This window comes from Ambystoma mexicanum, chromosome 3q (assembly GCF_040938575.1).
Source record: "Ambystoma mexicanum isolate Mex_15411 chromosome 3q, UKY_AmexF1_1, whole genome shotgun sequence".
Classification (NCBI taxonomy): domain Eukaryota; kingdom Metazoa; phylum Chordata; class Amphibia; order Caudata; family Ambystomatidae; genus Ambystoma; species Ambystoma mexicanum.
The window spans coordinates 1,293,454,106-1,294,030,821 of record NC_090926.1 but is presented as its reverse complement, the minus strand read 5'-3'; the positions used below and the strand labels follow the sequence as shown (position 1 = coordinate 1,294,030,821).

The 576,716-nt window shown below is 50.2% G+C and overlaps 1 protein-coding gene across 2 annotated transcripts; it reads left to right on the top strand.

The window, feature by feature from the left end:
- The first annotated feature begins 96,852 nt into the window (after positions 1–96,852).
- On the top strand, positions 96,853–576,103 carry PALM3 (paralemmin 3). 2 transcript variants are annotated; one of them, XM_069604395.1, is made up of 7 exons: positions 96,853–97,263; positions 235,046–235,095; positions 381,938–382,018; positions 504,591–504,715; positions 544,374–544,467; positions 563,493–563,517; positions 572,818–576,103. In XM_069604395.1, exons 1-7 carry the CDS (start codon positions 97,257–97,259, stop codon positions 575,820–575,822), a joined length of 3,387 nt encoding a protein of 1,128 aa, XP_069460496.1. In that variant the 5' UTR covers positions 96,853–97,256; the 3' UTR covers positions 575,823–576,103. The 2 variants fall into 2 exon arrangements, with proteins under 2 accessions (XP_069460496.1, XP_069460494.1); XM_069604393.1 differs by lacking the exon at positions 96,853–97,263 and adding an exon at positions 234,261–234,354.
- Positions 576,104–576,716: the final 613 nt, after the last annotated feature.

Genomic DNA, 576,716 nt, shown 5'->3' with positions numbered 1-576,716 from the left:
GGGGGGGGCAGCGGAGGGGCAAACTGACGCGAGACTCGCGCTTGCAGGGAGCCTCGCAGCACCCTCTCCTGAGTAGAAGGCAGCATTGCCGTCACTGGGGGGGACAGCGGAGGGGCAAACTGACGCGAGACTCGCGCTTGCAGGGAGCCTCACAGCACCCTCTCCTGAGTAGAAGGCAGCAGTGGCGTCACTAGTGGGCAGCAGAGGGGCAAACTGACGCGAGACTCGCACTAGCAGGGAGCCTCGCAGCACCCTCTCCTGAGTAAAAGGAAGCAGTGCCGTCACTGGGGGGGGTTGCGGAGGGGCAAACTGACGCGAGACTCGCGCTTGCAGGGAGCCTCGCAGCACCCTCTCCTGAGTAGAAGGCAGCATTGCCGTCACTGGGGGGGACAGCGGAGGGGCAAACTGATGCGAGACTCACGCTTGCAGGGAGCCTCGCAGCACCCTCTCCTGAGTAGAAGGCAGCAGTGGTGTCACTAGGGGGCAGCAGAGGGGCAAACTGACGCGAGACTCGTGCTTGCAGGGAGCCTCGCAGCACCCTCTCCTGAGTAGAAGGGAGCAGTGGCGTCACTAGGTGGCAGCGGAGTGGGCAAACTGACGCGAGACTCGCGCTTGCAGGGAGCCTCGCAGCACCCTCTCCTGAGTAGAAGGCAGCAGTGCCGTCACTGGGGGGGGCAGCGGAGGGGCAAACTGACAAGAGACTCGCGCTTGCAAGGAGCCTCGCAGCACCCTCTCCTGAGTAGAAGGCTGCAGTGCCGTCACTAGGGGGGCAGCGGAGGGGCAAACTGACGCGAGACTCATGCTTGCAGGGAGCCTCGCAGCACCCTCTCCTGAGTAGAAGGCTGCAGTGCCGTCACGAGGGGGGCAGCGGAGTGGGCAAACTGACGCGAGACTCGCGCTTGCAGGGAGCCTCGCAGCACCCTCTCCTGAGTAGAAGGCAGCATTGCCGTCACTGGGGGGGCAGCGGAGGGGCAAAGTGACGCGAGACTCGCGCTTGCAGGGAGCCTCGCAGCACCCTCTCCTGAGTAGAAGGCAGCAGTGGCGTCACTAGTGGGCAGCAGAGGGGCAAACTGACGCGAGACTCGTGCTTGCAGGGAGCCTCGCAGCACCCTCTCCTGAATAGAAGGCAGTAGTGGCGTCACTATGTGGCAGCGGAGTGGGCAAACTGAGGTGAGACTCGCGCTAGCAGGGAGCCTCGCAGCACCCTCTCCTGAGTAGAAGGAAGCAGTGCCGTCACTGGGGGGGGTTGCGGAGGGGCAAACTGACGCGAGACTTGCGCTTGCAGGGAGCCTCGCAGCACCCTCTCCTGAGTAGAATGCAGCAGTGGCGTCACAAGGGGGGCAGTGGAGGGACAAACTGACGCGAGACTCGCGCTTGCAGGGAGCCTCGCAGCACCCTCTCCTGAGTAGAAGGCAGCATTGCCGTCACTGGGGGGGCAGCGGAGGGGCAAACTGACGCGAGACTCGCGCTTGCAGGGAGCCTCGCAGCACTCTCTCCTGAGTAGAATGCAGCAGTGGCGTCACGAGGGGGGCAGCGGAGTGGGCAAACTGACGCGAGACTCGCGCTTGCAGGGAGCCTCGCAGCACCCTCTCCTGAGTAGAAGGCAGCATTGCCGTCACTGGGGGGGGCAGCGGAGGGGCAAACTGACGCGAGACTCGCGCTTGCAGGGAGCCTCGCAGCACCCTCTCCTGAGTAGAATGCAGCAGTGGCGTCACTAGGGGGGCAGCGGAGGGGCAAACTGACGCGAGACTCGCGCTTGCAGGGAGCCTCGCAGCACCCTCTCCTGAGTAGGAGGCAGCATTGCCGTCACTGGGGGGGGCAGCTGAGGGGCAAACTGATGCGAGACTCGCGCTTGCAGGGAGCCTCGCAGCACTCTCTCCTGAGTAGAAGGCAGCATTGCCGTCACTGGGGGGGGGCAGCGGAGGGGCAAACTGACGCGAGACTCACGCTTGCAGGGAGCATCGCAGCATCCTCTCCTGAGTAGAAGGCAGCATTGCCGTCACTGGGGGGGGGCGGAGGGGCAAACTGACGCGAGACTCGTGCTTGCAGGGAGCCTCGCAGCATCCTCTCCTGAGTAGAAGGCAGCATTGCCGTCACTGGGGGGGGGGGCGGAGGGGCAAACTGACGCGAGACTCGCGCTTGCAGGGAGCCTCGCAGCACCCTCTCCTGAGTAGAATGCAGCAGTGGTGTCACTGGGGGGGTGCAGCAGAGGGGCAAACTGACACGAGACCCGCGCTTGCAGGGAGCCTTGCAGCACCCTCTCCTGAGTAGAAGGCAGCAGTGGCGTCACTAGGGGGGCAGTGGAGGGGCAAACTGACGCGAGACTCGCTCTTGCAGGTAGCCTCGCAGCACCCTCTCCTGAGTAGAATGCAGCAGTGGCGTCACTAGGGGGGTAGCGGAGGGGCAAACTGACGCGAGACTCACGCTTGCAGGGAGCCTCGCAGCACCCTCTCCTGAGTAGAAGGCAGCAGTGGCGTCACTAGGTGGCAGCGGAGCGGGCAAACTGACGCGACACTCGCGCTTGCAGGGAGCCTCGTAGCACCCTCTCCTGAGTAGAATGCAGCAGTGGCGTCACTGGGGGGGCAGCGGAGGGGCAAACTGACGCGAGACTCGCGCTTGCAGGGAGCCTCGCAGCACCCTCTCCTGAGTAGAAGGCAGCAGTGCCGTCACTGGGGGGGCAGCGGAGGGGCAAACTGACGCGAGACTCGCGCTTGCAAGGAGCCTCGCAGCACCCTCTCCTGAGTAGAAGGCTGCAGTGCCGTCACTGGGGGGGCAGCGGAGGGGCAAACTGACGCGAGACTCGCGCTTGCAGGGAGCCTCGCAGCACCCTCTCCTGAGTAGAAGGCAGCAGTGCCGTCACTGGGGGGGCAGCGGAGGGGCAAACTGACGCGAGACTCGTGCTTGCAAGGAGCCTCGCAGCACCCTCTCCTGAGTAGAATGCAGCAGTGGCGTCACTGGGGGGGCAGCGGAGGGGCAAACTGACGCGAGACTCGCGCTTGCAGGGAGCCTCGCAGCACCCTCTCCTGAGTAGAAGGCAGCAGTGCCGTCACTGGGGGGGGGGCAGCGGAGGGACAAACTGACGCGAGACTGGCGCTTGCAGGGAGCCTCGCAGCACCCTCTCCTGAGTAGAATGCAGCAGTGGCGTCACTGGGGGGGCAGCGGAGGGGCAAACTGACGCGAGACTCGCGCTTGCAGGGAGCCTCGCAGCACCCTCTCCTGAGTAGAAGGCAGCAGTGCCGTCACTGGGGGGGCAGCGGAGGGGCAAACTGACGCGAGACTCGCGCTTGCAAGGAGCCTCGCAGCACCCTCTCCTGAGTAGAAGGCTGCAGTGCCGTCACTAGGGGGGCAGCGGAGGGCAAACTGACGCGAGACTCATGCTTGCAGGGAGCCTCGCAACACCCTCTCCTGAGTAGAAGGCTGCAGTGCCATCACAAGGGGGGCAGCGGAGGGGCAAACTGACGCGAGACTCACGCTTGCAGGGAGCCTCGCAGCACCCTCTCCTTAGTAGAATGCAGCAGTGGCGTCACGAGGGGGGCAGTGGAGGGGCAAACTGACGCGAGACTCGCGCTTGCAGGGAGCCTTGCAGCACCCTCTCCTGAGTAGAAGGAAGCAGTGCCGTCACTGGGGGGGGGTTGCGGAGGGGCAAACTGACGCGAGACTTGCGCTTGCAGGGAGCCTCGCAGCACCTTCTCCTGAGTAGAAGGCAGCATTGCCGTCACTGGAGGGGACAGCGGAGGGGCAAACTGATGCGAGACTCGCGCTTGCAGGGAGCCTCGCAGCACCCTCTCCTGAGTAGAAGGCAGCAGTGGCGTCACTAGGGGGCAGCAGAGGGGCAAACTGACGCGAGACTCGTGCTTGCAGGGAGCCTCGCAGCACCCTCTCCTGAGTAGAAGGCAGCAGTGGTGTCACTAGGTGGCAGCGGAGTGGGCAAACTGAGGCGAGACTCGCGCTTGCAGGGAGCCTCGCAGCACCCTCTCCTGAGTAGAAGGCAGCATTGCCGTCACTGGGGGGGCAGCGGAGGGGCAAACTGACGCGAGACTCGCGCTTGCAGGGAGCCTCGCAGCACCCTCTCCTGAGTAGAAGGCAGCAGTGCCGTCACTAGGGGGGCAGCGGAGTGGGCAAACTGACGCGAGACTCGCGCTTGCAGGGAGCCTCGCAGCACCCTCTCCTGAGTAGAAGGCAGCATTGCCGTCACTGGGGGGGGCAGCGGAGGGGCAAACTGACGCGAGACTCGCGCTTGCAGGGAGCCTTGCAGCACCCTCTCCTGAGTAGAATGCAGCAGTGGCGTCACAAGGGGGGCAGTGGAGGGGCAAACTGATGCGAGACTCGCGCTTGCAGGGAGCCTCGCAGCACCCTCTCCTGAGTAGAAGGCAGCATTGCCGTCACTGGGGGGGGGGGGGCAGCGGAGGCGCAAACTGACGCGAGACTCGCGCTTGCAGGGAGCCTCGCAGCACCCTCTCCTGAGTAGAATGCAGCAGTGGCGTCACGAGGGGGGCAGCGGAGTGGGCAAAGTGACGCGAGACTCGCGCTTGCAGGGAGCCTCGCAGCACCCTCTCCTGAGTAGAAGGCAGCATTGCCGTCACTGGGGGGGGGCAGCGGAGGGGCAAACTGACGCGAGACTCGCGCTTGCAGGGAGCCTCGCAGCACCCTCTCCTGAGTAGAATGCAGCAGTGGCGTCACTAGGGGGGCAGCGGAGGGGCATACTGATGCGAGACTCGCGCTTGCAGGGAGCCTCGCAGCACCCTCTCCTGAGTAGAAGGCAGCATTGCCGTCACTGGGGGGGCAGCGGAGGGGCAAACTGACGCGAGACTCGCGCTTGCAGGGAGCCTCGCAGCATCCTCTCCTGAGTAGAAGGCAGCATTGCCGTCACTGGGGGGGGCAGCAGAGGGGCAAACTGACGCGAGACTCGCGCTTGCAGGGAGCCTCGCAGCACCCTCTCCTGAGTAGAAGGCAGCATTGCCGTCACTGGTGGGGGGGGGAGCGGAGGGGCAAACTGACGCGAGACTCGCGCTTGCAGGGAGCCTCGCAGCACCCTCTCCTGAGTAGAAGGCAGCAGTGCCGTCACTGGGGGGGCAGCGGAGGGGCAAACTGACACGAGACTTGCGCTTGCAGGGAGCCTCGCAGCATCCTCTCCTGAGTAGAAGGCAGCATTGCCGTCACTGGGGGGGGCAGCGGAGGGGCAAACTGACGCGAGACTCGCGCTTGCAGGGAGCCTCGCAGCACCCTCTCCTGAGTAGAAGGCAGCATTGCCGTCACTGGTGGGGGGGGGAGCGGAGGGGCAAACTGACGCGAGACTCGCGCTTGCAGGGAGCATCGCAGCACCCTCTGCTGAGTAGAATGCAGCAGTGGTGTCACTGGGGGGGTGCAGCAGAGGGGAAAACTGACACGAGACTCGCGCTTGCAGGGAGCCTCGCAGCACCCTCTCCTGAGTAGAAGGCAGCAGTGGCGTCACTAGGGGGGCAGTGGAGGGGCAAACTGACGCGAGACTCGCGCTTGCAGGGAGCCTCGCAGCACCCTCTCCTGAGTAGAAGGCAGCAGTGGCATCACTATGTGGCAGGGGAGTGGGCAAACTGACGCGAGACTCGCGCTTGCAGGGAGCCTCGCAGCACCCTCTCCTGAGTAGAAGGCAGCATTGCCGTCACTGGGGGGGGCGGAGGGGCAAACGGACGCGAGACTCGCGCTTGCAGGGAGCCTCGCAGCACCCTCTCCTGAGTAGAAGGCAGCATTGCCGTCACTGGGGGGGGGGCGGAGGGGAAAACTGACGCGAGACTCGCGCTTGCAGGGAGCCTCGCAGCACCCTCTCCTGAGTAGAAGGCAGCATTGCCGTCACTGGGGGGGGGGCGGTGGGGCAAACTGACGCGAGACTCGCGCTTGCAGGGAGCCTCACAGCACCCTCTCCTGAGTAGAATGCAGCAGTGGTGTCACTGGGGGGGGGCAGCGCAGGGGCAAACTGACGCGAGACTCGCGCTTGCAGGGAGCCTCGCAGCACCCTCTCCTGAGTAGAAGGCAGCATTGCTGTCACTGGGGGGGGCAGCGGAGGGTCAAACTGACGCGAGACTCGCGCTTGCAGGGAGCCTCGCAGCACCCTCTCCTGAGTAGAATGCAGCAGTGGCGTCACTAGGGGGGCAGCGGAGGGGCAAACTGACGAGAGACTCGCGCTTGCAGGGAGCCTCGCAGCACCCTCTCCTGAGTAGAATGCAGCAGGCGCGTCACTAGGGGGGCAGCGGAGGGGCAAACTGACGCGAGACTCGCGCTTGAAGGGAGCCTTGCAGCACCCTCTCCTGAGTAGAAGGCAGCAGTGACGTCACTAGCGGGGCAGCGGAGTGGGCCCCTCCGGGTGACACCATTTCAGGGGGCGGCACCATGATGTGCAGACTAGATTTAGTCCACGGCACTGGCGGCAGCCCAGCACCGAGACTGCCTGCTCGTCCTAAGGTGGGCGAGCAACTCAGAGCGAGGGCTGTAAATAGTGTAAACTAATCCGTATTATTAGCCGGCCAGGCGGCAGCCAGACTGTGTCACAATTTAGTAGCCGTCGGCAAGCGGCCCCTGCGGTTGCCTTGCAGATGCTGTGGCGTGCACAGAGCTCAAGCCCGTGGCCCAGAGTGCTGCTATATTCTGACCCGCTGCTGCTGAAAGAATAAAGCGCATTTCAAAGGCCCAACGCCGCGGGCAGAATCAGTGGACCTCCTGTGACGGCATATTCGGGGCGCCAGCCTTACTTGCGGGCAACACATGTGCTCTGTGGCATTTACAGTGACTCACTAGGTCGGGCTGTTGGTAATCTGATGAGTTGAAAAATCCAGGAGCAAACAATATTACGTGCAAATAGGTGTGATACAGCGATTCAGTGATAAACTGGCCACACCAGTCGTGAAGATTCAGCTTAATGGATATAGACGCACAAAATATTTTCCTATCAATTGTCACACTTTTTTGGGAAATCCACAACAAAAATCTCCACAAAGCGAACTTAATTTATTTTTAGTTTTTAGGAGCCATCTTGTTATGTTGTCTTTTTTGGGGGTGAACAGGTTTAAGATTCTTTCACAAACCCACTCCCCAAAATGTTATAGCCACAGCACGCGGGTGCCAACTGTGATAACACACAGAACAGAAGAGTGGGTGCTCTGACTGTAACAGCGCCATGGTCCCCTCGAATATGGCCTCAATGTCACACTGGGAAGCACAGAATTCAGGGAAATTATCTGTACAAGAACACCCCTCCCTTTCTTTCAAAAGCATGACTCACGAAGACTCCAGTGCCTAGCCACTTGCCTCACACCGTGTCTGGCATGGCCACCTGGCCCCCAGGGAGTATTGCAACGGCGGAACACAAAACGGATCTAGGTTGGAAACAAAATAAGCATTGGCAATGCCAATAGCATGGGCGTATATGCCATTTCTCCCTTTGTGTACTCTAATGCAATAGTTGCGCTCATTGGTGATAGTATTAACTACCCATTGGTGGAAAATGGTGCGTGTACCTGAGCATCTAATATCAGTGTCTGACAAATGCCTAATACCTGTACACAAGCCAAAACGGTTGGCTTTGCCAATGCTTGTTTTTAACAGGAGTTCAGTAAAGGCCAGACAGAGTGCTTATAAATCGAGTGACTGAAGGCAGACCTGATCCTTATTGGCTAATGGGTCCATGTGAGGAATCTACCTGTCACATGTGGTCACACGTTTGAATCCGCGTGGGCCATCTCCCCCTCTGATTTATTTTGAAGTTGTTAAAATGAGTCACATTCACATGGGTAATAATAACACGTGTCATAAGTGTGCTCTGTAAGAGTGGGCATCAGCATGATATATGTTGATGCTGTCATATGCTGTGTGCAAAGGTGGCATGACATGTGTTGGAAAATGTTCCTGTGCACGGTTGGTGACTTGCAACTGAACCGAGAGGTCCTTTAAGACGAGGCACCACTCTACAGTGTGGTGGGGTGCAGAAGTTACTCAAACATCAATGATCAGACCGACTCAGGAACTTGGCAAAGATGTAGCAGTTTCAACAACAATTATCTAAAACAGCGAGTTCCACAGACATCTACGTATGTCAAACAGTAGCACACTCGGTAACATTTAATAAAAAAGAACCTTGCATGCTAAAAACCTGTCATCTCTGACGTCATAGTACATGGCAAAATAAGAAAACTTATGTGGGACTGTTGTTGGTTAACAGGAAACATCCAATTATACTTTCTATGGGTACGGGGCTGTGATTGGATCTCTACTGTCAGATGGACAACTCTTCCCAACCCTAGTGCAAGTCATTGTTAGTGTCATCAATTATACTACGTTTCATTGGGTCTCTAAACAGTATCAGGTAATGTTTTCGCCACCAAAAATATCGCCGTACATATGGTCGTCGGGAACGGCCATATGCGATATTTTTGGTGGCGAAAATGTTAGGTGCGGAGGTTGCGGGGGCGTCCCCCTTAGGGTCCATGTGTTATTTTCGCCGCAAAAATATGGCGATATTTTTGCAGCGAAAATATCACATGGAACCCTCTAAACTGTAGGGCTCATTGATACATGGCCCTCTATAATTGGTTGGCATGCTTGTACCCTTCTGGAATATTCGAGACTCTAGCAGCATGTAAGCTGGTACCCCAGGTGATGGTGGGTTTGGCCTGGCCCTGCCTCCCCACACAACCCCAACCAGCCCATAATCCATCATTCTTGCTGTCTGCCAGACAGTTAGTCTTTGAACTCAGCCTTGCAATAGCCTCTCGTCTCTGGGAATAAAAGGGAGTGTGAACATGTCCTTATCTTCTGGTCTCAGTGTAGCTCACCCCAAAGTCTATTTTCAACCAACCATGTGACTGGCGACCACGTTTTGAGTTCCTTTGTTGCATTTAATACCATTTAATGAATAAATCCCGGTGCTTCCAGCGTTTTTCCATTACACCTCAAATAAGAGCATGACTTGCTTTTCGCATCCATTTCTATCTTCTTGAGTAGATAACCAGGCTCTTGGCAACCCCAACTCTTGACACTGGGCCAGGCAAGCCTTCTCGAATCTTCTTTCGCTATCAGCTGTTCTATTCTGCTGCGCCACACTTCCAACCCTTTCTTTCCAAGTTTACTAAAATTCATCGTCGAATATCCAGATTCTATACACACATATATACATATATATGCGGCACCGGCTGCAGTCTATTCACTACGTGCAGCCAGGCCTTGTGATTACTTTTTCTACTTGCGTTACTGCATCTGTGCAGCAATAAAACGGTGTTTCATTTTCTCCTGTGCTCTTTACACGTGCAGTCTTCATTCCGCACGTAAAGGGTCACCCGATTCTTTAATTCGTCATCACATTCTATTCACCTTCTCTCTTGTCATCTTCTTCTAGGCGTGTCACTTTGCTTCATGTGACGTCACCAGTCTCCTCTACCCTCCGTCTTCGCATGCTCATCGGGGATCTTTCCCAAGAGACTATCAGCTTTTGGTGGATGCATAAATAATGGTTTTCTTAATGGATACTTTGCTTCAAAGGCTGCTCGTGTTATAGGCATCATCACAGGTGTTGCGTTTGTCACCATTTCCAGTTCCCAACCTATAGGCATGTTTGGGGCGGGACTTCCGGTAGAGGCTTTTGGCTCCTCCTCTACACTCCCCCCTCTGGTTGATTCATCGAGCACTCTTTCATCAGTCTTTAGATCTAGACATCCTATCTTGAAGAAGTGCTTCTTTGGAGTTCATATCTGAATCACACCTTTCAAAGATCCTGCTGATATCACATGGTCATCAACACTCCGTGTCATGTGGCTGCATTGTCCACTCGGGCTGCAGTAGATCCATCTTCCCGAATACTGCTTGTTGTCTTTCAGATAGAGGAACTTCGTTCCCTCAGGTGCATGTATGCTTGCTTTTATGCAGTCTCTGATTTCTTCATTAATCAGCTCTTTGACACCCATTACTGTGGAAAACGCTTACGTATCATGTGCCTTGCCTTTTATTGGTCAAATCATCACCGAACACATACTTGGCAATGAAAATTGTGACAGCGTTTCTCCGAGTGAGCCCATTTTGTCTGCACAGGAGCCGTACACGATATTCTGTAAAAAAACCTTGTGCTGTTAGACAAAAAGTGAATGCCACAGGTGAGATAAAGCCTAAAAACATTAAAACAAGTAAGATGAGCTCTACAGCTGGTTCAAAGCAATTTATAAAAATGCTCACCCTCCCTTCTAAGAACAGCCAGATGGCCTCCTCAGCTGTAACAAAAAATATGTTCAATTGAACCAACAGCGTCAATTAAAATTAACAACCCAAAATAATATCCCTTTATCTCTATACCTTATGCACCGCTAGACAACTTGGTACAAGCGGTTCGGAATCACGAAAATTTGAAATACAGCGCAGAAGCCCTAAACTCTAAAACTTTGACCATTGTTGAGGTTGAGCAGGTGGCGTCAAAAATCCCGGCTGAACCTGTTGAAAAGCAAAAAAAACTGAGCCCAGGACTTTCTTCTAATGCAAATAAAACTATTGCCACTTTTGAGAATGAACAATCAGCTTTGGTAGCTAGGAGACGAGAGATTAGAAAAGAGGTTGATGCTTGCATGAGCAGATTTTCTTCTTTCCCGTTACTACAAGCGCCACCTCTATGTCCAGTGGTTGCCACTGATGTAATAAATTTGCTTCCTGCTTCTAAACCCATGGTTACTTACTCCTGCACCAAAAACCCTGCAGTTGAGTTCACACCATCACTCCTGTCTTCACATGAAACAGAAATAGCTAAATTGCTACAAACCCTGCGCCCTCCTCAAAACAAGATTATACTTCCCCCTGTTGTACGGAAAAAAAAAAACATCTGCAAAACAACTTACTACAATAAAAGTTCGAAAGGAACACGCTATAGCATTAATTCTTGGATGTCATCGGCCCCCTTTCCCGCAATATCTTCTGAACCGACATAGTATTTTAGAATTGTTCTCAGATATTCCACCGTTGGAAGATATTGGCTCGGCAGACATAGAACAAGTTGAATTTCTTAATGAAGCCTCTTTGAGCACGGTTTGCTTATGGCGGAGCTCTCGAGTTGTTAGAAATCTCATCTGGGAGGCAAAAGATCAGCTACTAGCCATGGGGTTCCTAATCCTGTTGGGTCCGCCAAGCTCCAACAATGAGCAAGCTCAGATAGGCCAGCCGATTGAAACCGTTGCAAAAGAACCTGGTAAAATAACAGAAGTGATGACCTCTAAATGCTGCTGTAATTGTGATCCCAGAAGTTAACTAGCATGCAAAATTGATAAAGAAAGCCTTATATCCCTTGTATCTTGGAACACTCGGGGTTTTCAGCATTTACTCAACAATAAGACAGATATACTGAATAACTTTGATTTGTTTCTATTACTAGTAACTTGGTTGACTAGTGAACCGTCTTGGGACAATCATGCATTGCACTTTTCCCCAGCTTTGAAGGGAGATAAAAGTCGACCCATGTCTGGTCTTTTGACTGGATCTAAATTGAGTTCCAAAGTAAATATAATTTTTACTCAGGCTCCAAATTCTTATGTCCAACTTTCTGTCATTTCAATTCATACAATTTTGTACGCAGTGTTTAATTTATATTGGAATCCCAAAAGCATTGATGAGCGGAGGTTTCTAGTCGACGTGTCTACTTCGTTGGATTATATTGTACTTGTTCCCAAAATTCATCATACGATTGTGGCTGGTGATTTAAATATTCATTGCCTGTTGCAAAATAATAATCTGGACATTTCAAGATGCACAATGTGGGAACAACGTGTCCTCTAGGGGATTTTGTATGTTGAATGGGAGTAATCCTGATAATAGTGATATAAAACATACTTGGCAACAGGGGTCCCTAAGAGCCACCATTGATTACATATATGTCGATGACAAACTGTTTTCTAAAATTAAATCTTTTAACATCAAGTCCCATCCAGGCAGTGACCATCAAATGCTTATTCTTGAATGGTTAGCTCCGGTGGCTCCTTTGAAACCGTGCCAGCGAGGTTTTAAAAGGTACTATGTTTGTTAACAACTGCCTAAATCGCATAAATTGGACTGAAACAAAACAGAATGAATTTGACAAATATTTGCAAGTTGCTTTTCTCCATTCTCGAGTGAATAATCTGGCGATAGGTATACCTTATTATGACCTTATGCAATGTTTTGTTGATAGAAGTACAAGTAAATGCTGATTTGTGCGAACGAATCATACATTTAATGAGGAGGCTAAAATCAGAAAAACTGTCTTTTGTTTACAAAAACGAGAAGCTATGAAGCTACCTTTGACCAGGAGAGTGATAGCTTTAACTAAAGCTAAAACAGCATATAGAAATTGGCGGCGCTGGCATCGCACCAAACTGCTTCAACAGGATGGCGAGTCAATGTTAAATGCTACTCGTGATCATAACACGGCTCACATTTGGAAAGTCCTGAATAATGCTTTAACTCTCCCTCAGACCATGGGCCTCATTACGACCCTTGCGGAAATGGAAAAATGATGGCGGAAATGCAATACCGCCATCGAACACCGCTCGTTGCGATCATGACCCGTCACCGTAAAGTACGATGCCATTAGCGACACCGCAGTGAACGGCAACGCTAACTGCACCAAGTACGCGCACGCGCGCCTTGCAAAACCGGAATCACCGCCATGGCGCAACGGTACGCGAATTCTGACCCTAGCGGACATGTACTGAACGCCATCAAGCACGTCGTAAAGTACCATTCCGCCATGGCGAGAAATACGGCAACGCGAACCAACCGTAAATGGCCCACTGAGTGCCTGTACTCCACTCCCTGGCCTCATTGCACAACTCCTGGCAGGCGCAATGTACTCACACTATGCAACCAGTGAAATCCACAATTCACCCATGCATGCCAACGTAGAAAAGCATGCAGGGGCTCAAAGCGCCCCGTGAGTGGGCATCCATGTACGGCATGTCACCATAGCCGTACTGACGCAGCACAGGCATGTGAAGCTACAAAACATCAAAATGAAAATCAAGAACACATGACACAAAACAACAGTAGTCCCCCATCGCTTGCCACCAGCGCAAGGCAACATCCAAAACAGCATCCTGAGGGGGATTGCACCAGCCCTGTACTCATGCCAGTAAACAAACCAACCATCAGCAGAAGCATGTACCACACAAGTCGGCAGAGTGACTGAGCAGCCAGGCTCATCCCAAGAGGGGCCGATGGGAGCTGCAGGGCACAGATGGCATCAATACAGAAGCTATTCCAATGGACATGACCCCAGTCCCCCTCCAACAAACGCACGCAAACACAGTCACCTGTGACCAGCCACATTCTGAACAACCCATCATTCCACCAATCGACCTGGCTGACAGGCACCAGTCGGCCAAAAGCCAATCCCCCGCCCCTGAACAGCACATCATGTAAACAGTCACAATGGCAGCCCCTATCCGTGACCATACTGTGCTACGTAGGCAAACGCGGCCAGTACTGTACCACACAACTCAACTCAGAAGCCGGAACACAATGCAGATCATCACGCAATACATACCGCCACAAAGCGAAAATCGCCACATCACCTGCAAAGAACAACGCAACACGACAAATATCGGAATACAATTTAAATGCACATCCAAATGACAAAGGCCCCACAGCAAATTGCAAAATACCACCAAAACAACCATCATCACCGAGGGCTGCATCTGCAATAATTGACCGGCTTCCACTTGTGTGACGCCCTGTACCATCATGGCACACAGGGCCTACATCAACGTTCCAAAAGGCCACATGGAAGCGGCAAGAACCGCAGGTCCGACCCATGAGGCAGGCGCTAGTCGAGCTGAAAGGCCGAAATGTTGCACCTAGCCACCAGTACAGCGTAAGGGCATGTGGCCCATTGGCGATCGTCCCATATGATCGAAATGGTGCTCCACTGATTCACCCGAAGCTGCAGGAGTCGAGAGTAAAAACCATCTGGAGGAGTGGCGTAGAGATGGCATCTGCAATAGGGCAGGAGATACCTGTCACCCAAAAGAAACACAAATCAACCGATTGCATTACGGGACTCATGATGCATTACAATCTTCATTCAACACACCAAATCCACACCCATATGCATGCTAGCCCACTCCAAAGGAATATACACACCCCTAAATCAGTATCGAATCATAACGAAACCAATCGAGCTAAATACACCATTGTCAACGTCGGTTACTGTGCATGCGTCCGTCAAGATAGAACCCATGACATGGGATTAGTAACGTGCCTAGACACAAGTGTATGAAGGCGCGTCGAGACAGGGAGGATCCGACAAGGGCAGATAGACGTATGTCCCACTATGGCAGCCTTGCATCACATAACGCAGGGGAAGGGGAGAGAATCAAAAAACCCATGTACATGGCAGACCCTAAACGGAATCATCAGTCCATGCATCCACACATCATTCCCTCATACCGCAATGAAAACGCATGAATATTCACTCACATAATATGTGAAACTTCCATCGCGTCTGTGCGTAATGCAGTCCGCAAAAACCACTGTGCCCCTGGCCGGATCTGTAGTGTTGTGAAGCAAGATGGATTTGGGAACGTCCTGCCTTATCGTCCACTACGCTGTTGCGCATCCCATTCAATTCATATCATTCATTGCCTGCTCGTTATGGGCCATGTCCCAAGGACATTCTACAATAGAACGTTACATTTCCAGCCAGACCTGTGGGCGTATCCTCGCCGCTACTTCAAAACCCAAAATGCTGGCCTTCGAATTCCTCACTTGCAACATTACGTCGAAAAGGCTTCTGTGAACGCTTGCATTCACAATTACATCAATGTAGTGCGGCTGTGTGTCATGATGCTAACTGGCTGCAATCACAAATGGCACGCCACGCCCGTCGGTGAAGTACGTTACTGTGCTGCATGAGGGTCGGCCATCGATCGAGCCCTACATACCACTGACTCTTCACAGGTATGTAAGCGGCTGCAATCATAGCATGTGTGACAATGGGAGCATAGCATGAAGATCAGTCAAAGTACATCACACTGCCATCGGGATTTGATACATGAATCAAATCCCAAGATGCCATGCGGCCAAATGCAGCCTTACGTGCGGGACGTGCTCGGCCAGAAGGGATTGCATCTGCCACAGATTCATTCAATCAGCACAGGTGGAGGCCATACAGGCCGACAGCACATATATTGCAGACCCAAACCCCTCCCACAACCACTCCCACTCCAAAATGCTACCGGCAGGACTAGCGATGTTGGGCCTGGGGTACCAGATAGCACTGCAAGTGCTACAACTACAAGAAGACGACGAACAACAACAGGTGCAACAACCGGGCGCACAGGGGAGACGGAGGAGAAGGAGGAGGAGGAGGGCAAGGCAGGGTCAGCAAGGCCCACAAGCACTGCCACTACCACCACGCAGGCGGCCCGCAATCCCACGCCTCCGAGCCGATCCGTTCAACCTCACTGCTGAGCAGATCCACACCCTCTACCGTTTGGACCGGGACACCATAATCGCCATTGTGGACATGACACATGCTGACCTCGTGAGCATGATAGATAGCCCAACCGCCATCCCACCCCTACTGAAGGTGGTGTCTGCACTCCACTTCCTGGCCACAGGCACCTACCAGCACACAGTGGGACAGTTGCATGGCATTTCACAGCCACTGTTCTCACGGACACTCTTCCAAGTGCACGATGCCCTCCTGAAGCACGCCGACGACCACATCACACTACCACGCACGTACCAGGAGATTACCAACGCTAAAGTGGGATTCCATGCACTTGGCGGCATCCCGGGTTGCATTGGTGCCATCGACTGCACCCATGTTGAATTGGTTGTCCCACATGCCATGGAGGTCCAGTACCGCAACCGGAAACAATTTCATTCAATCAATGTGCAAATGGTGTGTGACTCCAACAAGATATTTACGCATTGTTGTGCCAGATTTCCAGGATCTACCCATGATTCTATGGTCCTGAGGAACACAAGAATACCACGCTACATGGAGAGACACGCAGGGCACAGATCCTGGCTACTCGGTGAGTCTCATTCCATGCATGACATCGTGGCCCATTTGATGCGTCAATGACCTTGCAGGGGGGGGGGGCTACTTAGCACTATCATTCCACTGACACCCTTTATTCGTCTCATACAGGTGATGCCGGGTATCCACTGAAGAGATGGCTCCTCACACCAGTCCGGAACCCACAGAACGAGCATGAGGAGGACTACAACCATGCCCACTCACGTACCCGTGTGGTCATTGAACAGGCATTCGGCCTACTGAAGGCTCGTTTCCGCAGCCTCAGCAGGTCTGGCGGGGCACTCATGTACAGCCATGAGAAGGTTTCTAAGATGGTCATGGCATGTGTCATGCTGCACAACATGTGCATACGTAGGAATGTGCCCATGCCCCCTGACGCTGTACTGCATGCACCTGAAGATGATGATGATGATGATGAGGGTGGGGATGTGGAGGCACCTCAAGGAGTCCATGAGGCACAGGATGCACGTGCAATCCGACAGAGCATCATAGATGCATGCTTCTAGCAACCACGCATGGTGCCTATTACACGGAAAGGGGACCTGTGGCACTGTGTGTGTGTAGTACAGGCACATTGTGGACTGTACGCCTATGAAGGCCTCGTACGCAAATATCAATGTCCACACATGTCATTGGATGATAATGAGGTGCTGTATTGTTAATGTGATTTGATTTATACACCCTATGGACCCGCCACCCAGTGAAGCCCAACACACCCCCTCCACCCTACTACCTCCCCCCCCAACACCAGTGTCCAAATATGCATGCTGTCCGTGGGTAGACGCTATTGCAAGCCCCCTCTACGGGTATCAGGGGCACCCCTGCCCGTGGAGCGCAGGTTCCTGCCAGATCTGCGTTGGGGGCTGCCCTGGACGGAACTTGCCACGGATGATGTCTCTGCCTGCTCGCGTCCATGCATGTCTCTGAGGGTTTGTGAGAGCTCCGAGAGCACACGGCGCACAGCAGCAAGTTCAGCACAAACGTCTTTGGACGTCGCATGCAGTTCCCCCCTCAGGCTCTCGGTGCTTTTCTCCATTTGTGCTCTCAGGCTCTCGGTGCTTCTCTCCATTTCTCCCCTGAGGCTCTCACTACTTTTCTCTATTTGTGCCCTGAGTGTCTCGGTGGATGTTTCCATGGCTGCCCTGGAACCCCCGCATTCATTTGCATGGTCCTTGAGTAGCGTGGACGCTTCCTGCTGTTGCTCGATCAGCAGGTCGAGGGACTGTTGCCTCTGCTGGGCCATGGACATTTGCGGTGGTGTGACAGGGGGGCTGCTCAACACATGTTGCCTTGGCACAGGACTTGTGGGGGTTGGCCAGTCGTCGTCTTCAGGGTGCCCCTGCGTGGTTTCGTCATGGTGTAGGGGATGGAACATGCAGGGGGATTGGGAAAGGTCATGGATGGTACCTACGTCGCCAGCACTGTTTTCCGTGTCGGAGCATGCTGGCATGACAGCTGTGTCACCTATGGTGCTGCTACCACCAGAGGCAGTGCCATCAGATACGTTCTTTGGGGGGACCTGTGGTGCTGGGGTTGTGGACTTGCTGGCTGCTGGGGTGCCTGTTGCAGTCCCCTCCAGTGTGCTGCCACTTGATTCCTGCTGCTGCCGTGTCTTGATCCTTGCACCTGAGGTGGAGGCTCTTGGGACGTTGGTCCTGGCCCTCTTTGCAGGCGTGCTGGTAGGGGTGTCCTGCAGCTCGTCGTTGGTATCGGACCCTGTGGTGGAGTAAAGAGGGGCGAGCGTTAGTTATGGGTCTGTCGGATTAGGAATGGCAACGTATCAAATGCATTGGGGTGGTACATGAGGCTGTTTTGGGACTGGGCCTTGGAGGTGGTCTCATTTTCGTGTGGATTGAGGATGCATTCATTTGGCTGCCTGCAGTTAGGGGGTGCATGCTGCACATGTAGGGGTTGTTTATGGCTTCTTGATTGATTTGTTTGTTCATTCTGACTTTTAGAGGGCGCTGTCAGGGCAAAGTATGTATTGCACTATGGGGTCACATGGTACTGCACATGTTCGTGGTTTGTGGATTTCGCATTGTTTCTCTTGGCCAACCTACCTGATTCTCCGGATGTCGGCACTCCTTTCTCCATCCCTCCGACTCCCTCTATGCTCTCCATTCCTATGGTGGAGGCGCAGATTTCCTCCCAGGGGGTCAACTTGATGGGCGACTCTGAACCCCCCCCGGTAGCTGTGGCGATGTTCCTGTTCGCAGAAAGTATGCTGCGTACGCGGATCCGCAGGTCGTCCCACCGCTTGCGACATTGCTGTGGCGTGCGGGGTGTTGTCCCCACCGCACTTACGCGCTGTGCCACCAGGGCCCATATGGCCTTCTTGTTGGCAAGGGCCGTCCTGGTCATTTGACTGGAGAAGACGACGGCGGAATTTTCCTGGAGGGTCTCGGTGAGCACGGTCAGTTCCTCTCGGGAGAAGTGTACCTGCCGCTTGCGGTCACACGCTTTCTTGGCTACCTTTCCCATATTTATTTTTTTAACTGGGGTTGCTAACGGGTTGGGATGTGTGTCAGGGTCGGATTTTTTATGGTTGTGTTGGGATTCGGATTTTATAGTTGTGCGGCGTGCTGTTTCCCGTTCCGGCCACATGCTTTTACTTCCGTTTCCGTATATTTACGGTGGCCGTAATTTGCGGTGCACGCTCGTTACGGTGACCGCTCATTACGGTGACCGCTAAGATGGGTGGCGGTATTGCACCTGGTGCAGCGTACAGCGGCGGTAAGGGCCGTTTTGGGGTCATTTCCGCCATCGCAGCCTTTCGGATTCCGCCATGGCGTAATGCTCGTGCCCGATGGGTCGTGATTGGCCGCACTTTGCTCCTTCGTGCAATGGCGGAAACGCTATTTACGCTGTTGCGGTCCGGTCAGTCACTTTCCGCCAGGGTCGTAATGAGGCCCCATGACTCAAATACAAAGTGTTTCTGAAGCTGACTGGATTAGCCACTACACTAAAATGTATGCTCTCCCTTTAGGTGGAGGGTCAGATTCTGAAGTTGTCACGGATAGCCCCTTTTATATCAATATCTCGAAGACTGACATACTGTATTTCATCAATAAAATAAGTCACTCAAGGGCACCTGGCCCGGATGGCCTTTCCAATAAACTCTTTAAACAATATCCTGAAATTTGGTCATCAATTCTTTGTCAAATTTTTGAACAAATTAACATTACTCAAAATATACCCACATCGTGGAAACTTTCTGTAATAGTCCCTATCCATAAGAATGGCAATCGGTGTCTTCCGCAAAATTATAGACCCATTGGCTTATTGGATGACCCCGGAAAACTTTATAATCGTATTATACTACAAGAATTAAACTTGTAGACCATCCAATAATGTAAAAGAGACCCCTTTCAATCTGGTTTTGTTGCGGGGCTGGAGACCTCTGTAAATGTAATCACCCTAAATATGCTAAAGTCCAAATACCTTGACCTCAGTCAACCGCTCTACATGGCCTATGTAGACTTCTGCATAGCGTTTGATTCAGTTGATCGGGCTTTATTATTTCATAAATTACAAAAATACGGTTGTCCTTCGTCGCTTCTAAGTGTGATAAAAAAGCTTCATACAAATACTAGTATTCAAGTCAGACTGTCACTTGACGGCCTATTATCAGCTGATATTAAGACCTTAAGAGGATTAAAACAAGGGTGTATATTAGCATCGACCTTATTTAATATTTTTTTGTTAGATATAGGTGTATCCTTTGAAGATGCTGTGTCAGATGCTCCGAAATTAGGCTCACAAAAGATCATATGGCTATTGTATGCCAATGATCTTGTGTTACTGTCTCAGACACCGAAAGGCCTGCAAGAATTGCTGAACAAATTAGTTGATTATGTCACCAAGAATAATCTGACCGTCAACGTGGACAAAACTCAAATAGTGATGTGTCAAAGAAAGCAGAACTCTAAAATGGCAAACTATCAGTGGTTGCTGCAGACCACTCCATTAAAGGTGGTGTCCCACTATAAATATTTGGGTCTGACGTTTACGGGGTCGGTGAAAAATCAGATCTTTGACGATACTTTAAAAGCTAAAACAATGACATTGATAGCTCAAGCCAAGATCATATTGCATAAGTATGGTAAATTTACTTCAGCACATATTGTGACCTTCTTTTCGCAGAAAGTTGTCCCTATTCTCTCTTACAGTGCAGATACTTTACTGCCAAGACCGAGACAATTTTGGGACTGCATGGAAGGAAGGTTCTGGAGGGCAGTGTTTTGTCTGCCTATTTGTACTCCTATGTGGTTTTTTAAGATATGAACTGGGTTTGATCTCCAGGTTTGGGTACGTGCTTTGGAAGATGTGCAATCTATATCGCAAGTTTCTACTAGGAGGGCAGTCAACAAATATTTTAGGTGCAGTCGCGGCTTATATTTGTTCGCTGAAAGATGAGTTTCCAAAGAAATGGGTTACAACCGTTCAGAATGCTCTTGTTGATGCTGGTATATCGATTAATTTACTCCTTACTAACCCTGAAAAAGCCAAAACACAACTCCACCATTATGATTGGATTGTAACACAACAGATTTGTGCAGGTTATGTAGATTTTGATTTGAATTTGTTTCCTCACAAGAAATTCAGACAAATGGGATACTATCTTTTAAAATATCCTTCCGCTCCTGTCCGTTCTGAAATGCGGAGATTACGTCTGAATTTGTGCCCGACAATCAAATTCTTGCCAGACGAGGTATACTCTCTAACAATCAAGCTTTCTGTCGATTTTGTAAAAATCCAAGGCAGTTAGAGACTTTATTGCATTTAATAGTTGAATACCCGGCACTGACCGGCTTAAGAGAACAGTACTTTTGAAATCTAATGCAATTTTCATGTATGCACTCGTCTTATGAAATTGGAGCTCCCTAATCACGAGCAATAGAACTGTTATATATATTGCTCTAACTCAATTCATAAAAACAATTTTACCTTGTGTTCGGTGCGCTGAGGGAAATTGAGAACCTTCAATCCTGTTAGTGCCTTGTAATAGATTTTGTTTAATGTAATAATAATTTCCAAATTGTTTTTATGAAACAAATTGTTTCTTTTACTAAAATTGTGTGTTTGTGTAAATGAAGTCTTAACTTATGTTCTATGTTGTTATAGTGTTTTTGTCTTGATTGACGTTTTAGAACGATGTAGAGCAATGTTTATTAATTATTTGTTTTTATTATGTTGTAACTGAAAATGTAATTTTGAAAGGTTGAATTCTTCAGCCAAATCAAATAAAAAATAAGTAAATAAATAAATCAGCTCTTTGGGTTCAAATCCAGATTCAACATCAATCACGATCTTCATTCCCACTGCTTTCTTTGTTGTCTTCTTGCTTTTTGTGATTATTAACCTGATCACACAGAATCCAAACATTATCATCACCAGTAATGCTCCAAGGAACTTGAAGATATTTGCCATCCCATGAGAAGATTGATGCAAACCAGCTGTCATCTGCATTATCTCCTACTTCATCTTCCATCTTGGTATGGCCTCTGTCAAGGTCCCATTCTCTATATCATGATATGCATATGAATGTGCAACATGATTCTCCGATTTTGTCACAAACACCTCCATCCATGGCTGTAATCATGTCCAGGACGTATCTGTTCTGGAGTGTCATTAGTCTTATAGCTCTCAGCTCTTCTATGATTCCGTGGAATCCCTTTATGGTAGTGTTGATTGTCTGCCAGAGCTCCCATCTGGTTATCTGTAACCATCTGGCATTTGCCATCGTCTGGATCCCCGGCATGAAAATAGTCTTTTTTTATTTTTTTTATTTGTTATAGCTGGTAAACCAACTTTTCAAATATTTACACACATTGTCATTTTTTATACTTAAACATCCACACTTACAAAACAATAAAAAAATTATTTGCACCCCATTGAAAATGATTATGAGGCAAAATAAAGCAGAGTAAAATTAATAGTTACGTTACAACCATCAATCTACCATTCACTTCGAATTGATGCAAACAGTTTTCGTATCAGGGAATATTAAATTAAGAAATTGCACAATTGCGAGCTGTATAGTCAATCTTGGATTGGAGAACAAAAGATTCCATATTTGCCCAGAACTAGTACCGCTCTGAACCAACAATTTACTTTCAAAGCATTTCACTCTGATGTCATGTAGAGCGGGGCATTCAATTATAAGATGTTGTAATGTTTCACATTGTCCTTTGTCATTACAGTGCCGACAAAAATTCTGATCCTTTGCTATTACTTTCCTTCTATGCAAGATCTCATTAGTTTCGTATTGATTTAATCTGAATTTTAGATATTTCTGACGGCATGCATGTGACGGGTATTTCAGCAGATACTCTGCTATTATCCCATACCTTTTGACGCCAAATGCCTCGGGGTTAAAATCCTTGAGTTTTGAGCAAATTTTCATGTTGGAGATCCAGTCTGCTTGGTAAATTTTATTTTTGGCACCGTCAGGGTTTGTCAAAAGAAGCTCAATCGTTACTGAGGCATCAGAAACCGCATTTAGCGTATGATTTCTCCACTTCAATGACATACCAATTTTTGAGGTTAATAGGTTTTGGGCCAATACATTTAAAAGGCTGCGTTTCCCTATACCATCCAGCATTTTCCGTAGAAGAGCACATTGCTTCCATAATACATGGGCATATAGGGAGACCAGACCCAGTTCATATCGCAGTATGGCCAATGGTGTTCCTGGAGAAAGTGTTAAAACTTTTTTCCAAAATCTAGCTTCTATGCTATCCCAAAATTTACGATTTTGTGGTGCCAAGGCCTCGACACCATATAGCAGAATTGGAATTACTTTGGCCTTATAAAAGTGCACAATATGTTTCACTGTGAATTTCCCATATCTTCTAAGAATGATTTTAGATTGTGAAATCAAGGAGCTTAGTTTAACCCTAGCTTCAGTTGTCGTAGTACTTAGGGTTTTTTTGTGTTCAATGTAAACTCCGAGATATTTATATTTGACAACTTTGGTTAATACACAGTTTTGAAGGGACCACTCAAAATGATATTTTTTTGAAAAATTGTTATTACAAACTAGAATTTGGGATTTAGCTGTATTGATCACAAGGTTATTCGATGTTGCATATGAGCCTAATTGATTTAACATATTTTGTAAGCCTATAGGTGTACAGGATAGTAATACCAAATCATCTGCGTATAGTAAATAGGCAACCCTTTGAGATCCTATGCGAGGCGCATCTGTTACGCAGTTCCTTACTACAGGGCCTATATCAAGAATGAAAAAGTTAAATAGAAAAGAGGCAAGAGCACAACCCTGCTTCACTCCTCTATATGTATGGATGGCTGGTGATAATCTTCCGCCCATATTTAATTTAACTCGCATGGATGTAGAGGTGTGTAATAATGTCACTAGGTTTATAAGAGATATTGGACACCGATGTTGTCTAAACTTAGTTATTAACATGTCTCTATCAATGTAGTCGAAGGCGGATTTGAAATCGATGAACCCCAGATACAAGGGGAGTCCACCATCAGCTTGCTCCGATTGAATCATCGAAAGGGCTAGAATGTTCGGTATTGCGCCCATGCCTTTAACAAAGCCTGACTGAAATAAATCTCTTAGGCTGTTTTGATCTACCCACTCATTAAGCTCTTTTAGTATTATTCTACAAAATATTTTCGCCGGAGCATCCAATAAAGAAATTGGACGATAGCTCGTTGGTAATTGGCGGTCACCTTTTTTGTAAATCGGAATTGTAACGGCTTCCGTCCATGTTTTAGGTCATTTTTGATGTTTATTTATTGCAGCAAATATCTTGTAGAGAATTGAGCTCCAAACTTCAGGATGTTTTTTCATCAGGGCATTTGAAATCCCATCGGGGCCTACTGCGCACGAGTTGCTAGAGGTCATAATTAGGTGTTTTATTTCCTTCTGATCAGTATGCAACCAAAACCTCATCACTTCTTGTGCATTTAGTGTCGAGACCGTGTTTAAGGGTAAGGCATATAGAGATTGAAAGTGATCTACCCACTGATGTACCTCAACTACTGAGGTTTGAAGATCTAACTGGCGGGCATTATTAGTTTGATTTAGTATTGCCCACATTTTTGTGATGTTTTTATCAGCCAGAGTCGACAACATGATGGCTCCATCTTTTTGATAAAGATTTGCTCGATGTCCTTTGACCCAGTTATTGTAACTCAGGCGGGCTTTTTTACTGAGAGACAATCTAATGGAGAGAGGAAGCCTTGTTAAACTTCTCACCTCAGCACGGTAAGCTCTCTTCCTAATGAATATGGAGCTATCAAAAGCATGGATATGACTTTCTCTTTTGGAATTCACCGCTTTCTGTTGACTGTACAATTGCTTTGCATTGCTATATGTTAATCCTATGTCTGAAGTTTGCCAGTTAATGGAGTTAGTTGAGTCGTATAAAATTTGATTGAAGTGCCACAAGGCGTTCTCTGACCATCAGAGTCGATTCTTACCACCATTTACCACAAAGCAACCACCTCCTATTGACTTAGGTTTGATATCATTAGTTTTGGCCATTACTTGCCAACTAGCACACAACATATTATGGTCACTTAACACAGATGAGGACACACAAAAGGAGCACATTGCTGACCATAAGGCACAATTTACATATATGTAATCAATTGTAGATGTAGAGTTTCCTCTCTTCCAAGTTGGTGCAGGAGGCATGTCTGTGTTAAATGCTCCATTCAGCATTTGCAAGTTTCTATGAGTAACCATTGTGTTCCATTGTAACAGTTTTTCACTCTTGTGTGTCCCTTTTGTTGCTAAGCAATTCATATTCAAGTCCCCTGCTAAGATGAAGTACAGGATCTTATCATCCGCAGATACAATGTCAAATATCTTATTCAGATCCCTAAAGAAACACTCAGTAGTAATGGCTACTGGATTCCAGTATATATTCAAAATTGCGTAGATATCACCATTAATCACTGCCCTTACAAGTAGCATATGAGCATTCGGCATGGCCCACAACTGTGACGATGATCCCGGTTCATCTTTCAACGCCACTAGCAGACCCGCAGTGGGTCTGCCTATAATGGGCTTCCTGGCTGGATTCAAATGTATTTGATATCCTGACCAAAGTATGGGGCTTAGTAACCAGGTCTCTTGCAGCAAAATTATGTCGAATTTGCCTAGGCCATTTTCATTATTATTCAGCAAATGTTTGAAACCCCGCGAATTCCAGCTGACCAAAGTAAGAGGGGTTAACTTTGTCAAGTTAGATAGCTAATTTGAATTACTGTTGCAATTACATGCACACAAATTCCTATCATTTGACAATTGATTTAAATCTTGACCATTTGCTGCGACAGTTTTTGCCCTTGGCAAGGGTTCTGCATTGCTTGACATGTTAGGTTCTAATACGGTATCCATTTCTGTGTCAAGCAAAAATCCCAAATCAAATAATGAGTTTTTCGCCTGCCATACCAGATTACGGATTGCTCTGGATTGGAACCACACTCGAACTGCATTTAAGTTCTGATTTGATATAAATTCCACCAAGGTCAAATCAGCTGAAATTATGTCTTCCAGCAGCGGTATGTCTGAAAAAAATTGCTACTATCGCTCTTCTGTTCAGATCGTATTGAGTACATGGAGCTGGTCTGCATTTCACAATCATGGAACACAGTGCCACTCGAGGAGTGACTTTCCCCATTCCCAACATATCTTGTGTTTTAACACCCTTAGTAGGGATCACATTGTTCTTTTTCTCTTTCAAATTCGGAGCCAAGTCCCCTAGGGCATTTTTAATCAGCGTTAATACATCCTTTGAAAAGTCCATAGGTAGGCCCAATTGTAGAGGAGAAGATAAATCAGAACCGGCTACAGGGGTGGGTATCCTTAAGATGTTTGCATTCGAATTCACGGCGGTAGTCACTGATGCTGCTGCTCCTTGAATCATTGGGACAGACCCTCCAATCTCAATTCCCTTCTGTGCTTGGTTCTCGAGTCCCACGATTTTTTCAACACCATGTGATTTGCCGTGGTTGGTTAACGATGTTGGATCTATAAGTGGAGGAATAGAAAGGCCTTGCATGTAAGCATCTACTGCTTTCCTGATTTCAGATCTATGGGCCTTTGCATCCTCCCCACTATTCCAGCTTACATCCATGGTATCACTTGTGTTTCTCGTTTCCACTGCCGGATCTGCCTCCAGACGCTGTGATCCCTGTGACTCACTATGCGAAATTACTTTTACCAAAGCATCTAATGGTGAGTATGGTTGGGCTCTGGCTCTCATGCTCGCATCTACACTGTTATTTGACTCACAGTCACTCGGTACAGCAAGATTCTGACGGGCACTATTTTTTTTTTTCTTCAAGAAGATTGGCGCAATCTTCACGCTAGGATTCCTCACCACCACAGATTCACCAGCATTCAGTGACACATTTGCCCTCATCTTTTGTTTACCTTTCAAAAAGATGGGGGCCAAAGGGATTGACTTCTTTGGTTTAGATAGTACATGGGCTACATCCGGTTTATCCGGGAGCTTTTCTGTTTGGGATCCCTTCGTGAGCATGTTGCAATCGGCCCTGTCTTCAATAGTGCCCGATATTTCTTTATTATCATGAGCAAATTGAGGGGATTTTACGTGATTACATTTTCTCTGTGGATCCCACCCTTAAGTGGGCTGTTGGGGGATGTTGGTTCAACGGTCTCCTTCTCATCCTCTGTGGATGTTTCCAATTCTATTTACAAATAAGTTAGTGGCCGATTTGTTTTGCTTTGCTTTACTTTGGTTCTTTGACTTTTATTGTAAGTTGTCCTTTTTCCGTTGTGCTGTTTTTTCTTTAATTCTTTTGGCCCTTCTTGCTGCCCTCTTCCTCATTTTCTTTCTTCCTTGATATGGACTTATAGGTCCAACTTCTTCTAATACAGCCTCTTGAGAGTCCAGCTGACTGCTGATATTGGTTGCCAAAGATTTTTCCATTGAGACTACATGGAAAAGATCCTCATTCATATTTGCCAGTCTCATAAATTCTTCCAATGTGGACGCTGAAAGAGATGATTCACAATCATTTGTGGGATCTGCCTCAGTAGACTCTGTTCCCACATGTTCCTGTGAGTTTCGATTATACAATTGGAGTTGGTTCAACCGATCCTGTTTTAAAGATCTATCGGCCTCTTCGGATTTATGAATGTCTGCAATGGACCTCTGTATTGCAGAGATATCCAAACCTTGTTTGGTAAACTCCAGTTGCATCAGTTGGAGTTTCGGCAAAACACATGAATTAACGGCATTGCAGCAACCTGCTATGGAACAGTCCAATGCGGCTACCTCTTTTGTTAATTCCATCATAGACCCAGATTGAATTTGAACTTCAGATTTCAGGAGTTCAAAAACAGAGACCAAAGAATTCAACACATAGCTGAGTGCAGTTAATGTGTTGACATTCGACTCCGGCCTCTCAGCCAAAGTTTCTTCCTGTGTTGCATTTGGGCTAATAACAACAGGTGTTTCAACCAGTTGGAGGACCTGCGCCGGACCTTCAAGTACTTGGATGTCTTCTGTGCTTGAAAAATTCAGATTACTCAATATTGGAGCATTCATGTCCAGAGCAGAGTGGCAATTGTCACGATCATCCGGCTGGCAGACATCATCTAAGGGGCTTGATAGTATATCATTTGGTCCATGGGTTGATTTATCAGGCACCACTTTATTTGCCCCAAAATGGTCTTTTATTTTTTTCTGAATTTTAATCGTTGTTGTGGTATATTCTAGCCCTTTTTTCCACTTGTCAACTAGGGTGGGTTCAGAATCCAAGGCCTCCACACATCTGACAGGCGTGGAGACAAGGGGGAAGCAAGGATTTACATGCACAAGCACTTGGAGTTGCGACTGCGGTTCCCCCACCTCCGTCGCTTGCCCCCTACTATGCTCATCTATAGAGCATTTAGCACCACTTTCCAACTGAGACTTTCTCAGTTCCGGTTCCTCCCATTCTAGGGCTCCCGGCTCATCTTGAGATGGGGTACTCCTTAATTTCATAAGACGGCCTCACAAACAATGAACAGGAATACAGTGAAATTTCAAAGATCTGCAAGCGGGAGGAATTGCAAAGAACAGAGCAGCTGCGTCTTCTTACACGTGTCAGAACAACTCCCACGCGTGAACGCGGAATGTATTAAAAGAGCACAGTTCAGAGGCTGCAATGCTCAGAAACGCCGCTCAACTCCTCCCCCGCTTTAACAACCAAGAAGCAAGTCTCGATGGAGCCGACCGGCTCAGTTATTGAGAGACCCAAAAAACGCCGAGTGGCGCCCCCCCCACTGCGTGCACGGAGATGAACAGCAACACTACAGCTAGGCGGCTCAAAGGCTTCAAAGCCCGCAGTCGCCGCTCAGCCCCTCTCCTGCGTCCCACGCTGAGATGAGATAAGGGTTAAGTTCGAACGGCTACGAAACGCATAGTCGTCACGCAAGGCACCTCTTACTCCTCACACACGCCGGCTCCTTCAACTATATTGAGCGTGCAGAGGAGACACCAACACGTTCCAATTAATCCAACAGTTGCAATGAACACTCGCTGAGTTGCCAAAACAGAAAATGATGGAACCCACCAGCTCCACTGCACTTATTCAGGAGTCAAACGTGAATGTCAATAGAATGTCAATAGGGCGGCCATAGTTCAAGTCAATACGGGTTTTACCTGGTGAAATAGATGGATGGATGGTAGAACAGGGTTTCCCGCCTTGCCTCAGCCGACTGCACAGGCTGCAATGACTGCTTCCACTTGCACACCACTTCGCTCCGCTTCGCGGTCCTGGGAGTTTTTAACTCCTGCACAGCCAATAGTGGTAAACAGTGAAGTAGGACTCCAACCAAGTTGTTGCACAGAGTTTCAGTCGAAAAGGCTGGAGACTGCAATGACTGCTTCCACTTGCACACCACTTCGCTCCGCTTCGCGGTCCTGGGAGTTTTCAACTCCTGCACAGCCAATAGTGGTAAACAGTGAAGTAGGACTCCAACCAAGTTGTTGCACAGAGTTTCAGTCGAAAAGGCTGGAGACTGCAATGACTGCTTCCACTTGCACACCACTTCGCTCCGCTTCGCGGTCCTGGGAGTTTTTAACTCCTGCACAGCCAATAGTGGTAAACAGTGAAGTAGGACTCCAACCAAGTTGTTGCGCAGAGTTTCAGTCGAAAAGGCTGGAGACTGCAATGACTGCTTCCACTTGCACTTGCAAAATAGTCATGAATATTGCTGAGGTCTGGCTGAACAACCTGTGTTCATATGGAATAGAATTAAAGGCTTATATCGATTTAGCTGAAAAGTAATTCTCCCTTTTTATTTGATTGAGAAATCCAAGTGATCGCCTCTTCCTTAGATGAGCATAAGCCTTTGGAAACTCTCCAATGTTCAAGTCACTTTTCGGAATAATTAACGCTGGAACATGAATGATCACTATGGAACAAAGTCCTCCACAGTCCTTGGGTAGCTTTATATAAGCTCTGGATCCACAAGCCCAGTAGTGGTCCGTTCTTACTACTGTCTCATCCTTCATGCCTGGTACATTGAAGATTCGACCGCACTGCTCATTTTCTCCAACTATTCTTGTGCCATTGTTTCTGATGCATAGCTCTGCACTAGCCAGAGGCACTATCTGCAATGGGCCTCCTTTATCTTCAACCCATGTCAGGAGCTTGTCAAGCTTCAGCCAGAGGGGTTTGCATCCCTTTTCCACACAATCTATAACTGGTTTGTGATGTCATGTTACTGCCACTGCTCTGCGTATGACTAAGCCTTCTTCCCATCCATCTGAAGAAAGTACTGTTCCCCAGATATGCATCTGACCTCTTTCCTTGCATCTTCGTATTTCTATATGATTCTTTCCTTGGCAATTGAGCTTTTTGTTTATCTGCCATCTGATTCCTTCATCCCAGGCTGTTCATTCCTTATCACATGCTCTCTGGTGTGTGGTCTTGCTTTTGTCTTCAAATCTTGAACATAATCATCTTCTTCTGGAGCTGACCATTCTGTCACCCATACCAAGGATGCTGTTCGGCCCTGAAACTGACCACTTGTATGACAGAGTGCAAGGTGAATCAGGCAATGAGCTGTTTGGACTTCTATTTCTATAGCTATGAATATCTTGGAATTCCCCATTGCATAGGTTAGGAGAACAAAAACATAGCAACTCTCCTCAGAGGTTCTTCTTCCCACTTCTTTCATGTGCTGATACCACATGTTATTCTCCAAATGTGCTGTACTGTCTAGATAATTATTTAACTCATAAACATCTTCCCGTGTGCTTCTCTTGTGTCTCCCATATGGAAAGGTTGTGTAATATTCATGAAGCAAGTCAAAAACAGTTCTCTTAGTGGGGGAATCATAGGGACTTCTATCAGAGAAATAGGTGACTTTGCACGTGTCACTGGTGTAGGGATAATCACATATGGGGCCTCATTACGAGTCTGGCGGTAACTGTGCTGGAAATTCTGGCAGGTTACCGCTGCACTTGTATTACCATTCCGCCTCCATGATTGCCGGAATCACCAGGGCATTACAACCCCGGTGACTCAGTAATTCCGGAGGCAGAAATCGGTAATTCCCCATTCCAGGACTCCATGGGGAGGGGGACCATGGAAAAACCGGCTCCGTCTATGACAGAGCTGGTGTTTCCATGTCTGCCTGCAAGCGGGTGGTGTTAAACCCGCCAGGTCAGACCTGGCGGGAGTGAAACCTCCCGCCTGCAGGACTCTTAATCAGCCAGTCCGGAAAGAACGGTGGTGGCGGATTTACCACCACCATTCTTTCCGGACTGGCAGGGTCATAATGAGGCCCATGGTCTTGTCCTTCGTGTAACAGACATTTCTGCAAGGGTCACTGGTGTTGGGAGGATAAAAGGGACTACTGTTTTCTTTGGACCAATAAAGTAAACAGTGTGTACCAAAAGAATCAGGAAAACAACTATGAGTGCTGTGCATGCATATATTATACACCAATACATCAATCCCCACCACCGTTGATTCCCTATACGTTGCTGAGATCGTTAATTTGCCACCACTGTGTCATTCTCGGGATTCCACATTATGCCTGTGTACTACTTTTTATGGAAGAAAAAATCTTTTTAATCAGGCAGATTCGTTAGATGCTCAGGTAGCTGTAAGATCTCAATTATCGCCGAGAGTAATCTCGTTATTGCTGGACCATTTTTAGGATCTTGCAAGAAAACACAAATGTCAGTATTTCACCCCACAAGAACAGGATTTGTCCGAAGAATAAAAATAACAGTAAGTAAGTACCGATGTATGTCGACATCAGATAAAACCATTAGGATGACCAAATAGAAACTCAGGGAGGAAGGAATCTGGGAACTGCTCCCTCTTCCAGTCGTAGAACAGGAAATCTAAATTTGTCATATTCTGCAATATTTCAACACTTTCTATAGTTCAGTTTAAAGATTCCTGCGGCTCAAGGAAATTTGCTTTTGCACTCCTGCTAAAATACCTATAAAAAGTGTCCCATGTGAGCCACAGTTCAAATGCACATTTGCATTTATTCAATCACCAATTTCAGTGTCCTTCTTCCTCATCATTGATCGAGTCTGCACATGCTCAACTCCTTCTTTGTGTCTTGCTTCCTAATCAACGGGTGGGGGTGCACTGGTCTCACCAGCATACAGTTTGACGTCATACAGGTGAATCCATGCGTGTCATTCTGGGACTTTTATTGCTGAGGGAGTGCCACTTTCTACAATATATGGTCTACTAAAACAGGGCTTGTGCCACCGCCTTGTGAAGTTCTGCACTAATGCGTCTCCCTCAAAAAGTTTAGGTACAGGAAGTAATTTCTGAAGTCCAGTTGCTGAATGGTCTTCATCTCTGTCTTAAAACCGCACACCTTGCGCTTGAGTTGATCTGAAATGACAGCGATACTAGTGGTCATACATGTCAAATACACAAGTAACTAATTTCCTAACATTTCTGCTGTCTTCTGGACATCACTTCTAATCCTCGATGGAGGAGTCAGAGGTGTTCTCATTCGCCTCCCTGTTACTAGCTCATGGGGTGTGAGGTGGTGGTCAACTCAGGTTCATTTCTTAGTGCATACAATGCTAGGGGCAGGCAGTAGAGCCATCCCTTCTTCAGTGACAATTTAAGTTTAGCAATTCTCTCTTTGGAAGACTGTTGAGTCTCTCACATATTCCATTTGCTTGAGGGTGATAAGCAGAAGATAATCTGTGTTTTATGCTAAGCAATAGACTAATCTGTTAGAATAATTAATTCACAAAATGGGGGCCGTTGTCAGATCTCAGCACCTCACATACTCCCCATCTTGGAAAGACTTCTGCATACTAAAACCTTCACTGCACAAGTGCCATCAGGGTGTGTACATGGACCTGCTTCAATCCATCTCGAAAAGGGGCACACTACCACTATCATATACCTATAACCACCACATCCTTGCAGCATATCAACATAGTCAATATGTAAATGCTGAAAAGGACCATTCGGTCGAGGAATCACTCCTCTGATTGTTCACAGTGTGTGCCCAGCAGTAAAATGTTGACATGCAATGCAATTTACTACATAAATGCAACGTGTTCTAACAAATTCAGTACAAACCAGTCCTCCGCAATAGTTGCTGTTTCCTAGTTACATGTGCAGGGTAGTGCAGCTGTTCAAGCACTACCTTTAATAATGCTACTAGCATTACTGGCTCCCCAGTGCTATTTGCCGCCATAATGCTTTGGAGGGGGATAAGGAGCACCCCCTTCGTTTCCATAATTCTTGCTCTTCCTGTGGTGCACTGCCTTGAATTTCCATTAACTGTGTTTTCGGTAAATGATTAAAACCTTCTTGCACCCCCTTTCTTATAATAGGAGTATCAAAACTCGAGATGTCTGAAGAAGTTGCAACTCTTTTGGCTTCTTCATCCGCGGCTTCGTTTCCACATGAAATAAAGTCAGTTCTCTTAATATGTGCTGCGCATTTAACTAGTGCAATGGCTGCTAGGAGCTGTAGTGCCTTAATAAGCCTATACAATAATGCTGCATGCTGCACTGGAGAGCCGTCTGCTTGGAGGTAGCCCCTCCTTTTCAAGCGTGCTAGCCCTGTGTGCACGGTTGACGTCACATAGGTGGAGTCACTGTACACCTTCACTTCCTCCCCTTTGCATTTTTTGTTGTGAAGTGCTTGCAGTGTGTGCATGTGAATGATGAGCTGAGAGAATGTTGCTTTGCCCTGTGGAATGTTTGGGTGGGAATGTGGTGTAAAAGTTCTAGGACTAGTCAATTGGGAGAAGCCATCCTGGGTGATGGGACCCAGTGGTTTACAGTAACAAGCTTGTGAAGTAACTTATAATAAAGCATAACAGAAGAACCATACCTGCGTGTCCAAGGAGGGATGCTATGTAACAATGGCGACAAGGATTTCTTCTAATCAGTGAAAGAGCCACACTTGCAAAGAAAAAGAGAAGATGGAAATGAACAGTCTGCTGAGGGGGAAGCATCAGAGAAGGAGAGGAACCACTGCCCCCCAAGAGAAGTAAGTCCCATCACCCAGGGAAAAAGGAAGGGGAAGATAAGCCCCAGACATCATCCAGGGGTGAATTTAAGCATAAACCCCAGTGCGGTACCCAGGCGGAAGAGATTGGGAAGCCAAACCCATTACAGAAGAAGAAAATCAGGGTGAATGCTAAGAAGGAGAAGTACCAGTGCAGAGCCTAGGGAAAAGGAAGGGAAGTTAAATCCCAACAAAATGGCATCCCCAGATGGAAGGCAGCAAATGTAGAGAGGGGGGGCGCCCTCTGTGCACGGATGTGAAGTATGTTGTGGGGAGGAATCTGCTTCTAGTGAAGCAGTATGCACTTCAATTAGGGTGGGGGGGATATGCTTCCAGTGAAGTGGTATGCACTTCCATTGGGGGGTGAATATGCTTCCAGTGAAGCGGTATGCACTTCCATTGGGGAGGAATCTGCTTCCAGTGAAGTGGTATGCGCTTCCATTGGGGAGGAATATGTTCCCAGTGAAGTGGTATGCGCTTCCATTCGGGTGGTGAATATGCTTCCAGTGAAGCGGTATTCACTTCCAATGGTGAGGAATCTGCTTCCAGTGAAGCGGTATGCACTTCCTTTGGGGGGAATATGCTCCCAGTGAAGTGGTATGCACTTCCATTGGGGATGAATCTGCTTCCAGTGAAGCGGTATGCACTTCCAGTGGGAGGAATCTGTTTCCAGTGAAGTGGTATGCACTTCCATTGGGGGGGTGAATATGTTTCCAGTGAAGTGGTATGCACTTCCATTGGGGAGGAATCTGCTTCCAGTGAAGAGTTATGCACTTCCATTGGGGAGGAATCTGCTTCCAGTGAAGAGGTAGGCACTTCCATTGGGGAGGAATCTGCTTCCAGTGAAGTGGTATGCACTTCCATTGGGGGGTGAATATGCTTCCAGTAAAGCGGTATGCACTTCCTTTGGGGGAATATGCTTCCAGTGAAGTGGTATGCGCTTATGCTTCCAGTGAAGCGGTATGTGCTTCCATGGGGGGGGGGGTATGTTTCCAGTGAAGCGGTATGCACTTCTATTGGGGAGGAATCTGCTTCCAGTGAAGAGGAATGCACTTCCATTGGGGAGGAATCTGCTTCCAGTGAAGTGGTATGTGCTTCCATTGGGGAGGAATCTGTTTCCAGTGAAATGGTATGCGCTTCCTTTGGGGTGGGGGGTATGCTTCCAGTGAAGTGGTATGCGCTTCCATTGGGGAGGAATCTGCTTCCAGTGAAGAGGTATGCACTTCCACTGGGGAGGAATCTGCTTCCAGTGAAGCAGTATGCACTTCCTTAGGAGGGAATCTGCTTCCAGTGAAGAGGTATGTGCTTCCATTGGAGAGGAATCTGCTTCCAGTGAAGTGGTATGCGCTTCCATTGGGGAGGAATCTGCTTCCAGTGAAGTGGTATGTGCTTCCATTGGAGAGGAATCTGCTTCCAGTGAAGTGGTATGCGCTTCCATTGGGGAGGAATCTGCTTCCAGTGAAGTGGTATGTGCTTCCATTGGAGAGGAATATGCTTCCAGTGAAGTGGTATGCGCTTCCATTGGATAGGAATCTGCTTCCAGTGAAGTTGTATGCACTTCCATTGGGGAGGAATCTGCTTCCAGTGAAGCGGTATGCACTTCCATTGGTGGGGGGGGGGGCGGGATATGCTTCCAGTGAAGAGGTATGCACTTCCATTGGGGAGGAATCTGCTTCCAGTGAAGTGGTATGCGCTTCCATTGTGGAGGAATCTGCTTCCAGTGAAGCGGTATGCACTTCCATTGGGGAGGAATCTGCTTCTAGTGAAGCGGTATGCACTTCCATGGGGGATGAATCTGCTTCCAGTGAAGAGGTATGCACTTCCATTGGGGATGAATCTGCTTCCAGTGAAGTGGTATGCGCTTCCATTGTGGAGGAATATGCTTCCAGTGAAGTGGTATGCGCTTCCATGGGGGGGGGGGGGCGTGAATATGCTTCATGTGAAGCAGTATGCACTTCCTTTGGGGGGAATATGCTTCCAGTGAAGTAGTATGCAATTCCATTGGAAGTGAATATGCTTCCAATGAAGCGGTATGCACTTCCATTGGGGAGGAATCTGCTTCCAGTGAAGCGGTATGCACTTCCATTGGGGAGGAATCTGCTTCCAGGGAAGCCATATGCACTTCCATCGGGGGGGGGGGATATGCTTCCAGTGAAGAGGTATGCACTTCCATTGGGAGGAATCTGCTTCTAGTGAAGAGGTATGCACTTCCACTGGGGAGGAATCTGCTTCTAGTGAAGCGGTATGCACTTCCACTGGGGAGGAATCTGCTTCTAGTGAAGTGGTATGCACTTCCACTGGGGAGGAATCTGCTTCTAGTGAAGCGGTATGCACTTCCATTGGGGAGGAATCTGCTTCTAGTGAAGCGGTATGCACTTCCACTGGGGAGGAATCTGCTTCTAGTGAAGCGGTATGCACTTCCATTGGGGCGGGGGGGGGGGGATATGCTTCCAGTGAAGAGTTATGCACTTCCATTGGGGAGGAATCTGCTTCCAGTGAAGCGGTATGCACTTCCACTGGGGAGGAATCTGCTTCTAGTGAAGCGGTATGCACTTCCATTGGGTTGGGGAGGGGGAATATGCTTCCAGTGAAGAGTTATGCACTTCCATTGGGGAGGAATCTGCTTCCAGTGAAGCGGTATGCACTTCCACTGGGGAGGAATCTGCTTCTAGTGAAGCGGTATGCACTTCCATTGGGGTGGGGGGGAGGGAATATGCTTCCAGTGAAGAGTTATGCACTTCCATTGGGGAGGAATCTGCTTCCAGTGAAGAGTTATGCACTTCCACTGGGGAGGAATCTGCTTCTAGTGAAGCGGTATGCACTTCCATTGGGGAGGAATCTGCTTCTAGTGAAGCGGTATGCACTTCCACTGGGGAGGAATCTGCTTCTAGTGAAGCGGTATGCACTTCCATTGGGGCGGGGGGGGGAATATGCTTCCAGTGAAGAGTTATGCACTTCCATTGGGGAGGAATCTGCTTCCAGTGAAGCGGTATGCACTTCCACTGGGGAGGAATCTGCTTCTAGTGAAGCGGTATGCACTTCCATTGGGGTGGGGAGGGGGAATATGCTTCCAGTGAAGAGTTATGCACTTCCATTGGGGAGGAATCTGCTTCCAGTGAAGCGGTATGCACTTCCACTGGGGAGGAATCTGCTTCTAGTGAAGCGGTATGCACTTCCATTGGGGTGGGGGGGAGGGAATATGCTTCCAGTGAAGAGTTATGCACTTCCATTGGGGAGGAATCTGCTTCCAGTGAAGTGGTATGCACTTCCATTGGGGAGGAATCTGCTTCCAGTGAAGCGGTATGCACTTCCATTGGGGTCGGGGGTGGAATATGCTTCCAGTGAAGAGTTATGCACTTCCATTGGGGAGGAATCTGCTTCCAGTGAAGTGGTATGCGCTTCCATTGGGGGAGGAATCTGCTTCCAGTGAAGCGGTATGCACTTCCATTGGGGGGGGGGGCGGAATCTGCTTCCAGTGAAGCAGTATGCATTTCCATTGGGGTGGGGGGGGATATGCTGCCATTGAAGAGGTATGCACTTCCATTGGGGGGGGGATCTGCTTCTAGTGAAGCAGTATGCACTTCCATTGGGGTGGGGGGGGATATGCTGCCATTGAAGAGGTATGCACTTCCATTGGGGATGAATCTGCTTCCAGTGAAGTGGTATGCGCTTCCATTGGGGGGTGAATATGCTTCCAGTGAAGCGGTATGCACTTCCATTGGGGAGGAATCTGCTTCCAGGGAAGCGGTATGCGCTTCCATTGAGAGGGGGTGATATGCTTCCAGTGAAGCGGTATGCACTTCCATTGGGGAGGAATCTGCTTCTAGTGAAGAGGTATGCACTTCCACTGGGGAGGAATCTGCTTCTAGTGAAGCGGTATGCACTTCCATTGGGGTGGGGGGGGGATATGCTTCCAGTGAAGAGTTATGCACTTCCATTGGGGAGGAATCTGCTTCTAGTGAAGAGGTATGCACTTCCACTGGGGAGGAATCTGCTTCTAGTGAAGCGGTATGCACTTCCATTGGGGTGGGGGGGAGGGATATGCTTCCAGTGAAGAGTTATGCACTTCCATTGGGGAGGAATCTGCTTCTAGTGAAGAGGTATGCACTTCCACTGGGGAGGAATCTGCTTCTGGTGAAGCGGTATGCACTTCCACTGGGGAGGAATCTGCTTCTAGTGAAGCGGTATGCACTTCCATTGGGGTGGGGGGGGGGGGAATATGCTTCCAGTGAAAAGTTATGCACTTCCATTGGGGAGGAATCTGCTTCCAGTGAAGCGGTATGCACTTCCACTGGGGAGGAATCTGCTTCTAGTGAAGCGGTATGCACTTCCATTGGGGTGGGGAGGGGGAATATGCTTCCAGTGAAGAGTTATGCACTTCCATTGGGGAGGAATCTGCTTCCAGTGAAGCGGTATGCACTTCCACTGGGGAGGAATCTGCTTCTAGTGAAGCGGTATGCACTTCCATTGGGGTGGGGGGGGGGGATATGCTTCCAGTGAAGAGTTATGCACTTCCATTGGGGAGGAATTTGCTTCCAGTGAAGTGGTATGCACTTCCATTGGGGAGGAATCTGCTTCCAGTGAAGTGGTATGCGCTTCCATTGGGGAAGTGAATATGCTTCCAGTGAAGAGTTATGCACTTCCATTGGGGAGGATTCTGCTTCCAGTGAAGTGGTATGCGTTTCCATTGGGGAAGTGAATATGCTTCCAGTGAAGAGTTATGCACTTCCATTGGGGAGTATTCTGCTTCCAGTGAAGTGGTATGCGCTTCCATTGGGGAAGTGAATATGCTTCCAGTGAAGAGTTATGCACTTCCATTGGGGAGGATTCTGCTTCCAGTGAAGTGGTATGCACTTCCATTGGGGAGGAATCTGCTTCCAGTGAAGCGGTATGCACTTCCATTGGGGGGGGGGGGGGCGGAATCTGCTTCCAGTGAAGCAGTATGCATTTCCATTGGGGTGGGGGGGGATATGCTGCCATTGAAGAGGTATGCACTTCCATTGGGGGGGGATCTGCTTCTAGTGAAGCAGTATGCACTTCCATTGGGGTGGGGGGGGATATGCTGCCATTGAAGAGGTATGCACTTCCATTGGGGATGAATCTGCTTCCAGTGAAGTGGTATGCGCTTCCATTGGGGGGTGAATATGCTTCCAGTGAAGCGGTATGCACTTCCATTGGGGAGGAATCTGCTTCCAGGGAAGCGGTATGCGCTTCCATTGAGAGGGGGTGATATGCTTCCAGTGAAGCGGTATGCACTTCCATTGGGGAGGAATCTGCTTCTAGTGAAGAGGTATGCACTTCCACTGGGGAGGAATCTGCTTCTAGTGAAGCGGTATGCACTTCCATTGGGGTGGGGGGGGGGATATGCTTCCAGTGAAGAGTTATGCACTTCCATTGGGGAGGAATCTGCTTCTAGTGAAGAGGTATGCACTTCCACTGGGGAGGAATCTGCTTCTAGTGAAGCGGTATGCACTTCCATTGGGGTGGGGGGGAGGGATATGCTTCCAGTGAAGAGTTATGCACTTCCATTGGGGAGGAATCTGCTTCTAGTGAAGAGGTATGCACTTCCACTGGGGAGGAATCTGCTTCTGGTGAAGCGGTATGCACTTCCACTGGGGAGGAATCTGCTTCTAGTGAAGCGGTATGCACTTCCATTGGGGTGGGGGGGGGAATATGCTTCCAGTGAAAAGTTATGCACTTCCATTGGGGAGGAATCTGCTTCCAGTGAAGCGGTATGCACTTCCACTGGGGAGGAATCTGCTTCTAGTGAAGCGGTATGCACTTCCATTGGGGTGGGGAGGGGGAATATGCTTCCAGTGAAGAGTTATGCACTTCCATTGGGGAGGAATCTGCTTCCAGTGAAGCGGTATGCACTTCCACTGGGGAGGAATCTGCTTCTAGTGAAGCGGTATGCACTTCCATTGGGGTGGGGGGGGGGGGATATGCTTCCAGTGAAGAGTTATGCACTTCCATTGGGGAGGAATTTGCTTCCAGTGAAGTGGTATGCACTTCCATTGGGGAGGAATCTGCTTCCAGTGAAGTGGTATGCGCTTCCATTGGGGAAGTGAATATGCTTCCAGTGAAGAGTTATGCACTTCCATTGGGGAGGATTCTGCTTCCAGTGAAGTGGTATGCGTTTCCATTGGGGAAGTGAATATGCTTCCAGTGAAGAGTTATGCACTTCCATTGGGGAGTATTCTGCTTCCAGTGAAGTGGTATGCGCTTCCATTGGGGAAGTGAATATGCTTCCAGTGAAGAGTTATGCACTTCCATTGGGGAGGATTCTGCTTCCAGTGAAGTGGTATGCACTTCCATTGGGGAGGAATCTGCTTCCAGTGAAGCGGTATGCGCTTCCATTGGGGAGGTTAATATGCTTCCAGTGAAGCGGTATGCACTTCCATTGGGGAGGTGAATATGCTTCCAGTGAAGTGGTATGCACTTCCATTGGGGATAAATCTGCTTCCAGTGAAGCGGTATGCATTTCCATTGGGGTCGGGGGTGGAATATGCTTCCAGTGAAGAGTTATGCACTTCCATTGGGGAGGAATCTGCTTCCAGTGAAGTGATATGCGCTTCCATTGGGGAGGAATCTGCTTCCAGTGAAGCGGTATGCACTTCAATTGGGGTGGGGGGGATATGCTGCCATTGAAGAGGTATGCACTTCCATTGGGGGGGGGATCTGCTTCTAGTGAAGCGGTATGCACTTCCATTGGGGAGGAATCTGCTTCCAGTGAAGTGGTATGCGCTTCCATTGGGGGGTGAATATGCTTCCAGTGAAGTGGTATGCACTTCCATTGGGGAGGAATCTATGCACTTCCATTGGGGATCTGCTTCCAGTGAAGCGGTATGCACTTCCATTGGGGGGGGATATGCTTCCAGTGAAGCGGTATGCACTTCCATTGGGGGGGAATATGCTTCCAGTGAAGCGGTATGCGTTTCCATGGGGGGAATGTTTCAAGTGAAGCGGTATGCACTTCCATTGGGGATGAATCTGTTTCCAGTGAAGCGGTATGCACTTCCCTTGGGGGGGAATATGCTTCCAGTGAAGAGGTATGCGCTTCCATTGGGAGGAGGTGATATGCTGCCAGTCAAGCGGTATGCGCTTCCATTGGGAGGGAGTGATATGCTTTCAGTGAAGCGGGATGCACTTCCATTGGGGAGGATTCTGCTTCCGTAAAGCAGTATGCACTTCCATTGGGTGGGAATCTGCTTCCAGTGAAGTGGTTGCACTTCCATTGGGGGGGAATATGCTTCCAGTGAAGTGGTATGTACTTCCATAGGGTAGGAATCTGCTTCCAGTGAAGCGGTATGCACTTCCATTGGGGGAAATATGCTTCCAGTGAAGCAGTATGCACTTTCATTGTGGACGAAACTGCTTCCTGTCAAGCGGTATATTGGGGAGGAATCTGCTTCCAGTGACACGGCATGCAATTCCATTGGTGAGGAATCTGCTTCAAGGGAAGCAGTATGCACTTCCATTGGGGAGGAATATGCTTCGAGTGCGGCGGTATATTGGGGAGGAATCTTCTTCCTGTGAAACGGTATGCACTTCCATTGGGGGGGAATCTGCTTCCAGTGAAGCAGTATGCACTTCCATTAGGTAGGAATCGTCTTCCAGTGAAATGGTATCCACTTCGATTGGGGAGGAATCTGCTTCCAGTAAAGCAGTATATTAGGGAGGAATCTTCTTCCGGTGAAACGGTATGCACTTCCATTGGGGGGAAATCTGATTCCAGTGAAGCGGTATGCGCTTCCATTGGGGAGGAATCTGCTTCCAGTGAAGCGGTATGCACTTCAATTGGGGTGGGGGGGATATGCTGCCATTGAAGAGGTATGCACTTCCATTGGGGGGGGGGATCTGCTTCTAGTGAAGCGGTATGCACTTCCATTGGGGAGGAATCTGCTTCCAGTGAAGTGGTATGCGCTTCCATTGGGGGGTGAATATGCTTCCAGTGAAGTGGTATGCACTTCCATTGGGGAGGAATCTATGCACTTCCATTGGGGATCTGCTTCCAGTGAAGCGGTATGCACTTCCATTGGGGGGGGATATGCTTCCAGTGAAGCGGTATGCACTTCCATTGGGGGGGAATATGCTTCCAGTGAAGCGGTATGCGTTTCCATGGGGGGAATGTTTCAAGTGAAGCGGTATGCACTTCCATTGGGGATGAATCTGTTTCCAGTGAAGCGGTATGCACTTCCCTTGGGGGGGAATATGCTTCCAGTGAAGAGGTATGCGCTTCCATTGGGAGGAGGTGATATGCTGCCAGTGAAGCGGTATGCGCTTCCATTGGGAGGGAGTGATATGCTTTCAGTGAAGCGGGAGGCACTTCCATTGGGGAGGATTCTGCTTCCGTAAAGCAGTATGCACTTCCATTGGGTGGGAATCTGCTTCCAGTGAAGTGGTTGCACTTCCATTGGGGGGGAATATGCTTCCAGTGAAGTGGTATGTACTTCCATAGGGTAGGAATCTGCTTCCAGTGAAGCGGTATGCACTTCCATTGGGGGAAATATGCTTCCAGTGAAGCAGTATGCACTTTCATTGTGGACGAAACTGCTTCCTGTCAAGCGGTATATTGGGGAGGAATCTGCTTCCAGTGACACGGCATGCAATTCCATTGGTGAGGAATCTGCTTCAAGGGAAGCAGTATGCACTTCCATTGGGGAGGAATATGCTTCGAGTGCGGCGGTATATTGGGGAGGAATCTTCTTCCTGTGAAACGGTATGCACTTCCATTGGGGGGGAATCTGCTTCCAGTGAAGCAGTATGCACTTCCATTAGGTAGGAATCGTCTTCCAGTGAAATGGTATCCACTTCCATTGGGGAGGAATCTGCTTCCAGTAAAGCAGTATATTAGGGAGGAATCTTCTTCCGGTGAAACGGTATGCACTTCCATTGGGGGGAAATCTGATTCCAGTGAAGCGGTATGCACTTCCATTGGGGAGGAATCGTCTTCCAGTGAAGCGGTATGCCCTTCTATTGGGGAGGAATCTGCTTCCAGTGAAGCGGTATATTAGGGAGGAATCTTCTTCCGGTGAAACGGTATGCACTTCCATTTGGGGGGAATCTAATTCCCGTGAAGCGGTATGCAATTCCATTGGGGAGGAATCTGATTTCAATGAAGCGGTATGCACTTCCAATGGTGAGGAATCTGCTTCCAGTGAAGCGGTATGCACTTCCATTGGGGTGGGGGGTGTAATATGCTTCCAGTGAAGAGTTATGCACTTCCAATGGTGAGGAATCTGCTTCCAGTGAAGTGGTATGCACTTCCATTGGGGAGGAATCTGCTTCCAGTGAAGTGGTATGCGCTTCCATTGGGGAGGAATCTGCTTCCAGTGAAGCGGTATGCGCTTCCATTGGGGAGGAATCTGCTTCCAGTGAAGCGGTATGCACTTCCATTGGGGGGGAATCTGCTTCTAGTGAAGCGGTATGCACTTCCATTGGGGTGGGGGGATATGCTGCCATTGAAGAGGTATGCACTTCCATTGGGGATGAATCTGCTTCCAGTGAAGCGGTATGCACTTCCATTGGGGGGGGGGGGAATGCTTCCAGTGAAGAGGTATGCACTTCCATTGGGGAGGAATCTGCTTCCAGTGAAGTGGTATGCGCTTCCATTGGGGGGTGAATATGCTTCCAGTGAAGCAGTATGAACTTCCTTTGGGGGGAATATGCTTCCAGTGAAGAGGTATGCACTTCCATTGGGGAGGAATCTGCTTCCAGTGAAGTGGTATGTGCTTCCATTGGGGAGGAATCTGCTTCCAGTGAAGTGGTATGCACTTCCATTGGGGAGGAATCTGCTTCCAGTGAAGCGGTATGCACTTCCATTGGAGATCTGCTTCCAGTGAAGCGGTATGCACTTCCATTGGGGGGGGATATGCTTCCAGTGAAGAGGTATGCACTTCCATTGGGGAGGAATCTGCTTCCAGTGAATCGGTATGCGTTTCCATGGGGGGAATATGTTTCAAGTGAAGCGGTGTGGACTTCCATTGGGGATGAACCTGTTTCCAGTGAAGCGGTATGCACTTCCATTGGGGGGGAATATGCTTCCAGTGAAGTGGTATGCGCTTCCATTGGGAGGGGGTGATATGCTTCCAGTGAAGCGGTAGGCACTTCCATTGGGGAGGATTCTGCTTCCAGTAAAGCAGTATGCACTTCCATTGGGGGGAATATGCTTCCAGTGAAGAGGTATGCGCTTCCATTGGGAGGGAGTGATATGCTTTCAGTGAAGCGGTATGCCCTTCCATTGGGGAGGATTCTGCTTCCAGTAAAGCAGTATGCACTTCCATTGGGTAGGAATCTGCTTCCAGTGAAGTGGTTGCACTTCCATTGGGGGGAATATGCTTCCAGTGAAGAGGTATGCACTTCCATTGGGGAGGATTCTGCTTCCAGTAAAGCAGTATGCACTTCCATTGGGTAGGAATCTGCATCCAGTGAAGTGGTTGCACTTCCATTGGGGGGGAATATGCTTCCAGTGAAGTGGTATGTACTTCCATTGGTTAGGAATCTGCTTCCAGTGAAGCGGTATGCACTTCCATTGGGGGAAATATGCTTCCAGTGAAGCAGTATGCACTTCCATTGGGGGGGGACTATGCTTCCTGTGAAGCGGTATGCACTTCCATTGGGGAGGAATCTGCCTCCAGTGAAGCGGTATGTACTTCCATTGGGGAGGAATCTGCCTCCAGTGAAGTGGTATGCGCTTCCATTGGGGAGGTGAATATGCTTCCAGTGAAGCGGTATGCACTTCCATTGGGGAGGTGAATATGCTTCCAATGAAGCGGTATGCACTTCCATTGGTGAGGAATCTTCTTCAAAGGAAGCAGTATGCACTTCCATTGGGGAGGAATCTGCTTCGAGTGAGGCGGTATATTGGGGAGGAATCTGCTTCCAGTGACACGGTATGCACTTCCATTGGGGAGGAATCGTCTTCCAGTGAAGCGGTATGCCCTTCTATTGGGGAGGAATCTGCTTACAGTGAAGCGGTTTATTAGGGAGGAACCTTCTTCCAGTGAAACGGTATGCACTTCCATTTGGGGGGAATCTAATTCCAGTGAAGCGGTATGCAATTCCATTGGGGAGGAATCTGATTCCAATGAAGCGGTATGCACTTCCAATGGTGAGGAATCTGCTTCCAGTGAAGCAGTATGCACTTCCATTGGGGTGGGTGGTGGAATATGCTTCCAGTGAAGAGTTATGCACTTCCAATGGTGAGAAATCTGCTTCCAGTGAAGCAGTATGCACTTGCATTGGGGAGGAATCTGCTTCCAGTGAGGCGGTATATTGGGGAGGACATTTTCTTCCTGTGAAACGGTATGCACTTCAATTGGGGGGGAATCTGATTCCAATGAAGCAGTATGCACTTCCAATGGTGAGGAATCTGCTTCCAGTGAAGTGGTATGCGGTTCCATTGGGGGGATGAATCTGCTTCCAGTGAAGCGGTATGCACTTCCATTGGGGGGGAATCTGCTTCCAGTGAAGCGGTATACACTTCCATTGGGGATGAATCTGCTTCCAGTGAAGCGGTATGCACTTCCATTGGGAAGGAATCTGCTTCCAGTGAAGTGGTATGTGCTTCCATTGGGGAGGAATCTGCTTCCAGTGAAGTCGTATGCGCTTCCATTGGGGGGAGGGGAGGGGAATATGCTTCCAGTGAAGCGGCATGCACTTCCATTGTGGAGGAATCTGCTTCCAGTGAAGCAGTATGCACTTCCATAGGGGGGAGGTGGGATATGCTTCCAGTGAAGCGGTATGCACTTCCATTGGGGAGGAATCTGCTTCCAGTGAAGCAGTATGCACTTCCATTGGAGAGGAATCTGCTTCCAGTGAAGCGGTATGCACTTCCATTGGGGAGGAATCTGCTTCCAGTGAAGCAGTATGCACTTCCATTGGGGAGGAGTCTGCCTCCAGTGAAGCAGTGTGCACTTCCATTGGGGGCGAATCTGCTTCCAGTGATGAGGTATGCACTTCCATTGGGGAGGAATCTGCTTCCAGTGAAGCGATATGCACTTCCATTGGGGAGGAATCTGCTTCCAGTGAAGCGGTATATTGGGGAGGAATCTTCTTCCTGTGAAACGGTATGCACTTCCATTGGGGAGGAATCTGATTCCAGTGAAGCAGTATGCACTTCCATTGGGGAGGACTCAGCTTCCAGTGAAGCAGTATGCACTTCCATTGGGGGGGATATGCTTCCAGTGAAGCGGTATGCACTTCCATTGGGGGGTAATATGCTTCCAGTGAAGAGGTATGCACTTCCATTGGGGGGGAATCTGCTTCCAGTGATGAGGTATGCACTTCCATTGGGGAGGAATCTGCCTCCAGTGAAGCAGTGTGCACTTCCATTGGGGTGGGGGGTGGAATATTCTTCCAGTGAAGAGTTATGCACTTCCAATGGTGAGAAATCTGCTTCCAGTGAAGCAGTATGCACTTCTATTGGGGAAGAATCTTCATCCAGTAAAGCAGTATGCACTTGCATTGGGGAGGAATCTGCTTCCAGTGAGGCGGTATATTGGGGAGGAATCTTCTTCCTGTGAAACGGTATGCACTTCAATTGGGGGGGAATCTGATTCCAATGAAGCAGTATGCACTTCCATTGGGGAGGAATCTTCTTCCAGTGAGCGGTATATTGGGGATGAATCTCCTTCCAGTGAAACAGTGTGTACTTCCATTGGGGAGGAATCTGATTCCAATGACGCAGTATGCACTTCCAATGGTGAGGAATCTGCTTCCAGTGAAGTGGTATGCGGTTCCATTGGGGGGATGAATCTGCTTCCAGTGAAGCGGTATGCACTTCCATTGGGGGGGGGGAATCTGCTTCCAGTGAAGCGGTATACACTTCCATTGGGGATGAATCTGCTTCCAGTGAAGCGGTATGCACTTCCATTGGGAAGGAATCTGCTTCCAGTGAAGTGGTATGTGCTTCCATTGGGGAGGAATCTGCTTCCAGTGAAGTGGTATGCGCTTCCATTGGGGGGAGGGGAGGGGAATATGCTTCCAGTGAAGCGGTATGCACTTCCATTGTGGAGGAATCTGCTTCCAGTGAAGCAGTATGCACTTCCATTGGTGAGGAATCTGCTTCCAGTGAAGTGGTATGCACTTCCATTGGGGGGGAATATGCTTCCAGTGAAGCGGTATGCACTTCCATTGGGGAGGAATCTGCTTCCAGTGAAGCAGTATGCACTTCCATTGGAGAGGAATCTGCTTCCAGTGAAGTGGTATGCACTTCCATTGGGGGGGGAATATGCTTCCAGTGAAGCGATATGCACTTCCATTGGGGAGGAATCTGCTTCCAGTGAAGCAGTATGCACTTCCATTGGAGAGGAATCTGCTTCCAGTGAAGTGGTATGCACTTCCATTGGGGGGGAATATGCTTCCAGTGATGAGGTATGCACTTCCATTGGGGAGGAGTCTGCCTCCAGTGAAGCAGTATGCACTTCCATTGGGGAGGAGTCTGCCTCCAGTGAAGCAGTGTGCACTTCCATTGGCGGCGAATCTGCTTCCAGTGACGAGGTATGCACTTCCATTGGGGAGGAATCTGCTTCCAGTGAAGCGGTATATTGGGGAGGAATCTTCTTCCTGTGAAACGGTATGCACTTCCATTGGGGAGGAATCTGATTCCAGTGAAGCAGTGTGCACTTCCATTGGGGAGGAATCTGCTTCCAGTGAAGCGGTATATTGGGGAGGAATCTTCTTCCTGTGAAACGGTATGCACTTCCATTGGGGAGGAATCTGCTTCCAGTGAAGCAGTATGCACTTCCATTGGAGAGGAATCTGCTTCCAGTGAAGTGGTATGCACTTCCATTGGGGGGGAATATGCTTCCAGTGAAGCGGTATGCACTTCCATTGGAGAGGATTCTGCTTCCAGTAAAGCAGTATGCACTTCCATTGGGAGGGAATATGCTTTCAATGAAGCAGTATGCACTTTCATTAGGGAGGAATCTGCTTCCAGTTAAGTGGTATGCACTTCCATTGGGGGGAGGGGGATATGCTTCCAGTGAAGCAGTATGCACTTCCATTGGGGAGGAATCTGCTTCCATTGAAGTGGTATGCACTTCCATTGGGGGGGGGGACTATGCTTCCAGAGAAGTGGTATGCACTTCCATTGGGGAGGAATCTGCCTCCAGTGAAGCAGGATGCACTTCCATTGGGGGGTAATCTGCCTCCAGTGAAGCGGTATGCACTTCCATTGGGGATGAATCTGCTTCCAGTGAAGCGGTATGCACTTCCATTGGGGGGAATATGCTTCCAGTGAAGTGGTATGCACTTCCATTGGGGATGAATCTGCTTCCAGTGAAGCGGTATGCACTTCCATTGGGGAGGAATTTGCTTCCAGTGAAGCGGTATGCACTTCCATTTGGGGGGAATATGCTTCCAGTGAAGCAGTATGCACTTCCATTGGGGTGGAATATGCTTCCAGTGAAGTGGTATGCGCTTCCATCGGGGGAGGGACTATGCTTCCAGTGAAGCGGTATGCACTTCCATTGGGGAGGAATCTGCCTCCAGTGAAGCGGTATGCGCTTCCATTGGGGAGGTGAATATGCTTCCAGTGAAGTGGTATGCACTTCCATTGGGGAGGACTCTGCTTCCAGTGAAGTGGTATGTGCTTCCATTGGAGAGGAATCTGCTTCCAGTGAAGTGGTATGCGCTTCCATTGGATAGGAATCTGCTTCAGGTGAAGTTGTATGCACTTCCATTGGGGAGGAATCTGCTCCCAGTGAAGTGGTATGCACTTCCATTGGGGAGGAATCTACTTCCAGTGAAGTAGTATGTGCTTCCATTGGAGAGGAATCTGCTTCCAGTGAAGTGGTATGCGCTTCCATTGGATAGGAATCTGCTTCCAGTGAAGTTGTATGCACTTCCATTGGGGAGGAATCTGCTCCCAGTGAAGTGGTATGCACTTCCATTGGGGAGGAATCTGCTTCCAGTGAAGCGGTATGCACTTCCATTGGTGGGGGGCGGGATATGCTTCCAGTGAAGAGGTATGCACTTCCATTGGGGATGAATCTGCTTCCAGTGAAGCGGTATGCACTTCCATTGGGGAGGAATCTGCTTCCAGTGAAGCGTTATGCACTTCCATTGGGGGGGAATATGCTTCCAGTGAAGCAGTATGCACTTCCATTGGGGGGGGACTATGCTTCCTGTGAAGCGGTATGCACTTCCATTGGGGAGGAATCTGCCTCCAGTGAAGCGGTATGTACTTCCATTGGGGAGGAATCTGCCTCCAGTGAAGTGGTATGCGCTTCCATTGGGGAGGTGAATATGCTTCCAGTGAAGCGGTATGCACTTCCATTGGGGAGGTGAATATGCTTCCAATGAAGCGGTATGCACTTCCATTGGGGAGGTGAATATGCTTCCAGTGAAGTGGTATGCACTTCCATTGGGGGGAATATGCTTCCAGTGAAGCGGTATGCGCTTCCATTGGGGAGGTCAATATGCTTCCAGTGAAGTGGTATACACTTCCATTGGGGATGAATCTGCTTCCAGTGAAGCGGTATGCACTTCCATTGGGGGGAATCTGCTTCCAATGAAACAGTATGCACTTTCATTGGGGGGGGGGTAATGCTTCCAGTGAAGAGGTATGCGCTTCCATTGGGGGGTGAATATGCTTCCAGTGAAGCAGTATGCACTTCCTTTGGGGGGAATATGCTTCCAGTGAAGTGGTATGCACTTCCATAGGAAGGGAATATGCTTCCAGTGAAGTGGTATGCACTTCCATTGGGGAGGAATCTGCTTCCAGTGAAGCGGTATGCACTTCCATTGGGGAGGAATCTGCTTCCAGTGAAGCGGTATGCACTTCCATTGTTGCGGAATCTGCTTCCAGTGAAGAGGTATGCACTTCCATTGGGGAGGAATCTGCTTCCAGTGAAGCGGTATGCACTTCCATTGGGGAGGAATCTGCTTCCAGTGAAGCGGTATGCACTTCCATTGGGGAGGAATCTGCTTCCAGTGAAGCGGTATGCACTTCCATTGGGGGGGAATATGCTTCCAGTGAAGCAGTATGCACTTCCATTGGGGGGGGACTATGCTTCCTGTGAAGCGGTATGCACTTCCATTGGGGAGGAATCTGCCTCCAGTGAAGCGGTATGTACTTCCATTGGGGAGGAATCTGCCTCCAGTGAAGTGGTATGTGCTTCCATTGGGGAGGTGAATATGCTTCCAGTGAAGCGGTATGCACTTCCATTGGGGAGGTGAATATGCTTCCAATGAAGCGGTATGCGCTTCCATTGGGGAGGTGAATATGCTTCCAGTGAAGTGGTATGCACTTCCAATGGGGGGAATATGCTTCCAGTGAAGCGGTATGCGCTTCCATTGGGGAGGTCAATATGCTTCCAGTGAAGTGGTATACACTTCCATTGGGGATGAATCTGCTTCCAGTGAAGTGGTATGCACTTCCATTGGGGGGAATCTGCTTCCAATGAAACAGTATGCACTTTCATTGGGGGGGGGTAATGCTTCCAGTGAAGAGGTATGCGCTTCCATTGGGGGGTGAATATGCTTCCAGTGAAGCAGTATGCACTTCCTTTGGGGGGAATATGCTTCCAGTGAAGTGGTATGCACTTCCATAGGAAGGGAATATGCTTCCAGTGAAGTGGTATGCACTTCCATTGGGGAGGAATCTGCTTCCAGTGAAGCGGTATGCACTTCCATTGGGGATGAATCTGCTTCCAGTGAAGCGGTATGCACTTCCATTGGGGGGGAATCTGCTTCCAGTGAAGCGGTATGCACTTCCATTGGGGAGGAATCTGCTTCCAGTAAAGCGGTATGCACTTCCATTGGGGAGGAATCAAGCGGTATGCACTTCCATTGGGGAGGAATCTGCTTCCAGAAAAGCGGTATGCACTTCCATTGGGGATGAATCTGCTTCCAGTGAAGCGGTATGCACTTCCATTGGGGGGGAATCTGCTTCCAGTGAAGCGGTATGCACTTCCATTGGGGAGGAATCTGCTTCCAGTGAAGCGGTATGCACTTCCATTGGGGAGGAATCTGCTTCCAGTGAAGCGGTATGCACTTCCATTGTGGATGAATCTGCTTCCAGTGAAGCGGTATGCTCTTCCATTGGGGCGGAATCTGCTTCCAGTGAAGAGGTATGCACTTCCATTGGGGAGGAATCTGCTTCCAGTGAAGCGGTATGCACTTCCATTGGGGAGGAATCTGCTTCCAGTGAAGCGGTATGCACTTCCATTGGGGGGAATATGCTTCCAGTGAAGTGGTATGCACTTCCATTGGGGATAAATCTGCTTCCAGTGAAGCGGTATGCACTTCCATTGGGGGGGAATCTGCTTCTAGTGAAGCGGTATGCACTTCCATTGGGGAGGAATCTGCTTCCAGTGAAGCGGTATGCACTTCCATTGGTGAGGACTCTGCTTCCAGTGAAGTGGTATGCGCTTCCATTGGAGAGGAATCTGCTTCCAGTGAAGTGGTATGCGCTTCCATTGGATAGGAATCTGCTTCCAGTGAAGTTGTATGCACTTCCATTGGGGAGGAATCTGCTCCCAGTGAAGTGGTATGCACTTCCATTGGGGAGGAGTCTGCCTCCAGTGAAGCAGTGTGCACTTCCATTGGAGGCGAATCTGCTTCCAGTGACGAGGTATGCACTTCCATTGGGGAGGAATCTGCTTCCAGTGAAGCGGTATATTGGGGAGGAATCTTCTTCCTGTGAAACGGTATGCACTTCCATTGGGGAGGAATCTGATTCCAGTGAAGCAGTGTGCACTTCCATTGGGGAGGAATCTGCTTCCAGTGAAGCAGTATATTGGGGAGGAATCTTCTTCCTGTGAAATGGTATGCACTTCCATTGGGGAGGAATCTGCTTCCAGTGAAGCAGTATGCACTTCCATTGGAGAGGAATCTGCTTCCAGTGAAGTGGTATGCACTTCCATTGGGGGGGAATATTCTTCCAGTGATCGGTATGCACTTCCATTGGGGAGGATTCTGCTTCCAGTAAAGCACTATGCACTTCCATTGGGAGGGAATATGCTTTCAATGAAGCAGTATGCACTTTCATTAGGGAGGAATCTGCTTCCAGTTAAGTGGTATGCACTTCCATTGGGGGGAGGGGGATATGCTTCCAGTGAAGCAGTATGCACTTCCATTGGGGAGGAATCTGCTTCCATTGAAGTGGTATGCACTTCCATTGGGGGCGGGGGGACTATGCTTCCAGAGAAGTGGTATGCACTTCCATTGGGGAGGAATCTGCCTCCAGTGAAGCAGGATGCACTTCCATTGGCGGGTAATCTGCCTCCAGTGAAGCGGTATGCACTTCCATTGGGGATGAATCTGCTTCCAGTGAAGCGGTATGCACTTCCATTGGGGGGAATATGCTTCCAGTGAAGTGGTATGCACTTCCATTGGGGATGAATCTGCTTCCAGTGAAGCGGTATGCACTTCCATTGGGGAGGAATCTGCTTCCAGTGAAGCGGTATGCACTTCTATTTGGGGGGAATATGCTTCCAGTGAAGCAGTATGCACTTCCATTGGGGGGGATATGCTTCCAGTGAAGTGGTATGCGCTTCCATTGGGGGGGGGGACAATGCTTCCAGTGAAGCGGTATGCACTTCCATTGGGGAGGAATCTGCCTCCAGTGAAGCGGTATGCGCTTCCATTGGGGAGGTGAATATGCTTCCAGTGAAGTGGTATGCACTTCCATTGGGGAGGACTCTGCTTCCAGTGAAGTGGTATGTGCTTCCATTGGAGAGGAATCTGCTTCCAGTGAAGTGGTATGCGCTTCCATTGGATAGGAATCTGCTTCCAGTGAAGTTGTATGCACTTCCATTGGGGAGGAATCTGCTCCCAGTGAAGTGGTATGCACTTCCATTGGGGAGGAATCTGCTTCCAGTGAAGCGGTATGCACTTCCATTGGTGGGGGGGGCGGGATATGCTTCCAATGAAGAGGTATGCACTTCCATTGGGGATGAATCTGCTTCCAGTGAAGAGGTATGCACTTCCATTGGGGAGGAATCTGCTTCCAGTGAAGCGGTATGCCCTTCCATTGGGAAGGTGAATATGCTTCCAGTGAAGCGGTATGCACTTCCATTGGGGAGGAATCTGCTTCCAGTGAAGCGGTATGCACTTCCATTGGGGGGTATATGCTTCGAGTGAAGCAGTATGCACTTCCATTGGGGGGGGGACTATGCTTCCAGTGAAGCGGTATGCACTTCCATTGGGGAGGAATCTGCCTCCAGTGAAGCGGTATGCACTTCCATTGGGGAGGAATCTGCCTCCAGTGAAGTGGTATGCGCTTCGATTGGGGAGGTGAATATGCTTCCAGTGAAGCGGTATGCGCTTCCATTGGGGAGGTGAATATGCTTCCAGTGAAGTGGTATGCACTTCCATTGGGGGGAATATGCTTCCAGTGAAGCGGTATGCACTTCCATTGGGGGGAATATGCTTCCAGTGAAGCGGTATGCGCTTCCATTGGGGAGGTGAATATGCTTCCAGTGAAGTGGTATGCACTTCCATTGGGGAGGAATCTGCTTCCAGTGAAGCGGTATGCGCTTCCATTGGGGAGGTGAATATGCTTCCAGTGAAGTGGTATGCACTTCCATTGGGGATGAATCTGCTTCCAGTGAAGCGGTATGCACTTCCATTGGGGGGAATATGCTTCCAGTGAAGTGGTATGCACTTCCATTGGGGAGGAATCTGCTTCCAGTGAAGCGGTATGCGCTTCCATTGGGGAGGTGAATATGCTTCCAGTGAAGCGGTATGCGCTTCCATTGGGGAGGTGAATATGCTTCCAGTGAAGTGGTATGCACTTCCATTGGGGGGAATATGCTTCCAGTGAAGCGGTATGCACTTCCATTGGGGGGAATATGCTTCCAGTGAAGCGGTATGCGCTTCCATTGGGGAGGTGAATATGCTTCCAGTGAAGTGGTATGCACTTCCATTGGGGAGGAATCTGCTTCCAGTGAAGCGGTATGCGCTTCCATTGGGGAGGTGAATATGCTTCCAGTGAAGTGGTATGCACTTCCATTGGGGATGAATCTGCTTCCAGTGAAGCGGTATGCACTTCCATTGGGGGGAATATGCTTCCAGTGAAGTGGTATGCACTTCCATTGGGGAGGAATCTGCTTCCAATGAAGCAGTATGCACTTTCATTGGGGATGAATCTGCTTCCAGTGAAGCAGTATGCACTTCCATTGGGGGGGGGGGGGTAATGCTTCCAGTGAAGAGGTATGCGCTTCCATTGGGGGGTGAATATGCTTCCAGTGAAGCAGTATGCACTTCCGTTGGGGGGAATATGCTTCCAGTGAAGTGGTATGCACTTCCATAGGAAGGGAATATGCTTCCAGTGAAGTGGTATGCACTTCCATTGGGGAGGAATCTGCTTCCAGTGAAATGGTATGCACTTCCATTGGGGATGAATCTGCTTCCAGTGAAGCGGTATGCACTTCCATTGGGGGGGAATCTGCTTCCAGTGAAGCGGTATGCACTTCCATTGGGGAGCAATCTGCTTCCAGTGAAGCGGTATGCACTTCCATTGGGGAGGAATCTGCTTCCAGTGAAGCTGTATGCACTTCCATTGGGGGGGATATGCTTCCAGTGAAGCGGTATGCACTTCCATTGGGGAGGAATCTGCTTCCAGATAAGCGGTATGCACTTCCATTGGGGATGAATCTGCTTCCAGTGAAGCGGTATGCACTTCCATTGGGGGGGAATCTGCTTCCAGTGAAGCGGTATGCACTTCCATTGGGGGGAATATGCTTCCAATGAAGCGGTATGCACTTCCGTTGGGGATGAATCTGCTTCCAGTGAAGCGGTATGCACTTCCATTGGGGGGGAATCTGCTTCTAGTGAAGCGGTATGCGCTTCCATTGGGGAGGAATCTGCTTCCAGTGAAGCGGTATGCGCTTCCATTGGGGAGGACTCTGCTTCCAGTGAAGCAGTATGCGCTTCCATTGGAGAGGAATCTGCTTCCAGTGAAGCTGTGTGCACTTCCATTGGGGAGGAATCTGCTCCCAGTGAAGTTGTGTGCACTTCCATTGGGGAGGAATCTGCTCCCAGTGAAGTGGTATGCACTTCCATTGGGGAGGAATCTGCTTCCAGTGAAGTGGTATGCGCTTCCATTGGAGAGGAATCTGCTTCCAGTGAAGTGGTATGCGCTTCCATTGGATAGGAATCTGCTTCCAGTGAAGTTGTATGCACTTCCATTGGGGAGGAATCTGCTCCCAGTGAAGTGGTATGCACTTCCATTGGGGAGGAATCTGCTTCCAGTGAAGCGGTATGCACTTCCATTGGGGGGAATATGCTTCCAGTGAAGTGGTATGCACTTCCAGTGGGGGGGAATATGCTTCCAGTGAAGTGGTATGCACTTCCATTGGGGGGGAATATGCTTCCAGTGAAGAGGTATGTGCTTCCATTGGGAGGGGGTGATATGCTTCCAGTGAAGCGGTATGCACTTCCACTGGGGAGGATTCTGCTTCCAGTAAAGCAGTATGCACTTCCATTGGGGGGAATATGCTTCCAGTGAAGTGGTATGCACTTCCATTGGATAGGAATCTGCTTCCAGTGAAGTTGTATGCACTTCCATTGGGGAGGAATCTGCTCCCAGTGAAGTGGTATGCACTTCCATTGGGGAGGAATCTGCTTCCAGTGAAGTGGTATGCACTTCCATTGGGGGGAATATGCTTCCAGTGAAGTGGTATGCACTTCCATAGGGGGGAATATGCTTCCAGTGAAGTGGTATGCACTTCCATTGGGGAGGAATCTGCTTCCAGTGAAGTGGTATGCACTTCCATTGGGGGGGAATATGCTTCCAGTGAAGAGGTATGTGCTTCCATTGGGAGGGGGTGATATGCTTCCAGTGAAGCGGTATGCACTTCCACTGGGGAGGATTCTGCTTCCAGTAAAGCAGTATGCACTTCCATTGGGGGGAATATGCTTCCAGTGAAGTGGTATGCACTTCCATTGGGGAGGAATCTGATTCCAGTGAAGAGGTATACGCTTCCATTGGGAAGGGGTGATATGCTTCCAGTGAAGCGGTATGCACTTCCATTGGGTAGGAATCTGCTTCCAGTGAAGTGGTTGCACTTCCATTGGGGGGGAATATGCTTCCAGAGAAGCGGTAAACCTCTGAAATTCAGTCCCTGAAAAACAAACTTGCACTGTGACCTATGACACTAGTGGAAATTACAGAACCTACCCTACTCCTAGCCTACAAAATGCCCTTTCCATCCTAACCTCTGCACTAGACTCTGCCACATCCTCCTACTTCACAAACCTAATCTCTTTCCTTCATAGTCACCCCCACAAATGTCGACCTCCCTTCCAACTTTTGCACACACCTCTCAAGCCAACACCCATATCATTACTGACCACGTTTACTTGAAAATCTCTAAAATGTATGACACTCTTACAACCCTCCTCTCTCTCCCTCCCCAGCCCTACGTCTGTCCACCACCACCACCACCCCCTACGACTTCTTCTCTCGACTACTCTCCCCCTACTTCACCCTATTTCTCCCCTACTGCTCCTTTTGAAATAGCACCCATCCTCAGCAGGGCCAGCCCATGTTGCACTCCTATCAACATGTCTGCTCCCCAAATCCCCTGCCCATGTCTCTCTGATGTCTTTCACCATTCCTCTGGAATCTTCCCTTCCTCCTTCAAATCTGTGACTGTCTAACACCTTTTGAAGAAACCCTCTGCTGACTGTGAGAAACCATAGGGTGTCTCACCTGCTAGTCCCCAGGGATCTCTCTCTCAGGTGGCCAGGGCATGGCCATCGCCTTTGGATCCAGTCCCTGGCGGTGGACCAGTGCGGGAGGATCACCTGGGTAAGTGATCTTCGGGGAGTGGGGGTGAGACAGCCAATGGTGAGACGCAGTATTCCCCCTTATTTCGTTTATCCAACCCGTCCTTTGTTTTAGTTTGCTCTGAGGTCCCAACTCTTCCCCCCTCCCCTTTTTACACAAACACTGGGACGAGGAAGAGGGTGACTGAGAGTAACGACAATAACTTTCACACACCGCTAATGAAGTCAGGCAGTGTCAGGCACTTTTTAAGTGCATATACCAGATGCAGATTAGCTCTTCTCACATGAATGAAAGGCAGACACTAAAGACACACTCTGAGCAAGGTGGAACATGAGAACGAGCAGGGTTTACGGTATGAAGGCAAACCTACTGTAGCAGAGCGACAGACCAAGGGATGAGAGCAGCGGGTCAAAAACTCCAAGAGTTCCCTACTGGAGGTCGTTGCCTCAGGCAGGGCATGAAAGACACGTGGAGAAAGCCAGATCCCACAAGTAAAGAGTGCATTGTGTTTCAAGGATGCCCGCGACCCTCCCGGGTGAACAGCAGATTTGTGGAGGTGAGGCCAAGCCTGTGGTACTAATCTTGACTCATGAATTGGGGATTGCAAAACCAACAAGAGACGCACATAGCTGATGTGTTGGCAAGCGACCTGAAAGACTGATGTGTATTAAAGTTTGAAGAAGCAACATTTTATCGCAATTGGCTGGCAAGGCTGCACGCATGTGAATGAGACGTGAGGAAAGGCAAACCTCTGAATGAACTTTGAAGTAAAAGGCAGCAATACTAAGTAATGGAGTGGTCCAGCGAAAGGAAGTAGCCCACTCAAATGTTTCCATGGACAGTAAATTGTTTGAAGCGACAAAGCGAATGAACAGGAAACGTGAAAGAAAGAAGGTTCGCTCATAGAGATGGGGAGAGTGAAGGTTGAACTGTAAACTTTGAGTCGAAGTGGCCCTGCAGTGGTCTGTAAAGAAAGCCACGCACATTCGAAAGACTTCGACATCTGAAAGTCGGCCGATCCCGACAGAGGGAAACCCGAAGTGAAAGAATCTTGGGGAAGGCAGCCCCCTTGCACGTTTGTGTTGAACTTTATCGAATGTGGTCCGAGCCCAACAGAGGGAAACCCGAAGTGAAAGAATCTTGGGGAAGGGAGCCCCCTTGCACATTTGTGTTGAACTGTGTGGTGAGAGGTTTGAGTCCGGAAGAGGGGGACCTTTCTGAAATTTTTGTTGTAACCTTATTTTGGAAGGTAAGAAAAGAGACTATAAGGTGGAAGGCCAGACGGCATCAATTCACGTTTTGAATTGTCTATCGTGTTGGAAGCTGAGCCAGAGTTTGTCATCCTGCCTACAGGGACAGCCTTACTCTTTGAGGTCTGACGTACGTAGGCAGGAGAGCTGGTTAAACCACATTTCTTCATTTGAACACTGATTTTTCCTTTTGCATACATTTCTCCTTTTTACACTTTTTTGTACGAGAGATAGGGCAGTCATTAGGTTTTGTTAGCATAGGCTATTTTGATTTGACAGGCTACACCAGGACTGCGTTGTTTATTATTTGATGGTCGAGACTACTCCTATCTAAGTTATAGGGCAAACTAGGAGTTTCTCCAACTGCAACAAATTCAATAAAGGCTTTACAAACTGTACCCATTGTGTCCGTCTCATACTTGTGACACCATGCCTCCCTTAAATGACCCAAACAGCCCAGCAAAATATCACCTAGTTTCTCTCCTCGTCCATTAATCAAAATACCTTGAGTGTGCCGCCTTTGACCGGATCACTAAGTACCTTGAAGATAATGGCCTTGGAGATCCACTTCAATCTGGCTTCTGTAGTAAACACTCCACTGAAGCTACACTCTGCATGTCTCCAACCTTTTCTCCAATGCTCACTACTCCAAACTCTCTTCTATACTCAACCTTTTGGACTTTTCTGCCACATTCGATATTGTTGACCACTTCTTTCTCCTCACTCCCCATGACCTTTGGGTTTGCAAATCTGTTCATGCCTGGAACAACTCCTACCTGGAAGGTCGATACTTTAAAAATGTTTGGTACTCGCAAACCTCTACCGCCACCTCTCACCATGTCAGCATCCCCAAGGATAAGTCCCTTTGAACTCTGCTCTTCACCCGCTACACCTACACCTCTGAGGACCTATCTCATCTTCTGACTTTCACTAACACCCTTTTGTGATGACACTCAAATAGTGTTCTCCATTCCCTCTTTCACCCCAGCCATCTTAGAATGGATTACAAACAATCTCACTGCAATTTGTCACTGAAAGGCTCTCTGCTTCCTTATGCTGAATCTTCACAAACAGAATTGATCTTTCTCCTGGATTCCAATGCCATCCCTTCCTGGCCTCTCCTATCTCCTTCCCGCCTGATCTTCTTGCTGACACAACCAACGCTTGCAATCTTTGTGTCTTCTTTGATAGTAACCTGTGAATGCAGCAATTCAACACGGCTTCTGCTGCTCATATTAATATCCTCAACATTTGGTAAATGTGTCCCTTTCTTCCCCCCCACTCTCGTGCTCTGTACACATGGCTACTGCTCAAGCGTACTCCTTGGTCTCCCTCTCTACTGCTTCCCCCTCTAAATAAAGTCTACCCACAACATCACTTACTTGGTAATGAAGGAGGTCCCCCTGTCCTCTCCCACACTCTCACTGCGTTATCCTACCATTGCCTCTAGTGACGCTTAATCAGGTCATTTCTTATATTTATATAGTACTTCTCTTTAGTTGGAAGCAATTGCCCCTTAGTTAATGTAACCTTTGTAAGTCAACTTTTTTCTTATATATAAATGTTTCTGTTTTGTTTTGTTTTGTCTGTTATATGTCCCATTTTTGTATACCCTCCTCTTTGTGCCATTGTACATACACCCTTCTGGGAATGCCTCTGCCACCTGTACATGTGTTATTGTATGTCATTTCTGATCGAAATGCAGATATGAAAAAAGAGAGGTTTGGGACTGATGAGTGGGAGGAGGGAGAAAAGCAAGGTTTCTCTGCTGTTGTGTTGACACATGCGGTTAGGGAGTCCCTGCGTGTGGGTCCGTTCTAAATGGTTTGTGCTGAGAGAATTGATATGTCTGTGTCCGGAGGGGGATCACATGTGATGGATGTGCGAGGATGCATTATTTGGGATGCTGATACATAACTTGTTGGGCGATGTGTAGCATTCTGATGTGTGATTTCTGTTCAGAGGAGTGTTCAAACACTATGGGCCTCATTACGACCCTGCTGGTCCGGAAAGAACGGTGGTGGTAAAACTGCACCACCATTCTTTCCGGACCGTCGGATTAAGAGTCCTGCAGGCGGGAGGTGTCACTCTTGCCAGGTCTGACCTGGCGGGTTTCACACCACCCCTGCAGGCGGACATGGAAACACCGGGTCTGTCATAGACGGAACCAGTGTTTCCATGGTCCCCATCCCCTTGGAGTCCTATGGGGCTCCATGGGAATGGGGACTTACACAATTCCGCCTCCGGAATTCCCAGGTCACCGGGGTCGTAATGCCCCAGTAATTCCGGGAATCACGGAGGCGGAATGGTAAAACAAGTCCGGTGGTAACCTTCCGGTTTTTCCAGCTCGGTTACCGCCGGACTCGTAATGAGGCCCCATGTGTTGATGGCTGAGTTGGCATGTGTCGTGTGGGGAGCGGTCAATGGTCTCTACGAGGACCATTTAGAGCAGATATCTAGAGGTGGCCATAGTAGAGGTGAACACTGGCTGGGCACTCTAGGCTGGGCTGCTATCACTAGCAATGGACAGTGGGCAGCAACTGGTCCTGGATCAGAGTGAGGAAAGCTGGGAAGACACACAGGAGAATACATCCGTGAATATTCAGTAAGGAAAGCCAGACAGACACACGGGAGCAGACAGCACTGAGGACCAAGTAAAAAAAGATGGTAAGACACACAGGAGCAAGCAGCAGTGAGTATCACCTAAGGAAAGCTGGGAAGACACATGGGAGCAGGTAGCAGTGAGTACTGAGAAAGACAAGGTGGGAGAAATGCTGGGAAGGCACACAGGAGCAGGCAGCAATGAGTACCGACTAAGGAAAGCCGGGAAGACACATGGGAGCAGGCAGCAGGGAGTATCACCTAAGGAAAGCTGGGAAGACACATGGGAGCAGGTAGCAGTGAGTACTGAGAAAGACAAGGTGGGAGAAATGCTGGGAAGACACACAGGAGCAGGCAGCCGTGAGTATCACCTAAGGAAAGCTGGGAAGACACATGGGAGCAGGTAGCAGTGAGTACTGAGAAAGACAAGGTGGGAGAAATGCTGGGAAGGCACACAGGAGCAGGCAGCAATGAGTACCGACTAAGGAAAGCCGGGAAGACACATGGGAGCAGGCAGCAGTGAGTATCACCTAAGGAAAGCTGGGAAGACACATGGGAGCAGGTAGCAGTGAGTACTGAGAAAGACAAGGTGGGAGAAATGCTGGGAAGGCACACAGGAGCAGGCAGCAATGAGTACCGACTAAGGAAAGCCGGGAAGACACATGGGAGCAGGCAGCCGTGAGTATCACCTAAGGAAAGCTGGGAAGACACATGGGAGCAGGTAGCAGTGAGTACTGAGAAAGACAAGGTGGGAGAAATGCTGGGAAGGCACACAGGAGCAGGCAGCAATGAGTACCGACTAAGGAAAGCCGGGAAGACACATGGGAGCAGGCAGCAGTGAGTATCACCTAAGGAAAGCTGGGAAGACACATGGGAGCAGGTAGCAGTGAGTACTGAGAAAGACAAGGTGGGAGAAATGCTGGGAAGGCACACAGGAGCAGGCAGCAATGAGTACCGACTAAGGAAAGCCGGGAAGACACATGGGAGCAGGCAGCAGTGAGTACTGAGTAAGAAAAGGTGGGAAGACAAACAGGAGCAAGCAGCAGTGAGTATCACCTAAGGAAAGCTGGGAAGACACATGGGAGCAGGTAGCAGTGAGTACTGAGAAAGACAAGGTGGGAGAAATGCTGGGAAGGCACACAGGAGCAGGCAGCAATGAGTACCGACTAAGGAAAGCCGGGAAGACACATGGGAGCAGGCAGCAGTGAGTACTGAGTAAGAAAAGGTGGGAAGACAAACAGGAGCAAGCAGCAGTGAGTATCACCTAAGGAAAGCTGGGAAGACACATGGGAGCAGGTAGCAGTGAGTACTGAGAAAGACAAGGTGGGAGAAATGCTGGGAAGACACACAGGAGCAAGCAGCAGTGAGTATCACCTAAGGAAAGCTGGGAAGACACATGGGAGCAGGTAGCAGTGAGTACTGAGAATGACAAGGTGGGAGAAATGCTGGGAAGGCACACAGGAGCAGGCAGCAATGAGTACCGACTAAGGAAAGCCGGGAAGACACATGGGAGCAGGCAGCAGTGAGTACTGAGAAAGACAAGGTGGGAGAAATGCTGGGAAGACACACAGGAGCAGGCAGCAGTGAGTGCTGCCTAAGGAAAGCTGGGAAGACACATGGGAGCAGGCAGCAGGGAGTACTGAGTAAGAAAAGGTGGGAAGACAAACAGGAGCAGGTAGCAGTGAGTACCAAGTATGGAAAGCCAGTAAGACACATGGGAGTAGGCAGCAGTGAGTACTGAGTAAGAAAAGGTGGGAAGACAAACAGGAGCAGGTAGCAGTGAGTACCAAGTATGGAAAGCCAGTAAGACACATGGGAGTAGGCAGCAGTGAGTACTGAGTCAGAATAGCCGGGAAGCCACACGGGAGCAAGCAGCAGTGAGCACTGAGTAAAGAAAGCTGGGAAGACACATAGGAGCAGACAGCACTGTGTACCGAGTAAGGAAAGCTGGGAAATCACACAGGAGCAGACAGCAGTGAGCACAGATTAAGGAAAGTTGGATAGAGACACAGGAGCAGACAGCACTGTGTACCAAGTAAGGAAAGCCGGGAAGAAACATGGGAGCAGGCAGTAGTGAGTACTGAGTAAGGAAAGCCAGGCAGACACACTGGAGCAGGCAACAGTGAGTACCGAGAAAGGAAAGCCAGGAAATCGCACAGTAGCAGACTGCAGTAAGTAAAGAGTAAGAAAAGTCGGATAGAGACACAGGAGCAGACAGCACTGTGTATGGAGTAAGGAAAGCTGGGAAGACACCAGGGAACAGGCAGCAGTGAGTCGTGCATAAGGAAAGCCAACAAGACACATGGCAGCAAGCAGCAGTCAGTACCCAGTAAGGAAAGCCAGAAAGACACACAGGAGCAGGCAGCAGTGAGTACCAACTAAGGACAGCAGGGAAGACCCACAGGAGCAAGCAGCAGTGAGTAGTGAATAAGGAATGCTGGAAAGACAATCGGGAGCAGGAAGCAGTGAGTACCAAGTAAGGAAAGGCAGGAAGACACACAGGTTCAGGCAACAGTAAGTACCAACTAAGGAAACCCAGGAAGACACACAGGAGCAGGCAGAAGTGAACACTGAGTATAGAAAGCAGGAAGACACATGGGAGCAGGCAGCATTGAGTACTGAGTATGGAAAGCCAGGAAGACAAATCGGAGCAGGCAGCAGTGATTACATAGTAAGGAAAGCCAGGCAGGCACAGGGGAGCAGGCAACAGTGAATACTGAGTAAGGAAAACTGGGAAATCACACAGGAACAGACAACAGTAAGTACCGAGTAAGGATAGCCGGGTAGAGATACATGGGAGAAATCTGCAGTGAGCATCAAGTAAGGAAAGCCAGAATCACACACAGGATCAGGCAGCAGTGTTTAGCACGTAAGGAAAGCCAGCGAGAGAAACAAAGCAGACAGCACTGTTTACCAACTACGGAAAGCTGGGAAATCACACAGGAGCAGACAGCAGTGAGTACAGAGTACAGAGTACAGAGTAAGGAAAGTTCGATAGACACACAGGAGCATACAGCACTGTGTACCGAGTAAGGAAAGCCAGGAATAAACACGGAAGCAGGCTAGACAGTCGGTACCGAGTAAGGAAAGCCAGAAAGACACACGGGAGTAGGCAACAGTGAGTACTGAGTAAGAAAAGCCAGAAAGACACACATGAGCAGGCAGCTGTGAGTACCAAGTAAGGGAAGCCAGGAAGACACACAGGCGCAGACAGCAGTGAGTAGCATGTAAGGAAAGCCAGCAATACACACAGGAACAGACAGTAGTAAGGAAATCCGGGAAGATGCACAGGAACAGGCAGCAGCGAGTAAGCAAAGCCAGAAAGACACATGGGAGCAGGCAACAATGGGTACTAAGTAAGGAAAGCCAGGAAGATGCGCAGGAGCAGGCTGCAGTGAGTATCGAGTAAGGAAATCCGGGGAGACACATGGGAGCAGGCATCAGTGAATACTGAGTAAGGAAAGCCGAGAAGACACACTTGAGCAGGCAGCAGTTGGTGCTGAGTAAGGAAAGCCGCAAAGACACACAGGAACAGGCAGCAGTGAGTACTGAGTAAGGGAAGCCGGCAAGACACATGGGAGTAGGCAGCAGTGTGTACTGAGTAAGGGAAGCCAGGAAGACACACAGGAGCAGACACCAGTGAGGAAGTAAGGAATTCTGGAAATACAATCGGGAGAAGGCAGCAGTGAGTATGGAGTAAGTAAAGGCAGAAAGAGACACGGAAGCAGACAGCAGTGAATACCTAGTAAGGAAAGCCAGGAAGACACGTGGGAACAGGCAGCAGTGAGTACTGAGTAAGGAAAGCCGGGAAAACACACCTGAGCAGGCAGCAGTGAAGACAATAGAAGCCCTACAGGAGCAGGCAGCAGTGAGTACTGAGTAAGGAAAGCTGGGAAGACACACAGGAGCAGGCAGCAGTGAGTAGCATGGAAAGAAATCCAGCAAGAAACACAGGCGCAAGCAGCCGTGAGTACTGAATAAAGAAAGCTGCGAAGACACACAGGAACAGGTAGCAGTCAGTACCGAGAAAGGAAAGCCAGAAAGACACACGGGAGAAGGCAACAGTGAGTACTGAGTGTTGCGGTGTATTACGCAGTCACACTCAACTCAGGGGGTTACTTTCCCCCCATTCAAAGTGCCACACAACAAAGCACTATTCGTGTGTTAACAGTTCACTTTGGTAATGCCTCCAACCCGTCTCGCACCGAACCCCAACAAATAATTGGTGTCACAATGGACTAGGAACCAGGCTGGCGTGTGTTAAGAATATAGACTTATGAATTCATTTAAACAAACCCAGAGCTAATAATAAAATATGCAGTCACAGTTTCCCACAGCTTTCTTTTATAATCCCTCATCAATACAGAAAAAGAACAATTCAAAACACACAGTGATTGCTGAGTTGGTTATAATACTTTTCTTCCAGCAACCCCCACCCTCCAAACATCAATTAGACACAGCCCTCTGAATTGAAGGCCAGTGGCAGACATTGGGAACACAATAAGAATTTCGTTTTAGGTTCTGATAAAAATGCACTCTTTGGAAAAGGGATTCAAAGGGAAAAATAATGTTTTCACTGATTCCCACAGATGCAACATGAGGGAAAGAAAAGCAAATGGGAAAATGTGGTTTGTCACACCTAAAAAGAACAGGCAGAGCTTTGTGGTTTGGGTCTGAGCACAATGGGAACAAAGGGGCAATTTAGTTTTTCACACCACACATGCAAAGGAAATACAAGGCTTCACACTACTGATCTAAATTGAAGGGGATCAATGGGGAATTGTGTTTTGCACTGTGCACCCTCACTTGGAAACAGGGAAACAGGGTTTTGGGATTCATTCTTTTGGGAAATCTTTATGTCTATACCGGCTCAAAACACACTGGGGGGAAAAACTTGTTATTTTCGAATGCTAACAAAACACATCCTGATTTCTATAGGGGAATTAATTGATTTACTTTAATTACATATGCTTAACATCTACACAAACAAACAGGATATTTTGCCATGGGGAAATACTAGAACAATACTTGAGAACAATGCAGGGCCTACACAATCTATGGCTTTGGAGTAGTTTTACTTATAGGAGAGGCATTGTAATGGCCATCAGGGAACAGCAGGGCACCTCTGGGACAGCAAGGGTGTCAGTCATGGATCTCCTGTGAATCCTCCAAGGGGTCCCAGTCAGCTTCTATTTCTCCTGGTCCCTGTCACCAATGCAAGATGTGGGGCCTCTCTGCTCAGGTGTTTCTCGCAAGAGTTCTGTAGCAGTTTACCTACCGGAATAAGTGAAAAAGCCCAGTTCTGATGCAAACTGGTTTACTTATAGGACAAATGACATCACAAACTTGTCATGATTCTTGCAAATGAGATTGGCTGGTTTTCTCTACCCACCTCCCACCTATGTGCTAATAGGACAAGGAGATGAGGGGTGTGAGTTAGGAAAGATGTGGGAGGAGAAAGCTCTGTCATCCCAAACTGACATGAGTGATGGCATGTTTAAACTCTGAAAATCTATCAACATAGCAAGTACCCTCATTTTTCAAATCTTTACAAGTATGGATATAGTTTTAACAATTACATTTTAAGGCCAATCAGATGATGCTAATCTGAAGTCAGCACCTCCTTCCTATGCAGAGATACAGGTTTTTCTTTGTTTACTCAGGAGTTTCATAGTTCCCATATTAATTGTGTCATTTACCCTCACACCAACTTTGAAATCTCTCGGAATCAAGGGAAGGCCCAAATCAAATTTTAATTAATAACTTCTGTTATGTTTATCACACAAAAATCGTTTTGGCATGGTGATTCAAAGGGGGTTACTGTCACCTTTAATAAAAGTCTGGAATGATCGTTGTGGCGCATACGCTGCCCTTTTTCTGCAATAATATGTATTTTTCCATTAACTAAACTCCAGCCTTTCCTTTGTTCCCTTAAGTTTCATTTCCCCTTAAGCATGTGACCAGCCAGATGCTGGCTCATGTTTATCTTCACCCATCTCTTCTTGGCCTTGTAAGAGCCCTGGCTGCAATTCTAATGTACATTGAATGGGATTTGTGACCTCAAGGTCACTTCTGCTGAAATAACAGGCATGGCTTTATCTATTTCCACCATGGTCTAAATCTAGGCAGTGTATTTCTTTATATTTCTTCAAGCAATGGACCTGATCGATTGTTGACAACCAGACCTCCCTCTCCAGGTCCAGCAGAGGAAAGGTCTTGGAGGTTAAGTTTAATTTTCAGAAGAAATGACCGGCTGCATGTAAACTTCTGAAAGAAATGGTTTTTAAGCTCATACACAATTCATTTTACATGACATTTTATAAGGCACCTGGGCCTTATATCCATGTGTAATGTACTTCTTTAATCTCACAGTTGCAAAACATTTGTGTATCACTTCGGATTGCCCATATGTATTGTATAGGGCAGTTGTATGAGTAAACCATGCTCACACTCTGAAAGTCTGGTCAGCACTTCTCTCTGCATACTGTCATTTGGATGAGGAAAAAGGAAGATCTTTTATTTCCTATAATTGCAATAAGCTTGGTTTCACTTGAGATGACTGGAGCACAATCTGGCATTAGAGTGAAGATAATGTACACACTGCTATATGTCTCTTTCAATAGAAAGTGTAGCTTTCCATGGATTTAGTAAAACAGCATTGTCAGCTACATGTCTTTCTTTACCTTGCTGAAATGCATTGAGCATATCTTCGCACTTTTGAACTTCCCAGCATATTTGTCATTCACATGAGATTCAGCCCTGTCTTAAGTTCAATAGGCCTCATGTCCAACATCACCATTTCTCTGCTGGCCTTATACTTCAATGGGACTTCACAAATCACTCTGGCCTCTTTATTTCTGGCATTCAGGGGCTATATTTCACCCCACATGAGTAAAGAAAGCCAGGAAGATACACAATAGCAGGCAGCAGTGAGCACTGAGCATGGAAAGCCGGAAAGGCACATGGGAGCAGGCAGCAGTGTGTCCCGAGTAAGGAAAGCCAGGCAGACACACAGGAGCAGGCAACAGTGAGCACTGAATAACGAAAGCCAGGAAATCGTAGAGGCAGAAAACAGTAAGTACAGAGTAAGGATAAGTTGGGAAGAGACACAGGAGCAGACAGCACTGTGTACCGAATAAGGAAAGCTGGGAAGACACCCGGGAACAGGCAGCAGTGAGTACTGAGTAAGCAAAGCTGGCAAGACACACAGGAGCGGGCAGCAGGCAGCACTGAGTAAGGAAAGTCAGAAAGACACATGGGAGCAGGCAACAGTGAGTAGCACTTAAGGATAGCCAGCAAGGCACATAGCCGCAGGCAGCAGTGAGCACTGAGTAAGGAAAGCTGGGAAGACACACAGAAAAGACAGCAGTGAGTACTGAGTAAGCAAAGCCGGAAAGACACACAGGAGCAGGCAGCAGTCAGTACTGAGCAAGGAAAGCCAGAAAGACACACAGGAACAGGCAACAGTGAGTACTGAGTAAGGAAGGCCAGGAAGATGCATGGGTGCATGCAGCAGTTGGTGCTGAGTAAGGAAAGCTGGGAAAACACACAGGAGCAGGCAGCAGTTAGTACTGAGTAAGAGAAGCCGGGAAGACACACGTGAGCAGGCAGCAGTTAGTACTGAGTAAGAGAAGCCGGGAAGACACACGTGAGTAGGCAGCAGTTAGTACTGGGTAAGAGAAGCTGGCAAGACACACGGGTACAGGAAGCAGTCAGTACTGAGTAAGGAAAGTCAGAAAGGCACACAGGAGCAGGCAACAGTGAGTACCGAGTAAGGAAGGCCAGGAAGATACATTTGAGTGGGCAGCAGTTGGTGCTGAGTTAGAAAAGCCGGGAAGACACACAGGATCAGAAAGCACTCAGTACTGACCAGGTAAAGTTGGGAAGACACACAGGAGCAGGCAGCAGTTGGTGCTGAGCAAGGAAAGCCAGGAAGACACACGGGAACAGGCAGCAGTCAGTACCAAGTAAGTAAAGCCAGAAAGATACACGGGAACAGGCAACAGTGAGTACTGAGTAAGGAAGGCCAGGAAGATGCATGGGAGCAGGCAGCAGTTGGTGCTGAGTAAGGAAAGCTGGGAAGATACACAGGAGCAGGCAGCAGTTAGTACTGAGTAAGAGAAGCCGGGAAGACACACGTGAGCAGGCAGCAGTTAGTACTGAGTAAGAGAAGCCAGGAAGACATATGTGAGTAGGCAGCAGTTAGTACTGGGTAAGAGAAGCTGGCAAGACACACGGGTGCAGGAAGCAGTCAGTACCGAGTAAGGAAAGCCGGGAAGACCACAGGAGCAGGCAGCAGTTGGTGCTGAGTAAGGAAAGCCGGGTAGACACACGGGAACAGGCAGCAGTCAGTACCAGGTAAGTAAAGCCAGAAAGATACACGGGAACAGGCAACAGTGAGTACTGAGTAAGGAAGGCCAGGAAGATGCATGGGAGCAGGCAGCAGTTGGTGCTGAGTAAGGAAAGCTGGGAAGACACACAGGAGCAGGCAGCAGTTAGTACTGAGTAAGAAAAGCCGGGAAGACACACGTGAGCAGGCAGCAGTTAGTACTGAGTAAGAGAAGCCAGGAAGACATATGTGAGTAGGCAGCAGTTAGTACTCGGTAAGAGAATCTGGCAAGACACACGGGTGCAGGAAGCAGTCAGTACCGAGTAAGGACAGCCAGAAAGGCACACAGGAGCAGGCAACAGTGAGTACGGCGTAAGGAAGGCCAGGAAGATACGTGGGCTGTAGTTGGTGGTGAGATAGAAAAGCCAGGAAGACATACAGGATCAGACAGCACTCAGTACTGACCAAGACAAGTTGGGAAGACACACAGGAGCAGGCAGCAGTTGGTGCTGAGTAAGGAAAGCCGGGAAGACCACAGGAGCAGGCAGCAGTTGGTGCTAAGGAAAGCCGGTAAGACACACGTGAGCAGGCAGCAGTTAGTACTGAGTCACAGAAGCTAGAAAGACACACGGGAGCAGGCATCAGTGAGTACCATGTAAGGAAGGCCAGGAAGATACATGAGAGCAGATAGCAATCAGTACTGACCAAGTAAAGCTGGGAAGACACACGGGAGCAGGCAGCAGTCACTACTGACCAAGTAAAGCTGGGAAGATGCACAGGAGCAGGCAGCAGTTAGTACTGAGTAAGGAAAGCCAACAAAGGACATGGCAGCAGGCAGCAGTGAGCACTGAGTAAGGAAAGCGGGAAGACAACGGGATCAAGCAGCAGTTAGTACTGAGTATACAGTTGAGTGAACTCACTCCATGGAGAAATCACAGTTGGAACACCCAGGAGCAATACTCAGAAAGCAGAGCCCCAATGGGACACCTAGGAGCAAACCATTGTGTGCACACTAATAGTTAGACATTGAGCAGCAATCACAGTCGGACACCGGGAAAGAGACTACATTAATACACATGGCAGCAAACCCCAGCCGGCAGAGTCACGGTGGAAGACTTCGGAGCAGATCACAATCGGGACATAGGAGTCAAATCACTGCGGGCAAAGTTACAGTTGGTTACAGTGAGGGTGAATGTACTGACGGTCAAGTGTGTGTGTGTGTGTGTGTGTGTGTGTGTGTGTGTGTGTGTGTGTGTGTGTGTGTGTGTGTGTGTGTGTGTGTGTGTGTGTGTGTGTGTGTGTGTGTGTGTGTGTGTGTGTGTGTGTGTGTGTGTGTGTGTGTGTGTGTGTGTGTGTGTGTGTGTGTGTGTGTGTGTGTGTGTGTGTGTGTGTGTGTGTGTGTGTGTGTGTGTGTGTGTGTGTGTGTGTGTGTGTGTGTGTGTGTGTGTGTGTGTGTGTGTGTGTGTGTGTGTGTGTGTGTGTGTGTGTGTGTGTGTGTGTGTGTGTGTTAAAAATGTGGGTAAATGTAGTTACAATGAGGGTGGTGGGTGTCATTGAAATAAATGGGCAGGTGGATACAACAGAACCGGGGGTCCCATCAAGCATCTGGCATCTATCAACACTCATTGATCAGACAGAAGTACAGAAAATCAGACGCCTGGGAGTTTCTCAGCAGTCTTTATTGGCTGTAGTTGTAAGACATGCTCTGGACACACTCAAAGACATTTAGCCTTTCCCCTGCTTTTATAGTTGGTGTACACCAAGCCCACATAAGCATAGATTACATCCACAATTTTCTCTGATGCACATAACTGATAAGCTTATTTTTGATTTGGCTGGACACAACTATGACAGTTCTCAACTTCTGTCAAGAACACCTACATCACATCAGTGTCTACTCTTTCTCTGACTTTCGAGGTCCTGCCAAGTTAGTTAGGGCCCTATACTGTTGGAGAAATAGATAAACTCTATTATATGGTGCCAAAATAATACAGTTAGTCTCTCAAAATAGTCTGCATGACACATAGTGTGCCCTCTTCATTAAGAACATAGATAAATAAGTCTAAGTTTTCCTTGCTTTATCTGGCTTCATCATTTAACTTAAAACAGAACTAGTTCCCAGTTAAGGAATTCCCGTGCCATACACACTTTCAATAGCTCAATATCTGAGCCAAACAGTCTAGTCTATGTCTTGGTATTATGTAGTACATAATATAAACAAATCTTTCATCATCAAAATGTATGTTCTATTCAAAAAGTATCACCATTCATTATATGTTTGACGTAAAATATTTTTTTAAATATTCATGTGGCCCAACACGTTTTGAGATTGTTCTCTTCTTCAGGGGCAAGTTATACATTAAAATTATATCTAGAGAAAAAAAAGTTAAAAACATACAATTAATGATTTTTAAATCATTATGACTTATATCAAATTATCTGTACATCTCATTTTACTTGTATTAAATATTAGCAACATAACCTTTCAATTCATCTATTTATCTGTTTTTTCTGTATTTTTCTGGTTATTCATAATATCTCAATAACTTCTCTAATCTCATGTTCCCTGAAACAATTTCAAATTCCTAATATGAATTGACCATGCTCTAAGTTAAGCAATTCTTTATCAAATTGGCTTGTCAGAGATTAGTTCAAAGCTGGGTGGTTTGTACCTTTAACTAACCAAGTACGGATTCTCCTCGGGGACATTCCGCTAAGAGTACTGACCTTAGTTTCCTTCTACATTCATCATACTGTAGATTTGAGATGGAAGAGTGAGAGTTTCAATTGCTGTTCCATTTCACTGTTCTGGGGGTCCTGGGACCCCTCTTTTGCTCCTCTGCACCTCTGCTGGGCTCTGCTGGGCTCTGCTAGCTCTGCAAGGCTCTGCTGGGCTCTCGACACTCAGAAAAATACTCAGACAGCATACCATGAAACGGAGAGAGGCTTTGTTCAGGGACATCAGGTGTATTCATGCCAGACTGACACACACTATGCATCGTTGTCAAGTACAGGAACTCAGCCCCCGTGCTGCAGACAGAGCTGTTTAAATACGTATTCTGAGAATGCGAGTCAGCCCCAACCTTTTTTTAAATACGCGTCAAAGCAAAAGCTCTCCATTGACATTAATCTCACATCTGGCAATTAGTCATTCTATGCTTAACCTTCAATTTGAGATACATTTTGGCACTCGCCACTGGATTTCCCGGTTGAGCGACCCTTATTTGGTCATGCAGCTGTGTCCTTTTGCTAAGAAACCCAGACACGGCATTGTTAGCTGTCTGGTCCCAGACTATTATGTGATTCCGCAGGGAACATTGGCAAGATTAGGGCTCTGTGGCCTTGAAACTTTTCGTACAGGAGGCTGACTCATTTCAACACTGTCTGCAAAGATGAGCTTCATTAAATACCTTCTATTGGTCATTAAAGGCACGGTTTGAATTAAAGGGGTGGCTAGTATACAACATAATGAATTTGTTTATGTCTGGTCATATTTAAACACTTGGTTATTTTCTATCCAATTTTTTTATAGTACATTTTGACATCCTGCGCTTCTCAATACATCATTCATGATTTAAAGCAGTTAACACATTTATGATTTTATAAACATAACACAATTTAAAGCACTCACGTTTTTAAGCACTATAAGTTCAGTTTTTTGCATATTTGAAGGCCTAGATCACCCCACATGGATTTCTATGCCTCGTTTAAGTGGGGGCGGGCTGTCCCCCACTGCATTCAGTTGTCGGTACCTCCTCTACATTCCCCCATCTTGAAATTTATTGGTTGCTAAACAATTACTTTCAACCATACCCACGTCCACCCTCCTTGATACTTATCTAAAAAATATTCTATCACAATCCTACAATTGTCAATACTAACACATTATCCTTTTTGAAACAAAAACATGTCTGTCCCTAAACTTCCTTTATCTTCTTTTATTTGAACCCCACCTCCATTTCTCAATGTATTTTAAACTAACTGTATGTTTCAGAAAATGTTATAGCCGTTATGAATTTTTCGAGACATAAGTCCCTTCATACATTTTGCCATATTGCGGCTTATCGTCCACATTGTTTCCTGCTTCTCCCCGCTCAAGACAACATATGTGCTCCCATCATGCTGGTCCACACATTTGTTCCCACGAGTGAGAGTTCATTTTTTATTCTCTTGCAGTTGATGAATCTTCCACTCGACTCATCTTGGTTTGGCATCTGTGGACCGTCCGTGTCCTGTCGCCTTTGTCCTTTCTTTTGAGCTGTTTCGCAGCCAATCTCCCAGGCCTTTTTTTGATGCTTAGGCCAGGAGTCCATTGTCTATTTTCTTTTTCACAAAAAGTTCAATTTTTTGCACAATAACCACGTGAGTATGGAACACTCGCATGTGCACCGGGGACACAAGAATGGGGGAGTTTCTGCAGGGTTTATCAAATTTGACTGTAGTTCTGGGTACTGTATGATTTTCTTGATGACCTCGTTCTGCTCCGATGGCCAACATTTCCTGCTCCATATAGGTCCCTCATTGTCCATCTGCAATATAAAACTGAAATAGTTTCCTTTGCAAATTAAGCATGTGTTTTTTAATATCACATTTCCTACCAACCCATTCCTTAAAAAACCCTTTGGTTGCATATTCTAGCAATCTTACCCTACCTCCTAAACACACTACAGTTTATCATGTCTTTTCAACTTCTCTGACTCCTAGAAAAACACGTTTTTTTTAAAGTTTATATTTTACATTTTTCATGTAAAACATAGTATGGGTCATTCCTGCCCCTTAGACAAGCTACACCCACATTATTCACTGTGTGTCAGTCGGCTGGAACCTGGTTTGTTCTTTCATTTAAAACATTAAGCATTAAGTCCTTCATGGTACACATTTGCCTCCCGAGGGTGACACATGCAACCCTAAGGAAATAAAAATAACAATTAAAGAAGGACGTCTTCTTATTTTCTTGTCTTCTAGGCACATCCACAGTAGATGAAGATGTTCTTGGGGATCCCCGTTGTCTGTATGAAATCGAAATAGAGACAAAGGTCATTCGGGTACTGGCAAGGGGGTCAAGTTTTCTTCCTAACTTAAACCCCTTCCTCCCTTTTCTGCTAACAAAAAATGCTTTCTGGATCATTGTCTATTTTCTTTCAGCCATTGTATGCACAGCCCTTCCCTTATTTGTTGGTGCATATAAACAACTACTTTTTAATAACCCTATATAACACTCAATGTTTAGACTTTGTTCTCTGTTCAGCTTAGCAGCACGTTCTTCCAGGCCAGTTGTAAATACTTGCTCCTTAGCAGTAATTCTTGCTGCTATTTGCTTCTTCATCCTTTTCCCGGTTGTGTCGGACCATGTTCTTTCCTTCTTGTGCTTTACTTTCATTCTGTTGAAACAAACAGAGGCGTTTCGCTGCACACCGTCCCTGCCTAACTGAATCTAGTCTACCCCTGTTTTTGAGATTATGGCATCAATTCATACTATGTGCCTCCATTTTTTATCGTACACAACACTGTTTGCCTATTCTAAATAATTGTATACCCCTGTCAAATCAACCTTCTTTGGCCTTATAAACACAAAAATAATTACCCACCTTCAATTTGACTTCTTTTTTCTGCGGTTGTCTGAAATGGCCATGCTGTCATCTATTTTCTACTCTTTCCACACCTGATTGCACCTATCTTGAGAAAAACAGCTACACACTCGAAGACATTATTGTGTCTCTTACTACCTCTTTTCCTGTTACTCACCTGGATCCTCTTACTTTTAGTACCGATGAATGGTGTGCCCACACCCTTTTAGCATGAACTAGTACTTACCTTTTTTCTTTTTCTCCCTAATTAAGGCCATGCAGACATTTCTCATGCTTCAGTGCAAGTTCCACGACTTTCATCTGTAACATAAATCAAAATCGTTACAGGCACTAAAAATAAATGTTTTTTACTTACCTCAATGTATTTTCTTAAATTGTCTTTGTGCACAATCTTCCTTGTTTGGTTGACCCAATTTTTGGGCAACCATACCCTTTTTCTCATTCTCCATGGTTACTGATATCTTTTATTACTCTACACTATTTTTTATTGTCAGCCAAGATTTTTCATCAGTGCTATTTGTTTTCAATGTTTTGATTTTTTGCCCATTTTATGCTTCTGAGTTTATTCCCTATCCCTTAATTCATTTGTCCAATTGTTCCCTCCTTCAATTTCTCTTTTATTCCTTTTTTATTTAAGATAATCAATCATTTTCATCTTTCCCTATTCATTTTTTTGGTCTTGTGCCAAAAAGGCCCAAAGTCCACCTAATGTTTTAAATCATTTTTCTAATCGTTTTTCATTTATATTGAGTACTCGTTTCATTTTTGTGATGTATACTAGAACATACTTCCTTTCTTTTTACTGTGTGATGCTTTAAGGAAAGTACCACTTTATACTCCATTAAGCCCTGCATGTCTGTACTGTCATCTATGACATTGTGTAACCTAAATCCTTTTATCTGAACCATTACTATCCTTCATGATTCTTATTTCATTTGTTTGCTCCTTAATCTTTCGCCATGTTTGCCTACTTTATGGCTGCCTCTGATTACATGGAGGTCATCTGTCTCCTCCTCTTCTTCATAAATGTTCATGGCCTGCGCCTGAATTTATTAAATATTTTTTCATCGTTTTTCCACTCGGTCACGCAGCTGTCCATATAACCGCGCTTTTGCCACAATAAAAAAAATCCTTTTCTTTTTACCAAAACCATCTCATCGGCCTTCTCCCTTTTTCATGCCTTCAGAATTATGCCCATATCTAAATGGTGCATGTCTAAAAATAAACAAAACATGCTTTCCTTGATAACCTAAACAACATCATCGTGCTTTTAGGCTTCGTCATCCAATCGTTTCCTCAACCATCTGGATCCTATAATAACAGACTCTCAACTGTTAGTTCTGAATCAAAACGTTTTTATTATTTTTCAAAGAATTTTCTCCATGCCAGCCGCCAAGGCCTCAAGAAATCATAAAAGACCAACCCTGGTGCAACACCAGTCTGTCCTAATACACAAGATAGAACTCCTGTAAAAGAAATTTTAAGAGCACTCCAAAAACCCTCATTCAGTACATTGCTATCCTCAAACTCCCTGAAAAAAGAGGTCACAAAGGACCAATAACACCTTTCAACTTCAGAGAAATTTCTAAATCAGAAGTAATAGAGATCATGAATAGAATAAGACCATTCAGCTGCAAAGACGATGCCTGCCCCTGCCTGTACGCTAGTTTAAAAGACTGTGTAGAACCACTTACGTCGTTTCTCATGACGTTCACCAGCCAAGCCAAGAAGGTTTCAATCCCAACACCGTCTCTGTAGCTGTAAAACAACCCTAAGGAGTGTTCCTTGACTCAACCCTGTCCATGTCACACCAGGTTAAATGCTATAACCTCTTCCATTACACTTATCATTAAGTGCCATTGTCTCAGCCTCACTACCAAGCTCATTAATGCCATCAAACCTTTCCTTTCCCCACAAAACTGCTTATTCATCGCCTGTGCCATTATCGGAGTTACGTTGGACTACTACACTCCCATCCTTGCAGGCAACTTAACACAAATCTTAACAGGCTCTAAATAGTGCTTAGCAATGCTGCATGCAGCTCTCAGCATTCTCAAAAGAGTACACATTACTCAAGCCAGGCGAGCTGCTCGGTTAATTTCAAAATCCTAACCATCACGCACAAATGCATGAGTCACACAGCAGCAGCATATCTAACTGATGCTATCAATAGAGTCAGTTCAGCCTGACCCAAAAAGAAGTCACTATGTCACTCAACTGCAAATCCCACTAATCAAAAGGGCTAATGCCGGAGGTCTAGGCTTCCCCCACATAGCTCCCAAACTATGGAATGCTCTCCCTAGCGAACTTAGAGCACAACCATCCCTCCTCATTTTTCGCGAAACCCTAAAAAACTACCCTGTTCAACTAACCCTACTAGTTCTCCAAGCAGGATCTGTAAATATTCCCCCTGCTGCTTAATTAACCACTATGCCATGTATTTACTCGACTTCTACTGTATCCAATGTAAGCTAAACATGTAACTATTCCACTGTAACTGTATATTTTTTGTCCTATAACCTCAAGTGAAGCTGTGGCATGCAACCACTATGTATTGCACTTTCTTTGTAACCTGCAAGTCTCTTCTTTGTAACAGTACCACGATGCCTAAGAGCTGCTGTGTGCTCTATAAATTCTAGTAAATAAATACATAAAAGGTTATCCATGCGTTTAAGCGTTCCTCTCTACAAGGAAATGCCTATTCATTGCCAATAATACAGTGGGCACCATTACTGGATTACTGCAATGCCCTTTTCCTGGGCATCCATGCCCAAAACCTCAACAAATTATAAGTCACACAGAATAATGCCTCTCGGGCGATAATGAATATCCCCATAAGGAAGCCTCTCATAGGCTAGGAAAGAAGCACACTGGCTATCAGTAAATGAACGCATCCTTTTCAGACCCATGGTCATCACTTAAAGATGCCTTTTTGTCGACGCTCCTTCATACTTATCAGAGAGGGTCACTCTCATTGATTCACCAGACCCATCAGGTCTCACTGGTTAGTCCAATATAGGTGCCTGCTTTAAAAGAACCACAGCTGGGGGTTCCAGCTTTCAATACCTGGCTCCTAAAAGCTCTAATGCACTTCCCACAGCACTAGGAAATGAAAAACCCTACACTGCCTTCCTGAAAATGCTGAAAACCTTCTTGTTCAACCAAGCCCCTTTGTGATCTCACCACGATGAATAGCTAAGATGGCTAAATGCTACTGTAGAGGAGGTCCCAGACATGGCCTGCACCCCAGCCCCACATTTTGAAGTACCAGGAACATGCACGCCAAGGTATGTGGTGTATGAGGAACAAATGAGCCAACAGAGAGCAGCTCTGGGATTCTGCCCAGCGCCCATCAGAAGAGCAATACCTGGTGAATTGCCTATAACCAGACAACCCTGGGCAGCTCGGTATCCACTGAGACAACCGTACCAGCAGCTGACACAAAACGAAGGCTACTTACAGACTGTCCCCGAAGAGACCCAAAGAGCCTTAATGGAAGGCAAATGGTGACAACATAAGAGCCCGGACAGACGTACAGATGAACATGAACGACGATCAAAAGATGACACACAAGGACGAAATGTAAAGAATGATGATGTAGACTTATAAGAAGAAACAATGTCGATATATAAAGAAACGTAAGGAAACCTAGCTGTGAAACAAGATGGAAGTATTCAACCAGCTAACGCCTGTAAATAGACTTGGAACGCAAGAAGCTAAGGAAACGATACTGCTTGCATTGCTTAGTAGGAGAATAGAGCGGCAAGCGGCAATTATATATCTACCTCATTGAAGCACACTGTGCAAGTGCGACTCCATTTTGTAAAAACAGAATCAAGCTCAGGCTACAAGGGGCCAAACAGGCCTAGATTCATATTCCAGCTAAAGCCAGACAGAAGGAGCGGAATTGAAACTGAGCACAAAGCAGCTCATGCCTGGGAATTCGAGGTCAACTCCAAGAAGGGAGGAGAGCGGCAACCTCGAACAATCGAAACTTCAGAGCATAGCAGCCAGCCAGTGAAGGCCGAGATAAGGAGGCCCCAGGCAGGTGGTGAGGCTTCGGAAGAATCAAATACACGAAAAGCAGGAAAATGAAGCAGATTCATGGTGAGCATACACGTGACCAGCCAAGCGCGAAGAGGTACCAACGTCTGATGTCACCCAGAACCCGGGGATGCCATAACTGTTCCTGATAAGAAGCAACAGTTTCGAGGCCATCCTCAGCCAACTAATTGACACATAGCTCTAAAGTACTGATTGATGGAAGGGAGGCAGGATGAATCTTGGGGCACAAGGCACCTCGGTGTCCATTCTTCATGCTGCTAATTAAAGTGGAGATTTATGCCTAAGGGTGTAACCCACCCAATCACAATGGACCAAATAATCTAGGGTCCTATACCTAGTAGAACCAATAAGTTGTCTTTCTTGTAGTGATGTCTATCACGAGTGATGTAGAGGGATGGTCATAGATGCCCACCCGATAAGAGTTATCCAATCCTCACGCTCTGTTACCATATACAGATATAGCACCTATACATAAGTTACCTTTCCCAACCAATAGAATTGCATGGCAAACTTTGAGTGTTACACGTCAATGATGACGAGAATGTTCTATAACTATTGCTGTCTGAATGAAGAATTTGGAAGTTGAAGCGAGACAGACGATCGCATCACTGATGATTTCCATTTGTTTCCCTGTTTTTTGTACTTGTCATTAAACGGACTTCCCTTTGCCAAACCATTGACTTGTCCTTATTGATTTGTGTTGGAGTAAGAGAATCTTGCACCCCATCCTCCTCCAGATGCAGCTATCTCGTCTCAAAAGTACTTGACGGTGAGCTCTGATCCCATGGGCCCGTTAGAGGTTGCCCTCCTGTACACTTGGTAGCAGAGGATGGTTATGACCATCAATTAGTAAATATCGATTATTGATAAGCCACCTATTGACCGCCGACGTGAAGTAACTCTATCTTCGGCAATATCACAAGTCCTTCGCCATTCGGCTGAGTAGACTGAGAAGCTTCCCGTGGACAATGATAGTGTAAGTCCATCAAAAACTGCAGTGGGTCTGAAGGAACCTGCCTTACAGAACATAAACCTTCTCATTCCTACGGGCAGCCGATTGGACGAAAAGACCGAAGGAGGTGGTAAAGGAATGACAGTGATCCCGAAGATCCAGAGAGGAACCATGCGAGCGGAGAGTGAACCAAAAAATTCAATACTTTGGCAAATGTCTTATAGGCATTAAAACAAGTAAGGGAAAAGGTAATAGAGGTTGGCGGAGAAAACAAAATAGCCAGAAGTAGAGAAGAATATATATATATATATATATATATATATATATATATATATATATATATATATATATATATATATATATATATATATATATATATATATGGGGATAATGACTCGAGTATAATAGAGAAAACAGAGGTTACCGGGATAGACACCCGAGAGAAAAACACAGGGTACCGGGGTAGACACCCGAGATAAAACAGAGGTTACCGGGATAGACACCCGAGAGAAAAACAGAGGATACCAGGAAAGATACCTGAGATAAAAAGTAAAAGGATTTGCCTTGTTCCTGTGCTTTAATATAGCGGTCAGAAGAAACGTGAACTCAGAGCCCACAGAATAGGGGACGATTAGGATACGACCACGTTTAAAGACGTTGTTAAGGGGGTTCGTTTACACCCCATGACGGGGTATTGATTAGAAGGCAGAGATGTATGTGTCCAGCTGGTGTCTGTCTAGTCTGTCAAGTGTCTATTGTACGTGTTCTTTTGTATGTCACATGTAAAGAATTGTGTATCATTGATTGTTTGAAACAAAGTTTTAGGTTTTACGCGATTCTGTAATTGAGAGGGAATCGCACACGGATTGATGTTCTTGAGTAAATTGATGATATAAAATTTGGCGGGAAAGATTGGATTGGAGCTTGTGGTATTTGGTGCTCGCTCATATTGTTGGGAGTATTGAAATTGCATGAAAATATTGCTAGAGACAGAGTCAAGCATGGAGGAGATTACTCCACTCGCTCACTTATGTAAGCAACTGCCTAAACATGCATTCAAGCTTAAGAAATATAGCACCAAGTGGGTTAAGGGTACCGCCCACAAGATGATTATGCCGTGGCCACAGAACGGATCCCTATCCAAAGCCGTTTTACAACATATGATGACTTATCTACATGCCACATATACAGGCAAGAAACTAGAGAAACGCCTCGCTGTTCTAGGACTTTGGAAAATGTTTGAACAGCCAAAGGAGGAAGAGCCTCCCAAAGACTGGATATTAAACGTATGCATGGAGGAGGGTGAGACGCCTACCGTGCCACCAGCTCCGCCTGAGCCAGAGATCGAGGGAAGTAAGTCAGAGGGACTCTACCCGCTAAGAGAGCTCAAGGCAGCTACGGGGTATAGTAACCCTGCATATGAGTCACCTACATACAGTAGTAACGAAACTAAGGGGAAGGATCAGGGAATTAATATTACTTCCGCAGTCCCGAGGGACAAGGAGAGACACGATGATGAAAGGAAGGATCAGGCACAGATTATTGCACCTCTCGATAAAGAGATAGAGGGAAAGAAATGGAAAGGAAGTGAAGACAGAATCGATGAGATAGCATTCGCAAAGGACGAATGGATGGGAGGACAGATATTGTTGAAACTTGATGGTAGAGGAAGTGATGATGTGAGACCGAGAGAGAAGTCTGATGAGGCACAGAGAAGGGAAAAGGAGAAAGAAAAGGAAATGAGGGAAGAGAGAATAAAAAAGAAAGATAGGGTGAGGCGAGAACAGCTATATCGCAAAGAGCAAGGAAAACGCTCAGTTGCAAACAATGCGCAGCCTATGAGCAGTACAGACAGAACCTGCAAAGGTTGGAAGAAGAGCAAAGAGTATGTGAAAAGAAAATAAGCAGACAGGAAGATTAGGAAGTTAGAAGGGCAAATGAATGCAGAAATGAAAGAAGAAGAGAAGGAGAGAAGAAGATAAGACTAGAGAAGAAGCGAGGAAGCGCAAGGAAGTCGATGATGTTATGGAATGTAAGCGTAGACAGAGGGCACACGAACTTGAATATTTGGAGCGGGAAGTTAAAAAACCCAATCCTGTTGTAGAATGGGAAGACATTGAAGAAATCTTTCCTGCATACGATTCAGTACCAGGCACGAGTGGGACGAATATCGAAGATGACTTCGACACCAGAAGCATCGGGGATACGATCGATAAAATATATGATGAAATGGGGTTGGAGCCGATATCCCAAGGGGGAAGGGAAGATGAGCGCTTGGAAAGCACTCAGCTGTATGACACAGAGGATGTCACCCACTAGGAGCAGGAGACTGTCCCTGGACAGGCTAGAAATTTGTAAGAGCGACGAAGATGCAAGGAGTTGTGTGAATTCGGAACAATCAATGTCCGACTCCGAAGGGGAAACAGAAAACGAGACAAATGAAGAAGGGAGACGGCACGAAAAGAGGCTCCCAAGGGACAAAGGGGTACGATGGTCAGATGCTAGCGAGTCCGCACCCAGGACATCAGAGTCTGCCGCGCAGCCTGACCCACATGTGGGAACACCCCACGGTCAGAGGGGGGTGTCAGCACCCGCCTATGTAGACAGATTGAGGACATTGCCAGGTAGACGGCGATGCGGGAATGTGACCCGGCGATAGACAGGAGAGCCATCGGGAAAGAGAAGGAACATTGCGCATTCCAATTCCCTCTGCTAGAAAAAGAAGGAGTGTGATCACACTATATTCCATGGCCACACATGGACCGAGAGAACCTGAAAAACAAGCTTCCAATGCTGACATCTGGAGCTGGGAAGTGGATACATGAGTTAGAAAAGATGACAGTGGGTGTCACGTTAGCTATAGGAGACACTAAGGGCCTCCTAATCGCTATACTTGGTGAGAGATCAGACGATGTGTGGAAACGAGCAGGGTACCCTGGTGTAACCATAATTAACACTACCCATGACGGAGCGCCATTTAATAACTTTAGAGCAGCAGTGTGGAAAGCTCTATGGGTGTTGTACCCTGACACTTCCGATATGGGAGCTATAATGACTCGGAAAATGAAGGACTCTGAAGATCCGTTGATTTATATCCAGAACTTAAAAGACGCATGGGTGCTCGAAATGCATGAATCTTGGATGAAATCTATCCCTGTACTCTACCATATATTGTGCCAAGGGTTGCCAGAACCGTTGCAGAAACAGCTCAAGTAGAAGCTAAACTGTGGGCCGAAATACAGTTGACTATTGCACATTAATGTAGATTGTTTCAAGAAAAGAATCGGAAAAAGGAGGCAACTCGTAAGGGTGAGGAAGCAAAGCTGGTGCAAAAGAAATTATCAAAGTATGCTCTCGAGGGAGCCATGCGGACAAGCCCAGCTGAACCGAACGTACAACAGGCCACTAACCCACCGCAGAACAACCAGGGTAACGCAGGGTTTTACCCGAGGGGAAGGGGAGTTAGAGGAAGAGGATGGCAGAGTAATCAGGGAGGTTTCCAGAGTAATCAAGGAGGCTTTCAAAATATGCAGATGGGCAGTCCAGATATCTCAAATGAACAGATAGCCCGACCACCGCCAGTATGTTGGCTGTGTGGTATAACAGGGCATATGGCGCGCTCGTGCAGAAGCCAAGGCACGTGGCAAAATGGACAACGAATGGGAGCAGGCATGGTGAATCAGACTGCTATCCCACAACAGGGTGGTGCACAGAATCACACAGTGCACCAGCAAGCACCAGACTTGCAGCAAGGTGTGCAACAAGGGGTTCAACCCCCGAGTGTGGGGAACCCGCCACAAGGGCAATCTCAACAGGTACCACCGCAAATGTGTCAGGGCGCAAACCCGGGAAGGGGAGACAACCTTGGGAATGGAGAAAATCCACAAGTATACAGTGGACCGAACTTATATATGAACTAGGACAGCTCACTGGGAAACCTGATGTGTTCTATCCTATCAGTGACACCAGACCCTAACAGGGAACCAAGGGTGAATGTCGTCCTAGGGGGGAATGAATATTCTTTCTTAGTTGACACTGGTGCAACACGCTCGTGCATACAAGAAGGCAAGTTTTCCTTGTCCGGCCAGGCCATAGACACTCAGAGTTTCACAGGAGCTCACAGTCAAGTTCCCTTTACAGACGCACTCCCAGTCTCCGTAGGAGAGTGTGAAATGAACGTGCCTTTATTATATTCACGTCAGACCCCAATGAACATTTTGGGTCGAGACTTAATGACAAAATTGAATATGACAATCTCGTTCACAGAGGAGGGCATAGTATGCTCCACTCCAGGAATGCATTATTCGAACGTGTGTGAAATTATCAGAGCATACTCCAGACGCATTGCCATGAGGGCTATACCGTTAGAATCAGAAGTCTTCGCATATGGCATACGCGTGCTTATGGCGGGATTGCCAGGTCTTGCAGATAGGACCATGAGAACCCCTGACGAGTTTCTATTCAGACCAAGAATATCTATGCATGAAGAAGGGGGACAAGTACTTCCCCTGATGATACATATTGAAGCAGTACGAGGGAAAGTGGCATTGGTCGAAGGGTTCGATGACAAAGGCAGACAATGGTGTGCGATTATCACCATTGAGGGTTATCGAGTGACTGACGTCACCGATGACGATCTGTTCGAAGAACACCCTGACTTAGAAGAGACGAGGGTGGAAGTAAGTCTCATATTCTAGGTCAAAATGATCAAACGAGAAGTGCCACAGAGAATGATGTTGGCGGTGATCCGTCCCGCATACTTTGATGACGATATGACCCAGGTGCCTGTCTCAGTATGGACTACAGGACCCTATGACGTAGGCCTCCTGAAAGGGGTAGGAGAAGTGAAAATCAAACTGAAGCCAGGAGCAATTTTACCAAGAGCACGACAATATCCCATTGTATTGTATTTATTTATTTATAACGCGCAACCAACAGGCCCGGAGGCCTCAGGGCGCAATTTGTGCAAAGTTACATACAGAGCATATATACATACATAACAATTATAGACAGTAAATAAACAAGCAATTCTATATACATAAATTACAAAGCCGATGAAGGCATGACAGGGCCATAACAACAGGTGCGTCCACTAGTAGTAGGCAAGTCAGTGGGCCAGAGTATGTAAGACAAGGACAAGTCTTAGTGCTGGTTGAAGAGCCATGATTTGGCTTTGGACTTGAATGTGTTAAATGCGTCTTCAGATCTGATTGTAACGGGGAGTGAGTTCCATAGCTTGGATGCTAGTAGGACAGGGAAGCTAGTGCCCCTGGCTTTTCGGAGTTTGAACCTGGGGATCGATAGACAGTGGGTCTGGGCGGTTCTTAGAGGTCGAGATGTCGAGTGGCGGGACAGCCGGCTGCAGAGGTAGATGGGGGCCTTGTTGGCCAGACATTTGTGCATGAGGGCAAGTGTTTTTAGTGAGATTCTCTGCTTGACAGGTAGCCACTTTAGGTTGGTTCTGGATTCGGAGATGTGGTGGTTACAAGGGATGTTTAAGGCGGGTCTAATAGCGTTATTCTGAGTTGTTTGAAGTTTATTCAGGTTCTCTTGGCTGGTGCCTAAGTAAAGGGCACTACAATAGTAAATTTTGGCCATAATGAGGGTCATGGCTAGTGTGACACTGTTGGGAGTGGTAAGAAACGGTCTGCAGGCTGCATTGAGTTTACAAGTGTATGCAGATGCAGATCTAACTGCATTTATTTGTCGAGATAAGGATAGGGTGGCATCAAGGTAAATACTTAAGGTTTTAGGGTCTTTTGAGACACGTATAGTGTTACCGTCTATGACAAATGACTGATAGGAGGGCTCTAGTTTGCTGAGGCGTTGTGAGGTGCCTAGGATGAGGAGCTCCGTCTTGTCGTCATTTAGGCATAGCTGGTGTTGGGCCATCCAAGCTTGGATGACCAAGTAGACGTTGTTAAGGACATTGGTGTCAACTAGATAGTCACCAGTGATGGGAATGAGTAGCTGGGTGTCGTCCGCATAGTTAGTGTAGGAGACACCCAGATAGTCAAGCACATCAAAGAGTGGTTTCGTGAAAATGTTATAAAGTGTATGTGACACGCAGATCCCTGAGGAATGCCGCAGTGAATTGGAGATGGGTCCGCGGCTGCAGTCAGGGCAAAGACCCTCATGGATCTATTACTCAGAAAGGATTTGATCCAGGCCGTGGCTGAGGTTGAGAAGTGGGCGGCAGAATGGAGATGCCTGCATAGAATCTGGTGGTTGACCAGATCAAATGCTGCAGAGAGGTCGAGGAGAAGTAGCATTGCTAGATTGCCCTTGTCCTTTAATACCTCAATTTGGGTTTTTAGGTCTATCAATGCCGTTTTAGTCCCATGTCTGGGACGAAATCCAGATTGTCGTAGACCTAGAAGATTGTTAGATTCCAAGTAATCTTGGATCTGGAGGTATGCTGCACGGTCTAAGATCTTAAGCAGAAACGGGACAGTGGTTATAGGTCTGAAGTTGGTGGGTATGCTTGGGTCTAGGGATGGTTTTTTAAGCAGTGGGATCACCCAAGCGTCCTTCAGATTGTCGGGTACAATACCTGTTTTAAAGGAGGAGTTAATGAAGGCTGTGATGAATGGGGGCCAGATCAAGTGCAGAGTCCTTAATAATGGAATGCAATCCCGTACAAACACAGGCTGTTCAGCCTCACCTCAACAGTATTCACAACACTGCTCCTGCCACACATCCAAGTCGGAGCAAATACTAAATGGTAGCAGATAACCAGATGGGAGTTATTGCAGACCATCAACACCACCATAAAAGGATTCAACGTGATCAAAGAAGAGCTGAGAGCAATTCGATTGATGACCCTCCAGAACAGATATGTACTTGACATGATCACCGCGATGGATGGAGGTGTTTGCACAAAAATCAGAGAATCATGTTGCACATTTATACCTTCGCATGATGAAGAAAATGGAACCTTAACAGAAGCCATAAGTATGCTGACAAACCTGCAGAACCAGATGATCAACGAAACTGACGAAGTGGATGATGACAGCTGGTTTGGAACACTATTTTAATGGGTCCCACAATGGATGGCAGACATATTCAAGGTTCTAGGAGCCCTCATACTGGATTACTCAGAATCAAATCCTCCATCAAAGGCCCTTTCTCAATGGGTCAGCTATACACTAGGAGCATACTGTCCGCATCTGACATGCTCGGATAACCGCACTTATAAATGCTTCCAAAACTATTGTGCTTTCAAGTGTTTGCAGGTATTTCATAATGTTCAAAAATGCTTAGAAAACAAAACCCTTCACATCTATAATCTGCATTTGGCACATGCTTTTGATAACTGAAGCCTGTCTGTAATGCACTTGTTTGTACGTGATAAAAATGTGGCTTGCGATGCGCATTTTGCATTCCTTCAAGATGGGCCAATTTCCTGAACTCTGCAATGTTATCTCAAGGCCGACATTGTGCATTCCTGTCTATTGCCCCTTCGTCTGGCTCTTGTGTTTTTTATCTCAATCCTTGCTTCTGAGAAAAATGAAAACATAATTGCTATTCGTGTGGCAGTTTGCCTACTTTAAAAATCACAATGTTCCTTATTATGTTTGTCTCATATATTTCTGTATTTGCTTGTGCTTGGTCCAAATACAATCCATTAACACATTACCTTAGTTGCATTCTACACATAACAGCACTGTTTAAATCTCATATGTCTCTCAACTGTGCACTCTTAGGCAGTTTTCACTAACTTTATATTCACATGCTTTTCAATTTATAAACAAAATGCCAACTGAGTTTTTAAACACTGCATTTTTCTTTAACCAAAAACACAAGCCTTAAACATGACATCATTTTTTTCCTTCTGCCTAGTGTTCCAGGAAAACAGCTTTTTCAATCTACAAGATAATCGTGTCTACACTTATAATTAATTTGCTAAAGATACGCTTAGTTCCAGAAACACAACTAGACTGGAATTTCACAATACCGCGCTCCTTATCTGAAAATCATTAACTCATTCCTTGCTTCAACAGTCAAATATCTTTAGCACTGCGCACTTCACATTTTCACAGTTAAATTTCTTAACCATAAATCACAGTAAATCCAACGCGATTCTCTGTTCACACAAAGTTTCTAAAGCCCTGACCTCTCATTCTGTCTTCAACTGTGCACCGTTTCAGCGCGCTCATGTACGACAGCACTTCTCTAAATCACTGTAACTCAGTTATTTGAATGCAAACCTCTATTGTTCCTGACGCAATTCATTAAATATCTTGCCTAGTGTTAGGAAGTCAAACATTTAACTCTGTAGTTGCTAGCTTTCATTTATTTATAATGGCTTAAAAGGGGAAGTTCTTTTTCATTTATTTCAGACATGCTTGCCTCTTTTGAAGTGGGACCACTACGATTCTGTTCACTTTGAATTATAGTATCTAGTCATCTGATTTTTGTTTTCTTGAGCACTTTAAAATTTTGGCTAAAAGCCAAGTTTTTAGAAAATCTTGAAAATACATTTTTTGTCATAAACAATATCATACAGTGCACACAAACAATATGGCACGTAAAACGAAATCTAACAAACAACATGACATATAACAAAAACCAAACAAACTCGGCTAGCCACATATATGTGCACCTCTTATGCTATCTCTCTCGGATGCATCATGCCCTTATTAAAATTCCGACATGGAATGTAAGCCCATTTCTTTCAGATCGCTTGTAATCGATTCTGGTCGTCTACGTCGTCCTATTTAATTCAGAACTTTAAATGCAGGCTTCTTCTAGCGCTATATTAAAACCTAGGTATCTGGGCATATACTCTTCTCTCTATCTCTCGGGTATCCTCCCAGTATCTCTCTCTCTTCTCGGGTATCCTCCCAGTATCTCTCTCTCTTCTTGGGATTCCTCCCGTTAATCTCTCTATTCTCGGGTATTCTCCCGGTATCTCTGTCCATTCTTGGGTATCCTCCCGGTATCTCTCCTTATTCTCGGGTATCCTTCCGGTTTCTCTCTATTGCTTGGCCTCCCTCAAGACAATATTTCTTCATAACTCCTTAACGCTCAACGTTTTTTGAGTTAATGTCTATTCTCTGTTACTTTTTCTAAAAACTACTTATGTTACACTAAAAAAAACATTTTTTTTCTTTCAAAAGTGATTTGTAATTTTTTCTTGAAAATCTGAAAAAATGACTCTGGATTTGCTTTCTCCTGAATATGGATTTTAAATAAATAATTAATGATTTTTGAAGACCTCCACATTTTCCACTCATTTTATGTTTCTTGGATTTTTCCCTGAAAAGTTGCCAAATATACATATAGTCCCCTTCTGCCATACTGTTCTGCCTCCCTGTCCCTTCTTTTCTATTGGCTAGGGCAGCTGCAGACTGCCCTCTCCCCATCTTATTTCCTGCTCCCTTTACTCCACTTTTATTTTAGGCAGAACAGTACAGCTCACCTTAATCTTGAATGTCCAGGTTCTTTTGGGCTTGAAGAGATGGTCATTCATCATCCTATCCCTCCTGGCTGGCTCGCCATATTTTTCGGGGTCCTGGGACCCCCCTTTTGCTCCTCTGCACCTCTGCTGGGCTCTGCTAGGCTCTGCTGGCTCTGCAAGGCTCTGCTGGGCTCTCGACACTCAGAAAAATACTCAAACAGCATACCATGAGACGGAGACAGGCTTTGTTCAGGGACATCAGGTTTATTCATGCCAGACTGACACGCACAATGCATCATTGTCAAGTACAGGAACTCAGCCCCTGTGCTGAAGATGGAGCTGTTTAAATACATATTCTGAGAATGAGAATAACCTTCTATTTGAGATACATTTGGGCACTCACCACTGGATTTCCCGGTTGAGCGACCCTTATTTGGTCATGCAGCTGTGTCCTTTTGCTAAGAAACCCAGACACGGCATCGTTAGCTGTCTGTTCCCAGACTATTATGTGATTCCGCAGGGAGCATTGGCAAGATATGGGCTCTGTGGCCTTGAAACTTTTTCGAACAGGAGGCTGACTCATTTCAACACTGTCTGCAAAGATGAGCTTCATTAAATACCTTCTATTGGTCATTAAAGGCACGGTTTGAATTAAAGGGGTGGCTATCATACAAAATAATGAATTTGTTTATGTCTGGTCATATTTAAACACTAGGTTATTTTCTACCCGAAGTTTTTATAGTACATTTCTATATCCTGCGCTTCTCAATACAACATTCATGATTTAAAGCATTTAAAACATTTATGATTTTATAAACACAACACAATTTAAAGCACTCACGTTTTTAAGCACTATGATTTCAGTTTTTTGCATTTTTGAAGGCCTAGATCACCCCACACGGATTTCTATGCCTAGTTTAAATGGGGTGGGGGACTGCCCCCACTGCATTCAGTTGTCGGTACCTCCTATACATTATGTTCCAACTATAGGAGAAAGTTAAGTGGAACTAAGTTTTGAGAAATAGTATGTATTTTATTATCTGCAACATTTAAAACAGCTACTTACCTTAGTATTCTATTTTAATCCTCATGCTACGGTTGATGGGTGCTGGGAAAGAAAGGGTCTGTACACTGGATCCATAGGTGTAAGGCTCATTCAGATGTTGAATCACAATCAGGTTAAGTTTCTAACTACAGAGGAAAATTACATAGGGTAAGTATATTCGACTGAATAGATAGTATTTTGTGACTGCATAGTTTATTAGAGCTACTGACCTTAGTAGTCTATTTCTATAGTTGATCATTGTTCAACTCGTTCAGATGTTACATCACAATCAGAGTAATTGTCTGCATACAGATAAAAGTTACATAGGGTAAATGCATGGGACTAAATGTATTTGTTAAATATAGAGTGAGGAGAAGCTGGGAAGACACCGGGATCAAGCAGCAGTTAGTACTGAGTATACAGTTGAGTGAAGCCAAGAAAGCTCCGTGGTCTAGGACCCCATGATGAGCAGCTACTATTTGAAGCCTTTTTAGAATGGCTGGCCCACTGGGGTAAGAGGATTCATTTGCTATTCTCCTAACTCTATGTAACTTTCCGCTTTCGGGAGAAACTTAACCTGATTGTGATTTAACATCTGAATGAGTTTTGCACTCACGGATCCAGTATACGGACTCTTTCTTTCTCAGCACCCATCAACCGTAGCATGAGGATTAAAATAGACTACTAAGGTCAGTAGCTCTGATAAATGTTGCAGACAAAAAAATACATGCTATTTTCTCAAAACTTATTTCCACCTAACTTTCTCCTATAGTTGAAACGTGATATGGATGGGCAATTAAAACTCTCACTCTTCCATCTAAAATCTACAGTATGATGAATGTAGAAGGAAACTAAGGCCATGTAACGCTCACCTGATTCCCACGGAGGCGCTGGTCTTGGCAGGATGGTATCTGTGACTCGAAAAGTGAAGTGCAGGACTCGATTGGCTTCCAGGGCTGAGCCTCTTCGCACTCTGTGTCGAACTCGAAGAGTGAAATTTCTGCAGGTGAAAGAATATGGGGTTAAAGATCTGGGTTGTCGGGTGTCTCTCTCTTTCCCTTCCTAGCTTCTCCGTAGAGCCCCAAGGTCAACGTGCTCACCTTAGATAGGTGAATGCTGGACTCTCCATCTGCGTCTGATGCAGGGTGCCGTTGCCAGTTCCTTCACTGGATGAAACGTAGGCCTCTTGACATCAGAGGATTGCTACCGTCGTTAACTGCACGAACGGTGAGTTTCCGGACACCTTGTTAGTCCTTACAGTCTTTAGGTGCTTGGGCACGTTAATATGGAACAGGGCTCTGTTATTTGTCTTGCAGGGCTCTTGAGATAGAAGATGGTGTGAAGAGCCGAAGTTGGAGCCAGAGCCTTGGAATGAAGCGCTTGGAAATGCGTAAGTAAATGCAAGCGCTCTAACTATCTCTTTTCCCTTGCAGCTGTGAGTTCGTGCTGAAGAGACGCTTGAAAACGCTGGAGTATTTGCAGGCGTCCTATTGTGGCGGGCGCGATGGCGCGTAAGTAAATACCTGTCTAATGTCTCTTCTTTTGTCTTTCAGGTGCAGGATTGCAGCGTTGAAGAAAACCGGAATTCGCGGAGTGCCGGTAAGTAATTCCACACAGGAATAACTATGCTTTTGTCTTCACAGGCGGAGGAGAAGCGTGAAGAGATGGTAACTGCCAATGGATCAGGTGAGGGAAGCCCTGCGTGTGAAGGTTGCCGTGCTAACCTGTTGTTTCTTGTCTTTGCAGGTGATACTGAAGGCTGGATACAGGAATAGTAAGTATTGTTCTTGCAGGTTCAGGATCGGAAAGAAGAAAAGCTGGAACAGACTCGGTGAGCGTTCTGCTGCAGATGCAGAATAACGCGAAGCAGGTTTCATCAATCGGGTGTGGTTTAAATAGCCTTGGAGTGATGAGGCGTCTTCCTCCATGGCCCCGCCTAGGTAAGAAAAGAGTTCCTGTTCCAGAAGAGTTCCAGTGTTGTATCCAGGGAGTGGAGCTTGCCCCACCCAGGTAAGAAAGTAGTTCCGGCTCACAGAGGATTCCTATGTGGCTGGTAAGTAAGCAGCATGGTCTGCTGCAGGTAAATCCACCCAAGCATCTTCATACATATTATGAGCCCGGCGCTTCCAGTGCCGGGACCGATGGCTTTGATGAGCCTGGTGCCACCGGCGCCAGGACATGGTCCAAAAGGTCCCAGTGGGGACCGGCTGGTGCCTAGGATGAAGGTTAGGGGCCTGCTTCCAAGGACGTTGGGCTGGTCCTGGCTCCTTGGAAGCAGTGATCATGACAGGCCAGTACTCTTAGTGGAATGTCTCTGAGGAGAATCCGTACTTGGTTAGTGAAAGGTACAAACCACCCAGCTTTGGACTAATCTCTGATGAGCCAATTTGATAAAGATTTGCTTAACTTAGAGGCATGTTCAATTCATATTAGGAATGTGAAATTGTTGCAGGGAACATGAGATTAGAGAAGTTATTGAGATATTATCAATAACCAGACAAATGCTGAAAAAACAGATACATTGATGAATTGAAAGGTGTTAGGGAGAATTCACAATATGTTCTAATTTCCCTTACCTTTTGAGACCCCCAGCAACTTTGCTGGATTTCTAGGATTTTATTTTTTGCCTGGAAAGAGTGTGAGCCTTTTTTTTCCCACTCTTTCATGTATTTTGATGTGTGTTTTACTTTTGTGTTCTTTGGTTATCAGGTTTTAAAAGAACTCCATTGGCATCACCTTTTTCTGTGTGTCACAAAGCACCTTCAGTGAAGTGGCACAAGGATGTCTTTCAGACTTCCCAAGGTTTAAATACCTTCTCTGGGACTGACTACCGTCTCCCAGAGCATGTAAAGTTAAATTGACTTTACTAGTCTCTTTAAGTTTACAGACCCAGCAGACACTATCTTCCTATAGACGGCTGGGGGGGTTGCTTAGATTCCTCTGAGTCAGCACACTCATGTAACAGTAAAATGTTACCCTTTCCTACTTTAAATGGCTGGTGGCAGTGGTTTAGATCAACTACCGTGATTTTTTCCGACCGCTAACAACCATAGCTAAAAATCCAGTCAGCCAATGTTTTCCAATATGGCGCCCAAGACCTATCTGTAAAAACAGACTCTGGTCATCTTTTTTCCCCATTTCTTTTAGGAAAGGTCCTTCTTGTGTTTGACTCAGCGCGCCAAACCAGGTTTGATCCTTTTGTTTGTCCCCATCTGGTCAAATTTTCATCAAATTGCTGTTGAAAACCGAATAGCCAGAGGGAAGGAAACCAGCTTGTGGACTTTAAGCCACTCACACCTTAAACCAACATCTTGCTACAGCTTTTGGCATCTTCCCTGGGCAGTGCAGGAACCTCCCGACGTCCTCCTTCTTGTCTCCACGACTGAAGCTCAGGAGCAGCGAGATGCAGGAACTGCCAGGAACAACTGCCTCAGCTACAGCTTTCTTCATTGACAAGGTACTGTGGATGCGGTCCAGAAATCTTTTCGGCCATCGAGAAAGTACGTGAAACTTTCCTCAACTACGAAGGCTTGTCCTTCCCTAAATATTCGTCAAACTTTTCACCTAGCCAAATTCTTCTAATCTCTGTGGCAAAGACTTAACCGTTACTTACCAGAACTGTGCTATCCAATACAAAGACTCTGAAACATTGACTTTGGCCCAGGCCTATTGAGAAGAATTGCTGGTTGTATTTTACTGAAACCCTTTGCCTTGCCTCTGAATGTATTTGGCTGTCTATTCTTATAACCTTGTCTTTTCCGTCCCTTATTAAGTATCTGAAGTACCATTTTGCTCCCACTTCATTTTGGAGCTAAACTTGTTCACTTACTTACCGGTTGGATTTTTGTGGTGTTTTAGTTTGTGATATTGAGCTGCTTATGCTAGTGTAATGTTTTCTAACTGACTGAGTAAATAAATTGATATTCTTTTACCAAGAAACCTTGAGTAAGTGTTTACTTGAATCACTGTATTGCTTGGTCCTTTGTGTAACTTGTTCTACTGCTCACTTAATCTCTTGAGATAAGTCTGGCTTCTCAGCCATCACTACCACTTTACTGTGTAGTACGGGGTTGTACCAAAGGTGAAATTGTGCTTACACTTGTAGTCCTAATTGCCTGTAGTTTTCCCTAAGGGTACTGCAGGTGATTCTGCCTAACAAAAGGTTATGTTGCTAATATTTAATACGAGTAAAATGAGATGTACAGAGAATTTGATATGTCATAATGATTTCAGGATCAATAATTGTATGTTTTAACTTTTTTTTCTCTAGATATAATTTGAATGTATAACTTGCCCCTTAAGAAGAGAACAATCTTGAAACGTGTTGGGCCACATGAATATTAAACATTATTTTATGTCAAACTTATAATGAATGGTGATACTTATTGATTATAACATACATTTTGATAATGAAAGATTTTTTATATTATGTACTACATAATACCAAGACATGGAGCCTCATTACGAGTTTGGAGGTAGCCATGCCCTTAATGGCTACCCCCAAACCCGGGTCTGGATCCGGGTTCCCTGAATGGGGAAATACTGGGCCTTTCCAACCTAGGAGGGCCCGGCATTTCCCCAATCAGAGAACCCGGACCCGGTCCATCCCCATTCCCATGTGAGCCCCCATAGGGCTCAATGGGAATGGGGAGCATGCTAACAACGGGGTTGTTAATGATGGGCCCGTTGTTAGCATGCTGGCTGCTCGCGGGACCCGCTAAGGATGTCTGGTAAAACAAGGCATCCTGAGCGGGTCCTGCGAGTGGACCTCATAATGGGGCAGTAAATGGTTAACGGCTCAGGCACCTTTACCGGCACTGTTAACTCCTTACCGCCCTCCTCGTAATGAGGCCCATAGACTAGACTGTTTGACTCAGATATTGAGCTATTGAAAGTGTAAAAGGGACGCGAGTTCCTTAACTGGGAACTAGTTCTGTTTTGTATGATTTACAATCCATATGCCAGGGTTGATTGCGATCTCCCCTGCACCTGATGTTCATTCGTTAAATAATACATTTAATACTTTCCCTAAATGCCATGTTGGAATATAGGAGTGCAAGGTGGGTACATTGGTTGGATCTTCATTAAACTTGTCTGCTTTTCCTGCCAAGTTCCAATTTTAACCTCACAAACCTAATTACCTAACTGCAAGATGCTGCCAAATACTATCTTCAATGTATCAGCCTCTGTTGCTTGTCTGAAAACTCTTGGCATGATTCATAGTTTTTCATACCTGGCTTAGAACTGGACACCATTTTGTACTTGAGTTATCCATTTTGAAATATATTTTTGTCTGCCACTGTACTAATTCATCAGGGAGCTATTATTTATTTATTTAAGTATCTCTCACTTTGTATCCCTTGTTCGTAGTATATCTTTATACACTTATGGTATGTGTGTGATATTTAAAGCACCCTTCACTTCCTGGGTCATCCTAACCCAAATATGCGTGGTGCCATGTGCATATTTTACCTTAAATAAAGGCACTATAATCCTGATTTCTGCAATAATAGAATCATTTGATCTGCCTATCATGCTATCTATACTAAGTTGAGGGGGAGGAGTTTGGCACTCCGCAGACACAACAAATGTAGATGTTGTTGCAGAGCAGTTCATGTGGTTGGAGTGAGAGTGAGTGTGGCTCTTGTAAAGGTAGTGGCGGGTCCAGTATGTGTGTGAGATGGGGATGCAGAAAGGATGAAGGAGTTTGTAGGGAGGGTGGAGTGTGAAGTATAGTGAAGATGAGTGTTGGTACAGTGTGCATTAGAATTGAGGTACAATGAGGGTAAAGGTGGTTGCAGTGAAGTGGTGTGTGGTTACAGTGAAGGTTGCAGTAAGGGTGAATGCAGGCCAACTGGTGAAAAGGCTCTGGTGGTTAAAGTGTCTAGACTCCAGTGAGAGTAAATGTGCATTCAGTGAGGGTGAATACAGGCCCACTGGTGAAATGGTGGTGGTATTGTGGGTGACTTGAATCTAGTGAGGGTGCATGTCATTTCAGCGACGGGAGATGTGATTACACTGAAGGTTGCAGTGTGAGTGAATGTAGTTTCAATGAAGGTTGCAGTGATGGTGAATGGTGGCACAGCAGTGAGGGTGCCTAGGCTCCGTTCAGGGTGAATGTGGTTATAGTGAGGATAAATGTGGTGACAGTGAAGTTTGCAGTGAGGGTGAATGTGGGCACACTGGTGAGAAGCCAGTGGCACTGAGGGTGGATAGACTCCACTGTGGGTTAATGTGGTTGTAGTGAGGGTGAATGCGGTCCACTGGTGAGGTGGTGATGGCACTGAGGGTGGCTAGACTCCAGTGAGGGTCAATGTGGTTGTAGTGAGGGTGAATGTAGCCCACTGGTGAGGTGGTGATTGCACTGAGGGTGACTAGACTCCAGTGACGGTGAATGTGGTTGCAGTGAGGGTAAATGCAGCCCACTGGTGAGGTGGTGATAGCACTGAGTATAGTTAGACTCAACTGAGGGTGAATGTGGTTGTAGTGAGGGTGAATGCGGCCCATTGGGGAGGTGTGATGGCACTGAGGGTGTCTAGACTCCAGTGAGGGTGAATGTGGTTGTAGTGAGGGTGAATGCGGCCCACTGGGGAGGTGGTGATGGCACTGAGGGTGGCTAGACTCCAGTGAGGGTCATTATGGGCCGACTGGTCAGAAGGCTTAGGAAGTGAGGGTGAATAGACTCCAGTGAGGGTGATTATGGGCCCACTGGTCAGAAGGCTTAGGAAGTGAGAATAACTAGCCTCCAGTGAGCGTTGATATGGTTTCTGTGAAGGATGCAGTGAGGGTGAATGTGGGCGCACTGGTGAGAAGCCGGTGGCACTGAGGTTGGATAGACTCCACTGCATGGTAATGTGGTTGTAGTGAGGGTGAATGAGGGCCCACTGGTGAGAAGCTGGTGGCACTGAGGGTGTCTAGACTCCAGTGAGGGTGAATGTGGTTGTAGTGAGGGTGAATGCGGCCCACTGGTGAGGCGGTGATGGCACTGAGGGTGGCTAGACTCCAGTGAGGGTGAATGTGGTTGCAGTGAGGGCGAATGTGGTTACAATGAAGGATGCAGTGAGGGTGAATGTGGGTGCACTGGTGAGAAGACGGTGGCACTGAGGGTGTCTAGACTCCAGTGAGGGTGAATGTGGTTGTAGTGAGGGTGAATGCCGCCCACTGGGGAGAAGGCGGTGGCACTGACGGTGGCTAGACTCCAGTGAGGGCGAATGCACCTGCAGGGGTTGGAGGAAAGGTGAACCATGAGGGGAATGCTGGAATGTGGTCAATTATTTATGGGCCAGGGCCGGCGGTCCGCGAACCCCCCCTCCCTCCCTCCCTCGGTGCCACCTGATCCGCACGGAAAGTCGCGCCCAGCACACCCCGCCCGGGACCTTCTCCTGTGCGTTCTCCTAAAAACGGGTGGAACCGGCTTTTCTGGGCTCCGCCGGTGCGGACTCTGCCGAGCTTCGACGCCCAGCACCTGCCGCCCGTCGTGCCAGGCCCCCACCCTCCCCATGACGAAGGATCCGGGCGCAGAGAAGCCGCCGGGGCCGGTGTGAGGTGCCACGGGGCGGAAGAAGAGCCAGGTGAGGGGCGACCACACGAAGCGGAGCCCAGCACCAGCAGTGCACCCCGAACTCAGCACCGCAGCCAGGTGCGAGCCCCCCTCAGCCGAGTGGACCCCTCCAAGCAGAGTTGCACTCCGGCACTGCCCCCCCCCCAGCAGTGTGCGGACACCCGAGCAGGGCACATCGTCGCCGGGATGGAAGGTGAGTGAGTGTGAGCCGGGCAGCACACCTGGGGGGGGGGGGGGGAGAGTGGAATGGGAGGCCGAGCTCTGCCTGGAAACGGGAGGGGGGGTCAGGGGGGGCAGAGGCACCGCTCTTGCCCGGGGAGAAGGCCCTGATCATTCGGGGAAAGTGGGGGCTGAACTCTCCCAGAGGAGTTAGGATCCCAGCTCTGCCAGGGCGAGTGGGCAGGACTCTGCCACTGAGAGTGAGTGTCCGAGCTCTGCCAGCCATTGCCAAGGAAGCCGTGAGCCCGAGCTCTGCCCTTGACTTGGGGGTAGTAGGATGGCAGTCGCAATACACCCTAGATACGGGGTGGGGGAGGGGGGACATGCCTGCAATCAACACGTGAGGAGCTGTCACTGATGGACCGCGGGGGGAGGGTGATGCTGTCAGGGAGAGACAGGACAGCTGTTAGCAGTGGAGGGAAAAGCAGCTGTCAGCAATGGAAGGCGACAGACCTCACCAAGTGAGGGGGCAGCTGTCAACAATAGAAGAAGGCAGCTGTCAGCAAAAGAGGAAGACAGCTGTCAGCAATGGAGGGAGGCATCTGTCAGCAAGTGAGGGAGGCAGCTGTCAGCAATGGAGGGAGACATCTGTCAGCAATGGAGGGAGGCATATGTTAGCAATTGAGAAAGGCAGCTGTCAGCAATAGAGAGAGGCAGCTGTCAGCAATGGAGAGAAGCAGCTATCAGCAATGGAGGAAGGCAGCTGTCAGCAATGGAGCAAAGCAGCTCTTAGCAATGGAGTGAGGCAGCTGTCCCCAACAGTGGGACATACTTTCAGCAATAGAGGGAGGCAGCTGTCAGCAATAGAGGAAGGAAGCTGTCAGCAATGGAAGGATACATCGGTCAGCAATGGAGGAAGACAGCTGTCAGCAATGGAGGGAGGCATCTGTCAGCAATTGAGGGAGGCAGCTGTCAGCAATGGAGGGAGACATCTGTCAGCAATGGAGGAAGACAGCTGTCAGAAATGTAGGGAGGCATCTGTCAGCAATTGAGGGATGCAGCAATCACCATCGGAGGGACACAGCTTTCAGCAATGGAGGGAGGCAGCAGTCAGCAATAGAGGAAGGGAGCTGTCAGCAATAGGGGGAAGTCTTTCTCAGTAATGACGGGAGGTCGCTGTCAGAAATTGAGGGTGGTAGCTGTCAGCAATGGAGGGAGCCAGTTCAAAGAAATTGAGGGAGGCAGCTGTCAACAATGGAGCGAGGCAGCCATCAGCAATGGAGAAAGACAGCTGTCAGCAATGGGGGGAGGCAGCTGTCAGAAATGGAAGGAGATAGCTCTCACCAAGTGAAGGGGTAGCCATACAGGGAGGCATCTGTCAGCAATGGTGGAACACAGCTGTCCGCAATGGAGTGAGGCATCTGTCAGTAATGGAGGGAGACAGTTGTCAGCAATGGAGGGAGGCGTATGTTAGCAAATGAGAGAGACAACTGTCAACAATAGAGGGAGGCAGCTGTAAGCAATGGAGAGAAGCAGCTATCAGCAATGGAGGGAGGTAGCTGTCAGCAATGGAGGAAGACAACTGTCAGCAATGGAGGAAGGCAGCTGTCAGCAATGGAGTGAGGCAGCAATCCCCAACAGTGGGACATATTTTCAGCAATAGTGGGAGGCAGTTGTCTGCTATAGAGGAAGGAGGCTGTCAGCAATGGAAGGATACATCTGTCAGCAATGGAGGGAGGCATCTGTCAGCAATGGAGGGAGGCAGCAGTCAGCAATGGAGGGAGACATCTGTCAGCAATGGAGGAAGGCAGCCGTTAGCAGTGGAGGGAGGTAGCTGTTAGCAGTGGGGGTAGGCATCGGTCAGCAGTGGAGGGAGGCAGCTGTCCGCAATGGGGAGGCAGCTCACAGCAATGGAGGGAGGCAGCTGTTAGCAGTGGAGGGAGGGAGATGTTAGCAGTGGACTGAGGCAGCTGTCAGAAATTGGGGGGGGGGCAACTTGCAGGAATGGAGGGAGGCACCTTTCAGCAATGGAGGGAGGCAGGTGGGCTGAGGCAGTCGCGGGGTAGGCAGGTAGAGCTGGTGTGACAGCTGTCCGCAGATGTTGGAATGAGTGCAGCTGACGCCAGGTGAGGAGCAGGTCTCATTATGTGAGGCAGGCAGGTGTCAGTGAATGGAGGGGGGTCACTGTGAGTTTGCATTCTTCCCCGAAGATGGTGCCTGCTTTATCTAGGAAGGCTGGGCCTGGCTGGCTTTTCTTTTGGTGGCGAGGGGTGCTCGCTTGACAGCTGGTTTGTGCTTTTGGGGATGTTGTTGAAGCTCTCAGTCAGACTCCTTACTGGCGAGGTGTGCAGAGGTGCACCCCCCACCCCAACCCCACCCTGTCCCCATCTCTCCAGGGGAGTGTGGACTTGGAGGGCGTGGACAGGTTTGAGGGTCCGTTTCCTTTAGTTGACTTTTAGGGGGCAGGGGGCCTTGTGTGAACAACAAGAGATCACAGCAATCAAAGGTCAGATGGCGCTGGTTCTGGTATCTCCAGGAATCTTATGTAGGGGTTCACATACAAAAGCAGGGGCGTGATAGCAAAGTCCAACAACTTCATAAATGAAGAACACACCTGATGGTTTGATCACTCAGAGATGGAATGAAGCACACACCTGATGGTTTGATCACGCAGAGCTGGAATGAAGCACACACCTGATGGTTTCCGTATGCAGAGATAGAATGGAGCACACACCTGATGGTTTCATTATGCAGAGATAGAATGAAGCACACACCTGATGGTTTCATTATGCAGAGATAGAATGGAGCATACACCTGATGGTTTGATCACGCAGAGTTGGAATGGAGCACACACCTGATGGTTTCATTATGCAGAGATGGAATGAAGCACACACTTGATGGTTTGATCACACAGAGCTGGAATGAAGCACACACCTGATGGTTTCATTATGCAGAAATAGAATGAAGCACACACCTGATGGTTTCATTATGCAGAGATAGAATGGAGCACACACCTGATGGTTTGATCACTCAGAGCTGGAATGGAGCACACACCTGATGGTTTCATTATGCAGAGATGGAATGAAGCACACACTTGATGGTTTGATCACGCAGAGCTGGAATGAAGCACACACCTGATGGTTTCATTATGCAGAGATAGAATGAAGCACACACCTGATGGTTTCATTATGCAGAGATAGAATGGAGCACACACCTGATGGTTTGATCACTCAGAGCTGGAATGGAGCACACACCTGATGGTTTCATTATGCAGAGATAGAATGGAGCACACACCTGATGGTTGGATCACGCAGAGCTGGAATGGAGCACACACCTGATGGTTTCATTATGCAGAGATAGAATGAAGCACACACCTGATGGTTTGATCACGCAGAGTTGGAATGGAGCACACACCTGATGGTTTCATTATGCAGAGATGGAATTAAGCACACACTTGATGGTTTGATCACGCAGAGCTGGAATGAAGCACACACCTGATGGTTTCATTATGCAGAGATAGAATGAAGCACACACCTGATGGTTTCATTATGCAGAGATAGAATGAAGCACACACCTGATGGTTTCATTATGCAGAGATAGAATGAAGCACACACCTGATGGTTTCATTATGCAGAGATAGAATGGAGCACACACCTGATGGTTTGATCACTCAGAGCTGGAATGGAGCACACACCTGATGGTTTCATTATGCAGAGATAGAATGGAGCACACACCTGATGGTTGGATCACGCAGAGCTGGAATGGAGCACACACCTGATGGTTTCATTATGCAGAGATAGAATGAAGCACACACCTGATGGTTTGATCACGCAGAGTTGGAATGGAGCACACACCTGATGGTTTCATTATGCAGAGATGGAATTAAGCACACACTTGATGGTTTGATCACGCAGAGCTGGAATGAAGCACACACCTGATGGTTTCATTATGCAGAGATAGAATGAAGCACACACCTGATGGTTTCATTATGCAGAGATAGAATGAAGCACACACCTGATGGTTTCATTATGCAGAGATAGAATGTAGCACACACCGGATGGTTTGTACAAGCAGAGGTGGAATGAGGCACACACCTGAGGGTTTGATCATGCAGCACTGGAATGTAGCACACACCGGATGGTTTGATCACACAGAGATGGAATGAAGCACACATCTGATGGTTTGATCACACAGAGATGGAATGGAGCACACACCTGATGGTTTCATTATGCAGAGATAGAATGGAGCACACACCTGATGGTTTCATTATGCAGAGATGGAATGAAGCACACACCTGAGGGTTTGATCATGCAGCACTGGAATGGAGCACACACCTGATGGTTTGATCACGCAGGGCTGGAATGAAGCACACACCTGATGGTTTCATTATGCAGAGACAGAATGGAGTACACACCTGATGGTTTGATCACGCAGAGTTGGAATGGAGCACACACCCGATGGTTTGATCACGCAGAGCTGGAATGGAGCACACACCTGATGGTTTCATTATGCAGAGATAGAATGAAGCACACACCTGATGGTTTGATCACGCAGAGTTGGAATGGAGCACACACCTGATGGTTTCATTATGCAGAGATGGAATTAAGCACACACTTGATGGTTTGATCACGCAGAGCTGGAATGAAGCACACACCTGATGGTTTCATTATGCAGAGATAGAATGAAGCACACACCTGATGGTTTCATTATGCAGAGATAGAATGAAGCACACACCTGATGGTTTCATTATGCAGAGATAGAATGTAGCACACACCGGATGGTTTGTACAAGCAGAGGTGGAATGAGGCACACACCTGAGGGTTTGATCATGCAGCACTGGAATGTAGCACACACCGGATGGTTTGATCACACAGAGATGGAATGAAGCACACATCTGATGGTTTGATCACACAGAGATGGAATGGAGCACACACCTGATGGTTTCATTATGCAGAGATAGAATGGAGCACACACCTGATGGTTTCATTATGCAGAGATGGAATGAAGCACACACCTGAGGGTTTGATCATGCAGCACTGGAATGGAGCACACACCTGATGGTTTGATCACGCAGGGCTGGAATGAAGCACACACCTGATGGTTTCATTATGCAGAGATAGAATGTAGCACACACCGGATGGTTTGTACAAGCAGAGGTGGAATGAGGCACACACCTGAGGGTTTGATCATGCAGCACTGGAATGTAGCACACACCGGATGGTTTGATCACACAGAGATGGAATGAAGCACACATCTGATGGTTTGATCACACAGAGATGGAATGGAGCACACACCTGATGGTTTCATTATGCAGAGATAGAATGGAGCACACACCTGATGGTTTCATTATGCAGAGATGGAATGAAGCACACACCTGAGGGTTTGATCATGCAGCACTGGAATGGAGCACACACCTGATGGTTTGATCACGCAGGGCTGGAATGAAGCACACACCTGATGGTTTCATTATGCAGAGACAGAATGGAGTACACACCTGATGGTTTGATCACGCAGAGTTGGAATGGAGCACACACCCGATGGTTTGATCACGCAGAGTTGGAATGTAGCACACACCTGAGGTTTGATTGCGCAGAGTTGGAATGGAGCACACACCTGATGGTTTGATCATGCAGAGCTGGAATGTAGCACAAACCTGAGGGTTTGATCATGCAGAGCTGGAATGAAGCATACACTGATGGTTTGATCAGGCAGAGCTGGAGTGAAGCACACGCCTGAGGGTTTGATCATGCAGAGCTGGAATGAAGCACACACCTGAGGGTTTGATCACGCAGAGCTGGAATGAAGCACACACCTGATGGTTTGATCACGCAGCACTGGAATGTAGCACACACCTGATGATTTGATCACGCAGAGATGGAATGGAGCACACACCTGAGGGTTTGATCACGCAGAGCTGGAATGAAGCACACGCCTGATGGTTTGATCATGCAGAGCTGGAATGGAGCACACGCCTGAGGGTTTGATCACGCAGACCTGGAATGGAGCACACACCTGATGGTTTGTACAAGCAGAGGTGGAATGAGGCACACACCTGAGGGTTTGATCACGCAGCACTGGAATGTAGCACACACCTGATGATTTCATCACACAGAGATGGAATGAAGCACACACCTGATGGTTTGATCACGCAGAGTTGGAATGGAGCACACACCTGATGGTTTGATCACGCAGAGTTGGAATGAAGCACACACCTGATGGTTTGATCACGCAGGGCTGGAGTGAAGCACACACCTGATGGTTTGATCACGCAGAGTTGGAATGAAGCACACACATGATGGTTTGATCACGCAGGGCTGGAATGAAGCACACACCTGATGGTTTGATCATGCAGAGCTGGAATGAAGCACACACCTGATGGTTTGATCACGCAGAGATGGAATGGAGCACACACCTGATGGTTTGATCACGAAGAGATGGAATGGAGCACAAATCTGAGGGATTGATCACGCAGAGATGGAATGAAGCACACACCTGATGGTTCGATCATGCAGAGCTGGAATGAAGCACACACCTGATCGTTTGATCAGGCAGAGCTGGAATGGAGCACACACCTGATGGTTTCATTATGCAGAGATGGAATTAAGCACACACTTGATGGTTTGATCACGCAGAGCTGGAATGAAGCACACACCTGATGGTTTCATTATGCAGAGATAGAATGAAGCACACACCTGATGGTTTCATTATGCAGAGATAGAATGAAGCACACACCTGATGGTTTCATTATGCAGAGATAGAATGAAGCACACACCTGATGGTTTCATTATGCAGAGATAGAATGTAGCACACACCGGATGGTTTGTACAAGCAGAGGTGGAATGAGGCACACACCTGAGGGTTTGATCATGCAGCACTGGAATGTAGCACACACCGGATGGTTTGATCACACAGAGATGGAATGAAGCACACACCTGATGGTTTGATCACACAGAGATGGAATGGAGCACACACCTGATGGTTTCATTATGCAGAGATAGAATGGAGCACACACCTGATGGTTTCATTATGCAGAGATGGAATGAAGCACACACCTGAGGGTTTGATCACGCAGCACTGGAATGGAGCACACACCTGATGGTTTGATCACGCAGGGCTGGAATGAAGCACACACCTGATGGTTTCATTATGCAGAGACAGAATGGAGTACACACCTGATGGTTTGATCACGCAGAGTTGGAATGGAGCACACACCCGATGGTTTGATCACGCAGAGTTGGAATGTAGCACACACCTGAGGTTTGATTGCGCAGAGTTGGAATGGAGCACACACCTGATGGTTTGATCATGCAGAGCTGGAATGTAGCACAAACCTGAGGGTTTGATCATGCAGAGCTGGAATGAAGCATACACTGATGGTTTGATCAGGCAGAGCTGGAGTGAAGCACACGCCTGAGGGTTTGATCATGCAGAGCTGGAATGAAGCACACACCTGAGGGTTTGATCACGCAGAGCTGGAATGAAGCACACACCTGATGGTTTGATCACGCAGCACTGGAATGTAGCACACACCTGATGATTTGATCACGCAGAGATGGAATGGAGCACACACCTGAGGGTTTGATCACGCAGAGCTGGAATGAAGCACACGCCTGATGGTTTGATCATGCAGAGCTGGAATGGAGCACACGCCTGAGGGTTTGATCACGCAGACCTGGAATGGAGCACACACCTGATGGTTTGTACAAGCAGAGGTGGAATGAGGCACACACCTGAGGGTTTGATCACGCAGCACTGGAATGTAGCACACACCTGATGATTTCATCACACAGAGATGGAATGAAGCACACACCTGATGGTTTGATCACGCAGAGTTGGAATGGAGCACACACCTGATGGTTTGATCACGCAGAGTTGGAATGAAGCACACACCTGATGGTTTGATCACGCAGGGCTGGAGTGAAGCACACACCTGATGGTTTGATCACGCAGAGTTGGAATGAAGCACACACATGATGGTTTGATCACGCAGGGCTGGAATGAAGCACACACCTGATGGTTTGATCATGCAGAGCTGGAATGAAGCACACACCTGATGGTTTGATCACGCAGAGATGGAATGGAGCACACACCTGATGGTTTGATCACGAAGAGATGGAATGGAGCACAAATCTGAGGGATTGATCACGCAGAGATGGAATGAAGCACACACCTGATGGTTCGATCATGCAGAGCTGGAATGAAGCACACACCTGATCGTTTGATCAGGCAGAGCTGGAATGAATCACATACCTGAAGGTTTGATATCGCAGAGCTGGAATGAAGCACACACCTGAGGGTTTGATCACGCAGAGCTGGAATGAAGTACACACCTGATGGTTTGATCATGCAGAGCTGGAATGAAGCACACACCTGAGGGTTTGATCACTCCGAGATGGAATGAAGCACACACCTGATGGTTTGATCACGCAGAGCTGGAATGGAGCACACGCCTGAGGGTTTCATCATGCAGACCTGGAATGGAGCACACACCTGAGGGTTTGATCACGCAGCACTGGAATGTAGCACACACCTGATGATTTGATCACACAGAGATGGAATGAAGCACACACCTGATGGTTTGATCACGCAGAGCTGGAATGAAGCACACGCCTGATGGTTTGATCATCCAGAGCTGGAATGGAGCACACGCCTGAGGGTTTGATCACGCAGACCTGGAATGGAGCACACACCTGATGGTTTGTACAAGCAGAGGTGGAATGAGGCACACACCTGAGGGTTTGATCACGCAGCACTGGAATGTAGCACACACCTGATGATTTCATCACACAGAGATGGAATGAAGCACACCCCTGATGGTTTGATCACGCAGAGTTGGAATGAAGCACACACCTGATGGTTTGATCACGCAGGGCTGGAGTGAAGCACACACCTGATGGTTTGATCACGCAGAGTTGGAATGAAGCACACACCTGATGGTTTGATCACGCAGGGCTGGAATGAAGCACACACCTGATGGTTTGATCATGCAGAGCTGGAATGAAGCACACACCTGATGGTTTGATCACGCAGAGATGGAATGGAGCACACACCTGATGGTTTGATCACGAAGAGATGGAATGGAGCACAAATCTGAGGGATTGATCACGCAGAGATGGAATGAAGCACACACCTCATGGTTCGATCATGCAGAGCTGGAATGAAGCACACACCTGATCGTTTGATCAGGCAGAGCTGGAATGAAGCACATACCTGAAGGTTTGATATCGCAGAGCTGGAATGAAGCACACACCTGAGGGTTTGATCACGCAGAGCTGGAATGAAGTACACACCTGATGGTTTGATCATGCAGACCTGGAATGGAGCACACACCTGAGGGTTTGATCACTCAGAGATGGAATGAAGCACACACCTGATGGTTTGATCACGCAGAGCTGGAATGGAGCACATGCCTGAGGGTTTGATCATGCAGACCTGGAATGGAGCACACACCTGAGGGTTTGATCACGCAGCACTGGAATGTAGCACACACCTGATGATTTGATCACACAGAGATGGAATGAAGCACACACCTGATGGTTTGATCACGCAGAGTTGGAATGGAGCACACACCTGATGGTTTGATCACGCAGAGTTGGAATGAAGCACACACCTGATGGTTTGATCACGCAGGGCTGGAGTGAAGCACACACCTGATGGTTTGATCACGCAGAGTTGGAATGAAGCACACACCTCATGGTTTGATCACGCAGGCCTGGAATGAAGCACACACCTGATGGTTTGATCATGCAGAGCTGGAATGAAGCACACACCTGATGGTTTGATCACGCAGAGATGGAATGGAGCACACACTTCATGGTTTGATCACGAAGAGATGGAATGGAGCACACACCTGATGGTTCGATCATGCAGAGCTGGAATGAAGCACACACCTGATCGTTTGATCAGGCAGAGCTGGAATGAAGCACACACCTGAAGGTTTGATATCGCAGAGCTGGAATGAAGCACACACCTGAGGGTTTGATCACGCAGAGCTGGAATGAAGTACACACCTGATGTTTTGATCACGCAGAGCTGGAATGAAGCACACACCTGAGGGTTTGATCACTCAGAGCTGGAATGAAGCATACACCTGAGGGTTTGATCACGCAGAGCTGGAATGAAGTACACACCTGATGGTTTGATCACGCAGAGCTGGAATGAAGCACACACCTGAGGGTTTGATCACTCAGAGATGGAATGAAGCACACACCTGATGGTTTGATCAAGCAGCACTGGAATGTAGCACACACCTGATGATTTCATCACACAGAAATGGAATGAAGCACACACCTGATGGTTTGATCACACAGAGTTGGAATGGAGCACACACCTGATGGTTTGATCACGCAGAGTTGGAATGAAGCACACACCTGATGGTTTGATCACGCAGGGCTGGAGTGAAGCACACACCTGATGGTTTGATCACGCAGAGTTGGAATGAAGCACACACCTGATGGTTTGATCACGCAGGGCTGGAATGAAGCACACACCTGATGGTTTGATCAAGCAAAGCTGGAATGAAGCACACACCTGATGGTTTGATCACGCAGAGATGGAATGGAGCACACACCTGATGGTTTGATCACAAAGAGATGGAATGGAGCACAAATCTGAGGGATTGATCACGCAGAGATGGAATGAGCACACACCTGATGGTTCGATCATGCAGAGCTGGAATGAAGCACACACCTGATCGTTTGATCAGGCAGAGCTGGAATGAAGCACACACCTGAAGGTTTGATATCGCAGAGCTGGAATGAAGCACACACCTTAGGGTTTGATCACGCAGAGCTGGAATGAAGTACACACCTGATGGTTTGATCACGCAGAGCTGGAATGAAGCACACACCTGAGGGTTTGATCACTCAGAGATGGAATGAAGCACACACCTGATGGTTTGATCACGCAGAGCTGGAATGGAGCACACGCCTGAGGGTTTGATCACGCAGACCTGGAATGGAGCACACACCTGAGGGTTTGATCACGGAGCACTGGAATGTAGCACACACCTGATGATTTGATCACACAGAGATGGAATGAAGCACACACCTGATGGTTTCATCATGCAGAGTTGGAATGGAGCACACACCTGATGGTTTGATCACGCAGAGTTGGAATGAAGCACACACCTGATGGTTTGATCACGCAGGGCTGGAGTGAAGCACACACCTGATGGTTTGATCACGCAGAGTTGGAATGAAGCACACACCTGATGGTTTGATCACGCAGGGTTGGAATGAAGCACACACCTGATGGTTTGATCATGCAGAGCTGGAATGAAGCACACACCTGATGGTTTGATCACGCAGAGATGGAATGGAGCACACACCTCATGGTTTGATCACGAAGAGATGGAATGGAGCACACACCTGATGGTTCGATCATGCAGAGCTGGAATGAAGCACACACCTGATCGTTTGATCAGGCAGAGCTGGAATGAAGCACACACCTGAAGGTTTGATATCACAGAGCTGGAATGAAGCTCGCACCTGAGGGTTTGATCACGCAGAGCTGGAATGAAGTACACACCTGATGTTTTGATCACGCAGAGCTGGAATGAAGCACACACCTGAGGGTTTGATCACTCAGAGCTGGAATGAAGCACACACCTGATGGTTTGATCACGCAGAGCTGGAATGAAGCACACACCTGAGGGTTTCATCACTCAGAGATGGAATGAAGCACACACCTGATGGTTTGATCACGCAGAGCTGGAATGAAGCACACACCTGATGGTTTGATCACGCAGAGCTGGAAAGAAGCACACACCTGAGGGTTTGACCACGCAGAGCTGGAATAAAGCACACACCTGATGGTTTCATCAGGCAGAGCTGGAATGAAGCACACGCCTGAGGGTTTGATCACGCAGAGCTGGAATGGAGCACACACCTGAGGGTTTCATTATGCAGAGATAGAATGGAGCACACATCTGATGGTTTGTACAAGCAGAGGTGGAATAAGGCACACACCTGAGGGTTTGATCACTCAGCACTGGAATGTAGCACACACCTGATGGTTTGATCATGCAGAGTTGGAATGAAGCACACACCTGATGGTTTGTACATGCAGAGATGGAATGGAGCACACACCTGATGGTTTGATCACGCAGGGCTGGAATGAAGCACACACCTGATGGTTTGATCACGCAGAGATGGAATGGAGCACACACATGATGGATTGATCACGCAGAGATGGAATGAAGCACACACCTGATGGTTTGATCACGGAGAGCTGGAATGAAGCACACACCTGATGGTTTGATCACGCAGGGCTGGAATGAAGCACACACCTGATGGTTTGATCACGCAGGGCTGGAATGAAGCACACACCTGATGGTTTGATCACGCAGAGACGGAATGGAGCACACACCTGATGGTTTGATCACGCAGAGCTGGAATGAAGCATTCGTACAGCATCTGAAGTTCCTTTCTTGGGGGCCCACACTTCAGATGTTTAAAAGCCAAGGCGAGGAGAACAATAAAAGAAAAAAGGACACAGCCTGTTAGAGTGCTCTTGGGGAGGTGGGCGGGGCTGGGGCAGGTGCAGTCCGGTTGGAGGGCGAATGTACCAGGCCAGTCACTTTGCAGAATCACTGGTGGCAGCACGAGCCCCATATTATTTTATTGTCTATAGCGTGGTACTAGCGGGAGGGCAGAGGGGCGCTGTGCAGGGAGTGGGCAGCCAGAATGTTGGTGGCATCTTTTTACAGCAGCCCAGTCTTGCGAGTCACCCTCTGTGCATCAGTGCGGGCATCCATTGGGATTAGTCCTTGGTCAGGTGCTGTTGGAAACCCCACATTTTGAGAGATTTGTGAAATTAGAGTATGGGACTATGGGATCGAGTTCCAGAGGGTTGGTGCGTGACAAGAGAAGGATTGTTTGCGGGTCCTCTCCTTGCCGACGCGTCGTGCTTCAGGCCGGTTGGGGCAGTGGTGTGCAGGGAGCGTGTGCCACCCGATATGTGGAGCTTAGCCGCCAGGTACGTCGCTGTGCTACTCGTGACCGCTTTGTAGATGGTACATGCAGTCTTGAACAGTACCCTGGCCTGGAGAGGAGGCGGCGTAGGAATGGGGGGATTCGGTTGCATGTCTGCGCAGCCGTAATATGGCGCGCTGCACACACCAGGCTTGCGCCTCCTGTTGGCGGGTAGGGAGGGAGGGGGCGCAACCAGGTATGCGCTGGGCCTTTGATTAGAGGAGTCTGGTGTGGCAAGATGGGTTTTTCCACACCTGATGAGGAACGGGCAGAGTCTGACACAGGCCCTCACAGGCCTCAGGGAAGCTGCTGGGGTGGGGGCTTCCAGTGGGGGAGAGGGCTGGGGTGCTGTGAGTCTGCAAATGAGGCAATGCCTAGAGAGGTTGCTGGGGTTGGGGCTGGTGCAGAGTCAGTCAGGTGCCAGTGAAGGGCCTTAGGACAAGGAATCAGAATCATCGGGTCTTAATTTTATGGACTCTGTGGTCTGTGGGCAGAACAGAAAGAGTGTGGGTCTCTTAGTTGGGCTAGTGCCTAATGAGCCCACCGTCTATTCCACCCCCATCCCCCTCCCTACTAGTGTCTTGAATGTTTATTCATAGGCCTTCCTGACTTTGCCAGTCCTATAATTAGCCTAGAATATACCAAGTTTGAAATAATCAGGGGTGTGCTTTGGCTCACTAGCTGTGCGGTCGTGTGCGTGTCTTGGTGCTCTGCCGGTGGAGTGTGTGCACGTGTGCATGGCCCTTCGTGATTGGTCATCTCCTGATTGCTGCTCTTGGGACACTCTCTGGACGCTCTGTCGTGTCCTTGCCAGTGTCATGCGGCTGCGTTCAGGAGGTCAAAGGTTATAAGAGTCACCGCAGGCACACTCACAGGCCCCCACTTAGGATGACAGCATCACTGCGATGGTTTCCTTGGAATTATGGGTGGCATAAGGTGGGCATCTCTCCTGGTAGTGTACACACACACACAGCTTCTGCTCATGGCTTGACCGTGGGGCGTACATCTCTAGTGAATACAATGCCCAATACAGTGCTTAGAAGCAGAACACGCCATGGCATGGAACATTTTATCAAAACGGGATGGAATTAATGTCATGATATGTTGTATTGAAAAAGGACTTGGGGGAACAAGAGGGAGCTGGGTAGATATTGTATAGTGCATTCCGAGCAGATAGCTCATGCAGTTAAGCACTCACTTCTGCCATGGCCAGCCTGCTTCAGATCATGGCAGGTGTGACTGTGGCGGAACTTGCATCCTGCAGCAGACACTGACTGCCATCTGCACACATTTCAGAAGCTTGATGTAGTGCTTCTCACAGCTTCTACCCGCTGCACCCTTGCGGACCGACTGCTGCTACCCGAAGTGGGGGCGCAAGGCGGGCTGCAAGGCAGGACAGGGACCCCCTTCGCCCCAGCCACCGCCTAGGCACACCACTGGTGATAAGCAGTTCCTCGGCTCCCTTGTGTTGGGTCGATGGAGAGCTGTCCAGAGGTCTCACCTCTCCCTCTTGCCGCGGGAATGAGGAGTCCCACCCAAGTCCCCCATATTCTGAAAACACTTCCCGCGTGTGTGTTGGTGCGCACTAAAGCGCCTACTATTGAACCAGCCCCTTTGATTGGTGCTTAGATGCCTTTTGGGTTGTAGGATGGATGGGTGGATGGATGTGAACCCGGATAATGGGCTCTTTAAGACGAGGTGGCGCTCTGATGGGAAGGATGGGGATGCAGAAATTACTGAAACACCAATAATAAGGTTGGCTCAAGAAGTTGGCAAGGTGTACGCTGTTTTATTAACAATTATCTAAAATAGGGAGTACAACGAAAATCGGCAGATGTCACACAGCATAATCAACAAGCATTTCATAAAAAAACATACTTATATACTAAACATTCGTCGGCATCTTGTAAAACTTATGTGGGGCTGTGATAGGGTAACACGGAACATCTACATGTACTTTCAATGGGGGTTTAAGTTGTGATTGGGTCTCTACTGTCAGGTGGTCCCCTAAGCCCTCCTCTAGTGCAAGTCATGTACAACATCACAAAATACACGACGCTCAATTGGTTCTCAAACTATACGGCTCTTTGCTACATGGCCCTCTATAATTGGTTGGAACACTTGCACCATTCTGGAATATTCCACTTGCTAGCAGCGCACAAGCTGGCAACCCAGGTGCTGGTGGGCTGGTCTTGAACATAGCTTCCCAACCAATTAGCCTGATATCCATCATCACTCTTACTCTTTGTCAGTAAATTAGCCTTTGAACATGGCCTTGTAGGCTTTGCAACTCCTGAGAATATTAGGGAGTATGGGTATACTCGCATCTGCTTGAGTCTATTTCCATCTTGGTCACGTGTCTGAAGACCACGGTTCGAGCTTCAAGTCTGTATTTGATGGTATTAAAAGGAATGCTCGCGCATTCAAGTGAACTTTGCACTTGTCTCTCAGCTGCATCTTGGCAGGAGTTGGGCTCATTCTTTGTATTAATTGTATCCTTAGAATAGACAACCAGTTCTCGGCCGCCCTGGCCTTTTGACACTGGGCCAGACAAGCCTCTTGATTCTTTCTTGCTTGCTAGCCACTGTTTATCAACTTGTGACACACTTTCAGACTTTTTGTCCATTGGATCCCAGTTTGCTCACTATCCAGATTTCTTATACCTTGGCGGCACCGCCTGCAATCTATATACTACATATAGCTAGCGACTATGATCACTTAGACTGCTTGCGTTACTCGCTCTGTACAATTATAAAACGGCATGCATTTTCTTCCGTGCTCTTCACACGTGTAATCTTTATTTTGTACATACCAGGTTACTCAATTCTTTTATTTCGTCATCAGGTTCCATATGTTCTCTTTACATTCTCCACTACTACCTTTTCTCAGTGTGTCACGTTTACGTATTGTGACGTCACCAGTCAGCTCGTTCATTCATTTTTGCGTGTTCTTCAGACATCTTCCCTAAGAGACTATCAGCTCTCCGTGGATACATAAAGAGTGGCTTCCTCAATGGGTATTTTGCTTCAAAGGCTGTCCGTATTATTGCCATCATTACAGGTGTCGCCCTTGTCGCTGCTCGTATTATTGCCATCATTACAGGTGTCGCCCTTGCCGCTATCTCTGGCTCCCAACATATAGACAGGTTAGGCGTGGGTCTGGTAGAGGCTTTTGGCTCCTCCTCTATGGATGGACGGATGGCTGGATGGATGATGGCGAGAGAGATAGAGGTGAGAGAGGGTGCGACGGACGGAGATACAGATAGATGGATGGATGGATGGATGGATGGATGGATGGATGGATGGATGGATGGATGGATGGATGGATGGATGGATGGATAGATGTGTCACAAGGTCATGGGTCATTGTACTCTCCCAGACTGTATCAACCTCGCAAGGATGAAAGGCTGAGCTGGCCCTGGCCGAAGCAACACACATGTCAGAACGAGTGCTCAGCTCGCTGTGCTATCTACCCCGCATATATATATAGGCTTGCCACACTGCTTTCATCAAATACTGCCCGTATTAATAGTACACAATGTCTCAACCCCAGAAGGATGGGCATCTAAGTTGGCCCGTCTAGGACTGTGTGACCTGCCATGCGCATACACATATCTCAGCAGCAAGCACCTAACTCAGTGAGCTATCTCTCCTGCAAGTAGGTGTGAGCGCAGATGTGCATGGTTGGAGACCACGCTGCCTGTTCTCCAGAAAGGGTCACAGGACCTGTAATCATGCTCATAATGGGTGATGGTGCCCCCCTGTCTTGGCTGAGGGGGGAACTTTGCTTGTTGCAGAAGAGATGGGGAAATGAACCCATGCTGTGGGTTGCACCCCTTAACCAACAGGGACCAGCTTGAAGGCCTTGCTGCTGTAGGCCCGCCAGCGAGTAGCTAAATCTGTTTAGTGAGGTCCCCAACCCTGCTGTATGGTATCTTCCAATCAGGGTTTTGTGTAAGGGGTGCGATTCTGAGTCATGCATGACACCACCCATGACCCCAATAATGACACCACCCATGACCACAAAAAATCAGGCCAGCAAATCCCACAATAAGGTGACTACCAGTATCCCTGCCAGAATCCCTACCAGTATCCTTGCCAGTATCCCTGCCAGTATCCCTGCCAGTATCCCTACCAGTATCCCTGCCGGTATCCCTGCCAGTATCCCTGCCGGTATCCCTGCCAGTATCCCTGCGGGTATCCCTGCCAGTATCCCTTCCATTACCCGTGCAGGTATACTTGCCAGTATCCCTACCAGTATCCCTGCCAGTATCCCTGCCAGTATCCCTGCGGGTATCCCTGCCAGTATCCCTTCCAGTACCCCTGCAGGTATACTTGCCAGTATCCCTACCAGTATCACAGCCAGTATCCCTGCCAGTATCCCTGTCAGTATCGCTACCAGTATCCCTACCAGTATCCCTACCAGTATACCTGTCGGTATCCCTGCCAGTATCCCTACCAGTATCCCTGCAGGTATCCCTGCCAGTATCCCTACCAGTATACCTGCCGGTATCCCTGCCAGTATCCCTGCCAGTATCCCTGCCGGTATCCCTGCATGTATCCCTGCATGTATCCCTGCCAGTTTCCCTGCCAGTATCCCTGCAGGTATCCCTACCAGTATCCCTTCCAGTACCCCTGCAGGTATCCTTGCCAGTATCCCTTCCAGTATCACTGCCAGTATCCCTGCAGGTATCCCTGCAGGTATCCCTGCCAGTATCCCTACCAGTATCCCTGCCGGTATCCCTGCCAGTATCCCTGCCAGTATCCCTGCCGGTATCCCTGCATGTATCCCTGCCAGTTTCCCTGCCAGTATCCCTGCAGGTATCCCTGCCAGTATCCCTTCCAGTACGCCTGCAGGTATCCTTGCCAGTATCCCTTCCAGTATCACTGCCAGTATACCTGCCAGTATCCCTGCCAGTATGCCTGCCAGTATCCCTGCCAGTATCCCTGAGGTATCCCTTCCAGTATGCCTGCCAGTACACCGGCAGGTATCCTTGCCAGTATCCCTTCCAGTATCATTGCCAGTATCCCTGCCAGTATACCTTTCAGTATCCCTTCCGGTATCACTGCCAGTATCCCTGCCAGTATCACTGCCGGTATCCCTGCCGGTATCCCTGCCAATATCCCTGCCGGTATCCCTACCAGTATCACTGCCAGTATCCCTGCAGATATCCCTGCCAGTATCTCTGCCAGTATCCCTGCCAGTATCCCTTCCGGTATCACTGCCAGTATCCCTGCCAGTATCCCTGCCGGTATCCCTTCCGGTATCACTGCCAGTATCCCTGCCAGTATCCCTGCAGGTATCCCTGCCAGTATCACTGCCAGTATCCCTGCCAGTATCCCTTCTGGTATCTCTGCCGGTATCCCCGCCAGTATGCCTGCCAGTATCACTGCCAGTATCCCTACCAGTATTCCTGCCAGTATGCCTGCCAGTATCCCTGCCAGTATCACTACCAGTATCCCTTGCAGTATCCCTGCAGGTATCCCTGCCAATATCACTACCGGTATCCCTGCCAGTATCCCTTCCAGTACCCCTGCAGGCATACTTGCCAGTATCCCTACCAGTATCACTGCCAGTATCCCTGCCAGTATCCCTGTCAGTATCGCTACCAGTATCCTTACCAGTATCCCTGCCAGTATCCCTGCCAATGTGTCTGCCAGTATGTCTGCCAGTATGTCTGCCAGTATCCCTGCAGGTATCCCTGCCAGTATCCCTACCAGTATCCCTGCCAGTATCCCTGCCAGTATCCCTGCCGGTATCCCTGCCGGTATCCCTGCATGTATACCTGCATGTATCCCTTCCAGTATCCCTGCCAGTATCCCTGCAGGTATCCCTGCAGGTATCCCTGCCAGTATCCCTTCCAGTACCCCTGCAGGTATCCTTGCCAGTATCCCTTCCAGTATCACTGCCAGTATCCCTGCCAGTATCCCTGTTGGTATCGCTACTGGTATCACTGCCGGTATCCCTGCCAGTATCCCTGCCGGTATCCCTGCAGGTATCCCTGACAGTATCCCTACCAGTATCCCTGCCAGTATGCCTGCCAGTATCCCTGCTGGTATCCCTGCCGGTATCCCTACCAGTATCACTGCCAGTATCCCTGCAGGTATCCCTTCCGGTATCACTGCCAGTATCCCTGCCGGTATCCCTTCCGGTATCACTGCCAGTATCACTGCCAGCATCCCTGCCAGTATCCCTGCAGGTATCCCTGCCAGTATCACTACCAGTATCCCTGCCAGTATCCCTGCCAGCATCTCTGCCGGTATCCCTGCCAGTATGCCTGCCAGTATCCCTGCCGGTATCCCTGCCAGTATCACTACCAGTATCCCTGGCAGTATCCCTACCAGTATCCCTGCCAGTATCCCTCCCAGTATCCCTACCAGTATGCCTGCCAGCATCCCTGCCAGTATCCCTCCCAGTATCCCTGCCGGTATCCCTGCCAGTATCCCTGCCGGTATGCCTGCCAGTATCCCTGCAGGTATCCCTGCCAGCATCACTACCAGTATCCCTGCAGGTATCCCTGCCAGTATCCCTGCCAGTATCCCTGCCAGTATCCCTGCCAGTATCGCTACCAGTATCCCTGCCAGTATCCCTGCCAGTATGCCTGCCAGCATCCCTGCCAGTATCGCTACCAGTATCCCTGCCAGTATCCCTGCCAGTATCCCTGCCAGTATGCCTGCCAGTATGCCTGCCAGCATCCCTGCCAGTATCGCTACCAGTATCCCTGCCAGTATCCCTGCCAGTATCCCTGCCAGTATGCCTGCCAGCATCCCTGCCAGTATCACTACCAGTATCCCTGCCAGTATCCCTGCCAGTATGCCTTCTAGTATCCCTGCCAGTATCCCTGCCAGTATCGCTACCAGTATCCCTGCCAGTATCCCTGCCAGTATGCCTTCTAGTATCGCTACCAGTATCCCTGCCAGTATCCCTATCAGTATCCCTGCCAGTATCGCTACCAGTATCCCTGCCAGTATCCCTATCAGTATCCTTGCCAGTATGCCTGCCAGTATCCCTACCAGTATGCCTGCCAGTATCCCTGCCAGTATCCCTATCAGTATCCTTGCCAGTATGCCTGCCAGTATCCCTACCAGTATGCCTGCCAGTATACTTGCCAATATCCCTGCCAGTATCCCTGGCAGTATGCCTGCCTGTATCCCTACCAGTATCCCTGGCAGTATCCCTGCCAGTATCCCTACCAGTATCACTGCCAGTATCACTGCCAGTATCCCTGCCAATATCCCTATCAGTATCCTTGCCAGTATCCCTGCCAGTATCCCTGCCAGTATGCCTGCCAGTATCCTTGCCAGTATCCCTGCCAGTATCCCTGCCAGTATCCTTGCCAGTATGCATGCCAGTATCCAGGCCAGTATGCCTGCCAGTATCCCTGCCAGTATCCCTTCCAGTACCACTGCAGGTATACTTGCCAGTATCCCTACCAGTATCACTGCCAGTATCCCTGCCAGTATCCCTGTCAGTATCGCTACCAGTATCCCTACCAGTATCCCTGCCAGTATCCCTGCCAGTATCCCTGCTGGTATCCCTGCCAGTATCCCTACCAGTATCCCTGCCGGTATCCCTGCATGTATCCCTGCATGTATCCCTTCCAGTATCCCTGCCGGTATCCCTGCATGTATCCCTTCCAGTATCCCTTCCAGTACCCCTGCAGGTATCCTTGCCAGTATCCCTTCCAGTATCCCTGCCAGTATCCCTGCCAGTATCCCTGATGTATCCCTTGCAGTATCCCTGCCAGTATCCCTGCTGGTATCTCTGCCGGTATCCCTGCCAGTATGCCTGCCAGTATGCCTGCCAGTATCCCTGCCAGTATCCCTGCAGGAATCCCTGCAGGTATCCCTGCCAGTATCACTACCAGTATCCCTGGCAGTATCCCTGCCGGTATCCCTGCCAGTATCCCTCCAAGTATCCCTACCAGTATCCCTGCCAGTATGCCTGCCAGCATCCCTGCCAGTATCCCTCCCGGTATCCCTGCCAGTATCCCTGCCGGTATGCCTGCCAGTATCCCTGCAGGTATCCCTCCCAGCATCACTACCGGGATACCTGCCAGTATCCCTGCCAGTATCCCTCCCAGTATCCCTACCAGTATCCCTGCCAGTATGCCTGCCAGCATCCCTCCCAGTATCCCTGCCGGTATCCCTGCCAGTATCCCTGCCGGTATGCCTGCCAGTATCCCTGCAGGTATCCCTGCCAGCATCACTACCAGTATCCCTGAAGGTATCCCTGCCAGTATCCCTGCCAGTATGCCTGCCAGTATGCCTGCCAGTATCCCTGCCAGTATCGCTACCAGTATCCCTGCCAGTATCCCTGCCAGTATGCCTGCCAGCATGCCTGCCAGTATCCCTGCCAGTATCCCTATCAGTATCCTTGCCAGGATGCCTGCCAGTATCCCTACCAGTATGCCTGCCGGTATCCCTGGCAGTATGCCTGCCTGTATCCCTGCCAGTATCACTACCAGTATCCCTGGCAGTATCCCTGTCGGTATCCCTGCCAGTATCCCTACCAGTATCCCTACCAGTATCCCTGCCAGTATCCCTGCAGGTATCCCTGCCAGTATCACTACCAGTATCCCTGCCAGTATGCCTGCCAGCATCCCTGCCAGTATCCCTCCCAGTATCCCTGCCGGTATGCCTGCCAGTATCCCTGCAGGTATCCCTGCCAGCATCACTACCAGTATCCCTGCCGGTATCCCTGCAGGTATCCCTGCCAGTATCCTTGCCAGTATGCCTGCCAGCCTCCCTGCCAGTATCCCTCCCAGTATCCCTGCCGGTATCCCTGCCAGTATGCCTGCCAGTATCCCTGCAGGTATCCCTGCCAGCATCACTACCAGTATCCCTGCAGGTACCCCTGCAGATATCCCTGCCAGTATCACTATCACTATCCCTATCAGTATCCTTGCCAGTATCCCTGCCAGTATGCCTGCCAGTATCCTTGCCAATATCCCTGCCAGTATCCCTGCCAGTATCATTGCCAGTATGCCTGCCAGTATCCTTGCCAGTATCCCTGCCGGTATCCCTGCATGTATCCCTGCATGTATCCCTTCCAGTATCCCTGCCGGTATCCCTGCCAGTATCCCTGCCAGTTTCCCTGCCAGTATCCCTGCAGGTATCCCTGCCAGTTTCCTGCCAGTATCCCTGCCGGTATCCCTGCCAGTATCCCTGCCGGTATCCCTGCATGTATCCCTGCATGTATCCCTTCCAGTATCCCTGCCGGTATCCCTGCCAGTATCCCTGCAGTTATCCCTGCCAGTATCCCTGCCAGTATCCCTGCCAGTATCCCTGCCAGTATCCCTGAGGTATCCCTTGCAGTATCCCTGCCAGTACACCTGCAGGTATCCTTGCCAGTATCCCTTCCAGTATCACTGTCAGTGTCCCTGCCAGTATCCCTGTCGGTATCGCTACCAGTATCACTGCCGGTATCCCTGCCAGTATCCCTGCTGGTATCCCTGCCAATATCCCTGCCAGTATCCCTTCCGGTATCACTGCCAGTATCCCTGCCAGTATCCCTGCCAGTATCCCTGCCGGTATCCCTTCCGGTATCACTGCCAGTATCCCTGCCAGTATCCCTGCAGGTATCCCTGCCAGTATCACTACCAGTATCCCTGGCAGTATCCCTGTCGGTATCCCTGCCAGTATCACTACCAGTATCCCTACCAGTATCCCTGCCAGTATCCCTGCAGGTATCCCTGCCAGTATCACTACCAGTATCCCTGCCAGTATGCCTGCCAGCATCCCTGCCAGTATCCCTCCCAGTATCCCTGCCGGTATCCCTGCCGGTATGCCTGCCAGTATCCCTGCAGGTATCCCTGCCAGCATCACTACCAGTATCCCCGCCAGTATCCCTGCAGGTATCCCTGCCAGTATCCTTGCCAGTATGCCTGCCAGCATCCCTGCCAGTATTCCTCCCAGTATCCCTGCCGGTATCCCTGCCAGTATGCCTGCCAGTATCCCTGCAGGTATCCCTGCCAGCATCACTACCAGTATCCCTGCAGGTATCCCTGCAGGTATCCCTGCCAGTATCACTACCAGTATGCCTGCCAGTATCCCTGCCAGTATCGCTACCAGTATCCCTGCCAGTATCCCTGCCAGTATCACTTCGAGTATCCCTACCAGTATCCCTGCCAGTATCCCTGCCAGTATCCCTATCAGTATCCTTGCCAGTATGCCTGCCAGTATCCCTACCAGTATGCCTGCCAGTATGCCTGCCAGTATACTTGCCAGTATCCCTGCCAGCATCTCTGCCAGTATGCCTGCCTGTATCCCTACCAGTATCCCTGGCAGTATCCCAGCCAGTATCCCAGCCAGTATGCCTGCCAGTATCCTTGCCAGTATCCCTGCACGTATCCCTGCCAGTATCCCTGCCAGTATGCCTGCCAGTATCCCTACCAGTATGCCTGCCAGTATGCCTGCCAGTATCCTTTCCAGTATCCCTGCCACTGTGCCTGCCAGTATCCTTGCCAGAATACCTGCCAGTATCCCTGCCAGTATGCCTGCCAGCATCCCTTCCAATATCCCTGCCAGTATCCCTACCAGTATCCCTGTCAGTATCCCTGTAGGTATCCCTGCCAGTAGCCCTGCCAGTATGCCTTCCAATATGTCTGCCAGTATCCCTGCCAGTATCCTTGCCAGTATCCTTGCCAGTATCCCTGCCAGTATCCCTACCAGTATCCTTGCCAGTATCCTTGCCAGTATCCCTGCCAGTATCCTTGCCAGTATACCTACCAGTATCCCTGCCAGTATGCCTGCCAGTATCCCTGCCAGTATACCTACCAGTATCCCTACCAGTATCCCTGCCAGTATATCTGCCAGTATCCCTGCCAGTATCCCTGCCAGTATCATTGCCAGTATCCCTGCCAGTAGGCCTGCCAGTATCGCTGCCAGTATCCCTACCAGTATCCCTGCCAGTATCCCTGAAAGTATCCCTGCCAGTAAGCCTGCCAGTATCCCTGCCAGTATCCCTACCAGTATCCCTGCCAGTATATCTGCCAGTATGCCTGCCAGCATCCCTACCAGTATCCCTGCCAGTATGCCTGCAGGTATCCCTGCCAGTATCCCTGCAGGTATCCCTGCCAGTATCACTACCAGTATCCCTGGCAGTATCCCTGTCAGTATCCCTGCCAGTATCCCTACCAGTATCCCTGCCAGTATCACTACCAGTATCCCTGCCAGTATGCCTGCCAGCATCCCTGCCAGTATCCCTGCCGGTATCCCTGCCGGTATCCCTGCCGGTATGCCTGCCAGTATCCCTGCAGGTATCCCTGCCAGCATCACTACGAGTATCCCTGCCAGTATCCCTGCAGGTATCCCTGCCAGTATCCTTGCCAGTATGCCTGCCAGCATCCCTGCCAGTATCCCTCCCGGTATCCCTGCCGGTATCCTTGCCAGTATCCCTGCCAGTATGCCTGCAAGTATCCCTGCAGGTATCCCTGCCAGCATCACTACCAGTATCCCTGCAGGTATCCCTGCCAGTATCCCTACCAGTATGCCTGCCAGCAACCCTGCCAGTATCCCTGCCGGTATCCCTGCCAGTATCCTTGCCAGTATGCCTGCCAGCATCCCTGCCAGTATCCCTCCCAGTATCCCTGCCAGTATCCTTGCCAGTATCCCTGCAGGTATCCCTGCCAGCATCACTACCAGTATCCCTGCAGGTATCCCTGCCAGTATCCCTACCAGTATGCCTGCCAGTATCCCTGCCAATATCGCTACCAGTATCCCTGCCAGTATCCCTGCCAGTATCACTGCGAGTATCCCTACCAGTATCCCTGCCAGTATCCCTGCCAGTATCCCTATCAGTATCCTTGCAGTATGCCTGCCAGTATCCCTACCAGTATGCCTGCCAGTATCCCTGCCAGTATACTTGCCAGTATCCCTGCCAGTATCCCTGCCAGTATGCCTGCCAGTATGCCTGCCAGTATACTTGCCAGTATCCCTGCCAGTATCCCTGCCAGTATGCCTGCCAGTATGCCTGCCAGCATCCCTGCCAATATCCCTGCCAGTATCCCTGCCAGTATGCCTGCCAGTATCCCTACCAGTATCCCTGCCAGTATCCTTGCCAGTATCCTTGCCAGTATACCTACCAGTATCCCTGCCAGTATCCCTGCCAGTATCCTTGCCAGTATCCTTGCCAGTATACCTGCCAGTATCCCTGCCAGTATGCCTGCCAGTATACTTGCCAGTATCCCTGCCAGTATCCCTGCCAGTATGCCTGCCAGTATGCCTGCCAGTATACTTGCCAGTATCCCTGCCAGTATCCCTGCCAGTATGCCTGCCAGTATGCCTGCCAGTATCCCTGCCAGTATGCCTGCCAGTATACTTGCCAGTATCCCTGCCAGCATCTCTGCCAGTATGCCTGCCTGTATCCCTACCAGTATCCCTGGCAGTATCCCTGCCAGTATCCTTGCCAGTATCCCTGCCACTGTGCCTGCCAGTATCCCTGCCAGTATCCCTGCCACTGTGCCTGCCAGTATCCCTGCCAGTATGCCTGCCAGCATCCCTGCCAATATCCCTGCCAGTATCCCTACCAGTATCACTGCCAGTATCCCTGCCAGTATCCTTGCCAGTATACCTACCAGTATCCCTGCCAGTATGCCTGCCAGTATGCCTGCCAGTATACTTGCCAGTATCCCTGCCAGTATGCCTGCCAGTATGCCTGCCAGTATCCCTGCCAGTATGCCTGCCAGTATCCCTGCCAGTATACTTGCCAGTATCCCTGCCAGCATCTCTGCCAGTATGCCTGCCTGTATCCCTACCAGTATCCCTGGCAGTATCCCTGCCAGTATCCCAGCCAGTATGCCTGCCAGTATCATTGCCAGTATCCCTGCACGTATCCCTGCCAGTATGCCTGCCAGTATCCCTACCAGTATCCCTACCAGTATCCCTGCCAGTATATCTGCCAGTATCCCTGCCAGTATCCCTGCCAGTATCATTGCCAGTATCCCTGCCAGTATCCCTGCCAGTATACCTACCAGTATCCCTACCAGTATCCCTACCAGTATCCCTGCCAGTATCGCTGCCAGTATCCCTACCAGTATCCCTGCCAGTATCCCTGAAAGTATCCCTGCCGGTATGCCTGCCAGTATCCCTGCAGGTATCCCTGCCAGCATCACTACGAGTATCCCTGCCAGTATCCCTGCAGGTATCCCTGCCAGTATCCTTGCCAGTATGCCTGCCAGCATCCCTGCCAGTATCCCTCCCGGTATCCCTGCCGGTATCCTTGCCAGTATCCCTGCCAGTATGCCTGCAAGTATCCCTGCAGGTATCCCTGCCAGCATCACTACCAGTATCCCTGCAGGTATCCCTGCCAGTATCCCTACCAGTATGCCTGCCAGCATCCCTGCCAGTATCCCTGCCGGTATCCCTGCCAGTATCCTTGCCAGTATGCCTGCCAGCATCCCTGCCAGTATCCCTCCCAGTATCCCTGCCAGTATCCTTGCCAGTATCCCTGCAGGTATCCCTGCCAGCATCACTACCAGTATCCCTGCAGGTATCCCTGCCAGTATCCCTACCAGTATCCCTGCCAGTATCCTTGCCAGTATCCTTGCCAGTATACCTGCCAGTATCCCTGCCAGTATGCCTGCCAGTATACTTGCCAGTATCCCTGCCAGTATCCCTGCCAGTATGCCTGCCAGTATGCCTGCCAGTATACTTGCCAGTATCCCTGCCAGTATCCCTGCCAGTATGCCTGCCAGTATGCCTGCCAGTATCCCTGCCAGTATGCCTGCCAGTATACTTGCCAGTATCCCTGCCAGCATCTCTGCCAGTATGCCTGCCTGTATCCCTACCAGTATCCCTGGCAGTATCCCTGCCAGTATCCTTGCCAGTATCCCTGCCACTGTGCCTGCCAGTATCCCTGCCAGTATCCCTGCCACTGTGCCTGCCAGTATCCCTGCCAGTATGCCTGCCAGCATCCCTGCCAATATCCCTGCCAGTATCCCTACCAGTATCACTGCCAGTATCCCTGCCAGTATCCTTGCCAGTATACCTACCAGTATCCCTGCCAGTATGCCTGCCAGTATGCCTGCCAGTATACTTGCCAGTATCCCTGCCAGTATGCCTGCCAGTATCCCTGCCAGTATGCCTGCCAGTATCCCTGCCAGTATACTTGCCAGTATCCCTGCCAGCATCTCTGCCAGTATGCCTGCCTGTATCCCTACCAGTATCCCTGGCAGTATCCCTGCCAGTATCCCAGCCAGTATGCCTGCCAGTATCATTGCCAGTATCCCTGCACGTATCCCTGCCAGTATGCCTGCCAGTATCCCTACCAGTATCCCTACCAGTATCCCTGCCAGTATATCTGCCAGTATCCCTGCCAGTATCCCTGCCAGTATCATTGCCAGTATCCCTGCCAGTATCCCTGCCAGTATACCTACCAGTATCCCTACCAGTATCCCTACCAGTATCCCTGCCAGTATCGCTGCCAGTATCCCTACCAGTATCCCTGCCAGTATCCCTGAAAGTATCCCTGCCAGTAAGCCTGCCAGTATCCCTGCCAGTATCCCTACCAGTATCCCTGCCAGTATATCTGCCAGTATCCCTGCCAGTATCCCTGCCTGTATCATTGCCGGTATCCCTGCCAGTATCCCTGCCAATAAGCCTGCCAGTATCGCTGCCAGTATACTTACCAGTATCCCTGCCAGTATCCCTGGAATCAACCTATCATCCCAAATGCACACTTCCACCAACACTCCCAGAATCACATCACCCAGAACCCCTGGGAGCATTCTACCAAGCTCCAAAATAATCACATTGGCAAGCAAATCAAGAAACAGACTATAACGCACCCAGCAGAACATACCATCAAGCTCACAAGTATGCCGCTCATCACCTAACAACTACACCACTGAGCAGCACAGAATCTGACTGTCAAGAAACCAACTGCACAGCACACCAAAAGCCGAAACACTCAGCAAATCAAGTAACACACCGCCCAACAACCAAAGAATCAAACCACCCAGCACACCAAAATCCAAAACACCCAGAAAATCAAGTAGCACACCGCCCAACAACCAAACAGTTAAACCATGCAGCACACCAAAAGCCAAAACACCCAGCCAATCAATTCACACACTGCCCAACAACCAAAGAATCAAACACGCATACCAAAATCCCAAACACCCATCAAATCAAGTAAAACACCACCCAACAACCAAAGAATCAAACCACCCAGCACACCAAAACACCCAGAAAATCAAGTAACACACCGCCCAACAACCAAACAGTTAAACCATGCAGCACACCAAAAGCCAAAACACCCAGCCAATCAATTCACACACTGCCCAACAACCAAAGAATCAAACACGCATACCAAAATCCCAAACACCCATCAAATCAAGTAACACACCACCCAACAACCAAACAATCAAACCACCCAGCACTCCTAGAATCACACCACCCAGTATTCTTTGAAGCACATAATCCAGAACCCCCGAGGAGAATTCAACCAAGCTCCAAAAGAATCACATTGCAAGCAAACCAATAAACAGACTATAAAGCACCTAGCAGAACACACCATCAAGCACACAATTATACCACTCACCACCTAACAACTACACCACCCAGCAACATAGAACCAGACTGCCAAGAAACCCAAGAATCAAACTGCGTAGCACACCAAAATCCAAAACACCCAGAAAATCAAGTAACACAGCGCCCAACAACCAAACAATCAAACCACGCAGCACACCAAAAGCCAAAACACCCAGCCAATCAAGTCACATACCGCACAACAACCCAAGAATCAACCCACCTATCACTCCTAAAATCACATCACCCAGAACCCCTGGGAGCATTCTACCAAGCTCCAAAAGAATCACACTGCCAAGCAAATCAGACTATAAAGCACCCAGCAGAATACACCATCAAGCACACAATTATACCACTCACCACCTAACAACTACACACCCAGCAGCATAGAACCAGACTGCCAAGAAACCTAAGAATCAAACTGTGTAGCACACCAAAATCCAAAACACCCAGAAAATCAAGTAACACAGCGCCCAACAACCAAACAATCAAACCACGCAGCACACCAAAAGCCAAAACACCCAGCCAATCAAGTCACATACCGCCCAACAACCCAAGAATCAACCCACCTAGCACTCCTAAAATCACACCACCAAGCATTCCCAGAATCACATCACCCAGAACCCCTGGGAGCATTCTACCAAGCTCCAAAAGAATCACACTGCCAAGCAAATCAGACTATAAAGCACCCAGCAGAATACACCATCAAGCACACAATTATACCAATCACCACCTAACAACTACACCACCCAGTGGCATAGAATCAGACTGCCAAGAAACCCAAGAATCCAACCACACAGCACACCAAAAGCCAAAACACCCAGCCAATTAAGTCACACACCGCCCAACAACCAAAGAATCAAACCACCCAGCATTCCTAGAATCAAAAGCCCCAGCACTCAAGGAGTCAAACCACCTAGCACTCCAAGAATCAATCCACACATCGCCCAATGATATAACTCAGCACCCTAACAACTACACTCCCGGACAACATAAACCTCACATTGCCCCAAAACAACCCAAGAATCCAACTCTGCAGCACTCCAAGGAATAAAACCCCATAATATCCCTAGACCCGCTTCAAGCAACAATCCAAAATTAAAAACACCTGCCACTGCAACATTTAAAGCACCTAGCATGCCAAAACTCGAACCACCCATCACCCAATTATACCACTCAGCATCCTAACTACTATTAAACCAGCAGCACAGAATCACACTGCCTAGAAAGCCAAGTATCAAACTGCCACACATTCCAATAACAAACTACACAGCAATTCAAGAAACACTCCACGCCAACCCAACAATGAAGCCACCCAGCACTCCAAGAATCAAACCACCCAGCACTCCAAGAATCATACCACTCATCACCCATTTATATCACTCACCACCCTAACAACTATACCACCAAGCAACATAAACTCACCATGCCCATAAACCCTAGATTCAAACCACTCAGCACTCAATGAAAACAACCACCTAATAACACTAGAGACTCACCAACAAACAATCCAAAATTCAAAACACCTGGCACTCCACCATTGACAACACCCAGCATTCCAAGAATCGAACCACCCTGCACACAATTATACCACTTAGCACCCTAACTACTACACCACCCAGCAACATAGAATCACACTGCCAAGAGGGCCAATGATCAAACTGCCCGCACTCCAAGAATCAGAACTCACCGGAATTCAAGAAACACACTACCCAACAACCCAAAGATAAATCCACCCAGGACTGCAAGAATCAAACCACCCCTCACCCAATGACTGCAAGAATTAAACCATACAGCAACTGAAGAAACACAGTACCCATAAATCCAGCAACCAAACCACCCATCACTCCAAGAATCGAACTCGCACAAGTCCAAGGATCAAACCATCCAGCAGTCCAAGAATCAAACTACACAACAACCAAAGAGATAAATGGAGCAATACAAAATACAAAACACCCAGCACTCCAAGAATCAAACCACCCAGCACCACCACAATAAAAGTATAGAGCAACTGAAGAGGCATACCACCCAGTAATCCAAGAATGAAACCGCCCAGCAACACACCACCTAACAACCTAAGAATTAAACAACCCAGCACTGCAAGAATCAAACCACCCAGTACCACCACAATAAAACTATAGAGCAATGGAAGAGGCATACTACCCAGTAATCCAAGAATCCAACCACCCAGCAACACACCACCCAACAACCTAAGAATTAAACAACCCAGCACTCCAAGAGTCAAACCACCCAGCACTACCACAATAAAACGATAAAGCAACTGAAGGGGCATACCACCCAGTAATCCAACAATGAAACCACCCAGCAACACGCCACCTAACAACCTAAGAATTAAACAACCCAGCACTGCAAGAATCAAACCACCCAGTACCACCACAATAAAACTATAGAGCAATGGAAGAGGCATACTACCCAGTAATCCAAGAATCCAACCACCCAGCAACACACCACCCAACAACCTAAGAATTAAACAACCCAGCACTCCAAGAGTCAAACCACCCAGCACCACCACAATAAAACGATAAAGCAACTGAAGGGGCATACTACCCAGTAATCCAACAATCCAACCACCCAGCAACACACCACCCAACAACCTAAGAATTAAACAACCCAGCACTGCAAGAGTAAACCACCCAGCACCACAGCAATTAAACCATACAGCAAGTGAAGCAGCATACCACCCAGTAATCCAATAATCACACCAGGCAGCAGCACACCACCCAACAACCTAAGAATTAAACAACCCAGCACTGCACGAATGAAGCCACGCACAATCGAAATAGCACACACCCTTCGACAGCCCGAGAGAAGCACTACCCAGAACTCATAACCCAAGAATCAAAGAAGAATACAAGTTCCCCCAATATACAGTGTTACACCACCCCGTGCCCCGCCAATACCAGTACCCTACTCCCCCCAAACCCCACAAGGAATGTATTGCATAGCGCCCGGTACCCCAAGAAGAGGAGGGTGGAAAAAGGGAAGCCGCACCCTTTCAACTACTCGATCTCCTAAGACCCCAGCGCCCATTCAGGCGGGTACTGTAGCCCTCGAGCAGTCCGTGCTTCGCCCTCATCACCCCCCCCCCCCTCCCAAGCTCCTCGGGAAGGTTGCACACATTCCCGGGAGCCGCTCATGCGTGCCGCCCTCTCCCAGCTCAGCAGTCACCTTCAGTGGGCCACAGGGCGCTCACGTGCCAGGAGCACCCCCCGCGGCGGGGGGCTGAGGGGGAGGGGCTGCTGATGCACCTCGAGCCCTGGCACGTGATAGGCACGAGCTAAGGGGGGGGGGCTATCTGAGCCCCCAGGCCAGCAACGTTTCTCGCCAGTCTGAACACACGTGTTCTCTGATTTCAGCAACCCAGCGGCCATTATGTGAGCCGTGTATCAGATGGCAAGCAGTGCCATCAGAGGCCGTGCACTCCGCGCACCCACCTGGCACTCATATCACCCGCTCTGCTGCTCGAGTCACATGCCTGGTGCTACCATCTGATGCCAGCGACGCACACCACATGCCAAGCTATGATCAGCCGATGCCAGGTATCACATGGCATGCACATTGGCTTTGTGCCCAGATGGCAAATGCACACATCACAGGCTGGGGTATTCCACTCATATGCCAGCTATTGCCATGAACCTCCCAGCACATGCATGCCAGCTAGTCCTACCTAATGCCAGATACTCCTTCCAGGGCAAGCATTCTCATGACTGGCAGGCACTGGCATCATGCGGCAAGTATGTATTGAAATCAGAGGCCGCGTGTAAGGTGTGCCCCTGGACACTCAGACTTCAGGCCTCCTACACCTCTCAGCTAGAAACCTCCCGCGCGTGCAGAGCTCAGGCACTTCCGGTCTATCTAGAAACCTCCTGTGTGTGCAGAGCTCATGCACTTCCGGTCTATCTAGAAACCTCCCCTGTGTGCAGAGCTCAGGCACTTCTGGTCTACCTAGAAAACTCCCGCGCGTGCAGAGCTCAGGCACTTCCAGTCTAGCTAGAAAGATCCCGCACGTGCAGAGCTCAGGCACTTCCGGTCTATCTAGAAACCTCCCGTGTGTGCAGAGCTCAGGCACTTCTGGTCTAGCTAGAAAACTCCCGCGCGTGCAGAGCTCAGGCACTTCCGGTCTAGCTAGAAACCTCCCGCGCGTGAGGAGCTCAGGCACTTCCAGTCTAGCTAGAAAGATCCCGCGCGTGTAGAGCTCAGGTACTTCCGGTCTAGCTAGAAACCTCCCGCGCGTGCAGAGCTCAGGCACTTCCAGTCTAGCTAGAAACCTCCCGCGCGTTCAGAGCTCAGGCACTTCCGGTCTATCTAGAAACCTTCCGCGTGTTCAGAGCTCAGGCACTTCCAGTCTAGATAGAAAGATCCAGCGCGTGCAGAGCTCAGGTACTTCCGGTCTAGCTAGAAACCTCCCGCACGTGCAGAGCTCAGGCACTTCCAGTCTAGCTAGAAAGATCCCGCGCGTGCAGAGCTCAGGTACTTCCGGTCTAGCTAGAAACCTCCCGCGCGTGCAGAGCTCAGGCACTTCCAGTCTAGCTAGAAAGATCCCGCGCGTGCAGAGCTCAGGTACTTCCGGTCTAGCTAGAAACCTCCCGCGCGTGCAGAGCTCAGGCACTTCCAGTCTAGCTAGAAAGATACCGCGCATGCAGAGCTCAGGCACTTCCGGTCTAGCTAGAAACCTCCCGCGCATGCAGAGCTCCGGCACTTCCCGTCTAGCTAGAAAGCTCCCGCGCATGCAGAGGTCAGGCCACTTCCGGTCTAGCTAGAAAGCTCCCGCGCATGCAGAGGTCAGGCACTTCCGGTCTATCTAGAAACCTCCCGTGTGTGCAGAGCTCAGGCACTTCTGGTCTATCTAGAAACCTCCCGTGTGTGCAGAGCTCAGGCACTTCTGGTCTAGCTAGAAACCTCCCGCGCGTTCAGAACTCAGGCACTTCCGGTCTATCTAGAAACCTCCCGTGTGTGCAGAGCTCAGGCACTTCTGGTCTAGCTAGAAACCTCCCGCGCGTTCAGAACTCAGGCACTTCCGGTCTATCTAGAAACCTCCCGTGTGTGCAGAGCTCAGGCACTTCTGGTCTAGCTAGAAAACTCCCGCGCGTGCAGAGCTCAGGCACTTCCGGTCTATCTAGAAACCTCCCGTGTGTGCAGAGCTCAGGCACTTCTGGTCTACCTAGAAAACACCCGCGCGTGCAGAGCTCAGGCACTTCCAGTCTAGCTAGAAAGATCCGGCACGTGCAGAGCTCAGGCACTTCCGGTCTATCTAGAAACCTCCCGTGTGTGCAGAGCTCAGGCACTTCTGGTCTAGCTAGAAAACTCCCGCGCGTGCAGAGCTCAGGCACTTCCGGTCTAGCTAGAAACCTCCCGCGCGTGAGGAGCTCAGGCACTTCCAGTCTAGCTAGAAAGATCCCGCGCGTGTAGAGCTCAGGTACTTCCGGTCTAGCTAGAAACCTCCCGCGTGTGCAGAGCTCAGGCACTTCCAGTCTAGCTAGAAACCTCCCGCGCGTGCAGAGCTCAGGTACTTCCGGTCTATCTAGAAACCTTCCGCGTGTTCAGAGCTCAGGCACTTCCAGTCTAGCTAGAAAGATCCCGCGCGTGCAGAGCTCAGGTACTTCCGGTCTAGCTAGAAACCTCCCGCGCGTGCAGAGCTCAGGCACTTCCAGTCTAGCTAGAAAGATCCCGCGCGTGCAGAGCTCAGGTACTTCCGGTCTAGCTAGAAACCTCCCGCGCATGCAGAGCTCAGGCACTTCCAGTCTAGCTAGAAAGATACCGCGCATGCAGAGCTCAGGCACTTCCGGTCTAGCTAGAAACCTCCCGCGCATGCAGAGCTCCGGCACTTCCCGTCTAGCTAGAAAGCTCCCGCGCATGCAGAGGTCAGGCCACTTCCGGTCTAGCTAGAAAGCTCCCGTGCATGCAGAGGTCAGGCCACTTCCGGTCTATCTAGAAAGCTCCCGCGTATGCAGAGGTCAGGCCACTTCCGGTCGACCTCAACTCAAAGCGCCACAATCTTGCCTGTCCCTCTCCCACCCTCTCTCCTCCGGATGTGCCAGAGCGCCTGGAAACCATGAACATGGCAGCGATGCGCTGTACAAAGCCTAATAGCTGCATGACATATCAGGTGCAAGACAGTGGCTTAGTGTGTTTTTAAACACCTCAACTCAGCCTTTCATCCTTCTGAGGTCGAAAAATGAGTACCAAGACACGTTGGGTGATAGTGGGTGTATATTTTTTCTATATAAAGTGCTTAAGTGTAAGTGCTATATAATAACACATCATTACCATTTGGTCATGGACCTCTGCTTGCATTCACAGTAATTTGGTAACATGGGCCTATACACACTGATCTGAACGATACATGTGGCGATCCATCCTTGTATGACATGTACATCACATTATAGTGATAGTGTAACAATATTGTTCATAGTGCACTTAGGAACAATGCTATGTGATGCCACTTCCTGATTTGTGAAGCACTTCCGGTGACATCATCAGAGGTCAAGGGCCGTGAGATGTCACTTGCGCTACCCCTGGCTTTTTGGTGGAACTTTGGAGGGGGCATTTATGGGGTACGGCATTAGGCTTGCCACAATGCGTTCCAGTAGTGAACTGGGTATTATATCACTAACTACCAGGAAAATGATACCACTGAGTAACCTATATATTAGAATCCCGATGAGTCAAGATAAAACGAAATCATTGTAGCCATGCTTGCTAAATGAACAGGGCACTTTCCTAAGTAAAACAGCCTTGGTAGACTGGAGGACGGACGTCATCAGCTTGCGGAAGGAAGTATACAGGATGCACCTGTGAAATGAATGGTCATTTGGCCAGAGAATGCAGAGATAAAAAGCAAGACTGCCACTAGGAATAGTCATGACAGGCGGCGGCCCCCCGACCCTGGTAAGAAGCGGCGCTACGTGGAATTCTCAGGGAAGGCGCTTCCTCCCAGCGCACCATGTACATACCTGCAAAGTCAGGAAGTAGGCACTTTATCATGCAAAGGTTTAATCCACTCCCAACCTTTGCGAACTTTGGCGCTTGGAAGGATCTACCATACGCGGAACCTAGATGCAGAAAGGAAAGTGTTAAGACATTAGAGGTTTTAGATACTAGTGGACTGTTCACTTTTATGATGAAATATTTGTGATGCGAATGTTATAAAGTGGAAAAGGTTCTATTTAACCAATAAACACTATAAAAACATTAAAATTCAGCAGCCTGAAGATATATTCAACTTTAGCCACTTGTCTTACCCCCAAGCCCCCACCCATCAGATGATTCTCCTCCAGAGGTTTATTCATGAGCAGCCACAGGCTTGTAACGTGGTGAACAAGTGACGGGGGATTACCCCCGACATCATGCATGCACCTGCCATCGCCCTCTGCTGACCGGATCGCTCGGCCCACCCGCAGTGAGGGGGTTGCTCCGATGTGGGTGCAGATCTTTGCAGGCCTCTTGCTCTCTCGCGCTGCATCGCCCCCATCGTTCTCCTAGTCACTGGATTATATTTTACCGCCTATCTTCCCTCTCCGGAGAGAGGTACTTGGGAACTCCCGCTGATGGCTTCTGGCTGGGAAGAGGTCCAGGGCATGCGTGACCCTCTTGTGTTGTGGGAGTCCTTCCACAGAGCTGACATTGAATTCTCTCCTCGGGAATTCAACAGGGGATCTCTGTGGTCGGTTCAGTGGGGTCCTAGAGCAGCAGCAGGACCCCTTCCCCTGATTCTCTTAGCGGTCCATAGGTCTGCCCCGTAGAGACGTTCGGAGACAGTTGTCGCCCACTGGATCTTAATCAGGGAATTCCTGGAATCGCCCGCATGTTGTCTCGTGGCCACTCCAGGTCTTCTGGATGCGGCCCCCATAATAACACAGAGGTACTCATGTTCCTTCACACATTCCATTATTTCCCCAATCAGTTTCCATTTATACCCTTTCCCTTATCTTTGCAGTAGAGGTACTGACCTTCAAGTTGTGTAGACTTAGGTAGATCGGCCATTTCTAAATGAAGTAGCAGAGGTGCTGGAATGGATCCTTGCTTCAGGCCAGTGTGGGTCAGGATTCGGGCCATCGGCGCTCCCTGCGGATCTCCTCTGACTCTTGCACAGGTGTTTCGATGGAGTGATATCAGGGTCAATAAGCCCTGCGAGGTGCCCGAGGTTCATCGTTTATGCCAGAGCGTATTCCTATCCGCCGTGTCACACGCGGCACTGAAATCAATGTAGGCAACATACATGTCCCCAGGCTCTTGCAATGGCCATCTTACCAACAGTGGAGAAGGTCCTCCGCAAACCGCCTGATCGAGTGGGAGAATGTGCTTATGCGTAACACAAGCTGTGACATCAGTGTAGACTAGCTGGGGCCTCCAGCGTTGCTAGGATACCAGAGCTTTCGGGATCATTTGCAAGACCACGCTTAAAGACTGGGACTAGGATACTTTTCTAGCGCCATGACTCAGGTAGCGTCTTAGTACTGCTGGTGTACTTAAATAAGGGAACTAAGATCTTGCCCAAGTCTCCGGGGTGACCGTCATTAGGGCCTTGCACGTCCTTGCTCCTTTTGATCAGCTTAGCTTTTATTCGACATTACACCAGTAGAGTGTATACAGCCCAAATTAAGTCATTGGCCCTCATGATAACATTCCAAGCTTGCGGGTATCCAGCTGGTAATTCCATCAGGAAACCGGGAAACTGCCCTGCCGTTTCTGCTGCATGACATCCCGCTATTTCCGGGATATTACAGCTGCTGGAAAGGGCCGTACATCCCCGTTCCCACAGGACTCCATGAAGGGGATGGCTGGTATTACTTACTGGTGCCGGAAATACCAGATGCTTTTGCTAGAAGGGGCCTCATTTACCTCCAGTCCCAGTCACAGATATTACCAGCAATGTTACCGGACTGGCAAACTTATAATGACCCTCACTGACTCTCAGAAGACTGCTTTGAGCAAACACTGCCTGTCAGTTCGAGTGCAAAGTTTGATGGACCGGCTTAATTAAAGAGAGCTCAAAGAGTTCCCATGAGAAGGTGTTTTAGGAAGGTCAGGAACTGGGTGGGAATGGCCATATGGATAAGCATGGCCATGGGCAGTCAATGGGTGGGTAAATAACCAGAAAACACCTATAAGCGCTGTGACACTCCTCATATGTCATTCCTCCCTAGATGTACTCTAATGCAATAGTTTTGGCTTATAGGTGGCGCTAAACAACTTAATAGACAAAACCAATAAAAGGGATGTAGTATGGGCCCCGTGAGGACGCTATTGTCCACCCCATGTTAATATTCGTCATGTATAAATGCATGTGTTACCTAGTGTTCATCCGGCCCTTCCAAACCTGCGGTCGCCAATTGGGAGGTTGGAGGCTGTATTCACGCTGGAAGCTACCTGCGTGGTGCCACACTTACCTAGGAGCGCCTGGCCTCCACCCCGCTGTGCCCAGGCACGCGGCAGTGACTTTGGTCCCCTCGATGGTGGTTGCCTGGAATCGCTGGGTGCCGCCAAGCCTTGTCAGAGCCTCACGGATGTCACGTTGTCCGTCACGTGACCATGCACTCCGGCAACCAGACCCCAACAAACTTGTTATGGTGCCGAGGCATAAAAGAACAGGAAGCACCTAGCTCGGCGCATCTCAACTTTCTTATTGTCTACGCTCCCTCGCTTTCCTCTGCTCTCCGTTCACCTGCTCCGGGTGCTTCCTTGTCCTGATTCTTTGCCTAGTCTTTCTTTTGCCTTCTGCTCTTCTCCCTGCAGCCTTACTTACCTTGCCTTCCTCCTTGCTGCCTGTCCTCTGGCAACTACCTGTTTTGTTGGGGTCCGCTCTCTTGTCCTGGCTGCTATTCATTCCACTGTGGTGCCCCAGTCCAGTGTTTTGCACTGTTCCAGCATCACGTTAATCTGTGGCCCCCTCACGTGGTGCAGGAAGACCAACCCTGCACCTAGCCCCCCCCCCCGATCCATTGTTTACAGTCAGTTGGCAGATGTAGGGGGGGTTTAGTACCGCCTTTTCTTCACCAACACTGCAGACAACGCAGAGATCCCTGTTCAACGGTCTTCACGCTCAGGTACGCGTCTGCGCTCAGTACCGCTTCACAGATTGAGACGCCTCACTCCAGACATTGCGGAAGCAATTCAGGAGTTACAGGGTGAAGTGGCGGCACTGCGCCAGGAAATGGCAACCCTTAAACAACAGAACCAGTTGTTAAAAGACACCATTGCACAACATACTGTAGCACCTCTCGCCGAAAATACTATGGCCTCATATGGATCTATCAAATATGACGGAGACCCCAGGACCCTTACTGAATTCTTTAACCCTTGCCGGGTACAGTCTCTATTTTGACCTGTGCATTTTGTAAGTGACAGGGCCAAGATAGGATGCATCCAAACAATTTGACTGGGAATGCCCTTACATCGGCAACACCTTACGTACCAGCTAGGAGCCCTAGTCTGGATTCTTTTGTAGACTTCGAAAAGGCTTTTCTTGAGGCATTCCAGTCGCCTAACACTGCAGTCATAGCCCAAAATCATCTTCTAGACATCAACCAAGGATCACAAAATATTATCCTGTACATCAGCCGGCTTTGCCAGTTGGCCAATGAAGCCCTAGGGCCAGAAGAGACCCAGAAGGCTTTGTTCCACAGAGGATTGAGAGAAGAATAGAAAGACGAACGGGTCCATGCAGTGATCAAGATAGACCATCGCCTGACAGAAAGACGTACAGCACACAGAAAATAGACCTATTCCACACACGTCTCAGGCTCCGAGAGGTCGCCCTCCGTCTGGGGATGTTGGGGTAGAACCCATGCAGCTGGGAGCTGTATGGGGTCCCCTATCCGAGACAGAGACGAGGAGGCGACGTACTAACAACTTATGCTTGTATTGCGGCGATGGGAGTCATTTTCTAAGCAGCTGTCCCGTGTGACCCGCGAAACCAGGGGGAAACTAACGGGCTTGTTGTCGGTCAGGAAGGAATCAACAAGCCCAGTCTGGATGCCATGCCACCGCATGCATTATTGGTTCTGAACGTGACAATGTCCTGGGGCTCCCACAAACGGACGGTGAACACCATGCCATTGGTGGATTTAGGAGCCTCAGGCAACTATATGGATGAAGGATTCCGTGAACAATGAGGGATGAGACCCCATCCGAAGGTGCAGACAGCAGTGCTTCAGAGGATTGATGGAACACATCTGGCCTCAGGCCCTCTAACTCACAAATTCCAGTCTGTTATGTTAACCATTAACCAACATCATGAAACATTGGCTTTCAACCTCATTCAGTGTCCCTCCTATCCATTGGTGCTTGGCCTGCCATGGCTAGTCTTCCCGAATCCCCACATTAATTGGGCTACTCAGACCATGATCTTTTGTGGGGGCTACTGCACCAGAAGGCGTTGTTCTGTCTCTCAGCCTTCTTCTATCCAGTTTTCCCTTTCAAATCTGAGTCCCGTTCAGTCAATTTCCTGTTGTCAGAATACAGTTTTTGGCAAGGTATTTTCTCGGCCGGAAGACATACCCTTGCCCCCATCATGCCCTTAGGATTGTGAGATACGTCTGCGTCCTGATCATCCAGTTCCCTCATGGTCGTGGTCATTCGCTTACTACACTAGAATGAGAAGAAGTGCGGCCGTACGTCACGGAATGTCTTGAGAAAGGCTATATCCAACCATCTTGTTCTCCAGCAGGCGCACCTTTGTTTTTTGTGCCCAAAAATTAAATAACCATTAAAGACAGGTGCCTGCCTCATTTTATCCAAGACATATTGGAGTCCTTACACAAGGCCCCGGTGTTCACAAAGATGAACCTACGCGATGCTTACCATTTGGTAAGAATTAAACCAGGGGATGAATGGAAGACTGCTTTTAAATATTTTCTGGGGAATTTCGAATACCACGTAATGCCTTTCGGTATTTGCAATGCTCCTGCCGTTTTTCAGTGGTTTATGGATTCCATTTTTTCTGACTTGCTTGGTCTGAGCATTTGGGTGTACCTTGAGGACATCCTAATTTTTTCCAAATCCCTCGATGACCATGTGATGCATGTATCCAAAGTCCTGCAAAGCTTGAAGGACAATCATTTATACGACAAGTAAGAAAAACGTATCTTTCATCAGTCACAGATAGAATTTCTGGAGTACGCGATTGACTCTAGAAGCATCTAGATGGATCCCAAGAAAATCAAGGCCATTAGTGAATGGTCAAGGCAGTCCAGCATATCTTGGGGTTTGCCAACTTCTATAGGCCTTTTATACCAGACTTTGCCCAGGAGACAACGCAAATCACACGGTTATTACAGAAAGGTGTCACCTTCTGTTGGGACAAACCGGCAGAGCAAGCATTTCAAGACATCAGAGCAGAATTCAAAAAAGCACCCATCTTGCGACACCCGATCGAAGCACCCCCATTCATAGTCGAACCATAACAGACGCATCTGCTTGTGCCATTGGCTATATTCTTTTGCAGTGGAATCCAGAGACCAAACTTGACCATCCCATTGCTTACTATTCCCGTCAGTTTACACCCTGTGAACAGAACTATGCAATTATAGAAAAGGACATTTTGGACATTAAGGACAGTTTTACAGAGTGAAGGCACCATCTCCTAAGTGGCAAGTATCCAGTGGATGTCCGGACTGATCACAAGAACCTACAGTACCGACAGTCCTTGTTCTGCATCAACACTCGTCAAGCACGTTGGGCATTGTATTTTTCACAGTTCACGTTTACCCTTCCTCATATACCGGGTACACAAAACATTAAGGCTGATGCCTTACCCCGTAACCTGGACAGCGATGTTATACCCCTCACTGAACCAACCACAATTCTACCTACTCAGCACTTCATATTAGCAGTCCATACCTTCTTGGATATGGTGAAAGCGGCCCAGACTATTGGTCTCAAGATGGATACTTTGAAGAAGTCCTTATTCTTCAGCATTCGAGGCGGTCTGAGATTCTACTGTGGTGGTTTATATCTTCCCACCACTGAACTGCAACATTTGATCTTGCAGGGCTTGCATGATTCCAAGGTAGCTGGCCATTGGGGAACATCTTCACCCGTGGAACTTATATCCTGTCAATATTGGTGGCCCAATATGAAAAGACAGATCCGTTCCTACATATCCACCTGTTCCACTTGTGCCATGCAGAAGGTGCCTCAATATAAACCTGTGGGTCTACTGCATTCCACCAAAATTCTACCCTATCCCTGGAACACCATTGCAATGGGTTTTATTGTTGACCTCCCCTCTGTGTAGGGTTTTAGCTGTATACTGGTGGTGGTAGATTGCTTCAGTAAACTGGCTCATTTTGTTACCCTTTTCTACTTTGCCTATGATGTACCAGACCACAAAAGCCTTTATTCATGAGATTTACCATCTGCAGGGGCTACCAGAGAAAATCATCACTGATCGAGGACAACAGTTTGTGTCATGTTTCTGGACTGTCCTCTGTCAAACACTGGCATAATTGAGGCCCTTAGCTCTGGTTATCCTCCACAGACAAATGGGCAAACAGAGAGAACAAATGAAACATTGGAAACATATCTACGTTGTTACACCTGTTCCATTCAAACCAATTGGGCTGCTGTGCTGGACATGGCTGAGGTGGTATATAATAATGCCAAACACAGAGCCGTACGTTGTAGTCCATTTGTTTGTTCCTTTGTACTCAATCCGAAGATCCTACCAGTACCTACCATGTCTGCTACCGCCTTGCCTTCAGTGGACATCCTGATCAAGAAACCGCAAGAAACACATAAGACGGTAGCAAATATCTTAGTGCACACCAAGACACGTCAGGAACGGTTCGCCAACAGAAGCAGGACACCCAAACCATACTACTCCGTTGGCGACAAAGTCTGGCTCAGTACACGCATTTTGCCTCTATGTAATTGTCTCCAGAAATTCACACCTCGTTTTATGACTCCTTTTGATATCATCAAGAAGGTGTCTGCTGTGGCTTTTTGAATTGATCTTCCATCCACCTGGCATATCCACCCAGTGTTCCATGTGTCCCATTTCAAACCTTTTCTGCCAGATACCGTCGATCAGACTTTTCCTCATCCGGCACCTATCCCAGTCGATGGGGATCTTCAATATGAGGTTGAGGCCATATGTGATGCCTGTATTTCTCGTGGCCGGCTCCAGTACCTGATCTATTGACAGGGTTACACACCGTGTGACCGTTCGTGGGAACCCGCCGCACAAGTGCATGCCCTTCGTTTTGGTTCAGCGTTTCTATCAGTGGTTCCCCTGGAAGCCTGGTGCCCCAGTTTTTTCTGTAGGGGGGCAGAGTGTTGGACTCCACCGGCCCTCCCGATCCCACGGTCGTGGGTCAGGAGGTTGGAGGCTGTATTTACACTGGCAGCTACCTACGTGGCGCCTCCATCCCGCTGTTCCCAGGTGTGCAGCTGTGGTGGTTGGCCGGGATTGCTGGCTACCGCCATGCATTGCCAGAGCCCCACAGATGTCATGTCATCTGTCACATAACCACACATGCCGGTACAGGCATTGCCAGGTAACCAGACTCTGAGAACCTTGTTATGGTGCTGAGGCATAAAAGAACAGGAAGTGCCTAGCTCAGCACATCTTAACTTTCTTGTTGTCTACGCTCCCTCGCTTTCCTCTACTTTCCGTTCACCTGCTCTGGTTGCTTTCTTGTCCTGATTCTTTGCCTGGTCTTTTTTTTTTGCCTTCTGTTCTTCTACCTGTGGCCTTACTTACCTTGCCTTCCTCCTTGCTGCCTGTCCTCTGACAACAACCTATTTTGTTGGGGTCCGCTCTCTTGTCTTGACTGCTATTCATTCCACTGTGGTGCCCCAGTCCAGTGCTTTGCACTGTTCATGCATCACTTTAATCTGGGGCCCCCTCTCGTGGTGCAGGAAGACCAACCTTACACCTAGCCCTGATCCATTGTTTACAGTCGGTTGGCAGATGTAGGTGGGTTTTTGGTAACACCTTTTCTTCACCAACACCCCAGACAACGTGGTGACCCCTGCTCAACGGTCTTCACGCTCAGTTATGCGCCCGCGCTCAGTACTGCTTGACAGTTGAGTGCATATTTCCTTTGTGTCTAATGCAGGCACATGTTTTGTTGCAATGTTGGTTTGTTTTACTCGTGCCATCTTCAGTTTTAGATTGTGTCCATCTCCTGCTTTAGCTGCCTGGGATAAGAGCAGTACGGTTGTCTTAGTGATTAATGTTTAACTGGGGAAGGGGCAGAAGATATGGATGACATATTCATCTGCCTCTGAACATTCCCCCCTCTGGTCGAGTCCTCAACCACACTCTTCCTTCTGCTCTTCCCCACATACGGCCCTTTTGGGTATCCATATCTTAGTCATCCCCCCTCAAGCAGCCTGCATGCCTAACATGTTCAGTTCAATCACACTCCAGGTCATATAGCAGCAGTCGCCATTGGAATCATAATATACCCAGTGCTCAGTGTAATTGTGAGGGTTCTGAGGACAAATACATTTTGATACTGGAGGGGCAACTGGGCTTTCTATTACTTAGGCACGGGGCAGGTCATCTGTTTGTGTATACTTGTGTCTGTGAGTATCCAAGTGTATTACTATTTTCATCCCTACTACTTTTTTCGCTGTCTTTTGGCATTGGCTTATTGCAAATCTTAGAGAACAGAAAGTAAGTAGTACTAGAACTAAAATGGCTATTAGTACTTTAAATCGTTAGCCAACCAGGAGGGGATCCATGAGAACAGGTAACTAAAGCAATCATCATCAGCAATATCGTCTACCTCCTCCACCCTTCTTGTGTGCACTTCCTTCAAAGTGGCTATCGCCTCTGTGAGGGTCCCATTTTCCTCATCCTGGGTGGGGCTGTACGTGCAGCAAGGTGGCCCAATTTCTGGGCACACTACACCCTCCATGGCCGTAATAAGTCAAGCACGTTGGGCATTGTATTTTTCACAGTTCACGTTTACCCTTCTTCATATACCGGGTACACAAAACATTAAGGCTGATGCCTTACCCCATAACCTGGACAGCGATGTTATACCCCTCACTGAACCAACCACAATTCTACCTACTCAGCACTTCGTATTAGCAGTCCATACCTTCTTGGATATGGTGAAAGCGGCTCAGACTATTGGTCTCAAGATGGATACTTTGAAGAAGTCCTTATTCTTCAGCATTCGAGGCGGTCTGAGATTCTACTGTGGTGGTTTATATCTTCCCACCACTGAACTGCAACATTTGATCTTGCAGGGCTTGCATGATTCCAAGGTAGCTGGCCATTGGGGACAATCTTCAACCGTGGAACTTATATCCCGGCATTGGTGGCCCAATATGAAAAGACAGATCTGTTCCTACGTATCCACCTGTCCCACTTGTGCCATGCAGAAGGTGCCTCGATATAAACCTGTGGGTCTACTGCATTCCACCGAAAGTCTACCCTATCCCTGGACCACCATTGCAATGGATTTCGACAGGGACATATCTATTTTGCATTATCATGACCCTGGCTGCTCTCAGCTCTTCCTTTATGGCATTAAAGCCTTTCACAGTGATAGGTATCATCTGCAGCAGTTCCCACTCTGTTATTTGCAACCGCTTGGCATTTGCATGGGCTTGCAGACTGGCAGTGAAGAAGGATGTAAAGAACATTTCTGTTTTACTGAATAATTTATGTTAATCTGGTATGGCATTATACGCATCTGCTGCTTTTACCGAAAAATAGTTATCCTTTTTGTGCATTTAAGGGTAAGGGACTATTTTATATCTTAGGTGTGTAATAATTTGGGGGATATCACCAATCTGCACTTCACCCTGGGGCACCACTGGGGAACATGCACTTATTACCGCTAAGGAGCAAGCGCCTCACAATTTGGTGGGAGCTGCATGTAGGCGCTAGAACCACAGGCCCAATAATGATCATTAATACCGCTGTGCGTACTTTCATTCTGGGCAAATTGTAAATGCATTTGCAACCTTTATTTTCCCCTATTTTTACTGTGTCCACATTTCTTATGCATAGAGAAGCCTTGGTCAAGGGAAGTATGTGTATTGGCCCTGCTTTATCCTCTACCCACATTAGCATTTTAGTGTATTTAATCCATTATTTGAGGCATTCCTTGTTTACCTTTTGGACAATCACTCTTGGTTGTTCTATAAGCACCTCTGCCTTACAGTCGATCAGTCAGTTGGCCCAGCCTTCTGTGGTAAATATCTGTCCTTCTATTTCTAACTGGCCTCTTTCCCAACATCCAGCAATTTCTCTTACCCGTTTGTAAATGCATTGAAAAAATTGGTGATCTTTTATTATTTCCCCTCTTCTCGGGTTTGATAATATATAAGGTAATACCTTGTGTTGTGTTTCAACTATGCTCCTTATTGACACTTCTTTTATAAAATTATCCACACGCGGGAAATCTTCTTTTGTTACTCAGCGCATGGAGTCCCTTCTGCCCTGAAATTGCCCTCTTGTCATAGACGTTGCAAGATGTGTCAGGCAGTGTGCTTTGTGCAGGTACTTCAGTGGGTATTCTGTAGGCACTCATGGCATAGGGCATGAGGGAACACACAAAACAGCGCTCATCAGACGTTTCTTTCCCTCTCAGCTCATGTGGCAGTTCCACATATTGTTGGACACATGGGCGATATTATCAAAATATTGTCCCATAAAGTGTTGACCCTCAAGCATACTTCTTTTTAAATTCCCCGCTGCAGTGCTATTTTTAGAATATGACGCAGGGCATGGTTCATCTGGCATTACTATACGTATTGTGCTGGTGTTGACATTATGAAAAACAGAAAATGATGGCCTCTTCTAATCATAGGTGTTATTTTGTTCTACTGCAAACTAGTAAAGAAAATACAGACACACAAAGGAGGAAAAAACTGCTCCTATCATCATGGTTATAGTGTCTCTCTTTTTCAAATTTTGTACACATGTTAATCCTTCCAGACGCTAAATGACAATATCTCATCTCATTAAAGGCACGCATATTTTGTTTGTTTGTTAGAAACTAAGTGTTCACAAGAAAAACCTTGTTAAGATTGAGAGAAAATTCCTTTCTAGAAAAATATAAGCTGTTAAGTTAAATAATAATATGGCCAAACAAATGTTCCATGCTCCCAAAAAGGGATAAGTGTTCATAAAAAAGGATAAGACCAAGACAAATATAATTGCCATTAGGAACATTGGTTATTTTCATGTTACTGTCTGTGTATCTATAGAATTTTTTTCTTTTTTTTAAATGTCTTGCTGCTGATTGGTCCTCATCATTGACCTTGTTCGGTTTCTTCCAACATCCTCTACATCCATGTTGGTGGACAGGGGGGGTCTCTCCTATGTAGTGTTTGACCTCACTGTGGTGCAACCAGGCAGCCTTCCTTGAACATTTACTGCAGTCTCTGTAACCACCTCCACGATAAATGGTCCCTCGAAACAGGGCTTGCTCCGCTGTCGTGTGAAATTCCTGCACAGGGTCGTATCCCCTGGAAACAGTACTAGTGGTCTCAGCAATTACTTTGTTCATTTGCTTTCAGTCTTCTTCGAACCCCCTGCTACATTCGTACCTGTTGAAGCAAACATTTAAGAGATGTTATCATAGCTGTCAAATAATTGTGCATTTCTTTACCTAACACAGTGGCAGCACTTTCTGCATCAATGTGAACTTGAGTGGGAGGCGCAAGGGGCGCATGCATCTGGCATTCAGTTTATAGTTCATGTGGCAGGTCATGGTCTGATCCAGGCTGATTGCATAATGCAAATAGGGCTAAAGGAAGGCATTGGAACCAAACTTTTCTCATTATCCCTATTAGTTTGGCAATTTGCTCCTTTATGAGGCCACTGAGGTGCTCACAAATGCTGTTTAATTGTTGGTAGTAAGCTGACGAGAATGTATGCTTAATACCCACATTTACCAAATGGGTCAATTGCCAGACCAAACACTTTGCATACTCCCCATCTTGGAAGTCCCTCTTGTAGGCAGAACTTCGCAGCACATGTGGCATCTGGATGTGTGAATGGACCTGCTTTGATCCATCGGGAAAAGGGACATTACAAATTTGCAGAATATCTACATAGTCGATATGTAAATGCTAAAATTGTCCAGTAGGATGAGTTATTGCTCCTCTCACTATTCACAGAGTATGTTCAGCAGTAAACCTCTGGCACATTAAAAAATGTACAACATAGTTAGCAACATGTTCTGCCAAATTTCAGGACAAACCAATTCTCTGAAATCAGTACTGCAAGACAGTCTCTTGATGTGTGTTCAGGGTAATGCAATTCGTCTAGTGCTACTGTAATCAGCCCTAGGGGCATGATTGGTTTCCAGGTGCTGTCCTGGCGCCACATTGCATCTGTGGGGGACAATGAGGAACCCCTTTGTTTCCATAATTCCTGCTCTTCCGGTGGTGCCCTTCCCTGTAGTTTAGTAATTTGTGCTATGGGTAGCATATTAAATACTTCTTTCATCACCATGTTGCATTCACATGTGCATTTGTTCAGTGAAGTCGCAATGCCAAATATTTTGGAAAAATATGCTGCTCTTTTTGCTTCAAGTTTGGCAGCCTCATTGCCGCGAGAAATCAAATCTGCACTTCTGGTGTACACTGTACACTTCACTGCAGTGATGGCCTATGGGAGTTGAAGTATATCTATGAGCCTATCCAATGGCTGCGCATGCTGCACTGGTGTACCGTCTGCACGCAAGAAACTATGCCTCTTCCACTGTGACAATCCTGCACGTAGTCATATCCCATGCCTTGCAATAATTGGAAAGGCCGAGAAATTGCTATAACCCTTTCACTGTCTCTTGCTTGGGTATCTTCATGATTGCTACTGCTCTTTCCTGCCTTCTTTTGATATTAGCTGGCCTATATATAGTACTTCATCCTGGAAATATTGCATTTTCTCTTTGTCAACTTTGCAACCTTACCCAGCCAATAGCATCATCAGTTTTACTGAGTCTCTCCTGCACTCTTCCTCCATGTTGCTGCACACTAAACTGTCATCCACAGATTGTATTACTGGGTGACAAGTTGTACATTTCGCAAGTCCATCTGCAGCACTCGGTTAAAGATCAGGGAGGATTCACGATACCCGTGCGGTAAAGGGGTATGTTTTAGGTTAATCCTGGTGTAAATTAACAAGGTCAAATACTGGGATACTTCATGCAAGGGGGTGGAAAAGAAAGCATTCTTTAAATCAATCACAGTAAAATATTTAGCTTTGGATGGGATGTTACATAATATTGTGGCTAGTTATGGAACTAATGTGAACTAAACAATATTGTTCAGGGGGCGTAAGTCCTGAATAAATCTCCACAACCAACCTGTTGCTTTTGTCACAGGGTACACAGCCATGTTACATGGGGATTCTGAAGGCACTAATATCCCCTGTCGCACTAAGGCGGAAATACTGTCATCCAATCCTTTTAATAGACCAACATCATATAGACTTCTGGTCGACAATGCGCTTGAATGTTTGCCAAATCTCCCTGGAGCAACGACCTTTTTTTACTAGTGACATTCTATGAGGTATCTCCCTATTTTCAATGTTTAACTGATATGTAAGACTTATGTTAAACATCCCTTTGTCATCTGAATCGTCATCTGAAAGTAAGCTTTCATCTGTTAAGTCAGTCAATCGATGTCCCTCGTTTAGAGCTTTCCCTGTTTTCCAGTTTGCCCCTTCCTCTTCAACTCTGTGTTCAATGACTCTGTCTTCCCTCACTTTTACTGCTTCTAATTGAAATGTCACTATCTACCCTTCCTCCACGTCCATGTGTACTTCTGGTTGAAACAAACATTTTGTGGGTAACCACAATAGTCTGTCCTGTATTCTTGGAAGGCATGCTAACAATATGTGTACCCCATAAAGGAATACTTCTGGGTTCAAATGCACTCTTCTTTGTGCTTCCTGACCATAAAATGCTGATATGAATTCTTGAGCATTGACATAACGAATTCCAGGGGTAGAACATATTATCCGCTGGTCCGCTGGGAACATCCCTTGAAATTCTGAGACGATAATAGTCTGTACAGGCAGAGTAAGTACGTAAAATACATTTAACAGTTTGAGATACTGAAAATAGGCCTGACAGTGATTCTCCAGTATTACCAGTGCAGTTAAGGGGAGAAGACAAGGGAGAACAGAGAGTCGATCTTCAAGCACGGAGCATACTAACATGGAGGGGAAGGTCCAAGTGAACCCGGTCGGTGAAGACTGGGCTAAGTGCAGAGGGCGCCACTATCATGGGTTGATTCTCAAGTGCAGTGAGTGTGGATGGTGTAGGGCCCTGAGGCAAGTGTGAAAGAGGACTGGTGGGGGGGAGCCAGAGACCTGTGAGTCTCTGAGGTACACCAGGCTGCCAGTCAGCAAGCTGTAAGGAAAGAGGTGAAAGAGAGGGAAAGAGTAGAGAGCTAGGTTAGCAGGGTAGAGGGAGAGAGAAGGAAGAGGAGAAGAGGAAGGTCTTTAGGAGTTTCTGGAACCTAAGAAGATCAGGCTCAAGACAGAGTGCAGCAGTGAGGCTATTCCATAGGGAGGCCCCTGCTGAGGATAAGGATCTCCCTCCAAATCTCTGCTTGGAGAACCAGCTCACTCGCAGAGGTTTGTTGGTAGATGAGTAGGGGGCTCGTGAGGGACAGCATTTAGGTAGGAAGCGTTGTAGGTGGGTAGGTCCCAGGCCCCAGAAAGCCTTGTGAACAATGCAGAGGGTCTTGATATAATAATGGCATGGACATGTTGTGCTCTCCTATGGTAATGGGTAAAGCATCTGTAAATGGAGCCATAGTTTTCACCGCAGAGCATCCTTGTGTGTTCATGGCAATGCCTGACATTGGAAACTTCCCTTCTTTAACACAGGATCGAGTCGCTCCCATATCTACTAAGGAGGAAATAGTTTTGTCACCTATGGTCACCCCGACTCTGAGTTCCTCTTGTGGGTGTGGTGTAATCGACAGGATGCAACACATCTAGTCTTTCTGTAGGCTGCCCTATTGTAGATACATGTCCAGTCCTGTGCCAGTGAAAGGGTTCCCTCCTACTACTGTCATACCCCCTATTCTAGGTGTAGGTGCCTGTGGCAATATGTTTGCGTTCCATGGTGTCACTGCATTCTGTTGTGCGAGTGCCTGTGTCAGCATTGGAGCTTGCTGTGCTTGCATAAGTGCTTCTGTGCTTCGGGTGTGTCAGTTGTATTTGTGGTACTTGTGCCTGATGCTGCATGTGATCTTGGGTATAATATTCAGGAGGCTCTGCACTATACAATGGAAGATATGCTGTCCCCCCTCTTGGATCTGTTGCTTGCCAGTTCTGTTGTCTCCCTCCCCTGCTTATAATGTCGTCACTACTGTACACAGGGCTGCGTATGTGGGATTACTGTACCCCGCTGCTGCTTTTACTGCTCATAATCGACATAATCCCGGTGATTTCAAAGGTGGATCACTTCTCTGGGGAGGAACAGAAAGAGCTGTGGGTGCTGTGCCCCCTTCGTCATTCTCTCACTGGTGGCTCCTCTGGCTCCCCTCAGACATTTTCCACAGTCCAGAATGGCGAGTCAATTCTGTAACTGTTTTCCCTCACATGCAGCATGTAAATAGGTGCACATGTGTTGCAGTACTGTTTTCGAGTGAGTGCCTTCCTGCGGCCAGGGCATAAACATTTTGCATGCCATGTCCCGAGCCCACTGAAAGTGGTCCTTAAGGATTTTGTCCTTGTACCGCGGTGATGCTCTGCACAGGTGAACGATGGGACTGCGTCCCATGATAACACATCACAGGTTAACCTACCATTACTTACCACGTTTCATCTCAATTCCTTCTCACCCTCTCTTTCACACCCTTCCCCAGCAATACTTCTTTTGTACTTAATATTTATGTGTCTCTCTGGGAGACCACGTCTCCCGTGTCACCCATTACTTTAGAGCGGCAACACAAATGACACTCACACTCTGAGCAGCCCCACCTCGCGGTTCCCTCCAAACCTTCCGAGGGACACCACCCCCGTCACTCACGCTCTGTGCAGCCCCACCTCGCGGTTCCTTCCAAACCTTCCGTGGGACAACACCCCATCACTCACGCTCTGAGCAGCCCCACCTCACGGTTCCCTCCAAACCTTCCGAGGGACACCACCCCGTCACTCACGCTCTGTGCAACCCCACCTCGCGGTTCCCTCCAAACCTTCCGTGGGACACCACCCCGTCACTCACGCTCTGTGCAGCCCCACCTTGCGGTTCCCTCCAAACCTTCCGAGTGACACCACCCCGTCACTCACGCTCTGTGCAGCCCCACCTTGCGGTTCCTTCCAAACCTTCCGTGGTACAACACCCCATCACTCACGCTCTGAGCAGCCCCACCTCGCGGTTCCTTCCAAACCTTCCGTGGGACAACACCCCATCACTCACGCTCTGAGCAGCCCCACCTCACGGTTCCCTCCAAACCTTCCGAGGGACACCACCCCGTCACTCACGCTCTGTGCAGCCCCACCTCGCGGTTCCCTCCAAACCTTCCGAGGGACACCACCCCGTCACTCACGCTCTGTGCAGCCCCACCTCGCGGTTCCCTCCAAACCTTCCGAGTGACACCACCCCGTCACTCACGCTCTGTGCAGCCCCACCTTGCGGTTCCTTCCAAACCTTCCGAGGGACACCATCCCCGTCACTCACGCTCTGTGCAGCCCCACCTCGCGGTTCCTTCCAAACCTTCCGAGGGACACCACCCCCGTCACTCACGCTCTGTGCAGCCCCACCTCGCTGTTCCTTCCAAACCTTCCGAGGGACACCACCCCGTCACTCACGCTCTGTGCAGCCCCACCTCGCGATTCCTTCCAAACCTTCCGAGTGACACCACCCCCGTCACTCACGCTCTGTGCAGCCCCACCTCACGGTTCCTTCCAAACCTTCCGAGGGACACCACCCTCGTCACTCACGCTCTATGCAGCCCCACCTCGCGGTTCCTTCCAAACCTTCCGAGGGACACCACCCCATCACTCACGCTCTGTGCAGCCCCACCTCGCGGTTCCTTCCAAACCTTCCGTGGGACACCACCCCATCACTCACGCTCTGAGCAGCCCCACCTCGCGGTTCCTTCCAAACCTTCCGTGAGACACCACCCCATCACTCATGCTCTGTGCAGCCCCACCTCGCGATTCCTTCCAAACCTTCTGAGTGACACCACCCCCGTCACTCACGCTCTGTGCAGCCCCACCTCGCGGTTCTTTCCAAACCTTCCGAGGGACACCACCCCCGTCACTCACGCTCTGTGCAGCCCCACCTCGCGGTTCCTTCCAAACCTTCCGAGGGACACCACGCCATCACTCATGCTCTGAGCAGCCCCACCTCACAGTTCCCTCCAAACCTTCCGAGGGACACCACCCCGTCACTCGCGCTCTGAGCAGCACCACCTCGCAATTCCCTCCAAACCTTCCGAGGGACACCACCCCGTCACTCACGCTCTGTGCAGCCACACCTCGCGGTTCTTTCCAAACCTTCCGAGGGACACCGCCCCCTCACTCATGCTCTGAGCAGCCCCACCTCACAGTTCCCTCCAAACCTTCCGGGGGACACCACCCCATCACTCATGCTCTGAGAAGCCCCACCTCGCAGTTCTATCCAAACCTTCCGAGGGACACCACCCCATCACTCATGCTCTGAGCAGCCTCACCTCACGGTTCCCTCCAAACCTTCCGAGGGACACCACCCCGTCACCATGCTCTGTGCAGCCCCACCTCGCGGTTCCTTCCAAACCTTCCGAGGGACACAACCCCATCACTCACGCTCACAGCAGCCCCACCTCGCTGTTCCCTCCAAACCTTCCGAGGGACACCACCCCGTCACTCACACTCTGTGCAGCCCCACCTTTGCTATTCCCTTCAAACCTTTCAAGTGACACCACCCCATCACTCATGCTCTGAGCAGCCCCACCTCACGGTTCCCTCCAAACCTTCCGAGGGACACCACCCCATCACTCACGCTCTGAGCAGCCCCACCTCGCGGTTCCCTCCAAACCTTCCGAGGGACACCACCCCGTCACTCACACTCTGTGCAGCCCCACCTTTGCTATTCCCTTCAAACCTTCCAAGTGACACCACCCCATCACTCATGCTCTGAGCAACCCCACCTCACGGTTCCCTCCAAACCTTCCGAGGGACACCACCCCATCACTCACGCTCTGAGCAGCCCACCTCGCGGTTCCCTCCAAACCTTCCAATTGACACCATCCCTGTCACTCATGCTCTGAGCACCTCGCGGTTCCCTCCAAACCTTCCGAGTGACACCACCCCCATCACTCACACTCTGAGCAGCCTCACCTCGCAGTTCCCTCCAAACCTTCTGAGGGACACCACCCCGTCACTCACGCTCTGAGCAGCCCCACCTCGCTATTCCCTCCAAACCTTCTGAGTGACATCACCCCCGTCACTCACGCTCTGAGCAGCCCCACCTCGCTATTCCCTCCAAACCTTCTGAGTGACACCACCCCCGTCACTTACGCTCTGTGCAGCCCCACCTCGCGGTTCCCTCCAAACCTTCCGAGGGACACCACCCCGTCACTCACGCTCTGTGCAGCCACACCTCGCGGTTCTTTCCAAACCTTCCGAGGGACACCGCCCCCTCACTCATGCTCTGAGCAGCCCCACCTCACAGTTCCCTCCAAACCTTCCGGGGGACACCACCCCATCACTCATGCTCTGAGCAGCCTCACCTCACGGTTCCCTCCAAACCTTCCGAGGGACACCACCCCGTCACCATGCTCTGTGCAGCCCCACCTCGCGGTTCCTTCCAAACCTTCCGAGGGACACAACCCCATCACTCACGCTCACAGCAGCCCCACCTCGCGGTTCCCTCCAAACCTTCCGAGGGACACCACCCCGTCACTCACACTCTGTGCAGCCCCACCTTTGCTATTCCCTTCAAACCTTTCAAGTGACACCACCCCATCACTCATGCTCTGAGCAGCCCCACCTCACGGTTCCCTCCAAACCTTCCGAGGGACACCACCCCATCACTCACGCTCTGAGCAGCCCCACCTCGCGGTTCCCTCCAAACCTTCCGAGGGACACCACCCCGTCACTCACACTCTGTGCAGCCCCACCTTTGCTATTCCCTTCAAACCTTCCAAGTGACACCACCCCATCACTCATGCTCTGAGCAACCCCACCTCACGGTTCCCTCCAAACCTTCCGAGGGACACCACCCCATCACTCACGCTCTGAGCAGCCCACCTCGCGGTTCCCTCCAAACCTTCCAATTGACACCATCCCTGTCACTCATGCTCTGAGCACCTCGCGGTTCCCTCCAAACCTTCCGAGTGACACCACCCCCATCACTCACACTCTGAGCAGCCTCACCTCGCAGTTCCCTCCAAACCTTCTGAGGGACACCACCCCGTCACTCACGCTCTGAGCAGCCCCACCTCGCTATTCCCTCCAAACCTTCTGAGTGACATCACCCCCGTCACTCACGCTCTGAGCAGCCCCACCTCGCTATTCCCTCCAAACCTTCTGAGTGACACCACCCCCGTCACTTACGCTCTGTGCAGCCCCACCTCGCGGTTCCCTCCAAACCTTCCGAGGGACACCACCCCATCACTCATGCTCTGAGCAGCCCCACCTCACGGTTCCCTCCAAACCTTCCGAGGGACACCACCCCATCACACACGCTCTGAGCAGCCCCACCTCGTGGTTCCCTCCAATCCTTCCAAGTGACACCATCCCTGTCACTCATGCTCTGAGCACCTCACGGTTCCCTACAAACCTTCTGAGGGACACCACCCCCTCACTCACGTTCTGAGCAGCCCCACCTCGCGGTTCCTTCCATACCTTCTGAGGGACACCACCCCGTCACTCATGCTCTGAGCAGCCCCACCTCGCTCTTCCCTCCAAACCGTCCGAGGGACACCACCCCGTCACTCATGCTCTGAGCAGCCCCACCTCCCTCTTCCCTCCAAACCTTCCGAGGGACACTACCCCGTCACTCACGCTCTGTGCAGCCCCACCTTTGCTATTCCCTCCAAACCTTCCAAGTGACACCACCCCATCACTCATGCTCTGAGCAGCCCCACCTCACGGTTCCCTCCAAACCTTCCGAGGGACACCACCCCATCACTCACGCTCTGAGCAGCCCCACCTCGCGGTTCCCTCCAAATCTTCTGAGGGACACCACCCCGTCACTCACACTCTGTGCAGCCCCTCCTCGCGGTTCCCTCCAAACCTTCCGAGGGACACCACCCCGTCACTCACGCTCTGAGCAGTCCCACCTCGCTATTCCCTCCAAACCTTCTGAGTGACACCACTCACGCTCTGTGCAGCCCCACCTCGCTATTCCCTCCAAACCTTCCAAGGGACACCACCCCATCACTCATGCTCTGAGCAGCCCCACCTCACGGTTCCCTCCAAACCTTCCGAGGGAAACCACCCCATCACTCACGCTCTGAGCAGCCCCACCTCGCGGTTCCCTCCAAACCTTCCGAGGGACACCACCCCATCACTCATGCTCTGAGCACCTCGCGGTTCCCTCCAAACCTTCCGAGTGACACCACCCCCGTCACTCACACTCTGAGCAGCCCCACCTCGCGGTTCCCTCCAAACCTTCCGAGGGACACCACCCCCGTCACTCACGCTCTGTGCAGCCCCACCTCGCGGTTCCTTCCAAACCTTCCGTGGGACAACACCCCATCACTCACGCTCTGAGCAGCCCCACCTCACGGTTCCCTCCAAACCTTCCGAGGGACACCACCCCGTCACTCACGCTCTGTGCAGCCCCACCTCGCGGTTCCCTCCAAACCTTCCGTGGGACACCACCCCATCACTCACGCTCTGTGCAGCCCCACCTCGCGGTTCCCTCCAAACCTTCCGAGTGACACCACCCCGTCACTCACGCTCTGTGCAGCCCCACCTTGCGGTTCCCTCCAAACCTTCCGTGGGACAACACCCCATCACTCACGCTCTGAGCAGCCCCACCTCACGGTTCCTTCCAAACCTTCCGTGGGACAACACCCCATCACTCACGCTCTGAGCAGCCCCACCTCGCGGTTCCCTCCAAACCTTCCGAGGGACACCACCCCGTCACTCACGCTCTGTGCAGCCCCACCTCGCGGTTCCCTCCAAACCTTCCGAGGGACACCACCCCGTCACTCACGCTCTGTGCAGCCCCACCTCGCGGTTCCCTCCAAACCTTCCGAGGGACACCACCCCGTCACTCACGCTCTGTGCAGCCCCACCTCGCGGTTCCCTCCAAACCTTCCGAGTGACACCACCCCGTCACTCACGCTCTGTGCAGCCCCACCTTGCGGTTCCTTCCAAACCTTCCGAGGGACACCATCCCCGTCACTCACGCTCTGTGCAGCCCCACCTCGCGGTTCCTTCCAAACCTTCCGAGGGACACCACCCCCGTCACTCACGCTCTGTGCAGCCCCACCTCGCGGTTCCTTCCAAACCTTCCGAGGGACACCACCCCGTCACTCACGCTCTGTGCAGCCCCACCTCGCGATTCCTTCCAAACCTTCCGAGTGACACCACCCCCGTCACTCACGCTCTGTGCAGCCCCACCTCGCGATTCCTTCCAAACCTTCCGAGTGACACCACCCCCGTCACTCACGCTCTGTGCAGCCCCACCTCACGGTTCCTTCCAAACCTTCCGAGGGACACCACCCTCGTCACTCACGCTCTATGCAGCCCCACCTCGCGGTTCCTTCCAAACCTTCCGAGGGACACCACCCCATCACTCACGCTCTGTGCAGCCCCACCTCGCGGTTCCTTCCAAACCTTCCGTGGGACACCACCCCATCACTCACGCTCTGAGCAGCCCCACCTCGCGGTTCCTTCCAAACCTTCCGTGGGACACCACCCCATCACTCACGCTCTGTGCAGCCCCACCTCGCGATTCCTTCCAAACCTTCCGAGTGACACCACCCCCGTACTCACGCTCTGTGCAGCCCCACCTCGCGGTTCTTTCCAAACCTTCCGAGGGACACCACCCCCGTCACTCACGCTCTGTGCAGCCCCACCTCGCGGTTCCTTCCAAACCTTCCGAGGGACACCACGCCATCACTCATGCTCTGAGCAGCCCCACCTCACAGTTCCCTCCAAACCTTCCGAGGGACACCACCCCGTCACTCGCGCTCTGAGCAGCACCACCTCGCAATTCCCTCCAAACCTTCCGAGGGACACCACCCCGTCACTCACGCTCTGTGCAGCCACACCTCGCGGTTCTTTCCAAACCTTCCGAGGGACACCGCCCCCTCACTCATGCTCTGAGCAGCCCCACCTCACAGTTCCCTCCAAACCTTCCGGGGGACACCACCCCATCACTCATGCTCTGAGAAGCCCCACCTCGCAGTTCTATCCAAACCTTCCGAGGGACACCACCCCATCACTCATGCTCTGAGCAGCCTCACCTCACGGTTCCCTCCAAACCTTCCGAGGGACACCACCCCGTCACCATGCTCTGTGCAGCCCCACCTCGCGGTTCCTTCCAAACCTTCCGAGGGACACAACCCCATCACTCACGCTCACAGCAGCCCCACCTCGCGGTTCCCTCCAAACCTTCCGAGGGACACCACCCCGTCACTCACACTCTGTGCAGCCCCACCTTTGCTATTCCCTTCAAACCTTCCAAGTGACACCACCCCATCACTCATGCTCTGAGCAGCCCCACCTCACGGTTCCCTCCAAACCTTCCGAGGGACACCACCCCATCACTCACGCTCTGAGCAGCCCCACCTCGCGGTTCCCTCCAAACCTTCCGAGGGACACCACCCCGTCACTCACACTCTGTGCAGCCCCACCTTTGCTATTCCCTTCAAACCTTCCAAGTGACACCACCCCATCACTCATGCTCTGAGCAACCCCACCTCACGGTTCCCTCCAAACCTTCCGAGGGACACCACCCCATCACTCACGCTCTGAGCAGCCCACCTCGCGGTTCCCTCCAAACCTTCCAATTGACACCATCCCTGTCACTCATGCTCTGAGCACCTCGCGGTTCCCTCCAAACCTTCCGAGTGACACCACCCCCATCACTCACACTCTGAGCAGCCTCACCTCGCAGTTCCCTCCAAACCTTCTGAGGGACACCACCCCGTCACTCACGCTCTGAGCAGCCCCACCTCGCTATTCCCTCCAAACCTTCTGAGTGACACCACCCCCGTCACTCACGCTCTGAGCAGCCCCACCTCGCTATTCCCTCCAAACCTTCTGAGTGACACCACCCCCGTCACTTACGCTCTGTGCAGCCCCACCTCGCGGTTCCCTCCAAACCTTCCGAGGGACACCACCCCATCACTCATGCTCTGAGCAGCCCCACCTCACGGTTCCCTCCAAACCTTCCGAGGGACACCACCCCATCACACACGCTCTGAGCAGCCCCACCTCGTGGTTCCCTCCAATCCTTCCAAGTGACACCATCCCTGTCACTCATGCTCTGAGCACCTCACGGTTCCCTACAAACCTTCTGAGGGACACCACCCCCTCACTCACGTTCTGAGCAGCCCCACCTCGCGGTTCCTTCCATACATTCTGAGGGACACCACCCCGTCACTCATGCTCTGAGCAGCCCCACCTCGCTCTTCCCTCCAAACCGTCCGAGGGACACCACCCCGTCACTCATGCTCTGAGCAGCCCCACCTCGCTCTTCCCTCCAAACCTTCCGAGGGACACTACCCCGTCACTCACGCTCTGTGCAGCCCCACCTTTGCTATTCCCTCCAAACCTTCCAAGTGACACCACCCCATCACTCATGCTCTGAGCAGCCCCACCTCACGGTTCCCTCCAAACCTTCCGAGGGACACCACCCCATCACTCACGCTCTGAGCAGCCCCACCTCGCGGTTCCCTCCAAATCTTCTGAGGGACACCACCCCGTCACTCACACTCTGTGCAGCCCCTCCTCGCGGTTCCCTCCAAACCTTCCGAGGGACACCACCCCGTCACTCACGCTCTGAGCAGTCCCACCTCGCTATTCCCTCCAAACCTTCTGAGTGACACCACTCACGCTCTGTGCAGCCCCACCTCGCTATTCCCTCCAAACCTTCCAAGGGACACCACCCCATCACTCATGCTCTGAGCAGCCCCACCTCACGGTTCCCTCCAAACCTTCCGAGGGAAACCACCCCATCACTCACGCTCTGAGCAGCCCCACCTCGCGGTTCCCTCCAAACCTTCCGAGGGACACCACCCCATCACTCATGCTCTGAGCACCTCGCGGTTCTCTCCAAACCTTCCGAGTGACACCACCCCCGTCACTCACACTCTGAGCAGCCCCACCTCGCGGTTCCCTCCAAACCTTCCGAGGGACACCACCCCGTCACTCACGCTCTGAGCAGCCCACCTCGCTATTCCCTCCAAACCTTCTGAGTGACACCACCCCTGTCACTCACGCTCTGTGCAGCCCCACCTCACGGTTCCCTCCAAACCTTCCAAGGGACACCACCCCATCACTCATGCTCTGAGCAGCCCCACCTCACAGTTCCCTCCAAACCTTCCGAGGGAAACCACCCCATCACTCACGCTCTGAGCAGCCCCACCTCGCGGTTCCCTCCAAACCTTCCGAGGAACACCACCCCGTCACTCACATTCTGTGCAGCCCCACCTTTGCAATTCCCTCCAAACCTTCCAAGTGACACCATCCCTGTCATTCATACTCTGAGCACCTCGCGGTTCCCTCCAAACCTTCCAAGTGACACCACCCCCGTCACTCACACTCTGAGCAGCCCCACCTCGCGGTTCCCTCCAAACCTTCCGAGGGACACCACCCCCTCACTCACGTTCTGAGCAGCCCCACCTCGTGGTTCCTTCCATACCTTCTGAGGGACACCACCCCGTCACTCATGCTCTGAGCAGCCCCACCTCACTCTTCCCTCCAAACCTTTCGAGGGACACCACCCCGTCACTCACGCTCTGAGCAGCCCCACCTCGCTGTTCCCTCCAAACCGTCCGAGGGACACCACCCCGTCACTCACGCTCTGAGCAGCCCCACCTCGCTCTTCCCTCCAAACCTTCCAAGGGACACCACCCCGTCACTCAAGCTCTGTGCAGCCCCACCTTTGCTGTTCCCTGCAAACCTTCCAAGTGACACCACCCCGTCACTCATGCTCTGAGCAGCCCCACCTCGCTGTTCCCACCAAACCTTCCGAGGGACAGCACCCCGTCACTCATGCTCTGAGCAGCCCCACCTCGCTGTTCCCACCAAACCTTCTGAGTGACACCACCCTGTCACTCATGCTCTGAGCAGCCCCACCTTGCGGTTCCCTCCAAAACCTCTGAGTGACACCACCCTGTCACTCACGCTCTGAGCAGCCCCACCTTGCTGTTCCCTCCAAACCTTCCGAGGGACACCACCCCGTCACTCATGCTCTGAGAAGCCCCACCTCGCTGTTCCCTCCAAACCTTCCAAGTGACACCACCACTGTCACTCATGCTCTGAGAAGCCCCACCTCGCTGTTCCCTCCAAACCTTCCAAGTGACACCACCACTGTCACTCATGCTCTGAGCAGCCCCACCTCGCTGTTCCCACACCGGACCACACTCTGTGGACCACACCACAACTAATATATACCAACATACTCAAAAAGTCCACTTTTCACAAAGCCCAAGCTGTCTTACAACACGAGGCTGCTGCCAGCAATTACTACACAAATAACAACACTGTGGCCGTCTTCCCAACTCCTGGTGAGGTATCCGTCTCTTATTATGACCCCGGTACGAGGTTTACCATGTGACCTTTCCTGACCTTTGTCAGAAGCTATCTCCTGTACCATCTATCGCTTAATTTCATCACAATCCCCAATATGCAAACAATCCCCTACCCCCATTTTGCCAGGCCTGTGTCATCCTTACATCTGTGGATCTGCTGAAGGTCTCTTCCCCGAACAGCTAGCTGCCCTCTGCCCTATGGGGCACCCTGCGAGGACCTGACAGGGCTTTGTCCAAAAGATCTCTCTCTGTTACTCGTAATCCCGCTCTCCACAGGCCACCTCTGCAGTCTTCCGGCCCGCCAGGGACCCCTCGACAATTCGAGGACACCTAGCAAACCATCACCTCTGCTACCATCTGTTAATACTGCCTTGGAAAACCCAAATTACACAGAGGTTCTGGAGCCGGATCATATTGGACTAGATATTGGAAATAGACGAAGTGTGAGGCAAAACACGGCTTTATTATCATCAAAATAAAACAGGCACAGCATGCAAGCATTGAGTTCTTGCGTCACTCAACGTGCTTATCAAAAACACCAGTTTATATATTCAATATTTGTCATAACTGCCATCATACTGTGATCTCAACTAACAAAACCTAAAGAGTACTGGATTGGCTAATCGTGGCGACTACATATAAATTCTATAGGGGTACATTTCTGATTGGGTAACGGTTGTATGATGGCTCCTCCTGAGACCGCCTCTAAATTGATAACAGTAAAAAGACATCATCTTTACAATAAGCTATTGGTTGGCATAGTATGTAATGGGCGGCCTAACATTAAGGATCTGATTGGCTGGCTTCTTACTACCCAACCTTAGACAACTGAAAGGTCGCCACGACGTAGGCCAGACAGGAGTTGGGGGAGAAAGGTCCACTGACTGCTTTCCTTTCAATTTAAGAAGATAACATCCCTCAGTTCTAGGCCAAGAGCCAGGGTGATCTCTTTGTATTTGGCCTTCTGTGCTTTCTCGTGTCTGGGGATACGTTTAAGGAGTAAGGCATGTGTCTTATCTGTGTTCGTACTAATTAATAGACAGTGTTCTTGAATTATGGGTCACATGTGATAGGACCGTGTTTGGAAGGATTTCACCCCGTATTTATAAGCATATTAGCTGATATTAATGTGAATGTAATGGTTTCATTTACCGCTGGGGACACTCTGGAGTTATTTGTGGAGACTTTTGGCTTATATTGTCCTGCACCTGGCTTACACAGGCTAGTTGTGCTTTTAATTAATCAGAGAATATATGGCTTGTATCTTGGGAATCGTTATCTCATGTTTTCCCTCTGCCGTTCCTATCCTCCCTTATTCAAAGTAACCTTGGCTTGGTTTTCTAGCTACTGGCAGATCTCTGCATAGATCTAAATGTTATTATTTCAGCATTTCGAATCCTTGTAAAGCCTTGAGGCCTTTCATTCACTTAGAAGCGTGTTGTGGCTTCCATTTTGGAAAAGATGGCTGCCCATTACTGTTGCATTTCTATTTTAGTGAGCTATATTCACGTGTCGTTCATGTGGCTTATGCTAGTGTTCTTCATGTATAAATGCACGTGTCACCTAGTGTTCACATTCTTCATGTTCACTGCACATTTGCTTCGTGTCTAGTCCATGCACATGTATTGTCATAATGTTGGTTTGATTTACTCGTGCCATATTCATCTTTAGATTGTGTCCATCTCCTGCTGTACCTGCCTAGGATAAGGGCGGTACAGTCGCCTTAGAGAGCAACGTTTCCCCCTTGTGCAATATTGAACTGGGGAGGGGCAGCGTACTCAGCTGTCTCTCAACAGAACAGTGTGCCGCCCCTGTACTTTAATAGCAAGGAGTACTCTGTGTCAGGTTTGAGGTGCATTGGCAGATCAGAGTGTTCAGCCCCTGTACTGGAATAGCAAGGGGTAGAGTGGCTCAGGATTGAGGTGCATTGGCAGATCGGTGTGTGCGGCCCCTGTACTGGAATAGCAAGGGGTAGTGTTGGTCAGGATTCAGGTGCATTGGCAGATCAGAGTGTGTGGCCCCTGTACTGGAATAACAAAGGCTACAGTGTGTCAGGATTGGGGTGCATTGGCAGATCAGAGTGTGCAGCCCCTGTACTGGAATGGCAAGGGGTACAGTGTGTCAGGATTGGGGTGCATTGGCAGATCAGAGTGTGTGACCCCTGTACAGGAATAGCAAGGGGTATTGTGGGTCAGGTTTGAGGTGCATTGGTAGATCAGAGTGTGCCACCCCTGTACTAGAATAGGAAGGGGTACTGTGTGTCAGGATTGAGGTGCATTGGCAGATCAGAGTGTGCGGCCCCTGTACTGGAATAGCAAGAGGTAGAGTGGGTGATTATTGGGGTACATTGGCAGATGCGTGCAGCCCCTGTACAGGAATAGCAAGGGGTACAGTGTGTCAGGATTGGGGTGCATTGGCAGATCAGAGTGTGTGGCTCCTGTACTGGAATAGCAAGGGGTACTGTGTGTCAGGATTGAGGTGCATTGTAGATCAGAGTGTGCAGCCCCTGTACTGGAATAGTAAGGGGCACTGTGTGTCAGGATTGAGGTGCATTGACAGATCAGAGTGTGTGAACCCTGTACAGGAATAACAAGGGGCATTGTGGGTCAGGTTTGAGGTGCATTGACAGATCAGAGTGTGTAGCCCCTTTACTGGAATAGCAAGGGGTAGAGTGGGTCAGGATTGAGGTGCATTGGCAGATCAGAGTGTGCCGCCCCCGTACTAGAATAGGAAGGAGTAGAGTGGATCAGGATTGAGGTGCATTGGCAGATCAGAGTGTGCGGCCGCTGTACTGGAATAGCAAGGGGTAGAGTGGGTCAGGTTTGAGGGGCATTGGTAGATCAGAGTGTGCAGCCCCTGCACAGGAATAGCAAGGGGTATTGTGGGTCAGGTTTGAGGTGCATTGACAGATCAGTGTGTGCAGCCCCTTTACTGGAATAGCAAGGGGTAGAGTGGGTCAGGATTGAGGTGCATTGGCAGATCAGAGTGTGCAGCCCCTGTACTGGAATAGCAAGGGGTAGAGTGGGTCAGGATTGAGGTGCATTGGCAGATCAGAGTGTGCAGCCCCTGTACTGGAATAGCAAGGGGTAGTGTGGGTCAGGATTGAGGTGCATTGGCAGATCAGAGTGTGCCGCCCCTGTACTAGAATAGGAAGGGGTAGAGTGGGTCAGGATTGAGGTGCATTGGCAGATCAGAGTGTGCCGACCCTGTACTGGAATAGCAAGGGGTAGAGTGGATCAGGATTTGGGTGCATTGGCAGATCAGAGTGTGTGGCCCCTGTACTGGAATAGCAAGGGGTACTGTGGGTCAGGATTGAGGTGCATTGGCAGATCAGAGTGTGCGGCCCCTGTACTGGAATAGCAAGGGGTACTGTGGGTCAGGATGGGGTGCATTGGTAGATCAGAGTGTGCAGCCCCTGTACTAGAATAGGAAGGGGTAGAGTGGGTAAGGATTGAGATGCATTGGTAGATCAGAGTGTGCAACCCCTGTACTGGAATAGCAAGGGGTACAGTGGGTGATAATTGGGGTACATTGGCAGATGTGTGCGGCCCCTGTACTGGAATAGAAAGGGGTAGAGTGGGTCAGGATAGAGGGGAATTGGAAGATCAGAGTGTGTGGCTCCTGTACTGGAATAGCAAGGGGTGCTGTGTGTCAGGATTGAGGTGCATTGGCAGATCAGAGTGTGTGGCTCCTGTACTGGAATAGCAAGGGGTAGAGCGAGTCAGGATTGAGGTGCATTGGCAGATCAGAGTGTGCAGCCCCTGTACTGGAATAGCAAGGGGTACAGTGGGTGATAATTGGGGTACATTGGCAGATATGTGCGGCCCCTGTACTGAAATAGCAAGGGGTAGAGTGGGTCAGGATTGAGGTGCATTGGCAGATCAGAGTGTTCGGCCCCTGTACTGGAACAGCAAGGGGTACTGTGGGTCAGGATTGGGGTGCATTGGCAGATCAGAGTGTGCGGCCCCTGTACTGGAACAGCAAGGGGTACTGTGGGTCAGGATTGAGGTGCATTGGCAGATCAGAGTGTGCGGCCCCTGTACTGGAATAGCAAGGGGTACTGTAGGTCAGGATTGGGGTGCATTGGCAGATCAGAGTGTGTGGCTCCTGTACTGGAATAGCAAGGGGTACTGTGTGTCAGGATTGAGGTGCATTGTAGATCAGAGTGTGCAGCCCCTGTACTGGAATACAGTAAGTAATAGTAAGGGGCACTGTGTGTCAGGATTGAGGTGCATTGGCAGATCAGAGTTTGTGACCCCTGTACAGGAATAACAAGGGGCATTGTGGGTCAGGTTTGAGGTGCATTGACAGATCAGAGTGTGTAGCCCCTTTACTGGAATAGCAAGGGGTAGAGTGGGTCAGGATTGAGGTGCATTGGCAGATCAGAGTGTGCTGCCCCTGTACTAGAATAGGAAGGGGTAGAGTGGATCAGGATTGAGGTGCATCAGCAGATCAGAGTGTGCAGCCCCTGTACTGGAGTAGCAAGGGGTACTGTGTGTCAGGATTGAGGTGCATTGGCAGATCAGAGTGTGCAGCCGCTGTACTGGAATAGCAAGGGGTAGAGTGGGTCAGGTTTGAGGGGCATTGGTAGATCAGAGTGTGCAGCCCCTGTACAGGAATAGCAAGGGGTATTGTGGGTCAGGTTTGAGGTGCATTGACAGATCAGAGTGTGCGGCCCCTTTACTGGAATAGCAAGGGGTAGAGTGGGTCAGGATTGAGGTGCATTGGCAGATCAGAGTGTGCGGCCCCTGTACTGGAACAGCAAGGGGTACTGTGGGTCAGGATTGGGGTGCATTGGCAGATCAGAGTGTGCGGCCCCTGTACTGGAACAGCAAGGGGTACTGTGGGTCAGGATTGAGGTGCATTGGCAGATCAGAGTGTGCGGCCCCTGTACTGGAATAGCAAGGGGTACTGTAGGTCAGGATTGGGGTGCATTGGCAGATCAGAGTGTGTGGCTCCTGTACTGGAATAGCAAGGGGTACTGTGTGTCAGGATTGAGGTGCATTGTAGATCAGAGTGTGCAGCCCCTGTACTGGAATACAGTAAGTAATAGTAAGGGGCACTGTGTGTCAGGATTGAGGTGCATTGGCAGATCAGAGTTTGTGACCCCTGTACAGGAATAACAAGGGGCATTGTGGGTCAGGTTTGAGGTGCATTGACAGATCAGAGTGTGTAGCCCCTTTACTGGAATAGCAAGGGGTAGAGTGGGTCAGGATTGAGGTGCATTGGCAGATCAGAGTGTGCTGCCCCTGTACTAGAATAGGAAGGGGTAGAGTGGATCAGGATTGAGGTGCATTAGCAGATCAGAGTGTGCAGCCCCTGTACTGGAGTAGCAAGGGGTACTGTGTGTCAGGATTGAGGTGCATTGGCAGATCAGAGTGTGCAGCCGCTGTACTGGAATAGCAAGGGGTAGAGTGGGTCAGGTTTGAGGGGCATTGGTAGATCAGAGTGTGCAGCCCCTGTACAGGAATAGCAAGGGGTATTGTGGGTCAGGTTTGAGGTGCATTGACAGATCAGAGTGTGCGGCCCCTTTACTGGAATAGCAAGGGGTAGAGTGGGTCAGGATTGAGGTGCATTGGCAGATCAGAGTGTGCAGCCCCTGTACTGGAATAGCAAGGGGTAGAGTGGGTCAGGATTGAGGTGCATTGGCAGATCAGAGTGTGCAGCCCCTGTACTGGAATAGCAAGGGGTAGTGTGGGTCAGGATTGAGGTGCATTGGCAGATCAGAGTGTGCCACCCCTGTACTAGAATAGGAAGGGGTAGAGTGGGTCAGGATTGAGGTGCATTGGCAGATCAGAGTGTGCCGCCCCTGTACTGGAATAGCAAGGGGTAGAGTGGGTCAGGATTTGGGTGCATTGGCAGATCAGAGTGTGCGGCCCATGTACTGGAATAGCAAAGGGTACTGTGGGTCAAGATTGAGGTGCATTGGCAGATCAGAGTGTGCAGCCCCTGTACTGGAATAGCAAGGGTTACTGTGGGTCAGGATGGGGTGCATTGGTAGATCAGAGTGTGCAGCCCCTGTACTAGAATAGGAAGGGGTAGAGTGGGTAAGGAATGAAATGCATTGGTAGATCAGAGTGTGCAGCCCCTGTACTGGAATAGCAAGGGGTACAGTGGGTGATAATTGGGGTACATTGGCAGATGTGTGCGGCCCCTGTACTGGAATAGAAAGGGGTAGAGTAGGTCAGGATAGAGGAGCATTGGAAGATCAGAGTGTGCGGCCCCTGTACTGGAATAGTAAGGGGTAGAGTGAGTCAGGATTGAGGTGCATTGGCAGATCAGAGTGTGCGGCCCCTGTACTGGAATGGCAAGGGGTACTGTGGGTCAGGATTGAGGTGCATTGTAGATCAGAGTGGGTGGCTCCTGTACTGGAATATCAAGGGGTGCTTTGTGTCAGGATTGAGGTGCATTGGCAGATGAGAGTGTGTGGCTCCTGTACTGGAATAGCAAGGGGTAAAGTGAGACAGGATTGAGGTGCATTGGCAGATGTGTGCGGCCCCTGTACTGGAATAGCAAAGGGTAGAGTGGGTCAGGATTGAGGAGCATAGGTAGATCATAGTGTGCAGCCCCTGTACTGGAATAGTAAGGGGTACTGTGTGTCAGGATTGAGGTGCATTGGCAGATCAGAGTGTGTGGCTCCTGTACTGGAATAGCAAGGGGTACTGTGTGTCGGGATTGAGGTGCATTGGTAGATCAGAGTGTGCAGGCCCTGTACTGGAATAGCAAGGGGTACAGTGGGTGATAATTGGGGTACATTGGCAGATGTGTGCGGCCCCTGTACTGGAACAGCATGGGGTAGAGTGGGTCAGGATTGAGGTGCATTGGCAGATCAGAGTGTGCGGCCCCTGTACTGGAACAGCAAGGGGTACTGTGGGTCAGGATTGGGGTGCATTGGCAGATCAGAGTGTGCGGCCCCTGTACTGGAACAGCAAGGGGTACTGTGGGTCAGGATTGGGGTGCATTGGCAGATTAGAGTGTGCGGCCCCTGTACTGGAATAGCAAGGGGTAGAGTGGGTCAGGATTGGGGTGCATTGGCAGATCAGAATGCGGCCGCGGTACTGGACACTGTCAAGGGAGACAGTCATCTCTGCAGGTATCTTAAAGTGGTGTGATTGTGAAGGTTGTGTGGCGGCGACCTTCTTATTATTCATATCCCCGTGCAGCAGGTGCATTGCCCGTCTGAGCCATCGCCCCGCCGTGCAGGTGGCTGCATTATTCATGGCTGGGGGCAAGGTCGCTAGGAGACGATCGCTAGGACGACATGTGATCTACTGGAGAGGGGGGGCGGGAATCTGATCCCGGGTGTGGGAGAGCCTCACACAAGACAAAGGGGCGCTTCCTGCAGGCTGGAGACTAAGGGACCCCAGCACAGGAGCTTCCTGCAGGCTGAAGACTAAGGGACCCCAGCACAGGAGCTTCCTGCAGGCTGGAGACTAAGGGACCCCAGCACAGGAGCTTCCTGCAGGCTGGAGACTACGGGACCCCAGCACAGGGTGCTTCCTGCAGGCTGGAGACTACGGGACCCCAGCACAGGAGCTTCCTGCAGGCTGAAGACTAAGGGACACCAGCTCAGGGCGCTTCCTGCAGTCTGGAGACTAAGGGACCCCAGCACAGGAGCTTCCGGCAGGCTGGAGACTGAGGGACCCCAGCACAGGGCGCTTCCTGCAGGCTGGAGACTACGGGACCCCAGCACAGGAGCTTCCTGCAGGCTGGAGACTGAGGGACCCCAGCACAGGGCGCTTCCTGCAAGCTGGAGACTAAGGGAGAGACTAATGGACCCCAGCGCAGGCCGCATCCTGCAGGCTGCAGACTAAGGGACGCCAGCACAGGGCACTTCCTGCAGGCTGGAGACTACGGGACCCCAGCACAGGAGCTTCCTTCATGCTGCAGACTAAGTGGCCCCAGCACAGGGTGCTTCCTGCATAGCTGGAGACTAAGGGACCCCAGCACAGGGAACTTCCTGCAGGCTGGAGACTGAGGGGCCCCTGCACAGGAGATTCCTGCATGCTGGAGACTAAGGGACCCCAGCACAGGGCGCTTCCTGCAGGCTGGAGACTAAGGGACCCCAGCACAGGAGCTTCCTGCAGACTGGAGACTAAGGGGCCCCAGCACAGGAGGTTCCTGCAGGCTGGAGACTAAGGGACCCTAGCACAGGAGCTTCCTGCAGGCTGGAGACTACGGGACCCCAGCACAAGGCGCTTCCTGCAGGCTGGAGACTAAGGGACCCCAGCACAGGAGCTTCCTGCAGGCTGAAGACTGAGGGACCCGAGCACAGGGAGCTTCCTGCAGGCTGGAGACTAAGGGACCCCAGCACAGGGCGCTTCCTGCAGGCTGGAGACTGAGGGACCCCAGCACAAGGAGCTTCCTGCAGGCTGGAGACTAAGGGACCCCAGCACAGGAGCTTCCTGCAGGCTGGAGACTAAGGGACCCCAGCACAGGACGCTTCCTACAGGCTGGAGACTAAGGGACCCCAGCACAGGGCGCTTCTTGCAGGCTGGAGACTAAGGGACCCCAGCACAGGGCGCTTCCTGCAGGCTGGAGACTACGGGACCGCAGCACAGGGCGCTTCCTGCAGGCTGGCGACTAAGGGACCCCAGCGCAGGAGCTTCCTGAAGGCTGGAGACTGGGGGACCCCAGCACAGGAGCTTCCTGCAGGCTGGCGACTAAGGGACCCCAGCACAGGAGCTTCCTGCAGGCTGGCGACTAAGGGACCCCAGCACAGGGCGCGTCCTGCAGGCTGGAGACTAAGGGACGCCAGCACAGGGCACTTCCTGCAGGCTGGAGACTAAGGGACCCCAGTACAGGAGCTTACTTCATGCTGCAGACTAAGTGGCCCCAGCACAGGGTACTTCCTGCAGGCTGGATACTAAGGGACCCCAGCACAGGGAACTTCCTGCAGGCTGGAGACTGAGGGGCCCCAGCACAGGAGCTTCCTGCAGGCTGGAGACTAAGGGACCCCAGCACAGGGCGCTTCCTGCATGCTGGCGACTAAGGGACCCCAGCGCAGGGTGCTTCCGGCAGGCTGGACATTTAGGGGCCCAAGCACAGGGAGCTTCCTGCAGGCGGGAGACTAAGGGACCCTAGTACAGGGGGCTCCCTGCAGGCTGGAGTCTAAGGGACCTCAGCGCAGGGCGCTTCCTGCAGGCTGGCGACTAAGGGGCCCCATCACAGGGCGCTTCCTGCAGGCTGGAGAGTAAGGGGCCCCAGCACAGGGCGCTTCCTGCAGGTTGGAGACTAAGGGGCCCCAGCACAGGGAGCTTCCGGCAGGCTGGAGACTAAGGGACCCCAGCGCAGGGCGCTTCCTGCAGGCTGGCGACTAAGGGACCCCCGCACAGGGCGCTTTCTGCAGGGTGGCGACTAAGGGACCCAAACGCAGGGGGCTTCCTGCAGGCTGGCGACTAAGGGGCCCAGCGCAGGGCGCTTCCTGCAGGCTGGAGAGTAAATGGCCCCAGCACAGGGCGCTTCCTGCAGGCTAGAGACTTAGGGGCCCCAGCACAGGGAGCTTCCTGCAGGCTGGAGACTGAGGGGCCCCAGCACAGGGCACTTTCTGCAGGCTGGAGACTGAGGGACCCAGCACAGGGCGCTTCCTGCAGGCTGGGGACTGAGGGGCCCCAGCACAGGGCGCTTCCTACAGGCTGGAGAGTGGGGGACCCCACCTCAGGGCGCTTCATGCAGACTGGGACCCCTTCACAGGAACTTCCTGCAGGCTGGAGACTAACGGACCCCTGCATAGGGCGCTTCCTGCAGACTGGAGACTAAGGGTCCCCAGCACAGGGAGCTTCCAGCAGGCTGGAGACTAAGGGACCCCAGCACAGGGAGCTTCCAGCAGGCTGGAGACTAAGGGACCCCAGCACAGGAGCTTCCTGCAGGCTGGAGACTAAGGGACCCCAGCACAGGGAGCTTTCTGCAGGCTGGAGACTGAGGAGCCCCAGCACAGGGCGCTTCCTACAGGCTGGAGACTGAGGGACCCCACCTTGAGGTGCTTCCTGCAGGCTGGGGACTACGGGACCCCTGCACAGGAGCTTCCTGCAGGCTGGAGACTAAGGGGCCCCAGCACAGGGCGCTTCCTACAGGCTGGAGAGTGAGGGACCCCACCTCAGGGCGCTTCCTGCAGACTGGGACCCCTTCACAGGAACTTCCTGCAGGCTGGAGACTAAGGGACCCCAGCACAGGGAGCTTCCAGAAGGCTGGGGACTAAGGGACCCCAGCACAGGAGCTTCCTGCAGGCTGGAGACTAAGGGACCCCAGCACAGAGAGCTTTCTGCAGGCTGGAGACTGAGGGGCCCCAGCACAGGGCGCTTCCTACAGACTGGAGACTGAGGGACCCCACCTTGGGGTGCTTCCTGAAGGCTGGAGACTAAGGGACCCCTGCACAGGAGCTTCCTGCAGGCTGGAGACTAAGGGGCCCCAGCACAGGGAGCTTCCTGCAGGCTGGGGACTGAGGGGCCCGAGCACAGGAGCTTCCTGCAGGCTGGAGACTAAGGGACCCCAGCACAGGAGCTTCCTGCAGGCTGGAGACTAAGGGACCCCATCACAGGGTACTACCTGCAGGCTGGAGACTAAGGGGTCCCAGCACAGGGAGCTTCCTGCAGGCTGGAGACTAAGGGTCCCCAGCACAGGGCGCTTCTGGCAGGCTGGAGACTGAGAGGCCCCAGCACAGGGCACTTCCTGCAGGCTGGAGACTGAGGGACCCAGCACAGGGCGCTTCCTGCAGACTGGGACCCCTTCACAGGAACTTCCTGCAGGCTGGAGACTAAGGGACCCCAGCACAGGGAGCTTCCAGCAGGCTGAGGACTAAGGGACCCCAGCACAGGAGCTTCCTGCAGGCTGGAGACTAAGGGACCCCAGCACAGGGAGCTTTCTGCAGGCTGGAGACTGAGGGGCCCCAGCACAGGGCGCTTCCTACAGACTGGAGACTGAGGGACCCCACCTTGGGGTTCTTCCTGAAGGCTGGAGACTAAGGGACCCCTGCACAGGAGCTTCCTGCAGGCTGGAGACTAAGGGGCCCCAGCACAGGGAGCTTCCTGCAGGCTGGGGACTGAGGGGCCCGAGCACAGGAGCTTCCTGCAGGCTGGAGACTAAGGGACCCCAGCACAGGAGCTTCCTGCAGGCTGGAGACTAAGGGACCCCATCACAGGGTACTTCCTGCAGGCTGGAGACTAAGGGGTCCGAGCACAGGGAGCTTCCTGCAGGCTGGAGACTAAGGGACCCCAGCACAGGGAGTTTTCTGCAGGCTGGAGACTGAGGGGCCCCAGCACAGGACGCTTCCTACAGGCTGGAGACTGAGGGACCCCACCTTGGGGTGCTTCCTGCAGGCTGGAGACTAAGGGACCCCTGCACAGGAGCTTCCTGCAGGCTGGAGACTAAGGGGCCCCAGCCCCAGCACAGGGAGCTTCCTGCAGGCTGGGGACTGAGGGGCCCGAGCACAGGAGCTTCCTGCAGGCTGGAGACTAAGGCACCCCAGCACAGGAGCTTCCTGCAGGCTGGAGACTAAGGGACCCCATCACAGGGTACTTCCTGCAGGCTGGAGACTGAGGGACCCCAGCACATGAGCTTCCTGCAGGCTGGAGACTAAGGGACCCCAGCACAGGAGCTTCCTGCAGGCTGGAGACTAAGGGACCCCAGCACAGGAGTTTCCTGCAGGCTGGAGACTAAGGTACCCCATCACAGGGTACTTCCTGCAGGCTGGAGACTAAGGGACCCCAGCACAGGAGGTTCCTACAGGCTGGAGACTAAGGGACCCCAGCACAGGGCGCATCCTGCAGGCTGGAGACTAAGGGACGCCAGCACAGGGCACTTCCTGCAGGCTGGAGACTAAGGGATCCCAGTACAGGAGCTTACTTCATGCTGCAGACTAAGTGGCCCCAGCACAGGGTACTTCCTACAGGCTGGAGACTAAGGGACCCCAGCACAGGGAACTTCCTGCAGGCTGGAGACTGAGGGGCCCCAGCACAGGAGCTTCCTGCAGGCTGGAGACTAAGGGACCCCAGCGCAGGGCGCTTCCTGCATGCTGGCGACTAAGGGACCCCAGCGCAGGGTGCTTCCGGCAGGCTGGACATTTAGGGGCCCCAGCACAGGGAGCTTCCTGCAGGCGGGAGACTAAGGGACCCTAGTACAGGGGGCTCCCTGCAGGCTGGAGACTAAGGGACCTCAGCGCAGGGCGCTTCCTGCAGGCTGGCGACTAAGGGGCCCCATCACAGGGCGCTTCCTGCAGGCTGGAGAGTAAGGGGCCCCAGCACAGGGCGCTTCCTGCAGGTTGGAGACTAAGGGGCCCCAGCACAGGGAGCTTCCGGCAGGCTGGAGACTAAGGGACCCCAGCGCAGGGCGCTTCCTGCAGGCTGGCGACTAAGGGACCCCCGCACAGGGCGCTTTCTGCAGGGTGGCGACTAAGGGACCCAAACGCAGGGGCCTTCCTGCAGGCTGGCGACTAAGGGGCCCAGCGCAGGGCGCTTCCTGCAGGCTGGAGAGTAAATGGCCCCAGCACAGGGCGCTTCCTGCAGGCTAGAGACTTAGGGGCCCCAGCACAGGGAGCTTCCTGCAGGCTGGAGACTGAGGGGCCCCAGCACAGGGCACTTTCTGCAGGCTGGAGACTGAGGGACCCAGCACAGGGCGCTTCCTGCAGGCTGGAGACTGAGGGGCCCCAGCACAGGGCGCTTCCTACAGGCTGGAGAGTGGGGGACCCCACCTCAGGGCGCTTCATGCAGACTGGGACCCCTTCACAGGAACTTCCTGCAGGCTGGAGACTAACGGACCCCTGCATAGGGGGCTTCCTGCAGACTGGAGACTAAGGGTCCCCAGCACAGGGAGCTTCCAGCAGGCTGGAGACTAAGGGACCCCAGCACAGGGAGCTTCCAGCAGGCTGGAGACTAAGGGACCCCAGCACAGGAGCTTCCTGCAGGCTGGAGACTAAGGGACCCCACCTTGAGGTGCTTCCTGCAGGCTGGAGACTACGGGACTCCTGCACAGGAGCTTCCTGCAGGCTGAAGACTAAGGGGCCCCAGCACAGGGCGCTTCCTACAGGCTGGAGAGTGAGGGACCCCACCTCAGGGCGCTTCCTGCAGACTGGGACCCCTTCACAGGAACTTCCTGCAGGCTGGAGACTAAGGGACCCCAGCACAGGGAGCTTCCAGCAGGCTGGGGACTAAGGGACCCCAGCACAGGAGCTTCCTGCAGGCTGGAGACTAAGGGACTCCAGCACAGGGAGCTTTCTGCAGGCTGGAGACTGAGGGGCCCCAGCACAGGGCGCTTCCTACAGACTGGAGACTGAGGGACCCCACCTTGGGGTGCTTCCTGAAGGCTGGAGACTAAGGGACCCCTGCACAGGAGCTTCCTGCAGGCTGGAGACTAAGGGGCCCCAGCACAGGGAGCTTTCTGCAGGTTGGGGACTGAGGGGCCCGAGCACAGGAGCTTCCTGCAGGCTGGAGACTAAGGGACCCCAGCACAGGAGCTTCCTGCAGGTTGGAGACTAAGGGACCCCATCACAGGGTACTTCCTGCAGGCTGGAGACTAAGGGGTCCCAGCACAGGGAGCTTCCTGCAGGCTGGAGACTAAGGGTCCCCAGCACAGGGCGCTTCTGGCAGGCTGGAGACTGAGGGGCCCCAGCACAGGGCACTTCCTGCAGGCTGGAGACTGAGGGACCCAGCACAGGGCGCTTCCTGCAGACTGGGACCCCTTCACAGGAACTTCCTGCAGGCTGGAGACTAAGGGACCCCAGCACAGGGAGCTTCCAGCAGGCTGGGGACTAAGGGACCCCAGCACAGGAGCTTCCTGCAGGCTGGAGACTAAGGGACCCCAGCACAGGGAGCTTTCTGCAGGCTGGAGACTGAGGGGCCCCAGCACAGGGCGCTTCCTACAGACTGGAGACTGAGGGACCCCACCTTGGGGTGCTTCCTGAAGGCTGGAGACTAAGGGACCCCTGCACAGGAGCTTCCTGCAGGCTGGAGACTAAGGGGCCCCAGCACAGGGAGCTTCCTGCAGGCTGGGGACTGAGGGGCCCGAGCACAGGAGCTTCCTGCAGGCTGGAGACTAAGGGACCCCAGCACAGGAGCTTCCTGCAGGCTGGAGACTAAGGGACCCCATCACAGGGTACTTCCTGCAGGCTGGAGACTAAGGGGTCCCAGCACAGGGAGCTTCCTGCAGGCTGGAGACTAAGGGTCCCCAGCACAGGGCGCTTCTGGCAGGCTGGAGACTGAGGGGCCCCAGCACAGGGCACTTCCTGCAGGCTGGAGACTGAGGGACCCAGCACAGGGCGCTTCCTGCAGGCTGGAGACTGAGGGGCCCCAGCACAGGGCGCTTCCTACAGGCTGGAGAGTGGGGGACCCCACCTCAGGGCGCTTCCTGCAGACTGGGACCCCTTCACAGGAACTTCCTGCAGGCTGGAGACTAACGGACCCCTGCATAGGGCGCTTCCTGCAGACTGGAGACTAAGGGTCACCAGCACAGGGAGCTTCCAGCAGGCTGGAGACTAAGGGACCCCAGCACAGGGAGCTTCCAGCAGGCTGGAGACTAAGGGACCCCAGCACAGGAGCTTCCTGCAGGCTGGAGACTAAGGGACCCCAGCACAGGGAGCTTTCTGCAGGCTGGAGACTGAGGGGCCCCAGCACAGGGCGCTTCCTATAGGCTGGAGACTGAGGGACCCCACCTTGGGGTGCTTCCTGCAGGCTGGAGACTAAGGGACCCCTGCACAGGAGCTTCCTGCAGGCTGGAGACTAAGGGTCCCCAGCACAGGGAGCTTCCAGCAGGCTGGAGACTAAGGGACCCCAGCACAGGGAGCTTCCAGCAGGCTGGAGACTAAGGGACCCCAGCACAGGAGCTTCCTGCAGGCTGGAGACTAAGGGACCCCAGCACAGGGAGCTTTCTGCAGGCTGGAGACGGAGGGGCCCCAGCACAGGACGCTTCCTACAGGCTGGAGACTGAGGGACCCCAGCACAGGAGCTTCCTGCAGGCTGGAGACTAAGAGGCCCCACCACAGGGTGCTTCCTGCAGGCTGCAGACTAAGGGACCCCAGAACAGGGCGCTTCCTGCAGGCTGGAGACGAAGGGACCCCACCGCAGGGCGCTTCCTGCAGACTGGAGACTAAGCGACCCCAACACATGATCTTCCTGCATGCTGGAGACTAAGGGGCCCCAGCACAGGGAGCTTCCTGCAGGCTGGAGACTAAGAGGCCCCACCACAGGGTGCTTCCTGCAGGCTGGAGACTAAGGGGTCCCAGCACAGGGAGCTTCCTGCAGGCTGGAGACTGAGGGGCCCCAGCACAGGGCACTTTCTGCAGGCTGGAGACTGAGGGACCCAGCACAGGGCGCTTCCTGCAGGCTGGAGACTGAGGGGCCCCAGCACAGGGCGCTTCCTACAGGCTGGAGAGTGGGGGACCCCACCTCAGGGCGCTTCATGCAGACTGGGACCCCTTCACAGGAACTTCCTGCAGGCTGGAGACTAACGGACCCCTGCATAGGGGGCTTCCTGCAGACTGGAGACTAAGGGTCCCCAGCACAGGGAGCTTCCAGCAGGCTGGAGACTAAGGGACCCCAGCACAGGGAGCTTCCAGCAGGCTGGAGACTAAGGGACCCCAGCACAGGAGCTTCCTGCAGGCTGGAGACTAAGGGACCCCAGCACAGGGAGCTTTCTGCAGGCTGGAGACTGAGGAGCCCCAGCACAGGGCGCTTCCTACAGGCTGGAGACTGAGGGACCCCACCTTGAGGTGCTTCCTGCAGGCTGGAGACTACGGGACTCCTGCACAGGAGCTTCCTGCAGGCTGAAGACTAAGGGGCCCCAGCACAGGGCGCTTCCTACAGGCTGGAGAGTGAGGGACCCCACCTCAGGGCGCTTCCTGCAGACTGGGACCCCTTCACAGGAACTTCCTGCAGGCTGGAGACTAAGGGACCCCAGCACAGGGAGCTTCCAGCAGGCTGGGGACTAAGGGACCCCAGCACAGGAGCTTCCTGCAGGCTGGAGACTAAGGGACCCCAGCACAGGGAGCTTTCTGCAGGCTGGAGACTGAGGGGCCCCAGCACAGGGCGCTTCCTACAGACTGGAGACTGAGGGACCCCACCTTGGGGTGCTTCCTGAAGGCTGGAGACTAAGGGACCTCTGCACAGGAGCTTCCTGCAGGCTGGAGACTAAGGGGCCCCAGCACAGGGAGCTTTCTGCAGGCTGGGGACTGAGGGGCCCGAGCACAGGAGCTTCCTGCAGGCTGGAGACTAAGGGACCCCAGCACAGGAGCTTCCTGCAGGTTGGAGACTAAGGGACCCCATCACAGGGTACTTCCTGCAGGCTGGAGACTAAGGGGTCCCAGCACAGGGAGCTTCCTGCAGGCTGGAGACTAAGGGTCCCCAGCACAGGGCGCTTCTGGCAGGCTGGAGACTGAGGGGCCCCAGCACAGGGCACTTCCTGCAGGCTGGAGACTGAGGGACCCAGCACAGGGCGCTTCCTGCAGACTGGGACCCCTTCACAGGAACTTCCTGCAGGCTGGAGACTAAGGGACCCCAGCACAGGGAGCTTCCAGCAGGCTGGGGACTAAGGGACCCCAGCACAGGAGCTTCCTGCAGGCTGGAGACTAAGGGACCCCAGCACAGGGAGCTTTCTGCAGGCTGGAGACTGAGGGGCCCCAGCACAGGGCGCTTCCTACAGACTGGAGACTGAGGGACCCCACCTTGGGGTGCTTCCTGAAGGCTGGAGACTAAGGGACCCCTGCACAGGAGCTTCCTGCAGGCTGGAGACTAAGGGTCCCCAGCACAGGGAGCTTCCTGCAGGCTGGGGACTGAGGGGCCCGAGCACAGGAGCTTCCTGCAGGCTGGAGACTAAGGGACCCCAGCACAGGAGCTTCCTGCAGGCTGGAGACTAAGGGACCCCATCACAGGGTACTTCCTGCAGGCTGGAGACTAAGGGGTCCCAGCACAGGGAGCTTCCTGCAGGCTGGAGACTAAGGGTCCCCAGCACAGGGCGCTTCTGGCAGGCTGGAGACTGAGGGGCCCCAGCACAGGGCACTTCCTGCAGGCTGGAGACTGAGGGACCCAGCACAGGGCGCTTCCTGCAGGCTGGAGACTGAGGGGCCCCAGCACAGGGCGCTTCCTACAGGCTGGAGAGTGGGGGACCCCACCTCAGGGCGCTTCCTGCAGACTGGGACCCCTTCACAGGAACTTCCTGCAGGCTGGAGACTAACGGACCCCTGCATAGGGCGCTTCCTGCAGACTGGAGACTAAGGGTCACCAGCACAGGGAGCTTCCAGCAGGCTGGAGACTAAGGGGCCCCAGCACAGGGAGCTTCCAGCAGGCTGGAGACTAAGGGACCCCAGCACAGGAGCTTCCTGCAGGCTGGAGACTAAGGGACCCCAGCACAGGGAGCTTTCTGCAGGCTGGAGACTGAGGGGCCCCAGCACAGGGCGCTTCCTATAGGCTGGAGACTGAGGGACCCCACCTTGGGGTGCTTCCTGCAGGCTGGAGACTAAGGGACCCCTGCACAGGAGCTTCCTGCAGGCTGGAGACTAAGGGTCCCCAGCACAGGGAGCTTCCAGCAGGCTGGAGACTAAGGGACCCCAGCACAGGGAGCTTCCAGCAGGCTGGAGACTAAGGGACCCCAGCACAGGAGCTTCCTGCAGGCTGGAGACTAAGGGACCCCAGCACAGGGAGCTTTCTGCAGGCTGGAGACGGAGGGGCCCCAGCACAGGACGCTTCCTACAGGCTGGAGACTGAGGGACCCCAGCACAGGAGCTTCCTGCAGGCTGGAGACTAAGAGGCCCCACCACAGGGTGCTTCCTGCAGGCTGCAGACTAAGGGACCCCAGAACAGGGCGCTTCCTGCAGGCTGGAGACGAAGGGACCCCACCGCAGGGCGCTTCCTGCAGACTGGAGACTAAGCGACCCCAACACATGATCTTCCTGCATGCTGGAGACTAAGGGGCCCCAGCACAGGGAGCTTCCTGCAGGCTGGAGACTAAGAGGCCCCACCACAGGGTGCTTCCTGCAGGCTGGAGACTAAGGGGTCCCAGCACAGGGAGCTTCCTGCAGGCTGGAGACTAAGGGTCCCCAGCACAGGGCGCTTCTGGCAGGCTGGAGACTGAGAGGCCCCAGCACAGGGCACTTCCTGCAGGCTGGAGACTGAGGGACCCAGCACAGGGCGCTTCCTGCAGGCTGGAGACTGAGGGGCCCCAGCACAGGGCGCTTCCTACAGGCTGGAGAGTGGGGACCCCACCTCAGGGCGCTTCCTGCAGACTGGGACCCCTTCACAGGAACTTCCTGCAGGCTGGAGACTAACGGACCCCTGCATAGGGCGCTTCCTGCAGACTGGAGACTAAGGGTCCCCAGCACAGGGAGCTTCCAGCAGGCTGGAGACTAAGGGACCCCAGCACAGGAGCTTCCTGCAGGCTGGAGACTAAGGGACCCCAGCACAGGGAGCTTTCTGCAGGTTGGAGACTGAGGGGCCCCAGCACAGGGCGCTTCCTACAGGCTGGAGACTGAGGGACCCCACCTTGGGGTGCTTCCTGCAGGCTGGAGACTAAGGGACCCCTGCACAGGAGCCTCCTGCAGGCTGGAGGCTAAGGGGCCCCAGCACAGGGCGCTTCCTACAGGCTGCAGAGTGGGGGACCCCACCTCAGGGCGCTTCCTGCAGACTGGGACCCCTTCACAGGAACTTCCTGCAGGCTGGAGACTAACGGACCCCTGCATAGGGCGCTTCCTGTAGACTGGAGACTAAGGGTCCCCAGCACAGGGAGCTTCCAGCAGGCTGGAGACTAAGGGACCCCAGCACAGGAGCTTCCTGCAGGCTGGAGACTAAGGGACCCCAGCACAGGGAGCTTTCTGCAGGCTGGAGACTGAGGGGCCCCAGCACAGGACGCTTCCTACAGGCTGGAGACTGAGGGACCCCACCTTGGGGTGCTTCCTGCAGGCTGGAGACTAAGGGACCCCTGCACAGGAGCTTCCTGCAGGCTGGAGACTAAGGGGCCCCAGCACAGGGAGCTTCCTGCAGGCTGGGGACTGAGGGGCCCGAGCACAGGAGCTTCCAGCAGGCTGGAGACTAAGGCACCCCAGCACAGGAGCTTCCTGCAGGCTGGAGACTAAGGGACCCCATCACAGGGTACTTCCTGCAGGCTGGAGACTGAGGGACCCCAGCACATGAGCCTCCTGCAGGCTGGAGACTAAGGGACCCCAGCACAGGAGCTTCCTGCAGGCTGGAGACTAAGGGACCCCAGCACAGGTGTTTCCTGCAGGCTGGAGACTAAGGGACCCCATCACAGGGTACTTCCTGCAGGCTGGAGACTAAGGGACCCCAGCACAGGAGGTTCCTACAGGCTGGAGACTAAGGGACCCCAGCACAGGAGCTTCCTGCAGGCTGGAGACTAAGAGACCCACGCACACGGAGCTTCCTGCAGGCTGGAGTCTAAGGGACCCCATCACAGGGTACTTCCTGCAGGCTGGAGACTAAGGGACCCCAGCACAGGAGGTTCCTGCAGGCTGGAGACTAAGGGACCCCATCAAGGGGTACTTCCTGCAGGCTGGAGACTAAGGGACCCCAGCACAGGAGCTTCCTGCAGGCTGGAGACTAAGGGACCCACGCACAGGGAGCTTCCTGTAGGCTTGAGACTAAGGGACCCCATCAAGGGGTACTTCCTGCAGGCTGGAGACTAAGGGACCCCAGCACAGGAGCTTCCTGCAGGCTGGAGACTAAGGGATCCCAGCACAGGAGCTTCCTGCAGGCTGGAGACTAAGGGACCCCAGCACAGGAGGTTCCTGCAGGCTGGAGACTAAGGGACCCCAGCACAGGAGCTTACTGCAGGCTGGAGACTAAGGGACCCACGCACAGGGAGCTTCCTGCAGGCTGGAGACTAAGGGACCCCATCAAGGGGTACTTCCTGCAGGCTGGAGACTAAGGGACCCCAGCACAGGAGCTTCCTGCAGGCTGGAGACTAAGGGATCCCAGCACAGGAGCTTCCTGCAGGCTGGAGACTAAGGGACCCCATCACAGGGTACTTCCTGCAGGCTGGAGACTAAGGGACCCCAGCACAGGAGGTTCCTGCAGGCTGGAGACTAAGGGACCCCAGCACAGGAGCTTACTGCAGGCTGGAGACTAAGGGACCCACGCACAGGGAGCTTCCTGCAGGCTGGAGACTAAGGGACCCCATCACAGGGTAGTTCCTGCAGGCTGGAGACTAAGGGACCCCAGCACAGGAGCTTCCTGCAGGCTGGAGACTAAGGGACCCGTGCACAGGGAGCTTCCTGCATGCTGGAGAGTAAGGGATCCCAGCACAGACGTCCTCTAATCGCCAGGCCCAGGCCTCCAGTAGGCCTGTCGGGCAGGGGCAGAGTCTACCTCGCGTTTGATACTTGTGCATTAGACAGGACGCCCCCTGATTGGCAGGTGCTTTTGATAAGGCAGTGGGGCCGGAAGAGAGACCAGGCAACAATGCTGGGCGGGTTCACCTATCTGGTTGCTGTCTCCGAAAGGCGAGCAGGGCTGGGGCAAAGCCAGTAGGCATTATGTGGGTGCCTTTGAAAAGTCGGCATGGCCGGGCCAGTAAGATAGTTCCGCAGTGTAAGAGCTCGCTTCAGAGGCCTCTGTTTAACTTTCAGGCATGGATTAAATCCAGTCCTTCATTCTTCTGAGGTCGGTTAATGGATTGCCATTACGTTGCCTAATAATAACGACGATTAAGCACCTCGAAGCGGGAGAAGTCCGCCACGAGGAGCTACAGGAAAACGTTTTATTATTACTCAATGTTTCGGAAAGTCGAGACCCTCTTCAGCTGAGCCCGTGTTCTTTGCCCCCTCAATGGCCACCCTAATAATGAAAGGCCCAGGTGGGTGCTGCAGGCGTGCTCATGGTCGCACAGGTTCATGCCCTGGCGGAGCACGTGGAGTGGAATGAAGGCTTCCGGGTTCATGCTATTTATTTTTCCACCATTTCCGTCTGTATTTATCCTCATTTATCTTTTGTCATATAAAAAGATAATTCACAACCAGTATTTTTCTGCATTTATTCTAAAAAAAGGCATTTTTTGAAGCACACATGCAGCCATACAGGAAAGAAATGCTAGCTCCATTGTTTCCATAAGAAACGCTTCCTCCTGTCACTGCTGCCTTAAGATACAGGCTGCCAGCAATTGAAGAAATGTAATGCTATTTATATAGAACTTTGGCAGCATGGATGCGATTGGCCTGCGTGCGACATGTGACTCACATCAGAGGACCAGACAGAAAGCAGATTGATTTCCATCTGTATTTATGTGTAAGAATCAGTAAAAACGGGAAGCTGGACGCCATTAGTGTCATTTACAGTGGTCTTGTGTAGCGCCTTCTTCTATTGTTGCAGCCTCTTGGCACTCAGTGCTGTAAAGGGGAAGCAAGCTATTGGGTAGAGAGGAGAAGACAAGATTCAAAACCTGAAGGGTTGTTGCGCGCAGCCCAGTCCAGCCAACCTTTCTGCTTTGGTAGTTGTGGTGAGGACACCTCCTGCTTGCCTTGCTTCTATGGCAAGTGGTAGAGGCAGAGAGTGTTATATTGTCACGGGGGTCCGTGACTTACTATTGCACCCACTTGATGTGAGGAATTCGACCATCCGCACGCCTGGACCGTTTTGATATATTTTTTAAAGAAATTGAATGATGGTAGATCAACCTCTGGGAAATGTGTGAGGCTAATCCGCACACATTTCCCAATGCTTACCGCAAAACAAACACATAGGGCCTCATTACAAGTCCGGCGGTAACCGTGCCAGTAAAACTGGCTGGTTGCCGCCGGACTTGTACATTTTCCCGGCGCCTGGCTTGCCAGAAACACAGAAGCATTACCACCCCAGCGGTCCGGTAAGCCAGGCGCCGGTAAATGTTGTTCCTCATTCCCATAGACTCCAATGGGACTCTGTGGGAGTGGAGAACATGGAAGCACTGTTACCGTTAATAATGGTGCCGGTGCTTCATTGAAAGTCTGCCTATCGTGGCCGCTGTGCCCGGCAGGATCAGACCTGCCAGGCACAGCAACTCCGGCAGGCAGACTCGTAGTGTGCCGTTCCGGTAACAACAGTGCTGGTAGGCTTACCAGCAGCACCGTTGTTACGGGACCGACACACACTTAATGAGGCCCATAGTCGAGTGTTCACTGGGGGACACAGCATTCCGGTGCAGTCCTCCTGTCATGTTCAGCTGGAATGTGACACCCACGGGTACACCAAAGCATCTGAAGAAGGGGGAAGGCAACACCTTCCTCTGGCCATGGCCAGCCTAATTAAAATACCAAAGGTTCCCTGGATCTGCCCTGTCTATTGTTAAGTTCTGTGTGGTGGCAGCGCATACTAATGAGAGTTAATTGAAGCAGGCCTGCGAAGATGCCTGTTCCCAGAACTAACAAAGGGCAGGAAACCCCAATACCTTTTTGATATGCAATGTCTCAGCTTGAAGCTAGCTCCCACCCCTCTGTAGTGAATGTCATGTCTGGGACAACTGTTTACAGTAGGCAATCCCTGCAGGGCGACCCCGTTTCAGAGGGAAGAAGTATGTGATTTTAGGGAGACATAAAGTCTGTTCTCTCCACAAACTTCAAGGGAGACCTGTGCTTTGATCAGGAGCCACAGAGAGCTCAATAAACCAGAGAGACACGTCAATCCACAACAGACAGGAAGATGGGTGGGACTTAGTTATGTGTTGTCACCCCTTATGTTTCCTGTTGCAGAGCACTCTGGTCCTGACCTCATGCACAACAGAAGATTGTTGGTGGGGGCCCAGGATTGGTTCATTAAGGTAGGCTTAGCCTGTACCAATTACCGGGGCCCATTTGGCTTTAAAACACGTCTGAGCCTTTCACTTAGCAGATCATCGGACGACTTCGAAAGGAGTTCGAAGAGGGACTCATTTGGACCCGGGCTGAAGGTACAGTCTGCCTTGCATCTTCCGCCAGTGAAGGAAGGCCAAGAGTTCCAAGAGGGAAGTAAGATCCCTCCCCTAAACATCTCCCAGGGAACAGAGGGAGATAGTGGACTCAGAGGACCCGTCCAGCAGCTCCAGAACCAGTATCAGCCAGCACACAGTGTGGCCTGCTAGATTCTGCCAGCAAGCTTCCTAGGTGGGAAGTGCCAGAGAGTCTTTGAACAAAGGATAAGGCTGTTGCTCGCAAACACTCTCCTCAGCTTTGGGCTGTCTGCCTTAAAGGACGACACAAGCCCTGTGAAGAAGCTAGGAGTGACACAACAAGCATCAACCAGCGTCCATCTTTTAAGGACATTTTTGAGGCAGTCAAGCCCTCGAACCATGACCGCCTGAACAACTGAATGTTGTCATGCTGCAGTCACTAAAGCCATCCGTGACGTCTCGACCAGCATTCCAGATCCGCCAACCAGCACAGAGACGATTCTTGACCCCAAGACGCGGTGTAGGCCAGCCTGTAGCTGTCCGTCCAGCCTCACTTGCCGAACTGCCTGCCGCCCGATGCCCACAGCTGTCCCCCATCTTGAACTCTGTATCAGGAGCTGCAAAGCGTACTGGAACCGACTCGACGCTGTCGAGCATCAAGATCATCTCAAGCACCAGGTACATTGTAGTTCTGTCCCACTGGCCCTTCTCTGAAGGCCTCTTGTGACATTTACGGCTCCTTGCTCCCTTGGTGCTTAAACAAAATAACCTTGAACAGTTAAGACTGATTGCTTTACCAACTACCCTCCTGTCAGTATCCAGAGTGCATCCCTTTCCTTCTTTGAAACGGTCTGTCCTCTCCATTCCTTTACAGGGTGGGTTGTATTTCGTAGTGTGCTAGAACTGTCTGTTGTGATAATGATAAAGTAGATATTTGTATTCAACCTTGACTGGCCTGTCCCTTTTATCATTGGGTAATAATTGTATTTTCGCTGTGTTGCAACTAACCAACGATCCATGACCTTGCAAAGATAAGCCTGCCGTTCCGTCCACGTTACCAAAATTGGACAAGAAGGTTTATAATTTACTTGTGTTTCCAATCTGTTTTTAACCTTTCTGGTGTACCAGAGGTGTGGGGCTGATTGATGGTTTAGAAACCGATATTCATCCCTTGACCACTGGTTCCCTGGAAGTTGATTTGGCACACTCGCACAATGACAGGCGGGTGCCGGGTTTGATGCTCAAAACCGGTGCGCGGGGGCCGTGCCGCTTCTATTATTAACTAGGTCACATGGTGACACATGTGACCACACACACACGGACACAAGAATTGTCAGGTGGCAGCTTTAGTTACAACATCCCATGCCAAGGGTAACAACAATAACTGATAACTTAATACACCAGGTTGCTCTGACCCAGTCTGCCACTGTATGCTATCCCTGGCCAAGGGTATTCTTATCAGCTGTGCCCCCACCTTGCACCTTATTCATCTGTGAGCCGCCCGCCTCGTATCACTCACTGGGGGGTTCAGGGCACTTACTGCCAGGAGAAACACATTTCCCTCTTCTTCCTCCTGTAAGACTGAGACCTCGCCCTGCAAGCCCTCACACTCTGCATTCGCCTCTTGAATGAGGACGATGTTGGCAGCCAACTTGGCCCACCTGTTCTTCCATGGTTCCGTGCCCTTGGCTGTGCCTATGACGTCATGCAGAGGGTAGGAAAGTGCCCGGTCTTGTGGCATTTCCCGCACTGCCGACTCATCGCCGGAAACCCTCCAACGTGCGACATTACCCTGCTGCAATATTCACATGCCTGATCTCGGGGTCGTGCCGCTTCCTGCCCAGCCTTTCTTGGCCTGGGTGTGGATTGCGAGTGCTTCACCCACCTTCAGCCCTTTGATAGTGAAGGCAAGTCCCCTTTTACGCACACTCCAGAATAAAGACATCCCGTTTGGGAAATAGGCCAGGAGATAGCGTTGCAAGAATATAAATACCAGCAAAGGACTCTGCTGCTCGAGAGCGCTCTATTACACTCACAAACAGGGGGTTATAAACCCCAAACACATCACACCATACAGCACAATTGGGTGTCACTGATTGGAGGCACCCTACACATTAGCCTGCTCCATAGGGGATGCCAGGCAGTAATTGGCTACTTCCTCTCCGTCGGCCTGGATCCACGCGGGTCAGCTGGGCTCATCCTTGCGGTGAAAGTCGGGGCACACATTAATACATTGTTCCTATCTAAACTAAAAATGCTAAGCCTGAATATGAACCCGTGGCAGGCACCTGGGCGGCACAGGAAATGGTGCCAGGGGAAAGGGAGCATAAAATACAGTCACGCTGACCCACACATTCAGGGCTTCAGTGATACCGCTGTTCCCAAACTCAAGGTCTCCATCCGGGGGTTTGATCTTTAATGTATCCCTGTATCTCGTGTTAGAAGTGATAGGTGGTAATGTTGGAGAGAAACACAGCCGCGCATTCTTAGATCCTCTGTGGATACTTGATTTATGTTGGGCCCTGGGGGTCGCTTGCTTATCAGGGAATGCAAGGGTGCCAGGGTCGAGGCAGTGCTGTGGGGCTGGCTTCGGCCTGGCTGGGTGGGGCTTAGAGGCCTGATGGCAGTTTAGTGGAGATGAATGGACGCAGTGCGAAGCCTGGTGTCGTATCACGCTCTGGCAGGGCGCATTTCTTTAGATGGTACTAAATGTTCGCAACACTGTCGAACAAAGGGAAATGGACTTTTGTGGAAACAGGTCTCATGTGGAGTCAGTATGAAATTAAGCCTAATAAAGCAGGAATGTGAACAGCGCGGGCCTGTAGCTTCTCTCTTCTGGGCCTAATACAAAATGGAGTCAAGGGCTGTGGGTTTTCTAGTGCCGCGCATCAACTTCTAAGCACTACAGAGCTTCTACATGTTGCTTGATAGCGTGGATTACTCCCCCCTTGTACGTTATATCACCTTGAATGGTGTTCACCTTACTCGGAAGTGCCTAGGGGAGTGGGATACGCTCATTTCCATTCCAGCAATAGCCTCCTCCATCATTGTTGATCTTGCGGCGGCCAGCTCATGGGCTCTTCCGAGCTCCAGCCTCTTTGCTAGAGGCATCCCTGGCTCCTTTAATATTTGAGTGTGCAGCTTGTTGGAGCGGCAGGCCGCTACAATTTCACCTCGGAGCTTGCCCTCCTCATCCACGAAGGTGGACGTGGCTGTCAGCAGGCGGTGGCTGATGTAATAAGAGTCTGGAGACTCATCCGGGCCCTGAGTCTCCTGCCTCAACTGGAAGCATTCAAAGTCAATGTTCACCATAGGTGCAAAGTAGTCTGCCAGTGCCTGTTTCGCTTCTGGGTACGTTCCAGCTCCTTGGGGCAATGTCCTATGTAGCTTGTGGACATTGCGTGGGTAAAATAGCAGGAGGGTCTTCCTCCTAGCATTCTACACTATTTCCGCTGCCTCGTAAAACATTTCTAACCTCTCCACCCAGATGGCCGCAGGGATGCAGGGCTCTCCTTAACATCAAACCCCGGCACTGGATGGCTGTGGAATGGAGGACCTGGAGCTGGATAGATCTGCTCCTCCCCCTGGCCTCTGCCTGGGCCCCTGAAAGTTACTTGCCCTGGTGTGCTGAATGAAGTACTGCTTGGGGGTCAGTGTACATCCTTGTACGTAAGTGTCGCTCCTCTTTAACCTTGACACTTAAGAGCCACTGGACCACACTGCACAAGCACTCTCCAGGTGAACGCTGCAGCAGGCGGGGTTACCCACACGTTGCTGGCAAAATACCTGAGGCCGTACCTGATGATAGGGCTATCTTCCTCCCGGATGGCACGAGCGCCCGTCCTTCTTCTTGAACCAGTCTGCCCCCACCCACACGGGCCTGGGCCACACTGCACGAGCACCCCCCTGTAAGGATGGCCACAGAGGACGAGGAGGGACACCACCATCTGTCCCCCGGGACACTCCATGCCTCCCTCGTACCGCTGCCACACGCCTCCGTGCCAATTTCCCCCTCTGTGTGGCAGCACCAATAACATGAGCGGGTGCCTCCTGCCAATGCAGGCCTGGCCGGAGGAGCAATAACTGACAGAGCAGTCTTGCATCCTGGCACATCGCGTGCCAAGCCTCTCTGCGCACCGGGAACTCCACATTCTCTGGGGACTCCGGCAGCATGAGTCTGCCTGCTGCCGAAGCTTGCTGGCGGTGCCAACGGTTGACGGCATAGATCCGACTGTATGATGGGCACTGTGATGTGGGCACCGGGAGGACGCGCGCACCGGTGCTGCCGGTCTGCACGCAGGGCTCGTCAAACCTTGTCGCAAGTTGTTATATTGTTACGGGGGTCCATGACTTACTATTGCACCCACTCACAAAATGATAGGCAGGAGCCGGGTTTGATGCTTGGAGCTGGTGCACGGGGGCCACGCACCGTCTTTTATCAACTAGCTCACATGGTGACACATGTGACCACACACTCGCGCACACACCAGCTGTCAGGTCATAGCTTTAGTTACAACAGAGAGATCGGGTGCAGCGGAAATGTGTCCCAGTGTGGGAGTGGCTAGTCGATGTGTAGGGTGTATTGTGAAAAGTAGTTCAAGTGGTTCTGGCTCACATACACTCACAGAGAGATGGTGAAACTGGGGTTTAACACTGATGATGCACGTGCACAGTGGCTGATGTAGTGAGATCCGGAAGCGGCTATGGATGCCAGGGATCTGGAGCGGGAAACTGCACAATCTGCATAGTCGACAGTTACATTTTATCTTTCAGATACAGGACCCCCCTGTCGAGCAATGGGCGGCCTTTATCCGGCACACAACGCCGAAAATCAAGCGCACGTGTCAAGGGGTCCCGGAAGGAGAGTTACCTCAATTTCTGCAGTTTTGTCTGATATATACAAGCTTCTAAACTATGGAACACACTCCCCGCGCTCCTTAGGCCAGAACCCTCATTTAACCTATTCAAACGCAACACGAAGCGTTGGCTTCACAACATGGACTCTATGACAGCCTAACCTTCCAGATCCCAGAACGACTGACTGCTGACGGCACATTTTGTAATTAATGTATTTTTCTTAGCCTATGTTTCTATGTATCTGTAATACGTAGCATGTACCTGTCTGTATCTGTAACCTAACCCTTTGATTGCACTCAAATATAACTGTAACCAGATCCCCGGGCCTGGCTGCGCTTTATAAATAAAAATAAACAGAAATACAAATGAGAAGGGAATATTTATTTCCCTCCTACAGGAAATGGGGTCTTAGGGAATTTCAAACAGCACTACAGGACAAATACACTGCACAGAGTGTTTACTATTTTATTGACTACGCTTTGCTAATAAGAAATGATATATTTTATTTATAGCATGCCTATATACAGGTGGTTCAAGGCGCGAAAATGACGCTGAATGATGAATGCGGAATGAACGCAAAAAATGAAGGAAGCTTTTAGCTGTTGTGTGTGCATAACCTTTTCATTTTAGTCCAAAATGTTTTTTTTTCTTTTTATGGGCATCTGTATGCAATTTGTAACATTTTATTGTGCAAAAAATGCGTTGTTACTTCTAAACTGTATTTACGTGCTACATATTTTATGGAATGTGGTTTAATTTCTGAAATAAGATATACTTTTTAACAAGCTTCAATGTTGCACAACAAGGGTAGTGTGGCAGCAGATTTAATAGTTAAAATTAAGTGAGTGTGCCCAGAGAAGGGCAGCAGAGCTGATAGGATTTTTTAGTGGCCCATAGCTTCACCGGTCTCCTGCGGCAGCCATCTTTGAGTCAGGCGCTGCAGTGTTCTGCACTTCAGCGAGTTACAGCAGTGCCTGTCACTGACATGGCTGCTTAGAGGACACAAGCTCCTTCCACGCACGTCATACACCAATGAAATGAAAACATGCCACTGGTGCCAGTAGATGCCACACGTCAAACATGACACTTGTTTCCTAGCCAAACACTTTCCGAGCCAAGCTAAAAACATCGGAGATCACAACTTTGAGTAAACAATGAGCACTCTCTGTATGGTTATGTGTCTCTTTGCCAGGCCTAAATGGGAGTATACATGCCAAGGGGGTAAGAATAAAGGAAAGGGGTGAGAGAAGGAGTGGAGAAACAGAGGGGGATTACATGAATTAGCGTCACTTTTCTCAATGGTATAACCCTGTCCCTCACAAACAAATGTCCAATGTTAGTGGCTTCTAAACGCAGCCAGAATCTGGCAGAGCAGGAAGGACTGTGGAAAACGACTCAATTAATTATCACCTTGGCTCGGTTTCACCTCAACTCTAGGGAGGTGCCATTTGGAAATGAGCAATTAAGAATGTGCTGCTTTACCTGCGGCGTCGCCCTCCCTGGTGACAGACTCACCTGGCACAGCTGAGGGAAGGGGAGGGAGGTTCTCTCTGATACTGGGCAACTAGGGAACGGTGTAACGAGCACCCCCTCATACACTTAAAGGGAGGGGTACCCCGGGGCCAAAAACAGTCGTCGGGATGGAGGACTGTGCCAGTCAAGCAGTCTTGTCCTTTTGTGGCCCTGCTGGGGCTCTGATAGCCAATGGGAGGCAGAAGATATCTCTAGGGCTCCCATTAGTTTTGGGGCAGAGCCAGTCCACCCATCTCTCGCAAGAGTCCCCACCGTGGTGCACGCTGGGCGAAGACAGGGACATGAACAGTGCCCCCCCCCCAATGCTCTGAGTGTGTGACATTGCAGAGGGCCCTGAGTCCATGGGCGGGAGGTCCAATGGATGGAAGCTTTCAAGACACCCCCAGCCTGCTCTCACAAGAAGCTTTCATGGACATTGACAAATGGGCCAAAAGCTCACCTGTTCACAGTAGTAAACTGTGGTGAGGTCCCCTTTCAGTGATCTGGCTCCGCATAGGACTGCTTGAGCACCTCTGGAAGAAAAAAAAAAAGAAAGAAAAAAAAAAAAAGGTTCCTTTTTCTCTACCTGCCTTGAGGACATTGAGACATTAAAAAAGTGGTGTTCCCTGGACTCGAGGACAAGGTTGACGAGTTTGTGTAGGAATGTCTGTGGTGTCAGGATTTAATCTATGCCGCGCAGCTCCAAACCATGGGAGTTGGTGCAAGTGGACTTTGGTTCAATAGGAAGCGACATTGGGCCTCATTACGGGTCTGGCCGTAACCGTGCTGGTAAAACCGGCAGGTAGCCACCAGACCCGTAAAGAATTACTGGCGCCTGACTTCCCAGTGCCACTGGGCTATTCCAAGTCCAGTGGCCGGCAAGTCAGGCACCAGCAATTTTGTTAATCCCCATTCCGATTGAGTCCCATAGGACTCCATGGGAATGGGGACACGGGAGCACCGGCACCGTTAAGAGTTGTACTATGCCGGTCCGTAAATAACCACCACCATTGTTTCCGGACCAGCACAGTTGTAATGAGGCCCATTCATAGTTGCAATTCATCAATGGTCCTGATATCCTGAGGTTAAGTTTGTCCCCCCCCCACAGCATTATCGGATGTGCTACCTGCACTTAAGAAGATTTTTGCATCACAAGGGCTGCACAAGGAGGTGTGCTTGGACAATGGAACACTATTGCCGAGTGAGGGGTTTGCTGAATTCATGCAGGGGTATGGAGTTCACCATTGGAGAATAACACCTGTATGGCCAAGAGCCAATGGAGAGGCAGAGAGGTTCATGAGGACGGTAAATAAGGTGTTCCGGATTGCCCATGGACAAGGAGCCTGCATCCGACAAGCGCTATACCAATTTATCAGAGAGTACCGTGCCACACCATTGCACGATAGGGGGGCCGTCTGCAGAGGCGTTGTTCAATATATGTCCCTGTGGACTGGTCCCTGACACAGAGCACCGGGTGCCGGGGGAGAGTGATGATCAAGCAACAGAAGTGGATCGCAGAGCAAGGAATGACTATGGGAATGTCCAGAGGGGTCGGAAGGACTATGACTTGACATTGGGGGATACGGATCTGTTAAAAACCTGGCACCCTGAAGAAAACTGTGTCCGATGGCTAGAGTAACACTGTGACCTGAAACTCCTCTTTATTTAAAAAGATAGGGCCAGAGGCTGTGGGCACGGGGAACCTGTACCATATCCCTTGGAGGCCAAAGGGATGGAAGAGGAAGACCTCCAGGTTTCAAGGAGTGAAGAGGAGAACTATCCTGAAGATCCTAGAGAGTCGGAGGTGGCAGTAGACCCCGGCCCTGACCCGTTACCCGAAAGCTGGTTTCCTCAAAGGGAGTCCAGGAAGCTGCAGCACGTTTGCAGGACTATGTGATGAGTGTAGGATGAAGACACAGGTTATGGTTGGAGTTTGTACTTAAATCCTGGTTTGTGTGCAGCACAGAACCTATGGTTACGTGTTTTGGTTTCAAGGTTAATGTGTTGTTATGGTTTCCAATTATAGGAAAAAGAAGGCATGTGGTAAGGGCCCCTTTAAGCAACCTGATGCGTGTGACATCAGGCCACTGGCTCAATAAATGGGATGTCACGGGATGCGCAGGGATTGCAGGTGTGGAGCCCTGACAGAGAGGTTGTGTCCTGTGTCTATCTGTGCACAGCCCTGCAGCGTGGGGTCATGAGGCGTTCTGGAACCTGAGTATCTACATTTCAGAAAATAGTTCATCTGCTCTTGGGTGTGTTATGTTGCTTTCATTCTGTGCTAATTTGTCACTGTACTTGTTTTATAGTGTGATGCCAGTCTTGAATTGTGTATGTATTGTAACCCGAGCATGGGTATATGTGTAGAGTTGTGTGTATGAAGTGTTGGGAAGGAGCTAGCGCCTTCCTTCACCCCCAAGCGCTTTAGAATTAGGCAAGACTTCTTTTGACTGCTTCAAGGTACTACAAGGGACCAGGGGGGAGGAGGGGCACTGAGAAAGCTTTTTCATGCAAATATAGTCACACACACAGACATGGGCAGGCCCTAAAAGAAGGCAGTCACTATTTAAATATAAGGTGCAAATAACTATTAGCTGAATACATTTGTAAATGTGAAATCCTATTTAGTTCTAAACTCTCAAAGCCCGATAGAAGCAGGCTCTCTGCCAGAAGGAATATGGCCTGCGCTAAAAATGAACCCAGGGCACATGGGGGGTCATTATGAGGTGGGCGGTAAGGGATTACCGGCACCGGTAAGGGCACCGGTGCCGGTAATCCCTTACCGCCCTACTACGAGGTCCCTTAGCGGGTCCCTTCCTTAACGCCTGGTTTTACCAGCCGTTATGGAGGGGACCCGTTAAGGGACTTCAGAGCTAATAACGGGCCCGCTAATAGCTAATATATAGCGGGCCCGTTATTAGTTCCATCCCCATTCCCATTGAGCCCTATGGGGGCTCAAATGGGAATGGGGAATGGTTCCCGGAATGGGGACTTACCGGGTCCTCCAAGGTCGGAATGACCCGGTAAGTCCCTATTCCGGGAACCCGGACGCGGAATGCGGTAAGGGGGTAGCCATGGTGCTAATAGCGCCATGGCTACCTCCAACCTCGTAATGACCCCCATGCAGTGTTGCGTCACTGAGGCTAGCTCTAGCAGAGCACATCAGCTGTCTGCTGTCTGTCAAAAGCCCATGCATGCTAAGAGGGGATTTTGCACAACAATCAGAATTATGAGGAAAAGAAACAGGTTTAAAAGAAATTACAGGACCAGATAAAAATATGAGTAGAATGAGTGAGGTATGGAGAAAATTACTGCAAAATGTTGTTGTACATTAAATGTACAACAACAATTAAATGTAAAGGTAGCAAAATGAAGCTACAGTGTATTTTTGTATAGGCTAGCAATATGTAAAGTAGCATGTTCTAAAACAGACATCGCTGAGCAGGAAGAAAGGAAGACTGGAGCAACCCTTGGATGGAAGCGGGACGCCTTGGGATAAAGCCATGCCCATATCCAGAGATTCCACTACAGCAAGCTAGGGGTATAAAATCTCCTGCCTGGCACCAGTTTGCCTGAGAAGGGGACGGTTCAGGGACAGAAGAGACCGTTCAGGCAGCTGAGCTCTTTGCTCCTATCCTCATTACTGTAAAGAATACATTTGTTATCCTTGCAAGATAGACTCTTGGCCTTACTTCCCTAGAGGGGTCCATTTATTCTTGTGTGAGCGTGATTAGGTATACCCCTATAATTAGGGATACCCCTGTAAATTGGGCTAGCCTTACAGAAGCAATCGCCTGTGGGGTAGAATCATCTGATGAGCCGGGATCTACAGTTACCCTGACACCCACACATACACAAATAGCCGCCTCTCCAATTCCCTAGAAATCACACTGGGCTCAGTTCTAGAAAGTACGAACGAGCCCCACTGACTGTGTCGTCTCTCTGCATCACTGAACGCTCTGCTGCTTATTCTCAGCTTTCACATCTTGCTGTCAGAAAACCCTGGATCTCACCTCATCACTCCTCTACACACCGACTCTGATGCCTTCTCCCACTCCCAGACCTATTGCTGGGCCAGAACAGGAAGGACGGCAGTGTGGGGGAGTGTGGGGCGCCTTATCAAAAAGGTCCTCAACACTGCTCCTCTACCGCCCTGTCTGAAATCACCTCTTCCTCAATTGAATATGATATGAGATGATTTCGTATTTATAGCATGCCTTTACACAAGTGTTTGAAGGTGCCACTAGTGAGCTCCTCCCTCCAACTCCTGTCACTGTTCTGGCTCTCTATCAACCCCCTCGTCCTCACAAAGTCACTTCCTACCGACATCTCCATTGGCATGCTGTGGGACTTTACCCTCCCTGAGGTCACTGCAGCCACCTGCCTTGAACTTAAATCCCTCCTATCTAACCTTTCCCTCTACTCCCTCCATGACCATCGTACCCACTCTAGTGGGAACTCTCTTGACCTTCTCTTTCACTCTGTTACACTCTCCATCTTTGACCTCACGTTTGACCTCCCCTTTGGCCCCTCTCTCACATCAGCCCATTTTTCACCTTAACCTCTAAGTCCTTTCACCCTCTACTCTCCCTGTCCCTTCTTCAATGACTAAGGAATTCAAGCAGGACTCTTGTGCCCCTTATTGTGATGATGTATGGGTCTCTCTCCTGCCTTTCTCCCCTATTCATAACTTTTCCATTGCCCATGACTTTCTGACTTTCACAATGCAGGTATGATTTCCTTTTACCGACACTATCCTGCTCGCATGTTCACACCTTATCATCCCCAGCCCTGGATCATCCAAGATTCAGACCCTCAAAACTAACATGTGCAGTGACCTATGACTTTGGCGCAAAAGAAGACCCTACTTTTCTGGTAGCCTACAAAAATAATTGGTTACTGCCCTAACCTCTGCACTGGACTCTGCTAAATCCTCCTACTTCACAAACCTAATCTCCTCCTGTCGCAATCACCCCCATAAACTTTATTCTACCCTCCAAGCTTTGCTTACACCTTCCAAGTCAAAATCCATTGCCTCCTCCATTTCTGCTAGTGACGTGGCTCACTACTTTTCCTCTAAAATCTCTAAAATGTGTGACTCTCACACCCTCCTCTGTCTTCCTCCCCAACCCTTCTTCTGTCCACCACCTCCCCCGCCTCTTCTTGTCAGCAATTGGATATACCTATTCCACGTGGCAACGGTCTTCAGTGAGATAGGGTCTGTCTCTGCTGGAAGCCACAATGTTGCCAGAGGCTAATGACTGGTGAACATGTGAACCCAGAACCATAGCCAAAGGAAATCCCTCACAGGGGAGAAAAACCTCTGCCTGGCAGACAACAGGACGGTCAGTGTAGCAACAGGATGGAAGGCAGATCCAGAACCGGGTGGAAGACTGTGCCAGAACAAATTGGAATATAGTACTAAGGCAAGATGGCAGGCTGCACCAGGACAATAATGTAGGTAATCCCAGGACAGCAAGACTGACATAGCCAGGACAGAAGGAAGCCTTCCACAACAGAAGGCAGGAGCACTCAGGAACCACACAAGGAGGGGAAACAGCAATCAAGGGGGCTAGGCAGAAGCAGGAGGCCATGAAAAGGGGAGAAGGAGGAACGTAACGCAATGAAGTGTTGAGATGCACTAAGCAGGGAGATTCTACCCATTATATAGCCTACATCTTGAATGAACCGCGTCTCAGTCTTTCAGTGGGTGTATGACATCACAACGTAACGAGTTTGACGTCCCGTGGGTGCAATCTTGGAATGGAATAGAAATGCAGCCTAACCATGCTGCATGGCGCGATGACAGCCGCTACTTATACAAGTCAGACCAGTGCCATCAGAAGAACAGCCTGGAGCACATGACAGTATGCCTCCTCTCTAAGGGGTAGGCACCAGGCTTCCACGGATGTTGTAGACAAAAACAGCAGACCCGCTGCGGGCCATGCACATTGGAGCCGGGTTCCAAGCAACGATCACAGGGTCCTTTGCCCTTCCAGTCCACGAGGTACTGTAGCCTGCCTCTATAATACTGCACAGTGTAGAGGAGCAGGTAGACACGTCATCCCTAGCTCCCGCTCCGTCATATTGGAACAGCAGAAGAACAGCAGAAGAACAGCCCTATGTGGGACACCAGGTATCATTTCAATACCGCATCGAGTGTATGAGAGGCATTATGCAACCAGACAACCGTATCGAACGTACCCTCGGACTGAAAGGTGGAAGGATGTTGGCACACACCATTGGACGTCAGAGAGCTGTTAGTGAAATCTGGCGAGGGCAGAGTGACGTCATGCAGGGAAGATACTGACACATACGATATGAAAATACCCAAGACATATAGAGTCTTACTGCAGAAAAAAACATAATGTGGCTAGGGCGGCCATGATCGAAAGATGGACGTTGGACTTGTATTAAAACCAATCAGGCTATCTCAGAGAAAGACCAGGGCTGCAGAGTCATGAGATGCTGGAAAAACAGCTTTGTGTGAGGAGTAAAGAGGAGTCTGTTGGCTTGGGATCAAGGATGCTACTTCAAGGAATAATTGCAAGGCACAAGGGGAGTGAAAAGGATAAGCCATGTACGTAAGACATATTTCTCTTAGGTTACATAAAGGGGAAGACATCTGCAAGAGCCAAGTATTGGACAATTAAAGATGAGAAAACGCATATCCAATTGGAGTGAGAACGTTTCTAGAGGCCAAGAGGAGTAATAACACCCAGCACAATTGAATCAAATTGCAGTAAATAGAAGGTTGAAATGGACAAAATCGTGGTCTCCTCACACGTGATTCAGAAGTCCAAAACAAGGGCTATTCATTAAGCTCCAGATGAAGATAATGGTGTTACCTACTCTCCCTTAAAAGTCCCAGAACAGAAAACAGACTACAAGGTCAACTACAAAAAAGAAGCCTTGGCTTGGGGCCTGACCGATGAGAGTTGATGGACTAATTGGGCAAGTGGGTAGTAGTCTGGTGTTGCTCTCGGCACCTGGGTATCATTTTGCTTACATGCTGGGCAAGAAAGCCTACCAATCAGAAGCTCTATGGGGCAACATGCTATACAATGTTGCACAAGCCAACCCGTTGCTATACTCTTCTATAATCAGTATTATATGTATTTAGGGGGGGTTCAAAGCATGCCCATCGGATGAGGGGCGTCCAGTAGGGTTATTGATAAAGCATGATCTATAGCTATATGTGTTCCCTTAGCCAATCACTCCCTTCAATAGGCTTTGCAATTTACCACATGGGCTGACATAATAAATGATGCATATTGAGGAGGTATAAGACCTTGGTGTAATTATTTGCCAGATTGCCCTACTTTATTGTATGCCGATAATAAAGTAGTACTTTGCCATTACGTTGAGTCTGTCAGGTTATTTGGGTCCGATATTGTTATTGATAATTATATATAGGACATGAGACACTTGAAGGTGCTAGGCCACAATAACCTTGTATTCAGGGTTTCCATCCAAGAAGCCAAGTGGGGCCATAGGACTGCGTCTGGAAAAAAACAATCTATAAGATGAGGTTTTAGTTGTATACATCAAAACAGGATGTCCTGTGAGTCTGGTGAAAAATCTTATTTGCCACTTTCAGAAGGCAGTTCAAACATGCGAAACCCATTGCACAAAACCATTCCACTCAAGACGTAGTCAACAATGTGCAGCCATGGTCTGTGTCGCTCGTTGTTTCAGGCTCCCAGAGATGTCTCCTAGCTCTGGGCTCCTTGCATCTGGGCCCCATGCCTATCTGGGGGCGGCAGGAAGATGCAAGGAGCCCAGAGCGAGGAGACATCTCCCTCCACAGAGATCCCGCTATGATCTAACCACGTGGGAGGACTCTGGAGGAGCAGACACAGGCAAATGCCATGGCATAAACGAGAGCGAGACTCTGTGGTCCAGCGGGTAACATGGACATGTGTAGTGAGTGAACTTGTGTGCAGACCACATGAGTTAGGAACAGGTGCATGAGTCATGAAGCCCTGACAAGAGTGGCGAGCACGGATGAAGCGAGGATGTGTTTATGGATGTGGTGTGAGTGGAAAATCAATTAATCCCTCCACTGTGCTCCAAAGGTGTCTAGAGATTAAGTTCTGGGTCCCTCTTGCAGAATTTCACTCTATAGTTAAAGTAAAGACTTTTCCTAAAAGTCTATTGCTAATACCTTTTGACCTACTGGACAGATTTGCATAACATTCCCCCCCTCCCCAACAAACTTTGTCCAGGGCCCCTCCAAACTGGACATTTTGGGGAAAATTCATTAAAAGATAGAAAAGTCATTAAGAAAACAAAAAAACCTTTCGGCCTAGTCCCATTCAATTTTCCATAGAGAGCAAATGCTTCCCTTGAACTCTCGCGATGCAAAAACCAATGGACGTTTTTGAACCAAATAAGAAACAAATTGGGCATGAAGTGTCGCAGATGTGCCCTTTATTGGTTTGGGCAAATCTGTTCAGCAGTTCTTAAACTATCCGACAGAAAAGTGGGTGACACCCGCTCATGATCCTTCGGGTATGTCATCACTGCCACTTTTGGCTGCGTTCGTTGAAGGAGGATTTCCTTGTTAAAGGAGCCGGTGGACTTGGTCGATGGCTTACTGGCCGTTCCCCGCTATTCACCATTGGCTCGTGTTCCTGATTGGAATGGTGGTGAACACCGGGATCAACAAGAATAGGCTTATGAGGCCGAGGTTTAACATCTGGTATCATGACTTTATGAACATGATATCCCATACGTAGAAGGTCTACTCCATAACCTAAGACATAGTTCAAAGTGCCTTCAGCCTCAAAGCCTATGTCACTGCTCTATTTATTTGTTATTTCTAATTGATCCACCAGACAGATATCGTTGGAGGTTATAACCTGCAGGGGCACAATCGATTCAAATATGCTCAAAATCGCTGATCGATTCAGCGAAGTAGGAGGTTTATCCATAAGCACCTGTGTTATTTGTATCGCAGTCATCATTCCAACATTAGCTACCTCCTTAGCACTTCTATGCGGAGCTCCGTCTACAGGGTCTTTCAACAACCAGGCATCCGGCAATGTCGTTTGCTGCGATGCAGGGGTGTTGCTAGGTCTGGAAAAGGCCTGGGGCTAAGCTAATGTCGGGACTGTTGGGACTGGGGGCTAGCTAGTCTTTTGGATGTAGCTCCTGAGATTCTATCCGGGTCTACAACCAAATGATCAGGGGCTATAGCCCCCTTAGCCCCCCCTAGCAACACTTCTGCTGCGATGCAACTACTGCGCTAATGTTTGACATAGGTGCAGCGGCTCACGGCTGCTTCACAACTTGGGTATTTACCAAGACTGAAGACGACATAGAGTCATCGAGCACACATATCGATTCAGATGCAGCATCGGTAGTTGTACTGTTACCCACCTGTTTCTGAGCAATACGCACATCAGTGGTAGAGGCTGATGGAGCCTCAGCAACACAAACATCAATGCTTACAGCAGCCCCGGATGGAGCCTCAGCAACACAAACATCAATGCTTACAGCAGCCCCGGATGGAGCCTCAGCAACACAAACATCAATGCTTACAGCAGCCCCGGATGGAGCCTCAGCAACACAAACATCAATGCTTACAGCAGCCCCGGATGGAGCCTCAGCAACACAAACATCAATGCTTACAGCAGCCCCGGATGGAGCCTCAATGCTTACAGCAGCCCCGGATGGAGCCTCAATGCTTACAGCAGCCCCGGGATTAGTTAGTGGAGTCTTTTTCTTTTCCTCAAGTCGCTTACTGTACATAATAGCTTGATTAACACGGGGTGGTTTCCTTTTGGCAGAGGTGGTCTTCTTCACTATATTATGATCAATACATGGTTTAATTGGTTTTTTCACATTTGCTACTGCAGGAATGATCGCATGTGACTTCACCTGCCTGCTGGCACACTCTTTGCAACATGCCTCTTTTAGTTTGGTATGAATTAACAGTGATTGCACATCGATTTTCGTTTCTAGGTGTGAGCACTTCTCAAGTAACATTGTGGGTAGGTTTTCCAAAGCATTGAACATTTCATCTGAATTCATACTGGTGTCTGCTTCATTCTCACCTGAAGCTTCCCCATTATCAGTGATGACATTTCTAGGGGAGCGCATTAGCTTTCCAGGCTTACTATTGGAGGTAAAACTAAAAACAGGCGGTTATACTCAGGCGCGTTCTGAGGGAGTGCGCTGGTAATGAGGGCGTCTTTAATATTGGGCTCGGGAGCCGGAGCCATCTTAGATGGAGGGGAGAAATACATAGGGGTAACTACTGCATCAACCAGGGACATTTCGGGGTCGATACCCATATACTCGATCCTTAAATCTACAAGCTCAGAGTTGGAAATATCAATGGCACTTGTAGGTTGGCTATTAAATTCCCTGTGTATGATCGCAGCGGTACTCCCATTGCCATGTAATGCATTGTTGCCATCTGAGACACACTCAGCATTATCAGGTGGTATTAACATCATTTTAGGCATAAAATCTTTAGCTTTTGGATCAAGAAGGTTCGGAATAGATTTAATGACAATATGGGAACCCTTTAACACTATTAGCACCTTTGCCGCTGTCAATGTGGTCATGAGGATTGCCTGCCGCAGGACCACATAACACATCACATAGGGCCTCAATACACGGTAGGTGGTAAGGGTTTACGGGTACCGGTATTTTACCGTTACCGGTAAATCCTTACCGCCTTACTACGAGGTCCCTTTGCGGGTTGGGGAATTTAACGCCTGCTTTTTGCAGGCGTTAAAAACCAACCCGCAAAGGGACCAGGGAGCTAATTACGGTACCGTAATTTGCGGTACCGTAATTAGCGCCTTCTCCATTCCCATTATGCCCTATGGGGCAAAAATGGGAATGGGGAAGGGCAATGGTGGAAGGGGGAATTACCGCGCCTCCAACCTTGGAATGGGGCGGTAATTCCCCTTTCCACCAAGGCGGTGCCGGTATTTTACCGGCATGAACCATGGCGCTAATAGCACCATGGTTCTCCGCCATCCGTGTAATGAGGCCCATAGTAGTTTTCCACTGACACACCCCAGGTTGCTAGTCAACTCAGTGGCCAAGTCAGCAGGCGCCAGGGTGAGAGAAGCAGTGCAACATCAGTGGCAACAATCTGAGCTTCTGGCATAGCACTAGGCATTTCCCAAAATAATCGCTGATCGGATTTCCCTGTGCTATGCCTTTTTATGGGTACACAGAGGCGGCGATTTCTCACATTTTTGTGCATGACTAATTCCCTTTCATAGTCATCCATGACACCGTACAATTCAGAAGTGGTTGTAGGAAAACAAGATGTAACTAAGCTTTTTAGGGGAAACCAACAATGATAGGTAGGGATAATAAAAAGAAATCAAATAAATAAATAATAATATGGCGACTGTGCGCTACTAGCTTAGCATGAAAGAGGATATCCACTGCAAAAGAACACACATATACTCAAAATGTCAAATACAGAAAGCACAGTGGCATTAAGACGGCATGACAGCCTGCCAATCTGGCATCTAGCAATATAACAGCATGGCAGCGATTGTGCAGCATTTAGACAACACCAGTAATACAGAGCGGGGTAGCGGGAGAGCAACTAGCATCTAGCGGTATAAACAAGCAAGCCTGTACTCGCAGCTCGCAGCTCGCAACTCGCAACTCGCTTCCCTGTTCGCAGGCCCGCTGGTGTGGGACCTGATGAAATGAAATGTTATCACTGCCGCATATACATGGGAGTACTTCCTAGCACACGGTTATCATATCCACAGGGCCGGGCAAGGCAGGACAGCGAGGCAATGTAGGGGGACAAACTCCTACACTTGTTTGTATCATCTCTTCGTACTGGCATAAAAAGCGTTGGCAAGAGCTAGTATTAGGACAGCGGCTGTTTAAGAGGTATTGCAGCTCGCTTGCCGAGCAGCAGAACAGCAAAACAGCCACTTCCGAGCCACTTCTCGAACGGTTTTGAAACAAATAAGAAACAAATTGGGCATGAAGTGTCGCAGATGTGCCTTTTATTGGTTTGGGCAAATCTGTTCAGCAGTTCTTGAAATATTCGAGAAAAGTGGGTGACACCCGCTCATGATAATCTTATATATATGTCCCATGGTGCGTTGCAGCAGAGAGACTTGTCAGAAATGAAAAGCAGCCATTTTGTATGCTTGATACAAGCGATTCTCGCAGTAATCCTGAGGGAAGCGGAAAAAGAAAAGTACTGAAAATTATGTTTGGAGGAGGAAAAGGGTGTCTCCTTCTTATCAGGTTTCTAGTGGGTGGTGGTGATGACATGGGCGGTGAGGAAATCAGTGGCGGGCTGTGGAGCCGGTTTGGGGGAGAATGTTTTTGTTTTCTCGGAGGACTCTTGTGAGATTACCGCGTTAACGTTGCAAGAAGTGCCCAGAAAAGAAAATGCGTTTTGCCAACCAGAGAGGGAAAGGGGGGAAATGGGAGGGGCTCAAGCAGGAAATACACAAGGGGGGGAAGTGGGGGAACCAAGAAAAGAGGAGGGGTCACACAGTGACTGCCAGCGAGAACAGCTTAGACGTATTCATTTTGAAGCATTTTCCCGCTACCACAGTAAACCACCGATGTTACATTGCACAGGAATTGGCTTACTCTGCATTACTGCGGGAATGATTACCTGGAATGATTTCCATGGACATAAAGGACGGCTTCAAAGGTGCTTATTGCAAAGGTGGTTATTGTTGGCACTATAAATTACCAGGGGAAGAAAAAGAGAGGGCAACATGGAAATATCCAATATGCACTAACGGGGGCTTAACCATAGTCTGTCAAACCTGCACAGAGGTGGGGTCCGGTTTACTAGGCAGAGGATATGGGTCTTTTTTATTTTTATTTGGGCAAGATTGAAGTAGGCGCTGGCAATGGACAAGGACCATAGGACTTTGGGGTTCTGGTTAAGGACTAGGGGCAGGGAGGAATGGGCATCGGCCAGTAAGCCACACACACACACACACACACACACGCGCATTGCAGCAGCCAGCGCTCAACTCACTGAGCTATCTTACCGGCTATAGCCATCAGAAAACCAGCCATTCGATAAACAAAGGGCCACATGCTGCTGGCCACAGCCCATGAGCCTCAATGTAAAAAAAAAGAAAAAACCTTTGGGGAATTTCTTTTAGGGGAAGCAAGGGAGACGACAGTGGCAGCAAGGGAAACCTCAGGGATTCGCAGTTGCGACCCCTGGTGACCTCTAAATAAGGTCCATGGCCCAATAGCCAATGGCCAAAGTGGTGTGCCTTTTTTTAAAGTCATTGGTGCAACAATGACAATGGCTACAATCAAAGAAAATCTCGCATATCAAAACCCTTGAAATTCGCTTAATGTAAGAGAGATTTAAGGTGATCCAATTTATCACAACAAAACCCTTGAGAGTCAGTGGGTGTGGGACGGGCTGAGCATCTTTCCTCAGTGCCGCCCCCCTGCAAATCCCATGACACATACATGGCACATACATGACACCGCAGAAGAGACTCCCAATGAGACACAAAATGACATTGGGGCGGACGTCAACGGGGGAGGGGTGGCGGCGCTGAATTAAGATGGTCATCACTTCCCACACCCACTGAATTTCAAGGGTTTCGTTGCTATGCAGAAGATCCCCTTAACTCTCTCTTAGCTCATATATAATATTTCATCCTCCTGCACCACTCTGAAGATGCTCCTTACTGGGGCAGAGCCCCCACCTTCCTTGCGGAAAAGGCAGGGGCGCAGGATGCTCCCCCGGCTGCCCCTGCAGTGCCCAATTCACCCATAGACACCCTGATAACAGGGTCACCCTCAGCAGTGGGTGCTGGATGTCAGGGAGAATTCTCACACATTCCCTCTACCTTGGAGCCCGCCAGCTCTTTTGCTATATTTTGGGACTTTGAACTTTTCATATTCAATGTGTTTTACTTTTGCGTTCTTTGGATATGGAGTTTTAAAATAACTCCATAGGCATCATCTTTTTATTGTTATGTCACACGGCACCTTTAGTGCAGTGGCACAGGGGTGTCTTTCAGACACCCCAAGGTTTAAATACCTTCTCTGGGGCATGTAAAGTTAAATTGACTTTACTAGTCTCTTTAAATGTATAGACCCAGCACACACTATCTTCCTATAGAGTGCTGCAGGGGTTGCCTAGCATCCCCTGAGTCTAAACACTCATGTAACAGTCAAATGTTACCCTTTCCCACTTGAAATGGCTGGTGGCAGTGGTTTTAAACAAACTACCATGATTTTTCCCCACCGCGAACACCAGTACCTATAAATCGGGTCAGCCATGTTTTCCAATATGGCGCCCCAGACCTATCTGTAAAAACAGACTCCGGACATCTTTTTTCGCCATTTCTTTTAGGAAAGGTCCTTCTGCGCGCCAAACCAGGTTCTGTGCTGAAGCCTTCCTCTGGCGCCTGAGTGTCTGGGGTAGACAGGATGTGAGGGAGGTGCCCGAAACTCCCTGTGCTTAGTCTCCTAGGAGACCTGAATGCACTCTGGCGTGATTGGACGGCTGGCTGTAAGGCAAGGACAGCCACCCTGCTGTGTGAGTGACAGCCACGCTGGAATGAATGGGGGAAAACTGTTTAAAAGCAGGCCTCTGGGACTTGGAAAGAAGAGTCGACCGCTGGAACGAAAGAACCGAAGAGGAGAGGAAGGCAGAGGACTGCTGCAACTCCTGGTCCACCAGTGAAGCCCTGCTACAGGTCTGAATTGCCTGAAACTCCATCGACAGAGAAGCCCTTCAAGGTTAACTTCTTCCCTTGAGTTTGGTGGGAACAACCAACTCGTACGTCCCCTGGACACCGTCCCCTCCTGGTCAAATTTTCGGTTCCATGTGATACGTGGCAAAAATTGCTGTGGTAACAAAATATCGCGGCAAAAATGCCGCTGTTTTTGCACCGCATTCCATGTAAAACATGCGGGGGACACCCTCGCAACCCCCGCTCCCCTTAAATGGTATAATGGGGCACACTTTTACTGGGTATTTTTGCCGTGATATTTTTTTACTGTGACATTTTTGCCGCGATTATATTACCTGATATCGAATTTTCTGCAGAGTGCTGTGGAAAACCGGATAACTAATTGGAAGGATACCAGTTTGTGGTCTTTAAGGCACTCACACCTTAAACCAACGTTTTGCCAAGCTTGTGGCTTCTTCCCTGGGCAGTGCAGGAACCTCCCGACGTCCTCCTTCTTGTCCCCATGACTGAAGCTCAGGAACAGCGAGATCTGCAGGAACTGCCAGGAACAACTGCCTCAGCTACAGCTTTTCTACACTTACAAGGTGCTGTGCAAGTGTGGGGCAGAACTCTGTTCGGCCGCAGCGAAAGTTTGTGAAACTTTCCCAACTTTGAAGGCTTGTCCTTCCCTAAACCAACATCTAACTTTTCGTCTGACCAAATTCTTCTAAGATCTGTGGCAAAGACTAACCGTTTACTACCAGAACTGTGCTTTACTATACAAGACTCTGAACCATTCACTTTGGCCTAGGCCTATTGAATTGAATTGCTGGTTGTGGTGAACTGAAACCCTTTGCCCTGCCTATGCAAGTAATTGTGCTGTTGATTCTTATAACCTTGTCTTTTTACCCCTTTTTAAAGTATCTGAAGTGCCATTTTGCTCCCACTTCAGGGGAGCTTAACTTGTTCAGAAAATGATTGGTTCTGTATTGTAGTGTACTGGAATGTGATATTGAGCTGCTCTTACTAGTGGAATGTTTTCCAAATGACTGTGTAAATACATGCATATTCTTTTACCAAGAAACCTTGAGTAAGTGTTTGTTTGAACCACTGTGATTGTTAGTCCTTTGTGTAACCTCTTGTACTGCACACTTTACTCTTGAGATAAGTCTGGCTGCTCAGCCATCACTACCAGATTACTGTGTAGTACAGGCTTGTACCAAAGGTGAAATTGTACTGTCACTTGTAGTCTTAGTTGTGTATCGTGTTCCCAAAGGGTACTGCATGTGATTCTGCCTAACACTGTACACTTAAGGTAATCAGTTCCTGTTGCACACACACTGCCTAAAGCAACAGTGCACCAGCGACCCCCCCAACTCCTTCCTCGCCCTTGCAGCCCTCACATCCACTACGGCTCATGCTGGGAGTGGAAGCGTCTCTTGCTCCAGCACACCTTTCCCCAGGTCCTAAGTGCTAAACCGGGTGCTTTGCTAATGGCACTCCACCCTCTGGGGCCAGATGTCCACATCGCCCCTCCATTGCCTGAACCAGGAACACTTCCTCCTCCCTGCCTAGCTTCATCCAAACACTGTTTCCTCTCCGGTTTGCTTTCGACAATGGGATTCTGAATGCTCCGCCCTGCTCCTCCCACCACACTGCCCTGCTCCTCCCAGTGCTCCGCCCTGCTCCTCCCACCACACTGCCCTGCTCCTCCCAGTGCTCCGCCCTGCTCCTCCCACCACACTGCCCTGCTCCTCGCAGTGCTCCGCCCTGCTCCTCCCACCACGCTGCCCTGCTCCTCCCAGTGCTCCACCCTGCTCCTCCCACCACGCTGCCCTGCTCCTCCCAGTGCTCCACCCTGCTCCTCCCACCACGCTGCCCTGCTCCTCCCAGTGCACCACCCCCTGCGCCTCGCTGTGCACCACAATGGATGTTTCTCCATCCTCCTTAGCTTTGGCCGGTTGACTAACCCTGCCTAACGTGTGGGCCAACCTGTTAGTTGTCGCCCTATTTGCAGAACCAACTTTAGATTTTCGCGATCGGGGCAGAAATCCCCACACAGAGTGAAGCGAGGGAGCAGTACCCATCCTAAGGTCCAAACAGTACTTTTATTTTATTATTAGTGTACGGTTAACCACAGTTCAACCTTTACAATAGAACAATCCAAGCAAAACACTGCTTAAATCCTACGTTTAATTCATGATAACAACTTTCCCTTAATTCAGTATAATGTCATAAAGTCAGTTCGTATGGCACAGAGCCAGCAATAATGCTTAATAACGCATTAGACATTAACAGTATAGGAATCAAGATACTGTCTGCAGCACTACCTTTCTTCCCAGATAATAGACAGACCTTTAATCTAAAGGATCAACCCTATGGGCTTTGGACATCTGACCCCAGCCCGGAAGATAGTTACATGCTGTCCCTCAAACAACAAGGCCCACCTTGTTTCCATATTAATAATCTAAACCAATTTAAGTGGTTCCCCGAAAATAAGTCCTGCGCCCCCCCAGAAATGGGCACGATAATAATGCATGTTTCAATGTTTCACAGCTGCAGGAGTAGGATTTACAGGCAGGTCCAAAGATGTAACATCTCTGCAACACTCGCCTAACCTGCTGAGCTGTCTTTGCAGCGGCATTCCCTGCTTCTCCCTGGCCTGCCCTCTCCCCTGGCCCTCACATTAAGGCTGAGGTGGTCCTCTGATGAGGCCGCCTTCCCACTTGGAAGTGAGGAGCACTTTCTAAGTTTGCAGGACGCATGCAGGCACTTCACCAGGCCTGGGCCCAGCAGTGCTGGCAGCGCGAGGGATTTAGAAGAGCAACGCACTTTTTATGTTTATGCTTCTGGTTACAGAAGTATTTAAAATGAAAATAATCAGGGTGGGCCCGAATATACTGTACCCCAATAAAGGCTTTAATGTGCTCACCTAAACAAGGACACTAGTCATGCAAAGGCCAGAAATGAAAGTGGTATAATACATTTTAACCGTGTAAGGCAGGAAAATAATCAAAGATATATTAAGAAACACAAATTGCTCATACAATCTACAAACGATGAATAATACACGTGTGAGACACCCTTTTGAATTTTATAGGAGCCGTATTACAATGTAGATGCTTAATAAATCAGCTGCATAAACAGTGTGCAAGATAAACACTGTATGGTTGTTAGGTTGTTGACATAATGTGTTTCGGCCTATAAGAGCAGTTGACGTGCTTTAGTTGGATGGGCCGTCATCAGAACAGTTAATTGAAATAGAATGTCATTGGATGGAATCTGCTGTGGCGCTCCAGCATGATACAACTCGTGCACGTAGGCGCTAAATTCAGAATGCTGTGTATCGGGAATCTGTCGGAGACCACTATACAAGGATGGGGTTCCGATGTCCCAGAAATGGGGCACGCTAGACCAAGAGCCTCGGATTTGACAAACTGTCTTCCTGTCTGATGGTAGGCACCGGCTGGGCAACACGCTGGAATTCACAGTCCACTCCATTATATTATTGTGGTTACGGAAGCTCCATGGGGGCAAAATAACACACCTGCCCCTGTTGCTGAAGGAGAACAGGGGCAACTGTGCCTGCTGCGTCCATGTACTCGACACCTATTAACCCTAGTCACCTCAATTAGCTCCCTGGTCCCTTTGCGGGTTGGTTTTTAACGCCTGCAAAAAGCAAGCGTTAAATTCCCCAACCCGCAAAGGGACCTCGTAGTACCGGTACACCCTTACCGCATATCGTGTAATGAGGCCCTATAACTCCTTTGCCTGCTCAGAAAGCACAACCTCTGTCCACAGGGACCCCCACAGGTCCTACACTTACTCCTGAGTTTATTACACTTGAGAAAATGAGAGTTGAATTGGAAGTGAAACGTATTGATGCACAAACTGCCATGAAACATCAAGAGTTAAGGCTCAGAGAAATGGAGCTGAACCATGAACTAGAGATGAAGAAATTGTCTTTAGAAAATACTTCTCTCCCAGAGTCTTCTAGGTCTTCCAGCCCTAAGAGACCCCGTATGCCAAAGGAAATGATTGGTATGTATGAGACTAAACTTGATGTTTTGGATTGGTTAGCAATGTTTGAATATAATCATGGGATTCAGGGTATCACAGGGAATCTGTTTCTCTAGGCTCCCCCCTGTTGCAAGTGATGCTGTAATGGAGTTGGGGGAGGAGGATAAACAGGATTATGAGTGTGTGAAACTAGCATTAATAGCTAGGTTTGGGAAGACCCCTTCCCAGTATCTTAAGAGGTATAGACCCTCAAAAAGCATGATGGTACCCCTTGGGCTACCTGGTTGTGTGAATGTTTGAAAAACTTAGATGGTTGGGTTAAGGGTTACAAAGTGAACACTTATGAAGGTTTGAGGAATCTTGTAATGTTGGAGTCAATTTATGATGCCTGCTCTCCTGAGCTCAGACAGCACTTGGCTGATTCAAAGGAGATAGATCCTAAGAACCTAGCTAATGCGGCTGACTTGTGGGTTGCCAACAGGGCAACTCACAAGGATTCTGGGGCAACTCAGAAAAAGGATGAGCGAAAGCAGCCAAAGAAAGACAACAAAGAGAATTCCAATAATTCCAATCCAAAAGAGGACCCCAAACATAACCAGGGTAAGCCACAAGGGAAACCGAATCAGGCTAGTGTACCATCTGGTCCCAAACTAGATGGAGGTCAGAACAAGCCACCCTTCCAGAGAGCATTTGAAAAATGCTTTGTTTGTGGTTTAACTGACCATGTGAAAGGGGATCCCAGATGTAAGGGTAAACCTTCAGGGGTCCACACTGTCTCCTTAGCCCTCACAGGTGGATGAAGTACCTATAGCCAGTGGAAACTTTCGGCTACTAGCTGATGAGCCCATGAGAGTCTCAGCTAGTGTTTCTTTAGTGTCCTTGGGTCTTTGGGAACAACAGAACCTAGATGTCTATAACTCCATCCCAGATAATACTTAAGAGTATTACAAAGATAGTATTCTTGTGAATGGTCAGGAGGCCCCTGCCATCAGAGACACTGGAGCCAGCATAACTGTGGTTGATGAATGTTTTTTCAAGGTGGAGGATGTTGCTAAGGCACCCAAACACCTAACTAAGTCAGCTGGAGGCCCTGTTCAAATGGATCCCCAGTTACCAGCTCTCATCCAATGTAATGACATGACTGTCAGGATACCTGTAAGTGTGCAAAATAACGTGCCTGGGAGGGTCCTGCTGGGTAATAACCTAAAAACTCTTGGAGTTGTGTCTAGTACCCCCAGGCCCCCCAGCAGAAGGAAGCAGGAGCTCACAAGGTCTGCAAGGGAGAGAACCTTGAGAGGCTCTCCTGGGGACATAATAGAGGAAACTATCACCCCAAGTCCACAGGACTTACTTACTCCTATTGCAGGTCAGAAAGAGACCAAGGGGAAACCCAAGTCTGCCAGCAAGAAACCAGAAGGACATCTCCAAGACTGTCCAGAGTCACATCAGTGACTCCTCCACCAGCTGAGGCTGAGCTTGAGGTTCCACCCTGTACTGAATGGTTCAACTAGATACTGAGGAATCAGATCTAGAAGAAGATCTTACTCTGGTGGGAGATCTTGACCCTGTTGACCATCCTGAGCTGCAGTCTTTACTGGCAGAAGGTGGACCCAACAGGGCAGACTTCAGCAGAGGACAAAGGGAGTGTCCTACTCTTGAAAGTCTTCGCCTACAGGCAGCCAGGGGTGTACTGGATCTGTGGTTGAATGACTATGTAAAGTTAATGGCAACTTTACCCTTTTCTGGGGGACAGGAGTCAGCCCCCGAAATGGAGCCCGTGGGAAGTCTAAAAGACAACCCTGTGTCACTGCACTGAAGGTGCTGTGTAACACACAAAAGATGGAGGCTACTGAAGTGGTGTACTCCAGAGTCCACAATCACAAAAACAGATGAAATACACATGGGAAAACATGGGTAAGAGTGAGGGAAAAGCTCACTCTCTTACCAGGTGGAAAAATAAACTCCAGAAATCCAGCGAAGCTGCTGAGGGACTCACTAGGTAAGGGAAATTAGCCATCAAATGAGAATTCTCCCTAACACACTGGTACCAGAGTCCCAGCTGGGGCTGAGTGGTCTGTCGGTCTATTAGATTCTTTTATTGCGCCAGTCACCCACGGGCCTCAAGGTGCTCAGTCCGGACCATCGCCTGGTGTGACAGAGAGAGGAGGCAGCAGCAGCCTGAGAAGAAGTGGATTCCTTCAGAGATCGCTCGGGAGCCTCAAGGACACAAGGAGATCTCCTTCACAGATCACTCAGGAGCCTCAGGTACAGAAGGAGATCTCCTTCACAGATCACACGGGAGCCTCAAGGACACAAGGAGATCTTCTTCACAGATCACACAGGAGCGTCAGGTACACAAGGAGATCTTCTTCACAGATCATACAGGAGCCTCAGGTACTCAAGGATACCTCCTTTACAGATCATACGGGAGCCTTAGGGACACAAGGAGACCTCCTTTGCAGATCACACGGGAGCCTCAGGTACAGAAGAAAATCTCCTTCACAGATCACTCAGGAGCCTCAGGTACAGAAGGAGATCTCCTTCACAGATCACACGGGGCCTCAGGTACAGAAGGAGATCTCCTTCACAGATCACACAGGGCCTCAGGTAGAGAAGGAGATCTCCTTCACAGATCACTCTGGAGCCTCAGGTACACAAGAAGATCTTCACAGACCACACGGGAGCCTCAAGGACACAAAGAGATCTTCTTCACAGATCACACAGGAGCCTCAGGTACACAAGGAGATCTTCTTCACAGATCATACAGGAGCCTCAGGTACTCAAGGAGACCTCCTTTACAGATCATACGGGAGCCTCAGGTACTCAAGGAGACCTCCTTTACAGATCATACGGGAGCCTCAGGTACTCAAGGAGACCTCCTTTACAGATCATACGGGAGCCTCAGGTACTCAAGGAGACCTCCTTTACAGATCATACGGGAGCCTCAAGGACACAAGGAGATCTTCTTCACAGATCACACAGGAGCCTCAGGTACACAAGAAGATCTTCACAGATCACACGGGAGCCTCAAGGACACAAGGAGATCTTCTTCACAGATCACACAGGAGCCTCAGGTACACAAGGAGATCTTCTTCACAGATCATACGAGAGCCTCAGGTACTCAAGGAGACCTCCTTTACAGATCACACGGGAGCCCCAGGGACACAAGGAGACCTCCTTTACAGATCATACGGGAGCTTCAAGTACTCAAGGAGACCTCCTTTACAGATCACCTGGGAGCCTCAGGGACACAAGGAGATCTCCTTCACAGATCACTCAGGAGCCTCAGGGACAGAAGGAGATCTCCTTTACAGATCACACGGGAGCCTCAGGTACAGAAGAAGATCTCCTTCACAGATCACTCAGGAGCCTCAGGTACAGAAGGAGATCTCTTTCACAGATCACACGGGGCCTCAGGTACAGAAGGAGATCTCCTTCACAGATCACTCAGGAGCCTCGGGTACAGAAGGAGATCTCCTTTACAGATCACTTTGGAGCCCCAGGTACAGAAGGAGACCTCCTTTACAGATCACACAGGGGCCTCAGGGACACAAGGAGACCTCCTTCACAGATCACTCGGGAACCTCAGGTACAGAAGGAGACCTCCTTGACAGATCGCTCGGGAGCCTCATCGCTCGGGAGCCTCAGGTACAGAAGGAGACCTCCTTGACAGATCGCTCGGGAGCCTCAGGTACAGAAGGAGACCTTTACAGATCACACGGGAGTCTCAGGGATACAAGGAGACCTCCTTTACAGATCACTCGGGAGCCTCAGGTACAGAAGGAGACCTCCTTGATAGATCGCTCGGGAGCCTCAGGTACAGAAGGAGATCTCCTTCACAGATCACTCAGGAGCCTCGGGTACAGAAGGAGATCTCCTTTACAGATCGTTCGGGAGCCTCAGGTACAGAAGGAGATCTACTTCACAGATCGCTCGGGAGCCTCAGGTACAGATGGAGACCTCCTTGACAGATCGCTCGGGAGCCTCAGGTACAGAAGGAGATCTACTTCACAGATCGCTCGGGAGCCTCAGGTACAGATGGAGACCTCCTTGACAGATCGCTCGGGAGCCTCAGGTACAGAAGGAGATCTCCTTCACAGATCACACGGGGGCCTCGAGTACAGATGGAGACCTCCTTCCCTTGGTAACAGTGCAGGTTAGATAAGGACAAAGGTTGCAAGTTACAGGAGCACCGGGACCCCTCCAGCGACCAGCCTCTCATCAGCTGGCCTCCAGAGAACACCCGGCAGAGAACACTCGCCCAGCATTCCAGATCCAGGCCCTCGTGACGTCACACACACACCCCGAGCAGAGCAGAAGGGAACGGTAAGCAGCAACACAGCCTTTTACCAGCTGGCGAGACCTGGGCTTCAAGGGTAAAGTTGGCAAATTGAATGCGGGGGCGGACAGGGGGCTGGCGGCGTGTCTAGACTAAGCTTGCCCAAGTACGATTTTCATCATAGCATCGCTATCTGAAATGGTCGCCAGAAAAGGGGGTGTAAAGTCGACACCAGCGGTATTTATTTATTTATATATGCAGAGTGCACTGTGGCCAGAGGGCATCACCGCGCTGAGAGGCAAACACCTCGCCACGGCAGCCCGAGGGGTCCTCTCAATAGGGAAATGTATGAGAGATAGGCCAGTCAGCGGGCTGGGGTGCTGGGGGGTACCCCTAAGATCCTAGGAATATTGGGCTGTGTGGAACTACCCCCCCTACTGGGCGAGGTTTAAGACTGGTAACCTTTTATTAAAAAGATCAACCGTTCCACCCGCAAGAGGCACTCCAGAAGTCTGGGCTTAGCACCAAGGGGTCACCATGTCGCAAATGGTTTCCTACTAGCCAGAGGCCTACACTATAGGCTGCTTTCTGGGGGTGACTGCAGCCGCCCCGAGGGTTCACTCCACCTGTCGACCTTTCCCTTGCAGAGTCCGACCACCCGACCTGGCATCAATGCCAACACGTGCCTCTACACTACACCAGACTACCCCTCTGTGCCCATGCGTGACGAGCTGTGGTATACTGTGAGGTGGGCACCATAACAGCCCATAGGCCGGCTGCCATCCTCACAATGGTCTCGCCCAAGTGGCACCCAGTCAAAGAACTTAGCAGAGAGTTCAGGGCGCCCTCAAGAGCACCTGTGCACACTACACTCATCCCTGGCACAGTTCCAGAGGACAGCCAAGGGCCTGGACCTGACACTCGGCAGAGGTGTGAGACTAAGACGTCTTAAAGGGGTTATCCCAAGACCCTGCAGGAGGAAGCCTGCTATGCCAACAGATGCAAACTGCAAACACATCTGCATGCGGTGCTCTATCAGAAGCCCAGAGCACCGACCCATGCTGGCAAGGCGGATCCTCCACTGCCCACCCCGGAGACCTACCCCACCACAAAAGGAAGGACTGAGAGGGCACCGCTACTGCATTTCTCCAAGGATGTGAATGCTCTTTAAATGCAGGCAATCCAATACTAGTCAGTGGATTGCATTTGGCTTAATGCACCAGAAAAATGTTCCTATTTTACTTAGTGGTAAAAATTCAAAGGCAATGCAATCCCCCAAAAATCCAATTAAAATCCAAAGGCAATGCAATCGCCCAACCAATCAGATAGGCACTGTTTTGGCTTATGCACTGGAAAGAATAAGCAATTCATTTTAGGAGTTTGAATCCAAAAAGAATGTTAACTGTAACCCTGAAAATTAACCCTCTAAAGTGAATTGGTTCTGAAAATTAGCAAAAACATAATAAGGCAGGATCACTGTGGCCATAATAGGCAGGATCACTGTGGCCATAATAAGGGGCAGGATCACTGTGGCCATAAGGGGCAGGATCACTGTTGCCTGCTGCCCATTTTTGAGAGTTTTGTTTTGAATTGCTTTTCGAATGATGTCCCCATTAGATCAATAGGGATTACACTCATTGGGTCCTAGTAGTGATTTGGGTAAAAAAAAGTTATGAAAATCGACCAAGGTTAATTGGATGTTATCTATATTAAAAAAAAGAAAAGTTTATTTTTTCATTTACATTTATTAAGAGAGGCACGATGAGCTTCAGCCCGCAGCTGTGTACATAGCACACACGCATGGCTGCAGCCATTCCAGAACTGGGTGCTTTACAGTGTGTAGGCATGCATGGATAAAAACACAATGGGCCTCATTAGGACCCTGGCGGAGAGGGTATTACGCCAGCGTAGTGCATGGCGTACCTCTCCGCCATACTACGAGTTCCCGTAGCGCCATGGAGGTTTTCTCCGCCTGGTTTTACCAGGCGGAGAAAACCATGGCGCTACGGGACCTCGTTGTTAATTACGCCACCGTATTTTACGGTGGCGTAATTAACTCCTTCCCCACTCCCATTATACCCTATGGGGCAAAAATGGGAATGGGGAAGGGCAGAATGGGGATTGGGGATTTACCGCTCCGCCGAGGTCGGAATGGGGCGGTAAATCCGCCAACCCCCATGGCGCTATCGGCGGCTTTCCGCCATGCTTCGCGGTGCATTTAGCACCGCGAAGTCCGCCTGGGTCGTAATGAGGCCCAATAACTGAAGATTAGCGCCTGTGGTAAGCGGGCACCTATATGTTACGCAATTCCCACACAGAAATGGCAGGAAGGAAGCACAGAACCCACAGAGGGATGGGAGGGTTAGGAGGAATAGGAGACCAGCACCAGTCCCGGGAGCAGGGGGCAAGGTAGAGGGGACCCAGAACCAGCCATGGGTCCAAGAGAGTAATGGAGTCATACGGGGACCCATTCCAGGGACCAACAGCGAGGGGTAACCCAGAACCAGCCAGGGAGTCACACAGGGGCCCAGCCCAGGGAGCAACAGCCAAGGGGGAACCCAGAACCAGCCAGGAAGTGAGATGGGGGCACAGCCCAGGGAGCAACAGCGAGAGAAACCCAGAACTAGCCAGGGAGTCAGTTGGGGACCCAGACCAGGGAGCAACAGAGTGGGGGAACCCAGAACCAGCCATGGAGTCAGCTGGGGGCCAGCCCAGGGAGCAACAGCCAAGGGGGAACCCAGAACCAGCCAGGAAGTGAGATGGGGGCACAGCCCAGGGAGCAACAGCGAGAGAAACCCAGAACTAGCCAGGGAGTCAGTTGGGGACCCAGACCAAGGAGCAACAGAGTGGGGGAACCCAGAACCAGCCATGGAGTCAGATGGAGGTACGGCCCAGGGAGCCACAGCCAGGGGGAACCCAGAACCAGCCAGGGAGTCAGATGGGGGCCAAGCACAGGGAGCAACAGTGAGGGGGAACCCAGAACCAGCCATGGAGTCTGGTGGGGGCACGGCCCAGGGAGCAAATGTGCAGGGGAACACCGATTAAGTACACGCACCCCGAAATCCGACATGCAACCCCACTTGCATGCTGCAAATCCAACGTGCAAGTGTACTTACACCTGCCTTCGGGTGGCGGACTGGCGTGGCCCTTTCCTAGCCACGACGTTGCACAGTCGAATCCATGTGTAAGTCTCGTGCCGCACAATTGGGGGCGCGAGAGGGACTGCCTGAAGACCGTACCTCAGAACGACCACTGTTTTGCAAGTTCTTCCCCATTTTTGGTATTCCTCCCCCTTCCCAGTCCTCTGCGCAAGCCACACCCATGCTCTGCTTGGAGTCTCGCACAAGGCCCTCGACGGCTAGCACAGATGTGCCGAGCCAGCACGAACTCCGAACAAGTCGAGGAAAAGTACTGCACATTCGTTTCCTTGAATCGACGAAGGCAGATTTGCGTGCAGTTGCGCGTTCAAGTACCCTATTTTCTGCTTTGATAATTCCCTGAATCGGGTCCTTTGTGTCCCTCCTCATATGCCATCTCTTCCTAGCTGTACAGAAATGCATTCGTTTCGGCTTATGGGGGACGCTAGCACTCTACCTTATAGTCAAAACTAAAAATCAACAGTATTACACACCCTAACAGGCCCCCAGATATGTACAAAATAAAAACTGCAATGAACCCACAAAAAAAAACTGCAGTGATCCCCAAGTCCAGGGTTACACAAATCCTCTGTGTTTCAATTGATACAGTTTTCCAGTTGCACTTACTATGCACACACCAAAAGGAACATAATACACTGGGTAATTTAGGTATTAGCATAATGCTTAGTTAGTCCTTCCCTCGGCTAAGTAGCGAAACCCCAGCGGACACGTGTCTCCCGTTCACAGGTCGGTACCCGGGCATGCATTTAGGAAGGTCAGCGGCTCCTCGGGAGCCAACTGATGAGTAATGCAGAAAAGTCTCAACAGCTTCAACAATCGAGATCTACAAGAAGTAAGTGCGCACTTCTAATGATAGCCAGTAAGATAGCTCAGTGTGTGATATGCAGCTCGCTGGTTCCAATCCCGGCAAGGCCAATTTAGCCTTTCATCCTTCCGGGGTCGATAAATGAGTACCAATTTCGGTTGGGTGATATTGTATGTAAATATGTGCTCTGTAAAGCGCTGTGGATTAAGGCGCTATATAAATAACACATCCCTATCACTATTTCCAGGCCGCCATGGGTACCCCAGGGAAAAACTCACGGCCAGTACTCAAGCGCCCATGCTCAGGTAAGGTAAGTGCCTAGGGAGTGGACTATACTACACTCAGCTCCCTCACTCCAGTTCTCAAAGCACCTACCCTCAGGTAAGTAGAATCTCTGGGGCTGCCTGTTGATACGGGTGTAGGTGGTCCAGGGTCACAGAGGCAGAGGCATAAGTCAGTGTCTGTTTGGGTACATGCGGGAGGAGTTTCCGGTGACAGCAGACTTTCATCCGACTTAAGATGGCATCCACTGGGACTCCCCCCCTGAGGCTGAATACCCAGGACACAGTGGGTGAAGCGGGCAGGGTGTGAACCTCAGCCAGGGGCAGCAGGCTCTTCTTGATGCAGCAGCAGAAACCAGGCTCAGGCGGCCCCTCTTTAAGGTGGAGAGAAACTGAGGCAGGCGACACTATTCCTGGGCCTCACGACAAAGAACTGCAGAGTCCCAAGTTCCAACTCAGGGTGAGGTCCTTTGCAGCACAGAGGCCGGGTCGGGGAAGGGTCTGTGCCCAGGAGGCTGCCGGGACACTCCCGAAGTCCACCGATGACAGAACGCAGAACCAGTTGATCCCACCAGCTCAGAGGAGGAAACCACCAACAGGGGTCTTCCCGGTCACAGAAGAAGGCTTCGCGAGGCTCCAGTGGTTGGCTTGGGTAACACTTGTTTCTGTAGCAGCAGTCTTCTAGTTAATCAATCAAGAAATAAGCCTCTTTATTCGGAAATAAGCCTTCCACCAAAAGCAAAACCGTGTAAAACACGGGCTATACAATATAGAAATTAACATACATGAATCATGTCCTTCATCATAAAATAATTGAAGACATAGGCCCTCATTCCAACCCAGGTGGTAAGTTCCCTACTTTACCACCATGGTGTAAAATCTGTTTACACCATGGTGGATGGCGGATTTACCGCCTCATTCCAAGGTGAGTGGGGTGGTAAATCCCCAATCCCCATTTACCCTTCCCCATTCCCATTTTTGCCCCATAGGACATAATGGGAGTGGGGAAGGTGCTAATTACGGCACCGTAAATTACGGTGCCGTAATTAGCGCAAAGGGCGCTTAGCGCCTTTGTACTTAACGCCTGCTAAAAGCAGGCGTTAAGGTGGAAATCAGGTGTTAAGGGTTAATGGCGCCGACGGCGCAGTTAAACCCTTAACGCCTGGGTTGGAATGAGGGCCATAGACTGGGAATTGTACACACGTGACTTCTAGTGAAAGCGGCTTCCAATCTAAGAATAAGCACCCGGAAAGCTATCAAAACAGGTCTCAATAAAGGAAAAGAAATGTCTTCATTCGAGCTGCATGAATAGGGCAGAAATATATAGAATGCTGGAGATTGTTTGCATTAGACCAGAGGCAGCTGCATTTGCAGTCAGTAACGGGGCCACCCTCCGGGGGGGGGAAGGGGGCGTGCAGCATCTCCCCGCAACAGTAGAGAAGAACTTCCCGTATCCTCTGGTTTGAGAACCATTGCCTTTAACCTGGCCCTATATATATAAAAGGGATACAGGCTACCCCTCCCTTACACACCTATAGATATGAACACTGTGCACTCCACTTTTGACAGACACCTTAAATTAGTCTGTATTTCATATAAAACAGATCACCAATTTAACAGTAAAGACAATTTTATTTGTCATATTGCTAAAGAAAAACTGATTTCAGGTTGCACACTATAACATGAACAGCATGTGTTATAGGTATTCAGTTGTTTTATCTGGGCTGTTGTATAAACACCATATTATTCATCATATGGTGCTCAACAGCAGACATTTGAACCATGCGTGAGGTTGTGAGGGGTAGTGAACAGTGACTTTATGTGTTGTTGTTTTTTCAACACACTTCAGAGTCGACACTGTTGGTGTTTCCAGCATAAGATGAGAGTAAACAGCTGTTGGTGCAGCTCTTCTTATGCTCTCCTCAGGACTGGGTTTTGTTTGGGTGGGGGTTGTCTAAAAGGAGTATCTGTGTACATTTGATTTAATATACAGGAAAAAGGGAGTGTTGCTCATACCTGCACTTTGGCTTTTGATGTATTGGGCTAGTATTTCTTGTGTGGGTGTCTGCTGTACACCAGGACAACAATTTGAATCTTTGTGGTTACTTCGCAACTCTTAATGGCGTCCTCAAACACGTCCTTTGGTAAGTTCAGTAAATAAATAAACGCGTGTGTCTGAGTAGCTGCCAGATTGCTATATTCGGGCAATTGTGCGCCTTATTCCGAAGTCGTCCTGTTCTGATGCCATGCAGGCAGCATCGTGAAGCGAAAGCCCGCGCCTCTAGTGACTGCTTGGTGACTAGACGGTGCCACTGGGCACCTGCTTTGGCGCTTTCTCGGGCTGATCGTGTGTTGGCACCGATGAGACCCGTGGGCTGTACTCTAGATAGTGATGTCCGCTTGCTGCGCCTCTGCTGCGTTCATGAGGTTTCTTGGGTGGGTGTGTTGTCCTGCGGCTCACTGCTATTGCTAGAACAAGCATGGAATTTTGAGCCGGTGACTTAATACCGATCTTGTTTGTAAAATCCAGTCCTTTGGAGGCATAATTCCAGAAATTGTATGGCGTGGTGTTAGTTATCAGGAGAAAGATCCAAATGGCATGTTTTGTTGGCTTGAGTCATCGACTAATGCGCGGACTTTGTGTTTTTTCATCATTGACGAAGTCAATTGATCCAAAACAGCACTGCGCCGTTATCTAGTCGCCCCCATATTGAAAAACACTTATCTCACATTTTGTACGAGATCAAAAGCAAATGATTAGATTTTGGACACAGGTTCGGCCTATCTTTACATTGGGCAAATATCCATGTGTTAGACGTACAATCTAATGCATTTTGACAATGATATCACATTTAAAACGAGATTGAGAGATTGTTTGATTTTACAGGTATGCATATTTAAAAAAGAAAAGAAAACATTGTTTGTGTTACATGAACATAACAAAACACTTCTTGACAGGGACATACAACAGACAGTCTATGTTTGAGGGTACATAATGGAAATGGTCTTAAAAGATATAGTTAGTATTTGCAAAAACCGTAGCCTTAATAGCCCGTTGTTAAAACAGTTACATTATTCTGCGCCTTTTGACATTGGGCCCTACTCACGATTGTTTAATCTCATGAGCACCTGTGTCTAATGGGTGAACACAGCAGGTGCCTTCCGTGTACTGTGACTAACTCGTATGCAGTAATATGTTATTAAAAGAACAGGTTCCACTCAATGGCGGCGTTGAGGTCGTTTTTGACTGTGTCTAGCCGGTGGATCCATTTCTGCTCTAGTTTCCTAAGGGCCGGGTCTCGGTCTCCTCCTCTGGGTTTACTGTTCAGCGCTTGTGTAATGAGCCCGCGTAGCTCTGTGACACCATGGGCTTGTCTTCAGTTACTGTTCAGCGTTGAGCCCGCGTAGCTCTGTGACACCATGGGCTTGTCTTCAGTTACTGTTTAGCGCGTGTGTAATGAACCCGTGCAGCTCTGTGACACCATGGGCTTGTCTTCAGTTACTGTTCAGCGCTTGTGTAATGAGCCCGCGGAGCTCTGTGACACCATGGGCTTGTCTTCAGTTACTGTTCATTGCTTGTGTAATGAGCCCGCACAGCTCTGTGACACCATGGGCTGTCTTCAGTTACTGTTCAGCGCTTGTGTAATGAACCCACGCAGCTCTGTGACACCATGGGCTTGTCTTCAGTTACTGTTCAGCGCGTGTGTAATGAGCCCGCGTAGCTCTGTGACACCATGGGCTTGTCTTCAGTTACTGTTCAGCGCGTGTGTAATGAACCCGTGCAGCTCTGTGACACCATGGGCTTGTCTTCAGTTACTGTTCAGCGCTTGTGTAATGAGCCCGCGGAGCTCTGTGACACCATGGGCTTGTCTTCAGTTACTGTTCATTGCTTGTGTAATGAGCCCGCACAGCTCTGTGACACCATGGGCTGTCTTCAGTTACTGTTCAGCGCTTGTGTAATGAGCCCGCGCAGCTCTGTGACACCATGGGCTTGTCTTCAGTTACTGTTCAGCGCTTGTGTAATGAGCCCACGTAGCTCTGTGACACCATGGGCTTGTCTTCAGTTACTGTTCAGCGCTTGTGTAATGAGCCCGCGTAGCTCTGTGACACCATGGGCTTGTCCTCAGTTACTGTTCAGCGCTTGTGTCATGAACCCACGCAGCTCTGTGACACCATGGGCTTGTCTTCAGTTACTGTTCAGCGCTTGTGTAATGAACCCACGCAGCTCTGTGGCACCATGGCGTGTCTTCAGTTACTGTTCAGCGTTGAGCCCGCGTAGCTCTGTGACACCATGGGCTTGTCTTCAGTTACTGTTCAGCGTTGAGCCCGCGTAGCTCTGTGACACCATGGGCTTGTCTTCAGTTACTGTTCAGCGCGTGTGTAATGAACCCGTGCAGCTCTGTGACACCATGGCTTGTCTTCAGTTACTGTTCAGCGCTTGTGTAATGAGCCCGCGTAGCTCTGTGACACCATGGGCTTGTCTTCAGTTACTGTTCATTGCTTGTGTAATGAGCCCGCGCAGCTCTGTGACACCATGGGCTGTCTTCAGTTACTGTGCAGCGCTTGTGTAATGAGCCCGCGCAGCTCTGTGACACCATGGGCTTGTCTTCAGTTACTGTTCAGCGCTTGTGTAATGAGCCAGCGTAGCTCTGTGACACCATGGGCTTGTCTTCAGTTACTGTTCAGCGCTTGTGTAATGAGCCTGCGTAGCTCTGTGACACCATGGGCTTGTCCTCAGTTACTGTTCAGCGCTTGTGTCATGAACCCACGCAGCTCTGTGACACCATGGGCTTGTCTTCAGTTACTGTTCAGCGCTTGTGTAATGAACTCACGCAGCTCTGTGACACCATGGGCTTGTCTTCAGTTACTGTTCAGTGCTTGTGTAATGAGCAGGCGTAGCTCTGTGACACCATGGGCTTGTCTTCAGTTACTGTTCAGCGCTTGTGTAATGAGCCCGCGCAGCTCTGTGACACCATGGGCTTGTCTTCAGTTACTGTTCAGCGCTTGTGTAATGAGCCCGCGCAGCTCTGTGACACCATGGGCTTGTCTTCAGTTACTGTTCAGCGCTTGTGTAATGAGCCCGCATAACTCTGTGACAACATGGGCTTGTCTTCAGTTACTGTTCAGCGCTTGTGTAATGAACCCACGCAGCTCTGTGACACCATGGGCTTGTCTTCAGTTACTGTTCAGCGCTTGTGTAATGAACCCACGCAGCTCTGTGGCACCATGGCTTGTTTTCAGTTACTGTTCAGCGCTTGTGTAATGAGCCCGCGTAGCTCTGTGACACCATGGGCTTGTCTTCGGTCACTGTTCAGCGCTTGTGTAATGAACCCACGCAGCTCTGTGACACCATGGGCTTGTCTTCAGTTACTGTTCAGCACTTGTGTAATGAGCCCGCGTAGCTCTTGTGTAATGAGCCCGCGCAGCTCTGTGACACCATGGGCTTGTCTTCAGTTACTGTTCAGCGCTTGTGTAATGAGCCCGCGTAGCTCTGTGACACCATGGGCTTGTCTTCAGTTACTGTTCAGCGCTTGTGTAATGAACCCACGCAGCTCTGTGACACCATGGGCTTGTCTTCAGTTACTGTTCAGCGCTTGTGTAATGAGCCCGCGTAGCTCTGTGACACCATGGGCTTGTCTTCAGTTACTGTTCAGCGCTTGTGTAATGAACCAGCGCAGCTCTGTGACACCATGGGCTTGTCTTCAGTTACTGTTCAGCGCTTGTGTAATGAACCCACGCAGCTCTGTGACACCATGGGCTTGTCTTCAGTTACTGTTCAGCGTTTGTGTAATGAACCCACGCAGCTCTGTGGCACCATGGCTTGTCTTCAGTTAGGTTTTTTAGGCACAATCGATGCTCGCAGATGCGCTGCCTGATCTCGCTTTTACTTTTGCCAATATATAAAAGACCGCACGGACATTTTATGCCGTAAATGCTCCACTTCATTAAACAGTTCAAGAAAGTCTTTTATCCAGAACAGGACTGCGAGACTTGGCCTCAAGCCCTGGGATCGTATCTCTCCAGCTCTGGAATCTCTCCATTGACTCCCAGTGGATGCAAAGATTAAATTAAAAACCCTCTGCATTGTCCACAAGGCTTTCTGGGGCCTGGGTCCACAATACCTTCAGCTATCCCTCCACAAATACCTCCCCTCTCGAGCTCTTCGCTCCTCCACCTCCAACTCCCTCAGGGTCAGTGGTTTTTCTAAGAAACGAGCTGGGGGTAGATCTCTGTCCTCGGCTGGGGCCTCCCTCTGGAACAGCCTCCCTGCCACTCTAGAACTTGAGGAGAACCATCTCCGGTTCCGGAAACACCTCAAGACCTTCCTCTTTTCTTCTGCCTTCGCTCCCCCTCTCCCCTGCTGATATGTTCTTGCTTGGCACTGTGCACCTGGCCACTCTCTGTCCTCCGGGCCCAGATAGTGACGGGGGAGGACTGCGCCTGTAGGCTGTGTCCCGCCAGAGTACACAGGTCTTTGGGTTTGTCGTGCGGTGATCATAGCAAAATGTGTTCAGATTAGCCCCAGACATTTTCCGAGGTTAATCTCCCATCATTAAATTTCTAAGAAAAATAGCAAAAAACCCAGGTGGGAGCACACCCACCGTGCGGATGGTCGAATTCCTCACACACTGCTCTTGCCCAAATTTGTGTTGAGAGCAGCTGCAGCCCTCCCAGCAGACAGGTGAGGGATGTCCAATCACAGACAGCTTCCACCCCCACATTCCCGTCATCTGCCCAGCATCAGACATAATCTGGATGGAATGTGTATTGGGACCAGGCAGCAGCAGTCCCAGGCAGCCTCTTTTAGTGACACAGTGCACTGTCCGGGAGTCCACTGCTGGGCTCTGTGAAAGGACCAGCCGGGAGGCCAGGAAGACGGCCAAAAACAAGATGGCCAAGGTACAGGCCGTAAAACAAGCGGGTCCGCCATTTTGAGTATAGGTTCCTCAAAGTGCCATTGTGGTGGTAAAAAAGACAGTGTTCAGAAGGCACCAAAAAAAGTTATAAAAAGGGTTCACTGCCACCAGCCTGCCCTAGGCACATCGGAAAGGCATAACATGTTCCCAGACACTAGTTCAAAAGGGAGAATCATTGCCCTGCCTGGGCAGCCCCAGGGACTGACCAGTGCCGCCAGGACAGGTGAGCAAGGCCACAAGCTCCTCACGTTCCCAACAGCAGAAAGCTGAGCCCAAAGATGGGCCAAGAGAACCCCAAAAATGTACTTCTACCCCTATAGGGGGTTTCCCGTTATACTAATTAATGGTTATTTTTAAAAGTATATATTTAGACAGAATTTGCCTTTTTTTAGAAATAGTTGTGAAATAATGCATATGGTTATATGTACTTTATTAACATGTCTTTGTTTTACCGCTTGTAGTGATTTCACTTTAAAGGTATTTTTACTTCTTCATTCCTTGTCAGAGTTATTCTTCAGAGGAGGGAGTACGGTCCTCAGGACAGGGTTCAGCATGATTCTATATAGTGCCTGGATGACCAGAAACCATTACACAGCACTTGTTTCAACCTTGATACAAACACAGTACTGTCTGTCCCAGACACGTCACGGAAACAGCCCTGGCCCATGTCTCCAACTTTCTCCTCTTTGCTGATCTGTTGGCAGCCGTCGGCGCGTTCGACCTTCCCGCCCTCTCCATCCTCAGCTTCCATGACTCCTCAGGTTCCTGCATCGCCCCCTGCCTGTCAGACCAATGCTAGGCACACAAGCACCTCCAATCCTGGTCCTCGCATAGTGGAGTACCCCCAAGGGTCTGTGCTTGGCCCACTGCTATTCACCTTCTTCACCACTTCCCTTGAAAATGTACCTCCTTCTTTGGATCCTTCTAGCATCTTCCCGCTGATGCCACCCAGCTCTTCCCCTTCCCGCCCGGCGCCCTCTACCCTTGACCTATCCACACATGTTTCTAATTGTCCCTTCCCCATCTGCCAAGGGCACTACAAGATCTCATACATAACTCCTCCAAGACTGAAGTCAGTTACCTCCCTGCCTATCACCTGTTTCCCATACCGCATTTCCCTACACACCAGCCTCGCCCATACCCCACACTCCCACAAACTTGGGGTACCACTTCTTACCTCCCACTACTCACTCTCAGCTGCTCTTCTTTTCATCCTCGAGGTCCACCTTCCACCAATCAGTCATGCACGGTTACACCCAGGTACCACGCTCGCTCTGTCAGATCCAACACCTCACCTGCAAAAATCTCCACAACAGTTTCCGCCATGTTCCATTCCACCGTCCTTCCTCCGCCTGGTCTCTTTGTCCAACTCCTCTCCACCTGACCTCACTCGAACAACCTAGACTCTGGAGTTCCCCCTTTTCTCCTTTTTATAGCACTGTTCCTTAATGTCAGCTGCCCCCTTAAATCTCCATTGGTGTGACAAATCACCTTCCAGGGCACCAGTGGTCCAGGGATGAATATCGCTTTCTAAACCATCAATCAGCCCCACCCCTCTAGTACACCAGAAGGGATCCAAACAGATGGAATACAAGTGAATTATAAACCTCCTTGTCCAATTTTGGTAATGTTGACGGAAATGCAGGCTTATCTCTGCAAGGTGTGGATTGTCGGTTAGTTGCAACACAGCAAAAATACAATTATTACCCAATGATAAAAGGGACTGTCCCGTTAAGGTTGTATACAAATATCTACTTTATTATTACTACAACAGACAGTTCTACACACTACAAATACAACCACCCTGTAAAGGAACACAGAGGACAGACCGTTTCACGAAGGAAAGGGATGCACTCTGGATACTGACAGGAGGGTAGTTGGTAAAGTAATCAGTCCAACAGTTCAAGGTTATTCAGTTATAGCACCAAGGAGGCAAACGGTCGTAACTGGCTCTAGGGGCCTTCGGAGAATGACTAGGGGGACAGAACCACAATATACCTGGTACTGAAGACGTTCTTGGTGCTCAACAGCATTGAGGCGGTTCCAGGGCGCTTCGCAGCCCTTGTGACAGACTTAATGGCGAGAGGCAGCTGCGGGTACCTGGCGGCAGGCAGTTCGGCAAGCGAGGCTGGACGGTCATCAGCAGGCTGTCCAGCACGGCGGCTCAGGGCCAAGAATTGTTGTCTCTGTGCTGGTTGGAAGATCTGGAATGCTGGTGGAGGCAGCTCGGACAGCTCTTGTGACTGCGGCGTAACAACAGTCAGCAGTACAGCCAGATGCGGTTTGAGGACCCGACTGTCTCGAAAATGTCCTTAAAAGATGGACGCTGGATGATGCTTGTGTGGCACTCCTCCTAGCTTCTTCGCAGGGCTCGTCTCCTTTCAAGGCAGACAGCCCAAAGCTCAGGAGAGTGTTTGTAGGCAACGGCCTTGTCCTTTGTCCAGAGACTCTCCAGCACTTCCCACCTAGGAAGTTTACAGGCAGAACCTAGCAGGGCATGTTTTGTGCTGGCTGGGTACCGGTTCTGGAGCTGCTGGACGGGTCCTCTGAGTCCGGTATCTCCCTCTTTTCCCTGGGAGATGTTTAGGGGAGGGATCTTGCTTCCCTCTTGGAACACCTTCCTTCACTGGTGGAAGATGTAAGGTAGACAGTACCTTCAGCCCGGGTCCAAATGAGTTCTTCTTACTCCTTTTGAAGTCTTCAGATGATCTGCTAAGTGAGGGGTTCAGGCCTCTCTTAAAGCCAAATGGGCCCCAGTGATTTGTGCAGGCTAAGGCCACCTTAATTAACAAATCCTGGGTCCACACCAACAATCTTCTGTTATGCATGAGGTCGGGACCAGGGTGCTCTGCAACAGGACAGACAAGGGGTGACAACATATACCTAAGTCCGACCCATCTTCCTGTCTGTTGTAGATCAGAGTGTCTCTCTGGTTAACTGAGCCCTCTGTGACTCTTGATTGAAGTGCGGACTTCCCTTGAAGTATGTGCTGGGAGCAGACTTCCTGTCTATTCCAAATCACATCCTTCATCCGTCTGAAAGCGGTCTGCTCTGCAGGAACACCAGCAGTAACTGCTGGACCCAGACTGGCCGTTCAATGCCTTTCATAATGAGAGGTGGGAACTATCTTAAAGTTGACACATTGCATACTGAAGGGGTGTTAGTCCCGCCTTCCTGTTGTCTCTTCCGGCAACCAAGCCTCTCCTCTAGGCTTGCTTCAATTATCTCATTAGTATGCACTGCCACCAGCCGGAGTAGCAAAAAAAGAATGCAGATACATGGAGCCTTTGATATTTAAATTAGGCTGCTCGTGGCTAGAGGAAGGTGTGCCTTCCCCCTTCTGGAGATGCTTTGATGTACCGTGGCTGTCACATTGCAGCTGAATATAACAGGGGAAGACAGCACCTGTAGGGTGTGACTTCCCGCAGTACATGTGTAAAAGGGGTCCTGCTTCCCATTCCATTAGGCAACATGCATCAGGCATCCATGAACACTTCATTTTCCAGACAGAGGCAGGAGGAATCAGGTGCCTGGGAGGGTTTCATCATTATGTCTGTATTGCTGGAATAACAGAACACATTCAAATTGATATTGATATTTTATGCCTATCGCGCTCATACACAAGTGTTTCAGAGCGCGACAAGGCATGGGAGGGGAACAGGGGAGAACAAAACAACGATCTTACTAGGCCCAGTGACATTGAGAACGCGCAGGTGCATGGGAGAGGGGGGAGGGGAAAAGTGCATGGAAGGGGGAGAGGTGGAAAGTGCGAAGCAGAGGAGAAACAGATAAATAATAATAAATAATAAAGGCAACAAACAGTGGTAGTGCAGCGAGCAATTGGCAGTGCTGGGTTTAAGGCAGCAGACAGGGTAGGTCTGATAAGTGCAGGAAGAAAAAGGGGGGAGGGACTGTGTGGGTACAGATACAGACCCCAGAGCAAGGGGTGGCCCGGAGGCAGTGCAGAAGGGTGGCAGGGTGAGCAGGTACCTGGGCCCGAAGGACAGAGGGTGGCCAGATGCACAGTGCCAAGAGAGACCAGATCAGCAGGGGAGAGGGGGAGCGAAGGCAGAAGAAAAGAGGAAGGTCTTGAGGAGCTTCCGGAACCGGAGATGGTTCTCCTCAAGTTTTAGAGTGGCAGGGAGGCTGTTCCAGAGGGAGTAGACACAGTTCTACCCCCAGCCATTTCTTTGAAAAATGACTGACCCTGAGGGAGTTAGAGGTAGAGGAGTGAAGAGCTTGAGAGGGGAGGTATTTGCGGAGGTACAGATGAAGGTATTTTGGACCCAAGCCCCAGAAAGCCTTGTAGACAATGCAGAGGGTTTTGAAGTTAATCCTTGCATCCACTGGGAACCATTGGAGAGATTTCAGAGCTGGAGAGATACGATCCCCGGGCTTGCAGTCCTGTTCTGGATGAGTTGCAGAGGGCGGAGAGTAGAGGCAGGAAGATTTAGAAAGAGGCTGTTACAATAGTCCAACCTAGAAAGAACCAGCACTTGGGATACCATGAGCTTCTGGGGGAAGGGGAGGAAAGGCAGAGCACCTCTGAGGAGGTGCAGTAGGAAATGTGACTTCTTAGAGACATAAGAGATGTGAGGAGAGAAGGAAAGTGTGGAGTCAAAGATGACCCACAGGTTCTTAGCCTCGCAGGTGGGGGTAGGAGGAGGGCCCAGCGGGGACTCAAAGGCGTTTTTTCCTCTGACCCATGTTTATACTCAACAATGATATGCTAATATTTCTTTTTTTTGTTTACAACTCGCAAGTCTTTACAAAATTAATACACAACCTATTTCTTCATTTACAGATATCATTAAAACAATACATTCAAAAAAATAAAAAAACATAACAAACATACATGAAACTATATGAACCCAGTTCCTATGCACTTTTGTACTTATCCAGCATCTGCCCTTAACTTCATCTCCTTTTTAAGTTTGACACTGCCACCGACTCGACAGCATAATCTCACATCCTTTGAACACACATACCACCGTAAAGGATAGTGCGGCGCTACTGCCCGAGATGATTCTAACCCTGAAAAATTCTGAGATTATGTCTTCCTCGTCTCGGACCAACCGCCCAAAGTGTGTTAGGTGAGAGTTCCATGTTTCTTCGCATTCCATGAGTAAGTGCCTCAATGTTTGTTTTGCTGGATCAGTACAAACTTTACACAATTGTTTTGCATGATGGCCCCGTTGGCACCTTTCCAGAACTTCACCCCAATGAACCAAGTTTAACCAAATTCTTAGGAAGTTATTACGTAAAGAGCTGTCTGGGAATTTCGTCAGGTAATTCGTGAGCGCATCCTGGTTTCTTTTCACCACACAAAAATGTGTTAGCAAATGGCCCCCAGCGCACTTTCCAATGGTTGCTATCCAGTCCATAAGCTTAAGGATTGGAAATGAGAGTAGCTACGTCAAGATCACCGCTAGAGAGGATCTCTCTTACCTTATTTTCCAATGATTGAAGGATTGCGGATTTGGTCTTCAGCATATGGCATCTGATGTCACTATATAAGGTTGTTTCTTTGCCTACCATAATATCCCGATAAAGGGAAATTAATTTCCAACTGGCCATACACCCCAGAGATTTTAGGCCTAGTTCATGCTAATTAGTACCTTGAAAAATGGTATGCTTCTAATAGACCACTTTAGTCAGACAAAGATATTCCTTCAGTATCATTGGATAACTTATCTCATGTATACAACAAGCCCACATTAGCATAGCTGTCACCCACAATTTTCTCTGAAAAATGAAACTGATATGCTTATTTTAGACTTGGCTGGACAGAACTATGACAGTGCTCAACTCCTGCCAAGAATGTCTCCACGCACCGATGTCTAGGCCTTTATATGTTTGCTGAGGTCCTGCCAAGTTAGTTTAGTGCTTTATACCCTTGGAGTATATATACTGTATTTTATGGTTGCCAAAATAATACAGCTGGTCTCTCAAAATAATTTGCATGACACACGTTGTACCCTCTTCCATAGGAATATAGATATATGTATCCAAGTTTCTATTACTTGTCTGCCTTATCACAGTCTTGTCTGAATTCTTTGCCAATTTCCATTTTTAACCTGACAAACATCATTATCTCACTGCGTGATGCTGCCAAAAACTGTCTCCAAATGCATCAGCCTCTGTTACTTGTCTGAACACTCTTGGCATGGTTCATAGTCCTCCACACCTGGCTTAGGACTGGAAACCATTTTGCATTTGAATATTCTTTCTAAAATATATTTTTGTCTGACACTGTACCTTTCTTCAGGGAGCTATATTCTTCATTTAATTAAGCATCTCTCGCTTAGTATCCTTGTGCACTTATGGAGTGTGTGTCACATTAAAAGTACCCTTCATTTCCTAGGCCATCCCAACTCAAATGTGTGCAGTGCCATGTACACTTTTTACTTTTAATAAAGGCTATCTAATGCTGATTTCTGCAATGATGAATAGGAGAGTGAATGTATTGATCTGCCTATCATGTTATCTATGTTTGGTTGAGGGGGAGAAGGGCTGGCACACCCTATACACATATGACTATGCATTGTGAGCGGGAAGCAGATGGACTGTGTGTAGAATGGCCTCACACAATGATCGGAGGTTGATCTCCCATCATTCATTTTCATTCATCAAAAAATCAAAAAGCACAGGCGAGCGCAGTCTCCCTGTGTGGATGGTCGAATTCCTCACAATTGGCTCTATTGCTCGTAGAACCCCAAGGACCAATTACTGGCTTCCTGTTCCCCAGGGGCTGGGTTACGGACAGAGACTTTAAAGATCCTCTTAAGCCCCACCCCTTTGTCAGTGTGGTGCCGCTAACAGTCTCTACTGGTTGTGTCTGCAGCGATTCCACCAGCATGTGCTCTCCATTACACCATGGTGAGATGGTCCTCCTCTGGCTGCCCATAAGTTGCGTGGACCGTCACAGTTCTCTCATGTGGGTCATTTGCTTCTTTGGCAGGAATCCCTGGGAACCTGGGAAGTGTGGTCCTAAAAAGGAAAATAGAGAACACTTGTTAGAATTGAGTACAGCAGGCATTGGGTGATTAAGTATGTGACCTTTCACCTGTAACAAGGCACATGAAGGGGGTCAGAGACGGAGGCCTCCAAACTCCCCCACTCTGCCTCTGGTGGGCATCCAACAAGGTCAAGTCCCTGACCCAGTCACAGAACGGAATGAACTTTAGGAAGATCCACCCTCACTTTCCACTCCACTCGTCTACTCACCAGATGAGACTAATTCCTGCCTCTGCCTCTACTCCAGGGGTCTGCAACCTCTGCCTCACCAGATGTTTTGGACACAGACTCCCATGATGCCTCACCATTGGCCATGCAGGCTAACACTGATGGAAGTTGTAGCCCAAAACATCTGGAGAACCAAAGGCTGCAGACCCCCGCTCTACTCCTTTGCAATGCATTCTCTTTACTCCCCCTCTCACTCCTCTCTCACCTCTGCCCAACGCCTCATTACCAGTGTTATGCGTCGCCTGGGGGTCACCAGCTCGCAGGCAGTGCACCCATGCCCTACTTAATCTCTCTGGCCCCCACCTGCGCTGCTTCCCACTTCTTCTCCTAAGCATTGTCCCAAACCACTGGACCACCCTGACCCAACTATCCCAACTTTCTAATCTGCCTGCGAAGGGCACGCCGCCTCAACCCCAGCCATCGTCCCTCCATCCTTTGGCGTCCACCCTCCTCCGTTTGTAAATGTAAACTATTTTAGGGAAATCCTACTTTGTAAATGTTGTATACAATGCTATTAAGTGTGCCTGCATGTATTCATACATGCCAACCCTTCCGATACAGGCGGGAGACACCCAATTTTTCAATTACAAATATTGATATTTTTTACTTTCTCCCGCCTACAAATAAATAATTAAGTCCCCAACGCAGTCTTATGGGAAAATATCTTTCTCCCACTTTCTGCTGTAAAATCTCGCACCCAGGTGCTCCAACAGCCTCACACAACAGCACATGGCGGCTGCCAACCGAAAAAAACACCTATGCTCAGCAAACTGAACTGAAGCTGCCAACAGCACCTCACAGCTCTCTGGCTCTTCCTCCCGCTCAGTCCTACTGACTCTCGCCCCCTTTACCCTCTTGCCTTACAGATCCACCAGAGCGCAAAGAGACCACGACGGTGGCGACCGTGCGCGGTATAAGAACCATTAAGATAACATAACATGTATGTGTATAGTCCCCTTTCTATATTCCTTTTCGGCCTCCCAATACCCTTCTGTAAAACACCCCAGCACGGGATTGGTCTGACCTCTGTTGCGACCCATTGTAATGTGTTTCCCATTGAAAGACCATGCACTTTATCAATGTGTTTCAAACTATAACTAAGCGGGTGTGAGACTTGTGACGCTTGCACTTAGTTCACCATAGCATGGGGGGGGGTATAAGCGTACGCTAGATGTGCGTTACATTACCCTACAGAGTTGGGGCATATCCATCTTGTGCTTGGAACGAGCCAGACTGGAGCAACACTCTCTCTGGCGGCCATTTTGTTTGGAAACACATGACACCTTTTCATGAGCTTGAGAACGTCTGAAACTCGGCCACTTTGTTTCCTAAAAGCCGTCCATTATCTCTGTTTTCATCACAGGGGGTTGTGCACGTGCTGCATTCCAAGGCCCCTGCACAATCCGAAAGCCACCACCCCCTCCCCTCCCGAGGCAGCTCTTCAGAGAGGCAATCAAGTGTGCAGAGGCCATTCTGTGAATGCAAAACATGACCCTGTAATGTGACTTCTGGTTTCCTAACATGTCTGCCGAGACTGCACCAAACTAGCATTCCCTTGTTGTGCTTGAGAGAGAGTTTTCGCCCAGCCTGACTCAACCACCAAAGTATTTTAAAGATGTCCTGTGGCTGAGAGAAGAATGCTTGCGTCTGACATCACGGCGCCGCTGGCGTCGTGGCGCTGCCGGGCCAGGCTGCAGGCCCATACCAGTGTGTAGCTTATTTGTTTTTCAAGGTTATGTTAATGACTGCAGGGAGCTTTGGATGTTTTGAACTACAACTCCCATCAGGCTTATATAGCATTCAACAGTGAGGGATCATAGGAGTCGTCTGATCTAGAGTGGTGCAGGTTGTGCCCTGGGTATTTATATGTGGACTCCGCCTGCTGCCATTTACATGGTCTTCGGGAGCTCTGGCCAATTTGAAACAGAGGGAGAACCGGGGGCGCAATGAGGGGAGGTGGGGGGAGGGGTGGCTAACCCTTCAAATGTTGGGAGAGGGGCTATCTTCAAAGACGGTGTTTGTGGGGCCAATGTATTTGTTTGAGGGATATTCAACTTCATTGACTATTCTGGTGAACCTTCAATGTTACAAGCAGTTAACTCTCCTTTAAGTCCGAAAGCACCCACGTAATGACTGCTGTCAGAATGAGCATTCTCGTGTCCCCTCCCTACCCTTCCACCCTTCCAATCACTCCCCTGCATGCAAGTACTAACCCCACATTACGATTTCAATTGCCTAAAAAGGCATGATTATGAATGCAGGTGCCAACAGTGAAATGCTTTAAGGGAAAATGATAGCTTGTCTGTTGTGTTGATGTGTGCAGACCGGAGGTACCTAGCTCTGTCTGCCGCTCTCTTTCTAGGCGTATTTGCCATGATGCACGGGTTCGTTTGTTACCCTAGTTAACCTGTGGTGATAGGACGCGTCGGCCCAGGCTGGAGGCCGGGCAGTGATATGATATGATAGTTTATTTATATAGCGCCTATACACAATGTGTTTCAAAGCGCTTCAAGGCAAGGGAGGGACCAAGGGAAAATACAATGACATTCCTACAGGCCATGAACAGTAAGGATGTGAAATTAACTATCATACTCGGCCTGACAACATTTCAGAAAGTGCAGGAGCTAAGACATAGATAAGGAAGGGAGGGGCAGAGTGGGAAGGAAATGGAAACAGACAGGTGACTACAGTACTAGGCCTGACGACATTTCTACATTTCAGGTAGAGCCGGAGTAAACAAAAGGTGAGAGAGTGGGGTGCAGAAAGGGAGGGGAGGAACAAAACAAGCGACTATCGTACTAGGCCTGACAACATTTCAGATAGTGCTGGAGGCAGGGTGTGGGGGGAGACAAGTAAGGGGCAGGGGGAGGAGACAGATGAGGTTGCTATCATACTAGGTACAGAGACAATTCTGATAGAGTAAGTGCATAGAGGAAAGTAGGGGGAGGAGGGGAGGAGATACGAAAAGGGAGAAAGGAAGAAAGGGAGAGGAGGAGAGAACAGAGAATAAGCCGTCAGAAAGAGGAGAAGCAAGAGGGGAAGGCGAATACAATTGCAGAAGTCAGTAGTAACACATACTGGGTTGTTTTCTGTTGTTTCTAATGTGATGGAAATTCCTTGGTATGTCCCCGGTCTGCGTGTAGTGTGTGGAGCAAAGACACCCCTCATCACGTCCTGTACCCGTGATGCAGGGCGGGAGATGGGTTCTTGAGTTGCCTCTGGGAATCACACCCAGTCCAGGGATCTCATACTGCCTCACGTCAGGCGTGAGGAGCTCACCCAGTCCAGGGAACTCATACTGCTGCATGTCAGGCGTGAGCAGCTCACCCGGTCCAGGGATCTCAGGCTGTCTCATGTCGGCTGTGAATGAGTATCTCACCCAGTCCAGGGATGTCAGGCTGTCTCATGTCAGCTGTGATTGAGTATCTCACCCAGTCCAGTGATCCCAGACTGTCTGATGTCAGCTGTGAGTGAGTAGCACACCCAGTCCAGGGATGTCAGGCTGTCTCATGTCAGCTGTGATTGAGTATCTCACCCAGTCCAGTGATCCCAGACTGTCTGATGTCAGCTGTGAGTGAGTAGCACACCCAGTCCACAGGGATGGCAGGCTCTCTCATGTCGGCTGTTAGCGAGTAGCTCACCCAGTCCATAGATCTCAGGCTGTCTCATTTCGGCTGTGAATGAGTATCTCACCCAGTCCAAGGATGTCAGGCCGTCTCATATCAGCTGTGAGTGAGTAGCTCACCCAGTCCAGGGATCTCAGACTATCTGATGTCAGCTGTGAGTGAGTAGCTCACCCAGTCCAGGGATGTCAGGCTGTCTCATGTCGGCTGTGAGTGAGCAAACTCACCCAGTCCAAGGATGTCAGGCTGTCTCATGTCGGCTGTGAGTGAGCAGCTCACCCAGTCCAGGGATCTCAGGCTGTCTCATGTCAGCTGTGAGTGAGTAGCTCACCCAGTCCAGGGATCTCAGGCTGTCTCATGTCAGCTGTGATTGAGTATCTCACCCAGTCCAGTGATCCCAGACTGTCTGATGTCAGCTGTGAGTGAGTAGCACACCCAGTCCAGGGATGTCAGGCTGTCTCATGTCAGCTGTGATTGAGTATCTCACCCAGTCCAGTGATCCCAGACTGTCTGATGTCAGCTGTGAGTGAGTAGCACACCCAGTCCACAGGGATGGCAGGCTCTCTCATGTCGGCTGTTAGCGAGTAGCTCACCCAGTCCATAGATCTCAGGCTGTCTCATTTCGGCTGTGAATGAGTATCTCACCCAGTCCAAGGATGTCAGGCCGTCTCATATCAGCTGTGAGTGAGTAGCTCACCCAGTCCAGGGATCTCAGACTATCTGATGTCAGCTGTGAGTGAGTAGCTCACCCAGTCCAGGGATGTCAGGCTGTCTCATGTCGGCTGTGAGTGAGCAAACTCACCCAGTCCAAGGATGTCAGGCTGTCTCATGTCGGCTGTGAGTGAGCAGCTCACCCAGTCCAGGGATTTCAGGCTGTCTCATGTCAGCTGTGAGTGAGTAGCTCACCCAGTCCAGGGATCTCAGACTGTCTGATGTCAGCTGTGAGTGAGTAGCTCACACAGTCCAGGGATATCAGGCTGTCTCATATCGGCTGTGAGTAGCTCACCCAGTCCAGTGATCTCAGACTGTCTGATGTCAGCTGTGAGTGAGTAGCCCACCCAGTCCAGGGATGCCAGGCTGTCTCATGTCGGCTGTGAGTGAGTAGCTCACCCAGTCCGGGGATCTCAGACTGTCTGATGCCAGCTGTGAGTGAGTAGCTCGCACAGTCCAGGGATGTCAGGCTCACTCATGTCGGCTGTTAGTGAGTAGCTCACCCAGACCAGTGATGTCAGGCTGTCTCTTGTCGGCTGTGAGTAAGTAGCTCACCCAGTCCAGGGATGTAAGGCTCTCTCGTGTCGGCTGTTAGTGAGTAGCTAACCCAGTCCAGGGATCTCAGACTGTCTGATGTCAGCTGTGAGTGAGTAGCTCACCCAGTCCAGGGATGTCAGGCTCACTCATGTTGGCTGTTTGTGAGTAGCTCACCCAGACCAGTGATGTCAGGCTGTCTCACGTCGACTGTGAGTGAGTAGCTCACCCAGTCCAGGGATCTCAGGCTGTCTCATGTGGCTGTGATCTCAGGCTGTCTCATGTCAGCCGTGAGTGAGTAGCTCGCCCAGCCAAGAGATGTGTGGTTATAGCGTCAGTTGTGAGTAGGCCACATCGTGAAGCGGTCTGAGAGGTTGAAACCCCCCATTAGCCCTGGGGCTGTGTCTGGACTTGCGCTGAATTGTTGGCGTGTTTCCTCGCTCTGAAGGCGGACCCGGTCTGAGCTAAACAGAGACAGTCTGGGGACAGAGGGAGACGAGAGAGGGAGAGACAGGCGAGGTGAGATCAGGAAGGAGAGGGGAGCACAGCTCACAGGACTGGGAGCTATGGAGTAGGGAAGATACGGGGAAGAGACAGGAGAGGCAGGCTAAGGTAGAGTGCAGAAGAGGAGGGCAAGGGGAGAGAGGTGGTGAAAAGAGACAGCAGAGGCTAGGTTAGAGTGCAGAAGAGGGGGACGGAAGACGCGGGGAAGAGACAGGAGAGGCTAAGGTAGAGTGCAGAAGAGGAGGGCAAGGGGAGAGAGGTGGTGAAAAGAGACAGCAGAGGTTAGGGTAGAGTGCAAAAGCGGGGGATGGAAGACGCGGGGAAGAGACAGGAGAGGCTAAGGTAGAGTGCGGGAGAGGTGGCGAAAAGAGACAGCAGGGGTGAGGAATGAGAAGGGGGCACGAGTGCAGAGGAGAACGGGGGGAAGGGGCGGAGCAGAACGAGCTGAGTTCAGACAGCGTGAGGGCATGTGAGGGTGGTGTGGAGAGGACGCAGGAGCGGGAGAGTTGAGGAGATGGTGCCACATAATGGGGTGGGCTGAATGGCAGGGAAGTAGGAGAGGTAAAGGAATGTAGGCAAGGGCGAGGAAGAGTTTGATGAGGAGTGGGGGAGGCAGTGATGGGGAGTGATGGACAGGAGAGGAGACAGGATGAAGTACCATGAGGCTCCATCATCATGTGACTGACCCTGTCTTTTTCTCCCACAGGAAATATGGAGGAGACGGTTGAGTACACGCGGAGGCTGCAGGCCATAACTGTGAGTACCCTCACCCTCAAATCAGAACTGTAAGTAGGCCATCTCTCAGGCCATAACTGTGAGCACCCCCACCCTCAAATCATAACTGTAAGTAGGCCATCTTTCAGGCCATTACTGTGAGTACCCTCACCCTCAAATCATAACTGTAAGTAGGCCATCTCTCAGGCCATAACTGTGAGCACCCCCACCCTCAAATCATAACTGTAATTAGGCCATCTCTCGGGCCATAACTGTGAGTACCCCCACCCTCAAGTCATAACTGTAAGAAGGCCATCTTTCAGGTCATAAGTTTGAGTACACCCACCCTCAGGCCCTACCTGTGAGCATACCTTAGCTCGGGCTATTAACTGTGAGTACACCCCTCGGGCCATAACTGTGAGTACCCTTTCCGTAGGGCCATAACTGTGAATGTGCCTTCCCTTAGACCACAACTGAGTACCCCTGCCATCAGGCTCTCACTGTGAGTACCCTCACCCTCAAATCATAACTGTAAGTAGGCCATCTCTCGAGCCATAACTGTGAGCACCCACACCCTCAAATAATAACTGTAAGTAGGCCATCTCTCGGGCCATAACTGTGAGTACCCCCACCCTCAAGTCATAACTGTGAGTAGTCCTTCTTTCAGGTCATAACTGTGAGTACCCCCACCCTCAAATCATAACTGTGAGTAGGCCATCTCAGGCCATAACTGTGAGCACCCCCACCCTCAAGTCATAACTGTAAGTAGGCCATCTCTCGGGCCATAACTGTGAGTACCCCCACCCTCAAGTCATAACTGTGAGTAGGCCTTCTTTCAGGTCATAAGTTTGAGTACACCCACCCTCAGGCCCTACCTGTGAGCATACCTTAGCTCGGGCTATTAACTGTGAGTACACCCCTCGGGCCATAACTGTGAGTACCCTTTCCGTAGGGCCATAACTGTGAATGTGCCTTCCCTTAGACCACAACTGAGTACCCCTGCCATCAGGCTCTCACTGTGAGTACCCTCACCCTCAAATCATAACTGTAAGTAGGCCATCTCTCGAGCCATAACTGTGAGCACCCACACCCTCAAATAATAACTGTAAGTAGGCCATCTCTCGGGCCATAACTGTGAGTACCCCCACCCTCAAGTCATAACTGTGAGTAGGCCTTCTTTCAGGTCATAACTGTGAGTACCCCCACCCTCAAATCATAACTGTGAGTAGGCCATCTCAGGCCATAACTGTGAGCACCCCCACCCTCAAGTCATAACTGTAAGTAGGCCATCTCTCGGGCCATAACTGTGAGTACCCCCACCCTCAAGTCATAACTGTGAGTAGGCCTTCTTTCAGGTCATAACTGTGAGTACCCCCACCCTCAAATCATAACTGTGAGTAGGCCATCTCAGGCCATAACTGTGAGCACCCCCACCCTCAAGTCATAACTGTAAGTAGGCCATCTCTCGGGCCATAACTGTGAGTACCCCCACCCTCAAGTCATAACTGTGAGTAGGCCTTCTTTCAGGTCATAACTGTGAGTACCCCCACCCTCAAATCATAACTGTGAGTAGGCCATCTCAGGCCATAACTGTGAGCACCCCCACCCTCAAATAATAACTGTAAGTAGGCCATCTCTCGGGCCATAACTGTGAGTACCCCCACCCTCAAATCATAACTGTGAGTAGGCCTTCTTTCAGGTCATAAGTTTGAGTACACCCACCCTCAGGCCCTACCTGTGAGCATACCTTAGCTCGGGCTATTAACTGTGAGTACACCCCTCGGGCCATAACTGTGAGTACCCTTTCCGTAGGGCCATAACTGTGAATGTGCCTTCCCTTAGACCACAACTGAGTACCCCTGCCATCAGACTCTCACTGTGAGTACACCGTGCCCTCATGCTTTTACTGTGAGTACACCGTCCCTCAGGCAATCACTGTGAGTACTCCTGCCCTCATTGGTTTACTGTGAGTGCACCGTCCATCAGGCAAACACTGTAAGTACCACTTGCTTTCCCTGTGAGCACACCGTCTTTCATGGAAACGCTGTGAGTAGCCCTGCTCTCATGCTTTCACTGTGAGTAACCGTTTTTCATGCAATCACTGTGAGTACCCCTGCCCTCATGGTTTCACTGTGAGTACACCGTTCTTCAGGCAATCACTGTGGGTAGCCTTGCCCTCATGCTTTCACTGTGAGCACACTGTTCTCCAGGCAATCACTGTGAGTAGCCTTGCCCTCATGCTTTCACTGTGAGTACACCGTTCTCCAGGCTATCAATGTGAGTACCTCTACCCGCAGGCCTTCATTGTGAGTACACTGCTCCTCAGCTAATCACTGTGAGTACTCCTGCCACCATGCTTTTAGTGCGAGTCCACCGTTCTCCAGGCAATCACTGTGAGTAATCTTGCCCTCATGCTTTCACTGTGAGTCCACCGTTCTCCAGGCAATCACTGTGAGTGCCCCTGCCCTCATGCTTTCACTGTGAGTCCACCGTTCTCCAGGCAAACAATGTGAGTACCTCTGCCCGCAGGCCTTCATTATGAGTACACTGCTCCTCAGCTAATCACTGTGAGTACTCCTGCCACCATGCTTTTAGTGCGAGTCCACCGTTCTCCGGGCAATCACTGTGGGTGCCCCTGCCCTCATGCTTTCACTGTGCGTCCACCGTTCTCCGGGCAATCACTGTGGGTGCCCCTGCCCTCATGCTTTCACTGTGCGTCCACCGTTCTCCGGGCAATCACTGTGGGTGCCCCTGCCCTCATGCTTTCATTGTGCGTCCACCGTTCTCCGGGCAATCACTGTGGGTGCCCCTGCCCTCATGCTTTCACTGTGCGTCCACCGTTCTCCGGGCAATCACTGTGAGTGCCCCTGCCCTCATGCTTTCACTGTGCGTCCACCGTTCTCCGGGCAATCACTGTGAGTGCCCCTGCCCTCATGCTTTCACTGTGCGTCCACCGTTCTCCGGGCAATCATTGTGAGTGCCCCCTCCCTTGGGCCTCGCCATGGCTGAGGGCAGGTTAGCGGGTGTGATGGCAGGCTGGGAGAGGTGTGGGCCCTGGCGTTGGTGGGTGCTGCTGTGCTGGGGGAGGGTGGGGGGGCACTCGCCCCCGCCCTCTGCCGGCTCTGGGGTCCCACTGCAGTCCCCGGGGAGACTCGAGCAGTGGCGGCGCTTCTTTAATAGCGCGCAGGGGGCAGCAGCGACACATCGCCGGGGTTGGTGAAGGCCCACGCCGCGGTGGTTTCTTCTGGAGCCATAGCTCTCACAACTCACACGCTTTTGGCGGGTGTCACCCGCCTTGTAAACAGCTGACTCACCCGCCAAGCCTCCTGCACGCCCATTCATTCCAATGGCCTCTCACCCGCCAAAAATAAAATCGGGTGTTTTCACCCGCCTTTGTGACACAAATGGTTGAGAGCTATGCTGGAGCCCAGAGCAGGGCGGTCTGGGCGGGGGGCCCGGCCTGGTCGGGGAGAGTCTCCAGGACTCCCGGCATCCCGGCCACCCTGAGGCCCAGAGAGAGCCCTGCTGGGGGACACGCCCTGATGGGGTGTGAGGCAAGCACGGGAGGTGCGGGGGCGCAGCCCGGCGCCCCCAGAGACCCTCCCCGTGGGGGGCCGAGCGGCCCTCGCAAGCATCTCGCCGCCGCCTTCCGCGCACCCCCCGGCGCCGCGTGCCGCGTTACCGCGACGCGCTGACGTACTAGCGTGTGACGCATGCGCGTCACGCCCGGCGACGTCATTGCGCTCCCTCCTGTATAGCCTTGTGGAGCAGCTGTTCATGTTGCCATTTTGAATAGAGGATGAATAGCTGCCACATTTGGTTATCTTTTTAAAAAAACATTTTTTAAAACCATTTAATTGTACATATAGTCAAACATGGGGCCTCGTTACGGGTCCGGAAGGAGCCATGCCGATAAAACCGGCAGGTAGCTGCCAGACCCGTAATGAATTACCGGCGTCTGATTTCCTGGTGGCACCGGGATATTCCGAGTTCGGTAGCCGGGATGCCAGGCACCAGTAATTTTGTTAGTCCCCATTTCCATGGGAATGGGAACACAGGAGCAGCAGCACCATTAACAACAGTGCTGCTGCTCCTGTCAGAACTATGCAAGCAGGTACCATCCCACCTGGCCGTTCTGACCCCGGCGGGCAGGACGGCACCCGCCCGCAGAGTTGTACTGTGCCGGTCTGGTAACACCGGTGCCGTAGGCTTACCGGCACCGTTGTTACCAGACCAGCACAGTCATAATAAGGCCCATACATTTCATAAAAAATCATTAAAACAACAATTACAACTTACACAATACATCAATAAAACCAATCACTAATTTCACAAGAATATTCCAAATTTCCAATAAAAAATCCAAATATTTAATAGCATAAAACATAATATTAAAATCATCACCACTCATAAAATGGTTGCATAATTTCTGATTAGAAAAACTAAAAACACTGATCCTCATTACGGGTTTGGCAGTAGCCGTGCCTGTAATACAGGCACGGCTGCTGGCAAACCCATGATTTTACTGGCACCCGCCAATGGGCAATTACCGGGTCATGCTGAGGTCGGCGCACCCGGTAATTGCCCATTTGCAGGTACAGGTAATAAGGGACTCCCCATCCCCATTCGGCCCCATAGGACATAATGGGAAAGGAGAGCTTGGATGAACCGGTACCGTTCATAGCGGTGCCAGTGCATTCACGAGTTGTGCTTGTGGGTGCCGCACTGCCCGCCAGGTCGGACCTGCTGGGCAGAGCAAAACCCGCGAGTACAACTCATTGTATGGCAGTACAGTGTCAACAATGCCGGTAAGCTTACCAGCACTGTTGTCACTGTACCGCCAGGGTCGTAATGAGGCCCATTGTGTCTACACTTAGTCAAATACTATCTTCTAACACATGTTACACCCTCATAATATATAAATGCAGACAAGATTCTAAAACATTATCCCCACATAACCGACAAGTGCGTAGCAACACAAACTTAATCAGCATTAACTGCATTGGGTAGGCACATAGATAATTGGGTTGCTGACCTCGTCCATACATATACTCCAAATATTCTTTGCAATGTTTTCTCGTGGGCAGATCACCCAATGCATTGTCTGTCCCCACAGCCTTTAAAGTCTGCTATACCTAGTAAAAGCTGCTTGCATAATACCAGGGTCTAAAACCTCTGTCCAATGCACTATGCTACTATTGACCATCTTAAAATAGCTATTACGCATTGGCCTTTCTCTACTGACACCTATATATCCCATGGATTATTGCTTCAGTGTCCAGCTCTATCACCTTCCTGGGAAGCAATAGCCATGTTATGCTAATCACCACTTCTACACTAGCAATACCACATTCTAGCAATATATATTCACATGCCGTGCTCTTCGGGGGCCTCAGTAACCTTTTCTGAATGTTTTATTTACAGTTTTTTTTATTTTCTGAGTGTGTTTATATCCCCACACCTCAACATCACATACCAGCAGTGATCACATTTTGGCCTGATAGTCAGTATTGATGAAACCGAACAACCTCCATTGTTGCCAACAAACTTACCAAGAGCACCCTTATTGTCAAGAGAATCCTGCTATGCCGCCATGTTAAATGATCATCAGTGAACACCCCAAGGTTTTTATGCATAGTCCATAATTACGATATCGTCAGCGTATCCTAAAAACAAAGGGGGTCCTGGGAGTCCCTCTGCCGGACATTAGTCCCAGTTACGAGAGCCTCACCCAGAGTCTTTAGCTGACCATCTTTCACAGAGGAGATATGTCCAAAACATATCAGTCTTTGTCCTGCCCTGGGGCAGTCCAGCACCGAAATGCTAAGCAGCCAGTATGGAGACATTCCCAGGACCCCCCCTTGTTTGTGTCATTGTATCCTAACCAGGACACGCTGATCACACCGCACTTAACCGCAGGGCCACCAGCTACATCAGGGGCCTGCTCAAGATCTGTACAGAATAAAGAGTGCGGGGGTGAGAATGTACGGTACACACGCCCCTCACCATCTGCTCTCACTCTTACTCTCCTATCAGAATGTAGCTTCCCCGTGCATAGGTCTAGCGCATCAGCAATGAGTACCATACATGAATATAGGATGAAAGGTTGCACTAAAATCATCCTTCTATTTGCTTGGACGAGGTCATTTAGTGAGATGCATGCTGTTGACTGTTATCCCTAAGACAACAAGCAATGGGTCTGGTAAGTACAATATGTTTCCCAAGAATGTAACAGAAGGTACTGTGGCTCGTGGGTATATTAGGTTTCTCAAGCACGGGATATTAGTTGGCCCTTAGCCAGACCATCCTATACCGTGACTCATAGGGCCTCGCACAGTCACAGACAGTTCGGAATATTTTAGGCGGCACTGGTGCTCGGCAGCAATACACATAGGTAAAGGTGCACCATGTCTCTTGTACCCTAAAGACTATCTGGCCCAATGATATGAGCACGGGCTACCAATATTGGCCAATCGAGGTTATTCCAGTTGAGAGTCGTTTTGAGTGGCGAGCCCACTTTGTCTGAATTTAGCAGGTCATAATTGGTTTATGTCCATTGAGATACAGAAAACATTGAACCACCACTCTTATTAAAAATACATCAAATTCGTTCTCCGTATTAAGACCAGTGCAGGTTGTTCGTAGCCTGCAAATATATCAAGCCCCTAATTTTCTTAGGCCCAGTGCTCTTTTACTGCCTCTTGGTGATGGTTTCACAATGTCCACTGCCAATAACTTATTATCCATGTGGTGAGTTGTGCTCCAATGTTGTGCTAGTGGTAGCATTGCACCTTGTTTCCCAATGTTCCTAAGTGTCCTCGGATGCGTGCCCGCAGTCGTCATATTGTGCTGCCAACATAAAGTTGATTGCAGTTACATAACATAATATACACAGGATAGGTACTGCAACCGTTTGAATGCATGAGCACAATTCATTGTGTGTCCCTGGCCATGACACCATGGGTGTTACGCAGCACATGTGGGCACCCCCTGATAAATACACATTTATAAAATCCTTTCAGACATCTTGCTGTCCAAACAGTTCCCCTCAGTTGTTTCAGTTGCCATACAGCTGTGGCATGAGCTGTCCGATATGCTATGTTGGGTTTGGTGTGTGTGTTCCTTGAGTACCTCATCCAATGCCAGGAAATGCCAGTGGCTGCTGAGGATTTGGAAGAGACCATTGCCTCGATTTCTAAGTCTTTGACCAAGTCGCATTCGGACCAAAGAAACTTTGGGCCTGACTCGTAGAATTATTTTCTGAATGGCACTTTTTTGTACTTTTCATGGACTTGGCGCAGGCATGTGACTTTCTGCGACACTCCACGCAGCGGGTGAGCGTGGCCTGCGTAGGGACCATGTAGGGGGCGACACACACAAGATGAGGAAGAACGAGGGAAAATGTGGGCGTTACATAGGATGGGCCGCATGCAAGCAGTCAATATTACGCCCACAAATGCCTACGACAAAGCTCTCGATCATTCCGCCACCCAAAAGCCGAGGATTCGCAATGCTAAGGTGAGTTTGCATGTCGGATTTAGGAGTGCGTGCATGCAGACAGGGGGTGTGCACGCAGTTTGACTGGAAAATGACATGAGTTTTGGGAAACTTTACGCATGTCCTTGTGGTGCCGGGTACAGCTATGCGTGACCCCGCACTGTATTGCTGTGGTACTGGCCTGGTTGTGGCGCAACGCTACCCATGCACTTTTCACAGGGTGCGTGTGTTCACAGCCAGAGAGCCCGCAAAGGTAGGTGTATGTGGCTGTTTTTGCTTTGCATGGGGGGGTGGCAGGGGCGTTCCGTCCGCGACCTGTGGAAAGGCCTACTTTGCGGGAACAATTCCATGAATACGTGGAGCGCGCATATTCCCTTATTCGCGCAGAGTCGGTCTCAGTGCGCAGGCTTTGCAGGATCTATGCGTAGATTTCCATGAAACGGGCCCTTAGAGGCTAGATCTGTTTGCAGACTACCAACAACCGCCACGGCTCTTAATACGAACAGTGAATTAGATGTATTTTCATAACCTTTTGTGCGGATCTCAATGTTTACTGTATCACAATAAACATACAAAAAGGTTGTCAGATGGGAAAAATCCACAATTATTTCAAATCTAGACCAAATCTATTTATTTATTTATTTAGTTTATGTATTTGTGCATTTAGAAAGTGCCCCTGATCCCGGGGTATCTGGGCGCATGCACGAAAACATATCTTACACTTACAGGTTACAAGCAAGCAGGTGTGAAACACATTGCTAGGACAGAGTTACATTTGGAAGGCATTCATCGTCACATTAGACATCACAGCATGTCAGAGTATTCCCCGATTGCGTAGCTAGTATTACAAGTATACTGTAAAAAAGACCAGAGATCAAGTTTGCAGAACCACATATGAATGACCAAAGTGGGCAGGTACTTATGGGAGTTCCTGAGGGCACAGCCAGGTTCTCACTTTTTTCCTAAAGCCCCGGTATGAAGGTTCGGCTCTTAGTACTACTGGCATGGAATTCCATAGTTTAGTTTAGTTTAGTTTAGTTTATTACTGAGGTATCTGGGCACTTAGACATAGGAGGATTGTTACAATTACATAGAATAAAGGATACAGTTACAAACATAATTACAATGGGCCTCATTACACGGTAGGCGCTAAGGGATTACCGGCACCGTTAAGGGCACCGGTGCCGGTAATCCGTTAGTGCCCTACTACGAGGTCCCTCAGCGGGTCCCGCCCTTAACGCCTGGTCTGACCAGGTGTTAAGGACGGGACCCGCTAAGGGACTACAGAGCTAATAACGGTACCGCAAATTGCCGTACCATTATTTGCTACTTCCCCATTCCCATTGACCCCTATGGGGGCTCGAATGGGAATGGGGAACGGTATTTGGCATGGGGACTTACCGGGTCCTCCAGGGTCGGAATGACCTGGTAAGTCCCCATTCCGTCTACCCGGACCCGGTATGTGGTAAGGGTATAGCCATGCCGCTAATAGCGGCATGGTTACCTCCTACCGTGTAATGAGGCGCATAGAGAAAGAGGCATGGTCGACATAAGGATGATACAATTACAAAAACATGGCAATACAGAGTTATTGGGACCCGGTTACAAAGTGTTCAAATGTGGGGATAGCTCGAAGAGTTAAACGAGGAGCCAGTGTTTCACTTTGGATCTAAATGTCCATAAGGAGGGTTCTGCTCTGATGGTGGTAGGGAGGGAGTTCCAGCATTTGGCTGCTAACACTGGGAAGCGTGACCCCCCTGCTGTTTTCAATTTAATCTTGGGTATATTTAGGCAATGTAGGTAGAAGGATCTGGTGGGTCTCGAAGAGTAGTGCCTGGAGAATTAGTTTGACAGGGATTGGGGAGCGGTGTTGGAAAGGCATTTGTGAGTAATGACTAGTGCTCGATGTTTGATTCTATCACGTACTGGTAACCAGTGGGAGTCTCGTCTGTGGGTTGAGATATGGCTGGAACGTGGTATGTTCAGAGCGCATTCACTTGTTTTTTTAAGGGGGAGGGTGGAATCCAAGTAGACACCTAGTGTTTTAACCTCTTTGGTGACTTTAATGATGTTGCCATAAATGTTAATAGAATTAGATTGGTGGTCGAGTTTATTCAGGCGGGCTTGGGTGCCGACGATCAAGAGCTCAGCCTTCTCATCATTTAGGCAGAGGCTCTGTGTGGCCATCCATGCCTGAATTTCCTGATGGATCTCATTTAGTTTTTTGGAATCTCTCTCATAGCAACCAGTGAGTGTGATGAGGACCTGAGTGTCATCAGCATAATTTGTGTAGGTGACACCCAGGTCGTCAAGACGGTCAAAGAGGAGCTTAGTAAAGATATTATAGAGCGTGGGTGACGCACAGGAGCCTTGGGGGGACTCTGCAGGGGATGGGAGCTGGATCGGCCACTGCCGTAGGTGGAAAGACTCTAGTCGTTCTATTTGTAAGGAAGAATTGGATCCAACGAGCCAGGTTAGGTGAAAAAGCAGCAGCTGTGAAGAGATGTTCAGTCAGAATTTGATGGTCGACAAGGTCAAATGCTGCTGATAAATCCAGCAAAAGCAGGATGGCTAATTTGCCCTTGTCTTTAGCCTCGTCCATTTGGTATTTTAAATCCAGGAAGCAGAGGCATAGACAGGGTAGGGTCTCAGCGGGCAAGGCCCATCCAAAATCTGTAAATGCCCACTCAGCAGCGCTGTGCGGGCATTTACTGATGTTAATGTCACTGACCTGACGTGGGCCCAACTACATTAGCTTCAGGGCCCACTTGATAGACAATCCTGGCTATGCCTCTGCCAGGAGGGCTGTTTCAGTCCCATGCCTGGGTCTGAAACCGGATTGGCGCAAACCGAGAAGGTTATTGTCTTCCAAATGTTTTTGTATTTGGAGATATGCAACTCTGTCTTTTATCTTTAATAGGAAGGGGACAGTTGTTATGGGTCTGTAGTTAGTTGGTATGTTGGGATCTAGGTTGGGTTTTTTGGGGCATAAACCAGACCTCTTTGAGGCTATTGGGGACTTTGCAGTTTTTGAATGATGAGTTAATTAGGGATGTGAGGAAGGAGGCCAATTCAGAAGTGCCTTCCTTTATGATTGGGGCAGGGCATGAGTCTCCTTGGCAATTGGATGGTTTGAGGCTCGTGATTATGTTTACCACTTCTTCCGTAGTTACTGGGGAGAAGTAGAAAGGTGGGCATGAGGGCGTTGGTGGAGTAGCTAGTTTGCGAGAGTAGGTAATAGACGCAAAGCTCTTCTTTTTTGACTCGACTTTGTTTTGAAGTAAGATTAGTTTGTCTGATAAAGCTTTCTGGATATTTGAACACCATCCTTTGTATTTAGTGCAGCCTTCAGCAGGGAGAGCTGGGGCCTCCAATTCTCTCAGGATGGAGAAAAGCTCTTTGGTACCAGATTTAGTATTTTGAATTCTGGTGTTATAAATCTCTCTTTTAATATTGGTAATGGCAGCTTTGTAGCAGGCAGCGGCTGAGGAGAACCTTTCCTTATTGGGAGAAGACAGGACTTTTCTCCAATTAGCTTCAGAAGATCTTTTAAGGGTGCGTAATGCTTTTAGTTTGGCGGTAAACCATTTGTTTAGATGGGCAGCCGGTTTAGCCTTTCTCATTTCAGTGGTGCAATTTGATTCAGGGCCTGTTCTATGGTGCTATTGTATAGGTCAACCAAGGAGGTGGGGTCCAGATTAGAATTGTGCTGCAGGCCAGTGATGGGCTGTAGCAGTGGAAGGAGGTTATCTAGTGTAATGTCCTGTTAATTCCTGGATAGGGAGTGTGGGACGATAGCGAGCGGCTTGGGTGGGGGAGCAAGTGTTTTTCTGTAGGAGAAGGTAATGCAGTGGTGATCCGACCATGCAGAAGGTACATTATTGAGAATGGTGCTGGAGCAGTTAAGTCAGCCAGCCAGTCCAACGTTCTACCTTTGGAATGAGTAGGTTCGCTAATGCGTTGATTAAACCCAAGTTGTGTTATGGCATTATCTAGAGTGGTGGCATTAATGTCAGTGGCGTCATGGAGGCCCAAGTTGAGGACTTCCGGAAGAATGATTTGTGAGCGTGGTTTAGTATTTTGGGTGAGGAGAAGGGTGATGTCTTCTTCAATGGTGGAGATGGCACCTGGGGATCGATAGATCAGGTGAAGTAGTAGGGTGCGGATGTCAGAGACAAGGATTGTCACAGAAAGGAGTTCCGCTGAGGGTAAACCTAAATTGGGGAATTCTCTGAACTTCAGACGAGATTTTGCTATAAAAGCTACTCCACCACCTTTACCATGGCCTCTGTCTGAGCGGTTGATTGTATAGTTGTCAGGGATGGCTAGCGATAGTGAGCGACCTGCCGCCGAATGTAGCCAAGTTTCTGTTACAGCCAGGAAGTCCAAGTTATTGGTGGTAATGAGGCCTGCAATGTCTATTGCATGGGCGACTAGGGAGCGTGCATTGATGAGGAGTCCTTTGAGAGTCGGGGTGTCAGTGACTGAGGCTTCTAGGGTAAGGCTTGGGTGGGATGGCCGTTTTGTAATAGGGGGGGCAGCCATTTCTGCAGGGGTGAGTTGGCGCAGCTGGAGAGGAGGTGGTATGTTAGCTAGTGGTTCTATTGGGGTCATGACAGGCCGGAGCACTATGGGAAGTGATGGTACGGTGGAAGCGAGAGCCAAGTCTTTTTTTTCTGAGGCTAAGCAGGCAGGGGATGAAAGGAGTGGGAGGTAGGGCGAAGCGGGTGATCCATTTGGTGGGGGAGATGTGTTCTTCATTTGTGATACTAGATGTTGTGATGGCTGTGAGACTCGGGAGTGAGGGTAGTAGGGCTGGTAGGAATGTAGTAGGTGCTATAGAATGAAATAGCGGTAGAAGGGTTTAGAGGCTAATACAGGAAAGCTATTGCCCCCTGCTTTTTGTAGTTTGAATTTGGGAATTTTGAGGCAATGAGAGAGAGCTGACCGGGTAGGTCTGTTAGAATGGTTTCTAGTGCATTTACATGTGAGATATGTGGGAGCTGAGTTGGATATGATATGATATGGCATTTATAACACACTAATACACAAGTGTTTCAAGGCGCGACAAGACAAGTGAGGGGGAACAGAGGGAAGACAGAGACACCGAACTTACTAGGCCAGGTGTCATTGAGATCGCGCAAGTGCAGGAGAAGGGGGAAGGGAAAAAGTGCGGGGGAAAGGGTGAGGGCACAGTGGAGTACATGGTATCGACAGTAAAAAAGAAATAAATAGAACACATAAAAGTAATAAGTAAAAGAGCGGCCAGCTGGTGGCAAGTGCAGGGGTAAGTGCAGACATCAGGTGTCAAGTGCTGGCAGGGGACTGTAAGGATACAGAAAACAGTCCCCAAGTGAGGGGGTAGCCAGCGAGACAGTGCAGGTGTGCAACTGGTGGGGGAGGGGTCCTTGGCCCGGGATCAGAGGGTGGCCAGGTAACCAGTGCCAGGAGGAGAGAAAACAGAAGCAAAGAGGAAGGTTTTGAGGTGCTTCCAGAACCAGAGATGGTTCTCCTCAAGTTTTAGGGAGGCAGGAAGGCTATTCCAGAGAGAGATCCCAGTCGAAGAAAGAGATCTGCCACCAACTCATTGTTTGGAGAAGCGGCTGACCCTGAGGGAGTTGGAAGCGGATGAGTGAAAAGCTCGAGAAGGAAGATATTTAGGAACAGAGAGTTGAATGTATTGGGGCCACAGGCCCCAGAAGGCCTTGTGGACAATGCAGAGGGTTTTGAACTTAATCCTCGCAGCCACTGGGAGCCAGTGCAGAGATTTCAGTCCTGGAGAGATACGATCCCTGGGCTTGTGGCCAAGGACAAGTCTTGCAGTTCTGTTCTGGATGTGTTGCAGAGGGCGGAGAGTAGAAGCAGGTAGATTTAGAAATAGGCTGTTGCAGTAGTCTAGCCTAGAGAGAACCAGAGCTCTGGAGACAGTGAGCTTCTGGAGGAAGGAGAGGAAAGGAAGAATTCCTCTGAGGAGGTGCAGCTGGTAGTGTGACTTCTAAGAGACGTCAGAGATGTGAGGAGAGAAGGAGAGTGTGGAGTCGAAGATGACCCCAAGGTTTTTAGCCTTGCAGGTGGGAGCAGGAAGAGGGCCAAGAGAGGCTGGCCAGAGAGTGACAGGAAAGGAGGGAGCGGGTGTGTCGATGAGGAGAATCTCAGTCTTACTGGCATTAAGGCAGAGATCACTGGCGGCACACCCCACCTGGATGGCAGACAGACAGTCAGATATGAGAGAAGGAGTAGAAGTGACAGAAGGGAGCCTGAAAATTAGTTGAGTGCCGTCCGCATAGCACTGAAATTTGGGGCAGAGAGCAGCAATGCGGTGGGCAGGAAGTGCAAGGTATTTGTTGAACAGCCAGGGAGAGAGGTTAGACCCCTGGGGAACACCACAGGTAGAGATAGAGATAGAGGAGAGGAAGGACCCAAGTTGGACCTGGGAGGGTCGATCAGAGAGGAAAGAAGTCAGCCAAGCCATGGCCTGATCGGTGATACCCAGGTTATCACGGAGACGGTTGAGCAGGATGGCGTGGTTGACCCTGTCAAAGGCAGAAGAGAGATCAAGTAAGATGAGGACACAGAGGGTATTGGAGTCAAGGTTGGAGAGCAGGTCCTCACGGATGTTCAGGAGAGCAGTTTCTGTGCTTCTGGCAGCTCTAAAGCCAGACTGATGGTCATTGAGACAACCAACAGATTCAGTGTGAAGATTAAACTGGGAGATGCCAGCTTTTCCAGGAGTAGGCCCAGGAAAGCAGTGATGGAGATTGGGCGATAGTTAGCTGGGCAGGACGAGTCGGCAGAGGGTTTCTTGAGAAGAGGGGGGAAGGGAAGACTCAAGTGGTGAAGGATTGCTTGCAGAAGTCAGCCAGAGCAGGAGCCAGGTTGTCAATGTGGTCCTTGGTGGTTTTAGAGGAACAGGGGTGAACCTGTTTTAACAAGACTTTCATATATCGGACTTGTCTGGAAACCTTGTCTTGGGAGAACAGGGTAAAGGCAGAGATGGAGGGAGGAGTGGTGGCTGCAGAGAAGCCAGAGGAAGAGCAGGGAGTAGAGGGAGGAGGGGGTAGAGGAGGAGAGAGAGGACAGGATGGCCTGAGTTTTGTGGGTTAGTGCTAATGCTTTGAAAGTAATTCTGTCTTGAACTGGCAACCAGTGATCTTTACATCGAACTCCAGAAATATAGGGAGTTTTGGGGATATTGGGAGCAGTCCACAACGTGTTATTTTGCAGTATTTGTAGTTTTTTATATTATGTATGTTAGTCCCTAGTTAGAGGCCATTACAGTAATCTAATTTAGACAGTATGAGGGCTCTTGCTAAGGTGGTGCAACTCTCCGTGGATAAGAATAGGCTAGAGGAGTTGATCAGTTTGCATGTATAAACCACGGCTGAGGCTGTGGCATTCACTTGTTTAGTAAGGGTGAGGGAGGAGTCTAAGTAGATTCCTAAGGTCTTTGCTTCCTTGGAGACTTTGATGTTGACGCCGTCTATGTTGAACTATTTGAACTGAACGTCCAGTTTATTCGATTTGGTCTGGCATCCTATGATGAGTAGCTCTGTCTTGTCATCATTGAGGCGTAAGCCGTGGATAGCCATCCATGCCCGAATGGTCAGGTAGATTTCATTGAGCTGTTTAGTATCAGTGTCGTAATCGCCTGTGATAGGGATGAGACTCTGGGTGTCATCTGCAAAGTTAGTGTAGGTGACACCCAGATTGTCATGGTTGTCGAACAAGGGCTTAGTAAAGATATTGTATGAGGTGGGGGATACACATGAACCCTGTGGTACTCCGCAGGTGACCGGGCCGGTTCACCTGTCAATGCAGGTGCGAACACCCTCATGGTTCTGTTGTCCAGGAATGATTGTATCCATGTGGAAGATTTGGTTGAGAAATGGGCTGCCCAGGAGAGATGTTCACAGAGGATTTTATGATTGAATAAATCAAAGGCAGTGGAGAGATCAAGCAGGAAGAGGAGGGCTAGGTTGCCTTTGTCCTTTAATTCGTCCATTTGAGTTTTTAAGTCAATTAAAGCTGATTCGGTGCCGTGACCTGGTCTGAAGCCTGATTGTCTGAGGCCAAGGAGGTTGTTTGATTCAAGGTACTTCTAGATTTGCAGGTAAGCAGCATTGTCTAAGATTTTTAAGACGAAGGGCACTGTTGTTATAGTTCTGTAATTAGTATATATGTTAGGATCAAGGTTAGATTTTTTAATAAAGGTAAGACCAAGTATCTTTCAGGTTGGTTGGGACCGTACTTGTTTCAAATGATGCATTGATTGCTGCCGGGCAGATGTCACCTTGGCATCTATTATTTCCTCTACTTCTCGAGTGGTAGGCTACGAAGATTTGAGGAGGAGTCCTGTGGTTCTACGAATTCTATATCATCTGGCAGAATACGTTTTTTTGTTTCAATTTTTGACTGTAATAGAGACATTTTGTCAAGAAGCGCTGTAGAGGAAGTGCCAAGTATCAGCTGCACCCCAGCCACCCCCTTCGAAGTGCAAGGAACTTTTTAATGCCTAAATATGTGACCTATGAAGAACAGATAAACCAGCAGAGAGCAGCAGTTGGGCTCTCCCCGTGCCTATCGGAAGAACAGCACCTATTGAAGTGCCGGCACCTAAGCAAACCTGGACAGCAAGGTACCCACTGAGAAATCCATACCTACAGACGCCGACAAAGGGGCGGTTGTTAGAATGGAATACCCGAAGAAGCCAAGAAGACACTAGAAGAAGATGACTGGTGACGTCATGAGAAATCGGACTGACACACAGAGAGGGTATATGATGACCTAAGAATAATTATAAAGAGACGAAACATCATGGATAAGTGACATCGGTGGCCTAAGGTGAAACAGTAAGACGAAGAAACTTATGCCAGATGCACAATGAAGACATTAAGTCAGTTAAAACGTGTAAATACGCAGGAAACCGCAAGACGAAAAGAAATCGTGAAAGCTTGCTTATGCTTAATAGTAAAATAGTTTGCGGCAAGCGCCAATTAAAGATATCTACCTCAAAAGCACTTTATAGATGAGTGAAAATCCACTACGCACATGAGCAGAATTGAATAGAGGTTACTAAAAGTTTCAAGAGGGAAAGGCTGCAGCAACAAATCAAGAAGTAAAGACGGAGAGGAACCTCGCTGAAGGTAACCCTGCAAAGAGGCCCAGGTCGTATCAGGCTGGAATAGGCTGGCGAACTAGAGATAAGAATAACAGAGTCTCCTTTTCAGCAAGGTCGAGATAAGCGCAAATGGTAGACGACTGACAGAATTAAATCAAATACACCGAACTGCCTGAAGAAGAGGCCGATTTCACGGTGCCTAGTCACGTGGCAAGGCGGCAGAAAGGGGTGAGACTTTCACACCTACGCAAGGAGCCTCGTCGTACCCATCCTCCTTAAACTTTCTCAGACCAAGAGGCAGACTCAAGGCCAAATTACAAAGCAGTAATAGACACGCGGCCACTGAGGTGATGTATGGTTGGACCACAAATTGAAGGAAATCTGGGGTGCAGGCTTACTCCCTGCACCTGGCCAATTATTCTGCATGCTGCTAAGCGCAAGTGGAAAAGAATGTGTGGGATCCATGCCAACCCAATCATAGTGGACCATGTAATCTAGGGTCCTATAGAGAGTAGAGCCAATGGGACGTCATACCTTCTGTTATGTTTACAATAGCCAGTTCGAAGGAAGGGCTTAGTTGCCCCACCTGACAGTATTATCCAATCCCCTCTCCCCGTTACCATATACAGATATAGTACCTATATTAAAGTTGCCTTCCTATAACCAATCAAGTTGAATGTTAGGTTTTTGAGATTATACGTCAATGATGACTGGTTTTAGATATAAATGATGTTGTTTTTCTGAAATTAATCAGAGTTTAAGCGAGAAGGAAGATCGAACAGTTGCTGATGTTCTTTGAACTCCCCGTTTTCTGTACTTGTTATCAAACGGACTCCCTTTGCCAAACTATTGAGTTGTCTTTATTGATTTGATGCTAGAGTAGGAATCTGCATCCCCATCCATCTCGAGGGTGCTGCTACTCATCTTAAAGGGCTGTTTGGAGACCCCCAGTCTTATGGGCCGGCTGGGGTCCATCCAGTTCAGCGCCTTTTGTATATTTGAGCACCAGGTAGCATCTTTGGTGCAGGTTTCTGGTGGGGGTATGGGGGACTGTAATTCTCTAAGGATAGTAAATAGTTCTTTCGTTCTGGAATGAGCTTCAGTGATTCTGTCATTATAGGTATCCCTTTTTGTCTGGAGTATGGGTGTTTTGTAGCTATTTTGTGACATTTGTGAATATTTCTTTGTTTAGGTCTGAATGGAGCTTTTTCCCAATTAGCTTCTGAGATTCTTTTTTCATTGCGTAGGTTTTTGAGGTTAGGGGTGAACCAGGTATTAAGATTGGTGAGAGGCTTGGCTTTGCGCATTTTTAAGGGCTCTACTTTGTTGATGGCTTGGTGTAGAGTCTGGTTGTAAAGCTCTACTAATGAGGAAGGGTCCATGCCAGTGTAGGTCGGGTCTCTGACGATAGGTTCTAGGAGAGGCAAAGGTTTCTCTATGGTGATGTTCCGCTTATTTCTAGTGAGCGCAGGAGGTGTGAGTAGGCTGTTCCAGATCCTGGATAGTGAAGGTGGTAATGTTATGGTCTGACCAGGCACACGGTGCATTTAGAACTGTGGAAACAATCTGAGACTGTGATAAATGTAGATTGCACTTGGATTTAACATTTCTATATCAGTTTTAAAACACTCATCTCAACAAATGTGTCAAATCTTTAGACAGCGCTATAGGATACTTATCGCGCCACACACTTCAGTTAAAGATTCTCTTACTCTAAACTGTTTGTGCAGAAACCATGGACTGCCCCATGAAACTCACTTGCATCCACTGACTGTGCCCTTCTTATGCACTTACACTAAACACTTATACACTTATACACTGTACACTTATACACTTATACACTTACACTATACACTTACACTATACACTTATACACTTATACACGATACACTTACACTATACACATATACACTTACACTGGACACTTATACACGTTTACACTGTACACTATACACTGGACATTTATACACTTATACAGTGTACACTTATACCCTTATACTATACACTTATACACTGTACACTTATACAGGTATACACGTATACACTTATACACTTATACACTTATACACTTATACACTGTACACTTATACACTTATACTAGACACGTATACACTTATAAACTGTAGACTTATACACTTACACTATACACGTATACACTTATACACTGTACACTTATACACTTATACACTTATACACTTATACACTGTACACTTATACACTTACACTATACACTTATACTATAAACGTATACACTTACACTGGACACTTATACACTTATACCCTGTACACTATACACTTACACTATACACTGGACACTTATACACTTATACACTGTACACTTATACAGTTACACTATACACTTATACACTTATACACTTACACTGGACACTTATACACCGGACACTGATACATTTATACACTGTACAGTTATACACTTACATTGTACACTTATGCACTTACACTATACCGTTATACACTTACACTGGACACTTATACACTTATACAATGTACACTTACACACTTACATTGTACACTTATACCCTTACACTATACACTTATACTATAAACGTATACACTTACACTGGACACTTATACACTTATACCCTGTACACTATACACTTACACTATACACTGGACACTTATACACTTATACACTATACACTTATAGACTACACTATGCACTTATACACTTATACACTTACATTGGACACGTTTATATATTCTTTGTGTTCATTTGCATATATATATATATATATATTCAAATAAAATAGGCAACCTGGAAGAATAGATCTATGTTGTTCTTTGTGGCAACATGCAGACATATGCCTGTCACATATGTACAGAAATCACCTTGAATTTGATTCAGAGGTTGGAATATAGGGTACATTATTTCTAGACCGTCAGTGAATTCATTCTCAGGTTCTGTAGACTTGTGTTTGTTTTTAATGTCTTATACACATTGAATCAAAATGGTGGACAGACGCATGTATACAGGTCTGGGAGCAGGGACAGAAAGCGTAGAGATTGTGGCCATGGAACATGTGGTGGCTGGAGCTTTGGGAATGTTGAATAAATATTGCATTGCTCTGTGGACTGGCCTAAGTGTACAGAGGGTTTTCTTCAGGGGATTTGATTGGAAGTTTGTTTGAACCTCATATTATGCATTCCTCTCCAAGTAGGACGTGGTAGTCGCCCAGAGCACCTGCAGTAAATATAGGAGATTACGGACCCTGAAAGAGTTCAATATTGCCTGGTAGAGATAATATAACAGAGGCTCCTTGCTGGAAGACAAGGTTGATCCCCCCCCACAGGAAAATATTATCCCATAAGGACCAAACCAGGAAATATGCTACTGTTAAGGATTCAAGACTGCTATTATCTGGAGAAGGCACTGACATTTTAGGTGTTCTGTCCATACAATAGAATGGGAGTCATACTTCTGGGAAAGTCTTTCTTGTTGTTTGAGTTGGTGCCAGGCACTGCGGCACACATTCAGTAATCCACCCTAGGGAATTCTGATATGTTACTTTCAATGGAACTCAAGAATCTTTCACATCTGAAATCCTTCTAGTACATAACACCCACTTTCTCCCCACCTCAGTGCCTCAGACATCTCCACGTCCTCTCCTACTTCTTTTGAATTCACCATTGAACTGGAGGCTTCCAGCCCTTTAAGATGAGTAGCAATACCCTAGAGATGGGTGGGGTGCAGATTCTACTCATGCATCGATAATCAAGACGACACAAATAGTTTGGCAAAAGTTTGGTTTAATGCAAGTCTTAAAACAGGGAGTACAACGAACATCAGCAGTCGCTCGATACTCTGACTCTAACTACTTCATAAAAAAGATGGACTTTTGTACCCAAAAGTGGTCAACACTGACGTGCTGACCTGCGTCAATACCAACATTAAACCTACGTGGCAAACTACTAAAACTAATCGGGAAGCGGGATTGGTTCTAAGTGGATAACTAAGCATAGGTGCTATATCTGTATGGAGTAACGGAAAAAGGTAATAGGATAGCTTCCATCAGGTGGGGCAACTAAGCCCTCCTTTCAAAATGGCCACTATGAATGTCACTAGATGTACAACGTCCCATTGGCTACACAAACTATAGGACCCCCAACTACGTGGTCCTCTACAATTGGTTGGCTCCTAACCCCCGTCAGTAATTTCCACCTACGTGAGCAGCACGCAGACCGAACAACCAGGTGCGGATCAGCTCATTTTTGAACCAGCTTCCCTCCAATTAAATATCATCCATCATCACCTCAATGGTCCAGTGTCAATTAGTACTTTGAAGTTGGCTTTGAGTTTGTACTGCTCACTGAGAATTTGTAAGGAGTATGAGCACTATCCGGCTTCTGTGCGTAGGTGTGACCATCTCATCTGCCCAACATTCTTCCATCACGTGGCTGGACACCATGAAATAAGCCTTTCTGTGTATTTGATTCTATTTCGAGAGTTTTCTTACGTCTTTTGTTTTTTCTTTGACCTCTCTGAATAGGAGCTTCTGTTCTTTCACGTTAATTGTATCCAATGTCAGCCAACTCCTAGTTTGATAAAACCTTGGCTTTCTTGGCTCAGTGAACTCCTTAGCTGAAATAGATTCTATTTAATTCAATTGGTTTTTGTAACTGCAACAGTGAAATAAGGCCTTTCTCGCGTTTGTTCAGTACTATTTTATACGTAGTGGAAACATTCAATCTTTACTTGATCCTTATGTACCTAAGAGGTATATATGTATATGTTGGCGCTTGCCGCCGTCTAATCTATTTAAGCATGTGGCTAGCTTCATGATTACTTTGCTGCTTGCGTTTTATTGCATCTGTACACATTTAAGCTAAGTATCTTCATCAGGTCTGTGGCATAAGTATTTTCATCTTGATCCCAAAATATCACTTATCCTTGGTACTTCTTGTAATTTATAAATCATCTGCCTCTCTGGTCTGATTATCCTTCTATACGGGTGTCGATTCAGCTTTGTATGACATCACCATTCGTCCTGGTCATTCAGTTTCTTGGCTTCTTCAGGGATCTTATTCAATAGGCCATTATATTGTCTTGGATGCAGGTATGGTTTCCTCAATGGGTACTTTATCTCCCATAATCTCTTAGGTGTAGGTATTCTTATGGGTGCTGCACAGAGCCCACGCTCTTCTCTGTGCTGGTTCAACTGTTCAGCATACGTCGCATACTTTGGTTCATACGTTTCAGGTAATGTAGGCGGGGTAGGTGGAGTGGGGGTACTTGGTTCCTCCTCTACACCATCTCTACTCTTGCTCTACCTCACTTGGTTCACATCCTCTCCATCTATCGCCCTCCTGGTCCCACTGGACCATTCTCCGTTGACCTTGGACAACTCCTTGATTCTGTTTCTACTAAACATCACCTCATTCTCTATGATGACTTTAACCTTCCCTCTACAGCCACCTCTCAGAAATCTGAACTTCAGTCTTTTCTTAGTGACCACTCTCTCCACTCTAACCATGACCTACCCACCCATGCAGGGGGGTACCTCTTTGGGTCTCTTATTCATCTCCACCTCTCAGCCACTAATACTACTGTCACACCATCAATATATGATCACTCCATTGTTTCCACTATCATCCCCTTTCCACCCTCAGAACGTTGCTCACCACTTCCTTCACCTATTACTAAAAGGAAGTGTACACCTTCTGCCATGCCCCCCTTTCTCTCAGACCTACAGTTCTCACTGTCCTCCTTCCCACCCGATGCCTCTTCCACCAACACTGCCTTCTCCAGCGCCCAATCCCTTCTATACGACTCATTCTCCACTCACTTCCCAGTGCTTACTTTCACCCCCAGCCATGGGTCACCCCACACAGACACGCGTCGGCTGCTGCGCAAATGGAGGCGTACCCACTCGCTTGACGATCTGCAACTCTACCTCTTTGCCCTGAACTCACTCAAGTCCACTCTTGATAGAGCTAAAGGGGAATTCTACCTAAACATCATTGACACTCACTCCAGCCATCCTCACAGCTACAGGGCACCCTAAACTCACTCCTCCTAAATCTATGACTATGAACCCCACTCTCACAGCTAGTGAGCTAGCTGAATACCCCCTAATACATTGTACACTCCACCTACGCTGCCATCATCCTCTGCCTCCACCTCCCACTTTAGTCACTAATACGGACAAAGTGCTATCTCTACTGATGAAGGCTGGCCCCTCTTGTGCCCCATCAGACCCTCTTGCACCTCAGCTGGTCAAGTCTATTGCCCCTTTAGTGACCTCTCACCTCGCTGCACTCTTCAACCTGTTCTTCGACTGAGCTTGCTTTCCCACTGTTTTCAAAACAGCCAAGGCCATCCCTCTCCTAAAAAAACAAAGGCTGACCTGAACCTACCAGCTAACCTTTGCCCTGTGTCTCTGCCTCCACACTACTTTGCCTCCCAGACTACCCTTGTGGCTCCTCACCCTCCCTGTTCCTCCTCTCGCCTCCGCTCTTTCTCTCTACTTGCTCCACTAGCATGGAATTCTCTTCCCCCGGACTTCTGCGAAACAGTCCACATGGATATGCTCAAAACCTACCTCCTCGCCTCTGAGTTACCCGCTTAACCTACCTCTCATCTGCCTGCTAGCTAACATGTTCCCTCGCCTCTAACCTGCCTCTGTCCCTCACTTCCTCTGCCTCCACTCTAGCACTTCACCCACCCTGGTCACATCCCGGGCACAGCTGGCCGTGCCGCCTACCTGCACTCAAAAATGTCCAGTGTTGGTTGTTCTTTATGTCTCTCAGCCGGTCAGATAGCACAGCGAGTAGAGCGCTCGCTTTGGTTCGATCCCGGCAGGGCCAAACTCAGCCTTTCATCCTTCTGAGGTCGATAAATGAGCACCACACACCGTGGGTAATAATAAGTAGCGCTCAGATACCTGAGGGTCGTAGCGCTATATAAATGCTAAATTATTATTATTATTATGTATTGGTCCGGGTGACTGTTCCATTTACTCCCCTCCACACTCTGGTCAGATCGTCCCCCCATTTTAAGAAGCTCACTGCTTCCCGTCTGGGATCATCCGAGCACGGTTCCTCCTGTATATAAATATATACATACACATAGGTGACGACACAGATATGTGAGTTTCAGTGCCTAGAAACTACAATTTGTGGAACACGTGAGATCCCCAGAATACAACGGGCCTCATTCTAAATAGCTTTGCAGTGCTGGCCTGAACGTGTCTGCCCCTCTTATGCTTAATTAGTGCCAAACATGTGTAAGTCTAAACATACAAACACAAAGAAAGGGATGAGAGTCACAGTTTATAGGATAGGTTCATTTTAACGCGCTTAGAAGCACGGACCCGGGACAGAACCTGTGTTGCTCCGTGTCATCTTGCTTCCAAGGCGAGCGCTTTGCCCCTGAGCTATCCTCCCGAGAGAACATTTGGGAAGTGTAGAAGCAGACATGCTGGACAGTAATTAAGCCACATCGTGGCAATGTGCGCCATGGGGCATCGGTTTTAGGCTTCGAAAGTGATATCTTGGATCTTTGCAATAGTTTGAGAAGGGCGAGCAAGGGGAGGAATTCCTAAATTGCATTGAAACTAAAATCGTGGGATTTTGACTGGTGGATTACTGAATGTACACTCCGGCGCGTTTTATTAACCCACATCAAAAGTCCACATGTGCAGCGCGTGATTGCGCAGGTGCTGCGATTCGCGCATCGATAAGTGCATCGCCCGCATCCGTTGCCATGGTAATTAGACGTGTGACTGATGTCTGCTGACAGGTCATGGTTCTGTATTTGTAAATGAATTGTAGTTCTTGAATAGTTTTTTGATTGCGTGCACACCTATTAAGTTCTGTTTACCAAGTCAGCTGATTATTTACGGAAGAACACGTGATGCCCTATGTTTCTTAACGGCGTTATTGGATATATTGGCCCTCTTTGTGCTAGGTGTGTGCTGTGTGCTGGCATTGCACACTGCGAGCCCGGCAACACGAGGGCGTCGCGGGACCGTATGGCTGACATTATAGTCCATAGTGTGCACACCACGGCCAGTCTGCCTGTCAGACGACATTGTGGTGCTGCTGTACAGGACTTCATATGGACAGAAGAGTGGGCATCATTTAGAAGAGTGGGCGTCATTTAGAAGAGTGGGCGTCATTTAGAAGAGGGGGCGTCATTTAGAGCAGGGTGCAGCAGCGGAATGTACTTTGGTTCCTGTGAGGAGGTGGGTATATATGCTATGGTATGTTATGTTACTTTGCATTTATATAGCGCCTTATGTACCATTGGTATGGTCTCAAGGCGCTGGTAGGTTGAACGCCCTTGGGAACCGTAGTTCAAGTCAGTAGAGAGAGAGAGTCATAAGGTGCGTGTGTGCATATCACCGGGTATGTGTGCAGCTGGTGTGGCATTCGTGTGGTAGCTGCTTCTAGGTGGTAGGTGTGGTGGTTGAGAGATCGGGAGTATGTGTTCGTTCTGGCAGGGTGATACCAGACTGATTCTGGCTGCGTTAGGCCTGAGGAGAACACCTAGGTTGGCAGGTGTGCAGCCCGCTGTGCTTAGTTAGGGTGATGTGGAGTATGTGGCAGGTGTTGGTATGAGAACAGCTATACCGAATGTGTCATAGTATCGCTGTGTTCTAGTTGAGTGGTGATGTATAGAAGAGAGTAAGCGTGTTGGTGTGATATGGTGGTTTTCAGTAGGTGCTTGAGATCGAGCGCCTTCGTGCTCCATGCATTCTATGCACTCCAACCTTTCCATGCACTCCAACTGTTCCATGCACTTCAACCGTTCCATGCACTTCGACCGGTTCCATGCACTTTAACCGTTCAGATGCTCTCTGACTAGGTATGCGAGAGATGCTCTCTGACTAGGCATACAAGCCCTCATTACTGAACCAAATACTGTTTACTTGTCAGTTAACACAACTATCTTTGTAATGAAAGTTATACAGTTTATTTGTGAAGACTGCAAGTGAAATGGGGTCAGCAGAAAAGTAATTTTGCAAGGACTGGCAGGTTTACATGTATAGAGAGATACCAGCTATGAACCCCATTTCTTTGTTCTGATAACAACACTGAGAGAAACGGGCAGGTTGCTGAGGGGCAGTGTGGAGTATTGCCTGGAAAACCAGTGAAGTTGCTGAGGGACATGGGAAGTATTGCCTGGAACACAAGTAAAGTTGCTGAGGGGCATGGGAAGTATTGCCTGGAACACCAGTGAAGTTGCTGAGGGGCATGTGAAGTATTGCCTGGAACACTAGTGAAGTTGCTGAGGGGCATGGGAAGTATTGCCAGGAACACCAGTGATGTTGCTGAGGGGCATGTGAAGTGTTGCCTGGAACACTAGTGAAGTTGCTGAGGGGCATGGGAAGTATTGCCAGGAACACTAGTGAAGTTGCTCAGGGGCAGTGTGGAGTATTGCCTGGAACACCAGTGAAGTTGCTGAGGGGCATGGGAAGTATTGCCTGGAACACCAGTGAAGTTGCTGAGGGGCATGGGAAGTATTGCCAGGAACACCAGTGAAGTTGCTGAGGGGCATGGGAAGTATTGCCAGGAACACTAGTGAAGTTGCTGAGGGGCATGTGAAGTGTTGTCTGGAACACTAGTGAAGTTGCTGAGGGGCATGGGAAGTGTTGTCTGGAACACTAGTGAAGTTGCTGAGGGGCATGGGAAGTATTGCCTGGAACACTAGTGAAGTTGCTGAGGGGCATGGGAAGTATTGCCTGGAACACTAGTGAAGTTGCTGAGGGGCATGGGAAGTATTGCCAGGAACACTAGTGAAGTTGCTGAGGGACATGGGAAGTATTGCCTGGAACACTAGTGAAGTTGCTGAGGGGCATGTGAAGTGTTGCCTGGAACACTAGTGAAGTTGCTGAGGGACATGGGAAGTATTGTCTGGAACACTAGTGAAGTTGCTGAGGGGCATGGGAAGTATTGCCTGGAACACTAGTGAAGTTGCTGAGGGGCATGGGAAGTATTGCCAGGAACACCAGTGAAGTTGCTGAGGGGCATGGGAAGTATTGCCCGGAGCACTAGTGAAGTTGCTGAGGGGCATGGGAAGTATTGCCTGGAGCACTAGTGAAGCTGCTGAGGGGCATGGGAAGTATTGCCTGGAACACTAGTGAAGTTGCTGAGGGGCATGGGAAGTACTGCCAGGAACACTAGTGAAGTTGCTGAGGGGCATGGGAAGTATTGCCAGGAACAATAGTGAAGCTGCTGAGTGGCATGGGAAGTACTGCCTGGAACACTAGTAAAGTTGCTGAGGGGCATGGGAAGTATTGCCTGGAACTATTGAAGTTGCTGTAGGGCATGGGAAGTATTGCCTGGAACTATTGAAGTTGCTGAGGGGCATGTGAAGTATTGCCTGGAACACTAGTGAAGGTGCTGAGTGGCATGTGAAGTATTGCCAGGAACACTAGTGAAGTTGCCGAGGGGCATGTGGAGTATTGCCAGGAACACTAGTGAAGTTGCTGAGGGGCATGGGAAGTATTGCCTGGAACACTAGTGAAGTTCCTGAGGGGCAGTGTGGAGTATTGCCTGGAACACTACTGAAGTTGCTGAGGGGCATGTGAAGTATTGCCTGGAGCACTAGTGAAGTTGCTGAGGGGCATGGGAAGTATTGCCTGGAGCACTAGTGAAGTTGCTGAGGGGCATGGGAAGTATTGCCTGGAGCACTAGTGAAGTTGCTGAGGGGCATGGGAGTATTGCCCGGAGCACTAGTGAAGTTGCTGAGGGGCATGGGAAGTATTGCCCGGAGCACTCGTGAAGTTGCTGAGGGGCATGGGAAGTATTGCCTGGAGCACTAGTGAAGTTGCTGAGGGGCATGGGAAGTATTGCCTGGAACACTAGTGAAGTTGCTGAGGGGCATGGGAAGTATTGCCTGGAACTCCAATGAAGCTGCTGAGGGGCATGGGAAGTACTGCCAGGAACACTAGTGAAGTTGCTGAGGGGCATGGGAAGTATCGCCTGGAACACTAGTGAAGTTGATGAGGGGCAGTGTGGAGTATTGCCTGGAACACTACTGAAGTTGCTGAGGGGCATGTGAAGTATTGCCAGGAACACCAGTGAAGTTGCTGAGGGGCATGGGAAGTATTGCCTGGAACACTAGTGAAGTTGCTGAGGGGCAGTCTGGAGTATAGCCTGGAACACTAGTGAAGTTTCTGAGGGGCATGGGAAGTATTGCCTGGAACTATTGAAGTTGCTGAGGGGCATGTGAAGTATTGCCTGGAACACTAGTGAAGGTGCTGAGTGGCATGTGAAGTATTGCCAGGAACACTAGTGAAGTTGCCGAGGGGCATGGGAAGTATTGCCAGGATCACTAGTGAAGTTGCTGAGGGGCATGTGGAGTATTGCCAGGAACACTAGTGAAGTTGCTGAGGGGCATGGGAAGTATTGCCAGGAACACCAGTGAAGTTGCTGAGGGACATGGGAAGTATTGCCTGGAACACCAGTGAAGTTGCTGAGGGGCATGGGAAGTATTGCCTGGAACACCAGTGAAGTTGCTGAGGGGCATGGGAAGTATTGCCTGGAACACTAGTGAAGTTGCTGAGGGGCATGTGAAGTATTGCCTGGAGCACCAGTGAAGTTGCTGAGGGGCATGGGAAGTATTGCCTGGAACACTAGTGAAGTTGCTGTAGGGCATGGGAAGTATTGCCTGGAACACTAGTGAAGTTGCTGAGGGGCATGGGAAGTATTGCCTGGAACACTAGCGAAGTTGCTGAGGGGCAGTGTGGAGTATTGCCTGGAAAACTAGTGAAGTTGCTGAGGGGCATGTGAAGTATTGCCTGGAACACTAGTGAAGTTGCTGAGGGGCATGTTAAGTATTGCCTGGAGCACTAGTGAAGTTGCAGAGGGGCATGGGAAGTATAGCCTGGAACACTAGTGAAGTTGATGAGGGGCATGCGAAGTATTGCCTGGAACACTAGTGAAGTTGCTGAGGGGCATGGGAAGTATTGCCTGGAACACCAGTGAAGTTGCTGAGGGGCATGTGAAGTATTTCCAGGAGCACTAGTGAAGCTGCTGAGGGGCATGGGAAGTATTGCCTGGAACACTAGTGAAGTTGCTGAGGGGCATGGGAAGTATTGCCTGGAGCACTAGTGAAGTTGCTGAGGGGCATGGGAAGTATTGCCTGGAACACCAGTGAAGTTGCTGAGGGGCATGGGAAGTATTGCCAGGAACACTAGTGAAGCTGCTGAGGGGCATGGGACGTATTGCTTGGAACACCAGTGAAGTTGCTGAGGGGCATGGGAAGTATTGCCAGGAACACTAGTGAAGTTGCTGAGGGGCATGGGAAGTGTTGTCTGGAACACCAGTGAAGTTGCTGAGGGGCATGGGAAGTATTGCCAGGAACACTAGTGAAGTTGCTGAGGGGCATGTGAAGTGTTGTCTGGAACACTAGTGAAGTTGCTGAGGGACATGGGAAGTATTGCCTGGAACACTAGTGAAGTTGCTGAGGGGCATGTGAAGTGTTGCCTGGAACACTAGTGAAGTTGCTGAGGGACATGGGAAGTATTGCCTGGAACACTAGTGAAGTTGCTGAGGGGCATGGGAAGTATTGCCTGGAACACTAGTGAAGTTGCTGAGTGGCATGGGAAGTATTGCCAGGAACACTAGTGAAGTTGCTGAGGGGCATGGGAAGTATTGCCTGGAACACTAGTGAAGTTGCTGAGGGGCATGGGAAGTATTGCCTGGAACACTAGTGAAGTTGCTGAGGGGCATGGGAAGTATTGCCTGGAACACCAGTGAAGTTGCTGAGGGGCATGGGAAGTAATGCCTGGAACACTAGTGAAGTTGCTGAGGGGCATGGGAAGTATTGCCTGGAACACCAGTGAAGTTGCTGAGGGGCATGGGAAGTATTGCCAGGAACACTAGTGAAGTTGCTGAGGGGCATGGGAAGTATTGCTTGGAACACCAGTGAAGTTGCTGAGGGGCATGGGAAGTATTGCTTGGAACACCAGTGAAGTTGCTGAGGGGCATGGGAAGTATTGCCTGGAGCACCAGTGAAGTTGCTGAGGGGCATGGGAAGTATTGCCAGGAACACTAGTGAAGTTGCTGAGGGGCATGGGAAGTATTGCCAGGAACACTAGTGAAGTTGCTGAGGGGCATGGGAAGTATTGCCAGGAACACTAGTGAAGCTGCTGAGGGGCATGGGACGTATTGCCTGGAACACTAGTGAAGTTGCTGAGGGGCATGGGAAGTATTGCCTGGAGCACTAGTGAAGTTGCTGAGGGGCATGGGAAGTATTGCCAGGAACACTAGTGAAGTTGCTGAGGGGCATGGGAAGTATTGCTTGGAACACCAGTGAAGTTGCTGAGCGGCATGGGAAGTATTGCCAGGAACACTAGTGAAGCTGCTGACGGGCATGGGACGTATTGCCTGGAACACTAGTGAAGTTGCTGAGGGGCATGGGACGTACTCCCTGGAGCACTAGTGAAGTTGCTGAGGGGCATGGGAAGTATTGCCAGGAACACTAGTGAAGCTGCTGAGTGGCATGTGAAGTATTGCCAGGAACACTAGTGAAGTTGCTGAGGGGCAGTGTGGAGTATTGCCTGGAACACCAGTGAAGTTGCTGAGGGGCATGGGAAGTATTGCTTGGAACACCAGTGAAGTTGCTGAGGGGCATGGGAAGTATTGCCTGGAACACCAGTGAAGTTGCTGAGGGGCAGTGTGGAGTATTGCCTGGAACACCAGTGAAGCTGCTGAGGGGCAGTGTGGAGTATTGGCTGGAACACCAGTGAAGTTGATGAGGGGCATGTGAATTATGGCCTGGAACACTAGTGAAGTTGCTGAGGGGCAGTGTGGAGTATTGCCTGGAACACCAGTGAAGTTGCTGAGGGGCATGTGAAGTATTGCCTGGAACACTATGGAAGTTGCTGAGGGGCAGTGTGGAGTATTGCCTGGAACACCAGTGAAGTTGCTGAGGGGCATGGGAAGTATTGCCTGGAACACTAGTGAAGTTGCTGAGGGGCAGTGTGGAGTATTGCCTGGAACACTAGTGAAGTTGCTGAGGGGCATGGGAAGTATTGCCTGGAACTATTGAAGTTGCTGAGGGGCATGTGAAGTATTGCCTGGAACACTAGTGAAGGTGCTGAGTGGCATGTGAAGTATTGCCAGGAACACTAGTGAAGTTGCCGAGGGGCATGGGAAGTATTTCCAGGAACACTAGTGAAGTTGCTGAGGGGCATGTGGAGTATTGCCAGGAACACTAGTGAAGTTGCTGAGGGGCATGGGAAGTATTGCCAGGAACACCAGTGAAGTTGCTGAGGGACATGGGAAGTATTGCCTGGAACACCAGTGAAGTTGCTGAGGGGCATGGGAAGTATTGCCTGGAACACCAGTGAAGTTGCTGAGGGGCATGGGAAGTATTGCCTGGAACACTAGTGAAGTTGCTGAGGGGCATGTGAAGTATTGCCTGGAGCACCAGTGAAGTTGCTGAGGGGCATGGGAAGTATTGCCTGGAACACTAGTGAAGTTGCTGTAGGGCATGGGAAGTATTGCCTGGAACACTTGTGAAGTTGCTGAGGGGCATGGGAAGTATTGCCTGGAACACTAGCGAAGTTGCTGAGGGGCAGTGTGGAGTATTGCCTGGAAAACTAGTGAAGTTGCTGAGGGGCATGTGAAGTATTGCCTGGAACACTAGTGAAGTTGCTGAGGGGCATGTTAAGTATTGCCTGGAGCACTAGTGAAGTTGCAGAGGGGCATGGGAAGTATAGCCTGGAACACTAGTGAAGTTGATGAGGGGCATGCGAAGTATTGCCTGGAACACTAGTGAAGTTGCTGAGGGGCATGGGAAGTATTGCCTGGAACACCAGTGAAGTTGCTGAGGGACATGGGAAGTATTGCCTGGAACACCAGTGAAGTTGCTGAGGGGCATGTGAAGTATTTCCAGGAGCACTAGTGAAGCTGCTGAGGGGCATGGGAAGTATTGCCTGGAACACTAGTGAAGTTGCTGAGGGGCATGGGAAGTATTGCCTGGAGCACTAGTGAAGTTGCTGAGGGGCATGGGAAGTATTGCCTGGAACACCAGTGAAGTTGCTGAGGGGCATGGGAAGTATTGCCAGGAACACTAGTGAAGCTGCTGAGGGGCATGGGACGTATTGCTTGGAACACCAGTGAAGTTGCTGAGGGGCATGGGAAGTATTGCCAGGAACACTAGTGAAGTTGCTGAGGGGCATGGGAAGTGTTGTCTGGAACACCAGTGAAGTTGCTGAGGGGCATGGGAAGTATTGCCAGGAACACTAGTGAAGTTGCTGAGGGGCATGTGAAGTGTTGTCTGGAACACTAGTGAAGTTGCTGAGGGACATGGGAAGTATTGCCTGGAACACTAGTGAAGTTGCTGAGGGGCATGTGAAGTGTTGCCTGGAACACTAGTGAAGTTGCTGAGGGACATGGGAAGTATTGTCTGGAACACTAGTGAAGTTGCTGAGGGGCATGGGAAGTATTGCCTGGAACACTAGTGAAGTTGCTGAGTGGCATGGGAAGTATTGCCAGGAACACTAGTGAAGTTGCTGAGGGGCATGGGAAGTATTGCCTGGAACACTAGTGAAGTTGCTGAGGGGCATGGGAAGTATTGCCTGGAACACTAGTGAAGTTGCTGAGGGGCATGGGAAGTATTGCCTGGAACACCAGTGAAGTTGCTGAGGGGCATGGGAAGTAATGCCTGGAACACTAGTGAAGTTGCTGAGGGGCATGGGAAGTATTGCCTGGAACTCCAGTGAAGCTGCTGAGTGGCATGGGAAGTATTGCCAGGAACACTAGTGAAGTTGCTGAGGGGCATGGGAAGTATTGCCTGGAACACTAGTGAAGTTGCTGAGGGGCATGGGAAGTATTGCCAGGAACACTAGTGAAGTTGCTGAGGGGCATGGGAAGTATTGCTTGGAACACCAGTGAAGTTGCTGAGGGGCATGGGAAGTATTGCTTGGAACACCAGTGAAGTTGCTGAGGGGCATGGGAAGTATTGCCTGGAGCACTAGTGAAGTTGCTGAGGGGCATGGGAAGTATTGCCAGGAACACTAGTGAAGTTGCTGAGGGGCATGGGAAGTATTGCCAGGAACACTAGTGAAGTTGCTGAGGGGCATGGGAAGTATTGCCAGGAACACTAGTGAAGTTGCTGAGGGGCATGGGAAGTATTGCCAGGAACACTAGTGAAGCTGCTGAGGGGCATGGGACGTATTGCTTGGAACACCAGTGAAGTTGCTGAGGGGCATGGGACGTATTGCCTGGAGCACTAGTGAAGTTGCTGAGGGGCATGGGAAGTATTGCCAGGAACACTAGTGAAGTTGCTGAGGGGCATGGGAAGTATTGCCAGGAACACTAGTGAAGTTGCTGAGGGGCATGGGAAGTATTGCTTGGAACACCAGTGAAGTTGCTGAGCGGCATGGGAAGTATTGCCAGGAACACTAGTGAAGCTGCTGACGGGCATGGGACGTATTGCCTGGAACACTAGTGAAGTTGCTGAGGGGCATGGGACGTACTCCCTGGAGCACTAGTGAAGTTGCTGAGGGGCATGGGAAGTATTGCCAGGAACACTAGTGAAGCTGCTGAGTGGCATGTGAAGTATTGCCAGGAACACTAGTGAAGTTGCTGAGGGGCAGTGTGGAGTATTGCCTGGAACACCAGTGAAGTTGCTGAGGGGCATGGGAAGTATTGCCTGGAACACCAGTGAAGTTGCTGAGGGGCATGGGAAGTATTGCCTGGAACACCAGTGAAGTTGCTGAGGGGCAGTGTGGAGTATTGCCTGGAACACCAGTGAAGCTGCTGAGGGGCAGTGTGGAGTATTGGCTGGAACACCAGTGAAGTTGATGAGGGGCATGTGAATTATGGCCTGGAACACTAGTGAAGTTGCTGAGGGGCAGTGTGGAGTATTGCCTGGAACACCAGTGAAGTTGCTGAGGGGCATGTGAAGTATTGCCTGGAACACTAGGGAAGTTGCTGAGGGGCAGTGTGGAGTATTGCCTGGAACACCAGTGAAGTTGCTGAGGGGCATGGGAAGTATTGCCTGGAACACTAGTGAAGTTGCTGAGGGGCAGTGTGGAGTATTGCCTGGAACACTAGTGAAGTTGCTGAGGGGCATGGGAAGTATTGCCTGGAACTATTGAAGTTGCTGAGGGGCATGTGAAGTATTGCCTGGAACACTAGTGAAGGTGCTGAGTGGCATGTGAAGTATTGCCAGGAACACTAGTGAAGTTGCCGAGGGGCATGGGAAGTATTTCCAGGAACACTAGTGAAGTTGCTGAGGGGCATGTGGAGTATTGCCAGGAACACTAGTGAAGTTGCTGAGGGGCATGGGAAGTATTGCCAGGAACACCAGTGAAGTTGCTGAGGGACATGGGAAGTATTGCCTGGAACACTAGTGAAGTTCCTGAGGGGCAGTGTGGAGTATTGCCTGGAACACTACTGAAGTTGCTGAGGGGCATGTGAAGTATTGCCTGGAGCACTAGTGAAGTTGCTGAGGGGCATGGGAAGTATTGCCTGGAGCACTAGTGAAGTTGCTGAGGGGCATGGGAAGTATTGCCTGGAGCACTAGTGAAGTTGCTGAGGGGCATGGGAAGTATTGCCCGGAGCACTAGTGAAGTTGCTGAGGGGCATGGGAAGTATTGCCTGGAACACTAGTGAAGTTGCTGAGGGACATGGGAAGTATTGCCTGGAACACTAGTGAAGTTGCTGAGGGGCATGGGAAGTATTGCCAGGAACACCAGTGAAGTTGCTGAGGGGCATGGGAAGTATTGCCTGGAACACCAGTGAAGCTGCTGAGTGGCATGGGAAGTATTGCCTGGAGCACTAGTGAAGTTGCTGAGGGGCATGGGAAGTATTGCCAGGAACACCAGTGAAGTTGCTGAGGGGCATGGGAAGTATTGCCTGGAACACTAGTGAAGTTGCTTAGGGACATGGGAAGTATTGCCTGGAACACTAGTGAAGTTGCTGAGGGGCATGGGAAGTATTGCCAGGAACACCAGTGAAGTTGCTGAGGGGCATGGGAAGTATTGCCTGGAACACCAGTGAAGCTGCTGAGTGGCATGGGAAGTACTGCCAGGAACACTAGTGAAGTTGCTGAGGGGCATGGGAAGTATTGCCAGGAACACCAGTGAAGTTGCTGAGGGGCATGGGAAGTATTGCCTGGAACACCAGTGAAGCTGCTGAGTGGCATGGGAAGTACTGCCTGGAACACCAGTGAAGTTGCTGAGGGGCATGGGAAGTATTGCCTGGAACACCAGTGAAGCTGCTGAGGGGCATGGGAAGTATTGCCAGGAACAATAGTGAAGCTGCTGAGTGGCATGGGAAGTACTGCCAGGAACACCAGTGAAGTTGCTGAGGGGCATGGGAAGTATTGCCAGGAACAATAGTGAAGTTGCTGAGGGGCATGGGAAGTACTGCCTGGAACACTAGTGAAGTTGCTGAGGGGCATGGGAAGTATTGCCTGGAACACTAGTGAAGTTGCTGAGGGGCATGGGAAGTATTGCCAGGAACACTAGTGAAGCTGCTGAGGGGCATGGGATGTACTGCCAGGAACACCAGTGAAGCTGCTGAGGGGCATGGGAAGTATTGCTTGGAACACCAGTGATGTTGCTGAGGGGCATGGGAAGTATTGCCTGGAGCACTAGTGAAGTTGCTGAGGGGCATGGGAAGTATTGCCTGGAACACTAGTGAAGTTGCTGAGGGGCATGGGAAGTATTGCCTGGAACTCCAATGAAGCTGCTGAGGGGCATGGGAAGTACTGCCAGGAACACTAGTGAAGTTGCTGAGGGGCATGGGAAGTATTGCCTGGAACACTAGTGAAGTTGCTGAGGGGCAGTGTGGAGTATTGCCTGGAACACTACTGAAGTTGCTGAGGGGCATGTGAAGTATTGCCTGGAACACTAGTGAAGTTGCTGCGGGGCATGTGGAGTATTGCCAGGAACACCACTGAAGTTGCTGAGGGGCATGGGAAGTATTGCCTGGAACACTAGTGAAGTTGCTGAGGGGCAGTCTGGAGTATAGCCTGGAACACTAGTGAAGTTTCTGAGGGGCATGGGAAGTATTGCCTGGAACTATTGAAGTTGCTGAGGGGCATGTGAAGTATTGCCTGGAACACTAGTGAAGGTGCTGAGTGGCATGTGAAGTATTGCCAGGAACACTAGTGAAGTTGCCGAGGGGCATGGGAAGTATTGCCAGGAACACTAGTGAAGTTGCTGAGGGGCATGTGGAGTATTGCCAGGAACACTAGTGAAGTTGCCGAGGGGCATGGGAAGTATTGCCAGGAACACCAGTGAAGTTGCTGAGGGACATGGGAAGTATTGCCTGGAACACCAGTGAAGTTGCTGAGGGGCATGGGAAGTATTGCCTGGAACACCAGTGAAGTTGCTGAGGGGCATGGGAAGTATTGCCTGGAACACTAGTGAAGTTGCTGAGGGGCATGTGAAGTATTGCCTGGAGCACCAGTGAAGTTGCTGAGGGGCATGGGAAGTATTGCCTGGAACACTAGTGAAGTTGCTGTAGGGCATGGGAAGTATTGCCTGGAACACTAGTGAAGTTGCTGAGGGGCATGGGAAGTATTGCCTGGAACACTAGCGAAGTTGCTGAGGGGCAGTGTGGAGTATTGCCTGGAAAACTAGTGAAGTTGCTGAGGGGCATGTGAAGTATTGCCTGGAACACTAGTGAAGTTGCTGAGGGGCATGTGAAGTATTGCCTGGAGCACTAGTGAAGTTGCTGAGGGGCATGGGAAGTATTGCCTGGAACACTGGTGAAGTTGATGAGGGGCATGCAAAGTATTGCCTGGAACACTGGTGAAGTTGCTGAGGGGCATGGGAAGTATTGCCTGGAACACCAGTGGAGTTGCTGAGGGACATGGGAAGTATTGCCTGGAACACCAGTGAAGTTGCTGAGGGGCATGTGAAGTATTTCCAGGAGCACTAGTGAAGCTGCTGAGGGGCATGGGAAGTATTGCCTGGAACACTAGTGAAGTTGCTGAGGGGCATGGGAAGTATTGCCTGGAACACTAGTGAAGTTGCTGAGGGGCATGGGAAGTATTGCCTGGAGCACTAGTGAAGTTGCTGAGGGGCATGGGAAGTATTGCCTGGAACTCCAGTGAAGCTGCTGAGTGGCATGGGAAGTATTGCCTGGAACACCAGTGAAGCTGCTGAGGGGCATGGGAAGTATTGCCTGGAGGACTAGTGAAGTTGCTGAGGGGCATGGGAAGTATTGCCTGGAGGACTAGTGAAGTTGCTGAAGGGCATGGGAAGTATTGCCAGGAACACCAGTGAAGTTGCTGAGGGGCATGGGAAGTATTGTCTGGAACACCAGTGAAGTTGCTGAGGGGCATGGGAAGTATTGCCAGGAACACTAGTGAAGTTGCTGAGGGGCATGTGAAGTGTTGTCTGGAACACTAGTGAAGTTGCTGAGGGACATGGGAAGTATTGCCTGGAACACTAGTGAAGTTGCTGAGGGGCATGTGAAGTGTTGCCTGGAACACTAGTGAAGTTGCTGAGGGACATGGGAAGTATTGTCTGGAACACTAGTGAAGTTGCTGAGGGGCATGGGAAGTATTGCCTGGAACACTAGTGAAGTTGCTGAGGGACATGGGAAGTATTGTCTGGAACACTAGTGAAGTTGCTGAGGGGCATGGGAAGTATTGCCTGGAACACTAGTGAAGTTGCTGAGGGGCATGGAAAGTATTGCCTGGAACACTAGTGACGTTGCTGAGGGGCATGGGAAGTATTGCTTGGAACACCAGTGAAGTTGCTGAGGGGCATGGGAAGTATTGCTTGGAACACCAGTGAAGTTGCTGAGGGGCATGGGAAGTATTGCCTGGAGCACTAGTGAAGTTGCTGAGGGGCATGGGAAGTATTGCCAGGAACACTAGTGAAGTTGCTGAGGGGCATGGGAAGTATTGCCAGGCACACTAGTGAAGTTGCTGAGGGGCATGGGAAGTATTGCCAGGAACACTAGTGAAGTTGCTGAGGGGCATGGGAAGTATTGCCAGGAACACTAGTGAAGCTGCTGAGGGGCATGGGACGTATTGCTTGGAACACCAGTGAAGTTGCTGAGGGGCATGGGAAGTATTGCCTGGAGCACTAGTGAAGTTGCTGAGGGGCATGGGAAGTATTGCCAGGAACACTAGTGAAGTTGCTGAGGGGCATGGGAAGTATTGCCAGGAACACTAGTGAAGTTGCTGAGGGGCATGGGAAGTATTGCTTGGAACACCAGTGAAGTTGCTGAGCGGCATGGGAAGTATTGCCAGGAACACTAGTGAAGCTGCTGACGGGCATGGGACGTATTGCCTGGAACACTAGTGAAGTTGCTGAGTGGCATGTGAAGTATTGCCAGGAACACTAGTGAAGCTGCTGAGGGGCATGTGAAGTATTGCCAGGAACACTAGTGAAGTTGCTGAGGGGCAGTCTGGAGTATTGCCTGGAACACCAGTGAAGTTGCTGAGGGGCATGGGAAGTATTGCCTGGAACACCAGTGAAGTTGCTGAGGGGCATGGGAAGTATTGCCTGGAACACCAGTGAAGTTGCTGAGGGGCAGTGTGGAGTATTGCCTGGAACACCAGTGAAGCTGCTGAGGGGCAGTGTGGAGTATTGGCTGGAACACCAGTGAAGTTGATGAGGGGCATGTGAATTATGGCCTGGAACACTAGTGAAGTTGCTGAGGGGCAGTGTGGAGTATTGCCTGGAACACCAGTGAAGTTGCTGAGGGGCATGTGAAGTATTGCCTGGAACACTAGTGAAGTTGCTGAGGGGCAGTGTGGAGTATTGCCTGGAACACCAGTGAAGTTGCTGAGGGGCATGGGAAGTATTGCCTGGAACACTAGTGAAGTTGCTGAGGGGCAGTGTGGAGTATTGCCTGGAACACTAGTGAAGTTGCTGAGGGGCATGGGAAGTATTGCCTGGAACTATTGAAGTTGCTGAGGGGCATGTGAAGTATTGCCTGGAACACTAGTGAAGGTGCTGAGTGGCATGTGAAGTATTGCCAGGAACACTAGTGAAGTTGCCGAGGGGCATGGGAAGTATTTCCAGGAACAATAGTGAAGTTGCTGAGGGGCATGTGGAGTATTGCCAGGAACACTAGTGAAGTTGCTGAGGGGCATGGGAAGTATTGCCAGGAACACCAGTGAAGTTGCTGAGGGACATGGGAAGTATTGCCTGGAACACCAGTGAAGTTGCTGAGGGGCATGGGAAGTATTGCCTGGAGCACCAGTGAAGTTGCTGAGGGGCATGGGAAGTATTGCCTGGAACACTAGTGAAGTTGCTGAGGGGCATGTGAAGTATTGCCTGGAGCACTAGTGAAGTTGCTGAGGGGCATGGGAAGTATTGCCTGGAACACTAGTGAAGTTGCTGTAGGGCATGGAAGTATTGCCTGGAACACTAGTGAAGTTGCTGAGGGGCATGGGAAGTATTGCCTGGAACACTAGCGAAGTTGCTGAGGGGCAGTGTGGAGTATTGCCTGGAAAACTAGTGAAGTTGCCGAGGGGCATGTGAAGTATTGCCTGGAACACTAGTGAAGTTGCTGAGGGGCATGTGAAGTATTGCCTGGAGCACTAGTGAAGTTGCTGAGGGGCATGGGAAGTATAGCCTGGAACACTAGTGAAGTTGATGAGGGGCATGCAAAGTATTGCCTGGAACACTAGTGAAGTTGCTGAGGGGCATGGGAAGTATTGCCTGGAACACCAGTGAAGTTGCTGAGGGACATGGGAAGTATTGCCTGGAACACCAGTGAAGTTGCTGAGGGGCATGTGAAGTATTGCCTGGAGCACTAGTGAAGCTGCTGTGGGGCATGGGAAGTATTGCCTGGAACACTAGTGAAGTTGCTGAGGGGCATGGGAAGTATTGCCTGGAGCACTAGTGTAGTTGCTGAGGGGCATGGGAAGTATTGCCTGGAACTCCAGTGAAGCTTCTGAGTGGCATGGGAAGTATTGCCTGGAACACTAGTGAAGTTGCTGAAGGGCTGGGAAGTATTGCCTGGAACACCAGTGAAGTTGCTGAGGGGCATGGGAAGTATTGCCAGGAACACTAGTGAAGCTGCTGAGGGGCATGGGACGTATTGCTTGGAACACCAGTGAAGTTGCTGAGGGGCATGGGAAGTATTGCCAGGAACACTAGTGAAGTTGCTGAGGGGCATGGGAAGTATTGTCTGGAACACCAGTGAAGTTGCTGAGGGGCATGGGAAGTATTGCCAGGAACACTAGTGAAGTTGCTGAGGGGCATGTGAAGTGTTGTCTGGAACACTAGTGAAGTTGCTGAGGGGCATGGGAAGTATTGCCAGGAACACCAGTGAAGTTGCTGAAGGGCATGGGAAGTATTGCCTGGAACACCAGTGAAGTTGCTGAGGGGCATGGGAAGTATTGCCAGGAACACTAGTGAAGCTGCTGAGGGGCATGGGACGTATTGCTTGGAACACCAGTGAAGTTGCTGAGGGGCATGGGAAGTATTGCCAGGAACACTAGTGAAGTTGCTGAGGGGCATGGGAAGTATTGTCTGGAACACCAGTGAAGTTGCTGAGGGGCATGGGAAGTATTGCCAGGAACACTAGTGAAGTTGCTGAGGGGCATGTGAAGTGTTGTCTGGAACACTAGTGAAGTTGCTGAGGGACATGGGAAGTATTGTCTGGAACACTAGTGAAGTTGCTGAGGGGCATGGGAAGTATTGCCTGGAACACTAGTGAAGTTGCTGAGGGGCATGGGAAGTATTGCCAGGAACACTAGTGAAGTTGCTGAGTGGCATGGGAAGCATTGTCTGGAACACTAGTGAAGTTGCTGATGGGCATGGGAAGTATTGCCTGGAACACTAGTGAAGTTGCTGAGGGGCATGGGAAGTATTGCCTGGAACTCCAGTGAAGCTGCTGAGGAGCATGGGAAGTATTGCTTGGAACACCAGTGAAGTTGCTGAGGGGCATGGGAAGTATTGCTTGGAACACCAGTGAAGTTGCTGAGGGGCATGGGAAGTATTGCCTGGAGCACTAGTGAAGTTGCTGAGCGGCATGGGAAGTATTGCCAGGAACACCAGTGAAGTTGCTGAGGGGCATGGGAAGTATTGCCAGGAACACTAGTGAAGTTGCTGAGGGGCATGGGAAGTATTGCCAGGAACACTAGTGAAGTTGCTGAGGGGCATGGGAAGTATTGCCAGGAACACTAGTGAAGCTGCTGAGGGGCATGGGACGTATTGCTTGGAATACCAGTGAAGTTGCTGAGGGGCATGGGAAGTATTGCCTGGAGCACTAGTGAAGTTGCTGAGGGGCATGGGAAGTATTACCAGGAACACTAGTGAAGTTGCTGAGGGGCATGGGAAGTATTGCCAGGAACACTAGTGAAGTTGCTGAGGGGCATGGGAAGTATTGCTTGGAACACCAGTGAAGTTGCTGAGCGGCATGGGAAGTATTGCCAGGAACACTAGTGAAGCTGCTGACGGGCATGGGACGTATTGCCTGGAACACTAGTGAAGTTGCTGAGGGGCATGGGACGTACTGCCTGGAGCACTAGTGAAGTTGCTGAGGGGCATGGGAAGTATTGCCAGGAACACTAGTGAAGCTGCTGAGTGGCATGTGAAGTATTGCCAGGAACACTAGTGAAGTTGCTGAGGGGCATGGGACGTATTGCCTGGAACACCAGTGAAGTTGATGAGGGGCATGTGAAGTATTGCCTGGAACACTAGTGAAGTTGCTCAGGGGCAGTGTGGAGTATTGCCTGGAACACCAGTGAAGTTGCTGAGGGGCATGGGAAGTATTGCCTGGAACACCAGTGAAGTTGCTGAGGGGCATGGGAAGTATTGCCTGGAACACCAGTGAAGTTGCTGAGGGGCAGTGTGGAGTATTGCCTGGAACACCAGTGAAGTTGAAGAGGGGCATGTCAATTATGGCCTGGAACACTAGTGAAGTTGCTGAGGGGCAGTGTGGAGTATTGCCTGGAACACCAGTGAAGTTGCTGAGGGGCATGTGAAGTATTGCCTGGAACACTAGTGAAGTTTGTGAGGGGCAGTGTGGAGTATTGCCTGGAACACCAGTGAAGTTGCTGAGGGGCATGGGAAGTATTGCCTGGAACACCAGTGAAGTTGCTGAGGGGTATGGGCAGTATTGCCTGGAACACCAGTGAAGTTGATGAGGGGCATGTGAAGTATTGCCTGGAACACTAGTGAAGTTGCTGAGGGGCAGTGTGGAGTATTGCCTGGAACACCAGTGAAGTTGCTGAGGGGCATGGGAAGTATTGCCTGGAACACCAGTGAAGTTGCTGAGGGGCATGGGACGTATTGCCTGGAACACCAGTGAAGTTGATGAGGGGCATGTGAAGTATTGCCTGGAACACTAGTGAAGTTGCTCAGGGGCAGTGTGGAGTATTGCCTGGAACACCAGTGAAGTTGCTGAGGGGCATGGGAAGTATTGCCTGGAACACCAGTGAAGTTGCTGAGGGGCATGGGAAGTATTGCCTGGAACACCAGTGAAGTTGCTGAGGGGCAGTGTGGAGTATTGCCTGGAACACCAGTGAAGTTGAAGAGGGGCATGTCAATTATGGCCTGGAACACTAGTGAAGTTGCTGAGGGGCAGTGTGGAGTATTGCCTGGAACACCAGTGAAGTTGCTGAGGGGCATGTGAAGTATTGCCTGGAACACTAGTGAAGTTTGTGAGGGGCAGTGTGGAGTATTGCCTGGAACACCAGTGAAGTTGCTGAGGGGCATGGGAAGTATTGCCTGGAACACCAGTGAAGTTGCTGAGGGGTATGGGCAGTATTGCCTGGAACACCAGTGAAGTTGATGAGGGGCATGTGAAGTATTGCCTGGAACACTAGTGAAGTTGCTGAGGGGCAGTGTGGAGTATTGCCTGGAACACCAGTGAAGTTGCTGAGGGGCATGGGAAGTATTGCCTGGAACACCAGTGAAGTTGCTGAGGGGCATGGGTAGTATTGCCTGGAACACCAATGAAGTTGCTGAGGGGCAGTGTGGAGTATTGCCTGGAACACCAGTGAAGCTGCTGAGGGGCATGTGAAGTATTGCCTGGAACACTAGTGAAGTTGCTAAGGGGCAGTGTGGAGTATTGCCTGGAACAGTGAAGTTGATGAGGGGCATGTGAAGTATTGCCTGGAACACTAGTGAAGTTGCTAAGGGGCAGTGTGGAGTATTGCCTGGAACACCAGTGAAGTTGCTGAGGGGCATGGGAAGTATTGCCTGGAACACTAGTGAAGCTGCTGAGGGGCAATGGAAGTATTGCAAGGAACACTAGTGAAGTTGCTGAGGGGCATGGAAAGTATTGCCTGGAACACTAGTGAAGTTGCTGAGGGGAATGGGAAGCATTGCAAGATACACTAGTGAAGTTGCTGAGGGGCATGGGAAGTATTGCCAGGAACACTAGTGAAGTTGCTGAGGGGCATGGAAAGTATTGCCAGGAACACTAGTGAAGTTGCTGAGGGGCATGGGAAGTATTGCTTGGAACACCAGTGAAGTTGCTGAGGGGCATGGGAAGTATTGCCTGGAGCACTAGTGAAGTTGCTGAGGGGCATGGGAAGTATTGCCTGGAACACTAGTGAAGTTGCTGAGGGGCAGTGTGGAGTATTGCCTGGAACACCAGTGAAGTTGCTGAGGGGCATGGGAAGTATTGCCAGGAACACTAGTGAAGTTGCTGAGTTGCAGTGTGGAGTATTGCCTGGAACACCAGTGAAGTTGCTGAGGGGCATGGGAAGTATTGCCTGGAACACCAGTGAAGTTGCTGAGGGGCATGGGAAGTATTGCCTGGAACACCAGTGAAGCTGCTGAGGGGCAGTGTGGAGTATTGCCTGGAACACCAGTGAAGTTGATGAGGGGCATGTGAAGTATTGCCTGGAACATCAGTGAAGTTGCTGAGGGGCATGGGAAGTATTGCCTGGAACACTAGTGAAGTTGCTGAGGGGCAGTGTGGAGTATTGCCTGGAACACTAGTGAAGTTGCTGAGGGGCATGGGAAGTATTGCCTGGAACTATTGAAGTTGCTGAGGGGCATGTGAAGTATTGCCTGGAACACCAGTGAAGTTGCTGAGGGGCATGTGAAGTATTGCCTGGAACATCAGTGAAGTTGCTGAGGGGCATGGGAAGTATTGCCTGGAACACTAGTGAAGCTGCTGAGGGGCAATGGAAGTATTGCAAGGAACACTAGTGAAGTTGCTGAGGGGCATGGAAAGTATTGCCTGGAACACTAGTGAAGTTGCTGAGGGGAATGGGAAGCATTGCAAGATACACTAGTGAAGTTGCTGAGGGGCATGGGAAGTATTGCCAGGAACACTAGTGAAGTTGCTGAGGGGCATGGAAAGTATTGCCAGGAACACTAGTGAAGTTGCTGAGGGGCATGGGAAGTATTGCTTGGAACACCAGTGAAGTTGCTGAGGGGCATGGGAAGTATTGCCTGGAGCACTAGTGAAGTTGCTGAGGGGCATGGGAAGTATTGCCTGGAACACTAGTGAAGTTGCTGAGGGGCAGTGTGGAGTATTGCCTGGAACACCAGTGAAGTTGATGAGGGGCATGTGAAGTATTGCCTGCAACACTAGTGAAGTTGCTGAGTTGCAGTGTGGAGTATTGCCTGGAACACCAGTGAAGTTGCTGAGGGGCATGGGAAGTATTGCCTGGAACACCAGTGAAGTTGCTGAGGGGCATGGGAAGTATTGCCTGGAACACCAGTGAAGCTGCTGAGGGGCAGTGTGGAGTATTGCCTGGAACACCAGTGAAGTTGATGAGGGGCATGTGAAGTATTGCCTGGAACATCAGTGATGTTGCTGAGGGGCATGGGAAGTATTGCCTGGAACACTAGTGAAGCTGCTGAGGGGCATGGGAAGGATTGCCTGGAACACCAGTGAAGTTGCTGAGGGGCATGGGAAGTATTGCCTGGAGCACTAGTGAAGTTGCTGAGGGGCATGGGAAGTATTGCCTGGAACACTAGTGAAGTTGCTGAGGGGCATGGGAAGTATTGCCTGGAACACTAGTGAAGTTGCTGAGGGGCAGTGTGGAGTATTGCCTGGAACACCAGTGAAGTTGCTGAGGGGCATGGAAAGTATTAGTTGGAACACCAGTGAAGAGTCTACATTATTACAGGGCCTGCGGTAGTGGCCCTGCAGTTAAGGTTAAGTTGCTCAACTCATAGGAAGAGCACTTCTTGGGATGCTTATAACTTTGGCGCAGTTCGAAGAATCCTCACCAAACCTTGCAAAACAAATATATGCCACCTCAGAAAGATTTAGCTTAGTCTGGTGCGGTATCATCCAGGGGAGGCAGAGGTACAGGGGATCCCACAATTTGTGGAAATCCTCATAGACGCAATGGAAAACGTTTTTTGCTTGCGCCTACAGCCCAGACAGCTGGACGCATTTTCACAAAATTTCTGCTACAAGCAGCGGCTTGGTCCCGAAAGCGTGCTTTTGTAAATTTGGTGTAAATCCATCCAGTAGTTTTTTTTTTACACTGGCAAAAAGTAGGCACAAAAAAATTAGTGATATCTGGGTCCGGTCAGCAGACTTACTTCCTGATTTGGGGTCCGCAGATGCCTCTGGGCCAATCAGAGAGCAGTGTGATATTCGTGGATTTCATACGTGCTTGCTGTTTAGTCAATCAAAAACGTGAGGTGCGTCAGATTTTTTAAAAACGGTTGAAATTGTCAGCGGATAGCGCAGTGAGAAAAAAGTTTAGAAAATACATTTGGGGTTATTTGGTGTCTGAAAGAGGGACTGGAAAGGGTGGGGTGGGAATAATGTTGACCTGGAGCAGTTTTTATTTAAAAAAGAGGTTTACAGCTGCTGGCGAGTCCGTTGTTAATTTTAGTGTCTGCGGACATCATTTGGATGGTGGGGGGTCTGGGTGAGTCTTGTTATTTGAAGGTGTATTGTACATATTTGTTAAATGGTATAATTATACTATGGTGGTTGTGGCCAGTGGCCAGATGCTTGGGGGCATAGCCAATTCTTGGAGGCAATTTTATCATGCCACCACATAACAAACACTGTACAGTACCTATAATTACTATACACATATTACTATACTAGGCCATGCCCCCAATAATCTGACCACTGGCAACACATAGTATAGTAATGTACGGGATTATTTCGAATACGAACATTTAAAAGACGAAAATGTCAAATTCTAGATGTTTGTATTCGAAATAAACACCAAAGAGCTAAATGGCCTTTGGAGACCCTGCTCTCCCACGCCCTTACTTACCTTTTGGCAGCACACTTTGCTGTGTCCGGTTGAGTCCCTGCAGCGCCAGTTCCCTTCACTTCCATGGATGGGAGCTGACGCTGCATTAACAGCAACACTCCAATACCATGATTTTAGATGAGTACATTCTTTAATAGATTAAGTAGTTCATGATAGGTCTCATCTTGTTACCAACATTATAAACACAACCCCTTGTAGGGACTGTTCATGAACATTAATTTCACGTGTGATGTCATCAGTGATGTCATCAATGACATTCGTGATGTCATCTTTGATGTCCTGGGTGTTAGTCTTAGCAGTGCACGGTGGTGGCGTGAGTTATCGTTGCTTAGCTTACCATAACTGGCGAATTTCTGAGGTTTTTCGGTTTTACGTGTAACCATAACGTCCCTTTAACAAGGTTTTTTCATTGAATATATATGTATGTCTGTGTGTGTGATTGTGGGCAACCTGTAAATATACATACTATGAGATGCAAAGAAGTTAACTAAAACTATGTTAAAACTTTTGAGAGCCTGCAAAGTTTTCACTAAAAACTTTGCGTCTGCACAAAGCTGCACAGTTAGGATCTTCACACAATGTTTTAAGCGGAAAAACAACTTTGCACACCCAGTCTTTGGAAGAGGGTCCTGAGGACCACTTCAGGAAGGTAGGGCTTGATTCTCGCGGAAGGGAGAGTTAGTGCCATGCGGTTTTACTCCTCATGTTGATGTACGTCTTGAAGAAGATGGTACGAAAGGTGGGCTCATTTTGCTAAAGACCGTTACACCTGTTTTAACGCCTCCATTAACGCTCTGGGTGATTTTCATTATTTTTGACGGCAGAAGGTGGGCGGAATCGAAGTTATATTGCCACCTCATGTTGCCCCCCCATGAAAAACAAACTAGGTGCACGCCAGCATGAGATTTTCCTGCTACCGTTAACCCTTTGTGATTTCCTATGGAGCAGGCCTTTATTTTGCGCGACGGAGCAAAATGAGCTGCGTTGTGATTGGCGTTATTGTTGATTTGGGGAGAGGGATAAAGCTGCTTAGGTTCATGCCACCGAGACAGGTCTGGATCTAAGCTTGTTTCATGTTCTTGCTCTTTGTGTTGAGTTTCAGGTTTCTGTAGACATCCAAACTTGGAAAAGGGGCAAGGCGGTGTTTGAGTCATTCTACGTCGGTGGCTGATGTAACCTTGGGTTTTTCAGTTTGTTCATGGATCTGGATGACTTGGTTGGAAAGGAGGTCTCAGAGTTGCTTTCCATAGAAACTGAAGATGACATGCGAGAGAACTTGGCATCTCACTGCTTGGCGTTGCGATCTGCTGGTACCCTTCTAGACGAGCTCTGGATGATCAAGACCAATTCAGAGTAATATCGTTGAAGCCCACCCAGAATATTGATCATCGTCTTGTGGTCCAGGTTGTGAAGTGCTGCTGATGGCTTGAGCAAGACTGGCAGGCAGGGGTCTGCTTGTCCAAGATGGGGTGGGCGCCATTGATGGCATGGATGGCGGTTCCTCAGTGCAGCATCGTACTCGGACATCAGGTTACTAACCATGCATATGGCCCCTTTCCTTGAATCTTTTACATTAAGGGCAGGTGGGTGATGGGTCAAGTGTGCATTTCTTGAGAAGAGAGAGGGTCTTTGCAGTCAGTGGTGGTGGCGTGGGTGAGCCGAACATTGACAGTGTTGAGGAGAAGTATGAGGGCTTCGGCCATGAGTGAATTCATGAGAGAGGATGTGAGGATGCCCTCTCCTTGTGAGGTAGCTTTTAATGTGTCCAGAATATTGACTGGGTCTATTAGTCCGGGTGTGTTGCTCTGATGGTTTCTTTTGTCTTGCTAATGTGGAGTGTGATTGTGTCAATGTTATCAGTGAAGACGTGGTTGACGTTCTTGCATCTATCTGTGGATGGGCTACACCTTTGCTGCTCGTGTTAACCTTCTCACCAGTCAGAACATGTGTCCATTCCTTACTCACCACTCTATGAAAACTCTAATCTACAGCCATTCAGCAAACTCGACTAGTGCTCATTCCTACTTCTTGGCTTTTATCTCTACTAGTTCCTCCCCAAAGTCCTCAACTTTCTTACCCTCATAAACTCGTTCCCACCTGTCATCTTTATGCTAGTGTAGAGTTGGCCTTCCGGGGAATGGCTCTGCCGTCTATAATTGCAATCTTGCAAGTTATTTCTGACCGAAATTGACATCCGCGTTTGCTAATAATTGTTAAGTGTAGTTGGACTGGCAACAGCCTGATGCAGTGCTTGACAAGCTTTGATGTGTGCTCTGCTCTTTTTGGCAGCTTTGGAGATGGTGGCCTGATAGTAGTTGGCTTTAGAGATGGTGGCTTGATAGTATTTGACTTTGGAGATGGCGGCTTGATAGTAGTTGACTTTGGAGATGGTGGCTTGATAGTAGTTGGCTTTAGAGATGGTGGCTTGATAGCAGTTGGCTTTGGAGATGGTGGCTTGATAGTAGTTGACTTTGGAGATGGTGGCTTGATAGTAGTTGACTTTGGAGAGGATGGCCTGACAGTAGGTGGCTTACGCCATGGTGAGGTTCCTTTGTAGAACATTTTCTCTCCAGATTTTCTTGTATTTGGAGAAGGTGCATTTGCTGTCTTTGTGATCTTGGCAGTTTCAGGGCGCACTGGGGTTTGGCTCATCAATTCACTGTTTTTGGGGATTGTGGTATATGGGGATAATGCGTGAGGTTGGGATTGCTGAGCGGCGTTAGGCGTGCTGGTGGAGTGTGTGTGTATGTATGGCATGGATGGTCGGGATTGGGCGTGGAGAGAGAGTGAGATGGGTTGGACACATAATATATGTTTTAGCTTGTATTGGAGGAGCAGGGGGTCACTGCACATGTCACCATGCCTTCTGACACCCTTTACATTGGACGCTCAGTTTGTTTGTTTATTTTATTTGTAGCACGCACCAGACCTAAAGGTATCAGGGCGCGGGAACAAGAATGCTTTAGGCCTACAAGTTGCTTATTGTTACATAGGTTACAAAGACAAAAATGCAGATTGGTATGAATACAGCAAGGTAATACATATGCATTACAAATAAATATTCAATACAATAGGTAGTTCAGGTGCAGTGCAGGTGCGGGCCATGCACGAAGGTCAAAAAGTCCAATTTGTTTGCTAAATCAGCTGGGTCGTGTGGCTGAGTTATCGGTCATTTTCATTAAGCCACTTAATCACATTTGTTCTAAAATATGGGTATGATTGGTCCGTCCTTAATGAGGGTGGGAGGGAGTTCCACAACTGGGCTGCTTTGACGGGGAAGCTGTTTCCTCCAGTTGTGGTCATTTTGAACAGGGGAACTGATAGGCAGTTCGTATAGGCAGCTCTTGTGGGTCTAGATGTAACTCTTCTTTTAAATCTCTCTGTTAGGTAGCTTGGTGCTAGGTTGTTGAGACACTTGAAAGTTAGGGAAGCGGTTTTTAGTTTAATTTTGTCGACTGTGGAAAGCCAGTTAGATTGTCATCTAATCGATGATATCTGAGCTCTCTTAGAAATTCCTAGTGCCACTCTAAGGGCATTGTTTAGCAGTATTTGGATTTTTTGCGTGATGTATTTATTAGACCCCAAATAGAGGGCATTGCAATAATCCAGTTTGGACTCTTGCCAACGTGGTGCAACTATTTGTAGAGAAGTAAGGTCCGGCTGATCTTATACATTTACAAGTGTGGAGTATGCCATAACATTGACTTGCTTAGCCAAGGTGAGACAAGAGTCGAGGCAAAAACCTAGTGTTTTTACCTCCTTGGCAACTTTAATTGTATGGCTATCTATGACAAAAGTTGTGTAGTCTTGGCTAAGTTTCCTAATGTTCAGTGTAGTCCCCAGAATGATGAGTTCCGTTTTGTCATCATTCAGGCATAGATCATGACGTGCCATCCATGCCTGGATGATGAGGTATATCTTATTCACCCAGGCCAAATCCTGTTTATAATCCCCAGAAAGTGGGATGAGAATCTGGGTGTCATCTGCAGAGTTAGTGTAGGTGACACCTAGAAGGTCCAATCATCAAATAGGGGCTTAGTAAAAATGTTATACATAGTAGGGGAGACACATGATCCCTGGGGTACACCACATGCAATAGAAGCGGGATCTGCAGCCGCTGAGGTGGAGAAGACCCTCATGGTTCTTTCACTTAAGAAGGATTTGATCCATGATATAGCCTGGGGTGGGAAATGTGCTGCAGGTCTAGGTGGTTAAAGGCACTTTATGACCCACCAGGTCGAAAGCTGCAGAGAGGTCCAGAAGGAGAAGCAGGGACGTTTTTCCGTGGTCTTTCAGCTCGTCGACCTGTGTCTTAAAATCAATGAGTGCTGTTTCGGTTCCGTGCTGTGGCCGGAAGCCTGATTGTCGCAAGCCTAGGAGTTGGTGCAGTTCCAAGAATTTTTGGATCTGTAAGTAGGCCACTCTATCTAAAATCTTTAGTAAGAATGGCACCGTGGTGATGGGCCTATAGTTTGTGGGTATGGCCGGGTCTAGAGATTGCTTCTTGAGGAGGAGGAGGACCCAAGATTGCTTAAGATTACTTGGTATAATACCTGATGAGAGTGAGGAGTTGATGAGTTTTGAGATAAATGCTGTTAGGTCTCCAGCAGCATCTTTTAATTATTATTGTGCAGGGCAGTTATCGCCTCAACAGTTTGATGGTTAAAGTCATAGGATTATTATTTCAACCTCCAGGATGGACACTTTGGTGAAGTTGAATCTTAGTTCAGTTTTGGCCGTAGTGCGAGGTGTGTTAGTTTGAGTGGTTGTGTGAGGTAGGTTTAGATTTTTCTTGTCAATTTTAGTTTGGAGTGTGGCGATTTTGTCGCCCAGGGCTTTCTGTATGTTAGAGCACCATACCTTGTTTTTGACACAGTTATCAGGTACCGAGATAGGGTTCTCCGGTTCCTTTAGGATTGTAAAGAGCTCCTTAGTTCCTGATTTGGCTTGCATTATTCTAGTGTCAAAGCTTTCTCTTTTAGCCCGCTTGATTTCAGATTTGTGTTTTGTAGATATGTCAGTAAGGGTAGCTTTATTCGCTTCTGAGGGGGCTAGTCTCCAGGAGGATTCACACTTGCGTTTTTCTAGCCTTAGTGAGTTCAAATAGGGAGTAAACCAGACATTTAGGTGTGCTATAGGTTTGCTGTTTCTCATTTTTAGTGGGGCAATATTGTTAAGGGCATTGGCCATAATTGTGTTGAAATAATTGTTAATTAATTGCTGACTAGAGAGGAGGGATCAAGATTGTCAGGCAGTGATTTTAGGGTAGGTAGAATTAGCAGTTATAACCTGTCTGTGGTTATTTTTTTTTTGTTCCTTGTTAGCGTTGGAGGTGCTATCTGTTCGGTTGGGGTTGGGGGATTTTAACGTCTATAGAGAAGGCTATAATAGTGTGGTCTGTACAAGCTTGTGGACTGAAGGAGGTAATAGTTGTGTTGCATTTATGGGCCGCCACCCAGTCAAGTGTTCAGCCTTTCTCATGGATAGGCTGTGTCACTCTTTGGGTATAGCCGAGCTCCTATACGACATTGGCAATGTTTGTGGCTTGTGTGTCTTTGGGATCATTGAAGCCCAAGTTGAGGTCTCCTAATAGAATGGCTTGAGATGTGTTTTTTAAATTATCATAGAGTATTGTAGAGATTTCCTCTTTGAAAGAACCAATGGGTCCTGGTGGCCTATAGATAAGGTGTATGGTAATAGTTTGTGAGTTGGAGGTTAGAAGCTTGACAGTTAGGGACTCACAGGATTTGGTGTGCAGGGGGGTTTCTATTCTGATTGACAAATCAGTTTTGGCAATGAGTGCTAGGCCTCCTCCACGGGAATTAGTTCTGTCTTCCCTGAAAATGGTATAATTGGTGGGCACAATGAGCATTAGGGCAGGGCCGGCTGCTTGGTGTAACCAAGATTCGGTAATGGCTAAGAAGTCATAGTTACCTATTTCTATAATGTTGGCAATTTCTGTGGCATGGGCTATTAATGACCTGGCATTAATAAGTGCTCCTTCCAGGGTAGGGCTGAGTAAGGTACATCTATTGTGTTGGGATAGGCTGATGTGCCGTTTGTAGTGTTTGTCTGTTTTATCTTTGTAGTTGGTAGTAGTATTTACAGAGGAGTAGTTTAATTTAGCAGTATCCTTGTGATGATTCCTATTATGAGCACTGGTAGTAAGGTATGTAGAAGGCAGTTCGTATATCTTTGGTAATCTCGAGCGCAGCTTAGAGTTCCTTTGTGTGAGATCAGATGGAATGTTAGTTCTAATAATTTTAGGAGTAAGTTCCTTTCCTAAGGTCTGTTCCATGCTTAGGGAGGTCACGTCTAGTCTAAGAGTACATTTGGGGATTTCAGTCGGCATATTTAGGGGGGGGGGTGTTCATAGGATACATTATCAGCCTAAGGGCAGTCAGGTGAAGGAAGGTAATAAACATTGTAGACATGGATCACATGAGTAATTCAGGCATGTACGCTGGTACAAACTAGCTTAAGTCAATGGGCAGATCAAACTAAGCAGAAACCTGAACAGTGCATAGGCCAGCTGCATTTGAATGAAAGAATCTCTAGGGTAGCAGGGTGTAGTTATCATAAAATGAACATTGTAGTAACGCTAGATAATGTAGGTAAAGGCTGCCAGTATTAATGAGTCAGATATGACTATAGGCAATAGTATTGATAATCAACAAAGGCGATTTGTATACACAGGCATTCAATAACAATGGACAGACAACAGGTTATGGATGGCATACATGTGCTAATCGTATAGGCATTGTGGGGAACACATATTTTCACACACTAATGTGCAAAATCTAAGCGTGGTGGTCACAGTCACCAATGAATGTGCTAAATTAGGCATAGAGAGGCAATTTGTTATCAATGTCCATAACGCAGCAAGTGAAGATGTAATAACAAGATGATAGTCAGTAGTCTATAAAGGGATTTACGTGATAAAGTTTGTAGTTATCTACGCTGTGGCGAGCATGGGCCGGACTCATCCAAGTAGTATTTTCAAGGCAGTTCAAGTGCAAAGAGAATCATGGCACCTGGCTCCTGTGGCGCTCTGTCTGCTCCGTCAGCACAGGCCTTCATAGGGCGGCTAGTAGCCTCCCGGCTATTGGGGAAATGAGTAAACAATGCGGCAGCCAATCCAATGCAAGGGAGGCCAGGCACACAGTGCTACAAGATCAAGCAAAAGTTGAAATCTGGGCGGTGGCCATCTTGGAAAGCTTTTTGCTTCGTGGATTCTAATGGATTTGGGTCACAGAAACGAAATATGCATCTACTTCAATGCAGGTAGCTTGTTAAAGACTAGATGATTGTGGATGTCAGGGAAAACCTAACAGCTGGTAGCGCGGATCGGGCGCAGATCGGGGGTGCAGTGAGGGGCTTCAAGGCAGTGGGTTAAAATGCCTAGAGCTTACCTCCTCTGCACGGTGCTTCTGAGTTGTGTGTGCTGCTACTGCAGCACACAGCGGCGACAACACTGTGTTCCAACATAGGAAGGGGTGGAAGTGAGTATTCCTAGGGAGATCCGAAGACAAAGCGGTGAGAAGCGGGTGTGGAAGACTAAAAGATAGCACACATTAGATGGGTGGAGCTTCCAAAGGATGTCCTATGTCTGGCTGGTGCTGACCGCCATACCGTGTGTGTGGAGGGAGCTGTTGTGGCAAAATGGCTACTACTCTGCTGGAGAACAGGGATGAGTAGTGGCTAAACTGCCTACTTAAGCCCTCATTATTACCAAATCAGCCGTAATCCCAATCTTAAAGGTGGAACAGCCACAGCCCAAAGTTATACCGCCTTCGCCTCTTTGGGTAGTGCAGGCTGAGAGCAGGCTCCGGCTTCAGGAGCGGTGTGCGCTGATGACAGTAACAACTCAAACAGCAACCGTACAATGCCTCCAAATTAAAAGAATATTAATTCAAGGTCCTATAGAAATATAGGAACTTTATAAACTAATCAACGCAAGGAAACTCCTCAAAAAACACAAAAATCCACCCCTGCAAAAGAAATACATAGAATGCAGAATGTTGTGCGAAAGGGCCCTTTTGGTTGTTATGCAGGGGTGTTCCTGCAAAGATTTCTGCAACTGGCAATATTCAAGATGTGTTCTTTTAGAAAAAGGTAGAGAAGGAGTCTTAAATGTCACTATAATTCTAAATGGTTGACCACGGGGACAGGGCCTCTTCACAGTACCATTAAGTCTTGTCTTGGGTGCGCACCAGTTTCGGCTTGGGTGCGCGCCAGTCTCGTCTTGGGTGCGCGCCAGTGTCGAGCCAGGCTTTTAGGTGCTCTCAGATGTTTGAGTTGATGTGATCCAATGGCAGTCAGCGTCCAGCTGGTTCGTAGGTGAGGGCTTCAGTTGAATCAAATTGTCATTTGAGACGGTTAAGACAATTGCTTCCAATGGTTCGTTCCCCGGGTTGGGTCAGCGATGAGACAATGGTTCTGCTGGGTCGAGCTGACTTCCTAGACGGGCGAGTTGATGGCTTCCAGCAATGGAGTCAGCAGTTAGTCATTTGATCACATGATGTTGAGGCTGCGATTGGCTAGAGACGAGTCGATCCGCTTCAATGGGTCAAGCTGGCATATTGATTGCTGAGTTATGGCAAGCGGTTTCAAATTGTGTAGATTGCCTTAAGCAGCATTGCTGCTCCTATGGTAGCTCAAAGGGTATCGAGTGCGGTCAATCTGGCTTGCAGATGTCTCACTACAATAATACAGGGTCTAGACTTTTGGGTTTCCGGGTAGCCAAATCCAGGGTATACAGGACACGATGAGTCCTTCAGATTTGCCCTTTCACTCCAGGAAGTTGTCTGGCACCTACAGGGGGTCCTTCACATCCATTGGACATGATCCCAGCCAGTTCGAGTGCAACCAGCAATGAGGCCATGGTCCACAGTTCACCCCTGCTTTTCCCTGGGGATGGTTACGGGACAGAGATTGCCTCTGCCCCGGAAGCCTTCTCTCGTCACCTCCCTGGCAGAGGACTTTGCAATAGGTTGCATCCCCAACAGAGGTCCAGTGAAACCTTTTTGTTTTGAGAGTCCAAAAATGAATATGATATGGAGGGGGATTCCCTCTTCCTTTTAAAGACAGAATGTCACAGGAGATTGATCCAAAGAAAGCCTGCTCTAAGGGGTCCAATCTAGGCTTTTGCAACAAGAACACTTTGGACTTTGGATATCGTACCCAGAGTGCCTGTTCCTGTAGGAAATAGGGTGACAGGAAGTGTAGAGAGCCCTAACTGAAAACAAGATGGAGGAATCACTTTACTGGCCTGCCCTTCTCTCGGGAATACTCTACCTCCACCTCCTTCACATGTCTGCTGGCTTCAGTTGAGTTCCAGGGGTCAGCACCCTAGTGTGAGTATGGCTTTGTTATGTCAGTGCTGTCATGGAACCACTGGTTCTAAGCAGAGCTCTTGGGGAGAGTCCCTGTGCCCTGAGAGGAAGGTGTTGGCCTTCGTCTAGGGCAAGGGTATGCAACATTTGACTCTCCAGATATTTTGGACTATGACTCCAATGATCTCTCACCATTGGCTATGTTAGCTAGAACTGATGGGACTTGTGCCCAAAACATCTGGAATGCCAAAGGTAACAAGCCCCTGCTCTAGAGGATCAAAGAGGCAGCATCATGACCACTGTTCCACAAGTCAGTTGTGGACACATCCAGGCCTGGGGGCTAATACGCATTGCCCTGTCAATGGTGGGCCCTGCCTGTAGAGCTGAAACGGTATGATATCAAATTGCTATGACTTTATAATTGTGTCATTCTCGCAACCACCATTTTGCAACCAGACATGGCTTATGTTTAACGATTTACATGCTACCAGGCTGACTAGGCTACAGAATTATTCATACTGTTCAAAAGCTACCTCTTCCTGATGTCACTTTGTGTTCCAGTAGGTGTCAGGAATTCACATTTGACTTTTGCTACACCTGACCTGTGCCACTGCATGGCTGGTGCTGAAGGCATAGGAGACTATCTCAGCAAAGGTACATGTCTGTGCTATACCTTTGGCATGGGGCATTTACAAAGGGAGATCTGATTAGCAGACCTCCTTTTCAGATACACGGTTATCTGCATCATTTTATTTACTAAAAACAGAAAAACCTGGGCTATATCACCCTCATCAGATAGTGATTCTGTCAGAGTGTCAACTGCTATCTGTACGTAACTGCTCTATGCATGTGGGGGTGAAAGGTGGCATACACGGCAGTTACCTGTGCTGCAACCTTTCTATGTGTGTGGGGCAGAGGGACTACTCCTGTTTCACCACATTTCTTGCAGCATTATTTCGTAAAGGAGCCGGATAAGGGTATATTTTAGATTGCATTTTACACTAATGAGTGCATGGGGTGTAGAGGTTGGCAGGGGCTTAGGAAGGGTGCATGAGGGCTTGCCACAATAACAAATATGGTGAAACAGCTACTGTGGTGAGTGGTCCCGGATCCTTCAAAACCTCATTCCTGAGCCACCACGCAGCACTGCACCTGCAGTGATGAGGTGTCCCCAGTGCTGAGAGACGAATGACTAACTTCCATGCTCAGATGAGCTCTGCTCTTGGGGGTCCTTAAATAAAGTGTGACTAACCATAGGGGGCTGCAGGTACAGCCGCGATCAGCTATTAGGGAGCAGCTATGCTCTGTGGCAGGTCCACTATGAGGTGCACATTCTGGGTGATCAACAAATGGGAGGGGTTTACAAAGATATGATATGATATGGCATTTGTAACGCGCCTATACACAAGTGTTTGCGAGCAGGTGCTCATATCATGCATTTTCGTTCACTGTGTTTCTGTCAGTCTTACGCCACTCCACCCGCTACAGAAGGTGAGGCCCCAGAGTCCATGCCCTCCCTCTCAGCACAGCACCAGTATTGCATTAGGGCAGCGCATAGAGTCGCCCATGTTCCTCTGCACTTTGACAATGAGCAGTGCCTGGTTTACAGGTAAACACTGGCAGCTGCTCACATACCCCTCACATTCCATGCATTCCACAGGCCCCTCTCTCGAGCTGCAGGAAGGGGTGCGGCTGAACAATGGAAAACAAAACTTTTGCAAACAAGCATTGGCAAAGCCAATACGATTTGGCTGCCATGTTTCAGATGTAGCCTCAAAAGCCCAATTAACGCCATGCAATATCTAAGACTAGGCAATAAAGCCTGCACCACCAAGTGTTCGCCTTTCAGCAAATCCTAGTGCATGCCAGAGGAAATCCAGAATACACCTGAGGAAGGTTAGGCGTCTCCAGAAGGAAATAAAGATGATATATTAGATGGGGTAGCGAGGCATGCCAGAGGAAATCCAGAATACACCTGAGGAAGGTTACGCGTCTCCAGAAGGAAATAAAGATGATATGTTAGATGGGGTAGCGAAGCATGCCAGAGGAAATCCAGAATACACCTGATGAAGGTTACGCGTCTCCAGAAGGAAATAAAGATGATATATTAGATGGGGTAGCGAGGCATGCCAGAGGAAATCCAGAATACACCTAAGAAAGGTTAGGGGTCTCCAGAGGAAAATAAAGATGATATATTAGATGGGGTAGCGAGGCATGCCAGAGGAAATCCAGAATACACCTGAGGAAGGTTACGCGTCTCCAGAAGGAAATAAAGATGATATATTAGATGGGGTAGCGAGGCATGCCAGAGGAAATCCAGAATACACCTAAGGAAGGTTACGCGTCTCCAGAAGGAAATAAAGACGATATATTAGATGGGGTACCGAGGCATGACAGAGGAAATCCAGAATACACCTGAGGAAAGTTAGGGGTCTCCAGAGGGAAATAAAGATGATATATTAGATGGGGTAGCGAGGCATGCCAGAGGAAATCCGGAATACACTCTTCAGAGGGAAATAAAGATGATATATTAGATGGAAAAGTGGGTGTGCTAGAGAAAAATACAGAATACACCTGAGGAATGTTAGGGGGCCTGCCGGAGGGAATAAGAGATTACAGATTAGATGGGGTAGTGGGACAGCCCAGAGGGGAATCCAGAATACACCTGAGGAGGGTTAAGGTTCTCCAGATGGAAATAGAGATGATATATTAGGTGGGGTAGTGAGGCATGCGAGAGGAAATCCAGAATATACCTGAGAAAGGTTAGGGGTCCTGCCAGAGGGAAATAAAGATGATATATTAGATGGGGTAGCGAGGCATGCCAGAGGAAATCCAGAATACTCCTGAGGAAGGTTAGGGGTCTCCAGAGGGAAATAAAGATGATATGTTAGATGGGGTTGCGAGGCATGCCAGAGGAAATCCTGAATACACCTGACGAAGGTTAGGGTCTCCAGAGGGAAATAAAGAGGCATGCCAGAGGAAATCCAGAATACACCTGAGGAAGGTTAGGGTCTCCAGAGGGAAATAAAGAGGCATGCCAGAGGAAATCCAGAATACACCTGAGGAAGCTTAGGGGTCTCCAGAGGGAAATAAAGATGATATATTAGATGGGGTAGCGAGGCATGCCAGAGGAAATCCAGAATACACCTGAGGAAGGTTAGGGTCTCCAGAGGGAAATAAAGATGATATATTTGATGGGGTAGTGAGACATGCCAGAGGAAATCCAGAATACACCTGAGGAAGGATAGGGGTCTCCAGAGGGAAATAGAGATGATATATTAGATGGAAAAGTGGGTGTGCTAGAATAAAATCCAGATTATACCTGAGGAAGGGTAGGGGGCTCCAGAGGGGAATAAAGATGATATATTAGATGGGGAAGCGAGGCATGCCAGAGGAAATCCAGAATACACCTGAGGAAGGTTAGGGTTTCCAGAGGGAAATAAAGATGATATATTTGTTGGGGTAGTGAGGCATGCCAGAGGAAATCCAGAATACACTTGAGGAAGCTTAGGGGTCTCCAGAGGGAAATAAAGACGATATATTAGATGGAAAAGTGAGTGTGCTAGAGAAAAATCCAGAATACACCTGAGGAAGGTTATGGGGCCTGCCAGAGGGAAAAAGAGATTATAGATTAGATGGGGTAGTGTGACAGCCCAGAGGAGAATCGAGAATACACCTGAGGAGGGTTAAGGTTCTCCAGAGGGAAACAGAGATGGTATATTAGATGGGGTAATGAGGCATGCCAAAGGAAATCTAGAATACACTTGAGGAAGGTTAGGGATCTTCAGAGGGAAATAAAGATGATATATTAGATGGAAAAGTGGGTGTGCAAGTGAAAAATCCAGAATACACTTGAGGAAGGTTAGGGGTCCTGCCAGAGGGAAATAACGATGATATATTAGATGGGGTAGCGAGACATACCAGAGGAAATCCAGAATATACCTGAGGAAGGTTAGGGGTCTCCAGAGGGAAATAAAAATGATATATTAGATGGGGTGGCGAGGGATGCCAGAGGAAATCCAGAATACACCTGAGGAAGGTTACAGTCTCCAGATGGAAATAAAGATGATATATTTGATGGGGTAGTGAGGCATGCCAGAGGAAATCCAGAATACACCTGAGGAAGGTTAGGGGTCTCCAGAGGGAAATAGAGATGATATATTAGATGGAAAACTGGGTGTGCTAGAGAAAAATCCAGAATACACCTGAGGAAGTTTAGGGGTCCTGCCAGAGAGAAATAAAGATGATATATTAGATGGGGTAGCGAGGCATACCAGAGGAAATCCAGAATACACCTGAGGAAGGTTAGGGGTCCTGGCAGAGGAAAATAAAGATGATATATTAGATGGGTTAGCGAGGCATACCAGAGGAATTCCAGAATACACCTGAGGAAGCTTAGGGGTCTCCAGAGGGAAATAAAGGTGATATATTAGATGGAAAAGTGAGTGTGCTAGAGAAAAATCCAGAATACACCTGAGGAAGGTTAGGGGTCTCGAGAGGGAAATAGAGATGATATATTAGATGGAAAACTGGGTGTGCTAGAGAAAAATCCAGAATACACCTGAGGAAGTTTAGGGGTCCTGCCAGAGAGAAATAAAGTTGATATATTAGATGGGGTAGCGAGGCATACCAGAGGAAATCCAGAATACACCTGAGGAAGGTTAGGGGTCTCAAGAGGGAAATAAAGATGATATATTAGATGGGGTAGCGAGGCATGCCAGAGGAAATCCAGAATAAACCTGAGGAAGGTTAGGGTCTCCAGAGGGAAATAAAGATGATATATTTGATGGGGTAGTGAAGCATGCCAGAGGAAATCCAGAATACACCTAAGGAAGGTTAGGGGTCTTTAGAGGGAAATAAAGATGATATATTAGATGGAAAAGTGAGTGTGCTAGGGAAAAATCCAGAATACACCTGAGGAAGGTTAGGGGTCTCCAGAGGGAAATAGAGATGATATATTAGATGGAAAAGTGGGTGTGCTAGAGAAAAATCCAGACTATACCTGAGGAAGGTTACGCGTCTCCAGAAGGAAATAAAGACGATATATTAGATGGGGTACCGAGGCATGCCAGAGGAAATCCAGAATACACCTGAGGAAAGTTAGGGGTCTCCAGAGGGAAATAAAGATGATATATTAGATGGGGTAGCGAGGCATGCCAGAGGAAATCCAGAATACACTCTTCAGAGGGAAATAAAGATGATATATTAGATGGAAAAGTGGGTGTGCTAGAGAAAAATACAGAATACACCTGAGGAATGTTAGGGGGCCTGCCGGAGGGAATAAGAGATTACAGATTAGATGGGGTAGTGGGACAGCCCAGAGGGGAATCCAGAATACACCTGAGGAGGGTTAAGGTTCTCCAGATGGAAATAGAGATGATATATTAGGTGGGGTAGTGAGGCATGCGAGAGGAAATCCAGAATATACCTGAGAAAGGTTAGGGGTCCTGCCAGAGGGAAATAAAGATGATATATTAGATGGGGTAGCGAGGCATGCCAGAGTAAATCCAGAATACTCCTGAGGAAGGTTAGGGGTCTCCAGAGGGAAATAAAGATGATATGTTAGATGGGGTAGCGAGGCATGCCAGAGGAAATCCTGAATACACCTGACGAAGGTTAGGGTCTCCAGAGGGAAATAAAGAGGCATGCCAGAGGAAATCCAGAATACACCTGAGGAAGGTTAGGGTCTCCAGAGGGAAATAAAGAGGCATGCCAGAGGAAATCCAGAATACACCTGAGGAAGCTTAGGGGTCTCCAGAGGGAAATAAAGATGATATATTAGATGGGGTAGCGAGGCATGCCAGAGGAAATCCAGAATACACCTGAGGAAGGTTAGGGGTCTCCAGAGGGAAATAGAGATGATATATTAGATGGAAAAGTGGGTGTGCTAGAATAAAATCCAGACTATACCTGAGGAAGGGTAGGGGGCTCCAGAGGGGAATAAAGATGATATATTAGATGGGGTAGCGAGGCATGCCAGAGGAAATCCAGAATACACCTGAGGAAGGTTAGGGTTTCCAGAGGGAAATAAAGATGATATATTTGTTGGGGTAGTGAGGCATGCCAGAGGAAATCCAGAATACACTTGAGGAAGCTTAGGGGTCTCCAGAGGGAAATAAAGACGATATATTAGATGGAAAAGCGAGTGTGCTAGAGAAAAATCCAGAATACACCTGAGGAAGGTTAGGGGTCTCCAGAGGGAAATAGAGATGATATATTAGATGGAAAACTGGGTGTGCTAGAGAAAAATCCAGAATACACCTGAGGAAGTTTAGGGGTCCTGCCAGAGAGAAATAAAGATGATATATTAGATGGGGTAGCGAGGCATACCAGAGGAAATCCAGAATACACCTGAGGAAGGTTAGGGGTCCTGCCAGAGGAAAATAAAGATGATATATTAGATGGGGTAGCGAGGCATACCAGAGGAAATCCAGAATACACCTGAGGAAGCTTAGGGGTCTCCAGAGGGAAATAAAGGTGATATATTAGATGGAAAAGTGAGTGTGCTAGAGAAAAATCCAGAATACACCTGAGGAAGGTTAGGGGTCTCGAGAGGGAAATAGAGATGATATATTAGATGGAAAACTGGGTGTGCTAGAGAAAAATCCAGAATACACCTGAGGAAGTTTAGGGGTCCTGCCAGAGAGAAATAAAGATGATATATTAGATGGGGTAGTGAGGCATACCAGAGGAAATCCAGAATACACCTGAGGAAGGTGGTTAGGGGTCTCAAGAGGGAAATAAAGATGATATATTAGATGGGGTAGCGAGGCATGCCAGAGGAAATCCAGAATAAACCTGAGGAAGGTTAGGGTCTCCAGAGGGAAATAAAGATGATATATTTGATGGGGTAGTGAAGCATGCCAGAGGAAATCCAGAATACACCTAAGGAAGGTTAGGGGTCTTTAGAGGGAAATAAAGATGATATATTAGATGGAAAAGTGAGTGTGCTAGGGAAAAATCCAGAATACACCTGAGGAAGGTTAGGGGTCTCCAGAGGGAAATAGAGATGATATATTAGATGGAAAGGTGGGTGTGCTAGAGAAAAATCCAGACTATACCTGAGGAAGGTTACGGGGCTCCAGAGGGGAATCAAGATGGTATATTAGATGGGGTAGCGAGGCATGCCAGAGGAAATCCAGAATACACCTGAGGAAGGTTTCGGGTCTCCAGAGGGAAATAAAGATGATATATTTGATGGGTTAGTGAGGCATGCCAGAGGAAATCCAGAATACACCTGAGGAAGCTTAGGGGTCTCCAGAGGGAAATAAAGATGATATATTAGATGGAAAAGTGAGTGTGCTAGAGAAAAATCCAGAATATACCTGAGGAACGTTAGGGGGCTCCAGAGGGGAATAAAGATGATATATTAGATGGGGTAGTGAGGCATGCCAGAGGAAATCCAGAATACACATGAGGAAGGTTAGGGGGCCTGCCAGAGGGAAAAAGAGATTATAGATTAGATGGGGTAGTGGGACAGCCCAGAGGAGAATCGAGAATACACCTGAGGAGGGTTAAGGTTCTCCAGAGGGAAACAGAGATGATATATTAGATGGGGTAATGAGGCATGCCAAAGGAAATCTAGAATACACTTGAGGAAGGTTAGGGGTCCTGCCAGAGGGAAATAAAGATGATATATTAGATGGGGTAGCGAGGCATGCCAGAGGAAATCCAGAATACTCCTGAGGAAGGTTAGGGGTCTCCAGAGGGAAATAAAGATGATATGTTAGATGGGGTTGCGAGGCATGCCAGAGGAAATCCTGAATACACCTGACGAAGGTTAGGGTCTCCAGAGGGAAATAAAGAGGCATGCCAGAGGAAATCCAGAATACACCTGAGGAAGGTTAGGGTCTCCAGAGGGAAATAAAGAGGCATGCCAGAGGAAATCCAGAATACACCTGAGGAAGCTTAGGGGTCTCCAGAGGGAAATAAAGATGATATATTAGATGGGGTAGCGAGGCATGCCAGAGGAAATCCAGAATACACCTGAGGAAGGTTAGGGTCTCCAGAGGGAAATAAAGATGATATATTTGATGGGGTAGTGAGACATGCCAGAGGAAATCCAGAATACACCTGAGGAAGGATAGGGGTCTCCAGAGGGAAATAGAGATGATATATTAGATGGAAAAGTGGGTGTGCTAGAATAAAATCCAGATTATACCTGAGGAAGGGTAGGGGGCTCCAGAGGGGAATAAAGATGATATATTAGATGGGGTAGCGAGGCATGCCAGAGGAAATCCAGAATACACCTGAGGAAGGTTAGGGTTTCCAGAGGGAAATAAAGATGATATATTTGTTGGGGTAGTGAGGCATGCCAGAGGAAATCCAGAATACACTTGAGGAAGCTTAGGGGTCTCCAGAGGGAAATAAAGACGATATATTAGATGGAAAAGTGAGTGTGCTAGAGAAAAATCCAGAATACACCTGAGGAAGGTTATGGGGCCTGCCAGAGGGAAAAAGAGATTATAGATTAGATGGGGTAGTGTGACAGCCCAGAGGAGAATCGAGAATACACCTGAGGAGGGTTAAGGTTCTCCAGAGGGAAACAGAGATGGTATATTAGATGGGGTAGTGAGGCATGCCAGAGGAAATCTAGAATACACTTGAGGAAGGTTAGGGGTCTTCAGAGGGAAATAAAGATGATATATTAGATGGAAAAGCGAGTGTGCTAGAGAAAAGTCCAGAATACACCTGAGGAAGGTTAGGGGTCTCCAGAGGGAAATAGAGATGATATATTAGATGGAAAACTGGGTGTGCTAGAGAAAAATCCAGAATACACCTGAGGAAGTTTAGGGGTCCTGCCAGAGAGAAATAAAGATGATATATTAGATGGGGTAGCGAGGCATACCAGAGGAAATCCAGAATACACCTGAGGAAGGTTAGGGGTCCTGGCAGAGGAAAATAAAGATGATATATTAGATGGGTTAGCGAGGCATACCAGAGGAATTCCAGAATACACCTGAGGAAGCTTAGGGGTCTCCAGAGGGAAATAAAGGTGATATATTAGATGGAAAAGTGAGTGTGCTAGAGAAAAATCCAGAATACACCTGAGGAAGGTTAGGGGTCTCGAGAGGGAAATAGAGATGATATATTAGATGGAAAACTGGGTGTGCTAGAGAAAAATCCAGAATACACCTGAGGAAGTTTAGGGGTCCTGCCAGAGAGAAATAAAGTTGATATATTAGATGGGGTAGCGAGGCATACCAGAGGAAATCCAGAATACACCTGAGGAAGGTTAGGGGTCTCAAGAGGGAAATAAAGATGATATATTAGATGGGGTAGCGAGGCATGCCAGAGGAAATCCAGAATAAACCTGAGGAAGGTTAGGGTCTCCAGAGGGAAATAAAGATGATATATTTGATGGGGTAGTGAAGCATGCCAGAGGAAATCCAGAATACACCTAAGGAAGGTTAGGGGTCTTTAGAGGGAAATAAAGATGATATATTAGATGGAAAAGTGAGTGTGCTAGGGAAAAATCCAGAATACACCTGAGGAAGGTTAGGGGTCTCCAGAGGGAAATAGAGATGATATATTAGATGGAAAAGTGGGTGTGCTAGAGAAAAATCCAGACTATACCTGAGGAAGGTTACGCGTCTCCAGAAGGAAATAAAGACGATATATTAGATGGGGTACCGAGGCATGCCAGAGGAAATCCAGAATACACCTGAGGAAAGTTAGGGGTCTCCAGAGGGAAATAAAGATGATATATTAGATGGGGTAGCGAGGCATGCCAGAGGAAATCCAGAATACACTCTTCAGAGGGAAATAAAGATGATATATTAGATGGAAAAGTGGGTGTGCTAGAGAAAAATACAGAATACACCTGAGGAATTTTAGGGGGCCTGCCGGAGGGAATAAGAGATTACAGATTAGATGGGGTAGTGGGACAGCCCAGAGGGGAATCCAGAATACACCTGAGGAGGGTTAAGGTTCTCCAGATGGAAATAGAGATGATATATTAGGTGGGGTAGTGAGGCATGCGAGAGGAAATCCAGAATATACCTGAGAAAGGTTAGGGGTCCTGCCAGAGGGAAATAAAGATGATATATTAGATGGGGTAGCGAGGCATGCCAGAGGAAATCCAGAATACTCCTGAGGAAGGTTAGGGGTCTCCAGAGGGAAATAAAGATGATATGTTAGATGGGGTAGCGAGGCATGCCAGAGGAAATCCTGAATACACCTGACGAAGGTTAGGGTCTCCAGAGGGAAATAAAGAGGCATGCCAGAGGAAATCCAGAATACACCTGAGGAAGGTTAGGGTCTCCAGAGGGAAATAAAGAGGCATGCCAGAGGAAATCCAGAATACACCTGAGGAAGCTTAGGGGTCTCCAGAGGGAAATAAAGATGATATATTAGATGGGGTAGCGAGGCATGCCAGAGGAAATCCAGAATACACCTGAGGAAGGTTAGGGGTCTCCAGAGGGAAATAGAGATGATATATTAGATGGAAAAGTGGGTGTGCTAGAATAAAATCCAGACTATACCTGAGGAAGGGTAGGGGGCTCCAGAGGGGAATAAAGATGATATATTAGATGGGGTAGCGAGGCATGCCAGAGGAAATCCAGAATACACCTGAGGAAGGTTAGGGTTTCCAGAGGGAAATAAAGATGATATATTTGTTGGGGTAGTGAGGCATGCCAGAGGAAATCCAGAATACACTTGAGGAAGCTTAGGGGTCTCCAGAGGGAAATAAAGACGATATATTAGATGGAAAAGTGAGTGTGCTAGAGAAAAATCCAGAATACACCTGAGGAAGGTTATGGGGCCTGCCAGAGGGAAAAAGAGATTATAGATTAGATGGGGTAGTGTGACAGCCCAGAGGAGAATCGAGAATACACCTGAGGAGGGTTAATGTTCTCGAGAGGGAAACAGAGATGGTATATTAGATGGGGTAGTGAGGCATGCCAGAGGAAATCTAGAATACACTTGAGGAAGGTTAGGGGTCTTCAGAGGGAAATAAAGATGATATATTAGATGGAAAAGCGAGTGTGCTAGAGAAAAATCCAGAATACACCTAAGGAAGGTTAGGGGTCTCCAGAGGGAAATAGAGATGATATATTAGATGGAAAACTGGGTGTGCTAGAGAAAAATCCAGAATACACCTGAGGAAGTTTAGGGGTCCTGCCAGAGAGAAATAAAGATGATATATTAGATGGGGTAGCGAGGCATACCAGAGGAAATCCAGAATACACCTGAGGAAGGTTAGGGGTCCTGCCAGAGGAAAATAAAGATGATATATTAGATGGGGTAGCGAGGCATACCAGAGGAAATCCAGAATACACCTGAGGAAGCTTAGGGGTCTCCAGAGGGAAATAAAGGTGATATATTAGATGGAAAAGTGAGTGTGCTAGAGAAAAATCCAGAATACACCTGAGGAAGGTTAGGGGTCTCGAGAGGGAAATAGAGATGATATATTAGATGGAAAACTGGGTGTGCTAGAGAAAAATCCAGAATACACCTGAGGAAGTTTAGGGGTCCTGCCAGAGAGAAATAAAGATGATATATTAGATGGGGTAGCGAGGCATACCAGAGGAAATCCAGAATACACCTGAGGAAGGTGGTTAGGGGTCTCAAGAGGGAAATAAAGATGATATATTAGATGGGGTAGCGAGGCATGCCAGAGGAAATCCAGAATAAACCTGAGGAAGGTTAGGGTCTCCAGAGGGAAATAAAGATGATATATTTGATGGGGTAGTGAAGCATGCCAGAGGAAATCCAGAATACACCTAAGGAAGGTTAGGGGTCTTTAGAGGGAAATAAAGATGATATATTAGATGGAAAAGTGAGTGTGCTAGGGAAAAATCCAGAATACACCTGAGGAAGGTTAGGGGTCTCCAGAGGGAAATAGAGATGATATATTAGATGGAAAGGTGGGTGTGCTAGAGAAAAATCCAGACTATACCTGAGGAAGGTTACGGGGCTCCAGAGGGGAATCAAGATGGTATATTAGATGGGGTAGCGTGGCATGCCAGAGGAAATCCAGAATACACCTGAGGAAGGTTTCGGGTCTCCAGAGGGAAATAAAGATGATATATTTGATGGGTTAGTGAGGCATGCCAGAGGAAATCCAGAATACACCTGAGGAAGCTTAGGGGTCTCCAGAGGGAAATAAAGATGATATATTAGATGGAAAAGTGAGTGTGCTAGAGAAAAATCCAGAATATACCTGAGGAACGTTAGGGGGCTCCAGAGGGGAATAAAGATGATATATTAGATGGGGTAGTGAGGCATGCCAGAGGAAATCCAGAATACACATGAGGAAGGTTAGGGGGCCTGCCAGAGGGAAAAAGAGATTATAGATTAGATGGGGTAGTGGGACAGCCCAGAGGAGAATCGAGAATACACCTGAGGAGGGTTAAGGTTCTCCAGAGGGAAACAGAGATGATATATTAGATGGGGTAATGAGGCATGCCAAAGGAAATCTAGAATACACTTGAGGAAGGTTAGGGATCTTCAGAGGGAAATAAAGATGATATATTAGATGGAAAAGTGGGTGTGCAAGTGAAAAATCCAGAATACACTTGAGGAAGGTTAGGGGTCCTGCCAGAGGGAAATAACGATGATATATTAGATGGGGTAGCGAGACATACCAGAGGAAATCCAGAATATACCTGAGGAAGGTTAGGGGTCTCCAGAGGGAAATAAAAATGATATATTAGATGGGGTGGCGAGGGATGCCAGAGGAAATCCAGAATACACCTGAGGAAGGTTACAGTCTCCAGATGGAAATAAAGATGATATATTTGATGGGGTAGTGAGGCATGCCAGAGGAAATCCAGAATACACCTGAGGAAGGTTAGGGGTCTCCAGAGGGAAATAGATATGATATATTAGATGAAAAAGTGGGCGTGCTAGAGAAAAATCCAGAATACACCTGAGGAAGGTTAGGGGGTCTCCAGAGGGAAATAGAGGTGATATATTAGATGGAAAAGTGGGTGTGCTAGAGAAAAATCCAAAATACACCTGAGGAACGTTATGGGCTCCAGAGGGGAGTAACGATGATATATTAGATGGGGTAGTGAGGCATGCCAGAGGAAGTCCAGAATACACGTGTGGAAGGTTAGGGATCTCCAGAGCAAATAAAGATGATGTATTAGATGGGGTAGGGAGGCATGCCAGAGCAAATCCAGAATACACCTGAGGAAGTTTGGGGGTCTCCAGAGTGAAATAAAGATGATATATTAGATGAGGTAGTGAGGCATGCCAGAGGAAATCCAGAATACACATGAGGAAGGTTAGCGGTCTCCGGAGGCAAATAAAGATGATATATTAGATGGGGTAGTGAAGAATGCCAGAGGAAATCCAGAATACACATGAGGAAGCTTAGGGTTCTCCAGAGGGAAATAAAGATGATATATTAGATGGAAAAGTGAGTGTGCTAGAGAAAAATCCAGAATACACCTGACGAAGGTTAGGGGTATCCAGAGGGAATAGAGATGATATATTAGATGGAAAAGTGGGTGTGCTAGAGAAAAATCCAGAATACACTTGAGGAAGGTTAGGGGTCCTGCCAGAGGGAAATAAAGATGATATATTAGATGGGGTAGTGAGGCATGCCAGAGGAAATCCAGAATACATATGAGGAAGGTTAGGGGGCCTGCCAGAGGGAAAAAGAGATTATAGATTAGATGGGGTAGTGGGACAGCCCAGAGGAGAATCGAGAATACACCTGAGGAGGGTTAAGGTTCTCCAGAGGGAAACAGAGATGATATATTAGATGGGGAAATGAGGCATGACAGAGGAAATCTAGAATACACTTGAGGAAGGTTAGGGGTCTTCAGAGGGAAATAAAGATGATATATTAGATGGAAAAGTGGGTGTGCGAGTGAAAAATCCAGAATACACTTGAGGAAGGTTAGGGGTCCTGCCAGAGGGAAATAAAGATGATATATCAGATGGGGTAGCGAGGCATACCAGAGGACATCCAGAATATACCTGGGGAAGGTTAGGGGTCTCCAGAGGGAAATAAAAATGATATATTAGATGGGGTAGTGAGGCATGCCAGAAGAAATCCAGAATACACCTGAGGAAGGTTAGGGGTCTCCAGAGCGAAATAGATATGATATAATAGTTGGAAAAGTGGGTGTGCTAGAGAAAAATCCAGAATACACCTGAGGAAGGTTAGGGGGTCTCCAGAGGTAAATAGAGGTGATATATTAGATGGAAAAGTGGGTGTGCTAGAGAAAAATCCAAAATACACCTGAGGAACGTTATGGGCTCCAGAGGGGAGTAAAGATGATATATTAGATGGGGTAGTGAGGCATGCCAGAGGAAATCCAGAATACACGTGTGGAAGGTTAGGGGTCTCCAGAGGCAAATAAAGATGATATATTAGATGGGGTAGGGAGGCATGCCAGAGGAAATCCAGAATACACCTGAGGAAGTTTGGGGGTCTCCATAAGAAATTAAGGTGATATATTAGATGAGGTAGTGGGGCATGCCAGAGGAAATCCAGAATACACATGAGGAAGGTTAGCGGTCTCCGTAGGCAAATAAAGATGATGTATTAGATGGGGTAGTGAAGAATGCCTGAGGAAATCCAGAATACACCTGAGGAAGGTTGGGGGTCTCCAGAGGGAAATAAAGATGATATATTAGATGAGGTAGTGAGGCATGCCAGAGGAAATCCAGAATACACCTGAGGAAGGTTAGGGGTCTCCAGAGGGAAATAGAGATGATATTTTAGATGGAAAAGTGGGTGTGCTAGAGAAAAAGATTCTTGAATACAACTGAGGAACGTTAGGGGGCCTGCCAGAGGTAAAAAGATATTATAGATAAGATGGGTTAGTGGGACAGCCCAGAGAAGAATCGAGAATACACCTGAGGGGGGTTAAGGATCTCCAGAGGGAAACAGAAATAATATATTAGATGGGGTAGTGAGGCATGCCAGAGGAAATCTAGAATACACCTGAGGAAGGATAGGGGTCTCCAGGGAGAAATAAAGATGATATATTAGTTGGGGTAGTGAGGCATGCCAGAGGAAATCCAGAATACACCTGTGGAAGCTTAGGGGTTTCCAGAGGGAAATAAAGATGATATATTAGATGGAAAAAGTGGGTGTGCTAGAGAAAAGTCCAGAATACACCTGAGGAAGTTTAGGCGGCTCCAGCGGGAAATAGAGATGATATGTTAGATGGAAAGTGGGTGTGCTAGAGAAAAATCCAGAATACACCTGAGGAACATTAGGAGGCCTGCCAGAGGGGAAAAAGAGATTATATATTAGATGGGGTAGTGGGACAGCCCAGAGGGGAATTCAGGATACACCTGAGGAGGGTTAAGGTTCTTCGGAGGGACATATAGATGATATATTAGATGGGGTAGTGAGGCATGCCAGAGGAAATCCAGAATATACCTGAGGAGGGTTAGGGGTCTCCAGAGGGAAATAAAGATGATTTATTAGATGGGGTAGCGAGGCATGCCTGAGGAAATCTAGAATACACCTTAGGAAGGTTAGGGGTCTCCAGAGGGAAATAAAGATGATATATTAGTTGGGGTAGAGAGGCATGCCAGAGGAAATCCAGAATACACCTGAGGAAGGTTAGGGGTCTGCAGAGATAAATAAAGATGATATATTAGATGGAGTAGTGAGGCATGCCAGAGGAAATCCAGAATACACCTGAGGAAGCTTAGGGGTCTCCAGAGGGAAATAAAGATGATATATTAGATGGAAAAGTGGATGTGCTAGATAAAAGTCCAGAATACACCTGAGGAAGGTTAGGCGGCTCCAGCGGGAAATAGAGATGATATGTTAGATGGAAAAGTGGGTGTGCTAGAGAAAAATCCAGAATACACCTGAGGAAGGTTAGGGGTCCTGCCAGAGGGAAATAAAGATGATATATTAGATGGGGTAGCGAGGCATACCAGAGGAAATCCAGAATACACCTGAGGAACGTTAGGGGGCCTGCCAGAGGGGAAAAGAGATTATAGATTAGATGGGGTAGTGGGACAGCCCAGAGGGGAATCCAAAATACACCTGAGGAGGGTTAAGGTTCTCCGGAGGGAAATAGAGATGATATATTAGATGGGGTAGTGAGGCATGCCAGAGGAAATCACGAATATACCTGAGGAGGGTTAGGGGTCTCCAGAGGGAAATAAAGATGATATATTAGTTGAGGTAGTGAGCCATGCCAGAGGAAATCCAGAATACATCTGAGGCAGGTTAGGGGTCTCCAGCGGGAAATAAAGATGACATATTTGACGGGGTAGTGAGGCATGCCAGAGGAAATCCAGAATACACCTGAGGAAGGTTAGGGGTCTCCAGAGGGAAATAAAGATGATATATTAGATGGGGTAGTGAGGAATGCCAGAGGAAATCCAGATAACACTCTTCAGAGGGAAATAAAGATGATATATTAGATGGAAAAGTGAGTGTGCTAGGGAAACATCCAGAATACACCTGAGGAAGGTTAGGGGTCTCCAGAGGGAAATAAAGACGATATATTAGATAGAAAAGCGAGTGTGCTAGCGAAACATCCAGAATACACCTGAGGAAGGTTAGGGTTCTCCAGAGCGAAACAGAGATGATATATTAGATGGAAAAGTGGGTGTTCTAGAGAAAAATCCAGAATACACCTGAGTAACGTTAGGGGGCCTGCCAGAGGGAAAAAGAGATTATAGATTAGATGGAGTAGTGGGACAGCCCAGAGAGGAATCCAGAATACACCTGAGGAGGTTTATAGTTCTCTAGAGGGAAATAGAGATGATATATTAGATGGGGTAGTGATGCATGCCAGAGTAAATCCAGAATACACCTGAGGAAGATATGGGTCACCAGAGGGAAATAAAGATGATATATTAGATGGGGTAGTGAGGCATGCCAGAGGAAATCCAGAATACACCTAAGGAAGGTTAGGGGTCTCCAGAGGAAAATAAAGATTATATATTAGATGGGTAGTGAGGCATGCCAGAGGAAATCCGGAATACACCTGAGGAAGGTTAGGGGTCTCCAGAGGGAAATAAAGATGATATATTAGATGGGGTAGTGAGGAATGCCAGAGGAAATCCAGAATACACCTGAGGAAGGTTAGGCGTCTCCAGCGGGAAATAAAGATGATATATTTGATGGGGTTGTGAGGCATGCCAGATGAAATGCAGAATACACATGAGGAAGCTTAGGGGTCTCCAGAGGGAAATAAAGACGATATATTAGATGGAAAAGTGAGTGTGCTAGAGAAAAATCCAGAATACACCTGAGGAAGGTTAGGGGTCTCCAGAGGGAATAGAGATGATATATTAGATGGAAAAGTGGGTGTGCTAGAGAAAAATCACGAATATACTTGAGGAACGTTAGGGGGCTCCAGAGGGGAATAAAGATGATATATTAGATGGGGTAGTGAGGCATGCCAGAGGAAATCCAGAATACACATGAGGAAGGTTAAGGGGCCTGCCAGCGGGAAAAAGGGATTATAGATTAGATGGGGTAGTGGGACAGCACAGAGGAGAATCGAGAATACACCTGAGGAGGGTTAAGGTTCTCCAGAGGGAAACAGAGATGATATTTTAGATGGGGTAGTGAGGCATGCCAGACGAAATCTATAATATACTTGAGGAAGGTTAGCGGTCTTCAGAGGGAAATAAAGATGATATATTACATGGAAAAGTGAATGTGCTAGTGAAAAATCCAGAATACACCCGAGGAAGGTTAGGGGTCCTGCCAGAGGGAAATAAAGATGATATATTAGATGGGGTAGCGCGGCATACCAGAGGAAATCCAGAATACACCTGAGGGAGCCTAGGGGTCTCCAGAGGGAAAAAAAGATGATATATTAGATGGAAAAGTGAATGTGCTAGAGAAAAATCCAGAATACACTTGAGGAAGGTTAGAGGTCTCCAGAGGGAAATAGAGATGATATATTAGATGGAAAAGTGGGTGTGCTAGAGAAAAATCCAGAATACACCTGAGGAAGGTTAGGGGTCCTGCCAGAGGGAAATAAAGATGATATATTAGATGGGGTAGCGAGGCATACCAGAGGAAATCCAGAATACACCTGAGGAAGGTTAGGGGTCTCCAGAGGGAAATAAAGATGATATATTAGATGGGGGAGCGAGCCATGCCAGAGGAAATCCAGAATACACCTAAGAAAGGTTAGGGGTCTCCAGAGGAAAATAAAGATGATATATTAGATGGGGTAGCGAGGCATGCCAGAGGAAATCCAGAATACACCTGAGGAAGGTTATGCGTCTCCAGAAGGAAATAAAGATGACATATTAGATGGAAAAGTGAGTGTGCTAGGGAAAAATCCAGAATACACCTGAGGAAGGTTAGCGGTCTCCAGAGGGAAATAAAGATGATATATTAGATGCAGTAGCGAGGCATGCCAGAGGAAATCCAGAATACACCTGAGGAAGGTTAGGGTCTCCAGAGGGAAATAAAGATGATATATTTGATGGGGTAGTGAGGCATGCCAGAAGAAATCCAGAATACACCTGAGGAAGCTTAGGGGTCTCCAGAGGGAAATAAAGACGATATATTAGATGGAAAAGTTAGTGCGCTAGAGAAAATCCAGAATGCACCTGAGGAAGGTTAGGGGTCTCCAGAGGGAAAAAGAGATGATATATTAGATGGAAAAGTGGGTGTGCTAGAGAAAAATCCAGAATATACCTGAGGAACGTTAGGGGGCTCCAGAGGGGAATAAAGATGATATATTAGATGGGGTAGTGAGGCATGCCAGAGGAAATCCAGAATACACCTGAGGAAGCTTAGGAGTCTCCAGAGGGAAATAAAGACAATATATTAGATGGAAAAGTAAGTGTGCTAGAGAAAAATCCAGAATACACCTGAGGAAGGTTGGGGGTCTCCAGAGGGAAATTAAGATGGTATATTAGATGACGTAGTGAGGCATGCCAGAGGAAATCCAGAATACACCTGAGGAACATTAGGGGGCCTGCCAGAGGGAAAAAGACATTATAGATTAGATGGGGTAGTCGGACAGCCCAGAGGGGAATCCAAAATACACCTGAGGAGGGTTAAGGTTCTCCGGAGGGAAATAGAGATGATATATTAGATGGGGTAGTGAAGAATGCCAGAGGAAATCCAGAATACACCTGAGGAAGGTTGGGGGTCTCCAGAGGGAAATAAAGATGATATATTTGATGGGTTAGTGAGGCATGCCAGAGGAAATCCAGAATACACCTGAGGAAGCTTAGGGGTCTCCAGAGGGAAATAAAGATGATATATTAGATGGAAAAGTGAGTGTGCTAGAGAAAAATCCAGAATATACCTGAGGAACGTTAGGGGGCTCCAGAGGGGAATAAAGATGATATATTAGATGGGGTAGTGAGGCATGCCAGAGGAAATCCAGAATACACATGAGGAAGGTTAGGGGGCCTGCCAGAGGGAAAAAGAGATTATAGATTAGATGGTGTAGTGGGACAGCCCAGAGGAGAATCGAGAATACACCTGAGGAGGGTTAAGGTTCTCCAGAGGGAAACAGAGATGATATATTAGATGGGGTAATGAGGCATGCCAAAGGAAATCTAGAATACACTTGAGGAAGGTTAGGGATCTTCAGAGGGAAATAAAGATGATATATTAGATTGAAAAGTGGGTGTGCTAGTGAAAAATCCAGAATACACTTGAGGAAGGTTAGGGGTCCTGCCAGAGGGAAATAACGATGATATATTAGATGGGGTAGCGAGACATACCAGAGGAAATCCAGAATATACCTGAGGAAGGTTAGGGGTCTCTAGAGGGAAATAAAAATGATATATTAGATGGGGTGGCGAGGGATGCCAGAGGAAATCCAGAATACACCTGAGGAAGGTTACAGTCTCCAGATGGAAATAAAGATGATATATTTGATGGGGTAGTGAGGCATGCCAGAGGAAATCCAGAATACACCTGAGGAAGGTTAGGGGTCTCCAGAGGGAAATAGATATGATATATTAGATGAAAAAGTGGGCGTGCTAGAGAAAAATCCAGAATACACCTGAGGAAGGTTAGGGGGTCTCCAGAGGGAAATAGAGGTGATATATTAGATGGAAAAGTGGGTGTGCTAGAGAAAAATCCAAAATACACCTGAGGAACGTTATGGGCTCCAGAGGGGAGTAAAGATGATATATTAGATGGGGTAGTGAGGCATGCCAGAGGAAGTCCAGAATACACGTGTGGAAGGTTAGGGATCTCCAGAGCAAATAAAGATGATGTATTAGATGGGGTAGGGAGGCATGCCAGAGGAAATCCAGAATACACCTGAGGAATTTTGGGGGTCTCCAGAGGGAAATAAAGATGATATATTAGATGAGGTAGTGAGGCATGCCAGAGGAAATCCAGAATACACATGAGGAAGGTTAGCGGTCTCCGGAGGCAAATAAAGATGATATATTAGATGGAAAAGTGAGTGTGCTAGAGAAAAATCCAGAATACACCTGAGGAAGGTTAGGGGTCTCCAAAGGGAATAGAGATGATATATTAGATGGAAAAGTGGGTGTGCAAGAGAAAAATCCAGAATACACTTGAGGAAGGTTAGGGGTCCTGCCAGAGGGAAATAAAGATGATATATTAGATGGGGTAGTGAGGCATGCCAGAGGAAATCCAGAATACACATGAGGAAGGTTAGGGGGCCTGCCAGAGGGAAAAAGAGATTATAGATTAGATGGGGTAGTGGGACAGCCCAGAGGAGAATCGAGAATACACCTGAGGAGGGTTAAGGTTCTCCAGACGGAAACAGAGATGATATATTAGATGGGGTAATGAGGCATGCCAGAGGAAATCTAGAATACACTTGAGGAAGGTTAGGGGTCTTCAGAGGGAAATAAAGATGATATATTAGATGGAAAAGTGGGTGTGCGAGTGAAAAATCCAAAATACACTTGAGGAAGGTTAGGGGTCCTGCCAGAGGGAAATAAAGATGATATATCAGATGGGGTAGCGAGGCATACCAGAGGACATCCAGAATATACCTGGGGAAGGTTAGGGGTCTCCAGAGGGAAATAAAAATGATATATTAGATGGGGTAGTGAGGCATGCCAGAAGAAATCCAGAATACACCTGAGGAAGGTTAGGGGTCTCCAGAGCGAAATAGATATGATATATTAGATGGAAAAGTGGGTGTGCTAGAGAAAAATCCAAAATACACCTGAGGAACGTTATGGGCTCCAGAGGGGAGTAAAGGTGATATATTAGATGGGGTAGTGAGGCATGCCAGAGGAAATCCAGAATACACGTGTGGAAGGTTAGGGGTCTCCAGAGGCAAATAAAGATGATATATTAGATGGGGTAGGGAGGCATGCCAGAGGAAATCCAGAATACACCTGAGGAAGTTTGGGGGTCTCCATAGGGAAATAAAGATGATATATTAGATGAGGTAGTGAGGCATGCCAGAGGAAATCCAGAATACACATGAGGAAGGTTAGCGGTCTCCGTAGGCAAATAAAGATGATGTATTAGATGGGGTAGTGAAGAATGCCAGAGGACATCCAGAATACACCTGAGGAAGGTTGGGGGTCTCCAGAGGGAAATAAAGATGATATATTAGATGAGGTAGTGAGGCATGCCAGAGGAAATCCAGAATACACCTGAGGAAGGTTAGGGGTCTCCAGAGGGAAATAGAGATGATATTTTAGATGGAAAAGTGGGTGTGCTAGAGAAAAAGATTCTTGAATACAACTGAGGAACGTTAGGGGGCCTGCCAGAGGTAAAAAGATATTATAGATAAGATGGGTTAGTGGGACAGCCCAGAGAAGAATCGAGAATACACCTGAGGGGGGTTAAGGATCTCCAGAGGGAAACAGAAATAATATATTAGATGGGGTAGTGAGGCATGCCAGAGGAAATCTAGAATACACCTGAGGAAGGTTAGGGGTCTCCAGGGAGAAATAAAGATGATATATTAGTTGGGGTAGTGAGGCATGCCAGAGGAAATCCAGAATACACCTGTGGAAGCTTAGGGGTTTCCAGAGGGAAATAAAGATGATATATTAGATGGAAAAAGTGGGTGTGCTAGAGAAAAGTCCAGAATACACCTGAGGAAGTTTAGGCGGCTCCAGCGGGAAATAGAGATGATATGTTAGATGGAAAGTGGGTGTGCTAGAGAAAAATCCAGAATACACCTGAGGAACATTAGGGGGCCTGTCAGAGGGGAAAAAGAGATTATATATTAGATGGGGTAGTGGGACAGCCCAGAGGGGAATTCAGGATACACCTGAGGAGGGTCATATAGATGATATATTAGATGGGGTAGTGAGGCATGCCAGAGGAAATCCAGAATATACCTGAGGAGGGTTAGGGGTCTCCAGAGGGAAATAAAGATGATTTATTAGATGGGGTAGCAGGGCATGCCTGAGGAAATCTAGAATACACCTGAGGAAGGTTAGGGGTCTCCAGAGGGAAATAAAGATGATATATTAGTTGGGGTAGAGAGGCATGCCAGAGGAAATCCAGAATACACCTGAGGAAGGTTAGGGGTCTGCAGAGAGAAATAAAGATGATATATTAGATGGAGTAGTGAGGCATGCCAGAGGAAATCCAGAATACACCTGAGGAAGCTTAGGGGTCTCCAGAGGGAAATAAAGATGATATATTAGATGGAAAAGTGGATGTGCTAGATAAAAGTCCAGAATACACCTGAGGAAGGTTAGGCGGCTCCAGCGGCAAATAGAGATGATATGTTAGATGGAAAAGTGGGTGTGCTAGAGAAAAATCCAGAATACACCTGAGGAACATTAGGGGGCCTGCCAGAGAGAAAAAGAGATTATAGATTAGATGGGGTAGTGGGACAGCCCAGAGTGGAATCCAGGATACACCTGAGGAGGGTTAAGGTTCTCCAGAGGGAAATAGAGATGATATATTAGATGGGGTAGTGAGGCATGCCAGAGGAAATCCAGAATACACCTGAGGAACGTTAGGGGGCCTGCCAGAGGGGAAAAGAGATTATAGATTAGATGGGGTAGTGGGACAGCCCAGAGGGGAATCCAAATTACACCTGAGGAGGGTTACGGTTCTCCGGAGGGAAATAGAGATGATATATTAGATGGGGTAGTGAGGCATGCCAGAGGAAATCACAAATATACCTGAGGAGGGTTAGGGGTCTCCAGAGGGAAATAAAGATGATATATTAGTTGAGGTAGTGAGGCATGCCAGGGGAAATCCAGAATACATATGAGGAAGGTTAGGGGTCCTGCCAGAGGGAAATAAAGATGATATATTAGATGGGGTAGTGAGGCATGCTAGAGGAAATCCAGAATACACCTGAGGCAGGTTAGGGGTCTCCAGCGGGAAATAAAGATGAAATATTTGACGGGGTAGTGAGGAATGCCAGAGGAAATCCAGAATACACCTGAGGAAGGTTAGGGGTCTCCAGACGGAAATAAAGATGATATATTAGATGGGGTAGTGAGGAATGCCAGAGGAAATCCAGATAACACTCTTCAGAGGGAAATAAAGATGATATATTAGATGGAAAAGTGAGTGTGCTAGAGAAAAATCCAGAATACACCTGAGGAAGGTTAGGGGTCTCCAGAGGGAAATAAAGACGATATATTAGATGGAAAAGCGAGTGTGCTAGCGAAACATCCAGAATACACCTGAGGAAGGTTAGGGTTCTCCAGAGCGAAACAGAGATGATATATTAGATGGAAAAGTGCGTGTGCTAGAGAAAAAGAATACACCTGAGTAACGTTAGGGGGCCTGCCAGAGGGAAAAAGAGATTATAGATTAGATGGGGTAGTGGGACAGCCCAGAGAGGAATCCAGAATATACCTGAGGAGGTTTATAGTTCACTAGAGGGAAATAGAGATGATATATTAGATGGGGTAGTGATGCATGCCAGAGTAAATCCAGAATACACCTGAGGAAGATATGGGTCACCAGAGGGAAATAAAGATGATATATTAGATTGGGTAGTCAGGCATGCCAGAGGAAATCCAGAATACACCTAAGGAAGGTTAGGGGTCTCCAGAGGAAAATAAAGATTATATATTAGATGGGTAGTGAGGCATGCCAGAGGAAATCCGGAATACACCTGAGGAAGGTTAGGGGTCTCCAGAGGGAAATAAAGATGATATATTAGATGGGGTAGTGAGGAATGCCAGAGGAAATCCAGAATACACCTGAGGAAGGTTAGGGGTCTCCAGCGGGAAATAAAGATGATATATTTGATGGGGTTGTGAGGCATGCCAGATGAAATCCAGAATACACCTGAGGAAGCTTAGGGGTCTCCAGAGGGAAATAAAGACGATATATTAGATGGAAAAGTGAGTGTGCTAGAGAAAAATCCAGAATACACCTGAGGAAGGTTAGGGGTCTCCAGAGGGAAATAGAGATGATATATTAGATGGAAAAGTGGGTGTGCTAGAGAAAAATCCCGAATATACCTGAGGAACGTTAGGGGGCTCCAGAGGGGAATAAAGATGATATATTAGATGGGGTAGTGAGGCATGCCAGAGGAAATCCAGAATACACATGAGGAAGGTTAAGGGGCCTGCCAGCGGGAAAAAGGGATTATAGATTAGATGGGGTAGTGGGACAGCACAGAGGAGAATCGAGAATACACCTGAGGAGGGTTAAGGTTCTCCAGAGGGAAACAGAGATGATATTTTAGATGGGGTAGTGAGGCATGCCAGACGAAATCTATAATATACTTGAGGAAGGTTACGGGTCTTCAGAGGGAAATAAAGATGATATATTAGATGGAAAAGTGGGTGTGCTAGTGAAAAATCCAGAATACACCCGAGGAAGGTTAGGGGTCCTGCCAGAGGGAAATAAAGATGATATATTAGATGGGGTAGCGCGGCATACCAGAGGAAATCCAGAATACACCTGAGGGAGCTTAGGGGTCTCCAGAGGGAAAAAAAGATGATATATTAGATGGAAAAGTGAATGTGCTAGAGAAAAATCCAGAATACACTTGAGGAAGGTTAGAGGTCTCCAGAGGGAAATAGAGATGATATATTAGATGGAAAAGTGGGTGTGCTAGAGAAAAATCCAGAATACACCTGAGGAAGGTTAGGGGTCCTGCCAGAGGGAAATAAAGATGATATATTAGATGGGGTAGCGAGGCATACCAGAGGAAATCCAGAATACACCTGAGGAACGTTAGGGGGCCTGCCAGAGGGGAAAAGAGATTATAGATTAGATGGGGTAGTGGGACAGCCCAGAGGGGAATCCAAAATACACCTGAGGAGGGTTAAGGTTCTCCGGAGGGAAATAGAGATGATATATTAGATGGGGTAGTGAGGCATGCCAGAGGAAATCACGAATATACCTGAGGAGGGTTAGGGGTCTCCAGAGGGAAATAAAGATGATATATTAGTTGAGGTAGTGAGCCATGCCAGAGGAAATCCAGAATACATCTGAGGCAGGTTAGGGGTCTCCAGCGGGAAATAAAGATGATATATTTGACGGGGTAGTGAGGCATGCCAGAGGAAATCCAGAATACACCTGAGGAAGGTTAGGGGTCTCCAGAGGGAAATAAAGATGATATATTAGATGGGGTAGTGAGGAATGCCGGAGGAAATCCAGATAACACTCTTCAGAGGGAAATAAAGATGATATATTAGATGGAAAAGTGAGTGTGCTAGGGAAACATCCAGAATACACCTGAGGAAGGTTAGGGGTCTCCAGAGGGAAATAAAGACGATATATTAGATAGTAAAGCGAGTGTGCTAGCGAAAAATCCAGAATACACCCGAGGAAGGTTAGGGGTCCTGCCAGAGGGAAATAAAGATGATATATTAGATGGGGTAGCGCGGCATACCAGAGGAAATCCAGAATACACCTGAGGGAGCCTAGGGGTCTCCAGAGGGAAAAAAAGATGATATATTAGATGGAAAAGTGAATGTGCTAGAGAAAAATCCAGAATACACTTGAGGAAGGTTAGAGGTCTCCAGAGGGAAATAGAGATGATATATTAGATGGAAAAGTGGGTGTGCTAGAGAAAAATCCAGAATACACCTGAGGAAGGTTAGGGGTCCTGCCAGAGGGAAATAAAGATGATATATTAGATGGGGTAGCGAGGCATACCAGAGGAAATCCAGAATACACCTGAGGAAGGTTAGGGGTCTCCAGAGGGAAATAAAGATGATATATTAGATGTGGGAGCGAGCCATGCCAGAGGAAATCCAGAATACACCTAAGAAAGGTTAGGGGTCTCCAGAGGAAAATAAAGATGATATATTAGATGGGGTAGCGAGGCATGCCAGAGGAAATCCAGAATACACCTGAGGAAGGTTATGCGTCTCCAGAAGGAAATAAAGATGAGATATTAGATGGAAAAGTGAGTGTGCTAGGGAAAAATCCAGAATACACCTGAGGAAGGTTAGGGGTCTCCAGAGGGAAATAAAGATGATATATTAGATGCAGTAGCGAGGCATGCCAGAGGAAATCCAGAATACACCTGAGGAAGGTTAGGGTCTCCAGAGGGAAATAAAGATGATATATTTGACGGGGTAGTGAGGCATGCCAGAGGAAATCCAGAATACACCTGAGGAAGGTTAGGGGTCTCCAGAGGGAAATAAAGATGATATATTAGATGGGGTAGTGAGGAATGCCAGAGGAAATCCAGATAACACTCTTCAGAGGGAAATAAAGATGATATATTAGATGGAAAAGTGAGTGTGCTAGGGAAACATCCAGAATACACCTGAGGAAGGTTAGGGGTCTCCAGAGGGAAATAAAGACGATATATTAGATAGAAAAGCGAGTGTGCTAGCGAAACATCCAGAATACACCTGAGGAAGGTTAGGGTTCTCCAGAGCGAAACAGAGATGATATATTAGATGGAAAAGTGGGTGTTCTAGAGAAAAATCCAGAATACACCTGAGTAACGTTAGGGGGCCTGCCAGAGGGAAAAAGAGATTATAGATTAGATGGGGTAGTGGGACAGCCCAGAGAGGAATCCAGAATACACCTGAGGAGGTTTATAGTTCTCTAGAGGGAAATAGAGATGATATATTAGATGGGGTAGTGATGCATGCCAGAGTAAATCCAGAATACACCTGAGGAAGATATGGGTCACCAGAGGGAAATAAAGATGATATATTAGATGGGGTAGTGAGGCATGCCAGAGGAAATCCAGAATACACCTAAGGAAGGTTAGGGGTCTCCAGAGGAAAATAAAGATTATATATTAGATGGGTAGTGAGGCATGCCAGAGGAAATCCGGAATACACCTGAGGAAGGTTAGGGGTCTCCAGAGGGAAATAAAGATGATATATTAGATGGGGTAGTGAGGAATGCCAGAGGAAATCCAGAATACACCTGAGGAAGGTTAGGCGTCTCCAGCGGGAAATAAAGATGATATATTTGATGGGGTTGTGAGGCATGCCAGATGAAATGCAGAATACACATGAGGAAGCTTAGGGGTCTCCAGAGGGAAATAAAGACGATATATTAGATGGAAAAGTGAGTGTGCTAGAGAAAAATCCAGAATACACCTGAGGAAGGTTAGGGGTCTCCAGAGGGAATAGAGATGATATATTAGATGGAAAAGTGGGTGTGCTAGAGAAAAATCACGAATATACCTGAGGAACGTTAGGGGGCTCCAGAGGGGAATAAAGATGATATATTAGATGTGGCAGTGAGGCATGCCAGAGGAAATCCAGAATACACATGAGGAAGGTTAAGGGGCCTGCCAGCGAGAAAAAGGGATTATAGATTAGATGGGGTAGTGGGACAGCACAGAGGAGAATCGAGAATACACCTGAGGAGGGTTAAGGTTCTCCAGAGGGAAACAGAGATGATATTTTAGATGGGGTAGTGAGGCATGCCAGACGAAATCTATAATATACTTGAGGAAGGTTAGCGGTCTTCAGAGGGAAATAAAGATGATATATTACATGGAAAAGTGGGTGTGCTAGTGAAAAATCCAGAATACACCCGAGGAAGGTTAGGGGTCCTGCCAGAGGGAAATAAAGATGATATATTAGATGGGGTAGCGCGGCATACCAGAGGAAATCCAGAATACACCTGAGGGAGCCTAGGGGTCTCCAGAGGGAAAAAAAGATGATATATTAGATGGAAAAGTGAATGTGCTAGAGAAAAATCCAGAATACACTTGAGGAAGGTTAGAGGTCTCCAGAGGGAAATAGAGATGATATATTAGATGGAAAAGTGGGTGTGCTAGAGAAAAATCCAGAATACATCTGAGGAAGGTTAGGGGTCCTGCCAGAGGGAAATAAAGATGATATATTAGATGGGGTAGCGAGGCATACCAGAGGAAATCCAGAATACACCTAAGGAAGGTTAGGGGTCTCCAGAGGGAAATAAAGATGATATATTAGATGGGGGAGCGAGCCATGCCAGAGGAAATCCAGAATACACCTAAGAAAGGTTAGGGGTCTCCAGAGGAAAATAAAGATGATATATTAGATGGGGTAGCGAGGCATGCCAGAGGAAATCCAGAATACACCTGAGGAAGGTTATGCGTCTCCAGAAGGAAATAAAGATGAGATATTAGATGGAAAAGTGAGTGTGCTAGGGAAAAATCCAGAATACACCTGAGGAAGGTTAGGGGTCTCCAGAGGGAAATAAAGATGATATATTAGATGCAGTAGCGAGGCATGCCAGAGGAAATCCAGAATACACCTGAGGAAGGTTAGGGTCTCCAGAGGGAAATAAAGATGATATATTTGATGGGGTAGTGAAGAAATCCAGAATACACCTGAGGAAGCTTAGGGGTCTCCAGAGGGAAATAAAGACGATATATTAGATGGAAAAGTGAGTGCGCTAGAGAAAATCCAGAATGCACCTGAGGAAGCTTAGGGGTCTCCAGAGGGAAAAAGAGATGATATATTAGATGGAAAAGTGGGTGTGCTAGAGAAAAATCCAGAATATACCTGAGGAACGTTAGGGGGCTCCAGAGGGGAATAAAGATGATATATTAGATGGGGTAGTGAGGCATGCCAGAGGAAATCCAGAATACACCTGAGGAAGCTTAGGAGTCTCCAGAGGGAAATAAAGACAATATATTAGATGGAAAAGTAAGTGTGCTAGAGAAAAATCCAGAATACACCTGAGGAAGATTGGGGGTCTCCAGAGGGAAATTAAGATGGTATATTAGATGACGTAGTGAGGCATGCCAGAGGAAATCCAGAATACACCTGAGGAACATTAGGGGGCCTGCCAGAGGGAAAAAGACATTATAGATTAGATGGGGTAGTCGGACAGCCCAGAGGGGAATCCAAAATACACCTGAGGAGGGTTAAGGTTCTCCGGAGGGAAATAGAGATGATATATTAGATGGGGTAGTGAAGAATGCCAGAGGAAATCCAGAATACACCTGAGGACGGTTGGGGGTCTCCAGAGGGAAATAAAGATGATATATTAGATGAGGTAGTGAGGCATGCCAGAGGAAATCCAGAATACACGTGAGGAAGGTTAGGGGTCTCCAGAGGGAAATAGAGATGATATTTTAGATGGAAAAGTGGGTGTGCTAGAGAAAAATCCAGAATATACCTGAGGAACGTTAGGGGGCTCCAGAGGGGAATAAAGATGATATATTAGATGGGGTAGTGAGGCATGCCAGAGGAAATCACGAATATACCTGAGGAGGGTTAGGGGTCTCCAGAGGGAAATAAAGATGATATATTAGTTGAGGTAGTGAGCCATGCCAGAGGAAATCCAGAATACATCTGAGGCAGGTTAGGGGTCTCCAGCGGGAAATAAAGATGATATATTTGACGGGGTAGTGAGGCATGCCAGAGGAAATCCAGAATACACCTGAGGAAGGTTAGGGGTCTCCAGAGGGAAATAAAGATGATATATTAGATGGGGTAGTGAGGAATGCCAGAGGAAATCCAGATAACACTCTTCAGAGGGAAATAAAGATGATATATTAGATGGAAAAGTGAGTGTGCTAGGGAAACATCCAGAATACACCTGAGGAAGGTTAGGGGTCTCCAGAGCGAAACAGAGATGATATATTAGATGGAAAAGTGGGTGTTCTAGAGAAAAATCCAGAATACACCTGAGTAACGTTAGGGGGCCTGCCAGAGGGAAAAAGAGATTATAGATTAGATGGGGTAGTGGGACAGCCCAGAGAGGAATCCAGAATACACCTGAGGAGGTTTATAGTTCTCTAGAGGGAAATAGAGATGATATATTAGATGGGGTAGTGATGCATGCCAGAGTAAATCCAGAATACACCTGAGGAAGATATGGGTCACCAGAGGGAAATAAAGATGATATATTAGATGGGGTAGTGAGGCATGCCAGAGGAAATCCAGAATACACCTAAGGAAGGTTAGGGGTCTCCAGAGGAAAATAAAGATTATATATTAGATGGGTAGTGAGGCATGCCAGAGGAAATCCGGAATACACCTGAGGAAGGTTAGGGGTCTCCAGAGGGAAATAAAGATGATATATTAGATGGGGTAGTGAGGAATGCCAGAGGAAATCCAGAATACACCTGAGGAAGGTTAGGCGTCTCCAGCGGGAAATAAAGATGATATATTTGATGGGGTTGTGAGGCATGCCAGATGAAATGCAGAATACACATGAGGAAGCTTAGGGGTCTCCAGAGGGAAATAAAGACGATATATTAGATGGAAAAGTGAGTGTGCTAGAGAAAAATCCAGAATACACCTGAGGAAGGTTAGGGGTCTCCAGAGGGAATAGAGATGATATATTAGATGGAAAAGTGGGTGTGCTAGAGAAAAATCACGAATATACCTGAGGAACGTTAGGGGGCTCCAGAGGGGAATAAAGATGATATATTAGATGTGGTAGTGAGGCATGCCAGAGGAAATCCAGAATACACATGAGGAAGGTTAAGGGGCCTGCCAGCGAGAAAAAGGGATTATAGATTAGATGGGGTAGTGGGACAGCACAGAGGAGAATCGAGAATACACCTGAGGAGGGTTAAGGTTCTCCAGAGGGAAACAGAGATGATATTTTAGATGGGGTAGTGAGGCATGCCAGACGAAATCTATAATATACTTGAGGAAGGTTAGCGGTCTTCAGAGGGAAATAAAGATGATATATTACATGGAAAAGTGGGTGTGCTAGTGAAAAATCCAGAATACACCCGAGGAAGGTTAGGGGTCCTGCCAGAGGGAAATAAAGATGATATATTAGATGGGGTAGCGCGGCATACCAGAGGAAATCCAGAATACACCTGAGGGAGCCTAGGGGTCTCCAGAGGGAAAAAAAGATGATATATTAGATGGAAAAGTGAATGTGCTAGAGAAAAATCCAGAATACACTTGAGGAAGGTTAGAGGTCTCCAGAGGGAAATAGAGATGATATATTAGATGGAAAAGTGGGTGTGCTAGAGAAAAATCCAGAATACACCTGAGGAAGGTTAGGGGTCCTGCCAGAGGGAAATAAAGATGATATATTAGATGGGGTAGCGAGGCATACCAGAGGAAATCCAGAATACACCTGAGGAACGTTAGGGGGCCTGCCAGAGGGGAAAAGAGATTATAGATTAGATGGGGTAGTGGGACAGCCCAGAGGGGAATCCAAAATACACCTGAGGAGGGTTAAGGTTCTCCGGAGGGAAATAGAGATGATATATTAGATGGGGTAGTGAGGCATGCCAGAGGAAATCACGAATATACCTGAGGAGGGTTAGGGGTCTCCAGAGGGAAATAAAGATGATATATTAGTTGAGGTAGTGAGCCATGCCAGAGGAAATCCAGAATACATCTGAGGCAGGTTAGGGGTCTCCAGCGGGAAATAAAGATGATATATTTGACGGGGTAGTGAGGCATGCCAGAGGAAATACAGAATACACCTGAGGAAGGTTAGGGGTCTCCAGAGGGAAATAAAGATGATATATTAGATGGGGTAGTGAGGAATGCCAGAGGAAATCCAGATAACACTCTTCAGAGGGAAATAAAGATGATATATTAGATGGAAAAGTGAGTGTGCTAGGGAAACATCCAGAATACACCTGAGGAAGGTTAGGGGTCTCCAGAGGGAAATAAAGACGATATATTAGATAGAAAAGCGAGTGTGCTAGCGAAACATCCAGAATACACCTGAGGAAGGTTAGGGTTCTCCAGAGCGAAACAGAGATGATATATTAGATGGAAAAGTGGGTGTTCTAGAGAAAAATCCAGAATACACCTGAGTAACGTTAGGGGGCCTGCCAGAGGGAAAAAGAGATTATAGATTAGATGGGGTAGTGGGACAGCCCAGAGAGGAATCCAGAATACACCTGAGGAGGTTTATAGTTCTCTAGAGGGAAATAGAGATGATATATTAGATGGGGTAGTGATGCATGCCAGAGTAAATCCAGAATACACCTGAGGAAGATATGGGTCACCAGAGGGAAATAAAGATGATATATTAGATGGGGTAGTGAGGCATGCCAGAGGAAATCCAGAATACACCTAAGGAAGGTTAGGGGTCTCCAGAGGAAAATAAAGATTATATATTAGATGGGTAGTGAGGCATGCCAGAGGAAATCCGGAATACACCTGAGGAAGGTTAGGGGTCTCCAGAGGGAAATAAAGATGATATATTAGATGGGGTAGTGAGGAATGCCAGAGGAAATCCAGAATACACCTGAGGAAGGTTAGGCGTCTCCAGCGGGAAATAAAGATGATATATTAGATGGAGTAGTGAGGCATGCCAGATGAAATGCAGAATACACATGAGGAAGCTTAGGGGTCTCCAGAGGGAAATAAAGACGATATATTAGATGGAAAAGTGAGTGTGCTAGAGAAAAATCCAGAATACACCTGAGGAAGGTTAGGGGTCTCCAGAGGGAATAGAGATGATATATTAGATGGAAAAGTGGGTGTGCTAGAGAAAAATCACGAATATACCTGAGGAACGTTAGGGGGCTCCAGAGGGGAATAAGGATGATATATTAGATGGGGTAGTGAGGCATGCCAGAGGAAATCCAGAATACACATGAGGAAGGTTAAGGGGCCTGCCAGCGGGAAAAAGGGATTATAGATTAGATGGGGTAGTGGGACAGCACAGAGGAGAATCGAGAATACACCTGAGGAGGGTTAAGGTTCTCCAGAGGGAAACAGAGATGATATTTTAGATGGGGTAGTGAGGCATGCCAGACGAAATCTATAATATACTTGAGGAATGTTAGCGGTCTTCAGAGGGAAATAAAGATGATATATTACATGGAAAAGTGGGTGTGCTAGTGAAAAATCCAGAATACACCCGAGGAAGGTTAGGGGTCCTGCCAGAGGGAAATAAAGATGATATATTAGATGGGGTAGCGCGGCATACCAGAGGAAATCCAGAATACACCTGAGGGAGCCTAGGGGTCTCCAGAGGGAAAAAAAGATGATATATTAGATGGAAAAGTGAATGTGCTAGAGAAAAATCCAGAATACACTTGAGGAAGGTTAGAGGTCTCCAGAGGGAAATAGAGATGATATATTAGATGGAAAAGTGGGTGTGCTAGAGAAAAATCCAGAATACACCTGAGGAAGGTTAGGGGTCCTGCCAGAGGGAAATAAAGATGATATATTAGATGGGGTAGCGAGGCATACCAGAGGAAATCCAGAATACACCTGAGGAAGGTTAGGGGTCTCCAGAGGGAAGTAAAGATGATATATTAGATGGGGGAGCGAGCCATGCCAGAGGAAATCCAGAATACACCTAAGAAAGGTTAGGGGTCTCCAGAGGAAAATAAAGATGATATATTAGATGGGGTAGCGAGGCATGCCAGAGGAAATCCAGAATACACCTGAGGAAGGTTATGCGTCTCCAGAAGGAAATAAAGATGACATATTAGATGGAAAAGTGAGTGTGCTAGGGAAAAATCCAGAATACACCTGAGGAAGGTTAGCGGTCTCCAGAGGGAAATAAAGATGATATATTAGATGCAGTAGCGAGGCATGCCAGAGGAAATCCAGAATACACCTGAGGAAGGTTAGGGTCTCCAGAGGGAAATAAAGATGATATATTTGATGGGGTAGTGAGGCATGCCAGAAGAAATCCAGAATACACCTGAGGAAGCTTAGGGGTCTCCAGAGGGAAATAAAGACGATATATTAGATGGAAAAGTGAGTGCGCTAGAGAAAATCCAGAATGCACCTGAGGAAGCTTAGGGGTCTCCAGAGGGAAAAAGAGATGATATATTAGATGGAAAAGTGGGTGTGCTAGAGAAAAATCCAGAATATACCTGAGGAACGTTAGGGGGCTCCAGAGGGGAATAAAGATGATATATTAGATGGGGTAGTGAGGCATGCCAGAGGAAATCCAGAATACACCTGAGGAAGCTTAGGAGTCTCCAGAGGGAAATATAGACAATATATTAGATGGAAAAGTAAGTGTGCTAGAGAAAAATCCAGAATACACCTGAGGAAGATTGGGGGTCTCCAGAGGGAAATTAAGATGGTATATTAGATGACGTAGTGAGGCATGCCAGAGGAAATCCAGAATACACCTGAGGAACATTAGGGGGCCTGCCAGAGGGAAAAAGACATTATAGATTAGATGGGGTAGTCGGACAGCCCAGAGGGGAATCCAAAATACACCTGAGGAGGGTTAAGGTTCTCCGGAGGGAAATAGAGATGATATATTAGATGGGGTAGTGAAGAATGCCAGAGGAAATCCAGAATACACCTGAGGACGGTTGGGGGTCTCCAGAGGGAAATAAAGATGATATATTAGATGAGGTAGTGAGGCATGCCAGAGGAAATCCAGAATACACGTGAGGAAGGTTAGGGGTCTCCAGAGGGAAATAGAGATGATATTTTAGATGGAAAAGTGGGTGTGCTAGAGAAAAAGATTCTTGAATACAACTGAGGAACGTTAGGGGGCCTGCCAGAGGTAAAAAGATATTATAGATAAGATGGGGTAGTGGGACAGCCCAGAGAAGAATCGAGAATACACCTGAGGGGGGTTAAGAATCTCCAGAGGGAAACAGAGATAATATATTAGATGGGGTAGTGAGGCATGCTAGGGGAAATCTAGAATACACCTGAGGAAGGTTAGGGGTCTCCAGGGGGAAATAAAGATGATATATTTGTTGGGGTAGTGAGGCATGCCAGAGGAAATCCAGAATACACCTGTGGAAGGTTAGGGGTCTGCAGAGGGAAATAAAGATGATATATTAGATGGAGTAGTGAGGCATGCCAGAGGAAATCCAGAATACACCTGAGGAAGCTTAGGGGTCTCCAGAGGGAAATAAAGATGATATATTAGATGGAAAAAGTGGGTGTGCTAGAGAAAAGTCCAGAATACACCTGAGGAATTTTATGCGGCTCCAGCGGGAAATAGAGATGATATGTTAGATGGAAAAGTGGGTGTGCTAGAGAAAAATCCAGAATACACCTGAGGAACATTAGGGGGCCTGCCAGAGGGGACAACGAGATTATATATTAGATGGGGTAGTGGGACAGCCCAGAAGGGAATCCAGGATACACCTGAGCAGGGTTAAGGTTCTCCGGAGGGACATATAGATGATATATTAGATGGGGTAGTGAGGCATGCCAGAGGAAATCCAGAATATACCTGAGGAGGGTTAGGGGTCTCCAGAGGGAAATAAAGATGATATATTAGATGGGGTAGCGAGGCATGCCAGAGGAAATCTAGAGTCCACCTGAGGAAGGGTAGGGGTCTCCAGAGGGAAATAAAGATGATATATTAGTTGGGGTAGAGAGGCATGCCAGAGGAAATCCAGAATACACCTGAGGAAGGTTAGGAGTCTGCAGAGAGAAATAAAGATGATATATTAGATGGAGTAGTGAGGCATGCCAGAGGAAATCCAGAATACACCTGCGGAAGCTTAGGGGTCTCCAGAGGGAAATAAATATGATATATTAGATGGAAAAGTGGGTGTGCTAGATAAAAGTCCAGAATACACCTGAGGAACATTAGGGGGCCTGCCAGAGAGAAAAATAGATTATAGATTAGATGGGGTAGTGGGACAGCCCAGAGTGGAATCCAGGATACACCTGAGGAGGGTTAAGGTTCTCCAGAGGGAAATAGAGATGATATATTAGATGGGGTAGTGAGGCATGCCAGAGGAAATCCATAATACACCTGAGGAACGTTAGGGGGCCTGCCAGAGGGGAAAAGGGATTATAGATTAGATGGGGTAGTGGGACAGCCCGGAGGGGAATCCAAAATACACCTGTGTAGGGTTAAGGTTCTCCGGAGGGAAATAAAGATGATATATTAGATGGAAAAGTAAGTGGGTGTGCTAGAGATAAATCCAGAATACCCCTGAGGAGGGTTAGGCGGCTCCAGAGGGAAACAGAGATGATATATTAGATGGAAAAGTGGGTGTGCTAGAGAAAAATCCAGAATACACCTGAGTAACATTAGGGGGCCTGGCAGAGGGAAAAGGAGATTATAGATTAGATGGGGTAGTGGGACAGCCCAGGGAGGAATCCAGAATACACCTGAGGAGGGTTATGGTTCTCTAGAGGGAAATAGAGATGATATATTAGATGGGGTAGTGAGGCATGCCAGAGGAAATCCAGAATACACCTGAGGAAGGTTAAGGGTCCCCAGAGGGAAATAAAGATGACATATTAGATGTATAACTGGGCCAGGCCAGAGGGGAATCCAGAATACACCTGAGGAAGTTTGGAGGTCTCTAGCTGTGCCCTGTGTCCATTGAAGAGTCCCGTGCCAGTATGCAAGTGGTAACGGAGAAGGCGACAAAATGTCTCAAAGGGAGTCTGTGCAAGCGGTGTTAGTAACCAAGAAAAGTAGTGGAAAGACAAAAGTTAGGGTTGAAAAGGTGGATCACCACACCAACAAAAACTCTAGAGCACCATTTGATGGTTGTGGGAGACAAGGATGTAGAAGAATGTGGATGGATGGGTCACTCCACTGGTGCCAAGGAGTGTCCTGCCTGGGGTCTGGTGTGATGGACAGGTCACTCCACTGGTGCCAAGGAGTGTTCTGCCTGGGGTGTGGATTTCAGGAAGTGCAATACCAAGGGGAATTATGCCAGGTTGTGCAGGTTCAATGGTGAGGGTGACAGTATGCAAGGATAATGAGTAGTTAGGATGGTGGAGCCGGAAGGAGGTGACAACGCAGTAGTGGGATGTGTGAGCAGTGTGGCCTGTGATGGGGTTCTGTTACATGTTGAAGGGGCAGCCAAGTAAGAGCTGTAGGCACAAATAGAATTCAAAGGGCGCTGTACGGAAGGGAAGTTGTATGTGGTGCACAAGCGTGACAGCATCCTGGGATGGGGCGAGCAAGCTGCTTTGGAAATACACATCCTGGCAAGCCTGTTCTTGTGTTGTGTGTGGTGAATGGCGAACAAATGCATCTGGTGGGTGATGTATCAGCGGATTATTTGAGACACAACTATCCCACTGTTTTTTCGGACAGGTTGGGTATGTTGCATGGCTTTTCTCATAAGATTGTACTGAAGAGAGGGGCAGTGCCTAAGGCCCATAAAGTCAGAAAGGTACCAGTGTTGGCCAGAGAAGGGCTAAACTGTGAAATTTCCAAGCTAATAGAGGCAAGGATAATAGAGGAGATTGAGTCCTCAGAGTAGTTGTCACCTGTGGTTTGAGCGTGCAAACAGGATGGAGGCGTTAGAATGTGTGTTGACCTCAGGGAGTTTGATGCGAGCATCTGGGTGAATTGACATCCTTTGCCTAATATAAATTAACTTTTGACGACCATAGGAAAAGCTGCATGGTTTCCACATTTGACTTATCCTTTGCATACCATCAGATAAACCTGATCAAAGATTCTCGTCCCCTCACGTTGTTTGTCACGCTATTTGGGGCATATAGATTTTGTCGAATGCCATTTGGTTTGATATCCGTGTCAGCTGTTTTCCAGTGGTTGATGCAAACATTGTTTGGGGTGGTTTACGGAGTGAGCTACTTCCAAGACGATATTCTGGTTTGGGTTAAGGATCGGAGGGAACAAGACGAGAGGGTGCTTTGGGTAATGCACATTCTGCAGAAAAGTGGTTTGACTGTGAAATTGGCAAAATGTCAGGTGGGTGTTCCCAGTGTTACCTATCTAAGACACACATTGGATGTGAATGGCATAAAACCTGGGGAAGGCTTGGTTTAGGTGTTGATGGATGCACCAGCGCCGCTGAATAAGGAGCAGCTCAGGTCGTTCCTGGGGATGACTGAGTACTATGTAAAGTTAATTCTGTCCTATGCAGAAAAGATTGTGTGCATGCATGCATTATTGAATAAAAATGTCAAATTTGAGTGGTCATAGCATTGTCAGGAGGAATTTGTTCAATTGAAGAAGGATGTGGATATGATGCCATCCTTGATTTCGGTTGATCCAAAGAGTAAGACAATGGTTTTTGTGAATGCAAACGGTGTTGGACTAGGAGCAGTGTTGGAACAGTGGCAGATTCAGACCAATTGCGTTTGCGTCTAGAGTTCTCAGAGATGCAGAGTGGTGTTTTGCAGTGATCAAGAGGGAGGTTTTAGCTGCTTCTTGGGCATCTAGACATTTCAAGACATTTTTGTGGGGTATTTGCACGTGATTCGAACGGATCACAAACCCCTCACATATGTATTGACTACTAAAGGCATGGGGTCTGTGTCTTCCAGGAAAGCAAAGTGGATGGTAGATGTACAAGAGTTTAATTTCAGAGTGAAATACATTGCCGGTTTGAGGAATTTGTTGGACTGCTTGTCCCGGTTGCCCGTGGCCAGTCTGTTGGAGAGAGTCCGGATCGGCAGAGAAGAGTAAGGTTGCAGCAAGTAAAAAGTAAACGGGTAGGTGTGAAGGTGGGTGATTATGTGCAAGTGAAGAACCCAAGGTTTGTACCTAAAGGTGGAAGTGTGTATGCGTCACTGTGGACGGTTGTGAAGGTGGGTGCTGCATATGTGGTTCTGGATGATGGGTCGCAGTGGAACAAGAGGAGGATTGTGTTGGAGACACATGCACCTACTATATTGTTGCCGAGCCACTCATCTGGTTTCACTTTGGTGCCTAGTTTGGGTACCAGTTTGAGCGGGTCTGCGGCTGTACAAGTGTGTGAACGTGCATGTGAGGACGAAGCTGTGAGTGGAGAGGAGTCTGCGGTGGCTGCGGCGGAGTGCGCAAACCGATGAGGTGATGAGGGGGAGCCTGTTGTCAGTTTGGAAAGGGATCTGTCAGCCGAGTTCTGAGAATCAGGTTGCCTCCGGTCAAGTTGAGAGACTATGGTTGATGGGGTGTAGGCAAGTGATGTTGTTGCCATCTCATTTTGTGTACCCCGCTATGGTTTGTAAGGCATCTGGGCATATTGTTATTTTTTGCTGTGCTTCATGCAGGATAATGCCGACATTTTGTTTTTCCCTGTTCCCGATTCTACCCCTTTTACATGTCCCTGTTTTCCTTGTGTGCTTCTATCCTTTGTTGCATCGTTAAGGGGGGGAGAAGTGTTGTAATGGAACCATGGCGTGTTCACTATTGTCCAGGGTTCCATTCTCTTTTCTGTTTGAAGGGGCATCATGGCTGGGGAGGAATACACTCTGTGTTCCACTTACCTGCTGTGTCCACCCTTGCTTCATGTTCCCCACCTCTCCCTAGTAATCACACTGGCCCCAGGCCCCAGGCCCCAACACTCGTTTGCTGGTTTGGTCCAGATTGTTGAGCTGCTGTTTATAATGTCACCACTAGGTGGCGCGTTGCCATTCAGCCGGGGTGGGAGCACACGTACCTTCAGGTGCTGGTGCTGGTCCTGGCCACAGGTGTGCTGCAAGTGGGAGGGGAGCGCGGCTTGGACATTCTTTCAAGCAGAACGTCATGGGGGTCGCCCTGTCATCCATTTCTTGAATTGAATTGAATTGATATTTTATTTCTATCGCGCTCATGCACAAGTGTTTGCATTTGTTGGGTATTTATTTAGGGTTTTGATTTTCCCGTATCCCCTTATTTCTGCATGCATTTTTATAAACTCCAGCTCAGCCAACGTTATGAAGATGCAGCCAGGAGATGCAAAGCGTCAGTGAGCTTTGTGTGCTGTGCTGCGGTGCCGTTTAGCAGTGAGCATTGTCATGTATGGGGCTGGATAGTTGCTTGCCTACATGTCTCCTGCATCTATCCTCATGGTACTGGTACGAAGAAGCCAGCGAAGAAGCCAGCGAAGAAGTGGGTTTGACTCCCACGCCCGCCCGCGCCTTTGGAATTGGCCTTTCTATAAACTATGTTCGTGCTTTTGTTCTTCAAGCAATTAAAGTACAGAAAAGAAAGAAAAGCCGAGAATGCAAATACTAGTGGCAGCACAGCGGGTGCTGGGACGGCCTATGTACACTTGCTGCAGTGGGTGCTGGTGCGGCCTATGTTCACTTGCTGCAGCGGGTGCTGGTGCGGCCTATGTACACTTGCTGCAGTGGGTGCTGGTGCGGCCTATGTTCACTTGCTGCAGCCGGTGCTGGTGAGGCCTATGTACACTTGCTGCAGTGGGTGCTGGTGTGGCCTATAGACACTTGCTGCAGCGGTTGCTGGTGCGGCCTATGTACACTTGCTGCAGCCGGTGCTGGTGAGGCCTATGTACACTTGCTGCAGCGGGTGCTGATGCGGCCTATGTACACTTGCTGCAGCCGGTGCTGGTTCGGCCTATGTACACTTGCTACAATGCGTGCTGCTGCAGCCTATGTACACTTGCAGTCAGTGCTGGTGCGACCTATGTACACTTGCTGCAGTGGGTGCTGGTGCAGCCTATGTACACTTGCTGCAGCGAGTGCTGGGCGGCCTATGTACACTTGCTGCCGCAGGAGCGGCGGCGGCCTATGTACACTTGCTGCAGCGGGTGCTGGTTCGGCCTATGTACACTTGCTGCAGCGGGTGCTGGGGCGGCCTATGTACACTTGCTGCAGCAGGTGCTGGGGCAGCCTATGTACAAGGTGCATCCTATGTACACTTGCTGCAGCAGGTGCTGGTGCGGCCTATGTACACTTGCTGCAGCAGGTGCGGGGGCGGCCTATGTACACTTGCTGCAGTGGGTGCTGGGGAAGCCTATGTACAAGGTGCATCCTATGTACACTTGCTGCAGCAGGTGCTGGGGCGGCCTATGTACATGGTGCAGCCTATGTACACTTGCTGCAGCGCGTGCTGCTGCAGCCTATGTACACTTGTGCAGTGGGTGCTGGTGCAGCCTATGTACACTTGCTGCAGTGGGTGCTGGGGAAGCCTATGTACAAGGTGCATCCTATGTACACTTGCTGCAGCAGGTGCTGGGGCGGCCTATGTACATGGTGCAGCCTATGTACACTTGCTGCAGCGCGTGCTGCTGCAGCCTATGTACACTTGTGCAGTGGGTGCTGGTGCAGCCTATGTACACTTGCTGCAGCGGGTGCTGCTGCAGCCTATGTACACTTGTGCAGTGGGTGCTGGTGCAGCCTATGTACACTTGCTGCAGCGGGTGCTGGGGCGGCCTATGTACAAGGTGCATCCTATGTACACTTGCTGCAGCAGGTTCTGGGGTGGCCTATGTAGATGGTGAAGCCTATGTACACTTGCTGCAGCGTGTGCTGCTGCAGCCTATGTACACTTGCTGCAGTGGGTGCTGGGGCGGCCTATGTACAAGGTGCATCCTATGTATACTTGCTGCAGTGGGTGCTGGGGCAGCCTATGTATAAGGTGCATCCTATGTACACTTGCTGCAGTGGGTGCTGGGGCAGCCTATGGACAAGGTGCATCCTATGTACACTTGCTGCAGCAGGTGCTGGGGCGGCCTATGTACATGGTGCAGCCTATGTACACTTGCAGCAGCGCGTGCTGCTGCAGCCTATGTACACTTGCTGCAGCGAGTGCTGGTGCAGCCTATGTACACTTGCTGCAGCGGGTGCTGGGGCGGCCTATGTACAAGGTGCACCCTATGTACACTTGCTGCAGTGGGTGCTGGAGCAGCCTATGCACAAGGTGCATCCTATGTACACTTGCTGCAGTGGGTGCTGGGGCAGCCTATGGACAAGGTGCATCCTATGTACACTTGCTGCAGCAGGTGCTGGGGCGGCCTATGTACATGGTGCAGCCTATGTACACTTGCAGCAGCGCGTGCTGCTGCAGCCTATGTACACTTGCTGCAGCGAGTGCTGGTGCAGCCTATGTACACTTGCTGCAGCGGGTGCTGGGGCGTCCTATGTACAAGGTGCACCCTATGTACACTTGCTGCAGTGGGTGCTGGGGCAGCCTATGCACAAGGTGCATCCTATGTACACTTGCTGCAGCAGGTGCTGGGGCGGCCTATGTACATGGTGCAGCCTATGTACACTTGCTGCAGTGCGTGCTGCTGCAGCCTATGTACACTTGCTGCAGTGGGTGCTGGTGCAGCCTATGTATACTTGCTGCAGCGCGTGCTGCTGCAGCCTATGTACATTTGCGGCAGTCGGTGCTGGTGCGGCCTATGTACATGGTGCGGCCTATGTACACTTGCTGCAGTGCGTGCTGCTGCAGCCTATGTACACTTGCTGCAGCGCGTGCTGGTGCGGCCTATGTACACTTGCTGCAGCGGGTGCTGGTGCGGCCTATGTACACTTGCTGCAGTGGGTGCTGGTGCGGCCTATGTACACTTGCTGCAGTGGGTGCTGGTGCGGCTTATGTACACTTGCTGCAGTGGGTGCTGGTGCGGACTATGTTCACTTGCTGCAGCGGGTGCTGGGGCGGCCTATGTACACTTGCTGCAGTGTGTGCTGCTGCAGCCTATGTACACTTGCTGCAGTGGGTGCTGCTTCGGCCTATGTACACTTGCTGCAGCGGGTGCTGGGGCGGCCTATGTACACTTGCTGCAGCAGGTGCTGGGGCAGCCTATGTACAAGGTGCATCCTATGTACACTTGCTGTAGTGGGTGCTAGTGCAGCCTATGTATAAGGTGCATCCTATGTACACTTGCTGCAGCGGGTGCTGGGGCGGCCTATGTACACTTGCTGCAGCAGGTGCTGGGGCAGCCTATGTACAAGGTGCATCCTATGTTCACTTGCTGCAGCGGGTGCTGGGGTGCCCTATGTATACTTGCTGCAGTGTGTGCTGCTGCAGCCTATGTACACTTGCTGCAGCGGGTGCTGGGCGACATATGTACACTTTCTGCAGTGGGTGCTGGTGCGGCCTATGTACACTTGCGGTAGCGGGTGCTGGGTGGCCGATGTACACTGTCTGCAGCGGGTGCTGGTGCGGCCTATGTACACTTGCTGCAGCGGGTGCTGGGTGGCCGATGTACACTTTCTGCAGCGGGTGCTGGTGCGGCTTATGTACACTTGCTGCAGCGGGTGCTGGTGCGGCCTATGTACACTTGCTGCAGTGGGTGCTGGTGCGGCCTATGTTCACTTGCTGCAGCGGGTGCTGGTTCGGCCTATGCACACTTTCTGCAGCGGGTGCTGATGCGGCCTATGTACACTTGCTGCAGCGGGTGCTGGTGCGGCCTATGTACACTTGCTGCAGTGGGTGCTGGTGCGGCCTATGTACACATGCTGCAGTGGGTGCTGGGGCAGCCTATGTACACTTGCTGCAGTGGGTGCTGGTTCGGCCTCTGTACACTTGCTGCAGTCGGTGCTGGTGCGGCCTATGTACACTTACTGCAGTGGGTGCTGGTGCGACCTATGTACACTTGCTGCAGTGGGTGCTGGTGTGGCCTATGTACACTTGCTGCAGTCGGTGCTGGTGCGGCCTATATACACTTGCTGCAGCGGGTGCTGGTGCGGCCTATGTACACTTGCTGCAGTGGGTGCTGGTGCGGCCTATGTACACTTGCTCCAGCGGGTGCTGGTGCGGCCTATGTACACTTGCTGCAGCGGCCTATGTACACTTGCTGCAGCGGGTGCTGGTGCGGCCTATGTACACTTGCTGCAGCCGGTGCTGGTGCGGCCTTTGTACACTTGCTGCAGCCGGTGCTGGTGCGACCTATGTACACTTGCTGCAGTGGGTGCTGGTGCGGCCTATGTACACTTTCTGCAGCGGGTGCTGGTGCGGCCTATGTACACTTGCTGCAGCGGGTGCTGGTGCGGCCTATGTACACTTGCTGCAGCGGGTGCTGGTGCGGCCTATGTACACTTTCTGCAGCGGTTGCTGGTGCGGCCTATGTACACTTGCTGCAGTGGGTGCTGGTGCGACATATGTACACTTGCTGCAGTGGGTGCTGGTGAGGCCTATGTACACTTGCTGCAGTGGGTGCTGGTGCGGCCTTTGTACACTTGCTGCAGTCAGTGCTGGTGCGACCTATGTACACTTGCTACAGTGGGTGCTGGTGCGGCCTATGTACACTTTCTGCAGCGGGTGCTGGTGCTGCCTATGTACACTTGCTGCAGCGGGTGCTGGTGTGGCCTATGTACACTTGCTGCAGCAGGTGCGGGGTGTACACTTGCTGCAGCGGGTGCTGGTGCGGCCTATGTACACTTGCTGCAGCGGGTGCTGGTGCGGCCTATGTACACTTGCTACAGCGGGTGCTGGTGCGGCCTATGTACACTTGCTGCAGCGGGTGCTGGTGTGGCCTATGTACACTTGCTGCAGCGGGTGCTGGTGCGGCCTATGTACACTTGCTGCAGCGGGTTCTGGTGCGGCCTATGTACGCTTGCTGCAGCGGGTGCTGGTGCGGCCTATGTACACTTGCTGCAGCAGGTGCAGGGGCAGCCTATGTACACTTGCTGCAGTGGGTGCTGGGGCGGCCTATGTACACTTGCTGCAGCGGTTGCTGGTACAGCCTATGTACACTTGCTGCAGCGGGTGCTGGTGCAGCCTATGTACACTTGCTGCAATGGGTGCTGGGGCGGCCTATGTTCACCTGCTGCAGCAGGCGCTGGTGCGGCCTATGTACACTTGCTGCAGCGGGTGCTGGTGCAGCCTATGTACACTTGCTGCAGCGGGTGCTGGTGAGGCCTATGTACACTTGCTGCAGCAGGTGCGGGGGCAGCCTATGTTCACTTGCTGCAGCGGTTGCTGGTACGGCCTATGTACACTTGCTGCAGCGGGTGCTGGTGCGGCCTATGTACACTTGCTGCAGCGGTTGCTGGTACGGCCTATGTACACTTGCTGCAGCGGGTGCTGGTGCGGCCTATGTACACTTGCTGCAGCGGGTGCTGGTGTGGCCTATGTACACTTGCTGCAGCGGGTACTGGTGCGGCCTATGTACACTTGCTGCAGCGGGTTCTCGTGCGGCCTATGTACACTTCCTGCAGCGGTTGCTGGTGCGGCCTATGTACACTTGCTGCAGCGGGTGCTGGTGCGGCGTATGTACACTTGCTGCAGCGGGTGCTGGTGTGGCCTATGTACACTTGCTGCAGCGGGTACTGGTGCGGCCTATGTACACTTGCTGCAGCGGGTGCTGGTGCGGCCTATGTACACTTCCTGCAGCGGTTGCTGGTGCGGCCTATGTACACTTGCTGCAGCGGGTGCTGGTGCGGCCTATGTACACTTGCTGCAGCGGGTGCTGGTGAGGCCTATGTACACTTGCTGCAGCAGGTGCGGGGTGTACACTTGCTGCAGCGGGTGCTGGTGCGGCCTATGTACACTTGCTGCAGTGGGTGCTGGTGCGGCCTATGTACACTTGCTGCAGTGGGTGCTGGTGCGGCCTATGTACACTTGCTGCAGCGGGTGCTGGTGCGGCCTATGTACACTTGCTGCAGCGGGTGCTGGTGCGCCCTAGGTACACTTGCTGCAGCGGGTGCTGGTGCGGCCTATGTACACTTCCTGCAGCGGTTGCTGGTGCGGCCTATGTACACTTGCTGCAGCGGGTGCTGGTGCGGCCTATGTACACTTGCTGCAGCGGGTGCTGGTGAGGCCTATGTACACTTGCTGCAGCAGGTGCGGGGTGTACACTTGCTGCAGCGGGTGCTGGTGCGGCCTATGTACACTTGCTGCAGTGGGTGCTGGTGCGGCCTATGTACACTTGCTGCAGTGGGTGCTGGTGCGGCCTATGTACACTTGCTGCAGCGGGTGCTGCTGCAGCCTATGTACACTTGCTGCAGCGGGTGCTGGGCGACATATGTACACTTGCTGCAGCGGGTGCTGGTGCGGCCTATGTACACTTGCTGCAGCGGGTGCTGGTGCGGCCTATGTACACTTGCTGCAGCGGGTGGTGGTGCGGCCTATGTACACTTGCTGCAGCGGGTGCTGGTGCGGCCTATGTATACTTGCTGCAGCGGGTGGTGGTGCGGCCTATGTACACTTGCTGCAGCGGGTGCTGGTGAGGCCTATGTACACTTGCTGCAGCAGGTGCGGGGTGTACACTTGCTGCAGCGGGTGCTGGTGCGGCCTATGTACACTTGCTGCAGCGGGTGGTGGTGCGGCTTATGTACACTTGCTGCAGCGGGTGGTGGTGCGGCTTATGTACACTTGCTGCAGCGGGTGCTGGTGCGGCCTATGTACACTTGCTGCAGCGGGTGGTGGTGCGGCTTATGTACACTTGCTACAGCGGGTGGTGGTGCGGCTTATGTACACTTGCTGCAGCGGGTGGTGGTGCGGCTTATGTACACTTGCTGCAGCGGGTGGTGGTGCGGCTTATGTACACTTGCTACAGCGGGTGGTGGTGCGGCTTATGTACACTTGCTGCAGCGGGTGCTGGTGCGGCCTCTGTTCACTTGCTGCATCGGGTGCTGGTGCGGCCTATGTACACTTGCTGCAGCGGGTGCTGGTGTGGCCTATGTACGCTTGCTGCAGCGGTTGCTGGTGCGGCCTATGTACACTGCAGCGGGTGCTGGTGTGGCCTCTGTTCACTTGCTGCAGCGGGTGCTGGTGCGACCTATGTACACTTGCTGCAGCGGGTGCTGGTGTGGCCTATGTACGCTTGCTGCAGCGGTTGCTGGTGCGGCCTATGTACACTGCAGCGGGTGCTGGTGTGGCCTCTGTTCACTTGCTGCAGCGGGTGCTGGTGCGACCTATGTACACTTGCACAGCGGGTGCTGGTGTGGCCTCTGTTCACTTGACTTGCTGCAGCGGGTGCTGGTGCGGCCTATGTACACTTGCTGCAGCGGGTGCTGGTGTGGCCTATGTACGCTTGCTGCAGCGGTTGCTGGTGCGGCCTCTGTTCACTTGCTGCAGCGGGTGCTGGTGCGACCTATGTACACTTGCACAGCGGGTGCTGGTGTGGCCTCTGTTCACTTGACTTGCTGCAGCGGGTGCTGGTGCGACCTATGTACACTTGCTGCAGCGGGTGCTGGTGTGGCCTCTGTTCACTTGCTGCAGCAGGCGCTGGTGCGGCCTATGTACACTTGCTGCAGCGGGTGCTGGTGTGGCCTCTGTTCACTTGCTGCAGCGGGTGCTGGTGCGACCTATGTACACTTGCTGCAGCGGGTGCTGGTGCGGCCTCTGTTCACTTGCTGCAGCGGGTGCTGGTGCGACCTATGTACACTTGCTGCAGCGGGTGCTGGTGCGACCTATGTACACTTGCTGCAGCGGGTGCTGGTGTGGCCTCTGTTCACTTGCTGCAGCAGGCGCTGGTGCGGCCTATGTACACTTGCTGCAGCGGGTGCTGGTGTGGCCTCTGTTCACTTGCTGCAGCGGGTGCTGGTGCGACCTATGTACACTTGCTGCAGCGGGTGCTGGTGCGGCCTCTGTTCACTTGCTGCAGCGGGTGCTGGTGCGACCTATGTACACTTGCTGCAGCGGGTGCTGGTGCGACCTATGTGCACTTGCTGTGGCTTGCTTGGCCACTGGGTACTGACTTTCTGTTGGCCCTCGCTTGACTTTTCCCCTCAGCTCTTGAGATGCGACATAAGCTGCTTACTGCATTTCCTATAGCGTCAGTCTGCTTATTTTAATTCTGCAGTTCTCTAGTAAATAAAGTGAAAATGTGCAAGCAGAATTCCCTAAATGCATTGCAGGAATTGATATCGGAACCCAGCGTAACCGGCCTATCACTAACACGCTGTTTCTGATGCATATTTTGGACCAGTAGCGTATACTCAAATCTCAACATACCTAAATACCCATGAGATTCTTAACAAATGGCAGTCAGGTTTACAGCCCTGCTGGATCTGAAATCGAGACTACTACAGATCTGGGACAGTGGGCAAACGCAATGCTCATGTTGCTTGATGTTTCTGCGGCTTTTGACCTGGTGGACCGCGGGTTGTTGGTCGCTGGGCTTAGGGTTGCCCTCTGGGTTAGTTCATTCTTGGATAAGCGCAGGTGCAGAGTGTGTAGCAAGGAGGCAGAAGCTGAGCCTTCGCCCCTGGCCCTGGGAGTTCCACAAGGGGGCCTTTCTATCCCCCTCTCTTTATAACATTTGTACTGTCCCTTTTTTCAATCTCCCTGAAGAAAACGGTGTCGGCTTCACGAATTATGCGAACTACACACAATGCGCCATCCCTTTGTCTGGTAATCACCTAGAGCACGCACAGATTATCAATAATATACACCATCCTATACAAACCTGGGTGATAAGGATTGGTCTTCTACTGAGCACAGAAAAGACCGACCTCCTGGTAGTAGGCACAGAGGCCAAATGACGGAAGATGGGTACTGAATGCACGCAGGGTGCAACATAAAAACTAAAGATGAAGTGAAAAGGCTGGGAGTTTATCTGGATAAGAACCTCGGCATGGGGGCTCACGTGAATAGCCTGGTCTCCCCCACTGCCTACTACGTTAAGCTTTTAGCACAACTTCGCCCACACATCTCCCAAGTCAGCGTGAGACCATATCAAGAGCAGTTATAGGGTCATACATTGACTAATGCAGCAGCTTGTTAGTTGGCATTGCCAAGTCTGACTGCGCTAGATTGCAAACTTTGCACAATAGTGCAGAGTGATCGTTGGCCTCCATGTGTTGGAGGCCGGCGCAGTTTGCTCTGGCTGGCTATTGAGGCGAGAATTGAACTCTGCCTCTTATTGGTCCCTCATAAATGCCTGGCTGGTGTAAGCACTGGTTAATAAGCCCAGCACAAGGACTCACAGGTCCGACAATACTAATGAACTCAAAGTACCGGCTGCAAATGGATGCAGGTGAAGAACTGGGCTTTCTCGCTGGCTGCTCCCAGAGCCTGGAATGCTACCCTGCCGGATCTCAGGATCTCAGGATCTCAGGGAGATGGGATCCACTGCTATGCTTGGAAAGAAGCAGAAGACCTGGGGGTTTGGGTGATGGTGACTAGTTTCCGTCCCTCAGCGAGGGTTACCTGCATGTTCTGTCTCTTCTCTGTTGGCCGCACCCGCAAGCCTCCGGGACATTTGGAGGGCATTATAAATATATTAAAGTAAAATAAAGTACAGCTCCCGTGACTGGTCCCCATTCAGAGGCACGCCATGTCCAACACCTTGTGAGTCAAGCGCAGAGAAGTGCAGCTGACCTTTCATACAGGCCCATAACTCTCCAGAGGCAAGTGCAGGCAGCCCCTCAGACGGATGGTAGCAGACCCCTGCCTCATGAATACTGAAAGACACGCCCACGTGTGAGAGGGAGGACACCTTCACTCTGGGGTCAACTCTATTATGAATATCACACATATATATTTATTTTTTAATGATACTGTTGTGTAAAACTTCAACCTTTAAATATATACAAAATTCAGTTGGTTTCACATCATTTGATAGAACATTTTTATATAAATACACGATAAGAAAACAAATTTGATCAACTATATTACAGGGTTAACAAAAGAAAGAAAGGAATTGCAAGGTACGATAAAGATTCTTAAACATTTGCTAGCTACCGCATAATTAATACATAGAAACAGAGATAGTCAAAAATTCATTATAATATCAGGATTAAAACAAGTAGTTCTAAAAATGTCATTGCTGCTAAAATAACAGATATCTGTCGACCACTAAAAATGAAAGACCACAGCTCTTCAGGAGTTAAGCCATTCCGGTCTGCAAACAAATGTTGCAGATATAACTTTCTAAAATTAAGCAGTGCTGGACATTCTACCGTGATATGTCTTCACGTTTCAAGCATGCACTGATGTTTGCACTCTCTACAGGTCCTGTCAATGAAGGGAGCCTTCACTCTGATCCCATTTAAGTCTCTGGTAGGCAATTGGTTCATCCTCATTCTTAAAAACACATTTCTGCATTTGGGAATTTAATCAAGTATTGTTTGGTCAGATTCAGTGATTTTAGTGGAAAGCTATTTTCTTGTAACCGTCCGTATCTCTCACAGAACTGCCTTGTCACCTGCCAATCATACCACCATAGTTTGGTTTTTGCTCGAATTGGATTATTAATCAACATTTCTTTCGATATATCAGCAGCTTCCATGTATTGGAGTGGGACAGTCATCCAAGTTTAATTATCTAAGGTTGGAGTAACCAACTTTGCCAAGATGAATAGCAAGTTCTTAGAAGAAGGAGTAATCAAACATTTCCTGTGCAAAGCTATCATTTTCCAAATCACCAGAATATGAAGTGCTAATAATCCCCACTCATGCCTTATAATCCCCACAGGCTGGGTGAGGGGAGGGATAATACCTTCTTCCAGAATTGTCCTTCTAATCTGATCCAAAAATGTATTCCCAGATAAGGCATGGTCTCTGCTCCATATGGTAATATGGGAACAAATTTCTGTTCATAGTAAATGATGACAGGTTTGGACATACATTTACCGAACTTTTTATGTATGAACGTGGCTTGTGAAATGGCTGTTTGCGTCTGTTTCTTTAGGTCTAGATGATATGGTAAGTCTGATAGAGTATTGTTCATGTTTAACCCAAGTGATAGCATTCGGCAACTCTTTCTATGGGATTGGTGGACAGCTTCATGTAGAGTTGCTTCTAGATTGGGATTGGTGGACAGCTTCATGTAGAGTTGCGTCTATATTGGGATTGGTGGACAGCTTCATGTAGAGTTGCGTCTAGATTGGGATTGGTGGACAGCTTCATGTAGAGTTGCGTCTAGATTGGGATTGCTGGACAGCTTCATGTAGAGTTGCGTCTAGATTGGGATTGGTGGACAGCTTCATGTAGAGTTGCGTCTAGATTGGGATTGCTGGACAGCTTCATGTAGAGTTGTGTCTAGATTGGGATTGCTGGACAGCTTCATGTAGAGTTGTGTCTAGATTGGGATTGCTGGACAGCTTCATGTAGAGTTGTGTCTAGATTGGGATTGCTGGACAGCTTCATGTAGAGTTGCGTCTAGATTGGGATTGGTGGACAGCTTCATGTAGAGTTGCGTCTAGATTGGGATTGGTGGACAGCTTCATGTAGAGTTGCGTCTAGATTGGGATTGCTGGACAGCTTCATGTAGAGTTGTGTCTAGTAGAGTTGCGTCTAGATTGGGATTGGTGGACAGCTTCATGTAGAGTTGTGTCTAGTAGAGTTGCGTCTAGATTGGGATTGATGGACAGCTTCATGTAGAGTTGCGTCTAGATTGGGATTGGTGGACAGCTTCATGTAGAGTTGCGTCTAGATTGGGATTGGTGGACAGCTTCATGTAGAGTTGCGTCTAGATTGGGATTGGTGGACAGCTTCATGTAGAGTTGCGTCTATATTGGGATTGGTGGACAGCTTCATGTAGAGTTGCATCTAGATTGGGATTGGTGGACAGCTTCATGTAGAGTTATGTCTAGTAGAGTTGCGTCTAGATTGGGATTGGTGGACAGCTTCATGTAGAGTTGCGTCTAGATTGGGATTGGTGGACAGCTTCATGTAGAGTTATGTCTAGTAGAGTTGCGTCTAGATTGGGATTGGTGGACAGCTTCATGTAGAGTTGCGTCTAGATTGGGATTGGTGGACAGCTTCATGTAGAGTTGCGTCTATATTGGGATTGGTGGACAGCTTCATGTAGAGTTATGTCTAGTAGAGTTGCGTCTAGATTGGGATTGGTGGACAGCTTCATGTAGAGTTGCGTCTAGATTGGGATTGGTGGACAGCTTCATGTAGAGTTATGTCTAGTAGAGTCGCGTCTAGATTGGGATTGGTGGACAGCTTCATGTAGAGTTGCGTCTAGATTGGGATTGGTGGACAGCTTCATGTAGAGTTGCGTCTATATTGGGATTGGTGGACAGCTTCATGTAGAGTTGCGTCTAGATTGGGATTGGTGGACAGCTTCATGTAGAGTTGCGTCTAGATTGGGATTGGTGGACAGCTTCATGTAGAGTTGCGTCTATATTGGGATTGGTGGACAGCTTCATGTAGAGTTGCGTCTAGATTGGGATTGGTGGACAGCTTCATGTAGAGTTATGTCTAGTAGAGTTGCGTCTAGATTGGGATTGGTGGACAGCTTCATGTAGAGTTGCGTCTAGATTGGGATTGGTGGACAGCTTCATGTAGAGTTATGTCTAGTAGAGTTGCGTCTAGATTGGGATTGGTGGACAGCTTCATGTAGAGTTGCGTCTAGATTGGGATTGGTGGACAGCTTCATGTAGAGTTGCGTCTATATTGGGATTGGTGGACAGCTTCATGTAGAGTTGCGTCTAGATTGGGATTGGTGGACAGCTTCATGTAGAGTTATGTCTAGTAGAGTTGCGTCTAGATTGGGATTGGTGGACAGCTTCATGTAGAGTTGCGTCTAGATTGGGATTGGTGGACAGCTTCATGTAGAGTTGCGTCTAGATTGGGATTGGTGGACAGCTTCATGTAGAGTTGTGTCTAGTAGAGTTGCGTCTAGATTGGGATTGGTGGACAGCTTCATGTAGAGTTGCGTCTAGATTGGGATTGGTGGACAGCTTCATGTAGAGTTGCGTCTAGATTGGGATTGGTGGACAGCTTCATGTAGAGTTGCGTCTAGATTGGGATTGGTGGACAGCTTCATGTAGAGTTGTGTCTAGTAGAGTTGCGTCTAGATTGGGATTGGTGGACAGCTTCATGTAGAGTTACGTCTAGATTGGGATTGGTGGACAGCTTCATGTAGAGTTGCGTCTAGATTGGGATTGCTGGACAGCTTCATGTAGAGTTGCGTCTAGATTGGGATTGGTGGACAGCTTCATGTAGAGTTGCGTCTAGATTGGGATTGGTGGACAGCTTCATGTAGAGTTGCGTCTAGATTGGGATTGGTGGACAGCTTCATGTAGAGTTGCGTCTAGATTGGGATTGGTGGACAGCTTCATGTAGAGTTGCGTCTAGATTGGGATTGGTGGACAGCTTCATGTAGAGTTGCGTCTAGATTGGGATTGGTGGACAGCTTCATGTAGAGTTGCGTCTAGATTGGGATTGCTGGACAGCTTCATGTAGAGTTGCGTCTAGATTGGGATTGGTGGACAGCTTCATGTAGAGTTGCGTCTAGATTGGGATTGGTGGACAGCTTCATGTAGAGTTGCGTCTAGATTGGGATTGGTGGACAGCTTCATGTAGAGTTGCGTCTAGATTGGGATTGGTGGACAGCTTCATGTAGAGTTGCGTCTAGATTGGGATTGCTGGACAGCTTCATGTAGAGTTGCGTCTAGATTGGGATTGGTGGACAGCTTCATGTAGAGTTGCGTCTAGATTGGGATTGGTGGACAGCTTCATGTAGAGTTGCGTCTAGATTGGGATTGGTGGACAGCTTCATGTAGAGTTGCGTCTAGATTGGGATTGCTGGACAGCTTCATGTAGAGTTGCGTCTAGATTGGGATTGGTGGACAGCTTCATGTAGAGTTGCGTCTAGATTGGGATTGGTGGACAGCTTCATGTAGAGTTGCGTCTAGATTGGGATTGCTGGACAGCTTCATGTAGAGTTGCGTCTAGATTGGGATTGGTGGACAGCTTCATGTAGAGTTGCGTCTAGATTGGGATTGGTGGACAGCTTCATGTAGAGTTGCGTCTAGATTGGGATTGGTGGACAGCTTCATGTAGAGTTGCGTCTAGATTGGGATTGGTGGACAGCTTCATGTAGAGTTGCGTCTAGATTGGGATTGCTGGACAGCTTCATGTAGAGTTGCGTCTAGATTGGGATTGGTGGACAGCTTCATGTAGAGTTGCGTCTAGATTGGGATTGGTGGACAGCTTCATGTAGAGTTGCGTCTAGATTGGGATTGGTGGACAGCTTCATGTAGAGTTGCGTCTAGATTGGGATTGGTGGACAGCTTCATGTAGAGTTGCGTCTAGATTGGGATTGGTGGACAGCTTCATGTAGAGTTGCGTCTAGATTGGGATTGGTGGACAGCTTCATGTAGAGTTGCGTCTAGATTGGGATTGGTGGACAGCTTCATGTAGAGTTGCGTCTAGATTGGGATTGGTGGACAGCTTCATGTAGAGTTGCGTCTAGATTGGGATTGGTGGACAGCTTCATGTAGAGTTGCGTCTAGATTGGGATTGGTGGACAGCTTCATGTAGAGTTGCGTCTAGATTGGGATTGGTGGACAGCTTCATGTAGAGTTGCGTCTAGATTGGGATTGGTGGACAGCTTCATGTAGAGTTGCGTCTAGATTGGGATTGGTGGACAGCTTCATGTAGAGTTGCGTCTAGATTGGGATTGCTGGACAGCTTCATGTAGAGTTGCGTCTAGATTGGGATTGCTGGACAGTTTCATGTAGAGTTGCGTCTAGATTGGGATTGGTGGACAGCTTCATGTAGAGTTGCGTCTAGATTGGGATTGCTGGACAGTTTCATGTAGAGTTGCGTCTGTAGAGTTGTGTCTAGTAGAGTTGCGTCTAGATTGGGAGTGGTGGACAGCTTCATGTAGAGTTGCGTCTAGATTGGGATTGGTGGACAGCTTCATGTAGAGTTGTGTCTAGTAGAGTTGCGTCTAGATTGGGATTGGTGGACAGCTTCATGTAGAGTTGCGTCTAGATTGGGATTGGTGGACAGCTTCATGTAGAGTTGCGTCTAGATTGGGATTGCTGGACAGCTTCATGTAGAGTTGCGTCTAGATTGGGATTGCTGGACAGCTTCATGTAGAGTTGCGTCTAGATTGGGATTGGTGGACAGCTTCATGTAGAGTTGTGTCTAGTAGAGTTGCGTCTAGATTGGGATTGGTGGACAGCTTCATGTAGAGTTGCGTCTAGATTGGGATTGGTGAACAGCTTCATGTAGAGTTGCGTCTAGATTGGGATTGGTGGACAGCTTCATGTAGAGTTGCGTCTAGATTGGGATTGGTGGACAGCTTCATGTAGAGTTGCGTCTAGATTGGGATTGGTGGACAGCTTCATGTAGAGTTGCGTCTAGATTGGGATTGGTGGACAGCTTCATGTAGAGTTGCGTCTAGATTGGGATTGGTGGACAGCTTCATGTAGAGTTGCGTCTAGATTGGGATTGCTGGACAGTTTCATGTAGAGTTGCGTCTAGATTGGGATTGGTGGACAGCTTCATGTAGAGTTGCGTCTAGATTGGGATTGGTGGACAGCTTCATGTAGACTTGCGTCTAGATTGGGATTGCTGGACAGTTTCATGTAGAGTTGCGTCTAGATTGGGATTGGTGGACAGCTTCATGTAGAGTTGCGTCTAGATTGGGATTGGTGGACAGCTTCATGTAGAGTTGTGTCTAGTAGAGTTGCGTCTAGATTGGGATTGGTGGACAGCTTCATGTAGAGTTGCGTCTAGATTGGGATTGGTGGACAGCTTCATGTAGAGTTGCGTCTAGATTGGGATTGCTGGACAGCTTCATGTAGAGTTGCGTCTAGATTGGGATTGCTGGACAGCTTCATGTAGAGTTGCGTCTAGATTGGGATTGGTGGACAGCTTCATGTAGAGTTGTGTCTAGTAGAGTTGCGTCTAGATTGGGATTGGTGGACAGCTTCATGTAGAGTTGCGTCTAGATTGGGATTGGTGAACAGCTTCATGTAGAGTTGCGTCTAGATTGGGATTGGTGGACAGCTTCATGTAGAGTTGCGTCTAGATTGGGATTGGTGGACAGCTTCATGTAGAGTTGCGTCTAGATTGGGATTGGTGGACAGCTTCATGTAGAGTTGCGTCTAGATTGGGATTGCTGGACAGCTTCATGTAGAGTTGCGTCTAGATTGGGATTGCTGGACAGCTTCATGTAGAGTTGCGTCTAGATTGGGATTGCTGGACAGCTTCATGTAGAGTTGCGTCTAGATTGGGATTGGTGGAGAGCTTCATGTAGAGTTGCGTCTAGATTGGGATTGGTGGACAGCTTCATGTAGAGTTGCGTCTAGATTGGGATTGGTGGACAGCTTCATGTAGAGTTGCGTCTAGATTGGGATTGGTGGACAGCTTCATGTAGAGTTGCGTCTAGATTGGGATTGGTGGACAGCTTCATGTAGAGTTGCGTCTAGATTGGGATTGCTGGACAGCTTCATGTAGAGTTGCGTCTAGATTGGGATTGCTGGACAGCTTCATGTAGAGTTGCGTCTAGATTGGGATTGCTGGACAGCTTCATGTAGAGTTGCGTCTAGATTGGGATTGGTGGAGAGCTTCATGTAGAGTTGCGTCTAGATTGGGATTGGTGGAGAGCTTCATGTAGAGTTGCGTCTAGATTGGGATTGGTGGACAGCTTCATGTAGAGTTGCGTCTAGATTGGGATTGGTGGACAGCTTCATGTAGAGTTGCGTCTAGATTGGGATTGCTGGACAGCTTCATGTAGAGTTGCGTCTAGATTGGGATTGCTGGACAGCTTCATGTAGAGTTGCGTCTAGATTGGGATTGCTGGACAGCTTCATGTAGAGTTGCGTCTAGATTGGGATTGCTGGACAGCTTCATGTAGAGTTGCGTCTAGATTGGGATTGGTGGAGAGCTTCATGTAGAGTTGCGTCTAGATTGGGATTGGTGGACAGCTTCATGTAGAGTTGCGTCTAGATTGGGATTGGTGGACAGCTTCATGTAGAGTTGCGTCTAGATTGGGATTGGTGGACAGCTTCATGTAGAGTTGCGTCTAGATTGGGATTGCTGGACAGCTTCATGTAGAGTTGCGTCTAGATTGGGATTGCTGGACAGCTTCATGTAGAGTTGCGTCTAGATTGGGATTGGTGGAGAGCTTCATGTAGAGTTGCGTCTAGATTGGGATTGGTGGACAGCTTCATGTAGAGTTGCGTCTAGATTGGGATTGGTGGAGAGCTTCATGTAGAGTTGCGTCTAGATTGGGATTGGTGGACAGCTTCATGTAGAGTTGCGTCTAGATTGGGATTGGTGGAGAGCTTCATGTAGAGTTGCGTCTAGATTGGGATTGGTGGACAGCTTCATGTAGAGTTGCGTCTAGATTGGGATTGGTGGACAGCTTCATGTAGAGTTGCGTCTAGATTGGGATTGGTGGACAGCTTCATGTAGAGTTGCGTCTAGATTGGGATTGGTGGACAGCTTCATGCAGAGTTGCGTCTAGATTGGGATTGGTGGACAGCTTCATGCAGAGTTGCGTCTAGATTGGGATTGGTGGACAGCTTCATGCAGAGTTGCGTCTAGATTGGGATTGCTGGACAGCTTCATGCAGAGTTGCGTCTAGATTGGGATTGGTGGACAGCTTCATGTAGAGTTGCGTCTAGATTGGGATTGGTGGACAGCTTCATGCAGAGTTGCGTCTAGATTGGGATTGCTGGACAGCTTCATGCAGAGTTGCGTCTAGATTGGGATTGGTGGACAGCTTCATGCAGAGTTGCGTCTAGATTGGGATTGCTGGACAGCTTCATGCAGAGTTGCGTCTAGATTGGGATTGGTGGAGAGCTTCATGCAGAGTTGCGTCTAGATTGGGATTGGTGGACAGCTTCATGTAGAGTTGCGTCTAGATTGGGATTGGTGGACAGCTTCATGTAGAGTTGCGTCTAGATTGGGATTGGTGGACAGCTTCATGTAGAGTTGCGTCTAGATTGGGATTGCTGGACAGCTTCATGTAGAGTTGCGTCTAGATTGGGATTGGTGGAGAGCTTCATGTAGAGTTGCGTCTAGATTGGGATTGGTGGACAGCTTCATGTAGAGTTGCGTCTAGATTGGGATTGGTGGACAGCTTCATGTAGAGTTGCGTCTAGATTGGGATTGCTGGACAGCTTCATGTAGAGTTGCGTCTAGATTGGGATTGGTGGAGAGCTTCATGTAGAGTTGCGTCTAGATTGGGATTGGTGGACAGCTTCATGTAGAGTTGCGTCTAGATTGGGATTGGTGGACAGCTTCATGTAGAGTTGCGTCTAGATTGGGATTGCTGGACAGCTTCATGTAGAGTTGCGTCTAGATTGGGATTGGTGGACAGCTTCATGTAGAGTTGCGTCTAGATTGGGATTGGTGGACAGCTTCATGTAGAGTTGCGTCTAGATTGGGATTGCTGGACAGCTTCATGTAGAGTTGCGTCTAGATTGGTCTAGATTAGTGTTTGAATTCTCCACAGAGCAGAATTTTGGTTCTTATCAAGGTTAATTGACAGCTGGCTCTTTGCAGCAGCCTTTTCTAAGGCTGCTAATAGTTTCTGCAGCCCAGATCATCGTCGTATAATAACTACGGGCATGGGTACAAATATTAAACAAGGTCGCTGCAAGAATGCAGCCTTGCTTTAGGATTTCATGCGTTTTAATTGGGTTCGATAGTGGACCTTCTTGGGACAGTCTGATCTGTATTGATGTTTGCGAGTAGAACTGGCGAATTATGGCCAGCATGTATTGTGGACAATCTGCTTTTCCCAGTTTCTCAAATAAATGTTGTCTTGACACTGAGTTTGCTGGTCTTGCCGTTTTATCAATGAAAGTACCAAAAGATTTACTGCTGTGCCCAGCCCTGGTACAAACCCTGTTTGGAAGGTATCTGCCAGGTCATTTTGATTCACCTATTGTGTCAAAACTCTCAGCAAAAGCCTAGCAAACATTTTCCCCGGGATGTCGAGTAGGCCTATAGGCCGGTAGTTTTGTGGGAGTTCATGGTCGCCTTTTTTAAAAATGGGAACAACAATGGATTTCTTCCAGGTTGGAGGTAGGCATTGTGATTGTAGTGGTGTATTGAAGGCTCTGAGGCCTTCTGCGCTATACAAAAACAAATATAGATAGATAGATAGATAGACAGACAGACAGACAGACAGACAGACAGACAGACAGACATTAAAATATTAAACAGGATATCTGCCCAGGCTTCAGGGTCAGCCTTGAACATTGCTTTTGTTAGGCCATCAGGGCCAGGGCCCTCGATCTGCTGAGTTTTTGGATCTGGTGCAAAATATCCTCTCTCTGAAAAATCCATGTGGTTTCAGTGCCCCATGTTTTAGGATCCGAGTCATGAGCACGTGTGTATGCACCAGGCGGCTCTTCATGGTGGTCTTGCACAGCATTCACCTGGAGGGGGGGCGGGTTTGTTCATAGTTGCCCACATTTGAGCCCTATTTTCTGAAGCAGTGATGTTTTGCATGTTCGCCATCTTGCTGGCAGAGGTCAGTTACCCATTTCGATATGTCATTTCAGGGTGATGACTCCTACTCGTCATTACAATGGAATCGTGACCGGAAGCTGCTCTTTTCATCAGCCAGTTCCGGGTCGAAGACATGTTTATGCATGTAGCATGATTCTAACGTGTTTCATGGCTGTAGTTTGAACAGATCCATTGCAGCTGCGTATCGACCCTCCAAGTCGGCTACTGTAGAGTCAAGCTTGACCTTTTGGGGGCGCATATGTTTAGTAAGCATCGTTAGGGCGTCATCGGCCCATCTGAACCGGTTCCTGCCGCCTGATAGAGTTAGAGTGGCTCATTATCTGCCATTTCCACCTGCATGCTCACACATCAGGATCACTTCCGGGTGGTTCGATCATCTCAGAGTTTAGGGTGTCCTTTAGCATGTTTCTCTGGACCTTATTGCCTCCACGTGGCTTGCATCGATCCATCAGGCCTTAGGAATGGCCTCTCTTCCATCAGATGTGACATATATTATTGCAGGAGATGGAACATCTCCTTCAAAGTTATGATTTTCCATTAATATGGTTATTGATAAACCACTGGAGGGGACAGGAGAGGTCCTGGGTAGACCACAAGCTTCTTTTTAACTGCACCATACTTTGGGAGGAGTGGGGGTGGGGGAGTCACTACTTCATATGTTGGGGGAGGGGCTTCTTCAGAGATTTTATGGGGCCAGCCCAAGCGTTCTTGCATGTGGGCCCTTTCTCATACTTCCACATGACTTATGATACTGATATGATATTTTATTTATATCGCGCTCGTGCACAAGTGTTTCAGAGCAAAAACTTGTGTCAAATAGCCACGTATTATGAAATGTAAAGCACCCCTGGGTGCCGGCTCACGCCACGCTCCTCTTTTTCAGCGTTTAGCGATTCTGGTCTTCAGTGGTCCATGGCAGGGCACCCTGGGCGCCTTCTGACACCACGCTCCTCTTTTTCAACGTTTAGTGGTTGTGGTCTTCAGTGGTCCATGGCAGGGCACCCTGGGCGCCTTCTGACGCCACGCTCCTCTTTTTCAACGTTTAGTGGTTGTGGTCTTCAGTGGTCCATGGCGGGGCACTCTGGTCGCAGGCTCGCGGCCCGCTCCTCTTTTTCAGCGTTTAGTGGTTGTGGTCTTCAGTGGTCTATGGCGGGGCACTCTGGTCGCAGGCTCGCGGCCCGCTCCTCTTTTTCAGCGTTTAGTGGTTGTGGTCTTCAGTGGTCCATGGCAGGGCACCCTGGGCGCCTTCTGACGCCACGCTCCTCTTTTTCAACGTTTAGTGGTTGTGGTCTTCAGTGGTCCATGGCAGGGCACCCTGGGCGCCTTCTGACGCCACGCTCCTCTTTTTCAACGTTTAGTGGTTGTGGTCTTCAGTGGTCCATGGCGGGGCACCCTGGTCGCAGGCTCGCGCCCCGCTCCTCTTTTTCAGCGTTTAGTGGTTGTGGTCTTCAGTGGTCCATGGCGGGGCACCCTGGGTGCCTTCTGACGCCACGTTCCTCTTTTTCAGCGTTTAGTGGTTGTGGTCTTCAGTGGTCCATGGCAGGGCACCCTGATGCCGGCTCATGCCACGCTCCTCTTTTTCAACGTTTAGTGGTTGTGGTCTTCAGTGGTCCATGGCGGGGCACCCTGGGCGCCGGCTCACGCCACGCTCCTCTTTTTCAACATTTAGTGGTTGTGGTCTTCAGTGGTCCATGGCGGAGCACGCTGGGCGCCGGCTCATGCCACGCTCCTCTTTTTCAACGTTTAGTGGTTGTGGTCTTCAGTGGTCCATGGCAGGGCACCCTGGGCTCATGCTCACGCCACACGCCTCTTTTTCAACGTTTTGTGGTTGTGGTCTTCAGTAGTCCATGGCGGGGAACCTTCTCTGTTGATAACCCCCTGTAGAGGGTCCTGAAAACATTTAACATCCATTATTGCTGCTACTCCTGTGGAGCAACGTATAATTGTGTATAGGGTCACAATTTAAAGCACACTGGGCCGGTGATGTTGCCAAAAACAGAATATGATTTATGGACAGAAAGCACATTTGTAACGATACCTTCCAGTGCTGCAATGCTGACAGGCAGCACACCAGCAAATACCACACAAACAGTTTACATTACCCTACCCACTGCTCCGCAAAGCTCCCAACATATCTCAAATGTACACACCACACGGATGCTATCTTTTCAGACTCTGAAAACACCAACATGGCAGCAAAGCAACCGTCCCCTGCTCCCAAGTAAGTCCCCTACCCGACCTCTCGCAGACCCTGAAGCACCAGAATATGCTGGAAACAGACAGCGGTGTGCTTTACAAGACCCAATAACACAACATAATTCCTGGGCAGTCTTGGATTTCTGAACTCTGTTCTGGAGGAGCAGAGGTTCAGAAGGCAGGCTAGTTTCTTGGAACAGGATAACCTTCTGGACAAGCCAGACCAATCAGGGCAGCTTTGGTGGCGGTCAAGACTAGGTCTCAGGAGGGGTGAGGGTGACAGAAAGACCTCAATGAGCACACAGAGAAAAGGACACTTACAAATCACTCCCAGTCAGGTGTAGATATCAAAAATTCATGCACATTTATTGAAGGCATTTTAAATCAAACACAAAGTAATTATTTAGCAGTATTAACAAAACCAACACAACACTAACTAGGAAACATATACAGTAACCAATGGCCTAAAGGGATATTACACAGTACAGACCCACAACCTGCAGAGAAAGGGGTCACACAGTGCGAATATCTTTTAGGCAGTTCTTCACAATTCACACCCCAGCTAAGAGGCAGTCCCTAAGGTGACTGGAGCCTCGAGCTTAAAAGTACTTTCGGTGCTGGCGCATGTTATTGGGCGGTTAAGTTCAAAACGGGGTCTCTTGCAGGGGCTGTAGCGACTCAGGAAGGTGGGTGAGGCAGTGAAGAATAAGCTCCCACTATTCGAGGAGGGTCTCCCCAAGAGGGCAGAACAGGTTCCAAGAATTGGGAATAACTCGGTAGCAAAGGCTACCTCAATAAGGAAGAGTGGCCCTCAGGGGATACTCATGCGTGAAAGTTTATGGAGGCGCCAGGGGCCACCGGTAAGGGATGCAAGTACTCGAGACCAAACTTCGCCAGTCAAGTCAGGATCGTTCACAGGTTAAAATCCTGCAGTTGCGCAGCTCTATGGCTTTCAGGGGCTGCATTCCGGTAATGATTCTGTGGCGGGACAGTAGCGATTTCTCCGCTCCTGGTGAAGGGATCAGGCCAGTTCCACTGCAGCGAGTCTTAGGGTGCAGGAGGGCACAGCAGCAAGGCATCCACAAAGTTTGTCACCACAGCTGAGTGACACAGTGACCGTATATGCTCGGGATCAGGCATACTCTCCTAATTCCAGACCTAGGAGTGCTAAGTGTGCGAAGCTCGGTGGGAGAGTACCTTATACTGAGAGCTTACAGTCTCCAAAGGCTCAACTCGAAATTCAAGACGGCGGCGGTTCCAGGGAAAAGGTCCCCTATGAGCTGGTCAGTTCACTGGGCAGTCCAGGAACACTTCCGAGCAGGCTTGTTTGCAGGCTAAGCAGGAAATGCCGAGAATAGTTGGTCCTACTACTCCACCGGGTCGAAGTACCCTTGCAGGCCTTCGATGATCTATGCGAAACAGGTGCTTTGATGGGACATCAGCCAGGTCAGGGTGCCAAACCTTCCACAGGTTGACCAGCGGTTCCGAGGATCTGCTTCAGCATTTCCAGATACTTGGCTCCTTTACTAAATTTGGTGTGAACTCAGAAGATCAACCTGGAATGGTATCTGGTCAATCCGTTGAATGCTATTGCATCTAACACCAATTCATCGAATTATAAGCATCGAAATGCCATTCCATTGAATGACCCTTTGGTTGTCTATAATTCATTGGATCCATTGAAACGTGTTATATTGGGTTAGGGTTAGGGGTTAGGGTTGGGGCTAGGGTTAGATTAGGGTTAGGGTTGGGGATAGGGTTAGATTAGGGGTTACATTTGGGGCTGGGGTTAGATTAAGGGTTAGGGTTAGGGTTTGGGTTAGGGTTTGGGTTTGGGTTAGGGTTAGGGTTAGGGGTTAGAGTTGGGGGTTAAGGTTAGGGTTAGTGGCTAGGGTTGGGGCTAGGGTTAGATTAAGGATTACATTGGGGTTAGGGTTACGGTTAGAGTTAGGGTTAGGGTTTGGGTTAGGTTTAGGGGGGCGGGAATCCCCAATATACATAAAAACTTAAAAACATTACAAGGACATGTAACATTTTAAAGTTACAAATAAAGCATTGAAATGCTATTTTTTACATGTAAAAGTGCATATCCATTGAAACTAGTCCATTTATATTTTCGATGGACTGGTTTAGAGGGAAATGCACTTCTGTTGATGCTTCGGTAGACAATGCTTTGCATTAGATGGTTTGGTGTGTAGATGGGTTTTTTTCGATGGATTTACCATAAACAACCTGAAATGGGTGTAAGGTGCCTTCTCTTATCCAGAATCTCGATTGTGCCAAAACGAATCTGCTCACATTCAGCCATCCCAGACATAGTCCAATCACAGACCTGGGTGGTCCCAGTCATCCCAGCACACCAGACATCCTGGCACCCAGGATGTGTATTGGAACTAGACAGTTCAGCCCACAACCTGGAGGCACACACACAAGGCATGCAGAAGCCTGCAAAAGCTTCAGTTTGCGCTGGGTCTGCATGATCAAATAAGGAATTTCCCTGGTCTGCTCGACCTGGGGAAGGTGAAGGGGCAAGATGCCCAAAGGACAGAACAAAGGACCTCGTGGCATGGCCGTCTTGTCCTGGGCAAACGTGGTAAACTCTGTTGGGACCATAGAAAATGTTTTTAAAAGTATCTGCTGCCACCAGCTCTGTCCTGGACACACGCGTGCATTCAAGAACAATCCTTCAAGGGTGTCCAGGGCCTACAAAATGAAGAGGCCCCAGGGCACGGTACTGTAAGGTACTTTGTGCACTGATAAAATGTTACTAAGAAATAGCAACAAAGTGAAAAACTAAGGGAAACGAAATCTACCAGTACTGACTGTCTTAAGGGCAGGTCCATATTCCATAACAAAGGGAGCAGAAGCCCAGCGGGGTGCAGCAGAAGTCTGGGCTCCACTGGAAAAGTCAGGCTAGGATGGTCAGGCAACAGCAAAAAGATGGGGGGTTTACAACTGGGGGGAAAGGTACCCATAAATGGAAATCTTTCCTAACAGGCAGAGCAACGAGTTTCAGACGGTCTTCTGAGGAGAAGACCATTGCATGTCAAAGAAGCCCTGGCCACTGGCTGTAGAGTTGGAGGGGGGAGATGTTGGCTCTGCTGCAGACCACTGCCTGGTCCAAGACATCCTGTCTGCTGGCTGGAGGGGAGGAAGGAAATGTTGGCTCTGCTGCAGACCACTGCCTGGTCCACGACATCCTGTCTGCTGGCTGAGGGGAGGAAGGAAATGTTGGCTCTGCGGCAGACCACTGCCTGGTCAAAGAAACTCTGGCCGCTGGCTGGAGGGGGGAAGGGAATGTTGGCTCTGCTGCAGACCACTGCCTGGTCCACGACATCCTGTCTGCTGGCTGGAGGTGAGGAAGGAAATGTTGGCTCTGCTGCTGACCACTGCCTGGTCAAAGAAACTCTGGCCGCTGGCTGGAGGGGGGAAGGGAATGTTGGCTTTGCTGCAGACCACTGCCTGTCAAAGAACCCTCGCCGTTGGCTGGAGGGGGGAAGGGAATGTTGGCTTTGCTGCAGACCACTGCCTGGTCAAAGAAACTCTAGCTGGAGGGGGGAAGGGAATGTTGGCTTTGCTGCAGACCACTGCCTGGTCAAAGAAACACTGGCTGGAGGGGGGAAGGGAATGTTGGCTCTGCTGCAGACCACTGCCTGGTCAAAGAAACTCTGGCTGGAGGGGGGAAGGGAATGTTGGCTCTGCTGCAGACCACTGCCTGGTCAAAGAAACTCTGACTGGAGGGGGGAAGGGAATGTCTGCCTGGTCAAAGAAACTCTGGCTGGAGGGGGGAAGGGAATGTTGGCTTTGCTGCAGACCACTGCCTGGTCAAAGAAACTCTAGCTGGAGGGGGGAAGGGAATGTTGGCTTTGCTGCAGACCACTGCCTGGTCAAAGAAACTCTGGCTGGAGGGGGGAAGGGAATGTTGGCTTTGCCGCAGACCACTGCCTGGTCAAAGAAACTCTGGCTGGAGGGGGGAAGGGAATGTTGGCTCTGCTGCAGACCACTGCCTGGTCAAAGAAACGCTGGCTGGAGGGGGGAAGGGAATGTTGGCTTTGCTGCAGACCACTGCCTGGTCAAAGAAACTCTGGCTGGAGGGGGGAAGGGAATGTTGGCTCTGCTGCAGACCACTGCCTGGTCAAAGAAACTCTGGCTGGAGGGGGGAAGGGAATGTTGGCTCTGCTGCAGACCACTGCCTGGTCAAAGAAACTCTGACTGGAGGGGGGAAGGGAATGTCTGCCTGGTCAAAGAAACTCTGGCTGGAGGGGGGAAGGGAATGTTGGCTTTGCCGCAGACCACTGCCTGGTCAAAGAAACTCTGGCTGGAGGGGGGAAGGGAATGTTGGCTCTGCTGCAGACCACTGCCTGGTCAAAGAAACGCTGGCTGGAGGGGGGAAGGGAATGTTGGCTCTGCTGCAGACCACTGCCTGGTCAAAGAAACTCTGACTGGAGGGGGGAAGGGAATGTCTGCCTGGTCAAAGAAACTCTGGCTGGAGGGGGGAAGGGAATGTTGGCTTTGCCGCAGACCACTGCCTGGTCAAAGAAACTCTGGCTGGAGGGGGGAAGGGAATGTTGGCTCTGCTGCAGACCACTGCCTGGTCAAAGAAACGCTGGCTGGAGGGGGGAAGGGAATGTTGGCTGTGCTGCAGACCACAGCCTGGTCCAGGAAAATGTTGCCGCTGGTTAGGGGTGGGGGGTGTGGGGGGTTGGCTCTGCTGCCTCAATCCACTATACAAGACCAGACCCTCTGGAGACAGGAGAGGCAACAGGGGAGACCAGGGCCTGAGGCAACACCGCCAGAGCTACAGCTTTCGGGGCCACAAGCAGAGCAGCACGAGGGCCCAAACATTAAAGATGCCACATTGTAATGGAGGATTATTATGAATAACGTGAACGAAATACAGACTCCTAAAGTTTACAGCAAGAACACAGTGAGAAGACATAGTTTGCAGTGACGCTAGGATTTTAAGCCACTCTGGAATGTAAGCACTTGGACACACACAGTCCACGCGCTAGTTCTTGCAGATACTTATGCTTTGCATTTTAAAAACTACAATAATACTGTTTTTGAGAGATTAATTGCAAAGTACTCAAACCACATTGTAAAGCAACCTGAGAATATATCAATCTTTATAGACATATGTTAAGCCGAAAGAGAATTAGTTAGTTTTATTTCCCTAGTCCCGAATTCCTAAATGGAGGCGTGCGCGTGCAAGGTGTGCGTGGGCGCAGGCGCGCGCCTTGCCCTTCGTAGGGCACAGCGGCGTCTAGACACTGTTGCGGAGGCATCCCATACTCCCATGGAAGCTCCAGGGCGAGCAAGATCTCCACAGCCCAACACTGTGGGGCAGGGGCTGAAGGCCGGGGAACGCAGTGGATTTGCGCGGCTGCAGCTCGGTGGGTTCAACGCCCATCGTTGCCATGTGCCACCCTGCATGAAGCTTGTTCAAATGCTGGCAGGACCCGATGCTTCTCACTGCAGTGCTGCCCCGCCAGGCCCCGCCCTTGAGACGACACTGTAACCCCGCGTCTCTAAGCTCTGCTGGACAAAGAGGGCTCCAGTCTCCAGACTCCTGCAGAGATCAGATGTCCCGCTCCCGGCGTGACACCTGTCTCCTCTGCCCTCCTCCCTCCCCTATGGTGAGGTCACCCTGCCCCACACCGCCCCAGTCTGCAGGTGTCACCCAGGGGACAGACAGGATAAAGGCCTGAGAGAGAGGAGAGTAAACAGTATGACCCGGAGCTGAGAGAGAAGAGAGAAGCAAGACCCAGGACTCTGGGAGACGTGAGGGGCAGGTGAGACCAGGAGCTGCGAGACAGGAGAGTCAACAGGTGAGACCAGGGGCTGCGAGACAGGAGAAGCAAGAGGTGAGACCAGGAGCTGCGAGACAGGGGAGGCAAGAGGTGAGACCAGGGGCTGAGAGACAGGAGAGACTAGCAAGACCCGGGGCTGAGAGACAGGAGAGACTAGCAAGACCCGGGGCTGAGAGACAGGAGAGACTAGCAAGACACGGGGCTGAGGGAGAAGAGAGAAGCAAGACCCAGGACTCTGGGAGAAGTGAGGGGCAGGTGAGACCAGGAGCTGCGAGACAGGAGAGGCAACAGATGAGACCAGGGGCTGAGAGACAGGAGAGGCAACAAGTGAGACCAGGGGCTGAGAGACTAGCAAGACCCGGGGCTGAGAGACAGGAGAGACTAGCCAGACACGGGGCTGAGAGAGAAGAGAGAAGCAAGACCCAGGACTCTGGGAGAAGTGAGGGGCGGGTGAGACCAGGACCCGCGAGACAGGAGAGGCAAGAGGTGAGACCAGGGGCTGAGAGACAGGAGAGGCAACAGGTGAGACCAGGGGCTGAGAGACAGGAGAGACTAGCAAGACCCAGGGCTGAGAGACAGGAGAGACTAGCAAGACTCGGGGCTGAGAGAGAAGAGAGAAGCAAGACCCAGGACTCTGGGAGAAGTGAGGGGCAGGTGAGACCAGGAGCTGCGAGACAAGAGAGGCAATAGATGAGACCAGGGGCTGAGAGACAGGAGAGGCAACAGGTGAGAGGCCAGGGGCTGAGAGACAGGAGAGGCAACAGGTGAGAGACAGGAGAGACTAGCAAGACCCGGTGCTGAGAGACAGGAGAGACTAGCAAGACTCAGGCTGAGAGAGAAGAGAGAAACAAGACCCAGGACTCTGGGAGAAGTGAGGGGCAGGTGAGACCAGGAGCTGCGAGACAGGAGAGGCAACAGATGAGAGACCAGGGGCCCAGAGACAGGATAGGCAACAGGTGAGACCAGGGGCTGAGAGACAGGAGAGGCAACAGGTGAGAGACCAAGGGCTGAGAAACAGGAGAGGCAACAGGGGCTGAGAGACAGGAGGGACTAGCAAGGCCCGGAGCTGAGAGAGAAGAGAGAAGCAAGACCCAGGACTCTGGGAGAAGTGAGGGGCAGGTGAGACCAGGAGCTGCGAGACAAGAGAGGCAACAGATGAGACCAGGGGCTGAGAGACAGGAGAGGCAACAGGTGAGACCAGGGGCTGAGAGACAGGAGAGGCTAGCAAGACCTGGGGCTGAGAGAAAGGAGAGACTAGCAAGACACAGGGCTTAGAGAGAAGAGAGAAGCAAGACCCAGGACTCTGGGAGAAGTGAGGGGCAGGTGAGACCAGGAGCTGCGAGACAGGAGAAGCAAGAGGTGAGACCAGGGGCTGAGAGACAGGAGAGGCAACAGGTGATACCAGGGGCTGAGAGACAGGAGAGACTAGCAAGACCCGGGGCTGAGAGACAGGAGAGACTAGCCAGACACGGGGCTGAGAGAGAAGAGAGAAGCAAGACCCAGGACTCTGGGAGAAGTGAGGGGCAGGTGAGACCAGGACCCGCGAGACAGGAGAGGCAAGAGGTGAGACCAGGGGCCGAGAGACAGGAGAGGCAACAGGTGAGACCAGGGGCTGAGAGACAGGAGAGACTAGTGTTGGGGAGAAGCTGGACCCCCACCAGGGCAGTGGGGGCCAGCAGCCATACCCTCACCATCTATGGGAGACCCCAACACCTCCCATATGGCCCCCAGAAATGCAACAGAGTCCCAAGCAGGCAGCAGCATGTTTCAAACTGCATTTATTTCTGGGCAGCAAAAAAGAAAAAAAAACACAGAGCATCGTGCACATCGCGAGTTCAGGCGCCGTCTCCCCCGGGGCTGGCTTGCAAGCCAGCTTTGTAATCACACTGCAGGCTGACCTCACAGAATTGGATCAGCTCCCAGAAACCTATCTCCTCCTGCTATTGGCTGCTAAGTGGTAGGTTACCTATGTCGCCCTTATAGTGAGACTGACAATTGGATATTAACCTTTTGCGTCAGTGTGTTGATTTAGCTGTGCCAGTCCCCATTATCTAATTCTACCTTGTTGCAATATGACCTTGTTCCCATAACTTTTTAGCTGAAGAAAGCAGTTTGCACCTGGTCTCTGGGCGCTGGGCTGCGCCATTCTTGTTACAATTTATGTTTCAAATGTTGTGCGAGTCCTTGAGAAAATGTCTTTCTTTCCCGGAAAGAAAAAAAAGCACACTGGGTTGCCGTGATTTATTCGCATTTGTGGCAGTCTTATCTTGAATGTGCGGCCTTGGCAGTTCGGGGGTTTTGCGAGGAATGTTTGTCTGCAGAAAGCAATTTTATCTTGAATGTGCGGCCTTGACAGGTCGGATGTTTTTGCGAGGAATGTTGCTGAAGGCTTCTGCAGCCAGTGTTCAGTGAGTGAAATGAACTTGGCTGTAATTTTCCTGAAACATGGCTTTACACTGTGCAATTAGACCATGTTAATTCATATAGGCATTTGCAAGCCTTTAAACAGGGATTTTTATGTTTGTAGATTCTGATATTGCAGCATTGATTCTAATGTAGCATGGAAGTTGCACTGTTGGTGAAGTAGGTGTGTTTCAGCATATTTGTCACCCATGGGTGCGCTGGGGCCTGATTCAAATGATAAGTGCGCTCCTTGTTCTTCCTGCTGTTCTTCTATATATGCGCTTGGGGTGAGGGGGCATGGGTTTGGTCTCGATTTCCCCTCTTCAGTCCCCCCTCTGGTCGACTTTGTCGACCACACCACCAAGCAACATTCACCTCCTTCCGGTCTGCATATCTTTGTCAATTCCTTGAAGTGTCCATAATTTTCTGCATTGTTGTTGATGAACAGTACATATGGGAGTGTTCTCCTTCTGTGTTCCACCACACTCACTTCCCTTCGTACTTCCTCTGATCACAGGGAGTGGCCACCTTTATTACTGCTGGAACCATGTTGCACACCGCTATCTTAGTCCGGCTCTTCCTTTCACCATGTCTCTTATTTGCATTCCGATGTCTTCTTCTGTTGTTCTCTTACATCTTGCAATGTATCTCTATCTTGCACAATGATGCTGTGCTTGGTACTAGTCCTTCCGTTATCACCTTCAATCAACCAGGCAGTCATGATGTCATCCATTACCATGCAAGCACTAGCTAGTTCTTTGCTTTCTCTTTTCAGATGCAGTTTTTGCTGTTCATTCTTTAGTATGCTGGTACTTCACCCACTCATTCTTCTGTCTCGCTCGAGAAGTAATTCCCCCCTCTTTTTACTCCTCTGTCTGTTTCTCTTCTTCCGTTGTTTTCCATCTTGGTGAATGCGTCACTCTTCACATCTTCCTTGGTCATCACCAACAAGGGCATGCTGATGCGCACCAACGAACACTCTCCTCCCCAATTCAGTGGTAGTTTCTCTTGATCTTTGGATGCATGTGCTCAATAGTAGTCCCTAAGCAGTGATGTTCCTGCTCTCATCTCGCAACTTCTCTCAACCTTCTCGCATCCACAATGATTGTCCACTTCTTGTCACTGTTGTGCTGGTAACATAACGTTGGTACCTTAACAGTATACGTCCTTCATTCTCCACCCAAGTGACCATCTTCGCTCTTTTGTCTCACTCCGTTAGGCACTTATCATATTTTTGTCTCTTTTATTTTATTTTTTCTTCTCTCTTTTTGTTTTTCTTTCTTCTTTTATTATTTATTTATTTATTTATTTATTTATTTATTTATTTATTTATTTTTAATCAATATCAATGTTGCTGTCTTCCCTTGCAATCTTCTTCGCACCTTGTCATACATGGGCGTCGTGCTCTGCTGTAGTAATTTCTGTTGTAATCAATTCTCTTCCGGCATATGTTAAAGAACAGTCAGGACAGCTCTCTCCAGTGGTGTCCCTACCAATTTTGTACATGTGTGCATGTTGTTGGTCACTTCTGCTATGTGTGTTATGTGTATGTTTTACTCCCTTTGTGTCTGCCCTTAACTCTCTTTACTTTAGCAGCAGCTTTTCCTTACCCACTGACGCCGTAACTCTTCCTGCTTAGGTTAGGGAATGTTAGCAGGGGATACAGCGGTAATGCTCACTATTACATATAATTTTCAAAGTACCACCCCCATTATTTCGTTCATCATTAATAGTCCCATCGTGAAGGTAAAAGTCCTTATTTGCGTGCCCATAACCACTTACGCTGCTGGGTCCTTGCAGCTGATGAGATGATAAAGTTGCCCGCCTGAAAATCGCAAGAAAGGCGTTAATACGTTAGTACTTATTAGTAACCTCAAGCTCTGCAAACTAAACAATCACTAAGGGCAAAAATCAAACCTCCCCCTGGACATTTCGCCTTTTCAAAATTTCTCAATATGGGTAGGGAAAATCTTGGGCTGTTTATTCAATGGAAGCAAGGAAATATACTTCAGGGAAACATGCTCTAAGGGGTCTGGGGTTCTTGATAGGGTGGGCAATTGAGTGGGGAATGCTACACAATGTTTTAATCAGTAGACCTCACAGTTTCTAATGGAAGATAACATTAAGGAAATTTCCTACACATTTCTAACAGCATACATACGCAACAACCTGCATGTGCGGGGAAAAGAGAAGAAACAAAACAGTGTTACAGCTGTAGGTGCACAAAATGTAATATGAAACTCAATTAAACTTTGGAAATGCGTGTGTCGGTCCCTATTCTAGTTGCTAGTGTGCGTTGGACCATAGGATGGCCATGTTTCCCTAACTCGGGAGTGTTCGTGCTATTTTGCAGTTCATGAAAATCTCTTGCGTTGGCCCTGTTGATCGTTGCTCCCTCGTTGCCAGGGTGGCCACCGCTTTGTAGGGCTTGACGCCTTACGCTTCTAACAAAGTCTATCAGGAGGGGAAAATTTCCCACTGTAGTCCATAGCCATTGGGTGTTGGTTGTCCGTTGTCTTCAGGCTTGCCCTGGGTCCTTTATATCTGGCGAGAAATGAAATGGAAGCGCTTGAGACCTGAGAATTTACATATTCTTCAATTTCTTGACCTAACCTCTCTGCACTACTCTCACACTATTCAGTGTCCTAGTGGGAGGAGCCAATGGTACACCTATGCACCATCCTGTCACCACCTGGTGGCGTTCAATGGCGGTCTGACTGTAAATTGTTACACAATTCGAAATGTACCCAGAAAATGGGTAGGCACTTAATTTATGTGAAGACACCCATTACACACTTGGATCATATATACGCAATTTAGGTGCTAGTGTACAAATGGGCCTTTGGATCTTTATATTTACTGTGCTTTTGTTGTAAGCTATTTATAGTGCGTGCCTTTGTCCCGTGGGGCATCAGGCACTGACAAGCTAAACAGGGAAACATCAGGGTGGTAAATTTGTCATATAGGGTGGCTGTGTTTCTAAATTAAGTGCACCATGTTACTTAGTTAAGGTAATCGCACGGTTTTTAAATCTTTTTTTTCTATGGCTCCTCTCTCAACTTCTCAGGGCGTGCCTCGCAGTGAACTGCAGGCACTTTAAGCTGGTACTAATGAAATCCGCTACCAATTATTCGCTACCTGTCTCTCCCCCCTCTTTTGTATTTATTTATTTACTTATTTATTTCCTCTTTTCTTCCAAACCCAACCCTCACAATTTACTCCCACTCTCTCTATCCCACCCCATGTCCACTTTTTAAACCCTACTTACTCTGTTAATTACTCATTTAGTCTAGTATTTTATTACTCCACTACTTTAATTACTGTTACATTTAAACAATATATTTATCCCCCCATTATCTGCTCTCAAAGTTTAATACAACCATCATTCTCCAGTTCGTGCAGCAATGACCTCTTTCCCTATGTGTGTTGGCTAATGCATTTGTGCCAGTGCTATTTTCAAAAGCGCTGGTGCCATCACCACTTGCACTGTTATTTTGTCGCCAAATTAATTCTTTTGGGAACATGGATCATCCACCCTTTACCCCTATTTCTCTCCTCCTGTGGTGAACTGTCAATGAAATGTAGGCCTCCCCCCTCAAGTGCACCTTCTTCCACCTTGTGTGTCTCATTTAATTGTTCTGTGTTATTCGTGTATTCATGAGCCCAGTCTCCTCGCTGAAAGATGTGTGCTCAAAATGTAGCTAAATGTACTCTCTTGTGATGCGCTATCATTATGCACCCCCCTCTGTACCGTGCACCCCCATTATGCTTAAACAATCTTCCTTACTTTCAACATGTGTATGCCTGGTGTTTAACAAGTTATGGATTTCTCTGTTAATAAGGTGGTCATATCCACATCGCTCATGATGTCACAAATCTCTCTTCCCTAATGCATGGCCTAGTCGCCCCACTGTCACCCAGAAAAGAAAATGTTTTGATACCTATCACCACCCCTATGCAATTGTCCTCTGCATTATTGAGTGTGCATGAGTGTGTGTGTCGGCGCGCGTCTCGCCCGCTCTGTCGGGGAGGTGGAGCATGAGTGTGTGTGGCAGAGTGAGTCAAATCAAGTTTGTCTTGGGCTGTCCTATTAGCGGTATAATGTCAATCTATGTCCTTTGAAAGATTTGTCCCTCATCAGGAAGACCCCTCCCAGTCATGCAACCGGTACCATTGCTATTGTGTCAGTGTTCTGTATGGGTGCTGGCTGCTGTGCAGTGCCCCTGTGTTGTGATTCTAGTCAGTCCTGGGGTAGTGGTGCTGTCTTTTGTTGTGTCTGTACATGTAGTGGTGACAGTACCTGCGTTGGTGCTTGTGGTGTCTGCTGAAATGATCCCATCCTGCCCCATGTATCCTCCCCACATGGGCGGTGCATATTGTGGTGATTGTTGACACTGCTATTGTGATTCTTGTGCGTGTGTGTTGAGGCTGTTTTTAACTGCCCCTCCCATTGCATACTTTAATGATTTATTTTGTGCCTACTTGTCCTCATCTGCCTTTCTCTGCCCCTGTGTCATCAAATATTACACTCCCGGAGGTTCAGAAGGGTGAGTCCCCTCTTCCCTCTGCTCGCGCTGGTTCAGCATCAGCTGACCCCTCGCATCTTCCCTTTCCTTCGTGCACACAGTTCAACTGTAGCCATGTGCTTTTAAAGCTATTCCCGTGTAAGTGCTGTGTATGTGTGTCCTTAGTGATTGCTGCACGCTTCTGGAGAAGCCGCCTATGAGCAGCCATGGTCTTTTTTAATTTACCTTCAGTACTTTTGGATCTTTGCACACTATGTTTTACTGACTTATTTCGGCATGGGAGCTGTGTGCTACACAACAGGTGAAGGGGAGTCATTTCTGTATTGTGTGATACATTTTACCTCTATTCAATTTGAAAATATCGATAGTCCGCTGTTCAGGGAGCAAAAGTTAGAAGATAATTGAACATTTTTCAACTTCTGTGAGCCTTCTTGGCTCCGCACCTTAGCCAGTGCACTCCACGTGCAGCCCATCTTCACCAAACCATTGCCTTCTCCGGCACACCCCCACAATCTTGCGCATGTGTCTTCCACACACCGCCTCTGGGTCACCTATTCTCCAAATCCAAAACCACACCACTATCTCCTCACCATCAAAAGTTTGTGTCCTTATGCATCAATCTGAAGGTGACGTCACCAAACTAAAAACACAGTGCAAATGAACAGACAAATGTGCATACACAGAACAATAACCCATTTCTCCCAACCCCACAAAAATCCCAAAATAAAACCCCACAATCCCCACAGCTGTCTTCCTGTCTCAACTGGAACAAGGTAAACCACAATAAAACTCTTATAATTGGACTGTGCACGCTGCGTCGCCTAGTGTGTGATACGCTCCTCACCAGGGGACCTTAACCAGCCAACTATCATCCACTCACTGAACTAAACGCTCAATTAGCAGGGAACCTCGTCTACTCATTGATCTATAACGTCAATTCATAGGAAATCCAGACCCCGTACATGAAATCACCATCCAGACCAATCAGCGCGGCACTCCTGTTCTATATGTAGGGAGTCACTACCCCACCCAATAGGCTCAAAAACACAAGAAGGGACCACTGCCACCGCCCCAGTCCCAACTACAATTCACGTGCCGATCACCACCAATGCGCTGAATTTTGCGACAATGTACAATCACCCACCACCCAATTTACAATGCCTCCCCCATTTTCTACCTAAACAAAAGAACTTAACATTTCTGCAACATACTGATCAACAATGCATCATAATACTTTAAACATTTCCCCCCCTCAAAGCCCATGTTGCTGGTTGACTTACATTTTCCTATGCTGCACTGGCAGTTGCTCCGCTGCTGGACACCCCCTCAAGGCGCTTCACCGGACCCCTTCTCCTGCAGGGCTCTCACCTGCCCTCAAGCGGGGTATTTCCAAGTGGCTTCCGAAGCCTTTAGCCGGTTACGCGTTTTCCGGTGGTCTTCAGGTGCAGGCGAGGGTCCCACAGCTTCCTTGAGTCGGCGGCAGGGAGTTCAGTTCAACGCAGGGCTTGCGCGGGCAGTGCTCATTTACCCATGTTACAATGAGCAATGAGCCTCACAGAGGGCACCAACTTGTTGGGGAGAAGCTGGACCCCCACCAGGGCAGTGGGGGCCAGCAGCCATACCCTCACCATCTATGGGAGACCCCAACACCTCCCATATGGCCCCCAGAAATGCAACAGAGTCCCAAGCAGGCAGCAGCATGTTTCAAACTGCATTTATTTCTGGGCTGCAAAAAAGAAAAAAAAAACACAGAGCATCGTGCACATCGCAAGTTCAGGCGCCGTCTCCCCCGGGGCTGGCTTGCAAGGCAGCTTTGTAATCACACTGCAGGCTGACCTCACAGAATTGGATCAGCTCCCAGAAACCTATCTCCTCCTGCTATTGGCTGCTAAGTGGTAGGTTACCTATGTAGCCCTTATAGTGAGACTGACAATTGGATATTAACCTTTTGCGTCAGTGGGTTGATTAGCTGTGCCAGCCCCCATTATCTAATTCTACCTTGTTGCAATATGACCTTGTTCCCATAACTTTTTAGCTGAAGAAAGCAGTTTGCACCTGGTCTCTGGGCGCTGGGCTGCGCCATTCTTGTTACAATTTATGTTTCAAATGTTGTGCGAGTCCTTGAGAAAATGTCTTTCTTTCCCGGAAAGAAAAAAAAGCACACTGGGTTGCCGTGATTTATTCGCATTTGTGGCAGTCTTATCTTGAATGTGCGGCCTTGGCAGTTCGGGGGTTTTGCGAGGAATGTTTGTCTGCAGAAAGCAATTTTATCTTGAATGTGCGGCCTTGGCAGGTCGGATGTTTTTGCGAGGAATGTTGCTGAAGGCTTCTGCAGCCAGTGTTCAGTGAGTGAAATGAACTTGGCTGTAATTTTCCTGAAACATGGCTTTACACTGCGCAATTAGAACATGTTAATTCATATAGGCATTTGCAAGCCTTTAAACAGGGATTTTTATGTTTGTAGATTCTGATATTGCAGCATTGATTCTAATGTAGCATGGAAGTTGCACTGTTGGTGAAGTGGGTGTGTTTCAGCATATTTGTCACCCATGGGTGCGCTGGGGCCTGGTTCAAATGATAAGTGCGCTCCTTGTTCTTCCTGCTGTTCTTCTATATATGCGCTTGGGGTGAGGGGGCATGGGTTTGGTCTCGATTTTCCCTCTTCACTAGCAAGACCCAGGGCTGAGAGACAGGAGAGACTAGCAAGACTTGGGGCTGAGAGAGAAGAGAGAAGCAAGACCCAGGACTCTGGGAGAAGTGAGGGGCAGGTGAGACCAGGAGCTGCGAGACAAGAGAGGCAATAGATGAGACCAGGGGCTGAGAGACAGGAGAGGCAACAGGTGAGAGGCCAGGGGCTGAGAGACAGGAGAAGCAACAGGTGAGAGACAGGAGAGACTAGCAAGACCCGGGGCTGAGAGACAGGAGAGACTAGCAAGACTCGGGCTGAGAGAGACGAGAGAAGCAAGACCCAGGACTCTGGGAGAAGTGAGGGGCAGGTGAGATCAGGAGCTGCGAGGCAGGAGAGGTAAGAGGTGAGACCAGGGGCTGAGAGACAGGAGAGACTAGCAAGAACCGGGGCTGAGAGACAGGAGAGACTAGCAAGACCCGGGGCTGAGAGACAGGAGAGACTAGCAAGACTCGGGCTGAGAGAGAAGAGAGAAGCAAGACCCAGGACTCTGGGAGAAGTGAGGAGCAGGTGAGACCAGGAGCTGCGAGACAGGAGAGGCAACAGATGAGAGACCAGGGGCCCAGAGACAGGATAGGCAACAGGTGAGAGACCAAGGGCTGAGAGACAGGAGAGGCAACAGGGGCTGAGAGGCAGGAGGGACTAGCAAGACACGGGGCTTAGAGAGAAGAGAGAAGCAAGACCCAGGACTCTGGGAGAAATGAGGGGCAGGTGAGACCAGGAGCTGCGAGACAGGAGAAGCAAGAGGTGAGACCAGGGGCTGAGAGACAGGAGAGGCAACAGGTGATACCAGGGGCTGAGAGACAGGAGAGACTAGCAAGACCCGGGGCTGAGAGACAGGAGAGACTAGCCAGACACGGGGCTGAGAGAGAAGAGAGAAGCAAGACCCAGGACTCTGGGAGAAGTGAGGGGCAGGTGAGACCAGGACCCGCGAGACAGGAGAGGCAGAGGTGAGACAAGGGGCTGAGAGACAGGAGAGGCAACAGGTGAGACCAGGGGCTGAGAGACAGGAGAGACTAGCAAGACCCAGGGCTGAGAGACAGGAGAGACTAGCAAGACTCTGGGCTGAGAGAGAAGAGAGAAGCAAGACCCAGGATTTTGGGAGAAGTGAGGGGCAGGTGAGACCAGGAGCTGCGAGACAGGAGAGGCAAGAGGTGAGACCAGGGGCTGAGAGACAGGAGAGGCAACAGGTGAGACCAGGGGCTGAGAGACAGGAGAGACTAGCAAAACCCAGGGCTGAGAGACAGGAGAGACTAGCAAGACTCGGGGCTGAGAGAGAAGAGAGAAGCAAGACCCAGGACTCTGGGAGAAGTTAGGGGTAGGTGAGACCAGGAGCTGCGAGACAGGAGAGGCAACAGATGAGACCAGGGGCTGAGAGGCAACAGGTGAGAGACAGGAGAGACTAGCAAGACCCGGGGCTGAGAGACAGGAGAGATTAGCAAGACACGGGGCTGAGAGAGAAGAGAGAAGCAAGACCCAGGACTCTGGGAGAAGTGAGCGTCAGGTGAGACCAGGAGCTGCGAGACAGGAGAGGCAACAGATGAGACCAGGGGCTGAGAGACAGGAGAGGCAAGAGGTGAGACCAGGGGCTGAGAGACAGGAGAGGCAACAGGTGAGACCAGGGGCTGAGAAACTAGCAAGACCCGGGGCTGAGAGACAGGAGAGACTAGCCAGACACGGGGCTGAGAGAGAAGAGAGACTAGCAAGACTCGGGGCTGAGAGAGAAGAGAGAAGCAAGACCCAGGACTCTGGGAGAAGTGAGGGGCAGGTGAGATCAGGAGCTGCGAGATAGGAGAGGTAAGAGGTGAGACCAGGGGCTGAGGGACAGGAGAGACTAGCAAGACCCGGGGCTGAGAGACAGGAGAGACTAGCAAGACCCGGGGCTGAGAGACAGGAGAGACTAGCAAGACTCGGGCTGAGAGAGAAGCGAGAAGCAAGACCCAGGACTCTGGGAGAAGTGAGGGGCAGGTGAGACCAGGAGCTGCGAGACAGGAGAGGCAACAGATGAGAGACCAGGGGCCCAGAGACAGGATAGGCAACAGGTGAGACCAGGGGCTGAGAGACAGGAGAGGCAACAGGTGAGAGATCAAGGGCTGAGAGACAGGAGAGGCAACAGGGGCTGAGAGACAGGAGGGACTAGCAAGGCCCAGAGCTGAGAGAGAAGAGAGAAGCAAAACCCAGGACTCTGGGAGAAGTGAGGGGCAGGTGAGACAAGGACCTGCTTGACAGGAGAGGCAACAGATGAGACCAGGGGCTGAGAGACAGGAGAGGCAACAGGTGAGACCAGGGGCTGAGAGACAGGAGAGGCTAGCAAGACCTGGGGCTGAGAGACAGGAGAGACTAGCAAGACACGGGGCTTAGAGAGAAGAGAGAAGCAAGACCCAGGACTCTGGGAGAAGGGAGGGGCAGGTGAGACCAGGAGCTGCGAGACAGGAGAAGCAAGAGGTGAGACCAGGGGCTGAGAGACAGGAGAGGCAACAGGTGAGACCAGGGGCTGAGAGACAGGAGAGACTAGCAAGACCCGGGCTGAGAGACAGGAGAGACTAGCCAGACACGGGGCTGAGAGAGAAGAGAGAAGCAAGACCCAGGACTCTGGGAGAAGTGAGGGGCAGGTGAGACCAGGACCCGCGAGACAGGAGAGGCAAGAGGTGAGACCAGGGGCTGAGAGACAGGAGAGGCAACAGGTGAGACCAGGGGCTGAGGGACAGGAGAGACTAGCAAGACCCAGGGCTGAGAGACAGGAGAGACTAGCAAGACTCGGGGCTGAGAGAGAAGAGAGAAGCAAGACCCAGGACTCTGGGAGAAGTGAGGGGCAGGTGAGACCAGGAGCTGCGAGACAAGAGAGGCAATAGATGAGACCAGGGGCTGAGAGACAGGAGAGGCAACAGGTGAGAGGCCGGGGCTGAGAGACAGGAGAAGCAACAGGTGAGAGACAGGAGAGACTAGCAAGACCCGGGGCTGAGAGACAGGAGAGACTACCAAGACTCGGGCTGAGAGAGAAGAGAGAAACAAGACCCAGGGCTCTGGGAGAAGTGAGGGGCAGGTGAGATCAGGAGCTGCAAGACAGGAGAGGTAAGAGGTGAGACCAGGGGCTGTGAGACAGGAGAGACTAGCAAGAACCGGGGCTGAGAGACAGGAGAGACTAGCAAGACCCGGGGCTGAGAGACAGGAGAGACTAGCAAGACTCGGGCTGAGAGCGAAGAGAGAAGCAAGACCCAGGACTCTGGGAGAAGTGAGGGGCAGGTGAGACCAGGAGCTGCGAGACAGGAGAGGCAACAGATGAGAGACCAGGGGCCCAGAGACAGGATAGGCAACAGGTGAGAGTCCAAGGGCTTAGAGACAGGAGAGGCAACAGGGGCTGAGAGACAGGAGGGACTAGCAAGGCCCGGAGCTGAGAGAGAAGAGAGAAGGAAGACCCAGGACTCTGGGAGAAGTGAGGGGCAGGTGAGACCAGGAGCTGCGAGAAAGGAGAGGCAACAGATGAGACCAGGGGCTGAGAGACAGGAGAGGCAACAGGTGAGACCAGGGGCTGAGAGACAGGAGAGGCTAGCAAGACCCGGGGCTGAGAGAAAGGAGAGACTAGCAACACATGGGGCTTAGAGAGAAGAGAGAAGCAAGACCCAGGACTCTGGGAGAAATGAGGGGCAGGTGAGACCAGGAGCTGCGAGACAGGAGAAGCAAGAGGTGAGACCAGGGGCTGAGAGACAGGAGAGGCAACAGGTGATACCAGGGGCTGAGAGACAGGAGAGACTAGCAAGACCCGGGGCTGAGAGACAGGAGAGACTAGCAAGACTCGGGGCTGAGAGAGAAGAGAGAAGCAAGACCCAGGACTCTGGGAGAAGTGAGGGGCAGGTGAGACCAGGAGCTGCGATACGGTAGAGGCAACAGATGAGACCAGGGGCTGAGAGACAGGAGAGGCAACAGGTGAGACCAGGGGCTGAGAAACTAGCAAGACCCGGGGCTGAGAGACAGGAGAGACTAGCCAGACACGGGGCTGAGAGAGAAGAGAGAAGCAAGATCCAGGACTCTGGGAGAAGTGAGGGGCAGGTGAGACCAGGAGCTGCGAGACAGGAGAGGCAACAGATGAGACCGGGGGCTGAGAGACAGGAGAGGCAACAAGTGAGATACAGGAGAGACTAGCAAGACCCGGGGCTGAGAGACAGGAGAGACTAGCAAGACACGGGGCTGAGAGAGAAGAGAGAAGCAAGACCCAGGACTCCGGGAGAAGTGAGCGTCAGGTGAGACCAGGAGCTGCGAGACAGGAGAGGCAACAGATGAGAGACCAGGGGCCGAGAGACAGGATGGTCAACAGGTGAGACCAGGGGCTGAGAGACAGGAGATGCAAGAGGTGAGACCAGGGGCTGAGAGACAGGAGAGGCAACAGGTGAGACCAGGGGCTGAGAGACTAGCTAGACCCGGGGCTGAGAGACTAGCCAGACACAGGGCTGAGAGAGAAGAGAGAAGCAAGACCCAGGACTCTGGGAGAAGTGAGGGGCGGGTGAGACCAGGACCCGCGAGACAGGAGAGGCAAGAGGTGAGACCAGGGGCTGAGAGACAGGAGAGGCAACAGGTGAGACCAGGGGCTGAGAGACAGGAGAGACTAGCAAAACCCAGGGCTGAGAGACAGGAGAGACTAGCAAGACTCGGGGCTGAGAGAGAAGAGAGAAGCAAGACCCAGGACTCTGGGAGAAGTGAGGGGCAGGTGAGATCAGGAGCTGCGAGACAGGAGAGGTAAGAGGTGAGACCAGGGGCTGAGAGACAGGAGAGACTAGCAAGACCCGGGGCTGAGAGACAGGAGAGACTAGCAAGACCCGGGGCTGAGAGACAGGAGAGACTAGCAAGACTCGGGCTGAGAGAGAAGAGAGAAGCAAGACCCAGGACTCTGGGAGAAGTGAGGGGCAGGTGAGACCAGGAGCTGCGAGACAGGAGAGGCAACAGATGAGAGACGAGGGGCCCGGAGACAGGATAGGCAACAGGAGAGACCAGGGGCTGAGAGACAGGAGAGGCAACAGGTGAGAGACCAAGGGCTGAGAGACAGGAGAGGCAACAGGGGCTGAGAGACAGGAGGGACTAGCAAGGCCCGGAGCTGAGAGAGAAGAGAGAAGCAAGACCCAGGACTCTGGGAGAAATGAGGGGCAGGTGAGACCAGGGGCTGCGAGACGGAGAGGCAACAGATGAGACCAGGGGCTGAGAGACAGGAGAGGCAACAGGTGAGAGGCCAGGGGCTGAGAGACAGGAGAGGCAACAGGTGAGAGACAGGAGAGACTAGCAAGACCCGGGGCTGAGAGACAGGAGAGACTAGCAAGACTCAGGCTGAGAGAGAAGAGATAATCAAGACCCAGGACTCTGGGAGAAGTGAGGGGCAGGTGAGACCAGGACCCGCGAGACAGGAGAGGCAAGAGGTGAGACCAGGGGCTGAGAGACAGGAGAGGCAACAGGTGAGACCAGGGGCTGAGGGACAGGAGAGACTAGCAAGACCCAGGGCTGAGAGACAGGAGAGACTAGCAAGACTCGGGGCTGAGAGAGAAGAGAGAAGCAAGACCCAGGACTCTGGGAGAAGTGAGGGGCAGGTGAGACCAGGAGCTGCGAGACAAGAGAGGCAATAGATGAGACCAGGGGCTGAGAGACAGGAGAGGCAACAGGTGAGAGGCCGGGGCTGAGAGACAGGAGAAGCAACAGGTGAGAGACAGGAGAGACTAGCAAGACCCGGGGCTGAGAGACAGGAGAGACTACCAAGACTCGGGCTGAGAGAGAAGAGAGAAGCAAGACCCAGGACTCTGGGAGAAGTGAGGGGCCGGTGAGATCAGGAGCTGCAAGACAGGAGAGGTAAGAGGTGAGACCAGGGGCTGAGAGACAGGAGAGACTAGCAAGAACCGGGGCTGAGAGACAGGAGAGACTAGCAAGACCCGGGGCTGAGAGACAGGAGAGACTAGCAAGACTCGGGCTGAGAGCGAAGAGAGAAGCAAGACCCAGGACTCTGGGAGAAGTGAGGGCAGGTGAGACCAGGAGCTGCGAGACAGGAGAGGCAACAGATGAGAGGCCAGGGGCCCAGAGACAGGATAGGCAACAGGTGAGAGTCCAAGGGCTGAGAGACAGGAGAGGCAACAGGGGCTGAGAGACAGGAGGGACTAGCAAGGCCCGGAGCTGAGAGAGAAGAGAGAAGGAAGACCCAGGACTCTGGGAGAAGTGAGGGGCAGGTGAGACCAGGAGCTGCGAGACAGGAGAGGCAACAGATGAGACCAGGGGCTGAGAGACAGGAGAGGCAACAGGTGAGACCAGGGGCTGAGAGACAGGAGAGGCTAGCAAGACCCGGGGCTGAGAGAAAGGAGAGACTAGCAAGACATGGGGCTTAGAGAGAAGAGAGAAGCAAGACCCAGGACTCTGGGAGAAGTGAGGGGCAGGTGAGACCAGGAGCTGCGAGACAGGAGAAGCAAGAGGTGAGACCAGGGGCTGAGAGACAGGAGAGGCAACAGGTGATACCAGGGGCTGAGAGACAGGAGAGACTAGCAAGACCCGGGGCTGAGAGACAGGCGAAACTAGCCAGACACGGGGCTGAGAGAGAAGAGAGAAGCAAGACCCAGGACTCTGGGAGAAGTGAGGGGCAGGTGAGACCAGGACCCGCGAGACAAGAGAGGCAAGAGTTGAGACCAGGGGCTGAGAGACAGGAGAGGCAACAGGTGAGACCAGGGGCTGAGAGACAGGAGAGACTAGCAAGACCCAGGGCTGAGAGACAGGAGAGACTAGCAAGACTCGGGGCTGAGAGAGAAGAGAGAAGCAAGACCCAGGACTCTGGGAGAAGTGAGGGGCAGGTGAGACCAGGAGCTGCGATACGGGAGAGGCAACAGATGAGACCAGGGGCTGAGAGACAGGAGAGGCAACAGGTGAGACCAGGGGCTGAGAGACAGGAGAGACTAGCAAGACCCAGGGCTGAGAGACAGGAGAGACTAGCAAGACACAGGGCTGAGAGAGAAGAGAGAAGCAAGACCCAGGACTCTGGGAGAAGTGAGGGGCAGGTGAGACCAGGAGCTGCGAGACAGGAGAGGCAACAGATGAGACCGGGGGCTGAGAGACAGGAGAGGCAACAGGTGAGATACAGGAGAGACTAGCAAGACCCGGGGCTGAGAGACAGGAGAGACTAGCAAGACACGGGGCTGAGAGAGAAGAGAGAAGCAAGACCCAGGACTCCGGGAGAAGTGAGCGTCAGGTGAGACCAGGAGCTGCGAGACAGGAGAGGCAACAGATGAGAGACCAGGGGCCGAGAGACAGGATGGTCAACAGGTGAGACCAGGGGCTAAGAGACAGGAGATGCAAGTGGTGAGACCAGGGGCTGAGAGACAGGAGAGGCAACAGGTGAGACCAGGGGCTGAGAGACAGGAGAGACTAGCCAGACACAGGGCTGAGAGAGAAGAGAGAAGCAAGACCCAGGACTCTGGGAGAAGTGAGGGGCGGGTGAGACCAGGACCGGCGAGACAGGAGAGGCAAGAGGTGAGACCAGGGGCTGAGAGACAGGAGAGGCAACAGGTGAGACCAGGAGCTGAGAGACAGGAGAGACTAGCAAAACCCAGGGCTGAGAGACAGGAGAGACTAGCAAGACTCGGGGCTGAGAGAGAAGAGAGAAGCAAGACCCAGGACTCTGGGAGAAGTGAGGGGCAGGTGAGATCAGGAGCTGCGAGACAGGAGAGGTAAGAGGTGAGACCAGGGGCTGAGAGACAGGAGAGACTAGCAAGACCCGGGGCTGAGAGACAGGAGAGACTAGCAAGACCCGGGGCTGAGAGACAGGAGAGACTAGCAAGACTCGGGCTGAGAGAGAAGAGAGAAGCAAGACCCAGGACTCTGGGAGAAGTGAGGGGCAGGTGAGACCAGGAGCTGCGAGACAGGAGAGGCAACAGATGAGAGACGAGGGGCCCGGAGACAGGATAGGCAACAGGTGAGACCAGGGGCTGAGAGACAGGAGAGGCAACAGGTGAGAGACCAAGAGCTGAGAGACAGGAGAGGCAACAGGGGCTGAGAGACAGGAGGGACTAGCAAGGCCCGGAGCTGAGAGAGAAGATAGAAGCAAGACCCAGGACTCTGGGAGAAATGAGGGGCAGGTGAGACCAGGGGCTGCGAGACAGAGAGGCAACAGATGAGACCAGGGGCTGAGAGACAGGAGAGGCAACAGGTGAGAGGCCAGGGGCTGAGAGACAGGAGAGGCAACAGGTGAGAGACAGGAGAGACTAGCAAGACCTGGGGCTGAGAGACAGGAGAGACTAGCAAGACTCAGGCTGAGAGAGAAGAGAGAAGCAAGACCCAGGACTCTGGGAGAAGTGAGGGGCAGGTGAGACCAGGACCCGCGAGACAGGAGAGGTAAGAGGTGAGACCAGGGGCTGAGAGACAGGAGAGGCAACAGGTGAGACCAGGGGCTGAGGGACAGGAGAGACTAGCAAGACCCAGGGCTGAGAGACAGGAGAGACTAGCAAGACTCGGGGCTGAGAGAGAAGAGAGAAGCAAGACCCAGGACTCTGGGAGAAGTGAGGGGCAGGTGAGACCAGGAGCTGCGAGACAAGAGAGGCAATAGATGAGACCAGGGGCTGAGAGACAGGAGAGGCAACAGGTGAGAGGCCGGGGCTGAGAGACAGGAGAAGCAACAGGTGAGAGACAGGAGAGACTAGCAAGACCCGGGGCTGAGAGACAGGAGAGACTACCAAGACTCGGGCTGAGAGAGAAGAGAGAAGCAAGACCCAGGACTCTGGGAGAAGTGAGGGGCAGGTGAGATCAGGAGCTGCAAGACAGGAGAGGTAAGAGGTGAGACCAGGGGCTGAGAGACAGGAGAAACTAGCAAGAACCGGGGCTGAGAGACAGGAGAGACTAGCAAGACCCGGGGCTGAGAGACAGGAGAGACTAGCAAGACTCGGGCTGAGAGCGAAGAGAGAAGCAAGACCCAGGACTCTGGGAGAAGTGAGGGCAGGTGAGACCAGGAGCTGCGAGACAGGAGAGGCAACAGATGAGAGACCAGGGGCCCAGAGACAGGATAGGCAACAGGTGAGAGTCCAAGGGCTGAGAGACAGGAGAGGCAACAGGGGCTGAGAGACAGGAGGGACTAGCAAGGCCCGGAGCTGAGAGAGAAGAGAGAAGGAAGACCCAGGACTCTGGGAGAAGTGAGGGGCAGGTGAGACCAGGAGCTGCGAGACAGGAGAGGCAACAGATGAGACCAGGGTCTGAGAGACAGGAGAGGCTAGCAAGACCCGGGGCTGAGAGAAAGGAGAGACTAGCAACACATGGGGCTTAGAGAGAAGAGAGAAGCAAGACCCAGGACTCTGGGAGAAGTGAGGGGCAGGTGAGACCAGGAGCTGCGAGACAGGAGAAGCAAGAGGTGAGACCAGGGGCTGAGAGACAGGAGAGGCAACAGGTGATACCAGGGGCTGAGAGACAGGAGGGACTAGCAAGACCCGGGGCTGAGAGACAGGCGAGACTAGCCAGACACGGGGCTGAGAGAGAAAGAGATGCAAGACCCAGGACTCTGGGAGAAGTGAGGGGCAGGTGAGACCAGGACCCGCGAGACAGGAGAGGCAAGAGGTGAGACCAGGGGCTGAGAGACAGGAGAGGCAACAGGTGAGACCAGGGGCTGAGAGACAGGAGAGACTAGCAAGACCCAGGGCTGAGAGACAGGAGAGATTAGCAAGACTCGGGGCTGAGAGAGAAGAGAGAAGCAAGACCCAGGACTCTGGGAGAAGTGAGGGGCAGGTGAGACGAGGAGCTGCGAGACAAGAGAGGCAATAGATGAGACCAGGGGCTGAGAGACAGGAGAGGCAACAGGTGAGAGGCCGGGGCTGAGAGACAGGAGAAGCACCAGGTGAGAGACAGGAGAGACTAGCAAGACCCGGGGCTGAGAGACAGGAGAGACTACCAAGACTCGGGCTGAGAGAGAAGAGAGAAGCAAGACCCAGGACTCTGGGAGAAATGAGGGGCAGGTGAGACCAGGGGCTGCGAGACAGAGAGGCAACAGATGAGACCAGGGGCTGAGAGACAGGAGAGGCAACAGGTGAGAGGCCAGGGGCTGAGAGACAGGAGAGGCAACAGGTGAGAGACAGGAGAGACTAGCAAGACCTGGGGCTGAGAGACAGGAGAGACTAGCAAGACTCAGGCTGAGAGAGAAGAGAGAAGCAAGACCCAGGACTCTGGGAGAAGTGAGGGGCAGGTGAGACCAGGACCCGCGAGACAGGAGAGGCAAGAGGTGAGACCAGGGGCTGAGAGACAGGAGAGGCAACAGGTGAGACCAGGGGCTGAGGGACAGGAGAGACTAGCAAGACCCAGGGCTGAGAGACAGGAGAGACTAGCAAGACTCGGGGCTGAGAGAGAAGAGAGAAGCAAGACCCAGGACTCTGGGAGAAGTGAGGGGCAGGTGAGACCAGGAGCTGCGAGACAAGAGAGGCAATAGATGAGACCAGGGGCTGAGAGACAGGAGAGGCAACAGGTGAGAGGCCGGGGCTGAGAGACAGGAGAAGCAACAGGTGAGAGACAGGAGAGACTAGCAAGACCCGGGGCTGAGAGACAGGAGAGACTACCAAGACTCGGGCTGAGAGAGAAGAGAGAAGCAAGACCCAGGACTCTGGGAGAAGTGAGGGGCAGGTGAGATCAGGAGCTGCAAGACAGGAGAGGTAAGAGGTGAGACCAGGGGCTGAGAGACAGGAGAAACTAGCAAGAACCGGGGCTGAGAGACAGGAGAGACTAGCAAGACCCGGGGCTGAGAGACAGGAGAGACTAGCAAGACTCGGGCTGAGAGCGAAGAGAGAAGCAAGACCCAGGACTCTGGGAGAAGTGAGGGCAGGTGAGACCAGGAGCTGCGAGACAGGAGAGGCAACAGATGAGAGACCAGGGGCCCAGAGACAGGATAGGCAACAGGTGAGAGTCCAAGGGCTGAGAGACAGGAGAGGCAACAGGGGCTGAGAGACAGGAGGGACTAGCAAGGCCCGGAGCTGAGAGAGAAGAGAGAAGGAAGACCCAGGACTCTGGGAGAAGTGAGGGGCAGGTGAGACCAGGAGCTGCGAGACAGGAGAGGCAACAGATGAGACCAGGGGCTGAGAGACAGGAGAGGCAACAGGTGAGACCAGGGTCTGAGAGACAGGAGAGGCTAGCAAGACCCGGGGCTGAGAGAAAGGAGAGACTAGCAACACATGGGGCTTAGAGAGAAGAGAGAAGCAAGACCCAGGACTCTGGGAGAAGTGAGGGGCAGGTGAGACCAGGAGCTGCGAGACAGGAGAAGCAAGAGGTGAGACCAGGGGCTGAGAGACAGGAGAGGCAACAGGTGATACCAGGGGCTGAGAGACAGGAGAGACTAGCAAGACCCGGGGCTGAGAGACAGGCGAGACTAGCCAGACACGGGGCTGAGAGAGAAGAGAGAAGCAAGACCCAGGACTCTGGGAGAAGTGAGGGGCAGGTGAGACCAGGACCCGCGAGACAGGAGAGGCAAGAGGTGAGACCAGGGGCTGAGAGACAGGAGAGGCAACAGGTGAGACCAGGGGCTGAGAGACAGGAGAGACTAGCAAGACCCAGGGCTGAGAGACAGGAGAGATTAGCAAGACTCGGGGCTGAGAGAGAAGAGAGAAGCAAGACCCAGGACTCTGGGAGAAGTGAGGTGCAGGTGAGATCAGAAGCTGCGATACGGGAGAGGCAACAGATGAGACCAGGGGCTGAGACAGGAGAGGCAACAGGTGAGACCAGGGGCTGAGAGACAGGAGAGACTAGCAAGACCCAGGGCTGAGAGACAGGAGAGACTAGCAAGACACAGGGCTGAGAGAGAAGAGAGAAGCAAGACCCAGGACTCTGGGAGAAGTGAGGGGCAGGTGAGACCAGGAGCTGCGAGACAGGAGAGGCAACAGATGAGACCGGGGGCTGAGAGACAGGAGAGGCAACAGGTGAGATACAGGAGAGACTAGCAAGACCCGGGGCTGAGAGACAGGAGAGACTAGCAAGACACGGGGCTGAGAGAGAAGAGAGAAGCAAGACCCAGGACTCCGGGAGAAGTGAGCGTCAGGTGAGACCAGGAGCTGCGAGACAGGAGAGGCAACAGATGAGAGACCAGGGGCCGAGAGACAGGATGGTCAACAGGTGAGACCAGGGGCTGAGAGACAGGAGATGCAAGAGGTGAGACCAGGGGCTGAGAGACAGGAGAGGCAACAGGTGAGACCAGGGGCTGAGAGACTAGCAAGACCCGGGGCTGAGAGACAGGAGAGACTAGCCAGACACAGGGCTGAGAGAGAAGAGAGAAGCAAAACCCAGGACTCTGGGAGAAGTGAGGGGCGGGTGAGACCAGGACCTGTGAGACAGGAGAGGCAAGAGGTGAGACCAGGGGCTGAGAGACAGGAGAGGCAACAGGTGAGACCAGGGGCTGAGAGACAGGAGAGACTAGCAAAACCCAGGGCTGAGAGACAGGAGAGACTAGCAAGACTCGGGGCTGAGAGAGAAGAGAGAAGCAAGACCCAGGACTCTGGGAGAAGTGAGGGGCAGGTGAGATCAGGAGCTGCGAGACAGGAGAGGTAAGAGGTGAGACCAGGGGCTGAGAGACAGGAGAGACTAGCAAGACCCGGGGCTGAGAGACAGGAGAGACTAGCAAGACCCGGGGCTGAGAGACAGGAGAGACTAGCAAGACTCGGGCTGAGAGAGAAGAGAGAAGCAAGACCCAGGACTCTGGGAGAAGTGAGGGGCAGGTGAGACCAGGAGCTGCGGACAGGAGAGGCAACAGATGAGAGACCAGGTGCCCAGAGACAGGATAGGCAACAGGTGAGACCAGGGGCTGAGAGACAGGAGAGGCAACAGGTGAGAGACCAAGGGCTGAGAGACAGGAGCGGCAACAGGGGCTGAGAGACAGGAGGGACTAGCAAGGCCCGGAGCTGAGAGAGAAGAGAGAAGCAAGACCCAGGACTCTGGGAGAAATGAGGGGCAGGTGAGACCAGGGGCTGCGAGACGGAGAGGCAACAGATGAGACCAGGGGCTGAGAGACAGGAGAGGCAACAGGTGAGACCAGGGGCTGAGAGACAGGAGAGGCTAGCAAGACCCGGGGCTGAGAGACAGGAGAGACTAGCAAGACACGGGGCTTAGAGAGAAGAGAGAAGCAAGACCCAGGACTCTGGGAGAAGTGAGGGGCAGGTGAGACCAGGAGCTGCGAGACAGGAGAAGCAAGAGGTGAGACCAGGGGCTGAGAGACAGGAGAGGCAACAGGGGAGACCAGGGGCTGAGAGACAGGAGAGACTAGCAAGACCCGGGGCTGAGAGAGAGGAGAGACTAGCCAGACACGGGGCTGAGAGAGAAGAGAGAAGCAAGACCCAGGACTCTGGGAGAAGTGAGGGGCAGGTGAGACCAGGACCCGCAAGACAAGAGAGGCAATAGATGAGACCAGGGGCTGAGAGACAGGAGAGGCAACAGGTGAGAGGCCAGGGGCTGAGAGACAGGAGAGGCTAGCAAGACCCAGGGCTGAGAGACAGGAGAGACTAGCAAGACTCGGGGCTGAGAGAGAAGAGAGAAGCAAGACCCAGGACTCTGGGAGAAGTGAGGGGCAGGTGAGACCAGGAGCTGCGAGACACGAGAGGCAACAGGTGAGACCAGTGGCTGAGAAACAGGAGATGCTAGCAAGACCCAGGGCTGAGAGACAGGAGAGACTAGCAAGACTCGGGGCTGAGAGAGAAGAGAGAAGCAAGACCCAGGACTCTGGAAGAAGTGAGGGGCAGGTGAGACCAGGAGCTGCGATATGGGAAAGGCAACAGATGAGACCAGGGGCTGAGAGACAGGAGAGGCAACAGATGAGACCAGGGGCTGAGAGACACGAGAGGCAACAAGTGAGACCAGTGGCTGAGAAACAGGAGAGGCTAGCAAGACCCAGGGCTGAGAGACAGGAGAGACTAGCAAGACTCGGGGCTGAGAGAGAAGAGAGAAGCAAGACCCAGGACTCTGGGAGAAGTGAGGGGCAGGTGAGACCAGGAGCTGCGATATGGGAGAGGCAACAGATGAGACCAGGAGCTGCGAGACAGGAGAGGCAACAGATGAGACCAGGGGCTGAGAGACAGGAGAGGCAACAGGTGAGAGACAGGAGAGACTAGCAAGACCTGGGGCTGAGAGACAGGAGAGACTAGCAAGACACGGGGCTGAGAGAGAAGAGAGAAGCAAGACCCAGGACTCCGGGAGAAGTGAGCGTCAGGTGAGACCAGGAGCTGCGAGACAGGAGAGGCAACAGATGAGAGACCAGGGGCCGAGAGACAGGATAGTCAACAGGTGAGACCAGGGGCTGAGAGACAGGAGAGGCAAGAGGTGAGACCAGGGGTTGAGAGACAGGAGAGGCAACATGTGAGAGACAGGAGAGGCAACAGGGGCTGAGAGACAGGAGAGACAAGCAAGACACTGAGCTGAGAGACAGGAGGGACTTACAAGGCCCGGAGCTGAGAGAGAAGAGAGAAGCAAGACCCAGGACTCCGGGAGAAGGTAGGGGCAGGTGAGACCAGGAGCTGCGAGACAGGAGAGGCAAGAGGTGAGGCCAGGGGCTGAGAGACAGGAGAGGCAAGAGGTGGGACATGGGGCTGAGAGACAGGAGAGACAACAGGTGAGATACCAGGGGCTGAGATACAGGAGAGGCAACAGGGGCTGAGAGACAGGGGAGACAAGCAAGACCCGCGGCTGAGAGGCAGGAGGGACTAGCAAAGCCCGGAGCTGAGAGAGAAGAGAGAAGCAAGACCCAGGACTCTGGGAGAAGTGAGGGGCAGGTGAGACCAGGAGCTGCGAGACAGGAGAGGCAAGAGGTGAGACCAGGGGCTGAGAGACAGGAGAGGCAAGAGTTGAGAGACCAGGGGCTGAGAGAGTAGCGAGGAGACAGGTGGAACCAGGAGCCGAGAGACAGGAGAAGCAAGAGCTGAGACCAGGGACTGAGAGACAGCACCCAAGAGCTGAGAAAGGGTAGAGGGCACAGTGAGACCAGGTGAGAGAGAGGCGAGGGGAAAGGTGAGCGGGGGCTTAGGACAACATTCAAAGCCAAAATATCTGCATGTCCATCTATTCCTTTGGAAGTCTACATTCCTCCATTCTTAAAGTTTGTAAATAATGGCTTGCTTGGTGATCTGCGCACGAAGACCCGTAGACTTCTCCTTCCTTCAGCTTTTAAAGGCTGGGAACAAAAAATGAAAACCCCTGGTACTCACAAAAGTCGCAATCTGACCACAGGGACCGGAGGGAGGGACTCTGGGGGCAGACGAAGGAAGCACAATGACCACCAGCAGGTTCCAACCCTGACACTTTGTTTATCTGTCGCCCACAGGAAAAGCGGAAGCTGCAGGAGGAGATCGACAGGAAGAGGCGGGAGCTGGAGGAGGAGAGGCTGAAACTGCAACAGCTCAAGGTAGGACCAGAGATGGGGAGCACAGGTATCTGGGGGGCATAGGGCAGGGGAACATGGAGAACTGGGTGGCTGGAGTAGGAGAGGCTGATACTGCACCAGATCAAGGTAGGCCCAGAGATGGGGGTAACACGTATGGGGGGTTTGGGAAAGGGGGACATGGTGACATTGGAGGCTGGAGGAGGAGAGACTCAACCTGCAACAGCTCAAGGTAGGCCCAGAGATGGGGGGCACATGTATGGAGGGGTGGGGGAGGGGGACATGGTGACATTGGAGGCTGGAGGAGGAGAGGCTGAAACTGTGACAGCTCAAGGTAGGACCAGAGATTGGGGGCACAGTTATCTGGGGGGCCTAGGGGAGGGGGACATGGTGACCTGCATGGCTGGAGGAGGGGAGGCTGAAACTGCAACAGCTGAAGGTAGCCTCAGAGTTGGGGGGCACAGGTATCGGGGTTTGGGGGAGGAGGGACATGGGGAGTAGAGAGGCTGAAACTGCAACAGCTGAAGGTAGGCCCAGAGATGGGGAGCACAGGTATCTGGGGGTCCTAGGGCAGGGGAACATGGAGAACTGGGTGGCTGGAGGAGGAGAGGCTGAAACTGCAACAGCTCAAGGTAGGCCCGGAGATGGGGGGCACATGTATGGGGGGGCTGGGGGAGGGGGACATGGTGACATTGGAGGTTGGAGGAGGAGAGGCATGAAACTGCAACAGTTCAAGGTAGGACCAGAGGTGGGGAGCACAGGTGTCTGGGGGGCCTAGGGCAGGGGAACATGGAGACCTGGGTGGCTGGAGGAGGGGAAGCTGAAACTGCAACAGCTGAAGGCAGGCCCAGAGATGGGGGCACATGTATGGGGGCCTGGGGGAGGGGGACATGGTGACATTGGAGGCTGGAGGAGGAGAGGCTGAAACTGTAACAGCTCAAGGTAGGACCAGAGATGGGGGGCACAGGTATCAGGGGACCTGTGGAAGGAGGGACATGGAGACATGGGGAGTGGAGAGGCTGAAACTGCAACAGCTGAAGGTAGGCCAAGAGATGGGGAGCACAGGTATGGGGGGGCCTGGGGGAAGGGGACATGGTGACATTGGAGGCTGGAGAGGGAAAGGCTGAAACTGCAACAGCTGAAGGCAGCCCCAGAGATGGGGGGCACAGGTATCTGGGGGGCCTAGCGGAGGAGGACATGGTAATGGGGGCCTGGAGGAGGAGAGGCTGAAACTGCAACAGCTCAAGGTAGGCCCAGAGATGGGGAGCACAGGTATCTGGGGGGCCTAGGGCAGGGGAACATGGAGACCTGGATGGGTGGAGGAGGGGAGGCTGAAACTGCAACAGCTGAAGGTTGGCCCAGAGATGGGGGACACAGCTATCGGGGGACCTGGGGGAGGAGGGACATGGGTACATGGGTAGAGGAGAGGCTGAAACTGCAACAGCTGAAGGAGGGTCAGAGATGGGGAGCACAGGTGTCAGGGAACCTCGAGGAGAGAGGACTTGGAGACATGGGAGGCGGGGGGGGCTTGACAATATGGAGACAGGCGGGACTGGGCGATATGGAGGCCATGGCAGCTTGGAGATTTAGATACAGGGGACAGGAGGTGTGGGGATATGGAGATGGGGCTGGAGGTGTTGGATATGGAGACGGGGCTGGAGGTGTCGGGATATGGAGATGGGGCTGGAGGTGGGATATGGAGATGAGCTGGAGGTGTTGGATATGGAGATGGGGCTGGAGGTGTCGGGATATGGAGATGGGTCTGGAGGTGGGATATGGTGATAGGGCTGGAGGTGTTGGGATATGGAAATGGGGCTGGAGGTATCGGGATATGGAGATGGCGCTGGGGGTGTCGGATATGGAGATGGGGCTAGGGGCCGGTTTATATGGAGATGGGGCTGGAGGTGTCAGATATGGAGATGGGACTGGAAGTGGGATATGGAGATGGGGCTGGAGTTGTCAGCTATGGAGATGGAGCTGGAGGTGTCGGATATGGAGATGGGGCTAGGGGCAGGGTTATGTGGAGATGGGGATGGAGGTGTCAGATATGGAGATGGGGCTGGAGGTGGGATATGGAGATGGGGCTGGAGGTGTCAGATATGGAGATGGGGCTGGAGGTGTCGGATATGTAGATGGGGCTGGAGGTGTCGGTATATGGAGATGGAGCTAGGGGCCGGGTTATATGGAGATGGGGCTGGAGGTGTGGGGATATGGAGATGGGGCTGGAGGTATCAGATATGGAGATGGAGCTGGGGGTGTCGGGATATGGAGATGGGGCTAGGGGCAGGGTTATGTGGAGATGGGGCTGGAGGTGTCGGATATGGAGATGGGGCTGGAGGTGCCAGTATATGGAGATGGGGTAGGGGCCGGGTTATATGGAGATGGGGCTGGAGGTTGTTAGGAAAGAATTCATATTGTAGGTTATTCTCCTTCCATGTGGCAACCCCCAAACTTTTTGCTGTTGTTTTACACCCTGATCTAGACTTTGCCAGAGAAGCGCAGCCTTCAGCCGCACTCCTCTGGGCTTTCGCTCCATTCTTACGGAGAAACTGACATGCCCTTAAGACAGTCAGTACCGGGAAGCGTTGTTTTCCTTAGTTCTTTTCTCATGTTGCAGCTTTCGCGCAACATGGCACAAGAGTGCACCGTAACTTACATTACCGTGCTCTTGGGTCGCTAGTCCATCTACAGGCCCTAGAAACTCTCGATGGATTTATAACGAACTGTGTAAGTATGTCACGGACGGGACTGGTGGCAGCGATCGTTTCTTTGTGTTTTGAACTCTCTTTTGCCCTGTTAACCGCGCTTCTCGCGTTTGGCCAAAATGGGTGGCCTGGCTTCCAAAATGGCCATGCCACAAGGTTCTTTGTCCTGTCCGCTGGCCGTCTTGCCCCTTCACCTTCCCCAGGTCGAGCCGACCCGGGGCCATCCTTATTTGGGCATGTACTTTCCCACGAAACACGGATGCATTCGCAGGCTTCTGCATGCCTTGTGTGTGCCTCCAGGATGTGGGCTGGGTGCCAGAGAGTCTAGTGTGTCTTGAATGCCTGGGACCACCGTGGTCCGTGATAGGTCCTCGTATGGTGTGAGTGTTTTGTGAGCAGATCTCCCATTGGGTCCTCTCTGTTTTGGCGAGAAGGGAACTCTGGATAAGAGGAGGCTGGAAACACCACTACCATGTCGATCTCCTGAGTTCTCACTAACGAGGGATACAGGAGCCAAGTATCCTGCAACTAAGAGGCTGAACCGAGGAGTCGCTGGTGACCCACTGAAGGACTGCTCCTCTGCACTGCTGTTGCCCTGTGAGACCATTCTGCCTCTGATCGAACGAGAAGGCCTGTACTGGTACTTCGACCCTTTGCAATAGTGGGAACAACTATTCTTGGCATCTTCATCATCTCCTGCACGTAAGCCTTCGGAAGCGTCCCTGGGCCATCCAGTGGACTGACCAGCCTACCCAGGAGTCTTGCTCTGTCACCGCCGTCAGGTTGCTGCTGTATTCCGAGTCCTTGACACTCTCACACGATTCGTACACTTGGCATTCCCAGGTCTGAAGTGAGAAGTGTACATTGGGCTGAAATACACACAGCCGCTTCGTTGCCCTGCTGTGGTAACAATCTGTGCGGGTTCACTGCGTTTGGGACATCCTCAACTCTAACTTCTGCTGCCGCAGAATCTACACGACGCTGAGACGTCCCCTGCTCGTATCTGAACCTGCCAGCACTGAAACTGACGTGGAGAAGCCTGGGTCTGCCTGCATGGGGGAACGGTGAGTAGCAACGCTAGGAACCGGTCGCCCTCCTGCAGTAGCCTGTAGCTTTTCCTCGCTGTGTTAAACAGCACGCCTTTTTCGCACTCGCGCTCTGCTGCTGCCCGCCAGTGGAGGCCGTGTTTGAGTAGCAGAGATCTGTTCGCCCTCCTTTGTTCACCGCTCTGAACTGCCTGATTTCCTTGAAGAGACTCCCCTTGGCCCGTTGGCACCAGCGTGTGCAGGTACTTTTGAGCACAAGGCTCCACTCTTCGTAGGGCTCGGACTTCCTTCTAGTTAGGTGGCCTCTGAAGGCAAACTGGGTCCAATGATTACTTGCACTGCCTGTTTTCCTCCCCATCTAGGTGGTCTGCATATTTCATGCTTCGAACTCTTTAGACCCTTCGGTAATTGTATATATATTGTATTTGATTGTGATGTGTTGGTTTACTTGAGTTTTACCGTGATTCTTTACTATGTTCATCTTTGCAAAGGCCTTGTAATAAATGTGTCTATATTTTTAATATAACACCTGCTTGGAGTAATTTGTAAGCGTCCTTGTTTTGTGTTCTCATTACAGACTTTCAGTCAACCTCACCACTCTTGAGACCTAGTCTTGACCGCCGCCATCGCTACCCTGATTGGTCTGGCTTGTCCAGAGGTTACCCTGTTCCAAGAAACTAGGCTGGCCTTATGAACCTCTGCCCCTCCAGGACAGAGTTCAGAAATCCATCTTAACAGAGGTGTGGGGATATGGAGATGGGGCTGGAGGTGTCGGATATGTATATGGGGCTGGAGGTGTCGGATATGGAGATGGGGCTGGGGGTGTCGGGATATGGAGATGGATCTAAGGGCCGGGTTATATGGAGATGGGGCTGAAGGTGTCGGTATATGGAGATGGAGCTAGGGGCCGGGTTATATGGAGATGGGGCTGGAGGTGTGTTGGATATGTAGATATGGAGATGGGGCTGGAGGTGTTGGAGATGGGGCTGGGGGTGTCGGGATATGGAGATGGGGCTAGGGGCCGGGTTATATGGACATGGGGCTGGAGGTGTCGGCTATGGAAATGGGGCTGGAGGTGTCGGTATATGGAGATGGGGCTAGGGGGCGGGTAATATGGAGATGGGGCTGGAGGTGTGGGGATATGGAGATGGGGCTGGAGGTGTGGGGATATGGAGATGGGGCTGGAGGTGTCGGATATGTAGATGGGGCTGGAGGTGTCGAATATGGAGATGAGGCTGGAGGTGTCAGATATGGAGATGGGCCTGGAGGTGTCAGTATATGGTGATGGGGCTAGGGGCCAGGTTATATGGAGATTGGGCTGGAGGTGTGGGGATATGGAGATGGGGCTGGAGGTGTCGGATATGTAGATGGGGCTATACGTGTCAGATATGGAGATGGGGCTGTGGGCAGGGTTATGTGGAGATGGGGCTAGGGGTGTCGGATATGGAGATGAGGCTAGGGGCAGGGTTATGTGGAGTTGGGGTGTCGGGATATGGAGATGGGGCTAGGGCACAGGGTTATATGGAGACACGCGGGATAAGGGTGTGGGAGTTAGGGGAACAGTAAGGACTGGAGACATGGAGACGGGGCTAGGGGTGTTGGGAATATGTAGATGGGGCTGGAGGTGTCGGATATGGAGATGGAGCTGGAGGTGTCGGATATGGAGATGGAGCTGGAGGTGTCGGATATGTTGATGGGGCTGGAGGTGTCGGATATATAGATGGGGCTGGAAGTGTCGGAGATGGAGATGGGGCTGGAGGTGTTGGATATGGAGATGGGGCTGGAGGTGTCGGATATGGAGATGGGCTGGAGGTGTAGGATATGGAGCTGCATGTGGGATATGGAGATGGGTTTAGGGGCCGGTTTATGTGGAGATGGGGCTGGGGGTATGGGATTTGGAGATGGGGCTGGAGGAGTCGGATATGGAGATGGGGCTGGGGGTGTCGGATATATAGATGGGGCTGGAGGTGTCGGACATGTTGATGGGGCTGGAGGTGTCGGATATGGAGATGGGGCTGGAGGAGTCGGATATGGAGATGGGGCTGGGGTGTCGGGTATAGAGATAGGGCTAGGGCTCATGGTTATATTGAGATGGTACTAGAGAAGTCAGATATGGAGATGGTGCTGGAGGAGTCGGATATGGACTAATTTTATATGAAAAGGTGCCTGGTTACGTCCCTGCTCTTCCCAGGTGCGTGAACTTTTATATAATACAATTGAGCAAGGTCATGGGAACCCACAAAAGAAAGAAAACACGGCTCCTGTCAGTCAAGAGATGAACAATTGGTAACAATGACTACTGAATGAGATTCAAATTTAATGCAAAAGAGCATATGTTGCATATACATAGGGAGGAATCATAGGACACTCAATAAAAAATATACAACGTACATAAAACAATATACAAATACATGCGCCTAAATGACTCCTTTTGGACAAGTTTAGTAGCAATTACAATCTCTATGATCCCTTGTGGGGGAGACCATGAGGAGGATAATGCGATTGCAGTACATTAGGTACGAGTCAATAGACTGGACTATTAATCAGTGAAGATGTTGTGACATGGGAAAAGGTCTACACAACTGTGTTTCGGCCTCAAAGCTGTTCTTGTATGGCTGTAACTTGATCGGCCTTCATCAGGACGGAGAAGATTGGTGTATAGAAAGATCCTATGTGATCTGTCAAGATAATAGACAAAGAGGGAAGTCAGGAGTGTGTGGGGTTCCAAAAATTAAAAGCATTTTTAATGCATTAAATGCTGATCTCTCAGAGAGAGACTATGAATTATGGATCTTACCGTAATGAGTTGCACGAAGGCTAACATTCTGAAAGTCCAAATCATCAGATAATGGCCGGTTGATTCCGGAGTTGGTTACGTGCATGACTGATCGCTGTAACAAGGAGAGGGGTGTCAAGAGTGCATCACAGGTGTCGGAGTATATGACACTGGGTGACAAGAATGAGTCAATAAGCTCTCAACCGTACTTAAATAATGACCGGAACTCCTGCAAAGTCGGAGACAGTAGAAATGCAACCATTGGACTGTAGAGAGGTAGAGATACGTGTTACTTAACCCCTGAAGTCAAGATCCTGAGTTTCACGACTGGTGACTGCCAGGGAGTGGTGGCTCGTGATAGAGGATACACTATTTAATCAGGGTTGGATGGTGTACGTGAAGACAAGTAGAGACACGTATTACTTAACCCCAAAATTAAAGATCCTGAGTATTACGAGTGGTAACTACCAGGGAGTGATGGCTCGTGATAAACGATGCACTGTATAATCAGTGTTTGATGGTGCACGTGTCACACCATTACGCGGTGTGCCGCTGGGCTCCCCGCAATGGAGTGCGGGAGTTAGAATGTGGCTCCCTGTTTGACCGTGAGACAAGGACGGAAGTACGGGTGGCGAAGTGTTAATGAAGCAGATGGACCCACCCGTGTGCAGCAGCGTCTAACTGGCGTGTGTTCCACTTGTGCCCCGTAGAAAAGCAAGTCGTGTTATAACAATCTGCTAATAAAGCAAGAAATGTCTAAATACCTGGCATAGTAGATGTATTATCCAGGGATCAGCGGGCGCGAGGGTTAGCCTCCTGTCTTGCCGAAAGTGCGGCGTGAGGTTGCCATGGTGACGTATTATGTTTATATCGGGTCGGCCATTTTAGAAATGTCGACGTGGCATACAAGGGCCATGGAAGACAGTAGGCAATTGGGTGGGAACCAGCGATCATTCGGACTCCCAAATTCATTTAGGTGCATCAGTGTGGCATAATAGCAATTGTAATATCGTAAAACCATGATGTTAGAAAAAATGGTTGTCATGGAAACCGACGAGATGGAATAAAAGTGTGGTGTCGGGTGATAGAAATGATCAATGTTACAATCCAAGGGGAGCCCAGGATTGAGAACAGTTGGAAGGTAGCCAGCGTCAGAATGGGGCGCACTGGATATTAGTGTATACTCATATCTGAGTGCAAAATGAGCCTTACCAATGTGGGGATAAACTAAGCGGACCACGTGGATTAGTATAAGTATTCCAAGCACATTTAGTACAAATGAGTAGTATCACGACTAGAAAATAGTGTGCACTATACAACTTCGGTGCGTAATGAACTGCCACAACATAGCTCAGTTAATCTAGGCATTGGTATTTGCAGGTGCCTCTGTAGAAATCAACCATAGTTGGAACACATATGAACAGGGCTTAGTTGTCATCAGTGTGAGGAACATGGTTTAAGGGTACAATTTGTATATAAAACAATCTGGTATAACAGATGGTTACAGGCAACTATCCAATTGTATTCATAGGCTTTCAAGTATGCAGATGCTTAAGTTCCAAACTAACCATGTTGGATACATATTTAAAACAGAGCTTGGTTGTGTGTATACAATCTCATGGCCTTAAGTGTGCAGTGTGGACGTAATATTAACCAAGTGTTGATAGCATGGTTCAAAGATACAACAAATTTAATAATGCATACAAACATCTAACGTCACAGATGATTCCAAACAGTGTGTGGAACTATCGAAGTCCACAGTTTAGGGTATGTGTTTGTGTAAGACTGTACATCGCGTGATCAGATGGAGTCCCCCTGCTGTAAAGACTAGAGAAGCCAGAATCACTGTATGTGTAGGCCCATGGTGTGAGTCGTTGTCTATCATCTTTAGTCAAAGATGGAGTGGATCATTTCCATGAAGTGCTTCCATTCTACCGTGTTGTTAAGGCCTTTTTTAATGGTGTTCACCCGGTGGACCCACTTCTGTTCCAATTTTGTGAGGGTCTTATCCATGTCACCTCCTCTTACAGTAGGAGACAGCTTTTTTAGCACAAACCACTTAAGGTCCTTTTTAGTGTGGTTTTTCTGGTTGTAGTGGTCGACCAGGGGTTTGTCCGGGACTTCATTCTTGATGCACGATCTGTGCTCAGATAGTCTTTTTTTTTATGGCCCGCATGATCTTGCCAACATAAAGTTGGCCACAGGAACATTCAATGACATAGAAGACCTGTTTGGTGTTGCAGTTGGTGTGGTCATTCAGTGTCTATAAGATGTTATTATGTTTTAATATTTTCTTGGTCTCGGTGAACTGGCACGCCAGGCATTGTCCACATCGGTACTGGCCTTTTACGGGAGGCAGGTCCCATAGTGTGGATTGAGGTACAGCTGGTTCAATAAAAGTATGAATGAGAGAGTCCTTGAAGTTCTGGTTTTTCTTAAAGGCGAAAAGTGGTGTTTTATTCAAGGTTCCTGTGTTCTTTATAAGATGCAAAAAAGGTAGCAGGCGCCCCTCTCTCGAAAGAACATGGCATAATAACCTGTTCAGTGGTTTTTAACCACTTTGAGAGTTTGCAGCCATCTGCTTTTTGCTCGCTGTACCTTTCACAAATGGGAAATATCCATTTGCCTATCAGTCTTTGTCCCGCCCACATGGGTAGTCCAGCACCGAAATGCTATGGCAATACCTTCTGAACAAGAGTACCAACAGCAACCCCATACACGTGTTTCAGCCTTGTTGGGCCTCATTAGTGAGGTGGAGCTGTGCCTCTCCAAGCTCTCAAAGTGGTTAAAAATCACTAACAGATTGTCATGCCGTGTTCTTTCGAGAGAGGGGTGCCTGCTACCTTTTATGTATTCTTTATAAGATGCCAATGTTTTTTGATTTTGTTCCATACGAAATTACTGAGTGGACTGGTTGTCACACAAACCAATCTGTCCAAGTCCTTCTTGGATTTTTTGGTGAGGCAGATGGTTCTGTCAGTGTTGGCTGTTCGTTTGTGGGCATTTCTCACTGCCTTTTTGGGGTATCCTCTTTCGAGCAGACGTTTCTTGAGGTCAAGGGCATGTTTGTTGTAAGTTGCAGTATCGGTGCAATTCCTCCTCACCCGTAGAAATTGACCTTACGGTAAGTAGTACTTAAGTCCTTCCGGGTGGTAACTGCCAAAATGTAAGCGAGTATTACGGTCTGTTGGTTTGCTGTGTAGTTCTGTTTTCAAGGATTCACCTGATCTGTAAATGTGTAAATCCAAAAAATCAATGGACCGTATATGTTATGATATGATATGATATGCATTTATAACGCGCCTATACACAAGTGTTCCGAGGCGCGAATTTGTTAATTACATTGGTTAAGCCACAGTTGAAAAGAGGCCAATTCTTGTTGGTTGCCATGCCAGACAAGGAAAACGTCATCTATATATCTTTTCCATACAATTACGTTATTTCTGTAGGGATTTTGTTGAGCCGTGATGTAATCGGTCTCATACTTTGACATGTACAGGTTGGCAATGTCGGGAGCTAAAGTTGCCCCCATACTCACTCCTTTGATCTGTTTATATAGTTTGTTACGGAACAGGGAGAAGTTCTCAGACATGGCTAGTCTGATACATTCCAGTATGAAATTGGTGGGAGTAGATGTGGTGTTACTCCTTTGGTCGAGGAATATCTTGAAGGCTTCTAAACCTTTGCGTTGGGGTATGGATGTATAAAGAGCCTCAACGTCCATAGTGACCAAAATGTAGTCTTGTTGCATGATAACACTATTCAACATAAGAATAATGTCGGTGCTGTCCTTTAAATAAGATGCCATCTGGTTAACGAATGGTTTCAGAAAAAAGTCAGTGTAGAGGGACAGAGGTTCCAGGACAGAGTCGCAGGCTGATATAATTGGTCTACCGTGTGGTTTGGCTACATTTTTGTGTATTTTGGGTAGGCTGAAAAAAAAGGGGTACGTGGATGTGTTCTGTTCAGAAAAATATACTCTTCATCACATATCCATGTTTGTTCATGGGCATGTCGTGTGAGGCCCCTGATTTCATCTTGAAGATCTTTGGTGGGATCTCATCGGAGTGGTAAGTACATGCTCCTATCACTAAGGAGACGCAGACATTCTTCACCATAATCCTCCATTTCTAAGATCACTATGCCGCCACCCTTGTCGACCGGCTTGAATGTAATGGTTTTGTTATCCTTGAGTGTCGTCAAGGCTGCCCTTTCTTCTTGTAGTAGATTGTCAGGGTAGTAATTCTTGTTTTTGATTCCCATAGTGATGGTCTTGGTGACGGCTTTTCAAACGTCTCGAATTCACATGGGATTGTGTGCGGTGGAGGTTGAAACGTGGATTTAACTTTGAGTCCTGTGATGTTGTCATCCGTTTTCCTCGGTCTAGGTTCTTGGGTCTCTGACTGGTTCGAATGTTCGGGGAGGTAAACTTCAAAAAAGGATTTTAACCAAATATTTCGATAGAATCTTTTGAGTTCCAGTTCTTTGTCAAATGACTTTGCTTTTACTGCTGGGACAAAGGATAGTCCCTTTTCCAAAAGGATCTGTTCAGCTTGGGTCATCACATGTTTCGATAAATTGAAGACTGGTATGGTCCCCTCCGGTCTTGGTTGAAGTACCAACAAATGCAGACCAGACCGAGGGCCTTAAAAACAAGAATATCTGAGCACAGATCGTGCATCAAGAATGAAGTCCCGGACAAACCCCTGGTCGACCACTACAACCAGAAAAACCACACCAAAAAGGACCTTAAGTGGTTTCTGCTACAAAAGCTGTCTCCTACTGTAAGAGGAGGCGACATGGATAAGACCCTCACAAAATTGGAACAGAAGTAGGTCCACCGGGTGAACACCATTAAAAAAGGCCTAAACAACACGGTAGAATGGGAGCACTTCATGGAAAAGATCCACTCTGTCTTTGAATAAAGATGATAGACAACGACTCACACCATGAGCCTACACATACAGTGATTCTGGCTTCTCTAGTCTTTACAGCAGGGGGACTCCCTCAGATCACTCGGTGTACAGTCCTACACAAACACATACCCTAAACTGTGGACTTCGATAGTTCCACACACTGTTTGGAATCATCTGTGATGTTAGATGTTTGTATGCATTATTACATTTGTTGTATCTTTGAACCATGCTGTCAACACTTCATTAATATTACGTCCATACTGCACACTTAAGGCCATGAGATTGTATACACACAACCGAGCTCTGTTTTAAATATGTGGTTAGTTTGGAACATAAGCATCTGCATACTTGAAAGCCTATGAATACAATTGGATAGTTGCCTGTAACCATCTGTTATACCAGATTGTTTTATATACAAATTGTACCCTTAAACCACGTTCCTCACACCCATGACAACTAAACCCTGTTCATATGTGTTCCAACTATGGTTGATTTCTACAGAGGCACCTGCAAATACCAATGCCTAGATTAACTGAGCTATGTTGTGGCAGTTCATTACGCACCGAAGTTGTATAGTGCACACTATTTTCTAGTTGTGATACTACTCATTTGTACTAAGTGTGCTTGGAATACTTATACTAATCCACGTGGTCTGCTTAGTTTAGCCCCACATTGGTACGGCTCATTTTGCAGTCAGATATGAGTACACACTAATATCCAGTGCGCCCCATTCTGACGCTGGCTACCTTCCAACGGTTCTCAATCCTGGGCTCCCCTTAGTTTGTAACATTGATCATTTCTATCACCCGACACCGCACTTTTATTCCAGCAGTCGGTTTCCATGACAACCATTTTTTCTAACATCATGGTTTTACGATATTACAATTGCTATTATGCCACACCGATGTACCTAAATTAATTTGGGCGTCCTAACGATCGCTGGTTTCCACCCAATTGCCTACTGTCTTCCATGGCCCTTGTATGCCACGTCGACATTTCTAAAATGGCCGACCCTATATAAACATAATACATCACCATGGCAACCGCACGCCGCACTTTCGGCAAGACGCAAGGCTAACCCTCGCGCCCCGCTGATCCCTGGATAATACATCCACTATGCCAGGTATTTAGACATTTCTTGCTTTATTAGCAGATTCTTATAACACCAGATCACGGCTTGCTTTTCTATGGGGCAGAAGTGGAACAGATGCCAGTTAGACGCCGCTGCACACGTGTGGGTCCATCTGCTTCATTAGCACTTCACCACCTGTACTTCCGTCCTTGTCTCACGGTCACACAGGGAGCCGCATTCTAGCTCCCGCACTCCATCGCGGGGAGCCCAACGGCACACCGCATAATGGTGTGACTCGTGCACCATCAAACACTGACTATACAGTGCATCCTTTATCACAAGCCATCACTCCCTGGTAGTTACCACTCGTAATACTCAGGATCTTTAATTTGGGGGTTAAGTAATACGTGTCCCTACTTGTCTTCACGTACACCATCCAACCCTGATTACATAGTGTATCCTCTATCATGAGCCACCAGTCCCTGGCAGTCACCAGTCGTGAAACCCAGGATCTTGACTTCAGGGGTTAAGTAACACGTATCTGTACCCCTCCACAGTTCAATGGTTGAATTTCTACTATTAACTTTGACCTACTGTCTCCGACTATGCAGGAGCTCCGGTATTATTTAAGTACGGGTAAGAGCTTATTGACTCATTCCTGTCACCAAGTGTCATATACTCCGACACCCGTAATGCACTCTTGACACCCCTCTCCTTGTTACAGCGATCAGTCACGCACGTAACCAACTCCGGAATCAACCGGCCATTATCTGAGGATTTGAACATTCAGAATGTTAGCCTTCGTGCAACTCATTACGGTAATATCCGTAATTCATAGAGTCTCTCTCTGTGAGATCAGCATTTGATGCATTAAAATTGATGTTAATTTTTGGAACCCCACACACCCCTGACTTCCCTCTCTGTCTATTATCTTGACAGATCACATAGGATCTTTCTATACACCAATCTTCTCCGTCCTGATGAAGGCCGATCAAGTTACAGCCATACAAGAACAGCTTTGAGGCCGAAACACAGTTGTGTAGACCTTTTCCCATGTCACAACATCTTCACTGATTAATAGTCCAGTTTATTGACTCGTACCTAATGTACTGCAATCGCATTATCCTCCTCATGGTCTCCCGCACAAGGGATCATAGACATTGTAATTGCTACTAAACCTGTCCAAAAGGAGTCATTTTGGCGCATGTATTTGTATATTGTTTTATGTACGTTGCATATTTTTTATTGAATGTCCTATGATTCCTCCCTATGTATATGCAACATATGCTCTGAAGCATTAAATTTGAATCTCATGCAGTAGTCATTGTTACCAATTGTTCATCTGTTGACTGTCAGGAGCCGTGTTTTCTTTCTTTTGTGGGTTCCCATGACCTTGCTCAATTGTATTATATAGGAGTCAGATATGGAGATGGGGCTGGAGGTGTTGGGATATGGAGAGGGTGTTGGAGGTGTAGGATATGGAGATGGGCTGGAGGTGTTGGGATATGGAGATGGGGCTGGGGCCGGGTTATGTGGAGATGGGGCTGGGGGTGTGGGATATTGAGATGGGGCTGGGGGTGTAGGATATGGAGATGGGGCTGGAGGTGTTGGATATGGATATGGGGCTGGGTTGTTAGATATAGAGATGGGGCTGTGGTTGTTAGACATGGAGATGGAGGTTGGGGGAAGGGTTATGTGGAGATGGGGCTGGAGGTGTTGGATATGGAGGTGGGGCTGGAAGGTGTCGGATATGGAGATGGAGCTAGGGGCCGGTTTATATGGAGATGGGGCTGGGGGTGTAGGATATGGAGATGGGGCAGGAGGTGTCGGATATGGAGAGAGGGCTGGAAGGTGTCGGATATGGAGATGGAGCTAGTGGCCGGTTTATGTGGAGATGGGGCAGGGGGTGTGGGATTTGGAGATGGGGCTAGATGTGTAGGATATGGAGATGGGGCTGGAGGTGTCGGATATGGAGATGGGGCGTGGGGTGTCGGATATGGAGATGGGGCTAGGGACAGGGTTATGTGGAGATTGGATGGGGCTGGGGGTGTCGGGATATGTAGATGGGGCAGGGTTATGTGGAGATGGGATGGGGCTGGAGGTGTTGGATATGGAGATGGGGCTAGGGGCAGGGTTATGTGGAGATGGGATGTGGCTGGGGGTGTCGGGATATGGAGATGGGGCTAGGGGCAGGGGTATGTGGAGATGGGATGGGGCTGGAGGTGTCGGGATATGGAGATGGGGCTAGGGGCAGGGTTATGTGGAGATGGGATGGGGCGGGAGGTGTGGGATATGGAGATGGGGCTAGGGGCAGGGTTATGTGGAGATGGGATGTGGCTGGAGGTGTCAGGATATGGAGATGGGGCTAGGGGCAAGGTTATGTGGAGATGGGATGGGGCTGGAGGTGTGGGATATGGAGATGGGTCTAGGGGCACAGGGTTATGTGGAGATGGGATGGGACTGGAAGTGTGGGATATGGAGCTGGGGCTAGGGGCAGGGTTATGTGGAGATGGGATGGGGCTGGAGGTGTGGGATATGGAGATGGGACTAGGGGCAGGGTTATGTGGAGATGGGATGGGGCTGGAGGTGTGGGAGATGGAGATGGGGCACAAGATTATGTGGAGATGGGATGGGGCTGGAGGTGTGGGATATGGAGATGGGGCTAGGGGCAGGGTTATGTGGAGATGGGATGGGGCTGGAGGTGTTGGGATATGGAGATGGGGCTGGGGCAGGGTTATGTGGAGATGGGATGGGGCTGGAGGTGTGGGATATGGAGATGGGGCTAGGGGCAGGGTTATGTGGACATGGGATGGGGCTGGAAGTGTGGGATATAGAGATGGGGCTAGGGGCAGGGTTATGTGGAGATGGGATGGGGCCGGAGGTGTGGGATATGGAGATGGGGCTAGGGACAGGGTTATGCGGAGATGGGATGGGGCTGGGGGTGTCGGATATGGAGATGCGGCTAGGGGCAGGGTTACGTGGAGATGGGATGGGGCTGGGGGTGTCGGATATGGAGATGGGGCTAGGGGCAGGGTTATGTGGAGATGGGATGGGGCTGGGGGTGTCGGGATATGGAGATGGGGCTAGGGGCAGGGTTATGTGGAGATGGGATGGGGCTGGAGGTGTCGGGATATGGAGATGGGGCTAGGGGCAGGGTTATGTGGAGATGGGATGGGTCTGGGGTGTCGGGATATGGAGATGGGGCTAGGGGCAGGGTTATGTGGAGATGGGATGGGGCTGGGGGTGTCGGGATATGGAGATGGGGCTAGGGGCAGTGTTATGTGGAGATGGGATGGGGCTGGAGGTGTGGGATATGGAGATGGGGCTAGGGGCAGGGTTATGTGGACATGGGATGGGGCTGGAAGTGTGGGATATAGAGATGGGGCTAGGGGCAGGGTTATGTGGAGATGGGATGGGGCCGGAGGTGTGGGATATGGAGATGGGGCTAGGGACAGGGTTATGCGGAGATGGGATGGGGCTGGGGGTGTCGGGATATGGAGATGGGGCTAGGGGCAGGGTTATGTGGAGATGGGATGGGGCTGGGGGTGTCGGGATATGGAGATGGGGCCAGAGGCAGGGTTAAGTGGCGATGGGATGGGTCTGGGGTGTCGGGATATGGAGATGGGGCTAGGGGCAGGGTTATGTGGAGATGGGATGGGGCTGGGGGTGTGGGATATGGATATGGGGCTGGGGCCGGGTTATGTGGAGATGGGGCTGGAGGTGTGGGATATTGAGATGGGGCTGGGGGTGTAGGATATGGAGATGGAGCTGGAGGTGTCGGATATGGAGATGGGGCTGGGGGTGTCGGATATGGAAATGGGGCTAGGGACAGGGTTATGTGGAGATGGGATGGGGCTGGGGTGTCGGGATGTGGAGATGGGGCTAGGGACAGGGTTATGTGGAGATTGGATGGGGCTGGGGGTGTCGGGATATGTAGATGGGGCATGGGGCAGGGTTATGTGGAGATGGGATGGGGCTAGGGGCAGGGTTATGTGGAGATGGGATGTGGCTGGGGGTGTCGGGATATGGAGATGGGGCAGGGGTATGTGGGGATGGGATGGGGCTGGAGGTGTTGGGATATGGATATGGGGCTAGGGGCAGGGTTATGTGGAGATGGGATGGGGCAGGAGGTGTGGGATATGGAGATGGGGCTAGGGGCAGGGTTATGTGGAGATGGGATGTGGCTGGAGGTGTCAGGATATGGAGATGGGGCTAGGGGCAGGGTTATGTGGAGATGGGGCAGGGGGTGTGGGATTTGGAGATGGGGCTAGATGTGTAGGATATGGAGATGGGGCTGGAGGTGTCGGATATGGAGATGGGGCTGGGGGTGTCAGATATGGAAATGGGGCTAGGGACAGGGTTATGTGGAGATGGGATGGGGCTGGGGGTGTAGGATATGGAGATGGGTTTGGAGGTGTCGGATATGGAGGTGGGGCTGGAAGGTGTCGGATATGGGGATGGAGCTAGGGGCCGGTTTATGTGGAGATGGGGCAGGGGGTGTGGGATTTGGAGATGGGGCAGGAGGTGTCGGATATGGAGATGGGGCTGGGGGTGTCAGATATGGAAATGGGGCTAGGGACAGGGTTATGTGGAGATGGGATGGGGCTGGGGTGTCGGGATGTGGAGATGGGGCTAGGGGCAGGGTTATGTGGAGATGGGATGGGGCTGGGGGTGTCGGGATATGTAGATGGGGCTAGGGGCAGGGTTATGTGGAGATGGGATGGGGCTGGAGGTGTTGGATATGGAGATGGGGCTAGGGGCAGGGTTATATGGAGATGGGATGTGGCTGGGGGTGTCGGGATATGGAGATGGGGCTAGGGGCAGAGGTATGTGGAGATGGGATGGGGCTGGAGGTGTCGGGATATGTAGATGGGGCTAGGGGCAGGGTTATGTGGAGATGGGATGGGGCCGGAGGTGTGGGATATGGAGATGGGGCTAGGGGCAGGGTTATGTGGAGATGGGATGGGGCTGGAGGTGTCGGGATATGGAGATGGGGCTAGGGGCATGGTTATGTGGAGATGGGATGGGGCTGGAGGTGTGGGATATGGAGATGGGTCTAGGGGCACAGAGTTATGTGGAGATGGGATGGGGCTGGAAGCGTGGGATATGGAGATGGGGCTAGGGGCAGGGTTATGTGGAGATGGGATGGGGCTGGAGGTGTGGGATATGGAGATGGGACTAGGGGCAGGATTATGTTTAGATGGGATGGGGCTGGAGGTGTGGGATATGGAGATGGGGCTGGGGCACAGGATTATGTGGAGATGGGATAGGGCTGGAGGTGTCGGATATGGATATGGGGCTAGGGGCAGGGTTATGTGGAGATGGGATGGGGCTGGAGGTGTGGGATATGGAGATGGGGCTAGGGGCAGGGTTATGTGGACATGGGATGGGGCTGGAAGTGTGGGATATGGAGATGGGGCTAGGGGCAGGGTTATGTGGAGATGGGATGGGGCCGGAGGTGTGGGATATGGAGATGGGGCTAGGGACAGGGTTATACGGAGATGGGATGGGGCTGGGGGTGTCGGATATGGAGATGCGGCTAGGGGCAGGGTTATGTGGAGATGGGATGGGGTGTCGGGATATGGAGATGGGGCTAGGGGCAGGGTTATGTGGAGATGGGATGGGGCTGGAGGTGTCGGGATATGGAGATGGGGCTAGGGGCAGGGTTATGTGGAGATGGGATGGGTCTGGGGTGTCGGGATATGGAGATGGGGCTAGGGGCAGGGTTATGTGGAGATGGGATCGGGCTGGGGGTGTCGGGATATGGAGATGGGGCTGGGGGCAGTGTTATGTGGAGATGAGATGGGGCTGGGGGTGTCGGGATATGGAGATGGGGCTAGGGGCAGGGTTATGTGGAGATGGGATGGGGCTGGGGGTGTCGGGATATGGAGATGGGGCCACGGGCAGGGTTATGTGGAGATGGGATGGGTCTGGGGTGTCGGGATATGGAGATGGGGCTAGGAGCAGGGTTATGTGGAGATGGGATGGGGCTGGGGGTGTGGGATATGGAGATGGGGCTGGAGGTGTTGGATATGGATATGGGGCTGGGGCCGGGTTATGTGGAGATGGGGCTGGAGGTGTGGGATATTGAGATGGGGCTGGGGGTGTAGGATATGGAGATGGGGCTGGAGGTGTTGGATATGGATATGGGGCTGGGTTGTTAGATATAGAGATGGGGCTGTGGTTGTTAGACATGGAGATGTAGCTTGGGGGAAGGGTTATGTGGAGATGGGATGGGGCTGGGGGTGTGGGATATGGAGATGGGGCTGGAGGTGTTGGATATGGAGATGGGGCTGGGGGTGTAGGATATGGAGATGGGTTTGGAGGTGTCGGATATGGAGGTGGGGCTGGAAGGTGTCGGATATGGAGATGGAGCTAGGGGCCGGTTTATGTGGAGATGGGGCAGGGGGTGTGAGATTTGGAGATGAGGTAGGAGGTGTCGGATATGGAGATGGGGCTGGAAGGTGTCGGATATGGAGATGAAGCTAGGGGCCGGTTTATGTGGAGATGGGGCAGGGGGTGTGGGATTTGGAGATGGGGCTAGATGTGTAGGATATGGAGATGGGGCTGGGGGTGTCGGATATGGAAATGGGGCTAGGGACAGGGTTATGTGGAGATGGGATGGGGCTGGGGTGTCGGGATGTGGAGATGGGGCTAGGGGCAGGGTTATGTGGAGATGGGATGGGGCTGGGGGTGTCAGGATATGTAGATGGGGCTAGGGGCAGGGTTATGTGGAGATGGGATGGGGCTGGAGGTGTTGGATATGGAGATGGGGCTAGGGGCAGGGTTATGTGGAGATGGGATGTGGCTGGGGGTGTCGGGATATGGAGATGGGGCTAGGGGCAGGGGTATGTGGAGATGGGATGTGGCTGAAGGTGTCGGGATATGGAGATGGGTCTAGGGGCAGGGTTATGTGGAGATGGGATGGGGCCGGAGGTGTGGGATATGGAGATGGGGCTAGGGGCAGGGTTATATGGAGATGGGATGGGGCTGGAGGTGTCGGGATATGGTGATGGGGCTAGGGGCAGGGTTATGTGGAGATGGGATGGGGCTGAAGGTGTGGGATATGGAGATGCTGTCATGATGCCCGTTCCCGGGGAGCCGGTTCAAGCCCTGCGTCCCCGAAAGCGGACATCCAGTCCCCAAGGATGGACCCAGCAACCCCATATAGTGGCCCTTTGGACAGTGTCCTGGCGCCTATGGCGCCAGGCTCTTAAAAGGCATCAGTCCTGGCGCCATAGGCGCCAGGCTCATTATGGGAGTGCTTGGGTGCACTTACCTGATGCAGACCATGCTGCAGGATCCCGGCCTCCTTGAGGCCTGAAAGGAACTACTTTACCTGTGGGACTAATTTACCATCCGGGCGTGGTCGGGGAAGGATACATACCTGGAACTTCTTCCAAGGCTATTTAAACCCCACCCGAACAGCCACACTTGCTTTGCTTTGTTCTGCATCTAGCAGCTGGACGCTCACCGTGTCTGCTCCAGCATCCTGACTTCTGCCACGCCTGCCAGCATCCTGGATCACCTGCAAAGGAAGAGAAGAAGAGAACAGAAGAAGGAAAAGTCCTTACCTGCTAAATCCGCATCCCGGAGACATCTCGCCGACAATCCTGAAAAGGAAGACTTTTATTTAAAAGCTCATCACGTCGATCGCTGCAGCGCCGCATTCCACTCACCTTTACAGGGCGCCTCCATGTTCAGCAGCGATCATCCGGATTCGCAGTCACGCCCCAGCGCCTAGGGAGAAAAAGACCAGAACAAAAGGTGAGAGAGAGAAGGGAATAAGGAAAGCTAAATCTCCATGTTAAGACTTACCAGTTGATTCATTCCCTCTTCATTTCGGGTCCGCGCCGCATCCTGGCATTTCCGGAACCCGGCCCCTAAGGGGAAAAAGAGACATCAGCGTTAATGAGCGAATGAAAAGACATTACCAAAAAATGCTCATTAAAGACTTACCTGATTTCTACAAGGATTTCATCTCTCATCTCGGGTCGGTGCCTGTTCCCCGGCATTCCGTACCCCGGCCCCTATGGGGAAAAAGACACTAGCATTAGTACATTAATGCATGGACACAAGGGGAACCTCTTATCAAAAAACTTATTCTCACCAATCTGAAAATCCAGTGAAGTAACTGGATACCAACGCGCCCCTGCATCAGAAGCAGGATGGAGAGCTCGTCCTTCCAGACCCTAAGAAGGATACTTCTGCGAGCCAGACAAGCCAGATTTGGGGGCCCGGTCCAGTCCATCTTCCGAACCCTGCGCATCACCTTAAAAGAGGTCACAGCAGCGCGAACCAGGCCAGCGCCTCCGTGGGAGTCAGGTCAGCGTTACAGAACGCGAAGCCTTCCTACAAATTCCCACACAGGCGCTATGGAAAGTTCTGAGACTGATCAGTTGGCCCAATTACTGGGGGAATTACGGGCCGAAGTACATGCCGCTCGTCAAGAGACTAATGCCCTCAGGAGGGAATTAATAATATCAAAGGAAAGAACTGATGACCTGGCCAGACAGCTTTTGCAAGGTCAAGCTGGACAAACTCCTCTACCCGGTTCCGGAGGGAACCCCGCTCCTGTGGTTTCCAGTAACCCTGTGCAGATTAATCTACCTGGAAACATGCCGCTGGCCCCACCCGAACGCTTTGCTGGGGACCCCAAACGATTCGCCGTATTCATGAATCAGTGTCGTTTGCACTTCCTATGCAGACCTGGGGCCTTCCTTAATGATCAGACCAAGGTAGCCTTTGTATTGTCATATCTCAGCGGCTGCGCTGCCGATTGGTCAGTTCCACTGGTTACTCAAGATGACCCGATTCTCCGTGATTTTCGAAGGTTTCAAGCAAGCATGGAAAGGTTATTTGCTCGACACTCTCAGGGGCAAGCTCTGGATGACGAACTTCTATCCCTGCGACAGGGCAATCAGGACCTCCTATCCTATATTGCAACCTTTAATAGACTAATTGTGGAAACGGGATGGCCAGAGGATAAAAGAGTCACGTTGTTTTATTGAGGCCTACGCGGAGAACTTAAAGATGTCTTGGCCCAAGTTGTAAATCCGCCCCAAGAATGCACAGAGTATATAGACTTAGTGGTCCAATTGGATCACAGACTTCAAAACTGAAAAGCAGATCGGTCCAGGTTTGAGACCCGGGTGTTGGTGAAGACCCATGGTAATCCCAAGGGAGTTGATGTCTCTGAGCCTATGCAAATTGGAGGGGTTAAAGGACCCTTAACTCAAAAGGAACGTGAAAGGAGGCGGCAGTTAAAATTATGTCTTTATTGGGGGAATTCTGGACACTTTCTAGGAGATTGCCCGGCAAAACCGCCCCGAAAGGCGGTAGGAGCCGCTGATAAAAACCATGAAGACTCTGTTTCGGGAAACGACTCCGCCCGACAAGTGTAGGGTTCCGCTTGCCGAGCTTGAAAACTAACTCTCAGACCTCGCATTTGATTGTGCCAATGGTTCTCGTAGATCCAGAACTGCCTAAGCGGTTGCATGCAATAAAAGCATACATCGATAGTGGGGCTATTGGAAACTATGTGGATCGTGAATTGTTCTCTAGGATTAACCTCCCTCTCCGTCCTAAAACCAGCAGAGATGTCATCACCACAGTCGATGGAACTGAAATTGCCTCTGGACCGGTAACACATTCCACTACTGAGGTGACTCTTATTGGTCCCGACGGCCATCGGGAGAGTGTTGTGTTTGATGTAATCAAGGCTCCACAGTTTCAGGTTATTCTTGGAATCCCTTGGTTAGAGACACATAATCCTCCAATTGATTGGCAAGCTAAGAGAATAACCTTCCCGGATTGTACACAAACCTGCTACCCAGAAAACCTGAAGATTAATCTAGCATCTGTAACCTCTGCCTCCATGCAACTACCTCCGGAATACCAAGACTTTCAGGACGTCTTCCAAAAGGAACAGGCCAACACGTTACCTCCTCACAGATCGTACGATTGCCAAATCGATCTGGTGCCTGGTGCACAATCCCCTTGTAGCAGGATTTATGCCCTTACCGAACCTGAGAATCTGCATTTGAGACAATATTTGGATCAATACCTAGCTAATGGTTTTATTCGCCCGTCAAAGTCCCCGGCATCCTCGGCTTTGTTCTTCGTGCCCAAAAAAGAAGGCGACCTTAGAACTTGTATCGATTACCGCGCATTGAACCAGATAATGGTTAAAAACCGTTATCCTCTGCCTCTGATCCCTGAGCTCCTTGACCAGGTGAAGGACGCTTGCATATACACCAAGTTAGATCTCCGGGGGGCTTATCATCTGGTACGAGTTAAAGAAGGCGACGAATGGAAAACTGCCTTCCGTACTAAATACGGATTATTCGAGTACCAGGTGATGCCTTTCGGATTGTGTAACGCGCCGGCTGCCTTCCAATACTTCATGAATGATGTCCTTCGGGAACTCATCGATGTTTGTGTTTTCGTATATATCGATGACATTCTGGTGTACTCCTCTTCGGAATCTGATCACAGAAAACACGTCAGGGCAGTACTTGAAAAACTGCGCCAACACAAACTATTTACTAAATTGTGGAAATGTGTTTTCCATACCACAGAAGTCGAGTTTCTAGGTTTCATCCTGACACCCAAAGGAGTCCGAATGGACTCAAGAAAAGTGGATGCCATCCTCAAATGGCCATCACCTAGCTCTGTAAAAGGGGTTCAAAGCATGCTCGGCTTTGCCAATTTCTATCGCAGGTTTATCCCGGAATTTTCACGCGTGGTACAACCCATTACTGCACTCTTGAGGAAAAATAAACGTTTTGAATGGTCTGAAGAAGCCGAGCAGGCCTTTCAGGATTTAAAAGCTAAGTTTACCTCCGCACCTATATTGAAACACCCGCGTCCAGATCTCCCTTATGCCGTTGAGACTGACGCATCCAGCCTAGCCATGGGAGCTGTCCTGTCCTAAAGAGATCCCGAAACAACCAACTGCATCACGTAGCATTTTGGTCCAGAAAATTCTCGGCACCCGAGGTTAATTATGCAATCACGGACAAAGAACTGTTAGCCATTAAGTCCGCTTTTAAAGCCTGGCGGCATTATCTGCTTGGCGCTCGACATACCATCACAGTGATCACTGATCACCGGAATTTACAGTATTTGAAAACCGCCAAGGCTCAGTCATCACGGCAGCTCCGATGGGCTTTGTTTTTCGCTGAATTTGATTTTGTGATTACCTATCGACCTGGCTGCAAGAATGGCAAAGCAGACGCCTTATCCCGAATTGGAATAGGACAATCTGATACAAACTCAGAACCAGTACCAATAATTCCCGAACAGAGGATTCTAGGCATGACTTCGTTACAGACGCTTGAAGACATTCAAGCCACAGTGAAACAACTCCTGGACCCTACAACCTTACAGGATTGCATACAAAAGGGATCAGACTTTACCATAGATAATGGTTTACCTTATTTCCAAGGACGCTTATTCCTGCCACATAAGGAATTACACGAACTAGTTATTTCCGGTTATCATGATACATTAATAGAGGGACACCCTGGTATTGCCAAGACAGAGGAAAAGGTGAAACGACAATTTTGGTGGCCCTCTTGGCGAAAAGATGTTAAATCTTTTGTGATGTCCTGTGGTGTTTGCGCCCAAAATAAAAGTCAAAAGAAAAGACCAGCCGGTCTCCTTCAACCTCTAGACATACCGCCAGCACCCTGGCACACCCTATCAATGGATTTTATTACGGACCTGCCTCCTTGTTCGGGGTACAATACTATTCTGGTAATTGTGGATTTGTTTTCCAAAATGGCCCACTTTATTCCTTTGAAAGGTTTACCTTCAGCTTCTGTCCTAGCCAAAGAATTCCTCGAAAATATTGTTCGGCTACATGGATTCCCATCTATACTAATCTCTGACCAGGGAAGCCAATTCATTTCCCACTTCTGGCACAAAGGTTGTCAAATGGCGCAGATCGACGTAAGATTATCGACCAGTCACCACCCTCAGACCGATGGTCAGACCGAGAGGACAAATCAGACCCTTGAGCAGTACTTACGGTGTATGTTACAGCAATCTGAAAGCAACTGGAAAGACATTCTTTGGATAGCCGAATACGCATATAATAATTTGGTACACTCTGGAACTGGCCACAGTCCTTTTATACTTTGTTTGGGCATCACCCTCGAACCTCAAACCTTGACTCACCTCAGAACCTCGGAATGCCTGCAGTAGAACATCTGCATTCTACAATTACCCAAGCCTTCAAAGAGGCAACTACGCATTTACAACAAGCCAAGAGAAAATACAAGGAGAATGCTGATCTACATCGGAGTGAAGCACCTCCGTATCAGATTGGGGATCAAGTGTGGTTAGCTAGCAGACATTTACCACTCAAAGGGCCTCGAACTTTTAACCCAAAATATCTGGGACCTTATTCTATTACGGCAATAATGAACCCAGTGGCTGTTAAACTTGATTTACCAGCTAGTATGCGAATTCACCCTGTTTTTCATGTGTCACTTCTGAAACCAGTGGTACCCGGAACCCGACTACTCAAACCTCCAGAACCTATTCTAATAGATGGGGAGCCCGAATTCGAAGTGAAGAACATTTTAGACTCAAAAATGTTTAGGTCAAAACTGTTCTACCTAATTGATTGGAAGGGGTACGGACCTCAGGAGAGGTCGTGGGAACCCAGCGACCATGTGCATGCACCTCGATTAGTCAGGAAATTCCACCGACTCTTCCCAGACAAACCAAAACCCCCGGAGGGAACAACCTTGGGAGGGGCCTTGGGGGGGAGTGCTGTCATGATGCCCGCTCCCGGGGAGCCGGTTCAAGCCCTGCGTCCCCGAAAGCGGACATCCAGTCCCCAAGGAAGGACCCAGCAACCCCATATAGGGGCCCTTTGGACAGTGTCCTGGCGCCTATGGCGCCAGGCTCATAAAAGACATCAGTCCTGGCGCCATAGGCGCCAGGCTCATTATGGGAGTGCTTGGGTGCACTTACCTGATGCAGACCATGCTGCAGGATCCCGGCCTCCTTGAGGCCTGAAAGGAACTATTTTACCTGTGGGACTAATTTACCATCCGGGCGTGGTCGGGGAAGGATACATACCTGGAACTTCTTCCAAGGCTATTTAAACCCCACCCGAACAGCCGCACGTGCTTCGCGTTGTTCTGCACCTAGCAGTTGGACGCTCACCGTGTCTGCTCCAGCATCCTGTCTTCTGCCACACCTGCCAGCATCCTGGATCACCTGCAAAGGAAGAGAAGAAGAGAACAGAAGAAGGAAAAGTCCTTACCTGCTAAATCCGCATCCCGGAGACATCTCACCCACAATCCTGAAAAGGAAGACTTTTATTTAAAAGCTCATCGCGTCGATCACTGCAGCGCCGCATCCACTCACCTTTACAGGTCGCCTCCATGTTCAGCAGCGATCATCTGGATTCGCAGTCACGCCCCAGCGCCTCGGGAGAAAAAGACCAGAACAAAAGGTGAGAGAGAGAAGGGAATAAGGAAAGCTAAATCTCCATGTTAAGACTTACCTGTTGATTCATTCCCTCTTCATTTCGGGTCCGCGCCGCATCCTGGCATTTCCGGCCCCCGGCCCCTATGGGGAAAAAGAGACATCAGCGTTAATGAGCGAATGAAAAGACATTACCAAAAAACGCTCATTAAAGACTTACCTGATTTCTACAAGGATTTCATCTCTCATCTCGGGTCGGTGCCTGTTCCCCGGCATTCCGTACCCCGGCCCCTATGGGGAAAAAGACACTAACATTAGTACATTAATGCATAGACACAAGGGGAACCTCTTATCAAAAAACTTACCCGGAAGCCAAGCAAGTTTGGTTCTCACTAATCCGAAAATCCAGTGAAGTAACTGGATACCAACGCGCCCCTGCATCAGAAGCAGGATGGAGAGCTCGTCCTTCCAGACCCTAAGAAGGATACTTCTGCGAGCCAGACAAGCCAGATTTGGGGGCCCGGTCCAGTCCGTCTTCCGAACCCTGCGCATCACCTTAGAAGAGGTCACAGCAGCGCGAACCAGGCCAGCGCCTCCGTGGGAGTCAGGTGAGCGTTACAGATGGGTCTAGGGGCACAGGGTTATGTGGAGATGGGATGGGGCTGGAAGCGTGGGATATGGAGATGGGGCAGGGTTATGTGGAGATGGGATGGGGCTGGAGGTGTGGGATATGGAGATGGGACTAGGGGCAGGGTCATGTGGAGATGGGATGTGGCTGGAGGTGTGGGATATGGAGATGGGGCTGGGGCACAGGATTATGTGGAAATGGGATGGGGCTGGAGGTGTCGGATATGGATATGATGCTAGGGGCAGGGTTATGTGGAGATGGGATGGGGCTGGAGGTGTGGGATATGGAGATGGGGCTAGGGGCAGGGTTATGTGGACATGGGATGGGGCTGGAAGTGTGGGATATGGAGATGGGGCTAGGGGCAGGGTTATGTGGAGATGGGATGGGGCCGGAGGTGTGGGATATGGAGATGGGGCTAGGGACAGGGTTATGCGGAGATGGGATGGGGCTGGGGGTGTCGGATATGGAGATGCGGCTAGGGGGAGGGTTTTGTGGAGATGGGATGGGGCTGGGGGTGTCGGATATGGAGATGGGGCTAGGGGCAGGGTTATGTGGAGATGGGATGGGGCTGGGGGTGTGGGATATGGAGATGGGGCTGGGGGCAGGGTTATGTGGAGATGGGATGGGGCTGGGGGCGTGGGATATGGAGATGGGGCTAGGGGCGGGGTTATGTGGAGATGGGATGGGGCTGGAGGTGTGGGATATGGAGATGGGGCTAGGGGCAGTGTCATGTGAAGATGGGATGGGCCTGGAGGTGGGGGATATGGAGATGGGGCTAGGGGCAGGGTTATGTGGACATGGGATGGGGCTGGAAGTGTGGGAAATAGTGATGGGGCTAGGGGCAGGGTTATGTGGAGATGGGATGGGGCTGGGGGTGTCAAGATTTGGAGATGGGGCTAGGGGCAGGGTTATGTGGAGATGGGATGGGGCTGGGGGCGTGGGATATGGAGATGGGGCTAGGGGCAGGGTTATGTGGAGATGGGATGGGTCTGGGGTGTCGGGATATGGAGATGGGGCTAGGGGCAGGGTTATGTGGAGATGGGATGGGGCTGGAGGTGTTGGATATGGCGATGGGGCTAGGGCATAGGGTTATGTGGAGATGGGATGGGGCCAGAGGTGTGGGATATGTAGATGGGGCTAGGGGCAGGGTTATGTTGAGATAGGATTGGGCTGGAGGTGTGGGATATGGAGATGGGGATAGGGACAGGGTTATGTAGAGATGGGATGGGGCTGGGGGTGTTGGGATATGGAGATGGGGCTATGGGCAGGGTTATGTGGAGATGGGATGGGGCTGGGGGTGTCGGGATATGGAGATGGGGCTAGGGGCAGGGTTTTGTGGAGATGGGATGGGGCTGGAGGTGTGGGATATGGAGATGGGGCTAGGGGCAGGGTTATGTGGAGATGGGATGGGGCTGGGGGTGTGGGATATGGATATGGGGCTAGGGGCAGGGTTATGTGGACATGGGATGGGGCTGGAGGTGTCGGGATATGGAGATGGGGCTAGGGGCAGGGTTATGTGGAGATGGGATGGGGCTGGGGGTGTCGGATATGAGATGGGGCTAGGGGCAGGGTTATGTGGAGATGGGATGGGGCTGGAGGTGTTGGATATGGAGATGGTGCTAGGGGCAGGGTTATATGGAGATGGGATGGGGCTGGGAGTGTCTGGATGTGGAAATGGGGCTAGGGACAGGGTTATGTGGAGATGGGATAGGGCTGGGGGTGTGGGATATGGATATGGGGCTAGGGGCAGCTTTATGTGGAGATGGGATGGGGCTGGGGGTGTCGGGATATGGAGATGGGGCTAGGGGCAGGGTTATGTGGAGATAGGATGGGGCTGTCGGGATATGGAGATGGGGCTAGGGGCAGGGTTATGTGGAGATGGGATGGGGCTGGAGGTGTCGATATGGAGATGGGGCTAGGGGCAGGGTTATGTGGGGATGGGATGGGGCTGGGAGTGTCTGGATATGGAGATGGGGCTGGGGGTGTCGGATATGGAAATGGGGCTAGGGACAGGGTTATGTGGAGATGGGATGGGGCTGGGGGTGTCGGGATATGGAGATGGGGCTAGGGGCAGGGTTATGTGGAGATGGGATGGGGCTGGGGGTGTCGGATATGGAGATGGGGCGAGGGGCAGGGTTATGTGGAGATGGGATGGGGCTGGGAGTGTCTGGATATGGAGATGGGGCTAGGGGCAGGGTTATGTGGAAATGGGATGGGGCTGGGGGTGTCGGGATATGGAGATGGGGCTAGCAGCAGGGTTATGTGGAGAGATGGGATGGGGCTGGAGGTGTCGGATATTGAGATGGGGCTGGAGGTGTCGGATATGGAGATGGGGCTAGAGGCAGGGTTATGTGGAGATGGGATGGGGCTGGAGGTGTGGGATATGGAGATGGGGCTAGGGGCAGGGTTATGTGGAGATGGGATGTGGCTGGAGGTGTCGGCTATGGAGATGGGGCTAGGAGCAGAGCTTTGTGGAGATGGGATGGGGCTGGAGGTGTAGGATATGGAGATGGGGCTAGGGGCAGGGTTGTGTGGAGATGGGCTGGGGCTGGAGGTGTGGGATATGGAGATGGGGCTAGGGGCAGGGTTATGTGGAGATGGGATGCGGCTGAGGGTGTGGGATATGGAGATGGGGATAAGGGCAGGGTTATGTGGAGATGGGATGGGGCTGGGGGTGTGGGATATGGAGATGGGGCTATGGGCAGTGTTATGTGGGGGGTGGGATATGGAGATGGGGCTAGGGGCAGGGTTATGTGGAGATGGGATGGGGCTGGAGGTGTCGGGATATGGAGATGGGGCTAGGGGCAGGGTTATGTGGAGATGGGATGGGGCTGGGGGTGTGGGATATGGAGATGGGGCTAGGGGCAGGGTTATGTGGAGATGGGATGGGGCTGGGGGTGTGGGATATGGAGATGGGGCTAGGGGCAGGGTTATGTGGAGATGGGATGGTGCTGGAGATGTAGGATATGGAGATGGCGCTAGGGGCAGGGTTATGTGGAGATGGGATGGGGCTGGAGGGTTCGGGATATGGAGATGGGGCTAGGGGCAGGGTTATGTGGAGATGGGATGGGGCTGGGGGTGTAGGATATGGAGATGGGGCTAGGGGCAGGGTTATATGAAGATGGGATGGTGCTGGAGATGTAGGATATGGAGATGGCGCTAGGGGCAGGGTTATGTGGAGATGGGATGGGGCTGGGGGTGTAGGATATGGAGATGGGGCTAGGGGCAGGGGTATGTGGAGATGGGATGGTGCTGGAGATGTAGGATATGGAGATGGGGCTAGGGGCAGGGTTATGTGGAGATGGGATGGGGCTGGGGGTGTAGGATATGGAGATGGGGCTAGGGGCAGGGTTATGTGGAGATGGGATGGTGCTGGAGATGTAGGATATGGAGATGGGGCTAGGGGCAGGGTTATGTGGAGATGGGATGGGGATGGGGATGTCGGGATATGGAGATGGGGCTAGGGGCAGGGTTATGTGGGGATGGGATGGGATGGGGCTGGGGGTGTCGGGATATGTAGATGGGGCTAGGGGCAGCGTTATGTGGAGATGGGATGGGCTGGGGGTGTGGGATATGGAGATGGGGCTATGGGAAGGGTTATGTGGAGATGGGATGGGGCTAGGGGTGTCGGGATATGGAGATGGGGCTAGGGCAGGGTTATTTGGAGATGGGATGGGGCTGGAGGTGTAGGATATGGATTTGGGGCTAGGGGCAGGGTTATGTGGAGATGGGATGGGGCTGGAGGTGTAGGATATGGAGATGGGGCTAGGGGCAGGGTTATGTGGAGATAGGATGGGGCTGGGGGTGTCGGGATATGGAGATGGGGCTAGGGGCAGGGTTATGTGGAGATGGGATGGGGCTAGGGGTGTGGGATATGGAGATGGGGCTACGGGCAGGGTTATGTGGAGATGGGATGGGGCTGGAGGTGTGGGATATGGAGATGGGGCTAGGGGCAGGGTTATGTGGAGATGGGATGGGGCTGGGGGTGTCGGGATATGGATATGGGGCTAGAGGCAGGGCTAAGTGGAGATGGGATGGGGCTGGAGGTGTCGGATATGGAGATGGGGCTGGGGGCAGGGTTATGTGGAGATGGGATGGGGCTGGAGGTGTCAGGATATGGAGATGGGGCTAGGGGCAGGGTTATGTGGAGATGGGATGGGGCTGGGGGTGTCGGGATATGGAGATGGGGCTAGGGGCAGGGTTATGTGGACATGGGATGGGGCTGGAAGTGTGGGATATGGAGATGGGGCTAGGTGCAGGGTTATGTGGAGATGGGATGGGCAGGGGGTGTTGGGATATGGAGATGGGGCTAGGGGCAGGGTTATGTGGAGATGGGATAGGGCTGGGAGTGTCGGATATGGAGATGGGGCTAGGGGCAGGGGTATGTTGAGATGGGATGGGGCTGGAGGTGTCGGGATATGGAGGTGGGGCTAGGGGCAGGGTTATGTGGAGATGGGATGTGGCTAGGGGCGTGGGATATGGAGATGGGGCTAGGGGCAGGGTTATGTGTTGATGGGATGGGGCTGGGGGTGTCGGGATATGGAGATGGGGCTAGGGGCCGGGTTATGTGGAGATGGGATGGGGCTAGGGGCGTGGGATATGGAGATGGGGCTAGGGGTAGGTTTATGTGTTGATGGGATGGGGCTGGGGGTGTCGGGATATGGAGATGGGGCTAGGGGCAGGGTTATGTGGAGATGGGATGGGGCTGGGGGGTGGGATATGGAGATGGGGCTAGGGGCCGGGTTATGTGCAGATGGGATGGGGCTAGGGGCGTGGGATATGGAGATGGGGCTAGGGGCAGCGTTATGTGTTGAGGGGATGGGGCTGGGGGTGTCGGGATATGGAGATGGGGCTAGAGGCAGGGTTATGTGGAGATGGGATGGGGCTGGGGGGTGGGATATGGAGATGGGGCTAGGGGCAGGGTTATGTGGAGATGGGATGGGGATGGGGGTGGGATATGGAGATGCGGCTAGGGGCAGGGTTATGTGGAGATGGGATGGGGCTGGGGGTGTCAGGATATGGAGATGGGGCTAGGGGCAGGGTTATGTGGAGATGGGATGGGGCTGGGGGTGTGAAATATGGAGATGGGGCTAGGGGCAGGGTTATGTGGAGATGGGATGGGGCTGGGGGTGGGATATGGAGATGCGGCTAGGGGCAGGGTTATGTGTAGATGGGATGGGGCTGGGGGTGTGGGATATGGAGATGGGGCTAGGGGCAGGGTTATGTGGAGATGGGATGGGGCTGGCGGTGTCGGGATTTGGAGATGGGGCTCGGGGCAGGGTTATGTGGAGATGGGATAGGGCTGGGAGTGTCGGATATGGAGATGGGGCTAGGGGCAGGGTTATGTGGAGATGGGATGGGGCTGGGGGTGTCGGGATATGGAGATGGGGCTAGGGGCAGGGTTACGTGGAGATGGGATGGTGCTGGAGGTGTCGGATATGGAGATGGGGCTAGGGCATAGGGTTATGTGGAGTAGGGATGGGGCTGGGGGTGTTGGGATATGGAGATGGGGCTAGGGGCAGGGTTATGTGGAGGTGGGATGGGGCTGGAGGTGTGGGATATGGAGATGGGGCTAGGGACAGTGTTATGTGGAGATGGGATGGGGATGGAGGTGTCGGGATGTGGAGATCGGCTAGGGCAGGGTTATGTGGAGATTGGATGGGGCTGGGGGTGTCGGATATGGAGATGGGGCTAGGGGCAGGGTTATGTGGAGATGAGATGGGGCTGGGGGTGTGGGATATGGTGATGGGGCTAGGGCAGGGTTATGTGGAGATGGGATGAGACTGGGGGTGTCGGATATGGAGATGGGGCTGGGGGCAGGGTTATGTGGAGATGGGATGGGGCTGGGGGTGTCGGGATATGGAGATGGGGCTAGGGGCAGGGTTATGTGGAGATGGGATGGGGCGGGAGGTGTGGGATATGGAGATGGGGCTAGGGGCAGGGTTATGTGGAGATGAGATGTGGCTGGAGGTGTCAGGATATGGAGATGGGGCTAGGGGCAGGGTTATGTGGAGATGGGATGGGGCTGGAGGTGTGGGATATGGAGATGGGTCTAGGGGCACAGGGTTATGTGGAGATGGGATGGGGCTGGAAGCGTGGGATATGGAGCTGGGGCTAGGGGCAGGGTTATGTGGAGATGGGATGGGGCTGGAAGCGTGGGATATGGAGCTGGGGCTAGGGGCAGGGTTATGTGGAGATGGGATGGGGCTAGGGGTGTCGGGATATGGAGATGGTGCTAGGGGCAGGGTTATGTGAAGATGGGATGGGGCTGGAGGTGTGGGATATGGAGATGGGGCTAGGGGCAGGGTTATGTGGAGATGGGATGGGGCTAGGGGTGTCGGGATATGGAGATGGTGCTAGGGGCAGGGTTATATGGAGATGGGATGGGGCTGGAGGTGTGGGATATGGAGATGGTGCTAGGGGCAGGGTTATGTGGAGATGGGATGGGGCTGGGGGTATGGGATATGGAGATGGGGCTAGGGGCAGGGTTATGTGGAGATGGGATGGGGCAGGAGGTGTGGGATATGGAGATGGCGCTAGGGGCAGGGTTATGTGGAGATGGGATGGGGCTAGGGGTGTCGGGATATGGAGATGGTGCTAGGGGCAGGGTTATGTGGAGATGGGATGGGGCTGGAGGTGTCGGATATGGAGATGGGGCTGGGGGCAGGGTTATGTGGAGATGGGATGGGGCTGGAGGTGTAGGATATGGATTTGGGGCTAGGGGCAGGGTTATGTGGAGATGGGATGGGGCTCGAGGTGTGGGATTTGGAGATGGGGCTAGGGGCAGGGTTATGTGGAGATGGGATGGGGCTGGGGGTGTGGGATATGGAGATGGGGCTAGAGGCAAGGTTATGTGGAGATGGGATGGGGCTGGAGGTGTGGGATATGGAGATGGGGCTAGGGGCAGGGTTATGTGGAGATGGGATGGGGCTGGAGGTGTGGGATTTGGAGATGGGGCTAGGGGCAGGGTTATGTGGAGATGGGATGGGGCTGGAGGTGTAGGATATGGATATGGGGCTAGGGGCAGGGTTATGTGGAGATGGGATGGGGCTGGAGGTGTAGGATATGGATATGGTGCTAGGGGCAGGGTTATGTGGAGATGGGATGGGGCTGGAGGTGTAGGATATGGATATGGGGCTAGGGGCAGGGTTATGTGGAGATGGGATGGGGCTGGGGGTGTGGGATTTGGAGATGGGGCTAGGGGCAGGGTTATGTGGAGATGGGATGGGGCTGGAGGTGTAGGATATGGATATGGGGCTAGGGGCAGGGTTATGTGGAGATGGGATGGGGCTAGGGGTGTCGGGATATGGATATGGGGATAGGGGCAGGATTAAGTGGAGATGGGATGGGGCTGGAGGTGTCGGATATGGAGATGGGGCTGGGGGCAGGGTTATGTGGAGATGGGATGGGGCTGGAGGTGTCGGGATATGGAGATGGGGCTAGGGGCAGGGTTATGTGGAGATGGGATGGGGCTGGGGATGTCGGGATATGGAGATGGGGCTAGGGGCAGGGTTATGTGGACAGGGGATGGGGCGGAAGTGTGGGATATGGAGATGGGGCTAGGGGCAGGGTTATGTGGAGATGGGATGGGGCTGGAGGTGAGGGATATGGAGATGGGGCTAGGGGCAGGGTTATGTGGAGATGATATGGGGCAGGGGGTGTCGGGATATGGAGATGGGGCTAGGGGCAGGGTTATGTGGAGATGGGATAGGGCTGGGAGTGTTGGATATGGAGATGGGGCTAGGGGCAGGGGTATGTGGAGATGGGATGGGGCTGGAGGTGTTGGGATATGGAGATGGGGCTAGGGGCAGGGTTATGTGAAGATGGAATGGGGCTGGGGGTGTGGGATATGGAGATGGGGCTAGGGGCCGGGTTATGTGGAGATGGTATGGGGCTAGGGGCGTGGGATATGGAGATGGGGCAGGGTTATGTGTTGATGGGATGGGGCTGGGGTGTCGGGATATGGAGATGGGGCTAGGGGCAGGGTTATGTGGAGATGGGATGGGGCTGGGGGGTGGGATATGGAGATGGGGCTAGGAGCAGGGTTATGTGGAGATGGGATGGGGCTCGGGGGTGGGATATGGAGATGCGGTTAGGGGCAGGGTTATGTGGAGATGGGATGGGGCTGGGGGTGTAGGATATGGAGATGGGGCTAGGGGCAGGGTTATGTGGAGATGGGATGGGGCTGGAGGTGTTGGGATATGGAGATGGGGCTAGGGGCAGGGTTATGTGGAGATGGGATGGGGTTGGGGTGTGGGATATGGAGATGGGGCTAGGGGCAGGGTTATGTGGAGATGGGATGGGGCTGGGGGGTGGGATATGGAGATGCGGCTAGGGGCAGGGTTATGTGTAGATGGGATGGGGCTGGGGGTGTAGGATATGGAGATGGGGCTAGGGGCGGGGTTATGTGGAGATGGGATGGGGCTGGCGGTGTCAGGATTTTGAGATGGGGCTAGCGGCAGGGTTATGTGGAGATGGGATAGGGCTGGGAGTGTCGGATATGGTGATGGGGCTAGGGGCAGGGTTATGTGGAGATGGGATGGGGCTGGGGGTGTCGGGATATGGAGATGGGGCTAGGGGCACGGTTACGTGAAGATGGGATGGTGCTGGAGGTGTCGGATATGGAGATGGGGCTAGGGCATATGGTTATGTGGAGAGGGGATGGGGCTGGGGGTGTCGGGATATGGAGCTGGGGCTAGGGGCAGGGTTATGTGGAGGTGGGATGGGGCTGGAGGTGTGGGATATCGAGATGGGGCTAGGGACAGTGTTATGTGGAGATGGGGTGGGCTGGAGATGTCGGGATGTGGAGATGGGGCTAGGGCAGGGTTATGTGGAGATGGGATGGGGCTGGGGGTGTCGGGATATGGAGATGGGGCTAGGGGCAGGGTTATGTGGAGATGGGATGGGGCTGGGGGTGTCGGATATGGAGATGGGGCTAGGGGCAGGGTTGTGTGGAGATGAGATGGGGCTGGGGGTGTCGGATATGGAGATGGGGCTGGGGCAGGGTTATGTGGAGATGGGATGGGGCTGGGGGTGTGGGATATGGAGATGGGGCTAGGGGCAGGGTTATGTGGAAATGGGATGGGGCTGGGGGGTGAGATATGGAGATGGGGCTAGGGGCAGGGTTATGTGGAGATGGGATGGGGCCGGAGGTGTGGGATACGGAGATGGAGCTAGTGGCAGGGTTATGTGGAGATGGGATGGGGCTGGGGGTGTCGGGATATGGAGATGGGGATAGGGGCAGGGTTATGTGGAGATGGGATGGGGCTGGCGGTGTCGGATATGGAGATGGGGCTAGGGGCAGGGTTATGTGGAGATGGGATGGGGCTGGGGGTGTGGGATATGGAGATGGGGCTAGGGGCAGGGTTATGTGGAGATGGGATATGGCTGGGGGGTGGGATATGGAGATGGGACTAGGGGCAGGGTTATGTGGAAATGGGATGGGGCCAGAGGTATGGGATATGTAGATGGGGCTAGGGGCAGGGTTTTGTTGAGATGGGATGGGGCTGGAGGTGTGGGATATGGAGATGGGGATAGGGACAGGGTTATGTGGAGATGGGATGGGGCTGGGGGTGTCGGGATATGGAGATGGGGCTACGGGCAGGGTTATGTGGAGATGGGATGGGGCTGGTGGTGTCGGGATATGGAGATGGTGCTAGGGGCAAGGTTTTGTGGAGATGGTATGGGACTGGAGGTGTGGGATATGGAGATGAGGCTAGGGGCAGGGTTATGTGGAGATGGGATGGGGCTGGGGGTGTGGGATATGGATATGGGGCTAGGGGCATGGTTATGTGGAGATGGGATGGGGCTGGAGGTGTTGGATATGGAGATGGGGCTAGGGGCATGGTTATGTGGAGATGGGATGGGGCTGGAGGTGTCGGATATGGAGATGGGGCTAGGGACAGGGTTATGTGGAGATGGGATGGGGCTGGGAGTGTCTGGATATGGAGATGGGGCTGGGGGTGTCGGATATGGAAATGGGGCTAGGGACAGGGATACGTGGAGATGGGATGGGGCTGGGGGTGTCGGGATATGGAGATGGGGATAGGGGCAGGGTTATGTGGAGATGGGATGGGGCTGGCGGTGTCGGATATGGAGATGGGGCTAGGGGCAGGGTTATGTGGAGATGGGATGGGGCTGGGGGTGTGGGATATGGAGATGGGGCTAGGGGCAGGGTTATGTGGAGATGGGATATGGCTGGGGGGTGGGATATGGAGATGGGACTAGGGGCAGGGTTATGTGGAAATGGGATGGGGCCAGAGGTATGGGATATGTAGATGGGGCTAGGGGCAGGGTTTTGTTGAGATGGGATGGGGCTGGAGGTGTGGGATATGGAGATGGGGATAGGGACAGGGTTATGTGGAGATGGGATGGGGCTGGGGATGTCGGGATATGGAGATGGGGCTACGGGCAGGGTTATGTGGAGATGGGATGGGGCTGGTGGTGTCGGGATATGGAGATGGTGCTAGGGGCAGGGTTTTGTGGAGATGGTATGGGACTGGAGGTGTGGGATATGGAGATGAGGCTAGGGGCAGGGTTATGTGGAGATGGGATGGGGCTGGAGGTGTCGGATATGGAGATGGGGCTAGGGACAGGGTTATGTGGAGATGGGATGGGGCTGGGAGTGTCTGGATATGGAGATGGGGCTGGGGGTGTCGGATATGGAAATGGGGCTAGGGACAGGGATACGTGGAGATGGGATGGGGCTGGGGGTGTCGGGATATGGAGATGGGGCTAGGGGCAGGGTTATGTGGAGATGGGATGGGGCTGGGGGTGTCGGATATGGAGATGGGGCGAGCGGCAGGGTTATGTGGAGATGGGATGGGGCTGGGAGTGGCTGGATATGGAGATGGGGCTAGGGGCAGGGTTATGTGGAGATGGGATGGGGCTGGGGGTGTCGGGATATGGAGATGGGGCTAGCAGCAGGGTTATGTGGAGAGATGGGATGGGGCTGGAGGTGTCGGATATTGAGATGGGGCTGGAGGTGTCGGATATGGAGATGGGGCTAGAGGCAGGGTTATGTGGAGATGGGATGGGGCTGGAGGTGTGGGATATGGAGATGGGGCTAGGGGCAGGGTTATGTGGAGATGGGATGGGGCTGGAGGTGTCGGCGATGGAGATGGGGCTAGGGGCAGAGCTATGTGGAGATGGGATGGGCCTGGAGGTGTAGAATATGGAGAAGGGGCTAGGGGCAGGATTGTGTGGAGATGGGCTGGGGCTAGAGGTGTGGGATATGGAGATGGGGCTAGGGGCAGGGTTATGTGGAGATGGGATGGGGCTGGGGGTGTGGGATATGGAGATGGGGCTAAGGGCAGGGTTATGTGGAGATGGGATGGGGCTGGGGGTGTGGGATATGGAGATGGGGCTATTGGCAGTGTTATGTGGGGGGTGGGATATGGAGATGGGGCTAGGGGCAGGGTTATGTGGAGATGGGATGGGGCTGGAGATGTCAGGACATGGAGATGGGGCTAGGGGCAGGGTTATGTGGAGATGGGATGGGGCTGGAGGTGTAGGATATGGAGATGGGGCTAGAGGCAGGGTTATGTGGAGATGGGATGGGGCTGGAGGTGTGGGATATGGAGATGGGGCTAGGGGCAGGGTTATGTGGAGATGGGATGGGGCTGGAGGTGTAGGATATGGATCTGGGGCTAGGGGCAGGGTTATGTGGAGATGGGATGGGGCTGGAGGTGTGGATTTGGATATGGGGCTAAGGGCAGGGTTATGTGGAGATGGGATGGGGCTGGAGGTGTGGGATATGGAGATGCGGCTAGGGGCAGGGTTATGTGGAGATGGGATGGGGCAGGGGGTGTCGGGATATGGATATGGGGCTAGGGGCAGGGTTAAGTGGAGATGGGATGGGGCTGGAGGTGTCGGATATGGAGATGGGGCTGGGGGCAGGGTTATGTGGAGATGGGATGGGGCTGGAGGTGTCGGGATATGGAGTTGGGGCTAGGGGCAGGGTTATGTGGAGATGGGATGGGGCTGGGGGTGTCGGGATATGGAGATGGGGATAGGGGCAGGGTTATGTGGAGATGGGATGGGGCTGGCGGTGTCGGATATGGAGATGGGGCTAGGGGCAGGGTTATGTGAAGATGGAATGGGGCTGGGGGTGTGGGATATGGAGATGGGGCTAGGGGCCGGGTTATGTGGAGATGGGATGGGGCTAGGGGCGTGGGATATGGAGATGGGGCAGGGTTATGTGTTGATGGGATGGGGCTGGGGGTGTCGGGATATGGAGATGGGGCTAGGGGCAGGGTTATGTGGAGATGGGATGGGGCTGGGGGTGGGATATGGAGATGGGGCTAGGAGCAGGGTTATGTGGAGATGGGATGGGGCTGGGGGGTGGGATATGGAGATGCGGTTAGGGGCAGGGTTATGTGGAGATGGGATGGGGCTGGGGGTGTAGGATATGGAGATGGGGCTAGGGGCAGGGTTATTTGGAGATGGGATGGGGCTGGAGATGTTGGGATATGGAGATGGGGCTAGGGGCAGGGTTATGTGGAGATGGGATGGGGTTGGGGGTGTGGGATATGGAGATGGGGCTAGGGGCAGGGTTATGTGGAGATGGGATGGGGCTGGGGGGTGGGATATGGAGATGCGGCTAGGGGCAGGGTTATGTGTAGATGGGATGGGGCTGGGGGTGTAGGATATGGAGATGGGGCTAGGGGCGGGGTTATGTGGAGATGGGATGGGGCTGGCGGTGTCAGGATTTGGAGATGGGGCTAGGGGCAGGGTTATGTGGAGATGGGATAGGGCTGGGAGTGTCGGATATGGAGATGGGGCTAGGGACAGGGTTATGTGGAGATGGGATGGGGCTGGGGGTGTCGGGATATGGAGATGGGGCTAGGGGCAGGGTTACGTGGAGATGGGATGGTGCTGGAGGTGTCGGATATGGAGATGGGGCTAGGGCATATGGTTATGTGGAGAGGGGATGGGGCTGGGGGTGTCGGGATATGGAGATGGGGCTAGGGGCAGGGTTATGTGGAGATGGGATGGGGTTGGGAGTGGCTGGATATGGAGATGGGGCTAGGGGCAGGGTTATGTGGAGATGGGATGGGGCTGGGGGTGTGGGATATGGAGATGGGGCTAGGGGCAGGGTTATGTGGAGATGGGATGGGGCTGGGGGTGTTGGATATGGAGATGGGGCGAGCGGCAGGGTTATGTGGAGATGGGATGGAGCTGGGAGTGGCTGGATATGGAGATGGGGCTAGGGGCAGGGTTATGTGGAGATGGGATGGGGCTGGGGGTGTCGGGATATGGAGATGGGGCTAGCAGCAGGGTTATGTGGAGAGATGGGATGGGGCTGGAGGTGTCGGATATTGAGATGGGGCTGGAGGTGTCGGATATGGAGATGGGGCTAGAGGCAGGGTTATGTGGAGATGGGATGGGGCTGGAGGTGTGGGATATGGAGATGGGGCTAGGGGCAGGGTGATGTGGAGATGGGATGGGGCTGGAGGTGTCGGCGATGGAGATGGGGCTAGGGGCAGAGCTATGTGGAGATGGGATGGGCCTGGAGGTGTAGAATATGGAGAAGGGGCTAGGGGCAGGATTGTGTGGAGATGGGCTGGGGCTAGAGGTGTGGGATATGGAGATGGGGCTAGGGGCAGGGTTATGTGGAGATGGGATGGGGCTGGGGGTGTGGGATATGGAGATGGGGATAAGGGCAGGGTTATGTGGAGATGGGATGGGGATGGGGGTGTGGGATATGGAGATGGGGCTTTGGGCAGTGTTATGTGGGGGGTGGGATATGGAGATGGGGCTAGGGGCAGGGTTATGTGGAGATGGGATGGGGCTGGAGATGTCAGGACATGGAGATGGGGCTAGGGGCAGGGTTATGTGGAGATGGGATGGGGCTGGAGGTGTAGGATATGGAGATGGGGCTAGAGGCAGGGTTATGTGGAGATGGGATGGGGCTGGAGGTGTGGGATATGGAGATGGGGCTAGGGGCAGGGTTATGTGGAGATGGGATGGGGCTGGAGGTGTAGGATATGGACCTGGGGCTAGGGGCAGGGTTATGTGGAGATGGGATGGGGCTGGAGGTGTGGATTTGGATATGGGGCTAGGGGCAGGGTTATGTGGAGATGGGATGGGGCTGGAGGTGTGGGATATGGAGATGCGGCTAGGGACAGGGTTATGTGGAGATGGGATGGGGCTGGGGGTGTCGGGATATGGATATGGGGCTAGGGGCAGGGTTAAGTGGAGATGGGATGGGGCTGGAGGTGTCGGATATGGAGATGGGGCTGGGGGCAGGGTTATGTGGAGATGGGATGGGGCTGGAGGTGTCGGGATATGGAGATGGGGCTAGGGGCAGGGTTATGTGGAGATGGGATGGGGCTGGGGGTGTCGGGATATGGAGATGGGGATAGGGGCAGGGTTATGTTGAGATGGGATGGGGCTGGCGGTGTCGGATATGGAGATGGGGCTAGGGGCAGGGTTATGTGAAGATGGAATGGGGCTGGGGGTGTGGGATATGGAGATGGGGCTAGGGGCCGGGTTATGTGGAGATGGGATGGGGCTAGGGGCGTGGAATATGGAGATGGGGCAGGGTTATGTGTTGATGGGATGGGGCTGGGGGTGTCAGGATATGGAGATGGGGCTAGGGGCAGGGTTATGTGGAGATGGGATGGGGCTGGGGGTGGGATATGGAGATGGGGCTAGGAGCAGGGTTATGTGGAGATGGGATGGGGCTGGGGGTGGGATATGGAGATGTGGTTAGGGGCAGGGTTATGTGGAGATGGGATGGGGCTGGGGGTGTAGGATATGGAGATGGGGCTAGGGGCAGGGTTATGTGGAGATGGGATGGGGCTGGAGGTGTTGGGATATGGAGATGGGGCTAGGAGCAGGGTTATGTGGAGATGGGATGGGGCTGGAGGTGTAGGATATGGATCTGGGGCTAGGGGCAGGGTTATGTGGAGATGGGATGGGGCTGGAGGTGTGGATTTGGATATGGGGCTAAGGGCAGGGTTATGTGGGGATGGGATGGGGCTGGAGGTGTGGGATATGGAGATGCGGCTAGGGGCAGGGTTATGTGGAGATGGGATGGGGCTGGGGGTGTCGGGATATGGATATGGGGCTAGGGGCAGGGTTAAGTGGAGATGGGATGGGGCTGGAGGTGTCGGATATGGAGATGGGGCTGGGGGCAGGGTTAAGTGGAGATGGGATGGGGCTGGAGGTGTCGGATATGGAGATGGGGCTGGGGGCAGGGTTATGTGGAGATGGGATGGGGCTGGAGGTGTCGGGATATGGAGATGGGGCTAGGGGCAGGGTTATGTGGAGATGGGATGGGGCTGGGGGTGTCGGGATATGGAGATGGGGATAGGGGCAGGGTTATGTGGAGATGGGATGGGGCTGGCGGTGTCGGATATGGAGATGGGGCTAGGGGCAGGGTTATGTGAAGATGGAATGGGGCTGGGGGTGTGGGATATGGAGATGGGGCTAGGGGCCGGGTTATGTGGAGATGGGATGGGGCTAGGGGCGTGGGATATGGAGATGGGGCAGGGTTATGTGTTGATGGGATGGGGCTGGGGGTGCCGGGATATGGAGATGGGGCTAGGGGCAGGGTTATGTGGAGATGGGATGGGGCTGGGGGGTGGGATATGGAGATGGGGCTAGGAGCAGGGTTATGTGGAGATGGGATGGGGCTGGGGGGTGGGATATGGAGATGCGGTTAGGGGCAGGGTTATGTGGAGATGGGGTGGGGCTGGGGGTGTAGGATATGGAGATGGGGCTAGGGGCAGGGTTATGTGGAGATGGGATGGGGCTGGAGGTGTTGGGATATGGAGATGGGGCTAGGGGCAGGGTTATGTGGAGATGGGATGGGGTTGGGGGTGTGGGATATGGAGATGGGGCTAGGGGCAGGGTTATGTGGAGATGGGATGGGGTTGGGGGTGGGATATGGAGATGCGGCTAGGGGCAGGGTTATGTGTAGATGGGATGGGGCTGGGGGTGTAGGATATGGAGATGGGGCTAGGGGCGGGGTTATGTGGAGATGGGATGGGGCTGGGGGTGTCAGGATTTGGAGATGGGGCTAGGGGCAGGGTTATGTGGAGATGGGATAGGTCTGGGAGTGTCGGATATGGAGATGGGGCTAGGGGCAGGGTTATGTGGAGATGGGATGGGGCTGGGGGTGTCGGGATATGGAGATGGGGCTAGGGGCAGGGTTACGTGTAGATGGGATGGTGCTGGAGGTGTCGGATATGGAGATGGGGCTAGGGCATATGGTTATGTGGAGAGGGGATGGGGCTGGGGGTGTCGGGATATGGAGATGGGGCTAGGGGCAGGGTTATGTGGAGGTGGGATGGGGCTGGAGGTGTGGGATATCGAGATGGGGCTAGGGACAGTGTTATGTGGAGATGGGGTGGGCTGGAGATGTCGGGATGTGGAGATGGGGCTAGTGCAGGGTTATGTGGAGGTGGGATGGGGCTGGGGGTGTCGGGATATGGAGATGGGGCTAGGGGCAGGGTTATGTGGAGATGGGATGGGGCTGGGGGTGTCGGATATGGAGATGGGGCTAGGGGCAGGGTTGTGTGAAGATGAGATGGGGCTGGGGGTGTCGGATATGGAGATGGGGCTGGGGCAGGGTTATGTGGAGATGGGATGCGGCTGGGGGTGTGGGATATGGAGATGGGGCTAGGGGCAGGGTTATGTGGAGATGGGATGGGGCTGGGGGGTGAGATATGGAGATGGGGCTAGGGGCAGGGTTATGGGGAGATGGGATGGGGCCGGAGGTGTGGGATACGGAGATGGGGCTAGTGGCAGGGTTATGTGGAGATGGGATGGGGCTGGGGGCGTCGGGATATGGAGATGGGGATAGGGGCAGGGTTATGTGGAGATGGGATGGGGCTGGCGGTGTCGGATATGGAGATGGGGCTAGGGGCAGGGTTATGTGGAGATGGGATGGGGCTGGGGGTGTGGGATATGGAGATGGGGCTAGGGGCAGGGTTATGTGGAGATGGGATATGGCTGGGGGTGGGATATGGAGATGGGGCTAGGGGCAGGGTTATGTGGAAATGTGATGGGGCCAGAGGTGTGGGATATGTAGATGGGGCTAGGGGCAGGGTTTTGTTGAGATGGGATGGGGCTGGAGGTGTGGGATATGGAGATGGAGATAGGGACAGGGTTATGTGGAGATGGGATGGGGCTGGGGGTGTCGGGATATGGAGATGGGGCTACGGGCAGGGTTATGTGGAGATGGGATGGGGCTGGTGGTGTCGGGATATGGAGATGGTGCTAGGGGCAGGGTTTTGTGGAGATGGTATGGGGCTGGAGGTGTGGGATATGGAGATGAGGCTAGGGGCAGGGTTATGTGGAGATGGGATGGGGCTGGGGGTGTGGGATATGGATATGGGGCTAGGGGCATGGTTATGTGGAGATGGGATGGGGCTGGAGCGTGGGATATGGAGATGGTGCTAGGGGCAGGGTTATATGGAGATGGGATGGGGCTGGGAGTGTCTGGATATGGAAATGGGGCTAGGGGCAGGGTTATGTGGAGATGGGAAGGGGCTGGAGGTGTCGGATATGGAGATGGGGCTAGGGGCAGGGTTATGTGGAGATGGGATGGGGCTGGGAGTGTCTGGATATGGAGATGGGGCTGGGGGTGTCGGATATGGAAATGGGGCTAGGGACAGGGATATGTGGAGATGGGATGGGGCTGGGGGTGCCGGGATATGGAGATGGGGCTAGGGGCAGGGTTATGTGGAGATGGGATGGGGCTGGGGGGTGGGATATGGAGATGGGGCTAGGAGCAGGGTTATGTGGAGATGGGATGGGGCTGGGGGGTGGGATATGGAGATGCGGTTAGGGGCAGGGTTATGTGGAGATGGGGTGGGGCTGGGGGTGTAGGATATGGAGATGGGGCTAGGGGCAGGGTTATGTGGAGATGGGATGGGGCTGGAGGTGTTGGGATATGGAGATGGGGCTAGGGGCAGGGTTATGTGGAGATGGGATGGGGTTGGGGGTGTGGGATATGGAGATGGGGCTAGGGGCAGGGTTATGTGGAGATGGGATGGGGTTGGGGGTGGGATATGGAGATGCGGCTAGGGGCAGGGTTATGTGTAGATGGGATGGGGCTGGGGGTGTAGGATATGGAGATGGGGCTAGGGGCGGGGTTATGTGGAGATGGGATGGGGCTGGGGGTGTCAGGATTTGGAGATGGGGCTAGGGGCAGGGTTATGTGGAGATGGGATAGGTCTGGGAGTGTCGGATATGGAGATGGGGCTAGGGGCAGGGTTATGTGGAGATGGGATGGGGCTGGGGGTGTCGGGATATGGAGATGGGGCTAGGGGCAGGGTTACGTGTAGATGGGATGGTGCTGGAGGTGTCGGATATGGAGATGGGGCTAGGGCATATGGTTATGTGGAGAGGGGATGGGGCTGGGGGTGTCGGGATATGGAGATGGGGCTAGGGGCAGGGTTATGTGGAGGTGGGATGGGGCTGGAGGTGTGGGATATCGAGATGGGGCTAGGGACAGTGTTATGTGGAGATGGGGTGGGCTGGAGATGTCGGGATGTGGAGATGGGGCTAGTGCAGGGTTATGTGGAGGTGGGATGGGGCTGGGGGTGTCGGGATATGGAGATGGGGCTAGGGGCAGGGTTATGTGGAGATGGGATGGGGCTGGGGGTGTCGGATATGGAGATGGGGCTAGGGGCAGGGTTGTGTGAAGATGAGATGGGGCTGGGGGTGTCGGATATGGAGATGGGGCTGGGGCAGGGTTATGTGGAGATGGGATGCGGCTGGGGGTGTGGGATATGGAGATGGGGCTAGGGGCAGGGTTATGTGGAGATGGGATGGGGCTGGGGGGTGAGATATGGAGATGGGGCTAGGGGCAGGGTTATGGGGAGATGGGATGGGGCCGGAGGTGTGGGATACGGAGATGGGGCTAGTGGCAGGGTTATGTGGAGATGGGATGGGGCTGGGGGCGTCGGGATATGGAGATGGGGATAGGGGCAGGGTTATGTGGAGATGGGATGGGGCTGGCGGTGTCGGATATGGAGATGGGGCTAGGGGCAGGGTTATGTGGAGATGGGATGGGGCTGGGGGTGTGGGATATGGAGATGGGGCTAGGGGCAGGGTTATGTGGAGATGGGATATGGCTGGGGGTGGGATATGGAGATGGGGCTAGGGGCAGGGTTATGTGGAAATGTGATGGGGCCAGAGGTGTGGGATATGTAGATGGGGCTAGGGGCAGGGTTTTGTTGAGATGGGATGGGGCTGGAGGTGTGGGATATGGAGATGGAGATAGGGACAGGGTTATGTGGAGATGGGATGGGGCTGGGGGTGTCGGGATATGGAGATGGGGCTACGGGCAGGGTTATGTGGAGATGGGATGGGGCTGGTGGTGTCGGGATATGGAGATGGTGCTAGGGGCAGGGTTTTGTGGAGATGGTATGGGGCTGGAGGTGTGGGATATGGAGATGAGGCTAGGGGCAGGGTTATGTGGAGATGGGATGGGGCTGGGGGTGTGGGATATGGATATGGGGCTAGGGGCATGGTTATGTGGAGATGGGATGGGGCTGGAGCGTGGGATATGGAGATGGTGCTAGGGGCAGGGTTATATGGAGATGGGATGGGGCTGGGAGTGTCTGGATATGGAAATGGGGCTAGGGGCAGGGTTATGTGGAGATGGGAAGGGGCTGGAGGTGTCGGATATGGAGATGGGGCTAGGGGCAGGGTTATGTGGAGATGGGATGGGGCTGGGAGTGTCTGGATATGGAGATGGGGCTGGGGGTGTCGGATATGGAAATGGGGCTAGGGACAGGGATATGTGGAGATGGGATGGGGCTGGGGGTGTCGGGATATGGAGATGGGGCTAGGGGCAGGGTTATGTGGAGATGGGATGGGGCTGGGGGTGTTGGATATGGAGATGGGGCGAGCGGCAGGGTTATGTGGAGATGGGATGGGGCTGGGAGTGGCTGGATATGGAGATGGGGCTAGGGGCAGGGTTATGTGGGGATGGGATGGGGCTGGGGGTGTCGGGATATGGAGATGGGGCTAGCAGCAGGGTTATGTGGAGAGATGGGATGGGGCTGGAGGTGTCGGATATTGAGATGGGGCTGGAGGTGTCGGATATGGAGATGGGGCTAGAGGCAGGGTTATGTGGAGATGGGATGGGGCTGGAGGTGTGGGATATGGAGATGGGGCTAGGGGCAGGGTTATGTGGAGATGGGATGGGGCTGGAGGTGTCGGCGATGGAGATGGGGCTAGGGGCAGAGCTATGTGGAGATGGGATGGGCCTGGAGGTGTAGAATATGGAGAAGGGGCTAGGGGCAGGATTGTGTGGAGATGGGCTGGGGCTAGAGGTGTGGGATATGGAGATGGGGCTAGGGGCAGGGTTATGTGGAGATGGGATGGGGCTGGGGATGTGGGATATGGAGATGGGGATAAGGGCAGTTTTATGTGGAGATGGGATGGGGCTGGGGGTGTGGGATATGGAGATGGGGCTATGGGCAGTGTTATGTGGGGGGTGGGATATGGAGATGGGGCTAGGGGCAGGGTTATGTGGAGATGGGATGGGGCTGGAGATGTCAGGACATGGAGATGGGGCTAGGGGCAGGGTTATGTGGAGATGGGATGGGGCTGGAGGTGTAGGATATGGAGATGGGGCTAGAGGCAGGGTTATGTGGAGATGGGATGGGGCTGGAGGTGTGGGATATGGAGATGGGGCTAGGGGCAGGGTTATGTGGAGATGGGATGGGGCTGGAGGTGTAGGATATGGATCTGGGGCTAGGGGCAGGGTTATGTGGAGATGGGATGGGGCTGGAGGTGTGGATTTGGATATGGGGCTAAGGGCAGGGTTATGTGGAGATGGGATGGGGCTGGAGGTGTGGGATATGGAGATGCGGCTAGGGGCAGGGTTATGTGGAGATGGGATGGGGCTGGGGGTGTCGGGATATGGATATGGGGCTAGGGGCAGGGTTAAGTGGAGATGGGATGGGGCTGGAGGTGTCGGATATGGAGATGGGGCTGGGGGCAGGGTTATGTGGAGATGGGATGGGGCTGGAGGTGTCGGGATATAGAGATGGGGCTAGGGGCAGGGTTATGTGGAGATGGGATGGTGCTGGGGGTGTCGGGATATGGAGATGGGGATAGGGGCAGGGTTATGTGGAGATGGGATGGGGCTGGCGGTGTCGGATATGGAGATGGGGCTAGGGGCAGGGTTATGTGGAGATGGGATGGGGCTGGGGGTGTGGGATATGGAGATGGGGCTACGGGCAGGGTTATGTGGAGATGGGATGGGGCTGGGGGTGTCGGGATATGGAGATGGGGATAGGTGCAGGGTTATGTGGAGATGGGATGAGGCTGGCGGTGTCGGATATGGAGATGGGGCTAGGGGCAGGGTTATGTGGAGATGGGATTTGGCTGGGGGTGTGGGATATGGAGATGGGGCTAGGGGCAGGGTTATGTGGAGATGGGATAGGGCTGGGGGTGTGGAATATGGAGATGGGGCTTGGTGCAGGGTTATGTGGAGATGGGATGGGGCTGGGGGTGTCAGATATGAGATGGGTCTAGGTGCAGGGTTATGTGGAGATGGGATGGGGCCGGGGGTGTGGGATATGGAGATGGGGCTAGGGGCAGGGTTATGTGGAGATGGGATGGGGCTGGGGGTGTCGGGATATGGAGATGGGGCTAGGGGCAGGGTTATGTGGCGATGGGGTGGGGCTGGGGGTGTCGGATATGGAGATGGGGCTAGGGGCAGGGTTATGTGGAGATGGGATGGGGTTGGGGGTGTGGGATATGGAGATGGGGCTAGGGGCAGGGTTATGTGGAGATGGGATGGGGCTGGGGGTGTCGGGATATGGAGATGGGGCTAGGGGCATGGTTATGTGGAGATGGGATGGTGCTGATGGTGTGAGATATGGAGATGGGGCTATGGGCAGGGTTATGTGGAGATGGGATGGGGCTGGGGGTGTCGGGATATGGAGATGGGGCTATGGGCAGGGTTATGTGGAGATGGGATGGGGCTGGGGGTGTCAGATGTGGAGATGGGGCTAGGGACAGGGTTATGTGGAGATGGGATGGGGCTGGAGGTGTGGGATATGGAGATGGGGCTATGGGCAGGGTTATGTGGAGATGGGATGGGACTGGGTGTGTCAGGATATGGAGATGGGGCTAGGGGCAAGGTTATGTGGAGATGGGATGGGGCTGGGGGTGTCGGGATATGGAGATGGGGCTAGGGGCAGGGTTATGTGGAGATGGGATGGGGCTGGGTGTGTCGGATATGGAGATGGGGCTAGGGGCAGGGTTATGTGGAGATGTGATGGGGCTGGAGGTGTCGGATATGGAGATGGGGCTAGGGGCAGGGTTATGTGGAGATGGGATGGGGCTGGGGGTGTGGGATATGGATATGGGGCTAGGGGCAGGGTTATGTGGAGATGGGATGGGGCTGGGGGTGACGGGATATGGAGATGGGGCTAGGGGCAGGGTTATGTGGAGATAGGATTGGGCTGGGGGTGTGGGATATGGAGAATGGGCTAGGGGCAGGGTTATGTGGAGATGGGATGGGGCTGGGGGGTGGGATATGGAGATGGGGCTAGGGGCAGGGTTATGTGGAGATGGGATGGGGCTGGGGGTGTCGGGATATGGAGATGGGGCTAGGGGCAGGGTTATGTGGAGATGGGATGGGGCTGGGGGTGTCGGATATGGAGATGGGGCTAGGGGCAGGGTTATGTGGAGAAGGGATGGGGCTGGGGGTGTGGGATATGGAGATGGGGGGCTAGGGGCAGGGTTATGTGGAGATGGGATGGGCCTGGGGGTGTCGGGATATGGAGATGGGGATAGGGGCAGGGTTATGTGGAGATGGGATGGGGCTGGAGGTGTCGGATATGGAGATGGGGCTAGGGGCAGGGTTATGTGGAGATGGGATGGGGCTGGGGGTGTCGGGATATGGAGATGGGGCTAGGGGCAGGGTTATGTGGAGATGGGATGGGGCTGGAGGTGTGGGATATGGAGATGGGGCTAGGTGCAGGGTTATGTGGAGATGGGATGGGGCTGGAGGTGTGCGATATGGAGATGGGGTAAGGGCAGAGTTATGTGGAGATGGGATGGGGCTGGAGGTGTGGGATATGGAGATGGGGCTAGGGGCAGGGTTATGTGGAGATGGGATGGGGCTGGGGGTGTTGGGATATGGAGATGGGGCTAGGGGCAGGGTTATGTGAAGATGGGATGGGGCTGGAGGTGTGGGATATGGAGATGGGGCTAGGGGCAGGGTTATGTGGAGATGGGATGGGGCTGGGGGTGTGGGATATGGAGATGGGGCTAGGGGCAGGGTTATGTGGAGATGGGATGGGGCTGGAGGTGTGGGATATGGAGATGGGGCTAGGGGCAGGGTTATGTGGAGATGGGATGGGGCTGGGGGTGTGGGATATGGAAATGGGGCTAGGGGCAGGGTTATGTGGAGATGGGATGGGGCTGGCGGTGTGGGATATGGAGATGGGGCTAGGGGCAGGGTTATGTGAAGATGGGATGGGGCTGGAGGTGTGGGATATGGAGATGGGGCTAGGGGCAGGGTTATGTGGAGATGGGATGGGGCTGGGGGTGTGGGATATGGAGATGGGGCTAGGGGCAGGGTTATGTGAAGATGGGATGGGGCTGGAGGTGTGGGATATGGAGATGGGGCTAGGGGCAGGGTTATGTGGAGATGGGATGGGGCTGGGGGTGTGGGATATGGAGATGGGGCTAGGGGCAGGGTTATGTGAAGATGGGATGGGGCTGGAGGTGTGGGATATGGAGATGGGGCTAGGGGCAGGGTTATGAGGAGACACGCGGGATAAGGGGGTGGGAGGTTGGGAAACAGTAAGTACTGGAGACATGGAGACGGGGTTGGGGTGACGGGGAGATGGAGACTTGCGGACTCTGTAACCATGGTGATAACAGGGGCCAATGGCGGAAACCGCGGAGGAAGCAACTGCCTGGGCTGAAGACCCGGGTTCTTCACTATTTCTGCACAGGTGCATTCTGTGCCCACTCCCGGAGCCCTGGTTGGCCAGAGATGAAGGCGCGGGGCACAGTCTGGCCCAGCAGTGCAGGGCTGAGGCTGGGGGTGGCAGGGCCTCAGTGCAGGGCGAGCGTGTGGTCCGTGTGTGGAGGCTATCGCTGCTGACAGCAGGAAGCCATTGCTGACAGGTTGCACAGAGCTGCACAGCACCGTCAGCAGGAAGCCAGTGCTGACAGGTTGCACAGTGAAGGGAGCTGCACAGCACCGTTAGCAGGAAGCCATATGATCCAAGTACCTATAGAGAGTATACCAGTAATTGGCCCACGATGTGAGGGCAGGAGCACTTAATGGGAACCTGGTAGATGGTGAGAGTGGCTGAGTACTTAGGCATGTGGTGGCAACAGCTGCGCAATGGGGCGAGTACCTGAGCATAGATTGCATGCCGGAGGGAAAGCTCATGTAACATGCGGGTTCTGGGCCTGGTACAGCGCTTAGAAGTGGTCCATCTACACGGAGCTCTATACACGTCACCAGATCAGAATGACATGATGCAAGTGGAATGCCGGCCTATTGTAAGTTGTCATGGTTACGGCTGCTTGTGTGCATCCCTGGCAATGCCTGCAATAGGTTTTATAGTACCATGTCCTGGCAAAACCTATGAAATTATGGTAACTTTGGCACAAGGCCTAGTAAGATTGTTTGTCTTGTCCTCCATCTGTCTGCCAGCCCCTCCCCACCTTGTCTTGTCGCGTCCAGAAACATTTGTGTACAGGTGTGCTATAAAGGGCATTTATCCTATCGTAACTGGGCACGCAGTTGCAATGCCAGGCCCATCGTGAATGTACATGGGCATGGCATTCCAATACAGTGGCAAGAACACCATTCCACTAGACCCACGTCAAAACTGCTGGCTTAGTCATGGTTGCCACAATAAGTGTTCTGTACCTTTTCACATACACTTTTTCACAGTGAATAAAACACACACACGCGCGCACACACACACACACACCATCAAACCAAGGAAGCAGTCCCCTCCGCCTTCGACCCTTCCATGTCCCATTCCTGACCCCCTTGCTAAAACCTAAAGGGCAGCATCCAACATTCCGTACACCCCTGCGTTTTTCCATAGTTGCTGAAGCTGTTTTCGCCCCCAGAATGCAGCATCTTTTGGCAAGGTGACTCCATGTTACCTGAGCACGTGGTTCCAGTCCTGGGCTTTCATGTAACATGTAACAGATCAGTGCATTCTGGGAGTTCTCATCTTTTTTCTACTGGACTGACATCACAGAAAACAATGATTTTCAGAAGAAACCCCAGTGGTGCTCAGATGGCAGGGGGTCACTGAACGGATCGCCCTAAAACATCCCACAAACAGAAAATGAGCCCCGTCACCTGCTAACCCCGGCCTCGGCAGCCGCTTCTTCCGTGGAGGATCTCTGGACAGCAAGACATTAAAAAAGGAGCCACTAACACCCAACATTTATGCATGTTTAGTGTCACAGACACATGCTGATTCAGGAGGTGGATGTCTTCTTAAAGAAGCTCTGAGCTTTAAGGCATTGCCTGCATCAAGGGAGGTAGGTGGACATGGGCAGGGCGGGTGCAAAGACTGGAGGGGGGTGTCTGTACTCCTGCTCTCTATATGGTAGAGGGGAGGCACAGCGGACCCCAGCCAAGATTCTCTATTGTGGTAGCAATGGACGAGCAATCAAGGCCGAGCTTCTCAGGAGGTGATGCTGGCTGGTTCTTAAGTACAGTGTAGTCCACAAGCACCCACAAAGGAATGTCCGCACACTGTATCGGTTAAAACACAGTCTTTATATAATTAATAATCAAGGTTATATAAAATATCACAATATCACAATAACGCACTTTGTACTCGGTTGTACACACCCAGACCGGCAGATGCATCTAGATAGACGTTGGCCTGCGTCGCATGTGGATAGGATCGATCGAAGGATAACATGCCCGTGCCTAGAAAAACGTGAATGCTAGCATTTGCCACACTCAGAGCCATGAACACCAGCTTGCGTGGCGTTCGGATGGAGTTGTGAATGTTAGCTTGCCCACACCTGGACTGATCTCTAAAGACTAGCCTGCGCCGTGTCTAGATGGGAATGTGAGGGCCAACAAGTGCCACACTCCCCAGAACTGCGAGTGCTAGCACTGGTAAAGGTCAGGTAACCCACTTACCAATATAAGCTCAAACTCTGCATACTTATCTCACTCAAAAAACTCACACAACCATCTCTCGCACAACAAGCCGCACGCACTTCACAACACTGCAACAACACATAAGCCGGAACAACAGCACACGCGGACTGACTCTGATCCGATACCCGCACCAAAGCTCAGCAACCGGTGTATACTGAGTTGAAGCAGCCAACAGAACACCACTCCTCTCACTATCCTACTCCCTTCTTCACCTTACTAACCCATCCCAACTTTATCATTTACAGATCCGCCTGAGCGCCTGGGGACCAATTGCGTTGGTGACGGTGCGCGGTACAAATACCTTTAACATTTAACATTTAACATTTATCTATAATGGCAAATATATACAGTTCTATGTGGTACCACAATTACTATTAGATCTCTTTAAAGTGCATCAACTGTACGGTTAAATGTCACACAAATCAGTTTGTAAAGGAAACCAACAATAGATATAAGAGGAAAGCAGTTGGTGAGCAATTTGCAGAATACTGGTCTCGTTACCTAGACACAGTTCTGTGTGAAGATCCCCCCACCTGGGCAACCTGTAGAATAAAGATATATAACAAGCCCAGTCCATATATTGTTCACAAGAGACTTCGCAATAGTTCTGCAACCCCAAAGTACGTGGCGTTGTAGCGTTCCACATCGGGGAATTGACCGCCCATCTTGAGTGTCCTCCCTTTAAGGCAGGAGTCACGGGTCATTGAACGTCCGACGGAGAACAGGGTGAACTACGGCGATGAAGTGGCAGCTTCGTTCCTAGCGGTGCTTGTCGGTGACGGAGCGTAGACGTCCTGCAAGGAAAAGGCGTGCGGGGCACCTCGATGACGATAGTTCTGGACTGCAAAATATATGAAAAGCTGTGGCCCAGCAAGGGCGTCGAGTCGTCGGCGTCTCTGTGGTCTTTGGGTGGCGGGAAACCCACCAGCGGATACTCCTTGCTGCGTCGACGGTCAGGCCTTCTCCAGCGGGATACAGCGGCTATGATGCGGACGAGAGCATCCTTGGATTCAAAAGTTCTTAGGCAAAGGGGAGCACGGCGGCTCCGGTCGGCGACAGTGGTCGTCGACAGTGGCGGACAACAGTCCGGGTGCTTCTCTTTGGGGTTCAGCTGTAGTCCCTGTCTCCGGTCAGCAGCCTGTTGTAGGTCTGTCTACCAGGGAGCTTTGGCAAAGATCAGCTGGTGCACGATGATCCCTCGTAGCTCGGGAACAGGACGCCTTACCAGGTCCTCACTGGGTCAGTCCTTGGAGACACAGCAGCTTTCAGATTGATGAAGGAGAGCAACAGCAATTCTTCTCTTCCAGCAGTGCTTCAAGGTCAAGCTTCAGTTACTCCAGTTACTCGTCGTAGTGGACTTCATCTTCTGAACACACATTCTAGCAGTGAGAGGCCCCCAGATATACTAGTTGATCTCCCATTCATTCTGCTGGGTCACACTCAGGCAACCAATCGGTCAGAAGGGAATTCATGCAGGCAGGCAGCCAATCAGGTGCATAGTGCATTCAGGCCATTCACTTCTCTCCAGACACTCACAACAAGTTATGTGTATTGGGACAAGTACCCAGCAATTCAACACTCTACACTGCATTCATACCAGTTTCGGGCAGGGCTGTCTCAGTCATTGTGTCAAACACCAGATCCTAGATACCCACAACACATAATGCGTATTCTTCACACAATCCATTCACCCAGGTCCCACCCACAGGCGTACCCACAACATACAGTCAATGGGAAAGCTCCAGCCAGTCTGGTCAGCACTTCACAACAACCCCATCTATGGAACTTCCACCCAACAGCCGGTCAGGAGAAAAGGGCCATAGTCAGGGCTTCCCACGACTTTGGGAAAACAAGGTAACAGGCAATAGAAAGCAAGAGGCCACAGGGGCCATCTTGTTTCCTATCAGGAATCAACTGATCCCAATGGCAGGGCCTGGGTATCCCAAAATGGAGGATACTCGGAGCACCTGTCAAATTCAGCATGGAGCTGCCACCAGCCCATACCCTGCTCTGTGGGCCACATACAGGTGCCCAAAAACATGCACTATGGGCACAGGGTTGTACCTCTACCCATGGGTGCCATAAGGGTATCCCATGGGTCTGTTCACCAAATCCAAAAGAGAGAGCTGCACCACCAGGAGTCCAACATCAACTCCTGTGCGGAAAACACAACAGAACACACAAAGGCAGTAAAGGACAAGGATACGGAGGCCCTGTCCCTCTGATGCATTTCCAGCATCACAGCAGGCTTTTGCCCTCTTCCTCCATCTGAGTCCCGGGTCTATGCAGTCTCCCTTGTTAGGCAGAATCATATGCAGTACCCTTTGGTAACACTACACACAATTAAGACTACAAGTGTCAGTACAATTTCACCTTTGGTACAAACCTGTACTGCACAGTAATGTAGTAGCAGTGGCTGAGCAGCCAGACCTATATCAAGAGTAAAGTGAGCAGTACAAGTGGTTACACAAAGGACTGTGAAAGCAAAAAGAATATATCGAGGCTGAGTACCCCAAAAGGAAATACACCAAACACAGGTTACAAAGAAAGATACAAAGATCTTTATTCTATGCTGAACAGTTTCAAAGGACAAAGCAATAGATAGCTATCAGGCCCTCAGTTCAACACAGCGAACTCCAGCCCTGTTCAGTGTGCTCAGTGAGTGGGGCTGTACATTAGAATAGTCGCACCTTTTATACAGTCCAAAACATGATGTCCAGCCCACCTGCAAATTAATACATCACGGATCTAGGGTTCGTGCCGAGTTCACGCCTTAATTCATGCATCTATATGTTCATGGATTATTCCTAATACATTCACAACAAGTTCCAATAGCAACAGTGTGTCTTCGGATTTCACATTGATCCTTCGCATATATCTTTATACAATGTAGATTAAACAAGTGTTCACGTTTCAGTATTTGGCTACATTATGTTTAGCATGTGCTCGCAGATTAGCTTTGTTAGCTCAGGTAATCCTCTATACACAGGTCAATGAAGGACAAGGTCTCGGTACATGACCCTAACATTTGGCCTGCAGGCAGTTTATATATTAAATTGTACACAGAGGTCAAGACGACTATGTTACATTCAGAACGACACTGTCCACCATCTTAGAAAACAGGGTGACTTTTAGAGAGAGAACCTAAAATGGCGGATGAACCTAAAATGGCGGCTAGCACAGGTTTAAGGTCAAGACCTTGCAATGCGGATTTCCTTGCAGAGCGACTGCACTTACGCCAATATATACAGTAAAAGGTGGCACAATATGATTTCCCGTTCGACAAACCCTCCTAAACTATTTTTAGTCACCTTATGAGCAGCTCAACTTTTCAAAGTCCATACACCCTGAATCACTATCAGAGATATCAATTGCCATTAGATCGGTTACCAGGATTTCCTCCAACACATATTCATTGGAGCTCTTGTCTGGGGCGTATAACTTGTGCCCTAATGTACCCATTGCCTGTGCGCAACATCCCCCTAACATCGAACATATACCAGAAGACACTGTATACAGCAACAAAGGAACAACAGAATTCTCAAAATGATCAGCAAGACCGAGAGTACCTTCCAACCCCAAGATCGCAAGAAGTCCCAGAACCAAGCGCTAAGATCCCAGTTTCCCTCGGGAACATGCACTTCTGAACTTAGGACATGCAGATTCTGTATTGCCTTGAAGATAGTTGGGGAGGAATCTGGCACGAAAACACAGCAAGCGGACCCCACTAATTTACATACCCCTCCACGTTCAGCCAGAATGACATCTAAGGCCATCTCGTTCTGAAGCGCTACCAATCTTATTGCTTTCTGTTCTAACATCATATTATAGAGTATGTCAGTGGTCCGGTTGATGGTTCTCTCCAGTAATCTTGCTAGTCTCCTGATGTCTTCAGAATTCATTATTTGCCCCCAAAATGGCACAAAGGACTTATCTACATCTCCCAGAATTTGCGCTGAAGTGTCACCATCCTCGTCCCGCCATGGACGAGCCTTTGAAACCTCCACAGTACTAGCAATGAATACCCCGGGTAACAGGAGCCCTAAGTAACAAGTTCCCTGCCAATCCCTGGGTAACCATGGAAATGCTACATTACCGCAAACAAAGTAGACAGGTTCGCCTACATACAAAGGTCTGTCTTCCCCAGTCAAATTCACAACGTTGGCGCAACCTTTAAAATCACCCATTGACTGAGTACCATTCCTCTGTATGCAGAAAGAAACTGAATCAGGGCTATGGTCAACAGTGTAGGAAGGAGGCGTGTCATCCTTATTGCCTATAGGAGCCATTTTGAAAGAGATCAAAGATCGAAAAGGACAAGACAGTCTATCAGAAGGCCTAATAGAAGCAACATTAGGCTTACTCCTATTTGCGAATAGCGAGCATCCCAAGGGAGTTAGAACACGTTTTTCAAACTGGTTCAAATTAGTCCCATCAAAGTTCCCTGAGATGCTATTGTTCCAACGACCAAAGAAGAGTGCTCTAAGAGAAGCATAGCATGCAGTTTATAAGTAGAGGATGAATATACCAACCTAGCCCCTTATCCCCGTGTTGCGGCAAATGCGAGCAAACCCAAAAGTTGGACTTATTAAAGATGGCAAGTATAGGATTCATGATTAGTAATAGCGTATTGTTATGGTTTCTCTGTCTATGCTGAGAGTCCCTAGGAGATAGAGTGTGCAGGTGCACGAAAGGAGTAGAAACAGTAGGTACATTTTCAGTTGGCAACACATTTTCAAGTGGATGTACTTCTTCTAGATACCAGAAGCCTAAAACAATAACTATCATAAAACCAATTAGCCTTATCAAAAAAGAGCAATATGTTTTCAGGGCCCATGTTACGGACTGTCCTTTTTTGCAGCTGGTTACACGTTCGCTTATCAGTCCTGTACGAGTGGTAGAGGTGGCAGGCATTGTAATCTTCAAACAAACACGCCAGTGTTTTTAGCTGGCGACCTCCAGGCTGAGCGTCTTCTTAGTCCTTCCACAAACCCTAGCCAACAGAATCCCCATGTAGACAATAGATCGGGCTAAAAAGGTAAGGCCTTGCTGATTTTCCTTGATCGCACAGCCGAACCGTGCAGTAGGTCTATTTCCTTGGTCGCAGATCGTACCTCGTGCTTCCTGGTACTGAGTGATCTGAGAGCAACGTGTCGTCACTTCCCGTTGGAAGCAACGTATCAAGAACAAGAGAGGATGCAAGATCTGGAACAACAGCTTCCGGAAACAAAACTGTTGGTGAGTGTGGAGGCAAAATGGCTGTTTCCCCAGGCCCCACGGGCTCAGGGAGAGTCTCCAACACACTCTCGATGCTGTTTACAGCTTCGGGATCGTTGGTTGCAGTACTGGTGAGGGGTTCTGTATCTTCTGTAGCGTGAGACACAGGGTGTGGAATCCATTTGACATGTGATGCATGGATCCAGTGTTTTCGTCCTGCCACCCACACCGCCGTCTGTGTGACCAGCAGGACCTGGTGTGGGCCCCTCCAGCGAGGCGCGAGACAAGAGGATCGTTTGAATGCTTTGGTGAGGAGCCAGTCCCCTGGACGTATACTGTGACCTGGGCCCTCGTACTTAACAGGTAAAGCCTCTCGCACCTGGTGATAAATCAGATACACATTTTTAGTCAACTGGCTACAGTAATCTGAAAGAAGTACATTTTCAACATTTCTCAAAGAACAACATTTTGGAAGGTTCCAGATATTAGCAGGCCTCCCCATTACCACCTCAAAGCAAGAGAGCCCAGTCTTAGTTTGAGAGGTTGTATGCATGGGTAACAACACGATCGGTAAGGCGTCCGGCCATTTAAGTTTGGTGCCGGCACACGTCTTAGCAAGCTTGTTTTTGATGATGCCGTTGTGTCTTTCTACTAGTCCGGCGCTCTGAGCATGTCTAGCCGAATGGAACCGTTTATCGATCTGTAATCCCACGCATATCTGCAGAATTACAGCAGCGATAAAATGTGGACCATTGTCTGACCAGATGACTCTAGGCAGCCCGAACCTCTGGAAATATCCCTTTAACATAGTGTTTCCGGTAGTCATGGCTGTAGCGTCTTTAACAGGAAAAGCCTCAACCCATTTGCTAAAAGCACAGATGACAACTAATACCTACTTCAGGTTATTGCATTGTTCCATTTCAATGATATCAAAGAGGATAACCTCAAAGGGAACAGAAGGTGGACCAAAACTTCCCCTAGGAGTTGACGTGCCCTTTCCCACATTATGCTGCAAACAAATCATGCATCCCCGAACAAAACGTTCAGCTACTTTAGAGATTTTATCGTTTACCCATACTTTCCCAACATGTTTGTGATCTTGCGGGCACATATATGTGTAGGGCCATGAGCCATAACAACCATCATCATAATGTACGCATCAAGAAGTAACCATTTCCCTACAACTCTGTCCACCCAGCACCCATCATCATCGAGTTTCCCCAAGCCCTCAGCCCATTTCTTAGACTCTTCTAATGTGGCATCGGCTTGGATATCCCTTACAGAGTCGACACCCTCATCCTTTGCATAGACATTTACGGCCTCCCTTGAAGTGTACATGTTTGCAGAGAGATTGGTGGCAGTCTGTTTAGCTATCTGATCAGCGAAAGCGTTCCCTCTTCCTATATTATCTACAATCTTTTGATGTGCTGCGCATTTCACAACAGCTAACTGAGTGGGGAGTGCAAGCGCTAAGAGCAGTCGTACTATTAGGGAGCCGTGCTGGATCTTTGTACCATGTGAAGTTAAGGACCCTCTTTCTGACCAGAGTCTGCTGAAATTGTGAACCACCCCAAAGGCGTACTGACTGTCAGTATATATGTTTACCATAAGCCCTTTGGAAACGTTCACAAGCTCGGGTCAATGCTATAATCTCTGCGGCCTGCGCGGAGTTATGCGTGATTCTCTTGGTTTCCATGACCATGCTCAATGTAGTGATTGCATAAGCAGCTGTGGATGTACCATCCAGAGGTTTGAAGCAGGAGCCATCGCAAAACAGCTCCCCTTGTGGACTGTTCAAAGGAGTATCTTTTAGATGAATTCTACCCTTTGTCTCTTGTTCGGTAGCGTAAAGGCAATCATGTGACTATTCGTCACTGCAAGCAGTACCTTGCGGGAAAGGTAAGAGTTCAGCCGGATTAAGAACACAGCACCTCTTAATTTGTATGTGTGGTGCAAACAAGATCAATTCATATCTCGTCAACCGTGTGGAAGTGAGGCGTTGCATTTGAGTTCTGTTCAGTAGAACATCCACGGAGTGAGGTACCGTCAGGGTTAAAGCATGGGCTAGGACCATTCCCTCACTCTGTTTTACAGAGGCAGCAGCAGCAGCGACAGCTCGCAAACATCTTGGCAAAGCGCATGCTACAGGAACAAGGGTAGGAGAAGAAAAGTAACCGCATGGCCTATTCTTCCCTCCATGTTCCTGCGTTAATACAGCCAAAGCACATCCATCACATTCATGCACAAACAACACAAAGGCCTTTTCATAATTTGGTGTGCCCAAAACCGGTGCCGAGCACAATGCAGTCTTGAGCAAATCAAATTCACGCTGGTGCTCCATGTTCCACGGCAATGGCAAAGAAATGCCCTTCTTCGTCATAGCCAACATCGGCTTAATCGTTAACAAAAAGTTGGGGATCCACTGCCTACAGTAAGAAGCCATACCTATCAAGGCTCTAACTTCTTTCTGTGTATTTGGGACAGACATGCTAGGAATGAGTTTTATCCGTTCAGGCGTCAATCTTCTTCCCTCCTGTGATAGGAGTTAGCCTAAATAGGTGACCACCGGACAACAATAGTGACATTTTTTAAGCAAAGCTTTGTGTCCATGTTTAGCCAGGTGAATAAGCAATAACACAGTGCCCTCCTTACAAGCGCTCTCTGAGTCAGCAGCTAAAAGCAAGTCATTGACATATTGAAGCAATGTACAAGTAGAGGGCAACTCAAGGGTATCAAGCTGTTCTTTCAAAGCCCTACTATAAATGCTAGGACTTTCCGTGTAACCTTGCGGTGCACGGGTGAAGGTAAACGAACGTTCCCCTAAGGTGAACGCGAACAAGTATCTACTGTCCTTGTATATAGGAATACTAAAGAAAGCATTCTTTAGATCCACAACACTAAAGTGAGTAGCTGAACTGAGGCCGGATCATATTTAATATCATCGTCACATCAGGTACAATTGGAAATTGTGGAGCGACGATCTTATTGATGGCACGTAAATCAATAATGAAACGAAAAGGAATTGTATTATCGCCTTTTTTGTACACAGGCAAAATCAGACTATTGCACAAACTACCTGCAATTTCCTCAATCACCCCTCGGTGCACAAAATCGGAGACGATGCAGTTCAAAGCTTGCTCACCCTCGACTGAAATCTCATATTGTAGAATACGTGGCAGCTTTACTCCATGTTTCAAGACAATTTTAACAGGCTCAATTTGCAAAACGCCGACATCATTGTCGTTAATTGCCCACAAACACTCCGGAACATCACTAAATTCCGGCAGCAAAGGTCTAGTCAAGAATTGGGAGACAGAAAGTTTCTGTGGTGAAATCATCAAATGCACTCCGTCAGAAGAACAACGAATTACCGCATTTAATTCCTTCAACAGATTCAACCCCAGCAAATTCTCTCCACAATTTGAAGTCAAAAGGAATGGACAGTGGTCCGTAAAGGGACCCAAAGAAATAGGTACCGGCGAAGAAACCGGACAGACAACTAGTGTGCCAGAAAACTCTACAGAAACGTTAATTTGCCCTGACAGTGGAATGGCTGGAACACGAGAATGATCAATGGAACACTTCTGTGCCCCTGTATCTATCAAGAATAGATGTTTCCTATTTCCCACTATCATTTCAATGTAGGGACCTTTCTGATTAACGGGAATAGGCGTCGGTTCCAAACTCTGCTTCGGGCAATCCTAACGAAACAGAATGTCATCGAAAGGAAGTTCTTCAGAGAGGTAAGCAGCAGAAGGATGATCAAATATGTTTCTAGTATCCACACTTGGTGCCTGATTATCCTGTGAAAAAGGTTGCTGTGGATACTGTGCAAACTGACCTCTACCAGGGTCCCCTACACCCCAGCGACCTCTGGGTCGTCTACCCATATTCCCAAATGTGTTATTTGACCTTTGTCAAAGGACCGGGCATTGTGCACGCCAATGACCCTCTTGCCTACAATAGGCACATTGGTTAATTTTTACAGGACCCAGGGCACATTTCCTTGTGGAACATACTGACCTCTAGTTTGTGAACTACCCCCTCTAGGGCTTCTAACAATTTGCTGTAATAATACTTGTGTCTTCAAATCGCCTTTTCTCTTCTCGACTCTTTCCTTTTCATTATTGACATGAGTGTCATAGTACTGAGCCATATGCAGTACTTCTGACTGAGACTTCGCTTGCCAAGCGCTCTTAGAAGACATAATTTGCAACTGGATGTCAGGCAGTAATCGACGCACAAATTTGTCTACAAATAATCTTTTCCCAGACTCTGTGCCTAAGTCTTGTCCACTGAAATCCGAGATTACCTGTTCAAACCGATTAAAGAACTCAGTAGCACCCTCAGACTTCCCTTGGACACAGGCCGTAAGCTTGTCCCAGATAATTCTCTTTGCGGGAATTATGGTTTTCAATTACGCAATAATTGTGTCAGGTAAAGTTAATATCACCTGAGGCAGTCTTTCGCCAGCTGGCCTTTCTCCATCGAGTCTAATTATGTTAGCCCACGTATGTCCTAACCCTGCTATGTCGTCTATAGTCCTAACCTGTTGCCACAAATCTATGGGCAGGATTACGGGAAATAACAGATCAATATCACTTAAAGTGAATACTGAGGATTGCAAAACAGACTCTATTTCTTTATAGAATCCTGTCGGATTTTTTTTCCTAATGTCGGGAATAGATTGCCTAATGTTGTTCACCTCCTGTCTTGAGAACGGACGTGAACAAACTGAGACACATAATGTGCAGGAATATCTTGAGCAGGTGTACCTGCTGCAACATTAGCAGGAATCTCAACTTTTGGGACAAATGTCGGAGGAACCTCTCTCATAGGCAACTGAGAAGTAGGCAACTCCGAACGCTTACTAAGCAACAGAGCCAAATCGAGCGCTAAAGCAGCCGAAGAAGTGTCAAGTGAAAAAGCTCTCCTGTAAATAATCAATAACTCTGCGGGACAACAAATCTTTCTTTTTACACACTCATCCTGTAGGTATCTACCATTATCTGGATCACTGTCCTCTGCATTTCTGGCGTATACTGACTATACGTGTCATATACTTCAACTGGAATTATCGACGTATCTGAGATCCATCTAATCGCGTCTTTCGTGCAAATTCGCATTTCCTCAGATATTGATTTACGACAAGGGAGGAATCGCTTCTGTACACACATAATGCCCAAACTATCTTCATCTTCATCCTCATTCTGTAACCTTTCCAACTCCTTTCTATACTCAAATACCCTCTCAACATGCTCTTGTACTTTCTCCGCAGTGTCTCTAGAAAACGCTAAAGTGTTGAGATCCCTCAACCCTTGTGGGAGATCTGTACTGTCTAATCTGTCCCACATTACACACAAATGAATACCTAATCCCTCAATAAAAACATTTTTCTCAGGAAAATTGTCCATATTAGAAAGTGTGGCAAAAACATTAGCTCGATCACCCCCCCTCCATACAATGCTTAGCCCATGCAATCAATTCACGTTTCTTCTCTGGGGGTACAGTATTGCGAGTAACAACCCTCGATCCCGCTCCCTGATCTACTACAAGCGGTAAAGGACCACTTGGAAGAGGGAGAGCAGGCAAGGTCAACAGAGGAATTAACATCGGTGCAGCGGGAACAAGTGAAGGAATAGGTGGAGGAGCAACTACGAAAGGAGGACCAACAGCAGGAGGAAGAGGAACAACAGGAGGAATGATAGGAGCAGCAGGAGGAGCAGGAGGAGGAATAATAGCAGGAAGAGGCAAACCAGCAGGAAGAGGAACATACAAAGGTGGCACAGTGGCACCAGGCCTTCGTTCATTTAACAATTTATCGAGTTCGTTGGAAACATGAAAGCCTTTAGAAGGATGGATTTTCTGGATTCCAAGTGAGAAAGCCCTATCCATATTTCTAGCTGACTCAGACTGTTTATCTTGGTCATATAACAACGCTTTTTCGTCGTTCGTCTTATGACGGCACGCATGTTTTCTCTACTCTTAAGCTGCTGTAAAGCTTCTTTTTTCCAATTCTGTAATGCTGCAGGTCTAGGCTTTTTCTTTAATAAAATGGATTCTAAGCATTCAATACGAGGGATTTCAAAACTACCATTGATTGGCCACTGAAGTTCGGAGGCATGTCTAGTTTGTCTGTGCCAAATATCATTAAACACTATACTACCAATGCCATGCTTACAGTACATAGTACAAGCCGGCGACCCCTCCTGTGGCGCCGGACGGCTAAATTCCATAGATTGTCTATCGCTGCGGAATAGCGCCCTGAAGCAGGTAGACAATTTCCCAGGCATATCAGAATGCTGGTGTTACCTGGTCAATAATTTTACTTGCAAGTGCAATACACCAAAACAAACTATCAGGATACTTAAGAATCGAGTCACAACTCACCTGATCAATCCTAAGGAGGTCCGATCGGATTACAAAGTTTTCTCTAACAAATTTACCTTGTGTTTGGTGATTTCGGCAAATCTGCACACCTCGATAAGTGGACCCTCGTCAAGATGCCGACTCGGACCACATGCTCACCGTTCAGGGACAAGCCGTGCAGCGCCGCTGAGGTGTCGCGTCTCATTCAGAAAGGGGCCTCTTTATTTTACACCATCCGATCCCGGTCCGATAGCTTGCATCAACCTTCAACGAGCTGGCATCAATCTTGAGGGTCCCTATTCGGGCGCCATCTGTGAAAGCAAAAAGAAGATATCGAGGCTGAGTACCCCAAAAGGAAATACACCAAACGCGGGTTACAAAGAAAGATACAAAGATCTTTATTCTATACTGAACAGTTTCAAAGGACAAACCAATAGATAGCTATCATGCCCTCAGTACAACACAGCGAACTCCAGCCCTGTTCGATGTGCTCAGTGAGTGGGGCTGTACATTAGAATAGTCGCACCTTTTATACAGTCCAAAACATGATGTCCAGCCCACCTGCAAGTTAATACATCACAGATCTAGTGTTTGTGCCGAATTCACGCCTTAATTCATGCATCTATATTCATAACAAGTTACAATAGCAACAGTGTGTCTTCGGATTTCACATTGATCCTTCGCATATATGTTTATACAATGCAGTTTAAACAAGTGTTCACCTTTCAGTATTTGGCTACATTATGTTTAACATGTGCTTGCGGATTAGCTTCGTTGGCTCAGGTAATCCTCTATACACAGGTCAATGAGGGACAAGGTCTCGGTACATGACCCTAACCTTTGGCCTGCAGGCAGTTTATATATTAACTTGAAAACAGAGGTCAAGACGACCATGTTACATTCAGAACGACACTGTCCACCATCTTAGAACACAGGGTTACTTTAGAGAGAGAATCTAAAATGGCGGATGAATCTAAAAATGGCAGCTATTACTGATCTAAGGTCAGGACCTTGCAACGCGGACTTCTTCGCTGAGTGACTGGGCTTAGGCCAATATATACAGAAAAGGAGGCACAATATGATTTCCCGTTCCCCGTTGGACAGGACTAGCAATCACAGTGATTCAAACACTTACTCAAGGTTTCTTGGTAAAATAATATACATTTAGTTACACAGTCATTTGGAAAACATTGCACTAGCAAGAGCAGCTCAATATCACACTCTAATACACTACAATACACAACCAATAAGTTATAGAACAAGTTCAGCTCCCCTGAAGTGGGAGCAAAATGGCACTTCAATTACTTTTAAAAGGGGTAAAAAGACAAGGTTAAGAAAAATCAAGGCACACATACTTTCATAGGCAGAGCAAAGGGTTTAAGTTAACTACAACCAGCAATTCAATTCAATAGGCCTGTGCCAAAGTCAATGGTTCAGAGTCTTGTATAGGATAGCACAGTTCTGGTAGTAAACGGTTAAGTCTTTGCCACAGTTCTTAGAATAATTTGGTCAGATGAAAAGTTAGATGTTGGTTTAGGGAAGGACAAGCCTTCGAAGTTGGGAAAGTTTCACAAACTTTCACTGTGGCCGAAAAGATTTCCGGACCGCGTTTGCACAGTACTTTTAAAGTGAAGAAGAGCTGTAGCTGAGGCAGTTATTCCTGGCAGTTCGAGCAGATCTCGCTGCTCCTGAGCTTCAGTCGTGGGGACAAGTAGGACGTCAGGAGGTTCCTGCACTGCCCAGGGAAGAGGCCACAAGCTTGGCAAAACGTCGGTTTAAGGTGTGAGTGCCTTAAAGATCACAAACTGGTATCCTTCCCACTGGCTATCCGGTTTTCCACAGCACTCTGCAGAAAATTCGACCAGTATGGGGACGGTATCCAGGTGACTTGTGAGTTGGTTGTTCCCACCAAACTCAAGGGAAGAAGTTAACCTTGAAGGGCTTCTCTGTCGATGGAGTTCTGGCAATTCGGACCTGCAGCAGGGCTTCACCGGTGGACCAGGAGTTGCAGCAGTCCTCTTCCTTCAGCTCGTCCTTGCTTCTTTCGTTCCAGTGGTCGACTATGCTTTCCAAGTCCCAGAGACCTGCTTTTAAACAGTTTTCCCCCATTCATTCCAGCCTGGATGTCACTCACACAGCAGGGTGGCTGTCCTTGCTGGACAGCCAGCTGGCCAATCACGCCAGAGTGCATTCAGGTCTCATAGGAGACTAAGCACAGGGAGTTTCGGGCACTTCCCTCACATCCTGTCCACCCCAGACACTCAGGCGCCAGAGGAGGGCTTCAGCACTGAAGCCCACCAAAGGCCAACGAACAAAGGGACCAAACCTGGTTTGGCGCGCAGAGACAAACACAAGAAGAACCTTTCCAAAAAGAAATGGCGAAAAAAGTTGACCACAGTCTGTTTTTACAGATAGGTCTGGGGCGCCATATTGGAAAACATGGCTGACCTGCTTTTTAGCTACCGGTGTTCGCGGTCAGGAAAAATCAAGGTAGTTTGTTTAAAACCACTGCCACCAGCCATTTCAAGTGGGAAAGGGTAACATTTGACTCTTACATGAGTGTTTAGACTCAGGGGATGCTAGGCAACCCCTCCAGCACTGTATACGAAGATAGTGTGTGCTGGGTCTGTACATTTAAAAAGACTAGTAAAGTTGATTTAGCTTTACATGCTCTGGGAGACAGCAGTCAGTCCCAGAGAAGGTATTTAAACCTTGGGGAGTCTGAAAAACACCCCCCCTGTGCCACTGCACTGAGGGTGCTGTGTGACACACAGAAAAAGATGATGCCTATGGAGTTGGTTTAAAACTCCATATCCGAAGAACACAAAAGTAAAACAAACATCAAAATACATGAAAGAGTGGGGAAAAGAAAGGCTCGCACTCTTTCCAGGTAGAAATTAAAATCCTAGAAATCCAGCAAAGTTGCTGGGGGTCTCAAAAGGTAAGGGAAATTAGCACATTCTGAGAATTCTCCCTGCTCTCCCAGAAGGGAGATTAATAGGCTGCCTGCAGTTTCCTTAACTCCCCACTGTGCCCGGGTGTCGCCCAGTTTGCCCACCCGTAGCAACGGGACTGAACAAGAGGCCGTATTTTATTGTAGAAACATGTTTTAAAACATGACGGGGACCCACCTGATTGCTACATTGTAAAACTAGTTAACATGACCATGTCTTCAGCAACCGGCAGCCTACTGGCCTACTTGATGTCTAACCTGATCCGGGTGAATTGAAAAGTCAAATGTCAAGTGGAGATTCGAAGACCAAGGCCTGGGATCCACCTTCCTCCCAATGGGGAACCATCTCTGTCTGCTTGCTGGCCCATTGGAGAGGAGAGGACCCCTCGCCCATTGGACAGGACAGGACCCCTCGCCCACAGCTCCGGTAACGTGGCGCAGCTCCACCTGTGCTTGCTGGCCCATTGGACAGGAGAGGATCCCTCGCCTACAGCCCGGGTAGCGCGGCACAGCTCCGCCTGCTTGCTGGCCCATTGGACAGGAGAGGACCCCTCGCCCACAGCTCAGGTAGCACGCCGCAGCTCCACCTGATTGCTGGCCCATTGGACAGGAGTGGACCCCTCAACCCGGGCAGCGCAGCGCAGCCTGCTTGCTGGCCCATTGGACAGGTGAGAACACCTCGCCCACAGCCCGGGTAGCACAGCGCAGCTCCGCCTGCTTGCTGGCCCGTTGGACAGGAGAGGACCCGTCGCCAACAGCCATGGTAGCGCAGCGCAGCTCTGCCTGCTTGCTGGCCCATTGGACAGGAGAGGACCCCTCGCCCACAGCCCGGGTAGTGTCGCGCATCTCCACCTGCTTGCTGGCCCATGGGACAGGAGAGGACCCCTCGCCCAAAGCCCGGGTAGCGCAGCCTGCTTGCTGGCCCATTGGACAGGAGAGGACCCCTCGCCCTCAGCCCGAATAGTGTAGCCCAGTTCCACCTGCTTGCTGGCCCATGGGACAGAAGAGGACCCCTCGCCCACAGCCCGGGTAGCGCAGCCTGCTTGCTGGCCCATTGAACAGGAGTGGACCCCTCAACCCGGGCAGCGCAGCTCCACCTGCTTGCTGGCCCATTGGACAGGAGAGGACCCCTCACCCACAGCCCAGGGAGCGCTGCGCAGCTCCGCCTGCTTGCTGGCCCATGGGACAGGAGAGGACCCCTCGCAGCTCCGCCTGCTTGTTGGCCCCTTCGACGGGACAGGACCCCTGAACCACAGCCCGGGTAGCGCGGCGCAGCTCATAGAGCAAGTTCATAAAAGGCCATCTCTTCTTCATCTGCATTGTGTAGGTCCCCATCCCAGCAGCGACCACGGCCACGAGGCAGCCCCTAACAGTGCCCACTCATGCAGGGCCCTGGCGGCACCCCAAGGGGTGGTTGCAGCTCAATATGCCATCAGATCAGCATGATAACTAAATACAGTATTCATTTAATTGAACAATTTCGAACTTTATTCAAAGGGATATGGAGATGCTCTAACATCTTTGAAACCTTTAGTCAGCCAGGCCGCTCTGAGGGGCAGATCCTCCCTCATGCCAGGGAACTTCTGATTGGGCTCCCCAGGGTGGAGGAGGGGTGAGGCGTTTGCCATCAGCGAGGCATCTATCGGACATCTTCAGCTGCCGAAGCAGCTCCGCTGTCTACTATACAGACATAGTTCTCATGCCCCATTGTTTTCCAACGAGGGTGGGTGGGCCATAGAGTCTGCCGCTGTGACTGGCGCTGGGTCCCTTCAGAGTCATACAGGTGCCAGACCACCCCCTACCAGTCCCCCCAACATCCTTTGCCAGCACTTGCCCATGGGCCACCTTTCCCGGACTAGCCCAACTTGGTTCTCCCTGTCCACTCTTCCCCTGGCACTTGCCACCTTGGCCCTCCCAGCACTTGCCCTCCCCCACACTTGGGGGTTCCCCACTCCTGCACTTCTCCCTCTACCCCCCTTCCCCGCACTTACAATGCATGGGCACCATAGGATTGTCACAAGGCCAATATAACCATTTTTGTTCTACTTTTGAGAGTCCCATGCTCCCCCACACCCCATCATATCTTGTGATGCCTAGAAACACCCGCATATAGGCGCCACCGAAATGTCCAATCAAAGAAAGAGAGGTAACAACTATCAGGAAATGCAGGAACATTTGGGGTTATAAACCACAGTGGTTCCTAATGCCAAGCTGTATGCTACTCTCAGTTAGACAACCATTCTCCTTCTCCGGGCATCCGGGTGTCGTCGCGTGCAACTGCCCATCTGGAGTAGCAGTGCCTGGAGGCCCCAGGAGCAGGGTCTAGTAGTGTGCAATACTTACCAGGTTTACTTGTGATGGGAGTTGTGGAGAAGTCACCTGGAAGATTCCTCCTTGGAGACTCAGAGGGGCTGAGGAGGCCCACCCACTATGTGGCCCGCTACCCAGAGGTGGTGCACCGAAGGTTCCCCAGAGTCACGTCGGTCCCCCCAGTGCCGCTGCTGTAGCATATATGGTCCCAGGGTTTAGCCCACAGCGCTTCCGGTTCCCAGAAGAGGTGACATCTGGTAGGCCCTAGCACTCCCCAGGAAGCAGAGTAATCACACAGGCATCCCACAGGAGAAGGACCATGAGCTCCTGCCACTGGTTCACGGCATCACCCTTGATCCTGGAGGAAGAGGACCTGGTTCCGAGGCTGCAAAGCACCGTGCAGCCAGTAGCGAGAGCGCTATCTTTCCTCATCCCTGCACCTGCTGCATACGCAAAGTCCCACTCCGCTTACTACTATTGACAGCATACCCCCATGGAGCACCAGGGAGATGTGAGGCAGGGCCGTAGAGCCACAAACCGGGACCGCAGAGCCACGAGCCAGGACTGTGGAGCCACGAGCCAGGACCGGAGAGCCGCGAGCAAGGACTGCAGAGCTACGAGCCAGGACCGCGGAGTCGCAAGGTGACAACGCTATTTCTGTTATGTTATGTCAAAGGTTCTTATACCACGCACTGTTGCTACCTGCGTGGTATCTTGGTGCTCTGGGGGTCTGTAAAGCAAGGGCTGATGAGGGGTAAGTTAGTAGGCCTGAGTGGGAGGAAGAGCCAGGGAGCTGTGATGTGCTGTTGGCAGCTTCAGTTCGGTTGACACTAATTCAGTTCGGTTTGGCCGAGCGTAGGTGTGTATTTCGGTTAGTAGCAGCCATGTGCTGTTGGGCGGGGCTATGTGTGGTTTGTTTCATTGTTGTGGTGTAGTGAAGTGCGTGCAGTTTGTAGTGCTTTCGAGGGTGGATTGTGTTTAGTTCAGAGTGTGAGCGGTGTACACCTGAAGATACCTTATAACAAACATTTATTATTTACAGACATATAGTCATTACCCAACTCAGCTGCACGAATTCCCGACCCATGTAACTGATACATGCGGTGCACCGCGACATGTTTACTTTCACAACTGAGCAGCCAGAAATGTATTATGAAGGCACTTTTAGTTAAACCCTTCCTAGAGACGCTGGGGTGACATCTCGACAGCATATCTATCTATCCATCAGGAAGGAAAACCAAACAAAACAAAGGAGGGCTTCTGAAGCTGCAGGCCTGGCTACTGAACAATGCCGGAAAAGTCACGTGACTACAGCACCCGTGCCACGCATACACACTGTCAACATGTGCAGCCGTCCGTTCCACCTTAGATTTTGTAATGGTGACTAGAGAACCTATCACCGGGGTCAATGGGAGAAAAGAACACAAGACTTAAATCTAGTCCTTCGTGCTAGGGACGGCTCATCTCAGAAAATTCCCTCCCAAACACAAGTCTGGCTTCAGCAAACATTTCCAGCACCCGTGGGTGCATGCCGGGTCTGCCCCGGCGTGCCATGCCATAGCTGACAAACATCACCATAGATGTGATGCTGTGGGACGCATATTTAGTGCTAGCTGCACCTCAGGACCTAGGGTTCCCCCAGGATCTTCAGAACCTCCAATGGTGAGGAGTATTCGGTGGGAGGTGTAGGCGGGGGGCGGCTATCAGATCAGGAAGAGCAATACCAGAGGTAAGCCAATTCTTCATCTAATTGTTTTCCCCTCCCATATATTTCTCATCTAAGAATCCCAAAACGACAGACTGGGGAGGGAGGGGAGAAAGAATCCGCCGCCTACACCAGGGAACTCTGGGGCACTGATCAGCCAAACAAGCGTCCTGGCCAGATGACAAATCCCGGCAATACGCTGCTAAGCTCCCCTCTGCAAGGCATGGATTAGAATGTTCCCGTAGACCCGCAGACCCGTAGACCCGCAGGTACCCGGTGTGGCATTCCGTGATGCAGGGAACTGACTATCTCGACAGGGTCTGCTTAGCCACCACACTGCCCGCACGGCATCTAGCAGAACACCTGGTGGTCCTCCTGGGGTTCAGGGGATGTAACCACTTCTCCCACCCGTATCTCCTGAGGAAGATGGACTTCCATCGCTCTCTTAGAAAGAAAGCACGCTCTGACTTTCAAAGTAACGTCTGCGGTGGAAGAGAGACACTGAGTGTTCACTGAATGAGCCTGAAGCTCAGTCACTCGCCTGGCTCATGTGGTGTCCACCAGTGAGATTACCAAACTTAGAGGAATGGCATTGGTCTGCGAAAAAAGGAGCCGTGTCACGAAGGTAAGAATCACATTCACTTCCCATGCAGGAACAACAGTCTGCAGTGGTGGTAATGGAATGGCATTGAGTGCATTGAAGAAAGAGCCATGCTTTGGACCGAGATGGCAGCCAACTACCCTTGGACAGTGGCAATTGGAGATCCTCCTGGGCCACGGAAAGCAGGGAGTCAAGCTCAGAGTAGATGGAACAAGTCAATGGTTCCAGACCTTTATAGTAGCACCAGATAGAGAGCTTACGCCACTTTACTTGGAGGTGCACATAGGTTGGATTGGCCGTCCCCCAGCTGCCAGGAGAACGTGACAAGCATCATCAGAATGTGGCTGTTTGGATTTTAGAATGGGACTCTCGATTGGATGAGAGAGAAGGGAATCCAGTTAGTTAGTTGGAGTTGGGCAATAAAGGACCAGATCCCAGATAAGGGCCATTATTGGTGTTGTCAACTCAATATATGTTTATCTGGGCCAGAACACAACAATTGGCGACGAGGAAATGACTGACCCACAAGCGTGAAAGGAAAACAAAGTGCCCTGAGTAACGAAGTGGATGAAATAGGAAAGGCCTGCAGAGGAGGATAAAAGCACTTAGCCTGTGGAGGTGGCTGATTGAGTCGGAGGAAAAAGAAAAGAAATAGAGATTTTTGGAGCGTTGGTGAACAAAGTGTGCATTGACCTAAGGAGTAGGTCACAATTCAAACATCAAAAGAACACAAACAAAGTGAGGACAAGTTACAAGGAGGCCCAGGAATGACAACTGAGAGGCGAGTTAAACTGAATAAATAAAATGTTGGAAAGTAGAGCAACGATAACATAAGAATGGCTGTGAACGCCGCCGAATAAAGAAACAAACAATGATGCAGATGGTAAAACGCGCTGAGTAATCAAGCCTGAAGACCAAATTGCATGACGCTGTATTTTAATTATCACAATGTTAAGCTGCCGCAACATGCATAGTCATAAGAGAAATTAATAATATGCTACAGCGCAAACATTAATTAGTGAGCATTTTTGAAAATATTTGAAAGATACGCTGCTCACCTGCGCATGAAGACCAAAGCTCCAACACCGCAGTGAGGTCAAAACACAGTGTGTAACAACAGCATGTAGCCTCAAGATACTAGAGGAAAGGACTCAAAGAAACATGAAAAACGTGCAGCCATTTTGTTTTCAGATACTGGAAATACAAACGTTGCCATAGCAACACAACGTTAAACAAACATTACGGCTGACACAATACCGGACTCATAAAATGTACAAGTCTAATACAGTACCAAGATGCAATTATATAAGAATAACTTGTCAGTTAGAGACAGCACAAGCACCACGAGTAGAGAAAAGAAATAATAACGAAATACAACAGGCAAAATACAGCAAACAACAACAACTTACTCAATGGCTAAAGACAAAGTGGCCATGCACAGAGAATAGCCAAACACCACAAAAAGTGTGTCCATATCTCAAATAACACATATTGAGATTAATATAACACAGTGAAAGTAATAAAGCGCGCACAAATGCATACGGTGTGGCCAGGAGAATCACTTTCATATTATGTGCAGAGAAAGAGTTCCTTTATTGCCTGCATACAGACCTAATATACAGACATTGCCGAATACAAGATATGACATGCAAAGGACATCGAACACAAAATCATACCAAGAGAGAGACAGTATACGGCCCGGTCCCAATAAAGCAGCATATCAAACACAGCCCGGATTCATCAGGGCAATGGAAAACATGCAAATGGAAACGACTGAATGTACTATTCAAGGACATGATCAGGATTTACAGTCATACCAGAGAGAAAGTCAAGACCAGGAAAAAGAGATACAGTTAGGGGATCCTTAGGAAAATCCGCCAATTGAAGAAGAACATTCAAATGTAGATCAATATCATCAGGAGGAGGACATATATAGTAGGGAGTATGTTAGGCTTTTTTATGATACCTCTGATGACCGGGTTGCTTTGAAAGTAACAGTGCATATAGGCAAACAACATATACCATTTCTTATTGTCACAGGAGCCACCATGAACATGATGAACGAGAAGGTCTATGAAGGCACAGCAAGCTTATACCCTTTGCAACCATCACAAGATCAGATTTTTCAATGGGGTGCAGCCCAACCCTTGACATCCAAAGGACAATTTCAGGGTGATCTAATTCACAAAGGACATTGTGTTTCCATCAATATGTATATCAAAAGCAGCCCAGTAGTGGGAAGGTGCCTACTCAGTTGCAAGACTGCTACTGAACTACAACCTATTGATGTCCACTATGATCAATCTGAAATGATACAAGGATTCCCTCCACAAAAACATGACTTGCAGATCCTGTCAAAGAGGGAATTAGTTATTGGCGGACTAAAATAAATATTTCCAAAGCCAAGGCATCGGCATACTGAGAGACAATGTCATACATCTACACATTGATCCTTCTGTTCGTCTTGTCCCATAACATCCCCGGCGAATAGGATTTCATCTTCAGGCAAGAGTATCTCATGAGTTACAACAACTGCTTGAAAATGATATCATTGAGAGTGTTGATGGTCCCACCCCATGGGTATCTCCTTTGGTGGTGGTACCCAAGGCGGATGGACGTCTTTGTCTTTGTGTGGATATGAGAATTCCTAACACTGCGATAAAAAGGGAGAGGCATCCTGGGCCCAACATTGAGGATACCGCCAGATTGTTCCCAAGTGAAGAAGTTAAAGAACTCCAAAAGATCTCTGAAACTCTATATTTCTTATCCCAACAGGGACCCGCTGATTGGTATGTTTTTTGTTGATATGGGGGAGTAGAAGAATAAAAAGGTGGATGCCTTAATTATAAAAGGTTTACATGAGGCTGCACATCTCAAGAGATTGTTTTGGTCTTTGCAATAGTTGTATATTCACAAAGTTTAGAAATGTACATGTCAATGCAGTTTGATATTTAATTAAGGTATGCATTCCATATTTGACCCATCAGCTTCTTCAAACCTCGTACCTGTCGTTGGCACATTATAATCACTTGTTTCATTTGTCTGTTGAGGTAGGGAGACAAGTAAGAGCACAGATAGACCCATGGTGAAGACTAATGCACACAATTCTAAAAGGTCTGACTCTCAAGTGGATGCAGGGCCTTTTAGTTCCAATTTCCATCAGAGATAAGACCTCTCCTAAAGCAGCTACACTGGAATAGAGTGTCCATTGTGAGGCTCACATCTATAATTGCTAGAGCACCGTTGGTGTGTCAATTGCCTCTACCACTCTGCATTATACATTCCACAATATAGGCCCCTCACACAGAGCAGGTGAACTGTTAGGTCAGAAAGTCCTTTCTTCTCAATTGCTTAAGATTTTAATTTCAGTGATAAATCTTCCTTACCTGTTTCAACCCCAGGATATTTTGCTGGACTGGGTGACCTGTTTAGGTCTCTCCATAGTGTGTTATTGGAGTTCTAGTTTCCTATAACCTTTGGGCTTAGGGTGGAATGCCCCTTGGGGCATCTCTTTTTTAATTTTTTCTTATTACCTTGGGTAAACTACTGTTCCCAAAAGTAAAGTGGGATTTCCATCCCATTTACATGTTATATAGTGAGCCAGCACACCCCACATTATGTTTGGAGTGCTGGGGGATACATTGTATCACATTCTTTACTCGCCTGGTAACATTTTTGTTACAATTAAGTTAACTTGAATGGCTGGTAGCATTGCAACTACTTTTATGACTTTTTCATTAGAGGCGGGAACAACCTCGGTGTAAGCTTTTGTGTAACCAGAGCCTGATGCAACCCTTCATTCCAATCGACCTGGGGGGTCTGTGTTAGGCCGGTTTTTCTGAGTAAAACCATTCAGCTGAGGCAGTACAAGACTCCACTCTTAGTATAAGGCTGGACCACCTGAGTTCATGGTAGTGCAGACAAAGCAGCCAGGATTACCTTAGGAGGGAGGGAGGGAGGGCTGTAGAATCAGTACAAATAAATTGCAATACAAATGGTCCAAAGAAACACTAAAACACTATGTATTGTAAAAAATAAATGTTTTATTTAAATACAAGTAGTCCCAGATAAATCTTGGGGGAAATAAGTACGATCACAGATCATATAAACACATTATAGAAAAACACAACACTATGCTGGAAGGTACACATACCAAAGCATAGAATTATGACTGTAGCATGTCCCTCACTTAGTTGGAACTGTAAATTATAGCATGTGCCACACCTAAATGGAATTGTAAATGATAGCATGTGCAACACTTAGATGGATTTGGGAATGATAGCATGTGCAACACTTAGATGGATTTGGGAATGATAGCACGTGCAACACTTAGATGGATTTGGGAATGATAGCACGTACAACACTTAGATGGATTTGGGAATGATAGCACGTGCAACACTTAGATGGATTTGGGAATGATAGCATGTGACTCCTCTAGATAGAATTAGGATTGTAGCGAAGAATGGTCAGACTTCTGTTACACACTCTTCACCGCCATAAAAAAGGAAGGGAAAATACCTGAGACTTGGAAATCTGGAATGATTGTCCCGATCTACAAGAAAGGTATTCGCTGAGACCCGGCAAACTATTGTCCAATTGCCTTACTGGATGTAGTGTGGAAGGTGTTCGCCTCGATGCTACTAGCCCATTTGACAACGTGGATCCAGGAAGAAAAAACATACGACGAACGCCAGTCGGGCTTTGTTAAAGGTGTAGGTTGTGGTGTAAACCTACTCATCCTGAACCTGTTAAACATCAACACCATTAGAACGGGACGAAAAATATATCTGGCGTTTATTGACATGGCGAACGCCTTTGATGGCGTGGATAGAGAAACCCTGTGGGAAAAACTTAAAGAAAGGGGGTGCAATGAGAGTCTCATCCACGCTATCCGCGAGCTGTATTCCGACACCTATATTCAGGTGAGACTAGATCGTGAGGGAAACCTAACCAACCCCATACCAACAGAGAGAGGTGTGAAACAAGGATGCCCGCTAGGGGCTACCTTGTTCAACTTCTATATATCCGAAGTAGGAACAGCTCTGGTCGATGTCGTGTCATTTCCACCACAGATAAATGGAGTGCCAATAAACCATTCCTTGTATGCAGACAATATGGTGATTCTAGATCAGACTCCTATTGGCCTCCAAAGAAAACTTTCAGCTTTCAAAATTTTCACAGAGGACTTAGGCCTCGACATCAATGTGGCCAAATCGGAGATCCTAATATTAGGAAACCAAAGAGGTATACCTGCAAGTAAAAAAAAAAACAACGTGGTCCATAGGTGCAAATAAATTAAACCAGGTACCCCATACAAGATATCTAGGGATCACGATCAACTCTAGCATTAACGACACCCCAAAGGTAAAAAAACTCCTGAATAGCTGTAAATTACTGATAGCTCAAGGTACCATTTTACAGCAAAGATACGGCAAATTTTCCATCGAGCCAATAAGGAGATTTTATCAAGGTAAAGTGACCCCAATTCTCGTCTACGGCGCCGAGAACATGTTCGGGTGTGATTATAAAGTATGGGCCCGATGTGAAAGTCTCTTTTGGAAAAAGATTCTCCAGATTCCCTTAAGTACATCTACAGCCTGTGTATTGTATGAAGTTGGAGTCTCTACCCTCAATTCAAGAATCACCTGGAATAAGCTGGCGTTATTCAGGAAGACACACGTGGAGGCAAACCTCCCATCTGTAAAATTCTTGTCGGAGGAAAAAGGACATGAAAAATCGGCTTTGCATATTTGGAAACATCAGTGCAGAGAGATGCTAGCACAATTGGGCACAGACGAAAAAACTTTGTGGTGGAATCCAGACGTGGTCAAGAGGAAACTGCTTGACTGGGACTGGATCGAAATCAATGACAAAAGGTCATCACAAAAAGCTATGAAGAATACCCCTCCAGAAGCTAAAAGACGCAATACGCTTCCGTCCTATTTATTATTGTCACCCTGTAAACGCCTAAGAAGGCTATACCTGAAATTTCGTTTGAACATCTACAAAACCAAGGAAATCCTAATTCATCGCAGGAAGATTCCTATGAACAATTCGAAATGCAGGTTTTGTGCAATTGAAACAGAAGATCTAAAACATCTGGTCTTGCAGTGCACCAAATTTAAAGTCCAACGCGAAAAATGCCTCGGAAAGGAGAGATGCAGAGTTCAAACTTATGATCTAGAGGAATGGTGGAAGCACCTTCACATTGGCGAGAGCCGATCACTGGTGATTGCAACGACGAGATTCCTTGACCAAATGCAAACACGACTAGAGGCGACAACACCGTATGGGCAGAATGAGTGACCCCAATAGATGCCACATCCAGTAAGCCAGAAAAGTCACACTCAGCAAACAAATAATACTGCAACTAAAGAAAGTGTGCAAATCAACTTTCTCAACTGCCATAAAACAGGAACTAAATGAGATGAGTCAAGTGCAAGTTCACGACCAATCAGTCGCTTTTTAGTTATTTGAGCGTTTTTCTCTGTTTTTTTTCTGTCACTATGGAAATTAGGAATTAAGAATGGTAAAAGTAAAGGTTTTCAAAAAGTTTGTAAAAACTAAATGAAATTAAAAAAATTTAAAAAAATTAAAAAATTTTAGCATATCCCTCACTTGGTTGGAATTGTGAATGATAGCATATCCCGCACTTAGATAAACTTCTAAACAATATCATGTCTGGGTGTCTCACACTTATTGTTGAACTTAGAATCTGTGCCTAATGTACGCCCCCTGTCCTGCTTTCATGCTTGATTGCAGGCGCTTTACTGATAACCACCATATCACACTACTATGCTTACTCTCCTCTATACACCATCATTCATCTACAACACAGCTATGCAACGACACATTTGTTCTAGCTGTTCTCCTAATGACATAACCCCACGAACTTCACATCATCCTAATAAAACACAGCTAGCTGAGCACTTTACGGCTCTCTTAAGAGTCTCTTCAGGCCTAACGCAGCCAGATTCCAGTCTAGGTGTCCACCCTCCAGACTGAACACATCCAACTGATTTCCTCAGCACCACACCTACCGCTAAGAAGCAGCTGTCATGCAACAACCACACCAGCTGCACACATATCCGGTGCACCCACGCACCATTCCACACTCTCTCTCTCTACTGACTGAACTGCGGTTCCCGAGGGCGTTCAACCTACCAGCGCTTTGAGATCATACCAATGATAGATAAGGCGCTATATAAATGCCAAGTAACATAACATAACATATGATAACTCGACTCAACCAAGCTACCAGATTTTCAAAACTAGATTTGAATCAAGGTTACCATCAACTAGTAATTGATCCTGTGTCTAGGCCTATCACTACAATCACTACATTCGCCACCCACGGAGGTCTGTTTCGGTACAAACGCCTTAATTTGGCACAACTTCAGCGGCTGACATTTTTCAGGAAACAATAAGGCGACAGATTGCACCCATCATAAACGCCTTTAATTATAGTGATGATATTCTGATATTTGGCGTTACTGAAGATCAGCATGGTGAGGCACTAAGGCAAGTTTGTACTATCCTGCAGGATAATGGTCTAACCTTAAATGGTCCAAAGTGTGACGTCAAAAAACACAGCCTACATTTCTTTGGGCATATATTTTCTGGCAAAGGGATCAAAGCAGAGCCAGACAAAGCTAAGGCCATCTTGAGTCTAGAAGCCCCACAAGAGGTGACGGAACTACGGTCCTTCTTGGGAAAGACGGGTTATTGTGCCCGTTATCTCCCTAATTATGCAATGATGACCGTTCCGCTTAGGCAACTGCTTAAAAAGGACGTTATTTTCACATGGGATGGAAACTGTCAAGCCACCTTTGAGAAGATCAAGAGTGAATTGACCAGTGATCGGCAACTTGCATACTTTAACCCTATTTGGGATAGCGAGATTACAGTAAATGCCAGTCTGGTTGGTCTGGGTGCCATTCTGGCTCAGACAGACCCAAAAGGGGGGCCTGACAGACTGTCAAGTAACTGCATCCAGTAAGTCCCCGTGCCAACTTCGAAAAGTGCCAATGCCAGATGGACCCTGGCAGAGAGTGGCCATTGACTTTTATGGGCCATTATTGGAGGGAGGCCATTTGTTGGTAGCGATAGATGAATACTCACGGTTTCCACTGGTAAAACACATGGTATCCACAGCTTTTCATCATGTGGTGACAGTATTAGAAGAATTATTCAGTGAGTGGGGTGTTCCCAACACGGTTAAAACTGATAATGGGTCGCCTTTCCAGGGACAAGAATTCAAAAGGTTTGCAATACACTTATGTTTCAGACATCAGAAGATTACACCTTTGTGGCCCCAAGCCAATGGCATGGTTGAGTGGTTCATGGCTACGATAAAAAGAACCCAACAGAAGGCTGTCATAGATATAATGTCCATCCCGCAAGCAATTTCGCAAATGCTGAGAAGCTATCGTAATACATCACACAAAGGGACTGGACACACTCCTATTGAGCTAATGATACAATATAAGCCTAGAACCCGACTTCCACAACTTGAGGACTATGCTCCTGTTGAAGATGAAGAGATCAGAGAAAGGGAGAAACGAGAAAAGGAAAAGGGTGAAGGAATCGACAGATCGCAAGAGAAGAGCTGAGGAACACCAGATACCAGTGGGTGAGACTGTACTGGTTCAGCAGACATAACGAAGGAAGGTGGATCCAAGATATAAACCAGTGCCCTTAGTAGTTAAAGCAGTCAAAGGGCCTATGATTATGGCTATGGGAGATGACGGTAAGATAACTAGGAATGTCTCGGTCTTTCGGAGGATGTTTCAAGACGATCCGGATGAAGAATCACAAGATGTTGATGAAGATGAAGGACTGTGTATTAGTGCTCCTGGAAATCCTGGTTATTCCCCGCCGATGCGATTGCAGAGTCCAGAAGTCCATGGAACATCTGTAGAAAGTCGGCCCCAGAGAGTTATTCGCAAGCCATCATGCCTTATTGAACAAATGTAGATATTAACTTAACACCCATATGCGTTATGAATTTAGATGATAAGTAAGGAAGGGTTGTTGTGGCTGAATAGAATGTAGAATGTGGCTGGGTGGAATTTAGAATGGGACTCTCGCTTGGATGAGAGAGAAGGGAATACAGTTAGTTTGAGTTGGGCAATAAAAGAAGAAAGGACCAGATCCCGGCTCAGCGTCATTATTGGTGTTGTCAACTCAATATATGTTTATCTGGGCCAGAACACAACAATCATGTCCCATTCCCTGTATCACAGCCGCTCTGCTGCCAGGAGAACGTGACGAGCATCATCAGGCCCCATTCCCTGTATCACAGCCGCTCTGCTGACAGGAGAACGTGACGAGCGTCATCAGGTCCCATTCCCTGTATCACAGCCGCTCTGCTGCCCCAGCTGCCAGGAGAACGTGACGAGCGTCATCAGGTCCCATTCCCTGTATCACAGCCGCTCTGCTGCCATACATGAAGACTGATGGCTGCTAAGGCTGGGTTGCTTGGCTCTGCCCTCTGACAAAAACAAGAAGTCCTATTTCACCGGGAAGTGCCAGAGCCAACAAGTGGGCATCTCCAGGCTTCTACAAGGTCGATAAGATTGAGGTGGACCCAAACCTTCACAGTATTGTCCAATTCAAAGGGATAACAGGAATCGGGAGGAGTGAAGCACCTAAAGGGGGTTGTACTTCCACTCCCACATCGGGGGAAGCGTCCTGGAGCAGAACAACCTTCACTTCCTGTTGAAGCTGGAATCCTAGAGGTCCACTTTAGGGGTTCCTCAGGAGGCGAGGATCTCCCCCAGGATGCCTTAGACCAGCTCCCACTCGTGGCAGATAAATGAGCACCTAATCAAGGCACCCACCACGACATTGATCCTCTTATCAATAGGCAAAGACTGGTATCCAGTGCCCAGAACCAGACATGTGGCCTCCCTGCAGGGCCTCTCTCAAGGTAATGCCCGGCCACAGTGTTGTCTCTGAGGACTCGGACAAATTTGCCCCGCACCAAAGAGAGGTATGTGATGAGAGCCATCCAATATGGCACGTAGATCCAAAAGATTGGTGGACTCTGATGATGCTGCACGTGTGCACTGGCCACTTCCATAAAGTTGTGGGAGATGCTGCATCTCAGACCGAGACTTCTTTAGGATCGGCCTCCATTTTATGCTCCACTTCACCAATGAAGAGCGAATCACATCCGGGTAGCATTTTCTCACTGGCCTTCTGCGGCAATCGCGCTGCGCGGAACGCTGCCGACCTGGTCCTGCTTGCATACAGAGATTCAGCCACTTTCTCCGGCACAGTTGGTAACCTTTGGGATGTGTTTATTTAGTCAAGACCCAGTCTCTGATTCTCTGCATATGTAGGAATGATTGTTAAAGGGGAAAGCAATCGGCGTGGGCTTATTTTCTACCTTTACTGAATACTTGACCCACCTCTTACCTGTCTCCATCCCTGCTTACCTGGGTCCAAGACAACCCCTGTGTGACCCGCTGTGACTTGGGGAAGGGAGGAAAAGTCAAAGACTAGGGAAGATTTTTTCCCAAATACCCCTAAGGAAAGAAGACACTGGGTTAAAGTAAGTGGCACACATGCTGGTGTGCAAAGCACATGTGTATCTAAAGCTCAAAGTAAATATAAAAAGAGTGTTTTTAAATCTTAATAAATGTAAAAAGACCTTAAAATATGATATATATACAAACGCCATATAGTGCACTGTACAAACACTATACATAAAAAGGTCTTACGTCGGAGACAACCTGGCCAGGGCTGTCTCCAGGTCCTGCAGCTGCTCTATCTTGATGTTCCTCTGTGTCTTGAGCTCTCTTGCGATGGTTCTAGCAAGCAGTTCTTATTTATAGTTCCTCTGTGTCTGGAGCTCTCTTGCAATGGTTCTGGGAAGCAGATCTTATGTATAGTTCGTCTGTGTCTGGAGCTCTCTTGCGATGGTTCTGGCAAGCAGTTCTTATGTATAGTTCATCTGTGTTTGGATCTCTCTTGCGATGGTTCTGGCAAGCAGTTCTTATTAATAGTTCCTCTGTGTCTGGATCTCTCTTGCGATGGTTCTGGCAAGCAGTCGTATTTATAGTTCGTCTGTGTCTGGATCTCTCTTGCGATGGTTCTGGCAAGCAGTTCTTATTTATAGTTCATCTGCGCCTGGAGCTCTCTTGCATTGGTTCTGGCAAGCAGTTCTTATTTATAGTTCCTTTGTGTCTGGATCCTTCTTGCGATGGTTCTGGGAAGCAGTTCTTATTTATAGTTCGTCTGTGTCTGGAGCTCTCTTGCGATGGTTCTGGCAAGCAGTTCTTATGTATAGTTCTTTTGTGTCTGGAGCTCTCTTGCGATGGTTCTGGGAAGCAGTTCTTATTTATAGTTTGTCTGTGTTTGGAGCTCTCTTGCAATGGTTCTGGCAAGCAGTTCTTATTTATAGTTCTTCTGTGTCTGGAGCTCTCTTGCGATGGTTCTGGCAAGCAGTTATCATGCATAGTTCTTCTGTGCCTGGAGCTATCTTGTGATGGTTCTGGCAAGCAGTTCTTATTTATAGTTTGTCTGTCGCTGGATCTCTCTTGCAATGATTCTGGCAAGCAGTTCTTATTTATAGTTCCTCTGTGTCTGGAGCTCTCTTGCGATGGTTCTGGGAAGCAGTTCTTATGTATAGTTTGTCTGTGTCTGGAGCTCTCCTGCATTGGTTGTGGCAAGCAGTTCTCATGTATAGTTCTTCTGTGTCTGGAGCTCTATTGCGATGGTTCTGGGAAGCAGTTCTTATTTATAGTTCCTTTGTGTCTGGATCCCTCTTGCGATGGTTCTGGGAAGCAGTTCTTATTTATAGTTCGTCTGTGTCTGGAGCTCTCTTGCGATGGTTCTGGCAAGCAGTTCTTATGTATAGTTCTTTTGTGTCTGGAGCTCTCTTGCGATGGTTCTGGGAAGCAGTTCTTATATATAGTTCCTCTGTGTCTGGAGCTCTCTTGCGATGGTTCTGGGAAGCAGTTCTTATTTATAGTTTGTCTGTGTTTGGAGCTCTCTTGCAATGGTTCTGGCAAGCAGTTCTTATTTATAGTTCGTCTGTGTCTGGAGCTCTCTTGTGATGGTTCTGGCAAGCAGTTCTTATGTATAGTTCATCTGTGTTTGGATCTCTCTTGCGATGGTTCTGGCAAGCAGTTCTTATTAATAGTTCCTCTGTGTCTGGATCTCTCTTGCGATGGTTCTGGCAAGCAGTTCGTATTTATAGTTCGTCTGTGTCTGGATCTCTCTTGCGATGGTTCTGGCAAGCAGTTCTTATTTATAGTTCATCTGCGCCTGGAGCTCTCTTGCATTGGTTCTGGCAAGCAGTTCTTATTTATAGTTCCTTTGTGTCTGGATCCCTCTTGCGATGGTTCTGGGAAGCAGTTCTTATTTATAGTTCGTCTGTGTCTGGAGCTCTCTTGCAATGGTTCTGGCAAGCAGTTCTTATGTATAGTTCTTTTGTGTCTGGAGCTCTCTTGCGATGGTTCTGGGAAGCAGTTCTTATTTATAGTTTGTCTGTGTTTGGAGCTCTCTTGCAATGGTTCTGGCAAGCAGTTCTTATTTATAGTTCTTCTGTGTCTGGAGCTCTCTTGCGATGGTTCTGGCAAGCAGTTCTCATGCATAGTTCTTCTGTGCCTGGAGCTATCTTGTGATGGTTCTGGCAAGCAGTTCTTATTTATAGTTTGTCTGTGTCTGGATCTCTCTTGCAATGATTCTGGCAAGCAGTTCTTATTTATAGTTCCTCTGTGTCTGGAGCTCTCTTGCGATGGTTCTGGGAAGCAGTTCTTATGTATAGTTTGTCTGTGTCTGGAGCTCTCCTGCATTGGTTGTGGCAAGCAGTTCTCATGTATAGTTCTTCTGTGTCTGGAGCTCTATTGCGATGGTTCTGGGAAGCAGTTCTTATTTATAGTTCCTTTGTGTCTGGATCCCTCTTGCGATGGTTCTGGGAAGCAGTTCTTATTTATAGTTCGTCTGTGTCTGGGGCTCTCTTGCGATGGTTCTGGCAAGCAGTTCTTATGTATAGTTCTTTTGTGTCTGGAGCTCTCTTGCGATGGTTCTGGGAAGCAGTTCTTATTTATAGTTCCTCTGTGTCTGGAGCTCTCTTGCGATGGTTCTGGGAAGCAGTTCTTATTTATAGTTTGTCTGTGTTTGGAGCTCTCTTGCAATGGTTCTGGCAAGCAGTTCTTATTTATAGTTCGTCTGTGTCTGGAGCTCTCTTGTGATGGTTCTGGCAAGCAGTTCTTATGTATAGTTCTTTTGTGTCTGGAGCTCTCTTGCGATGGTTCTGGCAAGCAGTTCTTATGTATAGTTCTTCTGTGTCTGGAGGTCTCTTGCAATGGTTCTGGCAAGCAGTTCTTATTTATAGTTCCTCTGTGTCTGGAGCTCTCTTGCAATGGTTCTGGGAAGCAGTTCTTATTTATAGTTCCTCTGTGTCTGGATCCCTATTGCGATGGTTCTGGCAAGCAGTTCTTATGTATAGTTCTTCTGTGTCTGGATCACTGTTGCGATGGTTCTGGCAAGCAGTTCTTATTTATAGTTTGTCAGTGTCTGGAGCTCTCTTGCGATGGTTCGGGCTAGCAGCTCTTATGTATAGTTATTTTGTGTCTGGAGCTGTCTTGCAATGGTTCTGGCAAGCAGTTCTTATGTATAGTTCTTCTATGTCTGGAGCTCTCTTGCGATGGTTCTGGGAAGCAGTTCTTATTTATAGTTCCTCTGTGTCTGGATCCCTCTTGCGATAGTTCTGGGAAGCAGTTCTTATTTATAGTTCCAGTGTCTGGAGCCCTCTTGCGATGGTTCTGAGAAGCAGTTCTTATTTATAGTTCCTCTGTGTCTGGAGCTCTCTTGTGATGGTTCTGGCAAGCAGTTGTTATGTATAGTTCTTTTACGTCTCGAGCTCTCTTGCGATGGTTCTGGGAAGCAGTTCTTATTTATAGTTCCTCTGTGTCTGGATCCCTCTTGCGATAGTTCTGGGAAGCAGTTCTTATTTATAGTTGCTCTGTGTCTGGAGCCCTCCTGTGATGGTTCTAGGAAGCAGTTCTTATTTATAGTTCTTCTGTGTCTGGAGCTCTCTTGTGATGGTTCTGGCAAGCAGTTCTTATTCATAGTTCTTCTGTGTCTGAAGCTCTCTTGCGATGGTTCTGGCAAGCAGTTCCTATTCATAGTTCTTCTGTGCCTGGAGCTCTCTTGCGATGGTTCTAGCAAGCAGTTCTTATTTATAGTTCTTCTGTGCCTGAAGCTCTCTTGCGATGGTTCTGAGAAGCAGTTCTTATTTATAGTTCCTCTGTGTCTGGAGCTCTCTTGCGATGGTTCTGGCAAGCAGTTCTTATTTATAGTTCTTCTGTGTCTGGATCTCTCTTGCGATGGTTCTGGCAAGCAGTTCGTATTTATAGTTCGTCTGTGTCTGGATCTCTCTTGCGATGGTTCTGGCAAGCAGTTCTTATTTATAGTTCCTCTGTGTCTGGAGCTCTCTTGCGGTGGTTCTGGGAAGCAGTTCTTATGTATAGTTTGTCTGTGTCTGGAGCTCTCTTGCATTGGTTCTGGCAAGCAGTTCTTATTTATAGTTCTTCTGTGTCTGGAGCTCTCTTGCGATGGTTCTGGCAAGCAGTTCTCATGCATAGTTCTTCTGTGCCTGGATCCCTCTTGCGATGGTTCTGGGAAGCAGTTCTTATTTATAGTTCTTCTGTGTCTGGAGCTCTCTTGCGATGGTTCTGGCAAGCAGTTCTCATGCATAGTTCTTCTGTGCCTGGAGCTATCTTGCGATGGTTCTGGCAAGCAGTTCTTATGTATAGTTCATCTGTGTCTGGATCTCTCTTGAGAAGGTTCTGGCAAGCAGTTCTCATGCATAGTTCTTCTGTGCCTGGAGCTATCTTGCGATGGTTCTGGCAAGCAGTTCTTATTTATAGTTCGTCTGTGTCTGGATCTCCCTTGCAATGATTCTGGCAAGCAGTTCTTATTTATAGTTCCTCTGTGTCTGGAGCTCTCTTGCGATGGTTCTGGGAAGCAGTTCTTATGTATAGTTCATCTGTGTCTGGAGCTCTCCTGCATTGGTTCTGGCAAGCAGTTCTCATGTATAGTTCTTCTGTGTCTGGAGCTCTATTGCGATGGTTCTGGGAAGCAGTTCTTATTTATAGTTCCTTTGTGTCTGGATCCCTCTTGCAATGGTTCTGGGAAGCAGTTCTTTTTTATATTTCGTCTGTGTCTGGAGCTCTCTTGCGATGGTTCTGGCGCAAGCAGTTCTTATGTATAGTTCTTTTGTGTCTGGAGCTCTCTTGCGATGGTTCTGGGAATCAGTTCTTATTTATAGTTCCTTTGTGTCTGGATCCCTCTTGCAATGGTTCTGGGAAGCAGTTCTTTTTTATATTTCGTCTGTGTCTGGAGCTCTATTGCAATGGTTCTGGCAAGCAGTTCTTATTTATAGTTCTTCTGTGTCTGGAGCTCTCTTGCGATGGTTCTGGCAAGCAGTTCTCATGCATAGTTCTTCTGTGCCTGGAGATATCTTGTGATGGTTCTGGCAAGCAGTTCTTATTTATAGTTCTTCTGTGTCTGGAGCTCTCTTGTGATGGTTCTGGCAAGCAGTTCTTATTCATAGTTCTTCTGTGTCTGAAGCTCTCTTGCGATGGTTCTGGCAAGCAGTTCCTATTCATAGTTCTTCTGTGCCTGGAGCTCTCTTGCGATGGTTCTAGCAAGCAGTTCTTATTTATAGTTCTTCTGTGCCTGAAGCTCTCTTGCGATGGTTCTGAGAAGCAGTTCTTATTTATAGTTCCTCTGTGTCTGGAGCTCTCTTGCGATGGTTCTGGCAAGCAGTTCTTATTTATAGTTCTTCTGTGTCTGGATCTCTCTTGCGATGGTTCTGGCAAGCAGTTCGTATTTATAGTTCGTCTGTGTCTGGATCTCTCTTGCGATGGTTCTGGCAAGCAGTTCTTATTTATAGTTCCTCTGTGTCTGGAGCTCTCTTGCGGTGGTTCTGGGAAGCAGTTCTTATGTATAGTTTGTCTGTGTCTGGAGCTCTCTTGCATTGGTTCTGGCAAGCAGTTCTTATTTATAGTTCTTCTGTGTCTGGAGCTCTCTTGCGATGGTTCTGGCAAGCAGTTCTCATGCATAGTTCTTCTGTGCCTGGATCCCTCTTGCGATGGTTCTGGGAAGCAGTTCTTATTTATAGTTCTTCTGTGTCTGGAGCTCTCTTGCGATGGTTCTGGCAAGCAGTTCTCATGCATAGTTCTTCTGTGCCTGGAGCTATCTTGCGATGGTTCTGGCAAGCAGTTCTTATGTATAGTTCATCTGTGTCTGGATCTCTCTTGAGAAGGTTCTGGCAAGCAGTTCTCATGCATAGTTATTCTGTGCCTGGAGCTATCTTGCGATGGTTCTGGCAAGCAGTTCTTATTTATAGTTCGTCTGTGTCTGGATCTCCCTTGCAATGATTCTGGCAAGCAGTTCTTATTTATAGTTCCTCTGTGTCTGGAGCTCTCTTGCGATGGTTCTGGGAAGCAGTTCTTATGTATAGTTCATCTGTGTCTGGAGCTCTCCTGCATTGGTTCTGGCAAGCAGTTCTCATGTATAGTTCTTCTGTGTCTGGAGCTCTATTGCGATGGTTCTGGGAAGCAGTTCTTATTTATAGTTCCTTTGTGTCTGGATCCCTCTTGCAATGGTTCTGGGAAGCAGTTCTTTTTTATATTTCGTCTGTGTCTGGAGCTCTCTTGCGATGGTTCTGGCGCAAGCAGTTCTTATGTATAGTTCTTTTGTGTCTGGAGCTCTCTTGCGATGGTTCTGGGAATCAGTTCTTATTTATAGTTCCTTTGTGTCTGGATCCCTCTTGCAATGGTTCTGGGAAGCAGTTCTTTTTTATATTTCGTCTGTGTCTGGAGCTCTCTTGCAATGGTTCTGGCAAGCAGTTCTTATTTATAGTTCTTCTGTGTCTGAAGCTCTCTTGCGATGGTTCTGGCAAGCAGTTCTCATGCATAGTTCTTCTGTGCCTGGAGATATCTTGTGATGGTTCTGGCAAGCAGTTCTTATTTATAGTTCGTCTGTGTCTGGATCTCTCTTGCAATGATTCTGGCAAGCAGTTCTTATTTATAGTTCCTCTGTGTCTGGAGCTCTCTTGCGATGGTTCTGGGAAGCAGTTCTTATGTATAGTTTGTCTGTGTCTGGAGCTCTCCTGCATTGGTTGTGGCAAGCAGTTCTCATGTATAGTTCTTCTGTGTCTGGAGCTCTATTGCGATGGTTCTGGGAAGCAGTTCTTATTTATAGTTCCTTTGTGTCTGGATCCCTCTTGCGATGGTTCTGGGAAGCAGTTCTTATTTATAGTTTGTCTGTGTCTGGAGCTCTCTTGCGATGGTACTGGCAAGCAGTTCTTATGTATAGTTCTTTTGTGTCTGGAGCTCTCTTGCGATGGTTCTGGGAAGCAGTTCTTATTTATAGTTCCTCTGTGTCTGGAGCTCTCTTGCGATGGTTCTGGGAAGCAATTCTTATTTATAGTTTGTCTGTGTTTGGAGCTCTCTTGCAATGGTTCTGGCAAGCAGTTCTTATTTATAGTTCGTCTGTGTCTGGAGCTCTCTTGTGATGGTTCTGGCAAGCAGTTCTTATGTATAGTTCTTTTGTGTCTGGAGCTCTCTTGCGATGGTTCTGGCAAGCAGTTCTTATGTATAGTTCTTCTGTGTCTGGAGGTCTCTTGCAATGGTTCTGGCAAGCAGTTCTTATTTATAGTTCCTCTGTGTCTGGAGCTCTCTTGCAATGATTCTGGGAAGCAGTTCTTATTTATAGTTCCTCTGTGTCTGGATCCCTATTGCGATGGTTCTGGCAAGCAGTTCTTATGTATAGTTCTTCTGTGTCTGGATCACTGTTGCGATGGTTCTGGCAAGCAGTTCTTATTTATAGTTTGTCAGTGTCTGGAGCTCTCTTGCGATGGTTCTGGCAAGCAGTTCTTATGTATAGTTCTTCTATGTCTGGAGCTCTCTTGCGATGGTTCTGGGAAGCAGTTCTTATTTATAGTTCTTCTGTGTCTGGAGCTCTCTTGTGATGGTTCTGGCAAGCAGTTCTTATTCATAGTTCTTCTGTGTCTGAAGCTCTCTTGCGATGGTTCTGGCAAGCAGTTCCTATTCATAGTTCTTCTGTGCCTGGAGCTCTCTTGCGATGGTTCTAGCAAGCAGTTCTTATTTATAGTTCTTCTGTGTCTGAAGCTCTCTTGCGATGGTTCTGAGAAGCAGTTCTTATTTATAGTTCCTCTGTGTCTGGAGCTCTCTTGCGATGGTTCTGGCAAGCAGTTCTTATTTATAGTTCTTCTGTGTCTGGATCTCTCTTGCGATGGTTCTGGCAAGCAGTTAGTATTTATAGTTTGTCTGTGTCTGGATCTCTCTTACGATGGTTTTGGCAAGCAGTTCGTATTTATAGTTCGTCTGTGTCTGGATCTCTCTTGCGATGGTTCTGGCAAGCAGTTCTTATTTATAGTTCCTCTGTGTCTGGAGCTCTCTTGCGGTGGTTCTGTGAAGCAGTTCTTATGTATAGTTCGTCTGTGTCTGGAGCTTTCTTGCATTGGTTCTGGCAAGCAGTTCTTATTTATAGTTCTTCTGTGTCTGGAGCTCTCTTGCGATGGTTCTGGCAAGCAGTTCTCATGCATAGTTCTTCTGTGCCTGGATCCCTCTTGCGATGGTTCTGGGAAGCAGTTCTTATTTATAGTTCTTCTGTGTCTGGAGCTCTCTTGCGATGGTTCTGGCAAGCAGTTCTCATGCATAGTTCTTCTGTGCCTGGAGCTATCTTGCGATGGTTCTGGCAAGCAGTTCTTATGTATAGTTCATCTGTGTCTGGATCTCTCTTGCGAAGGTTCTGGCAAGCAGTTCTCATGCATAGTTCTTCTGTGCCTGGAGCTATCTTGCGATGGTTCTGGCAAGCAGTTCTTATTTATAGTTCGTCTGTGTCTGGATCTCCCTTGCAATGATTCTGGCAAGCAGTTCTTATTTATAGTTCCTCTGTGTCTGGAGCTCTCTTGCGATGGTTCTGGGAAGCAGTTCTTATGTATAGTTCATCTGTGTCTGGAGCTCTCCTGCATTGGTTCTGGCAAGCAGTTCTCATGTATAGTTCTTCTGTGTCTGGAGCTCTATTGCGATGGTTCTGGGAAGCAGTTCTTATTTATAGTTCCTTTGTGTCTGGATCCCTCTTGCAATGGTTCTGGGAAGCAGTTCTTTTTTATATTTCGTCTGTGTCTGGAGCTCTCTTGCGATGGTTCTGGCGCAAGCAGTTCTTATGTATAGTTCTTTTGTGTCTGGAGCTCTCTTGCGATGGTTCTGGGAATCAGTTCTTATTTATAGTTCCTCTGTGTCTGGAGCTCTCTTGCGATGGTTCTGGGAAGCAGTTCTTATTTATAGTTCATCCGTGTCTGGATCTCTCTTGCGATGGTTCTGGCAAGCAGTTCCTATTCATAGTTCTTCTGTGCCTGGAGCTCTCTTGCGATGGTTCTGAGAAGCAGTTCTTATTTATAGTTCTTCTGTGTCTGGATCTCTCTTGCGATGGTTCTGGCAAGCAGTTCGTATTTATAGTTCGTCTGTGTCTGGATCTCTCTTGCGATGGTTCTGGCAAGCAGTTCTTATTTATAGTTCCTCTGTGTCTGGAGCTCTCTTGCGGTGGTTCTGGGAAGCAGTTCTTATGTATAGTTCGTCTGTGTCTGGAGCTCTCTTGCATTGGTTCTGGCAAGCAGTTCCTATTCATAGTTCTTCTGTGCCTGGAGCTTTCTTGCGATGGTTCTGAGAAGCAGTTCTTATTTATAGTTCATCTGTGTCTGGATCTCTCTTGCGATGGTTCTGGCAAGCAGTTCGTATTTATAGTTCGTCTGTGTCTGGATCTCTCTTGCGATGGTTCTGGCAAGCAGTTCTTATTTATAGTTCCTCTGTATCTGGAGCTCTCTTGCGGTGGTTCTGGGAAGCAGTTCTTATGTATAGTTCGTCTGTGTCTGGAGCTCTCTTGCATTGGTTCTGGCAAGCAGTTCCTATTCATAGTTCCTCTGTGTCTGGAACTCTCTTGCGATGGTTCTGGCAAGCAGTTCTTATTTATAGTTCTTCTGTGTCTGGATCTCTCTTGCGATGGTTCTGGCAAGCAGTTCGTATTGATAGTTCATCTGTGTCTGGATCTCTCTTGCGATGGTTCTGGCAAGCAGTTCTTATTTATAGTTCCTCTGTGTCTGGAGCTCTCTTGCGGTGGTTCTGGCAAGCAGTTCTTATGTATAGTTCGTCTGTGTCTGGAGCTCTCTTGCATTGGTTCTGGCAAGCAGTTCTTATTTATAGTTCTTCTGTGTCTGGAGCTCTCTTGCGATGGTTCTGGCAAGCAGTTCTCATGCATAGTTCTGCTGTGCCTGGAGCTATCTTGCGATGGTTCTGGCAAGCAGTTCTTATGTATAGTTCATCTGTGTCTGGATCTCTCTTGCAAAAGTTCTGGCAAGCAGTTCTTATTTATAGTTCCTCTGTGTCTGGATCTCTCTTGCGATGGTTCTGGCAAGCAGTTCTTATTTATAGTTCGTCTGTGTCTGGATCTCTCTTGCAATGATTCTGGCAAGCAGTTCTTATTTATAGTTCCTCTGTGTCTGGAGCTCTCTTGCGATGGTTCTGGGAAGCAGTTCTTATGTATAGTTCGTCTGTGTCTGGAGCTCTCCTGCATTGGTTCTGGCAAGCAGTTCTCATGTATAGTTCTTCTGTGTCTGTAGCTCTATTGCGATGGTTCTGGGAAGCAGTCCTTATTTATAGTTCCTTTGCGTCTGGATCCCTCTTGCAATGGTTCTGGGAAGCAGTTCTTATTTATATTTCGTCTGTGTCTGGAGCTCTCTTGCGATGGTTCTGGCAAGCAGTTCTTATGTATAGTTCTTTTGTGTCTGGAGCTCTCTTGCGATGGTTCTGGGAATCAGTTCTTCTTTATAGTTCCTCTGTGTCTGGAGCTCTCTTGCGATGGTTCTGGGAAGCAGTTCTTATGTATAGTTCATCCGTGTCTGGATCTCTCTTGCGATGGTTCTGGCAAGCAGTTCCTATTCATAGTTCTTCTGTGCCTGGAGCTCTCTTGCGATGGTTCTGAGAAGCAGTTCTTATTCATAGTTCTTCTGTGTCTGGATCTCTCTTGCGATGGTTCTGGCAAGCAGTTCGTATTTATAGTTCGTCTGTGTCTGGATCCCTCTTGCGATGGTTCTGGCAAGCAGTTCTTATTTATAGTTCCTCTGTGTCTGGAGCTCTCTTGCGATGGTTCTGGCAAGCAGTTCTCATGCATAGTTCTGCTGTGCCTGGAGCTATCTTGCGATGGTTCTGGCAAGCAGTTCTTATGTATAGTTCATCTGTGTCTGGATCTCTCTTGCAAAAGTTCTGGCAAGCAGTTCTTATTTATAGTTCCTCTGTGTCTGGATCTCTCTTGCGATGGTTCTGGCAAGCAGTTCTTATTTATAGTTCTTCTGTGTCTGGATCTCTCTTGCGATGGTTCTGGCAAGCAGTTCGTATTTATAGTTCGTCTGTGTCTGGATCTCTCTTGCGATGGTTCTGGCAAGCAGTTCTTATTTATAGTTCCTCTGTGTCTGGAGCTCTCTTGCGGTGGTTCTGGGAAGCAGTTCTTATGTATAGTTCGTCTGTGTCTGGAGCTCTCTTGCATTGGTTCTGGCAAGCAGTTCCTATTCATAGTTCTTCTGTGCCTGGAGCTTTCTTGCGATGGTTCTGAGAAGCAGTTCTTATTTATAGTTCATCTGTGTCTGGATCTCTCTTGCGATGGTTCTGGCAAGCAGTTCGTATTTATAGTTCGTCTGTGTCTGGATCTCTCTTGCGATGGTTCTGGCAAGCAGTTCTTATTTATAGTTCCTCTGTATCTGGAGCTCTCTTGCGGTGGTTCTGGGAAGCAGTTCTTATGTATAGTTCGTCTGTGTCTGGAGCTCTCTTGCATTGGTTCTGGCAAGCAGTTCCTATTCATAGTTCCTCTGTGTCTGGAACTCTCTTGCGATGGTTCTGGCAAGCAGTTCTTATTTATAGTTCTTCTGTGTCTGGATCTCTCTTGCGATGGTTCTGGCAAGCAGTTCGTATTTATAGTTCATCTGTGTCTGGATCTCTCTTGCGATGGTTCTGGCAAGCAGTTCTTATTTATAGTTCCTCTGTGTCTGGAGCTCTCTTGCGGTGGTTCTGGCAAGCAGTTCTTATGTATAGTTCGTCTGTGTCTGGAGCTCTCTTGCATTGGTTCTGGCAAGCAGTTCTTATTTATAGTTCTTCTGTGTCTGGAGCTCTCTTGCGATGGTTCTGGCAAGCAGTTCTCATGCATAGTTCTGCTGTGCCTGGAGCTATCTTGCGATGGTTCTGGCAAGCAGTTCTTATGTATAGTTCATCTGTGTCTGGATCTCTCTTGCAAAAGTTCTGGCAAGCAGTTCTTATTTATAGTTCCTCTGTGTCTGGATCTCTCTTGCGATGGTTCTGGCAAGCAGTTCTTATGTATAGTTCTTTTGTGTCTGGAGCTCTCTTGCGATGGTTCTGGGAATCAGTTCTTCTTTATAGTTCCTCTGTGTCTGGAGCTCTCTTGCGATGGTTCTGGGAAGCAGTTCTTATGTATAGTTCATCCGTGTCTGGATCTCTCTTGCGATGGTTCTGGCAAGCAGTTCCTATTCATAGTTCTTCTGTGCCTGGAGCTCTCTTGCGATGGTTCTGAGAAGCAGTTCTTATTCATAGTTCTTCTGTGTCTGGATCTCTCTTGCGATGGTTCTGGCAAGCAGTTCGTATTTATAGTTCGTCTGTGTCTGGATCCCTCTTGCGATGGTTCTGGCAAGCAGTTCTTATTTATAGTTCCTCTGTGTCTGGAGCTCTCTTGCGATGGTTCTGGCAAGCAGTTCTCATGCATAGTTCTGCTGTGCCTGGAGCTATCTTGCGATGGTTCTGGCAAGCAGTTCTCATGCATAGTTCTGCTGTGCCTGGAGCTATCTTGCGATGGTTCTGGCAAGCAGTTCTTATGTATAGTTCATCTGTGTCTGGATCTCTCTTGCAAAAGTTCTGGCAAGCAGTTCTTATTTATAGTTCCTCTGTGTCTGGATCTCTCTTGCGATGGTTCTGGCAAGCAGTTCTTATTTATAGTTCGTCTGTGTCTGGATCTCTCTTGCAATGATTCTGGCAAGCAGTTCTTATTTATAGTTCCTCTGTGTCTGGAGCTCTCTTGCGATGGTTCTGGGAAGCAGTTCTTATGTATAGTTCGTCTGTGTCTGGAGCTCTCCTGCATTGGTTCTGGCAAGCAGTTCTCATGTATAGTTCTTCTGTGTCTGTAGCTCTATTGCGAGGGTTCTGGGAAGCAGTCCTTATTTATAGTTCCTTTGTGTCTGGATCCCTCTTGCAATGGTTCTGGGAAGCAGTTCTTATTTATATTTCGTCTGTGTCTGGAGCTCTCTTGCGATGGTTCTGGCAAGCAGTTCTTATGTATAGTTCTTTTGTGTCTGGAGCTCTCTTGCGATGGTTCTGGGAATCAGTTCTTCTTTATAGTTCCTCTGTGTCTGGAGCTCTCTTGCGATGGTTCTGGGAAGCAGTTCTTATGTATAGTTCATCCGTGTCTGGATCTCTCTTGCGATGGTTCTGGCAAGCAGTTCCTATTCATAGTTCTTCTGTGCCTGGAGCTCTCTTGCGATGGTTCTGAGAAGCAGTTCTTATTCATAGTTCTTCTGTGTCTGGATCTCTCTTGCGATGGTTCTGGCAAGCAGTTCGTATTTATAGTTCGTCTGTGTCTGGATCCCTCTTGCGATGGTTCTGGCAAGCAGTTCTTATTTATAGTTCCTCTGTGTCTGGAGCTCTCTTGCGATGGTTCTGGCAAGCAGTTCTCATGCATAGTTCTGCTGTGCCTGGAGCTATCTTGCGATGGTTCTGGCAAGCAGTTCTTATGTATAGTTCATCTGTGTCTGGATCTCTCTTGCAAAAGTTCTGGCAAGCAGTTCTTATTTATAGTTCCTCTGTGTCTGGATCTCTCTTGCGATGGTTCTGGCAAGCAGTTCTTATTTATAGTTCGTCTGTGTCTGGATCTCTCTTGCAATGATTCTGGCAAGCAGTTCTTATTTATAGTTCCTCTGTGTCTGGAGCTCTCTTGCGATGGTTCTGGGAAGCAGTTCTTATGTATAGTTCGTCTGTGTCTGGAGCTCTCCTGCATTGGTTCTGGCAAGCAGTTCTCATGTATAGTTCTTCTGTGTATGTAGCTCTATTGCGATGGTTCTGGGAAGCAGTCCTTATTTATAGTTCCTTTGTGTCTGGATCCCTCTTGCAATGGTTCTGGGAAGCAGTTCTTATTTATATTTCGTCTGTGTCTGGAGCTCTCTTGCGATGGTTCTGGCAAGCAGTTCTTATGTATAGTTCTTTTGTGTCTGGAGCTCTCTTGCGATGGTTCTGGGAATCAGTTCTTCTTTATAGTTCCTCTGTGTCTGGAGCTCTCTTGCGATGGTTCTGGGAAGCATTTCTTATGTATAGTTCATCCGTGTCTGGATCTCTCTTGCATTGGTTCTGGCAAGCAGTTCCTATTCATAGTTCTTCTGTGCCTGGAGCTTTCTTGCGATGGTTCTGAGAAGCAGTTCTTATTTATAGTTCTTCTGTGTCTGGATCTCACTTGCGATGGTTCTGGCAAGCAGTTCTTATTTATAGTTCCTCTGTATCTGGAGCTCTCTTGCGGTGGTTCTGGGAAGCAGTTCTTATGTATAGTTCGTCTGTGTCTGGAGCTCTCTTGCATTGGTTCTGGCAAGCAGTTCCTCTTCATATTTCCTCTGTGTCTGGAGATCTCTTGCGATGGTTCTGGCAAGCAGTTCTTATTTATAGTTCTTCTGTGTCTGGATCTCTCTTGCGATGGTTCTGGCAAGCAGTTCGTATTTATAGTTCGTCTGTGTCTAGATCTCTCTTGCGATTGTTCTGGCAAGCAGTTCTTATTTATAGTTCCTCTGTGTCTGGAGCTCTCTTGCGGTGGTTCTGGGAAGCAGTTCTTGTGTATAGTTCGTCTGTGTCTGGAGCTCTCTTGCATTGGTTCTGGCAAGCAGTTCTTATTTATAGTTCTTCTGTGTCTGGAGCTCTCTTGCGATGGTTCTGGCAAGCAGTTCTCATGCATAGTTCTGCTGTGCCTGGAGCTATCTTGTGATGGTTCTGGCAAGCAGTTCTTATGTATAGTTCATCTGTGTCTGGATCTCTCTTGCAATGATTCTGGCAAGCAGTTCTTATTTATAGTTCCTCTGTGTCTGGAGCTCTCTTGCGATGGTTCTGGGAAGCAGTTCTTATGTATAGTTCGTCTGTGTCTGGAGCTCTCCTGCATTGGTTCTGGCAAGCAGTTCTCATGTATAGTTCTTCTGTGTCTGGAGCTCTATTGCGATGGTTCTGGGAAGCAGTTCTTATTTATAGTTCCTTTGTGTCTGGATCCCTCTTGTGATGGTTCTGGGAAGCAGTTCTTATTTATAGTTCGTCTGTGTCTGGAGCTCTCTTGCGATGGTTCTGGCAAGCAGTTCTTACGTATAGTTCTTTTGTGTCTGGAGCTCTCTTGCGATGGTTCTGGAAGCAGTTCTTATTTATAGTTCCTCTGTGTCTGGAGCTCTCTTGCGATGGTTCTGGGAAGCAGTTCTTATGTATAGTTCATCCGTGTCTGGATCTCTCTTGCGATGGTTCTGGCAAGCAGTTCCTATTCATAGTTCTTCTGTGCCTGGAGCTCTCTTGCGATGGTTCTGAGAAGCAGTTCTTATTCATAGTTCTTCTGTGTCTGGATCTCTCTTGCGATGGTTCTGGCAAGCAGTTCGTATTTATAGTTCGTCTGTGTCTGGATCCCTCTTGCGATGGTTCTGGCAAGCAGTTCTTATTTATAGTTCCTCTGTGTCTGGAGCTCTCTTGCGGTGGTTCTGGGAAGCAGTTCTTATGTATAGTTCCTCTGTGCCTGGAGCTTTCTTGCGATGGTTCTGAGAAGCAGTTCTTATTTATAGTTCTTCTGTGTCTGGATCTCACTTGCGATGGTTCTGGCAAGCAGTTCTTATTTATAGTTCCTCTGTATCTGGAGCTCTCTTGCGGTGGTTCTGGGAAGCAGTTCTTATGTATAGTTCGTCTGTGTCTGGAGCTCTCTTGCATTGGTTCTGGCAAGCAGTTCCTCTTCATATTTCCTCTGTGTCTGGAGCTCTCTTGCGATGGTTCTGGCAAGCAGTTCTTATTTATAGTTCTTCTGTGTCTGGATCTCTCTTGCGATGGTTCTGGCAAGCAGTTCGTATTTATAGTTCGTCTGTGTCTAGATCTCTCTTGCGATTGTTCTGGCAAGCAGTTCTTATTTATAGTTCCTCTGTGTCTGGAGCTCTCTTGCGGTGGTTCTGGGAAGCAGTTCTTGTGTATAGTTCGTCTGTGTCTGGAGCTCTCTTGCATTGGTTCTGGCAAGCAGTTCTTATTTATAGTTCTTCTGTGTCTGGAGCTCTCTTGCGATGGTTCTGGCAAGCAGTTCTCATGCATAGTTCTGCTGTGCCTGGAGCTATCTTGCGATGGTTCTGGCAAGCAGTTCTTATGTATAGTTCATCTGTGTCTGGATCTCTCTTGCAATGATTCTGGCAAGCAGTTCTTATTTATAGTTCCTCTGTGTCTGGAGCTCTCTTGCGATGGTTCTGGGAAGCAGTTCTTATGTATAGTTCGTCTGTGTCTGGAGCTCTCCTGCATTGGTTCTGGCAAGCAGTTCTCATGTATAGTTCTTCTGTGTCTGGAGCTCTATTGGAATGGTTCTGGGAAGCAGTTCTTATTTATAGTTCCTTTGTGTCTGGATCCCTCTTGTGATGGTTCTGGGAAGCAGTTCTTATTTATAGTTCGTCTGTGTCTGGAGCTCTCTTGCGATGGTTCTGGCAAGCAGTTCTTATGTATAGTTCTTTTGTGTCTGGAGCTCTCTTGCGATGGTTCTGGAAGCAGTTCTTATTTATAGTTCCTTTGTGTCTGGAGCTCTCTTGTGATGGTTCTGGGAAGCAGTTCTTATTTATAGTTCGTCTGTGTCTGGAGCTCTCTTGCGATGGTTCTGGCAAGCAGTTCTTATGTATAGTTCTTTTGTGTCTTGAGCTTTCTTGTGATGGTTCTGGCAAGCAGTTCTTATGTATAGTTCTTTTGTGTCTGGAGCTCTCTTGTGATGGTTCTGGCAAGAAGTTCTTATGTATAGTTCTTCTGTGTCTGGAGGTCTCTTGCGATGGTTCTGGCAAGCATTTCTTATTTATAGTTCCTCTGTGTCTGGAGCTCTCTTGCAATGATTCTGGGAAGCAGTTCTTATTTATAGTTCCTCTGTGGCTGGATCCCTATTGCGATGGTTCTGGCAAGCAGTTCTTATGTATAGTTCTTCTGTGTCTGGATCACTCTTGTGATGGTTCTGGCAAGCAGTTCTTATTTATAGTTCGTCAGTGTCTGGAGCTCTCTTGCGATGGTTCTGGCAAGCAGCTCTTATGTAGAGTTCTTTTGTGTCTGGAGCTGTCTTGCGATGGTTCTGGCAAGCAGTTCTTATGTATAGCTCTTCTATGTCTGGAGCTCTCTTGCGATGGTTCTGGGAAGCAGTTCTTATGTATAGTTCATCTGTGTCTGGATCTCTCTTGCAAAGGTTCTGGCAAGCAGTTGTTATTTATAGTTCCTCTGTGTCTGGATCCCTCTTGCGATAGTTCTGGGAAGCAGTTCTTATTTATAGTTCCTCTGTGTCTGGAGCCCTCTTGCGATGGTTCTGAGAAGCAGTTCTTATTTATAGTTCCTCTGTGTCTGGAGCTCTCTTGCGATGGTTCTGGCAAGCAGTTCTTATGCATAGTTCTTTTATGTCTGGAGCTCTCTTGCGATTGTTCTGGGAAGCAGTTCTTATTTATAGTTCCTCTGTGTCTGGAGCTCTCTTGCGGTGGTTCTGGGAAGCAGTTCTTATGTATAGTTCGTCTGTGTCTGGAGCTCTCTTGCATTGGTTCTGGCAAGCAGTTTTTATTTATAGTTCTTCTGTGTCTGGAGCTCTCTTGCGATGGTTCTGGCAAGCAGTTCTCATGCATAGTTCTTCTGTGCCTGGAGCTATCTTGCGATGGTTCTGGCAAGCAGTTCTTATGTATAGTTCATCTGTGTCTGTATCTCTCTTGCAAAGGTTCTGGCAAGCAGTTCTTATTTATAGTTCCTCTGTGTCTGAATCTCTCTTGCGATGGTTCTGGCAAGCAGTTCTTATTTATAGTTCGTCTGTGTCTGGATCTCTCTTGCAATGATTCTGGCAAGCAGTTCGTATTTATAGCTCCTCTGTGTCTGGAGTTCTCTTGCGATGGTTCTGGGAAGCAGTTCTTATGTATAGTTCTTCTGTGTCTGGAGGTCTCTTGCGATGGTTCTCGCAAGCATTTCTTATTTATAGTTCCTCTGTGTCTGGAGCTCTCTGGCAATGATTCTGGGAAGCAGTTCTTATTTATAGTTCCTCTGTGGCTGGATCCCTATTGCGATGGTTCTGGCAAGCAGTTCTTATCTATAGTTCTTCTGTGTCTGGATCACTCTTGCGATGGTTCTGGCAAGCAGTTCTTATTTATAGTTCCTCTGTGTCTGGAGCTCTCTTGCGGTGGTTCTGGGAAGCAGTTCTTATGTATAGTTCGTCTGTGTCTGGAGCTCTCTTGCATTGGTTCTGGCAAGCAGTTTTTATTATAGTTCTTCTGTGTCTGGAGCTCTCTTGCGATGGTTCTGGCAAGCATTTCTCATGCATAGTTCTTCTGTGCCTGGAGCTATCTTGCGATGGTTCAGGCAAGCAGTTCTTATGTATAGTTCATCTGTGTCTGTATCTCTCTTGCAAAGGTTCTGGCAAGCAGTTCTTATTTATAGTTTGTCTGTGTCTGGATCTCTTGCAATGATTCTGGCAAGCAGTTCTTATTTATAGTTCCTCTGTGCCTGGAGCTCTTTTGCGATGGTTCTGGGAAGCAGTTCTCATGTATAGTTTGTCTGTGTCTGGAGCTCTCCTGCATTGGTTCTGGCAAGCAGTTCTCATGTATAGTTCTTCTGTGTCTTGAGCTCTATTGCGATGGTTCTGGGAAGCAGTTCTTATTTATAGTTCCTTTGTGTCTGGATCCACCTTGCGATGGTTCTGGGAAGCAGTTCTTATTTATAGTTCGTCTGTGTCTGGAGCTCTCTTGCCATGGTTCTGGCAAGCAGTTCTTATGTATAGTTATTTTGTGTCTGGAGCTCTCTTGCGATGGTTCTGGAAAGCAGTTCTTATTTATAGTTCCTCTGTGTCTGGAGCTCTCTTGCGATGGTTCTGGGAAGCAGTTCTTATTTATAGTTTGTCTGTGTCTGGCGCTCTCTTGCAATGGTTCTGGCAAGCAGTTCTTATTTATAGTTCGTCTGTGTCTGGAGCTCTCTTGTGATGGTTCTGGCAAGCAGTTCTTATGTATAGTTCTTTTGTGTCTGGAGCTCTCGTCCGATGTTTCTGGCAAGCATTTCTTATTTATAGTTCCTCTGTGGCTGGAGCTCTCTTGCAATGATTCTGGCAAGCAGTTCGTATTTATAGCTCCTCTGTGTCTGGAGTTCTCTTGCGATGGTTCTGGGAAGCAGTTCTTATGTATAGTTCTTCTGTGTCTGGAGGTCTCTTGCGATGGTTCTCGCAAGCATTTCTTATTTATAGTTCCTCTGTGTCTGGAGCTCTCTGGCAATGATTCTGGGAAGCAGTTCTTATTTATAGTTCCTCTGTGGCTGGATCCCTATTGCGATGGTTCTGGCAAGCAGTTCTTATCTATAGTTCTTCTGTGTCTGGATCACTCTTGCGATGGTTCTGGCAAGCAGTTCTTATTTATAGTTCCTCTGTGTCTGGAGCTCTCTTGCGGTGGTTCTGGGAAGCAGTTCTTATGTATAGTTCGTCTGTGTCTGGAGCTCTCTTGCATTGGTTCTGGCAAGCAGTTTTTTTTATAGTTCTTCTGTGTCTGGAGCTCTCTTGCGATGGTTCTGGCAAGCAGTTCTCATGCATAGTTCTTCTGTGCCTGGAGCTATCTTGCGATGGTTCAGGCAAGCAGTTCTTATGTATAGTTCATCTGTGTCTGTATCTCTCTTGCAAAGGTTCTGGCAAGCAGTTCTTATTTATAGTTCCTCTGTGTCTGGATCTCTCTTGCGATGGTTCTGGCAAGCAGTTCTTATTTATAGTTTGTCTGTGTCTGGATCTCTTGCAATGATTCTGGCAAGCAGTTCTTATTTATAGTTCCTCTGTGCCTGGAGCTCTTTTGCGATGGTTCTGGGAAGCAGTTCTCATGTATAGTTTGTCTGTGTCTGGAGCTCTCCTGCATTGGTTCTGGCAAGCAGTTCTCATGTATAGTTCTTCTGTGTCTTGAGCTCTATTGCGATGGTTCTGGGAAGCAGTTCTTATTTATAGTTCCTTTGTGTCTGGATCCACCTTGCGATGGTTCTGGGAAGCAGTTCTTATTTATAGTTCGTCTGTGTCTGGAGCTCTCTTGCCATGGTTCTGGCAAGCAGTTCTTATGTATAGTTATTTTGTGTCTGGAGCTCTCTTGCGATGGTTCTGGAAAGCAGTTCTTATTTATAGTTCCTCTGTGTCTGGAGCTCTCTTGCGATGGTTCTGGGAAGCAGTTCTTATTTATAGTTTGTCTGTGTCTGGCGCTCTCTTGCAATGGTTCTGGCAAGCAGTTCTTATTTATAGTTCGTCTGTGTCTGGAGCTCTCTTGTGATGGTTCTGGCAAGCAGTTCTTATGTATAGTTCTTTTGTGTCTGGAGCTCTCGTCCGATGTTTCTGGCAAGCATTTCTTATTTATAGTTCCTCTGTGGCTGGAGCTCTCTTGCAATGATTCTGGGAAGCAGTTCTTATTTATAGTTCCTCTGTGGCTGGATCCCTATTGCAATGGTTCTGGCAAGCAGTTCTTATGTATAGTTCTTCTGTGTCTGGATCACTCTTGCGATGGTTCTGGCAAGCAGTTCTTATTTATAGTTCGTCAGTGTCTGGAGCTGTCTTGCAATGGTTCTGGCAAGCAGTTCTTATGTATAGTTCTTCTATGTCTGGAGCTCTCTTGCGATGGTTCTTGGAAGCAGTTCTTATTTATAGTTCCTCTGTGTCTGGATCCCTCTTGCGATAGTTCTGGGAAGCAGTTCTTATTTATAGTTCCTCTGTGTCTGGAGCCCTCTTGCGATGGTTCTGAGAAGCAGTTCTTATTTATAGTTCCTCTGTGTCTGGAGCTCTCTTGCGATGGTTCTGGCAAGCAGTTCTTATGTATAGTTCTTTTATGTCTGGAGCTCTCTTGCGATGGTTCTGGGAAGCAGTTCTTATTTATAGTTCCTCTGTGTCTGGATCCCTCTTGCGATAGTTCTGGGAAGCAGTTCTTATTTATAGTTCCTCTGTGTCTGGAGCCCTCTTGCGATGGTTCTTGGAAGCAGTTCTTATTTATAGTTCTGTGTCTGGAGCTCTCTTGTGATGGTTCTGGCATGCAGTTCTTATTCATAGTTCTTCTGTGTCTGAAGCTCTCTTGCGATGGTTCTGGCAAGCAGTTCTTATTCATAGTTCTTCTGTGCCTGCAGCTCTCTTGCGATGGTTCTGAGAAGCAGTTCTTATGTATAGTTCCTCTGTGTCTGGATCTCTCTTGCAAAGGTTCTGGCAAGCAGTTCTTATTTATAGTTCCTCTGTGTCTGGATCCCTCTTGCGATAATTCTGGGAAGTAGTTCTTATTTATAGTTCCTCTGTGTCTGGAGCCCTCTTGTGATGGTTCTGAGAAGCAGTTCTTATTTATAGACCCTCTGTGTCTGGAGCTCTCTGCGATGGTTCTGGCAAGCAGTTCTTCTGCATAGTTCCTCTGTGTCTGGAGCCCTCTTGCGATGGATCTGGGAAGCAGTTCTTATTTATAGTTCTGTGTCTGGGGCTCTCTTGTGATGGTTCTGGCAAGCAGTTTTTATTCATAGTTCTTCTGTGTCTGAAGCTCTCTTGCGATGGTTCTGGCAAGCAATTCTTATTCATAGTTCTTCTGTGCCTGCAGCTCTCTTGCGATGGTTCTGAGAAGCAGTTCTTATTTATAGTTCTTCTGTATCTGGAGCTCTCTTGCTATGGTTCTGGCAAGCAGTTCTTATTTATAGTTCTTCTGTATCTGAAGCTCTCTTGCGATGGTTCTGGCAAGCAGTTCTTATTTATAGTTCTTCTGTATCTGAAGCTCTCTTGCGATGGTTCTGGCAAGCAGTTCTTATTTATAGTTCTTCTGTATCTGGAGCTCTCTTGCTATGGTTCTGGCAAGCAGTTCTTATTTATAGTTCTTCTGTATCTGAAGCTCTCTTGCGATGGTTCTGGCAAGCAGTTCTTATTTATAGTTCTTCTGTATCTGAAGCTCTCTTGCGATGGTTCTGGCAAGCAGTTCCTATTCATAGTTCTTCTGTGTCTGGAGGTCTCTTGCGATGTTTCTGAGAAGCAGTTCTTATTTATAGTTCCTCTGTGTCTGGAGCTCTCTTGCGATGGTTCTGGCAAGCAGTTCTTATTTATAGTTCTTCTGTGTCTGGAGCTCTCTTGCGATGGTTCTGGCAAGTAGATCTTATTTATAGTTCTTCTGTGTCTGGAGCTCTCTTGCGATGGTTCTGGGAAGCAGTTCTTATTTATAGTTCCTCTGTGTCTGGAGCTCTGTTGCAATGGTTCTGGCAAGCAGTTCTTATTTATGTTCGTCTGTGTCTGGAGCTCTCTTGTGATGGTCTGGCAAGCAGTTCTTACGTATAGTTCTTTTGTGTCTGGAGCTCTCTTGCGATGGTTCTGGCAAGCAGTTCTTATGTATAGTTCTTCTGTGTCTGGAGGTCTCTTGAGATGGTTCTGGCAAGCATTTCTTATTTATAGTTCCTTTGTGTCTGGAGCTCTCTTGCAATGATTCTGGGAAGCAGTTCTTATTTATAGTTCCTCTGTGTCTGGATCCCTATTGCGATGGTTCTGGCAAGCAGTTCTTATGTATGGTTCTTCTGTGTCTGGATCACTGTTGCGATGGTTCTGGCAAGCAGTTCTTATTTATAGTGTGTCAGTGTCTGGAGCTCTCTTGCGATGGTTCTGGCAAGCAGTTCTTATATATAGTTCTTCTATGTCTGGAGCTCTCTTGCGATGGTTCTGGGAAGCAGTTCTTATGTATAGTTCCTCTGTGTCTGGAGCTCTCTTGTGATGGTTCTGGCAAGCAGTTCTTAGGTATAGTTCTTCTATGTCTGGAGCTCTCTTGCGATGGTTCTGGGAAGCAGTTCTTATTTATAGTTCCTCTGTGTCTGGATCCCTCTTGCGATGGTTCTGGGAAGCAATTCTTATTTACAGCTCCTCTGTGTCTGGAGCCCTCTTACGATGGTTCTGGGAAGCAGTTCTTATTTATAGTTCCTCTGTGTCTGGAGCTCTCTTGCAATGGTTCTGGCAAGCAGTTCTTATTCATAGTTCTTCTGTGTCTGGAGCTCTCTTGCGATGGTTCTGGGAAGCAGTTCTTATTTATAGTTCCTCTGTGTCTGGAGCTCTGTTGTGATGGTTCTGCCAAGCGGTTCTTATTTATACTTCTTCTGTGTCTGGAGCTCTCTTGCAATGGTTCTGGCAAGCAGTACTTATTTATAGTTCTGGGAAGCAGTTCTTATTTATAGTTCCTCTGTGTCTGGATCCCTCTTGCGATGGTTCTGTGAAGCAATTCTTATTTACAGCTCCTCTGTGTCTGGAGCCCTCTTACGATGGTTCTGGGAAGCAGTCCTTATTTATAGTTCCTCTGTGTCTGGAGCTCTCTTGCGATGGTTCTGGCAAGCAGTTCTTATTCATAGTTCTTCTGTGTCTGGAGCTCTCTTGCGATGGTTCTGGGAAGCAGTTCTTATTTATAGTTCCTCTGTGTCTGGAGCTCTGTTGTGATGGTTCTGCCAAGCGGTTCTTATTTATACTTCTTCTGTGTCTGGAGCTCTCTTGCAATGGTTCTGGCAAGCAGTACTTATTTATAGTTCTTCTGTGTCTGGAACTCTCTTGCGATGATTCTGGGAAGCAGTTCTTATTTACAGGAAGGCAGCAGCAGTGCCTGGGGGTCCTAAAGTCTTTGCGTTGGTTGAGCTACTAATACAAGATCCAGTCCAGCAATCAGATGCAGCATGGGGGGCCCACACAACTCTCCTCCACCCGGGAGTCCTTGTGGGCCACCTGTCAGGGCAGCCTCTTTAATTATATACAGCCCAGGAGGGCTGAAAATGTTGGACGCTCCCCGCTGTGGGGAGCACCTGTAATTGCTAGCACACTGGGGCCAGGCGGTCAGAGGGAGAATGCTGGGGTGGCTGTTGGGATCAAGGGCGCTCCCCTGTTTGTCAGGAGGAGTGCCTCAGTCTAAGCCTGGGCAGCACTGGTGACGGGCGCTCCGTTCACGGATGCTACAGTTTTCGTTTTTATTAAAGGATCCCTCGCATGATCACACATGATGGTCCTTTACTCTAAAATGTTTCCCTTTTGTTTTAAGGATTCCTGGTGCTGCTTTTCGCGCTGGGTATTCTTGACCTTTCATTGAATTTTTGTATCCCCCGTAAGGGGGATTAAAACATCTGGTAAATCTTTAGCACCTGGTCCATCTTTGACACTTTGCAGGTGCCAATGAAGTCCAAAGGGTAGGACAGGGAACTGTGAGTCTTGCAGGAGTGGGAAATGACGTTTTGCACCGGTCCGGCAGAGCAAGGGGACTTTGTTTGATTGAGTCGAGGCAAGTATTGATGTATGTGGCCTGCTCAATTCTTTTATAATCTCATGTGGATAGCTCTGGGGCAATGCGCTCGCCATGGAAGCAAGAGGACGCGGAGCAACACAGGTTCGATCCCCACGTCTGCGTTTAGAAACCTCTAGGTATTAAGCACATTATAAATAACCAATTAGAAAATAATATTAAAATGTATAAGTGGCAAAGGGAAAGCATTAAACCTGGATATCTCACAAAACGTACGAAAGTCTTGGCAAAACTGCCACGACCCATCTGTATTACTGACCAAAACTATAGGCAAAAGCTAATGACACCAAGAGGCCTCGGTCTTTGAGATTTGTAATTGTATTGACCCTGCTTTCTAATGGTAGCATAATTTGAGTACTAGACCACACAGGGAAATGAGAATTTCATTTAGAAAATGTGGGAATAGAGGTCGGTATATAGCGTGGGTTCAACACAGATCGGTTGAAATCATATCGTGTACAATCCTTTAAAACAGCAGAAAATATTGCCAATAGATGAACAGAAAGCGCTCAAGGCTAAAGTGCGGGTATAGAAATTTCCCATCGTTCTCTGCGTTCCCCCAATATAGCAATTTGTATGGCTGCATAGGGTCAAAAAAAGAATTTGGCGCAAGATAGTACTATTTTGCATTTCGAACTGCTGGACGAATGATGTCCTCGCTACATAGGCCTTTAGTGAAAGTCGCTCTCCTGGACCCCAGCAGATCAGGATTGCAATGACTAAGGTCCCAAGATGGCGTGTGGATTTGCCGTCCCATAGAGGCGAGGTGACGGACCAGCCTCAGCTATGCCTGGAGTATAGGCCCTGAACACGCCACTGCCTGCACTCCTTCACACCTGAGTTTTAAGTGTAGACGTGAGCAAAAACACAGTGAGTTTAAAACTGGAAAATAAATATTCCCAGCCGTCAATACAGTTTACGAAAAACCTGCGGAAAGAGCGCCTTGCGGCATCTTTCCAAGTCGGTGTGATGACTCTGTACTGTGCTCCTACTTCTCAACTCTCAAGGGAGATACCTACAAGCTACTACATGACTTGATTCTGATTGGTGGAAGCCTGGAAGGAATAACAGCAAACATATGGGCGATATTGATTCCCTAAAATGATCATCAGGGGTACGGACTATTCTGTCCTGAGGAAAGCTGTCAATATATATCACAGCTGAAACGGGTCGACATAAGACAGGAGAGGCCTGCCCAACACCGTTGAGTTCATGTGTTTTTAAAATTACCGTTGGGGTATGATGTTGCTAATTCATTGAAAGCCTGTGTAGGACCATCGTAGGCGCCAAGATATTACATTTATTTATTATCTGGCTGGGTGGGTACATTTTCACCAGTGGTCTGCACTGGGGGCGTTCAGTGGCAGGAAAGGATCTGGATGGATGGGTACACTTTCACCAGTGGTCTGCACTGGGGCCGTTCTCTGTGGAGAAAGGATCTGGCTGGATGGGTACATTTTCACCAGTGGTCTGCACTGGGGGCGTTCTCTAGCAGGAAAGGATCTGGCAGGGTGGGTACACTTTCACCAGTGTTCTGCACTGGGGGTGTCCTCTCTGCGGAAAGGATCTGGCAGGGTGGGTACACTTTCACCAGTGTTCTGCACTGGGGGCATTCTCTGTGTAGAAAGGATCTGGCTGGATGGGTACACTTTCACCAGTGTTCTGCACTGGGGGTGTCCTCTCTGCGGAAAGGATCTGGCAGGGTGGGTACACTTTCACCAGTGTTCTGCACTGGGGGTGTCCTCTCTGCGGAAAGGATCTGGCTGGATGGGTACACTTTCACCAGTGGTCTGCACTCTGGGCGTTCTCTAGCAGGAAAGGATCTGGATGGATGGGTACACTTTCACCAGTGGTCTGCACTGGGGGCATTCTCTGTGTAGAAAGGATCTGGCTGGATGGGTACACTTTCACCAGTGTTCTGCACTAGGGGCGTTCTCTGGCAGGAAAGGATCTGGCTGGATGGGTACACTTTCACCAGTGCTCTGCACTAGGGGCGTTCAGTGGCAGGAAAGGATCTGGCTGGATGGGTACACTTTCACCAGTGGTCTGCACTGGGGGCATTCTCTGTGCGGAAAGGATCTGGCAGGGTGGGTACACTTTCACCAGTGTTCTGCACTGGGGGTGTCCTCTCTGCGGAAAGGATCTGGCTGGATGGGTACACTTTCACCAGTGGTCTGCACTAGGGGCGTTCTCTGTGCAGAAAGGATCTGGATGGATGGGTACACTTTCACCAGTGGTCTGCACTGGGGCCGTTCTCTGTGGAGAAAGGATCTGGATGGATGGGTACACTTTCACCAGTGGTCTGCACTAGGGGCGTTCTCTGTGGAGAAAGGATCTGGATGGATGGGTACACTTTCACCAGTGGTCTGCACTGGGGGTGTCCTCTGTGCGGAAAGGATCTGGCTGGATGGGTACATTTTCACCAGTGTTCTGCACTAGGGGCGTTCTCTGGCAGGAAAGGATGTAGCTGGTTGGGTACACTTTCACCAGTGCTCTGCACTAGGGGCGTTCAGTGGCAGGAAAGGATCTGGCTGGATGGGTACACTTTCACCAGTGGTCTGCACTGGGGGCATTCTCTGTGCAGAAAGGATCTGGCAGGGTGGGTACACTTTCACCAGTGTTCTGCACTGGGGGTGTCCTCTCTGCGGAAAGGATCTGGCTGGATGGGTACACTTTCACCAGTGGTCTGCACTAGGGGCGTTCTCTGTGCAGAAAGGATCTGGATGGATGGGTACACTTTCACCAGTGGTCTGCACTGGGGCCGTTCTCTATGGAGAAAGGATCTGGATGGATGGGTACACTTTCACCAGTGGTCTGCACTAGGGGCGTTCTCTGTGGAGAAAGGATCTGGATGGATGGGTACACTTTCACCAGTGGTCTGCACTGGGGGTGTCCTCTGTGCGGAAAGGATCTGGCTGGATGGGTACATTTTCACCAGTGTTCTGCACTAGGGGCGTTCTCTGGCAGGAAAGGATCTAGCTGGTTGGGTACACTTTCACCAGTGCTCTGCACTAGGGGCGTTCAGTGGCAGGAAAGGATCTGAATGGATGGGTACACTTTCACCAGTGGTCTGCACTGGGGGCATTCTCTGTGCGGAAAGGATCTGGCAGGGTGGGTACACTTTCACCAGTGTTCTGCACTGGGGGCGTTCTCTGTGCAGAAAGGATCTGGATGGATGGGTACACTTTCACCAGTGGTCTGCACTAGGGGCGTTCTCTGTGGAGAAAGGATCTGGATGGATGGGTACACTTTCACCAGTGGTCTGCACTAGGGGCGTTCTCTGTGCAGAAAGGATCTGGCTGGATGGGTACACTTTCACCAGTGGTCTGCACTAGGGGCGTTCTCTGGCAGGAAAGGATCTGGCTGGGTGGGTACACTTTCACCAGTGGTCTGCACTGGGGGCATTCTCTGTGCAGAAAGGATCTGGCTGGGTGGGTACACTTTCACCAGTGGTCTGCACTAGGGGCATTCTCTGTGTAGAAAGGATCTGGCTGGGTGGGTACACTTTCACCAGTGGTCTGCACTGGGGGCATTCTCTGTGTAGAAAGGATCTGGCTGGATGGGTACACTTTCACCAGTGGTCTGCACTCTGGGCGTTCTCTGGCAGGAAAGGATCTGGCTGGGTGGGTACACTTTCACCAGTGGTCTGCACTGGGGGCATTCTCTGTGCAGAAAGGATCTGGCTGGGTGGGTACACTTTCACCAGTGGTCTGCACTAGGGGCATTCTCTGTGTAGAAAGGATCTGGCTGGGTGGGTACACTTTCACCAGTGGTCTGCACTGGGGGCATTCTCTGTGTAGAAAGGATCTGGCTGGATGGGTACACTTTCACCAGTGGTCTGCACTCTGGGCGTTCTCTGGCAGGAATGGATCTGGCTGGGTGGGTACACTTTCACCAGTGGTCTGCACTGGGGGCATTCTCTGTGCAGAAAGGATCTGGCTGGGTGGGTACACTTTCACCAGTGGTCTGCACTGGGGGCATTCTCTGTGCAGAAAGGATCTGGCTGGATGGGTACACTTTCACCAGTGGTCTGCACTAGGGGCGTTCTCTGTGCAGAAAGGATCTGGCTGGATAGGTACACTTTCACCAGTGTTCTGCACTAGGGGCGTTCTCTGTGCAGAAAGGATCTGGCTGGGTGGGTACACTTTCACCAGTGTTCTGCACTAGGGGCGTTCTCTGTGCGGAAAGGATCTGGCTGGATGGGTACACTTTCACCAGTGTTCTGCACTGGGGGTGTCCTCTGTGCGAAAAGGATCTGGCTGGATGGGTACATTTTCACCAGTGGTCTGCACTAGGGGCGTTCTCTGGCAGGAAAGGATCTGGCTGGATGGGTACACTTTCACCAGTGGTCTGCACTAGGGGCGTTCAGTGGCAGGAAAGGATCTGGATGGATGGGTACACTTTCACCAGTGGTCTGCACTGGGGGCATTCTCTGTGCGGAAAGGATCTGGCAGGGTGGGTACACTTTCACCAGTGTTCTGCACTGGGGGTGTCCTCTGTGCGGAAAGGATCTGGCTGGATGGGTACATTTTCACCAGTGTTCTGCACTAGGGGCGTTCTCTGGCAGGAAAGGATCTGGCTGGATGGGTACACTTTCACCAGTGGTCTGCACTGGGGGCATTCTCTGTGCAGAAAGGATCTGGCAGGGTGGGTACACTTTCACCAGTGGTCTGCAGTGGGGGCATTCTCTGTGCAGAAAGGATCTGGATGGATGGGTACACTTTCACCAGTGGTCTGCACTAGGGGCATTCTCTGTGTAGAAAGGATCTGGCTGGATGGGTACACTTTCACCAGTGGTCTGCACTGGGGCCCTTCTCTGTGTAGAAAGGATCTGGCTGGATGGGTACATTTTCACCAGTGGTCTGCACTGGGGGTGTCCTCTGTGCGGAAAGGATCTGGCTGGATGGGTACATTTTCACCAGTGTTCTGCACTAGGGGCGTTCTCTGGCAGGAAAGGATCTAGCTGGTTGGGTACACTTTCACCAGTGCTCTGCACTAGGGGCGTTCAGTGGCAGGAAAGGATCTGAATGGATGGGTACACTTTCACCAGTGGTCTGCACTGGGGGCATTCTCTGTGCGGAAAGGATCTGGCAGGGTGGGTACACTTTCACCAGTGTTCTGCACTGGGGGTGTCCTCTCTGCGGAAAGGATCTGGCTGGATGGGTACACTTTCACCAGTGGTCTGCACTAGGGGCGTTCTCTGTGCAGAAAGGATCTGGATGGATGGGTACACTTTCACCAGTGGTCTGCACTGGGGCCGTTCTCTGTGGAGAAAGGATCTGGATGGATGGGTACACTTTCACCAGTGGTCTGCACTAGGGGCGTTCTCTGTGGAGAAAGGATCTGGATGGATGGGTACACTTTCACCAGTGGTCTGCACTAGGGGTGTTCTCTGTGCAGAAAGGATCTGGCTGGATGGGTACACTTTCACCAGTGGTCTGCACTAGGGGCGTTCTCTGGCAGGAAAGGATCTGGCTGGGTGGGTACACTTTCACCAGTGGTCTGCACTGGGGGGATTCTCTGTGCAGAAAGGATCTGGCTGGGTGGGTACACTTTCACCAGTGGTCTGCACTAGGGGCATTCTCTGTGTAGAAAGGATCTGGCTGGGTGGGTACACTTTCACCAGTGGTCTGCACTGGGGGCATTCTCTGTGTAGAAAGGATCTGGCTGGATGGGTACACTTTCACCAGTGGTCTGCACTGGGGGCATTCTCTGTGCAGAAAGGATCTGGCTGGGTGGGTACACTTTCACCAGTGGTCTGCACTGGGGGCATTCTCTGTGCAGAAAGGATCTGGCTGGATGGGTACACTTTCACCAGTGGTCTGCACTAGGGGCGTTCTCTGTGCAGAAAGGATCTGGCTGGATAGGTACACTTTCACCAGTGTTCTGCACTAGGGGCGTTCTCTGTGCAGAAAGGATCTGGCTGGGTGGGTACACTTTCACCAGTGTTCTGCACTAGGGGCGTTCTCTGTGCGGAAAGGATCTGGCTGGATGGGTACACTTTCACCAGTGTTCTGCACTGGGGGTGTCCTCTGTGCAAAAAGGATCTGGCTGGATGGGTACATGTTCACCAGTGGTCTGCACTAGGGGCGTTCTCTGGCAGGAAAGGATCTGGCTGGATGGGTACACTTTCACCAGTGGTCTGCACTAGGGGCGTTCAGTGGCAGAAAAGGATCTGGATGGATGGGTACACTTTCACCAGTGGTCTGCACTGGGGGCATTCTCTGTGCGGAAAGGATCTGGCAGGGTGGGTACACTTTCACCAGTGTTCTGCACTGGGGGTGTCCTCTGTGCGGAAAGGATCTGGCTGGATGGGTACATTTTCACCAGTGTTCTGCACTAGGGGCATTCTCTGGCAGGAAAGGATCTGGCTGGATGGGTACACTTTCACCAGTGGTCTGCACTGGGGGCATTCTCTGTGCAGAAAGGATCTGGCAGGGTGGGTACACTTTCACCAGTGGTCTGCAGTGGGGGCATTCTCTGTGCAGAAAGGATCTGGATGGATGGGTACACTTTCACCAGTGGTCTGCACTAGGGGCATTCTCTGTGTAGAAAGGATCTGGCTGGGTGGGTACACTTTCACCAGTGGTCTGCACTGGGGGCATTCTCTGTGTAGAAAGGATCTGGCTGGATGGGTACACTTTCACCAGTGGTCTGCACTCTGGGCGTTCTCTGGCAGGAAAGGATCTGGCTGGGTGGGTACACTTTCACCAGTGGTCTGCACTGGGGGCATTCTCTGTGCAGAAAGGATCTGGCTGGGTGGGTACACTTTCACCAGTGGTCTGCACTAGGGGCATTCTCTGTGTAGAAAGGATCTGGCTGGGTGGGTACACTTTCACCAGTGGTCTGCACTGGGGGCATTCTCTGTGTAGAAAGGATCTGGCTGGATGGGTACACTTTCACCAGTGGTCTGCACTCTGGGCGTTCTCTGGCAGGAATGGATCTGGCTGGGTGGGTACACTTTCACCAGTGGTCTGCACTGGGGGCATTCTCTGTGCAGAAAGGATCTGGCTGGGTGGGTACACTTTCACCAGTGGTCTGCACTGGGGGCATTCTCTGTGCAGAAAGGATCTGGCTGGATGGGTACACTTTCACCAGTGGTCTGCACTAGGGGCGTTCTCTGTGCAGAAAGGATCTGGCTGGATAGGTACACTTTCACCAGTGTTCTGCACTAGGGGCGTTCTCTGTGCAGAAAGGATCTGGCTGGGTGGGTACACTTTCACCAGTGTTCTGCACTAGGGGCGTTCTCTGTGCGGAAAGGATCTGGCTGGATGGGTACACTTTCACCAGTGTTCTGCACTGGGGGTGTCCTCTGTGCGAAAAGGATCTGGCTGGATGGGTACATTTTCACCAGTGGTCTGCACTAGGGGCGTTCTCTGGCAGGAAAGGATCTGGCTGGATGGGTACACTTTCACCAGTGGTCTGCACTAGGGGCGTTCAGTGGCAGGAAAGGATCTGGATGGATGGGTACACTTTCACCAGTGGTCTGCACTGGGGGCATTCTCTGTGCGGAAAGGATCTGGCAGGGTGGGTACACTTTCACCAGTGTTCTGCACTGGGGGTGTCCTCTGTGCGGAAAGGATCTGGCTGGATGGGTACATTTTCACCAGTGTTCTGCACTAGGGGCGTTCTCTGGCAGGAAAGGATCTGGCTGGATGGGTACACTTTCACCAGTGGTCTGCACTGGGGGCATTCTCTGTGCAGAAAGGATCTGGCAGGGTGGGTACACTTTCACCAGTGGTCTGCAGTGGGGGCATTCTCTGTGCAGAAAGGATCTGGATGGATGGGTACACTTTCACCAGTGGTCTGCACTAGGGGCATTCTCTGTGTAGAAAGGATCTGGCTGGATGGGTACACTTTCACCAGTGGTCTGCACTGGGGCCCTTCTCTGTGTAGAAAGGATCTGGCTGGATGGGTACATTTTCACCAGTGGTCTGCACTGGGGGTGTCCTCTGTGCGGAAAGGATCTGGCTGGATGGGTACATTTTCACCAGTGTTCTGCACTAGGGGCGTTCTCTGGCAGGAAAGGATCTAGCTGGTTGGGTACACTTTCACCAGTGCTCTGCACTAGGGGCGTTCAGTGGCAGGAAAGGATCTGAATGGATGGGTACACTTTCACCAGTGGTCTGCACTGGGGGCATTCTCTGTGCGGAAAGGATCTGGCAGGGTGGGTACACTTTCACCAGTGTTCTGCACTGGGGGTGTCCTCTCTGCGGAAAGGATCTGGCTGGATGGGTACACTTTCACCAGTGGTCTGCACTAGGGGCGTTCTCTGTGCAGAAAGGATCTGGATGGATGGGTACACTTTCACCAGTGGTCTGCACTGGGGCCGTTCTCTGTGGAGAAAGGATCTGGATGGATGGGTACACTTTCACCAGTGGTCTGCACTAGGGGCGTTCTCTGTGGAGAAAGGATCTGGATGGATGGGTACACTTTCACCAGTGGTCTGCACTAGGGGCGTTCTCTGTGCAGAAAGGATCTGGCTGGATGGGTACACTTTCACCAGTGGTCTGCACTAGGGGCGTTCTCTGGCAGGAAAGGATCTGGCTGGGTGGGTACACTTTCACCAGTGGTCTGCACTGGGGGGATTCTCTGTGCAGAAAGGATCTGGCTGGGTGGGTACACTTTCACCAGTGGTCTGCACTAGGGGCATTCTCTGTGTAGAAAGGATCTGGCTGGGTGGGTACACTTTCACCAGTGGTCTGCACTGGGGGCATTCTCTGTGTAGAAAGGATCTGGCTGGATGGGTACACTTTCACCAGTGGTCTGCACTGGGGGCATTCTCTGTGCAGAAAGGATCTGGCTGGGTGGGTACACTTTCACCAGTGGTCTGCACTGGGGGCATTCTCTGTGCAGAAAGGATCTGGCTGGATGGGTACACTTTCACCAGTGGTCTGCACTAGGGGCGTTCTCTGTGCAGAAAGGATCTGGCTGGATAGGTACACTTTCACCAGTGTTCTGCACTAGGGGCGTTCTCTGTGCAGAAAGGATCTGGCTGGGTGGGTACACTTTCACCAGTGTTCTGCACTAGGGGCGTTCTCTGTGCGGAAAGGATCTGGCTGGATGGGTACACTTTCACCAGTGTTCTGCACTGGGGGTGTCCTCTGTGCAAAAAGGATCTGGCTGGATGGGTACATGTTCACCAGTGGTCTGCACTAGGGGCGTTCTCTGGCAGGAAAGGATCTGGCTGGATGGGTACACTTTCACCAGTGGTCTGCACTAGGGGCGTTCAGTGGCAGAAAAGGATCTGGATGGATGGGTACACTTTCACCAGTGGTCTGCACTGGGGGCATTCTCTGTGCGGAAAGGATCTGGCAGGGTGGGTACACTTTCACCAGTGTTCTGCACTGGGGGTGTCCTCTGTGCGGAAAGGATCTGGCTGGATGGGTACATTTTCACCAGTGTTCTGCACTAGGGGCATTCTCTGGCAGGAAAGGATCTGGCTGGATGGGTACACTTTCACCAGTGGTCTGCACTGGGGGCATTCTCTGTGCAGAAAGGATCTGGCAGGGTGGGTACACTTTCACCAGTGGTCTGCAGTGGGGGCATTCTCTGTGCAGAAAGGATCTGGATGGATGGGTACACTTTCACCAGTGGTCTGCACTAGGGGCATTCTCTGTGTAGAAAGGATCTGGCTGGATGGGTACATTTTCACCAGTGGTCTGCACTGGGGGTGTCCTCTGTGCGGAAAGGATCTGGCTGGATGGGTACATTTTCACCAGTGTTCTGCACTAGGGGCGTTCTTTGGCAGGAAAGGATCTAGCTGGTTGGGTACACTTTCACCAGTGCTCTGCACTAGGGGCGTTCAGTGGCAGGAAAGGATCTGAATGGATGGGTACACTTTCACCAGTGGTCTGCACTGGGGGCATTCTCTGTGCGGAAAGGATCTGGCAGGGTGGGTACACTATCACCAGTGTTCTGCACTGGGGGTGTCCTCTCTGCGGAAAGGATCTGGCTGGATGGGTACACTTTCACCAGTGGTCTGCACTAGGGGCGTTCTCTGTGCAGAAAGGATCTGGATGGATGGGTACACTTTCACCAGTGGTCTGCACTGGGGCCGTTCTCTGTGGAGAAAGGATCTGGATGGATGGGTACACTTTCACCAGTGGTCTGCACTAGGGGCGTTCTCTGTGGAGAAAGGATCTGGATGGGTGGGTACACTTTCACCAGTGGTCTGCACTAGGGGCGTTCTCTGTGCAGAAAGGATCTGGCTGGATGGGTACACTTTCACCAGTGGTCTGCACTAGGGGCGTTCTCTGGCAGGAAAGGATCTGGCTGGGTGGGTACACTTTCACCAGTGGTCTGCACTGGGGGCATTCTCTGTGCAGAAAGGATCTGGCTGGGTGGGTACACTTTCTCCAGTGGTCTGCACTAGGAGCATTCTCTGTGTAGAAAGGATCTGGCTGGGTGGGTACACTTTCACCAGTGGTCTGCACTGGGGGCATTCTCTGTGTAGAAAGGATCTGGCTGGATGGGTACACTTTCACCAGTGGTCTGCACTCTGGGCGTTCTCTGGCAGGAAAGGATCTGGCTGGGTGGGTACACTTTCACCAGTGGTCTGCACTGGGGGCATTCTCTGTGCAGAAAGGATCTGGCTGGGTGGGTACACTTTCACTAGTGGTCTGCACTAGGGGCATTCTCTGTGTAGAAAGGATCTGGCTGGGTGGGTACACTTTCACCAGTGGTCTGCACTGGGGGCATTCTCTGTGTAGAAAGGATCTGGCTGGATGGGTACACTTTCACCAGTGGTCTGCACTCTGGGCGTTCTCTGGCAGGAAAGGATCTGCCTGGGTGGGTACACTTTCACCAGTGGTCTGCACTGGGGGCATTCTCTGTGCAGAAAGGATCTGGCTGGGTGGGTACACTTTCACCAGTGGTCTGCACTGGGGGCATTCTCTGTGCAGAAAGGATCTGGCTGGATGGGTACACTTTCACCAGTGGTCTGCACTAGGGGCGTTCTCTGTGCAGAAAGGATCTGGCTGGATAGGTACACTTTCACCAGTGTTCTGCACTAGGGGCATTCTCTGTGCAGAAAGGATCTGGCTGGGTGGGTACACTTTCACCAGTGTTCTGCACTAGGGGCGTTCTCTGTGCGGAAAGGATCTGGCTGGATGGGTACACTTTCACCAGTGTTCTGCACTGGGGGTGTCCTCTGTGCGAAAAGGATCTGGCTGGATGGGTACATTTTCACCAGTGTTCTGCACTAGGGGCGTTCTCTGGCAGAAAAGGATCTGGCTGGATGGGTACACTTTCACCAGTGGTCTGCACTAGGGGCGTTCAGTGGCAGGAAAGGATCTGGATGGATGGGTACACTTTCACCAGTGGTCTGCACTGGGGGCATTCTCTGTGCGGAAAGGATCTGGCAGGGTGGGTACACTTTCACCAGTGTTCTGCACTGGGGGTGTCCTCTGTGCGGAAAGGATCTGTCTGGATGGGTACATTTTCACCAGTGTTCTGCACTAGGGGCGTTCTCTGGCAGGAAAGGATCTGGCTGGATGGATACACTTTCACCAGTGGTCTGCACTGGGGGCATTCTCTGTGCAGAAAGGATCTGGCAGGGTGGGTACACTTTCACCAGTGGTCTGCAGTGGGGGCATTCTCTGTGCAGAACGGATCTGGATGGATGGGTACACTTTCACCAGTGGTCTGCACTAGGGGCATTCTCTGTGTAGAAAGGATCTGGCAGGGTGGGTACACTTTCACCAGTGGTCTGCAGTGGGGGCATTCTCTGTGCCGAAAGGATCTGGATGAATGGGTACACTTTCACCAGTGGTCTGCACTGGGGCCGTTCTCTGTGTAGAAAGGATCTGGCTGGGTGGGTACACTTTCACCAGTGGTCTGCACTGGGGGCGTTCTCTGTGTAGAAAGGATCTGGCTGGATGGGTACACTTTCACCAGTGGTCTGCACTGTGGGCGTTCTCTGTGCAGAAAGGATCTGGCTGGGTGGGTACACTTTCACCAGTGTTCTGCACTGGGGGCATTCTCTGTGCAGAAAGGATCTGGCTGGGTGGGTACACTTTCACCAGTGGTCTGCACTGGGGCCGTTCTCTGTGGAGAAAGGATCTGGATGGATGGGTACACTTTCACCAGTGGTCTGCACTAGGGGCATTCTTTGTGTAGAAAGGATCTGGCTGGATGGGTACACTTTCACCAGTGGTCTGCACTAGGGGCGTTCTCTGTGCAGAAAGGATCTGGCTGGGTGGGTACACTTTCACCAGTGGTCTGCACTAGGGGCGTTCTCTGTGTAGAAAGGATCTGGCTGGGTGGGTACACTTTCACCAGTGGTCTGCACTGGGGGCATTCTCTGTGTAGAAAGGATCTGGCTGGATGGGTACACTTTCACCAGTGGTCTGCACTAGGGGCGTTCTCTGGCAGGAAAGGATCTGGTTGGGTGGGTACACTTTCACCAGTGGTCTGCACTGGGGGCATTCTCTGTGCAGAAAGGATCTGGCTGGGTGGGTACGCTTTCACCAGTGGTCTGCACTGGGGGCATTCTCTGTGCAGAAAGGATCTAGCTGGATGGATACACTTTCACCAGTGGTCTGCACTAGGGGCATTCTCTGTGTAGAAAGGATCTGGCTGGATGGGTACGCTTTCACCAGTGGTCTGCACTGGGGGCATTCTCTGTGCAGAAAGGATCTAGCTGGATGGATACACTTTTACCAGTGGTCTGCACTAGGGGCATTCTCTGTGCAGAAAGGATCTGGCTGGGTGGGTACACTTTCCCCAGTGGTCTGCAGTGGGGGCATTCTCTGTGCAGAAAGGATCTGGCTGGATGGGTACACTTTCACCAGTGGTGTGCACTGGGGCCGTTCTCTGAGTAAAAAGGATATGGCTGGATGGGTACACTTTCACCAGTGTTCTGCACTAGGGGCGTTCTCTGGCAGGAAAGGATCTGGCTGGGTGGGTACACTTTCACCAGTGGTCTGCACTAGGGGCATTCTCTGTTTAGAAAGGATCAGGCTGGATGGGTACACTTTCACCAGTGGTCTGGACTAGGGGCATTCTCTGTTTAGAAAGGATCAGGCTGGATGGGTACACTTTCACCAGTGGTCTGCACTAGGGGCATTCTCTGTGTAGAAAGGATCAGGCTGGATGGGTACACTTTCACCAGTGTTCTGCACTGGGGCCGTTCTCTGAGTAAAACGGATATGGCTGGATGGGTACACTTTCACCAGTGTTCTGCACTAGGGGCGTTCTCTGGCAGGAAAGGATCTGGCTGGGTGGGTACACTTTCACCAGTGGTCTGCACTAGGGGCATTCTCTGTGTAGAAAGGATCAGGCTGGATGGGTACACTTTCACCAATGGTCTGCACTAGGGGCATTCTCTGGACTCTTTGAGGTTTGAGGGAGAGATTTAGATTTTCTTCTTGCTGTGGATGTCCTTTGAGTTTGGTGAGGTCCCTTTTCCTCTGTGTGAAGCATCGGGAGGTGTCTCAATAGCCACACAAACCCTCTCCATGATCCACTCATGGAGGTCTCAAAGATCCACTAACAGAGATATCTGGGATCTGAACAGGACATCACTATGATCCTGGCAAGGGAGTAATTTATGATCCACCAGAGAGATCTCTAGGATCCACACAGGACATCACTATGATCTTGGTAAGGGAGTGCCTTATGATCCACCAGAGAGATCTCTAGGATCCACATAGGGCATCACAATGATCCGTGTTTGGCATGGGACGTATGAGCTGCACAGGGGGATCGCCATGATCCACACAGGAGGTCAATAATCCTAATTGCAGGGAATGGACCCTGGGATCTACGTGGAGAAATCTCTATGGTCCACTAAGGACATCTCCAGGATCCTGCCAAGGGAGTACCTTATGATCCACACAGAGGGATCGCTTGGATCTGCAAAGGATATCGCTAGGATCCTTGCAGAGAGTGATCCACACAGAGGGATTGCTAGGATACACACAGGATATCACCAGGATCCTCGCAGGAGATGGGCCTTATGATCAACACAGAGGTATCGCTAGGATCCACATAGGATATCACTAGGATCCTTGCAGAGGGTGATCCACCAGAGGGATCACTAGGATCCACACAGGATATCACTAGGATCCTTGCAGAGGGTGATCCACACAGAGGGATCACTAGGATCCACACAGGATATCACTAGGATCCGTGCAGAGAGTGATCCACACAGAGGGATCACTAGGAGCCACACAGGATATCACCAGGATCCTTGCAGAGGGTGATCCACAAGAGGGATCACTAGGATCCACACAGGATATCACTTGATCCTTGCAGAGATTGATCCACACAGATGGATCTCTAGGATCCACACAGGATATCACAAGGATCCTTGCAGGAGATGGGCCTCATGATCCGCATAGAGAGATCGCTAGGATCCACACAGGATATCACTATGATCCTTGCAGAGGGTGATCCACCAGAGGGATCGCTAGGATCCACACAGGATATCACTATGATCCTTGCAGAGGGTGATCCACCAGAGGGATCGCTAGGATCCACACAGGATATCACTTGGATCCTTGCAGACAGTGATCCACACAGAGGGATCTCTAGGATCCACATAGGATTCACCAGGATCCTTGCAGGAGATGGGCCTTCTGATCCACACAGAGGGATCGCTAGGATCCACACAGGATATTACTAGGATCCTTGCAGGAGATGGGCCTTCTGATCCACACAGAGGGATCGCTAGGATCCACACAGGATATTACTAGGATCCTTGCAGAGAGTGATCCACACAGAGGGATCGCTAGGATCCACACAGGTTATCACTAGGATCCTTGCAGAGGGTGATCCGACCACAAGGATAGCTAGGATCCACACAGGATATCACTAGGATCCTTGCAGAGAGTGATCCACACAGAGGGATCTCTAGGATCCACGCAGGATATCACTAGGATCCTTGCAGGAGATGGGCCTCATGATCCACACAGAGGGATCGCTAGGATCCACACAGGATATCACTAGGATCCTTGCAGAGAGTGATCCAAACAAAGGGATCACTAGGATCCACACAGGATATCACTAGGATCCACACAGGGTATCACTAGGATCCTTGCAGAGGGTATCACTAGGATCCTTGCAGAGAGTGATCCACACAGAGGGATCGCTAGGATCCACACAAGATATCACTCGGATCCTTGCAGAGAGTGATCCACACAGAGGGATGACTAGGATCCACACAGGATATCACTAGGATCCTTGCAGAGAGTGATCCACACAGAGGGATCACTAGGATCCACACAGGATATCACTAGGATCCTTGCAGAGAGTGATCCACACAGAGGGATCTCTAGGATCCACACAGGATATCACTAGGATCCTTGCAGAGGGTATCACTAGGATCCTTGCAGAGAGTGATCCACACAGAGGGATCGCTAGGATCCACACAGGATATCGCTCGGATCCTTGCAGAGAGTGATCCACACAGAGGGATCACTAGGATCCACACAGGATATCACTAGGATCCTTGCAGAGGGTGATCCGACCCCAGGGATCGCTAGGATCCACACAGGATATCACTAGGATCCTTGCAGAGGGTGATCCACCAGAGGGATCACTAGGATCCACACAGGATATCACTAGGATCCTTGTAGGAGATGGGCCTTATGATCCACACAGAGGGATCGCTAGGATCCACACAGGATATCACTAGGATCCTTGCAGGAGATGGGTCTCATGATCCACACAGAGGGATCGCTAGGATCCACACAGGATATCGCTCGGATCCTTGCAGAGGGTGATCCACCAGAGGGATCGCTAGGATCCTTGCAGGGGTGATCCACACAGAGGGATCTCTAGGATTCACACAGGGGGATTTTCTATAATCCATACAGTGGTCTCAATAATTTACAAGGGGAAACCTCTGAGGTGCGTGCGGAAGAGTTCCTGCAATCCATATGGGGGGGTCTCTATGAACCACACATGGTCTGGATGATCTACATAGGGGTGTCTTTAGGGTTCCCCAGGGGAAGCTGCTCGGGTCCACATGTTGGCTCTCTAGGATCAAGACCTGGGTGCCTCTGGATTCACATGGGGGGTCTCGCTAATCTACTGGATCTGCACTTGAGCCGTAGAGGAGGGCAGGTCGGCTCCAGGGAAGCTGGTGATTAATCAGGTGTGTCCTTCTCTTTTAGAGGAAGTCTCTTCGTGACCGGTGGCTCATGGAGGCCACAAGCCTTCCAACCCAAGAACCTGAGCCCAGTTCCCCCCTGGAGCAGAGCCAAGCCTATATCCATCACCTGCAGGAACAGCTGGCCAGGTGAGCGTGCTCTCTCTTCTCTGCCTCTGACTGAAAACGCCCCTTACATTTCTCTGCATGTTTTCCTGTTGCCTCTACTCTGTGCATCCCGTGTGCTCCTGCCTGTTATCACTACTGCTTTCTGTTCTCTGCCTGGGATCCCAGCTGCTCACTGCTCTTTACTTCTAATCCCCACATCTCTCTACTCTCTGTGTTTTCCACTGCTCTGCCACATCATTCTGCCTGTGATTCCCACTACTCAATCTCCCTGCCTCTGATCCCTACAGATCTCTAATCGGTGCCTCTGATCCCTGTTGATACCTCTTCTCTGCCTCTGATCCCTACAGATCTCTAATCTCTGCCTGTGCTCCCCATTCACCCACCCTCTCTGCCTCTGATCCCTACAGATCTGTAATCCTTGTCTGTGATCCCCATTGCTCCTTTTTCTCTGCCTCTGACCCCAAACGATCTCTAATCCTTGTCTGTGATCCCTATTGATACCTCCTGTCTGCCTATGATCCCCACAGATCTCTAATCCTTGTCTGGGATCTCCACTACTCCTTCTTCTCTGCCGCTGACCCGGAAAGATTCCTAAGGCAGGGGCCTGTAATCCCTGTTGATACCTCTTCTCTGTCTCTGTTCCCCTGCATATCTCTAATCCTTTCCCATGATTCCCACTGTGCCTTCCTATCTGCCTCTGATCCCAAAAGATCTAAAATCCTTGCCTGTGATCACCAATTGATCCATCTTCTCTGCCTATGATTCCTAAAGATCTCTAATATCCGCCTGTGATCCCCACTGTTCCCTCATCTCTGCCTTTGATTCCTACAGATCTCTAATCCTTGCCTGGGATCCCCACTACTCCTTCTTATCTGCCTCTGACCCCAAACAATCTCTAATCATTGCCTGTGATCCCTCGTCTCTGCCTCTGATCCCTACAGATCTCTAATCCCTGTCTGTGATCCCCATTGATCCATCTTCTCTGCCTCGGATTCCTACATATCGCAAATTCCTGTCTGTGATCCCTGTTCATACCTCTTCTTTGCCTCAGATCCCTACAGATCTCTAATCACGGCCTGTGATCCCCACTGTTCCTTCTTCTCTGTCTCTGATCCCTACAGATCTTGGATCTCTTCCTGTGATCTCTGCTTCTCCTTCCGATCCCCACAGATCTCTGCTCTACATGTCTTCCCGGCTTCTCCCTGGTCTCTACCTGTGATTCTCACTGTGGCCAGTGAGATCGGGCGATAGATAGCCAGAGTGGAAGGATCGGCCGAGGGCTTCTTTAGAAGGGGGTGCTCAAGGTAGTGCTTAAGGGGGGAAGGGAAGGTTCCAGTGGCAAAAGAGTAATTGCAGAAATTGGCCAAGGCTGGAGCAAGGGTGTCGATGTGGTCCTTGATTGTTCTGGAAGAGCAGGGGACTTTCATAAATCGGACTTGTCTAGAAATATCGTCAATGGTGAACAGGGGAACGGAGTAGAAAGGAGGAGGAGAAACGGTCAAGGAGGGGTCAGGGGTGGTGGTAGAGGAGGAGCAAGAGGAGATAGAGGAAGAGAGAGTGGACAGGTTGTCCTGAGTTTTAGAGATGAAATGAGAAGCCAGAGCCTTGCGGAGGGCCTGGGAGGGAACAGGAGAGGTAGAGACTGCAGCAGGATTGGCCGGCTCCTTGCAGATTTTGAAGAGTTCAGCTGTGTTGTTAGATGCCGCAGAGACGCAGGCTTGGATGTAGGCTCTCTTCTTAGACAGGACAGAGGGTCTGTATTGCCTTTGGAGCAGGCGGCAGGCAGTTGGTCAGAGGATGCGCCTGATGCCCTCCACTTCCACTCAGCTGCCCTACACTTGCATTTAAGGGTGGTGAGGTCAGAGTCATATTAAGAGTTGCACTTGGAGGTGGGCTTCAAACGGATCCTCGTGACAGGGGCAAGTACATCAAGAGTGTTAGAGATGGAGAGATGAAGGTTGGCGAGATCTGTGTCAAAGTGTGAGTCAGCCAAAGGTGTAGGAGGAGGAGAGAAGGTAGCAGCGAAAGCCTCAACTAACACACGCTTCATGGGCGGCATGACCGAGAAGGTGGCAGTGCTGGGGTCGGTTTGAGCTGGTGGATAGCCAGAGAAAGGTGGGAATAAAGGAGAAAGTGATCACTCCAAGAGAGAGGAGTGGTGAGAGGGTTGGAGAGGGGGAGAGGTGACTGCTGAGTCATCAGATCACAAGCTGGGTTGTGTGGCCAGTATAGTGTGTGACGCCAGATCGGTGTTGTTGGCCCAGAAAGGTCAGGGATTTGTTGGGGTACCACTAGGAGCACTCCCAGGGTGTTATGTCCCAGTCTAGCGTCTACCGCTTTCAAATAGAGACAGGTCGTGCCTTGGGGGGCCTGCACAGTCCTGCAGGTAGTGGTTTCGGGTGGCGCAACCGCCTTAGGGTTGAGCTTGCAGGGTAGTTCAGGCCGGGAGGTAAACGAAGCCCAAAACAAACATGGGAATGGGGATCGGATTGCTGGAGGTGACCCCCGGCACTAGAGAGGGTCGGCGGAGAAATGTTGCACCCCACGCTAGGTTACACCCACCTCTACAGGCCCCAACAGATCAGCTGCCAATCTTGAAGCAGCTGCTGAAATCTCAGATCACTGTTAGCTCTGCCGGTCTACATGGTACGGGCATTGAGGATCAAAGTTCAGAACGGTATGGGAGAGCTCCTGCGCCCACAGCTTGCCCCCAGCAGTGGTTAAGAGGCGGACGGCAGGGGTCTCAATCGGCGGACCTGTGCGGGCGTGCTCCAGAACGCGTGGAGATCTCTGAAACAGGTAATGTGGTGCAGTTCCTGTAGCCCAGTGTCCGGAACCACGTGCCGGCCACCAAGCAGGGTTCCGGGTATCTGGGCAAGACGTCGTAGTCTGTGTCCTCCAAGAGGAGAGGGGGGGATTTGCAGAGCTCCAGTGATCTTAGGCGGGTTGTTTCTGGCTGCGATGGGTGAATTACCTGGCCCTCGTGGCGTGCTGGGGCGCACTGGTGGTGTTGTACGCATCGTCCCTCCCACGTGTTGGGATGCTGGTTGCTCGTTCTCTGCGCCTCAGTCTCCGATGGAGACCGGGATTGGGCTGGTGTGTTACTTCAGCTTCCAGTAGCACGTTGCTCGCACTGAGACGTTATAGAATTGATTGAAGCAGGAAGGTTTCCGTCCGAGTAGGTCACAGGATCGGGAGCTCTAAATGAGAGCCGCCATTTTGGTTGCAGTGCAACAGTGCCCCTTGTGATCCCTGTTCTATGCCTGAGATGCAAGCTGATGCCTCTGGTTCTCGGCTTGTGATCTCTGCTCCCCCCTGTTCTGTGCCTGTGATGCTGGGTGATGTCTCTGGTTCTCTGCCTGTGATCCCTGCTCTGTGCATGTGATGGAAGCTGATGCCTCTGGGTCTCTGCTCGTGATCCCTGCTCCCCCCTGTTCTGTGCCTGTGATGCTGGATGATGTCTCTGGTTCTTTGCTTGTGATCCCTGCTCCCCCTGGTCTCTGCCTGTGATGCAAGCTGCCGGCTCTGGTTCTCTGCTTGTGATTTCTGCTCCCCCCTGTTCTGTGCCTGCGATGCCAGGTGAGGTCTCTGGTTCTCTGCTCGTAATCCCTGCTCCCCCTGGTCTGTGCCTGTGATGCCTGGTGATGGCTCTGGTTCTCTGCTCGTGATTCCTGCTCCCACTGGTCTGTGCCTGTGATGCTGGCTGATGTCTCTGGTTCTTTGCTTGTGATCCCTGTTCCTCCCTGTTCTGTGCCTGTAAATCCGGCTGATGTCTCTGGTTCTCTGCTTGTGATCCCTGCTCCTCCCTGTTCTGTGCCTGTGATGCTGGGTGATGTCTCTGGTTCTTTGCTTGTGATCCCTGCTCCCCCGGTCTGTGCCTGTGATGCAAGCTGCCGGCTCTGGTTCTCTGCTTGTGATTTCTGCTCCCCCCTGTTCTGTGCCTGCGATGCCAGGTGAGGTCTCTGGTTCTCTGCTCGTAATCCCTGCTCCCCCTGGTCTGTGCCTGTGATGGCTCTGGTTCTCTGCTCGTGATTCCTGCTCCCCCTGGTCTGTGCCTGTGATGCTGGCTGATGTCTCTGGTTCTTTGCTTGTGATCCCTGTTCCTCCCTGTTCTGTGCCTGTGAAGCCGGCTGATGTCTCTGGTTCTCTGCTCGTGATCCCTGCTCCCCCCTGTTCTGTGCCTGTGATGCTGGGTGATGTCTCTGGTTCTTTGCTTGTGATCCCTGCTCCCCCTGGTCTGTGCTTGTGATGCAAGCTGCCGGCTCTGGTTCTCTGCTTGTGATTTCTGCTCCCCCTGGTCTGTGCCTGTGATGACGGCTGATGTCTCTGGTTGTCTGTTTGTGATCCCTGCTCCCCCTGGTCTGTGCCTGTGATGACGGCTGATGTCCCTGCTCCTCCCTGTTCTGTGCCTGTGATGCCCGCTGATGTATCTGGTTGTCTGCTTGTGATCCCTGTTCCTCCCTGTTCTGTGCCTGTGATGCCGGGTGATGACTCTCGTTCTCTGCTTATGATCCCTGCTCCCCCTGGTCTGTGCCTGCGGTGCCAGGTGATGTCTCTGGTTCTCTGCTTGTGATCCCTGCTCCCCCTGGTCTGTGCTTGTGATGCCGGGTGATGTCTCTGGTTCTCTGCTCGTGATCCCTGCTCCCCCTGGTCTGTGCCTGCGATCCCGGGTGATGTCTCTGGTTCTCTGCTTGTGATCCCTGCTCCCCCTGGTCTGTGCCTGTGATGCTGGCTGATGTCTCTGGTTCTCTGCTTGTGATCCCTGCTCCCCCTGGTCTGTGCCTGTGATGCCGGGTGATGTCTCTGGTTCTGTGCTTGTGATCCCTGCTTCTCCCTGTTCTGTGCCTGCGATGGCGGGTGATGTCTCTGGTTCTCTGCTTGTGATCCCTGCTCCCCCTGTTATGTGCCTGTGATGCCGGGGGATGTCTCTGGTTCTCTGCTTGTGATCCCTGCTCCCCCTGTTCTGTGCCTGTGATGCCGGTGATGTCGCTGGTTTGCTGCTTGTGATTCCTGCTCCCCCCTGGTCTGTGCCTGCGATGCTAGCTGATGTTTCTGGTTCTTTGCTTGTGATCCCTGCTCCCCCTGGTCTGTGCCTGCGATGTCGGGTGATGTCTCTGGTTCTCTGCTTGTGATCCCTGCTCCCACTGGTCTGTGCCTGTGATGCTGGCTGATGTCTCTGGTTCTTTGCTTGTGATCCCTGCTCCCCCTGGTCTGTGCCTGCGATGTCGGGTGATGTCTCTGGTTCTCTGCTTGTGATCCCTGCTCCCACTGGTCTGTGCCTGTGATGCTGGCTGATGTCTCTGGTTCTCTGCTTGTGATCCCTGCTCCCCCTCATATGTGCCTGTGATGCCAGCTGTCATTTCTGGTTTTCTGCTTGTGATCCCTGCCCCCCCCCCCCTGTTCTGTGCCTGTGATGCCAGGTGATGCCTCTGGTTCTCTGCTCGTGATCCCTGCTCCCCTTCGTCTCTGCCTGTGATGCCTGGTGATGTCTCTGGTTCTCTGCTCGTGATTCCTGCTCCCCCTGGTCTGTGCCTGTGATGCTGGCTGATGCCTCTGGTTCTTTGCTTGTGATCCCTGTTCCTCCCTGTTCTGTGCCTGTGAAGCGGGCTGATGTCTCTGGTTCTCTGCTCGTGATCCTTGCTCCTCCCTGTTCTGTGCCTGTGATGCTGGGTGATGTCTCTGGTTCTTTGCTTGTGATCCCTGCTCCCCCTGGTCTGTGCCTGTGATGCAAGCTGCCGGCTCTGGTTCCCTGCTTGTGATTTCTGCTCCCCCCTGTTCTGTGCCTGCGATGCCAGGTGAGGTCTCTGGTTCTCTGCTCGTAATCCCTGCTCCCCCTGGTCTGTGCCTGTGATGCCAGTTGATGTCTCTGATTCTCTGTTTGTGATCCCTGTTCCCTCCTGGTCTGTGATGCCGGGTGATGTCTCTGGTTCTCTGCTTGTGATCCCTGATCTCTCCTGGTCTGTGATGCCGGGTGATGTCTCTGGTTCTCTGCTTGTGATCCCTGCTCCCTCCTGGTCTGTGCATATGATGCAGGTGTACTCCAAGGTGAAGCCCCTAGCAGGGCCCTGGATTGAGCCAGGGATCTCCACCTGACTGCTCCACACAGTAAAAGCTAATGGAAATACGATGAGTAGCAGAACTGAACGTGCCCACTAGATGTCAGTGTCGCCTCAGGTTTGAAACCACAAAAGTCTAATACATTTTGACTCTTTCCTACTCTGAAGAGAAAATATAACATAGTGAGTACATGGTTAGAGTACTGGCAATAGATTATGGTACTGAACTCTTGCCCTTCGACTTCCTGAAAACAATTCATCTCTACATACGATTCATGGACCTTCTTCCAAAAGCCTTCAGGGTTTGCAACCTGCATTGAAAGATGAGGTTTTTATTTTGGAATATTTTAATATTGTTAGTTTGTTGGCTGTTGAATAGTTATATAAACACATGTTTACAGAGGTGGCCCTAGTCTCCTTGCCAGGTAGGAAGGTTCGGCTACATCTCGTACTCCAATCCGTTATGTTCCTAGCACTCGCCTCTTGAAGGTTCCTCAGCTGCTGGCGTTTCTTAGGCTGCACCCCCACATTGTGTATTGCTACTCAAGGGTGCCCCTCCATTTCATGTCCAACGAAATCCTGCTGCTTCCTGTCCCGTGCTTTATAAGCCGTGCTGCCTTCTGTCCTGCACTCAGGAATCCTGCTGCTTCCTGCCCTGTGCTTTATGAGCCGTGCTGCCTTCTGTCCTGCACTCAGGAATCCTGCTGCTTCCTGCCCTGTGCTTAATGAGCCGCGCTGCCTTCTGTCCTGCACTCAGGAACCCCGCTGCTTCCTGCCTTGTGCTTTATGAGCCGTGCTGCCTTCTGTCCTGCACTCAGGAATCCTGCTGCTTCCTGCCCTGTGCTTTATGAGCCGCGCTGCCTTCTGTCCTGCACTCAGGAATCCTGCTGCTTCCTGTCCTGTGCTTAATGAGCCGCGCTGCCTTCTGTCCTGCACTCAGGAATCCTGCTGCTTCTTGTCCTGTGCTTTATGAGCCGCGCTGCCTTCTGTCCTGCGCTCAGGAATCCTGCTATTTCCTGTATTGTACTTTATGAGAAGCGCTGTCTTCTGTCCTGCACTCAGGAATCCTGCTGCTTCCTGTCCTGTGCTTTATGAGCCGCGCTGCCTTCTGTCCTGCACTCAGGAACCCCGCTGCTTCCTGTCCCGTGCTTTATGAGCCGCGCTGCCTTCTGTCCTGCGCTCAGGAATCCTGCTATTTCCTGTATTGTACTTTATGAGAAGCGCTGTCTTCTGTCCTGCACTCAGGAATCCTGCTGCTTCCTGTCCTGTGCTTTATGAGCTGCGCTGCCTTCTGTCCTGCACTCAGGAATGCTGCTGCTTCCTGTCCTGTGCTTTATGAGCTGTGCTGCCTTCTGTCCTGCACTCAGGAATCCTGCTGCTTCCTGTCCTGTGCTTTATGAGCCGTGCTGCCTTCTGTCCTGCACTCAGGAATGCTGCTGCTTCCTGTCCTGTGCTTTATGAGCTGTGCTGCCTTCTGTCCTGCACTCAGGAATCCTGCTGCTTCCTGTCCTGTGCTTTATGAGCTGTGCTGCCTTCTGTCCTGCACTCAGGAATCCTGCTATTTCCTGTATTGTACTTTATGAGAAGCTCTGTCTTCTGTCCTGCACTCAGGAATGCTGCTGCTTCCTGTCCCGTGCTTTATGAGCCGTGCTGCCTTCTGTCCTGCGCTCTGGAATCCTGCTGCTTCCTGTCGTCTGCTTTATGAGCCGTGCTGCCTTCTGTCCTGCACTCAGGAATCCTGCTGCTTCCTGTCCCGTGCTTTATGAGCCGCGCTGCCTTCTGTCCTGCACTCAGGAACCCCGCTGCTTCCTGTCCCGTGCTTTATGAGCCGCGCTGCCTTCTGTCCTGCGCTCAGGAATCCTGCTATTTCCTGTATTGTACTTTATGAGAAGCGCTGTCTTCTGTCCTGCACTCAGGAATGCTGCTGCTTCCTGTCCCGTGCTTTATGAGCTGTGCTGCCTTCTGTCCTGCGCTCTGGAATCCTGCTGCTTCCTGTCCTGTGCTATATGAGCCGTGCTGCCTTCTGTCCTGCACTCAGGAATCCTGCTGCTTCCTGTCCTGTGCTTTATGAGCCGTGCTGCCTTTTCTCCTGCAATCAGGAATCCTGCTGCTTCCTGTCCTCTGCTTTATGAGCCGTGCTGCCTTCTGTCCTGCACTCATGAATCCTGCTGCTTCCTGTCCTGTGCTTTATTAGCTGTGCTGCCTTCTGTCCTGCACTCAGGAATCCTGCTGCTTCCTGTCGTCTGCTTTATGAGCCGTGCTGCCTTCTGTCCTGCACTCAGGAATCCTGCTGCTTCCTGTCCTGTGCTTTATTAGCTGTGCTGCCTTCTGTCTTGCACCCATGAATCCTGCTGCTTCCTGTCCTCTGCTTTATGAGCCGTGCTGCCTTCTGTCCTGCACCCATGAATCCTGCTGCTTCCTCTCCTCTGCTTTATGAGCCTTGCTGCCTTCTGTCCTGCACTCAGGAATCCTGCTGCTTCCTGCCGTGTGCTTTATTAGCTGTGCTGCCTTCTGTCCTGCACTCAGGAATCCTGCTGCTTCCTGTCCTGTGCTTTATGAGCCGTGCTGCCTTCTGTCCTGCACTCAGGAATCCTGCTGTTTCCTGCCGTGTGCTTTATTAGCTGTGCTGCCTTCTGTCCTGCACTCAGGAATCCTGCTGCTTCCTGTCGTCTGCTTAATGAGCCGTGCTGCCTTCTGTCCTGCACTCAGGAAACCTGCTGCTTCCTGTCCTGTGCTTTATTAGCTGTGCTGCCTTCTGTCCTGCACCCATGAATCCTGCTGCTTCCTGTCCTCTGCTTTATGAGCCGTGCTGCCTTCTGTCCTGCACTCAGGAATCCTGCTATTTCCTGTATTGTACTTTATGAGAAGCGCTGTCTTCTGTTCTGCACTCAGGAATGCTGCTGCTTCCTGTCCCGTGCTTTATGAGCCGCGCTGCCTTCTGTCCTGCACTCAGGAATCCTGCTGCTTCCTGTCCTGTGCTTTATGAGCCGTGCTGCCTTCTGTCCTGCACTCAGGAATCCTGCTGCTTCCTGTCTTGTGTTTTATGAGCCGCGCTGCCTTCTGTCCTGCACTCAGGAATCCTGCTGCTTCCTGTCCTGTGCTTTATGAGCCGCGCTGCCTTCTGTCCTGCACTCAGGAATCCTGCTGCTTCCTGTCCTGTGCTTTATGAGCCGTGCTGCCTTCTGTCCTGCACTCAGGAATCCTGCTATTTCCTGTATTGTACTTTATGAGAAGCGCTGTCTTCTGTCCTGCACTCAGGAACCCCGCTGCTTCCTGTCCCGTGCTTTATGAGCCGCGCTGCCTTCTGTCCTGCACTCAGGAATCCTGCTATTTCCTGTATTGTACTTTATGAGAAGCGCTGTCTTCTGTCCTGCACTCAGGAATGCTGCTGCTTCCTGTCCCGTGCTTTATGAGCCGCGCTGCCTTCTGTCCTGCACTCAGGAATCCTGCTGCTTCCTGTCCTGTGCTTTATGAGCCGCGCTGCCTTCTGTCCTGCACTCAGGAATCCTGCTGCTTCCTGTCCTGTGCTTTATGAGCCGTGCTGCCTTTTGTCCTGCAATCAGGAATCCTGCTGCTTCCTGTTCTGCGCTTTATGAGCCGTGTTGCCTTCTGTCCTGCACTCAGGAATCCTGCTGCTTCCTGCCGTGTGCTTTATTAGCTGTGCTGCCTTCTGTCCTGCACTCAGGAATCCTGCTGCTTCCTGTCCTGTGCTTTATGAGCCGTGCTGCCTTCTGTCCTGCACTCAGGGATCCTGCTGCTTCCTGCCGTGTGCTTTATTAGCTGTGCTGCCTTCTGTCCTGCACTCAGGAATCCTGCTGCTTCCTGTCCTCTGCTTTATGAGCCGTGCTGCCTTCTGTCCTGCACTCAGGAATCCTGCTGCTTCCTGTCCTCTGCTTTATGAGCCGTGCTGCCTACTGTCCTGCACACAGGAATCCTACTGCTTCCCGCCCTGTGCTTTATGACCTGTGCTGCCTTCTGTCCTGCACTCTGGAATCCTGCTGCTTCCTGTCCCGTGCTTTATGAGCCGTGCTGCCTTCTGTCCTGCACTCAGGAATCCCGCTGCTTCCTGTCCCTTGCTTTATGAGGTGTGCTGCCTTCTGTCCTGCACTCAGGAATCCTGCTGCTTCCTGTCCCGTGCTTTATGTGCCGTGCTGCCTTCTGCCCTGTACACAGGAATCCTGCTGCTTCCTGCCCTTTGCTTTATGAGCCGTGCTGCCTTCTGTCCTGCACTCAGGAGTCCTGCTGCTTCCTGTCCTGTGTTTTAGGAGCCGTAATGCCTTCTGTCCTGCACTCAGGAATCCTGCTGCTTCCTGTTCTGCGCTTTATGAGCCGTGTTGCCTTCTGTCCTGCACTCAGGAATCCTGCTGCTTCCTGCCGTGTGCTTTATTAGCTGTGCTGCCTTCTGTCCTGCACTCAGGAATCCTGCTGCTTCCTGTCCTGTGCTTTATGAGCCGTGCTGCCTTCTGTCCTGCACTCAGGGATCCTGCTGCTTCCTGCCGTGTGCTTTATTAGCTGTGCTGCCTTCTGTCCTGCACTCAGGAATCCTGCTGCTTCCTGTCCTCTGCTTTATGAGCCGTGCTGCCTTCTGTCCTGCACTCAGGAATCCTGCTGCTTCCTGTCCTCTGCTTTATGAGCCGTGCTGCCTACTGTCCTGCACACAGGAATCCTACTGCTTCCCGCCCTGTGCTTTATGACCTGTGCTGCCTTCTGTCCTGCACTCTGGAATCCTGCTGCTTCCTGTCCCGTGCTTTATGAGCCGTGCTGCCTTCTGTCCTGCACTCAGGAATCCCGCTGCTTCCTGTCCCTTGCTTTATGAGGTGTGCTGCCTTCTGTCCTGCACTCAGGAATCCTGCTGCTTCCTGTCCCGTGCTTTATGTGCCGTGCTGCCTTCTGCCCTGTACACAGGAATCCTGCTGCTTCCTGCCCTTTGCTTTATGAGCCGTGCTGCCTTCTGTCCTGCACTCAGGAGTCCTGCTGCTTCCTGTCCTGTGTTTTAGGAGCCGTAATGCCTTCTGTCCTGCACTCAGGAATCCTGCTGTTTCCTGTCCTGTGCTTTATGAGCCGTGCTGCCTTTTGTCGTGCACTCAGGAATCCTGCTGCTTCCTGTCCTGTGCTTTATGAGCTGTGCTGCCTTCTGTCCTGCACTCTGGAATCCTGCTGCTTCATGTCCTGTGCTTTATGAGCGGTGCTGCCTTCTGTCTTGCACTCAGGAATCCTGCTGTTTCCTGTCCTGTGCTTGATGAGCTGTGCTGCCTTCTGTCCTGCATTCCAGAATCCTGCTGCTTCCTGTCCTGTGCTGTATGAGTCGTGCTGCCTTCTGTCCTGCACTCAGGAATCCTGCTGCTTCCTGTTCTGTGCTTTATGAGCTTTGCTGAATTCTGTCCTGTACTCAGGAATCCTGCTGCGTCCTGCCCTGTGCTTTATGAGCCGTGCTGCCTTCTGTCCTGCACTCAGGAATCCTGCTGCTTCCTGCCCTGTGCTTTATGAGCCATGCTGCCTTCTGTCCTGCACTCAGGAATCCTGCTGCGTCCTGTACTGTGCTTAATGAGCTGTGCTGCCTTCTGTCCTGCAATCTGGAATCCTACTGCTTCATGTCCTGTGCTTTATGACCTGTGCTGCCTTCTGTCCTGCACTCTGGAATCCTGCTGCTTCCTGTCCCGTGCTTTATGAGCTGTGCTGCCCTCTGTCCTGCACTCAGGAATCCTGCTGCTTCCTGTCCCGTGCTTCATGAGGTGTGCTGCCTTCTGTCCAGCACTCAGGAATCCTGCTGCTTCCTGTCCCATGCTTTATGAGCCGTGCTGCCTTCTGTCCTGTACACAGGAATCCTGCTGCTTCCTTCCTGTGCTTTATGAGCCGTGCTGCCTTCTGTCCTGCACTCAGGAGTCCTGCTGCTTCCTGTCCTGTGTTTTATGAGCCGTAATGCCTTCTGTCCTGCACTCAGGAATCCTACTGTTTCCTGTCCTGTGCTTTATGAGCCGTGCTGCCTTCTGTCCTGCACTCAGGAATCCTGCTGCTTCCTGTCCTGTGCTTTATGAGCTGTGCTGCCTTCTGTCCTGCACTCTGGAATCCTGCTGCTTCATGTCCTGTGCTTTATGAGCGGTGCTGCCTTCTGTCTTGCACTCAGGAATCCTGCTGTTTCCTGTCCTGTGCTTTATGAGCTGTGCTGCCTTCTGTCCTGCATTCCAGAATCCTGCTGCTTCCTGCCCTGTGCTGTATGAGTCGTGCTGCCTTCTGTCCTGCACTCAGGAATCCTGCTGCTTCCTGTTCTGTGCTTTATGAGCTGTGCTGCCTTCTGTCCTGCGCTCTGGAATCCTGCTGCTTCCTCTCCTGTGCTTTATGAGCCGTGATGCCTTCTGCCCTGCACTCAGGAATCCTGCTGCTTCCTGTCTTGTGCTTTATGAGCCGTGCTGCCTTCTGTCCTGCACTCAGGAATCCTGCTGCTTCCTGCCTTGTGCTTTATGAGCTGTGCTGCCTTCTGTCCTGCACTCAGGAATCCTGCTGCTTCCTGTCCTGTGCAGCAGGAATCCTGCTGCTTCCTGTCCTGTGCTTCATGAGCCCAACTGCATTCTGTCCTGCACTCGGGAATCCTGCTGCTTCCTGTCCTGTGCTTCATGGGCCGTGCTGCATTCTGTCCTGCACTCAGGAATCCTGCTGCTTCCTGTTCTGTGCTTTATGAGCCGTGCTGCCTTCTGTCCTGTACTCAGGAATCCTGCTGCTTCCTGCCCTGTGCTTTATGAGCCGTGCTGCCTTCTGTCCTGCACTCAGGAATCCTGCTGCTTCCTGTCCTGTGCTTTATGAGCCGTGCTGCCTTCTGTCCTACACTCAGGAATCCTGCTGCTTCCTGTCCTGTGCTTTATGAGCTGTGCTGCATTCTGTCCTGCACTCAGGAATCCTGCTGCTTCCTGTCCTGTGCTTTATGAGCCGTGCTGCCTTCTTTCCTGCACGCAGGAATCCCGCTGCTTCCTGTCCCGTGCTTTATGAGCTGTGCTGCCTTCTGCCCTGCACGCAGGAACCCCGCTGCTTCCTGTCCTGTGCTTTATGGGCCGCACTGCTTCCTGTCCTGCACGCAGGAATCCAGGTGCTTCCTGTCCTGTGCTTTATGAGCCGCGCTGCCTTCTGCCCTGCACTCAAGAATCCTGCAGCTTCCTGTCCTCTATTTTACGAGCCGTGCTGCCACCTGCCTTAACTCAGGAATCCTGCTGCTTCTTGTCCTGTGCTTTATGAGCCGTGATGCCTTCTGCCCTGCACTCAGGAATCCTGCTGCTTCCTGTCTTGTGCTTTATGAGACGCGCTGCCTTCTGTCCGGCACTCTGGAATCCTGCTGCTTCACGTCCTGTGCTTTATGAGCGGTGCTGCCTTCTGTCTTGCACTCAGGAATCCTGCTGTTTCCTGTCCTGTGCTTTATGAGCTGTGCTGCCTTCTGTCCTGCATTCCAGAATCCTGCTGCTTCCTGTTCTGTGCTTTATGAGCTTTGCTGCCTTCTGTCCTGTACTCAGGAATCCTGCTGCTTCCTGCCCTGTGCTTTATGAGCCGTGCTGCCTTCTGTCCTGCACTCAGGAATCCTGCTGCTTCCTGCCCTGTGCTTTATGAGCCATGCTGCCTTCTGTCCTGCACTCAGGAATCCTGCTGCGTCCTGTCCTGAATGAACTGTGCTGCCTTCTGTCCTGCACTCTGGAATCCTACTGCTTCCCGCCCTGTGCTTTATGAGCCGTGCTGCCTTCTGTCCTGCACTCAGGAATCCTGCTGCTTCCTGCCCCGTGCTTTATGAGCCGCGCTGCCTTCTGTCCTGCACTCAGGAATACTGCTGTTTCCTGTCCTGTGCTTTATGAGCCGTGCTGCCTTTTGTCCTGCACACAGGAATCCTGCTGCTTCCTGTCCTGTGCAGCAGGAATCCCACTGCTTCCTGTCGTGTGCTTCATGAGCCCAACTGCATTCTGTCCTGCACTCGGGAACCCCGCTGCTTCCTGTCCCGTGCTTTATGAGCCGCGCTGCCTTCTGTCCTGCGCTCAGGAATCCTGCTATTTCCTGTATTGTACTTTATGAGAAGCGCTGTCTTCTGTCCTGCACTCAGGAATGCTACTGCTTCCCGCCCTGTGCTTTATGACCTGTGCTGCCTTCTGTCCTGCACTCTGGAATCCTGCTGCTTCCTGTCCCGTGCTTTATGAGCCGTGCTGCCTTCTGTCCTGCACTCAGGAATCCCGCTGCTTCCTGTCCCTTGCTTTATGAGGTGTGCTGCCTTCTGTCCTGCACTCAGGAATCCTGCTGCTTCCTGTCCCGTGCTTTATGTGCCGTGCTGCCTTCTGCCCTGTACACAGGAATCCTGCTGCTTCCTGCCCTTTGCTTTATGAGCCGTGCTGCCTTCTGTCCTGCACTCAGGAGTCCTGCTGCTTCCTGTCCTGTGTTTTAGGAGCCGTAATGCCTTCTGTCCTGCACTCAGGAATCCTGCTGTTTCCTGTCCTGTGCTTTATGAGCCGTGCTGCCTTTTGTCGTGCACTCAGGAATCCTGCTGCTTCCTGTCCTGTGCTTTATGAGCTGTGCTGCCTTCTGTCCTGCACTCTGGAATCCTGCTGCTTCATGTCCTGTGCTTTATGAGCGGTGCTGCCTTCTGTCTTGCACTCAGGAATCCTGCTGTTTCCTGTCCTGTGCTTGATGAGCTGTGCTGCCTTCTGTCCTGCATTCCAGAATCCTGCTGCTTCCTGTCCTGTGCTGTATGAGTCGTGCTGCCTTCTGTCCTGCACTCAGGAATCCTGCTGCTTCCTGTTCTGTGCTTTATGAGCTTTGCTGAATTCTGTCCTGTACTCAGGAATCCTGCTGCGTCCTGCCCTGTGCTTTATGAGCCGTGCTGCCTTCTGTCCTGCACTCAGGAATCCTGCTGCTTCCTGCCCTGTGCTTTATGAGCCATGCTGCCTTCTGTCCTGCACTCAGGAATCCTGCTGCGTCCTGTACTGTGCTTAATGAGCTGTGCTGCCTTCTGTCCTGCAATCTGGAATCCTACTGCTTCATGTCCTGTGCTTTATGACCTGTGCTGCCTTCTGTCCTGCACTCTGGAATCCTGCTGCTTCCTGTCCCGTGCTTTATGAGCTGTGCTGCCCTCTGTCCTGCACTCAGGAATCCTGCTGCTTCCTGTCCCGTGCTTCATGAGGTGTGCTGCCTTCTGTCCAGCACTCAGGAATCCTGCTGCTTCCTGTCCCATGCTTTATGAGCCGTGCTGCCTTCTGTCCTGTACACAGGAATCCTGCTGCTTCCTTCCTGTGCTTTATGAGCCGTGCTGCCTTCTGTCCTGCACTCAGGAGTCCTGCTGCTTCCTGTCCTGTGTTTTATGAGCCGTAATGCCTTCTGTCCTGCACTCAGGAATCCTACTGTTTCCTGTCCTGTGCTTTATGAGCCGTGCTGCCTTCTGTCCTGCACTCAGGAATCCTGCTGCTTCCTGTCCTGTGCTTTATGAGCTGTGCTGCCTTCTGTCCTGCACTCTGGAATCCTGCTGCTTCATGTCCTGTGCTTTATGAGCGGTGCTGCCTTCTGTCTTGCACTCAGGAATCCTGCTGTTTCCTGTCCTGTGCTTTATGAGCTGTGCTGCCTTCTGTCCTGCATTCCAGAATCCTGCTGCTTCCTGCCCTGTGCTGTATGAGTCGTGCTGCCTTCTGTCCTGCACTCAGGAATCCTGCTGCTTCCTGTTCTGTGCTTTATGAGCTGTGCTGCCTTCTGTCCTGCGCTCTGGAATCCTGCTGCTTCCTGTCCTGTGCTTTATGAGCCGTGATGCCTTCTGCCCTGCACTCAGGAATCCTGCTGCTTCCTGTCTTGTGCTTTATGAGCCGTGCTGCCTTCTGTCCTGCACTCAGGAATCCTGCTGCTTCCTGCCTTGTGCTTTATGAGCTGTGCTGCCTTCTGTCCTGCACTCAGGAATCCTGCTGCTTCCTGTCCTGTGCAGCAGGAATCCTGCTGCTTCCTGTCCTGTGCTTCATGAGCCCAACTGCATTCTGTCCTGCACTCGGGAATCCTGCTGCTTCCTGTCCTGTGCTTCATGGGCCATGCTGCATTCTGTCCTGCACTCAGGAATCCTGCTTCTTCCTGTTCTGTGCTTTATGAGCCGTGCTGCCTTCTGTCCTGTACTCAGGAATCCTGCTGCTTCCTGCCCTGTGCTTTATGAGCCGTGCTGCCTTCTGTCCTGCACTCAGGAATCCTGCTGCTTCCTGTCCTGTGCTTTATGAGCCGTGCTGCCTTCTGTCCTACACTCAGGAATCCTGCTGCTTCCTGTCCTGTGCTTTATGAGCTGTGCTGCATTCTGTCCTGCACTCAGGAATCCTGCTGCTTCCTGTCCTGTGCTTTATGAGCCGTGCTGCCTTCTTTCCTGCACGCAGGAATCCCGCTGCTTCCTGTCCCGTGCTTTATGAGCTGTGCTGCCTTCTGCCCTGCACGCAGGAACCCCGCTGCTTCCTGTCCTGTGCTTTATGGGCCGCACTGCTTCCTGTCCTGCACGCAGGAATCCAGGTGCTTCCTGTCCTGTGCTTTATGAGCCGCGCTGCCTTCTGCCCTGCACTCAAGAATCCTGCAGCTTCCTGTCCTCTATTTTACGAGCCGTGCTGCCACCTGCCTTAACTCAGGAATCCTGCTGCTTCTTGTCCTGTGCTTTATGAGCCGTGATGCCTTCTGCCCTGCACTCAGGAATCCTGCTGCTTCCTGTCTTGTGCTTTATGAGACGCGCTGCCTTCTGTCCGGCACTCTGGAATCCTGCTGCTTCACGTCCTGTGCTTTATGAGCGGTGCTGCCTTCTGTCTTGCACTCAGGAATCCTGCTGTTTCCTGTCCTGTGCTTTATGAGCTGTGCTGCCTTCTGTCCTGCATTCCAGAATCCTGCTGCTTCCTGTTCTGTGCTTTATGAGCTTTGCTGCCTTCTGTCCTGTACTCAGGAATCCTGCTGCTTCCTGCCCTGTGCTTTATGAGCCGTGCTGCCTTCTGTCCTGCACTCAGGAATCCTGCTGCTTCCTGCCCTGTGCTTTATGAGCCATGCTGCCTTCTGTCCTGCACTCAGGAATCCTGCTGCGTCCTGTCCTGAATGAACTGTGCTGCCTTCTGTCCTGCACTCTGGAATCCTACTGCTTCCCGCCCTGTGCTTTATGAGCCGTGCTGCCTTCTGTCCTGCACTCAGGAATCCTGCTGCTTCCTGCCCCGTGCTTTATGAGCCGCGCTGCCTTCTGTCCTGCACTCAGGAATACTGCTGTTTCCTGTCCTGTGCTTTATGAGCCGTGCTGCCTTTTGTCCTGCACACAGGAATCCTGCTGCTTCCTGTCCTGTGCAGCAGGAATCCCACTGCTTCCTGTCGTGTGCTTCATGAGCCCAACTGCATTCTGTCCTGCACTCGGGAATCCTGCTGCTTCCTGTCCTGTGCTTCATGGGCCGTGCTGCATTCTGTCCTGCACTCAGGAATCCTGCTGCTTCCTGTTCTGTGCTTTATGAGCCGTGCTGCCTTCTGTCCTGTACTCAGGAATCCTGCTGCTTCCTGTCCTGTGCTTTATGAGCTGCGCTGCCTTCTGTCCTGCACACAGGAATCCTGCTGCTTCCTGTCCTGTGCTTTATGAGCCACGCTGGCTTCTGTCCTGCACTCAGGAATCCTGCTGCTTCCTGTCCTGTGCTTTATGAGCCGTGCTGCCTTCTTTCCTGCACGCAGGAATCCCGCTGCTTCCTGTCCCGTGCTTTATGAGCTGTGCTGCCTTCTGCCCTGCACGCAGGAACCCCGCTGCTTCCTGTCCTGTGCTTTATGGGCCGCACTGCTTCCTGCCCTGCACGCAGGAATCCAGGTGCTTCCTGTTGTGTGCTTTATGAGCCGCGCTGCCTTCTGCCCTGCACTCAAGAATCCTGCAGCTTCCTGTCCTCTGCTTTACGAGCCGTGCTGCCACCTGCCTGCACTCAGGAATCCTGCTGCTTCTTGTCCTGTACTTTATGAGCCGTGATGCCTTCTGCCCTGCACTCAGGAATCCTGCTGCTTCCTGTCCTGTGCTTTATGAGCCGCGCTGCCTTCTGTCCTGCACTCAGGAATAATGCTGTTTCCTGTCCTGTGCTTTATGAGCCGTGCTGCCTTCTGTCCTGCACACAGGAATCCCGCTGCTTCCTGTCCTGTGCTTTATGAGCCGTGCTGCCTTCTTTCCTGCACGCAGGAATCCCGCTGCTTCCTGTCCCGTGCTTTATGAGCCGTGATGCCTTCTGCCCTGCACTCAGGAATCCTGCTGCTTCCTGTCCTGTGCTTTATGAGCCGTGCTGCCTTCTGTCCTGCACTCAGGAATCCTGCTGCTTCCTGTCCTGTGCTTTATGAACTGTGCTGCCTTATGTCTTGCACGCAGGAACCCCGCTGCTTCCTGTCCTCTGCTTTATGAGCCGCGCTGCTTCCTGTCCTGCACTCAGGAATGCTGCTGCTTCCTGTCCCGTGCTTTATGAGCCATGCTGCCTTCTGTCCTGCACTCAGGAATCCTGCTGCTTCCTGTCCTGTGCTTTATGAGACATGCTGCCTTCTGTCCTGCACTCAGGAATCCTGCTGCTTCCTGCCCTGTGCTTGCTGCCTTCTGTCCTGCACTCAGGAATCCTGCTGCGTCCTGTCCTGTGCTTAATGAGCTGTGCTGCCTTCTGTCCTGCACTCTGGAATCCTACTGCTTCCTGCCCTGTGCTTTATGAGCCGTGCTGCCTTCTGTCCTGCACTCAGGAATCCTGCTGCTTCCTGTCCCGTGATTTATGAGGTGTGCTGCCTTCTGTCCTGCACTCAGGAATCCCGCTGCTTCCTGTCCCGTGATTTATGAGGTGTGCTGCCTTCTGTCCTGTACACAGGAATCCTACTGCTTCCTGCCCTGTGCTTTATGAGCCGTGCTGCCTTCTGTCCTGCACTCAGGAATCCTGCTGCTTCCTGCCTTGTGCTTTATGAACTGTGCTGCCTTCTGTCCTGCACTCAGGAATCCCGCTGCTTCCTGTCCCGTGATTTATGAGGTGTGCTGCCTTCTGTCCTGCACTCAGGAATCCTGCTGCTTCCTGTCCCGTGCTTTATGGGCCGCACTGCTTCCTGTCCTGCACGCAGGAATCCAGGTGCTTCCTGTCGTGTGCTTTATGAGCCGCGCTGCCTTCTGCCCTGCACTCAAGAATCCTGCAGCTTCCTGTCCTCTGCTTTACGAGCCGTGCTGCCACCTGCCTGCACTCAGGAATCCTGCTGCTTCTTGTCCTGTGCTTTATGAGACGCGCTGCCTTCTGTCCTGCACTCAGGAATCCCGCTGCTTCTTCTCCTGTGATTTATGAGCTGTGCTGCCTTCTGTCCTGCACGCAGAAACCCAGCTGCTTCCTGTCCTGTGCTTTATGAGCCGTGCTGCCTTCTGTCCTACACTCAGGAATCCCGCTGCTTCTTCTCCTGTGCTTTATGAGCCGCGCTGCTTCCTGTCCTGTACTTTATGAGACACGCTGCCTTCTGTCCTGCACTCAGGAGTGCTGCTGCTTCCTGTCCTTTGCTTTATGAGACATGCTGCCTTCTGTCCTGCACTCAGGAATCCTGCTGCTTCCTGCCCTGTGCTTTATGAGCCATGCTGCCTTCTGTCCTGCACTCAGGAATCCTGCTGCTTCCTGCCTTGTGCTTTATGAGCTGTGCTGCCTTCTGTCCTGCACTCAGGAATCCTGCTGCTTCCTGCCCTGTGCTTTATGAGCCGTGCTGCCTTCTGTCCTGCGCTCTGGAATCCTGCTGCTTCCTGTCGTGTGCTTTATGAGCCATGCTGCCTTCTGTCCTGCACTCAGGAATCCTGCTGCGTCCTGTACTGTGCTTAATGAGCTGTGCTGCCTTCTGTCCTGCACACAGGAATCCTGCTGCTTCCTGTCCTGTGCTTTATGAGCCGTGCTGCCTTCTGTCCTGCACTCAGGAATCCTGCTGCTTCCTGTCCTGTGCTTTATGAGCCGTGCTGCCTTCTGTCCTACACTCAGGAATCCCGCTGCTTCTTCTCCTGTGCTTTATGAGCTGTGCTGCCTTCTGTCCTGCACGCAGGAACCCCGCTGCTTCCTGTCCTCTGCTTTATGAGCCGCGCTGCTTCCTGTCCTGCATGCAGGAATCCTGCTGCTTCCTGTCCTGTGCTTTATGAGCCGCGCTGTACTGCCTTCAGTCCTGTGCTTGTGAACCATGTTTTTCACTGTCGTTGTGAACCATACGTCTTCCTGTCCTGTGCTTGTGAACCATGCTGCTCCCTGTCCGGTGCTTGTGAACCATGCTGCTTCGTATCCTTTGCTTTCCGAGAGCCATGCTGCTCCCTGTCCTTTGCGTTTGAACCATGCTACTTAGTATCCTCTGCTTCTTGTGAGCCATGCTGCTTAGTATCCTCTGCTTCTTGTGAGCCTTACCGCTTCATATCCTCTGCTTTTTGTGAACCATGCTGCTTCCTGTCATGGGTGTGGGAACCATGCTGCTTCCTGCCATGGGTGTGTGAACCATGCTGCTTCCTGCCATGGGTGTGAGAACCATGCTGCTTCCTGCCATGGGTGTGAGAACCATGCTGCTTCCTGTCCTGTGCTTTTGAACCATGCTGCTTCCTGTCCTGTGCGTGTGAACCATGCTGCTTCCTGCCATGGGTGTGTCAACCATGCTGCTTCCTGTCATGTGCTTGTGAACCATGCTGCTTCCTGTCATGTGCGTGTGAACCATGCTGCTTCCTGCCATGGGTGTGAAAACCATGCTGCTTCCTGTCATGTGCGTGTGAACCATGCTGCTTCCTGCCATGGGTGTGAGAACCATGCTGCTTCCTGCCATGGGTGTGAGAACCATGCTGCTTCCTGCCATGGGTGTGAGAACCATGCTGCTTCCTGTCCTGTGCTTGTGAACCATGCTGCTTCCTGCCATGGGTGTGAGAACCATGCTGCTTCCTGCCATGGGTGTGAAAACCATGCTGCTTCCTGTCATGTGCGTGTGAACCATGCTGCTTCTTGCCATGGGTGTGAGAACCATGCTGCTTCCTGTCCTGTGCTTGTGAACCATGCTGCTTCCTCTCCTGCGCTTATGAACTGTGCTGCTTACTGTCCTGTGCTTGTGAACCATGCTGCTTCCTGTCCTGTGCTTCTGAACCATGCTGCTTCCTGTCATGCTTGTGAACCCGGCTGCTTCCTGCCATGGGTGTGAGAACCATGCTGCTTCCTGTCCTGTGCTTGTGAACCATGCTGCTTCCTCTCCTGCGCTTATGAACTATGCTGCTTCCTATCATGTGATTGTGAACCATGTTGCTTCCTGTCATGTGCTTGTGAACACTGCTGCTTCCTGCCATGTGCTTGAGAACCATGCAGCTTCCTGTGCGTGTGAACCATGCTGCTTCCTGTCATGTGCTTGTGAACCATGCTGCTTCCTGTCATGTGCTTGTGAACCCTGCTGCTTCCTGCCATGTGCTTGTGAACCCTGCTGCTTCCTGCCATGTGCTTGAGAACCATGCAGCTTCCTGTGCGTGTGAACCCTGTTGCTTCCTGTCATGTGCTTGTGAACCATGCTGCTTCCTGTCATGCTTGTGAACCCTGCTGCTTCCTGCCATGTGCTTGAGAACCATGCAGCTTCCTGTGCTTGTGAACCATGCTGTTTCCTGTCATGTGCGTGTGAACCATGCTGCTTCCTGTCATGTGCTTGTGAACCCTGTTGCTTCCTGTCATGTGCTTGTGAACCATGCTGCTTCCTGTCATGTGCTTGTGAACCATGTTGCTTCCTGTCATGTGCTTGTGAACCATGCTGCTTCCTGTCATGCTTGTGAACCCTGTTGCTTCCTGTCATGTGCTTGTGAACCATGCTGCTTCCTGCCATGTGCTTGAGAACCATGCTGCTTCCTGTCATGTGCTTGTGAACCATGTTGCTTCCTCTCCTGTTCGTGTGAATCATGCTGCTTCCTGTCCTGTGCTTGTGAACCCTGCTGCTTCCTGTCCTGTGCTTGTGAACCATGCTGCTTCCTGTCATGCGTGTGAACCCTGCTGCTTCCTGCCATGTGCTTGAGAACCATGCAGCTTCCTGTGCTTGTGAACCATGCTGTTTCCTGTCATGTGCTTGTGAACCATGCTGCTTCCTATCATGTGATTGTGAACCATGCTGCTTCCTGTCATGCGTGTGAACCATGCTGCTTCCTGCCATGTGCTTGAGAACCATGCAGCTTCCTGTGCTTGTGAACCCTGTTGCTTCCTGTCATGTGCTTGTGAACCATGCTGCTTCCTGTCATGTGCTTGTGAACCATGCTGCTTCCTGTCATGCGTGTGAACCCTGCTGCTTCCTGCCATGTGCTTGAGAACCATGCAGCTTCCTGTGCTTGTGAACCATGCTGTTTCCTGTCATGTGCGTGTGAACCCTGCTGCTTCCTGCCATGTGCTTGAGAACCATGCTGCTTCCTGTCATGCGCTTGTGAACCATGTTGCTTCCCGTCATGTGCTTGTGAACCATGCTGCTTCCTGTCCTGTGCTTCTAAACCATGCTGCTTCCTCTCCTCTGCTTGTGAACCACACTGCTTCCTGTCATGTGATTGTGAACCATTCTGCTTCCTGTCATGTGCTTGTGAACCCTGTTGCTTCCTGTCATGTGCTTGTGAACCATGCTGCTTCCTGTCATGTGCTTGTGAACCCTGTTGCTTCCTGTCATGTGCTTGTGAACCATGTTGCTTCCTGTCATGTGCTTGTGAACCATGCTGCTTCCTGTCATGTGCTTGTGAACCATGTTGCTTCCTGTCATGCGTGTGAACCATGCTGCTTCCTGTCATGTGCTTGTGAACCATGCTGCTTCCTGTCATGCGTGTGAACCATGCTGCTTCCTGTCATGCTTGTGAACCATGCTGCTTCCTGTCATGTGCTTGTGAACCCTGTTGCTTCCTGTCATGTGCTTGTGAACATGCTGCTTCCTGCCATGTGCTTGTGAACCATGTTGCTTCCTGTCATGTGCTTGTGAACCATGTTGCTTCCTCTCCTGTTCGTGTGAACCCTGCTGCTCCCTGTCCTGTTCGTGTGAACCCTGCTGCTCCCTGTCCTGTGCTTGTGAACCATGTTGCTTCCTCTCCTGTTCGTGTGAATCATGCTGCTTCCTGTCCTGTGCTTGTGAACCATGCTGCTTCCTGTCCTGTGCTTGTGAACCATGCTGCTACCTGTCCTGTGCTTGTGAACCATGCTGCTACCTGCCATGTGCTTGTGAACCATGCCATTTCTTCTGCTTGTGAACCATGCTGCTTCCGCTCCTGTGCTTGTGAAGCATGCTGCTTCCTACCATGTGCTTGTGAACCATGCTGCTTCCGGTCCTGTGCTTGCGCACCATGCTGCTTCCAGTACTCGGGAATCCTGCTACTTCCTGTCCTTTTGAACCGTGTTGTTATCTGCCCTGTATTTGTGAACCATGCTGCTTCCTGCCATGTGCTTGAGAACCATGCTGCTTCCTGTCATGTGCGTGTGAACCATGCTACTTCCTCTCCTGTGCTTGTGAAGCATACTGCTTCCTCTCTGCTTGTGAACCGTGCTGCTTCCTGTCCTATGTGGTGAAAGGTGCAAGTTACTTACCTGCAACTGCTGTTCTCCAGCATGGGTCTGGCATGGATTCACCTGCTCATGAATATTCCCTGTAGTCAGGCTCGGAATCCTCGGTAATATAAAGCAGTTTAGCTTTAAGCTAAAAACTGCATGTCGCTTATATAACCTATTGTTTTCACGTTGGGTCATACTGCCCCAGCCAATGACATCCGTCCTTCTTAGCTTCACCCCTGGTGGCCATCTTCATATTTGGTCACACAAGTAAAGTGGCAGCAGGAATCAAGAAGAGCCAATAGGAGGGAGGGTTTGCGTGTGAATCCATGTAAGACCCATGCTGGAGAACAAGAGTTACACGTAAGTAACTTGTACCTTCTCCAGCATGGAGTCTTACATGGATACACATGCTCATGAACACGATTACACAGCAGTACATAACCACAACCACGGGAGGTGGCAAGGCTCAGAGAAGCAATAAACTTACCGCTGCAACAGACCTCATGCAAACAGGTTGGATAGCACTGCTTGTCTGACACAAGACCCCTCCCTGGAATCCCTGTTGATGCAGTAGATTCTCGTGAAGGTGTGCGTAGACCTCCACGGCCCTACAGATATCCAGCAGGGGTACACCAAAGAGGAACGCTGTAGTCAATGCGACGGCTCTGGTGGAGTGGGCTCTCGGCCAGGCAGACAAAGGTCTGTTGGCCAGATGATGGCAATGCATGATACAACCGGACAGTCACCTGGAGATTGAAACCTTGGACCTTCCCATGCCCCACGGTCCAAAATTGATGAAAAGCTGGGAAGTCTTTTGAAAGTCCTTTGTGCATGCCACATAGAACTTCAAGGAGCGCGCAACGCCCAGTGAATGCAATGGTCGTTCATCAGGTGACCAAAGGTTAGCAAAGAAAACTGGCAGAACTAAAGGTTTGTTTAAATGAAAATCTGATGGGACCTTTGACATAAAGGAAGGATAAGTTCATAGAACCACCTTAGCAGAGTGCAACGACAACTATGGAGGCTTACATGAGAGAGCCTGTATTTCCCCCAACCTTCCTGGCAGAGGTGATAGCCACAAAGAAGGCAGTCTTCCAAGATACAAACCACAAGGAGCCCCGATACATAGGTTCAAATGGGGGCCCCCCATTAGTTTCGACAGTACCACATTGAGCTCCCACACAGGGGCAGGAGCTTTCACCGGAGAGAACATTCTGAAGAGACCCTTGAGGAACTCCTTAACGAGCCTGTGAGACCATAGGGAGAGCATGCCCAGAGCCTAGTTGTACCGGGGTATGGCAGCCAGGTGAACCTTGATAGATGCATGGGCTAGGCCAGACTTGGTCAGCGAGAGCAAGTAAGGAAGAAGCTGCGATGCAGTGATGCACAGCAGATAAATCTTCTATGACTGGCAACACACCATAAAGCACTTCCACTTTTGTTTGTGGCAGGCAAGTGTAGATGGAGCCCTGGCCCTGGCCCTGGCTAGAATGTCCCTGCATTCTGAAGGCAGCGAGTATTGTCCAAACTCTAGGACTGTAGGAGGCAGGTAGAGGATTGCCCTTCTTTATGTGGAGGGCAGTTCTGGAAGAGGAGGCAGGTAGATGACTGGAACCACCGACAGACAGAGGAGGTCTGAGTACCAGATCTGCCTGGGCCACGCCGGCAAAATAAGGATCATCTTGCAGTGACATCATCTGAGTGTGTTGATCACTCTTAGCAACAGAGGAATAGGCAGGAATGCATACAGGAAGAGGCCCTCCCAAGGAAGCGAGAAGGCATTCCCAAAACTCCTGGCCTGAGGATACATCCTGGCAAAACATTGGCACTTGGTGTTGGCCGCTGTCGCAAAGAGGTCGATTTAAGGGTGACCCCACTCCCTGAAGAGACAAAACACTTGTGTTGGCTGAAGCCCCCACTCGTGGCAGGACCGCAGCTCACTGCTGAGAGAGTCGGCAATGGTGTTTTGAACACCTAGCAGGTGAAATGGGACAAGAAACATCTGTTGAGCTAGGGCCCAGTGCCACAGCCTCTGCGCCTCCAGAGAGAGAGCAGGGGTGCGCCTCCCACCCTGCTTCCTGATGCAAAACATGGTGGCCGTGTTGGCTTTGAAGACTCGTGCCACTTTGCCCTGGAGCTGAGGCTGAAAAGACTTGAGAGCCCAGAAGACAGACTGTGGTTACAGGGCGTTAATGTGCAACTAGACCTCCGGGAGCCAGAGGCCTCTGGCGTCGAATAGGCCCATGTGGGAGTCCCAATCTTCCAGAGAGGCGTCGGTTATGACTATCTCCTGAAACCCAGGGATGGGACAGGGGGTGCCTGCGAGAGATGAGAGCAATGGACCACCAGCGGAAGGCCTGATGGAATGCCTGATTGAGGGCAGTATTGTCGGTCAGCGAGCCTGTGACCTCTTACCACGTGGCATCCAGGAATGTTTTAATTGGTCACATCCGCAGCCTGCACTGAGGAACCATATGAATACACGAGGGTATCATCCCCAAGAGAGACTTGATGGACCAGACTGTTGCTATCTTGGCCACCAAACGCCCCTGAACTTTCCCCAGCATGGCCTTTATCCTGTCCTCTGATGGTGTTGCCAGACATATGACAATGTTGAGGCGTGTACCCAGAAACGGTGCGCTCTGGGACAGTGCTATGTAGGATTTGGGATAGTTTGAGGAGAATCCCAGAGAGGTTAGGGTCTAGAGATTTCCAGCTGTATGCTGTACTGCCAGGTCAAGAGAGCGGGACCAGATTAACCAATCATCCAGGTATGGATAGACATAGAAACACCGGCAGCGAAGAAAAGCTGCCACCAGAGCCAAGCGCTTGCTGAAGAGCCTTGGGCAGATGTCAGGCCAAAAGGCAGTGCCTTGAATTGGTAGAGTCTTCTTTGGATGACAAACCGGAGGAACTTTGTGTTTTGGATGAATGGGAATGTGAAAATAGGCATCCTCCAAATCCAGTGACACAAGGAAATCCCCTCTGTCCAGCTGTTTGAGCACATGCTGCAATATGACCACCCCGAACTTATGGGATTTCAGGAACTTGTTGAGACGTCTTAAGTCCAGGATGGGTCTCCACCCTCTGGACTTTTTCTGCACCAGAAAGTATCTGGAGTATACTCCGGAGCCCCGGAGTATTAGATTGACAGGCCCTACTGCCCGTTTACAGAACATGGCTTGGACTTCCTTGAGGAGATGGGTCCAATGCTGCTCCTGCCTTAAAATGGGAGGAATGTGAGGGCATTTGCTTTGAAACTCCAAAGTGTGACCATGTTGGAAGATATTGAGCACCGAGTTGTCTGCTGAGATGTTGCACCACTGGCAGATAAATTGAGGCAGCCGGCCTCCCATCGGGGTGCGAATGTAGCGGCACAGGCCCTGGGCCGGGTCAGGCTTCTTTGGTTTTTGGCGTCCTTGCTGCTGGGGTGCGATGATGTTGAGCACCCTACTTGTAGGCTTGCAAACGCCCCCAAAATACACCTCCTGCGTGGTGGATCGAGAGGGCCAACGGTAGGCTGGACTGGGAACTTTAGAGGATCTGTAGACCTTTCCCTTAGTGGAGTGAAAGGACTGTCTCCTCATCTGAAGCGTGCCCAATGAACGTGCTGTCTCAGGGTCTGTCTTGACAGTCAGGAGAGACTCGTTCACTGCCTTGTCGAAGAGGTTCCCCCATCAAACGGCATAGCCACCATCCTAGCCTGTACATCTGGGCAGAACCTATTTGCCTTGAGTCAGCCTTGGCAGTGTAAAGCTACTCTATTCCCCATTTGCCAGAATTCAGAGACTGCAACGACCAGGGCGATGTTGATAGCATGGTCGGAGGCCACCTCTCCCTCGTGGAAGATGGCTAAGGCCTCTACCTTCTTGTCAGCCGGGAGGGATTGAAGTAAGGGGCACAGCTAGTTCCAAAGCTCTCTATTAACAAGAGAGAATGGCCAAGGCGATTCCAGCAGCATCAAGCTTCTTCCCCTCCAAGTCGGGCGGGACTCTAAAAGAAGAAGAATAGTTTGCTGACCTTTTTTCTTGCTGCCACGGAGACCATGGGGTCTGATGTGGGATGGGTCCTGAGGCATTTGGGTGCTGTGCCTGGAATCCTGCTTCTCCAAATGCTCCTTTTTGGGAGGAGCAGAGTAAAGGTTTCTCATGAACACCAGGCCGAATTCCCAGATGTCGTCCAGTACAGGAACAGAGACTACCGTCTTCCTGGAGGAAACACCACATTGAAAAAGAAATCCTTCTTTCTTTCTCTCCTCTGGGACAAGGTTAAACAGCTTCGCAGACCGGAAGATCATGGCTTGAAAGGATCCAATCTCATCTGGAGGAGAGTTCCTAGCTGGCAAGTCTGCATCTGGAAGCTCGGCGTCCGTAGGGACATAGTCGTCATACTCATACGTCTCCTGAGTACAATCCGTGTCTGGGTTGGTTTCATAAGTCGTATCCATACCTGTAAGATTAGGCTCCCCCAGGATAGGAGGGCATGGAACAGGTGGCTGCTAAGGAATGGCAGGAGGCGGATGGGGTTGGTGGTGTCTGGCAAGGCCGGGACGTTCTTGAAGGACTTGTAGCCAGCGCTGGGCTGGGAGCCACTGGTGGAAGTCATTGCTGAATCACTGAGACTAAAGTATTGAGAGTGGTCAAAATGTCAATTGACACATCCCTGGGGGCTGTAGGTGCCAGTATGGGGACATGAGGCCAAGGGCTCGTAGGGCGAGATGGCCGCTTATCATGTGGTGTTGGTTGCGGATCAGGGTGACCATGACCACCTTCTGTGTCTGAAAAGACACCCTGCAGGAAATCATCATCTGGCAGAGTGGAAGGCGGAACCAATGGGGCACGGGGTGACACCCTGGGAGGCCTCACTGGAGACATGGCGAGGGGTTGCACAGGCCTTGCCGGCCTAGAGAGAAAAAGGGGTGCTAGAGGTAACCTTTTCTCCATACTGGATCCCCTAGGGAAAGAGGCAATCACTGGGGCTCCTGGTGATGTAAGCGTCAGTGGTGCGGCCCCAGCTGCGGCTGGCGGAGGGCTTGGAGGCAGGGTCACCCTGGAAACAGTCAGTCACCGTTGAGCCGGTAACCATTGCCATCGACGAGGCAGTCGACAGGATGAAAACCAGTACTCCCAGCTTGGTGGACGATGTCGGCGCGGTCTTCGTTGATGACAGTATGGCTGTAGACAAAGTTGTCGTCGAGGACTTGGAAGACAGAGTCTTGCCAGTTGACAGAGAAGATGGTGAAGATGTTGGTGATCGCTAGCCCTCAGATGAAGGGATCGCCTTTGTGGTTGTAAACAACCCAGTTGACAGAGATTTCGCAGCACAGAAGTCGGAGTGTGGGACAGCTTTGCCTTTTTCGGTATCTTCCCCTTGGAAATGTCCTCAGAGGATCTCGGTCTCTTTTCAGAGGGAATGCTCTTTGGGTCTGCTGGCTCTAGCCAAGACAGGACTGTGCACAGACACAGAGTCAGAGGCCCTACCCTCGTCGAGCCATGCCACCAACCTTCTAAAACAGTCTCGCTATGTCTTAGAGGCGAAGTAGTGGCAGATCAGACATCCATCCACATTGTGGTCCGGATGAAGGCAGTAGATGCACTTCTGATGGCGTCTTCCACAAAGATGGTCTTCAGTCTGCATTTTGAACATGTTCTGAAGAGGCTCTTCTTCGATGCCTCCGCCATACCACGTGTAGTCGGGCCATGTCAACGCCTACACACGATTTTGAGATCCGATGTACACAGGATCACTACTGGCAACGGCTCCCCATTGCCGCAAGTCACACGGTGACTGATGGAAAGATTGTAACAAAAATAGGCAAAATTCAATGAGAAATGTGAGGCCCGAAACTCGAAGACCCCAGACGGGAAAATGTGTGGTACAAATCTGCTGATGGCCAGCAGGGGTGGATTTAAAGAGGACAGATGTCATTGGCTGGGGCATTATAACCCAAAGTGACAGCAATAGGCCATATAAATGACATGCAGTTTTAAAGCTAAACTGCTTTATATTACTGCCGATTCCCAGCCTGACTACGGGGAATATTCATGAGAATGGAATCCTTTTAAGACGCCATGCTGGAGAATATGAACACAGGCCCGTGTACACAGAAGTAATTAGACTCATAGGCAAAGATGGCACTATGACTTCCCTTGGGTTCAATAGAGATCATAACAAGCCCGTTATTAAATGTCATGGGGTCAACCCTAGAAGCTACCTGGAGAATCCTCACTACATTTGCCTAAACACTAAGAATCCACACGCGCAAATCTGCGTATAATTTGCATACCCACAATGCCTTGCTGATGTGGCTCTGAACCAGGGATGAACTTCCAGTAACGGCTACTAGGTGGGTGATGGAATGTGTGACTTGGCCTACATGGGTTATCCTACTTTTACATTTCAAGTGATCGTTTTTTATTTTTAGACTTTACAATCCCACCATAACTTTACTGGTGTTTTGTAAACAAGCCCCAATGCTCTAACCATAGCCAGGTAAGTAGCTGTTTGGAAACCTTGAGAAATGTCTATTTTAAGGTCGATTAAGCAATGTATAAAGTAGTACTGCCCTCTAAGACAATGATAATTCCCTGGAGCAAAAGGCTTGCATTTGAGCTAATTTGCATACCCACAATGCCTTGCTGACGTGTCTCTAAACTGGTGGTGTACTTCCAGCGATGGCTACGAGTTGGCATTGTGGAATGTGCGACTTGGTTCAAATGGATTATCCTACGTTTCAGGTGAAAGGTTTTTTCCCCCCAAGCCTTTTTAAACCCTCCATAATTGTATTGCTATATGTATCTCTTCCTTGCTTCTCATCTTTCATCATTAGGGGGACATCTTATTGATAGAGGCTACTAACAATCCCCTCAGTGGGGTTCTGGGGGCATTATGTTTTGAATAGTTTTTGACCCTTTTGGCTTTCCCTTCATCTCAGAAACACTCATTCCCTCAGAATCTTCTACAAGTGTTACTTGTAATGGGCGAAACACCCTCTCCCCATAATTCCGGGGGGGGGGGAGGGGAATGCCAAAGCGCACGTTTCTAGTAATCAGACTGAAGAGCTTTCCTTAGGAGTTTCGCACCCACCCTTAGTTTTGTTTAGTTGGGTAGGAACTTCCCTCACAGAAATGGGGCGAGTTAGGCCTTTGATTCCTTTTCTTTTAACACAATCCTGGGAACATGACTCACAATTGCCCGAGTCCTTCTGGCTCACCACAACACCGCCTTTATATGTTCCAAGTTATTGCAATACACACACCCTACGCAGGGAAAGAGGGGCGGGGGGGGGGGGGCAAAGGTCATGTTGACATGGGTCCCAACTACCCCGACAACTTCAGCCGGCCCTCAGGGCATAAATGCCACAAACGATGCACTGTGGGGCCAACACCGTTATTTGAGGTCAGTGGCGGAGTCATCCTTCAAATGGCGGCGGGCGCGCTGATTGGCCAATTCAAAGGTAGGCTCGGAATGAACACCCAAGGCCCCTTTGGAGCGCCACAAAAATGGTCTTTATATGTTCATGAAGTCCTCCCATGTACTATGGCCCTGCATGCACATGTATGAGCAGATATACCAGGCACATGTCCATGCTTGCCATTGCACAGCTACTGTATGCCGAAACCCCTTCATACGCCACGGCTAAGCCTCACATGCCCCCCCCCCCCCAGCCAAGGTTTAACCATTATAAGCCCAGATCCTTCCTCGCAGGCCTGCATCCCATGCCAGGCCACCTCACATGCCAAGGTTCATCCTCACAGGGGCATGGTTACATACATGGACTGTTCACATACACAAGGTATATCTGCTTGCCCAAGGCGCCTACTGGCTTGCTGCAGATGGCTTCTAATGTCAGGGTCCACCTCACATGCCTGTGTGCTGCAGATGGCTTCTAATGTCAGGGTCCACCTCACATGCCTGTGTGCTGCAGATGGCTTCTAATGTCAGGGTCCACCTCACATGCCTGTGTGCTGCAGATGGCTTCTAATGTCAGGGTCCACCTCACATGCCTGTGTGCTGCAGATGGCTTCTAATGTCAGGGTCCACCTCACATGCCTGTGTGCTGCAGATGGCTTCTAATGCCAGGGTCCACCTCACATTCTAATGTCAGGGTCCACCTCACATGCCTGTGTGCTGCAGATGGCTTCTAATGTCAGGGTCCACCTCACATGCCTGCGTGCTGCAGATGGCTTCTAATGTCAGGGTCCACCTCACATGCCTGCGTGCTGCAGATGGCTTCTAATGTCAGGGTCCACCTCACATGCCTGTGTGCTGCAGATGGCTTCTAATGTCAGGGTCCACCTCACATGCCTGTGTGCTGCAGATGGCTTCTAATGTCAGGGTCCACCTCACATGCCTGTGTGCTGCAGATGGCTTCTAATGCCAGGGTCCACCTCACATGCCTTTGTGCTGCAGCTTCCACACTGACCCCAGAGCCTTGCCATGCCAGCTTTCACTGTGCCATGCTAAAGGCAGCAATAGTTCCATCGCCCCACACGCTCAGTGAACAAGTACAGTGCAGGCAGCACCAGTACACGCTTAACAACTCACTAGCAGACCAGGTGCAGCACAAGCAGCAGTGCCAGGGTTCCCTCTGTACAAGAAGAAGGTCACAGGCAGCCACAGTGCACGCCTCCTTCCCACAACACATCTATAGCACAGCTACCAAGAGTGCCTTCCTGCCCCTGACCACTGCTCTAGCACAGGCAGCCACAGTGCAAGCTTCACTACCACAACACATCTATAGCACAGCTACCAAGAGTGCCTTCCTGCCCCCGACCACTGCTCTAGCACAGGCAGCCACAGTCCAAGCTTCCCTACCACAACACATCTATAGCACAGCTACCAAGAGTGCCTTCCTGCCCCCGACCACTGGTCTAGCACAGGCAGCCACAGTGCAAGCTTCCCTACCACAGCACATCTATAGCACAGGTACCAAGAGTGCCTTCCTGCCCCCGACCACTGCTCTAGCACAGGCAGCCACAGTGCAAGCTTCCCTACCACAACACATATATAGCACAACTACCAAGAGTGCCTTCCTGCCCCCGACCACTGGTCTAGCACAGGCAGCCACAGTGCAAGCTTCCCTACCACAACACATCTATAGCACAGGTACCAAGAGTGCCTTCCTGCCCCCGACCACTGCTCTAGCACAAGCAGCCACAGTGCAAGCTTCCCTACCAAGGAACATCTATAGCACAGCTACCAAGAGTGCCTTCCTGCCCCTGACCACTGCTCTAGCACAGGCAGCCACAGTGCAAGCTTCCCTACCACAACACATCTATAGCACAGCTACCAAGAGTGCCTTCCTGCCCCCGACCACTGGACTAGCACAGGCAGCCACAGTGCAAGGTTCCCTACCACAACACATCTATAGCACAGCTACCAAGAGTGGCTTCCTGCCCCCGACCACTGGACTAGCACAGGCAGCCACAGTGCAAGCTTCCCTACCACAACACATCTATAGCACAGCTACCAAGAGTGCCTTCCTGCCCCCGACCACTGCTCTAGCACAGGCAGCCACAGTGCAAGCTTCCCTACCACAGAACATCTATAGCACAGCTACCAAGAGTGCCTTCCTGCCCCCGACCACTGCTCTAGCACAGGCAGCCACAGTGCAAGCTTCCCTACCACAACACATCTATAGCACAGCTACCAAGAGTGCCTTCCTGCCCCCGACCACTTCTCTAGCACAGGCAGCCACAGTGCAAGCTTCCCTACCACAAAACATCTATAGCACAGCTACGAAGAGTGCCTTCCTGCCCCCGACCACTGCTCTAGCACAGGCAGCCACAGTGCAAGCTTCCCTACCACAACACATCTATAGCACAGCTACCAAGAGTGCCTTCCTGCCCCCGACCACTGCTCTAGCACAGGCAGCCACAGTGCAAGCTTCCCTACCACAACACATCTATAGCACAGCTACCAAGAGTGCCTTCCCGCCCCCGACCACTGCTCTAGCACAGGCAGCCACAGTGCAAGCTTCCCTACCACAACACATCTATAGCACAGCTACCAAGAGTGCCTTCCCGCCCCTGACCACTGCTCTAGCACAGGCAGGCCCAGTGCAAGCTTCCCTACCACAACACATCTATAGCACAGCTACCAAGAGTGCCTTCCCGCCCCCGACCACTGCTCTAGCACAGGCAGCCACATTGCAAGCTTCCCTACCACAACACAACTATAGCACAGCTACCAAGAGTGCCTTCCCGCCCCCGACCACTGGACTAGCACAGGCAGCCACAGTGCAAGCTTCCCTACCACAACACATCTATAGCACAGCTACCAAGAGTGCCTTCCCGCCCCCCGACCACTGGACTAGCACAGGCAGCCACAGTGCAAGCTTCCCTACCACAACACATCTATAGCACAGTTACCAAGAGTGCCTTCCTGACCACTGGACTAGCACAGGCAGCCACAGTGCAAGATTCCCTACCACAACACATCTATAGCACAGCTACCAAGAGTGCCTTCCTGCCTCTGACCACTGCTCTAGCACAGGCAGCCACAGTGCAAGCTTCCCTACCACAACACATCTATAGCACAGTTACCAAGAGTGCCTTCCCGCCCCCGACCACTGCTCTAGCACAGGCAGCCACAGTGCAAGCTTCCCTACCACAACACATCTATAGCACAGCTACCAAGAGTGCCTTCCCGACCACTGGACTAGCACAGGCAGCCACAGTGCAAGCTTCCCTACCACAACACATCTATAGCACAGCTACCAAGAGTGCCTTCCTGCCCCTGACAACTGCTCTAGCACAGGCAGCCACAGTGCAAGCTTCCCTACCACAGAACATCTATAGCACAGCTACCAAGAGTGCTTTCCTGCCTGCCCTTGACCACTGCTCTAGCACGGGCAGCCACAGTGCAAGCGTCCCTACCACAACACATCTATAGCACAGCTACCAAGAGTGCCTTCCTGCCCCTGACCACTGCTCTAGCACGGGCAGCCACAGTGCAAGCTTCCCTACCACAACACATCTATAGCACAGCTACCAAGAGTGCCTTCCTGCCCCTGACCACTGCTCTAGCACAGGCAGCCACAGTGCAAGCTTCCCTACCACAACACATCTATTGCACAGCCACCAAGAGTGCCTTCCTGCCCCTGACCACTGGTCTAGCACAGGCAGCCACATTGCAAGCTTCCCTGCCACAACACATCTATAGTACAGCCACCAAGAGTGCCTTCCTGCCACTGACCACTGCTCTAGCGCAGGCAGCCACAGTGCAAGCTTCGCTACCACAGAACATCAAGAGCACAGCTACCAAGAGTGCCTTCCTGCCCCTGACCACTGCTCTAGCGCAGGCAGCCACAGTGCAAGCTTCACTACCACAGAACATGTATAGCACAGCTACCAAGGGTGCCTTCCTGCCCCTGACCACTGGTCTAGCGCAGGCAGCCACAGTGCAAGCTTCCCTACCACAACTCATCTATAGCACAGCTACCAAGAGTGCCTTCCTGCCCCTGACCACTGCTCTAGCACAGGCAGCCACAGTGCAAGCTTCCCTACCACAACACATCTATAGCACAGCTACCAAGAGTGCCTTCCCGCCCCCGACCACTGCTCTAGCACAGGCAGCCACAGTGCAAGCTTCCCTACCACAACACATCTATAGCACAGCTACCAAGAGTGCCTTCCTGCCCCCGACCACTGCTCTAGCACAGGCAGCCACAGTGCAAGCTTCCCTACCACAACACATCTATAGCACAGCTGCCAAGAGTGCCTTCCTGCCCCTGATCACTGCTCTAGCACAGGCAGCCACAGTGCAAGCTTCCCTACCACAGAACAGGTACAGCACAGGTAGCAGCAGCGCACAGGTCTCCCACACAGGCAGTACAGCAGCACAGGTAGCAGCAGCACACAGGTCTCCCACACAGGCACTACAGCACAGATTACAGCACAGATAGCAGCAGTACAAGGGTCACTCACACAGGCAGTACAGCAGCACAGGTAGCAGCAGCACACAGGTCTCCCACACGAGGCACAGCACAGGTAGCAGCAGCACACGGGTCTCCTACACAGGTAGCAGCAGCACATGAGTCTCCCACACAGGCGGTACAGCACAGGTAGCAGCAGCACAGGGGTCTCCCACACAGGTGGCACAGCAGAGGTAGCAGCAGCACAAAGGTCGCCAAGACAGGCGGTACAGCACAGGTGGCATCAGCTCAAGGGTCTCTCACACAGAACAGGTACATGTAGCAGCACTACAAGGGTCTCCCACACAGGCGGTACAGCACAGGTATCAGCAGTACACAGTAGTTCAGGAACCCAGGGCAGGACTCGAATGCAGGGATCTAGAACAAAGGACAACCTGCACTGGGCAGAGGCAGCTTCAGGATCCCAGAGCAGGACTCAAATCCAGGGATCAAGAACAAAGGACAACCTGCACTGGGCAGAGGCAGCTTCAGGAACCCAGGGCAGGACTCAAATCCAGGGATCTAGAACAAAGGACAACCTGCACTGGGCAGAAGCTAGTTCAGAAACCAAGGGCAGGACTCAAATCCAGGGATCTAGAACGAAGGGCAACCTGCACTGGGCAGAGAGAGGTTCAGGAACCCAGGACAGGACTAAAATCCAGGAATCTAGAACAAAGGACAACCTGCACTGGGCAAAGGCAGCTTCAGGAGCCAAGGGCAGGACTCAAATCCAGTGATATAGAACAAAGGACAACATGCACTGGGCAGAGCTTGGTTCAGGAACCCAGGGCAGGACTCAAATCCAGGAATCTAGAACAAAGGACAACCTGCATTGGGCAGAGGCAGGTTCAGGATCCCAGGGCAGGACTTCCATCCAAAGATCTAGTACAAAGGACAACATGCACTGGGCAGAGGCAGGTTCAGGAACCCAGGGCAGGGCTCAAACCAGGGATCTAGAACAAAGGACAACCTGCACTGGGCAGAGGCTAGTTCAGGAACCAAGGGCAGGACTCAAATCCAGGGATCTAGAATGAAGGACAACATGCACTGGGCAGAGGCAGGTTCAGGAACCCAGGGCAGGACAAATCCAGGGATCTAGAACAAAGGACAACCTGCACTGAGCAGGGGCAGCTTCAGGAACACAGGGCAGGACTCGAATCTAGAACAAAGGACAACCTGCACTGGGCAGAGGCAGATTCAGGAGCCAAGGGCAGGACTCAAATCCAGGGATCTAGAACAAAGGACAACACGCACTGGGCAGAGCTAGGTTCAGGAACCCAGGGCAGGACTCAAATCCAGGAATCTAGAACAAAGGACAACCTGCACTGGGCAGAGGCAGGTTCAGGATCCCAGGGCAGGACTCAAATCCAGGGATCTAGAACAAAGGACAACCTGCACTGGGCAGAGGCAGCTTCAGGATCCCAGGGCAGGACTCAAATCCATGGATCTAGAACGAAGGACAACATGCACTGGGCAGAGGCAGGTTCAGAAACCCAGGGCAGGACTCAAATCCAGGGATCTAGAACAAAGGACAACCTGCACTGGGCAGCGGCTAGTTCAGGAACCAAGGGCAGGACTCAAATCCAGGAATCTAGAACAAAGGACAACCTGCACTGGGCAGAGGCAGCTTCAGGAGCCAAGGGCAGGACTCAAATCCAGGGATCTAGAACAAAGGACAACATGCACTGGGCAGAGTTAGGTTCAGGAACCCAGGTCAGAACTCAAATCCAGGAATCTAGAACAATGGACAACCTGCACTGGGCAGAGGCAGGTTCAGGATCCCAGGGCAGGACTCAAATCCAGGGATCTAGAACAAAGGACAACCTGCACTGGGCAGAGGCAGGTTCAGGAATGCAGAGTAGGACTCAAATCCCGGGATCTAGAATGAAGGACAACCTGCACTGGGCAGAGGCAGGTTCAGGAACCCAGGGCAGGACTCAAATCCAGGAATCTAGAACAAAGGATAACCTGCACTGGGCAGAGGACGCTTCAGCATCCCAGGGCAGGACTCAAATCCAGGGATCTAGAACAAAGGACAACCTGCACTGGGCAGCGGCTAGTTCAGGAACCAAGGGCAGGACTCAAATCCAGGAATCTAGAACAAAGGACAACCTGCACTGGGCAGAGGCAGCTTCAGGAGCCAAGGGCAGGACTCAAATCCAGGGATCTAGAACAAAGGACAACATGCACTGGGCAGAGGCAGGTTCAGGATCCCAGGGCAGGACTCAAATCCAGGGATCTAGAACAAAGGACAACCTGCACTGGGCAGAGGCAGGTTCAGAATCCAAGGGCAGGACTCAAATCCAGGGATCTAGAACGAAGGACAAAATGCACTGGGCAGAGGCAGGTTCAGGAACCCAGGACAGGACTTAAATCCAGGGATCTAGAACAAAGGACAACCTGCACTGGGCAGAGGCACGTTCAGGAACCCAGGGCAGGACTCAAATCCAGGAATCTAGAGCAAAGGACAACCTGCACTGGGCAGAGGCAGCTTCAGGAGCCAAGGGCAGGACTCAAATCCAGGGATCTAGAACAAAGGACAACCTGCACTGGGCAGAGGCAGCTTCAGCATCCCAGGGCAGGACTCAAATCCAGGGATCTAGAACAAAGGACAACCTGCACTGGGCAGCGGCTAGTTCAGAAACCAAGGGCAGGACTCAAATCCAGGAATCTAGAACAAAGGACAACCTGCACTGGGCAGAGGCAGCTTCAGGCGCCAAGGGCAGGACTCAAATCCAGGGATCTAGAGCAAAGGACAACCTGCACTGGGCAGAGGCAGCTTCAGGAGCCAAGGGCAGGACTCAAATCCAGGGATCTAGAACAAAGGACAACCTGCACTGGGCAGAGGCAGCTTCAGCATCCCAGGGCAGGACTCAAATCCAGGGATCTAGAACAAAGGACAACCTGCACTGGGCAGTGGCTAGTTCAGAAACCAAGGGCAGGACTCAAATCCAGGAATCTAGAACAAAGGACAACCTGCACTGGGCAGAGGCAGCTTCAGGAGCCAAGGGCAGGACTCAAATCCAGGGATCTAGAACAAAGGAAAACCTGCACTGGGCAGAGGCAGCTTCAGGATCCCAGGGCAGGACTCACATCCAGGCATCTAGAACAAAGGACAACCTGCCCTAGGCAGAAGCTAGTTCAGGAACCAAGGGCAGGACTCAAATCCAGGGATCTAGAACAACGGACAACCTGCACTGGGCAGAGGCAGGTTCAGGAACCCAGGGCAGAACTCAAATCCAGGAATCTAAAACAAAGGACAACCTGCACTGGGCAGAGGCAGGTTCAGGAACCCAGGGCAGGACTCAAATCCAGGGATCTAGAACAAAGGACAACCTGCACTGGGCAGAAGCAGGTTCAGGAACCCAGGGCAGGACTCAAATCCAGGGATCTAGAACAAAGGACAACCTGCACTGGGCAGAGGCAGGTTCAGGAACGCAGGGCAGGACTCAAATCCAGGGATCTAGAACAAAGGACAACCTGCACTGGGCAGAGGCAGCTTCAGGAACCCAGGGCAGGACTCAAATCCAGGGATCTAGAACAAAGGACAACCTGCACTGGGCAGGGGCAGGTTCAGAAACCCAGGGCAGGACTCAAATCCAGGGATCTAGAACAAAGGACAACCTGCACTGGGCAGGGGCAGGTTCAGGAACCCAGGGCAGGACTCAAATCCAGGAATCTAGAACAAAGGACAACCTGCACTGGGCAGGGGCAGGTTCAGGAACCCAGGGCAGGACTCAAATCCAGGGATCTAGAACAAAGGACAACCTGCACTGGGCAGAGGCAGGTTCAGGAACCCAGGGCAGGACTCAAATCCAGGGATCTAGAACTAAGGACAACCTGCACTGAGCAGAGGCAGGTTCAGGAACCCAGGGCAGGACTCAAATCCAGGGATCTAGAACTAAGGACAACCTGCACTGGGCAGAGGCAGGTTCAGGAACCCAGGGCAGGACTCAAATCCAAGGATCTAGAAGAGCCAGGTCCAGGAATCCAGACATATGTTCTTGTGGCACTGTCTCCTCTGTCTCCACCTTATATACTTGCTCCTCAGCCTGGTATGCATGCGCTTCTGCCTGCTCCGATGCCTACCCCTCCCCTTGTATGCATAACCCACCATCTACACCCCTTACTCCTCGATTTATACTGCCTTACCTCAGCTCCCTGCTCCGCCATCTTCTCTGCCTGCTCCTCTCGCCGCATTGCTCTGGTGCCCACTGACTCCATCTCCATTTCAGCCTCCAGTCTCAAATGAACCACCTGGAAAGCCAGGCCTCGAAATCACCGGGACCTTCAAAGAACCCGCTGCAGTCACCGGAAGCTGCTCTGCAGGTACCAATGCTGGGGGCCATGGGGTGCACACGTGACCCTTCCACTGTGCAACTGCAAAGCCATGGGTTCCTGGAGCCCCAAAGGGACTGTTCCAAGAGAGTGTGCCGTTACTGGAGTCTGGCTGGGGCAAGAGGCCTGCCTCACAAGGCCACAATGGCAGGGCTGCCCACCCTAGCATGGCAGAAGGACACGAGTGTGGCAGGTCAGGGCGTGTGATGGCTGCCCACCCTAGCATGGCAGAAGGACACGAGTGTGGCAAGTCAGGGCGTGTGATGGCTGCCCATCTAGCATGGCAGAAGGACACGAGTGTGGCAGATCAGGGCGTGTGATGGCTGCCCATCTATCATGGCAGAGGGACACTAGTGTGGCAGGTCAGGGCGTGTGATGGCTGCCTACCCTAGCATGGCAGAAGGACACGAGTGTGGCAGGTCAGGGCGTGTGATGGCTGCCCATCTAGCATGGCAGAAGGACACGAGTGTGGCAGATCAGGGCGTGTGATGGCTGCCCATCTAGCATGGCAGAGGGACACGAGTGTGGCAGGTCAGGGCGTGTGATGGCTGCCCACCCTAGCATGGCAGAAGGACACGAGTGTGGCAGGTCAGGGCGTGTGATGGCTGCCCATCTAGCATGGCAGAGGGACACTAGTGTGGCAGGTCAGGGCGTGTGATGGCTGCCCACCCTAGCATGGCAGAAGGACACGAGTGTGGCAGGTCAGGGCGTGTGATGGCTGCCCACCCTAGCATGGCAGAAGGACACGAGTGTGGCAGATCAGGGCGTGTGATGGCTGCCCATCTAGCATGGCAGAGGGACACTAGTGTGGCAGGTCAGGGCGTGTGATGGCTGCCATGGCAGAGGGACACTAGTGTGGCAGGTCAGGGCGTGTGATGGCTGTCCACCCTAGCATGGCATAAGGACACGAGTGTGGCAGGTCAGGGCGTGTGATGGCTGTGCACCCTAGCATGGCAGAAGGCCACGAGTGTGGCAGGTCAGGGCGTGTGATGGCTATCCATCCTAGCATGGCAGAAGGAGCGGTCATGGAGAGAAAGGGGGAAAGGTTAGAGGTGTGATGTAGGAGAGGGCACGAGTGTGGCAGGTCAGGGCGTGTGATGGCTGCCCACCCTAGCATGGCAGAAGGACACGAGTGTGGCAGGTCAGGGCGTGTGATGGCTGCCCATCTAGCATGGCAGAAGGACACGAGTGTGGCAGATCAGGGCGTGTGATGGCTGCCCATCTAGCATGGCAGAGGGACACTAGTGTGGCAGGTCAGGGCGTGTGATGGCTGCCTACCCTAGCATGGCAGAAGGACACGAGTGTGGCAGGTCAGGGCGTGTGATGGCTGCCCATCTAGCATGGCAGAAGGACACGAGTGTGGCAGATCAGGGCGTGTGATGGCTGCCCATCTAGCATGGCAGAGGGACACTAGTGTGGCAGGTCAGGGCGTGTGATGGCTGCCCACCCTAGCATGGCAGAAGGACACGAGTGTGGCAGGTCAGGGCGTGTGATGGCTGCCCATCTAGCATGGCAGAAGGACACGAGTGTGGCAGGTCAGGGCGTGTGATGGCTGCCCATCTAGCATGGCAGAGGGACACTAGTGTGGCAGGTCAGGGCGTGTGATGGCTGCCCACCCTAGCATGGCAGAAGGACACGAGTGTGGCAGGTCAGGGCGTGTGATGGCTGCCCACCCTAGCATGGCAGAAGGACACGAGTGTGGCAGATCAGGGCGTGTGATGGCTGCCCATCTAGCATGGCAGAGGGACACTAGTGTGGCAGGTCAGGGCGTGTGATGGCTGCCCATCTAGCATGGCAGAAGGACACGAGTGTGGCAGGTCAGGGCGTGTGATGGCTGCCATGGCAGAGGGACACTAGTGTGGCAGGTCAGGGCGTGTGATGGCTGTCCACCCTAGCATGGCATAAGGACACGAGTGTGGCAGGTCAGGGCGTGTGATGGCTGTGCACCCTAGCATGGCAGAAGGACACGAGTGTGGCAGGTCAGGGCGTGTGATGGCTATCCATCCTAGCATGGCAGAAGGAGCGGTCATGGAGAGAAAGGGGGAAAGGTTAGAGGTGTGATGTAGGAGAGGGCACGAGTGTGGCAGGTCAGGGCGTGTGATGGCTGCCCACCCTAGCATGGCAGAAGGACACGAGTGTGGCAGGTCAGGGCGTGTGATGGCTGCCCACCCTAGCATGGCAGAAGGACTCGAGTTTGGCAGGTCAGGGCGTGTGATGGCTGCCCACCCTAGCATGGCAGAAGGACACGAGTGTGGCAGGTCAGGGTGTGTGATAGCTGCCCACCCCAGCATGGAAGAAGGACAAGAGTGTGGCAGGTCAGGGTGTGTGATGGCTGCCCACCCCAGCATGGAAGAAGGACATGAGTGTGGCAAGTCAGGGCGTGTGATGGCTGCCCACCATAGCATGGTAGAAGGACATGAGTGTGGCAAGTCAGGGTGTGTGATGGCTGCCCACCGTAGCATGGCAGAAGGACACGAGTGTGGCAGGTCAGGGCGTGTGATGGCTGTCCTAGCATGGCAGAAGGAGCGGTCCTGGAGAGAAAGGGGGAAAGGTTAGAGGTGTGATGTAGGAGAGGGCACGAGTGTGGCAGGTCAGGGCGTGTGATGGTTGTGCTATGGGAACGCCAAGTGACAGACACCTGCTAGGTAGCAGCCCACACACAACTTTCAGGGGTGAGTAACTTATATGATGCTTTAAAGGCATACAAAGGAACAGGTATTAGATACAATTATACACTTTATTTAATACCCTCAGTGAATATATGATAGCAAGGAGCAGTGGTATATCACAGTTCTGCTATCAGACCCTATAGACACTTTGGCAAAATCATATCTGAGACTTGTGGATTGGTTTGACTGGGTGACTCTGGGGGCTTGGGACTGCTGGCCATTGGGGAGGTGGGGGTGGGGGGCACATCGCTCCAGCACCCCAGTCCATCCAGGACCTTGTGTGTTCCACACCACACCAGTGCCACCCACACTTAGCAGCGTGAAGGTCAGACTTCACTATATATCTGTGATCTGTCAACAGAGCCAAGATACCCCTCCAGGGGAGAACCTGCACCCTACAAATAGACGTTCTGTTGTGTCATCATCAGCACAAGAGAGTCATGCAGCCCGCAAGACTTCATGTGGCACACCTGGCAATAAGGGCAGCATGTAGGCAAACCGTGGGGTCCCATATCAGGATTCGAAAGGAAATGAGACTGACTCACAGCATGAGCACTCTGGAATCCAAGCCTCTGACACAGCATGAACACTCCAGACTCCAAGCCTCTGACACAGCAGGGACACTCCAGACTCCAAGCATCTGACACAGCAGGGACACTCCAGACTCCAAGCTTCTGACACAGCAGGGACACTCCAGACTCCAAGCTTCTGACACAGCAGGGACAATCCGGACTCCAAGCCTCTGACACAGCATGAGCACTCTGGAATCCAAGCCGCTGACACAGCATGAGCACTCTGGAATCCAAGCCTCTGACACAGCATGAGCACTCTGGAATCCAAGCCTCTGACACAGCAGGGACAATCCGGACTCCAAGCCTCTGACACAGCATGAGCATTCTGGAATCCAAGCCGCTGACACAGCATGAGCACTCTGGAATCCAAGCCTCTAACACAGCATGAGCACTCTGGAATCCAAGCCTCTGACACAGCATGAACACTCCAGACTCCAAGCCTCTGACACAGCATGAACACTCCAGCCTTTGACACAGCATGAGCAATCCAGCCTCTGGCACAGCATGAGCACTCCAGACTCCAAGCCTCTGACACAGCATGAGCACTCTGGAATCCAAGCCTCTGACACAGCATGAACACTCCAGCCTTTGACACAGCATGAGCAATCCAGCCTCTGGCACAGCATGAGCACTCCAGACTCCAAGCCTCTGATACAGCATGAACACTCCAGCTTTTGACACAGCATGAGCAATCCAGCCTCTGGCACAGCATGAGCACTCCAGACTCCAAGCCTCTGACACAGCATGGACACTCCAGACTCCAAGCCTCTGACACAGCATGAGCACTCTGGAATCCAAGCCTATGACACAGCATGAGCACTCTGGAAACCAAGCCTCTGACACAGCATGAACACTCCAGAATCCAAGCCTCTGACACAGCATGAGCACTCTGGAAACCAAGCCTCTGACACAGCATGGCCAATCCAGACTCCAAGCCTCTGACACAGCATGAACACTCCAGACTCCAAGCCTCTGACACAGCATGAGCACTCTGGAATCCAAGCCTCTGAGACAGCATGAACACTCCAAACTCCAAGCCTCTGACACAGCATGAACACTCCAGACTCCAAGCCTCTGACACAGCATGAGCACTCTGGAATCCAAGCCTCTGACACAGCATGGCCAATCCAGACTCCAAGCCTCTGACACAGCATGAACACTCCAGACTCCAAGCCTCTGATACAGCATGAACACTCCAGACTCCAAGCCTCTGACACAGCATGAACACTCCAGACTCCAAGCCTCTGACACAGCATGAACACTCCAGACTCCAAGCCTCTGACACAGCATGGGCAATCCAGACTCCAAGCCTCTGACACAGCATGGGCAATCCAGACTCCAAGCCTCTGACACAGCATGAACAATCCGGACTCCAAGCCTCTGACACAGTATGAACACTCCAGACTCCAAGCCTCAGACACACCATGGACAATCCAGACTCCAAGCCTCTGACACAGCATGGACAATTCGGACTCCAAGGCTCTGACACAGCATGAACACTGCTGATACTATTGGACCTTTCGGCGGCATTTGACCTGCTAGATCATGCCAAACTCCGCGAGGCCCTTGACAAATCAGGCAATTGCTCAACGGGAGCCATTGAATGGATCGCCTCTTTCCTACAAAACAGACAATCTAAGATTGTCTGGGGAGACAAAGCATCTAGCGCTAAGCCAGTCGACTGCGGAGTCCCTCAGGGAGCCAGTTTCTCCCCATTACTTTTTAACCTATATATGCGATGCCTCTGCACCATGTTATCCCAGATGGGCATATTCTTCACCAACTTCGCCGACGATACCCAACTGGTATTCGAACTCAGTGGAAACCACCAAATAGACAATGACAGACTTATCATCCTCTACAACACCATCGAACACTGGATGAAAGAAAACTGGACGTGTCTAAACGGCTCTAAGACCGAGCTCATGATCTTCGGATCCACACAAGCCAGAAAGAAATTGAGCCCTGCCTTTAACTCATTCACCATCAAAAACATCCAGATCCCAGTATCAGCAAAAGTAAAGACACTAGGCGTGTATCTTCAAGCCTCTCTTGGAGCTGAAGCACACACAAGCTACCTCAAAAAAAATTGCCAGTACCATCAAATTCTCCTTAAAAAGATCAGGCCACTACTAGACCAAAAGAATAGCACCATCATTGCTAGGGCCACTATACTATCTAGATTAGACTACGGAAACTCCCTACTCTTAGGAGCTAATAGCAAGTGCCTGAAAAGATGCCAAATCATTCAAAACAACGCCATTAGAACGATCACTGGAACAACATGGAGAGAACACATCTCTGGAGAAAGGAAAGCCCTCCACTGGCTGGCTATGGAGGAGAGAATCTCTTTCAAGTCTCTCACCATGGTACATCGTTGTCTCTACGGCACAGCCCCGGCTTACCTCAAGAAACATTTCAAATGGTATAAACCATCCCGGAGCCTCAGATCATCAAACACAGGCAAACTACAAACTATTACCACAAAAATACAACAGGGCCTGGGTAAGGCTTTCCCGACTATAGCCATCGGGAAATGGAACGACCTACCCACCCTACTTAAACTCGAACCCAACTATCTCACCTTCAGGAAAAAACTGAAAACTTTTCTTTTTAAGTAGAACCCAGAAACACCTAGCACCACTTTAAGTTAATTCAGACCTCTGCCGTCTAGTCCCGTCATCACTACTTGTTGTCTTTGTCTATTTGTTAGCGCTCTGATGCCTGCGGGCTTTAGCGCTATATAAACAAATAAATAAAAATAAATAAAATAAATGAACACTCCAGACTCCAAGCCTCGGACACAGCATGGAAAATCCGACTCCAAGCCTCTGACGCAGCATGAACAATCCGGACTCCAAGCCTCTGACACAGCATGGACAATCCAGACTCCAAGCCTCTGACACAGCATGAGCACTCTGGAATCCAAGCCTCTGACACAGCATGGCCAATCCAGACTCCAAGCCTCTGACACAGCATGAACACTCCAGACTCCAAGCCTCTGACACAGCATGAACACTCCAGACTCCAAGCCTCTGACACAGCATGAACACTCCAGACTCCAAGCCTCTGACACAGCATGGAAAATCCGACTCCAAGCCTCAGACACAACATGGACAATCCAGACTCCAGACTCCAAGCCTCTGACACAGCATGAACACTCCAGACTCCAAGCCTCTGACACAGCATGAGCACTCTGGAATCCAAGCCTCTGACACAGCATGGCCAATCCAGACTCCAAGCCTCTGACACAGCATGAACACTCCAGACTCCAAGCCTCGGAGACAGCATGAACACTCCAGACTCCAAGCCTCTGACACAGCATGAACACTCCAGACTCCAAGCCTCTGACACAGCATGGAAAATCCGACTCCAAGCCTCAGACACAGCATGGACAATCCAGACTCCAGACTCCAAGCCTCTGACACAGCATGGACAATCCAGACTCCAGACTCCAAGCCTCTGACACAGCATGGACAATCCAGACTCCAGACTCCAAGCCTCTGACACAGCATGGACACTCCAGACTCCAAGCCTCAGACACAGCATGGACAATCCAGACTCCAGACTCCAAGCCTCTGACACAGCATGGACAATCCAGACTCCAAGCCTCCGACACAGCATGGACAATCCAGACTCCAGACTCCAGACTCTAGCCTCTGACACAGCATGGACAATCCGGACTCTAAGCCTCTGATACAGCATGGACAATCCAGACTCCAGACTCTAGCCTCTGACACAGCATGAACACTCCAGCCTCCACGCTTCTGACACAGCAGGGACACTCCAGACTCCAAGCCTCTGACACAGCATGGACAATCCGGACTCCAAGCCTCTGACACAGCATGAACACTCCAGACTCCAAGCCTCTGACACAGCATGGACAATCCGGACTCCAAGCCTCTGACACAGCATGGACAATCCAGACTCCAGACTCTAAGCCTCTGACACAGCATGGACAATCCAGACTCCAGACTCTAAGCCTCTGACACAGCATGGACAATCCAGACTCCAAGCCTCTGACACAGCATGGACAATCCAGACTCCAAGCCTCTGACGCAGCATGAAGAATCCGGACTCCAAGCCTCTGACACAGTATGAACACTCCAGACTCCAAGCCTCAGGCACAGCATGGACAATCCAGACTCCAAGCCTCTGACACAGCATGGACAATTCGGACTCCAAGCCTCTGACACAGCATGAACACTCCAGACTCCAAGCCTCTGACACAGCATGGACAATCCAGACTCCAAGCCTCTGACACAGCATGAACACTCCAGACTCCAAGCCTCTGACACAGCATGAACACTCCAGACTCCAAGCCTCTGACACAGCATGAACACTCCACGTGTAAAAAGTAAAAGAAAAACAGGACAGGTCCCAGGGCCGGACCTTGACTGATTAGTTTCAGGTGCCAATCCTCTAGTTCAGATGTATAGAGGCCAAACAAGTCTCCGGCACTCCGAACAGAGCTGAGCCCACATATCTATTCCAAAAATGCAATTCCAGAACCCTGCAGGAATTAAAGAACAACGGCCTGGTAGGTGCTGTGGGAACCAGTACAGAAAGCACAGCGGTGTTTGAAGAGTGGCGCTACGGTGGGGAGGAAAATCAGAGGCAGTGAATCGATAGAGGAGAGGAATGGATGGAGGAAAAGGATCTGAGGCGAAGAGATAACCAGTCTGACATCCCTCCTGCCCCTCATTCAGATGACCCAAGGCACCAGTGGTGGTGGTGGTGCCAGGTAATCCAGAAGTCCAGGTGGACCAACGAAACACCCTGGCAAAACCCTCCAAGCAAAGATAGTTTCTGCAATGTCTCAAGAAAGAAGTGCAGAGCACGAAACAACCCAGCTGGATGGAAGGACTGAGGGCTGTGGCCCTCAAGGAAAGCTACTCTGGTTGTATTGTGACGAATCCAGACTATTCAGCCCTTCTCCCCAGAAGGGGGCCTCCGCCGTTGAAGCTAGGAAGGTGAGCCTGCTATGCAAAACGAACCCTATAAGGTGTCTGGCCAAGTGGGACCTCACTGGGAGTGACGCCCCTCTTCCAGAATGGAACTCCCCATCCAAACCAATGGGGAATATGGAAGACTTGTATATCTTCCGTAACCATAGCATTTACACAGATCCTCCTTTACCTCTCTTGACTGCAGGCAATGCTGAACACAACCTGAATGCCATGGTCAACAAAGGAGGACACTCTTCTAGTTGTTTCTGTTTGTTTGTTCGTTTATTTTATTTATACAGCGCTCCGGACCCGGGAGTAAAAGGGCACTAGTACAGTGACGTGTATAAGAAGAGAATGGATTGTAAACAAAGGGACTTCTACAGAGGCAGTGGGACTGCTATGCAGAGGCGAGCCTCTGCAGTATTGACATGCTGGAGGGGCAGCGCGATGCTTGACCGTGGAGCCAGCAGAAGCAACGATGGTGAGCGAAACCAAACGCATTCGGGTTGGTGTTCTATCCTCCTAGATGCCCAGGTCGGAGCGAGAGCAGAGACAGAAAGTTACCCATCAAGTCTGGTGGTGCGACCAAGCAGAACCTGTGGTGGCCTGGGAGGCCAGTAACAGATGCAGAGACCAGACCGTAATGAGGGAGCCGGGATCCCCGAGCTCTGGGCAAGTCGGATCATAGCTACACAGATATGTAGCAACGGGGAAAGCCAACAAGGTTTGATGAGCCTGAGAAATCGGACGGAAGACATACTGAGAAAGCCAAGTGAGCAAATACTCTATAAAAGTTAGAGTGACTATTCCGAATGTTGAGAAAAATCGCTTAACAAGCTATTCAGGTTACAGAATCCTGAGAACCCTGAGAAGAAAAAACCCTGAGAAAGGGGGACTAAGAAAGGTATCAACACTGTGAATAACAGCTGGAAAAATCTATTCAGGTTACAGATTCCTGAGAAGAAAAAACCCTGAGAAAGGGGGACGGAGAAAGGTATCAACACTGTGAATAACAGCTGGAAAAATCTATTCAGGCTACAGATTCCTGAGAACCCTGAGAAGAAAAAACCCTGAGAAAGGGGGACGGAGAAAGGTATCAACACTGTGAATAACAGCTGGAAAAATCTATTCAGGTTACAGAATCCTGAGAAATGCTAGTAAGCAACTACCGCATGAAAAGGGGGAAGAAATAGATATGAATATTTGAATAAGGGAAACAAAGTCAGAAATATTGTAAAACTTAAACAGTGCGGACAACCATCCTATCCAAAATAACTTGTGTGAAAGGAAAGACACTGCCTGAGGACCACAGGATTTTGTGGAGTCCCAATGCCTCGAAGGAGGAAAGGACAGACATGTTTTTGTATGTGTTCTCTAGCAATCCTGGGGCAATGGAATTGTTTGCATCAACAGTTTTCTTTATTAAAAGGAGAGGCTGCACAACTTAATTTGGTATCAAGGCCGGAAAGACTATTCTGCTAGGAAGGAACTTTGGAAGAATGAAAACAAGTATAAACTGGGTGAGGCGGAAGCCTTGCTGAGGCGAGTGTACACAGCCTCCCCTTTGCCTTCTTTTAGTGAGGCGTTTTCTAGAGTGATGCGGCCTGTTAGCTGGATGGGATTCGGACTAAAGAGTTTTAATGTGGACTTTAACCCTAAGCTTTGTTAGGTAAGGAACTTCCCTTATAAAAATAGGGTAAATTAAGCGTTAGATTCCTTTTCTGTTCAATAAAACCCTTGAAACATGACTCACAATTATTCAAGTCCTTCTTCTGGATCACCACAGAGTACACACCCCCAAACCCCACACTGTGAACTCAGTCAGACCCAGTCCCCCAATTTCTCAATTGTATCAAATAAAGAGACTGAAATAAGGCCTTTGCTTCGAATGTTTGAGATTGTATGGTCTGTGGCCGTGACACACACAATACAATCACAGAACCTGCCAATCCATAGAGCGTACCCACAAAGAATGACCTGGGGGCATCTTGCACGAGGACGTCACTGCTGACAAGAGGAGCATAGCAACAGTCTCCCTCCATCGCTTGATGTTTAAAAGCAAGAAAAACGCCAGATACAACTTCCTTCAAACGTACAGGGGCAGATGAAGTGAAAAGGGGATAGAAGGTATCTTTCTCTGTCTCTACTGGCCGAACATCCCATTCACTGATCCCCAGCTTTGGGTAAATGGGTGGGGGGTGGGGTGGGTGTCTGATCCCACATTGCAATCAAGGCTGGAAATGAAGTAACAGACGTGTAACCTTCCTGGTTAGTACAGGATGAGCTGGGTGGAAAAGATACAGCCTTCTCGAGTTTACTGCGTAAGCTCAGTACATCCTGCAACACCACATGCACAGCAGAGCCCAGTCAAGCTCCAGGATGAGCTCTTCCCACATTCCTGGCTCTTCACCTCATAACTAGAAGAACACCTACAAGGGCATATACACAGCTGAAACGATGATGAGTGAAGAAACCGACCCCGGATCCCCTAAGCTATCGTCTATAAACAGAATCTAAGGAAGACACTCTACAGCATACCAACTTGCCAACTGAGAGATAGATATGATGGGACGAAACTATGGATTAAACACAGCTAGATCGGGACGGAAGGACAAGGATGATTTATCAATCGCACCCTGCCCTCCAAATTACACACACGCACCAATAGACCACCATCGAAATAGATAGCAAGGCAGTAGATGACTATTAATTTACAGCACCAATACCAGAGCGGGGGACTAGACACACCCCGTCCAAACTAAGTTACACTAAGTTCATACAACACAGCCGGGAACGCGGCCCGCCATCATTCATAACAATTAGATGGACAAGAAAGAAAAGCGAAAATTCAGCCTAACTACAGGACACATAGAACAAGATCTGTAAGGACTAGGATATATAACCCACTAACCCCAACCTCAAATCTCTGCACACCTAACTCACCTGAAAAGCCAGACAACCATCTTCTCACTCATCAAACCGCACGCACTTCACCACACCACAACAACAAATAACACATAAACCAACAGCACACAAGGTCTCGCATCGATCCTATTCACCAAAGCGCAGTGCACAGTGAAGACAGAACTGAAGCCGCCAACAGCACACCACTTCCCTCACTTTCCTACACCCTCTTCGCCCAACTAACCCACCCCACCTTCTTGTTTGCAGATCCGCCTGAGCGCCTAGGGACCAATTCCATTGGTGACGGTGCGTGGTATAAATACCTTTAACATTTACCATTCCACTAGGGCCAATCACTGGGTCCCCAGATCAATCCGAGGGTTCCCAGACAACCCTAGCCCCCTCGTGGGCATCCTAAAGGCATTCAACTGTTACACAACACTGGGGTCAGCACAGAGCAAGAAGCAGGCCTCACTGGCTTTCGAATGGCCATGAGTTTAGAAGAATCCTCTGCTGCATGTGTCTGCTAGGCGTGGACTCGGGACGTGATGGTACATGTGTCTGCTAGGTGTGGACTCGGGACGTGATGGTGCATGTGTCTGCTAGGCGTGGACTCGGGACGTGATGGTACATGTGTCTGCTAGGTGTGGACTCGGGACGTGATGGTGCATGTGTCTGCTAGGTGTGGACTCGGGACGTGATGGTGCATGTGTCTGCTAGGCGTGGACTCGGGACGTGACGGTACATGTGTCTGCTAGGTGTGGACTCGGGACGTGATGGTACATGCGTCTGCTAGGTGTGGACTCGGGACGTGACGGTGCATGTGTCTGCTAGGCGTGGACTCGGGACGTGACGGTACATGTGTCTGCTAGGTGTGGACTCGGGACGTGATGGTACATGCGTCTGCTAGGTGTGGACTCGGGACGTGACGGTGCATGTGTCTGCTAGGTGTGGACTCGGGACGTGATGGTGCATGCGTCTGCTAGGTGTGTACTCGGGACGGAACGGTGCATGTGTCTGCTAGGTGTGGACTCGGGACGTGACGGTACATGTGTCTGTTAGGTGTGGACTCGGGACGTGATGGTACATGTGTCTGCTAGGTGTGGACTCGGGACGTGATGGTACATGTGTCTGCTAGGTGTGGACTCGGGACTTGATGGTACATGTGTCTGCTAGGCGTGGACTCGGGACGTGATGGTACATGTGTCTGCCAGGTGTGGACTCGGGAGGTGATGGTACATGTGTCTGCCAGGTGTGGACTCGGGACGTGATGGTAGATGTGTCTGCTAGGTGTGGACTCGGGACGTGATGGTACATGTGTCTGCTAGGTGTGGACTCGGGATGTGATGGTACATTAGTCTGCTAGGTGTGGACTCGGGACGTGACGGTACATGTGTCTGCTAGGTGTGGACTCGGGACGTGACGGTACATGTGTCTGCTAGGTGTGGACTCGGGACGTGATGGTACATGTGTCTGCTAGGCGTGGACTCGGGACGTGATGGTACATGTGTCTGCTAGGTGTGGACTCGGGACGTGACGGTACATGTGTCTGCTAGGTGTGGACTCGGGACGTGATGGTGCATGTGTCTGCCAGGTGTGGACTCGGGACGTGATGGTACATGTGTCTGTTAGGTGTGGTGGACTCGGGACGTGACGGTACATGTGTCTGTTAGGTGTGGACTCTGGACGTGATGGTACATGTGTCTGCTAGGTGTGGACTCTGGACGTGATGGTACATGTGTCTGCTAGGCGTGGACTCGGGACGTGACGGTACATGTGCCTGCTAGGTGTGGACTCGGGACGTGACGGTACATGTGTCTGCTAGGTGTGGACTCGGGACGTGATGGTACATGTGTCTGCTAGGTGTGGTGGACTCGGGACGTGACGGTACATGTGTCTGTTAGGTGTGGACTCGGGACGTGACGGTACATGTGTCTGCTAGGTGTGGACTCGGGACGTGATGGTACATGTGTCTGCTAGGTGTGGACTCGGGAGGTGATGGTACATGTGTCTGCTAGGTGTGGACTCGGGACGTGACGGTACATGTGTCTGCTAGGTGTGGACTCGGGAGGTGATGGTACATGTGTCTGCTAGGTGTGGACTCGGGACGTGATGGTACATGTGTCTGCTAGGTGTGGACTCGGGACGTGATGGTACATGTGTCTGCTAGGTGTGGACTCGGGACGTGATGGTACATGTGTCTGCTAGGTGTGGACTCGGGACGTGATGGTACATGTGTCTGCTAGGTGTGGACTCGGGACGTGATGGTACATGTGTCTGCTAGGTGTGGACTCGGGACGTGATGGTACATGTGTCTGTTAGGTGTGGACTCGGGACGTGATGGTACATGTGTCTGCTAGGTGTGGACTCGGGACGTGATGGTACATGTGTCTGCTAGGTGTGGTGGACTTGGGACGTGATGGTACATGTGTCTGTTAGGTGTGGTGGACTCGGGACGTGATGGTACATGTGTCTGTTAGGTGTGGACTCGGGACGTGATGGTACATGCGTCTGCTAGGTGTGGACTCGGGACGTGATGGTACATGTGTCTGCTAGGTGTGGACTCGGGACGTGATGGTACATGTGTCTGCTAGGTGTGGTGGACTTGGGACGTGATGGTACATGTGTCTGTTAGGTGTGGTGGACTCGGGACGTGATGGTACATGTGTCTGTTAGGTGTGGACTCGGGACGTGATGGTGCATGTGTCTGCCAGGTGTGGACTCGGGACGTGATGGTACATGTGTCTGTTAGGTGTGGTGGACTCGGGACGTGATGGTACATGTGTCTGCTAGGTGTGGACTCTGGACGTGATGGTACATGTGTCTGCTAGGTGTGGACTCTGGACGTGATGGTACATGTGTCTGCTAGGCGTGGACTCGGGACGTGATGGTACATGTGTCTGCTAGGTGTGGACTCGGGACGTGATGGTACATGTGTCTGCTAGGTGTGGACTCGGGACGTGACGGTACATGTGTCTGCTAGGTGTGGACTCGGGACGTGACGGTACATGTGTCTGCTAGGTGTGGTGGACTCGGGACTCGGGACGTGATGGTACATGTGTCTGTTAGGTGTGGACTCGGGACGTGATGGTACATGTGTCTGCTAGGTGTGGACTCGGGACGTGATGGTACATGTGTCTGCTAGGTGTGGACTCGGGACGTGATGGTACATGTGTCTGCTAGGTGTGGACTCGGGACGTGATGGTACATGTGTCTGTTAGGTGTGGTGGACTCGGGACGTGATGGTACATGTGTCTGCTAGGTGTGGACTCGGGACGTGATGGTACATGTGTCTGCTAGGTGTGGACTCGGGACGTGATGGTACATGTGTCTGCTAGGTGTGGACTCGGGACGTGATGGTACATGTGTCTGCTAGGTGTGGACTCGGGACGTGATGGTACATGTGTCTGCTAGGTGTGGACTCGGGACTTGATGGTACATGTGTCTGCTAGGCGTGGACTCGGGACGTGATGGTACATGTGTCTGCCAGGTGTGGACTCGGGAGGTGATGGTACATGTGTCTGCCAGGTGTGGACTCGGGACGTGATGGTAGATGTGTCTGCTAGGTGTGGACTCGGGACGTGATGGTACATGTGTCTGCTAGGTGTGGACTCGGGATGTGATGGTACATTAGTCTGCTAGGTGTGGACTCGGGACGTGACGGTACATGTGTCTGCTAGGTGTGGACTCGGGACGTGACGGTACATGTGTCTGCTAGGTGTGGACTCGGGACGTGATGGTACATGTGTCTGCTAGGCGTGGACTCGGGACGTGATGGTACATGTGTCTGCTAGGTGTGGACTCGGGACGTGACGGTACATGTGTCTGCTAGGTGTGGACTCGGGACGTGATGGTGCATGTGTCTGCCAGGTGTGGACTCGGGACGTGATGGTACATGTGTCTGTTAGGTGTGGTGGACTCGGGACGTGACGGTACATGTGTCTGTTAGGTGTGGACTCTGGACGTGATGGTACATGTGTCTGCTAGGTGTGGACTCTGGACGTGATGGTACATGTGTCTGCTAGGCGTGGACTCGGGACGTGACGGTACATGTGCCTGCTAGGTGTGGACTCGGGACGTGACGGTACATGTGTCTGCTAGGTGTGGACTCGGGACGTGATGGTACATGTGTCTGCTAGGTGTGGTGGACTCGGGACGTGACGGTACATGTGTCTGTTAGGTGTGGACTCGGGACGTGACGGTACATGTGTCTGCTAGGTGTGGACTCGGGACGTGATGGTACATGTGTCTGCTAGGTGTGGACTCGGGAGGTGATGGTACATGTGTCTGCTAGGTGTGGACTCGGGACGTGACGGTACATGTGTCTGCTAGGTGTGGACTCGGGAGGTGATGGTACATGTGTCTGCTAGGTGTGGACTCGGGACGTGATGGTACATGTGTCTGCTAGGTGTGGACTCGGGACGTGATGGTACATGTGTCTGCTAGGTGTGGACTCGGGACGTGATGGTACATGTGTCTGCTAGGTGTGGACTCGGGACGTGATGGTACATGTGTCTGCTAGGTGTGGACTCGGGACGTGATGGTACATGTGTCTGCTAGGTGTGGACTCGGGACGTGATGGTACATGTGTCTGTTAGGTGTGGACTCGGGACGTGATGGTACATGTGTCTGCTAGGTGTGGACTCGGGACGTGATGGTACATGTGTCTGCTAGGTGTGGTGGACTTGGGACGTGATGGTACATGTGTCTGTTAGGTGTGGTGGACTCGGGACGTGATGGTACATGTGTCTGTTAGGTGTGGACTCGGGACGTGATGGTACATGCGTCTGCTAGGTGTGGACTCGGGACGTGATGGTACATGTGTCTGCTAGGTGTGGACTCGGGACGTGATGGTACATGTGTCTGCTAGGTGTGGTGGACTTGGGACGTGATGGTACATGTGTCTGTTAGGTGTGGTGGACTCGGGACGTGATGGTACATGTGTCTGTTAGGTGTGGACTCGGGACGTGATGGTGCATGTGTCTGCCAGGTGTGGACTCGGGACGTGATGGTACATGTGTCTGTTAGGTGTGGTGGACTCGGGACGTGATGGTACATGTGTCTGCTAGGTGTGGACTCTGGACGTGATGGTACATGTGTCTGCTAGGTGTGGACTCTGGACGTGATGGTACATGTGTCTGCTAGGCGTGGACTCGGGACGTGATGGTACATGTGTCTGCTAGGTGTGGACTCGGGACGTGATGGTACATGTGTCTGCTAGGTGTGGACTCGGGACGTGACGGTACATGTGTCTGCTAGGTGTGGACTCGGGACGTGACGGTACATGTGTCTGCTAGGTGTGGTGGACTCGGGACTCGGGACGTGATGGTACATGTGTCTGTTAGGTGTGGACTCGGGACGTGATGGTACATGTGTCTGCTAGGTGTGGACTCGGGACGTGATGGTACATGTGTCTGCTAGGTGTGGACTCGGGACGTGATGGTACATGTGTCTGCTAGGTGTGGACTCGGGACGTGATGGTACATGTGTCTGTTAGGTGTGGTGGACTCGGGACGTGATGGTACATGTGTCTGTAGGGTGTGGACTCGGGACGTGATGGTGCATGTGTCTGCTAGGTGTGGACTCGGGACGTGATGGTACATGTGTCTGCTAGGTGTGGACTCGGGACGTGACGGTACATGTGTCTGCTAGGTGTGGACTCGGGACGTGACGGTACATGTGTCTGCTAGGTTTGGACTCGGGACGTGATGGTACATGTGTCTGCTAGGTGTGGACTCGGGACGTGATGGTACATGTGTCTGCTAGGTGTGGACTCGGGACGTGACGGCACATGTGTCTGCTAGGTGTGGACTCGGGGCGTGACGGTACATGTGTGCTAGGTGTGGACTCGGGACGTGACGGTACATGTGTCTGCTAGGTGTGGACTCGGGACGTGATGGTACATGTGTCTGCTAGGTGTGGACTCGGCATGTGATGGTACATGAGTTAGAGGCTTGCCTGCTGGGAGGTCGATGGCATGATGGAGAGATGAACTAGGAGTGTGATGAGAGGCTGCAATTAGTAGGTGTGGGAGTGGCAGGTTGACATGGTAGTGCTGTGAGGTCAGAGGCATGGCAAGATTAGAGATTGAGAAAGATGGTGCAGGATGCAGTGAGACATCAGGGGCACAGTGCAAGGAGAGTTTTGAGCAGGAGGGGGTGAGAGGTCAGAAGCATGGCGAGATGAGTGATTGGGGCGGTATGGGGTGAGTGGTCAGAAGCATGGTGAGATTGAGTCATTGGGTACTTTTAGGGGTGAGAGGTCAGAAGGATGATGAGGAGTGATTGGGCAGCATGGGGTGAGCGGTCAGAAGCATGGCGAGATGAGTGATTGGGGCAGTATGGGGTGAGTGGTCAGAAGCATGGTGAGATTGAGTCATTGGGGACTTTTAGGGGTGAGAGGTCAGAAGGATGATGAGGAATGATTGGGGCAGCATGGGGTGAGAGGTCAGAAGCATGGTGAGATTGAGTCATTGGGGACTTTTAGGGGTGAGAGGTCAGAAGGATGATGAGGAGTGATTGGGGCAGCCTGGGGTGAGAGGTCAGAAGCATGGTGAGATTGAGTCATTGGGGACTTTAAGGGGTGAGAGGTCAGAAGGATGATGAGGAGTGATTGGGGCAGCATGGGGTGAGCGGTCAGAAGCATGGCGAGATGAGTGATTGGGGAAGTATGGGGTGAGTGGTCAGAAGCATGGTGAGATTGAGTCATTGGGTACTTTTATGGGTGATAGGTCAGAAGGATGATGAGGAGTGATTGGGGCAGTATGGGGTGAGTGGTCAGAAGCATGGTGAGCTTGAGTCATTGGGGACTTTTAGGGGTCAGTGGTCAGAAGGATGATGAGGAGTGATTGGGGCAGCATGGGGTCAGTGGTCAGAAGCATGGCGAGATGAGTGATTGGGGCAGTATGGAGTGAGTGGTCAGAAGCATGGTGAGATTGAGTCATTGTGTACTTTTATGGGTGAGAGTCAGAAGGATGGTGAGATTGAGTCATTGGGGACTTTTAGGGGTGAGAGGTCAGAAGGATGATGAGGAGTGATTGGGGCAGCATGGGGTGAGCGGTCAGAAGCATGGCGAGATGAGTGATTGGGGCAGTATGGGGCGAGTGGTCAGAAGCATGGTGAGATTGAGTCATTGGGGACTTTTAGGGGTGAGAGGTCAGAAGGATAATGAGGAATGATTGGGGCAGCATGGGGTGAGAGGTCAGAAGCATGGTGAGATTGAGTCATTGGGGACTTTTAGGGGTGAGTGGTCAGAAGGATGATGAGGAGTGATTGGGGCAGAATGGGGTGAGCGGTCAGAAGCATGGCGAGATGAGTGATTGGGACAGTATGGGGTGAGTGGTCAGAAGCATGGTGAGATTGAGTCATTGGGTACTTTTATGGGTGAGAGGTCAGAAGGATGAGGAGTGATTGGGGCAGCATGGGGTGAGTGGTCAGAAGCATGGTGAGATGAGTCATTGGGGCAGTATGGGGTGAGTGGTCAGAAGCATGGTGAGATTGAGTCATTGGGGACTTTTAGGGGTGAGAGGTCAGACGGATGATGAGGAGTGATTGGGGCAGCATGGGGTCAGTGGTCAGAAGCATGGCGAGATGAGTGATTGGGGCAGTATGGGGTGAGTGGTCAGAAGCATGGTGAGATTGAGTCATTGGGTACTTTTATGGGTGAGAGGTCAGAAGGATGATGAGGAGTGATTGGGGCAGTATGGGGTGAGTGGTCAGAAGCATGGTGAGATTGAGTCATTGGGGACTTTTAGGTGTGAGAGGTCAGAAGGATGATGAGGAATGATTGGGGCAGCATGGGGCGAGCAGTCACATGCATGGCGAGTTGAGTGATTGGGGCAGTATGGGGCGAGCAGTCACATGCATGGTAATCGGGGCAGGGTGTGCTTCCATCACTTTTGAAATTCTTTTTTTTTCTTCCAGCGGAGCACAGGGTCAGAAAAAGCCGGTGAGTACACTCCTCCATTACACGGGCTGGGGGTACGGTACCCATATTTTGGGGTGGTTTCCATTTACCTTGTAATGGAAAGAAACAAGGTTGGAATGGGGCATTAAATTGATTTGGCCACCACTGAAAAAGTGGTCCACAGTCAAAAAGAGCAATTCAACCCTTCCGTGACCGGCTTTTTGAGTAGTACACAAGCAGAGATGTTGGTCAAATGTGTTGCAAAATGTGTATTTCAATGAACATTTGTCCGGTAACCCTGGTCGAAAGCACTAGCTGCACAGTGAGGTAACATCCATCTGACCCACAGTAGCATGTTGGGCCTGTATTTCCGGCATTGGCCTATAAGCCAGTCAGAGCCTGGAAAGACCCCTCAATGACCTAACGAGTGGCAAGCACTGAAGGTCAGAGGCCGCTACAGGTCAGAAAGTACTAGAGGTCAGGGAACACTCATGGAGAGCCAATCAGATAGTTTATAACAATCTGATTGTCCCTCGCCAGGTACTAATGATAGAAAGATCCCACTGCAGGTCATAGGGCAGAAAGGGAGCAAACACGGCCGCCACTGCAGGTCAGAGGGCAGAAAGGGAGCAAAAAACACGGCGCGCAACTGCAGGTCAGAGGGCAGAAAGGGAGCAAAAAACACGGCGCGCAACTGCAGGTCAGAGAGCAGAAAGGGAACGAACACGGCCGCCACTGCAGGTCAGAGGGCAGAAAGGGAGTGAACACGGCCGCCACTGAAGGTCAGAGGGCAGAAAGGGAGCAAAAACACAGCCGCCACTGCAGGTCAGAGGGCAGAAAGGGAGCAAACACAGCCGCCACTGAAGGTCAGAGAGCAGAAAGGGAGCGAACACGGCCACCACTGCAGGTCAGAGAGCAGAAAGGGAGCGAACACAGCTGTTACTGCAGGTCAGAGGGCAGAAAGGGAGCGAACACGGCCTCCACTGAAGGTCAGAGGGCAGAAAGGGAGCGAACACGGCCACCACTGCAGATCAGAGGGCAGAAAGGGAGTGAACACGGCCACCACTGCAGGACAGAGGGCAGAAAGGGAGGGAACACAGCCACCACTGAAGGTCAGAGGGCAGAAAGGGAGCGAGCACGGCCACCACTGAAGGTCAGAGGGCAGAAAGGGAGCGAACACGGCCACCACTGCAGGTTAGAGAGCAGAAAGGGAGCGAACACAGCTGTTACTGCAGGTCAGATGGCAGAAAGGGAGCGAACACGGCCTCCACTGAAGGTAAGAGGGCAGAAAGGGAGCGAACACGGCCACCACTGCAGATCAGAGGGCAGAAAGGGAAGGAACACGGCCACCACTGCAGGTCAGAGGGCAGAAAGGGAGGGAACACGGCCGCCACTGAAGGTCAGAGGGCAGAAAGGGAGGGAACACAGCCGCCACTGAAAGTCAGAGGGCAGAAAGGGAGCGAGCACGGCCACCACTGAAGGTCAGAGGGAACTGAGAGATGTGTTGCGGCTACTGAAGGTCAGAGTGTGAGAGTCAGGGTGCAGCGAAGTGATGGTCACAGGGCCCTGGAAGGATGGGTAGAGGTCACTTAAGGTACAGTGAGATAGCACTCCAGGTCAGAGGGCATGGAGGGGATGGTCAGAGGGCCCTGAAAGGATGGGTAGAAGACACTGAAGGCGCAGTGAGGCACCACTCATGCTCAGAGGGGATGGTCAGATGATGGGTTGAGGACACTGAAGGTACAGTGAGATGACATTCAAGGTCAGAGGGCACTGAGGGGGGTGGTCAGAGGGCCCTGAAAGGATGAGTAGAGGTCACTGAAAGTACAGTCAGATAAAGCTCCAGGTCAGAGGGCATTGAAGGGATGGTCAGAGGGCCTTTAAGAATGGGTAGGGGTCACTGAAGGTTCAGTGAGATGACATTCAAGGCCAGAGGATACGAAAAGTCGAGAGGACATTGTGAAAGGAATGATGTCCCTCGGTGGGGAGGAGCTGGTGGAACTAGGAGCCTATGGGGGGGACACTAGTCAGCTGCCACTTCTTGGTGGTTGTATGGGGTTATCCCTTTCTTTAAGCTCAGGGCACCATCAATGGCACAAGGAAACGCTGGTACCAGATAAACCCCAAAGTCGATGCCAACCAGGCTCTTTTCATTTTGAAACTATTTAAGGACAATGGGAGATCCTAGATGATATTGGTATTGTGTAAAGTGGCAAATATGAGAAAGTAAAGCCGCCCGCAGCCTTAAGGGGGGAGTTGGGAAGAGAAGTGCAGTAGGACTATGAGGGATATGGGAGGTAAATGATTTCCGGAACAGGAGGGTCTTTACTTCTTTAATGACATGAAAGAGGTTGTTCTGCCGTCCGAGTTCTGGAAAGAGGTTGCTCCAAGGCACTGAATTGGATGCCTCCTCCTTTTCGCTTGTGTTTTGCTCTGGGCATCTGCAGGGGATTAGAGCCAGAGGATCTCATGTTTCTGTAGGGAGCTTACAGATCAAAATCATCCAATATTGGACGTCCCAATTCTCCATGTGGTGTGATAAGCCTTTCGCAAAGCCATCAAGACTAGTCTCTTCAAATAATGTGCCTGTTTTTTGTCTGCTACCTAGGACCTATGTATCTGTAACACTGTATGTATATTCTAAGAACCCTTCTGGGGTGGCTTTTTTGTAACCCTTAATCAAGCCTTCCTACGCACCGCTTTCAGCGCCTCTATGCCTCCGGGCTGCAGTGCGCTTTACAAATGTAAAAAATAAAAATAAATAAGCCTACTCAATCCTTTCTTCGAATGGCAACCAGTAGAAGGTTGTTAGGCCTGCAACGCGGTACTTCCCCTTGTTTGTAGTTCTAGGACCATTCTGGATGCTTCTTCTAGACAAGTGGAAGATGTCCATGGTAGCAGTTTGGCACACCTGTATAGAGGCCATTGCAGACCCCAATCGGTGTAGCAGTACTTCCTGGAACGTCATCACTTTGCGATGGAAGTCAAGGAGGGGCAAGAATTTTCGAAAGCCTATGGAGTTGGAAATATGCTCCAGTCACGGGGGCCTTGATCTGTGGATGGAAAGATAGGTCAGATATAAAGATAACCCAAATACTTAACCGTATGAGAAGCAGAAAGAGCCTGACCCATCAATGCAGGGAGATCAGACCCGTTTGGGTCCTGCTTAGTCGGAGCTCATTTTTTTCCCTGTTACGACAAACATCGGACGGACATCGAGCCGTGATTCTGATGGAGGTAACTGGCTAGGTTCTAGTTGCTGGAAATGGGAATTAAGAGAAATATTGTTTGAGAGGGATCTTGAAAGATGGCCAGTGGTTTTCTTTAGGCAATAAAAAGCCATGGTGAGCTAAACCTGGTGGGATGCCAAAATGTAGATTGTGGGGCGTAGAAGTAGGTATGCCAATGGCGACCTGCCACTACCTCACCCAGAGACAGGATGCAGATGCCATGCTTAATGGTGTCAAAGGTCACTAGGAGATAGCAGGAGGAGAGCTTTTCAAAGATTTCCAAAGCAAAGCTGGTTGGAGTCCATGCTTCTGGCTCGTCTAAAGTCCGTTGGGAACTCATTCATGAGTGAGACTCACTTTAGAAGTGCAATTCCTCTAGGATTTTGGCTTTGAATGGTAGGCTAGGTATGGAACAGTAGTTGGCCTATATATTTGGTTCACCAATCGGTTTCTTCAGGAGGTGGGAAATTAAGGCTTTCTTGAGAGTGTGTAGGGTTTTTGAGCAAAGCACAAGTTTAATTTAACAAGGCTTTGTTACAGTTCTCAATGTAAGATTAGTGGTTGGAGATCTACCTTTAGGTATTAGGAAAATATTCTAAACAAAATAAGGAAACCCTTAAAAACAAGTGTCAAGGATCAGATAAAGTGGTGTTTTCTTGGTGCTCCCGGCACTGCGCGGTTATCAGTTTGCTTAAGATAAAGCGCTTTGGACATATTCTTAGAAATCTCTGTCCCTCCCAGTCACTCCCTCTTTGAATGACCAAAGTTGAAGGCCAACAGAACATTGAAACCTATTCTTTATGAGCCATTGAGCCTTCTGGCGTTCCTGAAGCTACAACCAAGGAGTTTTCCAAATTCCGCCAGCAAAAGTGTTCATAAACCCTGTCTTTTTAAAGTCCATCCGATCATATGCCTTCCTGGGCAGTCCCCTCCTGGGTTTTGTGACGATCCTTCAGATGGCGTCATTTCTCCCCAAGGAAGAACCCCTCTCCATGATGCTAGGGACGTCAGGCTGCTAACAAATAGTCCCCCTAGAGGTGGTATCATGTGGGAGGATCTCATGAAGAGAGAGAGAGAGACTCCTCTCCTGTGTATAAGGACGCAATTGGGAGGCTAAGCTCTTTAAACCCCAACCCTGTAGGCTGACAATAGCACCTTAACCATACGGGTCTAAACACATATCCAAAACATGTGTTATTGCGAAACATCGAACCATCCTGATGTTTTAGAGACCGAGATGAAGAAGCACTCAAGAACGATACAGGCGACCAGGAAAAGTACCAGAACAGCTGTAGTCGATGGAATGGACGTTATGTCAGGGCGGGCCCTACTATATCGGGGTCAGAAACAAACTAAGGTGGAAGGGTACCGAGGCTGAGTACCAGGGAGAGTACCAGGAAGGGTACTGAGGAGAGTACCAGAACCTGAGAGAGAAAATGAGACAGAGAGAACAGTCGAGGCGGAGGAAGAAATCAAGAACCAGAGCAAGATTGAAGGCGAGAGAAAACCCAAAGGCAGGCTCCAGAAGCTCGAGACGAGGAGGGTGTGTTTCAAGGGAACGCACAAGGACATCTTGCAGGCCGAGGGAGTGTTGGACGTGGGGAGAACAGAAACAAAGAGGGGCATAAATGCCCCACACAAAGGCAGAACACCAAAAATAATAATTAATCTTGGTGGCCGGTGGGTGAGAGTCAAGATGAGCAAGAGGAGTGGGAGAACACCCCAGCTAACCAGAAATATATTGCCTGTGGGATGCTTGGTAAGCGTTGTACCTATCGGCTGAGAATGGGCCCTGCAGGGGGACAGAGATTGGGTTTTGGTGGCGTGATGTGTAGTGGAAGGACTAGGCAATCCAACAACTGTGCCGAAACCGCTAACCCTACCCGTACGCACAGCCACCTACACAGATCTGAACTGAGAGGTGGTGACTGCACGATCTATAAAGGGAAGGAAGGTCGAGTCCCTGGTCCGCTTCCCGACAGTCAGCTGTACAGGGCACAGGAGGCGAGATGTGACTAGTGCGGAAAAGAGCGAATGACCATCACGACAACCCAGGCCAAAATGGTGAAGACTGCCAACACCAAGCACCAGGTAACAGGAATTATTAAAAGTCTGGGAGAGAGCCAAGGGAAACCTAAGAGCTTCAGAGGACATCAGTAATGTCAGGAGGGTGTATAGAAATGTTAGCTGAACACGCACACAAATTAAGAGTACGGCTCCAGAAACCAAACGCTCCTTGAAACTTATTCCAGGGGTTACCTTTCCAAGTACAATAAGAAGAAACCAAAACCCATCAGCGGATCTTCTGGAGCATCATTGACGAGAACAGAGTTCTCAGGAAGACATTCATTGATCGAGACGTAGAGGTCCTCGTGGGCACAGCCCAAAATACTCTTAAGGATGGGCCATGAAGCCAAACCCCAATTATCTTCCGTCTTAAGTCTGTCACACACTGTGGATTGGTCTGCACCAGATTCTGCGAGGAGTGTCGTCTTTTCAGTTCATGACCTTAGCTTTGCCTGCCTGAAGATAAGAAGAAACATTTTCTTTGTCATTTCCTTTTTGCCTGAAAAGCCCGGAGAATCGAGAATCCTTTGAGACACCAAAGTCATAAAGAAATAGAGAAAATAGTAAACCATTTATGTGATACAGTTCACAGTCCATTTACAATAAAGTGTGGTGCTGGAAAGTCGAGAGGGACTCCAGGAACAGCTTCATTGTCCCAGTGGAGGCAGATCAAGAGATGTGCAAAACCCAGAGATTGTGAAAACCTCCACAAGGGAACTACAAACCTTATTAAGAACTCTGAAAGACATTGTGGAACCAGCTAGGAGAAAGGAGTCATTCTCCTAGCCCCGTGAGAAATGTATGTGATTATTTGACTTTCTGTTGGGTTACAGAGAACTCAGAACATTTATGTAACGTTTGCTTTGAACAATCGGAGAGGTGTTCGGACACTTTGCATTCAGGAGAAGGGAGTCATTCTCCTAGTTTACAAACAGTAGCTGGACTTTATGGTGTTGTTTTGTACTGAGAGGGATTGAGTAGGAGCATTTGTGACCAGGGAGGTGCATTTTTGTTTTGACTCACACAGACTTCCTGGCGAGCACCCGAGTTTCTTTAGTTTAGGTAGGGAAATCCCCTTAGAGTTATGGATAGATAGGTTTGGTTTTTCATTTAATAAAAGTCTTTAGGAACCACTATGGCACCACTTGGTCAGTCTCTTCATTCCACGTCGCCACAGTTTACCCATGGTTCTGCTTTCTGCAGGATCTTTGGTGAGCAGACATTCATTAGGCTTCCCCACGGCCTCGCGTTCCTTTACAATATCCACTTTGCAGGTCTTTCCATGGTCTTGGAATCCCTCATGTTTCTCTCAGGTTTCTCCATGGCCTGGGATGCACTCAAGACTTCTCTCACTCCAACAAGCATCTTCCCGGCTGAAGGCAGGAAGTCCAATCTTTTCTTAAGGAATTGAGCACTATGCCAGGCAGTCTGTGGGTGATGATCTGGGTGACCGAGGCGTTCGCTTTGGTTCAATATTGCTTTGAAATGTCCTCAAAGGCAGAACTAGGAACGCCAGTGCTACTTAACCTCTGGGTTGATCTCCAATGTTTTTGTAGAGGATCTTGTATCCTGGGGGTAGGTAGAGAGTCTAACCACATTGCTGTAATCCCCAGAGCCATGGGGTCATCTTCCTTGAAGCAGTGAATGTGTTTGCAGCATTTTATGAGGCCAAGCAGAGTGAAAGGAAACTTCAGTTTAGGAGTCTGTGATGGAAACCGGGGGTGTTGCTTGGCAAGGAACCGGGCTATGGCGAGAGACTTTGTGGAGCGGGAAGGCACTATTGGCGAAGTTGTGGACCGGATGTCTCAGCAGGGATCTGGCTGGAACCTCTGGTGGCTAAGCAGTCTGGGGTACCCAGTCAAGGGACATCTTGCAACAGGAGTTCCCACTTCTCGGATACAGTGATTCAGAGTGTGGGGGGGTGAATTAATGTGTATCATCGACGAGCCTACATTACTGGACGGCTCTGAAGGGCAGGGGCGGTCATGGAAGGGGTAAAGAACTATCATTATGGTTGAGGAACGTCCCAATGATCAGTTTGGAGGGAGCTTGTAATCCTTGATCCTGAAAAAGGATTTGGCAAAACAGGTCAGGAGGTGCTGCTTTGCCTGTCTCATTGTCACCCTATTTACGTAGATGTTGGTTGTAAACTTGCTTGCCTTGGTATGGACCCGAGTAGCTGCAGTGTACTCCCACCCTGGATTGGGTTGCAGTAGGATGAGGGGTGGGCAGAGTAGAGCTAGAGAGCTACAACCCTTTGTAGGCCGTGATCAAGGAAGTTTGAAGATTTGTGACCTTTTCGTCCAACTTGGGGTTATGTGTCCATCATGAATGATTCCAGGTTTTCCTTAAGAGTTGTGTATTTTATAAAAGGTGTTCATAGATTATTTGGTGGTCAGCGTAATGGGGTAGTCGACCGTAAATATGGCAACTAGCGATCATGAGCGACAGTCGTGGTCCTCTGAGGGATATGGACACTGGAGGAAAGGGGCTAAAAGGAGAGAATAAAAGGACAGTGAAAGTGTGTGTACTCACTGTGTCACATCTTAGATGCACAGTAAGTGGGAGAGACCTGATGGTGAGCGCGAGACTTGTCAAGAGGCCACGTGGATGTACCTTCTGTCTTCCTCCTAATCGCCAGTCCACACAGTTAAGTCTGTCCTGCTTCAAAAGATAGGTGGGATGGTGACGTGGCCCTCAGACGGGCCAATAGAAATGCGTCACACAGATCATCCGCCCGAGAGAGGTTAGGAGGGGAAAGAGACTAGTAGATGATGGGGGTTGGAGACCAAAGGTTGTCTAGGGCAAGAGGGGCAAACGCTGCTCCAATCACCAAGCCTCACAAACGTTTTCACCCATCATTAGTAAACTTCAGATTATAGCTAAGCCGATCACATGGCCTTCTGACCACCAATCAAAATCCAGCTTGCTGACCATACCAGTATATGGCAGAATTATGCAATGCATGTGTGCCCAGAACAGATTTATGCTGTAAAAAGGGGAAGACTGCAAACATAATTGGATGTTGCGATAAAACTCTGATGGAGCCTCAGAAACAGAGGGATGGGGAAGTCGGGAGGGAATGGCCACCAGAGGGGAAATGTGTCATTAGCTTAAAGAGGTGCATATTGGTCCTAAGCCCCCACTATAGGAATCCACAGAAATGTTACATTAAATCCCTCACCAACATAATGAGCAGCTCGCAGTGTCTCAACCTCAAATACTGTGCAGCAAAGTCAAGCCAGGCTACTCACCAGAGGCAGCTTCTCTCCTTAGGAAACTGGTCTTTGGGAACACAGAGTCCCTGTCTCTCCGCCTGCAGGGAATGGTTTCCGAATGACAGTCAGTCTCAAGGAGTCTGTGATCCTACAAGGGATTCTTTTCCAGCTCTGGAGAGGATCCCTGATGAGGCAGGATTCTTTTCCAGCTCCGGAGAGGATCCCTAGATGAGGCGGGAATCTTTTCCAGCTCTGGAGAGGATCCCTAGATGAGGCGGGAATATTTTCCAGCTCTGGAGAGGATCCCTAGATGAGGCAGGATTCTTTTCCAGCTCTGGAGAGGATCTCTACATGAGACGGGATTCTTTTCCAGCTCTGGAGAGGATCCCTACATGAGGAGGGATTCTTTTCCAGCTCTGGAGAGGATCCCTACATGAGGAGGGATTCTTTTCCAGCTCCGGAGAGGATTCCTAGATGAGGCAGGATTCTTTTCCAGCTCTGGAGAGGATCCCTACATGAGGAGGGAATCTTTTCCAGCTCTGGAGAGGATCTCTACATGAGACGGGAATCTTTTCCAGCTCTGGAGAGGATCTCTACATGAGACGGGAATCTTTTCCAGCTCTGGAGAGGATCCCTACATGAGGCAGGATTCTTTTCCAGCTCTGGAGAGGATCCCTACATGAGGCAGGATTCTTTTCCAGCTCTGGAGAGGATCCTTTAACAAATGCTGACATTTAGGGGTGTTGACAGCTTTGGGTGACACTGGAAAGGATTTTGAAGGGAGACTGAACTGACTTCTTACGAATGTATTTTGTTTCTTGTTTTAGCGCCATCACCACTGGACACCAACTTGGAGTTGAACAACAAAGGCAGTGGTTTTCAGGTCCACGGGGAAGCGCTCCATCAAGAAGATAGCGAGCAAGTGAATGGTGAGATGTCCAACTCTGCCAGCGGAGACTCGAGCGCCAAGGAGGAGATGGAGCTTTCATTAGGCTCACACCTTTCCAGACAGGAGAACTTCACATCCCTTCGGGAAAGAGAGGAGCACACACAATTCCCAGTGGCTCCAACAGACTTGGCAGGACGCCATGTAAACCCCAGCAGTGAGGTTATGGTGGGAAATGGACAATGGCCGCAGGATAAGAGGGACCAAGAGACGTTTCTTGAGCCGCACATGATTAATGCTCATAACCAGACTGCTCTCAAAATCTGCCAGGATGGACTGGTGGAGTCCCACATGGCTGGTGGGCACTCCACAGCATCCTTCAATGTGAAAAAATCCACAGGGGATGCAGATGTTAAAGGTGCCTCAGAGGACAATGAAAGAGCTCATCAACTTGCACAACCACCGACTGATAGTGGGTACGTCAGCTTGTCGAAAGAGACTAGGACACTGGCGGCAGCACAACCTAACGTGGGCGCAATAATAAGGGCAGAGAGGGTCATGATAACAGAGGATGGTGATGAGGTATTGGTCAACTCCCTGACAAGTTATATTCCCAAGGATGTTCTGAATACCGTGGAGACTCCAGAACAGCTCCGGGAGAGTCAAACAATGGTTACTGGAAGAGGACATGCAGTCGAGCTGGAACATGCAAGGGACCGAAACTTGCACAACATGGTCAATGACCAGTTGTTTCAATCTGCGGATGCGGAGATCCCAGTGACCAGATTACATGAGCAAGCTGGATCACTACAAGACAGTGTTCTGATGTACCAGGGGGATATACAAGGCATTAGGGTAGAAGCATTGCCACTTACAGATAGAAATGTGGCAATCCCAGGAACGATGAGCACATATCTAGAGAAGACAGCAACGACTCTTGGACAAATGCCAGCATCTTCTGGGCATGTCACTTTAGTTTCACAACTGATTACTGAACCCAAAGGCAACCTATCAGAAGGTCATGAACTGTTGCCTTCAATTCATTGCGAAGTGGCTGAACTTCATAACACGATATCAGCACACTTAGAAGAGCTGCCATCCATCCAAGAGCAGATGGCTTGTCTTAAGACCTCCACCCAGAAGCCAATCTCAATTCTACAGAAATCAATCCAAGGTCAGATCCCAAGTATACACTCATCTATCCAAGGGCATGTTCCAAGTCTGCAGGAATCCATCCAAGATCAAATCACAACTCTACATGCCTCCATCCAAGAGCAGGTCCCAAGTCTACAGGTCTCTCTCCAAGAGCAGATCCAGAGTCTACAAACATCAATTCAAGAGCCAATCTCAGGCCTACAGACATCCACCAAAGAACAGATACCAAGAATACAGGCGTCGATCCAAGAACCAATCCCATTTCTAAAGGCATCCATGCAAGAGCCATTCTCAATTCTGCAAACATCCATTAAAGAGCACCTACCAACGCTACAGGCATCTACCCAAGAGCAGATCCCAAATCTTCAGGCATCCATTCAGGAGCAGATCCCAAATCTGCAGGCATCAATCCAGGAGCCAATCTCAAGTTTAGAATTATCTATCCAAGACAAGATCCCAAATCTGCAGGCATCCATCGAAGACCACAGGAAAAATGTGCAGGCCTCCATTCAAGAGCCAGTAGAAAGTCTAGAGGCATCCATTCAAGAACATATCCCAAACCTAGAGGCATCCATCGAAGTGCCAATATCTATTCTACAGGGTACTATCCAACAGAAAATCGCAAATCTTCATGCATCCATCAAAGACCAGACCCTACGTCTACAGACATCACTCCACGAGCCAATAGAGTCTATCCAAGACCAATTCCCACATATTCAGGCATCCATCAAAAGCCAGATGCCAAGTCTACAGGCTTCGACCCAAGAGCCAATACACAGTCTACAGGCATCCATCCAAGAGCAATTCCCACATCTTGAGGCATCCATCCAAGCAGAGATCCCGATTCTACAGGCATCCCTCCAAGAACAGCTCCCAAACCTACAGGCATCCATCCAAGAGAAGCTGCCAAACCTACAGGCATCAATCCAGGAGCCGCTCCCAAATCTACAGGCATCAATCCAGGAGCATCTCCCAAACCTACAGTCATCAATCCAGGACCATCTCCCAAACCTACAGGCATCAATCCAGGAGCAGCTCCCAAACCTAAAGGCATCAATCCAGGAGCAGCTCCCAAACCTAAAGGCATCAATCCAGGAGCAGCTCCCAAACCTAAAGGCATCAATCCAGGAGCAGCTCCCAAACCTGCAGGCATCAATCAAAGAACAGCTACCAATCCTACAGGTATCAACCCAGGAGCAGCTCTCAAACCTACAGGCATCAATCCAAGAGCAGGTCCCAAACCTACAGGCATCAATCCAGGAGCAGGTCCCAAACCTACAGGCATCAATCCAGGAGCAGGTCCCAAACCTACAGGCATCAATCCTGGGGCAGCTCCCAACCCTACAGGCATCAATCCAGGAGCATCTCCCAAACCCACAGGCATCAATCCAGGAGCAGCTCACAAACCTGCAGGCATCAATCAAAGGGCAGATCCCAAATGTAATTCAAGAAAACAATATACAAAAGGTGGACGTTGACCTTGGACCAACATTTACTGCAACACAGAAAGCTTTTGAGAATCCGAGCCCTGAACGGCAGCCTCTCCTTGAGGAGGTCAACCTTTCAGAGATCCAAGCACCTGCACAACAAAATAACCTTCAACCCATTACTAGGCCGAAAGCCCAGCTAACCAAGCCACTCATCAGCCAGGGCCAGGAAGGCCCAGCATACACTGCCACCACCGCCAACACAGCACAAGCAAATCTGCAAAGGAGTACAGACACCAGATCTGATGCGGTCGGTCCGGACAGACCCAAGCAGAAGACCTGCCAGTGCTGCTTGCTCATGTGAGCATGAAAGGGCCCAGCAATTGGACACAAACACCCTTTCTCCATCCACCAACCAGACTGACCCCACAATCATTCCCCACCACTGCCCTCCACAATCTACACAGAACCATGCCAGGACCAAGGACCTTCTTATGCCACTTGAGTGTATTTGAAGAGACTTTCTGTACAAGATGTGGGTGAGAGCAAAGGCATGTGTTAAATATCTCACCCTGTAATCAGACTCTGTGAAACGCATTCATTTATACTGATCTACATAGATTCATTAAAAGGCTGTTCCCACTGCACGTGTCTCACTAGATGTAGCCATAGCATGTGAAACTGGTACCACTTCCTTCAATGTGGATTCACCGGCACATCACATCGCCCCCGATGAATTAGGGGCCACTCAGCCAGACATAAGGGTAGATGAGGTCCTAGAGCCAAGTCCCCTGGTAGCTATGAGTAGCGTAGGCCATGGTTCAGATGGCAGATCACAATGGGTCCAGTGGGTAGGAGGATACAGTGCTCTGTACTAAATGTTTCCTAGAAGAAACTAATACGTTGGTTTATTTTGGGTGTTGTCCCCCAAACCTATTATTTATTCCCTATTTCCCACCCAGCCTATATATGCCTTTACTCCCCCACACCCCATATTTTTCAATGAGTTTTTTCCGGGCAAAATGTTCGGCTAAAAATGCAGTGGAAAGAAAACGGGCGTTGAATGAACATCGTACACTGGACATCCAATCACATCACTATGCTTCTTGGTGCCAAGATCTACGTGACGCTTCCCAGGGATGCCACTGGCTGCCTCAAAGAAACCTTGAGAATGGCAGCGTGGCCAAGGGGCAAACACAGCTGTGAGACATGCTTTGCATCAGACTTAGAGAGCCCAACAGAGACGACCAAGCACCAA

Excerpts from the sequence above, each read along its gene's own strand:
- PALM3 (XM_069604395.1), top strand. Across the intron at positions 382,019-504,590 it reads TGAAACTGCAACAGCTCAAG|AGGAAGTCTCTTCGTGACCG; the intron begins GTAGGACCAGAG and ends CTTCTCTTTTAG. Across the intron at positions 563,518-572,817 it reads CACAGGGTCAGAAAAAGCCG|CGCCATCACCACTGGACACC; the intron begins GTGAGTACACTC and ends TTCTTGTTTTAG.